Source organism: Anopheles coluzzii, chromosome 2, assembly GCF_943734685.1.
Source record: "Anopheles coluzzii chromosome 2, AcolN3, whole genome shotgun sequence".
NCBI classification, from domain to species: domain Eukaryota; kingdom Metazoa; phylum Arthropoda; class Insecta; order Diptera; family Culicidae; genus Anopheles; species Anopheles coluzzii.
In genome coordinates this window covers 45,051,280-45,587,492 of record NC_064670.1, presented here as the reverse complement: position 1 = coordinate 45,587,492, position 536,213 = coordinate 45,051,280, and the positions used below count along the sequence as shown (strand labels likewise).

At 44.0% G+C, this 536,213-nt stretch overlaps 29 protein-coding genes across 56 annotated transcripts; 16 read left to right on the top strand and 13 right to left on the bottom strand.

Annotated features, from left to right (window-relative positions):
* The first annotated feature begins 3,062 nt into the window (after positions 1-3,062).
* LOC120948240 (DNA-binding protein RFX2) lies at positions 3,063-34,584 on the top strand. 4 transcript variants are annotated; one of them, XM_049610969.1, is made up of 10 exons: positions 3,063-3,286; positions 3,697-3,901; positions 5,666-6,494; positions 6,576-6,807; positions 25,945-26,038; positions 26,322-26,670; positions 29,991-30,092; positions 30,230-30,841; positions 30,904-31,887; positions 32,196-34,584. In XM_049610969.1, exons 3-10 carry the CDS (start codon positions 6,090-6,092, stop codon positions 32,304-32,306), a joined length of 2,889 nt encoding a protein of 962 aa, XP_049466926.1. In that variant the 5' UTR covers positions 3,063-3,286; positions 3,697-3,901; positions 5,666-6,089; the 3' UTR covers positions 32,307-34,584. The 4 variants fall into 4 exon arrangements, with proteins under 4 accessions (XP_049466926.1, XP_040220303.2, XP_049466927.1 ...); XM_040364369.2 differs by having other exon boundaries at positions 3,063-3,901; XM_049610970.1 differs by lacking the exon at positions 29,991-30,092 and having other exon boundaries at positions 3,064-3,901.
* Positions 34,585-34,776: 192 nt separating this feature from the next.
* On the bottom strand, positions 34,777-42,222 carry LOC120948242 (uncharacterized). The gene is made up of 8 exons (XM_040364371.2): positions 41,894-42,222; positions 41,640-41,793; positions 40,232-41,521; positions 39,851-40,164; positions 37,265-37,523; positions 36,622-36,767; positions 36,373-36,532; positions 34,777-36,175 (listed from the first exon to the last, which is right to left on the bottom strand). Exons 1-8 carry the CDS (start codon positions 41,917-41,919, stop codon positions 35,522-35,524), a joined length of 3,003 nt encoding a protein of 1,000 aa, XP_040220305.2. The 5' UTR covers positions 41,920-42,222; the 3' UTR covers positions 34,777-35,521.
* LOC120948243 (electron transfer flavoprotein regulatory factor 1) lies at positions 37,020-37,802 on the top strand. The gene is made up of 2 exons (XM_040364372.2): positions 37,020-37,157; positions 37,256-37,802. Exons 1-2 carry the CDS (start codon positions 37,116-37,118, stop codon positions 37,463-37,465), a joined length of 252 nt encoding a protein of 83 aa, XP_040220306.2. The 5' UTR covers positions 37,020-37,115; the 3' UTR covers positions 37,466-37,802.
* A 1,564-nt stretch (positions 42,223-43,786) lies between the features above and the next one.
* On the bottom strand, positions 43,787-67,333 carry LOC120949150 (uncharacterized). Of its 2 annotated transcripts, none has more exons than XM_040366207.2 (3): positions 65,830-67,333; positions 47,377-49,263; positions 43,787-47,303 (listed from the first exon to the last, which is right to left on the bottom strand). In XM_040366207.2, exons 1-3 carry the CDS (start codon positions 65,887-65,889, stop codon positions 46,758-46,760), a joined length of 2,493 nt encoding a protein of 830 aa, XP_040222141.2. In that variant the 5' UTR covers positions 65,890-67,333; the 3' UTR covers positions 43,787-46,757. The 2 variants fall into 2 exon arrangements, with proteins under 2 accessions (XP_040222141.2, XP_040222142.2); XM_040366208.2 differs by lacking the exon at positions 65,830-67,333 and adding an exon at positions 51,893-53,040.
* Positions 67,334-72,578: 5,245 nt separating this feature from the next.
* On the top strand, positions 72,579-79,190 carry LOC120951960 (pinin). 5 transcript variants are annotated; one of them, XM_040370986.2, is made up of 11 exons: positions 72,586-72,912; positions 73,539-73,690; positions 73,807-74,076; positions 74,194-74,455; positions 74,631-74,757; positions 74,890-75,105; positions 75,459-75,697; positions 76,965-77,215; positions 77,407-77,445; positions 78,183-78,333; positions 78,743-79,190. In XM_040370986.2, exons 1-11 carry the CDS (start codon positions 72,811-72,813, stop codon positions 78,758-78,760), a joined length of 1,827 nt encoding a protein of 608 aa, XP_040226920.2. In that variant the 5' UTR covers positions 72,586-72,810; the 3' UTR covers positions 78,761-79,190. The 5 variants fall into 5 exon arrangements, with proteins under 5 accessions (XP_040226919.2, XP_040226923.2, XP_040226922.2 ...); XM_040370985.2 differs by lacking the exon at positions 78,743-79,190 and having other exon boundaries at positions 72,579-72,912; positions 78,183-78,731; XM_040370990.2 differs by lacking the exons at positions 76,965-77,215; positions 77,407-77,445; positions 78,743-79,190 and adding exons at positions 77,702-77,760; positions 77,877-77,967 and having other exon boundaries at positions 72,587-72,912; positions 78,183-78,299.
* Positions 79,191-80,933: 1,743 nt separating this feature from the next.
* Positions 80,934-82,835, top strand: LOC120953475 (uncharacterized). Of its 2 annotated transcripts, none has more exons than XM_040373416.2 (5): positions 80,934-81,501; positions 81,587-81,642; positions 81,889-81,947; positions 82,032-82,087; positions 82,223-82,835. In XM_040373416.2, exons 1-5 carry the CDS (start codon positions 81,161-81,163, stop codon positions 82,668-82,670), a joined length of 960 nt encoding a protein of 319 aa, XP_040229350.2. In that variant the 5' UTR covers positions 80,934-81,160; the 3' UTR covers positions 82,671-82,835. The 2 variants fall into 2 exon arrangements, with proteins under 2 accessions (XP_040229350.2, XP_040229349.2); XM_040373415.2 differs by having other exon boundaries at positions 80,945-81,501; positions 81,871-81,947.
* A 3,345-nt stretch (positions 82,836-86,180) lies between these two features.
* LOC120949612 (PDZ and LIM domain protein 7-like) lies at positions 86,181-90,742 on the top strand. 2 transcript variants are annotated; one of them, XM_040367016.2, is made up of 4 exons: positions 86,181-86,778; positions 88,130-88,281; positions 89,729-89,868; positions 90,061-90,742. In XM_040367016.2, exons 1-4 carry the CDS (start codon positions 86,629-86,631, stop codon positions 90,483-90,485), a joined length of 867 nt encoding a protein of 288 aa, XP_040222950.2. In that variant the 5' UTR covers positions 86,181-86,628; the 3' UTR covers positions 90,486-90,742. The 2 variants fall into 2 exon arrangements, with proteins under 2 accessions (XP_040222950.2, XP_040222949.2); XM_040367015.2 differs by lacking the exon at positions 86,181-86,778 and having other exon boundaries at positions 87,778-88,281.
* On the top strand, positions 90,718-91,698 carry LOC120961106 (uncharacterized; the record flags this gene model as incomplete). The annotated part of the gene is made up of 2 exons (XM_040384772.2): positions 90,718-91,415; positions 91,476-91,698. Coding segments are annotated over 2 exons (813 nt in total), but the record flags the coding sequence as incomplete, so codon positions are not given.
* A 281-nt stretch (positions 91,699-91,979) lies between these two features.
* LOC120949614 (probable small nuclear ribonucleoprotein Sm D2) lies at positions 91,980-92,587 on the top strand. The gene is made up of 2 exons (XM_040367019.2): positions 91,980-92,098; positions 92,170-92,587. Coding segments are annotated over exons 1-2 (360 nt in total). The 5' UTR covers positions 91,980-92,096; the 3' UTR covers positions 92,528-92,587.
* Positions 92,575-93,694, bottom strand: LOC120949613 (proteasome subunit alpha type-6-like). The gene is made up of 2 exons (XM_040367017.2): positions 93,463-93,694; positions 92,575-93,373 (listed from the first exon to the last, which is right to left on the bottom strand). Exons 1-2 carry the CDS (start codon positions 93,536-93,538, stop codon positions 92,709-92,711), a joined length of 741 nt encoding a protein of 246 aa, XP_040222951.1. The 5' UTR covers positions 93,539-93,694; the 3' UTR covers positions 92,575-92,708.
* Positions 93,695-99,413: 5,719 nt separating this feature from the next.
* Positions 99,414-105,514, top strand: LOC120950919 (battenin). The gene is made up of 5 exons (XM_040369335.2): positions 99,414-100,069; positions 104,011-104,174; positions 104,287-104,445; positions 104,543-104,912; positions 104,994-105,514. Exons 1-5 carry the CDS (start codon positions 99,845-99,847, stop codon positions 105,420-105,422), a joined length of 1,347 nt encoding a protein of 448 aa, XP_040225269.1. The 5' UTR covers positions 99,414-99,844; the 3' UTR covers positions 105,423-105,514.
* An 11,378-nt stretch (positions 105,515-116,892) lies between these two features.
* LOC120949214 (uncharacterized) lies at positions 116,893-168,492 on the bottom strand. Its single transcript, XM_040366348.2, has 4 exons — positions 167,213-168,492; positions 137,099-137,151; positions 122,962-123,673; positions 116,893-122,371 (listed from the first exon to the last, which is right to left on the bottom strand). The coding sequence occupies exons 1-4, from the start codon at positions 167,352-167,354 to the stop codon at positions 121,329-121,331; spliced, it is 1,950 nt and encodes a 649-aa protein (XP_040222282.2). The 5' UTR covers positions 167,355-168,492; the 3' UTR covers positions 116,893-121,328.
* Positions 168,493-187,173: 18,681 nt separating this feature from the next.
* On the bottom strand, positions 187,174-439,345 carry LOC120949101 (uncharacterized). Of its 3 annotated transcripts, none has more exons than XM_049607779.1 (7): positions 439,336-439,345; positions 216,529-218,241; positions 204,781-204,862; positions 199,521-199,700; positions 189,532-189,794; positions 189,308-189,400; positions 187,174-188,058 (listed from the first exon to the last, which is right to left on the bottom strand). In XM_049607779.1, exons 2-7 carry the CDS (start codon positions 217,309-217,311, stop codon positions 187,948-187,950), a joined length of 1,512 nt encoding a protein of 503 aa, XP_049463736.1. In that variant the 5' UTR covers positions 217,312-218,241; positions 439,336-439,345; the 3' UTR covers positions 187,174-187,947. The 3 variants fall into 3 exon arrangements, with proteins under 3 accessions (XP_049463736.1, XP_049463734.1, XP_049463735.1); XM_049607777.1 differs by lacking the exon at positions 439,336-439,345 and adding an exon at positions 220,671-220,983; XM_049607778.1 differs by lacking the exon at positions 439,336-439,345 and adding an exon at positions 218,365-218,490.
* Positions 226,982-229,681, bottom strand: LOC120952112 (uncharacterized). Of its 5 annotated transcripts, none has more exons than XR_005751237.2 (4): positions 227,864-229,681; positions 227,685-227,801; positions 227,286-227,427; positions 226,982-227,217 (listed from the first exon to the last, which is right to left on the bottom strand). XR_005751237.2 is itself a non-coding variant. In XM_040371254.2 (4 exons), exons 1-3 carry the CDS (start codon positions 229,178-229,180, stop codon positions 227,356-227,358), a joined length of 1,506 nt encoding a protein of 501 aa, XP_040227188.2. In that variant the 5' UTR covers positions 229,181-229,681; the 3' UTR covers positions 226,982-227,217; positions 227,322-227,355. The 5 variants fall into 5 exon arrangements, 4 of the variants coding, with proteins under 4 accessions (XP_040227188.2, XP_040227190.2, XP_040227187.2 ...); XM_040371254.2 differs by having other exon boundaries at positions 227,322-227,427; XM_040371256.2 differs by having other exon boundaries at positions 227,345-227,427.
* LOC120953237 (matrix metalloproteinase-2-like) lies at positions 244,000-248,628 on the top strand. The gene is made up of 8 exons (XM_040373013.2): positions 244,000-244,376; positions 244,446-244,598; positions 244,953-245,068; positions 246,521-246,682; positions 246,780-247,066; positions 247,158-247,826; positions 247,908-248,057; positions 248,310-248,628. The coding sequence occupies exons 1-8, from the start codon at positions 244,278-244,280 to the stop codon at positions 248,420-248,422; spliced, it is 1,749 nt and encodes a 582-aa protein (XP_040228947.2). The 5' UTR covers positions 244,000-244,277; the 3' UTR covers positions 248,423-248,628.
* Positions 250,262-252,137, top strand: LOC120948614 (probable dolichyl pyrophosphate Glc1Man9GlcNAc2 alpha-1,3-glucosyltransferase). The gene is made up of 3 exons (XM_040365143.2): positions 250,262-250,450; positions 250,536-251,196; positions 251,300-252,137. The coding sequence occupies exons 1-3, from the start codon at positions 250,392-250,394 to the stop codon at positions 252,086-252,088; spliced, it is 1,509 nt and encodes a 502-aa protein (XP_040221077.2). The 5' UTR covers positions 250,262-250,391; the 3' UTR covers positions 252,089-252,137.
* LOC120948615 (probable insulin-like peptide 7) lies at positions 252,233-253,782 on the bottom strand. Its single transcript, XM_040365144.2, has one exon. The coding sequence runs from the start codon at positions 252,946-252,948 to the stop codon at positions 252,472-252,474; it is 477 nt and encodes a 158-aa protein (XP_040221078.2). The 5' UTR covers positions 252,949-253,782; the 3' UTR covers positions 252,233-252,471.
* On the bottom strand, positions 253,863-256,805 carry LOC120948613 (glutamyl aminopeptidase-like). The gene has a single exon (XM_040365142.2). The coding sequence runs from the start codon at positions 256,761-256,763 to the stop codon at positions 254,121-254,123; it is 2,643 nt and encodes an 880-aa protein (XP_040221076.2). The 5' UTR covers positions 256,764-256,805; the 3' UTR covers positions 253,863-254,120.
* LOC120948616 (GATA zinc finger domain-containing protein 10) lies at positions 256,679-261,423 on the bottom strand. Of its 2 annotated transcripts, XM_049607775.1 has the most exons (5): positions 261,117-261,423; positions 259,777-260,105; positions 259,475-259,700; positions 258,706-259,402; positions 256,679-258,633 (listed from the first exon to the last, which is right to left on the bottom strand). In XM_049607775.1, exons 2-5 carry the CDS (start codon positions 259,890-259,892, stop codon positions 257,024-257,026), a joined length of 2,649 nt encoding a protein of 882 aa, XP_049463732.1. In that variant the 5' UTR covers positions 259,893-260,105; positions 261,117-261,423; the 3' UTR covers positions 256,679-257,023. The 2 variants fall into 2 exon arrangements, with proteins under 2 accessions (XP_049463732.1, XP_040221079.2); XM_040365145.2 differs by having other exon boundaries at positions 256,679-259,402.
* On the bottom strand, positions 261,546-282,311 carry LOC120949072 (kinesin-like protein Klp98A). The gene is made up of 9 exons (XM_049607771.1): positions 282,078-282,311; positions 280,222-280,927; positions 266,692-268,783; positions 266,350-266,472; positions 266,071-266,193; positions 265,813-265,991; positions 264,434-265,749; positions 264,185-264,357; positions 261,546-264,112 (listed from the first exon to the last, which is right to left on the bottom strand). Exons 2-9 carry the CDS (start codon positions 280,266-280,268, stop codon positions 263,870-263,872), a joined length of 4,296 nt encoding a protein of 1,431 aa, XP_049463728.1. The 5' UTR covers positions 280,269-280,927; positions 282,078-282,311; the 3' UTR covers positions 261,546-263,869.
* Positions 294,412-322,787, top strand: LOC120951704 (TBC1 domain family member 1). Of its 9 annotated transcripts, none has more exons than XM_040370556.2 (11): positions 294,415-294,542; positions 295,725-296,421; positions 301,356-301,453; positions 301,543-301,747; positions 315,601-316,164; positions 316,278-316,459; positions 316,787-317,014; positions 317,600-318,508; positions 318,584-319,182; positions 319,256-319,407; positions 319,494-322,787. In XM_040370556.2, the coding sequence occupies exons 2-11, from the start codon at positions 296,302-296,304 to the stop codon at positions 320,850-320,852; spliced, it is 4,416 nt and encodes a 1,471-aa protein (XP_040226490.2). In that variant the 5' UTR covers positions 294,415-294,542; positions 295,725-296,301; the 3' UTR covers positions 320,853-322,787. The 9 variants fall into 9 exon arrangements, with proteins under 9 accessions (XP_049463727.1, XP_040226490.2, XP_049463722.1 ...); XM_049607763.1 differs by having other exon boundaries at positions 294,431-294,542; positions 295,707-296,421; XM_049607764.1 differs by lacking the exon at positions 294,415-294,542 and adding an exon at positions 294,558-294,754.
* On the bottom strand, positions 324,300-329,283 carry LOC120951705 (histone-arginine methyltransferase CARMER). 2 transcript variants are annotated; one of them, XM_040370559.2, is made up of 4 exons: positions 329,200-329,283; positions 327,788-329,051; positions 326,330-327,693; positions 324,300-324,588 (listed from the first exon to the last, which is right to left on the bottom strand). In XM_040370559.2, exons 2-3 carry the CDS (start codon positions 328,299-328,301, stop codon positions 326,330-326,332), a joined length of 1,878 nt encoding a protein of 625 aa, XP_040226493.2. In that variant the 5' UTR covers positions 328,302-329,051; positions 329,200-329,283; the 3' UTR covers positions 324,300-324,588. The 2 variants fall into 2 exon arrangements, with proteins under 2 accessions (XP_040226493.2, XP_040226492.2); XM_040370558.2 differs by lacking the exon at positions 324,300-324,588 and having other exon boundaries at positions 324,856-327,693; positions 327,788-329,234.
* On the top strand, positions 329,337-333,359 carry LOC120951708 (zinc finger protein 239-like). Its single transcript, XM_040370562.2, has 3 exons — positions 329,337-329,603; positions 329,684-329,802; positions 329,872-333,359. Exons 1-3 carry the CDS (start codon positions 329,337-329,339, stop codon positions 331,067-331,069), a joined length of 1,584 nt encoding a protein of 527 aa, XP_040226496.2. The 3' UTR covers positions 331,070-333,359.
* On the top strand, positions 336,222-353,921 carry LOC120951703 (sodium leak channel NALCN). The gene is made up of 11 exons (XM_040370554.2): positions 336,222-337,250; positions 341,140-341,325; positions 341,398-342,867; positions 342,951-343,849; positions 343,923-344,973; positions 346,848-347,042; positions 347,199-347,416; positions 351,424-351,647; positions 351,784-352,057; positions 352,146-352,308; positions 352,383-353,921. Exons 1-11 carry the CDS (start codon positions 337,149-337,151, stop codon positions 353,241-353,243), a joined length of 5,643 nt encoding a protein of 1,880 aa, XP_040226488.2. The 5' UTR covers positions 336,222-337,148; the 3' UTR covers positions 353,244-353,921.
* LOC120951706 (zinc finger protein 93-like) lies at positions 353,905-355,333 on the bottom strand. Its single transcript, XM_040370560.2, has 2 exons — positions 355,111-355,333; positions 353,905-355,040 (listed from the first exon to the last, which is right to left on the bottom strand). The coding sequence occupies exons 1-2, from the start codon at positions 355,243-355,245 to the stop codon at positions 353,907-353,909; spliced, it is 1,269 nt and encodes a 422-aa protein (XP_040226494.2). The 5' UTR covers positions 355,246-355,333; the 3' UTR covers positions 353,905-353,906.
* Positions 355,429-356,258, top strand: LOC120951707 (UPF0587 protein CG4646). Its single transcript, XM_040370561.2, has 2 exons — positions 355,429-355,900; positions 355,969-356,258. The coding sequence occupies exons 1-2, from the start codon at positions 355,648-355,650 to the stop codon at positions 356,205-356,207; spliced, it is 492 nt and encodes a 163-aa protein (XP_040226495.1). The 5' UTR covers positions 355,429-355,647; the 3' UTR covers positions 356,208-356,258.
* On the top strand, positions 356,608-361,893 carry LOC120948051 (collagen alpha-1(III) chain-like). The gene is made up of 2 exons (XM_040364021.2): positions 356,608-357,917; positions 357,991-361,893. Exons 1-2 carry the CDS (start codon positions 357,621-357,623, stop codon positions 360,454-360,456), a joined length of 2,763 nt encoding a protein of 920 aa, XP_040219955.2. The 5' UTR covers positions 356,608-357,620; the 3' UTR covers positions 360,457-361,893.
* LOC120948052 (N-alpha-acetyltransferase 30A) lies at positions 362,883-366,417 on the bottom strand. Its single transcript, XM_040364022.2, has 2 exons — positions 364,629-366,417; positions 362,883-364,542 (listed from the first exon to the last, which is right to left on the bottom strand). Exons 1-2 carry the CDS (start codon positions 365,766-365,768, stop codon positions 364,378-364,380), a joined length of 1,305 nt encoding a protein of 434 aa, XP_040219956.2. The 5' UTR covers positions 365,769-366,417; the 3' UTR covers positions 362,883-364,377.
* LOC120953846 (maternal protein pumilio) lies at positions 375,320-522,498 on the top strand. Of its 2 annotated transcripts, none has more exons than XM_049607773.1 (13): positions 375,320-375,432; positions 385,657-385,984; positions 387,529-388,119; positions 395,196-395,428; positions 395,510-395,645; positions 395,741-395,865; positions 395,973-396,306; positions 396,398-396,487; positions 500,889-501,239; positions 508,000-508,210; positions 511,175-512,335; positions 512,426-512,594; positions 512,703-522,498. In XM_049607773.1, exons 2-13 carry the CDS (start codon positions 385,811-385,813, stop codon positions 513,262-513,264), a joined length of 4,137 nt encoding a protein of 1,378 aa, XP_049463730.1. In that variant the 5' UTR covers positions 375,320-375,432; positions 385,657-385,810; the 3' UTR covers positions 513,265-522,498. The 2 variants fall into 2 exon arrangements, with proteins under 2 accessions (XP_049463730.1, XP_049463729.1); XM_049607772.1 differs by having other exon boundaries at positions 395,955-396,306.
* The last annotated feature ends 13,715 nt before the right edge of the window (positions 522,499-536,213 follow it).

The window sequence follows — 536,213 nt, the reverse complement described above, 5'->3', positions numbered from 1 at the left end:
CTCTCCTCGTAAATGATGACAATCCAGAGGTGAATTTCTACGCTGCTGCTACTGAGCGAATGCTCCAGTCCTTCGTTATGCTTTGATTTCATTCGAACAATTGCTAGCACTATAAAAAAAAACCAAATTACCATTAAAATCGCAGTACACATACACACAAGCACAGAGCTAGCGCACATAAAGCCTTTGCATAAATTGACACCTTCAACGATCGGTGTGTGTACCTTTCCGTTTTGAATTCCTTTCGCGTCACATCGATGAGGAGCTTGATTTTTTTTCTATACGCACCATTTCTTCCCACCTTTTCCTCCTTTAACGGCAAAGAGCCGCCCAGCAGGAGTCCATCAACCGTAATATTTTTTCATAAAGCCTCGTCCTTCATTCTTCAACTTTCTTCTAGCGCATGGAATAATCCGAACAAGCAAAAAAAAAAGATGCCTTCAACAGAACCGTCCATCCGCGCTGGTCCCTGATGCGTAGGATTCATTTGATGTGTCTTGCTGAGTGCTTCACCGCTGGTCGGAATCAAAAAAGCAAGAGGCAGCCGGTAGCTGACCAAAAAATCTAATAAATCCCTCCGAGACCGGTAACAACACCCAGCGATGCGTCCCGGACCTTCACACTTCGTCCGCTGCCACAACGGTACGGACTGGTGTGATGTTGAAAAATATGCTTTTTTTGGTAGCGAATTTTATTTTGCCCCAATCGTGCCCTCCTTGATTCAAATTCCTTTTGTACAACATTTCGACCGTCGTCCCAGCTTCCCTTTCATCCGTGTGATCCGACATAATTTCTTTTGAAAGTAAACAAAACTACCAACATTTTCTTCTCCCGGTCCGATTTTTCGGTCCTTTGCTGCTACGGCTGCGTGTGGGTAACCATGGCCTACCATGCTTTTCCCCACTTCTTGGGCGTTTTTTGCTTGCGTAGGGACAACACTGCACGCAGAAGGATTTGCCGTGCCACAATCATACCTGCTCGGAAAATGAGTGCGCGAGTGAGCGGGATCGCACGAGTATGGAAGATGAAGAGAAAGAAAAGATTATCAAAAAATCTGTGTAAAAGAGATAGCTAGGGACAAATCCGTCCAAACATCCACCACTCCAACCCACTTAATCTCCCCCCAGAGATGATGTTCTAAAGGCGATAGTTTTGTAAGTCGCTGTGAGTAATGCTTTCTTTCTCTGCCCTTCGGTAGCAGACGGTTTTCCTCGTAATGGTTGTGGATGATAAAAAGTAGAACATAAATGTTCTGCATGCTTGAAAAACAATCTTTTCGGATTGGAAATTATTTCCATACAATCGTGTTTTTGGGGTACACATTTTTCGTTTTTTTTTCACTAATGTATGTTTTGTTTGTTTGTTTGTTTGTTTTTTCATTATTATGAAAACCCATATCCTAATATAGTCCAGGGCCAGTCTCGTGGTACAGTCGTCAACTGGTACGACTTAACAACATGCCCGTCATGGGTTCAAGCCCCGAATGAACCATGCTACCCGTAGGCAGGACTGACTATCCCGCGTGGTATTAAATAAAGTCTCGAAAATCTGTATAGGCTGGCATGTCCGCGTAGGACGTTATGCCAAATAGAAGAAGAAGAAGAAGAAGAAGAAGAAGAAGAAGAAGAAGAAGAAGAAAAAGAAAAAGAAGCAGAAGAAGAAGAAGAAGAAGAAGAAGAAGAAGAAGAAGAAGAAGAAGAAGAAGAAGAAGAAGAAGAAGAAGAAGAAGAAGAAGAAGAAGAAGAAGAAGAAGAAGAAGAAGACGAAGAAGAAGAAGAAGAAAAAGAAGAAGATGAAGAACTCTTTGCATTGAACTGTCTGCCATCTACTGACAACCAACGAAAAAGATTGCCAACTAAAAAGATGCATCAATTACTGCTTATACAGGATTGGTATTCAAAATAACAACGGATCGCTCATGAATCCTTCGCAAAAGTTCTACTTCTATTCTAAGAAAAAAAAACACTTTTTAAATATTGAGTTTTTGAGCAGTTATGGTCCGAAAATGCTAGTTTATGCAGGAATTATAATTTATCCTTAGCTAGTCATATTACATAGTCATATAAATTATCCTTAGCTAGTCATATTTATGTTTGCCAATTATTACATTTCAAATTTTGCAAATTCAGTTTACTAACCTTCAACTCTATAAAGTTTTTAAATATATTTTTAAAAGAAATCAAACGTTAAATACGTATTTTCATGCCTATAATGTTGTACTTTTTCCTCATATTCTTTCGTATAACAATTATAATATTCATTACGAACAGAGAAAAGTGTTGCTGAATTATCAATTTTCATCACATCACTAATAATCACATGAAAAAGGTACTAATAATTTATTTTATATAAGACAGCACTGAAGATTTTTTCGAAAAAAACAAGTTTTCTGACATAAATAAAAAAATAAAATAGTAGATGAGACTTCAAAAAAATAATTTTGCAATACAATGAATATTGAAGTTTTAATATGAAAAACTATTTACCTATCAAAATTATTGGAATACGCGGGTATGTCGAGCATAAAGATGAAGGTGTATATTTGGTCATTGAGACAACGGTTAAATGTTTCAAACGAATGTGAAACATTTCATGCAACGGCGGTTTCAAACAAGCATGCAGCTACACTCCCATTGAAACGGCGGCTGGTTTGAAAGTTTTGAAAGCGGGAAGCTTAGCATGGCGGCTGACACTGAACAAAAAAACTCACAGAAATATAAATACTATAAATGTTGTTGAATGATTATGAATTTTATTTTGAATAACATATGTTATTGAAACTATTTTTGTGTACACCAATTTATCGCTCGTGATGAAAAATGCAGCTTGCAACTTAATAGATAAAGTTTAACCTATGTTTTGCCTTATTTAAACTCAATAGCGATTATTTCTAGCGTATTTTGCAAAGCTTTGATACCGATAACTTTGATGGTATTATTTCACATTATTATCGAAACGAGCCACTAAACAGAAATGAAGAAATAACCAACATACGTACGAGACCGTCGCCCATTCGCTGTCTACACTTTGCTCAGCAGTGTTTGACAGCAGCTGTCAAAATTTTGTCTCCTTGGCAACGAGCTGAAAAACGAATAACAAAATAAAAGAGATTTCACCAAAGTAGTTGCTACGAAACTGAGGCAAAGGATTTTCCGCCTCCCCATTTTTTCGCACAGGCTGTGTGCTCCGTCGACGACACTTTTGGGTGAAAACAAGCAAACTGAACCGAGGGGGCGTCCATACCGTATCGTGAAAAAGACAAAAACTGCGCTCCAGTGTTCGTAAGGTGAGAAGTGCAACATATTCCTGTATGGTGTTTCTGTGCTGAAATCATCGTCCTCACCTCGTACACCCAGTGCAGCAATTCCAGGCAATTGGGCAGCATTTATCGAGTGATCCCCGCGTACGGAAGGATTGGGAAAAGCAAAGCAATCACCTGCTGGCGTAGTGCACAGCAGCTTTCGGTACGCGAAACGGCTAATAAGTAGATTTTGTGCTTGTACAAGTAACCGGTTCGTTCGCATAGCTTACCGACTGAGAAGGAAAATATTGCATTCCTTCGTAACTGCTGGAAAACGAGCCAAAGGGCCGCTGCTACTTCCTGCCCCATTAGCCTGGTGTGTTCGAGTGTGTGCGTGCGTGTGTGCGTACGTCATGTTGGAAAACTAACATTCTTCCTTTTGCTGCTGTGACTAGTGCTTGTGTAACAACAACAGGTCGTCCGTCGGTGCAATAGAACCTTCAAGCAACAGAACCACTGCTGGAATGCAACCGTCCACTTGGTAGAGCAACCTCTATATAGGTGTCCCCTCCCCAACATCAACGATGGATCGAAACTCACACCAGTGCGAGGATTTTTCCCCGGAGAAGATGCTCTACATCCTTCGAAAAGGATAGAGAGGTAAGTTCGGCTGGGTCGGATTGTGGGAACAGGGTATCGGGGGCGATTCGGTTGGAAAATTAACAACGCATGAATGCAACTGTCCGCAAGGCGATATGGCGGGGACCGTGTGTCACAGCGGGGCACTGTGTGGGGTTTGCCGAGCTAACAATTTGAAATATGTGACTGTCCCTTATTTTGTTGGACCCTGATGACGATGGTGTCCTTACTGCTTCCTTCCGTGGCTCTAAACCGTCTGGCCTGGTGTTTGTTTACAGGGCGGCAGAACGCCCAGAACTTATGCGCGCCTGGGAAGACATCGGGCATGACGGTTTCCAGGTGCATGGCACGCGTTGCCAAGGGTTGCCAAGTTTCACGCATCATTGGGTCGAGAATTTACCACACTTCTTCTTGTTTTTTTTTTTTGTTGTCGATCGCATAAATGGTCCCAACTTTACGGAATGTGATTTTTTTTCAATTGAACTTTTTGAAAATATATTTCATAATTACACAACTTAAAACGTGAAATGAATGTGAGGATATTAGTGCATGTACGTTACCGATCTCACATCATACAAAGCATGTGTGACGCAACACAAGTACCCCAAGCAAAGGATACTACGTTGTTTTGCGCCACTAAAACTTACTCCACACCCAAGCAAAGAATGTTCCACTTGAAAAGGTTTTCAATTTGCTCACGACGATATATCCCCCGTATCCAAGGGGAACGATATATATTTTTTCCTCTAGCGTGCATTAGCTCTACTACGATGCAGCGATCGCGTCCCCCATATGGCGTTCGCCTAACGCGCCACCAGGACCACACGCTCGGGGAAGTGCCCTTTAAAGCGCGACCCCTAACAACGGACCGCGAAGTTGTTCAGCGAAGCGTATCCTGGGTCGGGTGCGCAGCTGGCCGTGCCTTACTGTGTTGCGGGAAAAGAGTGGGACCCCTGGTAGCAGTACAGTAAAGGATACAGCGACACAGACAGGCGTTCGGGGGAGTCTGTTTGATCGATACGGTTCCGTTCGACAGTCGCCTAGTGTTTTAACGTGTTTTTTTTCCTGTGCGCTCTGTCTGCTTTCTAACAAAGTCCGTTGCCACCACCATGCACCGGTCGTCCTTAGCAGCATATTGCAGTCCTTAGTAGCCAGGTTTGATCGCTAGGCGTCAGTAGCCGTCCTGGGCTTGGTGCATTCGTTTCTGTTTCCTGACGACCGACCGACCGGCATTTGCTGTTTTGTTTTTCGCTAATTGTGCTTATCAACAATATATACAATCGTAGCAATACACCGTGTGTGTTTCCCCGTGTCCTCCCATCGGCAAGGTGCGTGTGTGTGTGTGGGTGTGTGAGGTGTATAGCGTATTGTTTAATCTCCCGGAAGATTTAAATTGTCCCGTCTTTGGACTGTGCTTGTTTTCCGGCGATTGTTATGTGTTGTTTCTATCCATATGGGAAAATAAGAGAATTGGAGAGAACGAGAATGTGAAAATATAACATTCATTTCCGAGCCTTGTGCTGAACAAAAAATCAGCAATTTCTTAGAACCAATAGTACAATCAAACAGCAATTTCAGGATTGTTATGCAATACAAAATCATATTTTTACAATTCAATAAATTATTCTAAGTTCCATGCAAAGCCATTCTGCCATAGCTCAAGTTGACATTAGTTCATAAAGCTCTCAATAGATGGCGTACATGGTAGGATAGCTAAACCTACGCTTAGGCCGTTAATAACAACGAAAACCAAACGAATTTAAAGCAGTTTTCTCTTCATTTCAGGTTTTTTTTTCCATCAGTCTGCGAGCATAATTTTCCTATCCATCACAAGAGAGAGAAAGAGAATATTAAGCATCGTAACAAAGAAACAAACCTACAAAATTTATCATTCAAGCTAGAGTAATTTCGCTCGTCAAACGAAGCTAGTAACAATTTACATAAAAGCATCAGTACCATTTCACTCTCCAAAAACTCCAGTGATATCTGTGCCGCCCAGACATTCTTGAACAACATTTCATATCAACCCCGTTATCATCAACGACAAACTTTGAGCTGTCGCATGTTATAGAGCGAGCGACCAGGCAGGTCCTGACACACTTTACAGGGAAGATTAACAGCTAAACTATTTAACCGGCTGCTCTCCTAGTGCCCGAGAGTACTATTTATGCACAGCAGAACGCGCATTGATATTTTAGCACCGTAAAACATGGCGACACGTTTAGCAGCGCAGCGAAACTTTATTGCCGTGATTCCCGCCGTAAGCGGTGGGTCTGCTTCCGTAACAGTCGAGCCTGCTGGCGAAGGAGGAACCACAGCAGTACAGAAACCCGTCACTGAACCCGCTGAGACCGAAGGCACAGCGAACGGTACTAGTCAAACCACGGCCGAGGTAGTAACGGTCAGTGTGTCAAGCTCGTCCCCAACCGTGATGGCTTCCCGCCCTGGTGCAAATTCGACTCAGCTACCCACAATCACCATTGCCGGTGGTGGGCTGAAAAATGGAAACGCGAAAGGAGCGCTCGTGCCGACTGCCCTGCTGGCAAACAATTCCAACATCATGAACATCCTGAGTAACGCGAATGGACTGTCGTTGCAACAAATCATTCAGCAGGTTCGTTAAAGCGTTAAGTAAAATTATCAACCTGCTCGTCGCTACGCAAATTACTAATGAATATGTTGTGCCTCTTTTTAGAAGAAAATTGTGATAAACACAAACGGTACGCTGATCGACCTAGTACAGTTGAATGACGATAATGAAAGTGTCGAGATCAAGGCCGACGGTGAGAAGCTGCTGGACAGTTCGACTGCAAACGAAAGCGTGGAAAGTGGTAGCTCTGGTTCGGAAGCCACTGCAGACGAGACGCCACAGGTGGCCGTCGTGCAGAGTCCGGGCGGTGGTACGCCTCAGTACATAACCGTAACAGGTAAGTGGTGTTGCAGCTTTTTCTTAATCTTTGTTAGTATATCTCAACTTGCCTATAGATGGTACACTAAATTAATTCTTGTTAATATTGTTGACACCTTATTGTTATTAAAAACGAAATAATGAAATTCTTTATGGATTCTCTAAGTCATTCTTAAGCTTTTTGCATCTTTTTGAACATTGAATATTGAAATTTATTGTTTATACGTTTATTTAGCTAAGCAAGCATTACGACGGTCTTTAAAAAAATGTAACAAGAAAATGTATTTCTCCTCTGTGTGTTGTATGTATATCGTACTACTTTTTATATATTGCGAAGTATGTCATCGCGTATCACGGGGGAACACGTGCATATATTTTATAACATATTTTGGTTTACTCAACTGTGAGGTTTAATTACTTCAATACATTTTTTGTAATTATATTTACACAACCAAACTTCTCCAAAAAAATCCACGAACTGAACTGTAGGTTAAACACGAATACAGTCTGTTCCCGAGTTACGCGGTTCTCGATTTACGCGGATTCGGAGATACGCTGTTTTCTAAATTTGGCAGATCAAATGTCAAATCAGTACAATATGCTTCGAGAATTGTCCAATGCAGTATAAATTGCATTTTTGCTAATAAATTTAATCCATTTACAAGCTATCAGAATATTCTACACGAATCGTATCAAATAAATGATAATGTGTATAAAAGTACAAAATAAAATAAAAAGTATAAAGTAACCAATTGTATTTTGGTCGAAAACCGTGAAATTCGACTTACGTGGATTCCTCGGGAACGCACAAACCGCGTAATTCGGGAACAGACTGTACGATTATGTGAGGTTCACATGTCTCTAGATTCATTGTTCTCATCATAGCGGAATACGATAGCGTAAAATGCCGTTCTTTGAATTGTGTGAAAGCTAAATTGATTGTCCCAAATTCACTGTTTTGACACTGTTCAACAAATTAATCGTGTAAAATGTTACAAATTCATTCGAGCATATCCATTATCGACGATTTGGCAAACACGCATATTTGAAAATGCTGACGTATCCAATTTTCACTACGGAGCATTATCCGCAGACGCAGATGATACGACGCACTGCTTTGTTTGCGCGCGCGTGACATATTCGGGTGTTGTGTTTACCATGGACGGGGCTAACATTATGAAGGAAGTTGATTAGGGCGCACGCACGACCAGCTTTAAGGTCACTGACCCAGAAGGGATAAAAAGGCTCCCCCAACTGGGGGCCAATGCGTCCGATGGCGAAAATGTAACGCTCGGAAATATGTTTCCTTTCGTCAATTGCCACACTGCGTGACGACACGTGCGTTTTAGACGTTGCGAAGCGCTACGTGTAGGCTTATTTGCGTTCCCAGAATCAAAGGGCATTGATCATCGGCACATCTTCGTTCGCCACGGTTGGCTACCGCTCGCAGTAGAGCATTGGCTGTGCATGCAACATACGCACACCTACCTGCTGGCTCGTAAGTGGATGGATACACGTGAGGAATTCTGGCACCATCGGTGCGTAAATCGTTCTCGGAAACATGGTAGGAGCGCCGCGGGCGTAAGAAAATTGCTCACAAAATCGACAAATAAATTTCGCATATAAAGTGAGCAGGCAGGGGTCTCCCCCTCGAGCGAGTGGCGGGATCCCCTAAAGTATCTAGGGGATACACCATTACACGGTTTGGTTATATGATCCAATTTCCCTCAATGGCTACGTATTGACACTTTTTGGCATTTGAATTGCTTACAATCGTATTCCAATTTTCTTGTTTAGAGTCATTGTACCATTAGCATGTGCGAGCCTTTCCTTCAAAAGCATAATCATGTCAATTATCGGGCAAAAAACATACAGCATTACGCTTCCTCGAAAGCATTCCCCCGGCTGTGATGATAGAAAATTTGTGGATTTTGATTTGTTTGTTTATAGTTTGCGTGTTTTTTTTTCTTCCGTTTGACCGTCTTTGGCTTCTCTGGTCTCATGTCTCATTATTCTCGCAAACGTTCCCTCGTTGTGGCTGCTTCTGGTATTATCATCGTGTGATGTTCTTGTTGCAAAACTTCCCCCAGATACTGTCGCCCTAAACATGCTCTTCTCCTTTCCTGAGCACATTCACGTCAAATCAGTGTTGATAAACAACTCATCTTTTGATCTATTATTATCTCGATTTCATTTCACCGCTTTTTGCCGTGTTTCCGTGGGCCCTTCGCTTCAACCCCGCATTTATCGAGGGGTCATAGTGCGGGTAGCTTAATTAAACGTATCCTTTTTTATAATAGCAAGATCCGTGTGGCCACGGCGGCTGCTTCATGTACGCCCTTCACCGCCGACAAACTTGTCAAAATATACGTCAAAATACGTGTAATCAGACACGCTCAGTGCAACTGCGAAAAACCCGTGCCCGTTGTAACCTTGAGTAAGGGTCGGTGGTGCTCACCGTTTACCGCTGCTTGCATGCACTGTCTCGGAACCTAGGGAAGGGGAACTTAGCACTGGCACAATTAAATGTATCACTTTTAGCCTGCGTATCCTGCGACGGGCGGTGACGGTGGTGGCGCCAGCCTAATCCTACCTTCTGCTGTTCATCACTCATTATCTCGTCAAGTGGGTTCGGCACTGTTCCGCCTGTCTGGAAGGATAGTGCGCACTGGTCGCGGGGGAAGCCATCGAAGGATGCGCTAAAGAAAGTAAGGATCACAAATTAACAGCCAACCGTATTCCGTTCGAGTGAGCGAATCGTGGCGGGCCATCACCAAACCCCGCTCCTCCCACGGTAAGATTATCAACAACAGTGGCAGTGCCGGCTGTTTACGGGCCTGATTATAGGTGGGCCACCAGTTGGCTGGGGTGGTAATTGGGGTGAAATTGATACGGTTTCACCTTCCGGTAGCGGCGTGGCAAAAGACGGGAGCGCTTCCACTTTGTGTCACTCCGATCTATTCTGAGTGGCTTTCTCAATTTTCCTCTTTCCCAGCAGCCAACATCACAAACCAGCTCCGGTGGCTGGCGGCAAGAATGTCCTAGGACTAAACCGCCAGCACACCGTGTTCGGCTGAGTGGAAAGGACGAGTTTTCTTCATTTTCATCACGATGAAGAAGCATATACCCGCAACAACAGCGAAAGCATAGATAGAGAGAGAGAGAGAATGAAAACACCGTGTCTATATCCAACTGAATTCGATGCGATCACCCCTCCTGCGCGCCGGCAGTGCGTCCAGAAGCTGGGCTGGTGAAAAACATTGCCCCCTTCACACCGTGGCCCCTCGTCCTACCGTGCGCGCGGCGTGTTTTGTAGATCATCGATGCGATAGCGAGACATCAAGCCATATGATAAGGAAGGATAGGGCGAAACGCTTTCACCGGAAGGCGAGCATTTGGAGAGAAATCTCGAACTAATTAAAACTCTTAACTAGCGAGATATCTCGAACGCGTAAAGCGACATTCACGCTAAGCAGCATCGATGTAAAGTTTTATCTTCTTGATCTAAATTTATTTGCCCGACCCGACGTATGGGAGTGGGCTGTGGTGCAGAAGTTGGAACAAGAACAAGATTTCCAGGATGAGGAAACGTCGAGGTTTGTGTCGGCGTGTTTTCTTTTTTTTTCTGCTCAGTTGGGAGAGTTTGTGGCTTGCCGGTTCGTAATAATAAAGCGTGCAAGCGTGTCGTATTAGCGAGCGGTGGAAATTAGTTTTGCTCAAATTATTGAGCGCCAATTTTTGTTTCGTACTCATCCACTGCTAGTGGTGTTTCACGTGTCTTAGAACCGCCGCAACTTGGCAGTTCATGAGTACTTGGTATCTTTAAATGGTCACGCAAGTTGTTCAGGCGATGCTCGTACCGCGGGATTAGATTTGTAGCTCAAATTAGCGGTTTAAAATACACCTGAGCAGTTTTACTTTTAGTTCTACTCCGCCAAGTTTACTGCTACCGTCTTCACGTTAGCTGCGATAAATTACACAATAGAATGCAAGTTTTAGACTGTTTTCCGTTGCCAGGCATGATATTTCACGCCTGGATAGTGAACATGCGAGTTTTCCTATTATGTAATTTTGATGTGAATTTGAAATATTGCCCAAGTACGTTGAACGGCTTCCAAAAACAATGAAACCTTTATTTTTAATTGACGTATCATACAACCCTTTCAAGAGGCAAAAGTTCCACGTTCCTTCAGATTAATCCCAACGTATTCAGCTACAACCTTCACTGTGTAAGGCTTGTGTGGACATGAGAATCAGATCACTGATGTGTTTATCACCCAAAACGTTTGCTATCCTTTTTTTAGCCCCTATACTGCACACTAGTAAAATAAGCAACAAAAAAGAAATTCCAAAGCCTTTCCGATTTGAGCTGCGTCCCCAGACAAGAGAAAGTGTGTGTGTATTGGGATATGATGTTGCAGTTTAGGAAGGATGCGTATAGGGACAGGAGCAATGTGCGCACTACATCCGAAGCGAGCACACTGCAGCATCGAGGTGTAGTGAAGCGAATGTAATCCTGAAATAATTAGTCTTGATTGGAAGAATTATCCCTCCGCGCGCTCGGCGGGACTTCGCCAAAGTCCTTCGTGCGGATCGTGCGCGGATGCACATGGCTGTAGTCCGCACGCAAAAAGATATAACCCTGGGTGTGTAAAAGTGCAAGGCACGAGAGGCACGGTACGCAAGGGGTGCAGGTCATCACTTTCAGGCGCGCACTTAATAATGGGAGGATTAACAACAACTCGAAAATTATATCGACCCCAGCTATATCGTGCGGGATCGCTCTTGACTCGCTGTAGTTGAATTGATTTTTTACCTTTGATAACTGTTGTGTGTGGCCGCCGCTGCTGCAACATCCCGTCCCGTTTCGGTGTCGTCCGTGTATGATGTGCACGGCTGGTGGCCGGTGGTAAACAGAAGCCGTGAGGAGGAAGAGAGGAAACCCATCAGCTCGTAACATATGCTCTGGATGCTGAAGCTGTTGGGCAACATTTGCGCATCAATTAATTAGGATTACGCAGCGGGAAAAACAGCCAGTGTTGCGCGTACGCTTCTTACCTGCTATCTGTCGCACAAAAAAGGGGTTCTGAGGGTGATGCGAATGGTACAAATGAGCAGATAAAAATAATAACAATAAACACAAAAACATGAGAGCAAGAGGGTTGAAAAGTATGTGAATATGTGTGTGTTTCGGGCATTCGGGGGGTGGAACTGTTGGGCGAGGCAGTTTCGTCGCCACCTGTACGACTGGGACGGGGGTATATTCGTCGCATTGTCGGCTCGGGTTATGCAACACGTGCCTTGCGAGAGGCTGTGCTGGATGCTGACACGTGCATGGAACGAGTAATTGATACACACCCTCTCAGGTGGATCATCGTGTTTTCGACCAGTTTGGAAAGATGGTTATCGCCGAACCGCTGGACAGAAGCTTGAACTAACACATGATTCCCGCCCCTCCCTCGCTAGTGGTCTCATAAAATGATTGATTTAATTGTTGGCTGTAATCTACAGTTGCGCTATTACAACAATCTCGTTCCTATTTTTCAGCGGGACTTGCACGATTTACTGTTGTCCTCAACATTTCTTGTCCATCGTGAGTTTTCTGTTGCAATATCGTCGGATGCTTCACTCCTTTTTTTAATGCTATCTTTGGATGGCGCGCAACAGGTGTACCATTTCCCATCGCTAAATAGGGATCGATATCTGAGCCGATCAGGTTCGTCCGGTTGCTATTCACTGTGCGCTGATTGTTATCGTTAAGTTTTAAAGCAACAGAGATGAAATGCATCGATCGAGATCGATTCGGAACAATGTGTTAAAGAAAGGAAGGCCTTTTGAATAACCCGACTGCAGAGGAAACACATAATCTGGTTCAATTGTTCTGCGGACACCTGATGAAGTTCACAGCAAGTTGTACAGTTTTTCATGGTCATAATAGGCGGACTATTTGGTAGTTTTAAATTATGCTCATAAGTGGTATGTTCAAAACAATAAGTCATTAATAGATATGTGATTTATTTATACATACTGATTGATTAACACATGAACGCAAAACATTCTAATTGCTTTATTTTTTATGTAAAACATTCTCATTGAGGTGTATTGTTTAACATATAACAATTTGAGTTTGTTAAAACTTTATAATATATTTAGTTGATCTAGTAAAGTAGTAAGAGAAGCATTTTTGCTACATTTGCTTTTCTTTTTGCTTTTTTCTCACACCCCATCTGGAGGTTGGTTTTGTAGTTTCACAACTTTGCCGAATAATGCCAAACCTCCTAACCGCTGCCCCAAGACCATGACCATGATCAAGACCATGAGTTTCTAAAATGAATCGTCCATCGCTTCCCGGTATGCATATATGTGTATCAAAAATAGTTTCATAATTGCATTCCGCTATTAAAATGAAACATTTCACCCGTAATATACAGACCAACCTCCCGAGCTCGGCAACAACCTCATGCCCCCTGCATTCTTTACAAGTCGCTGCTTAATACTTGACCAAAATACCCGTATTTTCTAAGGGCGAACATTGGCTGTTGCTTGCTTCATTCGGTCCAAGTGGTAGAAAAACTATGCGCGTTGTAAGCATCATGTCCGTTCGTGGCGCATCGTTTCTTTCTCCAAACAAGTGGAGGTACACTTCAAAACAAGTGAGGTTTGTTTTGATGTGCATGCGTTCCCACCCACTTGTTTAGCGGCAAGCTGTGACACAATAACTTGTGAACAATCGCGAAATGAAATCTTTACAATATCACCCACAGCCTCCGGCAGCGACGGTGCGACGAACTCTCGCTCTTTCGCACTGTTTAATGTAGCTTTTTTCCTACCAAACACCCCAGGTGTGCGCCGCCGTTGAGAGCTGCTACATTTCCCGATCGATTTACGTTAGCTCGCAGAGCTTCTACAATTTGCGTGAAGCTAGACTGATGCCAAGACTGAGTTGCAATGTCCAAGCGAAGAGCAAACCGGCCGAAGGAGATGACGGCCATCATCCTGTTATTGCCGGATGTCGATGCTCTCTGCCTCATGGGACGCCTAGCGAGCATGCGCTTGCATGTGCTTGGTGGCCGTGGGATAACATCCGCTTCTCTCGCTCGCTCCTCTTCATTTTCCGTGCCTTCCTGTTCATGTACACTCCGTTTTGTCCAGGATGTTACGGGGCGGAGCCTAACCAGATCATGAGCATACTGCATGCTGTGTGTGTGCGTGTAGGGATGCTTCGAGCACGAGGACATCTACCTCCGTGATACGCCCATTTTACACCACCAGTGTGCGGTGTAAAGTTTTTAGCATAACTTTTCACGATGGAAAGAATATTTCCCGTACATGGCCTGTGTGCACCGTGGTGCACCTCTTGGAAATGATCTCTCAAGGTCGTTAAAAATTGAAATCTTGGTCTAGGCTCCAAGTCATCACAACATATCCAGGGTAGCCTGAAGGTGTGAAATCAATCACGCAACAATTAACCGTATACTGTTTCATGATTTTTTATACTTCCGAGGATTAGGTCAAAACACGTCTAATCCTTGCACCGGCGGTTTCTGGGGACGTGCGGGCTTTCATGAAAAACATCTTGAAATTGAATATAGCTGATTTGGAAAATTGGCTACAGTCTGACTTATCGGCGTTTGCTTAGGCGCTATACTATGGCCACACCTACCCGTCATGTCCTTTCGTCTTGATGAATTTAATGGTTCGTGTTGAAGCTAAGGTACTAATTTCATGATATTGTGGATGTTGATGTAGAGATAATATTATCCAGATTTTTATTTATCGACACAATATCCGGACTATGCAGAAGAACAAAGTGAAAATTCATGAATGTTGTTTGATAGTGTAACGTGTAACATGTCCTCTCCAAATGTTCACCATGTCCCAATATTCTGCTTTGTTGCAACAGTTTGGACAAATAGAACCAACCGAACTTGTTTATGGTCTTTTCGGATTGGCTTTGGTACGAGGGAAATGGTCACAGGAACAAAGTAACCGGAAAATGGGAAAGGAGGAAGTAAAATTACTCCTAAAATACCGTGCCAGAGCAGGAACGCATGCACCATGTGTACGGGGAAAATGTTGTTGGCAACGTAGCGAGAGAGGGATAATCGATTGAGTAACGGAGAGCGAACACATCCACTGGCTGTGGAAGCTGCGTGAAGCGCGGAGGCGTGCGTGGGGCGGTGGCCTGAGATCGGAAGGAGGGAGGGAGTTTGTGCCGGAAAAGTCCTGGCGTGTGCGGTGCACCAGGGGATAGATTTCGGTATCGAATTCAGTTCATTCTACACCGTCGCGTCGTCGTGGACCCGTTGCTAAGCGTCTGCCGCTATCGTCAGCGTGGAAACGTACGCCAGCGGGCGCATTCCAGCAGCCACAGCAGCGGATGCAGTGATTCAAGCCAAACAGCTGCCACCGCCAGTGTGTTGATTGTGTGAATTCGGTGAATCTTGTCTTGCCGGGAGTGTCTGCCGTCTTTCGGGGACGGAGGTATTGTTTGTTGGCGACAGTTGTGTTTTCCTTTCATTAAAAAAAAAACGATTAGCTCGACTTGTTGGAGGAATTTCAAATGCATGCCGATTGTTAACACCAAAATTTATCGATACAGTCCAGCTCTCCAGCAAAATACGCACAGCATAGATCAAAAGATAACATTTCGATAGAGTTTGCACCAAGTAGATTTTATGAACAAATTTGTGAGTTAGAGTTACCCTGCAAGACGTGACGACGAACCAGTACACATCGAGTCAGGAAATTCACTTTCACTTTCACGGTTCCAACAAATTCAATGAACGACGTGGGGGGGACGGGTCAGGATCATCGCCAGAATCGAGTTATCAATGATATGATGGCTGATAGAGTGCAATAGATAAAGTCTGCGCTATCGTAAACAGAGCGAGTGAATGTGAGGCCAGATAAGATAGAGCGAGAGAGCGATACATCGAGAGAAGCGAGAGAGAGAGAGAAAGATCGCAGTGTGTGAGAATGAGCTGGTCCTGAAGATTCCATCCCATCGTAGCCGCACAGCGGTATGCCCCAAAAGCGTGCCGATTTCATTCAGTATCGATTTTGTTCGATTGCTCGTCCGAGAGACGCTGTGCAGCTCTACGCTTCCACTCCCAATCTTCAATCCAATCGGCATCCATCCACACTCGCTGGCACTGGCCCACTCCTATCGGTCCCCACCCCGCTGTGCATACGAAATCAGGCCACTTGGAAGGATCGAACCCCGTCTTGAGTGGCTCGGGCAGCACAGCCGTAGTGATGGTGATGGTGTAACCTACATTCGGCAGGATCCCATGGTAACTTCCTACGAGACGACGCCAGGCTTGATCAGACGCCCAGAGTCCTTGCAGCTAGGATTACGGAACCATTCAGACAGGCTGCCGAGTGCATCACTGCAATCGCTTTAAGTCGGCGTCTGTACGGGGAAGGCAGGCGAGTAGCGTGAAACATGGGGGCCCATGGTCGTCCTTGAGACAAGTACCTTATCACCAACCTGCTGACCCTTCCGCGTACTGTTGTGATATGTAATTCAATGAATGAACTTTACGTTAACCGACGGCTAATTCAGAAGTCAACCGGCTGTTGATCGATCAACGGTAGATAGTTAATCCGTTGGGTGGCTTATTTCTCTCATAGTTCAGTGTGTTGGTCTGTTGGCGTGTGTGAGTGTGTACATTTGTGTCCAGTGCGTATTTGAGAGATTTCAAGAACTGTGATTCAACGCTATTGTATGTTGAAACTAAGGTTTCGAAAGCAAACAAACGATAGCAGCATAATACAACGAAAGCCATATACGGATATAAACCAAACAAGTTGATTGTTTGCGGAAGTGTGTACTGCTTGGTATCTTACGCAGCAAAACTAGGCTTGGAGTGTGCCGATAAACCAATTCCGACGCAATGATGTACAACAGGCGCTGCAACAATATGTCCTATTGTGGGAAATCCTACTCGCTGCACAACTCATGTAATGTATAATTTAATGTTTCTTTGATTTGTTGTTTCCTGTTTCTTTTTATACATGTGTCATTGCAAGTATCTCTTTCTTGTTATTTAATTACAATCATTGTACGATCTATTTAAATCTGCTTTTCCTACGCAATAACCATAGGCTATGTCTAATTATCCGATCCTGATTCAATTCTTTCTGAACTTGTCAGTCATTGGGGGGTTTTACGATACTAGCCAGTTTTTTTTATATGGAGCTTGACAGTTGGCATCTGAAATCATATCAACATTCCGTAAAAAACCACATAACAAACTAGCTTCAGATTTTCGGCCTAAATTATTTCAACCTGAAAAAATGTACACATATGTTGTTTCGTCGCAAAATTGATCATGTTGAATTTATTATTATTGAATTTATTTGCTGGTGTCAAAATATTTGGTCAAGAAAAATGTATTAGGTTGTTTAAAAACGTAGTAATGTTTGTACACCATTGACGAAGTAAATATGGCGGAACCCAACTGTCAAATGAGTTAGCCCGGATGATGAATAATTTTCCACTGACCGGCTGAAAATTAAGTTTTCTGACTTAAATTATAGAAGAAACCATTATTAATTTTCTAACTTATCTAAGATGTTGGTCAGAACAGATATTGCACGTTCCTATTCCCTGTCAATAAATAATACAGTGCGCATTTGATAGTTCGCACGTGATAATAGTATTCGGTGTAAAACTGGAAATATATGAAATATTCCAATCAACTCATCAACGAAGCACAAATAGGTTTTTTTTCTTTTTATTTGATGATTCATTAATCTTCTTCATCTATGAACTAACAAGTTCATAGTTGCTGGTTCAAAATGTCCAGCCATGAATGGTAATTAATTATTTCATCTATGAAGCAATATTTTTTACAGAATTCAAAATTCTCTGAAGTAATCGTTGATGCACGGTTGAAGAATTATTACGCTCGAAATTTACTCGATTAAAATAGTGTTTGTATCCATCAATATTTGTTTGGCTGTCATTAATTGATGATGGCTGTCTTTTTTACTAGCACTCATCAGCAAAAATATTAAATAAATCCTATATAGGTCAGAGGTCGGCAAAGTAAAAGTAAAAAGTAAAGAGTAAATATCTAGAACCTATAAAGTACCCGTAGACTTCTATGTAAATATTTAAATTGATAAACGAAGTATCAAAATATATGCTGGTTATATTAGATGGCTCTTAGAACCATCAAGGAGCCGCATGCGGATCGTGAACCATGCTTTGCTAACCAGTGATACATCCATATTCCATATTATTATAGCTTCTGTTGAATGAAGAGCATCCATGAAATTTTGTGTATTCACCCCGTACGAAATATTCATCGCACATCGATTGGCCTTAAATGTATTATCGGTTCTTATAGGATTTAAGACATTTTCAGGATTTGACAGACCAAAATATATCCTTATCGAATCATAGTTTGAATACCTTATAAATAACTGGAGTACATCGTGATAGGCGTTTTTTGTGTCATAACAAGTTTTTTAAGGTAAAACTACCCAGAAGTACAGATTCCTTCTTAAAGACTTTTTTTCTCAAAGGCTGAATTTTGCTGAGCTTCTTTGAAAATGTTGCTTTTGAGGAAACTTTTTTGGCAAGACAGTCAAATTATTAATTATTATTTTCATAACAGTTAAGCCCTGTATAGACCAAACCGTGCCTTTTATGCGTAGGACTGACTAACCTACTATTGGAAATTCATATATTTCATATAACTTTTCATATAATTTTTACACTTGGTTCATTTATGTAGCTCTTTACTTGGAACTCTATGAACATTTTAGGAGAAATGGACTCTTTCGGTGGCAAAGTTTGTCGACCGAAAACGGTTATTGCGCCAAAGAAGAGGAGAAGACAAATATATTGCGACTATTTCCTTATTCGATGGTCATAGTATGTATAATCCCAGTAAATAGCAAAAAAATAGTTTGTGCCTCACTGATTTTATTTGTACACTAATAGATTTGTCTAATCTCGCGCAGTTCCCAATTATAATACTCTTCTGTCAATGCCATTGAGTTCCAATGCTTTCAAACAAATTTATTCTTTGTGTATAGCTTATCTTTTGTAGTACATTGTTCATTTTTTTAACACTTTAAGCGCCGCGTCATATGAAATCGCACGACGGCTTTGTTCACCGCTCAGCTCTGTATCTGACGCTCACCAATTCTCTTGATAACGAATGGGGTAGGAAAGAGAGAACGAGAACGACATGTGCTACGCCGCTTATCGAAATGAAACAAAAGAGTGATAATAGTCGCACGAACAATTGTCGCTCTCATCGCTCTCTTGTCATGCGCTACGTGCTCACTCGCAAACTGTGACGTCAGGCCGGCGGTCAAAGTGTTAATTAGCTGCCAACAAAATTATTGTTGTTGTTTCTTTGTTTTGCTACATATCGTAATCCTCCAGGCTTTTGTACTTCATTTGAATTTGCTCCATGCAGAATCCCTCCGCTTAAAAAGCTTCCCTCAACCTGAATTTCCATCAGATCGGCCATCTTTTATATGGAAGCAATTATTGGTGAGGTACGTGGAACTATAATTTCCCACAGATTAATTGTCAGCAGTTTTTGTAGCCGTTGGCGTAACATTACTAAACCGATACAAAATCTTCGCTTCGCTATTGCATTTTACTGCTCTCACGAACGAAGACGGTTATCCTTTCCTCATGCGAGTTAATTTTTCGGTGTCCTTCTTGCCCAAGTGTTCACCAGAGCTTCCGGTAAACCATAAGCGTTTTTATGATAATGGTATATTTAATTCGTACAGGCTTCTTTTACGACGCTTCGCTTTTTGTGATCCAGTGCTTCCTCTTTTTCCTGCTTCACATCTTCGATGGCCAACGTCCGCCCATTGGTGTTGTTCCCACCCACTACGCAGTTCGCTACACACGCTGCGGTAATGTAATGTGCGCCATTTCGCAGAAATCCAATCAACATCAAATTTATGTTTACAGCACACTTCTTAGTGGATCGCCCGCCTTTCTGCTCCCGTCCACAGCACGCTTCGCATCGGGTTTGACAGCATCATACCAACCAACCGCCAAGACACTCCGGTTCGCTCCGGTGACTGCGGATCTTTGGGGTTATTATTTTTCTTGCGGTTTAAGTCGAGCAATAACAATATTCTTGTGCGGGATGTTCTTCATCCTTGTGGTGGGTGGGAGCCCTTTGTACACCCGAACGTGCCACTCATCTTGCACTCATCCTCGGCTGGGGTGGCAAAAAAGGCTTTAGAACAGGTCGCCCGTGGGGTCAGGAGTTTAGGACACCTTACGAGCATTGCCCGCGAGGGAGTGAACAAAAAAGTACATTAGTATTTTTATGTGTTTATGACTCGCCCGGCTCTGGAGAGGTCCTTAATCTTTATTGCGATGCGGTGTGTGGTGTGTATGGCCTTTGTGTTTGTACAGTTGATCCAGTATTTTATTGGCCCCATGTCTCATCAACTTCCCACCTCCACTGATACCCACATACACACACGCACACCCATATTCACGTAGCAGTTACAAGCATTTTCCGATATGAGAAGGCATGCTAAAGGAGACCGAAATCACCCTCGATCGAAAATGGTCGCTTATTCGGCGGCCCCTTCTTTCCGTCTTTCCATGCTCGGTATGCGCAGTATGCTGGTCGTAAAACGATGTCGTCGCCGGCGTCCTCGTGACTTCGGGGAATGGGAAGCAAACATCATCCTTTACGGGCAGCAGCATCAGCAGCAGAATCGTCGATGGCAGAGTTCGGTCGATGGCTCGATTTCCCGTGATGCTGCTCTGCGGTAGGGGCGTTTTTATTGCGAAGCGCGTCAGCACAAGTGTGTTCAAAATGGCGCACGACACGGTACGGGAAACCATCTTGTGCAGCGCAGGATAACGCACTCAAAAATTGCTAATCGAATTGGTTTTTCCGAACTGCGGAACGCTTGTGTGTTTGCTTTGCCAGGGTGGAAGCTACAGTGGAAGGATGTTTTGGGTTTGTTTGAGTAGATGTATCGATAGGTTATTGCAGATTTTTGTATTATTTTCATTTTTGTTACCATACTTCGTGTAAAGTTACGTTGCAGTCCTTCAAGTTGAGATTAGGATAATGGAGCTCACGATTGCACTATGAAAAGGATATAAATAACTGAGAATATCTTAAAGAATATTGTTTAGATATTATATTATTTTAAACAAATGTTGGAAATTAAAAAGTTAGAAATATTCTATTTTTTAAGATGCATAGTTGCATAACTATATTCAATTGATTGAATATGTTATCTGTAATTAGAACTGTCTGTGTTTGTTTTTTAATTATTGTAAGTTTTGTAGTGTAAGAGCGATAACGGCCGCAACGCTTTCAATTATATTTGAAAACTATCGAATTATTTCAAGTCTTTTATATAGTTCTTGTCTCATTTACATAATAAATTTTACGCGGGCCTATTTAAGCACGTAGCTGATCTATAAACCTTGTACGTTTTTATTATTATTTACGTTAAGTTACGCATCAACTGTCATAGTTAGTGATAAACCAGCGTGTAAGGTGTTCCCACTAGCTTTTGTTTTCAAGTTGGACTTTACGTTCAAAAATTTGTAGGCTCTAGTTTGAAATTTGTAAAATAATGTAGAATTCTACGCAAACAATTTGCGTTACAAAAGCTACATATTCTATATTACACCCAAAAACTATTATTTTTACCAGCAAACTAAACTTTTTTTTTGCCAACTTATTATCCAGCCAAAACTAGGCAGCCTCCGTAGTAAAGTTGTCAATTCGTACGACTTAATAACATGCCCATCATAGGTTCAAACCTCAGATGGACCATCCCCCCGTAGCAAGGACTGACTTATTCGGCTTAGGTCGTTATGCTAAATAGAAAAAAGTATCCTGCCAATGCTTAAAAAATCTATCACTTATCTTGGACTGTGCTCCCAATCCATTTCTCTTGCTATAGTTGGAAGAATTTAATTGTTGGTATTCAAGCAAAAAAATGGTCAAAATCCAATGGAGCACTTATGATTGAAACATCTATAATCCTTAGAATTAGTAGTACGTTCATCGCCAGCACGATGATCTTAAATGTGGTTTTGCAGTACACATTTTTGTATCTATTTCATTCCGGAGATAACACATGGTCTGTCGCTTAGGCCTTTAATTTAGGCTAGGGGTGAATCACAATTTGTCACAATTGCCGTTTAGCTGAAATGGGCAAATGAAACGTTCGATTTAATCATTCCCGAGCCGTTTCGCCTTCCGGCTCTGTCGAGGACAATTTCGTCGAACTATCAGGAACACGATCCGTCTGGGTATGCGGAGACAGATCCTTCCATAACTCTTCGGGCGTCGTTTCTCTGAATGGCGATTGTGTCTTCCCATAAAAACCTCAAATTCTTCCCCATATATACTACACGTTGTGGTGCGTTTGCCACGTAATTCGGCCCCGAAAGATAACATGGTGGTATTGTTGTGCGTGCTTGCAGAAGCGATTGATTTATCGCTTTATTGCACCACCGCTGCATCGTGACGGTTTGCGTTTCCGCCCGGGCTCTCGATTGTTCGGCAAAGCAGATTGCAGCAGCGCATAAGGAATTAGAGCAAATTGTTAGCTTTGGCATATACATGGTGCAGACGACGATCTTTGCCTCCCGAGAAGCCCAGCAGCCTTTCTCGCTCGATTCGATGTCGCACCGTCGTAACACCCGGTCGTCCGTCCGGCATAGCGGAGCATTCCAGGATGATGAGGTTTGTTCTCGGAATGACGACCTAGATCGGCGACGACGACGACGGTTGTAAGCTTAAATTGGTGCAATAAAACCCTCGCCAGCGGATTCCGGTTGAGTTTGTTGTTTCCTTTGTAGAAGTTTTTTTTCTCCTTGCAAAAGCACGTAGAAAAAAACTTCAAAATTGTGAAAGGGCTAGAATTTCGATTGTGCATCATGCCGAGTTGGCTAGGCTTGTGTGTTGTGTTCGTACGATAGCTAAAACATGTTACTTTTTTCCGAAGGGATCGGTTTAGACCTTCAGTTATCATGTTGGATGGCTCTGTGGAACTAGTCTAATGTTTGTTGAGCCACGGGTCCATAACGAATCGATTCTGCATCCGAGTGCATCACAGCAGGACATTTACAATGTTTTTGGTGCAATTTTGTTTTCTTTTTTTTTGCTGACCACCGGTGACCACTGGTGGGATGTTTATATGTGTTGAAAACGTCGTTCTTCATGGTCGATTGAATTGATAGGTTCGATTCGTGCAACATTGGTAGTTTGTTTTGGTATTTCAATGCCTTGTTCATTTTTTAACTTCTTGTCTGATTTACATGTGCCACAGTACTTCATACTGGTCCAGTGGGTATGTTTTACCATAAAAAATATAAAAGAAAAGTTTTTACACCAGTTTTTACATTTGAATTCGTAATTTGTGTGTATTCAGATGAAACTCATTTTCCAGTTTGTTTCCATTTCCGAAAAAAATAATGTAACGAATGCAGGAGTGTTGAAGCTTTGAATAACTGAGCATAGACTGAATATCCAGCTATATGATGCAAATAAGAAGGGAAGAGTAGGATGATGAAATCAACTCATAAGTGTGTAGGTTGAGTTAAAAAAAGCGTTCTATGATGACTAAAAATTACACCACATTTATATAATGGAAAAAAAACTTTGCTTGTTTGATAGTGGGTTTTGTGGGTGTTAGACTATGAAAAAACCGTTAAAAATTAACTAATTAATAATAATAGTAATAAAAAAAATAATAATAATGCGTTTTACGGCTAAATATCTTCAAACTATTAGATATTTGCATTGAAGCTGGCAGTAACACTCACTAAAACAGTAAACAGTTGAATTTATACCGTATTTAAAGTGAAGAAATTTACTCATTTCTTCGCTAACAGTTTGCCAGAACACATAAAACAGTACATTTTAGAATACTATTTACGCGAAAAGTATCAAGCGTGCGATATTCAGAAGCTTTCGAATAAAGTATATGATCCCAAACAATTGCTAATAATTTTTCGAATAACTATTTGACGCAGTTTCTCTTAGAACTCTTACATTTGTAGACCAAAAATTATCTTACCATTCTGTAAGTTGAAAAAATGGCAAACAAAGAACAGCTCTGGAAGCATGGCTGAATAGCGCGCGCACATACACATAACCACATACTCGCACGTACAGAAAAAGAAGAATCTGGATTTAAGCTTTTTCATTCATTTCCATCCGGACCACATTTCCACCGACGTGATCTTGTTTTTACATCGTCGATTCTAGGCATTTGAAGTTAAATCCTGCCATTCATGCACGGCGCGCTCGTCGCATGTACGCGGAAAGGCGCCGCTCCTTTGTGCTGATGAAACCGTACACAAAGTGCCCTGGAAGGACATCCAGTCTGAAAGAACGCACAACGCCATGACCAATTTCCGCACTTCTTCCGCCATGCCGTAACAGGGCGAGGGAGAACGAGCGAGCGCGCGTCGGCCACAGTCGGCCATGTTGATTTTACCGGATGATAAGCGCGTGGGAGGACGCTGAAGACGGACACGGCAAGATGGAGTCGCTTTTGATTCAGCGATGCAAGCATTTCTTTTTCCGTTGGGTTCGCATTTTTCAATTTCATTTCCACCCAATCTTCCTGCTCTGTCCCGAACGTTTCTTCCCCGAATGTGATTGTAGAGTTCTGGCAACGCCGGGGGAGAGACGACAACGCTTTCGGTTTTTCGGCTTCCTCCTAAGCGATAAATGTGTACTGCTCTGTGTATGTGTGTTTGCGTGTGTTTGTGTACAGGCAACCTTTTCTATTCATAAATGAAAATAAAAATACTTTCAAGAAAATGAAAAACCTGCCACCCTTCTTTGTTGCGCCCTGCAATAACCCACTTCAGAGAAGAGGCCGGGGGTGTCTGCCGCTCCTCCACAGCCATCGTGTTTTAGAACACTATTCCGTCATCGTGCAATTGAGGCAGCACGTCCGTTTGATTGCCTAAAGTCATAGCGTTTGTCCGCTTTTAAATCCAAAAATATCCGCATTCATCCACCCTCGCACACCCACATAGTCACCGATACACCGAGCGGCGAATGGGCATATCCTACCAAGTGCCATCCGCACTGGACGGATTTTCTGCGGCCATGCGGGGCAAGCACAGGATAAAAATCTGTCCCCCATTTTTTCTCCCCGGTTGGTTGAAGGCACACAAAAAAGATCGAAGGACGGACAGGGCAAGGTAGGTGGAAGCGGTTCTTTGCAAAATGTGAGGTGTGGACTTGCTCTACAGCGGACCGATGGTGTGGTGGTTGCGCCAAACGATTCCATGGGCCGCTGTTTTTACATCGTACAGCCCTATCACGATGATACAGCCTTTGCTGTGGGTCCTGGTTTCTGTTCGGAGGCGTGATTGCAGCCATCTGGAGTATGGTTGGAAAATATAATAACTGCTAGGCAAGCCCGGAAAGTGGTGGTGATTTGGTTGGTGGGCGATATGAATAAGTAAGAAGGTGAACGAGAAACCAGCTGGGAGGGAAAGGAGACCTGCTGCTGTCGCGCAAGAATAAAACAAACAAAAAACAAAATGGCCGCAAGGGATTGCTTTTGTATACCGGGACTACCGAGCGCTATCGAAGCGTGTGTTGTTTACTTAGCTCTATTCATAATGGCGTTCTGCACATATCGGACGGACGATGTACACTGAACGCGTTCGCGAACCTCTAACACTCGTGCCGGCACGTGTTTTGGCACAAAAAATGGCTCTTTCAAAACACGACACCAGTGGCTTTTTTCCCTCGTGCAATGCTCATTGTATCTCGATTCAAAAATTAATTCCACCTCCTGGCGAACGTTATTGTGCTCGAGATGATGATTTGTGAAGCACTATGGTGGGATGGTATCATGCGATGGTCAGCTGCAGTCGCTACGCTGAAGAACGCCCACACACAATGTTGGCCCTTGCTGGCAGGCAATAAATTTCTCTTTTTTTTTTGTTTCGTCAATAAAAATCTATAATCCGATTTTGTTTCTATTGCCTTCCGCCGAGTGCTGCACAGGTTTGGAGCGCTTTTTTTTTTAAATACGATTTAGAGACCCCGGAACATTTGTCCCCAATATTTTATCAACGAAGCGAAGAATCGCCATTTTGAGAAGTAATTAATCTGTAAAACGCAAATTGTATGCTCTTCTTTTCCAGTTTCCTCACCCGATAGCGTGCCCAACCAACACACCTACGTGCAGTATGTCGACTCGGACATGTACAACACTTCCGGCCAGGGACAGACGCAAATGTAAGTGATCCTTATTTGCCTGATGTCCTGAATATTTCGATAGTTCAATCACAACTGAATCAAACTGTGGTATTGAAAAATAAAAATATATTAAAATTAGCAAAACCGATCAGGCAAAACCGTCGAGGGCTCCTCGTAAAGCTATAAAAAAGCCGTAATGTTAGGCAAATTGTATAACGTTAGGCGCTTACCGCATTCAGGTTTCGTCGCTCAGCGCAATCCGGCCAGTGGTTCGTTGTGCTGATTTTCGTATTAATTATTTGTATTGCAATTAACATTCCAGGACCTATCCCGTGTACACCGTTGGGGATTACGGCACAAATGGGCAGCAGCAGCAACAGCAGTACTACACCACGGGTGGAGCCTACGGTACGGCGGGTGCTGGCACGGGAAGCACTCACACCGACACTACCGGCAACGGCACCAGCAACGGTACCGGCACCACCGGAACTGGCCCGAACGGCGTCAATGGCAGCGTATCGTCCGGCAACGGCGGTTCCGCTGCCGGCAACGCTAATCAGCAGCAGTACATTGTGCCCGTGGATGAGTCGGTCCTGCTCGGCAGTGCCGGCAGCGGGAACACTTCCGGTGCGCAGCAGCAGCAGTCCGATTCGTCGCCACAAAACATGACGGTAAGTGTGTGTGAGCATGTGTGTACACGCTTGCGTCGCGGTACCGTTCCGCGAAGGAAGGCAGCGGATATGAAATAATGACCATGGATCGATGCAATCTGGTGACCGCAACCATACACCGCCGAGTTTGCTCACCAGCCGCTTTCCCCCCCTAACGTGCACATATCCCGAACGATTTGTGTTGGCAAACTCGGCACCCAGCGGCAGCCGAGCGAACACAACAGAGCGCGGTATGCGAATCCGCAGAAGTGTCTGCGGTTAACCGCGGGATGATGCTGATGGAGCACCGTCCGCACAATGCACACGCATCGCCGGTTGATTGTTTTCCAGAACGGATGTGTTCGTACCGGTAATTGATAGTGACCTGACACCGCGCGCAGCGAACCATGAAACAGGCTCATTTTTTATTCCTTTTTTCGGTTCGGTTATTCATCGCGGTGTACTATTGTCCTTCGCGAAACCCACCCACCTTGGTGGGTTGGTTGGTTCGAACGAGCTTTGTTTTTACACCAATTTTCGAATCGTCGATGGTTTATCACACATCCTCGGCGCCACATCGCTCGGCGGTTTTGCTGTTCTCGTTCTGTCCGCCAATGTGGTTGATTGGGGTTTTTGTTACCATGCTTTTGATTTGTTTTCGCCGCACTTTGGATCCGGCGGTAGAGTTGTTATTTAATTAACTCGCGCGCCTAACCAATTATTTACCAGCTTGATATATGGAGCGAGTCTGTGTGTGCGGATTTTCCCACCCATTTGATTCGCTCACAAACAACCGCGAATCATTTGCGCCGATGCACAATATTTATCTTTTGCATACAATTATTTTGCAATCGTACCACCTCATCCGACAGTGTTGTGTGCATAATTGCATTCGGCATAAGTGTCTATAAAAAAACATAAATTTCATCATATAATGGTTGCAATCTGGTTAAGCCTGAGATCTCCAAACTACGGCCTTCGAGAGGCTATAATCTGGCCCGCGATGGTCGTGTAATGGTTAAAATAAATAGTTTATTATTAGTCGACGGTAGGTGAAGACGGATACTTACTTATCCGGCACTACAACTGCTTTGCGGTCTTGGCCTGCCCCAGGATTGTCCGAAACCGCTCACGGTCTCGCGCTTTCGTCTGCCAGTCCGTTATCCCGGCCGTAATGGCGGACGCCTCCACGCCATCTTGCCACCTCAATTTGAGCCTACCACGTCTCCTCTTTCTCAAATTTGGGCAGTGTCCATGTCTCAGAGGCGTATGTGAGTACCGATACTATATAGGTGCTATATAATCTTAGCTTCGTCCGTCGTGACAGGTTCTTTGAGGTTAACTGATTTTTTAGGCTGTAGAATAACCGGTTGGCAGTCAGCATCCTTGCGCGCAGCTCTGATACCATGCCATTGTCGTTAATGACCTTTGACCCAAGATTTGGTGAATTCTGGGATGACTTCAAAAGTGCGTTCACGTATCTGTACGTCATACCTACTTAGATTCTGATCATTTATTGGTAGGCCCGCTGATGTTCCCACCATCAGTTTGGTCTTTGCCTCGTTTATCTGCAATCCGAGGTTCTCTGTCGCCTGCTCGATCCCTTGGTAGGCTTCTGCTACATAGGAGAGCCGCAGACCAATGATGTCAGATCAGCGTATGCCAGGATCTGGGTTTACTTATAGAAGATGGTTCCCGTAGTCTTCACCCTCGGCTCACGGATGGCCCTCTCTAGCGCCAAGTTGAATAGAAGACAGGCAAGCCCGTCCTCCTGGCGCATACATTCGGTGGTATCAAAAGGCCCTGAGAGTTTTCCATCCACCTAGGTAATGAAAAATGGAAACATTATGGAAAATGTACAAAAAATCTGGTGATATATAAGTGCAGCGATTATAAAAATGTGCTGGCCTTATTTTTACACTGATATTTCATCAGAAAACGTGTTGAATCTTTTAAGAGTATATCTTATTTTATATTATTGATATCAATTAAAACATATGGCAGTGCAGTTTTATCATGTTCTCCCTTATAGTTCAGGACCTCCCTTTATCAAAATAATCAAGCCCGCAACCCCGTAAGTTTGGTGGACTTCAGGCTATTTTTCCATCAAATCAAAATTCAACTTCATGATCTTTGAAATCCCACATAATCTGTTATCTATTCCTGAATGGCGTCATATCAATATGGGCTCTACTTCTTGTAGTCAATTCCCGTTGCAAGGATTTGACTATCCGGCTGCGTGGTAATGAATTAAGTCTCGAAAGCCTGTATAGACCGGGCATGTCCGCGTAGGACGTTACGCCAAATAGAAGAAGATGATAACATCTGTTAATCAACAGTTGATAGAAGATGCAAAAAAATAGCTCTATTCGGTGTCCATCTTACCCCTTGATTGCGTGTCTGTCTTTCCCAGTTTGGTGCCATGATGCTTTTTAATGTTCAATTTTTTAATAATTACTTTCATCCAGCATTCATGAGAATTGTCTATCTTTATCTATTTTTGGCTTTTTAAAATCGATAATCAACAAGCTTTAATAATGGAAAGCTGAATAAATTTGATATATTCAGTTAGTATTTTCTTATCAAACCAACATTTAACAGTATTCCCAATAGCTAAAGGTTGAGTCAAAAGGGCCCTCAACACCGTAATTTGCATAACAATGCGGCACGCAAATTGAAAGGTTTGGAGATCCCTGGTTTAGAAAATCAAGGACAAGAATTTAAAGGCTATCAAATATATTATTTAATTGCACCTTTTGTTGTATTCGCGCTTTCGGTAGCGTTTGCTGCAGTATAGTATGTATGTACTGAGGAGACATTTATATCTCTGACGTTCATTCATCGTGGCGGAATGTTGTCACAATGTGCTTAAATTCATCATTAATGCGAACATAATTTAGTTATAAATGAAAATTCCCAGCCTTCTCTCCAGAAACAAAGATGTTTTAACAAGAGGTCATCTAATAATATCATGTCTACGCGAATTACATCATCTATGGTCAATAATTAACGACATTATTTCGATCTAGTACTGCACGTGCACTAGTACCTAATTATGCTTTTACATTAATCGATTCATAAACTCATCTCAATTCACGCTTCAAAACTGAACCCAACAAAAAAAACTAACACTAAGCTATTTCTCTCTTCTCTTTCTCTTTCTCTCTCTCTATCTACTTCTTCTCATCTGCTTTATCTCTTTTTTCCTCTCTCTCTCTCTCTATCTTTCTACTAACATCATTCCCCACTGCGCTTTCGTCCTTGCTTGTAAATTGTGTGTTTTGGTTTGCGTCATTCGCTCGCATTCGCTTCACTTCAACCCTTCATCAACACCCATACAGGACGTAGCGTCCTACTTGCACGCGCACCAAACGGCTTCCGTTGGTCAGGAGCTCGACTCCGCGCCCAATATGACCCACGCGGCCCGCGTTCTGCCCGCCACGGTAAGGACGCACTCGCATTTTCCGCATTGCCCGTCGTTGCTAGTTGTATTACGAACCTCTGATCGAACCTACCAACTTGTTGTGGGTGAAAAGGACCCGTCTAATTCGGTTTCGCACCTTTTTTTCGCCCTCCGCAGGTGAGCTGGCTGATGGAGAACTACGAAACGGCGGACGGTGTCAGCTTGCCGCGATCGACACTGTACAACCACTACATGTGGCACTGCAACGAGAACAAGCTGGACGCGGTGAATGCGGCCAGCTTCGGCAAGCTGATCCGTTCGGTGTTTAGCGGGCTGCGGACGCGCCGGCTGGGTACGCGGGGCAACAGCAAGTACCACTACTACGGCATTCGCATCAAACCGACGTCCCCGCTGGTGCATGCGATCGAGTGTAAGCCTCAGCACGGTTCGGGCGGTGTTGGCGGGCTCGGCGGGATGGTTGGTCACCATCAGCAGCTGGGTGGAAGCAACGGGCTCGGTGGCGGAAATGGAACGGGCGGCAACAATGGGATGCATGGCCACGCCGGAGGCGGCAATCACGCGAACGGACTGCATGGCAGCAATGGCAGTTCCATGGCGCACGGCGGTGGTGGTGGTGGTGGTGGCGGCGGCGGTGGCCATTTACAGCAAGGTGTGGTTGGGGGTGCAAATGGAGGCGGTGGAAGTGGAGGCGGCCATGGTATGGCGATGCACCATGGTCGTGGTAAGAAGAACAGCTTCAAGGCGGAAATGCCCGAGTCCTGTGCGCAGGTAAGCAATGGAGCTTTCTTCCACTTTTACCGTGCTGACCTGTCGGTTGCTATCGTTTACAGTATCTGGGCGATCCGAACGGTGCCATACCGCAGTTTCCGATCATAGACATGATTCACCCCCTGCCGGACGATATCACAATGGAGGACGTGGACACGCTGCGCTCGATCTACCGCGAGCACTGCGAGGCGTTCCTGGATGCTATCCTGAACCTGGACTTCAACATGATCGAATCGCTGTGGCGCGAGTTTTGGCGCGCCGAGAACAACAACAACAACGGGGACGAGTGCGAGGAGGAAAAGTATCTCAGCAAGCAGAAGCTGTACCTGCTGACGCAGTGCGAACCGGTGCAGGAGTTTGTCAAGCACGTCGACCTCCAGTTCTACCAGAGCATGGTGGACGTGCTGATCCCGGACGTGCTGCGACCGATACCGACCGGGCTGACTCAGGCGATTCGCAACTTTGCGAAGAACCTCGAGAACTGGCTAACGTCGGCGATGGGCGGCTGCCCGGAGCCGATCGTCGCGATAAAGCTGTCGGCGGTGGCCGCCTTTGGGCAGACGCTGCGCCGCTACACCTCGCTCAACCATCTGGCGCAGGCGGCCCGGGCCGTGCTGCAGAACGGCACGCAGATCGCCCAGATGCTGAGCGATCTGAACCGGGTCGACTTCCGCAACGTGCAGGAGCAAGCCTCCTGGATCTGCCAGTGCGATACGGCGGTGGTGCAGCGGCTCGAAAACGACTTCAAGGCCGCCCTGCAGCAGCAGAACACGCTCGAGCAGTGGGCGGGCTGGCTGCAGAACGTGGTCGATGACGCGCTGCAGGAATACCGGGGCAAGCCGAGCTTCGTGCATGCCGCCAGACAGTTTCTGCTCAAGTGGAGCTTCTACAGCTCGATGGTGATCCGCGATCTGACACTACGGTCGGCCGGCAGCTTCGGCAGCTTTCACCTCATACGGCTGCTGTACGACGAGTACATGTTCTTCATCATCGAGCATAAGGTGGCAAAGGCGACCAACACTACGCCGATTGCGGTTATGGGAGAGGTAGGTGGTCACGAGCGGCACAAAGCATCACAAGCAATAATCGGTATAGGATACAGGTCAAAAAAAGCTCTTTTACGCCCTATTGTTCGCCCAAACAACTTCGACTCCGGGTAGTACTAGTGGTTCCGATTTTGCAGGAGACCGATCGGAGTCGGGGGTGCGCTCCAGAGAGCACATAACTATTTCATACACGCCATTAAATCACTTGTGACAGTGTCCCGTTCATTGCAAATATCATGGGATCTTTATGACCCACAATGCAACGTCTGCAAGCTAACTAATGTTGATCTGATGTGCTTTCATTTTAGAAAATCAACTCGCGTCCCGTACAAGACGATCTGGACCGGATGCTCTACACCAGCGAGTACGGCATGGTCAACGTGAAGCTGGAGCCGAGCGCGAAACGGATGCGCAGTTAGTCAATTAAACGCGAAACCATGTCCACCGTCAGCGGTGGCACTGGCTGAAGTAGTGCGGCCCCGGCCGGAGGATGGTGCCGATTTGAAGCATTCCCGTTTTGTGTAGCGTCGCTGTAGCCAGCTTTGCACTGTGTTTGTGCTGTAGTGCATTTAGTGCGGCGTGTCGTTCGCACCTAGGCAACACTTCCGGATGTACAACAGCAGCGGCATACCTTTCTACGCACGCCATACGGTTTCACGCGACCGCGCAGACAGTCGCGAAGCGCCTACGACCTTTGTATAGAGGACCGTTTACCGAGATTTGTTTGTAAGCCATTCCTAACATCCCTTGTATGTTTAATTTAGCCGTTCAGAGGGGGGAGGGCGTGACCACAGCTATGGGCGCCAGTTGACGGTTCGGCTCGATCGTCAGTTTGGGTCCGTAGATCGTGATCGAAAACGGCATTAAAAAACTAGCGGGTTTCACTTATTCCGATAAAGATAGAAATTATTTATTATTTATTTTGACCGCCCTCCGGTAATCCCTTCCACGCGGAAGTGGGCCCAACTGGAGGGTACGACTCTAGAAGAAAGCAGAGAGAGCGAGAGCAGGGCTTTGCGTTCCGTTACGGTTTATTTTCTTTTCGCCTCACACCTTTCTCAAGCACAAATGTAGGGAAAGATACAGAACTAATAGTAGCGCAGGGGGTGCGTGAGTGCGTGGGGCAGGGGGGGTCATATTTATATAAGTGCACGCGCATCGTACCGAAATGTACCGAAATGAAACGAGCTATAGAGACACGTATCTGCCCGAACTGGGCTGGTGAGAAATGGAATTGAATGTAAGTTAGTTCTACTTGTTACTACTATACATAGCGTGTGTGCGTGTTATTTTCTGCCATACCACTCGTGACGATGGTTTATTCATCGCTTCCGGGAAAGTGGAGGAGAGGAGGTGGGTGGGAATATTGTTGGACCGTTTTTTTTTAACAAAAGCCACGACAACAAACAAAGTAAACTGACAAAAGAAATGGGTTTTCAGATCGCGAAAGAGAATATAGATGTATATTTATTGGCCAACCAACCGTCCGGGAAGGTTTGGTGGTTTTGCTGCTTCTGGGTCCCAATTTTTAGTCTTAGAAGTAACCAAGAAGAAAAGGTAGATCAAAGCTTAACTATGCAACTATAGTTTGTAAAGCGATGAAGGGACGGACGCGATTCAACCTGTTCGATGGATTATATTAAATATGTATGTGCCTGTCTCGTGATCATCAGCAGAGAGAACAAAGCGAAACCCCGTAACGAAAAGAAAAACCAGATAAATTGTAGAGTAATGTTGCAAAACTCCAAATCATTTATAAAGGGAACAGGTGGAGAAAGATATCCTCCTTATGGGCGTAAATGACGGCGCAGAATAAATTACACCGTTTGCCGCAAATACTGAGGAAAGGATAAATTTTAAAACCATTCAAAATCGAAAAAGGCGTTACCGTTTTTCCATTAACATAGACGTACGATGTGTGTGTGTTCGTGTGTGCGATGATCTCGGCTTACAAATCAAACAGACCGCACGCGCATGCCAAGGGAGGGAAGGGAAGTATTTCGTTTTAACGAATGTCGCATTCTGGGTCGTCCGCATCCTGCGCCCTGCCCTGGAGCACGCGCACCGGAATCGATACCATCTAGTCGCGAATGTCAACCAAATACGAATGATTAAAACAACTGAGCTGCTGGTACACGCTTGCGCTGAGTCATAGGTGTGTAAGTGTAATTTACCAAAAATAAATCTGAAATGGTTTAACCTCTGGCTTAAGAAAAACGTATAACATGGGCAGAGTGGGGACTTAGTTTGGTGGTAAAATATTTACGAATTCAAAGGGACAACAACGGCCGTTTCATGTCCGAAGTGTAGGGGAGAAGACATGCACTGTGCAATTTTTGTTTTGCAATTAACCGGCGAGTGCACGGAGCAAATAACAAAAGCATAAAGAATGGAAAAAGTCAAAATTTACAACAAAAAAAGATAGATATAAAAACAGAAACAGAACTGGACCGCTTATCCGATCGTTGTCTCCGCTCAGGTGCAACCTTCGGGTGCACGTGGGGGATGACTTTCGTGTTGGGAGAGCGAAATAACGATTGTAAATTTTTTAAATCATTTCAAACAAACAAACAAACTGGAACAAAACAAAAGAAAAAACACAAACAAACAGATGTGTATTGCCGCTGAGGATGCCGAATGATGATTCCTTTGAAACTATTTGAGTGAAATAAATAAATAATTACCAAGATGTGTAAATTATGTGTTTTCAGGTGTAAAATCGTGTCAATTCCGCACGGACAGAGAGAATTCAACATCTCAGGATCGTATTATCTATTTTACGTTACTTTATGTTTCATTTTCCCTACAATTATTCAATCTTGGGGGAAAGATTCCGGACCCAACGACATTTTGATGCGGAATTGTTGAAAATGATCAGTTTTTTATTCATTTCTTTATCACACATTTCCTGTTTATTGATTGACAAGGATATATCGAGTAAGGTTAAAATCGTATTTTCAGATTGCCACTAATTAATCAAGCATGTATCTTTCGTACCGGCTTGATTTACATTAATTACATTTGTTTTTATTATTCCGATTTTCTTCCCTTCCGCAATTGGGTTTTTTTTGCTTCTAGAGCATAAGTACCACCACGTGTTCGAATCGTCATCATCCATAAAAATGATTCGATCCAAAAATTCGATCCAATTCACTAGCTAAAATCTAAACGGGTCGCGCTTCACCGTCCAAATCGAAGGATAGCAGATTTAAAATATTAACACTTTGTTACATGTTATTGAACACAACGTTACATTCGTCGCGCGATGGTGGTGGTGTGCCGCCCTCGCAAGCTTAAATGTTTAAAACAAACCCTTACATGCCTTATCGGGGGGTTTTTTGTTTGCTTCACCCATTTCGTTCTGATTTCGTTTTGCAAGAGCAAGTAGGCGCTGGAACGAATGCGTGCTGTTGCGCTCAAACCAACCCCCCCGTTTCAACCAACTCAAACACACCAGAGGGGCCCTTTATACATTGTGCAACTCATTAACCCGACCCATTGCTTCTCTTATCAGTCGACTGTGCATGTGCGATGCTCATTTCTTTCCGCCTTTTTTGCATTTTTAAATATGTAACTGTCGAACCGTGTCACACAATCACCATCACACACACACACAAACACAAACATATCCCGATCACACCTTCGCCAGCAGATGGACCGTGTTGGCGTGGCGCCGCAGCGTCGCCTTATGCTTGAACTGTGACCAACAGTCCGGACACTGGTAAGGAAAGTCCTTCGCGTGTATCCGTATGTGGTCCGCCCACTGGTCCCGCTCCGGGAAGCATTCGCTGCACACCCGGCACCGGTACTTGCTGAACGCGAAGCAGCTGCGGCTTCGCATGTGCCGTGCCAGGGACGGGGCGTGCTGGAACTGGGCCAAACAGTTCGGGCAGTGGTGCTGCCGGCCGGCCACATGCGTCCGCTTGCCGTGCTCGGCTAGTTCGGCCACCGTGCGGAACGATTTCGGGCAGTACCGGCACCGATTGCTCCGCTCGCCGGTGGTTTTGCTCGCGTTGGAGACGATCGACGGCTTCGGTTGCTGCTTCGCTCCTGGTAGTGGTGTTGTTGTTGTTGTTGTTGGGCTTGGAACAACCACAGTCGTCGTTTCGCGCTTGGCGGGCGCTTCATTGCCACTGCCACTGTTGTCGTCGTCACCGTTGGCAACGACCGTCGTCACTTGGATGAGATCATTCACCTTGTTGCTGCGCACGCGAAAGTGGTAGAAATCCTGCACCGCCTGCAGACACCGGCGACAGATGGCACATCCCGCGTCCACCGTGCAGGAGAGCTAAAAATAACGCACACCATATTAGCGCTTGGATGACCGAAAAGAGCCCACAAAGTTCAGCATGTGTGTGTGTGTGTGTGTGTCTGTATTGAACCGCGACTGTGGCTGAGCGTCAAGGTGAACTGGCCTGCCTCGCAGTGAGTCGAAGCGTCACCTTCAACGCGTACGAGGAAGTGTGGCCGCATATATACAACTACCTTTATGTTGGTGCATTCGTAGATCTTCTCTACCAGCTCGGTCGAGGAGCTGCTGCCCGTGTGGCCATCATTATGCAGGGGCTTTTCCGTCGCAAACACTCCCAAAAGGCTTTCCTTCCCGAGGCATAGGCGGCAGTACGTTTCCGGTCCTGCGGTGGGACTGTGGGAAAAAGGGGAAGATAATAAAAAAGGCAATTACAAAACATTAGAATCCTAAACACATATTCCCATGCTTCCCCTATGACTCACATTTTCATCGTCGTCAGCAGCTCCATGATGGTTGGATGTTGGATGAGAAGATGAACGCTTCCCCTTGGACACAATGCAAATCTTTGAAGAGACGCTGCGCTGCCAGAACCCGACCGAGAGCCGCTGCTGTGCACTTGTAATTGTGTATTTCACAACTTGCGCTGGTTTGCTGCCGCCACTGCACCGCACTCTTGTCGCCCTCATTTTCGCTGTGGCAACGCGCGCGCTTTGTTTAACAACAACCCGGCTTTCTACGATTGGTACGAGCGGCGGACACTACACAGCACACACACACACGCACACATGCCCCCTTCAATCAGCTGGTGCGCCTGGGGTACGGTAGTGTACGTGCCATCGCGCATCAGCAAAACACTTTTGACAGCTGACTACACACAGAGAGCGCGAGAGCTGGCTGGCTGGCTGCTATTTGTTTGTTGTTTTACGTGGTTTCAGTTTTGCGCAACAACCGTGTCAAAGGTTTTTTTTTGCACACGATGAGCGAACAACGGCGACGCGTTTTGGATCTTTACAAGCGGGTAACAACATTCTAGAGTGCAGGACCCAGTGCTGTGGGAGGCAACAATAGAGTAACATTAAGCGCTTCTCTTTCTTCCCATCCAATCCTATCCCTTAGCTGCAGTACATGGGCCGCGAGTATCCGGGTGGGCCGGAAAAGTTCCGCCAGCGGTGCTACAACGCGTTCAAGCGGCAGAGCACCGAAACCGATCCGGAAAAGATCGAGAAAGCGATCGGGCTGGGCGAGTACGTGGTGAAGGAGATAGAGGCACTGTACAGTCTGCGGAAGTATCGAGCGATGAAGCGACGATATTACGACGAGAAGTGAGGGCAGACGGTACACCATACGCTTGGAGATGGTGCCGCCGTCACCGCTGATGTTGCTGCTGTTGATAACAAATTGAGAGATTATTGGTATGACCTTAGAATGCCAGGGTCCGAGGTTTGGGCGGCAGCAATTTTTGCGAAGGTGGAAGCTTGACCGTAGTCCTTACAACAGGAGGCGATGTAAATAGTCGTTAGTGGGGTACAATAACGCAACAAACGAGTTTACGAGAAAAGTTTATGGTTCCCTTTTTTCTACCGCAGTAACTAACTCAGTTTTTGTAGAAAATTTAGAAGCAAACTACAAATAAAAACAACAAAATGTAACTTTCCTATCTAAATGGATGCCTATAACCATTGGTTTAAAACGCTAATTAACTTAATGGTTTTAGTATAGTTAATTTTAAAGGCATTATTAGGTAACAACGTTAATTAATCCCCGCCTGCATAGTGTCTCTAACATCCTATTGTTCATTGACAAAATAATCATTCGAAAAACAGGCATTGATACTAAATGAGAAATACAACTTGCTTACAAACTAGTCGTAGATTGTAAGCAAGTTGTACCAGCTTCTGTGCAATTAACATAAAGGCCGCTTTAGACCTTGCGTAAAAGTGAACATGAATTTTTGGTTTTTTACTATTTTATTGAATATTTATTAGAATATGGAGAATATGTCTTACACCAAAAGAAAGGATATTCAATTTCCCAACTATTTAGTCTGTAAAACATATTTAAATACTTAATTAAAAACATTTCCTTGTTATTCCCCGCTGACCATTATTATTTCACCGTGAACAAACCGGGGAATCACAAAGAAATGCATTTAATTTATTAATTAAATATGTTTTATAGTCTAAATAGTTGGAAAATTGAATAATCTTTCTTTTGGCCTGATAAGCCATATTCTGATCAATATTTAATTAAATATAACAGAAAAACTCAAAATTTCACGATCAATTTTACTGGAGCTGTAACGAGGACTTAACACACCTCATTCTAACTACACAAAAAATCAGTGTGTACTAAAATGAGTTAATTGATTTTTATTTAAAAGAAGAAGTTTCAAATTGTTGTGCTGAACTTATTTTTTTATAAGTAAGTATCTATATGCAAGATGGAATCAATAATAGTTTGTCCAAAAAGCTTTCAGTTTACTGATCTACTGCTTTAAATTGAACAGATAAAAATTGTTATCAACCTAATTTATCTAGCATAATAAAAATTACGAGCACTGCCACAAGTTTACATTTTTTTAAAGATTTTATTCATCATCCTTACAGCAATGTGTTGAACGTTTGTAATGCATTTGATTGTTGATAAAACAAAAAGAATTTACATGGGCCTATTATCGCTGTACTTAAAATTATTCATATATACTACAACTTATGATATTGGTGTACCAGCGTCACTCTCTTATTCACACACACACATCTCATTCATTCAGTGCCTTAACCTTATTTTCAACAATACATTTATCTTATTATAAGATAAAGTAAGCGGAAGATTAAACATGGTTACAAACTATCTATGTTTGTGGTATGTCTTCTCTTTCGCCTGTAACACCGACTTAAGGACTATTAGCACTCTCTTTAGGGGCTCTCTATTCCCTCACATAAGATAAAGATTAATATGATGTATCATGCTAACGGCAGATTGCTGGGTGAGCAGTACTACGAAAATAATGAGAAAATAATAATAATACTAATGAGCAGTACTACGAAAATAAAAACACACCCAGATAGGCAATGTGAATTCTCCCAAGAACTTAAACAGCTGCCTAAGTCGTAGAGAGCCGGTATTATTATAATTATTATTATTATTATTTTTCGTGTCTAAATGTCCTGGATTGATCTTTACGATATCCGCGCTGGCCCCTTCAAGGCCGGACAGGATCCATTCCCATCCCAATAAGGCTATGAAGTCAGTAAAAGTCAGCATGACCGCGTAGGTCGTTAATAAGAAAAAGAAGATTCTAAGCGTGTTGTTTAGAGTGGAAAGTTTGCAGTACTACCTGAATAAATTTCCATGATGGTTATTTAATTTAATTTAATTTGATTAACGAACATTTTAAGAAACATTACTGATGGAAACAATAAAGCAAATGTACGAAGTGTGTCCAAAAATTAACATAAAATTTTACATTTAAAATTTTTAGCATCATAGAATTAGCTTTAATCATCGGTAAAAAAACACTATTACTTCAGTAAAATCAATATTATTAAGTTCTAAACTTATCCTAAAAATCTTTACATTAACCTGTTTTTACCATTCATTTACCATGCTTTTTACTTTTTTCGTAAAAAAAATGTTTTTCGTAAAACTTGCATTGTGCACTACTGAATTCATAAGATTCTACTAATCCATCTCCTCGGGGAAATAATTCACGCCAATCGCGAACCCAGCGGAACCTTTCGGCGAGCGCTTCTCTGCCGAAGCTGGCGAGAGTGCTTCCGTAGCCGATATTGCTGCTTCTGCAGTTGCTCGAAATGTTGCTGAAAGCTCACCCCAGTCTCGCTCGTATCGTTACTTACACGTTTTGCAGAATTTTGTTGCTCGGTTTGTTGCCGATGCTTTTGGGGCTGCTTAAGCAGGAATTCATCTTCATTTTCGAGCGATACAAGATCCTCTTCGGTTAATTCGGCCAACGCAAGCATGCTGTGTTTGGAATCAAGCTTCGCGGATGCGTAATAATCAGGAACCTACAACAAAGTACAGACTCTTTAGTTTGTGCGCATAGTAATGCGTACAGTGGCCGCAGCTTCTTACCTCTAAATTGAAATTGACCTGATGGCCGCCTTCTTCCTCTTCACCATGAATTACCAATTCCGGCATTTTAATGATTGAGCGATCTGCATCAAAATCGATTGTTTCGTGCTTGGGTTCGATGATCTCCATGCCATCGTTATCCCCTTCCTCTTCCAGTTCTAAGTATTCTTCTTCAACCTCATTTGCAACTATTTGACCGGGTTCGATCATCGGCAGCTGAATGGTTTGCCGATTCTCGGTGGACCACGTCGGCATCTCCTCTTCATTATCGTCATCATCCTCATCATCATCCTTCAATCCAGCATCCAGCGTGGCGATGATGTACCTTTCCGCATCGTCGTCGAGCGTTTCACCCTCGGGCTCGATGAACTCCACATCATCGTCCTCCTCCCCGTTGTCTTCGTCGAGATCGTCCTCCAGGTCGATATGATCGTATAGCACAGAGCCGTGCTTCATCTCGCCCCGCTCGAGCGCCGTCAGATATTCGGGGTGTGCCATCGCTTGGCGAATGATGTCCGGGTCCCTGCGGAACCACCGCTGCACTGCCTCGTCCAGCTTTGCCTGCTTGTCCGGTTTGATCATCCAAAAGAAGCACTTGCGATAGGCTCCGGACGATAGCGGTTTTTCGATCTTCTTGAAACACTTGCTGAGTGACAGATTGTGCCGAAGGGAGTTTTTCCACCCTCTCGGCGCTGTCCTGAAGTATGGGAAGTGTTCGCAAACAAAGCTGTAGATGTCGGGCACGGGCAGTAATCCGGAGTGTGAGTTTTTCAGGGCCAACCCGATTAGGCACGAGAAGGAGTATGGAGGTCTGGGGAATGTTTTTACGCCCTGCTCAACGACTTCGACAGGTTCGTCGACCATGACTGGTGGTTCCTGTGGTTCCATGGATTGCTTGGCTGGCTGCACCGGCGGGGCGACCGGGGCAGGAATTGGGGGATCGTCGGGCGTTATGTAGTCCACACTTTCGCTTTCCATCTGTTCATCGATGTGCTCGATAATTAAAGTGCCATCGCTGGTTTTTGGTTTACCAATGCAAAACAGCTTGTGGTGCTGTCTTAGCGATCGAATATGATGAAACTTTGCCAAACAGTTTGCGCATTGATACTGGTTGCCGATCGCAGCTTCTGTCAGTGGAACGGGTACACTTTCGACCTTATCGGTAGCGATTGTCAAATTTTGAATAAGCTCATTCACCTTGTTGCTGCGCACGCGAAAGTGGTAAAAATCCTGCACCGCCAGCAAACAACGGCCGCAGATGGCACATTCCGCATCCGCCGAGGAGGAGAGCTGAAAGTGATGTACAGCGCACACGGTGATTTGTTAGAGAAACGCAACAACAAGGAGAGAGAGAGAATCTAGGCGAAGACTTCCATCGTAGTTCGTCGAAGAGAAACATATACGCTACCTGTATGTTGGTGCATTCGTAAATTTTCTCAACCAGCTCGGACGAATTGTTGCTAGTCCATACATTTTTGTCTGAGGCTTGCATAGAAAATATTTGCCTGAGGCCACACCTGCTTAGACACAGACGGCAGTACGTTCCTGGACCCTCGGAGGGACTGTGAAGAGAGGTCAAAGATAGCATTAGTGAGGGACCAACTTGCTGCTGTACGTTTGAAACTAGATATGGCACTCTCGCCCTTCTCTTGTAATACTCACACCTCCATCGTTATTACTAAGTTCATCGCGTGTTTTCGAATCCAGATGAATGCTTATGCCTGCACAAACCACTACCTGCACGCACTGCTTGTGCTGACGCTGCCTTTGGTTTGCTGATGCTACACCTCTACCTCTGCTTCTCCTTTCTCGAACCGGATTGTATTTTAATGTAATCTGCTATGGCTGATAATTCTTGTCATTACACATTTAAAGATACACTGTTCTTTAGGGGGAGTTTTACTACTCGAGTAATTTCCATTTCCAGTGATGCTGTGTGGTGCTTCCCTCGCTTGCTTTTTGTGAAGTGTGTGTTGTGTGTTTATGTTATGACAGATACGAAGCCTGTTGCCGTTACGCGCGTAACGCCTGTGATGTCCCAAGCAGCATTTGTGATGTACAGGTAAACCCCGCCATACGAATGTTTTGAGATCGAAAAAAGGTTTCACCATGGTTGTTTCACATGCATGTTTCCACAAAGAGTGAAATTCAGGCGATCCCCGGGATACACGGTTAATGAGAACCAAAAATGGCCGCAAAATACCGCGTATGTCGAATCTCGTAATTCCCAGCCAAACTATAACTAATTTTCTTATAATTTTGCCCCCTTTGGTGGTTTTAGGTCGCTGCCAGACACACCGCAAAACCACCGTAACGATAAAGTTAGACAACCGAAAAGTCACGCTTGTTATTGTAAACAAACAAAAAGTGAGTTTTGTTTCCCTCATGTGTTTTGTTCCTGATGACCCAAGTGCCACAAATCCACTAAACGACCACTAAACAGGTTCTAAACGACTGAAGCTCTCTACCAAAATGGAATGTAGAAAGACTTCGTTTAGCAGACGGCGAACGACTCATGCATTCTAAAAATAGCACAAAAAAAGTTAGAAAGGTATGTAGGTTACCGGAAAGATAGAAGGCTATATAGGTCATGATTAAATGAAGCTTGTCTAAACACATTGCAAGAAAAGAACAGCTATATAATGATGAATTATAGTACGCCATCTATTGAGAAAACCAGTGAAACTTTGGATCTTTCATTTTTTCTAAGGAAATTGGATGTTCCAGTCGTTTAAACTTAATCTGTGGCGCTTGGGGAGAATAACAAAAATACTTAAGTTTAATTTGTATTCAATTGATGTTTGGCACTGCAGAAGCTTGCTAACAGCAATTTCGTTAGGATTTCGCTCGCCGACGTGTGGACCTAAATTGGGCAATTGACATTTTCGAGCACGAATAAGTGTGAATTCGAGCAAATTTCCTTAAACTGAAGCCTTAAACTTCCCTTAAACTGCACCAGTTTGAGGGAATTCAGAAAAAGTCCTTTAAAATCAACTGTGATGCGGCTTTTTCGTTACTTTCTTCTAGATTCGCTCGGAAATGATGTTTCCTATCGTTACAGTTGATCATGTTCCCATTTTATACTTAAATAATATCCATTTTTTATAGAATACCATTACACAAAATTAGCTTTTGCTTTTCATAAAAAAACCAGAGCTATGAATGAAAAATGAGCTCGACAGCATCGTCAATCGATAGAGGAACGTCGAATTTACGAACACACTAAATCTTGGCGCTTTCAACATACTTGATCACACACAAATCCACAATTTCAAGTGATTCAATTATCGAGTATTAATCAAACAGATATGGGAAAACAATAGTTTCGAGCAAATGTCACTTGGGTCTCCTGTAATTTACTCTGACGATACGAAAATTGAAAGCAATCTGCACCTGATTGTATTCAACGTTTCCTGTTTTTAAATTAATCTAAAACCCCAAGCAATTGTTATAAAATCTAAAACAGGATGCTAAAAAAATTATGAAATTGAAGATAAGCAAAATAGTTTCATAATTAATATATAAATAGCAAAACAAAAACATTACAACAGCGGGTTCCATTTTTTCAACAGAAATCTTTTATTATTTTTTTAGTATTCTTTCGTGTTTTTTAATATTTTTTTTCTTTCTTAGCTTCTCTCTTTTCATCCTTCCACTCTCTTAATTACTTAAAAAAGTACATTATTTTTGATACAAAAATTTAAGATAAAAATGCTTCGCCCCCTTCAAATACTGTACAAAATTTAAACTTACAATTATATGTGTTTGACAAAACATGATTTTTCTCCACTATCTAAACGCTCCTTCTTCTCCCTCAACCGCACTCACTCAATCCTCTTTCATTCGTTCGCCTCTTTCATCCTACACTTTTTGAATTTTCATTGTCTCCTTTATCTTACTGTTCAAAAGGTAAGGTATGAATGTAAAACTAAAAATGCTCGCGACCTAACTGGCTCTCTCTCTTTACCTTATTTGTGTTTCCGTTTATCTTTTGTTTAACATCACATCGTACTTCCACACCTTTTTGTACACTCGCATGTCTGTTTGAAGAAGAGAGTAGAGCTCTCGTAAAGTTATGATGTGTTATCATCTAGTGTGTAACTAAAAACGAAATGTATACGATACCAACGAAGAGGGGTGGCGGCATTCAGTTAAAAGATCGTACAACTTCCACCTACTCATAGGGATTGAGTTATTGATAGCGTTTCGATGGCTGTATTATGTTACATACTTTTAAAACATCCTTTCTTAAACACTATCTCCTCCATTCCCTTTCGTTTTGGGGGCCTAAATGTTATTTTTGCATTTTTGTTTTCCTCTTCTGTTGCCCATGCTCTGCCTCGAAGCACACACGAAAAAAAAACATATATTAAAATTAAACCTTACAGCTTAACGAGAAAACAACTACATTAATTACACATTACACATAAACAGTAAAAATAAAATAAAAATAAACAGTTTAAAAATATTAACACAACGTTGCGCATGTGAGCGCAACAAAATTACACACCAAACCCAGTCTGGTGGACGACCACATTCGCGGCCCATTGGTCATTCAAGAGTTTGTGTTTTTTTTTAGTTGTCGTAGTAGTAGTGGTAGTACAAGTTTCAAAATTAATTTAATATGTATTTGGGGATCCTCATCATGATCACCACTTTCCCCTGTCTGTGGCGTGGGTAGGATTAGCCAAAACAAAAAACCCGTCTGTAAAGGACACAGCAAAAGCGTCAGCACTGCATCTCTCCCTCACTGTGGTAATGAGTGCGTGCTTTTACACAGTGTGCTTTATAAGCATAAACGGTCAATTTGCTGCTAACCATACCCACCCACCCATCGCCAAGCTACCACTGATAAGGTACAGATTAGGTAGTATTTTGTACTGCTTTTGATAGTGTGTGCAGCGAGTAATGCTTCTATAGAAACAAACACTTCTGCACAACATGCTTTCTGTGGCTTAAAGAACGTTTTATACCCCTCTATGTGTATACATATATAGTTTTGTTCGTGTGCGCTTTTTTAACTCTCCTTCTCTATAAATTGCGCGCTCCTCCTTCACACAGAGAGAAATCTAGATACTCGATCATTTTCATTCCAATTTTTGATGCCACGCTGATGCGTTGTTGATAGAGTGTTAGGTTGCTGGATGAACACAACAATAAAAAACAAACGACCGCTCATCAAAAAATCCAACTCAATGCAGAACACGAACGCGTGATACAATGATCAAAAATTGATATGAAAATTATCCTAGCAATGCTGACCACACACTGTCATTGTATCCCTCTTAGCTGAGTCATAACGGTTGCATCAGCGCGACTCCGTTTGGTAAATACTGTTCAGGCAAAATTTTCACTTACAGCTATACATTTTGTTTTGTACCGAAAAAAGGACTTGTCTCTTATCATTTTTTTGTTTGTTTTGAAAATAAAGAGCGATAATCAAAAATAAAAACTATAACAACAAACCGAGAAACATTCCAGCGTACTCAAACTAACTAGTCTTACGAAACTGGAAAGATGGTGCCAGGTGTAAATACGCATTCAATTGTACCTCATATTGTTTTTTGTTTTTTTTTCTCTTTCTCTCAGGTCAGGTATATGTGAGTTTTGTCCCGTGAGGTGTCCCGTACAACACTCGTTTGCAACCGAGGATGTTGCATTGGCAGATTCCGATCGATTCGGTGTGCGGTATACAGCTATGAAACCAACGTGTAAGCTCTGCCCCATTGATGGGAAAGTTACAAGTATTCACAGCTGTAAGCTGCAGCCTATCAGGATTAGTACCATTTGCCTTTAACGGACAACAACGATGCAACATCCTGGGTTGGAGGACCCTTCTTGGTATACGCTCAGTGTCGTCTAGAGTCGAGGTTTCACACTATCGCTTATTTCTCCCTTTCTAACTTTACCATGCTATTTCTAGTATTATAGTGTTTGTACCGAATTTTATATTGCTGTTACGATTACCATCAGCACCGGAAAAGTGTAATTCGAGCTGGTGTGTGGGATGTGGTTGTGGTGTTGTTGGTTTATTTTTTTTCGACGGCACTCACTGCTCTCTGTGTGTCTGTGTCACAAAGACACGATATTCCTTCTGGCAGTGATAATAATTTATCGTTATAAAAGAGAAAAAAATGCTCATAGAAAAATTCTGATTGTTGTTGGAATTTGTTTCCTGTTTCCTCCACTCTCTCTTTCTCCTTAATGCTAGAGAACGCGGAATCGAATACGGAAAAATATACGATGCATGTGGGTGTGTGTGTTTGTACCATCCGGAACGCACTGAGTGGGCTGTCGAATAAAGCTTATTGTAAGAGCTTCCTTTCTGCTTTTGTGTATATTAACGGCTTGTATGAGAGAGGTATGCATAGAAGGAAAACAAATGCATTTTCCCTCTTTAAATCATATAGCATACCATCTATAGAAAGTCCACCACACTTACCAGACCCACGTTCCATACACACAACAATGTGGTGTACGTTCGACTCCCTAAGCTAAACGACTAAACCATACCGGCGCGGTTAATTCAAGCCAATCGCGTAATCATCGGCACTTTTCGCCTGATGGTTCCTTGCTGAAGCTGCTGGGGCTGCTGCTGCTGTTGTCGTAGTTGCTGCTGCTGCAGCTGCTGAAAGTGTTGCTGAAAGCTTAGCCCCATCACACTGTTACCGTTGACGGGCGTGACGGTGACGGAGTTGTTGCCCGTGCCGTGCACTATCGTCGGTTGGCGGGAGGAAATGACGTTCACCAGGCTGGCGGTACCGTTTGCGTTCGGGGAAATGGAGTAGGTCATATCGAGCCGGGCACGCTTCGCCGGCGGTTGCTGCTGCTGGATCTGTTGTCGATGGTGCTGCTGCTGCGTTGTGTGGATTTGCGTCTGCTGATGTAGCTGCTGCTGGAGGGACTGTTGCTGCGATACGGTAACGGTACCGAGTCGCGTCTGTTGCTGAACTTGATTAATGTAAAGCGATTCATCTTCATCTTCCAGCGATAAAAGATCCTGCTCGGTCAACTCCAGTGCGAGCGTGCTGTCCTTGGAGTCTACGTTGATGTTTCCGTAAAAGTCAGGTACCTAGAACAGAGTAGAGACGGTTAGTCAGTTGATTGCACCACCGTACCAGACGAACAGAACGAGCGGTCCTTACCTCTAGATCGAAATCCACCTGATCGCCACCGTCCTCTTCACCATCGATCAACGATTCCGGCGTGTTGATGATGAAGCTTTCCGCGTCGACGTCGATCGTCTCGCGCGGTGGCTCTATCAACTCCACATCATCGTCCTCCTCCTCCTCGTCCTCCGCGTTCTCTTCCTCTTCTTCCTCCTCTTCCGGCTCAACCACCTCCTCGTCCACCTCCTCCGCGTCCACATCGGACGGGCCGCCGTCACTTTCGAGGTCTTCCTCCACGTCGAGATCGTCGTCCCCGGTCGAGCCGTGCTTCATCTCGCCCCGCTCGAGCGCCTCCAGATGCTCGGGGTGCACCATCGCCCGGCGGATGGCCAGCGGATCCTTGCGAGACCACTTCTGCACCTCCTCGTCCATCTTCGTAATCTTGGCCGGGTTCATCGCCCACAGGCAACCCTTCCGCTGGCCACCGTTCGTGGCCGGTTTTTCGATCTTCTCGAAACACTTGTTCAGGGACAGATTGTGCCGGACGGAGTTTTTCCACCCGGTCGGTGCCGTCTTGAAGTACGGGAAGTGTTCGCACATGAAGCTGTAGATCTCGGAGACGGGCAGCGAGCCGGAGCGGGAGTTTTTCAGCGCCATCGCGATCAGGCACGAGTAGGAGTAGGCCGGTTTGGGGAACTCGCTCTCGATACTGCCGCCTTGCGATCCGCCACCACCACCACCACTCTTGATCAGCTTCTGCTTCGGGCCAGTCGGGGTCATCGCTCGCTGCAGCTGACGGGCGACCAAAGTCGTCGTCGGGGAGCCGCCATGCGTAATGGTGACCACACCGACACCTCCTCCCGCCGGTTTGCCGTTCTGATCCACGATTAAGGTTCGGTTGTAGGTTTTCGGACTGGCCGCACCACCGTTCAGCTGCCGATGGGGGCTAGACTCGCGCTTCACCACACCGTTCAGCCCCATCGCGCTGACCTTCTGTATGCTCTTCAGGTTCTTGTACTGTATGCTGTTGGCGTAGGTCAGCGCACCGATGCCATGGGCCAGCTTCACGGTGTTACCCTTGCCGAGCCCAACGCCGAGCCCGGGCGATCCAACGGAGGACGTGCGGTGGACGATCGCTTCACCGACCGTTACGCTACCGCCGCCGTTACTAGTTACGAAGTGTTCGCTCGCGCTCTTCACGATCCCGCCGTTTCGCACGATGATCTTCTCCTCCTTCAGCGTCATCTGGGCGGTCAGATCTTTGCGCACATTGTCTACCGGGGTCGCTGGCGCGAGGGACGTGCAGGAGATGGTGCCTGCCGTGCCGCCGACCCGCGTGATCTGCGCCAGGCTGGAGATCTTTTTCGCCTCCTGCACCGTCGACACCTTGATGGTGTTGGGCGAAAAGGTAAGATGGCTTTTGCGTTCCTTCGGGCTGGCCATGGTCGAGCTGTGCCTGGTGTCGCCGTGCACGGTCGTGTTGAGATTGATGTTCTGCTTCGGTGACTTGAGCAGTGACTGGGCGGCCACAAGGGCACTCATCGTCGACGATGTCGCGGACGAGCCGGACGACGACAGGACACTGCCGTTCGGGAATCCGCCCATCGAGGAGGAGGAGGAGGATGACGATGAGGATGAAGATGACGACGATGATGACGACGACGGGACGGGCATGACGAAGTTCGGATTGGCACACGTAGTGACCTCCGGGTAGAGATCGGTGCTGCCAATGCCGAACGCTGCGCTGCAGTAGAAGTTGTTCCCATCGAGGGAGTTGTTGTCCAGCTCGAGCGAGGGCAGATCATAGTTCATCAACGAAACGAATTCGTTCACACCGCCCACAACCGTCGTCACCTCTGACTTGATGTCGATATCGAGCATGTCCTGCATCGAGTCGGTGATGTAGAGATCCGACATGGGAGTCTGAAAGGAGCAATGTTAAAAAGTAACGATAAGTAAAGGCAGATTGGCATACACAAGTAGATAACATGGTTTAAAGTAAACACGCATTTTCGATTCCACAAAGAGTTCCTTTACAATGTGGCACAGCATTCAAAAACAGCATTAGTTAAATCCAGCGCCTTCGCAACAGTTCAGGAAGTGAGTAAACTTGCATGAAAACATCATACGCATATTTCATACAACATATCTTTACCCTCGTTATTTGTGGACGAAATTTTAACATCAACACGTATAACCAGCTCCACACACCATCGATGCACACAGCGATAAAAGCTGCTAGTGGTCGAACAAAGCCAACCATAAACAATTTATTGCATGGCATACTACTAGCATTATTCAGGCTTTCCCGCGATACCAAAGTTCAATTCAGCCCTGAATGCAATAGTCTCGTTCCCCCCCAAACGAAAACATTGAAGAAAGGGCTGCTGCCTCTGCCTGCCGTAGGAGCAGCATAAGTTTTTTTTTGTTGTAGATGCGTGAGCGAGAGCAAACAAAGGAAACCTGGGAAAAAAGTACAGTCGGTTCAAAAGGGATCGTTGTAAAAGCGTGACAACAACAGAGGGATAGCAAATGGAGGGAAAACGTTCTCATGCCAAAAACGCATAACAGACACACACACACACAGTCAATGTGTCCCTTCGGAAGGGATGGATAAATGCGCATGAAGGATGGTGGAGATAAATGTTTCCAATTCCATACACACAGACGCACCAAGTTGAAGCAGAACCAGCGGGAACGAATGTAAGGGAAAAATACGACCCTTCGCTCTCTTCTTTGTCGATCTTTTTTTTTCTTGTGTGTGGAGGGGCCCTTCTAAACTTTTCTTACACACACTATAACCATACCCCGTGTGTATTGCTTGCGCGCTACAACACGCAAGGAAACTCTAGACGAAGCATTCAACTCGACCAGAGGGCGCGCACAAAAATCCCTTATACAGAGAGAACACAGCAGGCAGGCAAGCAGCCGGCAACACTGCACAACCCTGTGGGTTACGGGTTTAAAGGCGGGGAAAGGAGATGTGCGAGACGGGAAAAGGGATTGCACCCTTCCCGGGAAGAGAGCGAGAGGAGCGCATAACAAAATAGCACGCAACCGAGCGAGAGAGAGATGCTTCATAGAAGGGCTGGAAAAGAGTGTGAGAGCGAGACAGGATGGAGGGATGTTTTTTTTTAAATAGCGTTGTGGTGGTTGCGCCCTTCTGAAGCCGGCCGGCTGCACGGGACAAACAAACGCTACACAACCCCTACCAACACACACGCGCACACACACACACTCCAGCACAACAGAACGAGGGGAATAAAATACATCATCCAGCAGCAGCAGCGGCAGCAGAACACCGAACGAACCCCGAGCTCGGGCAGAAGGAGAAACCACGAAAGTACAGTCACGTCAAAAGTTGCGCTCGAGCACGCTGAACACTGGTGCGCTCTTTTTGGCCGTTTTCGAAGCCCGCGCTCGCTCGCTCGTGCGCATACAGTACCAGGGGTAGGCCTGTTGTTGTTGTTAGTGTTTTCTTTTCTTCTTCATTTCAAATGTTCTTTATTTTTGTTTGGTTTCTCATCGCATCGGCTCTGTTCCCCGGACCCAAGGTGTGTGTGTGTGTGTGTGTGTGCCGGTTCGGTTTGGAGAGGCACAGAAATCAGAAAGGATGGTATTGGAGCAAATGGTAAACTAATCGCAACAACTTTTGGACGAAAGATACATCACATCGTCCCATATCCGCGTCTGCAGGGGTGAAACATGCTGTGCTCCCAACTCATCCCCAACTTATCCTCCCGGAGCTTCTCCAGACAGTTGCTGGACGTCTTGTATGCGACTCAGAGGCAGCAACAAAAACATCGAATGCAGAAAGAGAGAAGGAGGAGAGGTTGGACACTGTTTCGCGACTGCTTAGAACATTGCTAATGGTGTTGGATCAGTACTAGACTAGTTTGCTGCCCTCTAGATGAGTTTATTGTAGATGGCAACATAACCCAACCAATACACACCACACATCGGTTGTTGCCCGCGGCATGGGCAACGTTTTCGCGCTCAGTGTACATGGCAAGAGGTCGAATGTTTCCTAACCAGGAGCGAATGTTGAACGACGGATGAAATTGTATACAATTCCCCGCCAAAAACTATTGCCCCGCAAATGTTGTAGTAAATGTGTGTTTCTTCCTCTCTGCGGTCGGTTTCACGCATCATACATCCCACCGACCGCCGCTACGAAAGCTAACACGATGATGGGTCGAGACGAAGCAAAAGGCGGCACTCAAAAAAAAAACGCGCGCAATCTTTGATGACAACGACACAACAACACAACCAACGACAACAGAGTGTTTGCATCACATGCAACATAGAAGAGGGACCATAGTATGCACACATAAACATACTCCCCCCTCCTCACGCTCGCGCAATGTTGACAGAGAACACGCCAGCACAACACAACGAAAGACGCGGAGAAGATAACGGATTGCGTGAGGAGGAACGAGAAAGTACACAGGGCACACGCAGAGACAGGGTTGATTGAAAGTTTTGGCGCGAAAAGCCCGTGCATTTGTCAAAACCGGTACAAAACACAAAACAATAACAACCAAGAACTCACCTTCACATGTGTGTGGGAAGGTTGGACTTTCAGGCAGCGTTTTTCGATGTGATTGGGAATGATGCCAGTATGCCTTCTGCTACGACTATCAATTTCTACAGCGGAAGGAGATGTCGGGGCTAGAAAAACTGGTTGGTTGATGAAATGATACTACACAACGCAGAAATCAAAACATCCTGCTTTCGTTGAAAAATGCTGCTGCTGCTGCTGATAATCTTGCTTACTCTTTTTGCCAACTCAATTCTCTGTTTTCTCGGAAACTTCGTGCTCCCTTCGTTCTCTCCGAACATAGATGGCAGAAAACGACCCAAAAGAAGGTGAAACATACTATCAAGTTTCTGTCTGGCGGATGTTGGGAGCAGCTCGTTAAGTTTCTATTTCTCTTTTAAATCTAGTGAGTGGACTCAGAATACGGGCCGCCTAATTACATTGAGTTTACAATCTGGTGAAATTAGTTGATAGAGTAGCATCATTCAATATTTCGCTTCTAATTGTCGATCAGAAACCCAGACAAGATGTTTACATAGCGCTAGAAGGGATCCTAGGGATTAGACAACTGATATTACAAAAAAGAAAGTGAGAGATGTTTGCAGGCATCAGGACATCGATATATGCCTGTTGGGATTGTTCAGAAAAAAAAACAAACTCTTGTGCAGCATTGTGAAATAGGCAAATCTCGTTCATTCTACACAATTGTTTCAAATTTCGGACAGCATATTGAAGTTAGTCTATATTTTTATACAAACAAAATCCAACCTCAAAATGGTCCTCACAACCTTTTTTGTAATATCTTAAAACCTGACTACAACTTGGCACATTTTGGGTCCCAAGGACTATGAGATATGTTGGGGAGCTGGTATAATTTTAGCTTGAGGAATATTGACCCAAAGTACAACATCGCACCATTGTGTCCCAAACTTTCTCTCCTTAATCGGACACAATTTCCAGGGGGCCATGCTAACAAGTTGTAGTTGTGCCGCTTGTATCAGGGTATGAAAGTTTCGCGCCAAAAAACCTCTGTCTCACCTTTGTATCCCCACACACACACACACACACAAACTTACTGTGGTGGGTTACCCTCCATCGAAGGAAGTTGCAAAACTTACGCAAGAATATAGCGCGCGACTTTCCGACCGTTCAGAGTAGGGTGGTGGGGGGGGGGGGGGGGGCGGATTCAGATCCCGCAAGTGGGGAAAGACGATGACGATCGTGGAGACCAGAAAGAAAGAATGAAAATAAAGTAACAGGACACACGCACACGCACACTCTGCCACTTTCCCGCGCAAAATCAGCAACTTTGCGCGCGCTTTTTGTTTCCTCTGATAATGGTGGGGGAGGGTGCTGGATGATGACCGAAGAAGAGAAGCGATGGAGTTAAAAAGGGAGCGGAGTAGGCAATTTTCAGAGTGGATACGACGAGGACACGATGTTATGGTGAATGATGATGATTGCGCACTCAAAAAAGCAGGGCGCACACCACCATCTCTGTCAATTATTTTAAGAATCGCGCGTGAGAACGAACGGCGATGGTGTACTACAAAACGCAGGGCAGCGATTTCTCTCCCGACAAGATGATGCTACCCGGAGATCATGCTTGGCGGTATTCTCCCCTGGCTGCTTTCACCTCACTGTGTAATGGTTCTTTCAGCCCACCGCAGTTGCCATACAGACCACGACAAATCTCTCGCTCCATCGAGCACACTCAGAATTGAAGATTGTCGAGAGAAACACAACGGCACAAGAGAAGAAGGTTGGATGGAAAAAAGCGCGCCAAACATGATCGGGGCGGTCATTACTCCCGCCGCCGCGTGATGTTTATTTGTCGCTGACGCCCGATGTTGTTTTTCGATTCCCACCCACTACCACACCTCATCATCCCTCCGTGATCCGTTCGTGTTTCCCACTTTCGCGCCCTTTCTAACTAACGGTACCACCCAAGAGAGGAGCACACCATCGCACACAAAGATTTCGTATTTGAATATGAATCATTCAAAACTCTCCACCTATACATCATTATGCAGCAAAGAATATGATGTACTGAGTTCCAATAGCTTCACTTAAAAAAACACGACATGACGCGGGGGCGTATGTGTAATAGGTTCTGCCATTTGGTAAAGGGTAATAGAACACACGGCACGACGCACACATAGATGATACGACTGTAATCTCAACCACTTAAATCATCAATCATCAAAGCCAGATACGAAAGGCGCTCTTGGAATTGGGTGGATTGCTTTTCTACACCCCGACATGAACGACTGAGCGAAGAGGGCATCGGTTTAAGTGGAAAATATCTAATAATAATTTTCTCCCTGCTGCAAACGACATTCAAGAGAGGAAGCAACACTACGACGTCCACTCCATTCCAGAACACAGCAACTCCCATACGGAGAATAGTGCCTCTTCACTACAAATGTGTTTCCCTTTCATAGCATCGGCTTCCGCAGGAAGCGAAATGCCAACATGGAATCATTTTTCGTTGCATTTAAAAGTAGTTTCCGCTTTTGCGACTGCTAACCGCTAAACCAAACAAAAACATCGTGTCTTGTACACACTAGGTACATGATGATGACGGTGGTTTTCTACCAGCCCCTAAGCATAAACACACATGACCCAGCGCCTTTTATCCTTACTCCGATCAAAACGCGATCATGCAACGTTCAACCTGCTCTGCAGGCTCGTTGGCCACAGAAGAGCTCCAAAAACTTGAGCCAAAAAAGAGGGAAACACGAGAAAAGGTGGAGCGATGATGTGACAGATGCTTTCGGGGTGTAATGACGACAAGTGAATATATATCTTCTCGCTTGCTTCTACCTATAACTCCCTTCTCCGCCGTTATACGATCAAAAAAGTCGATGCGTACAACGACGTCTTTTCCTTTCCTTCAGCGGGGCACGTGCCTGGAACAACTTCCCTATCGTCAATAACACATGTGCACGCGCACCATCTGCTACTGCTGCTGCTGCCTTGATCCACCATACGAAATAAGGAGGCTACAGTAACAGAGAAAAGCGACACGATCGACGCGTCCCCTCCTGCATAAACGAGTGCTTCTCCCCCGAGAGAAAGGAACGAATGAACATCAGAGAGAAAACTGGGGTAAAGCTGACGATCATCAATTAGTGCTCGGTGCGTAACACTTGTGCGCGATAATTAATTTCAAAACATGGGCAGTACTGCGGCTAATTGCTTTGATAACAACAGAAGGAGCATACTCAGTTCACTCTACGCGTCTGGCGAAGATTTTATTTTTCTTCCACAACCCCGCGGAAGATCGCCCGCTAGAAGAGCAGCCTTTTACAACTTGATCGCTCACCATCATCTCACTTTCAATCCCTTTTTCTCATCACGGCTCGTTACTCCTCTCACCCCTTTTCTTAAGCAAAAAGCAATGTTTCAAACACATTAATTGCATGTCCTACCAACACCACCGGTGTGTGCAGCATAGCACAGAAGATGATTTCTTTGTTTTACTTCTACACAACATGATCATGCAACGAAAATCCTGACGAAGGTGTAAAGCGAGAAACAGAAACACGACTTTTCATAAAAAGAGCAAGAAATATTGTGTCTGAAGGTACGCGTGAGAATAGAACCATCAAGGTGTATATGTGTAAGATTCGAAAACTAAAATCTATCACACACCATTTCGCGCTTCAGAGCAGATCGAGAGGGGGTTGTGCGCGTGTGGGAAAAATTTAAAAACCATCCAAATGCAACACAGCACACAGGCACATATACACCACCCATGTGATTTGGAAACGGGGAATGTTGCTATCGGTGGGAACTAGGGGCCATGGTCAATCAAGTGTGGCGTTCACACGAGGAGCAGGTTGTTGTCCGTCCGTAACGTGTGATTTAGGCTTGAGATTTTGTTGAGGATGGTTAGGCAATCTATTCACTTGTTTTACAACTGTAAAACATCAGAATATGAAAAAAAATATATTGACTAATAACAACAATTACAGACTTTAGAATTCAAAATATAAGCGAAACTGAATCAACAACTTGGATGATTGGTTTTGGCCAACTTACAGTCTTTTCACACAGTCGCAATACTAACATCCCCAACGCAATTTTAATAATAGAATTTCCTCCCCCTAATAACACCCAGTGCCAATTGTTCAACAAAATGTATCCCTTCATTTGCCTTTCGCATTAGATCCTACCATTCCCATGACAGATCATTACTTATCCTGCTTAAAGGACAGGACGACAAATTCCTTCTCAGTCTGTCTGTGCAAATGAATCATCGTTTACCGGTGTGTGACCATCAGTATGCTTCTCTTTCCCTCGCTCTCAACTAAATATCCACGAAATCAGATTTCCTGTTTCACAAATTTGCTGTGTACCTAATACACAGCTACACTGGAGGAAAGCAGTACCGGTACCGGCAGGAAACTAGTCCTTTTTACCGGCTATAACACCAACAATGTGCTCCACGCCACACGCATGCGTCGTGTAGCACCGGCACCTCCACTCTCCTCCTACACTACCGGATCCTGCTGTTTTGCTACTAAAACTCCAGAGTTAGGAAAACATTAACACTGACTATGGCTGCCGTCGAGTGCAGGCAGAGAGGAGGCGGGAAAAATAATGATGAAGCGTTTCAAATTGAATTTATTTTAAGCTGAATTTAATGCTTTTCATAAAGGTCGACTGAAAATAGCGTAGTTTCTACGCCTAATTTACAGATTAATTTTATCAGAATCGTTGTTGTAGGCGAACATACAAGTTATAGAAGAAGATTCGTTATTTAGAAAGATATATTGTTTGTTCTATAAATATCCAAAATACTATACAGTAACATAAGTAACATATTGCAGTCCTTTTGCCATTGGAAATAAGCACAAAGCGAAATAAAAACAAAATTAAAAAAAAAGCAAATCGATTGCTACTCACTACCAGGACATCAAATTTCGAGGAAAGTTTTCCCGTCACAGAAAGCGAAAGTGTAATTGATGGACTTTTTTCTCATTACAAAAAAATAACCTTTCCCTCCTGCAGCAACAATGCTTACCATCCCCTTCTTGCCTTTTCCATTCTGAGATTGTGGGAAATTGGCGCCCAGTTTGGTACGAAAAGCGCAAACTCCAACATAACCCCACACGGTGGCTCGTGGGCAGGGCAGGCAGACAGAGCACCGAGAACGAGGTATCGAAGAACAAACCCCTCCCAAATCCACCCCTAGTCCTTCCGGCTCATGAGTCACCTATCGCATGGAGCTAAATCTTTCATATCGATCGGTTTTTCGGTAGCTCTCGCCACACAGAGTAGCCGTCAGTTTAGTCATTTCCCTTTGGACGCCACCTCTTTGAGAAAGCACAAATTCTTGGAACCGTATTTTAGTTCCGGTGAAGATCTCCGTAGATCTACTCCGCGGAGGGCATTCGGGAAAGTGGCCTCCCCCTTAAACCCTGGGAGGGGGCCACCGTATAGCAATGCGAGAACGGAAAGAAAGCTCGTGTCACTTCCGGAAAATACCAGGAGCACATAAGAAATGATTGGATTCCTGGCGAAGGAGTCGAGTGAACGACTGACTACTACTACCTACACAACGCTGTGTGGACGAGGATATTCACTGCACCAAGAAGTCTAGTCAAATCGGTAGAATGGTACAAACAACGAAAAAAAATCCTCCCGATATGTTCCCGTTGTGCGCATGCGGCACGTGGGGACGTTTCTTTCCATTTTTGTTAGCAATTCTGAGTTCCTTTTCAAGCTCCCGAAGGTTAGTGTATTGGTGGCGGTTTTCTCCTTCTTTGCGGTGCTGCTCCGAGAGGATACAGAGAGTTGTAGACCCGGTGTTTTAACCCTCGAAACAAAACAAACGAACCAACATAAGGTTTCACCTGCCTCTCGCCAACACTTCCGTCCAACGAAGGTGCAGCATCGAAGGGTGTGTGCATGTTTTTTGATAATTCGATCAACCGGGACGTAATACAAACCGCTGAACGAGGAGCATCGAGGTCTTATAAGCAAAACGGCGAAACTCTTGATGGGGGAGAGAAGGGACTACTATACATGCAACCATTTCAATGCCACCTGGGGGTCAAAGTGTAAGGGTAGGAACCGGTAAAAAGTACATTAAAGCATAGCAACACCTTCCCCACAAAAATAAAAAAAAGACATATGTTTCGATTGCGGCACTATCGTGTAGGTTGTTGGCAGGAGACACTGGTAGGGAAAATGCGCGGGAAATTTTTATTCCACAGAGGAAGGAGGAGTGCTCGCGTCAAAAACAATGAGAGAAATTATCAGGGAGAAGAGAGACACTTCTAACGGTTCCTTCGCCGCTGCGTTCTGGCAGCCTGATAGGTTGTAAGCAGACGAACTCTTTTCTTTCGATTTGCGATTGAAGTAAATTGAAATCAGTTTTCGCTCCCGAATGAGTAAGTAAATAGAGGAGGCGCCAACTTGCAGATTCGGAATGAGATTGATCATGCAGGCCATATTCAAATGACACATGACTTAAAACGCCCAAATGTATGCAATGGTGCTCTTTTTGCGTTCAACATGAAATACCCAAACAACACATCAGTAAAGATTTACAAAAAAGGCTGCAATCGCTGTAAAAAATTACCTTTAACTGACCTTTTTTTTAACGAAAAACCATTTCCTCTCTATCTTGCGATAATTTTGCGTGTTAATACAAAAATTACCTGCAATAAAACCATTAAGTTTGAAACAAAGGTGTGAAAAAAGGATTAACAGTCTGGGGCAGGTACAGGTCATTGGCGGCGAAGCGGAAAAAGGCTGACGCAGATGATGCTGTGAAGCCAAATCTCCAGGAGAAAAAGAAAAGAAACCCATGCATGCAATGCTTGCCGGGAGTGCTGTAAAAGCCCTTGAGAAAAGAAAGCAAAAGCGCCAATAATCGGGCAGAGAGAGAGAGGGGCAGGAGCGATAAGTCTCTGCTGCATACTGTGCGTTCCAGGTGTAATTAGTCAACGTGTTTCGGGACCGGGTGTGGCGGTGTGTTCCGCTGTTGTGCACCGGTAATAACTCAACATTTTGCAGACCCAATATGAACGCAATAGCGAAAACGGAACATGGAGAGGTGCGCAATGGTATATTTTTGCTGTCCTTCCATCGATCAACTAAACTTGGTAAATGACAAGATGGCCAAGTGTTGTGAGTGCGCAGATGTCTTTCGGCATGATATGGAGGACAGCAACAGTGTTTTAAAAATATTTATTTTTTAAGCTTGATCAATAAAGTTCCACTAGCGGCAGGGTTTGGTAGATTCAGCCCGCATTTTGGCGCAACCGCAGCAATAACCGGGATGAGAACGGTCAGAATCAACCAAACTCTCCAAAAACCCGAAAACCGCGCTACACACACACACATCTTTTAAAGAACGATCTTCAAAGAGGCACAACAGAGCTCCATCCCTGAAGATCGTACTCGTACTCCATTCTATCCGCCAGCCAAAAACCGGTTCCTGTCTTGCCTTTACTCTTCGTAAAAAGTTGAGCATTGAAATCTTTTCCATCCACCACCGAATGGGGGTGTGTGTGCACGGCTTTCCGTTCGTCTCTTTGTTCCTCTTTGCACGTTCTTTTCTTAGCCTTTGCGGTGGCCATTCTTCTGATGGCACAGTGTACTGAACTACTAAAAGTACCGTCTACTATATTAGCTTAACCGCACGCATTTTCACAGTCCTCTCCTTCTACGCTGCAACTACCCACACAAATCTTCTGATGAGCGTCTTGTTTTTGTGCCATTGCCTCAGTACATCAAGCTAGGGAGACTCGAGAGGGCGAGTCCCAAAGGGTAGAAAAGAGGAAATTGAGGAAAATGTTTCACACGGAATGCCCTCGTCTTTGCGCGGGAAGACCCTTATACCACTGTGGGGACTATGGAGAGCCCCCATTGGAAGATACATTCAAAGGAAAGAAACTCAGAATCAGGTCCGGCAGAAGAAGAGAGCGGGGTTACCGATCTTGCATGCTCTGACTGCTGGCCCCTTATGGCATACACATTTCTTCGATCTGTCTCTCTCACTCTCTCTTTGTGGTCCATTATAGTGATTTCGTTTGCCCTTTTCAGCTTTGTGACGGAAAGCATTAAAAACTTTACCACCGGTATATACCCCACCATGATCACAACACCACCGCGTACACCCCGGCCGGTGGTCAATCGTCGTCATGTTCATCCCATTCTCGGGACCAGCCACACAAGAACAACCCTCGACCACTGGGGTAAAGAGAGACAGAGAGAGAGAGAGAGAAGGAGCCTGGGGTACAAGGAAGGGCAAGGAGTGTTTTTATGTGCCTACTTCTCTTCCTGTTTCGCTTCGTTGCGTTCGTTATGCTGAAGAAAACGAAGACGATGATGATGATGAGATGGTGGCGGACTTGCGGTGGTGGTGTTGCGCTCTTGTGGCTTTTGGGAGTCCGGCCAGCCCGTTTGGAGTGGTAGTATCTCTGATGTTGCTTTTCGCTTGTCCGAGGTTTGAGGTTTTGCTTCTTCACGTTTCCTAGCTAACAAGAATGGTTGGCAAATAGGTCCACAACCACTGTTCTTTTCAATTCTGAACAGTGTGTGGCAGCCGTGCACAACTCTTCCAGCGAGGGAAAAACGGCAGTGATTGCTGGAGTGTACTAAGAACGTGAAGTAGACATCGCCACACACTTGTGACTGAGCCCAGCACCGAGAGAGGATAGCAATATGAGTTAACAATTCGGAAAAAAACAAAGAACGAACCTTGGCGATTGCTCTTTGGTTCCGACCTATTCAAGGTTCTCCCTGGAACCGGAGCAAGAACGAGCTGGAGGTAGTACCAGAACCTCAAACTTAAGTTCAAGAAATTGTAGGGAAAATCATAGAAAGATATTAAAGATCTGGTGTTGGATAAGATCTACTTCGATCTGATTTCCGCAAATGTGTATCTCGATTAAAATTGACAACCAGTAACAAACGTAAAGCCTAAATCTTTACTACCCAATCTTCCCAGAGAGGGAACAATAGAATAGAATATGTAAATTAGAATTAGAACAAACATCTACAAAAAAGGAAGAACCCATCCACACTACGGGAAGTAATTAACTATCCAAAAGCATAAACGAGAACACATTCTTCCAATGCCGCTTAGATATGTATCTGTCTAGTAGCAGCCCCACATACCACTGAAAGATGTAATATAAAACGATCTCTCCACGAACAAAGAGAGCACACCACACTACACAACAGACGTCTAGAACAGAACCATCACCAACCCCAAGAACCGCGAATCGTGTCCATATCTAGCCAGACCCTACGTTACCAAGTGATCTCGCTTTACACCCGCGGCATCTTCATGCAGTACAGGCAAAAGATTGTGATCGTGCGCGATCTCCCGGCGTTCCACAAACTACCACCCCCACCCAGTGGTGCAAGAGCTATGGGGTTGGGTGGATGGGACGCAGCAATAAATGGGAAAAAAGGTTTCAAGTTGCCGCCGCAACTGCCGGCAACGTAGGAGCATGGGGCCGTGAACTTGAGAAAGGTTCAGGAGCTTTGCCAGAAAAGTATGTGCTCGAGAGAACGAATTCTTGCGCTTTAGGGCATGATTTATTTAGGTGAGTGGCCGAGGCTTTTCCTGCTGAGTATGCGCAACCATGCTGGAGCAGCAATCGTTTTATATGACAGACCAGGGGGATGATATTGAAGCAATTCCGACACTTTCTAGAGCACACATACACCATTTATTGTGCATTGTAATTTGCATTCTCTTGAGGTGTGCGCGGGCAGCGTAATGACATTGGCTGTAGGTTTCCTTTTTTGTATTTTTCGTATCCCTGGGAAAGGTCGATGTAAAAGCAACGGAGGACATTTAAACATTTTGCTGCACATATAAAAGGCGCCTGGCGCTTCCCGCTTTCCCTTTAAATATGCATTGTGGCCCGGGTATTGTCATCACGGTTCGTTTACATGGTTGGTGTGATTGATGCAATCCAGCATCCGCATATCATATGTGCATAAATTAGTGGAATGTTCAAATCATGGCTAATAGCTTTATTGGTGTGCCTATTCGTCCTTCATTTCATTCTTCTCTACCCTTGTGCTATACCACACACACAAATATGCACACAGGCAACAGTTTCGGGCTGTTTGTAATAAAGATCAAGTTCTAAATTTCGATCCGCTTTACCATACGGTGAAATGTAGCAACATAAAACGTTCCTAACAAAAATGCACTCCGTAATAAAGATTTACGACCCTGCACACAGCAAAAACAAAGATAGAGAGAGATGAATAGCCCATACCAATAGAAAAAAAAACCCTTGTCCTCCCTCTTTTACCACCAATTGCTTCATAACCATCACGAGAAACATCAGAAGGGAAACTCCCAAAATGAGACGACCAGGGTGAAAATGGATAGGAAGAAAGGCACAGAACGAAACACCAAAAACACCCCGAAAGATTCTGTGTCTGTGTGTGCCCGTGTTCTTTCTCTTTTCGTCGGAGGCAGCAGCAGCATAGCACATTTACGATTTGTCGTCGTTTTCGGGGTCGCTCCTTCCTTTCAGAACTCGTCGAGAACTGACCTTAGTGCAATAATTTTCTAATTTTTCCCTCGCACCACCGCTGTGAAGGGTTTGTGTTGTGTCGGAGAGTGCTTGTGTGTGTGGCTGTATCTCTGTGTGAGAAGTTGTTGCCTTGGGAAAGAGATTTAAAAAAACAAAATAAACACATTCCACACTCTCATCGTCCAACAATCGCTTGCTGCCCTAGGCCAACGGAAAACGTATGGACCTCTTAAGCGCTCGGCATGACAGAAGTTAGATTCCGTGCCCTATCCTGGGTAGAACAGGCTTGGCGAAGAAATGGGGTAGAAGACAGGAGGAAACGATCGGAATATGTGTGTCATCACCGTGCATTCTCTCCTCTACCTGATAGTGGTGTAGGGGTACTGGAAAAGACACAGAAATGCTTATGGACGAGCTTCCGCCGAAACACCCAAACCCACCCTGGGTGTACCACACCCAGGAAGCTTCTTCTGCCTGGGTTTATCATTCATGGGAATGTAAGAACCTCAAATTCTAGCCCTTGGTTCTTTCCCCTTCACCGAAAAATCGACTTTAGGTAGCGCTTTTTGTTTTTTAAAAGGCCACACATTTATAGCGTGGAAAAGGGGTGGTGCTGGCAGGAGCAATTTGGGGTGAGCCAGTAGTACCCGATTGATGCCGGTTGACCTACTTTTCGTCCGTTAAATTATTCACAGCAGAACAGTTGGGTGGACAAATTTGGGCATTTTCTTAAATGGAAAGCAGCATTTTAGTACCAAGGGGTTATTGGTTTGTGATAGGTAAGTTACAGCAAGAGGGGTTCAGCAACTTATCCAGCATTACCCAAATGAAAACATGAATGGAATATTTGTTTTAATTTTAATGGCTTATTATATTAAAAGTCATAATAATTTTATGATGTTTTGTTTATGCCTGATACGCACCTTTCCCAAAGCAGTTTTGCATGATTTTTCTATTCTGATTGATTAACCTTTCTAACAAATCGATTAATAACTAATAAAATCACAATGGCATTCAATGGTTTACATTTCTGTAAATCTGACATCTGTTGTTAAAGATTTTAAAAAATACATTCTAGTCTGGTACAAGAAATACGTAATTGATCGTGGCAGACGATAGTTGACATTGGCTGTAGCATAAGTATGGCGTTTTTAAACGTGAAAAAATAAGTAAATCCTTGGAATAGTAATCAGTGTGTCCTCTCTCTCTCTCTCCATCCGTGGAGCACCACCAGCAACACAGACACACGGCGGCAACATTGCTTCGAGCCAGACACACAGCAGAGGCAGACGAGTGGTGCAATAGGCCACAACAATGTCCTTGTAACAACGGGCAATCGATGGACCCGGCTCGACCATGTCTGGAAGTTTTCGCGCGCGCGGCTATAGAGAGAGAGAGAGAGAGAGAGAGAGAGAGAGAGAGAGAGAGAGAGAGAGAGATATCTCTGCCGATCTCGTCGGAAGCCCCCCTCAACCCCCAAGAGCCTTTATGTTCAGGGCCACCAGGAGTTCGGAAGAAAAAGCGCGGGAACACCAAACAATTACACCGATTGTGCGGCGGCTAGGATACCACCTCCCGGGCGGAAATTCTTCTCTGCCCGCATCGTTTTCCCCATCGATACCGATTACATTCAGCACAAAAGATCAGATCCAATTCCACGGTACAGGATGAAGAAAGCAGCACAAGGCGGGTGGTGTGGGGTGGCCCGGCAGACAGCATTGAAAAAAAAAGGCGCGCTTAATTCATCGTGCCTGGAAGGGCAGTAGTACATACGGCAGAAAAAACGTGATCTTGACGTTCTTCGCGCGGAGATCACTCTCTCCCTCTCTCTCGCTCGTTCGTTTGAAAACATTTTCGCACACATGTTACGATGGGTTGGTTTTTGTGGAGGTACGCAGAAAGGGCAGGGACGGAGGATCGGAGTAAGAGCAAATTTAAAAAACCTCCCGCAAAACATGCGCAGACCCTCAGCTCTCTGCTGATGGGGCCGATGTATGTGTGTGTGTGTGTGTGTTTCGAGCAACATGAACTAAGAATAAGATCGGGGAAGAAATTCGACGACTATGCTGAACAGGATGGAGATTCCAGCAAGAAGAGACGGGGCGGGGGGTCTTGGGGGCAGCACACACATTCATCGGCAATGATTATCTTTCATTCTTGCTGCCTCCACCGTTCGCCTTTTGCTACATTTTCGCGCGAAATCGGACAACGGCTGGAAGGAATGTTGGCGAGCTGGAAACGTGTGTGCGTGTGTGTGTGCTTCCCGTTGGCAACGGCGACGAGAAGCGAGGACACCACAGCCTTTGGGAGGTGTTTCGAGAGCTCCCCACAATGCGCGCACAACATCTGTTGTACATTTTGCAGCGCTGAATCGTGCCTGTGTTTTAGCGGCTTTTTGGCCCGTAAGGTTGAGCATTTTCAGCAGCGCAACCTCTTTGCGTGCATTAAATTAAACATATTTGCTGTTCATCAGCTCATCCACAATGCGACATCCACTTTTTACACGCTCAGTCGAGTGCGCACGAATGTGTGGACTGTGTGCGTATCAATTTCACCTTAAACCACGTGCGCGGTTGGCAGCATAGCACACCGGCGAAGCATAACTAACGTGCTAAACACACACACCGCACACACAACAAAGCACGTAACATCCGACTCCGAAACACCCCGTTCAGCCGGCATTTTGGCCTTGAACTGTAGTGCGGCGGCCACCTCTCGCGCGGTGAGCTATTTCTCGCACCGGCCTAGAAACCGATGGTTTGGCGCCTTTCCTCTCATTCTCATCTCCCGGCTCATACGCCGGCGAAAAAGTGTTCGCCGCGGGTTTCGAACTAAGCATTAATGAAAGGGTGGTGGTGGGTGGAGGAAGGAGTCTGCACGACGGAACACACCAATCGTTATTCGCATCTCATTTCCGGCGCGGGTCCGACCGATAACGGAACGAATTTGAATCGGTTTTGCAACTCGGTACAACACCAAAACACTCAACACACACACACGAGCGAGAGAATGTCATCTCTCGCTGGCTGTCAATCTCTTTCACTCTCTTTCTATCCCATTCGCGCACTCATTCACGAGTGACAGACGGTGTGTTTGCGAAAATATGCAAAACGCTCTCGCAAACGAACAAAATGAAACAAAAAAAACCACACCACACACACAAAACAGATTAAAAAACATCAGACACTATTTCGCCGAATTGACATTTTAAAGGGAAGGTAAACCCACCCCAGGCAGATGTTCATCACAGGAGCGAGAGACGGTGCGACATGCGGGACATCCGCCGATAAACATCTGCCAGCGACTGGCGGATTTCGTTGCGTGAAACATACACACATCCGTACCCGCGTAACTCATTACACGGCCAGGTGGATGATTGCGAACCAAATAACTAGCATTTAATTTTTTCATCATCTTACTTACACTGTATTTACTCATCGCGTCGTGGAATCCGGTAATGCTCGTGTCCTCTAGGTCAAACATTTTGGCGCCCTTTCTTCACGTTTCCTTGGATACACCAGTAAAAACAGACACGCACACACCAAGGGGGCGCCGTACACACTTTTGGAATTACACTGACTGGCGCACGCCCAGGAAAGGGGTATGGGGGTGAGTGATTCGAGGAGGAGGCTTCTTTTCCGGCCGCGGCAGGACGAATTTATTTTCCGTTTACACTTTTCCCCACAGACCACACACGTGGTGAGAGAATGCCCGGCTCCGGCATAAAAACCGCCCGCACAGGAATAATACGCTTAGCGGCAGGACCTTAACGAATTATTCCTTCCATAGCTCCTGTTCACCGGTGGTGATGATGATGATGAATGGTCTTCGTTGCCGTGTCACGTTCGCATTGGTGATGGTGCGCATTTGGGCGAACAGACACACAGGCCGCCTTTTTAGCAGGATTGGAGCGCAACACAAAACAAATGCATGCAGCAGTATAATGCTTTCGAGATCTGCTGGAACAAACGGGGACAATTCACACACTCATGTCGATTTTCGATGGGATAGCCGGAAGCAGCGCAACCAAATCGAAAAAAAGGCAAATCAAAACAGCACACAGAACACACTGTTGAAGGCGGGCAGGATTTGGCAGCTACAATAAGAACAACCAAAAAGAAGAAATTGTTCCACACCACACAACAATGACTTCCTTCCGATTTGTTGTGGTTCGCGCGCTGCTGCTCTACAGTCCCGTGCTCGGTGTCGCGTAGATGTGCTCTACACGCGTTCTCGTCGGTAAATAAACGTCGATGCGTGTTGGTACCGTGCGCTCAGCCACCGTCTGCGGTTGTCTCTCTTTCTCTCTCTCTCTGTCTCACGCACACACTTGCTCGCTCAGTTATGGATGCGCAGTGGTATTGGTGCCGTAATGTAACCCTCTCCTCACAACGGTTGTTCTCACTGGGGTGATGAGACTTTTGGCGGAATTTTTCCTCTCACTTTCGACCGCACAGTTCACATCGCAATGGGGGGCAAGATTTCAGTTTCTGTCACGTCACAAACAATCACTCAAACACAGCAGCACCTTTGCAAGCATACCACGGCACCGCAACAATGTGCAAACTCGTTTCGGGTAGCCCTCAAATCGGAGATGGCACCGCACCGTTGGCTCACTGGGCACACTGAGAGGAACAAAGAAAAGGTGAGCCGCCGTTCAAAATGGCCGTCTCCGCTCATTCGTTCTCACCGAGCGGACGGTCTCGTCGAACAGAACCGGCTAATTGGAATTTTTACACCGGACACACTTTGCACCAATAAGAATTATCTCCCTGGCGATGGTACGTTGATAAATTTGCCGCTGGCAATTGTCTAACAATCGCAGGAACTGGCGGAAATGGACAAAATCCCGAGGGAAAAAAATTGCGAGGGAAAACCTAAACCGTACCCAACCGTGTCCGGGAGTTGATTGTGTCACTTCAAATATGATAGGTACGGTGGTGTGCGTACTGGATAGGTACAAGCGGTCTCCTTCACACACACCGATACGTGTTGTTTGAAAACAGATTTTTTCGTCGGCACAGGGTGGGTAGGTGTTAACGTAGGGGAATCGATTTATTCGTGGGGAGTGTGTTTACGCGAAATGAACATTTCATTCAGGGTTGAGAAGGACCCTGATTCTTCATATGAATGGGATATTTCGGAAAAAAATACAATGCATAAAATGTGTTATTTACGACCTTTAAGATTTTCTATAATGAATTGCTTTCGCTGAATACGGGAAATACGGGCTGAAATACGGGACGAATCTTTAAACAAGGGAAATATTTAATAATTGGTAGAGGATGTAAATGTACTTGGTTTGCTAAGAACTTATTAAAAGAGATACTCATTATAAGAGGAAACAAACGAACGAAACAAATACGATATGGGAAAGATAATAGGAATACAGGAAAATCGGGTCTACTTTCAACCCGTTCTTGATTTCAAAAGCCTAAACGGGAAAAAGATGAAAACGATGTTTTGGTAGTTTTGAAGTAAAACATTCCAGTTTTCTGCTATGAAAAATTAAGAACTGATATGTGTTAAAGTGAATTCAAATCATTTAAACGCCATTTCTATTAAAATTAATGGGGCAAAAGGAACAGAAAGAGAATTTAGAGCAATTCTATAAAAAACATTATTTCTTTTAAATAACTTTTTTTTAAAATTATTTTAGTTATTTTTTTACGATTAGGAAATTCCTTATTAGTTGGCTTACCTTACTGCTTCGAATTAAGGAAATTTAAGAAATTATTGACTAGGGTAAATGTACCTATAGTGGTGGTATTGCACTAAAAAGCGGTTCATACGGCAAATTACAAGAAATTACGTTATTTACGTTAGTGTGAAATGTTCTTTAGCCTTTTACAAAGGTTTTAAAAGTTAAATGGGGCCATTCCGTTATTTAGTGACCGAAAAATCCATTATTTTGTGAAATGTGTCAACATTTTTCCAAAATCCTTAGGATTTCATAACGAAACTCATTTTTCTGTTAACGTTCTAAATGACCACATAACCACGCAATTACTAGTTTTTCAACCTAACTGTTATGAAATGTTATTGTTTTACTAAAATTATTTGCCTTTTGACCATGTTTATGCATTTTTAAGTGTTTTTTTACCATAGTGCCCTTATAGGTACAAAAAACAGGCATGTTCCTATAGTGGTTGTAGTAATAAAATCAATAAAAACAGGTCGTTTTAGATTTTTTCGAGGATATTTTTGACATGTCGTACTGTTTTCACTAAAATAAGCAACAGAAATGAGTTTTATGTAAGTAATTTACCAAAAACAGGCCAAAATTCGCTTATATGGCTGAATGAAAAATTGACTTCAAATCAAGCACACTCTTCCGGGTGTAGGTTGACGACAGGTGTGATGCAGTACTTTTGTCAATAGTTTAATTGATCAAATTTATACATTTTTTACGATCAAATTACGCAAGAAACCAATATTATGGCAGTAATCCTTGCTATTCATACGAAAACAGCTTCAAAACTAAGTTTCATTGATATTATACACTGTTTTTGATGCATCTTTGTTTACTACCACTATAGGAACACAATACGACGACTATAGGAACCATACCACCATTATAGGTACAACGAAGCAGTCACAAAAATATGTATTTTTTCGTAAATTTGATGTATTTCATTGTAAAAATGGTTGTGATTGCGAAGATTAAACATATTCCAATTGATATATGTTAAAATATTCAGAAATTGTCGTTCCTGACACTTTAAATCCATTAAAACTCATCGGCACCACTACAAATTGCACCACTATTGGTACATTTACCCTATTAATATTTTCTGTTGATATATTTTTTTTAGCCGATCTGGTGGTACAGTCGTCAACTCATACGACTTAACAACATGCCCGTCATGGGTTCAAGCCCCCAATGGACCGTGCCAACATTCGTAGCACTGACCGCATGAGTGGAAAACAATAAGTCAATGAAAACCAAGCCCACAAGTGGTACAGGCAGTTCTTGACCGACAACAGTTGTTGAGCCAAAAGAAGAGAAGAAGAGAATATTGTATTACTGATTCAATTTTAATTGGCCAAACCTTTGTTTTACTCCCTTTACTAAAGGAAATCTTCTAAATTTGAGAAAAAATAAAGATATCCAATAATTTTACTCGAAACATTGCAAAATATCATTAAACTGCAACGATATTTTGATTCATATTCCGGACAATTTCGAGCTCATGTTTCAAATTACACTTGAATTTAAAGGTATGGACACTTGATTTTGGATGTCGGTGTCCTCCTAGAACGACATAACGACGGTCTTAAAAATAACGGGGTTTGGGTGCTGTTTTTTTTTCTAGTACGCGTAGATGAATAGAACCGAAGAGTTGCTACATTTTTAATTGATTCTAGTACGCCCCTCATAAACATTTTGCCCCAGATTCCCTTACATCATACAGGGCTTTCGTGGCTCGATTCATCGATTCATTACGATTATTGAATCATTACAGATTCTAGTACATCAGGGCAAGTACACCGGACCCTGGCGAGCTTGACACGCTGTACGCTAAGATCGCCGTGCATCTCGTGTAACTCGTCATTATAGCGACTCCTCCATTGTCCTTCCTCACATACGGGGCCAAAGATCCTTTGAGCATCTTCCTCTCGAACGCGACTAAGAGGGTTTCGTCAGATTTGGACAGTGTCCATGTCTCAGAGGCGTATGTGAGTACCAGTACTATATAGGTACTATATAGACCCAGCTTCGTCCATCGCGACAGATTCTTTGAGGTGCACTGATTTTTGAGCCTGTAGAATGACCCGTTGGCAGCCAGCATCGTTGCGCGCAATTCAGCTGCCATGCTGTTATCGTTGCTGACCTTTGACCCAAGATAGGTGAATTGTGGGACGACTTCAAAAGTGCGTTCACCTATCTGTACGTCACACCTACGTAGTTTCTGATAATTTATTGGTAGGGCCGCTGATGTTGTCACCATTAGTTTGGTCTTTGCCTCGTTTATCTGCAATCCGAGGCTCTCTGCCGCCTGCTCGATCCCTTGGTAGGCTTCTGCTACATAGGAGAGCCGCAGACCAATGATGTCTATGTCATCAGCGTATGCCAGGATCTGGGTTGACTTATAGAATATGGTTCCCGTAGTCTTCACCCTCGCCAGGTGGCCTTCCTTGGACCCTTGGTGGTAGCAAAAGGATCGAGTTTTCCATCCACCCTCACCTGGCAAGTGACGTTGGTCATAGTCATTCTAACTAGCCTTATCAGTTTGGCCGGGATTCCAAATGAGCTCATATCGTCGTACAGTTTTACCCTGGTAGTGCAATCATATAGCATAGCATATAGCATCATAGCCGGTCTCGTAGTACAGTCGTCAACTCGTACGACTTAACAACATGCCCGTCATGGGTTCAATCCCCAAATAGACCGCGCCGCCATACGTAGGACTGACTATCCTGCTATGGGGGGGAATCAATTAGTCACTGAAAGCCAAGCCCACAAGTGGGTACAGGCAGGCAGGCCTTGACCGACATCGGTTGTTGAGCCAAAAGAAGAAGAAGTGCTATCATATGCGGCTTTGAAGTCAATGAAGAGATGGTATGTGTCGTTTCTGTATTCAGCCATCTTCTCCAAGATCTGCCGCATGGTGAAGATCTGATCAGTGGTTGATTTTCCGTTTCGAAATCCTCTTTGATAGTTTCTGACTATCTCTTCGACGTGCGGGACAAGGCGAACCTGAAGAATCACGGAGAATATTTTATAGGCGGTATTCAACACCGTAATACCCCCATAGTTATTGCAGTCCAACCTGTCTCCCTTCTTGTATATGGGGTAGATGATGCCGAGATTCCAATCACAAGGCATTGATTCGCTATCCCACACCTCAGTTCCAAATTGATGAATCTCGTTTTCTAGTCGTGCACCTCCATTCTTGACCAGTTCAGCTGCGATTCCGTCGGTTCCAGGCGCCTTGTTATTTTTTATGTCCACGAAAAGCCTTTTGTGTTTCCTCTATGCTAGGTGGCAGTAGCATGACCCTATCTGCTAGTGGAACCTCTAGCTGTTCAATAACCTGGTCGTTGAATAATTCATCAAAGCACTAAGCTCACAGCGAGAGGACCTCTCGCTAGTTTCTAACCAGATCTCCATCCTTGTTGCGACAGCAGGTTACTTTAGGTACAACGTTGTTTCGGTGTCCTGCCATCGCATGGTAAAACTTTCGTGTCGGTCCGTACGCCTCTCTGGTTTGCTCGAGTTCCCGCATGTTTTACCAGCAAGGGGTGTTGCTCTGTTGTTTTAACTTTGAAAACTACCTCTACAATGGATTCCTATGTACTTTAATGTATCTGGACTAGATTAATAGGAATTGTCAATGAAATTACACTGGAGTCGGCAAAACTACTAAGAATGCCTCCGGTGGTAAACTGACAGACAGGGGTTTTTTGAGACGCACTAGAGAGCAGATGCATTTTTAATTAATTCTTTTTAGTTCATCGGGTAAAATGAGGATCTGGATATTGAAGAAATTCAATAAAAAAAACCATGTTGAATGTCCGGAGTTTAATCCTGTATGTAATTTGAATTAAATCGGTACGCCTTACGCTCTAGATTTACGCTCTCCGTGTTTCTATGTGTTTCTAGGGTGATGCTTATTTTCTTTATTGCTGTTTATCTTTCTCTCTTCACGTTTGGCGCAATGTATTTTCAATGATGCAAGTAACCAACTTCAGCAAATCGTTAGAAGTATGACACCAAGTCAACAAAAGTGTTATAATCGCAGTAAGGAAGCAGCAATGCGTTAGACTTCCGACACTGTCTCATACTTTTTGTTTTTGTTTTTTTGTTGCTACGAACAACGTTGTTTGCGAGCACGTGTTGGACTTAATTGCGTTTTAAAAGCGGCAACACAGAAAAAAGTGAGCAAAAACCACACTGCAAAACATGAATAGACTAAACCACGTGCAGGGCGGTGCGCACCAGCAGCGGCAAGTTCCAAAATTAAACTAGCATTGCTGACAAATGCATCATCTCGTGCTACCTGTTGTTCCGAACAATACCGCCAAGTGTCTCGCAGCGATGCCAATTGTAAACATCGATGACTGAATGTGGCTGCAATTAATGGGGCCGCTGTTGCCGATACCCGACCATATGATCGATTGAGTACCGAACGCGAATCACGAGCTTCCACTCGTGGGTTTCGCGATCTGGGCACAAGACGCGCTTGCAGGCGGATGCAACAATTCGTCTTTTCGCCACATTTTACCTGCAGCGATCGGTTGGTGCGGTTCTCGAGAAACAGAAGAAGAAAGTGAACTTTTTATCAACGTGGGTTGAGGTTAAAGGATTCTTATTTTCTACAGCAACGACAGTGATCCACCAGTGTGTACATAGTGACGATTTGTTTTTGGAGCGATCATAAGCCACAAAAGTCCTTCGAAATGGTGCTGGATCTAAACTTCTCGCGTTACGATAACACAACCCCGTTCGGTTTTAAGCTCGTCGGTGGAGCTGATTTTGATGTTCCCTTAACGGTTGTCAAAGTGAGTTTGAATAGTGTTTTTTTTATGTATTAGTTTTTCCGACAATCTCCAAGCATTATATTTGAGGGAAAATGTACATTTGGGCAAGTAATATGAGGTTGCACAATGAGATATTTAAATAATGGTATACAAAAAAATGTATCACGACAACATATTGCGTAATCGAAAAAAAAATCGACATCGTATCGTGCCAATTGATCCTCTCCGCAAAGTAACTGAGTGATTGTTATTTACATCCTAACAAGAAGTGAATCCGATACAGTATATTCCTAGATAACGAAAAATAAGGTCCTTACGATCAGTTGCAAATAAAGGTGTCACATTGCTAAGTGAAGTATGCATGTATGTGTTCGAGACGTGACGAATTAACCTCATAACATGAAACCCAAATTCAGCATACCGTTCTCCTTAATTCGCTAATCGATTGGGTGAAGTGATCGATTGATGGTAGTCGATAAAAATAGCGCCGAAATGTCATGCCAGCTATACCACCACCAGCACACAAAGCTCGCTGGTGACGCCCGTGTGTGCCGACGACACTCTAGTTCACATTCGAACGCTTTCTATTTTCCACTGCGATGCGATGCAACTGAAAATCCCCTGCTGTTTGTCTGCACACTTTACAGATTCTACCCGGAAGCATCGCCGAAGACGTTGGCATGCACATGGGCGATGTGGTGGTGCGCATCAATGACATACCGACGGGCAACATGTCCTATTACGATGCCCACCAGCTGTTGGCTTGCGCCGGCAACCAGTTCGTGCTAGGCATCTTAAGGTTAGTATATTGCTACCAGGGTGAAGGGGGGCAGCAGCGAGGTCCTTGCAAGTTGTTAAATGACCACCACATGTTTTCCCCACGTTCCACCAATGTTCCCATGGTACATGGTACAGGGCACGTGAGGTTACGCCGTCCCAACGGCTCATCAAGGAGAAAACACCTTCGGGCGAGGTGGAGTACATCAACACCTCGCCGAAACCGTTCTGGACGCCGAATGTCGGCAGCCCATCGCCGTTGGCAGTTCACCACCCTGCCAAGGAGGAACCAAGGCAGCAGCAGCAGCAGCCCGACGAACAGATTCCCGAGGTACCGATCACCGACGAGCAGATAGCCGAGATCCTCTCGGGTGAAGCCGAAGTGCTTAAGCAACACAACGTGATCGGGTAAGTGTCGAATTGGACGTCGAGCATCCACCACACCAAGGACATCAATTTGATTTGGGCTACTCTTGGACGTCCTCCGATCGCAAAAACTTTACCCTTTACACCTCCCCATTGCAGCGTGAACTTTAACAAGATGATCCCGAAGGCGGGCGTGTTTAAGCAGAGCGAAGTCTTCAAAACGCTCAACAGCGAGCTGGTGCAGAGCGAAGAGGAGGACAAAAAGTGGACCACCTTCCTGCAGAAGCCGTCCCGACCGCCGCCGAAGACGCCCGAGGAGCGGAAGCTCGAGCGGAACCCGCCGACCGAGCGCTACCAGGTACGAATTGTGAAGCAACCGAAACCGAAAATTGCCCCCGACTACAAGCCACCCAAATCACCGGTAAGTGTTGTTCGGCACGTCCGCCACCCCCGCAAGGCGGAAGTGTGAGCTTAAAAGCGGCATGCGACGCCCGACGGACGCACTGTCTCGATTTGCACTGTGAGCTGAGCTGAGCTGGTTTTTCGATTGCGTCCCACATACACACACACCGACACACCTACCGCCCCAATTTAAGGAACCCGAGCCGGAACCGGAACCGATACCAATGTACGACGAGTACCTGAACGAACGCCAGGAGGTGGAGGTGGAAACGATCAAGACGCTCGTGGAAGAGCCGGTCGTGCCGGGCGAACCGATGGCAGGTAACCACCACCTCGAACATCCCGTTGGCCCCTGTTGTCCCTGTCCCTACGCTTGCCTCGACGATAATGTCGGGTGCTGTGGTGAGGAGGAGTTGGAAACCAATACGAACGCTAATGGCACTTCCACTGCAGGTGAAGGGGAGGCACAGCAGCCCGGGGCACCCAACCCGACCGAGGAGGAACCCTCGGAGGAGTTCCGCGAGCAGTTGCAGAATGTGCAAAAGCAGCTGGAAGCGCTATCGGCACTGCCGAACACGATCCAGGCCACGATAGCCGCCCTGACCGAGCAGCTCGCCGTGTTGGCCGCACCGAAACGGAAGTCCAAGAGTATCTCACCCCGACCGGAAGGTATACTCGTTTTCAGATAAGCTTTCTCCCTCTTCTCTCTCTCCCTCTTTGTGTGTTTTGCACTTGTGTCTGTGTGTGTGTATATAGTTGCAATTGTAGGTTCATCTGTCCTTTCGCCGCGACCTGCTACATTGTAACGGATGTAACGACGCACGATGTGCACAAGGACAAAGACAAATAGGACGTTGGTGCCAACGCGAGGTGTCCTTAGTAGTGCTCGCGCATGCAGCACGTGCCATACAGCCGACGATCATACCACACCACCACCGTGTCGTTTCAATCATCTGCTTGCTTCTCTGCCACTTCCGTCGAAGCGCGTTATTGAGTGAAAGTGTTTAACCTTACCCTTGCAGAAGCGGATCCGAGTGCGGGTGGTGAGGGCACCGAACAGTCGGCACCGGAGGCCATCGTGCCCGAAGTGTCCGAGACGTTCGAGGTGACTGAGTTTAGCAGGGCGGACAGCAGCGGCAGCGGCGATCAGTCCTCATCGGTCGACGAAGGCGAACACATCCACTACACAGAGGAGGAGCTTGAGCAGCTAGAGAAAAGGATGAAGGAGCACGACATTGAGTGGACCAATCAGAACGATAAGGTTAGTTTGGTGACCTGTTGGAGCAGGGGCTTCGCCCGGGCGCAGCTCTTGCCATCAGCGCAAGCGTTCACCCCATACAGTACTGTGGTGTTGACTCCCCGGGCGACCCAGTGTAGCGGCGGCATTGCTGCAAACCTTAACACACGCACAGAGTGTTGTCGCATAACCTCAAACCGCTTGACTGTTCCCATTCCACATTAGGTGGGCGTGAGGACCCCACGCTTGTTGTTGTTGTTTTTTTTTTTTGGGCTTAATATTTTATCAACGTGTTTTTCTACCTTTTTCGGAACGTTTCTCTTTCTTCTTACCTTACGCTCTGCTCTGCTCCGGCGGTCCACACCTCTGTTGAAATGGGAATCAATCAATCAAACACTGTGTGTTCTGTGTTTGCTAATTCTACGATCACACACGAATAACTGCGCGCATCACTACACACCTGAATGCCTTTAAATGCTTGTCGCTATTACTACGACCCAACAACATCGAACAACAAACAACAACAAATTGCATCGAATGCAAATCCCTCCTACACCTCCAAACACACGAAAGAAGCCAAAGTATCAAACGATCGAGTGGGCCATCGTGTCCCAGCGCTACCGCATATACGTCGACGAGGAGGAAGAGGTCGAGTACGTGACGATACCGCTGCGCATCTCCCAGGCCCTGGAAGCCTGCGGAGTGGCAGCGACGGCCATCGAACCACAGCCGGTGTTAGCGTAACCGATGCTCCTCTAGCGACGTATTACTACCAAACCTCCACACTTACTACGAACTACAAACGACACGAACAGTTGGCAGCACACCTCTGCACCAGCCTACACGAGATCACACCACGCAGCAGTACTGCTCAAGCGCAATTCAGGAGCGCAAGCTCTTTTCGAACACGTGTTCTAATAGCAGTGCAATAAATGTATTACCGAACTAAAACCTCGTTAACCGGGTGGTGGCTTTGTAGTTCCTGGGAGCTTCTCTGCTCAGCAGGAAGCTTCAGGGAGTGTGGCTCTCTGTTAACCAGTTTCTGCTACCCCCAACCAACATACCAGAGGGTAGCAGTATCTGTTTGTGCGTGCACGTTTCGTTCTAATCGTTCTCTATCTCTCTATCTTTTGTAAACCACTTTATCTCCGATCTGTGATGAACTCTTCTTGCGTTGCACTCTCGCTCTTGTACACGCGTTGTATTCTGTTTCCGTCCTCCGTCCTGTTGTGCTATGTGGGGGGCGCCATGTGGGTTGTGGTACACATCCCACCCGACCTTTCCCCGACAGGATTCCGATAGCTCCAGCCAGCATAATGCCGGCGGTGACATCCGCACCGCGGTGCAGGACGAGCTGAAGCTGCAGGTGGTCAAAAAGAAGAAGAAGGCAGTCAGCGCGTTCGGCCCGCTGACGCCGCAGGAGCGGCCCATCTACCTGCCTGGCGGGCGCAAGTGGCGCACGGCGAAGGACGCATTCAACGAGCAGTTCATCGCGGAAGTGATCAGCTCCCAGGCGGAACTGATCCAGGGCACGACGCTCGGGTAAATGTCACACTCCAAAAAACCTTGCTATCCTTATGCTATCCCATTTTCAGCCGCTGCTTGCAATCACACGCACCACCCACAACCGTTCGTCGTCTGCCGTGGCGTTTTCGCCAACCATACTCTCTCATCATGCGTAGTACCTCTTGAGTGTGTTCGCATCGTTCATTTCGTGTCTTCTTCTTTTGTAGCAACTTCTACGAAAGCCCTCATCTGGGTTACGACGACAGGTAAACGCCGCTGTGACCCAGCTCATATGGGCGTTCACTTCCCCCATGTCATTTGTGCGTTCCTCACGTCACTACTACGCATCGCTGTGTGTGTGTACTAATGAACGTGGTGTATGCCAAACGTGTGTGTCACTAATGGGCTTTTGTGAGTGTAGCCAGCCACTGAGCATCGCTACTAATAATAATAATAATAATGGCCGCTTTCATCCCTTCGCGCTCGTTATCATCTTGTCTAACAGCACATTCTATGTTTTAGGTAAAGTTCTGGAACTACTACTGGGCCGATGGCAAGGCGAAGTCCCCGCACGTGTACAGGTACGTGTCAGCAGGGAACTCCATGCATGCGTCACCCAAGCCCCAATTACATCCGCGTTCGATCATCTTCATTGTGCACATGCTTTTCTCTCTCTTTCTCTCTCTCTTTTTCGAAGAACAACGAGTAAAGCGAAGAAATTTTCCAACTGCGAACTTATGGTGGAAAAGTTCGAGAGTGAGCTTTTTAAGTAGTTTACTCCGGGCGCAGTAAGTAGTATCATTTCAGTTGGTTATGCATTTCCAACTGAAATCGTTTTTGTGATCACCGTTGAGCTTGTTGTACGTGTTGTTTTTCGCACTACTTTACTCCTTATGTGCATGATCAATCCGTTGCATACTTCACTTGATTTTACGTTCTGAAAACGACCACGCTCTACATGAAGCCCTTTTCTTGTATGCTCTCTGGTCCGCTCCCCTTGCAGGGTAAACTTCCTCAAGTACCAGAAACCGGAGAAGGATTTGAGCTTCATCAAGAACAGCGACGTCTACAAGCTGGTACACGATATGGATCCCCCCAAGAGTGGCATCGAGCTGCGCCCGGAGATGGTAGTGGCCGAAGAAGATGTGCGAAAGGTAATGAAAGACGAAACCATTTTCCAACCCCGCAAGTCGAAGGTGTTCCTTTATCAAAATTGAAAACGCACTCTCCCACCCTCCCAACCACTACCCTCCCCTTTCCCTCACCATACCGTGAGCTTTCGGTTCCCTTCCCTACCGTTGTGTGCGATGACCTCCCTCGACCTGGGTTGTGCCCTTGTGTTAGTGGGCTTGAATTCGGCATTGATAATTGACCTTTTGCAAACATCTTCTTGCTGCGCACGGCGGGCCCTCTCGCCCCGAACAACACGCGTCGTTGTCGAACGGTTTCTCGGCACTATCTCGCTTGCTCGCAACTCCCCCCTCATCAACTACTATCGGATCTCATCCAACTGTTCGATCGATCCACCGGCCACCACTTTCCAACCATCTTCACGCGCTGCAGTGTGCATCACCCTGCTGAGGAAGCCTCCGAAGAATATCCGTTCCCTGCCGTTCCCTGCCGTTCCCTGGCGTTCCTTCTTAAATCCTTCCCTCCCAGCCAATATGATGTATTAATAAGCTTCCTATCAGCATCATCGCATATGGTTAATTATCCTTTTCAATCATTACATACACACCCCTTTCGTTTGTTTCATTGGACCTAGCTACTGTAAATTAGCTCCTATCTTACGCTCCTCTTAGGACAGCATCAAACGATAAGAAGCTGAGTTGAAACAAACACAGATCTAAAAGTTCATTTTAAGCAATAGGCTTTGTGCTTAGGACCAAAAACATTGTTTTCATTACATCACATGATTGTATAGAACACGTCATTATCAACTATTACTCTAGAGACTGGTATTTCTATGTAAATAAGTACAATAAAAATAAATAAAAACACCATTAACGTGCGACGGTGTACAGCGTTTATTATTATCCGAAGTATTCGAGAGCAAAACAAACAAATACGTTGGACATTACTGCCAAAAAAATACACCGAAGACGTTTCATCCACGTGAACAGTTGGCTGTTGGCCAGAGCGGGGACAAAGAAAGCACAGAAAGAAAGCTTTGAGCGAAAGAAAATAGATCGTTTGAGAATGACTGCATTGAATCGATTTTTTGAATAAAGGTTTGTATCAAATTCTTGATCTTAGAATTGGCAGCTGACAATGCCAAGATTTTGATGGTCATATAACAGTGCTTGATTTGGCATCTTGTAACGTGAGAAAATTAATTGAATTTGCGCACATTTCGTAAAAAAGCAGGAAACAAGCCGGTTTATTTTATTAGTCAGAAATCTATCATTTGTGCATTAATACTGTACTTTTTATTCGATAGCATAGTTTATATAGTTATTTTTAGCTGTAAGCTAAATGAAGCTAAATGTTTGTTGAAATCAGATTAATATGTATAAAATATGGCATTTGCAACTTTATTTAAACCTTAAAATTAGAACAAAGTTATCTCACTTTGAACTTTTTACTACACTTTTTACTGTATATCCAAAAATATTACATGACATGAATATTACATGAATATTTACCTATTTACCGATTTTTCTGCTTAAGACAAATAGTATTCAAACTACGCATTGTATAAAGTTGAGATGAATGGACCAACATTATGAATGTAAAAATATAAAATAGAGTATAAACCCAAAAACTCGTTTTTAATACATCGAAAACTAAAAAATAATTCTAGACTTATGATTTAAAAACTTGGGATATTCAAAGCAAAACCTTATTAAACCGTATTATTACCTTATCACCTGATTAAAAAAAGGAGAACGTGAACAAATATTAAAATAACTACCAATAATTAGTGAACATGTTTCGAATACTCAACAGGCTTTTAACTATTCACATATTTGGCGATTTGACAACTAAATAAATAGGAATGAGCTTTTACTCAAAAATACATAGTATTGATATATTTTTAGCTAGAGATATTGAAGAATATTTTCCACTTCTATGGGTATACAAAATTTTGATATAATACAAATTTCGCCAACATCAAGCATTTTCTCTCAATTCGATTCAATTATTGTCTCAATGATTCACGTGTAATAAATCTTAACCTCTCTCAAAACAACCCGTCTGAGGACAAGCCCAACAACACGCAGAGTTGAAGGCCCACACGGGCAGTGCACTGGTTGGCGCCGTACATAAACAATGTTGCCCCAATTAATTACCCCCCAGCAGCCTTGGCGAAGGATACCATCGGTCATTAGCATGGGAAGGAAACATCCTAATAAATGCGCTGTACAGCCACCATCGTCTTATCGAAAGCTCGACGACGCACCGGTGTAGAACGGTACCGGAAAGGCGAGCATTATGTTAAATAAACCTGCCAGTTGCACTCGACGGCATGGGAAGTGTACCTCTAATAATAGCCAAACGGTAGCATCGAAACAATCGTTTGATCGTGAACGCGAGATTGATGAATCGGAAATAGATTAAAAATACTTTGATGACTTGACAGACACCCTCGCTTCCTTTGCTGCCGTTGACATTCGTTCCCGGTCTCTACAGCGGCGAGAGGGGTGTTCCGCTTCCTCAGGACCTGTGTTAGATAACGTTTGCCAACGATCACTGCACGTCGTACGAGTTGCTTTTTTCGCATCGTTTTCCGTAGCCACGATCGGTAACGCGAAGCGTGTGGCTCGGGCTTTTTTGCTGGTGACATTGAGGGGAAGATAATTTAATGAAGCATTACGAAGGCACTAACCGTACCTAACTCATTCGAGCGGTAGTGGCCGAACAAAGCACCAAGCGCAACTAGTGCATTTTCTGCTCTCAATTCCCGCAGCACCTCGGCAGTTTGGAGTACGCCTTTTCCTACATACCCACCCCCCAGCAACCCGCAGCAAACCAGCAACAATGGACGTGCAAGTGGATGCGATGGAGATGGCGCTGCCGCCGATAGAGTCGTTCAAGAACTGCGAGTATCATGTGCGTGTTTCGGGAACGACCGAGCTCGACCGCCGCGTTATGTCATTTGTGGACAATCTTTGGGGCTTCGAGGTGACCGGTGGCATCGATCAGTTCGAACCACTGACAGTGATTTCGGTCAAGCGTGAGGGGTTGGCCCGACGGGCCGGCATCCGAGTGAACGACATCATCACCAAAATCAATGACGCCAATGCGGATAAGCTGACGCTCGCGCAGGCACAGGAGCTGATCGCGGAATCGGGACGCACGGTGAAAATATTCGTCAGCGGGTACGAACAAACAATAATCAAGCGCCCAATGTAGTGCAAAGTGAAGCAGTGTGTGACCCTTTTCCTTGTTTTTTTTTGCTTGCAGCGATGTGGACGAAGACAGTGAAGATGAGATGACGGTGGACTACTGGTTTAAACCTTGTAAGTATATCACAACAGGTCGCGCCCTGCATCTACCATGGTCATAGTACGAAGCCAATTCGACAGGGCGACTCTGACGCAGACCGTTTACGACGATTTAAGTCGACCAATCCAACCCTCAGCCCCCATTCTCTGTCCGCCCATGAACTTCATCCTGTCTATGTCCTATCCCATCCCGTGTCCACCTACATCTCGCAAGGATAGTCACTACCCCACCCGTTGATAAAGATGGTTTCTTTTCCTCAGTAAATGAAGCCGACCGATCTATGCTCGATTGGGAGTCACGTCTTCGTGCCAACCGCAATGTGAGAATAAACCAACACTGTTCTGTCTTGTTCTGTATTTGGAACTGAATTAACAAAGCTCTGGTGCTTTTCTCTCCATTACAGCCTGACAAATGGAATGGTGTGTGGCCGTGGAACGATCGCAAGAAGGTGGTCTACAAGTAAGTATCGCTACTCTGCGAGGCATGCGGAACTTGGCAAGGATTCGTGTAACGCAACGTGACCAGTGCACATTTTCGAACGGCTATGCTATTTGTACTGATCGCTGCAATCATTGGTTTGTTGTTTACCTTCAGGGAATCAAACTGCTATCTCGTACCGAGCGTAGCGGAAGAAACGCGCGAACGGGAGCTAAAGCTACGGGCCACCGAAGATCAGTACGAGAAGCATTTGCAGCGGGAGCGAGAGGCGGCGGAAAAGAAGGCTGAAGAGGAACGAGTGGTGGAAGAGGCTCGCCAGGCCGAGGAAGCGCGTAGGGCAGAGGAGGAACAGTTTTTCGCCACATTCGAGGCGGAACAGAAAAAGCGACAGGAAGAGGAAGCGGCCAAACGGCTCCAGAGCGAAGCGGAATCGGAGCCAGCTCCCCAGGCTGGTGATGAAGCGGTGGAACAGGAAGAAAAGACGACGGGAGATGCTGAGGCGGATAAGTACATTGACGAACTGATGGAGCAGGAAAAGGATCTCGGTGAGATCAGTACAGATATGATCGAACCGGAGAGCATCCCTAGCACGGAGGATGCTTGAGCAGATGTACTGGTGTAATCTATATTGTAAGGTTTACACGAGAGTGTGAAAGAACGAAAAATATTTATGAAAATAATATTATACTTTTAAATAATATAAAAAACGAAACGTTAGAATTATATCAATCAACATGGAAACATTAAATCCCTAAATGATTCGATGTAAATTGTATTCTTCTGTGTAAGACCCCTTAAACAAGACGTGAAATCGTACGACTTAACAAATCTTGCGTAGACCGAGCCTTCAATCAGCAGGACTTTTTTTTATAATCCACAGGATTTTTTATTAGTCGAATTAGTTCACGTATACGTGCTCGTCGTGCTGCTGCCTGGTCTTCCTGCATGTGCTCGGCGATGGCTGTCATTTCTCTAGAGGCTTCATCGCGGCTTCATTCTCTCCCCAGCGCAGCTGCAGGACCGTGGTGATGTGTCACGCCATCTCCTGGATGCGTGTTCAAAAGTCTGCACTCTGCAACTCATTTCCAATGCAAGTTGACGCGGTTTGCTTTGCGCTACTGGGGAATCTGAATGAACTACGCTAAAGTGGGACGCTGAAGCAACGCAATTGCAACACCCAAAGGTTGTTTGTCGCGGGACTGCTGGACAACCGTGTTGAATCGCTGGCGCTTCTCTCCGGAATCAACATATATGTCCTATCGTGAAAACTCCGTGCAAGGTCGATGCTTGACGTAGAGGATCGCCGAACACGCTCTGGCAACTCTGTTCCCTTTTTGCAAATGTGCTCGGCACCAACCCGCCGTATCGCGCGCCGCGTTGATGAACTCTATTTGTGCCGTGCAACCAGCTCTATATTTGTGTAGAATTATTGCGTTTAAGTTTGTTTATCGTTTTGTATACTTTTGTGTAATCCCGCTTCAAGGGAACCTCTTGCTGCCCGTTTATTTCAATAAGTAAATATCAAATATCAATCCTTTGTCAGAGGTTTTCGGTGATGGGACCATCCGTCCCCAAATCCGGATCTCTCCAAACATCGGGCAGAGGGCCACTGATTCCACCGAGTCTATGAATTCTAGACATTCCGGAAATGGAGCGATGCCGCAGAGGTGCAGAAATAAGAAAGGCTGATACTACTGCTATAGGCAAACCAGGAAGTCACATATAGCCAAGACCATTAGATGCTTATGACAGACAAGTTAGTTGTTGCCTATTCAATTAGTTATTTTGCTTTTTATAGAGACTTAGAGCCGATGGGCCTCATTCGCCTCTTTTAAATCGATGAATTAATTATATACTAAAAATCTAACATTCTTTTTTGCAAGTCATTTGCAGCTTGCATTTACGTTACGGTAGTCTCGGTTTACTTAAAGCTACCCGTTGATTTTATTAAAAAAAAGCTATTATAAATGTCGTTTTGGTTAGAGTTCTCTATCTTCGACTTCTTCTATTTTGCGAAACGTCGTACTTTCTAAAGTCAATCCTTTCTACAAGGAGACGGTCCGTCCATTCTAGGTATGAACCCATGACGAGCATGTTGTTGCGTCGTACGAGTTGATGACTGCACCACGGGACCGCGCCAGAGTGCTTTTCAAAGGATACGAAGGAATTTTAAAAGTTTCCGCAGGCAATCGCTGTCTGGTAGGACGATGGTGTCGATGTAGTGGTCCGCTTGGCGGGTGATGCATATATCCGCAGTATATCCATGGCATTCAGTTGAGATGTGGCGGACGGTGATGTCGACGCCACAGAAACTGCATAGTGGTGGGCTAGATTTATGCAATAAAAAGGTGTGGGTGAGTTGGGTATGTCCAATCCCAAGTCGTGATAGAATTCTCTGGTCTTGGTGTGATGGATGGTTTCTCCATGGTGGTGTTGTGGTCTTGATGGTTTTCAAGAAAGAGCGGCTGCTGCTAATCCAATAAACATTCCAGCTATTGACGATAATGGTTTTGCTAAGGCGAATGAAGTCACAGCATGGAAGAGTGTTATGACATAGGTTGGCCGACTTATTACGTCCTGCGTTGATTAGTCAGTCTGCCATTTCCTTTCCCTGAATGACCTGTGTGACCAAGAATCCAGCAGAATGTGACTTGGGGTGAATTTGGTATATTTCAGAGTTGTTGGATGTTCGGGCTACGGGTGGTTCCAGATACAAGTGCTTGAAGGACACTTGCACGGTCGGTAAAGATCACGTTGGGTTTGTCTCTGCATAGGCCTTCGTCAGCTGTAATAACCAGGGCTATTGCTTCTGCGGTGAAGATTGAGGTATGGTCTGGTAGCTGGATGGCGCTATAGTCGATGCTGGAGTAGATTCCACAACCAGTAAAACCGTTTTGTACTGATCCGTCAGTGTAGATCAAATGGTGGTTATGGTACTTTTGCTGAACAAGTTCAGTTACAGTTGGCAATGAGACTATTGCAACCAGCCCGAAACTGATTTTTGATGGTCCAATGTGTAATCAATATTTACTTAAGCTTCTAAATTACTATATTCCGCACAACAATAGGCTTGACAGTGTTGTCCAACACACTCGATGGAGCAGATCGCTCGAGTGACGACGAAAGCTTTCATCATCATGTGGTTCGGTTCAACATTTGTTTCAACAATGTGAAAGTTTGCCTTCAAGATTAGTTCCGAAATCTTTAAAGTTTTGGAGTGAGTTTGGAGACCATTTTACTTCAAAATAAAGTTAAAAAATACAGTATTCTAATTACGGACATTAAGGCAGGATTGCCAGAAAATTATATCGAAACATTGCATGAAATCATGCAATCATGAAGTAAGGCAAAACAATTCTCTCGACACAGAGAGGAACAACGTGTGCAGCAAAACTGTTCATAACAAATGATTGAGTATAAAGCAATATATTATTCAAAAGACTTAATGGGGATCAAATGTAAATGTAAGCATTTTATGCAAACATTTGTAAGATGTTTGTATCGTTGTTTGCAGCACTAATGTATATTGAGCCATAGAGGATATAGTCAATTTGTCATGGATGTATACAGTGGTTCCGTGGTAGAGTTGTCCATTCGCACGACTTAGCAACATGCCCGTCGTGGGTTTAAGCTTCGTATGGACCGTCCCCCGTAACAAGGACTGACTATTCGGCTGCGTAGTACTGCCTGTAATAAGTCTCGAAAGCCTGTATAGACTGACATGACCCCGTAGATGTCATTACACCAATGATAATAAGACGAAGATACGGTGATAATAAAAAAACTTACTTGTATTCAAGTTGCATTTCTTAAAATGCTCTGTTGCAAAGATGCTTTAATGATCTAAATTACTGCACGAACTGACTTACACTCTACAATTGTCAATAAAGCACACATACCAACATACATAGCATAGCATCGGTGATGCACATTCGTCGTGTATTAGACATCTAGACAAAAGACTTCTAGTGCATTCCACCTAATACGAGTCAAACACCAAACGACGCATCCCGAGATTCTTCCACTCGCGGCCGACAACGACCCGAGCAGTGCATTCCCAATGCTTCGTGTGCAGCGAGGGAGAAGGAGTCTGCCTCACTAAAATTATCCACACCGCAGATAGATTAGACTGGTGGTGCCCAACCGGTGCGCAACTACTACTGCATACGTGCAGCGAGACGGTGATTTATCGATAGCTATTGAGCGATAGAATATTGATCCAAGTGCATCGTGCAAGCTCTATAGTCCGGGGTGCAGTGTGCTCGATAGCAAATGACGGGAAAGTAAGTTCCTTCCAGCGTCGACTCGTGTGATTCAAAGGAGTATCATAGACCACCGATAGACGACAATAGTATTTCATTAGTGATAGGTTGTCGAATCTGCGCGCGTGTTTGTGTGTGTGTGTGTCTTTGGGTGGAAGTAGGCCACGAATACGTAATCATCATCGCAGCTTTGCATTAGGACGACGATCGACACGCCCTGTCCTGACCTGGCATTGACCAATTGAACGGAAAATCATCCTTCGCTCATTGCGCGGCCCATTACATCATTCGATCGTGACCATGCCCGAATTCGTGATTGAAAAGCGCAATATTCCAGTGCTGACCGTGTCGTCGCGGGATGGCCCAGCGGCGAGCGAGAACGGTGACAATCCGCTCGGATTCCGCATCACCGGTGGCGCTGACTTCGAGATGCCCATCACCGTGTTTCAGGTGAGTTGAGTTTCGTCGTGAACTTGGTTAGTTGGTCGTTGGAGCGCGCAGCACTCCAGGCGTTTAACAAGAAACGCCCTTGTCGGATAGTTCGAAGATCGTTCCATTGTTTCGAAAGCCCGTTCTTGGCTGCTGGTGAACACCGTGACACCACCTTGCGGAGCGAGGACTAATGAGGCAGTAGGAGCGCGCGGCGGCGACGGGGAGTGCGTACTCCGTGAACAAAAATAGCTCCCGACTGCCACTGAATCGATGCTGCCGCAACACTGCGTACGCTGAACTCGATCATCGGTGATCTGGCGCGTTGGTGCATGGCCCGGCCGGTGTCAGCAGTACAAACGAGTACGGTACGCAACATTTGTCGGTGGCCACGTCTCACGACAGACACCGGCGATGTTCCGGCGATAAACATAACCTAGCATTCGAACAGTTGAATTGAGCGCGCGGTGTCGCCAGCTTGGAAGGTGGAAAATGCATGCCATGCGCACACGCGCGAACCAGACGAGCGGAGAGCCCATGCGCAGCTGACCAACCGCAACCACAATCTACTGAGAGAGAGAAAGACTGCTAAAGAGACTGTGACTGGTGTGATTTTTCGTTCTTATGAAAAGCGTTTCGAAACAGTTTTCGACGTCACCGCCGACTTACATTGACATGCAAAACAAACTCATGAAAGATGATCCACTGCTGCTCATCACGTTGCCGATCTACCGTCACGAAACCCCCCCTCACCTCTTCACAGAAGATTTAAATACTGCCCGGGGGTGGCAATACACAGACAATGACATTATTTATATACCCGCTGGCATATAAGCGTGTAGACGAGGATAACATAATTTCAAAACCGTATACAATAATACACCGGGAACACAGGGGCGCAACAAACATCACTTAAAGTACGCCGTAAACTCACCCCACAAGCACACGCTCACAATCAAAACCCTCCCGTTTGCTATCTCGAGAAAAATCGTGCAGGGTTGCGACCCCCGGGACCGAACCATGCTGCTGTCCCACTGGGCGCAGTGTTACGTGGATTGTCCCAGCTGAAGGAGCGCAAACCGTTGCAAAAATCGTTGCAGTACGGATACGGTTTTATTTGCAAGAGGAAAGCTAGATTGAAAGCCGCACGACTCGAGCCCGCTAGTAGCAGAGCGCGATGGCACTGGACGAGCCGAAGGTGGCACCGGAAGGTGGTGACCAGCAGCCACTGGGCAGCGATGGAGCAGACGCGAAACGAGACGACGCCCCCGACTACTACAAACGACCCAAGTTCAAGCGAAACATTATCCCATTCGACACGGAGGACCTGTCGGTGCGAGTAATCCGGGAACGCTTTCTCATCCCGAACCAGGTGTCCGAGGGCAGCCCGGCCCAGAAGGCGGGCCTCCAGCTGGGTGACCAGATACTGAAGATCAACGGGGCCGACGCATCGGCCATGCGGCTCGCGACGGCCCAATCCGTCATCAAGCAGGCCGGCGAACAGCTGCAGATGATCGTAGCAAAGTAAGCGCACCCCCGTACATTACGCACGTTACCCCGTTTTTGTGACCCTGTGTTTGTTGTTGTTGTTGTTGCTTGTCCGTCCGTGTTGTTCTTACATGTGCACAGAGGAAGTGGTCGTGAGCCGGGCTGTGGGAAAGGAACCACAACACCCGAGCTACGGGGTACGGGGTTCGTTCGTCAATAGCACGACACATCGCCCCGGTGTCGCGTAGCGTAGAAGCGTGAGTGTCCCCGTGAGTGAAGAGTGATTATTTTGCTGATAAAAATAACCGGACATTTTTCGTGAAAATCTCGATTGCCTGAGACAGAGGAGGAGGAGACGGCTGTAGTTGATTCCCAAACTGCCCGTGCGGCAGTTCTCGGTTCGCCCCAGAGCGCGCCTAATTCAGAGATGGCATGGCGCAATTTGCTTCCCTTGTGTGCCCTAGTTTGCTGAAGGACGGTGTAGAATAAGAGCAGCGACGAGTCAAAAGGTTCTTTTCGTATAAACATACGATACTGTGTTCTTAGAAACTGGTGATTTGCGTTAAAAGTAAAGAGTGGACAATTTCCCTCAACAAAGACCGATCGTCGATCGATCTTCGTCCGCAAGATGAACGTTTACAAATAATTTCACAAAAAAAAAAAAAATCATTTGCTATCACAACAATCCTTGAACGAGGTACGCGGCCCTGCTTCGGAATTCGATCAATGAACCTGACGATATTCAAACATCAACAGGTATTGAAACAGCCACTGCTCACCCACGTGTGACGTCACGTGTCACCTGTTTGCGCCGCAAAGAAATTGATGCATGTCACCGTATCTTTGAACTGGGGCAGCTTGGGGACTTTCGCCGCAGCTGGCAGGGAAAACCGAACAATGATATAAGCGAACTTCAAAATATCGTTATCCGCGATCGGGGAGGGGTGTTGAAGTGGCGGATTGTATAGATCCGTTGAACCAGAAATAGCATTTTTGCTTTGGTATCGCGTCGTTCGGCCAAGCCGCGACCAAGTGCGTTTGGGGACGTGCATGATGCGGTGGCTGGTGGCTATCGCGCAAACGCCTTATCGAAGTGAGGTAGGTTTCCGTTGCCCACCACCCAATCTGCCACCTCCTCCTCCCCTGGTGGCACGTCTGTGCGCATTCATTTTAGTAATGTATTTTGCTTCATGTGGATATCTATTTTGATCCCAATTTGTGGCCAAACATTAACACGGTCTTTGAGAGGGGTTTTGTGTACGTCAGAGATGGAGGCGCATGGTGCGGCTTATTGCGGAGTATTGCGTTGTAGAAAATTACATCCAACAATCGTTACACGAATTGTGCATCTGTTTCGCTGTAAGCGTTCTGTAATAACTACAATAATGCATGCCTAGACATTTCCACCATGCGAAATCGAGCGCATTACCGACAGACGTTTCTCCATTTTTCTCCGATTTTTTGTTTGTTTTGCCACTTCCAGAGACGACGAGAACAACCGCAAGGCGGAAGAGCAGGGCCAGCCGAAGGAAACGCGCGAAGTTAAGTTCGCAGGTAATGAGCAGGAGCCGGCGGCGGATGTCACTAACAAACCCGCTCCCCAACCCAAAAACGACGAACGTGGTATGTGCTAATGGCTTGGCCCTCCCCACCCATTTCCCCATAAATTGTCCAAAAGCGCGGTCCAGTTAGCCCCGGGCCTATCCCCAAAACCCGGGGCCGACGGACCGGCACTAACTCTGTACTACTTTTCCCCTCGTTTTCGGCCCGGTTGCCGTTACGCACCTGTCGTTGTTGGTTGCCCGCGGACAACAGAAAATTGGACGCAACCCCCGGAGCGCAAGGTATGGCATCCGATCGTATGGCAGCAGCCACCGCCCCCGATTCCACCGGATCTATACGGCAAGGATGCGCCGCACCAGCAGCTGATCGCCAACATCCGCCGGTTGCTGACGGAGACGCGCACCAAGCCGGAGGAGCGCCAGAAACACATCGAACGGATGATGCTTTCCCTTCCCACTGGCTCTCGGCGAGAGGGCGAGGAGGATGAGGAGGAACCAAAGCCGGCCCCGAAGCCGAAGAAGAAGAAGAAGAGCAAGGCCAAGAAGGCAAAGGCGGCACCGCGAACCCGTCTGGACAGCGAAACGTCCGAGGATGGATCCGTCTCGGAGCTGACGGGTCCGGCCGCTGCCGAACCGGCCGAAGATCCGATTCCGGAGGAAGCTAGTGTCGAGGCTTAAGGGATGCAGGAATGGTTCGCCAACTCCCCCTTTCCTACGCACGCACAGTGGCACACACATGGTTTACTGTTAGGCGTAAATAACAGACTTCTATCTCGTATTTTCCAGAAAATAGGGCACGCGCATATAGGCAGTGTATTAAAACCTGAACCGACTTTTGTTTTGTTTTGTTAAACTCGTTTGTTCCGCTTTGATCAGTGTACTTAACACCTCCGATTTGTTCTGATGTTGAATAAAATCGTTCTCTTTTTTTCGTACCGACCTTTTCGTTCGAAATGTGGAGAGAGGGGATTTGTGGTCTCACTTACCGGGTTCTATTTTTTTGTATCCCCTGCCAGTCCCTTGCGATAGCCGCCGTTCCAGTTTCGATTCGACGGCGTCGTCGTCATCGTTGTCGGGGCATGATCACCGCTCGCTGTCCTGCGAATCCTGCGACAGCCTTAGTGTGCTGGCGGTCGAACAGCAGTTGCGCCAAATGCAGCAGCAGCTGAACGAGATCAGCGTAATACCGATGCAGATACAGGCGACGCTGAGCTTTCTCACCCAAACTCTGTCCAAGTTTGCTCCGCCCGAGGTACAGCGTCAGCTACCGGAGGCTTTGCGTGCAACGACCGCCCAAGCGACCGAGGAAATGGACGGGTTTGTCAACGGTACAGAGTCATCCGGAGAGAGAGATGCGGCGCAGGACAACAGTGAAGACGATGAAGCTCAGGATGAGGAAGCATATGCCATTACGCTGGAGAGCTTGTTCGATGAGTCGGAGGTTCTTGAGACGATACCGGCGAGAGCCGATGAAGTCGAAGACGACGAGACCACTACCGAGGAACCTGAAATCAGCGAAGAGGAGCGATCGAGGATCGAAAAACTAGAGCGTGTAATTAAACTACAGAAGTCCTGGCCATGGAGTCAACAGGAGAAGCCAATCCATAAGTAAGTGTATCGCCTACCTCTGTTGCGTCGAATGCTTGCTGATCTGCTTTTCTGTTTTAGGCGATCCAACTGCCATTTGGTGCCGAGCGTAGCGCTGGAACGGTCCAAGATCAAACAGCTCACTAACATGGATTCGCTGCCATTTTACAAGCATGGATATCTTACTCGTGTTTGACTAGCATGTGGGACAGGAAGGAGCAGGAGCAGCGGAAAATAGGTTACACAAATTCTAGTCCGAGAGAGGTTTGCATGTTTTGTTGGAAATGTACACTTTTTTAATTTTCTGAACCGGTAAAGTTTTTGCTTTTAAGGAGAACATAATCACATTCGAAGGAAAGAAAACGTTGAAATGACTTCAAATAAAGCATTACAATTATACTTTTCTTCACTAAAACGCTCGAGATTATTTTTTATGTGAGTTTTCTAGGAAATTAAGGAAAACTATGCAATCCCGATGACAGTGGATGACAAAACAGTAGCGCGCGATCAGCGAACAATGTCTGTTTGTAGATATATTTCAACAGCTGTCAAACAAGAAAATTTGAGGCGGCCAAATCCAAAAGGCGGCCGAAAATCAGGCAAAGGCGGCTAGACGCCGTGCAAAATGTCAAACACACAAAAAAAAACCCATCAGTACCGCATCACGCTTTAGGCAGAAATATATTCATTCAATTCCTTTAAATGTAAGTTGTTTCGCTACAAATGTGTTGATTTTGTTCTTTTGCAATAACTGAACCGCTTCGGTTTCTTTTAGGGCGCTTGCGAAACCGAAATCCGAGCTAACTCCCGAGGAGCTGGCGCGCCAGGAGGAGGAAGAGTTCAATACCGGCCCACTGTCCGTGCTAACGCAGTCGGTGAAAAACAACACGCAGGTACTGATAAACTGCCGCAACAACAAAAAGCTGCTGGGGCGCGTGAAAGCGTTTGATCGCCACTGCAACATGGTGCTGGAAAACGTGAAGGAAATGTGGACGGAAATCCCGCGCACCGGCAAGGGCAAGAAGAAGGTGAAGCCCGTCAACAAGGACCGGTTCATCTCGAAGATGTTTCTCCGGGGCGATTCGGTTATTCTTGTCCTGCGCAACCCACAAGCAACAGCGGCCGGCAAGTGAGCCCTGAGTTTTCGCGCGCAAACCCAATAAATCTACACTAGCTTAAGTAATTTCGTACAATTCGCGTGTATTATGAATGTTTGTTGGAACGGGAATACAAAAAGAAAGAACCAGCAACCGTGTGTACGGAAAAGAAAAATGTTCCCCGTGCGACGAAAAAAAAGTCAACGCAAAGGCGCGCTTAATCCTTCTCGGCGATTGCCGTCAAATGCACTTCGATTTCATCCTCGGTTAGAGTGCGGAATTCCGGCTTCTCCTTGCTCACGATGCCGATCTCGATCTCGGTCGGCTTGAAATCGACCGCCAGCACGGTGGACAGGCAGGTGATGGCTAGCTGGATCGTCTCCTCCTCACTCAGCTCAGCCTTGCGCTTGAGTTTCTTCTCCAGATAGCTGTTGGCTTCCGTCTGCTTCACGCCGACCGAGATCGCGTGATAGCCGCAGTAGTACCCGGCCGGGTCCGTTTTGTAAACAGCAGGACCGTTTTCAGCATCGAATGCTATCATCACGATGCTGCAGCCCAGCGGACGCATCTCGGCATTTTGCGTGTAGACTTGCGAAATGTCCGCCATACGGCGGCACAGCACATCGACCGGAATTTCGTATCCGTACTTGTACCGCCAGTTGGCCGCTTCGTATCGTGCCCGTTGCACCTGCGAACGGCTGTCGGCGATGCGTCCCGTCATCACACATCCGATCTCACGGGTAATACGGTACAGGTGGGTCACGGTAGCCGGGTCGATCAGCTTGTCGGGGATTTTCTTCTGCGTCGCTACCACGGCACAATCCTTTCCCTTGAGCGCGATGGATGTAAGTCCCTCCTGATTAATAGCCTTGAAGGCATACTCTGCAAAAGGGGGAAACGGGCAAACACAGTTAAACCCAGGGACGATGGTAATGACAGTCGGCGCTGCCGCTACGGCTCCCCATACGTACCAACTTGGTAGAGACGGCCTTCCGGCGAAAAGATTGTAATATGGCGATCGAAGCCCGCGCTGCTTCCACGAGACATTTTCTTGCCGGGAACGGTTTTACTGGCAAAGGGAGAAAACTATTCCCAAAGGTCGTGCAGTCAACAATACTCGCGAAACTTAACAAACGATGTAGATGACCGACGAAACACGGAATTGTGGGGTTAAGATGATTTGTTGTTTTCAGACTGACAGTGTTTGATGGAAATCCAGGTGACGGAGCATGCACACTTTTGACATTTCGTCGCATGACATAAGCTTTCAAGATGGCCTGGTACAGTGATGAACATAAAATAAACACCGTAGCAACTGGATAACTTCTAAGCTTTTTTCCTTTTTTGCAAAAATAATCGTTTGAACATGTTTAGACGAAGGCTCTTGCTTCTATAATCATAAAATTTTTATGCACACTGATATTAGAATAGATACGGGCAGTGGAGACCTTTTGAAAAATATCTTTTTACTGTAAATTTCAGACATGGTGCTAGTAGCGTCATCTAGCGAATGCTAGCCACACTAGTCATTTTCATTCCTATCTATGGTATATTCCACGACCAACGAAAGCACCAACGGTAGACAATTTAAATGAAAAACAGATTCCACATCAAATAAAAAAAAGGTTAGTGACATCGAAAACGTTACCAAGCAAAAACTGTAGAAAATGTAGAATGCATTTACGGTATGAATGTAAGAAAAGAAAATTTAACCAAGCGTTTTTTTTATATTCAATGAGCAAAGAACTACCAACCTTTTGAGATATTCGACCGACACTGGTATAGTAATATTAATATTTTCTACTTACAAATTAACCAACCTGCAATCCCTGTGGACTTGCCAAACCAAACCCGTTCCACTGCCATCGCCTTAATTACAAAATCTTCACGGAAGGGATACGTCTGCCTAATTGGATTACCCCTTTGATACACTTCCCATCGGCAATGCGGCACAGCAAAGCCGAACCGTGCCAATCCTTGTGGCTTTCGCACCGTGCTAGAAGCTTTTGATTGAGCCGTGCGCATGGGTGTCATGCATCCTTTTGCGTTACGATATTTCCTCATTAAAAATGCATACTGAGCGTCATATTACATACGATGTTCATTGGAGGATACCAATTTGATCGCTCGCATTTGGGCTAAGGTCAATTGCACGCCCGAGCAGGAACTTCAATTTTGGCCTGGTATCGATTTACCTTGAGCCAGATTTGCAAAAGTGAGCCAGCATTGCCAAATGAAACTAGGCGTGAAACCAAATATTGATGATGATGAGAGTTCTGACGTTGGTATAGCAGTTTCTGCTACGGTACATAAGCCAGGAAATAGAATTGCTCGGTCATTCAAAAAGGGAATCTATAATTTCTACCCAGTTTCATACAAAACTGGTAATCGAATGCAACGGTTGCAGTTTCGTTGCATTTTAAATGCATGATACTTAAGGGCAGAAAGTGCGATTTCATGATTTGAGCCACCAATTCTACGCTTATAATATAATAATTCATCTAATATTTCGTCGTTTTAGTTATTGACTAGAATGTTTTTTTTTTTTAAGTAGCGCATATCAAAAATTGTATTACGTGAACTAACTACCCTGCTATGTGTAATCAGCAAGTCCCTGAAAGCCAAAGCCATTAGTGGTACAGGCAGGCCTTGACCGACAACAGTTGTTGTGGTAAAGAAGACAACGAAATGCCACGTGGGTCGTACTTTTGTAACATTTTGCTAAGACTACATCAATATGTTGCTAAAAGCCATACCCATAGCTGGTTAAGGCAGGCTAATTCCCAATTTGCGTTTCTTTAGATACATAATAAGAAGAAAATAAACTTACTTACTTACTTACTTATCCGGCGCTACAACCGCTTTGCAGTCTTGGCCTGCTTTAGAAGTATTTGTATTTGTATTTCATTAAGATCTCCGCCTCCAGGGCTTAACAAATGAAATCTTAAATACTAATCTTATATACTAACAGGGGATAAGGATTACAACCACAAGGTTTACAACGAAGTGTTGACAAGTTGAGACCGGAATGTAGATATGGATATATTAAAATCGAAAGAACCAGCACAGTGATTAAATGATCTCAACGCACGAAGAAATGGATCGTTTTGGCTATACGCAGTAACGCGAGTTTGTATGTGCAGATGTGGGCGGGAATGGAGGCTAAGACTAGGGACATACAAATTTATGGAGGAGAGAAGGGAAGCTGCGTCCATATTATTGGACAGGATATTCGCAACAAAAATTGCTCATGTGCGAAGCGCTCTTCTAACCTAACCAAACCAAGCATCCGGCAACGAATTGCATACGGTGGCATCGGGACACTAGAGTTTCGATTAAAAGCTGTAATTGCAATGCGAGTAAGCTTTTTTTCAATATTTATTAATCTTTGCATGGCGGTTACACTGGCCGGTACAGTGTACGATACCGCTCACGGTATTTGCTGTGAACTGATTTCTCTACTGCCAGAGATTCCTGCCAAATTATCGGTTGGTAGCCAGCGTTGCGTGCAAGGAGCAACACAGCTCCCATACTACTGTCGTTGCTGACCTTTGACCCGAGATAGGTGAATTCTGGGAGGAGGAGATAAAATAACATGGATAAATTACAATGTAATATCAACCCCATTCTTGCTCAGAAGGTAAATGTTGATTAGAATAAGCCACTACTAAGTAGAAATCCATTAAAGTGAAAATTTCGCATTATCTTATTATTTATTGATGTATCTGGAGGTCGAAAGTCATGCATACTGCAAAACGATCGAATCCCTCTGGTAACTCATGTCTAAGATAATCTCATTTTTGTGAACATCCTTTGTAGAAGTTTTAAAATCCAAAAGTGTTTAGCTTCAAATGATAGAATACTTGGGGCGGGTTTATGCCGGATGCGAAATGTCTTTTTTTATATCATGACACTAAAACATGAACGAGTAAAAGCACACAAATCTCGAAAATTCCAAGTAGAGAATAGTTTGATTAAAAGTAAAATTTACTTACCCGATGCTCGATTTCCGGTCTGTAGCAGTTAATTAAAATTGGAACAGCCTCAGGTATGTTGCCAGTACCGTTCTGTGCCCATTAGAACACCATTGACGAGCATTAGCACGAGAATAGCCACTTGCAATGGTATCACCAGTGAAAGCTCACTACACTCCTCATCCTTACCATACGGTAAATAAAAGGCCGGAAACCGGAATGTAACTACTCTTGAAACACTTCCGGGAACTTTCATCAACGCGCGAGGCAAGGCAAACGGAGGGAAACGAAGCAAAATAAAATAAAAAGGTGTAGCTATTTGTCGCCCTTAGTGATTGTGACATAGTACGGATGAGTTCGTTCCCGTTCCGATGCCATTTTTTCACTCTCTCCTTCTCTCTCTCTCTCTCTCTCTCTCTCTCTCTTTCTCGCTCGCTCGCTTGTCCATTGGTTTGGGAGAAACTACACATTACTAGTGCACTTGCTTCTCCCTTCTAATGCTGTCCCCTTGGTGTTGTGTCTACTTACCCACGCCCAAATAATCTTCCCGGAAGGCCATGGTGGTGTGCTAAAAATAGACCTCACTCACCCCGTTGTTGCTGTGCGTGATTTATTCCCCCAGCACCCGGGAGAGCAGGGTAAAAGTTTTTCCCGTGACATAGTTCGAGGAAACCGAACCGTGTGCGGCCGCCGTCCTGGTCGTCGTTCCAGCAGTAGTAAATGTAGCAGTGAAGTGAATATCGAAACTCGTGGGCATCAGTGCTCTTCTCAGTCTCAGACTGCCGTTCACTCACCACACACGGCATCATCATTTGCAGGAAATAATATTGTAGCCTAAGAAGATTGCAGCTGTGTCTGGGTGTATGTATGTCCACGTGCATCTCCACCGACACGACATGCAGTTCTGCCGACAGTGGAATAAAGTTCTAGCAGCGCGCAGCAACTCAGAACTAGGCATGTCGGTTTTGCCGAATGTGACAAACAACAGCAAATGCACGAAAAAACCCTTTTGTCAGCTATTCCGACGCAACTACCGAATTGGCCGGGTGCATCTGTGAAGGCGCAAAAAAAAGAGTAAATCTGAAGTGCGCTACGACGATGTGCAACATTCCATGTCGTGGTTAGCGTGAAGGGGAAAGAGTAAGTTTTGCATACTTTTGTACGTGCATCGGGTACGCGGACCACTAGTGTGGGTGGGGGGGGGGGGGGATCCGGCATCTGGGATATCCGGCAGCAAACATACAGATGCCGAGCAGTGCTTTCGCATACTTTGTACGCTCTTTGGCAGAAGCGCTCAGAAGGTCCTGTAGATCGTCTCTCGTCCCACGCAACTACACAATGATACCGTCACGGACATTAGCCCGCCCGTGTGGCGGGCAAAAGAAGGCAAAGAATTTAATTAATTACCATCTTCACGGTGGGCAAATGGGAGCAGCTGGTAAATGCTTGTTGATACGTCCCGTGTTACAGGGCAGACAAGGTGCGATTGGTGAGGAATTTGGCTACCATTTGTTATGCTGTTACCTAGTGTGGGATGCAATACGCACAACCCCCCCCCCCCCTCTTCCGCACAAGCATGTTGGTTGGGTGAATCAATAGAAAAGAATCTAATTACCACGCCGCGGTGAATAGAGGGAGGCTGTCGCGAGATAAATCATACTTTTCACCATATTTATAAAAGCGCTATTCATGTATGGGCTATGTTTCGGGAAGAGGGTGGATTTATGTTGCGATTTATGCTATAATTTATGTTCATACAACATACATTTCATCACGTAATGAAACAAAATCCTTTTTTTAAACGTAGTGTTAATGTGGGAGATTTAGGAAGAATTTAAGAACGAGCTTTTTGGGCATAATGTTTTTGTTTTGTATAATTTTTTATTTCAATTCCTGCTTATTATTTTTTATGCATTCTTAAAGCATGTTTGGGTAATTTTCGTACATTCCATAAAGCTATATAAGGCTTAATACAATTTATAGATAAGCTTTTAAAACATGTTTGTTTGTGTTTTGGCATTGGATATGTTTACTATATTTTGTATATTCATTCAATATAACATTATTTATATGTTGTTATCCGTTGAAGAAAGATCGTTTGATGGGCTTGACCGGAGGAAGTTGTTGCAGTTGTCTTGCTTGGAGTCTTGTCTGAAGAAAATTGAGTACGTCAACTAAGATGAATGATACAGTAGTAGGTACAAAAACAGTTCTCCTAGAAATTTCTACATTAGGGCATAAATTCTTTAGATTTATGATTGTATGGAAAAATTAAAATATATAAAAATAAATTTTCGGAAAATATGGATAAAACATTACTTGCAATTGAAATGCAAAATTGGTTACAGAAAGGTTACGATTAAAAATTAAAAATTCACCGAGAGGTCAAGAAAGTTATGATGTCACAGAAGGTCCATCCAGCAATTTGTTGGTAGGTAGTTGATTTTCAGTAGCACAATTTCATGTATTTACGGTGGATTTACACCAATACACGGGGAAGCTTATCACTGTGTTCGAAATGTGTTCGTACAATTGCATCTTCTTGTATTTTACTCCACATTTTTTTTGGAAGCATTTTGATGAATGTTTGCAGCATAGGGGCATTATCAACATTGCGAGTCTGTGTTCGTTCACCCTGGCACCCAGTACCACGTGCGTTCCGATCAACCGTTCGTCAAGCGAGTTGTTTGCAGCATCGCGCATTACTTTCGTCCAAGCCAAAGCACCACTGATAAGAAAATTGGCAATAATTTGTGGTTCCCTTCGAGCCGTAACCAATCGTCATCGAACGACCCGTACCCGATCGCTGTGTTTGACATAGCGGACAGCATTCGCCAAGCCCTAAGCGTGTCTCGAGGGTCTCAGTTGGACACAAACGTGTGCGTGTGTAGTTGGCGCGGACTGTACGGAACGCACGGTGGGTTCCCTCGCGAACAAAGTGGAAGTGGTCACCGCACCACACATCGTAGTTAGTCGTTTGAGTGCGTTCGGTCTGAGTGGATTGCGCACAACGCACCCCGGTGCTGGTCCATCCGAACGGCTGACAGTGAACGCGTGTGTCTGATCGCGTGTGACGGCCTTGGAGGTCACAGGCGTTCGTGAACGGGGGCTCGTCTGCATTGTTGCACGCGTTGTTACTGCTGGCGATTGGTTTACAAGGCAACTGGTAACCCGCGCAATGCTAGCATTTCGATAAAGTAAAGCAACAAAGGAAAAGGGCCATAAAGTGTTTGTGGGTGTGTGTGTATCTGTTCGGATGTTTGTGCAGTGCTGATAGCACCCATCCAGACCGAAACACTCTGTAAAGTCAAAGTCAAAGAAAGAAGAGTGGTAGTTCCCATTTTCAACCCCGAACCAGCAGCAGTGTGTGATATAAATAATGACGGACATCGGCGAGGCAACGTCCCCGTCGGTCGTGCCACTGACGGAGAACGATCCAGACCAGGCACCGCCGAAAGACAAAGGCCTTTGGCGCGATCTCGTGGCCTATTGGATACTGGGACTGTGCAACAACTACGGCTATGTGGTGATGCTGACAGCTGCGCACGATATTCTAAAAGAGCTGGAGGGAGGAGACGGACACGCCAAGAGTGCATCGCCGTTGGTGAGTAGTGAAAGTGGCTAGATGCGTTGGATTGAGTGCACTGTGAAGTGTGTGCAACACGAGGTTGCGTTTTCAATACCACCAACACCACCACCACGATGTGATTGATGTACAGTAGTAGTGGTGTAGTGGCAATGTTTGTTTATTTGCAAACAAACGTGCCTGTGTTGCAGGTGTTTTGATCGCACGTGGAAGTTTTTAATGGCGAAAAAAAAGGTTCAATGTGTTACTGGGTCGATGAGCTGGCGCTACTTAAACGGGGATTCTCCTTAACTACGAGCGACACGCTGCAGTGCCGTTTAAAACGAGCATTGTGATCACGATCGTCACGTGGTGTCATCCGTTGGATTGCCTTTTCAGATAGCGCCGTACGACGGTTGAATGATTGATTAGCCGATTCTTCAATATCTCAATGTCTCGGTCATCCGTACGTACCCGGCGATAAGCGAACCTTGGTCCCATGGTGTGAGACCTTCCGCGACGCCTTATGGTGCGAGTCGGCGTGATCTGCTTACCGAAACGATACGGCTTTGCGTGTGCGGGTGTTGTCTGAGGACACATCTTTGGGCTGGGTACTCAATTGATAGTGTCTATCAGCGTTGTACAGGGTGGGAGTGGAACGAGATAAAGGTTAATTAAAGGCAAAGCTCAACCATAGGGGCGCACTGTTGTAAACTCTTACCGGTGTACTTACTGAAGATTGCAGCAAATAAACAACTGTCTGGCGTGGTTGGTGGTGGGGATATGAATCGCGTCCAATACTGGATTCAACGATTGCACGATTTGGGCATTTCATGTAATAAGTCGGCATCGCGGACAGAAGCGGACTTAACCTTCGGGTTACGATTGGAATGAAAAGTTGGTAAATTGAATTACTATCTCGGGCGAGAATTGGGATGTTGTATCTTGTCGATTGTTATAATTGACGGGATGTTTGAATTACACACTTCCTCGTTTGGTACGATTGGTTATCATGGTAGCAAGTGCGATAAATCAAATGAATCTTTAATCTTATCTATTATTTTTTTGGTGGAAGGTGTAAAATAAATTAAATTGTTGAACGATAATGAAAACTAATGGACAATTATATCTAATGAAAATCCGTAGCAAATTGAAAATAATGTATGCTTTGGATCGTAAACGTTCAGTTGGTGCAGGGAAGAAACTGAATGTGAAACTAAACGTTTTATTAAAAGGTGAAATGTGTGGGACATGTTCTGTGATTCCACCGTTAAATTTGACTGAAAGCTAACTTCAGAAGCTTTTAGTGTTAAAAAAAATCATAAAACAATTAAAGGTTGATGTATGATTAATTCAAATTTGGATCGTTATGGGTTAATATTTTATATGGACTGAGCCACCAGACAGTAATCAAACTATGAATAAAAACCAACTATGAAAAAAAGATATTGAATATGAAGAGCTAATAGATAGAAGACAAAATGCGTCAAGATAATCTTAACATAAGAATTAGAAATTATAAGGAAAGATTCTATACGAACGAGTGGAGAAAGATATATCATTTGATTTACCCTAGTGGAAAGTTATTATATGCAAGCAGCTAGAACTGAAATTACGCAAATTCAACACCACTCTGCACACTTGTTTGCTAACGTATACAAATAATGCAGCTAAAATTTTTAAATCAAAATTTGGCAAATTCCTAGACAATGAATGTTAATGTTTCTCATTAAACGCATTCTAGGACCATCAGTATCGAATGGCCTATCGAGGCCTCAGCAATAAATTAAACTGAAACAAATAGAATCACTAGGCTTAACATTTCATAAAGCCATCTTGTAGCTTTCGGTGTTCATATGTAAAATGGATCAAACGTACTGTTTTATGGTGTGCTATCATATTACCATAACTCCATATTCATTGCATTGAAGTTGTTTAGCAAATATCTATGCATTCATAAAAACCACCCTCACCTATCGTTATTAACAGTAGATTCTAACTGAACAGTGTACTGAACTGACTATGATATTACTTCCTGCAAACGATACCGCCTCTACAACAGACCCTTCCCTGCGTTGAGTCGTAATTGACATGCGGCTGAAATTCGTACCATTTGCGAATGGAATACCGTCGCACTAAGCTGCGCGCGGGTTTAAAGCCTCCGGGGGGTGTCTATTGTTCTTTGAACGAACCTACGCTTTCCACGAACCCGTCCAGCTTTGGTCGAGCTTTCAAAACCAGGTTGTGGCAGTGGAGCATATTTTTTTTTCAACTAAAAGGCTTCGGGACCGTTTTGCTGTGTCGAGGATTGGAAAGGGTTTGGAAAATTGCTTGTTTTGAGAGATCGGCTTTGAAAGTTCGTCTTTCGTTATGGCGTGAGCCTTATCAAATGTCGGCACACTGTTTGATAGGCTTGTCAGCTTTGCATCAGTACAGTGCAGATAATGTTACAAACATAGAGAGAGATAGAGAGAGATAGAGAGATATAGAGAGGAAAAGAGAGATAGCGAGAGAGAGAGAGAGGGAGAGAGAGAGAGAGAGAGAGAGAGAGAGAGAGAGAGAGAGAGAGAGAGAGAGAGAGAGAATCTTATACAGACATATTTTTAGCCTAGCCAAATGGAATATTTTCTTCTATTAATACAATGAAAATGGTTGACTTAAGACCACAACATTCTCATATAATTTTTAACACACGTGGGGTTATACCTTTTACTAAAACATTGAGTATTTATGTATGTATTTTAACATCAAAAACCATTTAAAGCGAAACGCCATTCATCCAGGCTCCTCGGGACTTGACCTCGCCCGTATACTTAGATAATACTAATAACAGAGCTAATGTTGTTTATACACAAATTCCTAAAGGCTTTAAAAGTGCCTTCATGTTTTGTTATAGTTTTCGGATTATCAAGTTTTTAGGATTATCACGTATATTTAGGATTATCACGTATATTTTGGCAAAATATTGGAATTTTTACATTAATTTTATTGTTTTTTTGGTGTACAATTTATTCTAATAGCGGTTTATACAAACATTTTGCTCGGCACACCATGTCACCGTTGTATTGAGCTATCATTTCTGAGAAGCACTGATATTCGGACAATCGGATAAAAGATACCCGGATAAAACGGCGCTCAACTGTAGCTATCTGCTAAGATGAGTCACTCAAAGATTCACAAGGTTTCTACAACATGGTTTCTGAACATGTTCTGCTGCGTGGACGCTCGAAAAAGAGCGGAGGCCTCCATTGAAAGTCCAATGTAAAAATTCAATTATACAAATAAATTATGAACGATAAATGATTGCCCAATTCCCTTTTTTTGAGAAGCAATGATTATGCAATGAAAAGAAAAGTACTTTTAAAAATCATGTAAACTATTATTAATAGTATTCATGAAAACTGACAAATTTATCTAAAGCTACCATTACTTATTCGAAAGTAAAAAAACAACATTACAAACAGAAGACATAATTGAAAGTCATTTCACGAAAAACCATACAAACAGAATGAAATATTCCATTCCATTTCATAGCGAGTAAGCGTGTGTAAGCGACGAGTGTATTAAAAGGATAAAAGAATGGAGAATGAACAAATACAATCTACACTTTCACTTGTAGAATGCACCACTGTGCAAGTGTGCAGAATCTCGAATTTGTACCACCATTCCTGCTCCAGATCTCAAATAAAGTAATGCTACAGTTTTGCCCTTCCCCTTTGGACAGAGACGCCTTTTAAGCCACAAAAAAGCCCGAACTCGCTTTCACGACTGAACAACTTTTTCGCCTCTACTTAATGAGTCACGATACTTTTCCCGCTGGGAACGCGCCCGTGCATCAGCTAGGATGCATCCGTTCGTGTTCGTTGCAATATCACTGTTCCTATCCCATGCTAATAACTGCAAACCTCGCTCAATCTGTTGATGGACCTGCTGGAAACGATTTATGTGTAACTCTTTCATCTCGTTCTTACTCTTCCCAGGACGGCTACGACGTGGCTAACACAACGGCCCGGGCCGATGACGTTACGTTTGGGTACGAGGCACGTCCGTGCAACAAGCTCTCGACCGGTGCAATTCTCCTGGCCGACATCCTGCCGGCACTGGCCGTCAAATCGATTGCATCGTTCCTTCCGCTGGCGAAACAGTACGTGTTACAGCAGAACCCGGGCAAACTAGCTTGGGGAGAAAAACTTCCAGCTGGGTACACTCTCACGTTTTGCGTTTTTTTTTGTTTTTTGCTTTCCACTCTTCCCTAGTGTTCGAATTTTCCTATGTGTTGCGGCAGCCGCCGCCGGCTTTCTGCTGACGGCCTTTGCCACCGTCGAATGGGTGCTGTTCGTCGGCGTTATAGCGACCTCGTTTTCATCCGGGCTCGGCGAGGCCACCTTCCTCGCGTACGCAACATACTTCAACAAGTCAGTAGTCGGGCGAAGCTTTTATTAGTTTTTAATGAGCGCCTGTAACGAGTGTGTCCATTTCTCGCCATGCCGTATCGTGCATTCGCTCTTCTAGGAACGTTATTTCCACCTGGTCCTCGGGGACGGGCGGGGCCGGCATTGCCGGGTCGCTTTCGTACACCGGACTGACGGGGCTCGGACTGACGCCAAAAACGACCATTCTCATCATGCTGGTTGTGCCGGGGCTAGAGGCGGCCGCCTTCTGGTTGCTGCTGCGCCACAAAGACACGGACAAACCGGCGGACATTTCCGAACAGGAGGCCGGGAATGAAAAGCCAGAAGAGATCGACTACAACACACTGCCGGAGGACGAGCGGCCGCTTGAGAACTGGAATCAGCGGCTTCGGTACATTCCGTCGCTGTTTATCTTTATGATTCCTTTGATTCTGGTGTACCTGTTGGAGTACTACATCAACCAGGGACTGGTGAGTGGCCGCAGGTTAGGTGTGGGAAGTTGATGAAAAATTGACATTGACCGTCCTTTTGCTGCACACCTTCTTTCACAGTTCGAGCTGGTGTACTTCCCCGGGATCTGGTTGTCCCAGTCGGCACAGTACCGATGGTATCAGGTGATCTACCAGATCGGTGTGTTCATTTCGCGCTCGTCAGTCAACCTCATCCAGTTCCGACAGGTGTGGATCATGGCGGTGTTCCAGTTCCTGAACGTGGTGTACTTCACGTTCGAGGCGGTGTACTACTTCACGCCCTCGATCTGGATTATCTTCGTGCTGATCCTGTGGGAAGGTTTGCTTGGTGGCGGTGGCTACGTCAACACGTTCTATCGCATCCAGACCGATGTACCGGCGGCCAGGCGCGAGTACGCGATGATGGTTACGTCCATCTCGGACTCGGTCGGCATTGCACTGGCCGGTATCGCCGCCATACCGTCGCACAATGCGATCTGTGATCTACCGGTGCCCGATCGGTTGCTTTGACAGGACACACATCTACCTGTGGGGTCTCCTGTGGGATGGGGTTGTTTTATAAGCACAAAACATTTAAATAAATTCGCCTATGTAGCATTTTACGCTAAACTTGTTTTCCCGAAAAAACGAGTTAGTACTTATAATTCTTATTAAATAACTGTTTAGATAGGTTTAACCTCTTAATACTTTCTGTCGGTCGGCCGGGAGTCGGCCGGAGTCGGAGTCAGCCGGAGTCGGCTGGAGTCGGAATCGTTCGGAGTCGACGAGAGTAGAAGACGGCCGGGAACGGCAAGTGTCGGGGCGGGAGAAGACCGATGCAAGGATGCTGTCGTCGTTAAACATTATTCTTACCGTGCAACCAGACATCCCGCCAAATGGCGTCGCGCTGCGAAGCGTGAAGCCAAACTCAATGACATTCGATGACAGGTCCATACATCCATCTGTGGCGCGTAAAAAATGTGTCCATGTGTATGCGCGTGAAAATTTTGGCATTTCATCGAATGTCATCGCTTCATTGAAGGTGATAGCTGAGTACTAGTGGTGGGTCATACGATTTATTTCACGACCCGACCCGGAGTCGGGTGCGAGCCAGTCGGAATCGATTCCGACCCGTTGGTGCAGCGGGTGCGCAAGGTTGGAGTCGGAATCAAATCTGACCCGCGGGTGCAACGAGTTCGGCTTGGGTCGGATTGAACCTATCTTGACTCGACCCGACCCGAACTCTCTGCACCTGCGGGTCTAAATGAATCCACCTTGGCCCGACCCGACTCAAACTCGTTGCACCAACGAGTCGGAGTCGCTTATGCTTTCTTGTACCTACCGGAGTCGTTGCACCTACTTGTACCTTTCGGGTCGACCGGAACGACTCCGGGTCGCTTACGGATGGCTTCGACCCGATAGGTTCGGGTCGACTCGCCTAACACTATTGGGTACATACATTTAGGCGAGAAATGTTTCAAACATGTTGATTTTGGCTATTTTTTCACGCTTCACGGCGTAAAATTGTCTCAATATGTCTTTTTTTACACGGTAACGCTAATTAATCGGAATATTGCTCATTGTACACCAAAACAAAAAATTCAATTCTCCAACTATTGATACTATAAAACATAATTTAATAATTAATTAAATGCGTATACTTACTATTCCCCGCTGACTATTATTTTTCACCGTGAACAAAGCGTGAAGTTCTGAGTGAAGCGAAATAAATTATGGAATAATGTTAATCTTAATTAAATGAAAACGATTTTAAATGATAGATTTAAACATCAGTTTCAAAAACATCAGTATTTTTGATACTACGCTCGGTATCAAATGGTTATGTAAATACAGGTAATACGTTTCTACTCTTGTTCTCATTTGGCGTGACAACCACTGGCGTTCTAGGCCTGCATTTACCACAACTGGGCAATGCTATCAGTCAGTCCTAAATATGGACGGCATGGTACTATCGGGTCTTGGTTTTTATTCCTATATTGTTTGTTTTGATTAGAGCTTTAATTTCTCACCGACATAGTGACTGAATTCGACAGATTTTAAATAAAAAAAATACACAGTCAACGTTTCACCAGACGATTTCGCATTCACTTCTATTGTAACGCGGGCTTAAGCATGTTACTGCGGTTACTGCTCATACAATTGTTAATGTGTTTGTTATTGTACTTTCGAGTCCATCTGCGAGAAGACCATCTCGCAGTGAACTGCAGTAAAGTGGTAAAAAAAGTTTCAGGGAAATAATCCATGATGGATTCCATTCATCTGTAATGGAATTAATTAGCTTAGTAATCAATAAAACTTTGTTTCATATTGCATATATACAGGCGCTGTATATTCGATTGATGCGTGAGCTCCTATAAGACCAGAATTAATGGATGTCCCACAGGTCTGTTCTGCCGCAACAATAAGTGACTATACGGATGGCAAGGTACAAACAAGTCACGAAAGTCTGTAAAGGCCGGCATGCCCGCATAGGTCCTTACACCAAAAAAGAAGACAAAGGGGCCCTAGTCAGTTTTTTGTATGGAGTTTGACAGTTGGAGGCTCAAATCATGTAAACACTCCATACAAAACCACACAAAAAACTAGCAATTTTCAGTCTAGATTATTCTAGCCACAAAGCTAAAATTAGATTCGAGTACCTGCTCGAAAACACGATGTTGTTTACCCCAAGGTGCATTAAATAGATCAGGTGGTGGAATCTGGAATCAAAGTGTATGTAGTCCAGGTGGTCTCAAAGTATGTTTTTTTAAACTAAATTTGAATATCACTTTTTGAAAGGATGGGTGAAAACTTTTGTTCAAACAAGCTTTCTTGAGGCTTGACGAATACTCAAAACACTCTTAAAATCTTCATTCAGAAGCAAAAGCGATAAAAATCAGCCTTCAAAATTCATACACCTTGGGATAAGCCCACCTGTATATTATACCCACTTGGATAGCTGCTCGAAAACTGCTATACAATGCAAACAACTGACAGGCTGACATTTCAGCCTACGAACTTACAACGGAAAGGGCCCCAAAGATAGAAAAAGTATTCTTTACTTCAGCTGGGTGAGTAAAATCCAACTTTCATAGCTAGCCCATAAAAGTCTTATTTCGACCTTCGCAGCAGCATCTACTGTATTTGTAACAAATGGATTGTCTATTTTGGTAAATTCATTTTTACAGATACTTACAGTAGGCAGTCGCTTCCAAATCCCCATGAATCATGGCGTAAAATGAAAAGTAAGGTTACTCTATTTGGCTTTGCTGGGATATCAATAAAGTAATACTGCGATAATCACAAATCTTTTACATGTTGTCTTACATACAAATTCGAACATTTCCTACTGCACGCAATCCAATGTGTATGCTTTACCAAAACATTCGTAGCATATTGCGACCGTTTCGTGGAAATATTTAGCTATCCTTTTATCATTCATAGGAGCTTCAAACAAACCATAGATTTCGTGGAAGGCTACCTATGCAGCCCGCCTTTGGGGATGTATTCGGCATGTGAATAAAATGGTAAACCCACAACCCTCCCCGAACAGTAGGTTGATAGCGGCCGGGTGATGCTAACTTTTATCACTGCTCCCCAATCGGAGGCCCCTTCGGTAACAGCGCCCGAGCAGATACACCGGCTGGTTTGAAAAACTGGCAAAGCAGATTTGAGCAGCAGGCTAAATTATGCAAACATGTTTTTATCCGGTTTATAAACTATTCTCCCCGGGTGTGGGGTAGCTGCATGTGTCCAACGGTCCCATACGCGTACCTGTACCTGTCCGGCGTGTATATGTGAGTTTGGCCTGGTAAATTTTAGAAGTTTATCGAACGGACGCTTTCCAAAACTCATCGACAGCATCACAGTCCCGGGGCAAAAACAATTTGCTTAAGTCTTTGGGCCCCTTCGGCCGAGGGCCGGCTGCGGAGAGCGGGGAGTCATTCTAGCGAGGGGTTTTTGAGGTTTTGGTTACCTGCACCATTTTTCGAATGAAACTCCCCGGGTCGGTTGGAGAGTCGAAGATCCTGCTAGCACTGGAGCCCACCGGAAGTAATGCAATCTACATAGTTTCATGTTTACATTTGCATAATTTCACATGCAACCTTATGTGGCATCTGGCAACACACAAACACACACACGTTTAGGTATGGTGCGAAAAGTTGTGCCAGGTCCCGATGCGCCATTGTCACTTCGGTGCCACCGGTTATCGGTGTGTGGTGAAAGTTTAACACCCTTTATACCATCGTTTTGCGCTAGTTTAGCATCGTGCGAAGGGACGGCTGAAGTATGAATGCGGAAAAAAGGACTCCGGTTTTACAAATCATCACCTCCGGCCCGGGGGGAGCACCTGCGGGGATGATTCACCTTTAACGGGACATTGAATCAGCGCAGGAAGAGGCGAGTTGGCACGATGATTGATTCGAGGGAGCAGAGCACGTGCTAATTGAAAGAGCTTTCTGAGAGGGCTTTAAGCTCTGGCCTGTCATCAATAAAGGGTTGCGACAGTTATGTTCGCGCCTCGAAATCCGATACATTTCTATATTCCGATGGGCAATTAATTATCCATTCTTGAGCGTACTTCCAGCATCATGCACTCTCGGCACAGTTTGCACATGAACAACATTTTACACTGGCAGCTACTTAAAACTGTACATAAATGTAGGTTATTTATAACACGCCGTGGAAACGTTCCTGTCGCGTAGGGTGTCCTACTCTGACACGGCACTCTCGGCACAAACAAATGCAACAAACGCACGGCAGAACAGTTGGTACGGGGCGGGTAGGATTGTGGCAGTGCCGTTTCCAAAAGTCTAAAGTAAGGCTTCCTTGGAAATAAATTACACCTTCACCCTTCACAACTCTCACAGGCAGTTTTGAGCAAGTTAAGGGGTGCCATCGAAGTGGAATCATTATTCTCCCGCTTGAAACATCGTAAATGACGGCAGCGGGAGTCGCTATGTGCACTCGGAGCTTTATTTTCATTTTCAACTGCGCTGCCCAAATGTACCCAATGAGAGACCAAGGTTTTAATACAAAAGTCTCAGTAAAAGAGATTTATATATGTGTGCGTGTATATACTCCATTTTTGGTACAACTCTTTATTGGTTCCCCTTTCGAGATCTTTTGGTTCGAGCTTTTGTTGGCTGTGCACGTGGGCTCGGTTCTTCGCAAAATGTCAAACTGATGTAAAGTAACGCTTGTAACGTTGCCAACACTCGGCATTTACCCGGTTAGTTGTACACGTTTGCTTGGATGTATAGTTTTTCGTCCATTTTTCGTATGGTTTCGGTTCCCGGCAAAAACATTTTCACGCAAACGTACGTGCACACGACCCAAAGGAGGCAATAGAGTGAACCGGTAGGAAACGAAACAACCTGTCCTTCGCGTTCATATGGTTGCCTCAATTCAATGGAGGCAAATTTGAATTTTTATGAAAATTGGCTTCCTTCCGCCGTCGTCATCATCAACTTTATGGTGTTCCAGCAGCAGCAGCAGTAGCAGCAGCGGTACCCGTTTGTCGTTAAAGTGGTACTTTTCGTTTGTTTTGTTATTTTTTTTGAAGCGCATACACCCCGCTGAGGTTTAAAATTGGGACACAAAAGGGGGGATGGTAAGGACACACAGTGCTGGCAGCATGGCGATATTTAGTCATATGAAAACATAAATCTGCACCGTATGTAAAAGTTGTTCCGAAACGGGGGCGCACAGCGGTTGATTCAGCGGTTCCCGTTGGTAAGTATTTTCGCCATTTGTTTAGCCATTAACCATTCCGTACGGCGTGCGGTGCAGGTGAAGACTGCCGGGCGTTTTGCTGCTGGTGTAGGAAATAGAGAAAATAATTTCGAAATTATCCCCCGGAAAGCCATTAGTCTTTGGGGGTGTGCTGGGCGTCGTTTGCAACGTAGGACCCAACGTGCGCGTACACTTACGTTCGTGAGCTGTTTGCTCGCACCACGGGACATATTCCTGGTTGCAGGAAATATTCCAGAGTGTCCGGACTTAGCGAAACGCTCGGTGGAGATAAATCAAAACCATATTCCACCCGGAAGCTTCCAAAGGCTCGATCCAGAGGGCTGGGACTGGTAGGTCAGGTTGGAAAATGGTTCCGAATGAACCTCTCCCAGTGGTCACTGCGAGCCGGCGGGAAAGGCTGTAGAGAAAGAGAGACGGAGCGTTCTATATCTATAAATTAGAACCGATAAGTGTGGCTGAGATAATTATTTGCACGTTCACCTGTGTCCCGTGAGAATACCCTAGCGCTGGCGCTACCTTTTAATATGCTTCCGGGCGGTGTCGTTTAGCATCTTCAATGTCAAAAGAATGAAATTAGGCGCCGGTAAGAGTGCTGGCCGTGTTCTTAATGAGTGTCGTCGGTGGCCGGAAGCGTGCCAGCCAGTCGTTCCGCCCCGATCGTTCCGACTCTATCGCAGGTCAGATGGGACCTCACGTAATATCCATTAGCATCCAGGGCCGGGGAATGGCAAGACCTACGGCAGGTGGGCGCAGCACCATTATGCAAAGCAAGAAAGATGACCCCGGAATGGTACGCCCGGCCAGTACGCCAAGAACTCCAAATGCAGGACAAACACGACACAGTCGTTTGTTTTAATGGCGCTTAAGGATTAAAGACGCCCCGTAGAGTACGTCCCGGCCTCGGGGGCCACGAGACAGTTTGTATCTAATCTTCGCTCAAACGGCTACCCCACATTAAAGGAGACAAATGGTGGTAAGCCTGCCGATAAGCTTTCAGTTGCTGGGCACTACCTTGGGACCGTGGCATCGACGATACCCGTCGGATAATCGTTGTTGATTGTTGCATTTAGCTGGGCTATTAGTTTGGGAGCAAATTTGACACCATCAGGGAAGGATTACGATGTGGAATTGATATATTTGATGTGGAGTCGTGAATGGAACTATCTTCTAGGGTTCTTGAGTTTCTTAATTGATCGTTTTGGTGATATCTTCTTTTAATTGAATGATTTGATGGTTTGCCTCAGATTAACACTAGTTTGGATGGAATAGTTTTGGTGACGGTTGAGCACAAATCTTTTCTCATATCTCTTCGAATAATATTATAAAATTCATCAGATATCTAATGTTTTTATTCGAAAGTATAATTACATTTTTCAAACCGAATTATATCAAATACAAAATAATGAATATAATTTTTGTATTTAGTAGGAATGCTTCAAAAAATGTACCATATTAATAAACTGTAGGAACATAAGTTTCCTTCTTATGGTTTTTGTATAGGGTGAAAATATTTAAAATAAGCTTTCATTTCAATGAACAACGAGACTAGTGGGTACTGGCAGGCCTTGACCGACAGCGGTTGCTGTGCCAAAGAAGAAGAAGAAAGTTTTTAAAACCTTTATATTCATATTTTATTATCAAATTACCTTAATCCCTTTATAAACTTCGCAAGCTGTCAGTAGTATTAAATAAATTTCATTGATGATGGAAATACATACTTAAAAGCATTGGATCTACAAAACCAGACAAGCTGTGTAATAATGAAACTGTTTGTGCTCCCCTCTTCCACAACAGAGTAAAATAGAGCCTTCAGTCAAATGAGGTATAATTTAAAAGTACTTAACAAAAACAATTTGCAATGTTTTCAAATGTTTAAAATCACTAAAAGGACAGAAATAACTGAATTTTCTAGAACAATTCCATCAAATAAGTAATGAATTACATACTTTACTTACTTATCCGGCGCTACAACCGCTTTGCGGTCTTGGCCTGCCTCAGGAGTGTCCGAAACCGCTCACGGTCTCGCGCCTTCGTCTGCCAGTCCGTTATCCCGGCCTTAATGGCGGAGGCCTCCAGGCCATCAATAAATTACATAAATGAACTAAATTCAATCAAAATTAATTATCAATCATGTATATTTTGGCTATAAAACGTGATATTCGACTTACGCGAAAATCAGAATTACGCGAAAATCCGAATTACGCGAATGTCTGTAAAGACTGTATGTCATAATCAAACGAATTATTTTACTAATATGAAAATGACACTGTGAATGATTTACCAAATGTCATTTACCAAATGTTATGTAAGATAATAACAATTGTGTATCATTTAAATTCAAATATTGTAGCTTAAACAAGCATAAAACAAGATAGTGTACGTAATGAAAAAAGAAAATCGGTCAAAACGAAGTCTATTTATCCGGTACCAGTACTAATATGAAGGTAACGTCTAGGTAACTCAAGGACTCAGTTACTGATATGCAGAGAATTCCTGAGGAAATTCAAGAATGCTAGGGCCCCAATATGTGATAGAGGGCAGCTAAACGACACTGGTGCATTCTAGAATGGGATGGAAGAGACCACGAGTATTTTTAATTTAAGGGAAAATTAGTCAACTCAGATATATTAGTCAGATTAGTCAGAGGTATATCTGTATAACGCTACTAAGCACCTAAGGCTTCGGTAGCTATGCTTTTCCCATGTCGAAAAATTATATAGGGCGATGACGCCGAGTGGCTAAAATGGGATTTTTAGAATGAGAGACAGAATATTCGAAAATATTTATATTCAAATTACCGTTATTTCAAATTAATAACAGCAGCTGAACCAACTTTCTAATGAAATGCTTGTGCCTGTGGGAGTGATTCCGTTTTCATACACTTTACAGTGAAACGAAAGAATAACTGCACGGTGACCAGTTTGCAATTGCAACAGTTCTTTCCGCACCACCGATCGCGCCAGGTTTTTTTAAAAGTCAAACCCAGCACACCAATAGCTGATGGCGAAATTCAACCTTCCTCTCCGAATCGTCTGGCAGCTGGTTTCAAAGTTTCAAAGCTTTTAATCTTTGCACCACGTTGCACGTTTTGCCGCCAGTACCCAGTTCCCAAAGTGAGGTTAGCTTGTTCCTGCTTCATTCGCGCGGACAAGCAAAATTCGTGCAAACTTTTTGAGCAGTTGGGGGCTCCGGGTTGGCTGCGAGTTGCCGGTTGGAAGAGAGTGATAAAATCCCTTTCAGCGGAAGCCGTCGGCCACGGAAGCGAAGCCAGTAGGACGGGGGATGCGGTTGCGAGAACTTGAGTGGTGGAATTTTAATTTTTATTAATCTTGCGTTGCCTCTGGCCTCTGGATGATCCCAGATGGCTTCAGCTGGGTGGGTGAATTTTCTATTCTGCACATTTCTGTTTTCTTTCTTATCCCTGGAAGCTTGGCGATTTTCGTTGCTACCAAGTGCTGAGAAAATGCCGCACCACATCAGTTTTGCCTTTGCTCCTTCGCCGCGATCTGTTGCTCAGAGCGAATGCAGGGAAATTAAAAACACTCCTAATGTATTCCCGTTAGCCTCTGAAAGGTTGACACAGCACAGCAGACAACCTGTGGGTGAAAGGCAAAGCGAAGGTTTTGGTGCTGTCGCCGTCCAGGCGTCTCATTATGACGGTGTCGCAGGGCTTTGCTCTTCGGTGCGGTACACACCAGCAGCAAGCATACTTGCCGACGCGGACGACGATTCTTGTTAGTTTTCTTCAAAGAAGTCCTCGGCAGTGTGTAAACAACTCTTGACCGTTCGGGCCTGCACCGGTAATGGGGTGCCTAGTTCTAGGAAAGTATCATCGACTCCCACAACGAGCCTAGATAAAGGTGAGGTACGACAACCGGGCGATGCTATGTTTTGTGCAGGTCGCTTTGCCTAGGCAAGGGCGGCATCTGGACGACAGCAACGGTAGCTTACGGATGATTAAAATGCAAGAAGGCAGACTATATTTTTAGAGTCGTGATCTTGCCTGCTTCAGGTCACCAGGGTTCTGGCTTCGGCACGATACCATAAATCAACCCCTTATTAATGCAATGAATAAATGCATTAGCACTATTCTACCACATGCTGCAATAAAATTGAAATTTCTCGAACCAAATAAGATGCTGGTACGGACACTGGACTCTGAGTGCTGAAAACAAACAGCAAAACAGCTGAAGACCGTTCCCAACAGCTAGGCAAGAAAATGGTCTATGTAGTGTTGTTAAAGGTGTCGCTTCAATGGATACTTTCTTCGGACAGAAATACGATAAGCTTGCAGGCAGCATTACGCTTTCCCTATTGCATACCGAACCTTAGTTTTGAGCCGCCCACGGCGGTGCGCATTACGATTGTCAAGGGAGTGCCTACGGGACGCGCACCACCGACAAAACTTTTCTCCGCTATTGAGGACTTAGTCAAGTATTTCCTAGAATTGAATAAACTTTATCGCTCGTTCGTGCGTGTTCAAAGTCGAAACTTTCTCACAAAATCTGCCCACCGAGTGCCCAATCGTTGCTAGGAAATGTGGTTAGTTTCCTAAGCTATTTCTTGGAATTGTTTTAAAGTCTTTGCGAGCGTTGTGCGAAAACACAAAAGGCAGGAAGAAGGATCGTATGCCCTTTCCCTAGCTAGTGCTCAATGGTGAAACAAATTTGTTTAAGCAACAGACTGTCGTTATCGAGAGTGAGGGAGATTGTGGGAAACATATCGTATACATATACACACACAATCCCAACGGCCAGTCGACATAGTCGTCATTTTTAGAACGGGTCGATGTGTTCGGTTGAAAGTATTCGCAGTGGAGCGTTTACTTTTGCTCGCCCGAGAGATAGGACCCGTCGAGATGACATCGAGTACCGTATAGCCGAGGGGTAAGAATACTGACAGTGAGAGTAAACTTTTCACTTCAACAACGTTTTTTCTCTCCTGTTCCAATGGAAGACGTTTGTGTTTGGGGTCCGATTTCCTACTTCCATATCTTCCAGATGGCGTTCTAGTGCGTTCTCCCATCCGTAACATCAGTGGGAGTTTCTTTTTTGGAAAGCCGTTTGTTTTTTTCTTGTTTAGCTTTCCATTGCATCGTTCGGGAAATTCCCATTTCTTCTAGGGTTTATTTCATGTCTGCTTTGGGTTGTCCTTCTCTTCTCTCCTGGCAAACCGATGTCCGATACTGCGCTGTGCTCTGGATAGAACCGCTCAAGTACAGCCGAATTCCGTGGGCGAAAGAAATCGCCAGATAAGTCCCTCTCCACCAATAGGTAGATAACGACGGTAGCGCAGATGGTTGGTGTGTGCGTGTGTCGAAACCAGAGGGCAAAGTGGCAAACCCTCGAGTGGGTTAAAGGAAATGAACAGCTTGTCGGAAAGGTTATCTCGCTAGAATGCCGAAAAGATTTGGGGTGAAAAGGTAAGTTTGCGAGCAAAAAGCGTTGATTGAAAATCGCATCGAAGCGAAGCGAATTGGGGAACGGGGTTTGGAGTCGGGTTGAATTTCTGGATATCTGGATCAATCCTGGCCCGTGATTGCTTGACGAACCGTACACTGGTTGGCGTCTGGCAATGAGTGGTTTATCACAATCGTAGCGCACACGCATGTACCACGGACCACTGACAGCAGTTTCGAAAGCTCCGAAATAGTACAATCCCACCCAGGTTTGGCAGACCGGGGACATAAGCACGCGCTCGCCAGTGATAAGGATGTGTCGCTTGCAAACCGCGTTCCCGAGGGTCTCCCGATAAGACGCGGGGTGCAATGAAACGTGAAATTCAAACAGCTGGTCCTGGGAACCGTATTGCAGGAATTGCCCACGTGGCAATTAAGCTGGTTGATAACAATGATACGCTACAAATCAGCATTCCAGCCACATAATTCATGCTTAATTGCCGTGTAATTAGATGACTAATTGATGCGTTGAAAATATTCCAAACCACAATGGGCGCGATATGCGATCTTCAAACGGTGCGGTGCTATCGTCGGCGTATGAACAGAGCGGTAAACCCCCTGGAACAATGCGAAAGAGAAATATGTGTGTGCTCGTGTGTTGCTTCTCGATATTTTTGTGCTTAAAGTTGGCGAACAGTTGTCGACATAAAAGTTTCACAAAAGCGTCCCATTAAGTGCCGCTCATGATACTTACCGGGCTGTTGTCGTACAAAACAAACCCACGGATAAATGCAACGATTTTCTCACAATCCACAACAGCAAAAGGCCCTGGAAACGCTGGCAAGCTAGTTTTTTCCATACTTCTTTATTTCTATCTTATTGTTCCTTTGCCATTTGTTGTTTTATTGATTTGTGTTGCTGCGTATGTAGGTGTGTGTGTGTGTGTCTTTGCGCTTTATTAATTTTGTGGTTTGCTTGCTTGGTTTCGGCTCAGTTTGTCTGTCTTCAATTTCCGTGCTATAATGTATGTGTGTGTGAGTGTTTCTGTAGATCAAGTTAGTGAAAAGTGTGCTTATTTCTGCTGCCCAACCCATTAGCTAATGATTGCACAATGCTACGGGATGCTGTTCAAGCAGTGCAACTACACGCAAAAACTGTACCGAAGAGCACGTGGCAGCAGCTTTGGCCGTTGACCTACAGTGCTGGCTGATGAAATGTACTTCCGGAGAAACTATAAACCGGTCCGATTGAAGAATGGTTGGGTGTGTGTGTGTGTGAGTGTGCGCGTGAGGGTGTGTTAGACAACTTGTATATTCAATGAAATTCGTCATGTTTTTAAACGGAAATCAACCGGCAATGGGATAGTGTATGCCTACGGCCTGTACCATTCCAAGGTAAGTGAAACACACACCCACACACTGCTTCATTCCAGCATAATCCTCCTCCCCTTGCAGTCACATCCATCAATCTCGGCTGTTATTTGTGTTTTGTGTACTTCTCTTCCCTTTGCCCTTCATACATTGATCTGCCGGCCCATGTTTGACTACGGGTGTGCATGCATATGTGTTCACTGTGTCTGTATCGATCCATGGTGGTGGTTGCGTTTGCTGGTTGCCCGTTCCTGTAAGGTTAAATCGTTTGAAACTTCAGCCCAGCAAAGCATCATTTGCCGTGGGGGAAGGGGGAGAAGAGTGGTTCATTTTATAGAGCATAAACAAAGCAACAAATCTACTTTTTGGCAGAACGTGTGCAGCCTGCTGCTGGTGCAAGTGGTAACACAACCGTTCTACCTAGCTGCCGAGATCCATGGTCGCGGGTGCCGAGAACCATGCCAAAGGAAAAAAAATACACGGGAAAACGGAAGCAATCGACTTTCTTGCTGAGCTGTTAGCCTGACCTGTCTGGAGCAATGGGCCATCCATCGTCAACTTCCAGCCCGAACTTTATTTGGGCTTCCCACGGGCTGCGTCTCCGGGGGGAAGGTAAGAGTAAAAGTGTAAAAAATGTCTTACCTTCCCCGTGGGGATAGGTACGTGAGATTGCGAAACAATCGTGAACCGTGTGTGCAACGCTATGCACCTTTTACTCTGTTTTGCTGTGTATTACTGTGTATTACGCATACATACGAGTGTGTGTGTGTCTGTGTCTTGTGCAAGAACCTATCCTAATAAAGTCGACATAAGCGTCGCACTGAGCCTGCTAAAATATACAGTATTAAGCGAGCATTCCTCCCAGCCACCAGCCACCACCACAGGAAGGTGGGTTGCTTAGCCCTCCCATCCTGGGCTGTGGTGTTGGCCTGGATTTGGTTTATTCTGTATCTGTCAGTAGTTTTATACATCCACACTCACACACTCACCTGGCTGTGGTATGTGGAATTTGCCTTAAAATCTATTAACCGTTTGTTTGTAGGGTATTGGTTTTTTTCTTCTTCTTTGTTGTTATGAGGGAGCAGCAGTAACCCCTCCACCCCTTAGCCCATACATACAGAGTGTCATTTAGTCATCGCCACCGTTTAATTTGACCCCGTTCGACGTCAGCCTCGGCGTCCGGATGATATCGGTTCGGATTGTGCCTACTTCACACCGAAGCCATCCCACTTGGGGCACGTGGGATTCTCACCGTTTTGTGTCCTTCATACCGCTTAGAAAATTGACTATAACTTGTTTTCTTTTTACTCCCCGCTTTCTCCTCCCTTTTTTGGAACGTCCACCTTCGAGATTCCCTTCTACTTTTGGGTGTGTGTGTGTGTTTACGGTTATTTGAAGCAAATCCGCCACTTCTCATCGTGCTGCATTTGTTTCTCTGTTTTGCATGTGTTTGTGTGTGTGGGTGAGTGTATGTGTATATAGGCGTGGTTTTTAAATACTTTTCACTTAATGTTTCCTTTACCGGTGAGCTGGTGAATCGATGCCGTGAGAAGTATCAGCTAGGCTTTAGGTTGTGTGATTTAGATTATGCTCATATATGCTGCTTCAATCTTAAACGCGTAGTTGCTTACACAGCGGCACAGCGGCACAGCGGTTGGCTGGTATCGTTGGTTGATAGATGTCACGCACGGGTGAAGTCATCGACATCGATCAATGGTTCTGGCCGTTTGTTTTGTCGTCTGAAAGCAGTTGCCGGCTTGAATTTTACCTCATCCCCTACCGGAAGCATTCCCAACCTAGACCGTGCGCTTCTTCCCGTTCTTAGCTTTACTCTACTCGCGAGCTAAATGTTCAATTAAGTCCATAATCAACCATAAAACGATACAGTCAACACAACCAGTAACGGTTTAAACGTACTACAATGTGCTTGCTTCGCCTACCGAAACATGAAAGAGTGCAGTTGTTATTTTTGTTAAATTAATTCTCCAGAAAACCTATGCTGGGAACGAATGGCGCCGGTATTGTGTTTTTATCTTCTTTTTTTTTCCTTCCTTCCTTCCTTCCTCATACGTCGGTGGTGGCAGCCCGTTTAGCTCACTTTCGCGTCCCTTTGGCCTTCCGCCAGTATATAAGATATTGTCATTTTCTATTGCTTATATGTTTTCATAGAAAACTTACGTTAACATTTCACTGTCCGGCGCTTCATCATCGACGTCCCACGCGTTCTGTAACGTGGCTGGTAAGCGTTTGTCACGAAACGTACCAGGAAATAGTGTATGGAAATTTGGACAGAACTGGGCAAGCTAACCATAAAACACTAAAGATGAACAAAAAAAAAAAAACCAAAAACGGGGGACATTTATGCTGTTTTGTTTGCAGTACCATCCCCAACGATACATTCAGCTGCCCGCACATCTCCCATCCCATCTGGTCTTGGTGCTACGCGTCGTGTTATCTTCGCTATTAAAAAACGTCTTTAAAATGTTTATTATTATTGTCATAATTTTGTTTGTCTTTTGTTTTGTGCATTAGAGATTATAAGACTACCGTGTGCGTGGGATGCCGCTTCCGGTGGAAGGAAAAATTCAAGCTTCCCTCCTGGGGAGAATCAACAACTGCATTGGTGTGTTTTTGAGCATGTGCGTGTGTCGAAAGGGAGCCGCTAGTGAACGTTTGCACCTTTCTGATCATGTTGCAAACTGCTCGCAACGATTGGAATCGTGATTTTCGCCACCAGTTTGATATGTTAGCTTGGTGTGCGGTTAAACAGGGTGGTGATTTTGCTCTGGGTTCAGTGTAGCTGCCTTAACAGCAATGGGTATCGTCCGCCGAACGGGTAAGCCAACCGCGCTGCGCTGCTGTGTAATGAGATTATGTTCCATTTGCCTTATTTGATAACGATCTTCACCTGCCGCTGGGTTTTACTTTTGTGTTCTTCCCAAAATTTGTAGAATAGTTTTGGGATGGTAATTGCATAAGTGCCATTATTTAACATTTTGTATTGATTTTCTTTTGTTAGCATTTGTTTGTATCTATCCTTCTTCTTTTGGTTTGGTTTTGCTTTGCTTTTATATCGATTCTTCGTATAATTTTTCCATTTTTTGTTGTTGTTTTCATTCGACACTTTACTTCCGTGAGCATCATTTCCTTTCTCCCACTATCGGTTTTTCATCTTCTTCATCCTCTCTTCAGTAAATATATATTGTCTTCGTCTTCTACTTGTATTTGCATTTTCTTTCTTTTTTGTTTTGTTTTGTTTGTGGTTTTTGTATCAGTGTCTGTCACCGTTCGCAACGCACTTTACGGCGCAAGGATGGAGCTGGCAGTTACAGAAACCGTCCATCCTTTCCATCGTCCATGGGACCTGTATCTGTTCGCGGTCCGTGGTGCTGTGCGGTGCATTCCCCCGCGTCCCAAAACCCCATCCCAGCGCGATCACACTCGATCGATAGCAACTCATCGTCAGCCCTAGTCTTTGGCGAGAACAGAAACAGTTGCCAGAAACCGGATGATAAGACCCCGGGTGCGATCTACCGTGAGGACGCACCAGAGCGTCCTGTCAGCGTAAACCTCGCTGCCAGTCGGGAAAGTCGTAGCACAAGCAAATACGTGAAAATGGATGGGCATAAGAGAGAGAGAAATAGAGAAATATGGATAGAAGCTTAAAATTGGAACACTATGAATGATTGAATGATAGGAATGAAAGAATGAGCAAACCATTTCCGTTTTTAAATGCGACACATTGCTATGTCGACTGTTGCTTCTTTTTCTTGTTTCAAACAATTTGTGCGCTAAAAGTAGTGCAATTTAACTAAAACTGAAACTAAAACTAAAACTTTAGAGAGAGAGAGAGAGATAGACAGAGTAAGCAGACTAGGTGAAGGGGAGACAGAGTTTTTTAGATCTCGATTCTTAAGGCATCGGCTGGTGATTCAGTAGATTGTTGTTGACATGGCTGCTGGTGCGACGTTTCGGTGGTGCACTAAGTCGCCGATCCGTGATCGCTACGAACGGCAAACGCTGACGCTTCAACCGTCCGTAGCCAGCGCCACCTACCGGTTGGGGCGATGCGACACGATGATACACAAACTGGCCGGCCCGGGAGGATAGTTTGTAGTTGGGATGGTGTCCATCCACCGGATGACCACCACCACCGCTCGCGATGGTCGGCCGACCGTACAGCAGGTGCGATCCGGCACCGCCACCATCGTCAAAGTCCTCATGATCGGCGCCGTGCTTCTTGTCGTAGATGATGTGGATGCCCTCGCCGGGCAGTGCGTTTGAGTGTATCGTCGAGGACTGGATCGTTTCCTGGATGTAGTTGCGCTGCAGGCCCTGGGCCTTCGCCTGATTCGGTCGCTGCTCCTCGAACAGGTCCTCCTCCATCCAGTGGGGATTTTTCCTACGATGGTACTTGCGCTCCCGATGCTTGTGCACGCTGTAGTCGGACAACGGTGCGATCGTGCCCTCGAGCAGATCAATCAGCTGCTTGTTGCGCCGGTTGTACTTCTTGATGTACGGTGGGATGTTGTCCGGTTTCGTTTCCGTCTTGAGCGAGGTCATCACCTTGTCGAAGTTGGGCCACTTCTCCTGACTGCTGTGCCCGTTCAGGTGCGCCATGATGTCGTCGTTCGTTTCGAGCTTGTTCGAGTTTTCGTAGTAGTTGATCTGGCCCTGGTAGTCCGGCTTCAGGTCCTGCATTTTCTTCCAGCGCTCCCGCTCGCGCTCCAACATTTTGCGGCGGTAGTAGTCGTGGTGAAAGTTGTGGTACGGCTGATGGTACAGCCCGCCCCGGTGGTGGTGAGTGTGCTTGAAGTTCTTGTGCTTCTTGTACAGCTTCAGCCGGTACGATTTGGCCTTCTTTTCCATCTGCTCGAACAGTTCGTTTTCACCGTTGTCCGAATCGGTGCCCGCTGCCGGACTCGCGGTTGTTTTGCGTGTTGCGATATTATTGTCTGGAAAGGAGAAGGTGTCACATTAAGGTAAATTGTGTAGAAAAAAGTGTAATGAAGAAAACGTGAAATCAAAATTTCTTTGAACAATCATTTGACAAGTCTTTACACTAACGAAGAAGTTCCAAGTCGCTTAATTTGTTAATTATTCTATGTAAGCTGCACAGTCGATCCCCTAGATACCGACAACAAGTCCCAATGAAAGATGAAAATCAAAAAAGCCTTATGTCGAATATCAGTTAATATAAAGCTTATAACCCAAGTCAAAGAATCTATGATATAGTGAATTTTATTTAAAAAATGTTCGCTGATTCCGCTTGAGTAGTTGAGGAATCTTCATAGATGTGTATGAAATGACTATCAGAAAATAATTAAACAATAAATACATCAATTTCCTCTAAATGACAACTTTAAACTGTCAAATTCTAAATTCTACCTGCAAATTCAAGGAGGCCGAGGATCACAGCGAATCCACGGAAAATGAATAAATCATACCTTTGTAGGGCTTTGATAGATAGATTTTTGTTTCTATTTTGTTTTCAGAATATCCTTCATGTTATATGTAATATAGGCTTCGTTGATTAGCCACTTACCATTATCTTCCAGAATTTTTCGCGCCAAATCATCACTCTTTACCCCTTGCTGGTCACCGGCATTAGCGGCATTAGCAAGAAGGTATGCCCCATCGATCGAGTTTAAAAAGTCGATGCTGTTGCTGAGCAGTGCCGCATCCGTGTCGGTACGGGACGAGCGTTCTTCCTGCCCGTCGGCGGGCCTCGGATCCTTCGCCAGGAAGCGACTCCGCTCGACCGCATTGTCATCTTCCGACTCAACCTCTCCTCCATTGCCACCGTCCTCGTCGTCACCGTTCGCTTCCTCCTGGAGGCGACTTCTTAGCCCTTCACCGAGCCGTCCCAACGCGCCCTCACCGAACCCATTCTCGTCGTCGAGCGTCAGCTCGGGCAGCTCCTTTTCACCCTTTGCTGACAGCTGCCGGTCGGGCTCACCGTCACGTTGGCGTGGTGTATTGCGAAATTCATTAAATGGATCTGCCTCATTTACATTGGTACCGCCACCGGATCGCGGCCCGTTCGCCATGGTCATGCTCATGATGTTGGAGAAGTTATAAATATCCGCTTCATCTGGTGCTAGTGCGATGAAATTTTCCTCCCCGCCGTCGTCGCTGAGGCCCGGTGCTCCGATAGGTCCGCCCAGACCCGATTCTTCTGCGTTGGTGGCCGGTCCGTACCCATTCTCGTCTTCGCTGTTCTCTCGCCGGTGTCGATGTTTGGCCTGTTGCTGATCCTGCGTGTGGACGGGTAAAAACAAGGAAGGAAAAGTAAATGAATGGCTTTGGTAAGAAAGGAGATTATTCACAAAAGTCATCGCGAAAGTGTTCGGAGTGTACACTGTGTACATGCGGCAATTAATTTGGTGTTCGGTCACAACTGCCAAGCACGGGCGGGGAATACTTGTTTCCAGGAAAGTTGGAAATAAATTAAAAAGATTCCACAAAACAACGGTTAGCATAGCCTTCCAAGGAAGGTGGGATGGAGTGAAACGGCACCGAAATCAATCACGGCATTGTTTTAAAACGCACCTCTGCCGTTTACTGGCTGGTTTGGCCAGACTGTTCGGGACCCATTAGTCAAATATTTTCAAACACGGGTAGTCCTCAGCCCATTCTTGCGAGGGTCGTTGCTGTGCCGAACGTGCTATTAATTTAGCAGGCGCGGGCAGCCGCCATCGCTGTTGGCGCTAAAGTTAGTTTTAATTAATTTAATTTTTGGGCCTGGTAGGTACTGCCACCGTCTCACCCTGCGGCGCGTAGGTGCGTGGTTAACAGTTTGTGCGGGGAGGCAGTGAACCGCGAGCCAGAAGCAATTTCAATCCCTCGATTCTATTGATTGAGTTGATTGTTGCGTAGGTTTTGGATTTATAGTGAGCAGCCAATGAGGTAGGATTGACGTGCTAAATAAGATCTGTACGTTTGGATTGGCATAGGTATAATTATTTTAGCAATAAATAGCGTATTTCAAAAAGGGAACTTATTTCGCATTGCGATTACTTTCGCTGACTAAATTTGACAACAAGCATTTGGAAACTAATTATTCAATCATAGCGATGATAAGTCATGTTTCGACAAAAAAAAACTTCATAGTCTCACATTATAAATAGAGTTAATTTAATTATATTTTTGATTGTTAGTATTTATGAATATTTAGGTATGTACAACGAGAACATATTTTTTAGTGAAATTATTTACTGGCCTCTTATATGTATGTAAATATTCAAATGTAAATCTACCTTGCCATGCCCATGCATTTGAAAATCCTTTCCAGCTTATATTCGATAAAGATTCAGTTCCAATCATATCTATTCATCATTTATTATATCTAGATATATATGTATCTTCTATACTGATGATGGTTTATTGTTCATGAAAATGACATGAAACAAAGTTACACTAAATTTAGCATTATCCGTGGAAAATAGATAAACTTTTGCATTGATTGTTGATTTTATGTTTTGGTTGATATGTATTCTGGCCTGGAATCCCTAACCAACAAACAGGCGCTACAGGTGCATCCAGTTTGGATAGTTTGGATGCAGAACATCGTACGTTCTAATGAAAGAACAAGTGTGTTAGCTATCAGCTGCTTCCAACTAAGTAGAATGCTTGGTTTAGTTGATTCAATGTATATACATTTATGTCCAGATCTAGATATACAACAAAAAACACCTGGAAAGGTCCAAGGCAATGCACTGATATTAGTATGCACAAAGTTGTACCTAAGTTTGTAAAACATTTTTTATTGATTGTATGAATAATATAATATTATTTATGGGACAAAACGAAATAATTCATTCCATAACATACATCAAGTTCAACAAGTTCTTAAAAATAATTGGTTGTGCTTGTGTAAAAACAAACATTTCGTCCCTAATATTTTTCGTTTTACAAATAGGATTCAAGAATATATTAGTTTTAGTGTTTTTTTTCTCTTGTTCAATTGATTTATAACTGAAACATCACCTAAAAATATGAATTTATGAAACATAACAAAAACAACCCATTATGCGTTTCGAAATACTTATATTTAGCTTATGGAGAAAGCGTTACTCTACTAGCCAGATTTTATGAACTGCCACGAAACCGCAACGAGTATGCGCCCCAAAAATACATTTTCAGGCTTGCCTGCCACCGGCTTGTACCGACCGCTGGGTACGCACACATAAAGCAGCATATTTTATGGATGGAGCAAAAATCACCGCACCATTATGGAATACAATCCGCAAATTCCGTTCCATCCCGTCGCTGGCCATCAAAGCGGACGCCGACCGTACGGACCAGTATGTTCATTGCGTCCACTTACACAAACTCCCACACTGACCGCATAAATGTGACACAGGTTCCGGCGAAACTGTGCGAGCAAATCGTAGCGCAATGGCGGTCCGCCGTGGGACCCACATATACAAAGATTCTTCCAATTCCCCGAGACATGCTGCGGCGAATGATCATCGATTTTTATTTGTGCTCTTATCACAGATGAAAAATCTGCTTTCAATTTTCCTTATCATGCTGTTTATCCGGTCGTTTCCAAGCTCGCCTTGTGGATGATTACTCTTCGAGCCGTCCCATTTGCCTTGCCACCATTCCCATCATCATGATCAACATCATCATCGCTGGCTGCAGATTAAGTGGGCAAGTTATGTGCGTACAAATTTTGCTTATCCTTCTCAATTTCCGTCACCATCCGGTGTGGGTTCGTTTTTAACAACGATGGAAATTTATAAACTGAACCAATGCAGTAGGAAGCAACTGTCAGGCGGATTGTCGTTCATTGTCGGTGAATTACAATAGAATGGCTTCATAAACTCTGTTTAACTTCCCAATTCTCACCACGTAAAACGTTGACAGGCGCGTGCACGTCTGTGTCTGTGTGTGCATGAGTTTCCTTTCGTGAACATTGTAAGCCTTAACTTGTGCTAGACATTACAATGCTGTAGTACTTGATATGAGAAAGGTAGCGAGTAACGGAGTGACAAAAGATAAACTCCCCTGTTGGCTCGTGTTGCTAAAGCAAACTTTACGCTTCAATTGTAACGATGCTTTTTTGTTATTGTTGAACAATCAATGATGAATATGAATCCGTTGAAATTATACTGCCCCTTGTGGTAATGCAGAAGAGAGACGGTAACAAATCGCTCGAAGTGATTCAAGAAGAAAATGGTAAATATGAGACATAATAGCGAGTAAGTATTTTGCTATTGTTTGTTTCAGTTTTAAGTTTAATATTGAGTACATTCAATGAAGTAAGTGTGAAATATTTTTTTAAAGAAAGATTTTCGGGTGATTCTAAAGATACCACTACTATTTATTATGACTGCCATAACTAAACATTCTATCTGATTAATTAAACATTACGCTCGTGAAAACTGTCATATTAATTAATTATTATTTTAACTTTTGCCTTATGATTACTTCATTAAGAATCTACTTTTGCAACTGACAGTGACTCTAGACACTGTGTTGATAGACAAATTAGACAACAAATTAGTCAAATTGTGCTTACAATGGTCTATATGTTGTCTATGTAGCATGTAGCATGTAGGGTGATGGCAATAAATGGGATTCGACATTACATTACACGACTCGATACGAGTGATCATAAAAAATGCAAAGGAAAGGTAAATGAGATTTAGATGAAGATATAATGAGAATCATTAAAAAAAATGGAGAAATAAAATTGATAAAAGACGATATACGGGAATCCCCATCCGGAATTAAAGATGCAAATCGAGAAATCAACATGATTATCACCAAACCGATACCGTCATTCTTCAACGTTCAAGGTAAAAACAGCTCCAAGGTCCATATCCAATACAATGGACTGCAAAGAACTTGCGAATATTTCTAACTTAACATGCGTTTTGGGATGACATGCTTGCAATATACTAGGCAATATATAAGAGTCGCGGTCTGTTGCCTCCCTTGGAGAGGAAATTTAAATATGCCTGAGTACCGCACGCGATGTTTATTGCTTGGGCTGCAATATCTTGAACATCGCTGAAAAGTTGCACAAAGTGTGTTTGTAGCCAAGCTGTTGAGACATGAGATTGAGGCGCTTGAGTTGCTAAAAATATTCTCATTTACGCACCAGCTAGAACTCATAGACATGTCTCATAGACATAGATGTCTGAAAAATAAGTATAGCTGAACTTTAGCCTCATACAACGACGCTCTATTGACAATGTTTAGACAGTTCAATTCTTATTTCGAATCATAAGACTTTCATTTGACTGCACAGAGCTTTAAAACTAGGGGGTTAGAGTCATATGCACTCGGCAAGATTAGATTTAACAATCGATCGTAAATAGAGGAGCGTACAAAGGCTAACATCTCACTATATATAAAATCGAAAATCGCTACAATGACGTGAGAGTAAACATTCAGCGAGAGAGAGAAAGCGGTGAGAGCAGAGCTCTCTTAGCAACGCGCGTTGCTGCGAAAGGATTTGCTCCATGCAACACTGCCAGCCCGCGGGTAATGAGGGCAATGGTTACTTAGATTTTTTGTTTACACAAACCGAATTGAAAACACATGGTATTGGATATAGGCTGGTATTCAGCCGTACCGGCGAATTCGTTCGACGAGAAACATTCGTCGCTCATGAGTGGACAGGATTGTACCACTAGGTGGGCCAGTACAAAATCTATACGGTTGGTGCGTACGGGAAAACCCTCGAACTCATCGACTCCGAGTCCGGATCAGTCCGGATTACTCCGGATCACTGCGGATCACTACGGATCACTCCGGATCCGGAATGACTGTCCATTATCGTTTAGACAATTCTTTATGAGTTCATTGATTTTCAAGTCGTACATCGAATATGTACGAAAACTGATCCGGACTTATCCTGACTGATCCTTTTTTAATCCACTGCACATCAATACGTTATTCAATGAACACGTTGTAGGGGTTACTACTTAGCTATGCTTTCCAAAAAAAATCACGCCAATAACCAAAAAATAATAATCAAAAAATTATACTTTTGCATCTACAGAGGCATTTAAGACTTAAGATTTACATCAGTATGGCTCAAAAGTAGCCTCATCGATATTTAACGGTTCTGCAATGTACAGTAAGAACTGTAACAACAAGGAAGCTACAAGGTTAAAACAGTTGTAAGAACAAATAAGAACTCAAACACCTATGAGTTATGGTTGTTGCCACTGGACGTGTAGAGTTTGAAAATGATTCGAAATTTGAGGACATCCGGTAGATTTTACCGGGCCTTAACTAGTCAATATAAAAAAGAGAAAACCATCAAAGAAAGAAAATCGTACGAAGTGACTGTAACACCAAGCACTAGCAAAGTGAGTACAATGGACACTCCTACAAACACAAAGACAGAAGACGATGATGATGTATGATGGAGACGACAGTCAACAATTAAAAAAATAAAACAAAAATAAAGATCCAAAAAAGCTAAATCAGAAGAGTCAAACCAATAAGCTATCTATTTAACACACATACAATAACGGAAACTTACTATCATATCATATATAATAGATAAGCGGATTACACAATCATCAACACTATTTGATCAGAATTTGGTGACAAAAACAAAACTATTTAATTCAAACATTGAAACATGAACATAACATAAATTTTAAATACAACACGTAAACGACATATAATTAACATGCGATATTTGACTCGAATTGTCGAAACTCTTAAAATAACAGCACGTCTTTGAATTTGGCTTTATTAAGCATAGGTTGAATAATACATAGAAGACTACATCCTGCTTCACTAAAGAATATGAAGAAAAGAAATGATAAATGTTCGACAAATATATAATGAGGTTAAACACAGCGAGAATCTGCAAAAAATTCGACAGATTATTAGGTTCCTAACCATAACATCCTATTTGATTTTCCATTGATATTTTTAATTGGTGAGATAATTAATATGAACATTATTGATACAAACCGTTACCGCAATCGCATATACTGCTATTTTGAATAGCACTTCAGTAACAATTTGGTTTTACTGTGTTACATAAAAAAGCAAAATCGAATAGTGTTTTTGGTAGGTTTTAACAACAATTAAAATCAATATGATAAAAACGTTACACGATCATCATATTAAACTCATTTAATCTATAGCCAATATTTTAAATCTGTTCTGTCTGTCTGGTTGACTGCATCCGTTGAATAGATTTAGCTTCCAATAACATATTAATGCAAAGTCGAAAAACTAACAGCGTATAAAGCAAACAATTTGTCAGAAATCAATAGCATTCTCGTGCCAATACAGCCATCGAAGTATCGCATAATATACGCTTGCACAAAAAGCTGGAGGAGGCGCCTGGTTTTTGTTTTGTTCAGCAAGGTTTTTTTTTGCACCGCAATTCCACAGCACAGGATGAGATGGATAGGTTTACAGCAGCGGTAAAGCTTTATGTCTAGGGAATGGGAATACATTCGGAAGAGAAGATAAAGCTTTTCCCTTCGCTCTCCCAGCTGTCGTTATATGTGTGCTTGTTGCATTTGCACACAGCTTGCCGTGCAGGGTATACACTGGGAAAATGGTAAATCGTCGGCCATCACTCATCCTCTCATTCACAAGTTGTGCTGGATGAATTATTTGGCAGAGTTTTTTTCTTCTGCACACATACAACTATACATACATGCAAAACTGCCAGCAAATAAAAAAGCCAGCCTTTGGCGTGGAAAAATGGTTCCCTCGGTTCGTTCCTCGCGGACGATGATCCAATACGGGGTAGGAAAAAGAAGAGGAAGGACAAGGCGCTTCTTTTATCACTCCTCTGTCATCTTGCTGTTCGATGTACAATAGACACAGTAGCTTTTGGGAGCTCTCGTTTTACCATTTTTTGTTTGTTCGGCGAACAAAACTGTGCAATTGAGTGTTCGATCGATTGAAATGAAGTGGGGATGCTCCTAGACACCGACGGCGACAAGGACATTGGTGACACAAAAGGTCATAAATTTACAATCCAAACCCGGGTTGCGTACCGACAACGTGGCTCCGGGGATCCGGAGTCTTCGATGCTGCCAATTTCACCACACTGCGCATCGCTTGGCAGCAAACGTGCCAGTTTACTCCGACGCGTAAACTGAACGCCATCACATACACACACCACACTAGAGCGAAGCGATACAAGATGACACAAAAAAAGATAAAATACTGCCTGATGACTGCTACCAGTCGCGCGACATTTTTTGCACATCCTCCACACACCCGAATCGAGTTAGCTCAATCGATTGATTTTGGCAACCGGGCCGTGGGCTACCGGGTACGGAGGCAATTTATCAGTCGGCGGGTGGCACAAGGCCGCGTGACTTGATGCTGTCACACAGTACCCATCAAATTGGTATAGACCCTTGGTGGAAGTGCTGTCGACATGGGGCGAAATCTGCGTGGGACGTGCGTGAGATAAATGACAGCAGGCGAAGTGAATTAATTCTCACCGCGCGCACGCGTTCGTATATCAGTGTATGACTACGGGAAGCAGAAGAGCCTTAACATAATTTGTAAAGATTCAATGCAGGGGTACTAAGTGAAGAAGGGTTTGGAGTGACGATCGCTCGACTAGAGCAGAGACCAGCTCTTTGCGCGCCGCTCTAATTAGTGTACACTGGCTGGCGAAATGTGTTGGCTGACGGTTGGCGTACGGCTGTGGCGCACCCGGGCAGTGGAGTAGTGCGGTGGGCAAATATGTACCGTGCCAATGATTAGAACTCAATTGCTTCCGATTAAGTAAACTATTTAGCAGGTTGATGAGGTTTTGTTGACAAACACTTTGAGGTTCGTGTACGATACAGGTAGATTGCTTTTGATTAGAATAATGGAGTTGAAATGATGTTCATGTCATTTATCGTACTCATAGGGTTCTAGTCCTTGCTCGACGGGCATATTGTTTTAGGTTGGTACGCTTTTTATTGTGTTTTGTTATCTATATCTTAAATATATTTTAGAATATAGCGAATATGTGTGTTAATGATTGAATCAAATCAAGTTTTTTTTTATTTTAGATAGAAATATGTTTTAAATTACATTAGTTGGTGCCCTTTGCAGCAGAATATTTTACCCTCATTTTTGTCAAGCTTAAATTGACAACAAAATATTAAAGAAATTATTATGACAATATTATTAAATAATATATAACAATCAATAAGTGAAGAAATACAGTACTTGTGGAACTATTTACGAACGTACTTATACGTTGTGAAGTAGTGGAAAGCTTAAAGCTATATTAAATGATACTCTACGTAATAAATATATTTTTTCTAAACACCACTCATCTTTAGTTGATAAATTCGTAACACTTCTTCTCTGACCAAGCACCGATACCATAATCCCCTTCATCTTTTTGCCGCCATCGCCCGTTAGCTCCTTCGATCATCCAACTGTGACGATCTCGAACGAAGCTTTCTCTCACATTCGGCCGTATCGGGGAGCTCGTTCGTCGAAGAACGTTCGATGCTCATGAGTGACCAGAGTTGTACCACTAGACTGGGCAGAACAAAACCTAGACGGTTTTCTAATTTTTGATCTAGAGGACTATGAAATGAGTGAAAATGAGCGTCGCGGCGAACGTTCCCGGGAACGAACGAGTTCGCCGGTACGGCTGACTATTGTCAACTCGCACGACTTAACAAAATACCGTTGTGGGTTTAAGCATCGTATTGTCCATTCCCGTAGCAAGGACTGATTAACTGGTCACGTGGTACTTAATATGTTTTGAAAGCCAGTACAGATAATCAAAACCACGATAGATTGTTACGCAAAAAAGAACGTACAATAAATTGTCTCTAGCGCACCTTTTTTGTCTGTAAGTCATAAATTTTTGTCTCTTGAAGGAAGCATGATAAATTTACAAGGTATTTGAGCAGATGTATGACAATTGTTATTTGACATTACAAAAACACTATAAAAACCGTATGATTTGATTTGTTTTGTCCAAAATTAATGAAATTAAATAATTGTTTACACCTTAAAATACATGCCTACATTATCCTACAGCACAACATATATTTGTCGATCCATTAAAACATCCAAAATTGCCATAACAATTGTAATATTTTAAAATCTGTCATCGCAAATCTTAACTATTTTAATAAAATAAAACGATTTTGGAAAAAAATAATTTCAGACAGTACGTTAAATTTTGTAAATAAATCGATTGTCATCGTGGACCGAATTATAAGCTGTTCACTGCCATAGAGGCGAAATTGTGTACCTTACAAACAAAAACAGGTGAGATGGATCAAAAATTTAGTTGCAACGACTGTGTCTAAAAGTTGATATGCATTTGAGAGCCAGTGGATTACTGCATAATTTTTGTGTAGTATTGAGCTATGTTATTTAATTTGTCTTTAAATTCATTTTTACACATTGTTACACGTTCTTTGGTTAACTCGCTTCTGATGTTTGTTACCAAATAGCATTGCTTCGAACATCAGAACCAGGTAAAACAAAGTAAGAGTAAAAGGGTGAAAGAATGAACATCCGCACCATATGGCAAAAACATGATAAAAAATCTTATACACTTTAAATTCGTACACCTTATATTTTTAACAATCTTGGAAATACAAACAATTGTGATGTTTATAATCACTGTTAAACAACATCTGCTGTTTACGCTAGCTCCACTATGACAATTTGGCGTTACACAATGAATTCACCAAAAAACCGATTTGAGTAGGTGATTACATTCTTGCTTTCTAAAAACTTTTTTTAAACATCGTTGCATGACTATGTTACATATATTTTGCTGAAACCAAGTGGAGATCACGTTAGATAATTTTATTTTGAAAGGATCATAGAAGTAACAGTTTTCTTTAAAGTTGCACAACGAATACATTTGAACGTAGCAACTTACTGAAACCAGGGGGTTTTGCCGTGAACTAAGGTATCGTTTCTTTTTTTTTAAGTTACAAAAAAGAAAATCATGCTTCGTACTCTACCAATGATATTTCAGGCTCGTGCCTGGAATCCACGTATCAAGCAAAGAGATGTTTCGAATTTTCCGCTCTAACCCTTTAGATTTGACGCCATCTCGTTAGAAAGAGGTAGAAAAAAGAAGTTCATATGTGAAATTGCTATTTCAAGCATTTCAGCAATTTCAACGTGCACCCTACCTGTACAGTCAATGCTGTAGCAAGAAATTCGCTCATTGATGTATGAGACCAAACCAATCCAAACCGAGATTTCAAGCGAAGTACAGCTCGCAAACCAATAAGAATGCCTCAGCTCGGGGTGCATGAAGACTGGGATCGCTACACAAAAGAGGTTAAAAAAATATAAGAAAACATACCCAAACCTCAAAGTATTAGCCCATTAGGCAAACCGAACTGGCCCGGAAGCGAGTGTTCGATGGCATATTGCTCTCGAGGTTCTTTTCCGTCGTTAAGCAACGAATAACTCCTTCCTTCTGTTGAATCGCACAGAATTCTTTGAACGCATGGGACCAAAAATTTCTGGCCATGTGCTTTTTCCATTCATCGGTTGTGCCGTTGGTTACGGTTATTTCCTTCAGTCATTGTGCGTGCTGCAGACGCAGTGTCGAAATTTCACCCTTGAGATGGGGTTGGAGAAGGGATGTGGGAGTGAAACAATCAATCCTAGCAAGGACATTTGTTGCATGCCCTGTCAAACCTGAATCGATCAAGTGAACAAGGGAGCGTTCCGTGGAAGATTTATCACCAACAGCAAAGGTTGTCAGCGAGTTGTAGCCGTTAGGGACAGGGAAGAAAGGATGCGAGTAGTGAGTTGCGTGTTTGGAAAACCACGCTGAAACCGCACGTGCAAGGGATAAAAAAAATTGACGTAAAAATAAAATTTTCCCAGAAGGACTGAGTTTTTAGCTTCTATATCCAACAAAAAAATCACTAAAGGTTAAAGAGGATGTGCACTGGGGAGTGGTAAACGGAATTCGCGACCGAGGTAGCTACGTAAATCAATTACGCTGCCCGCAGCCGTTCAATGAAAATTCTATTAGGTTCGATGTTGTTTCACCGGGTGAACAATTCTGCACCCTCCAGCCTCGGTGTTCGGGAAATACCAGGCAGGATGAGCACCTTGGAAACTGTTGGAACACTGGTTGTGGACATGGTGGAAGAGCTGGCGATGAACTCTAGGGAATAATTACTCTCGCGTTGTTCCGGGCATTCGTCCACCCTCAATCACCCGATCCGACGCCAACACGATAAGTCGCCATTATGGTAATTTTATTGACTCCCGCTATAATCAGATTAACGGGAAAATTAAGTCCATACATTGCCTGAGCTGGCACGTGGGTTGTGTTGAAATGTTGTACGGCTAAGACAAAGCATCCCCGCTCGATTGTCTCAAAGTCCTTAGTTAAGTGCCTTTCGGTACAGACCGAGGTGATTGATACCGAGGAGGTTAGTTTTCTTGCTTGATTAGCTAACCTGGCTTTTGGGAAATATCTGCTATGGTGAACAATACATTGGTACGAAGAGTTTGGTGTTTGTAATGATGCAGTTTGGCAGTGAATGTTGAATAATTGTTGAAGGCTTTCATGATTAAAGAGCTTTCTATTTTAGGTAAGTTTCGCGCGGTAGTATTGTGGAAGATGTTATTGCTGTTGTAAGGATGAAAGTCTCGTGGTACAGTCGTCAACGCGTACGACTTAACAACATGCTCGTCATCAAGGCTATATATAGAAGAAGAAGAATATAAAACACAGGAAACCAAAACATTTAATTAAACAAATATATAAAAATAAGTGAAAAAAGACTGTTAAGAAAAATGACAAAGATTCTGAAATGTAATGTTTGGTACGAAATGAAAATATGAATTGTCATTATGATGAATTGACTAAACGTATAGTTGAACCAATCGATGACTGAATTATTTCTGCAAATTATTTCAAACCAAAACTGTGACACAGGATGAAAATCGATTAAAATTGCATTCTTCTTGGAATGGAGAATAATAATCAGAACTGATTTTCCGAGCTGATCTTTATAATAAGAAATAATGACTACACCAGTGTGGGTAAGATAGAGCGAGTAAAAAAGCTCAAAACTTGAGCTACTCTAGTGAACGTTGTGCCAGTTGTGCCAATCAAGCATCATTCAATGAGTGACACTTCTGAACGGTAATTAGTGCATCACAAGTGCATTATGAACTGTAGATTGGAAACATGATTGATGATCGGAATTGATTTTTGGTTGGCTCATTATAGTGTTTTTTTTTATTATATAATCCGAGTTATTTTATTTCTTGGCACAATGAATAAATATTATATCTATTCTAAAGATATGTACTGTACAATTCAGTGATATTTGAGAATATTGTCTGCCCAACCAACTAACCTGCGCCTTGGAAATGTAATTAAAGCATTGAGCTCTTAAATTAAAATGTGAGAATTTCAAGAACAATACTACAGGCGTACACCGGCCTGTTGAATGCCCTCTCACACCAACATTCAACATTTCATTCAATCGTACCGCTAAAAGAGTACACAATCCACCTAATGAAAGCCTAATCGTACAAATTGGATCGATTGCCAAAGACCGATAAGAACCTCGGCGTCGAAAAGCCCCTTTTTCGGTCGGTATCCCTTTCCGGTTTGCTCATTCTCCTTGCATTCCCCCGCTTTTGGGTCATGAAATCTGAAATGCTTCACTGTAATCATTGATTACAGCACTTTTATAACGTTTTTCCAATTTTCGGACGCTTGTTCCATCATACCCACTCCAACGCGTGGAAAGCATCGGGGGAAGGAGAAAAACATTCGTAGAAAAGGATCGGCCTTCTTTGGAGCTTGGGCCGAAAAAGTGAAACTCAATATTCTCGCTACCCTGCGGCAACGAGCTTTGTGAAAGTTGCTTTTTCCTCCAAATTCAATCAACTGGTCGGTCGGTTGGATGGTTGATCGCTTACGGTGAGATCAAAAATCTTTATCGGTTTCTGTTTCGCTTCGCTTGGCCGGTCAGCTTTTTATGTTGTTAGGTCTTTTTGTTGCTATGCGGGTAGATGAGGCATTTTTCGGGGTCGATGGACGGTTACATTTAACACACTGTGTCACCGAAACCTTTGGAGATTAAACAGGCGGTTTTGTAAGCGGTAAGCCAATTTAAACCGACAATGAAGAATATTGGAAAGGGATCCGAGCTTAGAGAAATCTTTATACTTTACCTTCAAGATCTTTTTACCGATTTGGTTAAAATTCTAATATCTTATATAATATCAACCTTGCACAAAATCTATATTTATATAAATATATAAATTACCTGCTTTATAATCTATAACTATTGGCGCACTAGTATCTTTAAAACACATTATCTTTAAAGCAAATTTGGGAGAATATGGAACTTTGTTTCAAGACAGAACGTAAAAAGAAAAGAAGATATTACCGAGCTGTGCAAACTGCCGAGGGCACATCTTTCTATTAATGACCATTACCGAGACGAACATTCCAGGACGACGGGCTGGGAAGATGTAATCGGATTTGCCGGCCCACATACAGGGACAATCGTTGCACCAGCAATGTTGCTCCCGAGTGGGTTGCATCTTTCAGCTTGTTTCCCGAAAAGCTACAGCTTTCAAGAACCCAAAAATTTTCATCCAACATTTTCTCTGCCCCAAATGATGCTTCGAACGCATTTCTTTTGCTTTTATGCCCCATAAAACGCGATGGCGGACAGAATGGAAAAAGGACTTACCTTGGGATTGGGCTTAGCTTCCGTTATGCTTGCTATGGAGGGCATGGAACCGTCTGTTAGATCGACCATCCAGCGTCGACAGATAGCGAGAGAGAGAGAGATAGAAAGATAAACAGGAAAGAAAAGAGAAATAATGATCGGATTAGCTGCTGTGCTGTAGGTTAGTGGATGGTTGGGGTGGAACAAAAATATTCGGTTAGCAAAATGATGAAGCCATAAACCGAATGTCCGTGGCACAGTGTGTAGCTTCACGTGTGTAGGTTAATAGATAATCGATGGGTGAAAATTCGTCCTTTATAACGAACTGGCTTTATCGTAGCTTTGGGCGTACCTGGGGGAAAAAAGCGCTAAAACAATGGCTATGATTGATGCATGATAGCCTATATTGACGATACAGGTGAGAAGGGCGCCGAACGCAACGGTGGCGGTTGCTGTGGGTGTTATTTTGCATGATTGGTTTCCAGTGCCAGTTTCCAGTGGAATGTAGGTCAGCCAATGGCATTCGATTTTCGTAATCAACAAAAACCGCCCCGGTAGCACATCAGAAGAGATCATTCGGTAGACAGACAAACACCCAACCAAACGCAAACAGTAAAAAAGCAAGCACACGTTGGTTGTGATTGATACCACAGCCACATTGGCGCGGATCTTTCCTGATGCGAGAAGAACGAGATTTTCAATTTCCATTCTCAATTTGCTCGGAAAAGGGAATCGTACGGACGATTGGTATTTTAAGCCCGGCACATCAGGGCTGATTGTTGACCCGAATCCTGCCGGCCCCCCCCACCAATCTGGCCAGTGGAAGAGCCAAGCCTAACGATGGCCAGAACGATGGTTGATGTTAATTAAGAAACTAATTTTAAATTTCCTTGCGCAGCACCGTATGTGAGGGTGTTCGTTTTTCATTTCCGGTACACTCGCGAAGGGGTAGGAAAACGGACACAATGTAGGTGGGTCAGACGAACGGGGTGGAAAACAAACATTCAGGACGGTGCTTCGAGCAAGGATATAGTCATTCTGAAGGAAAGCTGTATGAATCTGCACACTTTGTGCTGCGCTGTGAGTCACGAGGTCGTACTGGGACTGCCTTAATTTCAGATTATCTTTAATATTAAACCATTATTATGCGGGCTCATTTGGGGTGTTTGCAAATAGTAACGTTAGGGTGTACTGCTTTACAACAAATGTGATTTTGTACGTGTATTTTGGTTTCAGGAACATTCTGATGTAAGAGCCTTAAAATGACTAATTTAGTATCGTTTTTGTATTATCAAACCATTGAAGCAGTTTACTTTTTTTCAAATATTTTGTTTAGAAAACTTACTCTGTTTCATTGATTTAAGATTATTTGACAATTTCACAGATTTGTTCCAAGGTGGTATACAATTGATAGACATGCCAGTCCGACCGACTATGGTTGCATTATGTATCAGGTTAAATAGGCTCAATCACTGTATAACCATCAAGGCAAACAACACAAATAAATTGAACATTTACTACATTGAATGTCAGAGGTTCTCTTTATCAGAAACGTTTCATACAACATTACATACAAAGGAAAGGGAATATACTATGGGAATATGGGAATATTAATATGATAGGGGTTAGATACGATGAAAACGTATAATAAATTGGATAGAAATAACACAATTTTCGGATTCATTGGCCTTTAACTTCAGAAATTGGCAAATAGTATGCACAATGCAGTATGGATTTCGGGTTATAATGTCTACAGGGATTTTCAATACTAAACTCAACATCAGCTGTAACAAAATAGACTGCTTAACTGGTACAGGCAACGCTGGTAGCGATAAATTTCGTCACTAATGATTCCGGTATACACGGTCGAGAGCAACTGATCGGTAAAATGCAATCCACGATGCACCGTTTTATGCGATAATTTTACGGTATACAATTTCCTTTTTATTAGCAATCATCTTTTGATTATGGGGTCGAAATCCCCCCGCACTGTTCACGAAGTGGGATTGTAAAGAAAACAATCTCTCGGAAGAGGGGAAGAGATCGATGAGGAGAGCCATTTTTGCCCTACCATTTTCTTCCTGTTTTACGGACAAAATAAAGTTCTGCCTTGCTTTCCACGCGGCCCGAGTGGATCCGTTGCGCACGTTTTTCTTTGGATTTAGGTTTGGCAGGTACTTTGGTACATTTCACTTGCCATCCCATACCATTTTCTCGTGTTTTTTTTCTGTAACTGGCTAAAAAAACCCTTTCAATTCACGTCGGTTTCAAAGTTGGTATGGCAATGGATAGTGGGTAACCATTTCAAATCACGTCCCATCGTCTCGACACGGAGCTACTTTTTTGTCCGTGCCACAGGCACAATGTGCAAAGAAAAAAACATGGAGACCATTTTCTTATTCAGCATTTTTACTCCAACAAGACGAGCTTTTTTTCTTATTGGGCAGAAAGAAAACGTGTGCTGGGTATGATTTTTCTCGCTTTACCTCCAGTTCACGCAGGCTTTAGACGATTTTTCTTCTCAGCACAGCAGCCGAAAGCACACCTCCCGCATGTTGCATTTACGCAGGTTGGCCATATTTTAGCATACTCGTAGGTGAGAGGACATTGGTGGAAAACTGCTACATTTGTCCGTTGTAATCGCCAAGAAGGGAATAAAGTCAGTTCCGCGTCGAGCGCGTGCCAAGATGATGAATAGTTTCGGGCACAGGAATGATGTGCCATTGCCATGTGCGAACCGCCATGTGCTAGGCAGCATGAAGAAGGTGAAAACTTCTACCGTATAAAATGGGTTGACTTAAGCCCGTTTCTGTCCGCCGTGCCATGTTGCTGCAAAATGGCTCCCGGCAGGGGACGCGTTGCGCTGAGATAGCGTTGCACCACAGGATACCACAGACCTGTGGAGTTTGTGCTTGATCGAGCGTGACTTCGAGATGAATGCTGGACGAGGCGAAGGTTCGGTCCACGATGAGATGACGGGATTTGATTTAATGGTATTAGGTTGCCCGAGAAGGCAAAGTACTGGCCTTTCCGAGAAGGCAAACGCTTTCAAGGATAATCGGTACTAGCTGGTGGTGATAGGTGCTGTTACCTCTTTTCCGTATTTTTCTTTTTCAGCATGCCCTCGCACGGGACTGCAACGCATCAGTCAACGTTGGCGCGCCTGGCTACAACATGGCTGTACGCTATGATGCAACTTTCGGATGGATTAACTTTTGCGCTTGTGTATGACGCTACTATCCTGTTCAAGATTCATGATTTGTGTCGACGGTGAAAGCCAGCAGTAGCAGGATCAGTAGTATGGGTGAAATATGAGTTAAAGTTTGATTACTCTACGAAGCTGCTGGGACTGAAAAAGTGTGTGCCAACAAATTTAAAGTTTTTAATAAAATGACGCAGTTTATAGAATATTTTAGTTTTCAAATTTAAGTTCAAGGCCGCAACAGATAAAATAGTTCAAGCCCGTGTTATTTGCCTGACAATATTTTTGATTTCAATGCTGATTAAATTGGTTAAAATTAAACTAAAAAACGACAAAATGGTTCTCTTTGCAACTCGCAACTGTTTTGTGCAAAAAAAAGTACTCAGATACAGCAACATTTTAAAGCACAATGTAACGTGAACCAAGGCAATGATTCATCGTAGATGATATCAAGTAAAGAACGTACCGAGTTGTGCTGCACTCATCGCGGTTCAACACTAGTCGGTACCACACAAAATTACTCACGCCAAACAAGCCGTAACACGAGAAGGAAGACGACCTTTCGCTAATGAGGCAAAAGTAACTTTTAACGAGATCAAGATACCGTACTTCGGTCTGTCCTGGTCGGATGATTGATTTTAGTCGGCAAATGGCGTACAATATAGCTAGTAAAGCACTTTTATTACTTGTTCCTGAAGGCGATCTTTTAAAGTACAGTAGCGCTATTATCAGCGTAATTCAGTGGGAAAATGACGAAAGTTTGAAAAAGAGAGAAAGTGCTTTATGAGCGACGCCCGATTCCATCGCAATAGCTGCAATAAATTGCGATTTTATGTTGATATTTCCAGCCGCTCACACAGCACTCTCTTTTGCTGAGTTGGTAGCTTGAAAAACATTGTTTTATCTTTGCCATTGTAAGCATTACTTGTAGGATGAGGATTGCTGTAAACATTGAGCAAATCTCCTGCCCGAGGGATGGCTACATTAGAAGTAAGAAAGTTCGCTATTTGACAACCATTGCTACATAACTGTCTCAAATCCCTAGGGCGGTTGAGATGATATCGATAACCCAGGTTTTGGAATGGTTGAATCAGGGGTGAAACCTTTCGTTCAAAGCGCGGTATAATTTACCTCCTTACAAAGCGAAAACTTTGCGGCAGATGGAATAGCCAAAGTTTTGCCGTCCGTTAATTGAGTTTCGTACTGCCCGGCATCCCGTAGCCCCATGTTCTTTGCACTTCCAGCGCAAGAAATCGATGTGGCTATGCTTGAGATTAGAGCACTGGCAATTGCTGTGGAGCGCAACAGGACAAACACAACAGCGTACTAATAGCTTGAATCGTAGCGAGCTCATTTGCTGATGGATTTATGTAGCAATCTCAATTTGAAGCTAATGAAGCGTAACGCTCTCGGCGCATGGGTTGGTGGCGAAGAACAGGGGATTGCAAGACATAAATGAATTGAAAATTTGTTTGCTCGAATGAAATGAATGCAAAGCGAGATCGCGTCTGCGACGATATACGGAGAGTTGGGAACTTTATTCGATAAAACACGTAGACTAATATATATCCACAGTAATGCTAGATAAATAAATGCATATAAATGATCTTTTCTGGAAATTGGCTGCCTGCGGTAAATTGATAATCCTGAGACATTACTGTGACTTTTAGGCTCAAGGTTGAAGTTGTGATTACTTTGAAGTGTAACGAAATTGTTGAATCAATTAAGAAACTAATTGAGAATCTAAATAAGCATACTATTGCGTACAAGTTTATTTAAAGTAAACAATGTTTTAAAAAAGGTAATATGGTATGAATTGAAACTTAAACAATTCATCAAAAATTCTTCTTTTATTCAACAAGAATGGCTATATGTAAGAACGAATTTTCCATTGCTTTAAAAAATCATTGAAGGATTTTCAACAAAAAAAATATTAAAGTATAATACCAAACTTTTCTTTTTTTTTGCAAATACAAGCAACAGGTCCTGGTCATTTCCACTGCACTAATCTAATGTTTATGACATTTGGTACGGGAGTGAAATTATTTTTCTATTTTTATAATGTTTCTCCGACCATTATGCAACGTAACTTTTGCCTCATACAACGACCCTCTATTGACAATGTGTAATCAGTTCAATTCTCATTTCGAATCTATTGACTTCCATTTGACTACGCAGAGCTTTAAAACTAGGATATTAGATTCGTAAGCACTAGGTAACTGGCAGGATTAGTTTTAACATATAGAATCTAAGTGACAAGGGACAAGTGACACGTGAGGCATAGTCTATGTAGTACCAGACCCTAAAATTGTCGAAAGAAATAAATAAATAAATAAACTTACATAAATTAACCTCGAGCCGGTCTCGTAGTACAGTCGTCAACTCGTACGACTTAACAACATGCCCGTCATGGGTTCAATCCCCAAATAGACCGTGCCGCCATACGTAGGACTGACTATCCTGCTATGGGGGGAATCAATTAGTCACTGAAAGCCAAGCCCACAAGTGGGTACAGGCAGGCCTTGACCGACATCGGTTGTTGAGCCAAAGAAGAAGAAGAAATTAACCTCACGCATTTTATTATGCACTACACTGTTATTTCGTTATTCATATTATATTTTAACAAAAATCAAGCATTGGAATTTAATGAAATTTGAATAAGGCATTTCAGTTTTCTAGTCCAAGTAGGACTATATAACTAGCAAAACAATATAAAATAAACTTTCAAGTGATTGAAACGTACACGAAAGCACAACGCCAAATTGAAGACTAGATGTATTTACATTGAATTGCTAACTCAACATATCTTTAGTAGTACAATTGTTCAGCAAATAAATCACCTAAGTAACAAAATAAATTAATAATTGCTTCTACTAGGCGACATAGGATGCTTCTGCTAGAATCAAAGGAGATGTTGAATTAATGTCTTTACTAATGTTTAAGCATTAAATGTTGTTTTAAGCGAAGCACAATCCTAGATTCATGCTGATGCCTCAAAATTGTAGTAAGCTTTGACGAATTTACCACGATTTACAATTGATTCTTATCCCAGTTTCACATTGCTACACAGCACCCTGTCAACAAATTCCCGTAAGTTGAAAGATGTTGTGAAAGCACGCGGCCAGTTGCTAGCGTCACGGATCAGCGCGACCACTGTTTCGCTCCAACCGCATGTTGAGGTGAAATAATGAAGCAATATTTTGACAGCTGCAGGGACCTGCGTAGCCGTCTTGGCTACCAGAAGCACGGGGTAAGGCCCGCTGCCAGTCCGTACAAAACTTTCCCGCAACCAGCCGACCACTCCCGGGTAATGGTTTAGTATAATTAATTTTAATCGCTGCACCAACGGTTTCGCCTTCGCAGTGGCCTTCATGTGGTCGGCGACCGACCGGCGGCAATGCTGGACTCCGGCGGTTTGACTAATGGCTGGTGGGGCTGGAACACTAGCTCGGAATGCTGACTTGGCGTGCGGTAATTGAATAAAATTCTAATGAGCGTTTTAATTTACTTTAATTAGCGGTAAAATTGCCACCCCACGGGTGCCCCACGTGGGGCGCGTTTTTGTGTAGCGAGCGGTTCCGGTTTGGGGTGTACCGGCGTGATGGGGGCAGGTGAAGCAAACCCGACGTGATAATATGTGAGACCGAGTTCGTTCCGCTCCAGGCAGTGGGCAATGCGCTATCGGGAGGTGTAAATGAGTTAGGGTATGCTTATTTTCAGCAGCCTATGTAGCCAACCACACCGAACAAGCAGTGGGGATGTGGAATTGAATCTTAAAGCTTTCGAGCAGTGCTGCTCGTGGTGTGGTGATGTGCTGCCTACCTTGCGGGCGTACTATCGGGCTCCGGTGGCGGGTAATCTGATTGAACGGTAACCTGATTTCGTGCTGTTACAGCATTGAAGGACAACCACATCCCACCGCGGGGGGCATCGTGTTTTGCATGAGTTCTTATTGATTTCTGACAGCACGATACCGATCATCGATACACACCGTTGGGTAGGAGTCTGTCTACTAGCGAAATGTTGCAACGATACCGAGAAGACGTATCAGGTTACTGCTGGAGGCGTTGGACCAAGAAGCTCGCAAGATAATTGGAATTATAATTAGGAGCCTTTTCTTGGAAGTCGTTTTGGGTTTCGATGGATGCTTGTGTTCGTAGTTTTCGCATAAACTTCATCATGCTTCAACACCTGCATCAAGCTTTGAAAGTTCCCAGGAATGAGGACAGTAATTAAAATTTTCAATTGAGTTACCTAACCGCTCTGCATCATTATTATTGCAACATAATCAACAAAGTAAATATAATTTCAACTAAGATATAGCGCCATGTTCTGTTTCAGTAACAGAAAATATATATTTTGTTTAATTGAAACGTTATTCTCTTTATTATCACTTTACAGTTTATTGAGACCACAAACCATATTTATAGTACAGCGAGTTTTGATGAGGTTTCGATCAATCACTGTTTGATGAGGATTCGGACGAGGATGCTCAGGACGTTAAATAATGGCTTGAAAATTTTCAAAAAAAAAATACAGTCATGTGCAATAGGACCCTACACAATTCATACATTGACTGTTTTTATTTATATCGTGTGGATTTTCCGTAAAATAGCAAAAAACTACTGTTCGTATAGTTAGGATAGGAGCTGTATAGTAAGTTGGTACAATTACCACATTATTAATTTATTGGGACTTTTAACGGTTTGAATATTTTCCAATGGTGTCTGTATTGAAAAGACGCATTGCTTACAAACAAATAAAAATATTAAAAAAAAACCAGAAGTATTACCATTTATCTCCCCAGATTACGCTAAGCCCCTGAAGGTATGCAATATACTATAAGAATTTTGGTAAAAATTTAAAGAAAAAAATGTTGGGAAATAAATGCTAGAAGTGATTTTCAAAAAAGTTCAATCACAGAAAATAGAGCAACGGAAATTTAATCAAACATTTCATGGATTCCACTTCCTTAACTTGAAATCAAAATTGCACTTCCAGTTTGAAATTTTTTAGTTGTCATGTCACAAAGAATAAAAAAAGTAAAAAGAAATGTAAATTGATCGAAATATAGCATGACACGCACTAAAACTCGCTGTTCGTAAAAACTGGTCATTGTGCACTATTCAATGCGTTGTAAAAGCCAATGAGTAATTCCATAAGAGCATATGGAGTAAAATCTTTTAACACATAACTCCTACCCTACACAGGTGAATGTTATCGTGTTCATAAAGTACCGTGTACCCACATGCAGTGTGCAGTACATAGGAAGTGAAAACAAAAAGATTAATGACACGAGAATGGAGTGAAAATGGCTTGGCAATATTCGTATTTCATTCGCACTCGTTTCTAAAGTGGTTAAAACTGCCTCTTTGAATAGCAAGCGGCCACGAAGCAACGATGCTTTAACCAGTGATTTTATTTTTCCATTTTTTTCGTCGTGTTATATCCTGCTGTAAAGTGGTAGCCACATTTCCACTGGCATACGGTGCTGAGCGGGAGTGGCCAAAGAATCGAAGCAAACGAGCAATGATGGGGCAGTGTGGGTGAGAGAATGTTGAAAAAGAAATTAACAGAATGTGTAGTGAATAGTTTATGAAGTGGTTCAACCCTTCACACATTCCACTCCCGCCGTCTGCTAGCTTTGTGCGCCAACAATATGTGTGTGGGTTTTGCAAACGATAGGAAAGGAGAACGATTTGGTTTCGTCCCTTGCTAACCGCTTAAAAGAAATTAAAACAAGCAACACCGGAACGGTGGAAGCATTTGGAGAGTTCTTTTTTCTTGGTGAATGGTTTGTTGGAAGAAAGGCAAAAAGATGGAGGAAAAAAGCGTTCTAAAACCCACATGCTCCACTATTACGTACTGCATCGACATACTATACCAAGTATTTCGTCGTGCCGGAGTACGAAGAACACGATGGCAGCAGAATGCAAAGCAACGACGACAAGTATTGATCCGTTTATTTTTGTATGAATTCCGTGGGTAGACCACTTCAGACGGGATTTATCGCCGTGCTGTTGTACGTATATGTATGGCTGTGTTTCCATGGGTTTGTGTGTGGCAAAGTGCTTTATATGAACGTAAGAATCTTGGCTGCCAGTCATCACCGTCATCGCCGTCGAGAACGGTGCCTTTTCATCAAATCATATTTTTCATATTTCACTCACCGTTGCCACGCCGTGCTTGCCCTATTGAAGCGTACCAGCGCACCGACAATGTTTTGAAGCATGCTTAAGATCTGCTTTTTGGTAGCTTGGCAGTAGTAGTGTTTATTTCCCCGTTCGGTACAGTGGTAGCTTTCTCACATCTTATGCGCAGTTGCCAGGAAGCTCGCGTTTCCATCGCACTTGCTACCGGTGGTTGTTTCGAGTGCAATAAATTTCCGTACATTATTCATACACACCGGGTTAGCTGTTGATCCGCCGGCTAGGCAATACCACGATGGCAGTTCAGTCACCAGGCGCGAGACATCAGATCAAGCACGCAACGGCCGTTGGCAGCAAGCAACAGCACGTAAAAAAATCACTTATGCAATCAAACGCAACAGCATCCCGGTCACGGCACCGGCCGTCTGCTGCGCCTGCTGGTTATGCAATATTGTTTCACAATCGTTGCTGAAGTGAAGCTTGCCTGAAGCTTGCCGCGGGGTAGCGGAACTCGCCTCTCTTAAAAAATGTGATCCTTGCGAATGAGACCGAACGTGATCAAGCGTGATTTGTTTGATGTTTATTAAAAGACACGTACACACGTTGGCTGCTGGCTGGGGGTGACGTATTTGAAAGCTTGCAAAATTTCCTATAGAATGTCAGATGGTATTATGCACTGGTACTCCTCTGTGGTTGAGTGAATATTATTCATGCATACAATAATTTTCGCGCCACGCTTCGGGATAGTGCCAAGCTTGATGGTGGTAAACAGCTACGTATCACTCGGGTTACATCTGCCGAGAGGTGATCGCAAACACCTTTCCAACCCACCGGTACCGGGAAGCGCATCGGTGCGAGATTTGTGGTTGATTTCGTTTCCATTCCAGCAGATTATTGTTTGACTTTGGTTACCGGCTGGCTGGTTGGCCCGCAGCAAAAAACAATCTTTGTCTGTCTATGGTAAAGGTAGCTGCTAGCGGGAAACTCCGTTGTGTGTTGCTTTGTACTTTTGTACTTTCGTTCCTTTTCTCTGGTTCCATGGCTAAGGATAAGTGTCCCATCGGTCTGTCTTTGTCACGTTTTGTAGCAAACAGCTTTCCTCGTTTGAACGGGGCGTTTCCCTCCACACATGAAAGGATGGTAGCAAGGATTGCTGTCCAACGGTTCCACAAGCACTGAAAAACACTCTATGTGCACACTCGTTCAATGGTCGACGGGCTATAGCAAACCGCTCGAAAATGTCTCACAAGTGTAGTGTTGAGGGTTAAATATTTGCACAAGTTTTGGGCAAACTGAAACGGCACCGATGTGCGAAGGTGAGTGTATGGGAAGGTAATGGTGGAATCTCTCCTATCTGTCGCTTTTGTTCGGTGTAAATTCAAACGCAGCACCACACTTTCATCTCCCCGTACACATTCGATGCGCATTCCGGAACGTGTGGCTGGCTGTGTATCATCTCATTTGAATAAGCTTCCCTGCTGGAGTACGGCGTACAAGCTGGCTGTGAGCGGTGTACGGTTGTGGGCTGTTGGGTTTTCCAGATCCATTAAAATCAATTCCAGTCGGCTCAGCAACCCCGATCGGATTGCTGCACAGATTGAACGCCCACCAGCGTGGATAAAATCAGTTTGCTACAATGACATAAAACAAGTACGACCATACGAGTGCGCAAGCTGCATACAAAAGGACCTGTAAAGTTGAAGCTACTCTGGAGGTGCTTTACGCTCTCCCACCCCCATCACACTGTTGCGTGGGATTTGCTGCTCTTCTACCAACTCCCGCCGTTCGCATAACGCCAAACGCACAACACGCACGCGTACACAGCTTAAGGAGTAATATAAAAATAATCGTAAAATGTTACAACTTTCTCTCCCATTATGCAATCAATTTTACAACCCTCAGCAGCCAGTCCCTCCACATTCGGCATTGCCGTCACAAGTGCACCATAAAGTCAGCACGATCCTACAGCCCGGAACGAATCGTACGACATTCAGCGGTGCGCCGGCCCGAAGCGAGTGGGGTTGAGTTGTTTTATTGCTTTCCTCGTCCACAACGGCACCACCACCATTACTGCGCTCCTTTCCCTGTGTCGCCATCGTGTTGAGGGTACTTTTTTCCTGAGGGGTAGCCGCCGTTCGCTCGGAGTGTTATGAGTAATTTCATTAACTCCCAGTTATCCGCCCACTCCTGCGCTTCGATGCGTCACTCGTCTACCAGGACACTTCATGTGTGTCCTGTCCCGTTCATGGTTATTGTTAACGAAATATCACCTCCAGGCCGCCGGCGAGCGTGAAGGTGGTCTGATTTTGGTACGTGCGCTTTTTTTCGGTTTTGTTTATTGGGCGGAGAGGATACGCTAAACAAAAACAGAACATAATATTGAAGGCCGTACACGCTGCACAGCACGGCACACACAAAAAAGTACCTCCCAGCCAACCAGCGCGTAAATCGTCGTAATCATTTCATTTGCCCTTTAAGGAGGGAAGCTATTAAATGGAGTTTTTGGGGTGCAAAAGGGATACTACTTTCCGGTCCAGGGAGATGAGTGAGTTCGACCGGTGGTACGACAACAACTTCATCAATTGGGTCATAAATGTGCACCTCATTGTTGCGTAGTTAAGAAAATTGGGCCAAGTTTTTTCGTTGCAGCTGCCAGCTTGAAGGCATATTAAATTCAGTCTTTTTTTTCCTGCTTCAATGAATGTGCTGGCATGGTCATGCGAAAGGAGACATAGCCTTTGCTTAAGAAAGAGCGTCCTCTTTGTAGAAGGGTTTATGTCGAAAAAGAAACCCTAACTGAAGATTTTTTAAACGGTTTAACGTGAAGAGAGACGTCGATGTTTTACGTCCTTCCACCACTGAGCTGAAGATAACAATTCTGCTACTGCCGTTTTTATTCACACTGCAAAACCGCCGTTTCATACTTTCCGGCTCTTCACGAGGCGTTTATAAGTTTTTCTTTGCCTTAGCTTTTACTCCGTGACGTTTTCGTCACCGACAAAGCACCACCGACGACAGTCCGTGGTGTGTGGTGCAGACAAACGTGGTCGTCAAAATTGACAAAGCCCTTGCCCTTCTGGGAAGTGGTCATAAATTATCCCGCCATCATATTCGCTGCCGTTTGCCGTGGCAAATGAATTTATATTAAATTTGTTTTTCTTCCCCTACCACGCCACCCAAGCATCTTCCTTGTTTTGTTTGTGTGTGTGTGTATGTGTGTTTACGTTTTTTCATCGCTTCTCTCGTTTTATGTATCGTTTCGTTCCGTTCTTTCGCTCTGACGTTCCGACGTTCGTTCCGTGGGGTTCGCTAGCGCAACCTATCATGCTTATGCGGAGCCAAGCCGGACGGGATCACCGTTGCGTGATGAAAGTTGTTGTAGGGCGGAAATTTGCATAAAGAAAAGTCATCCAAATAGCTGCCAGCCCCATTCGTGTGTCCTTCTTTTCCTCCCCCCGATGACCGCTCTGGGAGGGAAGGAACGCAATGGAGGGAGACGGAAAACCTAAGGCCGATCGGTGTCTACACGTCCCACGCATCAACACTTGCGCGGGATACGCCTTCGGGGCGCCGCCCGACACGCTGGATGCGCAATGTTTTGATGGTTTTTGTTTTTTAACTTTTGCGTTACTTTTTCCGGGGCACACTCAAACAAGGCACGGACAAATCCGTAACTGTCCGGTGCATGGGCAGGCAACAACCCTTTAGGCTTTTGTTAACAAGGGTTAAACAACGGTACATTTCAGTGGGATGAGATGGACCAACCGTACGTGTTTGTGTGAGTGTGTATGTTTTTTGTATCATTTTTTAAATGTTGGTTTGCTTTTAACTAATCTTACAGCTCGATATGATGAAGGTATGATGAAGGTTGGCGTTTATTTTGGAGCTGTTATTTGTAGCAGGAGCCAAGAAGTCTAGCCTTCTTTTACGAGGAGGGATTCATCAGCATCATCATTTGTATAGAATCTCAGAAAAAAATGATTCTGATTGTATAAAGTTGTTGTTTTCGCGCTTGGCAATTTTAAAGCTAATTTGGTAAAAAATTAAAGAAAAATAATAGTTTTTGATATCTCATTGATCATTTTTGATATATTTGATAACTAAATTTTTTTGATAAAGATGATAGAAATGTTGTACACAGAGTTAATTGTTATATTTTACTCACACACCTTTGAAAACGTTTTATGCAAGCAATTTTCCTCGAAAAGGACTAACTAAGACTGTGGAGATGGAGTGTAATGCGGATAAAGTTTCATTTGTTGTTTATGATCTTTTACATTATAATACTTATTTGTTTCAAAACTGTTTTGTATAGTTGGTAAAATGTCTAAATAGTGAAACAATTTCATGTTCTATTGAACTAAGAAGAAATTCTATCCGAAAATGATGATTTTTCTCACATCAGCGACGCGTGTTTTTTTACTCTTTTATTTCGTAGCAATATCCGCAGTCCTTACACAACGATGGAGGCGCCTGGTATGTGATGTGAAAAGTACTTGGCAACTCCATTACGTATTATTATGGCGTCGGGTGGACATGGTTTTATTCTTGGTCGTCCTTCGAGAACCCGAAAATATGCTTATTTCATGCCAAATATGGTTATCATGCGTATGTACTTCGGAAGAGGAATGATCTTTGCAACCAACAGCCCGTATAATCATTAAGCCTAACCTTGAAATGAATGATTCATTCCACCACACAATGCCATCCACAATTGCTGACAGCTCATTCCACAGCAGCAATGACAGTTCCTTATTATCCACATACAGACAGCAACTGTAGGATTAGCCGTTCCGGTCATACTTAGGCGTCTGTGACATCTAATGAATCATACGTGACAACCATGGCAAATTAATGAAATCTTAAAGGGCCCTCCTATCATCCGTCTAGAAAAGGGGTCGCTTGAGGAAATAGCGCTCTAACAACTAACCCGGGACACATTTAGTCGCAATTGTTCAAGATGGGCACGTTCGCGACACTCTGCTCCGTGCTCAGCGCTTCAAGTGCTATGGATGGGCAAGGGACGAAGAATAGATACCCAAGAAGCCCAAGAAGCCGGTTTATGCTGTCGCGCATAGAGGACATGCTGACCAGGGGTTGTGGAAATGATTTAGGGTACGCTTCCTGCCCGCTCGGGACGTGCCAGTAGCAGTTGTTTCTTTGCATGAAGCCACGGAAAGCGAACACTGCAACGAAGAAAAGAGGCTGACACCGATGCCATGGCAGCATCGAGCTGGCGAACAAACACAAAGGATAATAATTAAAAGATAATCCAATTTAAGTTCTTTTTAAATTTAATTAACTGCCCAACCGCGACCACCGCATCGCACCGGATACCTTTAGTATACGCTTCCTTTTGTTTGATGTGGTCTCCGATGATGGTGTCGAAAGAGAGACAATATGTGAGAGAAATAGTTAGAGAGATGAAGGGACAGTGAAGGTAAACGTGTAAAAAAGAACGAAAACCCACCATTGAAATGAAGTCATTTTGTTCTCCGGGGACAAATATATCGCTCAGCTCGCATAAACTAACAAAAGCTTATGGGATCATTAAACGTGTGGAGTGTTTTGGAGTAGCCCATGTACACTTTGGTGATTATCCAGTCGAGATACAAAAACGCTACTCACCTCTGAATAGCGTAGCGAGTATGGTGCTTTTCAAATATGTGGATTGCATGCATTTATTGAAAAAATAATTTATTGAAAAAACAACAACAATATATCAATAGTTACAGTATGTTGTTGCACTATTTGAAAGATTGGAAATAAGTAACTTGGATATTTGAAATTTTGGGAAAGTTTATAGTGTTTAAACGTTCTGGAGAAAATGCTTTTAGCATCACACCATCAACATTTTCTTGCTGGGTAAAGCTAAGTTTTTTGCAACATACGCCACTTAATGACTGGATTTGAAGTTTAGTAATTAAGTAATGGTTAAGTAATATTCGAAGGAAGGATGCTTAGATGTACCATTGATCTTTGATCGAAACTTAGAATCAGCAATATCTCCATCTCAAATGAATTTAATATATTCTACATTTTTAAATACACAATAGTATCAGATAGGAAGAACGTACACTAAAAAGGATAGTTACCTAGTGATAGTAGAACTATCATTAATTGTAGTAGAACTATCAGTTAAATACTCAAATTAATTGTATTTCTTTTTCAGAACTTCTGCTAACCCTTCAACAACAATGATGTACTTCAAATAATATTTGCAGAATTACTAATGGAGTCCTGCATTTTGGAGAGCATTCTAACTAAACTTGTTTGGCTAATGAAATGGTCTCGAAGATCCTCTGCTTCCAGGCAATCACATGCTTAGCACACTGCTCTTCTACCCCAAAAACACGTTTATACTAGGCGTAGGTTGTCTAACTGCACTGCCCAACCTTGTTTTGTTTGCGTTTCCGTCGCACGAGTGCGGTGTTTTGCTTTGTCTACGGCAAGCACGACACTTGTTATTGTTCGTTGACTGGTCTTTTAACGTAAGCACCACATAATCGCTGCCGACTGTTTGTTTTGGGAAACCGATGCCACCATGCTTGCTGTAGCAGTATGTTGTTTTTCCAACCACCAGCCCTAACCTTGCGCCATGTGACAAACGGATATCGTTTCCATGGCAGGGGACTAAGCGGTTATGATGCGTATCTTGACAGTGTGGTGTATGATTGATGGTGTACGCTTTGATTTTCCACTTTTGGACATATCTCTCGCAAGCGCTTGTTTGTGGTGAAACCGGTTGCGTGCGGGAAACATTCTGCCCAAACAAGACGTACAAACGCAATAGTTGCTTTTTTATCTCACCAAAAGCAGAGACGTAGATGCTCTTAAGCATATTAAGGGGTAGCATGGGACGGGAAAATGAAATGTCGCAATAACACGAACGAGCTTTGACAGATGACTCTATCTGCGGGCGAAAAGTTTTGCGATTGGATTGCTCGACAAAACGAGAAACCGCCATAAAATCGTGGCATGGATGTGCCTTCTGGGCAGGAAAATTAAAGCGAAGGGAAATTGCTTCTCTGGCCCTTTTCCCTGTCGGCAGATAATCGGAGGATTCATCAAAAATGTATCAAAGCGTCTGTTACAGCTCCGTTCGGAAGCGACGGAGCCCGAACCGGACAGCCCGGACTCGTTCGATATCGAAACGACCGCGCTGTTGTTGACAGTCCCATTCCATTCCCTCATTCCTCCGGTCACTATGGTGATCTCTTTTGACATTTCGCTAACATCAAAGCGACCGGGCTGTGAAGGTTCGACCGGAATCGGCGTATTTCAGCACCGAATCGACAGATTGCGTGACCACGGGCTCTATTTCTTGCTTGCCGGTGCCTGTTTTTTCTCGACTTTTTGTTCGTTTCTTTCCTACGACGCCGCTCGTAAATGTCACTCAAGATTCCTATGCAAATGCCTGAGCCAAGCACAGTGTCCGGAAATAGGCTCCGGGCTTCCATCCACCGCTTACCTACGCGAATTGCGTCTTTCGCTCCGTTCACATCGAAAGGATGGAAGAAGTTGTTTGTGGGCAAAAACACCCAAAAAAAGAAAGAACAAGGACGATGAAGTCACGTGATGTTGAGCGGGGGCCTGCGGAAATTAAGCTGGCAGATTTCGATACCAAAAGCGGCTTCCAACCAAGCGACAACATCCGTGGCAGATCGCTAGGCGATGATCGGGGAAGGCTCAGCATGGATGGAAATACCTTTCGCGAGGTAATGGTTTCTTCTCTTTAGCTGTATTTTCGCTTTTGGTATTTCAACTACGAGTTTGATGGCGGGCGACGTTGAGCGGAGAATGGTATGCGACAAAAAATTACGAGCTGAACAGAAAGATTATTCATTTTCAAGATTCCATTCACCGTTCTTGTTACTTTCAACCTTGTTAAGTGTCAGATCGTGGGGATGCACGTGAAAAAAGGATAAGCGGTGAGATCAAAACAGTTCGACAGTGACATTCCACACATTCGGAAGTAGCTACAACCATTGTAAGACAAACGCCAAGGGGCAGCTAACGCACAATGGTTCAAAATAAAGCTAAATTTGGAAAAGATAAAAAAAAAACAAATTTCTGTGAGAAGATAGAAACAATAGAGAACAATTGATGGATAACGAAGCTTCGTGGATTTGTTATCTGTTTGAGAGAGATTGTCTCATTAATTGGAAGATTGCATGAGCAAGATTGATGAGTGTGTAGATTGACTAAAAATGATTTAGGACATGGAATGCTTTGCTCAGCAATGTATGTGTTTACAAACAAACGGCTAATGGTTAACACGAAAAAGTTTACGAATTTACTGTTAGAAAGATTATATTGGTTAAATTTTTTGCGCTCAATCACTTGTGGAGAATAAAGGAGAAGAAATTGCAGTGTACTCCGTATTCAGAAACATTGATAACCTTTTTCATTGTTTGCCATTCTGTGACCACAAATCACTACCGTTTGCTACTAGCCTGCTGGAAGAACGAATAGTTTAACAGGCATAAAAAAGCACAGTACATGTCCAACTGGGTAAAAGAATTCCTATTTACTAATATCCTATTTGGATTCTAATTCTTATAATATTCTAAAAGGAAATGAGTGCAAAATACTGAACAAAACTCTCATTCACTCCCTAGCAACGTCCATCGCTAAACATAAACAATGTTCAATTTAACTGTCAACATTTTCCCACAGCTTTCTGTCAATTTACTCTAAACGCATCGACGCAAGGTTCTCTTTCAACCTTGGTTTCGACCTTTATTATCTTGGCCATGAAAAATACTAACACTCAGCTCGTTGCTAGTAGGAAAACCAATTCTACCTTGTTTTTTTTCTACATCGTTGTTATTCACAACAGTATTTACCTTCCCAGAAAAAATCCTGCTCAACAAAATACGTCATTAATGAGCAGTATTACATTCCTTTGCAATAGAATTCGCTGAATGCTACACACAGAGAGAGAGAGAGTACAGGCGCTGCTGCTAGCCAACCTTCGCAGCGAACTGTTATTAATAAGTACGTTTGTTTATTTAATTAACACAGCTCCGCACCTGCGGTATGATTTGAGCAGCCTAATAAAAAAACGAAGCCATTTTCATCGCTTCTTGGTACGTAAATGGTACGTAAAATATGAACAGTTCCTGGGAAAAAATTGATATAAAGAGGCAGCCGATTGCTTGAGTTTGCTGAATAAGTATTTCATCTGAAGTAGTATTTTGTAGATTATACAAGGGCATACATACACAAGTGTGTACAAGTTTAAGGTAGGGCAGTGTACTGCACAATAAAATGCAATTTTTTAACGAGTCCTTTTGTCGAGGCATGAAATGTGTCAAAGTGTCACATTATAATTGAGAAAAATAAAAAACAAACCATTTGCGTCAACGTAGTTTCATTCATTTTGCAATTGAGTGTTGCAATGAAGAGAGTTTTTGCTTTCTCCTTCCCTTCGCTCGAAATTTCCACTCATGGTCGGCTCTCGGCGAGTGGTACGAAGTGAAAACTTTTTGTCCATACTTCCGCCAACGAGTAGCAATAAGACGAGAGATAAAAAATACGCTCTCGTATAGCGCGCTACGTCATCATGGAATCTTATCACGTTTCTGTTTTGCTCCCACCGCCGTTTTTTGTGATGCCCGTCTCCAAATAGTTACTTGTCGTTCAGAGGGGGGCGGATAGGAAAAATGCCAACACGTGACCACATTGGTGGAGAGAAGAAAAAATAATTAATCTTTAGCAAATGTCGACAAGTTTCTAGTGCAGTGCCTAAGTGCCTGGTCTTGTTGCTTTCGGCTGCGCAAAATGTGGGATCTTTCGTTTGTTCACACATACACACACAAACACACTTTCGCCCACACATAGTAAAAGAAACTCGCTCGCTTTCCTTACGGTGTGGAGGGGAACGGTACTTGCGGAAGCCGAAACGGAAAACAACACATCAAAGACGTTTGCGGCACCGTTCCGTCGCCGGCATCACGAAAAGTACCAAAATGGAATGGCCGGAAAATCTGGTCCCACTTCACACTCGCCCACCGTGTTTGGTAAATGTTTGTTCGATTGTTTTTATTGATTGGCCAGGAAGAAGGCGTGCTGTAGGCCACACTTACACAGTATGGCGACCCGCTGGGAGTGTGAGTGAATGTGGTAAATTCGAAAAAGTTTTCAACCGCTTGTTTTACTTCTTTTTGCATCTGGTTTTCTTTCGCGGCACGGAACGGAAGCACTCTCTCAGTGCCGGGCAAATCCAGCAGAATCCTATTAGAGGATTATGCATTGCAATTATGTTTTGTTTGCTTTTACTTCTACACGATTCGTTCATTTCTAGCGTTCGGCGATAACGGTACGATTGTCATACCTACCACAACGCCACAACCTACCATGGTCCACTTCCAGTGAAATGGCTCCATCCGTCGGTGGCCATTACGACACGAAACCGAATTTTTGTGTGGCGTGTCGATAATCCGTTTGTCAGACCGATTGTTGCTGTCTGCTGCCACGAGGCACAACTTACTTGTTCGTGTGTTCGTGACCGTATGGTGGAGAAAATCTGCTTAGGATTAGCATAGCTTAAGCCAAAGCAAAATTGTGTTTGTCCCACTCGTCGAGGGACGGTCGAGGGTCGAACTCGAATGGAAAGAGCGATGGAGGATGGAGTTGGATAAAATATTTCGTAGAATTACGCTTTGTAGAATGATTTTTTTCATTTTTCTTCTTCCACAGAGAGAAAATATTTATTAAGCAACATTGTACATAAATGTGTGCTGCTAGCGTAAATAATAAAACATTTTTATTTCACTCAATGGACCATTGCTCTAGCAAACAATTTTTATTTTCCTCAATGGAGACGCCTGGTGCTTTTCGTCAAAACATCAAAAACATGATCCTTCCCGTTCGTGTGTTTAATGACACGAGCGAAAGATTTATTGGTAGTAATAAATAAACATTTTCCTATCATCAATTTCGCTTTTGATTTACACAACAGAAATACTTGCTGGCGAAACGGCCCGTTTCGGTGAATTATTGTTACCCATTTTCTATGCACATTTTTATTGATATGAAAATTAGCTGATAATATCCCTGTACGGTACGGGTAACGAACGACACAATTAAGCAAGGCTTGTTTTAAGCGGACAAAATGGAACAATAATAAGCATCACGAATGATTGATGCATCATGCTGTGTTTGCTGGCAGTTGCTGTGTCATTTGGGAGAAGGTACGATACACATTTTCCCACAGGTTCCCAATTCAGACCAGCAGGAAGTACCCGGCTAATTGAATCTCCGTAACCATTAGATTCATGCCGAGCAGTATTTCCATTATTTAGACTCTAGTGCAAAAAGCAACGCAAACATAAGTAGCAGCAGCAGCACAAAAAAACAACAACTCTAATCCTTTTTCTCCAATTGTTTCCTAATTGCTGACACGCAGGCTACCACCATCCTCGGCACGGTTTCGCAAAAACACACAGATCCGGAACATTGGAAGCGAGAATGCGCATAGAAGAACGGCGCAAAAAAGGATACGCGCTGCCCTCCCGTGGGAAGCGCTTCACGCGCTTTAGTGTTGCGGTGATTCACCACAATTTCCGGTCGTCAATCTTTCAAAATTCCCTCACATTTCCTCTAACTCACTCTTTCTCTCTCTCTCTCTCTCTCTCTCTCTCTCTGCCTGTCTTCTCTTTGCAAAACATCACAATTACGGACGTTCATCATTCACCACCGTGTACGTGCATGTGGCTGCGGTGGCAAGCAATATTCGCATTGCGATGATTGAAATTAATTTATTTTTAATTTGCTTTCCCACCGCACGGCTGCGTGTTTATGTTTACGACCGTCCCGAAACCATTCACAGAAGTTGTGCGCACCCGGGACAGTGGCTGCTTTTTCGGGACGGGAAGCAATATTTTATCATTTTGTGCGCTGCTCCTCCGTGTGGTTTCCGCGTGGACCAGGTGTGACGGTGGTAAACGCTGGCAAGCAAACGGCAGCTCATCCATCTTCTCGTGTGGCAAAGGGACCGTGTCGTGGGGAGTAGTGGGCGGGGTGGCCGTTGGAGGGATAATTCAAACTCCTTTAGCAATCCGTGAAATCCGTTCCATGCTGTGGCGCAACCCAAAAGAACTCATGCTCAAGAGACGTTGTCGGTGGAGAGAAACAAAAAAAAACAGAAGGTGTACAAGCTTTTCCCTCATGGTGGTAATCCATAACGGTTGAAGTGCACAACTTTATGAATTTATGAGCTTATCCTTTTGCAAAACTCATCCAAAAGCTACGACAAACGTGTGTATGTGTGCGTGTGTTTTTGTGTGGGCTTGCCGAAGGTTGGCGGATGCTTGTGCTTGTTCACCTCCAACCAACGTCAACGACGCTCAAAATATCATAATTTCCATGTTTTATGAAAAGTTATTCACCTCCCAGTGCCGGAGCAGATTGCATAAGGATGGATTTTGATGATGGTTCCGGAAGAATCCTGCACGCCAGCCCAAAATCCTGTTGAGGCAACCTCGGGCACGCTCCTTCCCATTTGCGATGTCGGAACTGCATGCAGCGCGTCACTTGGTGAAGGGTGGTGCGTGCGGGCGCATCATTTAGAGGGCAATGAATTTGCTATGGGAAATTTAGTGTCTGCCTTTCGTTTCGACATTGATTTATGCGGACGGAGCGCTACAAGCGAAACATGCTTTCCTCATCATCTGCCATCGGTTGCCTTTCCACTTCAATATGGGTAGTGGGGAGGGCGGAGGGAACGAAGTGAAATGGACGCAAAGCAAATCAAACCCCACCATTAGCAATCGAGGACTGATGGCGAGCAACGGAGGTTGGCGGAGCGGGAGCTATAATGTGAAACGCTTGGGTCCGTACACACCATAACTATAGATTAGCCATTCCTGACATTTACTCGTGCGTGAAGGCCACCCGGTTGCGATTTATGAAGGTTTCCCTGTGTGTGTGTGTTTTTTTTTTATGGGAAATAGACAACCAGCCCTTGAACGGCATGGGGATGCAGTATATGGGAACGTTTCGTCCTACACCCAACACCTCCCAAAAGGGAATGTGACCTAAATCGCGGTCAAACCATAACTGAGCCGCGCGCCGACCTGAAAACACCGGGTGGGACTGCTGACCCCTTACTCACAATTTGCCGTTGCCCGACACGGGGTGGGGTCTTTGCATAATTGAACTTTCTCAGGGACGGCCGTCCGTTTGAGCCGTCCATTTTATCGTCATTTCTTTTGACTCGCACCGCACGAATCATGCCGGCTGAACGTGACAAGACTGGCGGGTTGCCTAACTTTCAGGCGTCGGTTAGACGGCGGCATTCGAAGCCGTTTCGGTGCGGTGCGCGATGATGGTGCCCGCTCAATCGATAATATAGCAATAAATGTTGTGTTTGTTTTCTGTTCGTGCTTTCGTTCCTTTTCTCTACCGTTGTTTTTTTACTAGTGGGCCTGTGTAGGTGCCGTAGTCTTCTTGCATTATTGCATTTTTTAAAGGACGCTTCACGGCTTCGACTCTCGGTTTGCTGTCGGAGGTAAACCGCCACCCGCGAAGGACCAGCCAATAAGAGGGCAATCATACAGCAATCACTTTTCCATAAAGGCAGCACAGGAAAAACACTATTACCGTTTGATTTGATGAAATTGAAGGGGTGGGAAAAGCCACTGCCACTACATCTGGGCCCGGAGTAAACCACAAACTGCGTTGAAAAGTACGGTCGGGTTGATGGGGGGAAAAAATGCCACCCGTCAAAATCCGGCACGATACGCGGGAAGGCGAAGGCGATGGCACATGCGACATGGCCACTTCTTTGCGTTGAATTATTTATGACGGCGGCTCGTCACCGGCGCTGGCAACGAGAGTGTACGAGGTCGAACATTGCCATTCGCGTTTGAAGGGTTCTGTGGGCGTCGCACTGGGGCGTTCTTAGCCGAGTGACGAGATATACTCCTGCAATCAAGTGTCACCAAACACTGTGGTACTGTCACTGGCTGGCGTTTGCGTAAGACCATCGGTGTCACCCGTTGGCACCCGTTTGCGCTGTTAAGCTGGTTGCCATTCCGTCAGCGCACGGTGAGATTTCATTTTATTTATTTTGTTCCACCACTTGGCAGCACAATCTCGTGGCACCGGGTGTACCTGGACTGGGGGTTCCCGGGAAAAGCAACATCGAGTCAACTACCGTTTGCACACCTGTCAGCTTCGTATGGTGTGCGAAATGGTACGGATTGTGATACTTGAATGGTTTGAATAATTTCAACGAAAACGATCCAACCTGCATCAACCCGTTCGGACGTCCCTTGCGTGTGGTAAGAGGTGATGTTACTCTCTGTGGCTTCTTAGGGAATGGCTACCTCACACACCAGCGTCCTGCGAATTGGGAACTATCAAATTTGATGGAGTGAGCAACAACCTCGGTTCCGGCAGCAGTGCCATGCTACTGTTACAAAGCAATGCTAAATATGAGTTCCTTCTATCGTACGATTTGCCTGCGAGAAAGGGAAAAGAGCAGAACAGGCCACACTAAAAACAATGACAAGGGTTTGAGCGCAGTGAAGAGATTTGAAACATGAACGTTTTCCAGATGATTTGTTGTTGATTGTTCACCCTTCCGCTGTGTCCTCTAAATCGATGTGTTTTACGACTGAAAACATTTAGGGCAATGTGTGTGGTAGAGCAGAATGTGTGCCCAAAGAAGGGCATGTAATCGACCGATTTTATAATTGTAGCCCCAACTGACTTCCGACCGGAAAACGTACGGTCAGCCATATGGTGAGGCTTGTGTTGATAGAAGGCTTATGCAATATTGTCGAAGCATTTGGAATAAAAAACCATCAGCGATGTGCAATTAGAATCTTATTTCTCTAAATTTATATGCTATTTTATAAAATTTTATGCATTACGCTTTTTTGTAGAAAAAATGACCATAACAATCTCCTTATCATATACACTGTCACTACAAAAACTCAAAAACACAAACATAGATAAGAAATACATTTTTGTCTAACGATTAATATATTTTATTACAAAATTTTGCTGTTGTGCTATAAATGTATTATTGTTGTACGTGACATGTGGCAAATGAGAACTGACTACTTTTTCACAAATTGTTTAGTAGATATGGTGTTAAATGAAAAATAACTGAACTTTCAGTTATGAATACAAGTGTAAAAGTTTTTTTAAGATTGTTTATTATACGCTATTCAAAAGCCTTTCATTTGAATTGCTGGACTTTTTTATTAGCTATTTTTAGTGAATGTTATAAAATGAGATAAAAAGACATTTAATGTTCTATGGTCTAAGGTAAATTTAGAGAAAAAACCGCTCCGGTTAAACTACAGCTTTTATTAACACACATACATTAATTATCCGATATACGCTATCATACGGAACCGAGCACAATAAAGTATATCACGTTTTCACGTTTTGCGAATTTCTGTAGATAAATAGTTTATACTGCCGGTTCGAAGGGAAAAACAATTATCGAAACAGAACTTTGATTTAAACTAGATAATTTTGCCAGGCTACGCAACTAAATTTCCTTAAAGATCCTCTTTACCGTAAAGAATACGTCTAAAACAATGGTTTCCAAAACTAATTAAAATGAGGTACTTTTGACGACCCCTTAAGAGACATAAAACCAAAACAAAACCTATACTACCCCCTGACACCAATATATCACCTTTTCTGATTCAAGAACTGTACATGACTTAATTCCGGTCTTGAACCTGATTACTGAACCTATGCCGGTCTAGGAACCGATTCAGTCGACAAACCATAGTCGGTAGTAAGTGTGCAGGAATTACCGAAGTAGCAGAATTTAGCGTAGGAATTAGCGTAGGAATTAGCAAATGAAAACAGCGTAGAATATACCATAGGAAATTTAGTAGAATTTGTATAGTGATATGTTTGCGCAAAATTTATCGCATTCAGTCGAAGAAAACTGTTAGTATAATTACTAGTGAAAAAAGCATTAAATCTATCTAAATACATTTTTTTAAATAACACATGTAGCTGTCATATTAGAGTCATATATCAGTGTCATATAGAGGAATCGCGACTAATCGCAAATTCGTGTGCATCGAGTATAGCGGATAAATACTGTACATGAGAAAATATAATATTTTATCAATAGATAAATAAAAATTGAAGCAGGAATGCAAAAGCAAAAACGAATACAGTAAATATAAGCTCCAAATAGTGCGATCACAATGTCGTTTTCAGCCCATAAATGTTCAAAAATACAATAGTTTGTAAAATGAGATTTAGAGTAAAGTCTTTGACTTGGGTTTTCTTGCTCATATCTCCTGCTCCACCATCGGATAGCCTGTCCTTGGTATGGGGGAATCCGAATGAAAAAAACACCCGGTCAGTCTTGTAGGAGCCGTCACGTTTATGTACTAGATTAATGGGTCTCATCAAGACATATGATATAAAATTGTGAAAATAATAAAAAATAAAAAGCTACATAATGATTATAGAAGAATTTTCCTTCACATACAGTGTTTTATTTGGCTTGTTACGTACCTATACAAGATCACGATTCGTATGCTGCTCACAAATCTCTTTCAAAGAGTTCACGGAAAACCTTTCCACAAAACCACCTACCGACGAAATCGAGCTGATTTTCCTCTTACACACGCATCACTCTCAATCCGCCCTGGCTGAAAGCATCTTTCATCACGCACAAGACACATACATCTTTTAGGGGCAGGAAAATAAAGCAAACAGGTAGCTCAACGAGGCACAAGCAACCGAGGATCAGGCATCGGCCCTCGGTACCGGTCGTTGTCTTTGGCCGTTGGGAAAAAGCTACTTATCGCATTAGCAAGGATTTTGAAGCACATCTAATTTACTTCGTATTGCTCGCCTTGAAGAAGAGCATCCTTCACCCAATCGTTCGATCCTGTCTCACCGTTCCAATCACACCAATGGAACACGTTTGCAAGCGTCCAAGTGTGGTGTGGTGTAAAGACGTCAGGGGGGTCGAGACACACGACAACCATCATGCGGAGTTTTCGGACCTAGGCGTAGTGTATTACTGAAGCGCACGTGTTGGCACGTCAAGCTACCCTTCGGGAGAGCTGGTACCGAAACGCACCATACCGAAACGCGCCGAGCTGTAGCCAATATTGGATGGATGGTAGGAAATTTAGCGTAACGTTTTACACGGCCCATGATGCGTGAGAGCCGACGGGCTTTCATCAAACACACAGAACAGAACGCATTCCGGCTGCCGGCGGGCCATGTGTGTGTGTATCCAAAAGGGTAAAAAGGGACGGCGCTCACCGTCCCAAACCCCTGCCTGCTTTTATTACGTTTGCGTGCAAATGTGTAGCTTGCGGGTGGATGGGTTGAGCAAGTACAACAAGCTCCGAGCAACCCGGTCCATCCAGCAACGGGTGTGTAATTAAGCTCAATTAAGCATTTCTTTGCGCTGGCTCGGGTGAGTGGCGCAGTTTCGCAAAAAAAACGACTACTTACTCATTCGTTATTGCATAACTACCAGGCGCGACGAGCATTTGAAAAAGCGCGCGCGCGTGTATAATAAAAGGCCCTGCCTGAGTGCAGGAAATTAAAACAAACACAGCGCCCAATTGCGCGTGGCAACACTGCCACCGCACGGAGTTGTGTTGCTTGGGTGAGAAAATTATAAGTTCCCTTCCCTTCCCGGTGGGATGGTAATCATCTCGCGGGGGAAACAAACGGACCAACTGAAAGACCGCGGTTCACACCGGTTTGCCACAGGTTTGGGCGGGCGTCGGTGATGGTAATGGGGGCGCGAGTTACATCTCCAGCTCACCAGTTAGATGAGCATGTAGGAAAATGTCTACCACGTCGGCCTGGAAAGCTCGGCAGCTCCGTACCTAATGGGACGTGAAAAATAGCACAAGCTGGAAGCCACCGCCAAAAGTGACCTTGTGGTGGTGCGAGGAAATCTCGTTTGCTCCGTAATGCCTGCTCGTGAATAAAAAATAGGCACGGAGATTAATTAGTTATTTATGAAGACCGACCGGCGGCAACTCGGGTTCGGTTTCGCAAAACCGTAGGTGGAAAAGCACTTAACCTTTTTTTGCGTTGGGCCTTTCTCTCTCTCTCTCTCCCTCTCTCTCCCTCTCTACCTCTCTCTCTCTCGCTCTCGCTTTCCAAATATCCTTTTTGCTCGTTTCCCTCGGGTCACTCTGTATCTAACCCTCCCCTCCAGCCACTCCGTACATTGCTGCAACAAATGCCCGTGAATGGGTGATAAATTTCACCGAAAGCAACTTATTTTCATCCTGCTGCAGCTCAGACAGTGTGGACTGGGGAAAAATGTTCCCTTTCGCACACGGGTTAAGGGTACAAAATAAATAAAAATAAAGCAACGGCACAGCGCAGCACAGTGGGAAACGACAGACACACACACACGCGCGCAAAAAAGGAATCTCTAGAAACGAATCTCATTTATTTGTAGCTCCAGCTCGGTACAGAAAAATAGCTGCGCTAGGTGTTGGGTGGAAGGGGTTTAATTGCATAAAACCTGCGAAGCTTCCGTCGGTATTCTTTTTCCCTGGAGTGGCCCAGCGGAACGGTAAGCTCATGATGGCTCGGTGCATAATTTATGCCACCCGATCCACCCGAAGCAGTTAACTTCTGTGCGGTGAGCATATTTCATTCGGCGTGTTTTATAGCAATCGTGTTGTTGTTCCCGTTGTCACTACAACTACAGCAACACATCTCGAATCAATGCAAGTGTTGCACGCCATGCTTTGACGGTGTGTCAGTGGATTTCACGGTTGCTGAGTGTGTGTGTCTATGGTTCGCAGTTTAACGTTGAATCGGATCGATTGCATTTTGTTTGTGCTGGATAGAGGTCGAAAAATAAAATTTAAGAAGAATGGTATTTAATGATTGTTTTTTTTTTGCCCCAAACGATGCAATCATGCCGCACACCTACGGGTGATATGCACATTCAAAGCTTTATGCGGTGTGTGGAGCGTGTTGCGTATGTAAACACGGTTATTAATGTCACCCGGAAGGTGCAAAAACAAAGCGATTAATTTATTCTACATCTGCTACGTTTCCATTTCCAATCGAACGGTTCATTGATCATCTGCATCACGACTCAAAAAAAAAAAAAAATAACACCAGAGGCAACTGTTTCGGTGGCAGATGAACCGAAAGGCTGGCTTCCGAAATGATGCAATGAATGTTAATTAACATGCTTAATTTTTAAACGTTGCTTTTTTGCGCTTTGTCACGTTTCTACCACTGTACAGCGCTTTACCAACAACATATGTATTCCTCTCGCGTAACGTGTGATTACAGCGCTTTTTTCAGTGTGCGTATTTTATGATAATACAACCGTTTTATTGAAAAGCTCGCCAGCTGAAGCGTAATGAATAGAAATTAATTTTCCATGAAACAAACCAAACGTTTTTTTTTTGTTAAGTGAAACACATTAAGGTGAGGGGAAACATAATCATGAACAGCTATTTGTCCGCTTCTTTGAGCTAAAGGTGACAGGATGACAACTTCACCGGCAAACATCACTCCACCATGGTGTAGACATTTTTGGGGAAGCGGTAAACTTTTTTGCTCCAATTTGCCACTCCTCACCATATCGTTATCTTCGTTGCAGCAGTTTGCAGCGCTTTTCGCACGTCTAGTCTGTTACTGTTTATTTTTTTTTTTTTGTTTCCGTAGTGGAAATTCCTGTTTTAAAATTTAGGAGAGCCTCGAAGCAGTAAGAAGACGAAGAAACACCAAACACGGCAAAAAAGAGCGAAAGAGTGAACGATAGACAATTTCCAAATTAAACGCACAAAGTTGTGCCTGGCTTTTTCTGGTTTGTGTTGCTCGTTTTGTCTTGCTCGGTTTCTGGTTCCTCGACGTTTTTTTTTTTTGCCCCACTGTCTGGGAAATCCAACTGTTGGAATGCGATGTTATGAGCTACTTATTTTGAGGATCTTTCACGTGAACCCCCAACACCTGGTCGCCCTATGACTTGGCGATGGTTTTTCGGGGTGGGTAAAACGAAGCATAAATTAAATTTAGTGCTTCTTATTCTGCCAAGGCGCACGGTCTGACACGGCAGCCCCAATACAGGCAGAAGGGACGAGCTATGCTTGTAGTGGGGCTTGATTGCTCAAGAGCGAAACACAAACTTACTTATGTGGTGTTAATTTTGTTGCTGCCCTTAGTTGGAGTTTTCCAGGTGCTCGGTACTCCTCGTGCAAACGATAAGAACGCAACTTTTAAAAACAGAGGCAAATTGAATTCAAGGTAAAATAGGCTGTATTAAATTGTAATGGGTAGAATTATGCGCTCTCTGGCAGACTCTGCAGAATTTCGTGAGCACATAGTTCAGGGAAATGATTAATTTAGGTTTTGTAATACACTATATTTAGAATATTCTGTAGAAAACACCTTGATATCGTTCCTTTGTAGGGCTCATTTGATTCCCAAGGATAAGGTTTCACATTTCAAACGGTCCAATGGACGTGCATTCGCGCTGGTCGATTTGTTTTATCTTCTGGTTCGCAAATTAGCTGTTCAGTGGTATCGTTCTGGGTTAGACGATAGAAATACGCTTACCAAACAAACTGGCTACAATACCACCATACCAGTGCGATACAAATACTACCCGGTCCTGTTGGAGTGAGGTGAGGTTTTTCGAGCGGAAAATCCGTACCATTCGGGGAAGATGCAGACGGTGCTAGATTGGCCGTGGGTATAGAGTATCGATCGACAGCTGCTCTAAATATAACCATTCAAGCGATACAAGCTGGTGGGTGGCAATACCATTTACACGACAATTACCTGCAGCGATGGTGACATCAGTGCTACTGCTGCTGCTGCTGCTGCTGCTACCTAAGCTGCTACTGCTGCAGCAAACAGTTAGAATGTTGATCGCCAGCAGCAGATGACAGACCAGTGCCCGGGGACGATTTAGACGTTTCATGTTTATTTTCCCGCTCACATACGTCTGGACGCACACATACACAGAAACACACACACACAGGTACACGCACACACTTAGACAGAGAACAGGTACATACACTTCGCTACACTCGACAACACGCTCACTCCAGCGAGCCTTGCTCAAAAGCTTCGAGACAGCACACCTACCACGCACACAAACGCGGCCACTTCACAGGCAGCTAGCACAGACGATGGACACTTAAGTGCCGCTGGTCGTGGACGTTGCTCGGCCTAGGCCAGTTTTGGTGTGGACACTTGGACACACAAAAGGGCGAGGGCGCTGTGATTTCAAGTGTGGTGCCACTACGTGTAATCGCCACTTATCGCACAACAATTCAACCACTCACGCTGGCGGTTGTAAACGTCGCTCATGATACTGGAAAGGACGCCCTCGTGCCGACACGCCGATCGAAACGATCGAGACTGGCGTAGGGACAGTCCGATTAAAAGCACACTTCTGTCACACTTGTTGGTGGCATCGTTTGATCACACATTGCAGCACGCGAGCAGACGGTTACAGCAATCCAATCAAACGCTTTATCACTCCACAGACACTTATTCGCTGAACCGATAGGCCGACGCGCGTGCAAAGATGCACTATACTTCTCCGAGGGGTACGTACTTAAGTAGTGGCAAGGGAGTTGAAACAAAGTTTTACACCGATGCAGGGAAGTTTGCTCGGAAATGTGTTCCGTTTGTCAGATGTTTTAGCAAAAACTGTTCACCTTCGATGCACAATCTGTTTAATTTTCTGCCCTAGCACTGTTCACCGCTTGCTGCGCGATGCGTCTTTTGCGATGGAAGCGAGCTTAACTTGCAGATAGCATCCAGACTGGTCGCGTGCACTGCTGTAACTGTTGTGCAGGATTGCGTCCAACCAGTGTACGGCCAACGCGATGATACACTGGTACTAACAACAATTCCACAGATCCGGACCCGAATGTCGAGCGACCCGAACCGCACAATCGGAAAGCTTCCCGAGCGACCCGAGAGTTGAATGAATGAAATCTACCGCCGTCACCCTCCCATCATCTTGCAGTGAGCGCCTGAATGGTAGGCAAGCGGTAGGACAGACAGCGGAAGCCAACGGGAAGCTTTGTGCGTAGGCGAATCAATGGCAGTTTGGGCAGGATCTCGGCACCAGCCAGCCAGCCAGCCAGCCAAACCAGTATCAGCCAGTTGGCAGTAAAGGTATGTGTGTGTGTGTTTGTCCCGTCATGCGCACCGGGTCGTTTGCCAGACCGGGGAGGAGAAACTACCACCCCGACGACTGACGAAGCCTTGCCAGCTTTCGGTTAAAGCTCGCGTACACGTACTTGTGTGCGTGAACGCGCACGATATTGCTTATGCGTTGTGTCTTCTAACGATGAAACGCGATGGATGAAAATGTTAGCAGCGTGTTTTGTTTTGGTTTCAAACACCACCGCTTTTTCGTCCATCTGTGTGTGTGCTGCTGTGCAGATAAAAAGCGCCTGTATTCGTGCAGGACAGTTGAACAGCGTTCGATTACGCAAAATAAAGGAGGGGAAAACAGCCGGACAGCTTTTTTGTGCTGAGTCTACGCGGACGCTGGCATGATGGCGTAGATTTATGCCAGCTACATTGTATCGTGCATGTGTGTGTATGTGTGAGAGAGAGGTATAAACTAAAAAACACAGTAGAGCGAGAAGGCAATAAATTGCGAAATAGAGCGAATGGAAGAATAGAGTAGTAGAACAAGATGGAGCACAGAACAGAGCAGGGACATTCTAAAAAGCTCCAGTTCAACAATAGGCAGAAGCTGGCGCGATACGCGTGCCGTGTGAGTAAGCATGCCGGAAGAGGAAAACTTGAATGAAATCGGACACTTTGCTTGCTTCCAGCATTCCGGACAGCTGCGGTGGGTGCGGATGGGACGTGCGCGGATGGATAGCGGAAAGAGAATAACAATGACGCGGTTGCCCTCCCATAGGCAGGAACGGGAGGAGATGCTGTGATTGTGGAATTCATCTGCTGCGCCTACAGACAGTCGGTAGATGACGGGAATCGTGGGTGGTTGAATATGGCGAGCCGAAGCAAAACGGATATCCGGCACTGGATGGGAGGACCTGGGCGAGGAGAAGGGGCGACGGGATCGGGAAGGCGAGTGGTGAGTGAAACGTGCTGAAGGAGGAGCGAAATTTGAATCAATCGAGTGTTGTTGTGGATGGCACTAGCGCGACTGCTGGCGAAGTATGGTTTCTGATGCACTGGTGGGATGAAGTGTAAACCAATGGGGGAGATTTGTTTTTTTATGTTTATTTTTGGAGTGAACAAGCAACCAAAGTAATTCAAAGCTGCTCTAGTTAGCTCTAACGAATGATTTATGTTGCAGGTTTAATGTTTGAAAGCTGATTTTTATACACAACTCAATACCAAAACGCGTACATCTCGTCCAAACGAAACTGCGATGCTAGTTGACCAACATTGCAAAAGAATTTTAATATCAGAATACAGCATGATACATTGTGTACGAGAAAATGCCTTACTTTCCCCTCACACTCTCATGCTTTGCTGACCGCTCTGAGGGAAACATTTTCGTTATTCCTGCCACTAGCACTGTGCAACAGCCTGGCCTGCTCCTTCCCAACTACCCAACTCGGCAGATAAACTATCCTACCAGCAGCAAGCGAAAACTTTTCCACCCGGTTGGAGGCGGATGATTGAAATCCGGCTTTATCGATCGGCAACCCCATCGAGCGGAAAGATGGATAAATAAATCGCCCATCGTCCAGGGGGCCGGGTGCCGAGGTGCTGACAGGCCGGCTGCTAGCCAGCCATCTGTTCCCAGCATCCGGTGCTTCCGGTTCATCATTCCGGTTGGGAAGAAGATGAACGTGCGAAGGGCGGTGGGGTAACGGAAACTGGACTGTAGCACTAGCGCAGTCCATCGGTGACAAACGGCCTACGCATCAATCGAGACGGGGCGGGATGTATATTGTTGCGGTTGTACCGTCCTTCCGGTGTATACGATTAGTTTGGTCAGCTCGAAACGCTGGGAAAGGAGCTGTGGAAGGGCCCGTATACCGTGCGAGAGTGGGGGAAATAGTAAAAGAGGAACTGAACTAAAACGGAGCAGTGTGGATGGGCAAAAGCAATAAACCTCCTATCGGGATAAACGGAATAAACATGTAATCCTGCTCTCAGCAATGGCTCACCGAATGTAAGAAGATGAGCTGACCGGGGAGCATTTTGATGCTGTCCAATTCGACCGAGCTGTTGTGCTGAAGGCATTGCCCCATTTCCCGCAGGACCGACAGTAGAAGGTATCACGTGGACGGTATCGATCGTATCATCGTACCATGGGCGGAAAACCACGAGGAGTGCTCTAATAATTGTTTAAATTATAAAACCCTTCTTGAATGGAATTCTTTGAACTTGGGTCGATGAGTCCAGCTGAGAACTATTACCCTCGCTTGGTAAACAACTGCTGTGATCCTGTGTATGATACTGAATAGAAGTACTAATTGAAGTAGTTGATTTTACCTCGTAGATTGTGTTCCTGCAAACGGTACTATGAACCTAGTCTCTGTAAACGTTTAGTCTGACTGAACGAAAGAGCAGAAAAGCATTGCTGATGGTGATGTCCCTTCGAATGGGATCCAATCATCATGATCGCCGATGAACTCCTGCATGGACACATACTCACACACGCCAACCAATTCCTCGAAATCCTTGGGAAGCCACAAAACGCCAACGGAAAAATCGCAAACATTCCTTTTCCGAGCCGCGTTGGATGGTAAAAGGCCCCTTGGTCGAAGTATTCTCGTCGTGCTACAAAAAATACACATCACGCCCACAAACTCTCCAGCCTAGAAACAGCATCGAATGCCGTGAAACCAACTCTCGGGAATTGGAAGCGCGCAGTGTGGAAAGCTATATGATAGGCCACGACCTCAGTCAAAGTATGCGTGCATTTATCGCCAGCCGTGGATGGAATTTCATTCAACAGAACTGACCATCGGTATTGAACATGTAGCCGCGCGCCAGCCCAACAAGATGCAAACGAGGAACGGATACTCGCCACGGATCTGCGCATGGTGCCAGCTGCAGCCCACCGCCATTTGGCATCCGATTAAAATTAAATTATCCGGAAGAGCGGATCTACGTGACCGGGATTAGCAATACGGTGGCACAACGGCTCCTTTACTGTGCACGGGGCACAGAGTATGCTCTCCCACGCAGAAAATGATTGTCCTATCCACTGGAGTGAGTAGAAGCGAAGGGATTCCGTAGGGGTTTCTCGAGAGCGGGAGAGGTAGCAAAGGGCAACATAAAGCGTAAATGTTAGAGGGCAGGACATAAACGTACCGATAAATCTTTCGGTAGACCACGATTTTGTTGCGTAGCTTAAGCTTTAGCGCAGCAAAATAAACAACCGAAAGGATGAACTTGACTGCCGTGCTTTGCGAATGGCACCGAAAGGTCATTCGGGCAAATACGACCATCGTTTAAGACAGTCTTTTGGAACACATCAAACCATGGGTATGATAAGTTTTTACTCGCTAGAACCATCGCCAACATTAAACTTTTATTGGGGTCGTAATAGACGCACGAGAAACGAAAATAGAATCATATTCTAGCTGCAGTGCTTTGGATGCTTCAAATTTTGCTGTTAAATAAAACCCCAATCTCTGTCAATTGAGTTGGTTGGAATTGGATTTCAGATGGATGCACGCAGTACACCATCTTATCGCAGTTGCCGGTCTTGTGGACCAGTCGTCAACTCGTACGACTTAATAAAACATGGCCGTCATGGATTCAAGCCCCGAATGGACCGTGCCCCCATACGTAGGGCTGACTATTCTGCTTTATTAATCAACAAGTTACTGAAATCCAAGCCGATTAGTGGTATAGGACCTTGATCGACAACGGTTGTTGTGTCAAAGAAGAAGAAGCACGCAGTACACTCCTATGAGTGGTTAGCTACACCATCCTGAGTCTCAATGCCTGAGTCAAATCCATTGTAGGCATTGTAGAGTACAGAAAAGTGTGTCGTAAAAAGTGTACTAGAGTCAAAGACCTCCGAAGCTCCGAGATATCTGACAGGCACTTATAAATGCACCGTCGAAAGCATTGATGAGTCCAGTTGTATACCAGATTTCTGGAGTAATGGCAATTCAAAAAGTAAACACCAATACCTATAGTTGACACGTTGATTCCCTGGAACTCAACTCGTATTGGGTCCCAGAAGAGAACCACCACCAGATTAAATAACCGTTTTCAGTCTCTTCAGATACATTTCAGTCTTTTCGTTCAAGCATGCATTTTAATTATCATTTAACCAAACGAACCTCATATCGAGAACATTCGCTGCAAATGTTAATAAAAGCTAGGTGAAAAAACAACACATTCTAAAAAGGAACATCCGGGTTTAGTATGAATTTCAACCATGTTTGCATAAGTTTAGTGGACAAGGAAGATCATACTACCCGCACACAGCAGGTATTTTCTAATGGCTATAAACATTTCCATATCAAAGTGTTCAGTGATGTAGGGTTCAGCGTAATTTACATTACATTACCTACATTACTTACAGTCGGAGACTATCAAAGAGGATTCGAAACGGAAAATCAACCACTAACCAGATCTTCACCATGCGGGAGATCTTGGAGAAGATGGCAGAATACAGACACAACACTTACCATCTCTAGATTGATTTCAAAGCAGCATATAATAGCATGACCAGGGTCAAACTGTACGACGCTATGAGCTCTTTAAGAATCTCGGCCAAACTGATTAGGCTAGTTAGAATGACTATGACCAACGTCACTTGCCAGGTCAAGTTGTATGAAAAACTCTCAGGTCCTTTTGCTTCCACCAAAGGTCTACGCCAGGGGGACGGGCTTGCCTGTCTCCTATTCAACCTGGCGCTAGAGAGGGCCATCCGCGACTCGCGGGTGGAGACTGTGTTAACCATCTTCTATAAGTCAACCCAGATCCTGATATAGCCATCATTGGTCTGCGGCTCTGCTATGTAGCAGAAGCCTACCAAGGAATCGAGCAGGCGGCAGATAACCTCGGATTGCAGATGAACGAGGCAAAGTCCATGGTCCATGGGACTGATGGTGGCAACATCAGCGGCCCTACCAACAATTAATCCAAACTTACGTATAAATGTAGGTGACCACACTTTTTAAGTAGTCCCAGAGTTCACCTATCTTAGGTCAAAGGTCAGCAACGACAATAGCATGGTGGCAGAGTTGCGCGCAAGGATGCTGACTGCCAACCGGTCATTCTACAGCCTGAAAAATCAGTTCACCTCAAATAACCTGTCGCGACGGACGAAGCTGAGACTATATAGCACCTATATAGTACCGGTACTCACATAAGTCTCTGAGACATGGACACTGCCCAAATCTGAGAAAGAGGAGGCGTGATGGGCCCAAATTGAGGTGGCAAGATGGCATGGAGGTGTCCGCCATTAAGGCCGAGATAAAGGACTGGCAGACGAAGGCGCGAGACCGTGAGCGGTTTCGAACACTCCTGAGGCAGAATAAGACCGCACCGCGGTTGTAGGGACGGATAAGTAAGTAAGCTAGTAAGTAGTTTACATTCATTTAAAAAGCAAATGCATTTTTATTTTGCCAAAATTAAATATTGAACGTGTTCTGTTGCTCCTAATATCGGTGGATGGTTTTAATTAAAAGTTAAAATTAAAAAAAAAAAAACTCAATAAGATGTACTATTATGGAGACGATCATATTATCAATTTATTGAACAAACAGAGCCCAATGTGACCTGATTGTTGAAATTTGATTTTTTTACACATTAGTTTCGATGTTTGCCGATTGCGTGACCCAGGATGCACCTTACCATACCACCGAAGAAGTAAATCATTTTTTATGCCATGCAGCGTTCAACTTCCTTTAATCAGTAAATCGAGCATGAATCGTTATTATCACTAAGCCGCGGTCCTCAACACCGTCATAATACGACGCAGTTTCATCGCATTGCTCGACTGACGGTAGCAAACCCACAAAAAACCAGCGAACACTGAAAAGCGGCCGTCCTTTCTGTAGGTATTCCCAGACACAGGCACGATGTCGTGCCCTAAAAAAAGCACTTCTCGCACGCCCTATCGTGCAAAACATTATTCACAATAATCAAACCAATCATCGGTAAAATGAATGAAATGAAACATTTCAACGAATGCTGAAAAAAAACCTGTCGCCGTCCTTGGTTACGGCGAGTTTTGGGAGGGTGAAGCCGGGATGCTCTCTCTCTCCAGCCGACACCTTTTCTCGAGCGGACAACACCATTTTGCCATTCCGTCCTTTCCGGGGAGTGTTGGGCTGTTTTCCGGTTTTCGACGCGGCAAGGTGTACACGGCGTGTTCGACGGTGCTCGGAAAGCACCCACGAAAGCGTGTGAAAACGGTTCAATTCTGGCGAACACCGGAAATTGCCGCTATCTGGGTCGAGGCAGATGGCGCACCAGAGCAAATATTATTTATTGCCACGTTATTGACCTTCCTCCTGCGCGAACCATGGTACTAACGGGGTGGGCCAGTTTTCCTACACATTCACACACACGGCTACACAGCCGGGTGATCTATTCACTTTTCCTCCCGAGGTGGCCTCCCTCCAGCGCTATCGTTGCGGTCTGTTGTGCCTGTGCCTGGGAATGCCGGGAATGCAGAGATGTTCAGGCTCGTGGCTTTTAGCAAGGGACACTTTGTGGCAGTCGCTTTGGAGAGGGTAAAATGGCACGATGCTGGCACGTTGGCAACGACTGCTCGTAAATCAACAGGAGGACCATCAAGCCGCTCTATCTTTTTCTCACTCTCTCTTTCTCTCTCTCTTTCTCATTCTTTGTATATACTTCTCCCTATAACACACTTTCACTATCTCCCGTACCATTTCTAGCACCATCGATTTCCGATGCGGCCAGACTGTGAAACGTTGGAGTTTTGCACGTTGCAAGAGGAAATCGATCATGGTACCGGTCCTTGGTAACTCATCGCGTAGCAAAGTAAGTCTTCGCAGTTCGCAAAGCCATTTGTTTTCCAAACCCAACGACCAGCCATTGAGAAGATGCAGAATACACGCAAAAAATACAGTCACTGCTTACAGCGAGCAAGAGCGCAGAAACATGGCTGCGACAACATTCAATGGACGGCGTTGGCTCTCGTTTGCTTTTACGCCAGCTTACCCACTGGCCAGGCGAGTGCAAATAAAAACAACGAAAAGGACGCGCTCATGTTCTTGGTGTCCTTGCACGGTGCGGTAGTGCTATTTGTAAGCCACCCGTACTAACGGCGTTGGTGTAGTAGCAAACCGGAAGAGAGCAGTTTACCCTTGGTCAGGAGGAAAAATAGAACAACGTGAAGGACGGATAGCGATTGATTAACTTCCAGTGAAAGGCAGAATGATTCGTCGTGCCGGGGACGTACACCCTCGTGCGGGATCGAAACATTCATCACGAATCCCGCAAATAGATTGTGAAATGGGCTGCCCATTTGACGGGCGGTTTGGCTTCTTACGGCAAGTGAGGTGAAAAATCAAGCTCAATCGTGTGCTATTTGTTAGTTGCTTTGTTTCTCCGATCCGGTACTTTCAGGAAGTAAGTTGTGGAGTAGTGTCATTGGTGCATTACAGCCATATAATTAACAAATTCTACAACGAGTTGAGTCACTTTCTATTAGACAGGCTCATTATTTTTACCAACTAAAAGATAGTAAGTTATGAAGAAATAGCCTTATTAGGAATCGAGCCAATTTAGCAGGAAGCAAACTGTTTTAACAAAAATGTTATTGATTAACTTACATATCATACCTCGTACAGGTTCCCACTAGTGATGGGAGCTCCAGATTGGATTCATGAATCCACTCCGACTCCGACATTCTTAATTTGGATCCGACTCAGAAATAAATGACTGACTTCGAATCTGCCGGATCTCTCAGATTGAATCCAATTGGTTCCGATTGAATCCGGATTACTCCGATCGAATTCAATTCAAAGTAAACTCGCGAGAAACCTTAGCTAATATTCCATCACTAGTTATACTAGTTATACTACTATTCCATCATTAGTGTTATAGTTCTATTATTCCTAAGTTTAGCTGCAACATTTACTCATTATTTAGCATTAAGTTTGCATGGTTGGTTATTGTAAATAGATAAGGGATAAAAATCTAATGATACTACACATATCTTGTGCAGTGCGGTAGAAAGTTTTTTTATGGTGAAAATAGAGGAAATAAAGGCATCATTCATCTTTGAACTATACTACAAAGATTTGTAGGCCAATAATTATTCATGCATGTATCATCGTGATAAAAATAAAATTCATTTATTTTTATTCTCAAAGTCGGTGTTATAAGAAGCATTCAGAAACTCGTGTATTTTAAATAAGAAAATTATTGTAAATTAAACTACTCTAAATAAGCTTTTTAGATACGTTATTTACCAATAAAAAATAAATCAACATTTAATTACCTCTGTTGAACAGACTCATAAATTGCTAGCAACAAGTGAATGGGAGTAATCGTTCTGTCAAACCTTAAGTACGTCTCACTGTGTTCCACGTAGGAAGCTGTGCACAATGATCGATGAGCTTATTTCGTTAATTAACTTCAACGTCGAAAATGAAAAACAATACTCGCTTGTGCCACCTCGCCATCCGCCCGCTACAAGTCATACGCATGCGAAATGTGCGTTTGGCTGGTGAAAAATTAATCGCCTGCCCATTGAATGACTTTGGTGGCCCACTACCACTTTTCGCCCTTTCTGTCCACACCTACGCATAGTGATATATAATCCCACATCTCTCTTTGACAGCGACAAATCCGTATGGGCGGGATTGATGGAACGGTTTTCGGGCAACAGCTACAGAACACTGTTCCTATCAGCGATGTTTTTTCAGATGGTATGGAGTAGTGTTGGGTCATACGATTCATTTCACGACCCGACCCGGAGTCGGGTGCGAGCCAGCCGGAATCGATTCCGACCCGTGGGTGCAACGGGTGCGCTAGGTCGTAGTCGGAATCAAATTCGACCTGCGGGTGCAATGAGTCAAGATAGGTTCAATCCGACCCGACCCGTCCCGAACTCGCCGCACCAACGGGTCGGATTCGCTTATGCTTTCTCGCACCTACTGATCTTTCGGGTCGACCCGAACTCGCTGCACCCTCGGGTCAAACTGAACCTACCGTGGCCCGACCCGACCCGAACTCGCTGCACCAACGGGTCGGAGTCGCTTATGCTTTCACGCACCTACTGGAGTCATTGCACCCACTGAACCTACTTGTACCTTTCGGGTCGACCTGAACGACTCCGGGTCGCTTACGGATGGCTCCGACCCGATAGGTTCGGGTCGACCCGCCCATCACTAGTATGGAGTGATCTTTACACCCTTTGGTGGGTAGGGTCGAATGAAAGCATCAGGTAGGACGAAACATTATTGTAGCAAGTCGATAGTAGTATCATCGATATTTCAATTTGCACACTGTACGATGCTAGAAACTGTTCAACTTAAGATTTTGCTAGGGACCTAGCTTAACTGTAAAAATCGCCTTATTCTGCAGCAAGAAGCAAGAACTGGATCGAGGATCAGTGCGATGAAGACGAAATACCTGTTTGTCAGTAGTTCAGCCCGAACATAGAGTCTAATTCGTAGGAGGGAGTTGATTGCGGCAGCTCGTGCTCGATGGATGGAGAGAGAGAAAAAGTTCATTAACAGTAAAAGTGTGAAACCAAAGCCGAACTTATTATAATTTTTCGCATTTTATTTTGAGCTTGTTTAATTTGTGTGTGTAGCAATCTTGTAGATGAAACACTTTACAACATTAAAGCGTTATAGGAGGTATAGATGATAACAACGTTGTTCTCTCATTCTAGCAAAATGTTTATCAATTTATTAATTTGTTATAATATGTCAACGCTATCTTTATATTGCCCTTTTTTAACTGTCCTTTGCATTGAATAATTCCATGGTGTAGCATTTTTTTGCAATGTCGTAAACTAAAACGCTTTTCAAGTAACAAGAATTATTAAAAGCAATTGTTTACTCAACTCTTGTTGTTGCAAAATAGCAAACAGCAAAAAACCTGGTAATCTGCTATTTAAAACATCTACCGTAAAGATTTGCATAGGGATTTTTTTCGATACTACCGTGCCTTTTCATACGGAGTTTAATAGTTGGCTGCTGAAATTATGAGAACACTGCATACAAAATCACTTTTTAGCTTACTCCATAGTGTAGAGCCTGGAGTTTATATCATCCTAAAAAAATGTAAACAAATGCCAATTAGTTGCAAGCTCGATCAGCTCATGAATGACTGAGTTTTTTTAGATTCACAAATGATCGAAACCAACATGACGGAATTTCAAATGAATACAACCCGGAGGATGATTATTTATTTATTTATTTATTTATTTATTTATTTGAATCAAAGTTATCGGGCAGTATGCCTAAATAACTTAATGCTTACAGAGTACAATTTTTAAGTATGGCCCTAGAATTAACTTGAATATGCTGACGCAGCTGACTAACGGATTGATTGAAATCTGCTGATAACCCTAACCTATTATACACATCAATCATTTTGAGCAGTGGATCATTGGCACCAAAACCAGTCGATCTAAAAGGGCTTCTTAGTAGCTCTCTACTTCTAAGACCTCTAGAGGGAGTAGAAAAGCAAATAAAATTTAAAATGTCAGGTGCATCAAAATCTCCAATTAATAGTTTATGCATAAAAGTTAATAGTTATAAAAGTTATAGTTATTGTTCCAGTGACAGGCTGAGCTTTCAGTTAGTGGCTAGAAATAGAAACCTGGTGGTTTGACTTCCTGGAAAACGCTATACTTAACAACATGCCCGTCATGGGTTCAAGCCCCGATTGAACCGTGCCTTCATACGGTTCATACGAAGGACTTTCTAGCCTGCTATGGAAAAATCAATCAAAAACAATATATTTATCTATGTATGATCGTGTTTGATTAACAAATGCGTAATTGATTTAGGATATTCAAACAGATGCTTGAATCAAATAAATATTACTGTACATCAAGGCTTTCCTTTATTAGTCCTTGTAGTAAACACAAATAAGAAGCAAACTTTTTTCAACAAACTAATGTATGAACGCACATAAATTCAATATTATTATTGAATAGTACTGATAGCAATCCAGTAGCAACAAAATTGTTTTGTTTATTTATTATTGTACACTTTGCAGTCATATTATTCTCAGAAATAAAATGTAAAAAAATACGTCATAAAAACACATTTCACATCAGGTCTGTACGGAATCAATCCCGGAACAAGCGCGAACACCAAAGGAAACAGGTGAGCAAAGATTTGGAAAATTGCATTCATGTTCGATTATTCGATTTCCACTGAAATCGAAATGCTGCCCTCTTTCTCTATTTGCTTCGACAATCTCACACATACACGCGCAGTGAACACCGACACCAAGCCAGCACACAATCACAGCTGGACGAATCAAGCTGAGGGTGCCATTGTCGGCTGGATCATTGTTTCGAAGAATCACGCCTGTTTGCAACTGCAAAGACATAAAGAACAGCAGTAGCAGAAAAAATAGAATGTACCGGAACTTCAAGCGAACGTTGCGACGGTACCGGAATTCAATTTAGTGGATTTGATTGTTTGCCAGCTCAAAGAAAACGAGAAAATTATCAGCAAACCAACGTGTACGGGGGTTTCCTCCCCGTTTGAAACGAAGCCTTCATGTGATGGGAGATGGGCATGGTACCGAAGGTACAGCAAATTTTATCCCGGAAGCTCACGTAGGACGACGGCTTACAGCGCATCGGAATTCCGGAAGTACCGGAGATCTGTGCTAGGACTAGGGCCACCCAACCGGATCAGTTCGGAGTTTGTTTGGGTGATGTATGTAAAATCCGGTTACGCACGAATCGCGCCACACTACAATTCGCTGTTTGGTTTCCGGGTTTCCGGGAGTTGGACTGGTAGCAAAAAAACAACTAGCAAAAAAAGACAATGCACATCCAATGCTTTCCACTAAGCAAACACTGGTATGCACCGATGAAGCTGCGATTTGATGAACGAGTTTGCCACAAAGGTTTAAAACACGAGCCGGACGCGGAATGTACAAAGGTGCCACTATCGTGTTTTGAGATGGGTTTGGTAAAATGTTAGGCAGGTGCCCGTACCAGTAGCCTGTAAGCGTCACCAGTCATCAGCTTTTTCGTGCGGTGTACCTTAATCTTAATGGTCGATGGTGCCGTTTAATCCTTTTGTAAAGGGATTTAAATCACTGCTGTGTGTACGGAGGCGAAGGTGATACATGTGCTCCTTCATGTAGGATTTGCAGGGCTTTACAAATGTTCGGTGGTGTGCGACAAAGTTTCGATGGTGTTGGAAATATAGATTTAGTTGCACTTTACGTGTAGCAGAGCAGTGGCAGAGATTTTGCTCTTTAATTTATTAAAACTCCTTTGTGATGGAAGGTTTAATGAAATAGAAAATAGAAAATAATTTTCACATCAATAAGAAGTAATAATAATACAATTAGTGCTCAGGTGTACAAAAAACTGTGTTTCGATGCATGCGATTTTCATGAGATTACTGTTTAATATGCTTAGTAGCTCTCATTCAGACAGATTATCAGTAATTTCAAAAAAATTTATACACCAAGGGTGTTCTAGCTTTAACACAATAAAATCAATCAAACAGTTGTGAGACATTTACAACAGCACTCTTGGACTATAAAAAAATATTGTCATATAAGATAAAGATGCCTGGAATCTGTTAAGGAACTTTTCCTATTTTTGCTTAAAAAACCTATTAATATAGGGTAGATGTACCAGTATTGGGCAGGTTAGTGTAGCAGTTTCACAAAAACTGCTTGTACACTTACATTTTTTATTACTTTTCATGAAAGTGACGTTATTTTGAATGATAAACTATCGAATTATGTTGTGCCATTTTTTATTTGCCGATTTAAATGTATTTTTTAGAGATATTTGTGAAAATGCAAACACTGTTTTTGTTCCTATTTTCGGCAGTTTGGACCTATTTTCGGCAGGCTGTGCTCCAATTTTCGGCAACGCGAATACGGGTCGGTAAATGTTTTAATTAATACCAATAGGTAGACAAAAATGTTTAAAACAATTTTACACTCTCACTTTCCTAAGAATGGTGTTAAAAAGTACTTAAATTACTAATTTCATGTCGCCCATTTTGGGCATTTTGCTGGCAATTTTTACAGTCATTCAGCCGTACCGGCGAACTCGTTCGTTCCTGGGAACGTTCGCCGCGACGCTCATTTTCACTCATTTCATAGCCCTCTAGATCAAAACTTAGAAAAACGTATAGATTTTGTACTGGTCAACCTAGTGGTACAACCCTGTCCACTCGTGAGCGACGAATGTTTCTCGTCGAACGAGTTCACCAGTATGGCTGATTTTGATTTGAGTTACAAACAAAGTAGGCACTGGAGAAATGAGACTGCCTGACGGCTGTAGAGTACGGCTCCTACTGGCTCACAAAATATTATTTTTCTCTCAAGTTATTGGATAATTTATAGTGAAATTGGTGATATTTGATACAAAAAATGTGGTTTTATGTGTCGACATACGCATTACAGTTTTCTTATAAAATTTTAAATGAATATTCAACGAAATTAAAAGTGTGTTTTTGTTTCAAGTTTCGGCAGGAGCCAACAGCATTGATCTGTCAAAAATCAACATTTACCGTGTACCAATTTTCGGCAGCATTTAAAGTGAATCATTACTTGTTTTTAGTGATTTTAAAATTCCAAGCGGGCTAGTATAAAATCTGCAACCATCAAATCTTTTATAAAAACCATACTTTTATTGTTTTGGTGCTCTGATTCTGTTAATAATGAAACCTGCCGAACTATTGGCTAACTGCAAATCTGCCGAAACATGTTAAACTCTGCACATTTTGTTTGATATTTTGAAAAATATGCATGGAAATGATTAGAAACTTCGTATATGAACAACAAATGAGCATATCTCTATATAAAAAATATGTGTTGATACAATTTTCAACGCGTTTTTACGTAATTACACGTTTTTAGTTACCCTGCCGAAAACAGGTACACTGCCGAATACTGGTACAGTTACCCTATCATTTTCCAAACAAATCAAAGAAACGAGGAAATCTCACCTCAACGTTTTGTCCCAGGGGTGTATATTACCCATATTACCCATATATATTTTCGATAAGTGATAAACGAGTGACATAATTAATTATCCATAGTCAGTCCTAAGCATCGGAGGCACGGTCCATATGGGGCTTGAATTCATGACAGGTTTATTATTAATTCATGCGAGTTGACAACTTTACAGTGGGACCAGCATACAATTTGTGAAGTCGAATTAATTTTTTATATCACGAATGAGTTTACAAATACAGTTTTATGACAAGCCTGTAACTTTACATAAAATTATGTATATGTATAATATGTTATTAATACGTTGCTGGAACAGTACATGTTTTATTAATTGCATTTAATGATTCTTACCCATCGTTTGTGGCACCTGATATGTTACTCAGTAAGTAAGCGAGCTCATTGAATATCTTGTTCTATTCTGAAAAGTAACTTCGAAAAGCATTCATTTCTGCACACATTGCTGCCACATTGCTTCTGAAAGCAACACAATGGATGGCATTATCGCGCAGTGTCATTGATACAATAAAATTGCAAGACGCACACAATGAACACACAAAATCTAGTTCTTTAACACAAAACGAAAAAAAAACACAAACGCAAGCAGCCAAACGCGAAGAATAGCAACCCAATCCAAACCGACGAAAACAAGTCTCGTGCAAAAAAGGATCGCTGTGACTTTGGATTAAACCCGCCCCGTAACACTTGGATGGCAAGGTACGGGAATCAACTGCTGCTGAACCTGAACCCGTTATTCTTATCCGTGAGTGTATTGTCTCGTCACATTTTCCGACGGATTTTCTTTTTTGATCGCATCAAGTTTCCCATTGTTTTCATCGCCGCAGCCACTCTTTATGCCAGGCAGCTTTGGTGGTGTCTTTGTTATCATGTCTGCGTTGAAAAACTCACGCAAACTAACCGCAGGCTATCAGGTTTTATTTGCATGGAAAAAAAGGTAAAAGAAAATGACGCGAAAGTGAATAAAGCTCGACCTGCACTGGGCAAAAGAAAGAACGACGAACGGGGAGGGTGGGGTGAAAGTTTTCCCAACCAAGGGTTCCATCAGTCAAACTTTCCAAGCTGTGGTGTTGAAAGGATAATACAATCACTTCGAAAACACTTCAATGTGGTGGGCGGAGAAGAAAGGAAAGACAAAATGAACCACCAAACTGAATTAACAAAAAAAAACGGAGGTTACGCTCAAGCAGATAGGAACAAATGAACGTAAAATCTCGGTCGGTTAAAATCCGCAGCCGCAGTGAGACCTTTGGCGGCAATCCATTGATCGAGGAAAAAGGACAGTTTTGGGTGGATTTGACGGTTGATCGCAGATGACAGAAGCATTGTAGAGAGATTGCAAGGGGAAATCACTCAATTGGTGCCGGGAGAAATGTGCCAAGCACTCGGTGTCGTTGGTTGTGTAACGATTTGTACGGAATGGTTCCGTTCGTTTCGTTGGCGCTTTCAATGTGAGCCATCGGTTTGCATTGATTTCATTCATTTCCTTAATGAAGGAAAATGATACCTCTGCCGTTTACAAAATTTCACAAAAGTACTGCAAAGTGGTCTAACGAAGTAATACCCTTTGATGTGATAAATTTAGCTCGGCAATAGAGGACAATTGCTAAGCAGTGCGAGAGCGTTTTGGTGGTCCAACAACTTCTAATCCAGGGATGAACACATCGTGAAGTTAGTCGGTTAAGTTTATCGCTTGTTAATTTTTGTTTTCTCCTACTGTGTTCGTTAATCCCTTGCTAACAATGTAAACGGGATGAAATACGGTGAAATCTTTCTAAGATGTAGTCTCTTCAAGATCTATTGTTTCTTTAAGATGAATATTTTGATAGGTCTCGTCATATTCCAAACATTTTATGTCTCTTCAAGATCTGCTTAATGTGAACATACTCTAAGCTGAGATTTGGCATCCTAATTTCGCTCAGGTCGTTAATACACGAAGAGCGTTTCCGAAACCGCTTAGAAAAAAATGCCTAGACTGAGATGATTAGTCATCTTTTTGTAGTCAAAAAAATATCCCTGCACAAGTTTTTTGAGAATTTATATGTGTCTATATGCATGTTGTATTATTAAAATCAAATGGCTTTCCATTTTCGTCCAATCAGCACATAAAATGATAGAAAGGATATCACAAAACAAATACATTTTAATTTCCAAACAGAATGGCTCACCTAAAACAACGGTTAAAAATAATTAAATGATTCGACAATACACAATAAATACATATAACAATATGCGATTTGCACTCAAGAACAAAAACATCTAAAGTAAAAGATTACATCGACAAAATATCCAGGCAATACATCATCAAATGTCAAATGAACGAAAATTCTTTGGTACAAAACCTTGCACTATAGTTCTATCAAAACATTAAAGCATATAAATCCTAATGAATAATTCATCATTAATATATAGCTTACGTCTTACGATTAATGTAGGATAAAAATAGGTTAGTTAGGATTAGTTTCATTCAAAAATTTTGCTCGGGGGTTTTTTTCTTCTAATTTTTCCAACAACGACAATCCTAAATTCATCTTGGCAGGGCTAGCTAAACTGTTCAAACAATGAGGAAAGAAAACGAATTCGAACCCATTACAAATCTACAAGAGTACCCATTGTACACTGTACACAAATTTCAAATCAATAAAAACTTGTATACTACTACTACTACTACTACATATAACAATATACCTTTTGAGCAAATTGTTTCAGCAGAAATCTGTTTAGTTGCATGGAAGTAGCACTTCTAAATTGATTGCCATTCCCTGATTTAACCACGCAAAAAGAAAATGGGAAAAGCATCCTATACTCCTATACTGACAATGGTATTGTTACACTCGCAATCGCTTTCACTTGAGCCACCGTTTTCTCGTACGCCGTTCTTTGTTCGCCGACATGGGTACAATTATCCTTACCGTTTCGTTCGCATGACGATTGACACCTCTACACTAACGAGAATTGGTACGGCTGTGAGCTTGGCTAGAGATATGTGTATGTGTATGTATGTGTGCTTCCGTTATGGCTTATCTTGCTTTTGGCCACTGTACGGGACACAGTGCAACGCAAGCGGTTCGGATGTGATAGGAAAAACGGAACACTTCAAGGACGCATCCGATCGTTTCACGAAATCAAAGCTTAATCCATACATGTGTATGAGTTTTGTGAATGTGCACGGCTTTTTTCAAGGCTTTTTTTTGCTCACAATCTCTGACACCATTTTGAGTACTTTATTTTCCCCGCTGCAACTCGAGATTCATCTGGGCTTGAAGTGCAGTAGCGAAAAAGTATAGACTTTGGATCACTTTCTTCGCTTCGTTCGTATTCAGTTCGTTTTTTTCTTCTGTGTGTGAAGATAGGCAGTCGTTCGTGTCCTTTCCCAGTGCTAACGTGTGCTTACCGAACGCGTCCCTGTTGCGAGATGTCATCCGTGTACTATTTTTCATTTCGGGTTTCTTTTTGTTCTGCACGCCACTCTGCTGCCCGTGTTAGAGCGTGTCTTATTTAAGGTTTCCGGTGTTTCCGGATCCGGGTTTGCTTGCATACAACCTACCCGAAGCATTCGGGCAGCTCGCTCCACACGCTTTAAGCGTGTTCAAACTCAATTTTCAGCTTTCTAGTTTATTGACTTTTCGTCGAATCCACTCCAACTCATGATCACAGACGGGAGAAGAGCATCGGAATCGGACCACGATGCGATGGCAAGAACGTGACGGATACACCATAAACGGCGATCGGTTAAGCGGGAGCTGGATGGGGGGAAGTTGGCAGAAATAGTCCCCGAGTATCCACGAGAAAGTGACAGCTGTCGTAGCGGTGAATAGTTCCCCAGTTCCGTATTGTTTTTGCTTCACCGCGACTGTTCGCTTGTTTAATCGTGTCCTTCGCCATGTCTCCAGTGTGTGCTTGTGTTCGTGGGAAAGCTTCCCCAACCTTCCAAGGAGCGCTGCTGCTGAAATGCAAATTCAAATGAGATCGAATGCACCGAACCCACAAGGAGATTTGGAAGGTGTTATTCCACCCTCTCCTGCTTGGCTGGTGAGTTCCCATCCCAAGGGAATGACAACTTTGCATTGCACGCTCCATTTGCCTTAGACGATTGTGACCTGCATGCGTGTGTGTTTGTGTGTGTGTGCTCGGATTGTGGGTTCAGAAGGTTGCCTAGGACCCGGCAGCAGCTTTTAAACCGGCCTCCTGAAAGCATAAGGGCACTGTGTGTTTGTCCTGCCGCTCCCGGGGAGAGGGTGTTTTCCAGCGCTATGCATACAATAGTATCCCATCGCCACGCTGTTTACGCCACATTGTTTGACGGTGCGACGGAAGCATTTTGGTCTGTGCGCAACGCTGCAAGTGCCTGTGCAGTTGAAAGGATCGTTGCATTTAATGGGCACTCTCTGTTCCATCATTTCCGGTGGCAGTCGATAGATGCGAAACACTTCCCGCGACTGTATTTGCGTGCAAAGAGATTCTCGCAGAACCGCACACCCACAAAGACACACCCGAATGCGCCTGCAGGGTATGCAATGCAACGAGAAACGAGCAACCGCATACACCGACTGAGTAGGCCGTGGGGAGATTAAGCGTCAGGGAATCATGTTTCGGAATGTTGAGCATCGGTTTCGGAACGAGGCAAACGCATACGCGCAAAGTCATATTAATGTTCATGTTCATTAACCGGCGTACCGTTCGGTGATGACAGTATTATACAGTCAAGTGTGTGGTTGGCGTTGTTTGTTTGTTTTTTCTTCTTTATAATTGTCGCTCTTGTAGCAGCTCGATCGATTGAACAAGCGGCTGCGTATTGATTTTGTCTTGCGAACATATCGCTACTCCATAGAACCTCTTGAGTACCTACTCGTACTAACAACTATCGTGCTAACCAGTAATACTACCAACCTATTCAATCGATTCCGACGCTGGTCCCTAATCACCATTTCAATGTACCGGTCTGATATCGGTGTTGGATTAAATAGCTGCTCTTTTTGCATACTACAGAACAGTGCTTTACAATAATACTTCGTTCATTCGTTCCCCTTTGCTTCCATGAGTTTAATCCTAATACACACTTTCACGATCGTTGCTGTACCGTGGTTTGATTTTTATCTCTCTTTTTTTTCTACAACTAGTATCTCACTATCCATGTCTTTTCATTCACCGTGCGGTTTATATTATACAACGTCAAATTCACAGCGGCATAGCTAACAGGTTAAGAAGCTATTCGTCTGCCATTTGCATGTCTGTTCTGAGGTGTTTTTTGTTGCTTTATCTACAATATCTACTACTAGTGCTACTAGGTTTGTTTGTTTTTTTTAGTCGTAGGAGCACGGCTCACAACACCACTCATTCAACCTAGCGGGATTGGACAGTCTTGATTTGTATGATTTTCTTTTCGATGGTGCTGCTCACGTCACGACACGGGTCAGTCAGCAGGTAAGGCAGCACAGCCGCTTCCACAGTGGTCGCTTCCGTCTGGCGTGCTCCTGTGATTGCAGCGCGTCCCAGATGGCTGTATCGAATACCTCCTTGATGTGTTCCTGAAACAAGAGAGAGAGTTGAGAGTCTTAGGATAGCCATAATGATGAAACAAAAAAAAAAAAAAACAGCACGTTTGGTTCTAAATTTTTGCACTTAATTGAGTTCTCTCCTGCAATAAATGAGACATAAAATATTATGAACGCTTTACTTGTGTTTAGCAAATAAATACAGTATCCTGAGCAGCTAAACAACAATAACTGTTAGTGGACCATGTTATACACAAAGATACCTACAGCTGCATCATTTCACACAGGTTTCCCTTCCTGATGTGCTATGCCGCCCAGCACAAACACCGTGCCGGCGTATAATCCCCAAACATCCTGTCCCACCGCCGAGCAGGGCTGGTTTAACTGTTTTCGAATGTCAGCAGGTCGTTTGCTTGCATACCGCTTGCCATCCACCGGCCCCACCATGAATGGCTACGGCGACTGAACTTGTACGTAGAGCACGTTTTGTGTAACTGTGAGTAAATCCCGTGCGACGGACGCTGGTGGAACCTGCGGGTTTGCTCTCGTTGACAACTTGTTTTATTGCCGCTTGGCCGTAGCACACACGGGTCAATCTGGCCGAAGATGGCTGGCACCGTGAAACCTTGACCAGGTGTGGTGAAGAACAGGCGAGGCAGTGGAGAAGGAACAAGCAAGCATGGCATGGTACCAAACAAAACGGTCGCGTTTCATTCGTCCGTGAAGGATGACCTTACCAAAAGAGGCAACCAACGCGAAAAAAAAAAACAAAATCCACCCGGTTCGAGTTCATTACGCCCCACCGCTTGGGAGCAGTGTTAATGCGGACACGGAAGTGAACCACATGCTAGGGTGAATGTACAAGAGAGGAGAGAAATAAAAAAAACAAACTCCAACCAGTTGGATGAGCTAATACGTCTAATAGCGGGACGGTAAAAGTTGTAACATGTGTCGGAAACATATCGGCAAGTATGCAGACCGTACCGACAGCAAAGGACAGTGTCCAGCATTGAGAGTGATTTATACGGTTGCTATTAGTGCAAATTGTTTGCGAAGCTTGAATGGCTGTTGTGTTGTTTTAGTCGTGTTTTATCATCTAATTTGCTTCTAAACTGCTTTTCCATTCTAATTGGTAGGTAGTGAAAGATCTTTCAACCAATTGCATTGTATGAGGCTCAATCTGCTGAAGGTTTTGAATTTATTCACTAAACTGCCCCTAATGTTGATAATAACTGAGCTCTGAAATGAAGTCCATCATTGGGAAACAGTTCCCTCCAATTACCTTCTTGTGCGACGATGTTTCAATGTATTTAGCACCAATCTTCCGAGCAAAGTCCCAGGCAGATGAGAACAGAATTGGTTTTTCTCCTTGAGCCTAAAGAAGAATTGAAGAAAATCAAATAACAAACAGGAAAATATTAGAAAAAATAGTGCTCAACTGACCCGGCCAGCTGTCGGTGCTGGTGAGCCGCTGATAAGCACTGTACACCGTGCCGTGCCGCTTACCTGCAGCTTGCCGATCGTACTCTGATCGTTCCGTAGATCGGACTGCGTCCCGACCAGCACCACCGACACGCCCTTCAGCTTGCTGATTTCCGGCTGCCACTTGGTGGCCAGGGAGCGGAAACTATCCGGCTGCACGACCGAGAAGCAGAGCAGGATCACGTCGGAACCGGGGTAGCAGAGCTGACGCAGCGTGTCCAGCGCATCCTGTCCGGCTGTATCGCAGAGCGTCACCCCGATCGGTCGCCCATCCACGCTGACGTCCACTGGAAACGGGAAACGGAAAAGGAAAAGTGAGAGAAAAATAGAGATGAAAAAGCAGCCCCTTTGCTTCTGCACTACACGGTGCTTTTGACTTTCAACCACACAAGCTCATCAATTCAAGTACGCGGTGTGCCGTGCAAGCTGCAACCAGAACATGCCCGGCTGGTAGGCATGAAAGTTGAGAATGTCGTTACGTGCAGGCTAGGCATATTTTTCGGGCCAAAGTTTAACACCACAGAGGAAGAAAAAAAATAACATGTCGAGTACTCGGCTCTGCTCAAGTGGCGAAAAAGGTGTGGGCTAGGAGTCTACTGGAAGTTACCACCAAACCGAACATTATGGCGTTGAACTTGTGAAACAAAATCAGGCAGTCCCCAACACACAGAGAGCTCCTCACCTATGAAGAAGGAGGTTGACAAAAAAACCGTTTTTTTTTCATTCATTCCATATTTAGCTTTCAACCGTGCATCTGTTCACCTTCGTAGTCGGTGTTGATAGTTGTCTCGCTGTCCTATAAAGTTTTAACTTTATTTCCAATTACCGAAATGGTCGTAAAATGATCGACACATTGCGCCGCAACACCGTCGCTTCGTCGTTCTCTCTCTTTCACTTTCTCTCTCTATTTCCCTCTCTATTACTCTCTCACTCTCTCTCGGGACGATCGTTAGCAAAACTTTGTATCTTCAATCTTTTTTTTGGTTACCTTCACACCCTTTACCCTTCACGAACATCTTCTAACACCCGGCCATTTCCTCCCACAAGACCGGGTGTTTGCATTTAGATTTAAGGGAAGAAGAAAAAAAACACCCAAAAATCCATATTTTAATCTAAATAACGACCCACAATCGAACGCAAAGCAAAGAGCATGGTTTTGGGTTTGAGGGTCTTCCCTTTAATATTCTCCATTATTCGATCGAAAGCGTGTGGAGGATGGCCGTTGGCCTTTGCCGCAATGATGAGTTCCCGGAAGGAGCAAAGGTCCCTAGGTTTGACACAGGTGGCATGCAGCGATTGGGATATTTCGGGCTATCGGATGTTCGATTGTGTGTGTGTGTTTTTTTTCTCATCTACTCTTTATCTCGTTCTTCTCGACCCCGTCTATCCGGTCTAGCTGGGCTCTGCCTGCTTGCTGGCTCTTTTTAATGAACCCGCTGTCAGATGGAAATCGATTACAGTGGGGGCGGGTGACTTTTTCTCTATTAAAGCTAAAATGAAGCTGTGACAATGAAGATGGAATCTTGATTTTTTTTTGTTACTTTCTTCCCCTGCTACAGATAAGTTATACCGATCGAAAGAAATGAGGCTCTTCGAGCGAACAGTGCATGTGAATCAAAGTTTGGAATGATAAAGAAAAGTTTTGTCGAACAAAGCGGTAAGAAAAAGAGAAAAATAAGGGTTTAAAATTGATTCTGCTCTTTATGGAGTTTGTTTTTTCTGTTATTTAGAGCATTATTTAAATAATTTTATATAGTTTTATAAAAATATTTGAATATTTGAAGTGACACTTTCTTGGTACAGCATAAGATAATAGAGATGGTTCAGTGAATAAAACGTTAATAAAGCTTCAAACATATTCAAATTATTCCATACATATTAGCTGTGATAGTAAAGAAGTAAGCAAGTAAAGTAAGTTTTCGAAGTCTGTAAAGTAAGCTATCCATGTGCCGCATAACTTAAATTTTAAAATGTTATTCGGTTCATATTGATCATCGATTGCATATTTACAATATAACGTATTTATGCCCGTTTTGTCATAGTGCAACACCCCAATTTTCACCTTTTTTATGACTCAATCATACCTCACCCATCCATAAAAGTGCAGATGCAATCAACGAACACGAAGAGTGAAACGAGCAAAGAGCACACATAAAGATAAGCTAACCTTCTCGACTGTGTCACGGCCGTGCGGTATAAACCACAACCGCTTGCACCGGCCGACAGCGCGTAGGTGGTGGTCGTACAAACACCGATATACTTGCAGGGCCCGGCGGTGACTCAGGACAGCTCGTGAAAGCCCCCTGCAACCAAGTTGCATTCGCGATAACATGCAACGCAAGGCACAACCGGTTCGTACAACGTGCAACCACCACCCTCTGATGATATTTTAATACCACGGCGGATAAATACAAAAAAAACGATCCCATCGCCACCATGCGATCCTTGCGGCGTCGCGAATGTCTTAATTATGAACATTTTCTACGTTATCAGGGGCCGGCCTGAACACCGTGATCGACTTCTTCACCTTCGATTGCGGTCGACAGAGATTGGGGCTTGAGGTTGCGTTTGAACCCGAATGAACCCCAGCTCAGAAGGAGGTAGCCCGGTCGGGCACACTGTACCAACGCAAAGACAGAGACGTAATTTGAATTCCTCCGTGCGCTGACGAGCAGCATCAGCCAGCACGAGCATCGGGACCGGCTAGATGATGCAGTGCGGGATCGATTTTGTATCGTTCAGGTTGCATCACCCCGACCCGATCCGACCCGAGCTGCAGCATGATAGTGCAATGCAATTACCGCACTCGACCGCCCTCCTGCACGCCGTGCTGCCGGGTTGCTGCCGTTCGGGCTGTTCGGGCACACTGCCACAGCCAGGTCGTCTTTCTCGAGTGCTCTCGAGTGACGTTTCGAGTGGTCTCCGCATTTCGCATTCTCCGTTCGGGGTCAGCTGCTGCTGCGATGCGATTGCATTGCAATGGATATTGAATTATTTCGCTCGAGCATCAGTGTCGTTACCCATCCACGGTTATGGCTGTGGTTGTACTGGGGGGTCAGAGATGCACCGGCGATGAGAATGGAGGCAAACGAATGAAAATTTAAACCTTTCCCCATTGGTTGGAAAGAACAGCAGGAAAAACTCCCCTCCGCCAGCGGTATCGACATCGGGCCACGAACCACACCGGAGAGACCAACCTTCGATCGACACGCATTTGCATAAACGGGTGCAACGAGGCAGGCTGATTGACAGAAGCATATTATCGAGGCCCGATGGTGTGAGATGGCACGCGGGCACGGAAGTACCTCCTCGAGCCTCCAGCCAAGTGGGCCTGGCCCAGGTGAGGGTGCGCTGGTGCTTCGGTTTATGTAAGCAAATCATTTTGAAGCACCCTAACGTCAAACGATAGTTTTAAACCATTTCGAGCGTTGTTGCAATGAATGCGTTTGTTGTTTCAGCACTTGGTATGATGTGATGGTAAGCGGGCTGGAAGAGCTTTCTAGGAACCTTCTAGCGAGAGTTTGATACAATTTTTTGAAAAGGTTTAAATGCAGATAAAACTGTATTGAAATATCGAGCAGGAATTGTTTTCAATAAAAATGTAAACTGTCAATATGAGGCTGTGTTGGTGGTACTTCATTAACATGCAGGAATCTCATAACAAATTTTCCTCAAACAGATAGCGGAAAAAAAGACGAAGAGTAAAAATATATTTTGTGTACACAATTCCCCTCCAGAGAATCAGTTATCTAGTGTACCAGAGAGAGAGACACAGAGAGAGTATTCTTTAATGTCCATGATGCCAACCGACCCAACAGTTGACAGTTACCCAGTATCCCATCGAGATGGAGCGATCCTGACAGTGGGGAAAGTGTTTGTTTTCCGCCGCCTACTCCCGTAACCAAACAGCTGGTTTCATTCACATAGAATGGACATTATGCCACCGAGCCCACAGCAAACCGTCCCTCCCCCCAAGTACGCACCTTCACTCAGGAGGCAGGCAAACATGTTCAACCTTCCCTTCCGTAAAAAAACGGGACCAGGCCGTTGTCGGAAGTCGCCAAATGGTCAAGGCAATTCTTTTTAATCTTCAAAACATAACCACACCACTCGGGCGAGCTCTTCCCGGTATCACCAGCAAATAATCGAGCGCACCGGGCACAAACAACAATAACCAGGGCAAAGTGGTGCAAAGACGATGGAATGGTCGGACCTGGCAAACCAAATGGCTTTGGCTGCCTGGACGCAACGCAGCAGCAGCAGCAGCCGGCACAAACATAAAGGAACGTTTCAATTACTGACCGTGCCTGGCTGGACCGTCCTGGCACCATAACACAGCACGCGACGCGACAAACAAACACAGCGGGTGAGGATCTAGCACTCCCGATCTGCACCCACCGCGGTCCTGTTGATACGCCGGCCGTTCTGGGTAAGAGTCTGATGCCTCCCAGCCCGTCCGGCGATCCATCTGTCTTAATCTTCACCGTTGCTTATCGATATTTATCGCAGGCGGTGTGTGTGTGTTTGGTTTTGGTGGCAGGATGTTTCGTTCGTCCTGGTTCGGTGTTTAGGGTTTGTATTTTTTGGCTGCTGCTGCTGCTGCTGCTGCCAGTTGTTTGCACCCACCGTCATTTTTCCAACCGGTTGGCAGGGCTGAGTAGGGCTGTGTCTTATCGATATCGGCGACGTGACGTGGGTTGAAAATGAGCACGCTTTTCCAGAAGCGCAGATAATATCGACGATAAGCGCGTGGTCCAAAGAGAAGCTAATGCACAACAACCACAACCGTGCCAACAGTGTCGTGTACGCAGATCCGTCACATCACGAACGCAAGTGTTTGTTTTGGTGGGAATGTTGTTAAGACCCTTCCCGTCTCCCTCCCCTTTGCTCATATTTTTTCAGGCAGTGGCTGATCTGTTTGATGTTTCCGGTTCGATCATTTCGTTCCAACGGTGGCTTCATTTTATTTTGCCATTTAGATCCATCCACATCTTGCCGCCCCTGTGATTGCCCAGATTCTTCCCGCTGACGCAATCACGCTACCTGGTGGAGCAGGCTCGGTGCGGTACGGTCGAAAAATCTTGATAATTTAAAATGCCGCTTCCACATGTATAGCGCTGCAACGAAGGCAACGAAACTACTACGCCTTCCCAAAACAAACCGGTGATTGGATTCGATTCATAAGAAACCGATTAGAAGCCAAAAAAATAAAATGTGGCTAACCGATCAGTAAACCCATCTTAAAAAATGTCGAGAATGGAGGTCGAAACGACGTCATCGCACGCAAGATCACGCGTACGCCGACCTGATTTATTTACCTATTTGGCCGATTTTGATGATTTTTGTTTTCAATTCATATATTTTTCCACACTGTTTGTATTTCATTCGCCATCACGGTTGCGCCATATTTCACACTGAGGGGCAGGTGGCAGGGTATGTTGGCCGGGGCGTGATGGTGAATTAAATTTACATTTTACGTGGGAGTGTTTGTGTTTCGGTTGTGTTTGCTGGTTCCCTTTCTTGCTCGAGGCTCCTTATAGTATTCCATTCTGATGGCGTTGTAATGTGGTTGCGAGTGTGAATCAATCATGCGGGAAGCTCGTTCGTAAATTAGTTACTCTTTACGAGCAGTGCGTGTCTTGGTGGAAGCCAACTTGGGCAGCTTTATGAGGAACGCGTAAAGTAGTGTGTCTAATCGAGGTATTCAAAATGTGTTGGTTGGATCGCGAGGCTATTTTTTGTTGTATCAGTTTACGATTAAAGAAGCAATAAAATGTCACCTTTTTCTGGTACGAGCTGCATCTTCAAGGGTTAACTCTCGAACCAACAGTTGCTGGTGGCTATAATGCTCGCTAGGCAGCTGTAAATTTCAATCCGCTCACCGCAGCTGTACGGAACGTTGCATCGGTCTGGAATCACGTTTCGCTGCGGTATCAAGAATTGGTTTTTGGTGAAGAATTTTCCACTAGCATATATCACGTTTCGGTAGCCTTATCAACCGCTGTAGGCAGCAGGAACCGGCGACATGTTCAGCTGGTGTACACCACTTTGCTCAGTGCAGTTTGGCTGTACGAGTGTACTGACTTTAAATCATACGGGCAATAGGTTATCCACTCGGTTGAAGGAACCACGGCTTTTACATCACACCATAGGGAACATTATCGTCATAGTTGTGTCATACTACATTTTGTACACATTTATATGACATCCCTTTTAAAGGCATTTTGGAATTGAGAAGGCTTTCGTTGCTTCGCTTCTTTGGTAATAAAATGAGCTTGTACGTTTACTTCGCCTTGGTTTAATGTCTCCAAACATCATCTTCGAACGGGTGTTCACAATTATCCTTCGTTTTGTGCTGTATTACCAAATCATATCCAATGCTGCCGTACCACCGTTATTGGTTCCGGATTTGCGAACAAACATTCCCAACATGCCGAACACAATCCGGTCCGCGATCCTGGTTGCTTACTCTGACCGTACCGATGCCGATGCTCCAACACACACACGCGGTACAGGCACAAGGAGCGAGGCAGATTCGTTGCTGTTTGGCAACTATTTGTGCCTTTCATCTAGAAATTCTTGACAACGTTCATTAAATGAACGGAAGGAGCCACAACGTCCGCTTCCGGATTTATCGGATCAAAACCACCCGCAGGCATTAGGGAAGCCAAAGAAACTGGGAGAAGGCCATCGTAGAAATGTGCTTTATTAATTCTTTGCAGATTGGTGCTCGATTTTGGGTGTGTTCCCTATCGATATTGCTGTCATCAGTTTGAGGTAGTTATGTCATATTCTGATAATGTATAGAATATAACTAAATCAATTACAATTAACCAGAAAAATACCTTTAAAAATATCAATTTGTCAAAAAAATTCAATATTCAATAACAAAAGGTAAAACAACTCAATACAAATTGTTTCATGTTGTTCGTTATGAGTTAATACTACAGCTTACTGTTAAAATCGATCAATAGGAAAAAATCAATATAAAAATGAATCAGTATAAAAATTGCCTCCATAAATATTATGATTCAATTTACTCTATTTCATTAAAACAGACTGGCATGGGTTCCGTTATTTTTTTTTATCAAATTTTAAGCGAAATCAGCTCGAATCGAGACAAATGGTAAAAAAACAATGTTAAATAACCAGATTTTCGCTTTAAAACATAATGCCCATATTTCTACAACCATCACAAAAACGCAGCAAACGCATAGCAAACGATAACCCACAGACCAGCCCAAACGCTTACCACAACGGATACTACTAAGCAAGGATGCGTTAATTAAACTAACATCAGCGTGAACGATACAAAAAAAACAGAACGCGCCCAGCAGCAACACGGATTTTCCATTGCTGGAACGTCGTCACTCGTTACACAATGCAAGAACGGGATACCACTCTTTGTGGTGGTGCTGGCTGTGCTGGTGTTGGGTTGTTGGATGGTAAAGATTATTGAAACACCCAACCCCTCCAAACGGTGGCGATGAACATGGCTGTAATCATTGGCGATGGATGGCGAAAGGCGCAAAATACCTACGGGGTAGGCTTGCCCGGAGCATGTGAGAATGTAATAAAGTAAACGGCTCACAAACCGTGAAGCAAAACACAGACACACACACACACACACACCGGCCACGGAGTGTTGAATGTGTTAAAAAGTATTCATAAACACATCTACTCTAACACAAACACACACACCAGCACGCACTGCTCCACCGCATGTACCTACTCATTTGCCTAAAGCCCGGGGAACTGTCTGGGTGGGGGGTGGGAGAGTGTTTCATGTTCAACACGCGGCACACCTACGGTAAAAATGTGCAACGGACGCATCCATGAATATTTATGGCACTGAGGCGCGGGTAACCCACACACACACACACACACACACACACACACAAACACGGATATGCACACCTGTCCACCACATTGCACGCATCGACTGCATAATGAAACGTCAACATGCGTGTCGTGGGGTTTGGGCAACGCAGCGGAGACATTGTGGCGGCTCGCTCGTGTGTGTGTGTCAATGTGTCGAAGTAAAAGCACATGCAACGGAATGCAACACGGACAAAAACCGGATCCACTGGGACCTGGGCGCCAACCAGCAGGACGGAAACATGGGCAGGGACAGTGTATGGGCCAATGTCCCCGAAAGGGCAACCAATAAAACATGGGCAATAACTGTGCAGCAGGCTGGCGACACACACAAAAAGGGAAATTGAGAAAACTCATTTTTGAAATTAAAAATTTACGCGCCCTCCTTTCGTCCGCACCCTCGATTGATCTTTCCGAGCAGCGTTCAATAAATTGCCCTTTTTAATCTGTGTCCTTCTTTTTTGTTGATATTTGTGTTTCATTAAAATCCCCGTTTTAAGCTTGTTCCATGTCACACAGTACAGTGTGTGTGGTGCAAATCGATCGACGGGCATTATGCTTGCAAGCCTGAAACGCTGACAAAAGCCAGGGACGGCTTTCAAAGGCGAAGAGATATGAAAATCAATTCCATTACAACCAACAGGCTCAATAGAAAGTGACAGATGTCAAAAAAGGTTATACATTACAGTGTTTCTTTTACGTACTCCCTTTTTACATTTCGGTGCACTGTGGCACTTCCTGTGCGAGGATAAGCAATGCAAATAGGTGAATAAAATATATCCCGTTAAGGAACTCGTTAAAATATGAACGGAAAGTGTGAAAAACTAGCGATAGCTCGGGCACAACTGGACTCCCCTTTGACACTTTTGATAGTACAGTACAATTTTATTTCCCTTATCATTCTCACTAACTTGTCCTTGGCTTCGTTTTCGGCTGTCCATCTTGGTAAAGATTTCATTCCGAGAGCTGATGGTTTTTGCTTCCGAAGTACTTCTACTAGATTTTTGCCAGACAAGCTTTCGTACACTCCAATCCCAGAGTTAGTTGAGCAGATTTTGACCGCCCCGTTTCGCTTCCGTGCTATGATAAAATGCAATGAATTTCCTTTCACCCGTATCCACCGTACCCCCTCTTCCGTCCGCTCATCCACACTATCTGCACCATAACAGCTTGCTCCAGCTGGGCGGTGTCGGAAGTTCCAGAGCATCAGCCCGGGCGCAGCAGAACAAGATGGTCTGTTGCACACTGCACAACAGCACAACCGCCGGGACTCGGGCGACACGGAATGAAGAGTCAGAAAAGTTGAGCCTCACACCCGTGGGCCAACCAGTCCTGCTGACCTCTGGTAGGCGAGAGTTTGTGATTTAAGGACCGTCGGCTTTTGTTATTCCGCACACTCCGACTCACGGCCTGCCTTGCCCTTAGACATTCGCCCGGGATGAGTAATTTCCATTCATAGTTCTGTTGTCCACATCCGGCGTAAAACCGACCGTAGCATGTAGCTTTCTGAGTGCTGCTGCGCTTAGCTCGGTCCCCCGTTGCCTACCATAAGCCGTGTAAATAGTTTCCGGATTCCTGACTTCCCTCTCTCTCTCTCTCTCTCTCTCTCTCTCTCTCTCTCTCTCTGGATGTTCGCAATATCACAGTCGGCAGGGATTGCAGTAAGTACGATTTACACCCGACTGATTCGAACAAATCGGACTCAGTTGAGTCAAGCCTGCGAGAGTAAGGGTAATAGGGGGGTTCTGTGTATCGAGGTTTTATAAATTATATTTAACGAGCGCCAAGTAAGTATGCAACCCGCATATCATGTCACCGTTCTTGCGAGAAGAACTTGAATGAGAAAATCATTCCGTAACGTTCGTAAATGCTGACAACACCAAAGCTGATTAGCAAACAATAAGATGCCATTTGCATAATATTTGGAATATGACACTTTACGTTAACTTTTAGTCAGTAATTAGGCGCTCGGGATGTTTCTTAGCGTATGATGCTTTACGTTCTTCAACAAATCGTACCGTTTGCAATATGAGCATAAACAGACAATATTATATAATGTCATGAAGGAAAATAAATTTACAAATGAAAAATGAGTTATTAACTAAATAATTGATATCGTCGTTTGTATTGCTTACCGTTGTATTTGTCGAATGCCGTTGGCACGTATTCGTGTGTGAACCGGTCCTGGATGTAGGAGAGTATGAGGTTGGTTTTTCCGACGGCACCGTCTCCGACAAGGACACATTTCACGTTCGGCTGTGCGGGTACATCGGACGTTCGTTTTTCAGGTTTCTGTTTCGATTTGTCTTTTTTATCTGAAAACAATAGAAAACATAGATAGGTAAAAAGTTGATTAGAAGATGTTAATTGTATTCGAAATTATTTATTAACTATAACGAACTATATTTTACAGAACTAAATTAGATTAACAATATTTTGCAGAATTTGGTTGTACTATGACCACGTTATAAAAGGGCTGACGCCTTGTGAATTATTCTCATGCTATGGAATATCGTCAGTTACAGACTCAAAATAAACATGTTGCAGACTTTAGCCACTACAGCACAACTTGGTTACCTTTTTTCTCTTTCATAATAAGATCCTTCAGCACAGCATGGAATTTATTCATGAAAATAATTAGCAAAACCCATTCCTTTTTTTATTCAGGAGGAGCGGAGCAAACCCCACTCCTTTACCCACTTAATTATTTTTAGAACGACATTGTACTATGAACCAATTGGCAAAAGAACTTTGCATACTACAAACTAAAGCGTCTCTTTATTTGCTAGACGAGCCACTCGAGTCCTTGTCATATTTCCCACTTTTAACGCATTGTTTCCGTTTTTGAGGCTAACTAGCTAGCGAAGCGACGGTCCAAAAACAATTTAGCTCAAACGTCAAACGACACAATGCAACATGCTACAGCGCATTTCGTTCCGTTGCGGTTGCATGTTACAAGCGCTGTGAAATGAATTTGCATATCCCCGCATATCAGCTTCGCCTGCTGCCTGCAACATTGTTACAATCCATCACGACGGTCCCAAGAACGCCACACCGGTTGCTTCCCCCTACAACGTCACCAGGAGCATACCCAAAGGGAACCTGGAATGACAGTTACCAGAAGCTGCCAGTCCGCCACCCGGTGGCATTTCTTCGCTGACCTATTCTGTGAAAAGAAAACAATTCCCAGCAAAGAAAGTGGACGCGAAATATTGCTCTCATTGGGCAATTGGAAAACTTTCCAGCCCGTGGCGGCGGCCAGTGGCTGTTCAGTGCATACGGGTGTGTGTGTGTGTGGTGCTAAAAAGGACTTTCGCCCACAGGATTCGTTGCATTCAGGCACTGTACCAGCAGCAGCAGCAGCAGCAGCCAGCGTCCAGCAGGGTGGCAGTAGCATTTGCGACAAAGAAGGTCAAACTTTGTGCGGCTTTGTAATGTATGTGTGTGGGTGCGGAAAGAGGAAACAAATTAATTTTTAAACTCTTTTTAATTTGTTCCAGACGCGGAACCTTCCACTACCCCCTCCTTCCTTCCTCCATTCCCCTTGTACCCCTAACCGGCTTCGACAACACGAGTGGGAAATGGTGCTTTCCTTCTTAGTGTAGTAGTACGGCAGTCATTTAGCACAAACCCATCCGCTTGCCTTTGCCTCTTGCGCTGCGGCTCTGGGAATTGAATTTTTCAACCTGACCCTTTCTGGCACTCCGGGACATTCGGAGTGTTTGCTTCCAACCAATGGCACCAGAGAGTTTAGCAGATTTCACAACGAACATGAGGTTCTTTTTTACTCGGTTTGGCTAATTAGTCAAACAGTGTACGCCGCTTCCTTGCCCAACCAATACTTCCAACGATCTTTGTCCGGAAACATAATGCAATAAGCTCACCAAATCGGTCCTGGCATTTGGCACATTGTAACCAAAATGGAACAGTTTTTTCGTCTCGGCGGCTTCTCCATCCCGCTTGCGGTTTCCGAGTGAAAGCGAACGTTAGATTTTTCAGATTTTCAATTCAGCGAAGCAATCAACCCAACCAGCGGTTGTGCCATTAGTTTGCTGGCCGTCTTCCAAGCAGCAAGTTCGCTGGCAGTGGAAACTGTTTGCCCAACCGGCCCGAACGTGCGGCTGGATCGATGACGGAGTCTCTAGCTACGATAAACTGTCTGTGCTTACCGGGAGCTACAGCTGCACACACACCGGCGTCCCACCCAAAAACTCACAAAGAGGACTCAATCAATCGAGCAAAAGCGATCCAAATGGGTTGCGGGACAACACTGCCAGTGGTGCGGGAAAAGCGGGCAAGGGAAACAAGTATCCGTCCAACTGCCAATCACTCGCTATCCGCTACCACCGGTTCTGGCGACGTGGAAACATTCCACGCAACAACAACGGCATAAAAAAACAAATCAACAAAACAGTCGCCTGCAACTCTTTCTATCCCTCAGGTTGTTTCTGCGTTCGTTGTACTTTTTGGAGCAAGTACGGTGAAAAGCTGGACCAGTGAGACGGAAAATTGAAACAATCGTACAAGGACTTGCTGGGCGCACTTGCTGCTGCTGCTGCTGCTGCTGCTGCTACTGCCGTTGCTCCCGGCACGCCAGACCAGATGATCGATTGCCCAAACGAATGGACTAAATTTGCATAATAATGTATTTGCCCCCGGATCGTTTTTCTTTGCCCCTTGCTTGTTTTTTTTCGCTTTCGCTCTCGTGTTACCAACCAACCTTCTGGGGCGAATCATTACGCCAGTTGATTTTATGTGTTTCCCCTTTTCTTAATAGAAACCCCGCTTTTTTTTATCCAGTACTTGCGAAGAAAGGAGCTTCCTTTTCGCTGTCCCTGGGTAGCAGTTTCGTGCTGCTTCCACCACCTGTCCGTTCAGGGTCAACTTATTCTACGGTCCATTTCATGTGCAACCCGTGCTGTCGTTCCCGCCACCCAGCGAGTTGATTGCAAAAGTATATAGTTCATCCTTTCGGCACAAGGGACAATAAATATTATTCTGTAATTTGTGACCGTGTCCGGGTTATGCCCGGAGGGTGGGAGTTACTGGGGGACAGATTTTCCAACCGGCTACTACTTTCCTTCGGAGAAGTTCGAGGAATACGATAAAAAAGGAAGAACATTTACTCTCATGCACACGCACACACATACACATCTAACCTCTATACTCAACTTCAATCAACGACTGGCCCCTGGCGTGTGCGGGATCATTCTTTCGACGAGTTTTCCACATGGCGAGCACAATCTGAATGAGTAGAAGAAAGAAAACTGGACCCTAGACCGATCGGGAAAAGGTTGCCCGGATACTGGCCGCCGGATAAAGTAAACCATAAAATCAAAGGCCAACCCAATCCCAGCGGGAAGGAAAAGCTACCTCGGCTGCTGCTGTGGGCGAAACAATTGTGCTAGGGATATTTTTTTTATACTTATTTCATAATTTTCTTGGGTAAGTTTTGGGAGAAAGCGTGTGAAACCAAGTCACACATCCACGGGGTATCAAAATACCCACCAGCGCTTGTAATGCGGCAACGAACTTACGAAAATCGTTTACTGCCATACCGAATCATTCTTTCTTTGGCAACATTTTGTCCCGATCTGATCCGACCGTCTGGCGAATGACGAAACACGATGATTATGATCGAAAAAAAGCGAAAGAAAGCGGTCCAGATATGCAAGAAAACCCCGCCACTGTGACCTTTGCTTGGGTTATTAAAAGTTTTATTTTGTTCCATTCTTTCCACGAACCATTCTCATAGCCTTCGGGTATGCGTTTTGATTTTCTGATCCCTTTTCGGTGCGTAACTCCTTTTTTGAGTTTTGTTTTGCATAACGACGATGCTGTATACACACAACAAAATGTGAAGGAAAATATGGAAAAAGCAATCCATTTTTTTCGCCAAAGGCGCGTCTAATAATCATCCTCATTAGTCCGATTCTTCCGGCCAGGATGAAACTTCCTACATTTCCTCACCAGACGGCCACGGAGAGAGCAAAGCATAAACGAGTAAAAAATCACAACCATCGTGTAGCTTGCTGTTTATCACAAAACCGGCCATTTAATTAATAATGAGTCTCGTCCTTCGTACTTCCGGCGATGGGTATTACAATCGACACGGGTTCCCGGCTGTTTTGTTGAATTAATTTTTGCCATCTCTGATTTCGACCTTCCTTTTTTACCAGCCTGCTTCACCTTTCCGCTTTACTGTAGCATTCGTTTCCGGCGGAGGACTAATTCTTACCCGTTACGCCTTCACACAGATCATTTCTGCTTGGTCGAAATGCCCGCGGGCAAAGATTTCCCACAATCTAACACCATGGTGAGAACCGTTCCCGTCCCACGAACGGGATTAGGCTGTACGCTGTCCAGCTGTGCCCCGGTGCCCCGGTGCAACGCGCTCGAAAAGAGACGAATTATTCGATTCGGCTTCTCGAAAGAGCTCAATCATCTAGTCTAGGACTGCCGGAATGAACGCTGCAGGATGAACAGGGCTGCAGACAAAATGGCATGCAACAGTTTTGTGTTCTTCACTTCGTGCGAAAGATAAACAGGGACTCGGCGTTCGGCGTACCGTACCGCTTCCGGGTGCAACCGATGTCCATGTCTGGTTGATTTATGCCTTTCGTTTGAAGCATGCCGCGTTAAAGTAAAACAACAACAACAGTAACAAAAAAACATTGCCAGCAAAACGGTCCAATTTTCTTCCACCCGGCCGGTTGCCGGCCGATCATTTGGGTGACGCAAACGAGAGTTTGTGTGGCGAAGAGGTAGATAAATTGCAACGGTGCAACCCACTTTTACCGGTGAGCGGACATCGATCGTACCGATATGCAAGCGGCAAATCCCTCTCACCTTTTGGGGATATGCAAGCATGAAGAGCAACAAATCTATTTACTTTCTCTGTCGCAGAAATGGACAGAAATGGTTTGCGAATGACCAACTGCTACGTTACTCGCGCTCCATTAGCACCAGTCACCAAGCCGGAGGAAATAAAAGCATACTGAAAAATGAGTGCTTTTAATTTTACTATTTGTTTAAGTCGTCGAGCATACTTGATAGACTCAAAGAAGATTAAGATAGTCATCAGTAAAGTAGTTATATGTTTCACTCATTCAACCATTAAGAGTATAACAGTTAACAACTACCCTGAATGCAACGATTCCAATGCAATCGGAACATCCAACGAGCGTACCAAAGTTAGAAAACAAAAAAAACCTCACCTCAAATTTTAATTTGTCCCACGCAATCGTTATCAGCGTCAACCACAACATTTCAATCCAGTAGAAAGTTGCAACAAAACTCATTCCACCACTGCGAAACTCAGCGCAAAAGCGTTCGCCGCATGACAATCGCAGAACCTAACAACCAACATTTCCCTCTCCCATTCTTGCTACTTACCAATCTTCGATCGTTTGGAGTTTTTCTTCTCCTTCACCAGTGCGCGCCGTGATTTTTCGCACGAGCTAGTATCGCTGCTGTGCTGCAAGAGAAAAGAACAAATTCATCATTAGTTTTCGGTGTCGCAAAGTTACAGCCACCTCCATGCAACCCTCACTGCGGGAAATGTCCATTCGGTACCAACTAAAGCGTACCCAAAGTCAGTGGCCTGTACAAGCGGGCACCCCATCGAAATGAGTTACGGAATCTGAAACGTTTAACCCATGCCCGTTGGCGACAGACGGGATTAAATGATAACTGAACGCGCTTTCGATTTTCGGTCGTCTTAATTTGTTTTTGTTTTGCTCTAGTCAACTAAGAACTGATAAATGCCACCGTTTGCGACAGTAAAGAACGTGACGGGATTTGCGTTACAACAAAAGATTGTATGCTTAACTTAAAACAACGACAAACAAAACACCACGTCTTGTTGAATTGAAAAACAGCACACACGTGGTGTGGATTGTATTTGTTCGAGAAAAATCGTTTATAACTGTTTAAATAAGACATTACACACATTTTCATTCCTAATCACAACTGGTACATAACTCAATTCCTTGAATGAAACGAAACGAACGAAATAAAGTTTTGCAATACCTCTTTGTCCACACATCTTTCACTGGCACACGTCCACTTCCTTGAAAAGTCCTTTCAAAAGGGTCGTGCTTCTCAACCTACTAACCTACACGACCCACACCCGGTCTCGGATGTGTTCGAAACGACCTAGTAAGTTTATCCACAGTGCCGACGGCGCTTCCTTTGGATACAGGGAAAGAGGTTGCAGTAACGCATATGATGCTAGTCCTTGCACGATGCATAACTAATCCCCGCTACCAGTAACAAGTACACCGTAATCCAGTTAACGAGTTTGTTTGTCAAGTAGATCTACCCCACGGCTTCGCTTCTGTGGAAATCATCATGCTGTTGACTCAATGACGTCTTGTTGTATTATGAACAGGTAGGGAACGTTTCTATGAGGCAGGCAGTGCGAGATCCTTGCACAGACCAAATAGAACATTTCGAAATTAGTCTTAGGTCTAATTAGTTCCAGCGGTTTGTATAGAGTCGTACTAAATCAAACTCTGTGCAAGATGTTTTCTTGATGGGTTGGAGCACATATTCTTAGAACAATAAAATAATAACAACCAACAATCACTTGTAAAATTCAATAGGTTGTATAATATCAAGCTTAATTGGGACTCTGTCTTAAAACTTATCTCCGTATCTCTCTGTTTTTCCTTTCTTCCCTTTTTTCTTATAAATAAGCGACCGTAACCAGAACCAGTTCCCAGCAAATAGGTAGTATTCACCAAACAAATCCATCTTTCCAATCATTTTCTACAGGTTTGCAGCACTGTGTAACCGCTAACGAAGCAGAAACAACATTCCTACTCAACAGTCATCTGATGAGAACTACAAAGTCTTGAGCTACTCTTGTGCTTTTCCACCTTTTCATTTATTTTAAGTATCGTACCACGCATCAGTGCCTGGCGGTGCGGTGTGACGGTCACACACTTGATCATGCAAGAGCAAAAGCACACCCATAACTACGGCTGCAGTGTAATAATTAAGAACAGAAGCTCATAAGCTACTGCAGCTCAGCATGCTTCCATGTACATTCCAGAGGAATCGGTGCAGCAACACAAAACACACCCCACGCTCAGCTTAGCCGCTCGCTGTTACCTTTGAGCTTTTGGAATGGTTGTGGAAAGAAAGCTCTGACCATGTAAAGGGTATCACCATCACCGTTCTTGCGTTCATGTAAGTACACTGAGTGCTGTTGGGCAGTACATTTCCTAACCGGGGAACGGGGTGGTGATGTAAGTACCAGATATGTGTTTACCTCACATCGTATTGAGAAGGAAGTTTATTAAAAGTATGCAAAGTTTTAAATAGCCTATTGAGGATTAGTTTTATAAACTACGAGGAAAAAAAATGTATACGTTTTTTTCTAGATTTTTACTTTTCATCGTAGTGATATTAATAACAGCTCGTAGTGACTGTTAAATAAAACAAACTGAGTTCATATTACCCGAGACCACATAGACGAATAACAAGATCTGACGATAATTATGAAAACCATAATTTTGCATCGTAAAAAGCAAACTCCACAGTCCCACTAACACCATCATTGGTAGACATTTATTCAGTGAGATGCATTTTTTTACTATTCCTGCACCCTCATCTTTTGCTTCGTTGAACATTTGCTTCCCCATTCATACGGTTTCATCCGAGTGTGAAGCATGAAACTCAAAAGCGTCGTAGCATACGCTGCGGGAGCAACCCCCATACAGGCCAGAAACCACAGACAGGCTGTCGTTCGAAAATGGTGGCAATTATTTAGAAAGGATCCGGTTGCCTTAAACTAAACCACTTCGCTACGTGCTTCCCGTTTTTTCGGATTTTGTCAAGCTGACAATGATAATTCGTATATGAAAAACGCACTCTCCCAGCTGAAGCTGCATTCGTTGCCGCCTTTCAAGCCTGCATGTGCATAACACAAATTGCCTCCGAGTCGAGAGTTTATGCTCGCAAAGAGTACGGAACTTAGTACGGAACACGAAGATGAACAAAACAAGAAAATGTAGCTTTGCTACTAAAATCCTCAATCCTTCGGTGTGAATGTCTTGGTGGAGTTTGCTGAAAATCTTCATTCGGAAGGCAAATACAGAGAGCCTAGTGCAGCAACTGCGCCCGAAGCTGAAAAAAAACTAACTCTTGTGAATTTGCTCCTTCTTGTGTGGAAAAGGTAAAATTCAAAAGCCCGACTAAAGACGATATTAAAACCCGTTACCAGGAATGGAAAAGAACAGCACAACGTTTCTCAAGAATTTGCTCCCAGATTTGTTAGGTCGCTACAAATAGACTTGAAAAGGTTAAACTTTTGCATTCCATGAATTTATTTGCTCCAAGGATTTTGTTTCGCATCAATCAAAATTGACACCTTATGAACGCTCAGTGGCAAAAAAGTGGTACAGTGGTGTTCCCAATATCTTTCAAAGAATCTTTTGCAGATGAGTTTTATTTGAGATTGCAGATGACATTGAATAGAGCGATTTTATAGAGCGCCAACCATCGTGTATCGCGGAAGTTATCTACTTCGTGTAGCATGCAGGCACGTTCAATGGAAGTTATCAACAAAATCACACTTCATGCAGCATGCTACAGTAATTATACAAGCGCGCAAATATACACATAGAATTCTCAGAATGCTTCACACAAGCAACCATAAAAACGCGTTCATCGAGCGAAGAATTTCACATGAAATCGAATATTCGCTCTCGTAGTGCATGAGCATACACTCCATCCAAAATGATTCATGTATAAGCGTACGAATTGACACGTGTTTAGCAACGGCCCAACAGCTCTCAGATCTTTTGAAGCACCAGTTGAATGCAGAAACTCTTTTCTGCCTTTGGTTATTTATGTTTTACCGTCCTCCCACATTTTGTTCGCAAAATTGACGAGGGAAACAACTCGCACGATAGACACTGTCATCAAAAACGAGATGCCGCAGTGATAGGGAGATTGTTTGCTTCTATCTTTGCCATTTCAAAGAAAATACCAGGGATGACTGGAGCAGTTACTACTTGATACACAAAAGATCGTCCAGCAGCGGGGAAGAAGCAAGCAGGCGCGTTTCTAGGGTAGAATTTCTGAATAATACTAGAAAAGTCTGACAACATCTATCTGTTTGAATGTATTTTGCGCACCGTTTGCAAAAAAAAACTAAGCAGAATGTTGGGTTAAAACGGTTTGTAAGGTAGATTGATCACGCACGATTACTGATCGAGTATTGAACGTGATGAACCTAGACTTTTTTTACACTCTCAAAAATGTGCCCACACACTACGAAACACTTCCTTCCATAGTGTTAATGCAAAAAAAAAACCAAAAGCAAGATAAGTTTGTAACCCATCGACCGTTTTGCGTTTGTCTTGAGATGGCGTCGTCGCGACTACCGCTATTCGCACGGAACAACGAAAACCTGCCAACCACCTGCAAGATGGCCGTTCGGCGCTCTATTCACGAGGTTTTGGTATTCAAAAAACCGGTTCCCAACCACCCTCCATCCAGCTGGAGAAATGGTGGCGTACGGTAACGCGCGAACCACGGATGCCAGCACACTGGACGTAGAGGGGCAGGCAGTGGTGAGGCATGAATGAGATTTCATGCAGTGCTTTTCCCCCCATCATATACAGGGTCGAGATTGTGGCACTGGGAGACGGAGAAACAATCTCGCAAAAGCCACTATTCCCTGGTTGCGATTAACATTTGACCTTTGGTTTCCCGGTTGCCGACCGTCACGGTACGCGGCCTAAATAATGGAACCGAATGTGGATAGCGGTGGCTGGAAGCTTACTGGCGTTTTGTTCTGGTTGGAAAATAATCTGCTTAAAAGCTCGGAGCATCCCAGCTCGGCCGGAAACAGCCAAAGATGTTGATGCTGCCCCGCACACCGCTAAATGATAAAAGGTTGACCGCACACACCAGCAGCCTACTTTAGCTGTATTCGATTTTACAGCACACATTGTTAGAACATCGCCAAAAAACATGGTGGAAAATACGTTAAACCACATCTTCAATCACGGTTCTCGTTCGCCTACGGCTTTATTACAGGGCCGTGAGGACAGGGGACGAAAGGCGGCCCAAAACACTTGTACCCTAATCCACTTAGTGTCTAAACATCTTAAACTGTGATAACTATTATCACTCGGTTGGCGCATTTTACGATTACTCGCGCATTTGCGGTATGAAAGGAGCGTTTAGGGGAGGGTGAATGTGAAATAGAAATTGGAACATCGCTGCTTCATAAACACCACTGCGCACCGTCGTTTGGAAGCCAAAAGGAGAAAATAAAACGCACGGTATGCAATAGACTGTAATATGTAACACAGACCAGCGCTGGAAGGGTATGTAAGCGTACACCCAAGAATAAGAATCCCCACGGGAGGGGGGTAGAGATAAAGCAACAAACGATGAGGTTGTGCCGATGTGCACGACCAAAACCCTCCCCCCTCCCCCACAAGATGGGAGTCTCGCGCTGGTAAAGTGCGACGGGGTGGCCGTTTTATCATCGGGATAAGAAAGAAGTTTCTTTAGCACTGTTCACGTCGAGCTTCTTTCGAGTCCCGCCAGCAGCTTAGCAGACTCACCAAACTCTGGGTACGGGTAGGGTGGTGTAAGCAGCGCAGTGTGGCAGAAGAGACTTTAATCAGATTATAAAAATTACTTTCGCAACAACGAGTTTCACCAGCACCTTCACTACCATCACCACTACCAGTGGTACAACCATTTTTCTTGCCTTGCTGCTGCTGCTGCTTCCGGACGCACCTTTCCATATCACAGACAGTTCATTCTTCCTCCCTGCCGCTCCCTTCCATCTAGCACCAAGTTCCAATCTTCAATCTTCCAACCTCATCGCTACGAATCGCTTTCTGCTGACACAGACCTCACGAGCACGGAACGCTCTCGCCCATAAATATGAACTCATTTGCCAAGCGCTGAGCTTGCGCCACCGTAAACTACCCTCCGGGCAATCTCCGGGTTGATGGTTGGTGATCATCCGTAGCAAATTTTTCGAGGTACGATGAAATAATAAAAGCTCGGTGGTTTAACTAGTTAAAGCTACCGTACATACACTCTCTCTCTCTCACACACACACACACACACACACACACACACGCACACTGATCGGGTCAAAAAGCACTGTGAGGTATTTTACCCCTGGGGTATTCGCGTCGCGGCAAAGAGCGCTTTGGTCCTTCGAACCGGATGCCGGGCAAGCTTGGCGTTGGTGTTGGTCGAAAAATTTAAAAACGAAAAGTAGCAAAGTGTACCAATCGCCTCAGGAAGTGTGTTGCGGTTTGGTGCTAGTCGGCACGCAATAACGGTCATGAGAGATGGAAGTTTGGCCAGGCCCAATGTTCTGGTGGGAAAGAGCACCCTCCGGGTATAGGTTTTCAACATTCGCCGTGTTACGTGTACACGGCAAGGAATATCCTTTATTCTAAAGTGGCTTCTATAGCAGAGATCTAACATCTGAGTTCCAAAAAGACAACAACCACCAAGCCAGGTTGTAGCCAGGCAAAGTCAGGAAACCGTAAAAAACGATTCAAACATCTTTCTCTCTGTCACTTTCGCTCTCTTTCTCTGCCTGTCTCTCCCTTTCTTATCTGTTTCTTGCTTCATTTTTGTAAGCGTCTGGTCTGGAGTTCTGGTTCTCTCGATGGGTTGCTTTCCGCCAGCCTCCAACGAACCTTCTCATTGTGGGGGAATTAAATTCTAAGCAAATGAGATTATCATCATTAACGCCACAATTGAATTGATCTCGTTTGCGAAAGTCAGCAATCGTTAAGGTATTGTTCCTTTTCTTTGCTTTTTTGTAGAACGCATTTTTCTGCTCATTATTTCGTAATGATTGTTGCTTTTTCCTGCGCCACTCTAAAAAAGCGAAAGTACGCGCTGATTGTTGCGCGTTTGTTTCCTGTTTATTCACAGAACAACGCATCACATTTTATGGCGTTAATATACAAGCAGAAACTTTGATTCTGTTATGTTATGATTGAACAGAGCTGAAAATTCAAATGTTGCTAAATATACTCCGTTCATTTAAGATAGTGTTTTACTCTATGAGAGGTAAAAATAATAGTCAGTAGGTATGAAATAATTGTTAAGAACAGTTATTAAATGATTTTAATTACATGATTCTTTCTAATCATAAGCCCTTGAAAGATGTTAAATAAAAACAATAAAAAACGCTACCCTAATTGAAGAGACATCTCTCTAAAGTAAAACACAAATACTGTGGGAAAGAGAATTAGTACAAACGACTTTTATCATTTGCAGCATTTTCTGAATATGCGATTCTGATTACCCATATACAGCAACCGAAACCACAATCAGCTTAATGCTTTCCGACAATAAGCTAATTAATACCCTCATTCACCTGCTGCAGTAAACCCATCACAACATTCAATAACCTGATGCATTTGGCTGAAATTGAATTTGTCGTCCCTGAAGGGGTTTTTAACAAAAAAGAAGAAAAAAATAAACAAAACAACCATTTCAACCAATGTTGCAAAACTATGCCTCCGTGTACGGATGGTTGCGGTTGTGCGGTATTAAAAACGCATCGAAACCACGAATTGGATCGTGTCAGGCACACGTGTCGGGGCATATGTGTGGCGAAAGCTCCCTACCCCAGCTCGGTGGCACACTTACCACACGCACACACTCACACTTTCAATTGAAATGCTTCCAATCGTCGACCTCAAACCGCGTTGGTTTTCGCAGCGTCAATCATCCATCTCGCAGCATCGTTTCGGACGATCGGCAGCAACCGTCTAATTACCGCACAGGTTGTCAGTACGGTAACCTCGATTCCGCTATCGGAAATTATTTGCCCCCCATCCACACCCCCACTATCACTCTTAAAGTGTTCAACGAAGGCAGCAACATGTCCGTATGGAAATTCATACCATCCATAAGGGGCGAGTCATATGTCTCTTTGGTTCCCAAATGCGTTGAAGCTTTTTCTCAGCGCTTTTTTGGTGTTTTTTGTCATGCCACTTTTTTGACTCGCTGGAAAGATCATGTGCCAGACGAGCACAAACTCTGTTTGACTACGTTTCTGGCGCATTGCTGTGGATGAATGTGCCTAGGCTTTCCGCCCAGTGAACGACTGCCGTCAACGTCAGTCGCTTAATTTCTTATGCAAATCAAAAGTGGTTCCGTGCGGCTGCTCATCAGCCTTTCATTCCCCCAAAGAAAAAAAAGAGGAAAAATTAAAAACAGCACCACACTCCGTGACCAACAGATGAATAGGAAGCTATAGAACAATGGCAGGCCATGGCAGGATGCAAACAGCCTGTCAGCAGCTTTCTCACGCTCCCGTAAGCAGTACGATCCCCAGGACCGGCCGCAGAACCGTCGTTTCGTACGTGCCATACTTCTCGCCCAGAAACGTTCCTACTGCTTCTTGAGCTTTGCTGCTGTACGGTGTGCTTTATTGCCAAACCCTTCTGCACACGCGGCGGATCGTGCTCAACAACGTCCAACGCGGGCGGCCACTCTTAAGGATTGCTTCGTGTTTCCGTTTGTGCGGTTTGCTGCTCGGCTAGCGGCTTGCCCTGAAAGTAATGCACGGCGCCTGAAAGGTATGCAACCGGTACAACTCGTCCTTGAGCAATTCAAAACAGCCAACACAAAACCACCCCATTAAGCGTGTCGGCGGAAGCGCGCACACACACACACACAAATCATGCACAACACCCTATCCTACGGCCTAACTAATGGGACGCTCATTGTTGCCTTCATTACGCACAAATTGTGTGTGTGGTTGCTGAAGCAAGTGTAGGTGTATGTGTGTGTGTGCAAAAGTTTTCTGCTTTCCCTTCAAGGTGGTAGCAACGAGGGAGCGAATGAAGCATAATTAACGGGGCCCGGGCCCGGAATGGTTGAGTGTCGACCGCGAAAACACGCGTCCTGCAGCCTGCACAAGCAAAGCATACGTTGTATTGAATTTTCAATGATTTTAATTAAATTGTTCTACACAGCGCCAGGAAGCGGCTTGCCGTGGCGTGTGGCACGCCGGTAAAGTGGCTCGGCACAGCATACATTACCCTCCCCTTAAACGACCGTACCGTGCGCTATATGGGGCAACAACATGTGTGGGGCTGCCTTGCGTTTCTTGCCTGCGTTGCTACAAAATCTCGGAGTTTTTGGAGGATCTGTTGTTTACCGATTACTTGACATCAACACACAAGCGCCGCGTGACAAATGATGTTGTATAACGTAAACACCAAAACCCGTCAAGATAAAGATCCGTTTGCATCCGCTGTGCCTCGATACATGGTGCTAAAGTTCGGTTAAGCGACGAATTAGCACAACAAACAAGGTGCTTTTTGGTGAACCACATGATGCTGCTGGTACCACTTTGAGGCGATGCTCAAATGAATTAAATTTCTCAAGTGAGAGCAAACTTCTTCAGCTCATTACAGTCGGTGAAGTTGAACAGTCGCACAGGAAGGGCAGAGAAAGGGTGCCATTTCATGGTCGCAGAAAACACAAGAGCTTGTGATAATATTTGATTGTCATCTGAGACAGTCACGTTACACATAAAGAGCATAAATAAATAATGCGATCGTTTCGTGGCCATTTACAACGTTTTGTTGGAACATGTGATGTGATTCGGAATTGAAATTATAATCTTCCAACTTTTTCACTTATTAATTTTTCTTCAGCACATCTCACCTCTTCCAGCGATGAAAGTCGCTGGAACTTTTCATTCTCAAACCACCGTCAAACGGGTAGATGCTGCAAACCATCTTGGAACCTGCAACTTCTCACCTTCTTGAAAACAGCACAAACACATCCATTTTGCTTGAACAAACAAGCAATATCGCAGAAACCACGACTGGGTAACACCTTACCATTCACGCACGCATGTTTGCCTAGCGCAATTGGCAGCTACCGAAAGCAAACCGTTGCGTTCAAGATAAAGGTGATAAAATATTCGTCGGAGCAAACACACCCCGATCGTTTCCCTGTTTGGAAGGGAGGAAGGGAAGCAAAAACAGCGATTTCATTCACTAAATGTTAAACGTTAACGCAGAACGCCCAGCTGCACCTGACTCGATATGCCGGCTTGGCAAACACCGCGTGTTTCTCGTTCGCAGTTGCCAATTGGAACTATGTGCCCGGGGCTGCATGAATAAGCCTGTAGCATTATTTTGCTCATGTAAACATATGCCTCCGGGAGGGTTGGGGCCCATCTAGACATTTGAGTTTCTCATAAAAGCAGCAAAAGAAGAATCGTTTTTGCACGGAAGACCACTTTGTACTTTACCCTATCTTGGTCTATCTTTTGGTCGGTTCCTTTCGTCTTTCCGTGTAAGTATTTCCTATGTAAAATTGCACTCCATACTCAATTTCTACAACAATTTTCAATCTTTCGATTGACGGAGGACTACTCCTGGTCACATTTTTATGGAACCAAAAAGAAAAAAAAAATGATTCGTATTACTTTATTGGTAGCGCTTGACGATACGGCCATGGGAATGGTACGACCAGGCTTTTCATATCCACCAATCAACACTTTCAGCGCTAATTTGACAATCAACGCACAGAAGCTAATCGGTAAATTGCACCTTTCTAGCAATATCCCGGGCTGTGAAGTGGACAATGCAAAGAGTTGATACGTAGATGGGACACAAAACACACCACGAGCCAAGCAGGAGTGAACAAAACAACAACAACTCTCGTCTAACGATTCTGGCCAACTGCACCGATAACACACACACAGACCCAGTATCATAAAACGTCATAATCAAGCAGCGTGCAGTTGCGGCCTCGACCAGATAAGAGCGTCGGACGTGATATCTTTACATTTTGCACACAGTGTCGCAATGGTTGGCCGCCAAACCCGGCGTTGCCTGCCGACATCGATGGCTCGTGACTCAACACGATAAGAATAGCTAAAAATAAGCCGCACCGGAAGCAGAGGATAGTGTCTGGAACATCAGCATCGTGCAGCACCGGTTGCATTGTGTGTCTCCTGCACCATTATCCCCCCTCCCATCGCCCTTACAGTTATTGCATTCACGATTGGTGCATTAGATATTCGCCATTAAATTCAATTACAGCACATTAGCGCACCTTTTACCTACCTGGAATTGCTTTGCTGCTGCATTCCCATGGTAGAATTGTTTCACTAGGGAAACAACACACACATACACACACGGCATGGATTACTAAACGAGGGCGAACCCTAACGCAGTGACGCTGCAAAGGTGGAAGTAAAATTGTGAGAGATTTCCCCCGCCATAAAAAAAGGAACTCCCGAAACTGGGAAGAATAAACACAATTTCGATGGTAGAAATGCGTACCTTCGATGCTTCTCTTTCTTGTTAGACACAAACGAGGGACGAGGACAATTTTGCCATGCAGTCAGCCGCAACCGAAACGTTCCCAAAGCTGTGCAGAAAGAATAGAAAACCAACAGCACACACAACCGTTGTTGGAAAGGGTGTATTCACAACCGAGCTCTTCTTCACATTCCACGATTGGGTTGGGTGAGTATCCAACCAGTCAACCCTCATAAATTATTGTACACACGGTACTGAGGTTAAGGTACGTTTGCTTGTCCTCTTAGGCAAGCCAACGCGTGCGTGAAGAAGCATTTCCCTTCCCAAGAAGCATTTCTTGAATTGGTGGCTTTCCACTCCGCTGTCGATAGCGATTTCCATCGCCAAAAACATCGCACGACTACGTTTTATGCAAACTTGATAATATCGAAGGCATCAGCTTTCTAACATTCTCACAGAACGTCTTGTCGCGTGTTTTTGCCAAAGTTTTGCCGCTCGTACCTGCGCTAACTAGCAGGTACGGATCTGTGCGGGTACCCGCAAGTCTTAAGAGTGATTACTTTGTTTGCAGAAGTTGTCGTTTGCCACATCCCACATAACAAGCGAACCCGTATAAAGACGGTCCGAGTACGCTACCCGCCAAGAGCTTACGTGTGTTCGATTGCAGGACACGCCGAGCCGAGTCTGAATCAGGATTGGGCGACCGTAGCAGTTTAACAAACTTTGGAAATCATACCGTCCAACCCACCGGACCCGCCTTCGAGACGTAAACGAATCAAACAACTCAAACCCAACCCGCAGGTAAACCACCCACCCGCTGCCAGACGGCTGCCAGACCTACCTGGCTCGTGTCGGGACTGGAGTGCAGCGCATCCTTTGCATCCTTGCCGCCGAGTGTCGTCGCCCCGGTCCCGTACAGTGTCGCCTTGGCACCGTACGCCGGCGTGAACGTGTTGGGATGATGCACACCGAACACGAACGGCCCGTCCAGGTCGGCCGGGGCGATCGGTGGAGCTGCTGGGTCCGCTGTGCGGCCGCGTGACGGTGGCGGCGGCGGCGTCTTGTGCACGCCCGTCCGCTGCGGCGGTACGGGCGGTGTCGGGGACGCTGCATCGAGCAGCCGCCGGCGCAGCTGCTGATTGGCCACCTTCAGCCCGGCCGGTGTTCCGCTCGACGCGACGTTAAGCTGATTGTGATGGTACACCAGCTCGTCGTAGTCGTCATCGTCGTCGTCATCGCTGTTGTTGCTGTTCACCGTGTACTGGTGCACGGTGCGCTGGTGGTGCTGCGTCCGCTGCGGCCCCTCGATGTCGGAAAACTGAAAATCGTGCGTTGGCGACGGTGGACTGCCGTACGGGTAGCCCTTGTGCGAGTGGTTCGAGTTCCACGTTTCGTACTGGCGGCTGATCAGGTTAAAGTCGTTGTAGCCGCGCGTCGGTACCGTCGGCTGCTGGGTCGAGCCGGCCCCGTACTGGTACTGCTTCTTGGTGCTGACCACCTGCGGCTGGGCTCGCCGCTCGAGCAGCGGCCGGGTTGATCGGTTAAACGGATGGTCGCGGGACTGCATCTTCGAGCTGGTGCTGCCGCTGCTGCCCAGTATCTGTGGCAGTATCTGTGGTGGCATTTAAATGGTGCACACGTAGAGCAAGGAGCAAGGTGTTGCACCAAGCAGGGAACACGCGTTTTTTTTTTTGTTTAATACAATTTCCTATTTAACACTTTCAACAATTCATCGGCTTTTGGTTTAGCTTTTTTTTTTGTTTTGCAACCTCTCTCACTAATTTGAATAGAAATCAATCACCTCGATGCGGTGAATGTAACACGCACAGGGTCGATGCATTTTACACTGCCCACAGATTCACACACGCGCGCACACACACAGAGAAAAAATGGATAGCAAAAATCAATTCACTCCAAAACGGAAGAACCATTCGCGTGTATTGCCCACCTTCACCAACAGCGATATTGCAATTCCGGTACTTCCGATCCCGTTCCGGTCACTGAATTTTCCGCTTCCCGTTTTTTTAGCTTTTTTCCTCTTCTTCTTTTTTGCTCACTTTGATCACTGCCGAGCGAAAGGTTTAATTTCCATCAAACACCTTTACACCACCACGCACACATACAAACGTACACACGCACAGGCACCAGCGCGGTAATGAACGGGGAAAAGCTTCTTGCTTCACTTGCTTCCGCCTTTGCACTGGGAAAGATTGAGTGATTGGTGTCGATGCTCTTTCCTTTTTTTTGCTACTTTTACTGCACTCGCGGCTCGTTATCGCGATACAATTTTGCCTCCCTGTGTGAGCGGAGTAATTGATTACTGGAAAAATTCACTCACCAACACGTACACCAGGTGGTGCAACACGTTCACTTATAATACACAGACACACACATCAACACAGGTGAGAATTGAAGCCGGAACAACCCTAATTTTTGCACTTGCATTCGCGAAGATTCGCTCTATTTTATCGCTGCAGTTATTTTTTAGAACTGAGAGCACAATCAGCAAAGGTGATGACTCTAATTTACTGGAGGGATTTATGGATGGAATCACCTACACGGGGGAAAAAAGAAACAAAAGAACAGTATTAAACATTTGGGAGAGTTAAAAGGGGTTTAATTTGTTTGGATATTTGTTAGACGGGAATGATGCTTGGACAACGCTTAGTAGACGCACTTGCAGCACATTATTCCACGAACTATTTTCACCGGAACGCAAGCACCAACCCGCGATCTTGTCAGAGCATAAACAAAGCGCGAAAAGGATCGCTTTTCAGTCAACAACTGTTTAAGTTGAAGCTTGTTGGAAGCAATCACAAGACATGTTTTGCTGCGTGTTGCCGCTTGTCTACAGGGCCTTTGCCGGTACGCTGGGTTTTGCGGCCAGCTGATAACAGGTAAAACAGGAAGGGACGGCACTCGCGCTTATCGCGACCACCGCTTCGCTGCTACTACGCCGCCCCGTACGCCGTGTATGCAATAATGACGCCCATTTTCGGTGGTGTGCGCCATACCCCTTTCCAAAACCAAAATAAAAGCTCCCCTTCCCTTTGTGTTTGTGTGTGTGTGTGTGTGTGAGTGTGTGCCGATGCATTCAATGAGCGGACTATGGTGCCGCAAAACGCACCCTAGCGAATAAAATTCCATCATCACGGGCGTGTTCCCATGACGTCCCCCGTTTCTTCGCACTAAGTTCCCACTCCCAGTGAGTGTGTGTGTGTGTGTGTGCGTGCGGTAGGGTTGGGAAAGATAAAACACGGCTGCCACGGGTGGTTTGGGCCTCGCTTTTTTCCCATCGATGCGAAACAGCAACCGAAAAAAGACCCTTTCGGCCGCTGCTGCAACACACAGCTGACGGGCTCGAGCCGACGGTGCAACTGAAGCCAATGGATGGATCTCGATGGCAGCAGGACCGTGAGACAAAATTAATATTCCTTCACGTACAGAGAAAGGGGACCGCTTCGGTCGCAAACCCTCGGGATTGCGCTTTCGGCTGAAGATTCACGAGGGTGGAATGTCACTTCCTGTCTTATCGTTCTTCCACACTAGTTTAAATGTTGTTTTTTTTCGGTGCTGGTACGATTGATGAATGAATCTGAATTAATTTCAGGCTCGTAATCAATCACCTTCCTTTCAAACTTGGTATGTCTTTTTTTGCAAATGCTACGCTTTACAGTCTCTACCGAAAGCAGATGCACATTTTGATGCATTTCCAAGAAAATTTTGCCCGTCTACACCATCGCTATTTGCACCTTAAGCGAAGCTTCGAGAAAACAAAGCCCCGCAAAGCTTAGAAATACACCACGATGGATCGAGAAACATGACAAAACAAATGAAAAGAAGATAAATTTTAAATGCACCATGCCCGAGAGAGAGAGAGAGAGAGAGAGAGATATTCGAAAACATAACAATGAACCAATGGGTAAGAGGAACGAAAAAGAATAAAGAAAAGGTGAAATCAAAGCACCAAAGCGTATGAATCGAGAAGCGAAAACGGAAAACAGAAAATCTGGCCCAAATAGCAGTAAACCGAGTGCAGCAGGCAACATCAGGCAGGAAAATGATCTCGAAAAAAATAAATGGTGAAAAAAGGGAATCCAAAGAGGAAGTAAAAAAAAAAATAACACAGGACAGCAAAGAATCGAAAGCAAAGCAAGAAGGTAACTTGTTAGCCTTTCTTTGGCTTCGGTACGGCCGAGAGGAGGAGAGAGAAATAACAAGAACACGTTAGAAAATGAGCATCGGGCGAGGTAGCAAACACGGCACACCGGTGGAAAACATCGAAGAAAATGAAAGAAAAAGGAACCACACAAATACACAACACCGACCGAAGGAAAAGTGCGATAGAAACAAAAGAATGGCAACGGGCAGCAACACTAAAACAAACCTTTAGCAAAAGGCAAGCAGAGAAACGCAAGAGCCCGAAACAACCGGTTGATAAGAAGAACGCACCCCGGTAGGGAAGGTACAAATGGAAGAAGAAAAGCTAAAACATAAACAGCAGCATCATCATCATCATCATCATCTTCTTCTTCAGCAGCAGCAGCAGCAGCAGCAGCAGCAAGATGAGCAAAGAAATGAGAAAAATGAAGGTAACAAGATCACACACGTTCCGCCAGGCCGGTTCGAGTCCGAACGGAGCGAACGGAATGGAACGAAACGAACGCAAAAAGCCCGATAAAATGGAACAAACACACACTGCTGACGGAGTGACGGAGCTTTCCTGCGCCGGTGACCGAACCATTCGTATGGAATGGGGTGGTTTTTAAGCGGCCCCATTCCCCTCCCTGTAAGCACCCTCTGTGAAGCCCCAGCACAACAACAACCACCGTTGAGGGAGGTTGAGTAAGCACAAACCAGCGGTACAAAGTACCACCACCATCACCACTTGCACTGCACTAAAAAAAATACACGCAGAAAAAAGCGGTCAGCTCACGATGCAATTCATTTGCACCAATGGCACTGATGACGATCGACACTTACACAAAAAAAGCTTTTCGGCAGTTTTTTGGTGAAATTTTGTCACAAATCCACGAAAGCACACCAGCACACGCGTTTTGAAAAGAGGACAACAATAAAGTAATCCCCTACTGCTATGCAGTTTAAGCTTCGTGAAACCGCGAAAACACTGTGCAGCAAACACCTTTCGATGCCGTGAAGGAGAAACCCGTACGCACGCACGGTAACGCAACGAACCAACAGTGCGCCGGACTTGCGCCGTTGAGTGATGGGGAGAAACTAAGAAAAAAACCTGCGCTACCAGCTCAACACGCTCGCCCGTTCGCTCGCTCGCTCGTTTGCTTGCTCACACTCTTCTCCGAGGTGACCTGTTGGGCCGACATTACGACACACGCACACGAATGCACACTCACCGGTGTGGTGCGCACGGACTGTGCGAGCTGTGCGATCTGAAATCCCTCCCAGAGCCACTACCACACCGACCTTCCTGGCGTCCCTTAGGGACCAGCTTCCAACACACGAATCCATTGACAACACAGCTCTCGCGGCCGCATGTACTACGGTCATTGCCTACTTTGCGAGAAAGGTTTGCTCACCCTTCTGTCGCACGGGCCTTCTCAAAAGGGGCTAGATACGAGCGAGATGCCCGCTCTTACGGCTGTATGTGTGTACATTCGTGGGGCATAAAGGGTTTCTCTACGTTTGGTGCTCATCGCAAGAAGCTTTTAATCGTATCTTGGAAACCAAATGATGTTTATTAGAAAAAATCAACACAGATTAAAAATGAACACCATTTAATCTAATCCTCTCATTAAGACATATTGAAATACCAAGTCCAAAAAAAGATTTTTTCGACGTAATTTTATCTAAAGATAAAATAAATAAATCATTTTGAAATTTATAACATGAATCTCAAACTCTCCGGACCTTACATTATTATTTCAAAATAAACCTACCATTTACAACAGACAATAGAAATTACGGGGGGGGCGGTCCCGTGGTACAGTCGTCAACTCGAACGACTCAATTACATGCCCGTCATGGGTTAAAGCCTAGAATGCACCGTCCCCCCGTAGCAAGGATTGACTATCCGGCTGCGTGGTAATGAATTAAGTCTCGAAAGCCTGCATAGGCAGGCATGTTCGCGTAGTACGTTACACCAAATAGAAGAAGAATAGAAATTACATGAAAAAAAACAAACCTCACTTTATAAAAACAAGTATTTTCTTTTGTTCGATGGTCATGCCAGCTTTTGCTGGCCTTCGAGAATTATTTAGTACCACACAACCGGATAGTCAGTACTTGCTAGGGGGGGATGTGATCTATTTGAGGCTTGAACCCACGATAGGCATGTTGTTAAGTCGGACGAGCTGACTACTGTAACCCGGAACCCCTTAGCCTTAGTTCTCAAACTACTGACAATGTGGTTTGTTAAAAACAAATTAGTATAAATCGCGTCGTTTTTTTTGCATCCGACTGATGTTCTGTTTTTGTTGAGCTCGGATAAATTCGATTAGCTAATGAAGTTTGTTCATTTTTGTTAAAATTTCACATAACCTTCTGGAAACTTTGAAGATAGCTTAACATTTGGTAAAGATTCTTACTTCAAGAAGTGTATATGTTTAATACCAAATGAAGATATTTATCAAATGAACAGTAATCTTTCAGGAAGAAGATCAGTGTGTTCTTAAAATCGTTATATTTGACATCAGAATATTTTTATATTTGAAGCTCGTTAAATATTACACAATACACATAAATCAACTTTACACCGATGGTGATTATGAAACTATGTCTGTTTCATTATTATTTTTTTAGTGTTCTTTCAATTTTTTTTATATTTTGGTGTCATGAATACTACCAATATTCTTAAAAACAGTTCATTAGTTTCTATATAAATTTATTCTAATGAACAATCCAAAATAAAACCCTAAAAACCCTGTCCCCATTGAACAGAAAACGTGAGGCTAACCGTACGAACTGAATCATACCACCTCAACGATCCTCGCAGACCCTCTCTTTCTCTCTCTCTGCTACGCTCCCAGCTAGACCGATTCCCACTGTGATGGTGTGCTGTGATTCAAGGTTTTCCTGCCTAACGCTGTCTAATCTCCGCAGGTAGACGCTGCGTTAGGAAGCTGCCGATTTGCGAATGGTTTCACAAAGCGCAGATAAAGTAGCGGGCGGGAAACGGTCGACGAAACCCGACAAACGGCGTGTTCTTTCTTCAAATTCAACGGATCGACAGTGCGAAGGTTCTCGGTCGGTTATTTAATCTTGTTCGCTCTAAATTGTTTACAACCTTGCTTAAGAATATTGAACCTTCTTGCGTACCTGGCACGGGCACGCTTAGGGCATCGTAATGTGGCTAGTTTCGGTGCTGGTGATGCTTTGACGTACGACATTCGGCGTTTGGAAGTGTAAAGGTTCTCTGGCGTGCCGAAACGGGTTTGAGGAACAAATGCTTCCGGCATTTTAAGCATACAACGAGCACATTCGGCAAGGAGCAGCATAAAAATTCATGCGGAAGGAATTGTTCTCTTTTAAAAGGTGTTTAAAATTTTGCTTCAATAGGCCTTAGATGTTATCGCTATAATTGATAACATGATACCATGCATTTCTCTTTTCAAGAGCTGCCTTTTATTGCCATGTTAATCGATCAACATGGTCCAGAAAAGTTGAACATAACATCTATTCAACTAACCGAAAGAATTCCGAAACCTTTCCAACCACAATAGTAGTCAGTTCTGTGCTGCCATTTCCTCCAATAACAAAGGAACCAACATCGATTATTACCGCGCACCACAATTACCGGTGGACCACCATGGAGGGCCTAAGGTGATCGACATCCAACCTCTAGTCCATACCCACCACAATCCAGTTGGGATGCATCGTACCATCACCATCGCCCAAGCACGTTGAACTTTCTTTGGTGCGTGTTTGCGGAACTTTTTCCACTTAAAAAGACTCGATCGATGCCACTACCCTGCGAGGGGAGCAAAAAAGAAACCATACCCCCGGACCGCTCGTGCATTCTAATGCTTTGTTCTTGGTCGATCATCTTATGCTGGAGGCCATTACTGCCGGTGGTGGCACACTGCAGCTGAGTGGAACCGAATCGAACGCGATAATTGGTGAGTCATGAGAAGGTGGAGATAGTGATCTTGGGGCAGATAGAGAATGGATGGCAAACGAAGAAAACCTGGACACAAAAGAACCCCTGCCAGTGCCCGAAAGGGGCCATTGGCAGCAATTGAGAAGACCAGTTTCTGAGGTTTTTTCTCTCTATACTTTTTTTTTTTGGTTTGCAGTGTGTGTTGAACTCTTTTCGATACCGTTGATCGACTAAATGGACATTGTCAGGGCACACCTACTTGATATGCAGGCCCGAATGTAGGAACTCAGAATCGGTATCGCTTGAAAACTGTTGCTCTGTCCACGGTCGGCAAGTCGATCATTCCGTTTTGGGGTAACCTCTTTCTCTCTCCCGAGACGAACCCATCATCTGCTGATCGCGCACTCGGTCGTGTGAAGCCCGCTATAATGTTAAGATTAGCTTTCCAATTGAAAACTCCTCCTCCTCCTCCTCCTCCTCCAGTTACCATACTGAAGTCCTTACGCAACTTCTCCATTCTGAACATTGATCTCGGATCGTGCCGGCCATAAACAGAACTCCAACTCACAGCATGAGCAGGCCTTTGAGTAACTTTGACGTGCTACATTGCTTCCATCGAACAAACCCCGCCAGCACGTCACGTGGAGTGGTGGCCCCAAACATATTGCCCCATCGTTACAGCTTCCCTTATATCTCTGCAGCCAAGTGCATCAAGCGTGGTTGATTTTCTCATTTTGCTGCTCGCCTGCTTTTACTGCTTGGAGTCTCATGTTTTTTTTTATGATTCATCAAGCGATCGTTGTATAACGGCATCAAACAAAGTCCGAGCGCGTTTTGACCGCAGCGTCGGCGATTGCATTGCACGAAACAACAACAACAATAAAGTAATCTTAGCCTCGGGGCAGTGGTAGTCTTACTGCGAGAGCGGCAATTTACAAAATTATATTTTACCACTCTCGGTTTCCACCGGCTCCGTAGAACACCAAAGTGATCTGCGGTGCTAAGCTGCGGCGTGATCGTAAAAAACACAGAGGGTGCCAGTGTCAGTGGATCCATCGGAGCCAAGCGGATCCACGGTGGTTTGCTGTGGTTAGGGCGAAAGATTACCACCTTCATCGGCATCTTCACGATCGTGGCCGCGGCAGCCATATTAAAGACCGCAGACCGTTGCCCAAATATTTGGACATCTAAGCGGCGAAGGTCTCTCGCATCTCGCGCTCCAACTGGTGCTCTAGATGACCTTTCCGTTGCGCCACCTGCGATCGACCGGGTGCAGACCATGAACGGTAACTTCCCGGGCCACGGTTGCCAGTGTACAGGTGGCATTTTTGGAGAACGCCTCAGAAACAAGCAAAGGATGATTGTCAATCATGTGCGTACGCCGTAAATTATAGAGCGCATTTTGAGGACGCTTGAACAATGCGGTACACCACGGTTACTGGGTCACAGTGAAGTCGTCGGCAGATGAAAGGCTTGGCAAAGCATAATGAATTATCCTAACGTTCAAGTGCACGACACGGTCCATTGGTCGAAATGCACTTTGCCTTCACGACGCCATAATTTATGCAGCGCTCTCTTCAGCCGTTTCTACATTCTGGGCGAATAGATTGCCCGGGAAGCAGGTTCGCTTTTGATATATCTTGTAATTCATACTACGAAGTTCTGCACAGATACCGCGCGTCTTCGTCTTAATTGCATCAAAACCTACACCCACACACACTGCGACGAGCGAGCATATATCATATAAACTCATTTGAGTAAGATTGCGTTAAAGCATAACGGTTCAATTTTCTCACTAAAACTAGTTCAAGGTCAATTCTCTTTAACCATCCCCAAAGACTGCTCGCCGGTGACGGTAATCCTAGCTGACAAAGGAAAACTTTAGGCAAAATTTATTATGAGTGTTTTCTACGCAAGAAACGTTTTCCTGCTCCCTGCTCATCAGCAATGAGTTGGTGTAAGATGGTGAGCTTAAGTTTTCCATCACGCGAAAAGCGGTGAAAGTATCCCGTTCGTACGATGTCAGAGTGCGGACAACGTTAGCAAAGTGAGGAACAAAGCAAGAAAATGGCACAAATATCCGCAAGCTTGCGCGGTCGTTGCTGAAGCTATAGAGAACGGTGGAAGTCAACTCCCAAGCCAGTGTGGCAAACTTAGAATGCAGCTGGGTGCAGCCAGGGTTTTATTACTGTTTGCAATCAGTTGCCCGTTCGTGTTTACTAACGTTCACTTAATGGCTCGACCAACGGAGATGCGCGTCGTCCATATTGAACCGGTTGGTATGGTTTGTTTTGCCACAGGGATGAATAAGTTGGGACAGCATTGGTTTTTTTGCAATTACGTATATTTTAACTGATATGATATGTTACGAAATCTGTATACTAATAATGATAACTGTAATCCAGGCTAATTTTTGACATAAACAAAGCAAATTTCTTCAAATTCAATATCAAATGCACAAAATAATCAATTTTTAAGAAACGTTTGATCAGTTCTGCTTTACGTATTTATCTTGAAAGTGTTGCCAGTCATCAACACACACGCCGTCTACCCTTCAGAAAACGATGAAATAAAAGAAACGGCGTTTTGCGTTGTTGTTTGTCATCCATTTTCTGCTCGCTTCTTTACTCCACTGTCCAGTTTTTTTACAACAGCATGTTGTGCGTCGTTCCGAGATGACGACGGCAGGTGTTCAGCTTTCCGTTAAAATCCCTTCTCCAAGAACAAGAATCAAGTTCACATCGCATCGCATCATGTGTTTACTTCATCATTACTGGTCGAGAAGAATACACACACACATACACGTAGACCCATTCGACCCGCCATGAGGCCCTTTTGTTTCCTTCGCTCAGTGATTCTTCGTTCTGTTTCTTCGAGGCACATAAACCTCTGTCCTTCATGTTGCTACGATGCATTTCTTACCCACCGAATAGCAGGAATGGCCAAAGAGACGGTCAGATTATGTTCGCTCGATTTAGCGAAACGCAATGTCTCAGCAAAGCATCAATCACCTGCCGTTAAAGGGAAGAGAATCCAAAGCCACCTCAAACTAAGCAAGAAAAAGCTAAAGATCATTGCAGAATTGTGCCCACGATCGTCGTACACACGATCGGGAAGTACATAATGAACGATAATTCGCAAACAGCAGCAGCCACAGTAGAAGCAGGAACACCACCGGAGGCGAAATCAAGCGCAGTAAATGGATAAATTTAAACAAAAGGACACGTGTGGTAGGATGTTTATTGTTTTTTTAATGTTTCTGTTCACCAATTCATGTTTTCTTTTTTGGGACGAGTGAGTTGTGCTTCACTGAGATGTATCCAAAACAACAAAACGAAAAATAACTCAACCAAGTTCCGAACACTCGCATTGAAATCACAACGCTCGTAAACTCCTAATGTGCCGTTCTGCAAAGCAAATAATGCCCTTGGTACGCCGTCAAAGTGATTGTATTATCTGGAAAAATTGGAAAGTGAGAAAAAAGAACATCCCCATGAGAAATGTGAGCAAGCGGGGAAACCGACCCCAGAGAGCGCGTTTTGCATTCGAGTACACGGTACAGATGGAACTTTATTTGCTTAACCGGTACAACGATCAGTCGCGTCGCATTACGATCCACGATACGGGGTGTCTAGCTTTCCTTCGGGGCTGGTACGTGTTCAGCACCTGTCAGGGACGGAATACGGGGGGAGGGTTGTCCAATCGGATGGAAACAGGGATAGGAAAATGAAATGGTCACGGGAAACACAAAGAAAATCAGATGGGAACAAGGTGTTAGCGTTGGTGAACGGTGAGTAAACAAAGTCGGAACAACGAACAACCAGAGGGACGAACGTGCTCTAGCTAGGAGTGAGCCAGTTATCGTTTCATGATATTTTTGAGAGAAAATTTGGTCACGGGAATATACTTGCTGGTGACAGTACCAGAGAGGAGTTGCAGCTTTTCAGTATCCCGCGAAGTAACGTCACGTCATCGGGCGTCAATGCCCATCCGCTCAGTTGACCAACGCTCTGCAGCTCTGGGCAGCGATCCATCAGAATCTGCCGGACAATATGGATCGTAAATTTGTATTTTGCTAACTGGGCTCAACAAACAAGCTTACCTCTACAGAAGCAATCGATAGATATGGGGCCGATGTGAACCAAACATCCTCCAGCTGATAGAAATCGTGCTCAATCACCATCGAGCTGATGTCCTCATCGGAAAAGGTGACTGCATCCACCGCCAGCCGACGTAGCGTCGTCGTATGACAAATGAAACGACGCAGGCTTGGCTTCTGTATCGGACTGCTCAAAATTTCCAACCCTTGCAGATTGGTGAAACTGCTGTCGCCCGCAAACGTCAGCGAATCCATCATGTAGAAGTCGAGATCGATCAGATTCGGACAGGAGCGCACAAGCCGATCGATCTCGAGTGGACCATACCCCTTGATTACGGTCACATGGTACAGCGATTTGCCATTGTGCTCCGCCAGCCCCAGCAATTCGTAGGCACTGAACTTGTACAGCTTCAAGCGGCGTAGTTTCACCGAACACAGCTTCTCCAGTATGCCTGCCTCGGGCGAATCGAGATAGATGTCCTCCAGCCGTGGGCAGGTACGTACTATTGCATCCAGTGTTGTGGCGTCCGTTTCCATGTCGTGTACGTACACCAACCGACACTTGAAGTTGGCATCCTTCTTCTCGACAATGTACTGCAGGCTACGACCAACGAACGAGTATGACTTCAGCGTAGCCAGGTTTGGCAGGTTCTGGAGTAGCAAGGCCACATCGGTGTGGCATATATTTTCTTCCCCGAGCGAACCAATATCCACAACGGTGAGATGGTTTCGGCACTCGCCGTAACACAGATACTCGATGCCAATCTCCGTTATGTCCGTTTCGCCGCTAATGTCCAACTGTCTCATACAGCGGCTGTAGTCGGCGATATGCTTCAGCAGATTATCGTTCGCGATGTGCGGGATGGTCAGTCTGGTAAGGTGCGGTAAACGCTTCACAATCTCAAACATGAAACACATGCACTCCTCCTTCACCCACACTCCTTTCATGTTTAGCTGGCGCAGACCACGACCTTGCGCAGCAATCACCTGCAGTATGCGCTCGTAGTAGGCTAGGGGGAAGATATCCGTTACCAGACACTGTACGCCTTCGTTCAGCAGCATCTGCAGGCAGCAGAAGCGCATCGAAGCGTCAAGCGAGTCGGAACAAAGGATAACGCGCAGCAGATCCTCGTAGATGTTGCTTGTAGCTCCCATGTTGTCCATATAGGAGTTGATCTCAACCATCAACAGCGTGTAGTCGGGTGGAATACCAAACGCAAGGCTCGTCTGTACCATGGTTCCGATCGAGCCAACGATCGTACCGGCCATCTCTGCCAGCGTCAGTTCGCTCAGTGTGCGAACGGGTAACTTTTTGGACATTTTACTTCACTTCTTGGAGCTGAACAACTTTTGTATCAATCTCAAAACAACTATTAAGAGTCAAATCAAAACCAAAACTTATACTTCCTTCATTTCTTTGCTTTGCGTCTTAATAACTTTGCAAATTCGTTTCCTCTATTCGCGATTCAATGATGTTTCACAACAAAAATATTTGTCAGTCCTCAGGCATGCGCGCAACACCCTTAGCACTTTCTCGGCTTGTCGATTTGGTTATTGCTTATATAAGGCCGTGTCGGATTTGGCTTTAGAACGATCACGTTGATCATCTACCTGTAGAAAAACGTTTGCACAAGGTAGTACTACAAAATCTCACACAATGTATGTCTAGTATTCACCGTCACCTCGTTGCTTTAAATACGTGATTTGTGTATTGATAAACCCCTTGGTTTATTTAGAACGCAAAATATGCAACTGAGTGCGAGTAGCCCAGCCGTACTGACATCGCGAATACTTGCGTGCGTGTATCTGACAATTATTTTTAAACTATGCGCAGCATTTTGTTTGTACACAAACTGGCGCCAGTTTTTGCGCGCCTGCGTATTACACGGAAGATCGTGACAGAGTTCTGACAAGATGACATCTCGTGCCTAAATTCGTAGATCGGTGTGATTAAGTTTATACGAGTGACAATTGCATAGGATTCCAATGAACAACTATTTTTAACGAGCTGTAGTTCACATTTCCCAGAAAGTAAATCAATCAAATTAATTTTTAAATAGACTTTCACTATTTTATTACTGTGAAAATGAGGCTATACAAAATATAAATTTGAGGGTAGTATTGCTCTACTAATTGTGTAATGATTAGCAGTTGCATTGTTGTATTTTAAATTATTTGTTGTGCTTCATTTGTATTGAGTAGTATTAGTAGTAGTAGTAGTACCTTTATTGTTTTGTTCGTACATGAAATGTTATTACATTGTGAAATTTTACAATGGGTCCGTATGCATACTCTCCTCATTGGTTTTCCTAATTTTACTATTGGCTTTGCCGATTTGTATTTTTGATAATTATTTACCTTTAAATTTTCTAGAGGGAAAAATTTATAAAAAAACCCCCTGGAAATTTTTTTTTCTAATTTAATTTTATCCTAACTTACAATCTAACCTAATATAACTAACCTAAAATCTTGTTAGATTCTGTATAATTCACGTATAACCTGGTGGGTGCTATTGTTGCATTTAACTCTGTATTTTGAATTATTTTTTTCTGTAAAGCTAGTTAGTAATTAGGTGTTTGTGTAGGAATGTAGAGTTGAAGTTATAAACCAAGGTGGAACGTTAACAATCATTTTAAGTACTTAATTTTGGAGTACTTAAAGGCTTACATTTGTATTGATGATTATTATAGTTGTTTCAAATTCTTGTACGAAAAACAAAACAAAAAAAGATGAATAAACAAAGAGGATGTTCGTTTTTTGATAAGAAAGAGCTGAAAGTACAGACAGCTTACTTATCATCAAGAACAACCACATAGCAAAATTTAATACTGCTTTAATTATGTCCTCTTTTTCGATTTTTGCTGAGGAATTATTATAATTTTTTTCAACCTTATGGTTTATCTTATGGTTTTTTTTTGTAATCTTGCGGTAATACGCCAACTTGAAGTGTAAATATCTCGATATTATTAATGTAATACGCCTATAGCTATCTGAATTTAAAACAAAAAACTGTCAAAAGATTAATGCATTGTAATGTGTTTATTTTGGAACTGGTATAACCTACAAATATAAAATTTAAATGTTGTGAAAGAAAGAAAAAAACACGGGTTTCATTCAGTATGTACAAAATTCGTAAGACGCCACATTGAAACATGTTCCATGGACCTCCCCGGGATCAATTTTCCATAGATTTCAATAAACTTGTTTCGGAACAAGTGTCCATGAAGTAACGGAAACGAGACATACGAAGACTTTTCGACACTTTATCATCTCAAGTGGATGTGGCTTCGTGTTCCACAACTCTTTCCATTTCATACCCCTATTGCATTGAATGATTTCTTCTTCCATCCCTTGCATGACCATTTCCGCGAACATCAAAAAGTCACTCTTGCTAGGCCGTTACACGCTTGGCAACGCATAACCGGTTCATACGCGCAAACAAAAACACGCGCACACCCCAAACGTGCTTTAGCTGCTACCGGTTCGAAAGCAGCTGACTTCAGGTTCCATTTAGCGCGGAGTCTTTAGCCACCTTCAAGTTCTTGCCAATTTTGTACCCGTTTGACCCTTTTTTTCGCTTTAGCTCGCACCACTGGCCCCTCATTCCGTTGTACTGACTGCTTACGAAAAAGACGCTTTGCCGAAGATCACCACAGCTTCTCATGACCGTGGACAAAGAGTCTGCCATTCCGGTTATGGACCGCAGAGGTAGAGGGTTTACAAAATGTCCAAATTTTTCACCTGGGGCCCATTGTTATTATATGTTACGCGTGATGCGTCTTCGCCTTCCACGCATTTACCATAGAAGCGTCGTCCCATTCAATCGCAAATTTGGATGGTCAATTAAGTCGAGAGAAAGAGCGTGGATTGTGGAGCTTACTTTCCAACAGCGCATTGTGGGCGATTAATGAAGGCTTTCAATCCATTTTGCCGCACCATAGAACTGACAGTATTCGGCAATTACACCATGCCGGGATTGAGAGAGACACGATACTTTTGGAACCTTCGTTGCGGTTCGATGATAGAACGAAATTGGGACGCAAAGATTCAATATTTGAGGTGAGTAAAACCCACCTTCACAAATCTGAAAATCGGTTTTAGTAACCCCGGCAGCCAAATTCAAACACTTTTTCCCATCTCGAATTTGTGTACACACTTAAGTTCATAAATATTTTATCTTTCCAATCTTGCCTGGTAGTATCGCCGGGACCATTCTACCACGCTACACTTAAAATACTACCAAGCGGCCCATTAAATACATCACGCTCAGCATATCGGCTTGGTGTTTGACTTTACAGCGTGTCGTCAATATAGAGGATCCCGGGTAAACGACACCAGGATAATGTATGTGCCCTGTGAAGCACCTCACCGTAAAACCCAACCCGAAAACTGCGTTCACCCGAGAGCAACCTAACCCGGGATGGCCTAATAAGCGTCCCGGAACATGATACTTTACCGCAAGGACGCATGGACCAAGTATTACGCCATCGGTGTCAAAGGAGCTGTCTTACGGCCCCGGTAAGGCAAAGGCCTGACGTTTATCGAAGTACCCGAAGCCGATGAATGGTGATGCGCCCACGATAGGGTACCCTGATTTCTATCCCGTCCCTTTTTTTACTCCTGTTTTACGAGCCACACAAAACCACGGCGCACCACCGTAAACCTCGAGCTTTCTTTGGGGTGTTTGCTAGGTTTCTTAACGCTCCAACCATTTGAGATGTTTAGCCGCAACGCGGCAGCACCAGCAGCAGCAGCAGAAAGAGAAGAAAGCTCTGCCCCGATTGCTAGCCTTACTGCTTTTAGTGAAATCGAATCCATCCATCTTCCTAGCGCAGGAGAGGCACAGTTAACGACGGTTCGAACTAGATGACGGTTCCAAAGTGTGCAAAGCGGGAAGGAAGGTGAGCAGGAAGGGACAATCGGGTTCGAGATTCGAATTACAGCGTCGTCAGGTTGTCAACGGTGTTTATTTACGGCACTTTAACACAATCGAACACACCAGCCGTACCAGCAGTAGTGGAGGAAATCAATGTCGACGGGGAACCGAACGAACCGGGTGACCATTTCCAACCATCACATCAGGCAAGCTGGTGGAGGGTGGAAAACAATCTGAAAAACTGGAAAAGCTTGTTGAATGACGTTCGGGTGCAGAATGGTCCTGCGCGCACGGCACAACACACGCACACACGACACACTCAGGACAAGTAATCTGTTCCCTCGTTCGCTCTTACTCTTACGCCTCACGAAGTGCTGTTGGAGGCTCGACATTGACGGTGTGCACACTTGTTCTTTTACGATTGGAAAGAAATTCGATTGAAAAGAAATTCGAAAATAAATACGACGAACCAAACCCGGTTTTAGTTTGGTTTTAAAACCTCATCCGATTCACGGACCGGGGAGGTCATGAACCTTGGAGAAGGAAGTTTATCAGCCCAAACAGCGGGAACGGAATGGCTTTCCTGCGCACCGACAGAACTGTCTTGGCACGACAGCACACGATAGACATATTAATTATTATTTCGACGGACTGTTACACGCCGAAGCAAAGCGAAGCTCAAGCTGCCGCACGGTACAACCGCAAGTCACTGTTAGAAATATCTCCGATTTGATGAATGATGACCACACACCACAGCGATGACGGGCCGGCCTCAGCAGAGAAGAATCCTCAGCCATGTTGTTCCATTCTCCTCCAGCTCGGGATTAGCGAGTCAGCAGACCCTCACCTCTCGCATGTTTTCCTTCAGCTAACAACGATGATGTGTTTATGATGAATGGAAATTAACTTTTCATCCTACACCTTCGACCCTGCGAGCAGTCATGAACCGTCGTCGTAATCCTTGCGCACATTTCCCTCGGTCAGCGGAATCGGTGCGGGGCGTGATTGATGCTAAAGAAAACCGCCAATGTCCAATCTACTCACACACCCACTCTCGCTCCCCTCCCTACAAGAATGTGCTTTTTTCATAAGAGCCCCAAACAGTGCCTCGTTCTCAAAGCTTCCGCCACCAAAAGCCATCCAGCTGGGAGCAGCAGTTGTTCAGACATGAGGAGAAATTCTTCGGAGCCAACCCAAAACCGTTCTGTTTATTCTTGCCGAACTTTTATCGTTTGAACGAATTCTGCGGTCGGTGCAGGAATTCGGTACAGCTACACACACACAAACACACACTCCCACATGCACATTAACTTTGCCCAACTGTCCACCACCGTTCTTGGCTACGGACGCAACTGGTGGATTGGGTGGCATCTCGCATTGAAGCACAAAAACCGATTGCCAAATACCTTTCGAACCGAAATTTGTTGCTACAACTGTGCTCGGTGGATGGGGCATCCCTCGATCGAGGTTCCAGAATCAAACGGCACCAGGCTGAAAGGAATCCGTCCAGCGTACGAATAGTTTGGTCCGAAGTTAGCTCCACCGGTGGATTCGCTGGCGGATGCTGAACAGGTAAGGGATGGGATGGATTGCTGGCGCAACAGGCTGACCTTTTCGTTCGAAACGTCTAGATGGCCAATGGCTAACAAACACTTGAAACCATTGGAATGTGCTTAAAGCAAAAATGGGACGGAGGGGTTCCTGTTCAATCGTTTGGTCAGGTGCGATTTTATCGCTCGAAGTCGTACGAAGAAGTTCAACTTCAAGTTTTAAGCTTTCTTTTTCTGGGAAACTTTGAGAATAGCTCAACGCCAAAATAATACTGAATTTATCTCGACAAGTGTTTTATTCTTAACAAACGTGCTATCTCAGCCGATACTTCGACAGAATTCTAAGTAATAACAAAAATATTTCAATACAGGTTTTCATCGTAACGAGGTCACTTGTGCCGTCTAAACTACTACGAATCTAGCCTGGATTGTATTGAATTCCTCTAAAATAAAAAAAAGATTATATTACATTGCTGAAGTTGTAAGTCTAACGCTTCGCAGTTCTCCCAATTTGGAATGTTATTTTCACGCTAATTTTACCCATAAGTTTACCCATAAGATTTAAATTAAAAACTACATGTACTCGAAACTACATGGAACATACCTCAATTTTGCTACTTGATTATCCAAATTCGCGCTTTTTATATCTTCCATAAGACCGGCATGATCATCGTGGTGACAAAAGAAAAAGCACTATCGAATGAAAGTTTATTCAATTATTTAATGTTTAAAAAGAATAACAGCTTGGTTGCATTAGTTTAAATGTTTTTATATTGTAATAAATAAGCTATCGTCCTTTTATGACCGTGTACCTTGTTTGTAATTCCACTCAAAACTGCTCTTTAAATCAGACCTAAAGGTCCCGAAAGCAACGTTTGTGCATTGAGGCCAATTCCTCGAAATCATGGCATAACAGTGATACCTCGCTAATGATACGTTTGCCATAATGGACGATTGTAATGCGTCACATTACGTCGAACGAACGCTATGAGATTGCGAAAAGCAAACCATCACGCCTGCTGGTGCAAATGATTTGCATCGTCCTGAAAGCATCAATATCGCCTAAAAGCATTCCATTTACCATCGGTTACACCGGCACACCGGGACCCATCGTTGCACTCGCATCCGATTGAACACCCCAAAAGGCACAAGCCAATCGTCACGCAGCAGTCCCATCCAGATCACATTCAAATTGCCCAGCCGATTTGCGGAAGCGCCCTCGAGCCACTTTCGATGCACCAACGATCGGGAACCTTTCTTGCACGCCCGGGGTGCGTCCATGGGATGTGTATATGTGTGGAGGTCATTATCGTTGCCACGCCAAATGACCAGAACTCGCTAAACTGAGAACAAAGTGGATGCGAAGCGGCTATCACACGCTGCAGAACGCTTCCAAGCACTCCAATCCGCTATGAAGTGTTTGCCCTCGGGAGCCGTACAAGCGTCTGGTAATTACTGGGCGCACACATACTAAGGAAGACGAAGGGCGCAGCAAACGATTCAGCCACCGTTGGATGATTTTTCGGCGGCTTTTCTGGTAAGTTCGGTGCGTTCGGTGCATCAGAGGGCACGGTGCACAATGCCGTGGTACCATTGTGCTGTCGGACGCTTTCGAAAGCGTTCAGGGCTGCAGGAAAGCCTCGAGTGTTGGAATGCGCGCGTATGATTATCATCCGTTCATGCGTTCGCGCGAGAAGAGCTGATACGATGCGCTCTAGAAAAGCTGTTTACGAACGCGCCGCGTTGGTTGTTCCCAGTGATGTGTTCGCGAGCAAGAACTGTATCTGCAAAAGGGAGCGGCAAACCAGGCCACCAAATGATCACGCGCCCTTAAAACGGCCATTCTGGGAGGGTTTGTAAAAATATTAATTATGCTTAATTTATTTTCCGCACCGAACCGGTTCGGCGGTTTGGCACACCGATCGTGTAATGCTTTTCAGGAAGTTGTATAAAACAAAACAAAAATGCACAAATTGATGGTTCGTTCCACCGTGCTGAAAGCATTCGTGACCACTATAATGATGATGGTATGATTGAAGGGCATGTTGCAGGTGACATCCAAGCGTTGGGGCAGTGTTGTGTGCAGTGCGGAACGCTTTCTCTCGAATTCCGATAAGGAAGAGTTGTACATAATTATTCTCGTTGAACAGCTGCCACTATCATGCGGTGGTAGAATGATGTCAATTGGTGGATGTTCGAATCTTGCCAGATGATACAGTTTGGGGAGGGTTGGCGACAGCGAAAAATGTTTGTAATGATGGTGTACCTTCGACAAAATAACATTAATTTGCAACCTATTTTTGCAGGGTTTTTTTTCACAGTTATCTTCTTTAATTGTAATGCATGTTATAGTGTATAGATTTAATCAAAATGACATCAAACATTGTACATGCCTAATCAAGCGTCTTCCCAAGTGCACAATTGCCTATTATACTAAGAACAAAATTAAATGACAATAAGACTTCCCGTTCACAAGGACCTGTGCTGCACTAGATCAAAGAAAAAGAAGAGGCTATTTCGACGATTAAGACGATTCAGAGGCTATTTAATAACCACATTTAAACCTTCTATACAAACACAAACTAACCCTAGCTTCGGATGGAAGGTTGTTAAGGCCCCATTGATTGTACATTCACAAAAAAAAATATTTCAAAAGCTTCAATGTTTTCAGTGCATAAAGCTCAAGTTATTCTGTTAACTATTTAGTAACTAATACATCTAATGTAACAATACATAAAAGCTAGTCACCACTAAGCTATCCAGGGACATCCTAGCATATTAGATAGACTTTGTATTAGACCATCTGCACAGCATCACCGAGAGAGCTTTTGTTCACCTCGAACTGCTTTAAGCATGATTCGATTACGATAGGGTAATCTCTCACCCGATTAAAGTTTGCTGCACATCATCCTGCCATTCCAGTCCCATCCTCGGGGCAAAATAAAAAAAGAGCTTCTCTGCTCCGTATATAAAATCCCCACTACCATCCACTAGTCCTTCAGCACTGGCACAGATTAATGATGAGCAGGCGGCAGCAGCAGCAGCAGCAGCAACAGCAGCAAGCAACAACCGACGCACCATCATCAAAAGCATCAACCCCGGGTACCCATAATGACCGGGCAGAATGTGGTCTACCGCAAGACATAAGCCAATGGAATAATCAGCAGCTTCGGGGGTTCCACCGCACTCCCCCAACCTACACCAGCGGGAAGGGCTGACCGTGTGCTCCACACGCGGCATCATCATGGCATGTTACACGGCGAATTAAAAGGTAATTCATCTTAACATTTTGACGTACGCGCACAAACGTTCCTTTTGGAGAGTTTTCCTGCAGCACTCTGCGAGAAGGCGTTCTTAGAACCTCATTTAAATGGCTTCCCGACCTTCGACATGATGGTGGCGGTGGCAGCAACATTCTGTACGTTTTGAAAATAAATCCTTTCCTATTCATAAGCTCCAGACGAAAGTCTTACTACCAGAGCTCACAAGAAAAAAAGCTGCCGACTATCTCTTTTGTAGCAGTTTAAGCATTGGAGTTTGAGGCGAAAAACACGCACTCCAAATAATGTATTCTGTGTCGGTGTGGCATCTCCCCAAGCACGGATGTTCTCGAACGCACAGTTTAGCGACCCTCGATTTCACTTCCCACTACTAATTACCCCAACCCTTGGCGGTCGCTTGATCGACAAACGAAACCTTACACCGGCCACACATTTTGACTACCTTTCGGTTGCCACCCCCATCCCTGTCAGCCGCCATTAATCGATGGCTAAGCCTTTGATTGTCGGTTCGCCAAACTGTCGATAGCGACAGCAGTGCAGGCTGAAGAAGGGCTGAATGCTAACTGCTTGTTTGTTCCTTCTAAGACCTATGTTCTGACTGAAATTAAGCTCCCGCTAGTTCTGGTCTCATTTCGATCCGATCCTTCACGCTCGGGGGTATAATGTGCGAATGGCGATAATCTTTCCTTGTGCCGGTGGTGGTGGAATTCCAAGAAATGTTTATTACTCTACGACGCTGCCGGGAACCACTGGCAGGGGTAGCGCCATATAGCTTTGCGCCACGTTACGAGAGCTTATCATTGGGGGATTATTAGCAAAGGATGATGAGTGGTGGCGAACTGTTATGCTTCCTGCCAGCCGGTTTTATTGTTTCACTCACTTGATTTCGGGGATTGTGGCTGAAAAATAAGACGCTGGTTGTAGGTTCATTTATGTATAATCGTTCTGGGGTTGATGTATGTAGTTGGTCATTGCCGTGTGTAAAACAAAATGTTAAACTGAGCAAAATCTGATGTTGAGTTATAGGAACGCCTCCTATCAAATCGCAAGAACTCCGTTAAATGATCTAAAGTATTTCTCCGAGTTGAACTTTGAGAGTATTTTGACGTGCTAAAAGTAAATAGATAGTAAATAAAAATAAATCTATAATTAGTTACAGAACTAGAGTGCAAATGATTATCAGTAAGATTGAAATATAATATTATATATTTATACATTTTCACATTATGTTCCCTGAAACGATATGATAAGCCTAAACCTCGCGCAGTACGCACCACTATATCATACAAACACCATAGTATAGGATAGGTGAGCTTAGTAGATAAGTCTGAAGATATCAAAATGTTCCAAACATGATCATCCTGCTTCGTAGGCCGTACTGTGACATTTTACTGGTATTGTGCCTTAAAAAATTTCCCAGCAACGAACGGAATAATTGTTCAACGAAAGGGCAGACAAGTTCCGCAGAAAAAAAATCTTTTTGAATTTCGTATTTGCATAAAATCCATTTAAAGTCATTTCTTAGGATATAAATTAAGTTACCCGCAAATCACAGAATGCTAAGAACAAAGTATTTACGAAACGTTGTTTCGTGTAAATGATGCCAATCTCTATTGAATCAAATGCAACAACACCTAGAACAGTTTGTGAAATGGCTATCTTTATATGGCAAGTCTCTTCGGCGAAATTAAACTTTTTCCTCTATTGAAATATACGCGCTAAGCAATAAATTGTATTTTATTTTCTTGTTAACTCGACCTGGTTTTCTGACTATCAGTTAAAGTACAGTGCAGTGTTTTGACCCGACATTTATACTCCCTCTTTTCGCTGCTCAATAGGACATTGGGTTATAGTTAATTGTATTTTATTTTCTTGTTAACTCGACCTGGTTTTCTGACTATCAGTTTAAGTACAGTGCAGTGTTTTGACCCGACATTTATACTCCCTCTTTTCGCTGCTCAATAGGACATTTGGTTATAGTTAACCTTAAAGTATGACATTTAAATGCTTCCAAAGTTGGTTCCCAAAGGTAAATGTCAAGCGTTCCGTCGCGCAAAAGATCGCACATAGAGTGTGCAAAGTGAGTGATAAAGGATCCTTTTAGAAGGAAACTTTAAACAATCGAACACGTACCCTGACATTCCCGAATCGCGTCACGTGTGATAGCCGCCTTGTGCAAAGTGAGTTCCCAACGCCGACAATCCCCGCCAAAGTTTGCCAGCGTAATGCTCTTGACATCTTAGGCTGACGTAAGCGGGTTCCGGAAATAAAGTGCTTTTTGCTGGCATACCAGCCAAAGTCTAATGAAAAAAAAAACCCTCATGAAAACAACCCCAAACAGGCAGTTATTTTTCCAATGCTGCTGGTGCTCAATCGCCCTTCAGTGATGGTTTTCCCAGTGCGGCTGTCTATTTGACTGTTTGTGAATAAGCTAGAATGAGCTAAAGTTTGCACTGACGACACCCGAAAATGGAATGCAAATGCGGCCCTGCCGAAGTAAGCCGGTGAGGGAAGTTCGAACCGCGGATTCGACTCTAACGTTCTACTTTCTATGTCCCTCACCCTTCTCAGCAAGGGGAAGGATGTAATGTGGGACCCCTAAACAACCGAGATGGGTGAGCAGTTTCTATCGGCACTTTAGGAATGCCACGAAATCAGCACAGTTCCGCGTCTTCGGTGTGATCCTGTTCGGGCGGGAAAAGAAAAGAAATGCAAAATACGGAACCATCCCACGGGAGCAATGAGAAAAGTTTTCAACTCTATTTCGGATTCCGCCCCGATGTGGTGTGTCGAAATCGAACAACTCACCCTCTTGCCAAATTCTGCCAAAAATGCCGGCTTAATGGTATGCCATGGTTGAATACATACAAGTAGGGAAAGGAAAAATAGATCGAAAAAAACGTTACAGTCGGAGTTGGCATCGTTATAAAGGATGATACTCAAACAATTTCTATATATTTTTAGAAGCTTAGTAGAGTTGAGCAAGTAACTTAAATAAAATTAAGTGGTTCATATCATTTCAATGTTAATTCCTATTGTTCCTATTTATTTTTATTCTTAATTAATGACAAGCTCTGCCGTATTGCAATTGGCTTATTTGCATACAAAAAAAAGTTAGAAAATAGTTATTTAAGCAACATTGTCTAATTAATATCAACATTTTATCAAACAATAAAAGCTTTATTATTTCAAAATATTATTTTAAATTTAGATCATTTTGCACGCAATAGAATAAAAAAACTGAAGCTTCAAGAACAAAATTTAATCGTTTATTGGCACTTGACAGGCTCGTTTATTCGATACTCAGCATGTTTTCATGAAAAAAGACCGCCATAGTGTGTAACCAACCAATCCGTAACCACTGCTGAGACTATCACTCGCACGGTACATTTGGGGCTGGCAAAGTTGATTGAAAATGGCAGCAGCTGAGACGCTTCCATATCATCCAGCAGGTAGAAGGATAGTAGAACGCCTTTGAAAAACTTCCTACTGACGACTCGTTTGAGAGTTTGTGATACGATTGACGAAACGATATCTGTTCACATTGATTGCGGACTTTGTCATCGAACCCTCTAGCTAAGAAGAGGAAATAACTCGCGGAACTGTTTCGGTCACTGTGTTTCACATACCCAAAACTGTTGGATTTGGAAGGTGTCAAGAATTGTCTGTGTAATTAAATTACCTCGATGTCGACCTTACAGAAAGGTGGTTGAAATTCCCACCGAATAAGCCGTCATCAAAGAGTCATCAAAAAAGGGGGAAAAACTAAAAGCAGCGTTGATAATGTAGCATACATTACTTAACCGTTAGGTGGTTGATGTTCTCACGGCAAGTACTTACCATCGCACCGAAGATAGCTAAAGGCGTCGGGTAGAAAAAAACATAAAATGTATTACGCCTAAAGCTCGCGCAGTACGCACCACGATAACAAAATAAGGCATGTTTTATTCTACGCTTTTCCATTTTCTTTTGTTAAACATAACCCCAAACACGAAATTTCCTGTGTCGAGGTTAACGTGGCTCCCAAGCAACATTTTACTCAGAAGATGAAACTGAAAGCGTGGAAAATCAAACACTTTCAGTAGCAGACAGTAGAAGAGCAGACCTTCCTTCCTTGGTTACCTTCCCAAGGTGACTGGCCTTTGCATAATGCGTTGTCGCTTGTCGTCCAAACCCATCGTTAATGCGTTCAGCGTTTCCATCAATGAAAGCACACGGTTAGCAGTGGTGAGAAAATCTTAACACATTCCGCTTCTCTACCATTTTCGTGAGAAGTTTTGTGTTCAATATTTATGTGCAGGTTGCTGAAAGAGGGCTACAATTAACTTTTGGAAAACTGTGGTGCTGCAAACACCACAAATCTCCAAATGATGGAAGTGATGAACGGATGGGATTTGCAACTGTAGGAGGGAGAAGATCTCACTGCAGTACAGTAACAAAGGAAACAGACAGTAGCACTTATCTGTAGCAAATTATGCCAAAAAATGGAAAAGTAAAGTGAGTTATTGTCATTGCATCTTTTTCTGCATTCCTACCCATTGTCTAGCCTTATTGACTGTGCCTTGATTTACAACCGTATCTGCTAGGGTCATGTCAATTACGGATAAATGTACCGCAATGAACGGAGTGACACAAACTCAATTAGACTCTATTACCATTGTTTGTTTTTCTTTGTAAAACTAGTACTTTTAGCTTAATTATGTCAGTACCAAGTATTCCTCATGAAATCTACAGTGTTATTTTTACATCTGTTTCGAGCCACTTTAGATATGAATATTTTCGAAATTTTGTTTCGCTGTTACACTTTTATGTCCTATTTCTAGGAGATCTTAAAAAAAAACAATTATTATGATTAACAATATGTTTCATTGTAACGCAATCAATGAACCCTTCCAATGATATTTTCATCCATACTCGTCTACTTCATTCCAATTTATTTTTACCATTCTAAGTCATCTTCTAGGAAATTAAGCTGATATAGTTGATTGAATTCTGCAATTCGTGACCCGGTTTTTCTGCATACTTTTTAAGATTTTTTTTCAAAAACCCAGTTTTTAGTGCTGTTTAATTAAACTGTCAATCAATAATAGAGCGTTCAAATAAAACGCATGCCAACTATAAAGCGTTCAACTATTGCACTCTGGCTGAAGCTGTACAGGTGTCACGCAGTATAAATCAATGGACGAGGCTATACTTAACCATTAAAAAACATCAATCACCTCAGAAAGTGTAAACAATTATTTTAATTCAACATGAAACACATTGCCTATTCATTCTATCCCCATCAGCAAGTGCAGTCATTTTATTTTATTTATTCTAAACAGCATGAAATGAATGCTTACGTCATTTAGTACATTTACAATATTTGTCAACGGGTTTGATGAACCTATTAACCCTTTTGAATGATCCACAATGTTTTTTTTTATTCATGCTGTTTTAGTGAAGAGGAACAATTATTGTACCTTTTCTATACGCTTTATCGATCCCTTATGGTGAACTGATTTCCCTCTTGCATGAAATTATTCTTTGATCGGGAGACTTCAAAGTTGATATAGATTGCGCTAAATCGCCACAGCAAAGTGCGAACTTTCAATTAAAAGAACTTTAAAGCACAAAATAGCGAACTAAAGCGTTATTGAAAAGGTCAATAAATGTTCACACGAAACACACATATTGTAAATTCGCATAATGTTTATTTAGCCTTTTTTTCAGTGTGAATGGAATGATCTTTGCCGTAACATAGAACCAAACGATAAGTTTGGAGTTATTGGAATAAGTACAAAAAAATAGAAAAAAAGTAAGTCTCAATTGATTAAACATCATTCTGTTATGGTTGACTTATTTGTGCTATTTCTATAAGATTTTATTGTACAATCAATCAATTCACGTTCCATCCCAATTTGTTTTCAAACGCCAGCACATGAATAATTATTTGTAGAATGCATGCTAGAATTCATGAACCAAGTAAAAGAAACAAATAAACAAAATGAACGCACTGACAATTGCAACATTTGCAGAAGACTGTCACCGCGTTGCAACTGTCACCGCGGGAGAGACAATGAAAATAGTACGAGACCTCCCGCGTGTCCTTTTGCCCTATGACCCCACGGGGTGAGTCGGGAGAGAAGATGTCCCAGAAAGAGGAGTCATCAGCATTAATCATTCATTTCATTATTTGCTTATGCCAAACTCTTCGGTACGATCGTGTCGCACAGCAATAATTGGTCGGTCGCTAATTGGATTTGACGCGTCGCTCGTTCAGCCCGAAGCCTGACGCTGGGAGTATTGGCGATACCACATAACCCCAGAACGCTTCCAGTGTCGCTCCCTTTCGCTAACACTGGCTTACTGATTACGGAGAGAGACATGAGAACGATGCGAACGTACGAGCCGATGCATGTCATGGTTGCCTGCATGTCGTCGCGAGATTCTCAGCCCTCAGCCTCCGGGGCGGTAAATGTGTAGGAATGAGAACGACATCGAGCAGTGAAATGGGTCGGCAAAGATCGCGACATGATCGTGACAATAATTAGCATCCAGCAGCATTCGAATCCGACAGTCTAATTATGTTGCTGATGCCAACAGCATCGATCGGGCAGTGCACACTGGGTCGGCCCCATTTCTAACGTTCTGTGAAAGTATTTCCGTGGAGTGTGTTTTCATCGCGTTCTGTGAGAGGTTCAGTTCAAGGAAACAGTTACACTTCCACCATGGTTCGATATCCGTTGCATTTGTTTGGCTTGTGCTTCCTGTGTTTGATCAGTCTTCGATTGATGCACGGTGCTCCCGCAGTGCCAACGAAAGAAATGGTGTGTAGTGGAACGAAACTGAACGATTGTGACCGCTAAATACCTGGTTTGTGCTTCATTATTTCGTAGATTGATTTTATGCGACGGTTTGGCTATCTGGAGAAGGGTCCAACACAGGCGGAAGCACTGTACAGTGGGGAAGCAATTATCGATGCCATTAAGCATGTGCAGAAATTTGGCGCATTGCCACAGACGGGCGTGCTAGATCGAAGAACGATCGAGGTAAGGAAAACCGTCAATGTGCAATGTGTGTTAATAGTGTGCATATGCATTATTGATCTCACAAAGCATTAGCAACTATCAAAAATTAGATAAAATTTTTACTGAAAATTTCGTTAAACAAGACTGTTTTTAAGGTTTGTTTTTCGTATGACTGGTAGTTACAATAACTGTGTAGCACACTTGCTATACAAGCAAAACATTCTGACCTTTATTGTTTGCCCACCCAAATCAAAAGTCCGGAAATAATCCCTTCTCTTTCACGCATGACCCGCTCCGCGTTGTTTTCACCCGCCCATCTACTTCCTTCTGTGGCGTGGCACCTGTTCGCGAACGGGTCAATCCCGTCCAATGCAGTTAATGTCAGCGCCCCGATGCGGCGTGGTCGACGTGATGCAGCACGATCAATCATTACGCCACCGGCGGTACGTGATCGGTTCGGAGAGCTGGCGGAAACGGCGCATAACATACTTGTAAGTAGCCAGCAGGCTGATTAGGTCTGGACTTAGAGCTTAAAGGTCTCTCTGCTAAGGTATTCCGAAACGCACACCAAACACACGCCAAAGAAGGCGCCTTTCCCTTACAGACGGATAAGCGGAAGAAACAACGCCCTACCTTAACCTCCCGGTGGGTTGGCTGTATTCTGTTTTTTTTTTCTAATTCCTCAAAACATACAACCTCTCCCCCGTGTTTCATTGCAAAGCCCAAGCGGGCCTGGTAGCCTTTTAAGGCGCGAGGTCGATTTTTCGATTATTTCCTTCTTCGTTCGCCATTACCATCCCGTAGCGATGGAGCCGATTGTTGGATCGAACTATCCATACGATAATCTATGATCGATGATCGGTCAAACGGGAAAGGAGGTTGATCCCGCCGTTAACCCTTAAGTGGACAGTGAGATAGAGCATCGTTCAAATTAACGCCTCTTCACGTACGCCAACAGCAAATTAACACATTTCTGTGATGGTAGTTCTTTCTGAAAACAACCTTACCGAACGCAATCACCTATGATTTCGAGTTAAATCGAATCATCATTTTCTGCTAACAAACGTAATCGCAATACAGTCGATGCAAAGGTACAGCTTTAACTGAAATCGACAAAAAAACACGCACACACACACACCCCGTTGTTCATACCACCATATTCACAGTGATCGGCCATTAGCTTTCGCCCTCGATAGCCATTTTCGTTTAATTGGTACGGCCATTCATTATCTCGCGTTAGGGGAACCACACCACCGCACCAGCGGGCCTGTCTGCAGCGTGCTGCACAAACGAGACACAACAGCTCGTTGTGGCAAACTCCAAAAAAAAAAAACACACGCATACACACCCCAACGTGCTGAAAAAGGAAAACGGAAAACTTTCACTTTAATTGAAAACGATCATGCGTGCACCATCATTGGGAGAGGGGGGCAGGAGGTTTTATGATTCCGGGGACGTGGATGGGGACGATCACATCACCCATTCAGACAGGTGCCATTTTAGACATTAGCATTTTCATCGATTTCGGCAGCAGGTGAGGGTTGGATTTGCACGAGAGAAAGGGAGAGAGAGTCCACAGGGCAATCGTTAGGCAGTTCTTCCACATCGGCATTCCATCGGGTGTTGCGACGAAAGACGGATTGTATACTATCCCGATCGTGACGCTGATTACGCGCCATTAAGCGGGACAACCAGAGAGAGAGAGAGAGAGAGAGAGAGAGAGAGAGAGAGAGATCACAGAGACATTCCCGTTGCTAAATTCTTGGCAGCGCTGGCTGATGGCGGGGTTTTGTCCGCCGGTGTTCCATCGCGCTTAATGATCACGCGCCACCAGGCCAGCGCAGTAGGAGGTCTACCTTTCGAAAAACCCCCCACAGAATTCCCTACCTTCTCTTCATCCCCTTGTACTGAACAACCTTTCTCTCGTCTCGCAACCGTTCAAGCATCGCGAACTGGTCCAGCAAGGTTGGCGAGGACGCGGTGGCCAAGTTTATGGCCAAAGCGTTCGGCGAGTGGAGCAAGTACAGCAAGCTACGGTTCGTCCGCGTGTACGACCCGTCGGCGGACATCATCGTCGGGTTCGGCAGTGGCCACCACGGGGACAAGTGAGTAGCGTGATGCACACCGCACGACTCCGGGCAGGCGGATGGCGGAGTTTGATCGATTAATACATGGTTCCTGGGGTTTTTTTTTTGCGCGCAGCTACCCGTTCGACGGTCCGGGGAACGTGCTGGCCCACGCCTTCTATCCGTACGAAATGAACGCGTACGGTGGAGATGTCCACTTCGATGAGGACGAAAATTGGAAGGAAAACTCGACGCACCTGAGCGAGGGGGTGGACTTTTACTCGGTCGCGATACACGAGCTCGGCCATTCGCTCGGGCTGGCCCATTCGCCCGTCTACTCGTCGCTGATGTTCCCGTACTACAAGGGCATCGCCCAGGGCACGCTCGATTACGATGACATCTTGGCGATGTACCAGCTGTACAGTATAGTATCCGTTCCGTTGCGAGGATCGTTCCTTTCGTCTGCATCTCCAATCATGCTACTACTTATCACTCTCTCTTTCGTGCAATGCAGTTCAAAATCCTCACATCACGGACGAACCGGATTGGATGTACACTACCGAAGCGAGCACAACCGTGGACGAGTACGGTACCGTGACGCCGGCCGTCCCACGGCTGCCCGATTTGGACAGCGAACCGCACTACCCGGAACCGGACCCACTCCCTACCAGTACGCCGGCCCTCTCCTCCACGACGGAAGTGTACGACATCCCGATCACATTCGTCGGTGACTACGAAACGGTGGACGATCACATCAGCCGGCACCATGCACAATCGCCGCCACCGACCAGTGTCACAACGCCACCGGAGGATCGGCCACCGGCAGCCATTCCCTCCTACGTGCCGGTGCCGGATATCTGCAGCGGCAGTTTCGACGCGATCGGGCTGCTCCGGGGCGAGATCTTCATCTTCAAGGGTGCGTACTTGTGGCGGCTGACGGAAAAGTACCGCATCAAGACCGGGTACCCGGTGCGCATCTGGCAGGTGTTTCGCGGGTTTCCCAAAACCGTCAGCCACATCGATGCCGTGTACGAGCGGCTCGATGATAATGCGATCGTACTGTTTTCCGGCCGTTTCTACTGGGTGTTTGATGCGCTCAACTTCCTGCACCCGGAAGTGCGGCCCCTGACAGACTTCGGGCTGCCGGAAGAGCTGCGACGCATCGATGCGGCACTGGTGTGGCGTGAGTATAGTATGCCAATGCTAGCTAGTGGTTACTTTCATTCATACTTCCATTGCTGTATTTTCTTTTTTTGCGTTGCAGCGAAAAACAACAAGACGTACCTGTTTGCGGGCGATCGTTTCTGGCGGTACAACGACACGGCCGGCGAAATGGACGAAGGCTACCCGTCCTCCATGGACCGTTGGTTTGGCATTCCGAACAATATTGATGCCGCCACGGCTGTTGCTAGCGGTAAGTTTGAAGCGTGTCAAGAAGCAGAAACAGAAGAAACGCACACGACACGACATGGCTCTCGTGAATGGCGGAACTGCGTGCGTGAAGAAGCAGGAAACGAAGCACGGCCCCGCTGGGTGACCATTTTTCTAATCGTGTACCATTATTTCCTTACACCCTAACCTTGACATTCGCGTCGTATCGTGCGGTCGGTTCGCTCCGCCACCGATGGACATTTGATGTGCGACCTTCGACGGGTCTCCGGCGCAGGCAAGACGTACTTCTTCAAAGGGAACTACTACTGGCTGTACAATAATGAGCGGGTCCGCCCGGAACGTGGATACCCTCGGCGGACGGGAAATATATGGCTCGGTTGTCGATAAGATGCGAATGCGAATGCGTCACGTGCGCCCAATGCCGTGGGCCTTTCTGAGTGCATCTCCACCGCCACCCGGACCTTCAACATGGGACGGAAAGTGAGACGTTGTGTAACTGCGTATGTTTACTGCATTTTTAAACCAAAGCTATTGAATAGTGCATTTTCTCGCCAAGTGGCCAAATAGTCAGTAATAAAGTATGTTTATCATCAGCTGTGGTGTGTATTATTGCATAGCCAAAGGCATATAACTGCATCCAGGAAATCCACGATCTTGTTTAACGGTACTTGAGTTAAATAATAACAAAACTGGATTCCTATTTTTTCACATGTTTTTATGCCTAAACTTTCGCCAATATTGGTCAGCAAAATCTTTCATTTGTGCCAATCTCGTGATTGTTAAACGTAAGACTTAGGAGGTAGGTCCAGAAGGTAAGTCCAATGGACCGTCTACCGTTGTATTAACTACTTCGTTTAGATGAGCTCACCATCGGCAGGACAACAGCGAAGGCATTTGTGGCGTACCCGACTCAAACGCGAAGCAGCAAGAATTGAATACGACGAAGATGAAGTACCTGCTCGCTGGAAAATCAGACCTTCTGGGAAACAGTGTATTAGTTGACGGCGACAATCTCGAGGTAGTAAAGGAGTTCTGCTATCTCGGGACGGTCGTTACTTCGGACAACGACATCAGCAGCGAAATCCGGAGACGCATTATTCAGAGGAATCGGGCATGCTATGGGCTTCAAGCCCGCACGTAATGTGAGATACATCGCACATTGATTCGCCCGGTGGTCCTCTATGGACACGAGTCCTGGACCATCCGAGTGGACGATGCAAACGCTCTGGGCGTGTTTGAGCGACGCATCCTCCGGATCATCTTTCGCGGTGTGTTCCAGCATGGAGCGTGTAGGAAAAGGATGAACCACGAGCTTGCTGAGCTGTACGGCGAACCGAGTATCCTGACGGTGGCAAAGGCTGGCAGGATACGATGGCTGGGGTATGTCATGAGGACGCCGGACTCATGACCCACCTAGAAGGTGTTCGACAGCAATCCCCAGTTCGACAAAAGGCGCAGGGGAGCACAGTAAACTCAATGGCTGGATCAGGTGCATCCAGGAGAATGATTGTTGACCGGGCCATGTCACGTCGACGTTCTCTATCGTGAGCAGACCAACAAGCGAGAGAGAGAGAGAGAGAGAGAGAGAGAGAGAGAGAGAGAGAGCGAGAGAGAGAGAGAGAGAAAGAGAGAGAGGAAGAGAGAGAGAGAGCGAGAGAGAGAGAGAGAAAAAGAGAGAGGAAGAGAGAGAGAGAGAGAATAGATGAGAATCACTGACCTAACTACAATTCCTTCGAACAAAACGATAAATTATATCCGAGTGTTAAGTCCATTAATAAAATCATAAAATAAAATTGTTCAACAATGTCTACTTTTTTTTCTTTTACTGTTTTACCGTTTTTTAACAAGGTGTCTCATTTTTTATCCCATTGGTTGTCAGCCTTCTGTAATCATTTATTTTTGAATAAATTAACCTACATAAGTCATCTTGACTTCATACGGAGCCATAGTCCAACGCTCCCCTTTCAAACGTATTAAGCGTTTCAAGCGTTTCTAACCTTTCGTAACTAATATTACTGAAATATTATCTTAAAACGCATAGATTGTATTTTTATATAAAGTACGATTCTATCGGGTAATGCGTTTTTTCGTTTCTCATCTTCAAATGCACATCAAAATCCTTTCTTTTATTTAATTTTCTTAAAATAAAAACAGTCCCATCCAACGAACATCTGTTCATAGTCTTTTTCACTGAGCTGACGGGACGTTTGACAGCTGGCACTGTTTACCTTTTGTTGTTGTTTGTGAGGTGTTGGCAATCGCTACGAAACCGGTGGTGATGATTACAAATTAAGTTCAAAAACTGTCCTCATTACCTATTCCGTTATCGTTTGCCCGATCCCGACCACCCAGTGCCATGTTTTGGCACATATTTTTACTCGTTTCGGGCGTAAAGCTGCTGTTCATCCCAGCCTAGTAAGTATTTTCAATCCATTTGTACGCGTACAACTACGTACACACAGGAATCTCAAAACATCTCTTCAATCGTCAACCCCTACAGCCGGTCCACCGACTTTGAGGTACACCGGAACTGGCTGGCAATCACGCACAGCTTGCCGCTCTCGCGATGGTACTACGAGAAAACGAGCGAATGGACGCTGGACTATCCGCCCTTCTTTGCCTACTTCGAGTGGCTACTGTCACAGGTGGCCAAATCGTTCGACCCGCGGATGCTGGACGTGAAGAATCTCAACTACGCTTCCGAGCAGACGATCGTTTTCCAGCGCTTCTCGGTCATCTTGACCGACGTGATCTACGCGCTCGGTGTGCGCCGTTGCCTGCGGGCACTAAGCGCCGGCAGTGTCAATCCGACCCGCTCCCTGCTCATCGGTGGCGCGCTGCTGCTCGGTAACGCCGGCCTGCTGATGGTGGACCACATCCACTTTCAGTACAATGGATTCCTGTTCGGCGTGCTGCTTCTCAGCATCGGTGCACTGATGGAAAACCGACCCCTGCAGTCGGCCCTGCTGTTTGCGGTGCTGCTTAACCTGAAGCACATCTTCATGTACGTCGCCCCTGTTTATGTTGTTTATCTGCTACGGTTTTATTGCTTGCGCGATTTTACCGTCGGCCGGGCGGCGGTAAAACTAATCAAACTTGCCACCATCGTGCTGGGCGTGTGTTTAATATCGTTCGGTCCATTCTACGAGCACATTCCACAGGTAAGGCGACTGGCTTTCGATAGATGGTCATTAATTGCTCCGCGGTACTAATATGAATTTATTACTTTATCACCCTCCCCTTTCTTTCTCGGTCCTCCTGCAGGTCCTTTCCCGACTGTTTCCCTTCAAGCGTGGCCTCACGCATGCTTACTGGGCACCGAACTTTTGGGCGTTGTATAATACCGCCGATAAGGCACTGGCGGTGGCACTAGGAAAAGTGACCAAAGCATCCAGCACCGGTGGACTGGTGCAAACGTTCGACCACACCGTACTGCCGTCCATAACTCCTGGCGTAACGTTTGCCCTGACCGGGCTGGCAATGGTTCCCGTCCTGCTCAAGCTTTGCACACTAAAACCCTCCACCTCGAGCGTGTCACTTGGCCGCTCTTTCACCCGAGCAATCGTAATGTGCGGATGTACCTCATTCCTTTTCGGCTGGCATGTGCACGAGAAAGCCATCCTGATGGTGCTGATTCCACTGACCCTGCTTGCCATCGCCAACCAGCACGATGCCCGGTGGGCCGTCTTTCTCGGCATCGTCGCACATTATTCGCTCTTTCCGCTGCTGTTTAAACCGGAACTTACGCTGGTAAAGATTTGTCTGCACGCACTGTACACCGCGGTCAGTGTTTTGCTGCTAAAGCTCATTCATCGTGCAACGTTCTTTCGCACGGTGGAGTTCCTGTACCTGGCCGGATTTTCCGTGCTTTGTGTGTACGAAAATATTGTGCACGATGCGATAGGACTGCGGGAACGGTTACCCTTCCTGCCGCTGCTACTCACCAGTGTGTACTGTGCGGTGGGTGTGTTATACTTCTGGGTGTCTTACCAAGTGTCTTTCCTCACTACCAACGGGGGTGAAATGACCACAGAAAAGAAAAAGACTAAATAACGTGAAGATAAGATAAAAAAAAATTGAATAAAAAAACCAATGACTGAAATATTCACTGTACGATGAATAATCTGACGACTTCCACTTCCACCCTGCCGTATGGTAATGCTTACCTTTACCCACCCCAAAATCCTACATTTAAATAATAACACCATTTTTCTTCTGTTTGTATAGTGCGGATTCCTTTATTTCACATTACAAATACAAACAAAAAATGTGCTGCAATATACAACCGATGCTGCTGCGTACGATGATCAAGAATACCGAGAAATCTTCCCGTTCTACCTCCACCTGCATCCCATGCCTTCCGTCACAAATCCACGACCGGCAAAGACCTCACCATCACCACGGATACATTCGCGTTGGCCCACCAGTACCGCCTATTACTTCCTTCGCCGATACTGGTTCAAGCGTTTGTTCGACGGACAGTACTCGGCGTACTCCTCCCAGGTGCAGCCGGTGCGCGTGCAGCACTCCGCCGTAATTGACCCGCCCGATCGGCGCTTCCCAGTGCGCCGGGTACGCAGAAACGCGTACGCCACCTCGCGATCAATTGCCCACGGGTACGGCACGAGCGGGCCCTCGTCCACCATGCTCGTACGCTTTTCCACCATCCCGGCGTTACCGTTGCCATCGCCGCTGCGTCTCGAAATCCGATAAATGTCCTTCTCGCAGGCCCAGTACAGATGGCGTATCAGTTTCTCCCGGCAGCGCGAATGACTCTCCTGGTGCCACACCTTCTCCCAGTCGGCACGGGTACGCTCGCTGAACGTGACCTCGAGCGCATCGTCCAGCCCGCCCGATGCACTGACAATGTCGGCAAACTCCAACAGCACGCACAGCGCCAACGGTAGCCACATTTTGGCGCACCGTACCCCTGCCAGCTTGGTCCGCACTGCTTGCCCGAACGCTTCTTAACGCGCCAACGGAAATTCCGGAACGTTCACCACCGACCGCGACCACTCTTAACGAGCACGCCCTTCCACGGTCATCTTTCTCTATCTCTCTCTCACACACACAACTATATTGTTACACGCCTGTACGCCAACACTAAACCGCGAACACTTGAATGCGCAACCACACGTTTCTGGGCACTGGCACACGGCACGGTCTACGGTCCACCAGCGAATGAGAATGTCCACTGGCAGGGCGTACCGATTTTATACTGCAATCCCGATCCTTCCTGCCCCCTGGTCCGACCACCATTTCTGCCAGTCCCTCCGTGATCCTGGTCGATGCATCATCTCACTTCCTGGAAAATAACATCCGATGACGACGAAAACACTTCCATACATAGGTGAGACCACCGGTCCGTGTACCATTGCTATTGACTAATGTAATGATCATCATTCGCCGTGCGCAGATCGTTAAGAAGAGGGGTTGGGTGGCGGTTTGCTGTTGCTTCCCCTTTTTTTGATGCACGTGGCACCAAACCATCCGCCCACGCGGGGTCAGCCCTTGATGGTGGTGTGTGACCTATGTGGTGTGATTTTTGTTTTGTTTTGTTTTGTATTGCTGCTTGCGATAATGGTGCGAAAGGATAAGGATCCGTGGTCGACCCACGGCGACACACCGGGCTAATCGAAACGGTACACATAAATTAGCCATCGGAATTGGAGGTGCGAAAGGCGCCGGACAAAAATAAAACCACACACACACAGTGGATACCGGAATTGTATAACTGCTCAGGATGAGACAAATCTTTCGCAGAATGAATCACATTTTTTAGATAAAGAAACAAAATGTGCAATTTTTTTTTGATTAATTCAACTCATTTAATTACAATTTTTAAATCCATTTTATTTCATAAAAAATAAACAAACTAAATTTACAAAACTCGCTTAGCTTTACACAAATAATTTCCGCGTTTGTGTTACAAAACTATTCCCCCATTTCACGTACGCACTGCCCTACAGCGCGCCCTATCCACAGCATTCCCATTTTAGGAGCACAAAACACACTTCATTAATTCACCTGCCCACCCATACCTTCCCCTCCAACCCCTCCAACTTACCCTACATAAAATCTGGCCCTATTGGTGCCCTTCCCGCTCGTAAATGCTGGCCATATGGGAATCGTGCACAAACTCCCTTAACTTCGGCACCTGCTTCATGCGCCAGCTGATAGTTGACGTCATCACGGTGCTGGCGTGCGGCAGGAAGTTCGCCGGCAGGATGGACGAATTTTTCACCATCAGCCTCCGAACTTGCGCCGCCTGGCGACGGTCAGTGACCTCGTGCACGATAAGATTTAACAAGCGCTGGAAGCGGTCCGCTACCGGGCTGGCCTCCTCCGGCGGTACGCTGGAAAGAAACTGCACGCTCGGTGGCAGAAACCGCCCCGGGTCGGATTTAATCAAACTCTCCAGCACGGCAAACAGTTTGCCGGGGGTAAGCAGATTCGCTGCTCGAATTCGTTCCAATGCTAGCAGCAACACAGACGGTTCGTTCGACTGTTTCGGCAGACACTTTAATCGGACGAAAAGACGCTCCCGTACATGATCGTCGGGCGAAACCAATGCCTGCACTACCTCCTGCACGGGTGTTGGCAGGCAGGCACGTGGACGAATGCTGGATTCACGTTTGCTCTCGATAAAGCTTGCTGCTAAGCGAGACCACCAATCGTAGGCCACGTCCAGCGCTTGGGATTGGAGCAACGTGCGACCCACGTTCCCGGCAAGATCAAACATTTCGCCCACAAATCCTGTCAAAAAGCGATCAAACTCTGCCGACTGCAGGACCCGCTGCAGGTAGCCAATGTTCTCTTCCGCCATCGCAATCAACCAGGGTACCGGGTCGGGGCTTGTGGCGAGCTCCTGCAGCATCTCCAAACAGAGCTCGTACCCGACGAGACCGGCCCGTGCCAGCACGAACGCGTCATCGATCAGCTTTGCCTGCATGATGGACGGTAGGGTGGTAAGGTTGTCCACGATACTGCTCCAACCTCGCTCGTCGTACTCCACCCGATAGAACCCGATCTGGCGCGGATTCACCACCAGAACATCCTGCGTGTTCATTTCCAGTTGGAGCACCAGCTCTTGGTCGGTTTCTTTCATCCAAAACGCAGGCTGATACTCATACTGCCCCAGGCTGCTGTTGGTGTAGTACGTGATCGGTATGAACCATCGCGAGGTAATATCCTGGGTGGTCACTTCCTGGTTGTGGTAACGCTGCTGCCGAAACCGCACGAAAGAGCCGTTCAGACGCTCAACCGTCACCACCGGATAGCCTGGTTTGTCTACCCAGCTGCGGAACATTTGCTCGACCGTTGGTTCGTCCTTCCGCTGCTGCACGAAGAAACTCGCGTACAGATCTTCCGGCGTTACGATACCATTCCGGTGCTGTTCGAGATAGTTCTGGACGCCCGCTTGAAACGCTTCCTCCCCGATGGAACAGTTAATCATTCTCAGAATGCAGCCCGCCTTGCTGTACGTGATCGTATCAAACAGTGTCTCGATTTCGGGCGTATTGGCCGAAAGTGGTTCCACCGTAAGCGGATGCTGTTCGTACGCATCCGCCATCAGTGCTGGATGCATGTGCCGCACGGCGAACGATTCCTCCAGCGGTAGTAGTTCCGGATATGCGTCGGCTCCCAGCAGTAGCTCAAAGTAGGTTGCAAAACCTTCGCTAAGCCATAGGTAGGACCACCACGCAGGGCCTACCAGATTGCCAAACAGCTGGTGCGCCGTTTCGTGTCCGATGGTTAGCACTGCTTGGGCGCGCTGCAGACGGTGAGCTTTCGCAGAAAGCACTAGAAACTGTTCATCGTACGCGACCAGGCCCCAGTTTTCCATGGCATTGCCGAACCGTGGAATGGCGACATGATCTAGCTTCTGCAGGCCCAAGCTTTGTCCGGTGTACTCTTCCAAGCTCGAGATCAGTGCCGTTGCCACCTGCAGGCTGAATTGGAGCGATTTCTCATCCTTCGGCGGGGCCAGTATACCGATCTCCACTCCAGAAGGACTTACCGTGTGGACGGACGTAAAGTTTGCGATCAGAAACGTTACGAGGTACGTTTGCATCGGAGGAGTACGCTCGAACCGTACCGCCTTGTGACCGTCCTGCAACCAGGTGACCGTTGCGATCGGTGCATTGGAAGCTACCAAATGGCTACCGTTCGCGACGATCGTTATCTGGAAGGTGGTTTTAAAGCCCGGCTCATCGAAACACGGAAATGCTAGGCGAGCATAGCTCGGCTGAAAGTGTGTCGTAGCTACCGCCATGGGAATGCGCCTGGCCCCACGGTACTGCGTGCGGTAGAAGCCCATCCGATCCTCACCGAGCGTGTTGTGGAACACGATCGTGAGCGTAATCACCTGATCATCCGCTCGGCGCAAGATTCGATCGGTACGAATGCGCAACAGTTCACTTGCCGGTTCGCTCTCTAGCAACTGGTGCGATATTGTTTCCCCATCGCGACATCTTCGTAAGCAAATCGACTCTAACGTATTGCCGACATTGTGTAGAACCACTTCGTTCGTATCACTAACGATGGCAATCCGTATCGACACGTTGCCCCGGTAGGTGTAATCGTGCAGCCCTAGACCCGTCGCCTCTAGGTGCAGATCATAATGCAATGGCAGCGTGTTGTTGGATAGTCGGCCATTGGCCGTTACTACCGGAACGATCACCAGGTACACTGAACACAGCACTAACCACAACATGACTATACGCATCCCGCCCAACAGCGTGCCGTAATAAAGCGGACCGTCCTTTAAATGTTGGACCTCGAAAGCGCGTGCTCCAAAGGGTGCGTATTAAAGATTGAAGTGTTTTATCATGGGTGCAAAGGAAACGACGTACTTGAGCGCACGAGCTCCGAACGAAAGCCCACATGTTTCTATAGACCAAGGGCTTTGCTACACAAAACAATCAGGATAGATTTCTATCATCAATTAGCGGCTAAAGCTCTGAGCAAACACGACCCGCGTGCTTATCACTGGGAGGAGAAATCAAAATCACTCTCATCGTTGACGGTGCTCAGCGTTGGCGCATCGGATCCCGGATCGGCTCCCTCCTTTCTGGAGGGTTTTTGCTCGAGAGTGGCCTGTTGCACTATAGCGTCGGAAGCTTTCTTCTCCTGTTTGTCTTTCGGCAACGTGGCATCGATAACGGCCGATGTCTCAACCGTTTGTGCATTGGCCAATGGTGGTTCTAGGGAGCTGGGGACCGTCACATCACCACCCTCAGGAGGGTTTGGTTGAGTTGGTTCAGCATTTTGAGTGTTAGGTTCGTACTGTCCATCAGATGGGTAGTATGGTTGGTCGTTTTGTTCTGGAGAAACAAATTGGTCCATCGGTTTTAGCTGTTCTGCTTGATTTTGATCCATCTGCTGTTGGTTTGACTCATCGATATAGTACTGCTGCTGCTGTTGCTGTTGCTGTTCCTGTTGCTGTGGATCTTGGTTGTAGTACTGTGCATCGTAAGCTTGTTGATCGCTATAGTACTGTGCGTTTTGATCATACTGATACTGCTGATTCGGATCCTGATATTGCTCCTGCGTCGCATACACGTTGCCCGTTTGATCAACCCCTTCTTGATACTGATACTGTGACTCGCCCGCTGTTCCTCCTTCGACATACTGACCTTCCTGATAAGCAACAGGATCCTGACTGTTCCCATACTGATAGGCAGCTGATTGTTGTCCATCGTCTTGTTGGTACTCTACTGGTTGACCCATGGCACCGTTAATGTATGCTTGATCGGTGGAAGAGGGATTTTGTTCCCCACCGTCTTGGACAGCAGCAGTTGCAGCAGGTTCCGTTTGGTAGTAAGCATCACTCGGTTCTCCCCCGTATTTCGAATACGCAGCATTTGGTTCATCAATCTGTGTGACAGTGTTTGGCTGAGTATTTTCGTACGGTGCTTGAACATCTGCCTGATCCATCCTCCATGTTTCAGCTGATTCTGTCGTGGTCATTCCTTGCTGAAGATCAGGGGCTACATGATCACTCACACCCGTTTCAGGCGATGGAGGCTTGGAGGATGACACTGGAAGTGCTTTCGATCGTAACGCTTGTCGCGCCGTGTTCCAGTGTTGATTCCTAGACTCGTACTGTTGTACCGGTTGTGGAAGCTGCTGCGGATCCATTTCAGGAGCCTCTTCAGGATTTAATATTGTCTCATTTGAAGGACCATACTGTAGATTGTCGTATGGTTCATGTTCTGTTTGCTCAGTAGTGTACAAATGCTGATCTGTGGCAGGAGTTGTTTCATCATAATCCGCATTGGTATTCGCTGGTACAAACTCTGCTCCGTAATTTGTTTCATTGTACTCTTCCTGATGAATTGTCTGATGATAGTCTTCATTGGCTGTTTCATTAACTACAGCGTCATTACCAGGTGGTGCTGTAGAATCCTGAAGTATCTCTTGAATATCGTTATGTGTACGATCATCTGGCATATCATGTAATGTTTTGTTTCCCGAATTGAAATCAATATCTACATTCGTTTCATTATCGTCCTTAATAGATTCAACCAATGTAGGTAATTCCATAGATCTTTTCTCTTGTTGAATTGGTTCAAGAGTTTTTATATTTTGATGATCTGAAATAACAGTACAAGAAAAAGCTGTTATTACTTTTAATTCGTCTTTTAAAAAATCTTCAAGCTTCTTACCACTTTCAATCATCTCTGCCACCACCTTAATGTCCTCTTTAGAATGCTCCTCCGTTATATCCTTCCTAATGTCTGGCTCTACCAAAATGCTGAATTCTTCCAACTTATTCGCCACTTCCCTTACCGGTTCATCTTCACTCATAGTAGCATCTTCAAGATATGCTCCACCAGACTGTTTTACCTTATCCGATTCAACGGGCGAAGGTGCAACGATGCTAACCGTCGGTATTGGTTCCTTCAGTACCTCACTGTCGATGTAGCGGATAAAGTCTTCGTTGGACATTGCGAACTTTTTCGCCTGTATACCACCGACGGTGGTGCTTTTCGACGTTCCGGCACCACTATTCACCATCAAACAGTCATTCTCAATTGGCGCACTACTGGTATACACTCTTGAATATGGACGCTCTAGTGAAGCTCCGTAGGTAGATGCCATTCCGTACGGTTTCTGTTGTGATGCAAGGTAGTTACTCAAAGCCATCGGCGGTGGAATTGGGTTTATGCTGGCCGTTTGCTGATGCGTCAGGTCGGACAGGTATTGGACAAATTCTGATTTCGTTGATGATTTTGCTGGACTTTGGGGCAGTGGCGTAAGCATTACTGGAGGAGCCGTTATCATCGGAACACCGTAAGCGGCCGGTAATGCCGGTCCAGAAGATGTCGACCAGGTACGCATCAGATACATTTCGTACTGTGTCTGTTTGAACAAGAAGGGGAAAACAGATGGTTGTGAAACGGTTATTGCTTGGCAATCCCTCACCCAATCTACCTTTAACATCTTCAATCGATCCGTTTTCGCCGCCAGCGAAGCCGCCTGTTGATCGATCTTGTTCAACATTCGAAGAATGCTCTCGTTCCGCTCGGCTCGCTGTCGTTCTGCCTCCTGCTGACGGCGTTGCCGTTGCTTCATCGCCCGCACCGTAGCCTTTTCGCATTCGGTTCGTTCGCGCATTAGCTCCTCGAACTGTCGTTCCAAATCTGCCCGCTGTCGCTCACTGCCGGCGGTACATTCGTTTACATTACCATGCAGTTGCATTAGCATAAACAGGCTGCCATATTGCTGCTACTTACCACTTCCGGATGCGAGCTTCCATCTCATCAAACTCTCTCCGATAGGGTGCACGTGGCGTCAGTTCCGAACAATGGAACAATGCTCCATTGCCGTCCGAAACGGTGCTAGAATACATTGTGCAGTTCCTTCCAGCCGGTACCTCTGTACGACTCCTGCAATGTACCGATACTTCACAGCCAACAAAAGCAAACGATCGTGTAATGGCCAATCAATTTCAAATCACCCACTGGCAACGGTTTCGAACAGCTCACGGGTGCATCTGCAGCTTTTGTTTGTCGCTGTGCCTGTCCTGTGAACGTGGGAAGCAGTCAACAAACAAGACCAGCTGCTGCTAGAGTGAAGAAAAACGCGAACAATACCGCAAAGTTGAAGAAAATCAATAATAGTTTCTCTCGACTTGCGGGAAATAAACAAAGTTATAAACAGGACAACACATTACGGACCCACACACCACCCTTGTCTTCAACGAGGTAACGGACGAACCAAACGGCGATTGAACCGGAACCGGGCGAAAGGGGTCGTCGTTACGAAGTTCCGGACAAAACATAAAATGCAAGAATTTATCCTTGAAAAATGATAATTTGAACGTGTACATGCAGGGGAGGCAGGGATCAAACACGCAACACTCTCGCTACCGAACGAGGACACGACTACCAAACGCACGTGCAAGTTCACCGGACCAGGACGACCAGGTTGAGAAAATGAGGTGGGGTTGTTATTCGTCGCACCCCTCGGTACGGCAGACAAAGGTAGGGTCAGTCACGCAAACCATGACCCTATTGTATGACCGATTGGGCGACAGAAGCGATTCATAAGTGAGGAGAGCACGCTTGGGGGTCGACATCGATTGAGAAAATCTATTTTCGGTCTTTGAGAGTTCTTATTCGTTTTGGAGCGTGCTAGCAGATCCTGCCATTCACACACTCAGTTGGGACAGTCTTTGTTTGGTTGATTTAGGATGATTTAATGCATTTAAGCTCGTACGAGATAATAATTATGGAATGTCCAACACAGAAATAGAAGATTCAGGATTTTCCTTGACAATTGACTGTTCTTTAGAAATTAACTTCAATTAACTTGATTCTATTAACATTTGGTCTGCTTCCATAGTACAGTCGGCATGCGTCTTAACAATATGTTCATCATGTTTTCAAGCCCCATATGGACCGTGCTCTCCAAATGTAGGACTGACTATCCTGTTGCGGTTAATCAATAAGTCACTGATACCAGCAGGGCTAGACCGACAACCGCAATCAACCGAAAACGCACTATAATTTCAGATACACTGCATCACTTTTCCATGCCAATATATCGAATAATCTACAAACCAGAAACGTACCTTGAAGAACACAATTTATTAACCTGTTTTAACTCTTTCTCTCCTGTAAATCTTTACTGTCTCACGGTAAGAATGTCACTAAAGTACACTCGAGAAAATGCATCCGATTCTACAGAGACCTTCCACTATCGATGGCCTACATCGAATGTCTGGTAGCTGCTCGCCGAATGTCATACCCTTGCTCGGTCACGCACCGGTGCGCTACGGTAACCCAGGGCAACAAAATAAACAACCAGCGTGTTTGTTAGATAGATCGAAGTCTCGTATCAGGTGGAAAAGTTCGACGGACGTCCCCTGCCGTGCACGTTAAATGTTTGTCCTCCTGTCCGTTGTCCAGGCCGACGCAAACGAACTTGATTTCTTTCGGACGTATTTTGTTTGTATTGCGGTCAGTAAAAAGAATGGAATATAGTTCCAAGATCCAATTGGTTGATGTTGTTTTTTCGTTTTACTTAAATATACCATTCGTCTGTAACTTCATCGACACTAGGAACCATCCGTAAATTGGGTACAAAGGATGGACACTTTTCAAGTCATACTGTTGTTATAACTGTTGTCTACTACATTTCACATCAAATGTCTGCACGTCCATTGTGGGATTAACAGTCTAACCATTAATTTGAACGTTTGAATTAGGGAAAATGTTTCCAACATTGTTTGTTTGTTTGTTAATTTTTCTTTTACCAGACGAGAACGTTTTCAATTTTTTTTATGTTTTGTTCTAATAAGTCATCAGTCAAGTGTTGCTTTGTCCTTATCTCACCTTATCTTACATGTCTCTTTCTCTCTGGCTTCTCTTCTGCATATTGCAAACAGCAATCGCGAGAGAAAAGAGTTCAGTTTTGGTTACAACGTCTTTTTGTGTTTTTGTTGTTATTTTGCTTTGTTCGCTAATTTTATTTTTATTGCATTAATATCTTTTTTCTACTTTTCTCGAACACACACAAAATGCATGCACAACATGATGTTTGATGTTCTGTTTTTTTTCTATTCCACACTACCACACAGGATACCTAAACGATCACCTAAACAGTATGGGTTTCTAACATCAATGTTTCGTGTTTTCTTTCGATTTCAATATCCTAACATACAGGCCTCTGATGTAAACAAGCTCCTGAGTTACTTAATACTATGCTGCATTTCGTGCGAGCAAGCACTACTCTGCCAGCCCAATTGAAAGCAGCACGTAGAAAAGAATAACAATCGATTTGTAGCTTCGAACAAAAACTGCATTCAAAATCTAGGAAGAACCACGAGCGCTAGCAAGAGACGAACGAATGCGTTGAGTGCACAACATAGTGCCCTAAAGCTAGATTTTTGCTTTCGTTTCTTTATCTCTTTCTCTTTCTATTTTCCTCTTTCTCTCTTTTTCTCTAGCTCTCTATTCATAAAATAAATTTCTTACGCACTTAATAACTTTTAACCCTTTATCTAACAGACAATGAGTTAATGCACACGAGTTTCTTCTAGAACTATACTGTTTGTGAGACGAAAATCGAACGAGAGATGACTAACGTGAAGGGCAAGGGATGTAAACCATGATCTGTCTGAATTATGGGAAAGCACTCGACGATGATATTATATTGCGCATTGCAGCAGTACCATTCTTTGGCAGGGGGGTTTGGGATTTTCTAACAAGCATCAACTAGATAACTGCGGGCGCGAGGGAACATGGGATCTAGCACAACTAGGGTTAGGAGGGGTTAGGGGCAGAGGGTGAATAATCACAGTTAGTTACAATTGATGAACAGTTTTATCTAACCGGAACACAGTTACAAGAATTACGCGTGTTGTACGTATTGTTGATATGATGCGATTATGATTTCGTGACGATCAGATGTGTTTTTGTTTGTTTTCTCTTCTTTGTATGTAGATTTTAACGATTTGAATATGATCGCTCCTCTGCCTTATATATATATTCATGATGTTATAAAACGTAACGGAAAAGGAAACTAGCTTTTTTCATCTTATTCTCTACTAGCAAACTTAGCCAAACCTAAAGCTAACTTTCAATCGATTTACTTACTATAAAAGGATTGTAACCAACGCGCAATGGCTAACCGATGTGCACTTATATACATTTACCTTTCATGCTTTCATCCACCCATTCCATCTTAACCGAAACGTCTCTATTGCCCGATACGCTTTCAACCTGACAACACTTTATCCATTGCAACGATAAAGTCCGGTGAAGCTACTACGGGCAGGACGGTGGCTGTTCGATGGACACACTTCCGCCGAAAGAGGCTGAATGTATGGATGGATGGAACCGTAGGACCGTTTTGAACGTTTCACCACACATTGCAACAAGTGCAGGAGGACGAGGCTATTATTGTCATTGTTTTGTCATTTCTGCTTTGAGCCTAACATGCTGTGCTATTCGCGATTCTAAATGGGTAAGACACCGTCGTGGATTAATTAAAGGCCACCACAAAACTATGAGGGGAGAGAATTGGTAAATAGAAAAATAGCGTAACGTACACATTTAAAACACATTCCCTAGGATCATTTGCACAATTGCTACTCAACAAACTAACGGAAACAGAGTACAGAGACCCTTGAATGAGTCGATTGCTTCCTAACTAGTTTTTTTCTTCTTTTTAATACTACCTAAAACCTAAAACAAACCTAACACAAGTACGCCTTGGCATAGAAATCTACAAGTCTTTTACATCACAAAATTAAAACGCCCGAAACCAATACCGCCAACCTGGCTGGGCAGGATCTAGCCACGCTCCGACGCAGGTGTGCTACTATCCCGTGCCATGTTTGCCAGTTTCGAACAAACCTTTCTTGAAAAATGGATGAAACTCGATAAGCGTCTGCTTGGTTAGTCCGGGCCGTCCCTCGCCTTCGTAGATGGGACAGTGGGGGATTTTGGCACACACCACCAGCAGCCGGCGCAGGTACGTTTCTAGCTGGCGACGACGAGTTTTTGCTACCGATTCCGTGTTTGAAGCGAACAGTTCCCGCCGCGGGAAAGGTATGGTAGCAATCTGGGGGCAAAATGGTTCGGAAATGGTGGTTAGCGACCGTGCTTGAGCGGTGCGATCTCAGGCCACACATACCTTATCACCGTACAGTTTCTTCATCGTTAGATGCAGCTCACGAAAGCGGCTGTACCGTCGCAGCAACGTCCATCGTTCATCTGGCAGATTTATTTTCACCTCATACTCGTAGTGCGTTTGCTTTCCCGCGCCTCGAATAATGTACGTCGGGATGTTTATCAGATGATCCGAACCTACACAAAGAGAGAGACAGAAAAGCATAATAATTAGATACGTAATTGTTATTTTCCCCGCACTGTTCACACTCACGATAAGTTCCTTCGATGGACGGCAACGATCGCGTAACACTTGGTGCGTAGATACTGCCCTGGTCGCGTGCCCGAATATACCCGGGATAGATGCACGAGTTGCCCACTCGGCTATCGTCGCTGTCGGTAAAGCTTTCGGGAATGTCCCGCATCGAGTCCAGCTGCAGCTCCCCATCGGACAGGCAGCTCTTCTCCACATCCTGTATTTTGATCTCCAGCTGCACGATGCGCTTCTGCAGATCCTGCAACTCGCCGATCTTCCCGTCCAGCAGCTTCTTGTCACCGTTCGTTTCGAGGATTTTCATGATCTCGGCCTTCTTGCTCGCGATGCTTTCCCGCAGATGGTTCATCTCGCACAGGATCAGGTTCGCTGTCGACGACGTGATCGAGCTGTTGTCGATGGACGATCCGCGCGACCGTCGCTCCTCCTCATCGTCGACCTCCTGCCGACGCCGCCGCCTCCCGTGCGCATCCTCCTCTTCGTACTCCTCCTCTTCGTGGCTGCCGTCGGTGCCGCTGCTCACACTGCTCACCCGTAGCGGATGGATACCGTGCCGGATGTCAAAGATTTCCGTGCGCATGCTGCTGCTCTTGCTGTTGTTGCTGTTGCTGCGGTTCCGGTTCGGCACGGAAAGCTTCAACCGGTTCGAGCCCGGCGTACCGATCGAAGACATGGTCGTGATGGTGGTACGCTCCTCTTCCGAGTCGGAGGATTTGTGGCGCATCCGCGGCGATTGCTGCGGTTGCTGCTGGTTCGACTTCAACAGTCCACCACCATCCGTCACGATTACGGTCGTGGTTGTGGTCGGCAGCTTTTTACCGCCGTACTTTGGATTCGGTGTGGACGAGGTGGCAAGCAGCAGACAGTGGTCGTCTGATTGAAACAGCAGTTTGGCCGTCCCGCTAGCCGCCCCACTACTCTGTCTGTCAACGCTACCTTCACTTTCGTTTTCATCCGCCTCCGTGTGCAGTGCTGCGGCCGTATCGGTGGCTCGATTCGTTTCGAAGCTCACACCACTGTCGCTCATACCGCCGTGCAGCAGGCCCCCGTTCGAGGTGGCTTCCTCGTAGTCCCGATCGCCCGTATCTGATTCGGTACCGTCTTCCGTCGAGCTGGGTGTCGGTATGAGTTGATTCAACGAGTTTAGGGCGGGCGTGTTAAGCGCGGACACGAAGGAACAGTCCGAGTTGGCCGTGTGGAACGTGTCGCACGTTTCCAGCGTTCCGGCACGGTTTGTGCCCAGCAGTAGGCCGGCCTGCTCGCCCGTACCCTCACCATCGTCTGCGCCATTTGTGTGCGTGAGGTTCAGTGTCATCCTGCAAGAAGCAAGTTCATTATTGGTATCATCCAGCACACGCCCTTCAAACAGAAATACTTACCCAAGCTTCTTCTGCTGAATCAATTCCAGCTCTTGTTGTGTTCGCTGCTGCAACAGTTCCCTGTTTTGCTGCTCCAGCTCCATTACCTTCTGATCCAGATCGGCAATCTTTTGTGTGCTTTCCGCCAGCTGTTGCTCCTTCTCGGACAGCTCCGCTTCGTACTTATTGATCTCATCCCGCTGCACGAATAATGCAAGGAAGTAGAATTAGTAATGCTCAGTGTGCCGTTTCAGCTGGATCGATAAAGTAAATGCTTACATTACGACGAACAAACTCTTTGATGTACTGCTGCGAGTAGTTGTCGAGGGAGCGAGATATTTGTAGCAAAATTTCCGAATAATCTTCCGTTTGCGGAGCATTGCGTATCAGTTCGCTGCTTGCCTGTCAAACAAATTAGTCAAAATTAGTCACATTTATCCTCAATTAACTACTCCGTCTAGAGAGTCCCACAACGAGGCGAGTCAAGTCAAAGATTGTCTGAAAAATAATACTCTAAATGTTTACAACAAAACGAAATAAAACTAGCACATTCTCTACCTCGTCCAGGCGGCCACAGTCCTGCAATTCCTGAAGTTCTTTCGCGACGTACTCATAGAAATCGCGTTTCTTCGTATCCAGCTGCGTTTGCAGAGCGGACAGCTGCCGCACTAATATGTCTACCTGGACTCGCGCAAACAGTGCAAAGGGTTCCGAGCGGTAGCGAATCGCGAACGTAAGGGAATTAAATGAAATCAACATGAAAATGAAACAAAATGAGAAATAAAAAACAGAACAGAATAAACATAATTATTAGCCAACAAAATGTCGGAGCACTCTAATAGCGCTAAAAACTAATGAAAGGATCAGGTCAATATGGTCCCACCGATGCCCCGCTCTTACTTGTGTCTTTTCGTTGCTCTTTTCCCACAGCACCATCTCCTTGCGGGCCATCAGCTCCCCGATCCGGCAGTCGAGCACCGTCAACCGGTCGCGCTTGGTGCTCTCCAACCGTTCCAGCTCCTCGGTGCACAGCCTTATCTTGTGCTTGAACTGTTCGTGCATGCGCGTGCGCTCCAGATTCAGCTGCCGCAAAGCGTTTTCGATCGTTTGCAGTATCTTGCGATGCTCGTCCTGCAGCTCCGCATCCTCCCGGCTCGGTGTGTACTGGCGGAAGCGAAAGGCGCCCTGTGGCGAAGCCATACCACCACCACCACCACCGCCACCAAACAGGCTGAGCGAAGACCCGCTAACGCCACCGTCATCGTCGCTCATAAAGCTCGCGCAAAGGTTTTCCCGCGACGCGGCAATCAGCGACAGCCGGGAAAGATCAAGCCGGGACGCCCGCTGCTGGTGGCTACTTTCCTGCCGCATTTTGGCCGCTTCCGCCGGATTGTTGTAGCGGAACATGTTCGTCCGGCCGAGCAGCAGTATGTCGCCCTGGCTGATCGCGGTCGGCACCTCGATGATGCTCGCGTTCAGCAGACAGGTCGCGTTCGGATTGGGATAGATCGTCGCATTGCCGTTCGACAGCACGATGCGGCAGTGCTCCGGCGCAATGCCAATGCCGTTGAGCGAGATGTCCTGCGGGTACGGCGCCTCGTCCGTGCCGATCGTCGTTTCGCCCTCCTTCAAGCTGTACAGCGTCACGCCGGTGCTGATGTCGTCGTGGATGCCGATCAGATGCGGCACCTCCGAATCGAGCACCACGCCCACGCCCGACTTGCGCAACCCGAGCGATCGCTGCTCGCGCAAAATGCTTTGCGCTTCGCGCCACTTTTCCGTCCACTCTTCCGTCAGCACCTTCTCCTGGGCCTCCTTTTTGTGCAGATCCTCCAGCACCTTTAGCTGGGGTTCAAGCGCCGCCCCACTATCGCTCGACAGCATCAGCTTCAGCTTGTAGATTTCGTCCCGCAGTTCGCGGATCAGCTTCACGTTTGGATCCTCGTTGATCGTCGGCTTGTTGATGATGTTCTTCGCCCGGTTTGCGTACCGGAGCGTGCTGAGTGTTTCGCTGTAGTTCACGTCGGCGGGTGAGATGGCCGCAATCATGATCGTTTTGCTGTTACCGCCCAAGCTGTCCTTCAGCAGCCAGGTTAGGATGGAATCGCGGTACGGGATGTACAGTACGCGCTTGTTGTTGGTCGGATTCGTTTGCTCGGCCAGTGCCGAGATGACGCTGCCGAGCGTCACCAGCGATTTGTTGATGTGGGCACCCTCCTTCAGCCGCTGCCCGGTAGCGCCAGTCGCATTGGCCCGCTCGCTGCCGGCCAAATCCACCAGATGGATCTTGGACACGGTTTCGCTCGGCAGATCGTTGAGGTAGCGGGCCTGCACGAAGGTGATGGTGAAGATCGCATGGCTCCGGCTGCTCGTATCGTTCATGTTTGTGCTGGCCGTCGTCCGCTGGATGTTGCCCTGGATCATGCAGTTCTGGATTTCCGAATAGTCCGAAACCGGATGCTGGGACAGGCTTTCGACGTACGGCCCGAGCGTGCGATGCTCTCGCACCCGCAACCCATGCCCGGCACTGCTCGGCCCGAGCAGATCCTTCACCCGCTCGTTGTAGATCTCCAGATAGGAACACTGCGTCTTGTACCCCGTGCCCTCCTCCTGGCCGAGCTTCATGCGTGCGAACAACGAGCGACAAATGCGCGGGATCAGCCCCTGCGCTTCCGGAGTGCCCATCATCGTGAAAGTCTTGCCACTGCCCGTCTGTCCGTACGCAAACACGCACGCATTGTACCCCTGGAAGGCGCAGTCCACGATCTCCGTGCCGAGATCGTCGAACACGGTCTCCTGGTGCGTAAAGTGTGGGTCGCGCTCATCCACCGACCAGTACGAGTGGTCGAACGTGAAGTCGTTGAACGGGTCCAGGGCGGCCCGGGACGCCAGATCACCCCGTACGCCATTGCCCGTGCCCAGTTTCGGTTTCAGCAGACGCGTCTTCTTGCCATCCATCTGCACGATGAGCTTTGCGCCGAGTTCATGCTCCCTGGAAAATGAAACAATGCGATGTTGTAACATTATTTAGGACTGTGTAGAGTGAAGATACATGTTTGCCTCCATCGTTCGTCAACAAAAATATCATTTCAACCATCAAGAAGCATTATTTATCATCGATGCCTTAATTTCTCGCTCAAAACCTTATCATACGGATGAAATCAAATAGTTGAAGCAAAGCAAGCCCCCGCTACTTCGCGCAATCAACACGAGGCGAAGTAACTTTAGCACGATTTAAAGATAATTCATTACGGGTTCAGTGTTTTCGGTCGTTCTTTTTGCATGACTCACTTCCGCTATGCCAAATTGGAATTCATACACTTTCTAATACGCGGTAACCTTCTGCCCATTGCGACGTTTATTGGAGAGTTTTGAACAGCTCGCAAATCATAATCATGCTTTAAGCCTGATAATCATGCTACCCCCTTTGTGGCCGCCCCTTCTCCTCTCTGCCAAGCCTTATAATGAACTACAACCCCAGTGACCAGCGTCGCATTTGAAACACTTCGCGTTTGATAGATGCTGATCTCATGAACTGAGCTGAGCTGGATGCGTAATCCATGTTTAATTGATTGTTCGGAGTTTGAGATTAAAAAATATTAATATACTGCCCCTTCCCTCACCATCATGAGCCATCAAGGACAATCATTAAACCAAGGGACAACCGTTTCCTTTTGCCGGTCAAATGTAGCCTTCGTCATCTTACTGATCGGCCAGTGACACATTTCCAGCTACCGTAAGCGGCACGATAAGGCTCTCGCGATCACTGGTACCGAAAAGCAATTACATAAGCGTTTATTATAGCAGAAAATTTGCCAACCGCAGGAACGGTACTGCTGCTGATGGTGTTCGCGCAATCCACGATCGAAATCCATTGATAAATAGTGCCGAAATTATTGAAATTATTATACCAATCGAAAGCTCCCCGGAAGTAACAACTGTACACCATCCGTTTAAATGGTTATTTCGCTAAACGGCAAACGAGTTACGTCGCTGGTCGGCTGGACGTAAGTCGCAACTATCCGTACCACATCACAAACCCACCACCATCATCGTGGCGGCGGCGGCTACCATAGGTCGGGAGTTGCATCACCGTCTCGCGGGCGGGCGGGCGACCATGGTTTGGCCGACTGTCGGTGCCCGATTGTCCGAAAAAACCGCAACCCTCATTACCAAGCAATGGTTGGATTCATATAATTCTCGCAAAGGTTGACCTATAGATAGGCAGGAGTAAGCAAGCAAGCTAAGAAACACAACAAACAGATTGATTCACATTCCGCGAAAGTGAAGGTAGAAATGGGAATTCAATAGATATGTGTGTGTTTTTCTTAATTAAACAATGCTTGTTGTGTTGTTTTCGCTTTTATACTAGCTGCATCTAGTTGAGACTCTTACCAAAGCACCAATAAATCTTGTCTGGAGGATTGGCGATAAAATAAGGAGATGAAAAACTTATTTAATTTCCAACCATCATAAATCGCTATCTGATTCAGTTTATAAAGATCGAAATACGGAATTTATATTAATGGGTATTTTCTGCAGGTTTCGCTCAAACTTGCGAAATGATTGACACATATTTATAAATTTTAAATCATAGGCGATTTAAAACATTCAAAAAGCCGGAACTTATATTTACTCCGTTTAAGTTATTCGTACGGTAAAGCTCTACGCACTACAATGCCTGCGCCAGTGCTTACTAACGAAGAATGGATCAGAATCATGCCACGACAATTACACTTTGTTGTTAGAAAAAAAATGTAAGATATGCATTACAGTGTATCACTATTAACTATTTCGTTTAAACTACAACATAATTGCTGAGGTGAAGCAAGTACTTTTACAGTTAAGCATCAGTGAACGTTTCATTTAAATACCAATTTCATCAACAAATCTCAAATATTCAACGATGGTTTTCGAATCCTCCTTCAAAATAACAAAAAATTTAGAATATCAACTGAAATAAAACATTATAATTGAAAATTATGAAGAAAAAAACATCATTTCCTGGCTCAGAAAGTAAATGCTTTCATATCCACAATCTATCATCACTTATATCAACAAATCGCCAAAGAAACTAATATCCATTATGAAAGAATGGTAACATTAAGCATTTATTGAACTGTGCGAACATAATATTTGCCCCTTTACGGTTTTAGATCGTAAGCTTAAATTTCAGCCTGTTCAGCTGTTTGTATTGTATAGCAGTTTTCGAGCAGCTATCAAAGTGGGTATACAGGGTTTCACACTTTACCTCAAGACCGCGGGACCCCTTCCCGAATCTGTCTTAGCCAAAGCCAAGACTGCGGTATGATGCTTGAAAACGTTGATGATACCTGAATTCATCGGATGCAATGCTGAATCTGCGGCACATTTCTCGAATCACACTGGTCCGCGTCGAGGACAGGCGGTCGAATATTTTTTTACACGGATAACCTTTGTGTACATCAGTGTACTGAAAACAGTTAATTATTTTTTCGTGCTTTTACTAGAAAAGATTATTTAAACAGTTTAAACTACTTTCTTAACACTTGTAAAAAATTTAATTAAACAAATATGCATTCACTCATTTTATTAAATTGTCCTTTTTTGGTAAAAAACGAAAAGGATAATTGAGTGTTTCAAATAGGCTGATGTACATAAAGGTTATCCGTGTAAAAAAATATTCGACCGCATGTCCTCGACGCGGACCAGTGTGATTCGAGAAATGTGCCGCAGATTCAGCATTGCATCCGATGAATTCAGGTATCATCAACGTTTTCAAGCATCATACCGCAGTCTTGGCTTTGGCTAAGACAGATTCGGGAAGGGGTCCCGCGGTCTTGAGATAAAGTGTGAAACCCTGTAATATACAGGTGGGCTAATCCCAAGGGGTATATATTTAGAAGGCTGATTTTTATCGCTTCTGCTTCTGAATGAAGATTTTAAGAGTGTTTTATGTATTCTTCAATCTAAAACGCTTTTTTGAGCAAAAGTTTTCACCCTTCCTGTCAAAAAGTGACGTTCAAATTTGGTTATGAAAAACATGGTATGAGATCACCTGGTTTACATACACTTTGATTCTAGATTCCATCACCTGATATCTTTAATGCACCTTGTGATGAATGAAAACACGACCTTGTTTTGCCATTTGTTCAAGCAGGTACTCGAATCTAATTCGGGCTGAAATACTCAAAACTGAAAACCGTAGGCTAGTTTTGTGTGTGGATTTGTATGGAGTGTTGACATGATTTCAGCCTCCAACTGTCAGACTCCATATAAAAAAGCTGACTAGAATCGTGAAAGACCCCATTATCTGACTTTGGGGCACCCTGGAAAGTTTCTTAGACCACTTATCAGAAAAATTTCTTCGCACGTCTCTGAGGACACTCTTCAGCTATGTTCAACAAAAAATCAGGCCGATATCTTGAAAGTCTTGAAAGTCGTACAGTCGCCATTCCTAAGGAAAATGACCAGCACCAATTTCATACCTTTTCTTACATTTATGCATAATTTTCAGGGGGTTTTCAAGATATAGGCCTGATTTTTTTGCCTGAGCATAGCTGAAGAGTGTCCTCCAAGATGTGTGCAGAATTTCTATAAGTGAATTCTTATTTCTCAGAAATTCTGATAAGTGGTCTAAAGAACTGTCCAGGGTGCCCCAAAGTCAGAGATAATGGGAATATATCAGGTGTCCGACTTTAGGTGACCGCCACTGTACGCATTCTCCATAATAGTAATTAGTGTTTCGGGGTGACGAAAATCCCCTTTGTCTGTGGGCTTCTCCGATTGCGTTCGATCGACAGTGTGCAACACTGGAAACGAGTGTACACATTAACGTGACTTTAAATGTGCAGACAGCATAAAACCCACCATATTGCAGTCCTGTGATCATGCCCTTCCCTTGCTCCCGCATGAAATACTCGCCCGTCTACTGAAACGGTAGCCTGCCTGGCTGCTTGGCTGCCTCCACCAGACTATGTGCACTTCAAATTGCAACAATCGTGTTGCATAAAGCAGTTGCAACAATAACGTAGGAAAAAAGACACCGTATCGAGAATCGAGAAAGAAAAATGAGACTCGAACAGGAGGGATGGTAGCCATAGTGGTGGTCTGACTGACCGCCTAACCAAACCATGCGACGGTTTAACCGGCCGGATAACAAGGTTTGTCGTCGGAGCTGTGGAAAGAAAGCGAACAAAAATCCCCCGCAGAAGAACGGTGCGTCTCTCGTCTCTCGGAGGAAATCCAACACCACGTCTGGGGCTTTGTCGGTCACATTGTGACCCATGGAAGCTAAACAAAGGTGTGCAGCAAGGGAGGCGAGTTCTTCGTCTACCGTCAACACCAGCAGTACGGCACGCAGCCGATTTCTGCCCTCCTTTCAATTCCTTCTCGTTTCTTGCGCGTTCCCGGGAGCATAGCAGAAGCACAAACTGGCCCCACCGTCTATCGGTGTATTGCATTTCCGTGGTTAGGAAATCAGCGAACTGAAACCCATTGCCCACGGGCCCTGAACCGGTGCGCCAGGTACGCTTGGCCAAAGAGTACAAAGACTACGTGCAACATTAATTATTGAAGAAAGGCAAACAAACAAAAAAACCCGAGTCTCTGTCAAGCGTGCTGTATGCGGTTCACAGTCGGCCGTCATGGCTTTTGATTCTCTTCGGCTGCTGGTTGCAGCACCGCAGAAAACGCAAAGTAACACATCGAGCTGGCAACAGGCTGTCGGTTCCGTTCTCGATGGTTGTTGGTCGTTGCCAGGGCAAAAGGAAATTATAGAAATTATACTTGGATAAACAAAGTTACACTACACAAAAATGATTAAACTACCAAATAAGCGGATTCGTTTAAAGAAACGTTATAGTGTTTTAAAAGTAAATTGTATGCCAAGTTGGTAATCCGTCCCTCGCAACGGTATGAGTAAGACGGTTTTACTCCAATGTACCCTGAAGCGTCTGGTGAAAAGTGAAAATTTAAATTCATACCAAAGCCCAGTACGTCTATCGGCGCCCCCTCTTTACTACCGGTGTACCACACACAAGCACACACGGATAATGCCTAACGCTTGCCAGTTTAAACAAACGAAAGCTATCCAACAAGAAAATGATTTACTTCCATATTGCACCCACCACCGGTGCAGCGAAAGACAGCAGCAGGAGGAGGATAATGACGATAAAGAGAAACGCACATTGCACATAAACGCCCACTAATCGAACCTCCATCTCCCACCCCCCCGACAGTTATGCTCAATAATGCTCACGAGCATGAAAGTGTTTTTTCACTGTGTTTGGCGCCGTTTTCCCTTTCCCCATTCAATTGCTCCCTGTTGAGCGGGGAGCTGGAGTCGCGGAAAACGCGGTAGTCCAAAAAAGAGGGCCGATTTCCGTTTCCAATCCGCTTATCGCGGGGCCGAAAAATGGTTTCACACAACAAAGATGAGCCCCCACGATGGTTGGGGGGGGAGTCCAGTTCGGGCGTTTGTGTATGCAATAGCCTCACTGATAGTGTTGGAAGCGATCGCGTTAGCGCTTCATCTCGTTATCGTTAGGCATATAAACATTCCATCAGGCCGGCAAACAATTCAATCCCGACTGGTTCGCGCTTTTTGAATGATTTATTTATGTACGCTACAAATGTTGCCAAGGTATTGTTGGATGGATCGGTCGGAGTTTTTGAACAGTTTTCTCTTTGATCCTAAGGTGATTGCAACGAAAAAGTATTGAACCTTCACTTCAAAGTACAGGTTCTTTAAACACCGTAAAAGCAATATAAATGATATAGAACTAGCTAGAATGAATGATATTATTGTATATAATAGGAGCCAACAGTTACATCATTATGCTTCACAAACACATCCAATGCTTTCGATTGATCTTTACATAGCTAAAATGAAAGTATACCGCAGAGAGTCAGATCACAACCTTCTGAGCATAGCCCCGTTCAATGCCACCGTAAAGCCGTGGCTCTTTCCGTTCGGTGATGGCCGCACGCTCAGCGTCTTCAAAGCGACCCATATGAAGAAGATGCCACCTCGCAGGCTCACCTTGATAGTCACCGATCCGTGCAACCCCGCGGTAGCCCGCCACGAACTTTGCGCCGAAATTGTGCATGCGAAACAACGCCACACCACAGGAGATGGGCAAGCTGGCGGTTTCACCGGAACGAACCCAGCACACCGCAAGTAAACACACACACACAACATTCAAGAGTGTGCTGTGTTTGATGGTAATGACAAAACTGAAACGCAACCCACATCAACTATCTTCCTTCGTGTATTTAATCTCGGCATTATTTCTTTGCTGACCGCACACGAACACGTTGGAGTGTTTAGCGAACCATTGCCGGAAAAGCGAACAATTTAATGCAACCAGGGCCCGACAGTGCGTGCACAAAAACGGAAGAAACGGAAGGTGTAAGGAAGCAATCGACTGCAGTCGGCAAGGGAAGGGCAAAGAGGCACGCAAGAGCACCCAAAACGCGCGGCTACGAACGAAACAAACAAAACGAATCATTGCGAATGAATTAATGTCAAAATAAATTAATTAATGTAAGGGCAAATAATGCAATAAAAAATCAGTCAATCAAGTTTTGTTAACGGTTGGACTTATTCAAGTCACATCCTATTTCGTCACTCAAAAGAATATTAAATTTTCGTTTCATTCAAAATCAATTAAACATGCCACGATTTGACCACAGCATAACGCCATCATCATCATCATGATAAAATGACCAACCTTCCGTTGGTATTAGCATCGAAACAACAAAGATAAATGCATCCTTTACTGCGGTTTGAACCGTCAAGTGTGGCACATTGCATTTGTCCGGACGCACTCTTGCAAGCTGACACGAAACCGTATCCCTTTGGTTGTGGTTTTGTCACATCGAACAGGTTGCGCCTTTTGATCTTCCACCGACCAAACCTAACAGCTCCGCTCCGCTGTTTTGTCCGCTCTGGACTGGTGTCAAATGATCCGTTGAATTACTCCAGTTTTTTTCTTTGTTAGTGTACGATCAAGTGACTAAATTCACCGTCGATTTCGTGTTGACATGTACCCTTACCATTCCGTTGCTTGTTACCATTCAGTGCTCTCAATGTCCCAACGTTTCATTGCTTTTGTACACGGCTCCAAAGTGAAAGTGAGCACGTATTGGAAATAATGCTTATGTGTGTCGCTGTGTCGATCATAATGATCCGGTCGGAGTCAGAAAAAAAACCTAAATCGGTAGAAGTGATATTTTCTTCAGCCGGCCAAACGATCGAATGGTACAACTTTCAACACAAAAACGTTCTCGTCCGGGCGGATGGCAATGAAAGAGCAGCGCGCGGAACACTTTCCCATCGTGTCGCTTAACTAAAAGCGAGGAATCAACGGGCATTAGTGGAGAAGTATGAATACATTTTCTACACGGTGACATCTTACGGGCGACAGCCGTAAGTCAATGTACGTTGCAGCACCGCAGGAGATGAGTCATCAGCGTTCGAAACCCACATTGCGTTTGCTCTTCCCGCTTCTTGTCTGCGTTTCAGGCTTGATAGGAGAGTGGCGGTATTTGCCTTTTTTCCATACAGCGACCAGTCGAACGGAAAGAAATTGTCAACTAGAGCCGTGTTCTTGATAGGGAGCGGGCAAGGCTCAACATGCCGCTTATCAGCATCGGCTACTGAAGTCATCATCTCGTTGTCGTAATATAGGTTGCTGGTAATGAAAATTCCACAAACTCTTACCAAGAACATCAACTACGCACCGTGCTCGTTTAAAATGCAACATGTTAAGAAGCTTCCAGAAATGTCAGTAAAACCCGCGCTTCCTTAGAGCGATGAAAAGATAAAGCTGAAACAGCAATTTAATGCGCGTAACATTTGATTTGGAGACGATTGACGCCAAAAGTGAAAAGCCAAACTTAGTCAATTTCTTCCCTTCATTTTGTTATCAATGTTTTGTAGAAATTATCAACCACACATTAAACACGCTCGAAGCAGAAGAAAGGGTAAGCCCCAGGACTTCCTCATTCTTTGTGGCTGCTGTTCGTTCGCTTGCCCTGACCCGTAAGCGCGCATTCATGGTTTGCAACCTCAAGGCCACGTAAATTGCATTAAGTCACTGATGACACGGCCAACAGGAACACGCAAAACACCTGTTTTCCGTGCCTAATGACGGTCACATAATGGGAAACGAATGAGCCACTTTCTTAACTGTGTTCTAGCACTGCGAAAATAGTTTAACGTGTCTTGCTCGAGGAACCTTACGCACACAAACACACATGAGTTGTGTAAGACGGTTATGTGCTGATAAGCTTTGGGGTGGAACGCTGTCGTCCTTGTCGACTCGGGCTGTCAACCTACTGACGCACCAGCCGGATGCAATGGAGGCACATTGGTCAGATTAAAACAGAAGGAACGAAGCATTGATCAGTGTTTACTTTGAAAATGGTTTGGAAAGCGGCAACGAAAAGTGGTTTAAATTTAATTACAACCGTCCATTTAGTGCATCTAGGGAAGTTGCCAGCAAATTGGCTCCCCCAAAACGCCGGTTAACCTGCCCAATGTTGGTAAACAACTTTTCAATGCCTAACCTCTTCTAAAGCCAAAACAACACGACAACCGTAGCGTGAGAAATAGGTTGTTTCGCCATGGAGCGGGGAAAACAATCGACTTTAGATTGGTAAACGATACCGTTTATTCGTACCGTTTTCCCGTCATTTTGGCACTCTCAACAATCGACAGACGAACTGTGTCTTTTGGAAATTAAAAGACGAACCATAGAAAGACCAGCAACAGACGTGCTCTGATGGGCAGCTGGGAATATTTACTCACTTTATCTACTGTGTTTACTTGGCTTGAAAGTGCTCTACTACCGCCAACGGATTGTAAACCGTCGCGTGGAGTTTTCGTTCGAGGTAGGATCAGCTAGGAAAGTATTTTAATTACTTGAATGATAAAGTGGTCCATTGTTTTTACCTTAACCGCATTTGTGTGTAAAATAAAGCAAAACTAATTGCAATGTTGTAGCTCAAACATTGTTCTATTTTGCACATTTTAGCGATTTTCAAGCTTGATTTGTCTAAAACTTTGAATACAGATGTAATTTAAATGTAAATTAATATTTGTAATAAATATAAAAACAAAAATCACTTTAATACAGCTTAACTCTTCTGTACACTAAATACCACTTTAAAAATAGAATTATCGTGGCGTGCACGTGCTGCATGTTTAACCTTCCATTTTCCCCCGCTTTCCGTTGAACACCATGTTCTGAGGAAGCCATGTTAGAATGGCTGCAAAATGCATATTACGTACGAAAGGGCCAGCAAAAAAGCACACCACACACGTGCCTACAAACTCTTTACGAACCCACCAACAGCAGCAAATGGTGGAATAACACAGCGTACGCGTGCCCAGATTCGTACCGGTCTCCGGGTGGGAATCAAACTTCAACACAATCAAACGGTGGAAACGCACGAAGATGATCATCAACACGATTTTCGTGACCTACTACCCATCGACGGACACACCAATCAATACACGGAGCCTCTGCACCGCTCCAGCCCGCGGGAGTCGGTAATTTTCACGCCGTCATTAGATGATCAATCAATAGGAAAACTTCAAACACGGCATAACTTTAAACGAGCAAACGGGCTGCACGCACACTTTATTCGTACGGCTGCCGTGTGCCAGTGGTGAGTGTGTGTGTGTGCCTTTTTCCCACTGCCATGCCGTAATCCGTAATGTAATGGAATAATTTGGACAATTTCACATGCTTTACGTATTTGACTTTTTTGTTTCTTCGTTTCGTCTGCCAAACCCCGTGGCCCACCGAGGAAAATGGGCCAGCGAAAATGAACTTCGCCAAACCTCGTCGTCCGCTTTCGGGGACGGTAAACATGTGACGCAATATATACAAATCCACTGACGAAAGGGGTGGTTTTAATTTGAAGTACTACAAATCGAGGTTTGATTTTTATTTTTGTAAATTTACAAGCAGAAGAAACATTAAAATATTAACCTACATTTGTTATAATTAGGTTACAACAAAATCAGTATTTTTATCTTTGAGTTTCTAAAAGTGTAGGTCAAGTTGCTGTATTACAGTCAGTGCTGCAAAATGTCACTGTCAATGTCATAAAAAATCTGAATGAAACAAAATCCATGTCAGCGTCAGGTACATGTCAATTGTGATATCCAGGGTAATACTCAAAACGATTTGTATGACCAATACATGCTTAGTAACATTTTTGCTAGGTCAGTCACTATGTCATGACTTTTTTTTAACTATAATCAGTTCTGCAAAATGTCACTGACATAGTCATGACAAATTCTGGCTGAAACAAAATCATGTGAGCGTCACGAGTTGTACTATGATAATCAGAGGTGAAACTCAAACGGTTGGTGCGACTATCACATGCTTGGTGACATTTTGTACAACTCATTGTTAGTTACTTGGTCGCGCCATTTGCTGTTGGTGATCATCACGATAGTTATGGGAGATATGCAGTTCTTGCAAGTGGATCTAAGAAACAAAATGAGCATGTTTTCTCGCTCTGTTCGAACCGACAGACAATCAAAGCAGACAGATGGAGAAAGCATACTTATTTTGTTGCTTGGGACCACTCGCCAAGTATATTCGAAGAATGTTGTGATTATCACCGACAGAAAATGTCGTGACCAAGCGAGTGACTAAAAATTGAGTGCTAAACCAAATGTCACCAAGCATGTGATTGGCCCACCAACTGTTTGAGTCTCGCCTTTGATCATCTCATTTGTGTAGATGATCTGATTTGAGCTTCGTTTCAGTCATGAGTGTTGGTGATTGAAACAGTGGCATTTGGCACCACTGTTCACAACCAAAAAAACATGATTATGCTTGCGCTGGCATTATGCTCAGCTTATCAGTCAGAGTATCGCGTTGGACTCAAGTATTCGCATGTCGCGTACGGCATGTCATGACACACTTTCATTGAGTATCAGCAATGAGCATCAACCTACCATGGATATGTTCATTGTTTTCGTTCGTTTTCGGTGAACATCTCGTGATGCTCATGACATGTAGCAGCACTGATTACAGCACATTTTTAACGAGCTGAAAATTTATTTAATAATATGGGCTTTTTTCTTATTTACGAAAAAATGACTGGAACTTTTTCGACATTCTCTTAACATTTCTTTGGACTAAGTAAAAGTCCTGTTCATGACATGACATGACATGAAAAAATGATTTGTAAATAGTTGCAAATGTTCGCTTTCTTTGGAGTAGTTCCAGTTCACGCTAAACTAACGACATTATTCACCTTGTTAAACAAACTCGTAACCCAAATCGAATGCATTTTCTTCAACGATAACGGGAGTTTTTCTTTATTGCCTTGATTTATGGCACAAATTTTACGTCAGTACGGTAGGTCAAGTCCGACAGCGAACGCGCACACACACACAGACCGAACGTACTACACACTTACCTTTGATTGAAGGGACGAACCCGTACGGCAACCTTCAACGATGCCATGGTTTATTTCCTTCGATGGATTTACAGCGTTCACAGCAATGCTGCGCAGTGGAGGATCCGCGGTGGAGGTTCCTTTGGCGCCGGTCCTCGGCCTTGCATGCGTGTGTTTCGACAGTAACAACAAAGCAGTTCCGAACAGTTCCGGAATCACACAGCACCCTTCTTCCCTTTTCAACACACTCCTCTCCACGCCTCTCTCTCACTCACTCTCACACATACACACTCTTCAGAATGGTTTCGGTTGCCGTGGTTGCACACTGCAGCATGTGTGTAATGACATCTTTCCACTGCCCGAGATGGCGCTCTACGATGATAATCACTAAACAGCACAGCACCAAACAAACCAAAGAAATGTATCATCACATGCTGTGCGTTTGTGAGGGGTGGTGGTGCTCTGTTAGTATGCACCAGCGGCAACCAGCTGACTTCCGCGTTGCAGCAGGACCGCCACACTTTTCCGCGACCACATACGTATACAACGCGTGTGGTTGGGAAAATTTCGATTTGTTTTTTTTTTCACTTTTCACCACACTTCGTCATTTACGAGAATAAAACACAAGTACATTTAAGAACACGCACTCACACATACACAGATACATAAAACGGTTCACAGACACAGTTATTAGGCTATAAACAGAATAGCGCTAGCGTGAAGAAAGCTAGAAAACAAATGAAATGAAAATTAACGTTAGATACACGCCTAGAAAATGCAAAAAACGCAAAACACTCGACAAATCGACAAAAAAAACAACAGTGGCTCCCATTTTTACCAGCCCCCCGTTGGTACACCCCATCCCTCACAAAAACACACTCACATATGTACTGAAAATTCTTGCCTACTTGAAAAAAAACTCCCACTCCATTCAGACACTTTTCAAGTGCCTTTCGCCACTGACGAAAACCTAACACTTCTTGCATCTTCTCCGTGCTGGATGGATTTCCTAACTTGTAATGGAGCAGCTGGCAAAGGAAGGAAAACAACGGGGATAATGGGCAAGAATGTACGCTTCAAAGTAGGTACGTCTGTTGTTGCTATTTTGTTTTTTGTTTTGTTAGCTCGACTAATGATGTTGCTGCTGCTGAAGATGATGATGATGATGATAAGGTACGGAGGTAACAGAAGGTAACTACCACTGATGATTTTTCAATTGTGTACTCTCGCGCTTCAAGTACACGAAAGTTTGCTTTTTTTGTGTGTATCAATTTTCCCCCATTTCCACTGCGGTCAGCCGAGGTAGACGCGTATACCCAGCTGGAACTAGTTACATTTCTACTATTATTTAGGCCGCGAATGAACCGTAAAGGAGTGCACGGGGCGCGCGTGAGTAGGCCATAAGATACTATGGTTTTGCGCACTTTTAACCGTTGCTGGTACTGCTGCTACTTTAATTCCCACACTACCAATGTATGCACTCACACACCCTACCACTTTACACACACAACAATCACACATACACACACGCCCACGGGTTCAGCTGTTTACGGGGAGTTTGTTGCTGTTGTGTTGTTTTGCGTGTTGGCGTGCGCATCGTGAATGCCGTCACCCGTGCTATAGGGGGTGACTGCCATGCATCGATATGCACTCGCTGCGCTGCAGGAGGGCACGTTTCGCTTTCGCCTGTTCGCTTTTTCGCTGGTAGCTCTAAAACGGTGCGACCGTACTGGCTCACACAGGGACACGCACCCCAAAGAACACGGACACAGTCGGGCCTCTGTCGCGCGCGCACACACATGCCTGCTGCTGCTGCTACTGTGGGCACGTACGGCAGGCAAAAAAAGTAAAAAACCCTTTCACAGATTGAAGGCCACCTGAGGTTACAATCGCACAGGAAAAGTAGTAAACAGGCGCTAATTTCATCACAGTTCGCTGGATGTGAGTAGTCGGGGGTAGTGCAAATACTTCAAGAAGATCCCGTAAATGCGGAGGCCAAATATTTGCGCACTACGATGAGAATTGCAATTAGATCATCTAACACTAAAAGAATCTTCGTTCAGCTGCCACCACAGGCAGACGCACACACACACATACACACGCAATTTCACAGCAACTAGCTCATGGCAAATGTTGTTATTGTTTACTTATTTGGTCACACATACATAATCCCACGCTTATTGCAAGAAGGAAACACTTTATGTCCTTCTGTTTCATTTAATTTCGACTTCCCCGCAGCGAGCAAGAATCGTTTTGACTATTGGTTTACCAATGCAATAAAATTATCGTTGTATGCAGGAGCATCACCCACCACCGTCTCGACGGAAAATCAACAATGAACTGTGCAGCTGAGAGCATCGACGGCCCTCACGATCAGTGTGGCCAGATTATTTTGGCGGTTTTCGGTAGGCGCATCAAAATTTTATCGGTAGTTTTCGGTAGGTTAAAACTCGAAACTTAACTCGAGTGGAAAGAAGTGAAAGCGAAATAAGTGTTAAGTGTGATGGGGGGGGGGGGGGGCGGGGGGTACTAATGCGCAAAATTAAAGTTCAATTTCAAAACAATATGCATCCTTTACTTAGGATATGGATTAGATTTGGTTCAGCGGTAACACAAATGAAGGTGTTTCTGAAGTGTTGATCTGAAAATGGTACTAGGAATTCTAAACCAAAGAATGACTTAGATGCTCATTCTTTTTTCTCAGTGATGGCAAGTTCTTTTTCTTGGGGCTCCACGCGACCGCTTAGGGCCACTGCAGTGCTCCATGGGATACGATTTTATCGTCCGTGCTGTAATTTGATTTTCGCTGGATTATTTAGATTGATTTGATAGGTTGGCTGAGTTTCATCGTTCAATGATTACAAAAATAGAGATTTTTTCTTTCAAACCCAAATATATATACATCGGTATTTCTGGTCACTTTGCCCTCAGGGCAAGGCGAGCTTTTGGCGGCCACCGTCGCAAAACCGTCGCAAAACGTCAAAACCGGCGTCGCCAGCGAGCGAAACTCGCAACGATTTCGAGGCGCTGGCGACGGTCGTTTTTGACGTTTTGCGACGGTTTTTGACCTTTCGAGCGAGCTTTTGCCCTGCGATCCAGTGTGGCCAGATTATATTGGCAGATTTCGGCAGGAGCACTGTTAAGAACGCAACCATTTAACCGTCTTGTGTACGACCAAAAAACATCACGTAATCGTACAACCGCCTACACGGGTAGGCCATACAATTTATATGGAAGAATGATGTTTTTTGTGATTAAAAGAGTATATCTTTTGAATTTGTAGTAAGATTTGAATGAAAACTGTCTTATAGGTTCATAATAATGTTTTATAACATATCGTTGTAAAATTAGAATTTTAAAAATCCTATCAATATTTTTTTTATCAAAAATGTGCAGTAACTCCAACACCCCAACCGGCCTTGCCGCATGTTTTAAGTGGATGCTTATTTCATTTCATTTCATTTATTAATACAATATCCGCCATCAAGGCTAAATAAGGCAGACTTAAAACTAAATAAACCCTAACAAATAAACAAAATAATTCATGAAAAACTAAGCCTAACTAAACTAGTCTAGACCTAGCAAAAAAATTAAAGAAAAAAAACAAAGGTAGAGCGTAGAGACTATCAAAACTTAATGAAACTTAGAAGAATAATTAAAGAGAATTAGAAGAAAAAATACGGTTACGGAAAGAGTTGAGAGAGGAGTCGAAATCAAAGAGATAGTAAAAGTGGTTAAACAACCTGAAACAGGATAGAATAGGATCATTGAAAGTATAGAGAGTATGACGTGTTTCAATTGACAGAGGATCACGAGGACGAAGGGAACGATAGGGAACATACAACGAGATGGACGAGAGTAAATCAGGAGCATCAGTATCAGAAAGTAATAAGCCACCAATAAAACATGCCTGAGACACTTGGCGGCGGAAGCTTAAAGAGTGAAGATTGAGTAACTGCAATCGCGTTTCATAGGGAGGTAGTGAGGCAGCACCGAACAAACGACGAAAAGCAACCCTGGTAAAAAGGCGCTGAATGCTTTCAATTCTCGAACAGCCATCAATAGTAGGAGGATTCCAGATGATGCTAGCATATTCAAGAAGAGGCCTTACCAGAGCACAATAAAGGTTTCTTAAGAAGCTTTGATCTCTAAAAATAGAGGTAAAACGTAAAATAAACCCAAGAGTTCGATTAGCTTTTAGTAGAACCTCATCAAGCTGCAGTTTAAAGTTAAGACGACTGTCGAGTATAATACCAAGGTCACGGATGGACAAAACACGAGAGAGAGACGAGTTAGAGAGAGTATAGTTAAATGAAATAGGAGAAAGAGAGTGAGAGAAAGAAATAACAGAACATTTATCAGGGCACAAGCGAAGTAAGTTGGATGAACACCAATGAACAAATGCATTAAGGTAATGCTGAAGACTCATACAATCAGAAGAAGAGGACACAGGTAAAAAGATTTTGATATCATCCGCATAAAGGAGATGACCATCAGGAGGTAAAACATTACAGACATCATTGATGAACAAAGAAAACAGAAGTGGACTTAGCACACAACCCTGAGGGACACCTGACGTACAAAAAAACTCCTCAGATAAGTACGACCCGGTTTTAACCCTGCAAGATCGATTACTTAAGTATGAGGACAGCCAGCTAATAATGCCATCACCAAAACCAAGTTTAGATAGTTTAGCTAATAGTAAAGAGTGGGGCAAACTATCAAATGCAGCATGAAAGTCAGTGTATATTGCATCAAGTTGGGTACCTGCCTCAAAAGATCTGAAAATATTGGTAACAAAAGACATGAGATTAGTAGAAGTAGACCTACCAGGCATAAACCCATGCTGTTTAGGGCTAATAGCGGAACTACAACTATGAAGTATGGTTGGAAAGATACATAGCTCAAAAGTTTTGGCTGTGGCACATGTTTGAGTTATCCCACGATAATTAGAGACAATGCTACGGCATCCCTTTTTGTGTACCGGAAAAAGCCAACAGGATTTCCAAAGAGCAGGAAAGACCCCGAGAGAAAGTGAAAGGTTGAAAATTTTAGCAAGGTGTGGAGCAAGCACGTCCTTACAGTTTATTAAAACTGAGGCAGGAATGCCATCTGGACCAGGAGTAAAAGAACGTTTCAACCCAAATAACACCTGTACAACTGTTTCAGAGCTAACCGAAATATCGGAGAGATTAATTAAGTTCTCTGGCGTGTAGAGTAGCCCACCCTCAATAAGGTTAGGGTCACTAACCGGTGGCTCAAACATTTGGGAAAAATGTGCAGAGAATAGCTCACAGATCTCAACAGGCGTAGAGGCAGTTCGAGAATCAAGTACCATTTCATTAGGTAACGTATTGCACCCTCTTCGAATCCTAACAAATTGCCAGAAGGATGCTGGATCAGAACGGAAACGCGATTGCAGTCTACTCGAATAGGCCTCAAAACAAGCCCTGTTGTATAGTCGATGCGCAGAGGCAGCGTACTTAAATAAACGAAAGTTGAAAGCAGATCGGTTCAGACGATACCTCCTAAGATATTTCATTCTATCCTTTTTCAGGTTGCGAAGAGTACGATTGGACCAGGGAGGATTAGGAGGGGAACGAAAAATAGGTGTACATGAAAGGAGTGTAGAGGTTAACAAAGCATTAAACGATTGGACAGCCTCGTCGACCGATGTACATTGATAAAAAAAAGACCAGTCGGCACGAGATAGAATAGAATTAAGTTTACGATAGTCTGTAAGACGAAAATTATAACGAACACTCAATGAATTAGGAGCAGAAGGCAATTCATTCCTAACCCTACTAGCCCTAAATAAAGAAGACGGTAACGCAATTTCCAGAGCAGGATGATGGGCATCCTGGGGCAGGAGCAGTGACGAAGCAGGATACACAGAAGAACAAGCAGCAGCAGCAGAGTTAGAGAGCACCAGGTCCAGATAATGATTTGAATGGTTATGCACCCCGTTCAGCTGATAGAGTTCATGCAAATTTAACACATCCAAAAAGCAGGAACTGGATGAATTCAAAGAGATATGAGGCACATAATGTCTCATAGGTAAAGATGAATCTGACCTTACTGCGGCTGCAGGCGACCACCCTAACGCCGGTTGATTGAAGTCGCCAAGAAGGATAAGATGATCATTCGGTTTCATATGCATGTATGCATCGCTGATGAAAGCAGAAAGGGATTCGAAATAGTTGCGGTCGCTGCTCAAATACGGTGGCACATAAACAATCCCCACATAAAGACGAAACTTAGGAAAAGAAACACGAATACATAAAGCTTCAAGCGTAGGTTGATTCATGTTAAGTGCCACAGACGGATAACGACTGGAACATGCAAGCAGCACACCACCCCCACGCGAACGTTCGTTGTTTAACCTGCTTCGATCACAGCGGTATATGTTGTAGGCATCACTATCAAGGACCATGTTGGATGGAATCGATTCATTTAACCAGGTTTCAGTAAGGGCAAGCATTTCAAACCCTGATTCATTCGCAGAAAGGCGCAATTCATTGTATTTGGTGCGAAGGCCTCGAACATTTTGGTAATAGATCACGAAGGGGTCTATTAATTGTGAGCTATCCGTTTGGCAAACGGGCTGATCTGTGGTGAGCGATTCGTGTTGCTGAGATTGTTCTGTGATTGAAGCCCCACCCCCGGTGATAACTGAGGGGGTGTGGGAGGAAACTCCGGTTGGATAGCCTCTAGGATCTCGGTCATCTGGGATGGTGATAGAATCACGCGCTGTGGGGATGGCGATCGATGATCCAAAAAATGATCCGGATGAGCGGTGCTTTTTGGCGCAGCAGAAGAGCAATTTGCACTGCTTGAACGATGCGAAGTAAGCGCAGAAGGGTCAAATCGGGCCCTTTCATGTATACGTTGCTTTGGTGGGCCACGATCAACAAACTCACGAACAGTAAGTGAAACTGGCCAAATAGTAGATTGAAGCGCCAGATCCTTGAGTGATTTGGGAATACTCACTTTAAACGATATAAAGGACATCAAATCAAGGTTTGCGCCCTTTTTCGTGAGACGGTAAACATCTATGTTGTCGGTTGGCAGCACAGCTTTAAGCCACACACGCATATCATCAGCGGAGACATGCGATTTGATGTTCGTGAAGTATAACCATACTTTTTCTGCTATGCCAGTGTTCGTGGTATCATGGTTCAAAACAGGATCAGAAGATGATTTTGTATTTGTTCGGCAGTGCCCAGCACTAATATCACTAGTCACCTTAGTACGATGAGTGTAGTGGTTGCAGCTATCAGAAGCTTCCATAGTGTTGGTATCGTTCGCTGCTTGCTGGATATCTGCAGTGAGCTCCATTGAGTTGGTAAATGTACGGCGAGTGGATGCTGTTTTAGTCGTTCTGGTATTAGTGGCGTTGAGTGACGATGCATTAGTGGACGTGTGCGTTCGCGATGCGTGAGAAACAGACGGCTTAGCTAATACGGGTGTTAGCTTATCAGCGAGAGCGAGGATCTCAGCAAGCAAATCGCTCTTGATAGCCGATCTAAGAGAAGAGAGAGATGAGTCAATCGTGGTGAGAATTTCTGCTTTCACCAACTCGAGTAGGGCTGCTATCTCACTTGTGAGAAGTGAGTTTGTGCCATTGCGAAACTCGTTACAATTTTTGCACAACCACAACAATTGATTATTCCGCCCAAGCTCACGAGTAGAATCACGGGACAAACCCGTGCAATGGGTATGATGCTTGGAGCCACACACACCGGCGCAGGACACCGAATTTGCACTATCGGTGGGTGCATTGCAGGTTGAGCACTGCATAACGAATGACACAGCACAAACTGACGAGTGACAGGAGCAGGAACGAAGCCAAACAATATCTCGGCAAAACTGACGAAATAACAGGAGACTAGGTGCAAGAATTCAGGTGCAACTTGATAACAATCGAAGGCACGCACTAGCCAGTACAAGCAACTCAGCAGCACCAATGTTGCAAATGTTGAAAATCAGGCAGTAACACGGCAAAACAGCATCAAAAATCAGGAGCACAAGGAAGGCACAACCACTCGGTTTGACAGTCGATCTCTCTCTGTGATGTCTTTTTCTTTTCTTTCAAATGTTGTATTACAGTTGTGTACAGTTAAATTTTATTGCATGATGTGTAACAATATTTTGAAATTAACACTGAAATCATCTCTTTTAAAATGATACCAACCACTACGCACGATTGAGTGAGGCACGATTTTGTGAGAATTATTGGACAAAACACCCAGGAAAATCATTTTATAAGTTTCCAAATCAATGCAAATGATGTGAGAAGTACAAAAAACAATGTGCATTGGAATTTGCGAAGAAAAATAAAAAGGGGATTTAGCAGATTCTTCTCTGTGTCAGTGTAGTAAGCGAATCATTCTAGAGATGGCGCTAGTGTTTAACGTATTTTCATTTGAAATAAGGAGACAACTTTTGAAGCTAATTTTGTTCGAAGTGTCACGTCGGTTTGTCGGTGATTGTATGATAGCGTATAAAACGAATCTATCATCTCGCAAGTGTAGAATATAACACCCGATGTGATTGTGTGATTGATGAACAATGTTCAAAACTTATCGATTTTTTTATAGATTCCTTTCAACATTATTTACTCGGCTAATTATGGATATTCCTGTTTTAAAAAATATTTAAAATGATTGTTTTGGTGCAATCTGTAAAAACCGGCTCCGGAGCCGTGAACGTGGAGTAGTTGGTGCGGAGCCGGCTCCGGAGCTGCTGGAGCGGAGTCAGCTTCGGAGCCGTGGGTGCAGAGCCGGCTCTGTTGGATTGGAGTGGAGGAGGTTCCGAAGTTGTCTGGAGCCGGTCGGAGCCAGTTTTTAATAAAACAGATTTTTGTGTTTCGGACTGGTTCACCATTGAGGATACTAAAGGACACACGAAGCTCTTCTGTATCAATCACTATATTCTATTATAACATATATTCTATTATTACAGTAGAACGTCGATTATCCGGGGGCGGATTAACCGGCGGGTGGCTTACCCGGCGCTCTAGCACCAATCGAACACGACATCGAACATGAAAAATGTATGGGATATGACATGTTTGTCTTGTTTGTTTGTTTGTGTCTGACAGTGCACCTCCATATGATTATATGGGTTTGTTCGTGTCGGATGTCGTGTTCGATTGCTGCTAGAGCGCCGCCTTAACCGTGCGCATAAATGTGACAGCTGTTCAAACGTACAGTGAACATTTGCTGCGATAGTCAAGTGGGCAACCAGTTTTTTTGTGCAGCTCTGTAGTGTCTAGTGGTGTTTTCGAAATTTATTTTTGTTCATGAACAGTTGTTCATGAACAACAACCTATAGTTATTGATTAAAATAATATTCTACTAACGATTTATCGATTGATTCAAGGTGAATTAATCATAAAACTAGTGGATTATTTAATTTTTATATGAATTTGACATTTCTTAGACCATTATCCGCGCAAATCGATTAACCGGCAAACGCCCGGTCCCGAGCTGCCCGGATAATCGACGTTCCACTGTATATGCTACAAGACTGTTGTGTGTGTCGGGTCGCAGCCTATGATCGAGTGCGAACCCTCGGTAGCCCGATCGCTCCCGAAGCCCTTAACGGCCATTCGGACGTCGGATGCTGTCAGTTCCACGACAGCATCGAGTCGCGGTTACACCACCGACAAACCGACGTGACACTTCGAACAAAAAGAGGTTCGAAAGTTGTCTCCTTATTTCAAATGAAAATACGTTAAACACTAGCGCCATCTCTATAATGATTCGCTTACTACACTGACACAGAGAAGAAACTGCTAAATCCCCTTTTTGTTTTTCTTCCCAAATTCCAATGCGTATTGTTTTATGTACTTCTCACATCTTTTGCATTGATTTGGAAACTTATAAAATGATTTTCCGGGGTTTTTTGTCCAATAATTCACATAAAATCGTGCCTCACACTTCCTTCGCAATTTGTATTTAGAAAAGTTGTTTACATCGAAGCAGCAGTGAACAGAGCTTACTTTGACAGAAGTGATCGCCTCACTGGTAAATGACAGTACTTTCGTGTGGGACACTTTTGTAACGCCAGTGTCACGTCGGTTTGTCGGTGGTTACACTGCACTGTTTCTGTACACAACATAGATGAGTATATTTTATAGATCGTCAACATATATGTTTATACAACAAGCAAAACAATTGAAAAATGTATATAACTTTTGAAAGAAACGTAAGTAAAACTTAGAAAAAGACTATTCATCCACTTAAAATATGCGGCAAGGCCGGTTGGGGTGTTCGAGTAAGGCTCGTGTCTGTGCTCCATCGGATACGATTTTATCAGAAGGCCTGTCAAAATTTTATATGAGATTTGACAGATAACGTCGGACGTGCGATTTCGTCGTACTAAACTACTATACTATACTAAACTCCAATGGAAACCACCAGCACTGAAGCAAGTGAGATTTGAGTAATGGTCGTTGGTGTTGATACCCACGTATCTGACCACGCGACCATTCATATAGATTTTTGCTCAGAAAGTTAGAAGGCTATATAGGTCATGATAAGATGAAACTTGTCGAAACACATTACAAGAAAAGGATAGCAATATAATGATGAGTTGTAATACGCCATCTATTGATCAAACCAATGAAGCTGTGGAGCTTTCTTTTTTTTCTATGGATATTCAATTTTCCAGTCGTTTAAGCTTAATCTGTGGCGCTTGGGCGGAATCAAAAATTTTTGATTTCGTCGGACGCCGCATCCGATTTTATCTGTCAAACTAAATGTGTGGTGTTTTGTAGGAACAATCTCAACTTAATTTTTCATAATCGTTTTATTATTAAAATCATCCCAATAATCACAATATTATACGAAAATGCGTTTGACAGCACGTGCGATAAAATCGCATGCGATGGAGCACAGACACGTGCCTTACTGCACATTTTTGATTAAAAAAATATTGATAGGATTTTTAAAATTCTAATTTTACAACGATATGTTATAAAACATTATTATAGGTTCATAAGACAGTTTTCATTCAAATCTTACTACAAATTCAAAAGATATACTCTTTTAATCACAAAAATCATCATTCTTCCATATAAATTGTATGGCCTACCCGTGTAGGCGGTTGTACGATTACGTAATGTTTTTTGATCGTACACAAGACGGTTAAATGGTTGCGTTCTTAACAGTGCTCCAACCGAAATCTGCCAATATAATCTGGCCACACTGGCCCGCAGGGCAAAAGCTCGCTCGAAAGGTCAACAACCGTCGCAAAACGTCAAAAACGACCGTCGCCAGCGCCTCGAAATCGTTGCGAGTTTCGCTCGCTGGCGACGCCGGTTTTGACGTTTTGCGACGGTTTTGCGACGGTGGCCGCCAAAAGCTCGCCTTGCCCTGTGGGCAAAGTGACCAGAAATACCGATGTATATATATTTGGGTTTGAAGGAAAAAATCTCAATTTTTTGTAATCATTGAACGATGAAACTCAGCCAACCTATCAAATCAATCTAAATAATCCAGGGAAAATCAAATTACAGCACGGACGATAAAATCGTATCCCATGGAGCACTGCAGTGGCCCTAAGCGGTCGCGTGGCGCCCCAAGAAAAAGAACTTGCCATCACTGAGAAAAAAGAATGAGCATCTTCAATTCTCGTACCAATCAATTCCTAGTACCATTTTCAGATCAACACTTCAGGAACACCTTCATTTGTGTAACCGCTGAACCAAATCTAATCCATATCCTAAGTAAAGGATGCATATGCTTTTGAAATGGAACTCTAATTTTGCGCATTAGTAATCCCCCCCCCTCCCATCACGCTTAACTAGTGTTGGGCATTGTGCGCGAGTGCGCACTGTGCGCACAGCACACCTCATTGTGCGCACTGCACAGCACACTTTGTACTGTGCGAGCACATTTCGCACAGTGCGCGCACTTCGCACTTTTCGCACACTTCGCACAGTGCGGGCACTTTTCGCACACTCCGCTCAGTGCGCGCACTTTTCGCACAGTGTGAGCACAGTCCGGACTTTTCGCACACTTCGCACAGTGCGAGCACACTCCACACTTTTCGCACACTTCGCACAGTGCAAGCATGTTTCGCAAATTTCGTGCAGTGCTTTGTACTTTGTACTGTGCGAGTACACTTCGTACTGTGCGAGTACACTTCGTACCATGTTACAGGAAGTCAGGTGGTGTAGTACTGAGCATATTTTGACAAACCGCCTTTAATGCATCAGTTAGCATTAGCGACTCCGATCCGTTGATGCAACGAGTTCAAGTCGGGGCGAATCAAAGATCCATAAATCGCTTGCACACATTCATACCACACACATCCCCAACCCCCCCCCCCCCCCCCCCCTCTCGCCCTGTCCCATGTCCCCTTCTCTTCAGTTAATCACAAAATTTGACTAGGGCTCCGAGTGAAAATTGTAATTTTTGCAAGCCTGCGACGCGAATAGCAGTTTTCGCGTGAAACCAGCTGTCTGTTTTATTGCACAATCGCAAAGCGGTGGCTCCGAGTACAAGCACAGACACGTTTCATCTCAGCCAAATTCAAGAGAATCCTCAACCCACTGGAGCGTCGTTTACCTACGACCTTCACAGTTCATAGTTGTTTTAAAGAAACGCGTGATAATTTCTTCGGCTACGGACCGCTGTGTTGATATTGTGTTTCGGGGCCTTTAAATTTTTGTCTGGGTGTGTTGTATCCTTGTGTTTGTGTAACTGGTTTTCGATGGTGGTCAAGCGCAGCGTTCTGTGCATTCGATTCTCGCAGCAAATGTCTCCGCGCGGTTTCGGTGTGCTCGTGTACCGGCCATCCACACTTGCAAAGAATTATGTTGTTTCTTGCTCTACCCAATGCCTTGGGCCAACGATGATTAAATTGTATTGATTTCAGCAGTGCGCGCGTGTTTCAGCGTTCTGCGCTTTTGCCATGCGTAAAAGGGTGGAAAAGAAGAGCGAGGAATGAAGTGCAGCGTAGAAGGGGGCTCTTAGATTGAAAAAATATTGTCTATACCCTTTAAAGGATTCGAAACAGGTGTATGTCAAATCGATGGAGTTTCCAATATTTGCATGGATCTACACATGCTTTCTGTTGGGACCAATAATAGCCATCGTGGATGGGCGGACGGAGTGGGGGGGGGGGGGGGGGGGGGGGTTGGGCTTGAAGAGGTCAGGTGTCCGCCAAGTTCATCCACTGTTAGACGACCCCGATGGCTGAGTAAATGAACTCTAAGAGAAAAAGCTGACACTGGTCGTGTGGTCGTGGTCTTTGTGTACGTACCACCATGGTACGAAGTGTGCTCGCACAGTGCAAAGTGATGCAAGTTAAGCTTGCACTGTGCGAAGTGTGCTCGCAATGTGCGAAGTGTGCGAAAAGTCCGGACTGTGCTCGCACTGTGCGGAGTGTGCGAAAAGTGCGCGCACCGTGCGAAGTGTGCTCGCACTGTGCGAAAAGTGCGGAGTGCGCGCACAGTGCGGAGTGCGCACAGCACACTTAATTGTGCTCTTTTTCCCAACACTACGCTTAACACTTCTTTCGCTTTCACTTCTTTCAACTTGAGTTAAGTTTAAGTTTCAACTTGAGCCAGTTGTACCATAGTGCGCAAATGGGATGAGAACCGAGCGAGACAGCAAGCATGGCGATGAACGAAAATGTACATTTTGATGAATAGAAAAGTGTATTTTTAATACGGCTAATGAAATATGTATAGAGCATGCAGCTTGTATACATTTGCATATGTAAATGCAGACAATTATTTAGTATTTTAAATTACAGCACATTATAATAAATCAAGAGCCGCCAGAACAGATACAGCATAAATAACTGTCACATTCAAAATTATAGTACAGCGCCCTCTACCGTCAAAAACTTCAAGCACAATCTTTTATGCTGCAATGTTGTTATGCTACAGGTGTAGCACAAGGTGTTTCATATTTTTCTCAAACATACGCAAGCAAAAGCATCAATTTAAACCCAATTGTACATTAATCAATCATAAAGAATATTTTAAAAAAATATAATTCATCCACAAATAATTAAATAAAACCTTCCTGCAGTCGGTTGTATTGTGTGAATATAAACATAAAAAAATACAGCACCCCCACCATGGCGACGGTCTGACTGCGCCCAGTCGAGTGTTCAACCATCGGCTACAAACGGCCGAACATCGCAGCATAGCAGCATAAGGCCCGAGCATAAAAACCGATAGGCTCGGTTTTGTTTTGCTCACCGAACGGGCAGAAGAACACACACAACCCGCGAGGCGTCAACAGCGGTCGCAGAAATTCTTTCCGAAACGGCAAGACCGTGTCCGTGCGGAGAAAAAAAGAAAGAAGTGCAAGAAAGTGGTAAGCTAAGGGGAGGCGGAAAGGGGTGGGTACTGCCTTCATGCCGCCCAGTGCAGTGCAGTGAAATTTTCACACAAAGACGGGAAGGAGCTGCCGAAGAATTCGCAAAAGTGTGCATCGTTTACCGTCGCGGGGAAAGCGTGAAAATGAAGTGAAAGAAAATCGCACCAATGTTTCAATGCTCCCTGGTGGTTGAAGAGCGAGCAGCATAGGTATGGGTGTGTGTTGTGAGTGTATGTGTGTGAGTGTGTGCAGTGTACCTTCTCCGTGTGCGCATTATTACGAATGAAGAAGCAGCCCCGAAAAGTGCAAAAAAAAAAGCATTCGAGCATACACCAACCCTACCTCTACGGTGCTGGGCAGCTAGAGAGAGGGATTGATTTTTTCTTTACCCTTGTGCTGCCAAACTTCTCAGCTTCTCGCTTCAGCCCCTTCCACGGTGTGTGTCGTCTGGTCTCGGGGCCTAGCGCACGGCACACATCTTCGGCTGCGTTACGTGTTACGGCGGGGCTGGCTGGATGTAAGATTTGCTTTTTCAAGGGTGGCTGGGGACGCCAGTTTTCCCATTTCCCCTTTTAAGCTGCAGCCATTGCGAGCAGCTAGCACGGGGGAAGTTTTTGCCATCGCGCGCTGTGAATCGCGCTTACCCTCCGCCCGGAGCCATTTGCGAACAGGGCCGAACTGCAGCCCCTTTTAGTTTAGCGCTTTGATCGATTCGCGTGCCTCGGGAGGGTTTGTGAAGGTGAAAGAAAAGAAAACTCCCGTACGTCACAGTTTCTTTGCACCGTGTGCCAGAATGAAGATTACTTTTTATTATTAAAAAGCAAAAACTAGCGATAAACAGCTCTTTGCTCTATTATCTATTATACGCTCGCATACAACAATAAAGCAACGAGATGCCAATGCTTTCGCGATAGCTGGGCCCCTGCACAAGCCGTTGTAATGTTTATGACGCCCACTGTGGTCGTTAACGTGCTGCGCAGACAAACGGGCAGGTGATTGTTTTGAATTTTAATTTGCCGAAAAGGGTTGCTGCGGCGTTGCCTACATTCAGGCGCACAGCGCACAAGTTCAATTTTTGGGAGCAAAGGACACAAAACCAAACGACGGTTTTGCCAACGCGTACCATTACAGGCGTGATTTACGCCTAATCGTGTAACACAGTTTAATGTATTATTGCAGTGTATCGTCTGTGTGTCCGTTTGTGAGTGTGTGTGTGCCTGTGTGTTTGTGTGAAATAGTGCGGTAAAGTGAAGGATTGGCGACTTCCACCCCTCGTAAGTTGTGCACGTGCTATGCGAAGTGAGTGAAGGCACATGAAAAGCATTTTACAGCGCCATCTAAAGTCGGGCGCAAGCGTGTGAAAGCACTTAGAGAGGCAAAAGGCGAGTTTTTCGTTTGCATTATCATCACGTACATTGCATTTATACGCTCAGTACATCCGCAGAGTGGAGCCGAGATCTCGCTTAGTTTTGTGCTATGGTGCAGCTACCAGCTGTGAATGTAACATTGTGGTAAAAGTTTGAGCCCAGCTCCGTTGCACTCTCGCTCTCTCCTACTCGATTTCCCTTTGCCACGCTTTGCCTTTCGCTCTCTCTCTGTCTGTCTGGCTCTCTGTCCCACTCCGTGGGTTAACAAACACACAAAGCGAGTCTGTGTGGTACAGTGTGTGCCACTAAACCACCAGCCAGCCCTACGGAAACAGCGCTAGCACGGCAACAGCGACGGCCCCACAGTAAAGCTGGACCGGAACGCGACGATGAAGACTCGCCTGACGACGCTTACATGGCGTGGATCCGCCTCGGTCGATCCCCGCTTTTCCGCCGCCATGCTGCCGTGGTCCATCGCCGACATCAGAAACCACGAAAGTTATGTAACGGTAAGTGTGCCGCAATTAATTGTCCCACGGTAGTTGGACACCGACCCGATGCCCGCAGCACGGTGGACTACTAGTGCCGATGTGTGCTAAAAATCTCTGCACCTCTTTTGTCCATTTGTCCCGCATTTTAAAACGCAAACCTTCATAGCATTCCCATACCAGCAGGGTCGCTTTTTACTGCCCCGCATACAGGGGGTGCAGATTTTTGCCAATCCTACACGCTCACTCGTGTCCAGTTTGTGCGGATCTCCATAGGGAGATGGTAAAATGAAATCAAACAAAAATTCGCTTCGGACGTACACGAAAACCAGAACACCAAACCTTGGGTATGGCTTTGAGCAGTCAGGCACCTCACAGCGCAACAAAAAATCCCAGCCCCAAAGCTCAGCCAACCGTCAACAGCTGAACACATCCTTGTCCATCACTGCCCCGTGGCGCTACATTACACCGAATCGTTCCCGCGTGGCGCAAACTATCAGGCGCAAACTTCGGCCGGTCGGTTCTATCCTTTTTCGTTACGCCAACTAGCAACAACAACACAGAGGGAAACACACACACGCACACGTACACCGGCCACTCGTACGGCACTCTGCGGCCCCGTCCGGAACTTGTGGAAAATATCGATTTTCCATCGGAAATGCGTTCGCAACATGGTACGCATTTCGCGATTGAATTGTTTGACGGGTTTGCTGCCTTCGCTCGCACGCTTCACTTTATGCTAGGGAGGAGAGGGAATGTGTGGGCAAACTGTGCGCCCAGCATTTTTGTCTACACTCCCACACACACACACACACACATGCGAGGGTTTGTTTCTGTTAGAAAGGGAGTTATGTTATGCGAGACGAAGCGGTGGTGGCGTCCCTGTCCATAAACCCATTCATCCGCCTAACGAGATTACGTTCTCATCAATTATTAACAAGTCAAACACGACCCGCCAAATCCAATGGTCTTCTCCTTTTTGTCTCCACCGCTGTAACTATTGCAGTTGTATGGTACGATCGTGGGCAAATTTATCCGAATCACTCGGGGAAACCGAGTGGGTTTTTTGTGCGTTTCCCTTTACCATTGTCATGTGCCGATGCCTGAGTCAACGATTACGCTATATTTTCCTGTGCCCGTTTTTATCTGTAATGTGGGAATAATTTGACATTTCAATTCAGCAGCAGGTACGCTATTTGGGTGTGAGATATGTTTGGTTTGTGCAAAAGGGAAGTCTTTTTTACGACAAACGACAGCACGAAAATAAAACGATTTCCACAACATCAGGTAATCGTAAAAGGTATTGCATTGCCAGTCGCCAAAGATATTCGATTTAAACTAAGTTTAGATTTAACGATGATATTTAACACCTTATCTAGCGCTTCTTCAAGACAAGCACTCGCTGAATAACAAAAAAGAAAAAAATCTCAGAAAATACATTATAGTGATCTCACGAAACGGCGTTGCCCGAAAGGCGTACCATCCCGACGCCATAAATATTTAACATTAAAGCTAACCATCTCCATCCGCCCCTTTTTACCAAAGCAATGTTTACGATGCGCAGTTCAGCCTTGATGGTGTGACTTAAAAATCACGTGAAAATAATTATAAATTCGGTAAATAAAATTTGCATTCATTAAACAGCCCCCATTTTGGAACAAACTCTAATTATTCCATCACGTTGTTGTCGGGCGGGTAAACTTCAGCTTTAGTTACGGCCCCTGGATGTTTCGCACAACATGCTTCCGCTTGAAAGAGTTGATGGTGCGATGGTTCCTCAAAGATGCTTCATTGCTGGCGAAGGTGTTCTGCATCATTCTTTTTTCCGTCTACTTTCTTAAAGTACATTCATCAAATTATGTTCGAGATTAAATTTAATGGCGCGAGTTTAAATCGTTCCCATAATAATGCCAGCACCGTCCACCACCAGCCACACCCAGACACACCGAACTTCTCGTAATCAGAGTCTCATTCGCTTCCCGAGCACGTCTTGCGAGGCCCAAGCACACAAAGTGTAATGCAGTTTGACGATGGTAATGACCCCTTTTTCATCTCCCAATGCCGGCAAAACATGGTGCAAAGGCATCTTTTCTTGCCTAACGAAGCACACTAACCTTTATTAGACTATGCACAGACTATGCGAGCTTTCCCACAGCCTGACGGATGGTTTGGCCAAACGATTGACATCACGGGGAAATGCTTCAAGACAACCGACGGTGGCTGTACTGTAGCGAAGGCTACAAAGCGTACGCTACCCAAAAAGGATATCATCATCACGAGTACATCGTGCCAAGCATGTGCACGTACGCGAAAATTGCATCTTCCTGTCGGTAAAATTTTCACTATCCTAGCCATTGGATGGATGTTTGGAACTAAATTTGGACTGAGGCTGCTGGTAGAGTGTCGCTCGGTATTCGGCCTTCTGTCACATCACGGCACAAAATTAATTACTGACAGGAAAGAGGGATGGGGGCCACATTTACGCCCAAATGCTATTAAAATTGTAATAAAGCGAAATGAAAGTGGTTTCGTTAGTGTGTGTGTGTGTGTGTGTGTGTGTGTATGTGTGTGTGTATGTGTGTGGGTGTTTTGCAGGGTTTTGCAAGAATCGTCATGCTGTTGCAATGAAAGAGAGAGGGTAGAGGGTGATAGAATACATAAATGGAAACTAAATTAAGCAGTTAATTTGTTTTAAGTTCCTTGCTGCCTAGCGTACTGGACACTGGCAATGGAAATTTGTATTTGTATTTGAAAAATGGTAGGTTTTTTTAATTGTTCATTAAAGGTAGAGGAACTTGGAAAGATATTTGGGAGGCTTCGAAGAAAAATTTAAAAAGCTTAACGCTTCAATGAACTTGTAAGTGAAGAATATATCACCCAAAGACAAATGAAAGTTGTTTCTGAAGAATTCTTTCCCATTGTAGTTCAACTTTTTTCACTTCTTCACTATAGTTCTTGGTTCTCCATATCTCAACGTTGCCAAACACAGTTTCTCTCCGAAATGTGTCCTGTACATCCTTAGAAGCAGGAGAAAAAGCTATTTATGGTGATTCTTTTTTGCCTTCCGGATAGAAAACTTTACAAAGCATATGCCTCACTATACCACAAAATCTTCTGTTCTATTAGCCGTACGCGCTCCTTGCGTTTCATTCGTACACTACACAGCTCGTTCAGCTTTCAAGTCGATGCTTTTGAAGTGAGTAGATTTATTGTCCTCCGGGGAGTAGCTCCACAGAATGGGACCGCACCAATCCATTGCAAACCCATAGGCCTGGTGCAGAAGGAGAGTAAAAAGAACCGGATGAACCGTTGCCGGGGATAGGATTTTATGCCAAAGGCATTTCCCGAGTGCAGTGGGAGCCGTTCCCGAAAGAGCAGTTCCTTCGCCCATCATCCCTTTCGACGGCAGCAGGGGGTTCGTTCGGTCGATGGCAAAGAACTCTTCCAACGTTTCCAATTAGCGCCAATGGTGAGTAGGGGTTTGTGCGTTGGTGTCGTTAAATTGGACCGTGTCCGGATGTCGCTTCTTCAACCGGCTGTGTATCTGACCACCTCTAAGTAAGCTGGTTAGCGACTGGTACTGGCGTAACGATCCGGCCTGCGAAGAAGAGCCCGAGCACGAGCTTCCGAAATGGTGAAAGCAAGCCACATTTTTCTCACGACAAATGTCTTCGTTATCGACCGGTTAGTAGTAGTAACCGGGCTAACCGGTCGCATTACTGTCGGCTCACATTAAGTGATATCCCGCTGGCAGGTCCCAAACACCACCATTCCGTTGCCGGATCAGCCGGCGTTACTGAGCAGGATGGTTTCAACCGTTTTTGAAGAGCCTCCGACGGGAAGTAGAAAAAAAACACCCTTAAAAAGGCTTCGGCTGGGTACAAGTTATTCCTAACCTTTGGCAGCTTAACTGCGCAACATACACTTTATCGTTGCTCGTATCCATAAACTTTTCCGTCGGATTAGTCTCGACAAGCTGCCGTTTATGCGCCCTTCATCTGGGCGATTGGCCCTCACAGAGCAAGGGAAGCAGGGAACAAGGATTGAAAGAGCACAGCTTTTTACAAAAGACACTTTAAATTAAACTTTTCAACCTACTGGGCTGGGCGGGCAAAAGCGAAGCCGAGCATAAAACTTTATCGACCATATACTACTCGCTAAGAACCCGTGTCCTAGGGCGGACGGCGCACATGCTTATATGGCTTAAAGTCGGCAAGGATTTTGATGAAGCTTATTGTACCAGATGTCACCAGTGTTGAAGACATATGTTCTACAAATTGAGGCGTAGCTCGTATCATTTATGGGAGGTACGCAAGAACTCCGCATCCGGTGGAAGTTATTTCCAAGCAGAAAGTTTATTACACGCATTCTTGGAAAATCTCAAAAAGACCCTGGCATGAAAGGGATATAAATGTGAAATATTTATAATATTATGTGCACTTTTTTCTTGAGAACATCTGTATACGGACTTTGGTATAACCAAAGTGTATTGCCTTTCAACTATTTCCAATAAATTCTAAAAGAACTTTGAAGTCTCCAAAGCACTTCACAAATAATTAACACCATCGTGCACTATGCCGAACTGCTCTAAGTGGATATTAATACGCCATCCACACATCCTTAGCAAAGGCAATCTACACACAATACACCACATACACACAATACATCTCTAAACTACTGACACACCTTTCCCTTACTGCCATGAATCCTGCTCTAACCAGACGATCAATCGAATAGCTTTCCCGGGAACATGGTTGCTCGTTTCCGGTGATGCAGACGGCGAGATTGTCCTTTGGGAGGTTTATCGTGATTTATCGTTGCCTGTCTGCCCGACCGGCAAACCAATGCAGTAGTCACCGGTGCTGTTGATTTTGATTCCGTGCCGTGCTGTGTGGCCGAGTGTTTCTAACCAATAATTTCTACTCTCTGCTTTTCTCCACTTTCCATTTCCACAGCTATCGGTCGGTGTCGAGGACGGTGTGCTGGCAGCGTACAACACGGACTTTGAGCTACAGTTCGAGCACAAGCTACGATACATTCTCGGCTACTGCAGGTGAGCAAACCGATCCGTCCAGAGATACAGTGGGCAGCAGTACCAACTAATCCGCCTTCTTCATTCGCTTTTCTGCTCCCCACTCATAGGGTGATCGTGAAGCAGGAAAAGGGCAAAAAGAATGCTGACTTTCTGATGCCGAAAGCGACGAGCACCCGGCCACAGCCAATTACGATCGGCAATGACAACGTGGCGGAAATTTTTGGTCCCGAGTTTGGGCTGGTGTATCTGCTGAAGAACCCGCACGATCCACTGCTGCACATACACTTTTACGAGTGTGAAAAGTACGAACAGGTAGGTTGGGTTAGTTTTTTGATAAAGGCAATGGAACTTGGAAAATGCAAACCTTCTCGTCATTGAAGTATCTGAAACGCGCAATATGTCATACCTGGGGAAAAACTACTACCAGCAACAGCTAACGCACCCTAATCCTTGACACTGACAGTAAGCAGGAAGGTCAGGTACGGCTTGTTGCACAGCTGGCCAGGCACGAAACACGCACTGTGTGTGTATGTCCCGAAACAGGCGGCTGGTGTTAAACTTATCTACGCAAAGACACGCACACAAATTCCCGGTTTTAATGGACAAAACCACCCTAAACAACTCCCCCCCGAAGTAGTTCCGAAAAACCCCGATGTGGAGGGCAGTTCGTTACGTACGGCGAGACATTCAGGGCTTTATTGTGTGCTGTCCGGTGAAGCGATATACACGTGCTTTCTTCTTCTACCGCCATCAATATCCAACGACGCCGGCGTTCCGCTCGGAATGCAAAGCTTAACGCGTGCAGGTGCTAATGATACATCACACAGTAACATTCCTGGGACTTGTTGGGACCAACGTTCATTAAGGCACGATTCGTATGTTAATTATCTCATTACGGGAAAGCTTGTCCATCCGAACTCGTTCGAATGCCGGACAAGCGTGTTTGTTCGCACACACACACAAACACTCACATACAGTCAAAGCTCCACAATAGCTGTGTTCTTGGTGTGAGATCATGTTTCCGCCCACTCTAAATAGCTTTATCAAGCAGGAACAGGCATAGGAAGCGAAGGTGGTGGTTAATTTAGCGCACGAGATATGGCAGCTTCCCGCATAAACAGATTCATGTTAACAATTCACAGCACGTTAGCATCGCTGTCCTTCGCGATAAACCCATTTCGAGCATTGGGCTGCTTGCCGTGCCTAAATCTGTGCAGTTTTTTATCATGATAGTCACGGCAAATGCTGCTTATTAACGCCATATTGCTGATAATGCATTATGCTAGCGTCCGGTAGAGGGCGTGCGGACCGGCAACCCAAAAGCGCACGCAAGAAGATGGGTGACCGGGTTACTTTTCTTCTATTTAATCGAGGACCAAAATGCGTCTTCTTAGCGAACAAAGTCAACAAAGCAGCCAATGTTTATCCGTCCGAGCTTTATCGTCACGGTGATAATGAATAATGATCTACCGTTTAGGCAATGGTCCGCTCGAATGGCCACAACCCTCGAATGAGTGCGATAGAGAAGAGGTGCGTGCGACTGTCTGTTTACCTTACCGACGACAAAGAAATGGTGTATCCAGCGATTGGCAAAACGCTCTCCTCGGACCCACTCCTCGGGAAATCACCAAAAAATGCCAATCGGCACGAAATCCAGCTTTGCTTTGCGTGACTACGCGAGCGGCTGTTTTCTTGCGTAGTCAATTTCAGCAACCCTACCGTTCGTGTTGGGCGCGACGTCGTCCCCAAGCGGCCTGGTCGGTCCCCAACTCCAGCAAGACAAAGAGAGATAGAGGAGTAGAGCTTTCGATTGAAGTGGTTTCACCATACGCGTGATTTGTGATATCGTGAAGGCACGGTGAAGCCTACCGCCAGACGGCTCGAGCGCTGGTGGTTGTTAATTCGCCTCTGCGTGACTAGAACTTTTGCCAGGAGAGCCTTCGCCGGGGAACGGTTCGCGTACGCTGCAATCAATCTGACGAACAACGGTCTCGGCGGGATGTCTGCGCTGTCAGCCTGGTGATCCAAGCCGGCTTCTAATCCGGTGTTCGTACCGTGTGAAGAGTTCAAAAGCGATCTTGATTGTTCGCTTCAATTGATGCCATAAAGCTACCGGATGGGGTTTGCGTATGGTTCGTGCACTGACCAATTGTGCTCCAAATGTGTCCTTGGGAGTTGTAAGTTGAAGTTTGATTTGGGTTTGGCGTTTTTTCGTATGGATGCTACAATTTCTACCTCGAAATCGTCACAATATTAGCAACAAAAGGCGGAACTGAACCATAACATGCAACAGGCATTTTAATGATTGTACGGTAATCGTCACAACTGACCTCATTTTATACATTACGGCATGAAAGTAATGGATACGTTTGGTTGTGTTTGGACTTTGGAGACCATATGAAACTCCATCATTCTGTGAAGCGCGAATATCTCTCCAAACGACTTCTCGCACACGGTGAGAAGTTTTGCTCGCGCTCGCGGAACAAAAGAAAACATCGCCGAAAGAAAACAAGCAAGCAGGAACAAGAAATAGCACCACCAACAACCGCACGCTGATGGTTCTAAATTTATATCATCGATCGTCGTCGCCACCGTCGTCGTCGTCGTCGTTGGCCACTTCTTCGACGCGATGTTTGCGATACACGCAGTAGGCGCATGATGATGATGGTGCTGACGGTTTGGGCGGTTTTGTTGTTGCGCCATGTGCATCGTGTGGTGGTGGTGTTGCTCTCTGAATATGCTATTTTGCCACACGTCACCAACACACTGCCAAAAACCCGTACAACTACTACACTAGACAGTCAGCCGAAACGGTCACGACGATCGGTAATCGGCATCGTTGAAGATCGTTGCGCTTTCGCGTGCGGTCGCCCAGGCTTCCGGTAAGCGGCTCGCGGCAGTCGAATTTTTCCTACCGACCCAAACGCGTCATAACTGCGGCTACGTGTTCGTGTGCCGGGGACTAACGGTCCCAAAAGAAAAATAAAAGCCCGAACCCGTACAGGAGAAAGAAGAGCGAAAAAATAACTCACCACGACAACGTGCGGAACGCAGAACGCGAACGCAGTAGAACGGTTTCGAGAGTGTTCGATTACTGTGCCGGGGCGGTTGGTATACACTCCTACCAAACGCACGCGTCTTCCGGTCGGGTCTACAAACCCGCCCGCGGTGGAAAATAAGTTAGTCATAATATTGAGAGGCGAGAAGTTTTCCGTCGCCAAAAAATGTGCTGCCGGCAAGTGTGCTGATCAAAGTGAGTCAATGAAGAGAGTGTGTGTGTGTGTGTGTGAGTCGTTTCGTTTCTCAAGTGTGTGCAATGTGTACGCTTTAACGCTACGATATGGCTAATCACCCTAAGTGCGAGTTCGGAGTGCAACGGTTTTGCTTTGGTGCCGCATTGTCCTTGAGCATGCTCTTGGTGTCACCTGTTACGAAATGAATCGGTCGCTTCGCTTCCTTCCGGTTGCGAACCACTCGTTGTGCCTTGCTTGTCGTGTTTGCGTTTTACGATTTGGGATGTGTATAAAGAACTTGTTTGCTCGAGCAATAACATTTCCCACGTAGAGAGAAAGAGAGAAAGACTCTAGTGAGACCCCAGCAAGTCGTTAAACTCGTGAAAAGCTCGAGAAACTATCTGATCACTACAACTGCATCGTCACTTCCCCTGAGATGTTTGCCGGAATTTTCCATCACACGAGAGGGACACCATTTGCACTCGCTGCCCACGCGGGGACACCCAAACAATGTAAACCCCCTACACTCGTCTGCATCGTAACAAACCGTCCCGGCTCAGCTGGTTGATCGTTCGCGATCGTGCTGCTGTGTATGGGTGTCTTATTTTTCGTGTCGCTCCCTTTTCCTTGCACACCAACATCGAGAATTATTTTTAAAACAAAGTCACTGAAATCAGGCCAACGGCGTCCGACTGTCGGGGGGGCTGGCAGGGTCAGTCGCTTCGCCCGTACGATGTTTGCGAAAAATCACGCCCAATTACACGCTGTAACGTTGTGATATAGCCAATGTGAAAAACAAAACTTTATACGAAGCCTTTCAAGTGCTTTCGCTTTAGTAGTGTGTGTGTAGTTGGTGAAGGCAATAGTTGTTTGGAGAACCGTTTTTTTTCACGAACGTTCCTAAGGCCACTGCCTCGAGGCAAACGCTCGCCTCGTATGCTTTATGATGCGTGATGGACAATTCATATGCTCTTTGCTTGCTACATGCCACACGAAAATCTGTTTATTCTAGCAGCCGGCCACATCCATCACCGGCACCGATGTGTGTCTTGCGAAGCGATAGCTAATTTGTCTGCTCCTTTTCTTGCGAGCCTTCGCTTCGCCCGGCCTCGTGTACATTGTTTTTAGAAGTATCATCCACTCACTCGCTCCCTATCTGTCTCTCTTTCTCTCTTTCTCTCTCTCTCTCTCTTTCGCTCTCATGTGACTACCCATTTTATACCTCCCACGTACCTTCCCAGCGCCAGCGGCACCTTATCATCGATCAGTCGCGCTGCGCCTTTGTTCAATCTACGAACTGAGCGCCAACCGTCCGTGCGCAACGGACCCCCCCTTGGTGAGGAAGCCCTAACAAATCAAGTGCAATATAGAAAAGCGACAAACCCATCGCGCCCCAACAAACGATTGTGCACGGGGTAAACAAATCAATAAATTTGGCACCCACCACTGTGGAGGCAGCAGCAGCAGTCGAAGAAGAAGCTGTAAGCAAGCGCCAGTCCGATAGAGAGTGTTGCTCTTAATTGGAAGCAATTGGTGCTGATTGAGTTCCGGGGCGCGCGCTCGCAGTGCCGCAAAGAGTGAAATTCACCTCCAAAGGTGTATTTGTGTCTGTTTGTGGCCGTGTGTGTGTGTGTGTGTGTGAGCCAACTTGGCGTCAGTTTGTCCTTTCCACCGAAGAGCAGCTGTTGAATTCAACAGTGGGAAGCTGCCGAGAAAGAGTGGGTGTGTTGTGGGAAAGCAGAACCGCTACATCATGTTTACCCTTCCACTGTACAAGGACAACGTCATGGTCACCTCCTGGAGTGACGCTTCGTCCTACCGGATGAAGAAGAATGTAAGTAGTCATACAGACCCCCGCACGTATCGCCACTGGGCGCCTCCATTGCCCTCGAGCTGGGCGCCTCCATTCGATGAAAAAAACACCCATCTCCATCCACGACCCTTAGCCTAAACACCGCATCCAAACGCATAAAGGTCACCAATCGAACAAACTGTATCGGGGCCACAATCGATGAGCGTAATAACACTGCGGTACCTGCCGCTGCGACCACCTGACTGCCATTTTGGGGGCAATAAAGCTCATCTGCCCGGTTTTGGGCCGCTGCCTTGAAGCGCGCGCGCACGCTTGAGAGTGAAATGTGTTCGCACACACCCAGACATGTGCCATGTGCCTTTAGGGTTGTTTCCATCCTCCGTTGAATCTTTTCCCTTGTTTTTTTTTAGTTTACTGTATCGTTCTGTTTCCCTTCTTGCTCATTTCGCTATTATAGAAATCGTTTCTCCTTTCCACCAAGAAAAAGCATTCGGCCCGGGATATCCGACGTCCGATGAGGTGTCGGAAAAGGTGGCAGCTAAAATTTCTCGCAAAAACCGTGTAATTTATTCATGACCAGCCGCTTTGGAACCACCGTCGGCGGGGCTGCGGGCGTGTGAAACCCGGTCCCGCAGACCGTGGGTATCTTATATACCATAGGGATAGTCTTTTTTCCGCGCTCATCCCTTCGAGCCATAATCGTGCCTTATCCATATGATAAAAGATGATGCCTATCCCTGTGCTGCTGTTTAGCGATGTTCATTGAACCACTAAATAAAGCAAACAAAAAAACAACAAAATGATCCCGCACTCACATCGTCTGGTGGTGCCTTTTTGCTTACTTTGGGCTGATTTTAGGCCAGTACCGTCCTACACCGGAGCCTATCCTTATCGTAACCAATTTATCTTTTCACCACACATGAAGTTGTTTATTGCTATCGCGGCACGTAAGCAGCTGAGGAGGGGAGACGAATATTTGCTCCGGCATTGTTGGCATCCTTTTTCGGATGAGCGAAATATTAATACCACAATCGAAGCGAGAAGAACGCACCTGAGCGGAGGAGGGCTAATGGGTGGGGTAGTTATGCCTGGGAGAAGTAAAGCGATGAAACTATTTTAGACGCAGTGAACTGGCAGAGAAAGAATGCCCATTATTAAGCGAATTCATTGCTTAAATATGCTTAATTTTAGTTATACTGGAAAAATGATGGAAATAGGAAATATTGCAAAAAGATAGCATCATATAAAACAAACAACCGTAATCTAAATCCAAGCCCGTAGGGTTGTTTGCTACAACTTATTTGTGCCTCATTTCCAAATGTGTGTGTGTGTGTATGTTTCACCAACCTCAAGTAGAACGTTTTCGATCCAACCTAGCAACAAGCTTTATTTAAACGATCGTCAATTCACTTCTTCGGAACAAAATGAGCATCAGAGTGTTGCTTAATACCTTGCTGCCTCTCTTCATTTACCCCATCCAAGCCGGCTAGTTCCTTCAAACGGTACAACATTCGCATCCTTTTTGTAAGGCTAGAGACAAAGAAGCCGTCGTCTTCATTAAGAGCTTGTCAGTCAAACCTGTCTACTGCTGGAGGTGAAACACAGCAAACAAAACTATTTAACAGCTCATCCCACCCAGCGGCACTACCGTTTTATAAGCAAACAGTGTTGCAAATGGATTTGGGCTATTCTATTGTTTTAATGTCTTTTTTTGGCAATGATAATTTCCCTTTTTTCCCGATAATGCGCCTAGACCGGGTCCCTGTTTTGCCGTGTGCCGTTAGTTGTGTCTCACACTTGACTGAGCTCATTTTTGCTTTGCCAAAGCAATTATGAACTCACGACGAGTGGAACGGAAATTTTGCACCCAACTAAGTGACGGGAGTGCGAAAGCGGCGAGCTGGAAATTTGCTTAATCCGAGGCTTCTGTCTGCAATGCAATGTGAGGACGGCAGGGAACTACAGCCGGAGCGTTTCACTGACAGCACAAAGCATTTCATTTGCATTACACAAACCAGCAGCAGGTATACATGTGTGTGTGTGAGTGTCTATGTGTGTGTCTATGTGTCTGTGTGTTGGGTCACCGTATACGAACGAACGCAAACGGTACGGTTGTTAGGGATTATCGCGTACGACAAATGGTCGAATGGTGCCTAGTTGTCTCCACATCGAAATAGCATAGGCACACGGCAAGCAAACGGTTCCCGGCACGGCACGATTGAAACGGTTCGCACCAACACACTACACTATACAGTGCAGCAAGTGTAGTCGTGAATAATACACCCTGTGTATACAGCGACTAATACCCAAACACTTTAATTATTTTAATGTTCTACTGTAATTTGAAAACCTTTTAATTCCAAGAATACAATGGCAATAAGTTTACTTAGTGCAGAAAATGCTTAAGTATTTCCTTTGATTTTGATACTTGTTTATAATATTTATCTGTTAGTACAATAATTTTCAATAATTAAATTAAATTAATTAATTTCACTGGATTTGAGTGCACCTGCCAGCATGCGAAACTAACTCCCCAATGCCGATAACAATTTTATCTTGTAGTTCAATCTTGCAGTCGGACGAAGAGTTTACGCAACAAAGCAGCGTTAAGCAGAAAATGTGTGTGAAATTTGAAATAATAATAATTTAAGTGTAGTGTTAGTAAATTTTCATAATAGTATCACAAACGTGCGGCATGTAATACAGTGTATAGTAAAGACATGACCATAAATAAGCAAAATAAGTCATCTACATATCGAAACGTTTGCTTTCCTTATCTGTCTAGTGTATGATGATATCGATTAATCAAGCTCTTCTCGAACCCAGCCTCAAGCAATCTCTATTGATGAGCTTTCGCTAGACATGCCTGAACCATTCCTCAAATAAAATGTTCGATAATACTCTAAGTGCCCTATTGAATTTAATTATAAGATCTTATTCACAGTAATCAATAGTTCAACTTAGTTATCGATACAAAGACTCTTGCATATACAAATCACAACAGTCCCACTTAATCCGTATCACAAGTTATTATTCTTTCTTCTGTTTGTTTGTGCAAGAAACAAAATCTACGCTACAATGTGTTTTCATTTCAACAAATAAGTGTTCATAATCCTCGCAAGAGACATTTATTGCCAAAAAAAAGAACATTTTCATCTCTTTTTTCGCAAAGTTCTTCCCTCTTCCATCTTTATTTTCTTACCACTTTTAATTTACTCGCAAAAGTACTTTCCCAAAGAGCGATAAGAACAATTTTATTGATTGTTCGACCGCAATAAAGCGAGAAAAGAGAGAGAGAAAAAAACGAACTCCACTAAACCTGTCACCAACGAGATGGTTTCCGTCCGTTTCGTACAGAGTGGTCAGCGCCTTTATTGCGTGTTTTTTTGTTGGTTCTTTCACTACTACATTATTGGCGGTACGGCAAGGTGTACGAAGTGTTTCCGATCTAAAAATAATGATCTCACCTTCGTCTCGGAAGTACTCAAACATCTTCGACCATCTATGAGTGTTTCATGCCCGCACTTAAATACACACACACACATACAATACGAACAGTGGTCTGAAAGACGGAGCGAAAGGCGGTTAAGAATGGAGGAGCATATTGAGATCGCTATTTCGATTTGCCGGATCGCAAATCTCAATTTAATAGCCTCTGCACGAAAGCGGTGCTATTCGGCCCCATTCGGACGGAATATAGCCCTGCCGATAATGGAAGCGGAAGGTATGAAATGGATGAACAAACATCCCGTACACTACTGCAGGCGCTACGTAAAGCGACGTTCAGCGGCGCAGCTCAGATAATGTTTACATCTGCTAGTGTCGTTTATGGTCGCAGAAGAAGCAGGCTATCTGGCTGAAATGGATCGATCAGCATTGCTACATGGGAGCACTGGACGAGGTGCACTATAATAAGCGCAACAGAGTGGCTCCAGAGTGGTGGAATGGGTGCTTATTGGATAGAACATGTTCTATGGTAATATTAGCATTGCGTTATGCACTACCACGCCCTTCCCTACTGCCATTTGGCGATAATGAGTAATTTTTTTTATACAGCTTGCACGCTCATAACCATTGTTCTTAATTTACATAAATTAACCATCTTTTTTATTGAAAATAAAGATGTTAAATAGTGTATAAAAATTATATCAGAATAACAAATAATTTAAATTGACTGGTTGATTACCTGATCAAAAGCAATCGTATTTGCTAAACTTTGTTTAACAAATGCTTCAGTCTCAAACGGATGAGTGTGGGGGGAAAAATGTGGGAAAAGTTCAAAATGTGCTCCTGTCATCGTTGCTGTTTTTTTTATAGCATTCTTCTCATCTCGATCGATATTGAACTTACCGACAAGGTTAAGATGTGCTTGTAAATTCACCAAGAGGGTCGACTACAAAGGAAAATCCTTGAGAGATTTCATGTTCCTGATCAGTGAAGTAAAATAAGATATTTGCAATAAGGGATTTCGCATTCGGTATGTTAATGAAAATTTAATATTTAAGTTTCTTTTCAAATCTGATTCCTCGAGTCAGTAATTTGAGCCAGTAAATAAATTCCCAACACTTTCTTTATTTAGCAAAACTTGCTCCAAGTAGTTTTTAAATGACTTGCGACGAACAGCCATTCAATTTTGTCGTCAATTTTTCTCATTTACTGCACAAATTCTGCACCAATCCTGATCTGGCAGTCCAAACATGACCTAAGCTGGCAACTAATTTGACCCTTTCCTAATAACCTGTACACGGCACTATTAAAAGTGAATCTAGCTCCACCACTACATTCCACAAACCACCGACGGGCGACCGATTTTCCTGCCTTGCTTTGCCAGTCATGTGTAATTTTACCACTCATCATAATATAACCATTAGCTCCCGGGTGGCTGTAATTGAGGTCAGTGCTAGGCTCAGGCGTGGGAAAGCGTGGGTTAGACGAAAAACTGGCACTTTGATCCTTTCCGATGGCAAAACATATGTGCCCACATACACACAGTTACCGGAGGCACTTTACAAGAAGTAATCTCTGTAATATTAAATATTGACTATACAGGTTGGCCTAAAGGAGCTACCTCTGGTTCACTTTGGGATAGATTTAGTTCGCAATTTAACCTTTACCGTAGAGAAAGTAGGTATATTTATGAGCTTTTGCTTCGAAATTCCCGCCCCAAAAAAAAGTATCAACGAACGTATGAATCAGCTGGCAATGCTGAAAGCCTATCGGAAACAGCCATAACTTGCCTTCATACACGAGCCACTGACAGGCGCACTCAGCCGTAGGTATCACTTCCGGGTGAACCCGGTGTCCCCTGCAGTCCAACCGATGGCCGACCATTTGTGCCGTGATGAAAGCTTCCAGAAATTGGAGGGCAGCAGGGACTAAAAATAAATGGCACAATTTTTCGTTCATCTCTTCGGTTCTACCCTCCTATAAATGAACCTGTTTGCCGTGTTCCTCCGGTAATGGTGGACTCTTGCATGATTGATTCGCTCGGAATGGTTGGAGCAACGCAGCCAGAAAGGGTGTATATGTGTGTGTATGTGTGTGAGTGTCTGTGTATATAGAACGTGAAGGGACCTTCCGGCCATCCAGATGGTAGGGCTGGGATCCGTTTCGAGCCAGAGTGTTCCACTGCTGCCAACCAGCAAGCAATCACCGCACGTGTGAACCCGCACCAGACACACAAATAACCATTCCAGCCATAGCACAGCACACCGGAGATGCTAAATCGAATGAACGATATCAACGCAAACCGGAATTTAATTTCAGCTCATCCACGTGCAGGTGAAACCATTTCGAACTGGATGCTGGTGGATGCTGGTGTTTGATTTGTTTGAGATGAAAGCAATGCAGATGGGGCCGTATTTTTTTTATATTTTCGCATATGCATAGTTCTTGTGCAAAAGTTTTCCGGAAAATGGAAATGAAACTTTAACAAGTGGTTTTGAACAGATGTTTGTTTTGCCTGATAAAGGGTTCCGTAATGTTCAGTCCTTTGCTGAATGTGGTTCGTTAAGTAGTGAACGGTTCCATCTGATACCTTTTCTCATTGTTTGCCTTTTGGTTTATCCCAAGACTTTGTACTAAACTTATAATTAAGGACTGGCTAGATGGCCTAATGGTCGATGATTTTGCTACTGCACGGTATGATGGGTTTGAATCTCATCTGAATCGTTCCCCGGTAGCTCAAGGGCTTTAAGTCTTAGTTTTATGTTAAATTCTATGTTTACTGCCAAAATTGCCATAAAGATCTCAAATAACACAGATCAATTCATTGTTGTAACGACTATGAGATGGAGCAATTGAAATTTAATTTGCGCTAATTAAATCACCTACTTCTAGCATGCTCCCCTCCATAACAAAGGTTAAACCTCTTTTGCAACGTACAGAAAGCGTCTAGTGTGTCGAGAAATACAATTTTCATCTCTTTAACACCAACAGCAAGTGTAGTGTTTTCTTTACGTTGTACACAATACACAATCACAATTGGAGCCACGTCTGTCACCTTTCCAGCTATTAAAGTACGAACGTTTATCGGTACCATTGGGAACATCCGAGCATCCCCTTGTTTGTCGATTGCTGTCGTCTTCGTTTCCGAGCTGTGAAAATATTATCCCGACAGTCGTGAGATACAGAAAGGGGAAAAGAAAATGGCAAAGACTTTCCAGTAGCAAGACAGGAAATTGTTTCATGTCTCGTATATTACCATCTTCTGGTAGGTTTTGTACGTGGGTTTATGTCTTTACTTTAAAGCACGATTGCACGCTGTATTGCAAGATGGAATCTATGCTGGTGCCACGCATAAGTAGCGAGCCCCTGTTGAAGTAGCAGAACGTGAGTTCTTTGTAGAAATTTAAAAAAAAATAGATTGACTCAATCATTCGTCACGTTTTAATGGCAAACGGAGATATGTTTCAAATTATAGCCAAAACGTGTGGGACAAAACAAGGCCTGAAAAGAATAGGATGCCCCTAACACTCATTATAGAGAGTTGTTAAATTCCATAATCCTTTCTTTTACGCTTAACTCTAAACTTGTTAGCTCTAAACTGAAAATGAAGAAGTTCTTTTAAGAAGACGGTCAATTTTTCTTCAATTTTATTTATTTGGCATGGCAATTGCACTACTATTTTGTTCACTCTTCAGCTCTTCAATTCAATGACTATTTAGAAGAAATAATTCATTTCTGAGGAAGGGGGGAAATTTCTGAGCCCCTTCGTTTTTTTTATATAAATCAGTATCATTAATAGAAACTGGAAACATTTGCAAAGTGCTGCATTAGAATAACCATCAGACTAAAATTAGTAAGCCTGACCCAGTTCTTTCTTGTTCATTTTTATCTGACTGGTGATTGAATTACGAACTGATATAACTGTCACTGCTTCAAGCGACCCGATTATGAACAGATTATGGATAGGTCGCTAGCGGATAGGTCGGTTCTACCCAACAACACGATCAATGTGAAGATATTCTTTTAAACTCTTTTTTAATGATTTATTGTATCGAATCATAACTTCAGAAGCCTTTAGCAATAATACAGAAATGTACTATTTTTGTGTTCTAAATTCCTCTTGAATGCCGAAAAGCGAAACTAATTATACCTCAAATTTGAATGTCTGTACTTGTAAAGTATCAAATATCAAATAGAGTATATTTTCAATCCAATTTCAATATAATCATTTGATGAAAAACGCCTACATATACATATTGAACAACAAAAATTGAGTCACGACTGGGCTATCGTTTGAAGGCGACAGGTTTGTAGCAATGAAAAAAAGTTCTTGGCCATTAATTGGATCGATTCATCAGAAGGCGCTGACTAGAATTTGATTCTATAATCTCTGAATTACTTCATTGATGCTGTGGAGAGATAGTGACCTACATTTTGTTCTGTTTCAAGCTGATTTAATTCTCTCGTATTGAAGATTAATTTTGGAATAGTCAAAACATTATCCAAAAAATAATGTATTTAAAAATTAATTCATTCTTTAAACGATGCCCTACTAAACACTCCCGTAGCAACATCAACACGATGGTCCATCTAATAAACAGATCTTCTGATGAAAACAATATCAACAACATCGACCTTGAAGAACTCTTCCTCTACTGTCCACCCTTTAGTCAAAGGTTCGTTGTTGACCGGTTTTATTTTGTTGTTCTTCCCCCACCGCTCATCTCACTATGCTTCTGTATGAGCGTACGTGTTAGTTGCTTCGCTTAGTTCCACCTTCACCCTTCGGATGCTATTAGAGAGCAAATATTGCTAATGTACAGTTTGCTACGGCGACTCACTTGTGCGTCGCAATGTTGCGCTTCCGTACTAGGTCCCAAAAATAAACACAACGTCAGCGCCACATTACCAAATCGATCGTCGTCGTTGATTTGTTTGATTCGGGTGCAGGTTAACAATCGGACGCCCTTCACCATAAGCCTTTCGATAGGTGCTGTGTTGTATCAAATAAACACAGCGCAAGTTCTTCCTCCGAATTACTGAAGTCAGTTGATTTGAAATGTTTGATTTACGATCGTGGACAGCGGAGATGTTGTAGCGAGCTCTGGCAGTATTTGGAGTCCACTGCACGTGTACGGGTACGGGTTTGCTGGAATTCTATTCTCGTATGCTTGGACGCCTCCGAACAAAAGTCATGCCACACTCGCGTAAGTTACATTGCGGTGCATCATACAAAGTGCAAACTATCTCTCTTTCTTTCTCGCGTGCCCACACACACACATACACACACTCTCAAATAGGGGCACATGTGTTGAACAAATGCTTTGAAATGATCGTTGCCCCTCGAAGGGGGGGGGGCGTTATGGAGAAGAGGCACACGTAGCGACGAGAGGACACGCAAACGTATAGAGGGCGCGTTAATTAAACGACAAACCTCTGTGTTTCGCAGTCAACCGTTAGATGCAGTTTGCGCGAGTGCAGTAACGATCGCAGAGAGCAGCGATCACGGTTTAGTTCGTTCTCTTAATTTTCTGGTGTGTTTCCGTGCCATTTTGTGTTTTATGTAGAGTGCATCAATCTTCGACACACTTTGACACTCACACGATCAAATCATATTCGTGCATTCTCAGCTTACCCTCTACCTCTTCTTCTTTACCTCTCTACCATTCTAGATGGCCGAGCTGATGCAGCAGATGCGCGATCCGGCCACGGTTGGCGGTGGCTCCGTTGGCAGCATACCCCAGAGCATTGTGTCGTCCAGCGCGAACGCAAACGATCTGCAGAAGGCGCTCCGCAACCAGGGTATCCATTCGACGCCCGCCTCGAACCTGAAGCTGTCGGAACAGATGCGCTACGCCCAGCACGACAGTAGCCCCACGCTAGCGTATCATCTGCAGCAGCACCAACAGCAACAGCACCAGCACTATCAATCATACCCGCAGCAGTACCAGAACGGCGCCCCGAACCGGCTGGCCACGTCGAAAAGCTACTCCGGCGGATTGAACCACTCGTCCGGCGGTGTGAACGGACCGACCGGCAGCGGCGGCATCTCGTGCAGCCTCGCCTCCCTGCCGGACATATCCGCCAACAACTCGCAGTTCTTCGAGGTGCTGTACGTCGGCAAGATCAAGGTGTCGCACAAGCGCGTCCCGTACACGTTCATCGACGAGGCGCTGCCAAAGTTCAAGGCGTACGATGCGGAAAAGCTGCGACAGCAGCAGGAAGCATCGCGAAAGGTAGGCACCATGTCGCATTTAGCACCTTCCAGTTGTGTCATCGTTTTTTTTTTAATAAAACCTAACCTTTCCGATTCTCTCTCTCTCTCTTTCTCTCTTCTTTTTTTGTCTAGCAAAATGTACCGATTAATGCAGAATCGGTAAGCAGCAGTACGGCGGAAGCCGCAACGACGCAGCGCAGCAATGAGGCCGAGAATAAGGGCACAGAGTCAACGCCACCGGCGGCACCGGACGATCCGCCCGAAGTCTTCCAGGGCCGTCGGGTCAGCCATTTCGATATACCGACGAAGAAGATGTAAGTACCGCACCGCCAGCGAATCGAGCGAATTAAGTATCTTCCCACGTGTTGTGATCGCGAGTGGAGCCGGTTTTGTTTGCGCGGGATCGTAGAAGTTAACGAGAGAGGTCAGCCAGATCATGGCCACTCGCTAGATAGGCGTGTGTGTGATGATACACGGAGCGTGATACTAGTGTATGCTCGTGGTTTACCCCTTCCACTGTAGCGATCATACACACACACACACACACAACTGCATTAATCAAATTGCACCCGTACACGATTCATTACAACATCCAACACCTTACCTAACCCACCCATCATCCAATTTACGTTCATCTCCAGCGAGAATGGTACCGTGGGGGAAAGCAATACGTCCGGCATTGTTAAGCCAGCGGAAGAGCAAGCTAAAATCGGTGAGAGCACTACCAACGAACAGCACCAACAGCAGCAGCAGCAGCAACAGCAGCAACAGCCACAGTCAGCCACGACAGCAACAGTAGCACCACCAAATACAGAACGTGTCGTGGCCAGTAATAAAGAAAGCAAGTCAGCATCACCGCAAGACGAGGAGTAAGTGCGGTAACCTTTGGTTGCATCCGTTTAGTATGGATATTAGCTGTTTGAGTTCGATTAGTTTCAGTCGCTTCGGTGCTTTCGTTGCATGTGACCCTCGCGGGAGAGGGTCGAACGGTTCCACCACCAGCAAAGGGATGCTGTAAAAATCTGCTTCTAGTGCTGCCGATTACCAGTTCTGTTAGAAGAACGTACATTGTCTTCTTATGATTTACCTCGATTTGTTAACGATGTTCGTCACAAAACTAAACTGTTTCATGCGTTGCTAAATCATTTCACTGATACATACATTTCCCATTTGCTGGTTGTTCTGTTTAGTTGTTGTGTGTCTTTAGCTATTCCTTAGTGTGCTTAGTGGATAGACTCGTTGTGTAGTGAATGAGTTCTTAACGCTTTTTCGCAATTTCGATCTTCTTTTTTTTTGTTTAACTGTGTAAGCAACAACAAGACTTTCCGTCTCATCTCGTACACCATTTTCAAACATTAGCATGTTAATTTAGTTTCAATCTGGCCATAGAACGAACACTCTCTCTAGCCCATTGTAATAACCTTCCTCAATTATCCCACCCACTCTCCAACCAGTGCACCGATGCGTCGCGATCGATCCGCCTCGATCGGATCCATACCGGTGGTCGAGCAGAACCGTACGATGGTGTTCCTCATCGGACAGTCCGATCTGCGCCTGATCAGCCCCGATCGCAAGCAGGTGCTGCTGCACAAAGCGTTCCGCGACGTGGCCAGCTGCGTGCATGGGCAGAAGAATGCCGACCACTTCGGGATCATCTGTCGCGACGTGAACAACGACGGCTACATCGGGTACGTGTTCAAGTGCCAATCGGAACAGGTGGCGGACGATATCGTGACGGCGATTTCGCTGGCCTTCACCGCCTGCTCGGAGCAGTCGCAAAAGCACAAGCCCGCGGCGCAGATATTTTCCTGCGAGCACTGTCCAATGCTCTGGTACCACAAGCTGTGCACCGACACCGAGGGGCTGAGTGACAAGAAGACGCAGAGCACGATATTCAAGCGCATCGAGACAACGCTCACGGAGGACGAGCAGCGGTCGTTGAACGAGAAGTATCACGGTGCGGAAGAGGCCGCCGGCAGCAGCCTGGGGGAGCAGAACCAATTCCTGATGATGCTGCTGCGGGCCCACTGCGAGTCGAAGCAGCAGCGCCACGTGCACGATACGGTCGAGCATCGGACGGAGTTTTTGAACCAATATCTGGGCGGCAGCGGCATCTTCATGAAGGCAAAGCGATCGCTCACCAGCTCGTTCGATCATCTGCTGAAGCGGCGCACGAGCCGGGACGACTATGTGGCAGGTAGTCTGAAGGACTCCAACTCGGCCGGTGAGCTGAAGGAGGGCAGTTTTGAACCAGTTACGCGTGCCCGATCATCGACGATCGGATCTAGCCCGGGAATGGGACGCAAAAACTCAGACCTGGGCAATGGAACCGCTCCACCGCTCAAGTCACCCATGATGGATATGTAAGTGTAGAGTGTTTTTTGAAGGGACGCGAAGGGTCGAATCAATATTAACTAATTTCTACTTCTCCATCTCAGCTTCATCAAGGTGGGCAACAGCCCTCGAGATCAGGGCCATGCCGGGTCCTGGCGACAGGCCATGCTACACCGCGTGGTAACACCATCGAAGAACATGCGCAACGGCTCGGACGAGTACATGTCGCCGTTGCGCGCCGTCGGTGGTGCCCCGGCCAAGAAGCGTACCCGGGAAGAGCTGCGCGAGCTTTGGCGTGTGGGCATCAAGCAAACCATCATACTGAGCCGCATGGAAAAGGAAAACGCCCATCTGCAGGCACGCCAGAACGAAATTAAATCGAACGAGATGCGGCGCGTAAAGCTGGAGTACGACGAGATTGCGGTGTGCGACAAGCGGTCGGCCGAGCAGTGGGATACACTGCTGGACAGTGGCACTGCTGCGGGGACGGCGACACCCACCAACCAGGCCGTGCTGTATCAGGCGATGCGGAACGGCGTGCCGCGGTCTCGGCGGGGCGAAATCTGGATGTATCTGGCGGAGCAGCACGGGCTCCACCATCCGGACCCGATCGATACGACCAACTTCCCGAACTTTAACACACCGTACCACGTGTTGCTGAAGAGTCTGACCGAGCACCAGCACGCAATCTTCATCGATTTAGGTTGGTGTCTTGGCGTTGGTGTTGCTGGTATGAAGGACCACGTCTGTAATGTATTCTTGCCTTCTTCTTGCAGGACGCACATTCCCGGATCATAAGTACTACAAGGATGCACTGGGCGTGGGACAACTTTCGCTGTTTAATCTGCTGAAGGCGTACTCCATTCTCGATCCGGAGCTGGGCTACTGTCAAGGGCTAGGCTTCATCTGTGCCGTCCTGTTGCTGCACGTGAGTTGCCCGTTCATGTTGAGCTTTCGAGCGATCTCGTCACTCCCCTCTAATCCACTTCTTTCTTTCCTGCACACAACCCTCAGCTCGAAGAAGCCGATGCATTTGAACTGCTCAAGCATCTCATGTTCCGGCGGCAGCTGCGTGCCAAATATCTACCGGACATGAGGCAATTCCAGCTGCAGCTCTACCAGCTGGAGCGCCTGCTGAAGGACCACATACCGGAGCTGTTCCAGTGGTTCAATCAGCACGACATTTCGCCCACGCTGTACGCGGCGCCGTGGATACTGACCGTGTTTAGCTCACACTTTCCGCTCGGCTTTGTCGTGCGCGTGTTCGATCTAATCTTTCTCGACTCGTTCGACGTATTCTTCCGGTGCGCGATCGCGCTGCTGGAGGTGCACAAGGAGGAGCTGCTGCAGCGCGACAACTTCGAGGACATCATGAGCTACCTGAAGACCGTCATCCCGAAAATCGATGCCGACGTGATGGAGAAGGTTTTTCGGAATGTGTTCCGGTCAGATTTCTCGCGTCAGCTGATCGTATCCCAGGTCGAATATAATGTGATGCAGGAGGAGATAACGTGCCAGAACCACTACCAGGAAAGCTACAACCGGTTGAAGGAGGAGCACCAGCAGCTCGACACCCAACTCCAGTACGCACAGTCCAACCTGCTGCAGCTCGAGAAAACGCGCCTGGTACAGCAGGACCAGATCCAGTCCCTCCAGACGCAGGTCCAGACGCTGGAAAACACCGTCCACACGCTGGTGCGGTACATCGAGCAGTCGACGGATGCGGTGCTACCGAGCGACGTGTGCCGCATCGTGCAGCAGGTCCAAGACCTTCAGCTGCAGCAACACCAGCAGCAGCAGCAAAAGAAACGCTCGCCGATCTTTGTCGATCGCAAGATCGGCAAGTCGATTTCGTTCAACAGCAACCTGGGGCTGGCACTGAACGTGCTGGAAGAGGCAACCGAACCGGACGGACCCGGAACGCCGACGAAGAAAAAGCAACCCTACTTTCAGAACTCGTTTACCCAGATCCGCCAACAGCGGGCCAGCCTGTGGCTGCACAAGCTGGACGAGTGTAACACCAGCCCCGAGCACGGCAGTGCCGGAAGTGTAGCGAGCGGCATGAGTTTACCCTCTTCTACCAGCCTGAAGGGATTGGGAAGCAACAATGACGACAGTGGCATAGCGACACCGATCAGCCCGCAGCTGCACGCACCGTCCACCACACCGATGGTGGCCGAAAGTCGACCCTTGGTACCGTCGTTCGAGAACCATCCGCTGAGCAGCTGCGGTGACGTGGCCGTACAGTACAACGGTACGACACAGCTCAAGTCGCTTAAACCACGCTCCCAGTCGCGGCATGGTTCCGTCTCGCTGATCGTCAGCGAAACCGCCACCGAACCGCGACCACAGGTCGCCACGGATCGAAGTTAACAGCCTCGCGCGGCAAGCCCGGGCACGTGCCAGCACGTAGAAAAAGTGTAATGAGAAGGACAAGGTATTCGCTTCCCGTACGCCTATAAAACCCATGCTAAAAAAAACAACAAGAGGTGCAACGGATGTGTTCAACATCTACGTTCTTCCACCTTTCGGGGATGTTGCTTGGACAACACCGCTAGCACTGTTTCGACTATTTCGGCACATCGCGAACCAAAAACAAAAAACCTTAATCAATCTCACAATAGTGATTTACAAACAAAAAAATCTCTCCCGGAACGGCTTACTCCCTGGCTGGAGAGCCTCTCCCGGGTGTGCGTCTATTTAGCATGCAAATTCTCCTTCGTAATTCAGTGTGTTGTGTCAATGTTCGTTCTTTATTGTGGGTGGAGGAAAAGTGGAAGGGTCTTGGAGATTTAAAAAATATATAATTTCCTCCCTCTGCTTTCTAACAAACGACACCACACCGCCACGCGGTTCATTGTCGCCTGCCGTTGTTTGCTCTTTCCCCGCAGGACGACATGGACGCTGTCGCCATCTAGCGGAGAGTAGCAATACTGTTTACATTCAAACGCGGAGAAAGGACCTCTAACCATTATCAATATTGATCACGCTTTTGCAAAAAGAGAAAAAGAAGAGAAGAAGAAGAAGAGAACAACAAGAACACTACAAAACTCAGCAACCAAACCCAACGCCAGCAAAATGCTTCGTACAATTTGTGAGTGTGAAACAGTAGTTTGTAGCGGAATTTCTAGTGCGGCTTTTACAACAAGCTACCCGATTGTTATTATTTTTTCAAATATGCTATACTTTTTCGCTAGAGCTACTAGCAGCTGTAGTATTCAACATTGGTACATTGGGATGGTAAGCTGCCGGTGGAGAAGCATCTATGTACTTAAGAAAAGGGTTCGCGCAGTCGCGAATGGAAAGAGCTCACCGAAGAGATATAGGCGGAAACGCGGTTAGATCGCACACAAAGCAGTTTAGCAAATCAGCAACAGTAGTAGTGATTGTTGTTTATATTTTGATAATCGGACTTTAAAATTGGCTTCTCCCGAGCACTCCCGAGCAGGCTCCTTTAGTACGCTTTCTCGCTTAGTGACAGGCAGGAAATCGAGGAAAGGCAATTAATTACCAAAAAAAAACACCAAAGGTTAATCCCGGCTCACAGTTTGGTAGGAAGCGAAGGAATGAGGAGGGAAAAAAGGAAAACACACCTTTACCCCAACAGTTGTATTATTAAAGCTAACCGTGCAACACACCTAAGCTTCGGCACGCACGCAACCAGATTAAGAAGGAGAACAGAGAAACATGCTGATGCTTGCTAAAGCGCAATAATCCGGCGTATAATCGCGTATATTGCCAGCTGGGTTCGCATATTGGATATTTTATTCGATATTATTTTCCACTGTGCGGGTTTTCTCGCTCGCTCCTCGTTGGAATAGGCCTTCGTGCGTTTTGTAGCTATATTTGATCAAGCCTTTTTACATTGCTTTCCAAACCCATTCGTTGTAAATATATCGTTTAGAAAAGGTGAAAGCTATACTACAAATCCTTCTTGCCTCGATTCATTTTATTGTTTGTTTGATTGTTTGGGTAGTGTAATTGCGTTATTGTTGAGTTGTTTGCTTTTAGTTGTTATACACTAGGTTTAAAGGTTCTTTTAAGCTGTTTTAGTTTCTTCCATTTTGGTTGGAAAGCTAAAAAAGTGGAAAAATAGCTAAACATAATATATTATCAAAATCGCTTCGGTTACACTTAGGGCAAAGAGAGAGAGACAGAGTGAGGGGATGGAAACAGTTTTCGCAAATATAAATAGATGTATGTACAACACCATCACACGTCCTGCAAATATATATATTTAGGCGTCTTCTAAGATATGGAAACAATCGCGAGAAGGAAATAAAACCCAACATCATATAGTTAAATGGAGGAAGATGGCCACTTTGTGTTTTGTTTAATGTTTGAAAATCCGAAAAAAAATGTTGCGTGGCGTTGGGAAATATATTTGGATATTCGGATGTTGTTTGAGAAACGCCACCAGGAACGCAAGTGGATGCTTTTCATTACACCTTTTCACATCGTTTCAATTCCAATTCCGATTGTACAGTGAATTGGATTTTCGTTTTGCAGTGCAAAAATTAAACTTTCCATAAAAAAAGAAAGCCGTACTGAACGCAGTTTTGTATCAAACTCGATGTGAACAAGAGATGTAATGCCAATCGTAGGCGCTTCGGCGCAATGAGAATATACTGGAGCATTTCATTCTTTTAGGAGATGAAGTTAAACGATGTATTTGGGGAACCATTGTAAAATGATGTGTGTCTCAATCGGTGGTGTGCTTCAATACCCATTATTTCGTCCGTTATCTTCGTTATTGCATTATCTGTATCCTCCTTCCCGCCCTTCGGTAAAGCGTTTTGTGCGGTAATTGCATGATGGCTGGCTTACTTTATTAATGTCTCACTCAACGCCCTTCCCGGTTGCGCACTGTATTGCCTGCAGCATCCGCGCAACATCTTTTTCGCTGTTGGTAATCTACAATCCTGCTGCTTCTTCTACAGTCAACTCATCGATTGCTTGTAGATCAACGCGCGTAGCGGCGCCCAAAAGGAACATACACATTTGCCGGTTGCACTGCAGAAACACAATCTTCCATCAATGCATTGCCATTCGCCTTCCTCTACGCGCAACAGAACCGCATTATGCACAGTTCCATTCTACTACTTTGCCCTACACACACACATACATAGAAACACACTTCGGTCTCATAGTTCTAGTGGTTGTTTTAAACTCTATCGATTGAAATAGTTCTCGATATACTATCCGGTATGGGGTAAAATTGCTTACTTTTAGTCTCTTTTAGTCTTTCCTTAGTGTGCTCTTCCGGCTGTGTATCAAAGAAAGTGTCTCGCGCTATGCGCGCCCTTCCTGACAAAGATACCGAACCCCGTGGCGGTTCACAAAATCAAAAAAGAATCAAGCAGTTCGGCCCCGTTTCCGGTTGGCGTCGTACACACATCTGCCGGTTATTATCCATTGGTAGTCCTAACTTACTGGAAGATCTCTGTTGCATCGTAACGAGCACAGCAAATGTTTTATTTTGCTAAATCTGAGCGCATTCCTACACAGGAGAAAGCTTTCGTTAAGCTGCTAACACTAGAGAGCGCTTTTCCTTGTCTTACTGCTCCTAGAGTTTATGCTGATCTCTAAACTCTCACACATACACACACGCAACGTTCCTAGCAGCTCAATATAGTATTTTTTATTTGAGTAAATTGTGTTTTCGTTTACTTGGAGCGGGGGAAAACGTTCTGAACTAAAGGTTTAACCACAATCCAACACTCGAGAGAGACAGATGGACATATACAGAGATCATTCAAAGCAATCGTTCGCTCGTTCGTTCGCTTACAAAAAAAAAACATTCAACAGAAAATATGAAAATATGTTTACAAAAAGAAATACAAAATAGCAGCATATTTTGGGGAGGAAATAATGCACCATGAGGATGGGTACTGGGAATCTCGCTTTCTCTCACTACTCAAACAACAAACTGCTCCCCAGGGACCTAACCGATTGAGTTGGTTTAGTTTGGTTTAGTTACGTAGATGAAGGTGTGGTGGTATAAGGTATGCCTGTCTGCCGCATGGTGATTGTATCGCTGTCCAGGGCCATGCTTTGTCTTTACTGACTAGACAAATATCTCACTCCTGCCCTGGGCACGAATGTATTCCTGAAAGTACAAACATAGATACATTATAAATTAGTACGAATTTGTACCGATAGGCCAGTTGCTTGAACATGAAAACCCCCAATGTACTTGCGATTTTTTTATGCGAAAGCGATACGAAGCGCAAGCTGGATGATCTATAGCACAAACACACTACAAAACTGGAATGGAACTGAAAATGGAATGAGTATCGAAAATAATATGAAAACACATATAGCAAGAAACACATAGAAATAATAACAAACACAGAAAACAAACGAACGAAGCGTATAAACTTAAAATAATCTCTCTATTTTGCTTGAATAAGATGTCGACGCCAGAATTTGGTTTATTGTGTGTCTCGTGCGAAGAAGAGAATTATACTGAAGAAAAAACCGTACTCTCCTAAGACCGACCATCACGCCGCCCATTATCTTTTTAACCTAGGCCCGTTTGAGCACAACGTAGTCGAAGCTAAATGATAATAATATTAATAATAATAATCATAATAATAATAATATTAAACGTAGCAATAGTTATAATTAAATTAAAAATGCCTCAATTTCAGTTGGTCTAGCGATTGTCAATTAAGGATGCGGGCGGAATAACTCTATGCTACTACTGAGTGGGTCTGTGTGCGTTTTTTTTTCGGGCAAAGTTTACTACTAAAACTATTACGCATGCTTTCCGATGCTCTTGTCTTGTCTTGTGAACGTATTTAGCAGCGTAAATCTTCAGTGTATAATTTGAAAGCAAGTTATTCGACAAAACAATCGATGCCTCAAGTATGTTCAATTTCTTGCTGGAATGCAAATCTATGTCCATCTGCCAGAACGATGCCGTATTTCGTATTCACAGATAAAGCAGAAACTGATTGGGTGTGTCAAGCTGCCATGCTCATCCCGGTCGTTCTATGGTGTCCTGCCCACTTTATGCCTCCTCACGCGCACACACACACGAACACTCATACACACGCACAAACACACGTAATAACACCATTTTGGATGGAATCAATTGTCAGGTCTACTATCGTGGGGCGCAATCAGTGTTCTTCCTTTTCGACGCTAAATTTAAACACGGAATAAGCGTATGCCGCTGCGAAGCTAACGGGGACAGACGAATTAAAACACAAATGTACAGCTAGTGGATAATAAAAGTGTACGCTACAGACAGCCTTAAAGTGTGTGTGAATCTCTCTTGCGCATAGCTTCAAGCCTGCAAAATGCAGGTTTTGGGCGATGGATTCTATCTCAGCTCACCGGAACGAAAAGGATCGTAATCTCAGTTGGATTAAAAGCAATTGAATAAAAATATAAAGCACATCAACGATTGTGCAGGGACAAACGGACAACTTAAAACTAAACAGATTAAAATCGTACACAAACACAAACACGATTTCCCCTTAAATCAAGCATCGTTCTAGCTACGGGTTATGAATCAGGAATGATGCCTCTAATTCACGGCATGACGGCACATGACGTTAAGGTAGCCTAAACTAGTATGATTGCAAACTTCGTTGTGTTTATGAGAATGTTTGATGGGATGTTTGTGTTGCTTTCCCCCCGCCTGGCCGCTGGTGCCGCTCTGGCCGTGGCAGTATAGCAACAGCGTAAGCCACGATTCCGTGGGTGGAAAGAACCTGACTGGCGTTTCAAAAACAGACCCTCTGCCATGAAAGTCTGTACAGGGTGGCAATACAATGATACGATTGATCGAATGTTCCCGCCTAACCCCAGTGGGCCGTTGCTCTTCTTCCCCTCCCTACCTAGTAGAACTGGTTGCCGTGAATCGGCTGGCCCGGATGATGATGGTGACTGTTGAGGATGGGTTGAGCGGGAGAGGTAAACAGGGACGGTGAGATAGCGCCACCGATCAGCTGATGCTGGGCGACGTTCTGCGTGGAGGTGGCCGCACAACCGATCGGTGGTGTCATTGCCAGCTGCTGGGCCGTAGTCGATTGTTGCTGCTGTTGCTGCTGCGGACCGACTGCGGCCTGCTGCTGTTGCTGCTGTTGCTGCTGCTGCTGTCTTCCCGTGCTCGAAATAAGTCCCGGATGAATGTTCGGCTGATGGCCGCCAGGGCCGCCACCGTTCGCACCGCCACCGATCGCCATCAGGTTGGTGTTGATGATTGTCGACGACATGTCGACCTCGCCGAGCCCGTTCACCGTGATGCCGTTGACGAGGTTGACCGCATTGCGTGCGCCCTGTGCGTCCAGCTGGCTCCAGAACGCTTCGCTCGGTGAGGTGGTGTTGGAGCCGGGCGGTGCCGCAACCGGTGCGCCAGTGTACCGGAAGTAGGGGTTCTTTAGGTCGAGCGTGTTCGAGGAGCTGATCATCGTACCCTCGAGCTTGAGGTCGATTTCTACGTCGTAGCTTTGCCGCTGGTTTGCTGCCAGCACCACCTTGCCCGACAGTACCTGGCCCTGCTTCACGAAGATGGGCGTCTGCAGCAGGCAGCGCACCTGGTACCAGTGCGTGAGCGGCTCGGTCGGCGACGTCGACAGCCAGATCTGAGAGCAGGTGCCGGCAAACTCGACGTCGAACCAGAACGCCAACCCGTGGCACGTGCCCGTCTCCAGCATGTGGAACTCGACGTCGATCTGAATCCGGTGCAGGTCCTTCTCGTCCGCCGTGAGGAAGTTCGTGGTGTGCCGGATCGATTTCGCCATGCAGATGCGTATGTCGAACGTGTCAACGATCGGCTGGCGGAAGTACTCCTTCATCGCTGCGTCGCGCAGCGCCACCAGATTCACGCCGTGGAACTCGGTCTGCATCCAGAAGTTAGCCTTATTGTACTGCTCCATGTAGAGCGCTTCGTCGGTGAACGGGGCGACGTGCAGGTCGCCCCGGGACGGATACATCTTGCCGTCCGGCTTCAGCCACTTCTTGCCGTGCAGATACGTCTCGAGCATGCGCTCGTTGTACAGCATGTAGCCCATCGGCTCGGAGATGATGACGTCCACCCGTTCCGGCAGGTCAATCTCCTCGATCTTGCCCGCGATCACGATTATCCGATCGGTGAGATTGTTTGAGCTGACCAGCTGCTGTGCGTACTGCGCCATGTTGCTGGCCTCTACCGCGTACACCTTCGCGGCACCGGCCTGGACAGCAAAGAACGACAGAATGCCTAAAAACAAATACAGAAAAGAACATTCGTAATCCGATTGCCAAGGCGACGGAGCGGTAGTGATTGACCGTCAAGAGCGGCAACAGTCTCTTACCGGATCCGGCTCCCACATCCAGCACGATCTTGTTCTGGAAGTCTTGCGCATTGTTGTAGATCGCCCGCTGGTACGTGCTGGTCCGCACAAAGTCCTGCATCATGTTCTGCTGCTGCGACAGGTAGCCGTAGAACTGGAAATACTGCGACGCGGACGAGTCCTCCGTGCGGAGGTTGAATACTGAGTTCACCTTGCCGGACAGCTTGTGCAGCAGGCTGCGGAACTGCTGACAGTCGCCCCTGGACGCGAACCGGAACAGCACCAGCTCCCCTCCGACCACCAGCATGTGTGACGTGTGGCCCCGGCTGAGATGGGTCGTGCCCGCCCCGCTCACCAGGTACTCCTCCAGCTGCTTGGGTGGCGTGGCACCTTCCTGCAGCAACCGCACGGCCATACCCTGTGGATCGTAGCTGCACACGACCGTCACCTTGTGGTCGTACTTGTTCACCAGCTTGTCGCTATCGTCCAGCACGAGCACACTGCAGCCCTGCATCCGAGCCATTTGTTCACTCATCTTGAACCTTTTTTTTCTTGCTGAGCTCTCCTTGTTGCTGAGCTGTTGTGTTGACTTCACAGGTTGCAGAGCAAGCCTTCGCTGATGGTTAGATCACAGACCAAAGACACACCGGGCGCACGCAATACCACCACACTCACAAACACACACACACACACAAACACGCACTATACACACTCTACCTAAAACGGTAGATGCTCCGCAGCAAACAAAGGAGGAAAATGCACCGCTCTGGTGGAAAAGCGAATCCCGTGTACACGCACGATTCCGATAATGGCCACGGTCACGGTCACGATATGATGGCGGCAATGCACACACTCACACACGCGCACAAACACTAACACATCCACACACACACGCTGGATCGCAGCACACGGTTGCGTCTCTTTCTCTGCCAATTTGCAGGTTAATGGCCTGACCAGGGTTCACAGAGCACAAAGCCCGGGCAGCAAAACGGTACCGACAATGCGAGCAGCACAAACTCCGACGCGTTGCAGTACGGCGAGCGACAGAGAACACACACGCCGGCCTTTCTTCCCGGCTGCTACTCGCTTTACAAAAACGGGGCTGCCCTCGTTGCAGAATGCAATTTGCGAATGCGTTGCGCGGCCGAAAAGGGTCTTTTTGAAGGGATGCTGCCGCGCTGCTGCTGCTGCTGGCACTCGTCTATAGTCAATTGAAGTTAATAGATTAACGCTTCTTTCTCTTCTTGCCAGCCGCCAGGGGTATCACGTCCGGGGGGAGCAAACTCTAGCGGGTTAGCGGGAAAAAGGGATATATTATTTTACCACCCCGATAATGGAACACGTTTACTTCATTTGCCACCTGCCGCCAGTGGTAATGAATGATTTGAGGAAGAACAATTTAATTTAGAATTTTCTCAAATTATTTCAATTACCATTCCCTGGAACGACACACACACGCGCCACGCACACACAAGCACGGAAGGACCGTTTTTCGCATCGCACGCACACACCTCGCTTGCACAACGTGTGCTGTCAAACTTCGTCAAACTGTCGTAGGCCGCTATGCTGCATGGGCGTACTTTGTTTGCTGTATGGGCAGCATTTGACGCGCGTCGTTTGTTTACGCGTAAACATAAACAATTTCCTCTTTTTGTTCCTCAGAAGCGCTGCTAAGTTTTATCGTAAAGCAGACCTCGAAACTACAGCCGGCAAAATGCTCACGGTTTGCTGCAGAATCTGCTTGAAAAATACACATTTCAAACAGATGTTATCTCTGTTCGATACGTACAAGGGCTTCGTGATTCGAGATGCGTTGCTGGAACTGTTTCAAATCAAGGTAAGGTGAGAAATGGTGACCCCATGGAGCAAACTGCCTAGAGGCGAATTATCTATCCCTTGTTGTGCCACACTACACAGATCCTGCCGACCGAAATGTTATCTACAATCTGCAATGCGTGTGTGGCAAAGGTGTGCACTGTGCGAGACATCCGGGAAGAGTTCATTGCCCAGGAAAGCAAATATCAGGAAATTCTTGGGTAAGCATGGAGCCGTAATGTAAAAGTCGGTTACCACTATACCGTCCAAACTTGTTTCTTTAATTGCAGCACTGAAGTGCTCCAAGATCCAATACATTCTCAATCCCCACAAGCTTCGTCTACAAATGTTTCTGCTAAAACTGAACCCACCCCAACGGTGGAAAGTACCACCGAGGAACAAATTGTTGTGGCCACCAAAAGTACTGACACAGCGGTAGAGTCTCCTATCGAACAAGCGAATCTTGCGATCAACATCGATGGAAATGGTAAACTTCTACACGGACTGGGGCAAGTGTATGATTTAGATGAGCGGGATACACCACATAGCGACTTTGATGAAATGCGCGAACCCGAACCCGAAAAGTCGCCGGAAGTATATGAAATCACAAAACTCACAACAACTGACGACGCGAATGAGGAGGATATAGAAATCGCTAAAAAACAAGCGTGCAACGAAGAAAGTTCTAGCGGGAGTGAATTTCAGCTGTATTCGGCTACAGCAGCAAACAGTGAGGAAGAAACTTGTGATGCAAACTGCATGTATATCTGCGAACGCTGCGTAATGTGTTTTGAGACGGACGAAGCGTACGAATCGCATGCTTGCTCAATCGAGGAAGGGGAAAGCAAGCGTTCTTGCAAGAAGTTGCCAACCGGCGAGGACTTATCGTCGGACAGGAAACAGACAAAATATGTGAATCTCGCCGACATCCAGTACGAATGTCCGCACTGTTCGGTTTCGTACGAACAGGATAGTCAACTGCTACAGCACTGCCGCTTATACCATCTGGATGAGTTTGAAGCTTTTCGTTGCACCATATGTATGGCCGAGTATGCTACACAGGCCGCACTGACCGATCACAGCGAGTCGCAGCATCCGACCGGGTATCGGTGTCGATTTTGCAATAAAAAGCTTTTGAACTCGTACGCGCTGAAGAGCCACGAAAACGTGCACACCCGGCAGCAGTCGTTCAGATGTACCGTGTGCAGCAAGAAGTTTGCCCAATACACCAGCCTGTGGCGCCATATGGCGATACACAATGATATAAAGGCGTACGAGTGCGACATCTGCGAGAAACGGTTCCGACAGAAATCGGTGATGATAGCGCATCGCCGCACGCACACCGGTGAGAAACCGTATGCGTGTGAGGTGTGTTCGAAATGTTTCCGGGACCATAGCACACTGGCCAAGCACAGGCGTGTGCATGCAAAAGAGAAAAAGGAAACGTGTAAAACCAAAAAAGGGAACACGATTTGGAGTACATCTTGATGGAAGGAAATGTTCGGTTCCTTGGCCATATGCTTTAGTCAACAGTGACAATGCGGCACGATCCAACGGAATGAGCGAAATCTTGTAACCATTATGAAGGAACTAAACTATTTGCTACCTACAGTGACAACTTTCTATAGGATTTCTATAGGAAATTCGGAAAGCATGTATCGGAATGCCATGGGAATATTTTCAACTGTAATCTGTCTCGCGACCCAAAACAAGTTTGACATCACTGCCCTAAGATGAATTTAAGCTACTCTTTTTTTTTAGCATTCGTAGGAGCTTCAGTGATTCACGGAATACACTCAATATTTCAAAGCATTCTAATTGGTATACTTTGTAGGTGTATGTGATTTAGAAAAGATTTTGAAATCGTTTTTTGAAAAATTTACAAAAATCGCATATACTATTAAGCACGTGCCAATTAAAAAGCTATGATTTGATAGTTGGTACGAAATTTAAGTTTAACTAGTTAGTATAAAGTGTACCATAGGTTCAGTTAGGTTATGTTATAATTGTGGAAGTTATTGGTATTATTGTAATTGGTTTGTGAAGTTATTTTAATTTTTTTTTTGTTCAGAGGATAAGAATTTTTATTATAGAATGAGAACATTTTTATATTTCGAGCGCGCTTCACAAACCATGACTGTCACAACCACAAAGAACGCATTAAGATATCTAAGCTAAATGTCGATTCCTGTAGCACCTTAGTAGTGAAGACCCTACACTTTCACCGTCGATTGTTGGAAATTTAATCAATCTCCTAATCAAAATAAAATAATTTCATTTAGCTTTGAAAACATTAATGATTTCGGGAAACTTTCAATCTTTCTGTATGGCAGCAAACTATCACAATGAAGATAAAAATGTTTTAATATCGACGATAAACTACAACTACAGAGTAAAACATATCGGGAAAGTTGCATTTGTCGAACTCGTCCATTGTATGTTATATGCAATGAAAACAATTTTACCGATTTCACTGATTGCATTCCATATGCAAAACTATTTTTTACAATGTTTATGAAAATCAGATTTCCCATACAACCTGATGTTTTTTTTTTTTTATTATTTTTATTGTGGTGTCTCGAAACTATCTAATATACATCAAATACAGTGGAGCGTCGTTTATCCGGGGTACCTTTTATCCGGCTGTCTGTTTATCCGTGCTGTTAAGAAATGATAGTTTAATACAAAGGTGACATTGCGTGCTGAGTAGAGTATTTGACAAAAAATCGGATATCAGAGAACATTTTCATAACAAAAAAAGCTATAATTCATGGCCAATTTAAAATATTCTGGTTGGAAAACATGAAGTTTATAAAAATTGGCTAGGTTTTACCAAAACATAATATAAGTTTCCAAAAAATATATACTTTGACTCATTATCGATGTTATTTGAGTATCCGGGCGAGGTTGAGTCCCGATGAGCCCGGATATACGGAGCTCCACTGTTAATTCATTTGAAAATTAAACATCAGAAAACTGTGTTCACCACCAAACAAATCTAAAATCTAGGTTCAAGTATCGTTTCGAATCCGAATATGAAACAGTTAATACCTGGAACTTCCAGAGAATAAATGAAATCGTGAGCTATTTCTGGATCGGTATGGGTTCATAATCGGCTCGAGTTCCGGTGTAGGTTCAGTCTCAGTTTCACGTCCGGTATAAGTTCAGTCTCAGTTCCAGAATCGGTACAGGTTCATGATGGGTTCCAAGACCGGTATGACCAGTTTTGGTTCCTGGATCGGTATAGGTTCGGTATTAGATCTTGAAACAGTAAAGCTAATGTATTGGTGTCAGGATCAGTAAGGGGTTTGTTTTGGTTTAAGGTCTCTTTAGGGGTCGTCATAAGTTTCTTCATTTTAATTGGGTTGCGAGGCTATTTATTTCGACGCATTCTGAAGGGTAAAAGAGTTCTTTGAACCTGGCCAAATTAACTAGTTGTTCTTCTTTTTCTTTGGCTCAACAACTGTTGTCGGTCAAGACCTGCCTGTACCACTAATGGGATTGGCTTTCAGCTTAGCTTTTCGGTTTGGCCTTAATACGAAACTGGCCTCTTTTCTAGTTGTTAAAAATGGCAATACAGTCAGAATTCAATAGTAGAACGTTGTTAAGTTGGTATTTTTAGTTGATAGCTCGATAGTTAAATTAAAAAGCATGCGTTTGTTTATAAACTCGGTTTTTGAAAATTTCACACAAATCTAGACCGCTAGATTTAAGAAGCTCTAAGAAGGTTAAAGAAAAAAATCGGATCAATATGGAACCAATAACTTCAGAATGTATTTCTCTATAAAACTGCCAACATGTTACCCTCGATCCATTTGTTTTCCGACGGTTTGACGCTTATTTACTATGACCATCGCCATGGCATATACTTCAGTTCAATAATTAGTATGGAATGGCTATTGTGCTGAGGGTGCACCAATGAGTGACAGATAGTCCACCAGAATGGTGCCAAAATAGATGAATAGATGAAATACAGTCAGTCCAAAAAGTATTCGTCTAGCTGAATATTTTGCAGAAAAAGGCGAATTATGGTCGCAATAGGCATGAGGTGGTAAAAATAATCATGGGGTTTGATAAAGGGACTATCAATACACATATACTGCTAAAAAATAATCATTAAAATCGTGCAATAGCAACCAAAACGCATAAAAGCTAAAAAAAGTCCTTTGATGGGTGCGCAAAAAGTATTCGTCTATCAGGCTTTTGGCGTAATATGCTTAAGAAAACAAAGGTTATGAAATTAAAAAAAATGTCCTGATCTTGTTTCTTATTGTATTTATGACTATTGGTGACTACTTGCACAACGCAAGAACTCATTTGAACCTTTAAAAAGGCGTATTTTGACCCCTACATCCTACAAGCTTGTTCTAATTATTCTCTAGTAGAAAGATTGCATTTTCGTGCCACATAGCCAAGTTCCATTGAAAAATTGGCATCTTATATCATATTGAGAGTCTATTAAATTATTTTCATCAGTTTGGTTTTAGCTGGTTTGGTGTTTCGGGCAAATGACAATGCTCTGTATGTTCTCCAGCTTGACCGGTCTTGAAACATGTGGTACTTTTTAAGCACAATTTCTCATAACTGGCACCCAAAGTACTTAAAAACTGCAATAATATATTTCCTCATCTCGTGTCCTATCAATTTGAATCATTTTTATAGCTCCCCTTTCCTCAATGAGCCCTGGTATAATGACACCATGGCGTTACCGTTAAACGAGATTTTGTTGCTGCATCTTAGTAGACTGTTTGCGCTATACTAGACGGCGGCCGTATAACCTTGACGAGTTATACTTGATTTAATATGTTAGTTCAGCCTAATTTCAAATGATTTTTTTGAATTATTTGATTTGATTTGACCAGTTTTGGCCACTTTCTGCGTGTGGTATTATTCAAACAAAACATGTTTGTAACAACTCACCCATTCAAGGCATAACATGACCAGCTACAATGAAATGCAGTATGACCCATCAACCAAATGTGACCCATATATTTTCTTGTTCTTATTGGCCATCATAAATTGCACTGATTTCTTGGTAATATTTGATTTTTTGGACATTAAAACTGCTTCATTCGTTAGATTTACCGTCAATGATGGCTGCTTACATGGCAGTTTGTCATAAAATTAGTATCAGAAAATGACCAAACGCTGATCAAATGAAGGAACGAGGCCTCCCACACATTTTGTAACCTTCAAAAATGGGTAGGATAGGTTATGCATAGGATTAAGATACGATTTTCGCCATCATTCTCCATTCATTTAACTTCCCCGCCTGTAGTGACTCTCTGACCCCTTGAAGTGCAATTGAAACAACAGAATTGCATTAGTTTAGATAGAAGTAACTAGCTGATTGATAATAATAAATTTAGTCACGCCTGACGTAGTACTTGGCCAGCGTAAATGATTAAAAAGCTAGTTAGACGAATACTTTTTGCGCACCCATCAAAGGAATTTTTTTAGCTTTTTATGTGTTTTGGTTGCTATTGCACGATTTTAATGGTTATTTTTAGCAATACGTGTGTATTGATGGTCTCTTTATCAAACCTCTTCATTACTTTTACCGCCCCATGCCTGTTGCGGCCATAATTTGCTTTTTGCTGTAAAATATTCAGCTACACGAATACTTTTTGGACTGACTGTAGATTAAATTCGTTAAAATTCACTTTGTAATACATACTGCTAGTACTACTTTCATTACATAAATTATCTGCTGTTTTGGGAGCAGACTTAGAAGCAGTCCTTCTCAAAATTTTGTTCTCAATAGTTGATAGTACTGTACATTATAGTTTGTTTTAAAATTTACCAAACCAAAATGAAAAATCAAATTTATTGCTTTTTGCTACGTAAATTTCTACGTTTATTAGGAATAGAAAGCCTCCTTAATTGCTTTCCTATCGTATGAAGCGTACATTGCACTTCCGCTCTCACATCAACCGAAACCATAGTAACAGTCCATAGCAACGCCCAAAGCAGCATTCAATTTCCATGCTGGTACCACCATCGCCTACATCTTGCCGCACTACTGTTGGTAAACAACTTTTTACAACCAAACAGCTGACCCAATTTCCTGGCAAGGATACCCGAAACACAATTGCGTGATTAGTGATGTAGTATTCATTCAGGACGACGCTGGAGTAGTAAACAAACCTGTTGCATGTGATATGGTGCGTTTCTCTCCCAATCAATAGAGCGAGAGAAAGAGAGAGGAGGGAGAGAGAGAGAAAAAGAGAGAGAGAGAGAAGAAGAGAGAAGAAAATAAACGAAGAAAGAGAGAGTGGCGTAATTTTCTGTCATTTACATTCCCACAGCATTCCACAGGTGCCAAATTGGAGCATGTTTGGTGATAAAATTTATATTTTTGATCATGCGAAGCCTACCTAATTGCGGTTTTGTTTTTCTTAGTGCTAAATTTACCCGTCTATTACAAAAAAAAAAACAAGAAACATAGCACACATAACAGAAGACCTCAAAAACAGAGCGTACACTCGCGGTCACGTTTTGTAAATACTAAATGCTGCACAAGCGCACTGGAATTCCGGTTCCCAACGTCCCCTACCCACGTTTCGGAGCATCCACTGCTCCCCCCGTCTGCCTGGTTGCTCGCTCGCGCGCGCCCTTTTTCGCACGCATTTGCGCTCATCAAATCTCTCCACTGCTGGATAAAAAAAATGGTTGGAGCGAGCGCGGTACCGTAAGATCTGTGCCAAGTGCACGACGGTCAGTGCAGAATCTGCCTTCACCGCGAGTGCGTGTGTGCCTGGGCGCTCACACTCGCTGCTTCCCGTTCCGTTGTTGTTCTTGTTGTTCTTGTTGTTGTTACATCAGTGGCAGTTCATCTTTGCTTCCGGATCTTCCTCCCGGGTGTGGGGCGGGGTGTGTGTGTGTTTTTAAGTAGAGCATATTCTAAATGTTCCATCACTGCCTATAGTTTTTGATGAATGTGATGCATAAGTGAAAAACAGCAAAATACACCCAGATTAGTAATTCAAGATGGCAGCCATCATTGTGACATGTTGAGGGGTTGCAAAAATCTCACATCCCCGTAACCGATCGATAATGGTCCAGCAGTGAGGCTGAGCAAACGCCAACATAACGAGATGAAAGCGACGAAATCTTACTAAAGCATAAAACATATTTGCAAAGATGTAAGGCAAAGCAGCGTTTTATGATGCATCGATGCTGTGTGTGTGTGGTGAATGGTGGTGGTGGGTGGATTTGCCAGCTGTGGAAGCTGTAACACATCACGGTGCGGTCGCCATCTTGGACTGGTGATTTAATTTGGAAAAATCAACCCCTGGTCGTGGAAAAAGAGAAAAAATCATAGAGCGAGAGAGAGAGAGAGAAAGAGAGAGAGCCAGCGAAAGTGTGTGCGAATGTGTGCTTGTGCACTAAAGAGAAAGAGAGTGAGAGGGAGAGATCGTGATCAAGGTTAAGCGAATATTCTATCACAGCAACCACGACGACAACCACGGCAACAACGACGACGGCGTCGACGAACGCGGCCGCAGCGACGGCGGTATCGGGCCTCAGCGCGTCCGCGTCGAAGAAGAAAAAGAAAACCAGCAACATGTTGGGCCGGAAGCAGAGCATCAAGGGCGAACCGGTCCTGGCCGACTACGGCCCGGAAGAGTCGCTCAACGAAAGTGCGGACATCGAATGGGTCAACAAGGTAGGCAGTTTACTGTACGACGCCTCGCAACACCGTTTGCGCAATAATCCGGCACACGTGAGAAAGGGGGAGGTGGTAAACCTTCAACACCTTCACGCTCCGCTAATCCTTTCTGTGCTGTTGCCATTGTGCATTGTCGCCATTTCATATGGATAGAGCAGGGTGGGGGACAGTTTTCAAAGAAAACAACCGTAAAACAAACTGTTCCATTCCTCCACTCCCAGTGTACATGTGTGTGTGTGTTTTGCGTTGAATTAAATGTGTGTAGTTGTAATTTGGATTTGCGTATGTTGTGCGTGCGTGTATAGCTAACCATAATTGTATGTTTTGTTGTTATTGTTAATATCTCTTTATACATGTTATTCTCATTACTGTTGTTGCCTTGTTGTGGACCATCACCGTCGAATTGTAATCCCGTAAAAACAAATAATTCTGCCGCCTGTAGAGCCTCAACATCTTCACCATCATCATCATCATCTGACTCATCATGAATGAATAAAACTAACGATAGCGATTAAAAGCGAAAACTAAACTAAGCTAAACCACCTAAACGATAAACAAAAACCCCCAATGCTGAACATACGTAGTAGTGAAGGTATTTGTTTGAAGGAATTCACACCTTCCTTGAATGTTTTCATTTCAATATCCGTTTTCATTTTTGCTTCCATTTGTTCTACCATATTTTTTCATTCTTTCTACTTTCTGCCTGTGACACTACTGGCATGCGTCTTGCTTCTCATATGCTTTCCCCGTCTTTGCGTAGCGCACCATTCGATAGCCATAAACCTTTGCTTCCGATTCGCATTCCCAACCCGACGGGAATCGATTAATCAGTTCGATTCGGGCGCACCCATTTGTACTGGAGCGTCGGACGATATCGCTGTGTCGTAGTCGTATCGCACGTCCCACACCGCTCACTATTACTTTCACCGTAGCCATACCACTGTTTTATGTGTCACCAGCAATTTGGATGGCATTGTTTCTTGGAAGGCCGGAAAATGAAAGCGACAAATAGAAAATAAAAAAAAAAACGCCGATACTTCGGACAGGTGTTGCCGAGTGGCTGTCGTGATATTTATAAACCACGCCGCGCAGCTGCTCATATTGGGCTGCCCCCGTCCTGGGTGGCAGTTCCGATAACCGTTCCGCTCGGCACCCGGTACCGTTGATAAACGGGTGAAATGAGCGTGGCGTTGAACTTTGAAGGGTGTTTCGATTAATGGGTTGTAGTAGAGAGCAGGAAATTCATTTCACCCGTTCGTTAGACGTCAGACGACGACGACGACGGTAAGGTGATGGAAGCGCCTGGTGTTTTACACCAAAAATACCAGGCGTCTCCATCCAGTATTAGTTAATTGGTGTGAAAAAAACCAAACTAGGGCAGTTAAGCTTTCTTTTCCCTAAGAAACATTTCGTAACGTTTGTAATATGGCACTGGCATTAAGTATCTTCTTTTTGGGGTAGCGACCTATGCGAACATGCCAGCCTATACAGGCTTTCGAGACTTATTCAGTACCACGCAGCCAGAGAGCCAGTCCTTGCTAGGGGGGGATGGCCCATGTGAGGCTTGTACCCGGGCATGTTGTTACTATGGGACTACCCGTATACAGTATACGAGCTATATAATGTATCATAAATATAGTATTTTTTTTTTGTATTCTGGCTAATCGGTCGCGATGCTATATTTGAATATATAAAGCATAACAAATAATTAATAGGTAGGCAGATAATAAATAGATTACATTAATTTTACTCAAAACATTGCAAACAATCATGAAAATGCAACGATATTTTCATTCATATTCCGGGCAATTTCGAGCTCATGCTTAAAATTACGAACGTTTTGATTCGAATTCCGGACACCCTCAAAATATCGTCAACAATCTTCAAATTCACATACACTACACCTTTTTGGTTTTAAACTTCTTTTCTAGTCTGAACACTAAATTGCGATTTTCGGTGTGCTCCTTGATCGACAGAACAACGGGTTTAAAACCAACAGGGTTTGAGTGCTCTTTTTCTCTTGTTTTGATGCATTTTGTTTTCGAATCGAAGATATGCTACGCGAATAGACGGAATTTCCCGTACGGCCATCAATGCATTTCTCACATACAGCTTCAAATATCGTTGTTTTTTATTTGTTGTTAGCACTGTCTAAAATATATTTTTATGCAATAAATCCCAATTTGCTTCGGCTGCCCGGAATTAAAAAAAAAAAACAAGATAAAAAATCTTGCTTTGAATTCAGGAGAGAATTACATACGGGTTTAAATGAAATTCAGAGCACAATATGATAAAATACTGTTGTTTTCACGTTCATAACTACTTCCACAATGAATCACGAAGTATGTCAATGCTCGAAGACGCGATTAATATGAATTATCGAAGAAATAATACTGACGTCGATTTGAAGTAAAACTACTAAGAATGCCTTTGGTGGCTGACCGACCGAAAATATGTATTTACTATGGCATCAGTGCCTCAGACACATTTTTAATTAATTCTAGTACAAAGTGCTAATCATGTGCATTTAAAAAGCAGTATAGCCAGGGACTGGATATGAAGAAATTCAATAAAAACATGCCGAATTTCCAGAATTTGAAGCTATCCGTGATTTGAATCATAATAATATATGACGACGATTTGAATAAGCTCGTAAAACTACAAATGTAAACGCGGCTAATTACTCCAAACATTCCAATTATTTAAAAAAAAAGCCTTAATGTGTAGACATTTTTATTTGGGAGTTTTTAAACCATTCGAGTGGTAACTGGTATGTTAAAAGTAAGAACAAGCGTGAACTTACCTATACAGTCTGAACTCATTGGTTGAACTTCGATTCCCTGCCAACTATTGAATATGTGCTTTTTAGTTGGCACGTTTTTCCATACATAAAATTTATGAAATTTTTCTAGGCAGGCCAGATCTCAGATTTTTGTGAAATTTTCAATAACCGATTTTTCCATACAAACGCGTGCTTTTTAATTGAACTGTCAGAATTTGTGGGTTTTTTTTTGTAAATTTTTCCCACGTTACTACTCAACATCAGAACAAAATCGAAAAATCCAGCAATTGCTACACAGAAAACATTAATGAGGAAAGCTTAAGAGTCGAACCCATTATCGCAAGGAAAACTTGTAAAACATAATTACATTTAATGCTTCGAATTCAAATAAACTACTACTACTACTAATTGAACTGTCAGCCAACTATCGAGCGTTCAACTAAAAAGCATGCCAACTAAAAAGCGTTCAACTATTGAATTTTGACTGTATTACAAACTTTGCTTTAATTTATTCGCTTCAATAAAATTCTTCCTTAATTGCTTTTGATATATGTAGATATATTTAATAGAAAAGCTTTTTTTCTTTATCCTGACAAAAACTGTATGTTTTACCTTGAAAAAATCATTATGTTGCTATTTTCGTCCCGCCCCGAATCTCCATTCCAAAACCAATCATTCATTCCTCCCCATATAATGATAGTTATTCCAAATGTAAATGCGTTGTTTTTGGCATGCTCCTTTTAACGCTTTGCTTTCGCATGTCGAGAACGAGAGGAATGCTAAAAATATAACCCTAAACACCAAACACATCTAAATGCAAAAAAAAGGCAAAACGGTCACTCAATCTAAAAGCATGCTCAATGCTCCGGCGTTTTGTCGGTACCGTAAACCGATGATGCATGGCATGAAGTCACCATAAATCCTTGCCAAATCGATATCGCCTCTATATGTATATTCTTGCGCTACGAAAAGTTACTCCCTGCTCGTTCACCAACGCTGCCAAAGGCTGCCAACGGCTGGAACTAATCCCTTCCATTCCTCTTCGTTTCATCGGTCCGCTTCAATGGTGTGCTCCGACTGTGTTTTCGGTCATCGCACCCGTAGCTGTGGGTCCGCCGGCTGATGCGACTGTGTGCCTTGATATCGCTGACGTCCGTGTCGCTAAACACACCGAAAACCTTCGAGCGGCACCCGTTCCTGCAGTACTGCACGTTCTGCTGCGACTCGGTTGCTACGCTGCTCTTCACCTCCGAAATGATAGCCAAGATACATATCCGCGGAGCATTGCGGGTGAGTATAGTGATGTAGGAGTGTTTTGTATCATCTGTATCCAAAAGGCAACCATTTTCCCTTTCCCGGTAGGGCGAAGCACCATACTTTAAGGACCACTGGTGCCAGTTCGATGCTTCCATGGTGCTGTTTCTGTGGCTCTCCGTCAGCCTGCAGGTGTTCGAGATGCTCGGCATCGTGCCCAAGTTCTCGTACCTGAGCACGGTGCGGGCACCGCGGCCCCTCATCATGATACGCTTCCTGCGCGTCTTCCTCAAGTTCTCGATGCCCAAGAGCCGCATCAATCAAATCTTCAAGCGCTCCAGCCAGCAGATCTACAACGTAACGCTGTTCTTCCTGTTCTTCATGTCGCTGTACGGGCTGCTGGGGGTGCAATTTTTTGGCGAGCTCAAGAACCACTGCGTGCTGAACACGACCGAGCCGGAAAGCTTGACGATCAACTCGCTCGCCATCCCGGACACGTTCTGCTCGCTCGACCCGAACTCCGGCTACCAGTGCCCCACCGGCATGAAGTGCATGAAGATGGACTTCCTGAGCAACTACGCGATGGGGTTTACCGGGTTCGAGGACATTGCGACCAGCATCTTCACCGTGTACCAGGCGGCCTCGCAGGAGGGCTGGGTGTTCATCATGTACCGGGCGATCGACTCGCTGCCCGCCTGGCGCGCCGCCTTCTACTTCAGCACGATGATCTTCTTCCTGGCGTGGCTGGTGAAGAACGTCTTCATCGCCGTCATCACGGAAACGTTCAACGAGATACGCGTCCAGTTCCAGCAGATGTGGGGCGTGCGGGGCCACATCCAGAACAGTACCGCGTCGCAGATCATCACCGGCGACGATAGCGGCTGGAAGCTGGTCACGATCGACGACAACAAGCACGGCGGCATTGCGCCGGAAACGTGCCACACGATCCTGCGCTCGCCGTACTTCCGCATGCTCGTCATGACGGTCGTGCTGGCGAACGGAATCGTCACGGCAACGATGCACTTCAAGCACGACGGTCGCCAGCGGCAGGTGTTTTACGAGAAGTACTACTACATCGAGATTACGTTCACGTTCTTTCTCGATCTCGAAACACTGTTCAAGATTTACTGTCTTGGGTGGCGCAGCTACTTCAAGCACTCGATACACAAGTTCGAGCTGCTGCTAGCGATCGGCACAACGCTCCACATCATCCCGGCGCTGTACCTGAGCGGATTCACCTACTTCCAGGTGTTGCGCGTGGTGCGCCTCATCAAGGCGTCGCCCATGCTGGAAGGCTTCGTGTACAAGATCTTCGGACCGGGCAAGAAGCTCGGTTCGCTCATCATCTTCACCATGTGCTTGCTGATCATTAGCTCCAGCATTTCGATGCAGCTGTTTTGCTTCCTGTGCGATTACACCAAGTTCGAGAGCTTCCCGGACGCGTTCATGTCCATGTTTCAGATCCTGACGCAGGAGGCGTGGGTCGAGGTCATGGACGAAACGATGATAAGAACGAGCAAAACGCTCACGCCGCTCGTTGCGGTCTACTTCATCCTGTACCATCTGTTCGTGACGCTGGTAAGTTGTCGCTTTGTCGCCGCTTTGCTTGATTCCCATTTCCTTACTAACAAACACGCGCTTCTTGCGCACTCTCCCCACAGATTGTGTTGAGCTTGTTCGTGGCGGTCATCCTCGACAATCTCGAGCTGGACGAGGACATCAAAAAGCTGAAGCAGCTCAAGTTCCGCGAGCAGAGCGCCGAGATCAAGGAGACGTTACCGTTTCGGTTGCGCATTTTCGAAAAGTTCCCCGACTCGCCGCAGATGGCGATACTGCACAAAATCCCGAACGATTTCACCCTGCCGAAGGTGCGCGAATCGTTCATGAAGCAGTTCGTGCTGGAGATGGAACCGGAGGACCTGGAGGGCTACCAGCGCCCGATGCCGGAGTGTTGGGATTCGCGCATCGCCTACAAGAAGCACCGCCCGATCAACGTGATGAACAAAACGGCCAAAGTCTGCATGGTGGGCAGCGATCTGCGCAAGCTCGCGATCACGCACATCATCAACGACTCGAACAACCAGCGGCTAATGCTGGGCGACTCGTCGATGCTGCCGGTGGCCGGCACCAAGGCGGGCCTGAAGCCGCAGGGCACGATCACGCAGACCAAGCCGTGGCGGGTGGATCAGAAAAAGTTTGGCTCCCGGTCGATTCGGCGCTCGGTGCGGAGCGGTTCGATCAAGCTGAAGCAAACGTACGAGCATCTGATGGAGAATGGGGACATTGGGGCGGCGAGCCGGGTCACCTCCTCCCGGGCCAGACCGCACGATCTCGACATCAAGATTCTGCAGGCGAAGCGGCAGCAGGCGGAGATGCGCCGCAATCAGCGCGAGGAGGATCTGCGCGAAAATCATCCCTTCTTCGATACGCCCCTGTTTGCGGTGCCCCGGGAAAGCCGGTTCCGCAAGATCTGCCAGCGGATCGTGCACGGCCGATACGATGCGCGGTTGAAGGATCCACTCACCGGGAAGGAGCGCAAGGTGCAGTACAAAAGTCTTCAGTAAGTATCGGGCTAATGGGGCGGAAGGTTTCCGGCATGGATGGTGATCGTTTCCCTTTGAATTTCCTCGTAGTAACTTCCTCGGACTGGTAACGTACCTCGACTGGGTAATGATCTTCGTCACGACGCTGTCCTGCATCTCGATGATGTTCGAAACGCCGCAGTACCGCGTGATGGAGCACGTTGCCCTGCAGGTGGCCGAGTACACGTTCGTCATCTTTATGAGCCTCGAGCTGGCGCTGAAAATACTGGCCGACGGGCTGTTCTTCACGCCGAAAGCGTACATCAAGGACGTGGCGTCCGTGCTGGACGTGTTCATCTACGTCGTGTCTACCAGCTTCCTCATCTGGATGCCGCGCCAGGTGCCGAGCAACTCGTCCGCCCAGCTGCTTATGATACTGCGCTGCCTGCGCCCGCTGCGCATCTTCACGCTCGTGCCGCATATGCGCAAGGTGGTGTACGAGCTGTGCCGCGGCTTCAAGGAGATACTGCTCGTCTCGACCCTGCTCATACTGCTGATGTTCATCTTCGCCAGCTACGGCGTGCAGCTGTACGGGGGCCGGCTGGCCCGCTGCAACGATCCCACCATCGAGAAGCGGGAGGACTGTGTCGGCGTGTTTATGCGGCGCGTGTTCGTCACCAAGATGAAGCTGACGCCGGGCGTGAACGAGTCCTACCCGTCGATGCTGGTGCCGCGGGTGTGGGCCAACCCGCGCCGCTTCAACTTCGACAACATCGGCGACGCCATGCTGGCCCTGTTCGAGGTGCTCTCGTACAAGGGGTGGATCGATGTGCGCGACGTGCTGATCAAAGCGCTCGGCCCGGTGCACGCAATCTACATCCACGTGTACATCTTCCTGGGATGTATGATCGGTCTGACGCTGTTCGTTGGCGTGGTCATTGCCAACTACTCCGAGAACAAGGGTACCGCACTGCTGACCGTCGATCAGCGCCGTTGGTGCGATTTGAAGAAGCGGCTAAAGATTGCCCAGCCGCTCCATTTGCCGCCCCGGCCGGATGGCCGTAAGTTCCGCGCCTTCGTCTACGACATTACGCAGCACATTGCGTTCAAGCGATGCATCGCCGTGGTGGTGCTGGTGAACAGTATGCTGCTTTCGATTACGGTGAGTTGGTAGCAGGCAGCAACAAACTATCATTGAACTTCCTAGATCTTCTTCTATCTCCTCATCCATGATCTCCGGACAATCTGTCGTTACATCCCCAGAAGGTTTATGCTCTGTATTTGCATCACATTTTTTCCAATGGTTTTTCTCATACTAACGTAAATAATCATAACTTATCCGAAGCCCTCTGTTATTCTTCTTCCGATGTATTCGACGTTACTTACTTACTTACTTATCCGGCACTACAACCGCTTTGCGGTCTTGGCCTGCCTCAGGAGTGTCCGAAACCGCTCACGGTCTCGCGCCTTCGTCTGCCAGTCCGTTATCCCGGCCTTAATGGCGGACGCCTCCACGCCATCTTGACGTACTTTATTCTATTCGACGTTACTTTACTATTTATCACCGAATCAGATATTTTAACTGCCTTATCCCACATCAAACATTCTTCATCCCCAAGTCCCATCGACGGTATCCCAATATCAATTCTTAAATGTGTTAGTGATATTATCGCCCCTCATTTGGTTGCCTTGTTCAATGAGTCACTTAAAACTGCTTGCTTCCCAAAGATTTGGAATTCTTGTTGGCTAGTCCCCGTTTTCAAAAATGAGACAGAAAATTAGTTTCCAATTTCAGATGAATATGTAAACAAAATGCCTGCTCAAAGATCAAAATGCCTTAAGGCAGGGGGACACTGTCCGTACTCGCTAGTGTAATTTCGATTTTCACTAGCGTATCTGGTGGCGGCTGACCGAAGCATTTTGCCAAACAATTTGGGGCTGCTCCAGAAAATACGTTATTTTTCTATGTTTTTTACTTAATTCGTACGAGAAAAGTTTTGTAAAAGGTAGATACACATGTTCTGCACGCATTACATCCATTTTTGCATTGAAAAACGAGATCCGCCACGAACATTACCTCGATGACCAAAAAAGCTTCCACCAGCCGCAGCCAGATGCGCTAGTAAAAATCGAAATTACACTAGCGAGTACGGACAATGTCCCCCGGCCTTTATATCATCCTTATCTGATTGTATATCTCTTCAAAGACTTTTGAATCTTCTCTCTATATGGTGTGTATCTAATGATCTTTTGTTATATCTCCCTAAATGTACTGTTATATCCTTCAGCGGCTCGACTATATCTTACCCATATTCTATTAAGAATGTACAACAGACTCCGTCTAAAAGATCTTGGCATTATACTCGATGAACGACGTTCATTTACTACTCATCTTGAGACAGCATTTAGTAAGGCCTTTGGTGCTCTTGCCATGTTACGTCGAATCGGAACATACTTTACGGATCCTCATTGCTTTAAAGAGCTCTATTGCAGCTTAGTTCGACCCATAATTAAGTATTCTTCAATTTTATGTTCCCTCAAACTCAAATCATAGGTCTCGAATCCCTAGAATCACGTCGTATGTAATGGCAACAGCGTGTTTTATCGCATCGATTCTCCAGCACCAAACAGACTAGCCCGGCTCTTCTTTCCTTAATCAATCTTTACGTCCCTCCACACTCTTTTCGACTCGAAACTCCTCTTACTATAGAAAGAAGACGCATTCAATTCGGGAACTTTGATCCACTTTTGCAATACATACGCTCTTTCGAAAAAAAAATCTCATTTGTTGGATTTCAATTGTTCATATGCCTCATTCCGCTCCCGCTTCTATTTACTCCTAATCCTTCCTAACCCCCTTTACCCCATTTACTCCTAATCCTTCCTAACCCCCCTAACGGAAAACTGATCAATTCCGTAGCTTTTAATTTGTAAGAGAACAAGTTAAGATATCCTTATACCTTATACCTTAAGTAGACAATTAACTATATTGAAATTGAAATTGAAAAACTCTCTCTCTCTCTTTTCGTTTCGCAGTGGACGAAAGACGAAGTACACACCGAGCGGCTGGTGATCGTAAGCACCATCCTCACGTTCGTGTTCGTGATCGAGGTCGTCATGAAGAATATCGCCTTTACGCCGCGCGGCTACTGGCAGTCGCGCCGCAATCGGTACGATCTGCTCGTCACCGTCGCCGGCGTTGTCTGGATCTTTCTGCAAACCACACTGCGAGTAAGTGAAAATGCATCCACCTTCCCTCCTCCACACGGTGAATCCAATCACAAGCGGCTCGGTATTCCAACCTGGTATTAATTTTTCCGAATCTTGCCTCATCATAATGCCGCCGCGGTCCGGGGACAATCCACTACTATTCCACTACGCCACCAGAGCGATTTATCATATTTCATTGGTTTTATGGTTGTCATATTGCGATTTTTCACAATAACTGGCAAGCATACGACCTTGAAAATGTTAATGCTTACCGTCGGTGTGTCGGTGTGCAAATCGTTCTTCATCATCTTCGGCATGTTTCTGCTGGTGTTCTTCTACGCCCTCGCCGGTACGATACTGTTCGGCACGGTCAAGTACGGCGAAGGCATCGGCCGGTAAGTAACAGTGCGGGAGCGAGGCGGACCCAATATATCCCGCTAGCATCCGCCTGCGCGCGAGTATATGTGTGTGTGTGTGTGTTGTTTTTTCCCCCACTTTTGTTTTTGTCCGTAAACGGAACCCAGTTGTTCAAGCCGGCGAGTGATCCCTTCTTTCGCTCACCGAACAACTCGTTTTTATTAAACACCTGGGGCGTGCTTTGTTGATTTGTATCTTTTTTGTTTTGTTTTGTTTTGTGTTCCTTACAACATTTGGTTCTTGCCTTCCCCGAGTCCTTTTCCCCCTCCCCGCCCCCTTTGTCACTAAATTAGAACACCGACTAATCGGCCAACCGATGGGCCCAAACTGGTATTAAATTCCATGTATCGCCTTAGTGATATGTTTCACGTACACGTGTTATTGATCATTCGTCGCCTAATGTCATCAGTTCGCCACACCATCATCCGATCCCGCAGATCGGATCGGCCATGCTTTCCCCACTCCCCTCTCCCCCGGCATTCCTTCTTGATCCCCTTCCCCATTGAAGGCAGGCAGCCCGAGAAGTAAGCTTGCCGCAAGTGCCGCAAAACGTGGTTCCGGGTGTGCGCCGAACCACGGAACCGTTTGGTAGAGCAGCAGAAGCAAAACGAAATAGTTACACACTACTCCAGCTGCCACAGAGTTGCCGCCGACCAATGCTGAACGAACTGGGACACTGGGCCTTCCCGTGCCACCTCGGGGATCCGGTGTGAGTAAGCTACACTCAAACCTCCCTTCCTCTTGTGTTATCCTCCCTAACGGAGGTTCGTTGTGTGAGTGTGTTTGTATGCGCGTGTGTGTGTGTATGTGTAGCTTTCCCACTTACCACTCCCGTCGGCGCAGGATGGTTCCCTGCTCTGTCCCATCATTCCGGTGGTGCACTGGTGGTAAGCTTTCGAGGCAAAATTGTTTGGCGCATTCGGAATTTGTGATTTAGTGAACCTACTGCTCTTCTCACCCTGACCACTGTTGAGTATGTTGTTGAAATAACAGAAAGAGAGAGAGATACAGAGAGTGAGCTACCGATAGATTAAACAGATAGATTAAATAACGAAAATGCCACCAACCACCGGATAAGTGATGTTCGTTCAGCATTTGCCGCACCGGCAACGGTTTTCGGCCCAGTTGCGGCCAGCTTACGTTCGACCCCACACACATGGTACATGTTGTTGTGCTTGTGCTCACCCATTCATCTGCCATCCATCGCTGTTATCCGTACTTTAAATTTCATCTTCGTGTGTGTGTTTTTGTTTTGTTTTAATTTTCCGTTCCTTCCATCCACAAATGTGTTTTGGTTTTATGTTGCGCAAATTTCGTACCAATTTAATACATTACGCATTTCGCGGGGGTCCTTTTTGTACTGTATTAGCATGAGGGAGGGCAAGATCTATACCTTCAAAGCAGCAGAAACAGGAGCAGTTGATCAGGTGATAAATGTCAGACAGCAGCCGTTCTTACACGAAATTAGCTTACGCTCTTGTTACTACTATCAGCTTGGGCTCGAGCCTAGCCAGATGTTAAACCGTTTCTTGAGTGTGTCCATAGAGCTTCCGCTTTAGATAGGATTTAGATTGAGCTTTCGAAAGCTCGTCCCTTTGCGCTAGCTCGACGTTCCAGCAGGACCGTTCGTAGGTAAATGGTGCCGAGAGTAAGTGCTTCCGATTTCAACTCTGTGTTGCTTTCCTACCATGTTCGTATGCATACAACTCGAATGCTGTTTCTGTTCCTATCCCTACTATTTGTTTTTTGCAAAATCACACATTCTCTTTCTCCCTCTCTATCTCTCTAACGATCTACGTTTCTGTATCGCTGCATATCGCGTGAGTTTATTGTGTCCAAGCACACGTACCTTCTTCTCCTTTCTCAACCTTTGTCCGTTCGGTATTTGTTTTTCCACCTTACTACACACCAGCATTTTTCTCAGTGTTATTGATTGTTTGTGTCCCTTTATGTCGTGTTGAGCATCGGTTTGAAACATGTTCTATTCTACTCTCAAATAGAGTCATTTTGAGGATCACAGCTCGTTCTACAAAAAAAAACTTTCTTCTAGCGAGTACCTTGGCTAAAGTGAGAAACCAAGTGTAAACAAAAATAGAATGAACTGCCGCAAAGTGTTGTACATGTGCATTTGGAATGGATTGTAACTGCTTTGCTGGTATGGTTATTGTTTTGTTTTATACCATGTACACATGTACCTTGGTGTACCACGAGAATTCATTTACAATTTTAAAAGATTTTTTTATGAATCGTTAAGATACATTTAAATGTTTTTAATTAAACATTAGCTTCAAAATGTTAAATCGTCTTTGAAGTAATACAAATTTCAGCACTTCGGTCGAGTTTATCGTCAGATGAAAGTAAATAGCGATATAAATCCTTTCATTATCATGAGAGTGTTTACAAAAAATATCAAAATAACAATTTTAAAGAGCTTAATTTATTTAAAGAGATTTATTTATTTAAATATATAATTTTGAAAAAAAAAACAGTATAAAGTTTCCACAGCTTGTTTAGAAAATATCAAATGTCGTTTTGAGAGGATTAAACATACAATATCGATATTTATTTAATTTAAACCAACGTTGATAATATTTGTTAGACCACCAAAAAGTCCCAAAAAATGGGGAAAATGCCAGAAATTGCCACAAAAAAATATGTATATAATTAGAGCATGGCAGTTCCAAATCCAAAAAGTATCACTAAATTAAACGATATTTTTTTAGAATAATCTGATAAATTCTTAGAAACACTTGATCATTTATATCGAATATAGAAAAACCAATCAGTAATTAATTAAACACGATTACGTCACACAATAAGGAAATTGTCAAAAAGCAATACTAGAACATTGAAAGCATAGCATATGCCCGTTGCTTTTAAATTTTCAAAGCAATGACTATAGAGATAGAATCAATACAAGTATGTTTGGCGACAAACAATCATCCTGTCAACAATCAGTTCAGCGATCAATTATCTCGTTTAAGATGCATTTACATTTACGTGTTTTTCTTTACTATTTGTCATTAAAATTTGCCACCGTATTTGCTACTTCAAGCTATTAATTTACCAAGTTTAAAATGTTCACACAATTTCAACCACCAGACCTGTGCTTTCGTTTGCTATCCAATTGCACACACACACCAGCAGCTCATAGTTCATCTGGCACTGAATCCATCGTCTATATCACTATATAGCGTCTGTATCGTACATCACTCCTATAGACAACTCTAGTTCTGTTAAACGAATTTAGTAGACTACCGCTATTGATATAGTGAACCGTTTCATAGCCAATCCTCTATGCGTATCTCTATGCGTGTTATCCTTGATCACCATCCACACAGTTCATTCCCTCACATTCGATTGCTCCTGCTCGTGTAATGTGTACTACTAGTGTGTACTTTTGCGTATGTATTTTAGTCAACTCCCTTAAAAAACGAACGCATATTTAACGAAAACAGTAACGTTTCCTGCCCTGTTGCTACCGTTTTCTTTACCGTCCTTCTGTTTGTTGCTTTCTATATCTTGCTATATCTTTCGATAGTTTTACCGTTTTACTCCGTACTAATTTGCATACATTTTCTTCTCTTCCCTTCCAAACGCTTCATTCTTCGCTATCTTCTGACGCAAACAAAAAAAAAATCATGCTCATAATTCGCTATACCTTTTTTATAAAATCCCTTTAAATGTTTGTGTGTGTGTGCATTTCGTCTTGTTTTTTTTCTAACTTACGCATCTTTCGGTTGTTTACTCTTACTGTATTTTTTTCTTCTAAATAACATTCAATATAATCAAAAATGCTCCTGCACTCTTCTCTCATTTATCGGCACATTTTTGTGCAACATACTCATTAACCCATCTTCCCTGCGCAATCGAACAATCTTCGGCGCTGGAATTTCGCCCGACCACATGCTTTTGTACCCACCCACCCACACACACACCTACACCTACATACATGCATACGCACACTTTACGATTCCATCCTTAGGCGGGCAAACTTTGGTTCGCCGGTGACCGGGGTGGCGATGTTGTTCCGCATCGTAACCGGCGAAGACTGGAACAAGATCATGCACGACTGCATGGTGCAGCCACCGTACTGTACGCCGGCCGCCAACTACTGGGAGACGGACTGTGGCAACTTCACGGCCAGCCTGATCTACTTCTGCACCTTCTATGTCATCATCACGTACATCGTGCTGAACCTGCTTGTCGGTAATGTGTTACAGCAAGAGCGATAAGGGGCGGTGGAGGGACGGATCAAGAGTATCAAGATCCGCAAAAGCCTTCGTCTGCATCCTCCATGTTCCTCTGAGCTAACTTGTATCCTTCCTTTACCCTCGCACTGTAGCTATTATCATGGAGAACTTTTCGCTCTTCTACTCGAACGAGGAGGATGCGCTGCTGTCCTACGCCGATATACGAAACTTCCAAAACACCTGGAACATCGTGGACATACACCAGCGGGGTGTGATTCCGGTGCGGCGCGTCAAGTTTATTCTGCGCCTGCTAAAGGGCAGGCTCGAGTGCGATCCGCAGAAGGATCGGCTGCTGTTCAAGTACATGTGCTACGAGCTGGACAAGCTGCACAACGGCGAGGACGTCACGTTCCATGACGTGATCAAGTAAGCAACGTCCCCATGGGAAGTGGATGAGAGCATGGTTTTATTGGTTTTGTTTCCCCCCCCCCCCCCCCCCCCCTTACCTTACCAGCATGCTTTCGTATCGGTCGGTCGACATACGGAAAGCGCTCCAGCTGGAGGAACTGTTGGCACGCGAGGAGTTTGAGTACATAATTGAGGAGGAGGTGGCCAAGCAGACGATTCGCACCTGGCTGGAGGGTTGCTTGAAAAAGATTCGCGCAAACAACGTTGCGGTAAGTGGTGCCGTTTGCTGTGTTACAATTACGTTTACATGCGTTCAACATTTTCATTCGTCTTGTATTTTTAGAAGCAACAAAACTCGCTCATTGCTGGGCTGCGTGCAACGAACGATCAAAAGCAGCAACAACAGCAGCAACAACAGCAGCAACAGCAACAACAACAGCAACAGCAGCAGCAACAACAGCAACAGACCGGTACCACGACAAGCAGCCAACAACTGGCACAGCAACAGCCGACCCCTGCCCAACCGGCGCAGCAACAGCAGGCCACGCAAACGCAATCCCACCCCTCCCAAGCGCAATCGCCGTTGCAGTCGTCAACCACCACCTCCCAGGCGCCGTCGTCCGCCGTGACCAGCCCGGGCCAGCTGTCGAAGCAGGCGGACGAATCGCCCACCGGCAAGGATGCGGTGGCCGGACCGGACCCATCCGACACGATCACCGACCAGACGGCGAAGGACATTGAGAACAATGCGAAGAATCGCAAGAAAACGGCCGCCACCGTACTGAACCGGTCCGACTCGACCGGCTCGAGCAGCGGGCGCAAGTTTCTCGCCCCCACCCTGTCCGATCCGCAGGCAAAGAACGAGAAGGACCGTTACCTGAGCAAGAAGAAGCAACAGCGCGCCCCACCATCGATCAGCGTCGGCGTGAAGGCGTCCCATTTGAGCGAAATCGGTGGGCACAGTTTGCATCTGCACTACCATCACAGCAGCTTCAGCCATGGGGGTGAACATTCGCCCCATGCGCCACACCACCATCATCTGCACCATCATCAGCAGCAGCAGCAGCAGCAGCAGCAGCAACAGCAGCAGCAGCAGGCAAATATGAGCAAATTTGGCCACTCGCAGGCAAACATGATCTACGAGGTGCACGACTGGTGGCAGGAGCAGGTCCTTAGCACGCACAGCGAGGAAGAGGACAATTGAGACGAATAGGAAAAGAGTCAGTATTAACGCATGTTTTCCAGCAACCACCGGACCTGGCCGACCACTGACTGGTTGGGGGTATTGTTTTGTTCCCTCCTCTCTAGGTCAAAGTATAACGAGGGTATTAGAGTGTACGAAGGATTGGTTTTATAAATGCAATTGATTGCACTTTTTTTCCTTTTAATTCGATATTGGATGTATTGTTATCGTTAACAGGCTGATAAAGCTAGGGAGCTAGTAGAGCGATAGTCGTTAGAGAGTGTTGTTAAGCGAATGCGTATTTGTTGGGCCAGTACGTACAACGAGACTGCTTGTTAGGCAATCGTGCGAGATTATGCAAGCGAACGATACAGCCAAAGAAATGTACTGCCAACAAGCGGTGTGCCGCGGCAGCCATGTTAAGTCAGAGTATTAAAGCCAAAAGTTAGTCAAGACGACCGAGGCTGAATAGCTAATGCTTGTTTTCCGTTCGACACGTAGCTTAGAGTATGGTTAGGACCTAAAGTTAACAGATAGAATGAGCAGTACTTACGTACGCACGTGTGTATGTTTTACCTCCGTAGTCAGCCAGTGTCTGCGTAGCAAACGAATGCCAAACTGCTAGTTTCACACACTAAGTGATAATAAATCTACTCCTAGTGGAAGTAAAAATGAGACGAAATTTTAGCACGAAAGCAACCACTTCCCACTGACTCTTCTTTTATTCGCACGCTTCGGTCGTTCGTCCGGTACACGTTCCAAGCTGCTGCCGCTGTTGTCGGTGGGCTTTTCTTCCCCGTGCAGCAAGCTGTGTCGTTTCAGCTCCCCCGACTGGCGGTACGACAGGCCGCACGGCTCACACTTGAACGGTTTCTCACCGGTGTGAATCATTAAATGGCGGGTAAGGTTTTTCTTCGCCGTAAACTTTTTGCTACAAATTTCACACTCCGGCTGTTCCCGCTTCGGAGTGGCAGATTGCTCCCTGCTGATAGAGCTGTTTGCTGTGCCTTTATCGTCCGATCTGCGACCAATGGCGGATCCATTTGCTTTGCTATCCTTCTCCGCCATACGCTTCAGCTTAAAGCGATGCATTTTCCGTTCGTGGGTTAAACTGTTGGTCCGCTTGGGAAAGCGTAACGGGCAGATGCGGCACTTGAACGGCCGTTCGCGTGCGTCGTGGAAACCGATGTGTCTGCTCGCTTCCCGTACCGTTTTGAACACCAGCCCGTCACATTCCGAGCAGGCGTAGGGCACCTCGCTGAAGTGGCTCGGCAGATGGTTGGTAAATTGCAGCGAATTCTCGAACACGGTACCGCAAAAGTAGCACTTGTGTTGTGGCAGCTGCCCAGGGGTTGGCAGGTTCGGTTTGGGCTGTTCCGTTGCCAATGCTTCTTTCGGCTCGGATGCGCTAGTTTTACTGCACTGTGTCTCCTCTTTCGTGGCCGATTCATCCTCTGGCTCGTCTTCACAGTACAGCTCGGTTGATTCGTCATCGAAGGTGTTGTCCTCTTCGGAAGAGGGGCAAAGCTTGCTCAAAAGCTCGCCTGTTGATGCGCTCGTTTCGGTAGCAGTTGGTTTGTTCCGTTGTTGCGCTGATTCAATCACGTAGTTGATTGATGCATTTTCTATTTTAGCACACTCTTCGTTGCCTGAGGCGAACACCTCATAGACCAGCTCTTCAACAAAGCTACCGGGCGACGGACTGATTTGTTGCAATTTACCATTGTTCGTCACAAATAGTTGCTTGATTTTGTTCACCGTGTTAATGCGATTTACGCACTCAATACAAAGCGACTGCAGCCGTTCGTCTTCCAGGATCTGGACGGGGGGAAACGAACGACAAAAAATTAACGATCGTACGGGTAGTTTGCCGCGATGGTACGCTTACCTTTATAGCGAACAGTTCGTCGATCAGCTGCGACAACACTCTACCTTGGTAGGTGTCGAACACCGAAAACACGAGCGAATCGGTAGGTGGAATATTTAGGCACAGTCTGCAGGCGGAGGACGATATTGAAACCATAATTTTGTATTTCTTGCCGACAGTTGAGCAAAGGGACCATTCACCGCACTCCAACCAAGATTGCTTTGTAAACAACGGAACCGAACCCCTTCAGAAACGTTCGATGTACTGTGGGCCAGCTGCAAGCAGCTCACTGGACATAATCAACGCACTGTAGCTGTCAAAGGAAATATTTTGAAAACAAAACGAGAGGTGCAAAAACAAAGCTGAAAACTTTACTGCACACATTTTTTTTACGATTTTGCCGGTGTTAAAACGGCGTAGCGATTGTACTTTCCGCCGTTTTACGTAAATTACGCGGCCGAACCGTGTAAAGGACACAAGTAAAGCGCTGGTTTTGGCGTGGCGCCCAGGAAACTTCTAGACAGCGAGTGTTGCACACGTACTGCATCGCAGCCAAACATGGGAAAGATTGGCCTACAGATTAAGGCAACGCTGGAAAACATCGAGACGCTGAAAACGAACCATCCGCACTACGCGTTCTTCCTGAAAATCAAATGCACCAACTGTGGCGAAGTGTCGGACAAGTGGCACGATCTGACCGAAGGCGAGCACGTCAACGAGGATTCGCGCAATCCGAAAGGATTCAATTTCTACATGAAGTGCCGTATGTGCTCGCGCGAAAATAGCATCGACATCATTGAAGGCTCAAACGGTAGGTAGAAGAAGTCACACAGAAAAGCCGCGGGGCGAGCATGCTAACACGAGCGTCGTTCATTGCAGCAAGCTACACGGAGCAGGATTCGGGCAAAAAGAAGACGATCGTTGCGTTCGATTGCCGCGGTGTGGAACCGATCGAGTTCAGTCCCCGGACCGGATGGATTGCGAAGGCGACCGAGAACGGGCCAACATTCGAGGACATCGATCTTTCGGAAGACGACTGGGTGGAGTACGATCAGAAGAACAACAATTCCGTTGGTGTGTACGAGTTTGAGTCCGATTTTATCAAGATGAAAAAGTGAATAGTTGTTTGTTGAGAGGCAATAAGAAACCGTTGGATAATCACATCCGGAGAGAGATTGGTTTTCATTTCGTTTAGCTGAATTTCTCTTTCCACACCACGCAGAAATGTTTTCGTGCAATCAAATAAATTGAACCAAAACGATGAATGACACCACTGTGCCAAAGCATTGTGTTTATACAGCGTTGTTTCATTCTTCAAAACTATTTTTCGGAAGACCGAGATGTTTAATTTTATATTTTATTTGGTACGATTCTCATCATAATGAATGTAAAAAATTGCTTCTTCGAAATAATTTCATTTTTGCCCCATTGTTATATTTATATTCTTTATTTTGATTCATATTATTGGTCATAATTAAGCGTTTTCATCGTGTGCTGTCATAACAAAGGACCAAAACGTGACTCACAGTGGTGCGGTGGACGCCGTGGTGCTTAATCGAAGCTGTCAATCAGCAAATCACCAACATTACCAAGAGAGCCAACACAAAAAAGCAGCAGCAGCAGCAGCAGAACCATCAATAAATAGTAGGCACCATTCCGCGGCCCTCGCCCGGAATATTCCGATTGCTCGCGCTCGAATCGAGAGCGCCCGCGCGGCGCACCGCCGCCCCGTGGTTCACCTGCGTGCAGCAAAGCAATCGACGAGGAGGAGGAGCAGCAGTCGTCCGCCACACACCGTGTCCTGCACACGAAGGCGTTCGTCGAGCACAGGAGGGGCAGGGTAGTGCAAACAGTGAAGTGCGCGCGGCGGTACGCGAACCCCCCCCGCAGGACAGCGTCAGAGCATCGCGTTTTCCATCGCGTTTCCCGCAACACTCCCGGAAGCGGCCAGTCCGTCCAGTGTCGGTGGACGGGCAAACGCGCGCCCATCGTATGCGCGCAGCAGCAGGCGTGAATCCGGAAGTGCGATAGCGCGCAAAGTGTCGTCTGCTTCTGTGTGTGGCAGCAGTTGTTTACCTTCAACGCATCAATCGCGCGGTGCTGAAGAGGAAAAAATTCGGAACCGTCGGCATCCGGCCGACACCAAAGGCAAAGTTTATAGTGCACCGAATACGGTGGCAGTGACAATCCCCCGGGGAAAGTGCCAAACGTGCCAAAGTCGTGCCCAGCATCTCGCGCGGATTGCTTTGTTTTGCTTTCTTTCTGTCTGATTGACGCAAAGCTGACATCCGGAGCTGGTGCGGGCAGGTTCTTTGCGTTGTTAAGATCGTTAAAACGTTACAGTATGTTACGGTGAACGGTGCTACTAAATTGCTTGGCATCTTTGCGGAGTTGCACGCCTGTTTGTGTTGGGGACTGTGTGTGGCTGACTGTGTGTGGCTTGTAGGGTAGACTCCTCGCCTCGCCAGTGTTTTTTTTCTTCCTCACCCCGTGCCCTCAGATGGTTGCACTCTGAGCGCCGGAGGAGTGGAATGCTGTACGATTATCAGCCTCAGCCTTATCAGCAGCAGCAGCACCTGCCGCAAGAAGGAGGAGGAGGAGCAGGAGCAGGCGCAGGAGGAAGGGGAGGCAAAGCAGGTGGAAGAGGAGGCAGAAGAGGTGGCGGAGGAGCGAGCAAGGGAGCGTCAGCCACAATGCCGAAGAAGGATTCCAAGTCCGATGAGGGCGGCCGCAAAACCAAGATGAGCCAGGCGGCTGCGGCCAAGCTTGAGCAGCAACAGCAGCAGCAGCAGCAGCAACAACAGCAGCAGCAGCAACAGCAGCAGCAGGTAAATGACCACTGTTTGGCACATCACTGTGTCCGAGCATCATTGTAATTTGTGCGCTTTGTGATTGTTTTAGGATGACGGTACGGGCATGAAGGGAGGACCTGGTGGTCCGGGTACGGGCAGACCGGGCTCGGTCGGGCCTGGCGGCCCTGGCGGGATGAAACAGTCGGACGGTTGCAGTATTAACGCCGGCGGCGGCGTTCCAGGACCCAACAGCGGTGTGATGGATGCGCTCGGCAAGCCGGGCGGCCCGGTGATGGGTGGCGGCGGTCCGCTGGACGGTGTCGGTGGGCATCCGCTCGACGGCAAGATGAACCCCGGCCTGGCGGGCATGATGGCGGGCAACAAGCCGTCGAACAAGCTGGAGTACACGCAGCAGCAGAGCCAGATATTCGTCTTCTCGACGGCGCTGGCGAACAAGGGCGCCGAGGCAGTGCTGAGTGGCCAGTTCAACTCGATCATCGCGTACCATTGCGCCCAGATGCAGAAACAGAACCGGCTCGGTGGCCCGGGACCGGACGAGATGAGCGGGAACAGCGTCGGCCCGGGTGCGATGTCGCCGTGGATGGACCACGGGCACCACGGGCACGGTTCGCCCGATCATCATCCGATGGGCCCGCGTGGTATGGGCGGACCGGGTGGACCGCCGGACGGTATGAAAAAGTCCGCCACCATTCACCATACGGCCAACGCGTCCTGCCTGGAGAATGACGGTTCGCTGCCAATGTTCGGCGGCGGTGGCGGTGTCCCCGACGGGCATATGCCGCCGCATATGCGCATGGGACCGGGCGGAGGCCCGGGTCTCGACCCGTCGATGGTGATGGGGAAGAAGTCGGCCACCATCCATCATACGCCGAACGCGTGCATGGATCAGGACGGAAGCGGTTTGCCGATGTACCCGTCGGACGGTCACGGCGGTGGCCCACCACACATGCGCATGAATCCGGACGGGATGTCGAAACCGTCCACGATCCACCATACGCCCAGCTCGTGCATGGAGGGCGACGGTGGCGGTGATCCGGGTGTGGGTGGCCATCCGGGCGTGAAGATGGAAAATCCGTCGCCCGTTGGGTCGCACATTTCGCCCAGTGGTGGGGGCGGCGGCGGTGTCCCTGGCGGCGGGCCCGGCGGCGGCCACGGTGGCGGCGGACCCGGCGGTATGGGCGGCCCGGGAGGACCGGGAAGCGGTGGACCGGGTGGCTGCCCGAGCGGCAGTCACTCGAGCTCGACCATCATCGACCAGATGAACTCGCTCGTGGCCTCTCTGCCGCTGATGAAGGGCGGCAATGTGCTGTCGCAATCCCGTGGCCATCCGCAGCCGTCGCTGCAGGGCGTGAAGGTGCCGGACGAAAACCTGACGCCCCAGCAGCGGCAACACCGCGAACAGCAGCTGGCAACGCTGCGCCAGATGCAGAAGATGTTCTTTCCCGAGCAGCGGGGCATGGGCATGGATCCGCACGGCATGGGCATGAGGCCGCAGTTCCGCGGACCGGCCGGTGGGATGCCGCCGGACTTTGGTGGACCGCCGAACCGACCGCTCAATCCTGCCTTCATGAACACGCCCCTCGGCAGTGGCGGTGTCGGCGGCCCAGGCATGGGCGGCCCGGTGGACGGAGGGCCGGGCCCAGGCCCGGGACCGGGACCGGGCATGATCAACGAGCAGATTCCGCCGATGCAATACAACAAACCGAACATGATGAACCCTGGCATGTACGGTGGCGGCATGGGAGGCGGCGGCGGCGGCCACGGCGGTGGACCGATGGGCGGCCCGATGGGTGGCCCAATGGGTGGACCGATGGGAGGGCCCGGTGGACCGATGGGTGGTCCGATGGGTGGCCCGATGGGTGGTCCCGGCGGTGGTGGCCCGATGAATCGTATGTACAAAGCGGATCCCGACCCCATCTTTCCACCCATGACGGAGATGGGAGGGTACGGCGGCGGAGGCGGCGGTGTGATGAATAACCACGGGCCCGGCATGTTCAATCCCGGCATGCAGCAGCGAATGGGCATGCCACCGGGTGGTGGCGGTCCCGGTCCGGGCGGAGGCGGCCCGATGGGTGGCGGTCCCGTTGGCCACATGATGGGGGGACCGAAAATGGGCCCAGATCCGTCAATGCTCGGCGGGCCCGGTGGTCCCATACCGCAGTCGCCCCTGATGGACGACGATCTGAGCAAGGGCTCGATGCAGCAGCAGCAGCAGCAGCAAATGATGCTTCCCGCAAATCCACCTCTTCCGCAGCAACCGGGCACACCGACGGGCGGTGTCGGCAGTAACGGTGGCCCCATGTCGGTCGGCATGAACCCGGGCCTCAATCCCAACGGCGCGAATGGAACGGTCAACAATAATGGCAAAACGAAAGAGCCCTCCCTCTCGCCCGAGCAACAGCAGCAGCAGCAACAACAGGGCGGTCCTGGTTCGAACCAGCAACAGCAAGGACCCGGCAGTCAGCAGGGACCACTGACGCCCCAAACGCCCCAAGGCGGACAGCAAACGCCTGGGCAACCTCTTACCCCACAGACATCGATGGCCGGATCGTAGAGCCAACCCAGACACACAAACACACATACACCCATTCATATACATCCCCACAGTCCCAACAGAGCAAGCATCAAGGAATGATTGTTTTTGTGTGAAAGAGTGAGAGAAAGATAGAGGAAGAGAGGAAGCAGAGAGGAAAGGGAAACAAGATGTAAAAAAAATAGACAAGCAAATGGACGATGATCGTTCGAGGGCAAAGCATTTTGGCCGTAAAGCACCCATTACCGGTCCTTGTCTAAGGAAAAAAAACCTCCCCGTAGCTCACATACATCCATACACTTAAACACATAGAAACAGTCCCACATACATTATACACATGAGCAACAAATCTGCCTTATCATTACCGAATGAATACGAGCAAAATGCAAAGAGAAAGCAAAAAGATAATACAAACAAAACAAAACAAAAAAAACTGCAAACGAAAAAGGGATACGAAAACGTGAAACTATACAAATAGGACGAGAAGCATGAAGCGCATTTGAAGAAGTATAGAGCAAAAAACAAATAGATAAGGAAAGTGTAAATGCAAAACCCGACGAAGAACAGGAAGAAGCAGCTAAAACAGTACGATATCGGTGCGAAAGCAACACAAAGAGAGCGTAATTGGCGTACAAGCGAGACAGGTGTGAAAATGAGCGGAAACTCATAGGCACGCTAGAGAGAAAGGTTATACACCCTCAAACAACCCCCTTCCCCCTTCCGGGTGATCGTTTTTGCGAAGCGCTGGTGCTGTTGTGTACAGGCAGGAGTTCTTGATGTAATAGCTTCTTATGTTGGTATGTTGCTTTCATTTCTGTCCTCAAGGACTCAAAGCGGTTGACGTGCCGTTTGTTTTCCCTCACGTAGTTTTCCCGGCCCATTGCAAGATCGTGCGCAACACCAATTCTTTATTTGTGGTATTTTCTGCTCCTTATTTGGCGCCACAACCTTTTAGTCGGTCTAGGCCTGCCTAAGCCACCCAAGGAGCTTCGCTGTCTGTGACTTGTTGGTGTACTCATAGTTTTATCTTAGTTTTATCCCACACTAAAGCAAACACCCGCCCAACCACCCAACAATCGATCACTACGGCCCGCATTGCAATGGAGGTGTGTTAGTATTAGGGCTTTAAAGAAATTGTATTATTTTAAATGTGTTTGTTTCCATCAGACTCCTCTCCCCAACCCCCCTCCCCCTCGCTACTACACCTCTTTTGCACTGGGAACAGGATTGAACGAAATGCGCTGGTCGATTGCATTATTGCTCCTCCATATCCTACTTGTACTTCTCTCTTTGTTGGAATGCATTGTATTTTGCGTGCGACGCTCCGCGGACAGGCCACTCAAACGCGTTTTATCTTTTACATACATAAAGGTGCCGACGAACACGAAATTATTATTTTTATTTTTTGGCATTCGACCGAAACAAACGGTAATAGATAATTTCTTCTTCTAACGTACATGCCTATTTGCCTTCGCGATTCGTTTTGTCCGTACTTTATCTAGAGAAAATAATGATAATAATAAAAAAAAACATCTAATACAATGATTTTAAGGAAGACACAACACAAAGCGGCTTTTTCTTCGGCACAAAATACGAACGAACCAAGAATTTCTTTCTTGCTCCGCTTTGCTTCACTCTCCCATCACACTATCATCAAATTGAACCATTTGTTTGCTGATTTGTTGGTTCCACCTTGTTTCCCTTATCAGCAACAGTGTTGCAGTGTTTTGTTTGCTTTTTTCCTTTCTTGAAACGGCAAATGCAATTACAAATGAAAATCAACAAAACCAACGTGTGAAACGTGCGAAACGATAGCAATACTAAATATATACATGAATACATATAATCCAGCATGTACCTACCCGTCTATTGAAAGCGCTTGTTTGGAGTGATACTTGACTGATCGATCGTTTAGCTTCTCAACCGCGCTTTCCACGTGTTTAATGTGGAAAGCGCTACACTGCTCAAATGGTGGGTCGCGTTTATTTGTTCAATCCCGCTTTTAATAATTAATCAATAATTATAAACGTTACACACAAACCATTAGGCAGATTTTGACTGTATTTGCTTTCCTTTGTTTTTTGTTTGCGCCACCCTCCTATTTGTGCCTCCAAACATTTGCGTTGATAAATTGAAGCATTGGCGTTCGATACACACTCGGTGTTAGGAAAAGGATAAACTCATCACCAAAACAAACAAAAAAGCTACATGGAGTATCATGCGTAAAACATGCTCGTCTCAGCAGAGAAAGATGGGGGAAAACACAGCAAGCAAGCAAACCACGCAAAGGGAAATAAGGATAAGATCGCAAAGAATATTTAGTGAGGAAGTATTAACAAAAAGATCTTTAAAGTGTTGAATAAAAAAAGAAGGAAAAATGTAATAATTTTAATTATTTTTTTCTTGACCCACGACAGAATTGATTTCTTTGTCCGTTTCAAGGAGTGTTCATCGCTCAATTTTCTGACTTTATTGTTATACTTTTTACAAAATGGTAAACCGTTTCGGATTAATGTTTCGCATTCACGTGGTTGTTTATTTATTATAATTTACCTCCCCTTCTAACTACTATACAGCTTCGCTAACGACACAAACCGACCGTCCTGTGACCGTCCTGTGGTCGTCGTGTGGACTGGAGAAAGCTTACCAAGCTCTCTACATTTTGTTACACATCCTTCCAAAACCATACAATGCTCTGTCCTTGCTTGCATCCGAAAAGAAAATTGAAATCTGAGCCAATGTGTGGAAGTAAAGAAATGTCTAAAGTTCGAGAGAAAAACAAAAACAAAATCCTCACCCAACGTGTTAACATGTTAACTGTTTTGTTTTCTGTTTTTTGCAGCAACATATCCTATCGGTATTATCAATGAAACAAACAAAGCTTGCGCACAGTTCGGTGTTGTGCTATGCTAATCTCCTGGTTTCTCCTGGCGACCGCTGCTATACCCTCAGCACTGACTGGAAGAACACGATACACGCATGAAGCAAAAACAATCCCTACTACAAATGGCTAGTACACTCGCACCCCCATACAATCACACACACACACATGCATATACACAGTACTATATTACAAAACAAATGGTAAAAGTGTTTTACAAATTTTCATTGTTCAGTGCCTTAGTGCGTTCGGTTGCAGCCGAAGCAGCAGCAGCAGCAGCACCAGGGCCGCTGTCGTACGGATTTCGTTACGATGGGAAATAAATTATTTGTGCTGATACGTTTCGCTGGAAAGAAAAGCCTGATGTCTAAAAAAAAGAACAAGTACAGAACGGAAAAAGAAAATACACCAACAAACTGCCGCTTGCAGTTATACAGTGTGAAAGCGGGCCCTGAAGCTGAAGGCGAACAAGAATCCAGACTCTTCTAATGATGGTTACGCTCGGGTGAAGAGGAACATAAAAACAAAACTGTGCACAAGAACAATGAGCAACCGCGTGCACAGTGAACTGTTCCCATAAATATTGACCTATGCTGCCTTGTGTTACATTCGATCGCTTCATAAGGACCTAACCCATTTCAATTCCTCTCGGAGGGGCAGGGGAAACCGATTAAATATTGTTCCAGTCTAGGTTCAGTATTTGGTTGTGCAAGGAAAATGGGTGGCAGGAGAAACGTTTTGTTTGCAAAACATTTTGCTGATATCTATTAATGCCCATTCCATTTGAAATATCACGCAACTGCGAGCGCATAGCATAGTACAAAACGTATGAGTATCCGGTACAGCTCGTACTGGCTTCAGAATGCTGACCATTTTGATTCACTAGCTTTTTGCACACATTCAAAATTGGCAACGGTCTCTTTCCCCGTCCCCGTCGCTAATCTTGGCCGGCGTTTATTGAGGACTGTTGCCTTGTTACCTTGGGCATCGCGACATTCCGTCTTATCTTCGATACAAACGAAACAAAAGGACATCTAGGTTTGGTAGGGGTACAGCTGCGCTCATCTGAACCACAGCTTCAGTCGTAACGCGTCGACACCGTTAAGGTAGTAGTGAAACAGCCGCTTGTCTCGCACAAAGCCCAGATTTTCGTACAACCGCAGTGCCGGTTGGTTCGTGATTTCCGTCTCCAGCACCACCTCATCGGCGTGGTCCTCCACCATAGCCTAAAATCAGAAGAAACCCAAAAAATGAAACACATCTTCTTTATCCACGAGCGTATGGAAAGGAATGGGATTGTGCTTGATCGTACCTGTATTGCTTTCTGCACGAGCGTGGTGCCGATTTTTAGCTTCCGATAGTCCTTGTCCACTGCCAGCATTGCGATGTAGCCGCGGCGCGTCTCCTGCCGGTGAATGTCCAGCTTGCAGACGATCGCACCGACGCAAGTGTCCCGGTGCAGCGCCAGAAAGCACAGCTTTGGCCAGTTGTGTATGAAATAGCGGTAGGTGTAGATCGAGTACGGCTCGGACAGATCCTTCTGAATGAGCGCCATGATGGCGGGCATCTGGCGTTCCGATTCGTACACCTGGTAGCGAATCTCCATCGGTGTCAGGGCGGACTTGCTCCCGTCCACCGCTGGCAATGGATCCGCTGAGGTAGATGGATCTGCGCAACTGGCCGTAGCTTGAACGCAGGAAGCTAGTTCCGGCTCGGCCGTGTCTTGCTGTACTGCCACCATTACGTCAGCATCGGCCGGCTGCTGAACTTGGCCCCTATCCGCATCCTGTAAGGCAGTTGCTGCTGTGGGACGTTGAGATTTGCCTTCTGCCTTGTCGTCGGTCTTTGCGTTGCCATGCTCAGCACAGTCTCCGCCCTCATCCGTGGTGCTAGCGTGTCCCTTTTTTGTAGCCCTACTGCGAGCCTTTTTCCTTCCCGGAGTGTCCTTATGGGTGGGCGGCAAGGACGTTACACCACCATTTGCCTCTTCACTTCGTGCACTCGGCAAACCATTCGTTAAGCCATTAAGTCCGATTTGAACACATTGCTCCAGCTTCTTGCTGATCGCATCGACGGCCGATGGCGACTCCTCGGCCGGCAGCCCGTTGCTATGACTACTGCTGTGGTTGTTACTGCTATGACTACTACAATTACTATTTACAACCGCTGCATTCCGCTGTTGCACCTGCTTCGCTAGCACCGCCTCCAATGGTTGCGCCCTTGCCGTGTCTAGCGTGGCGGAGGAGATTGTCGCATTCGCTTCTCCCGTCATCTCCGGCTCGGTAGAGCTATTTTTAGCTTTATTTTTCCTCTTGGCCTTCTTGCGCCTTCCGGCACCGCTCGCTACCGCGGCCACCGTGCTGCAGTCCTCCGCGGACGTTGCGTTCCCATTGGTAAGTTTACCGCTTGTTCCCGTTTCCGTCGGACGCCCGTCCGGTCCGATCACGTCCATTCGGGAGGGAGCGGGTGCCGCCTGCAACTTGACCGTCTTCTGCGTTTCTCGAGGTTTGTTCCTGTCACAACAGGGAAGAAAAATCCACTGCTCGCACGGCCGGGAAGCTGGCACAAAGATTTGCCTTGGTCAAACAAAAACGTTGGCACGCGGAGCAAGCACTTTCCCCACAACAAACAGCTTACAGTGGGATGAACAGGGCACCACAACACAATTCCGTGGTTCAGATTTAACAATTTGGTGCTTTTCCACGATCCGCGATCTATCATACGGTTTTCGTAATCGATATCATTTTTCCTTGCTTTTTTTCCTTCCCAACCTTTCCCAGATCGCAGTGGGAGGGAGTTGACCCGTGCCGTTCCGATGGACGATTGCTCGCAGGAAGGAGTGCAGTTTCGGTGGCACCGCCGGACCTGCACGAGGTGATTTAGTACGTCCCCAGGGGTCAGGAAGAGAGTATCCCTCCCTTCGCACTATTCAATGGTGGGCAGAGGTTGGGTATCACAATACTGGTGCACTTTTCCTACGGGCGACTACTTCTGTGTGGATTTTTTCTTTTATTTTGCTACTACCCTTGCCAGTGCTATTGCAGCTCTGGTCACCTATTGCTGCACTTCTCTTGCACGTATTCTTTCGCTGTCGATTGTCAAATTCGTCGAACGTTCCCGTACAACATGGCGAGAGTTTTTGACGTAAACAAATCGCTGCATCTCTCTCACTTTCGTCCATTCTCACTCGTTGTGTCATGCCATCTCTTTTGGCGGTTGTGGACGTAAAGATACATGTAAAGATGTATATTACAACGTAAAGATGTAAATAAACTCGGTGGTTGATATAAATGTGGAGTGCAGAATATGTTGGTTATTTGCATCGAAATCGACTAATGTTTAGTGCAAATGTAATTAAATTAATGGGTAAGGGCCGTAGGTCTGGCGTGCAACACATAGAATCGTCGTTCAAAGCGGTTGCATGCTTGCAGTAGCACGGGAATGTGACCATGCAAAATATCCGGCGTCGGGTAAGTTTTCTCTTTTACGAAATCCTTGATGTTAAGCAACCCAAGTGCCACAAATCCACTAAACGACCACTAAACGGCTTCTAAACGACTCAAGTTCTCTACCTAAACGGAATGTAGAAAGACTTCGTTTAGCAGACGGCAAACGACTCATGGATTCTAAAAATAGCGAAAAAGCTGGTGGTGCTCTCTGGTGGTGGGATACCCCAACCAGTTGAGCTTCATCGCTTGGAGGAGAGTTTTCTCATTTTCTCTGTACTGTTGTATGGTTTCGCATTGAAGTTATGCATCGCTAGAACTAGAACGGCAATACGATTGTTTAAATACTAAACTCCAACGGAAACCTCCAGCACTGAAGCAAGTGAGATTTGAGTAATGGTCGTTGGTGTTGATACCCACGTATCTGACCACACGACCATTCATATAGATTTTTGCTCAGAAAGTTAGAAGGCTATATAGGTCATGATAAGAAGAAACTTGTCGAAACACATTGTAAGAAAAGGATGGCAATATAATGATGAGTTGTAATACGCCATCTATTGATCAAACCAATGAAGCTGTGGAGCTTTCATTTTTTTTTCTATTGATATTCAATTTTCCAATCGTTTAAGCTTAATCTGTGGCCCTTGGGAATAGATTACCAAGGTGTGCTCTTTTTCACCTTGCAGATAGAGAGATGCTGTACCGCAGTAGGAAATGTTTTGATTGCGGCAGGTATGTTGTGATTGCTCGGAAGTGCTACAGATTGTGTTAATCTGAATGTGTGTGATTTCTATTTTGTAGACAACCATACACCGGGATGTATAAAGGCAACACAAAACCTCACTGCAACACTGCCGGAGACTAGTTTTTGGAATGACCATCTGGGTGAAAGATGGTTGAACTGTGTGCAACATAGCACGCATGTTCTCAAGCCCTCATGCACCGATATGCACAGCAACGGAAAACCAGCTAGTTAAATTTGTTTGTTTACATGTTTGCCTCATCTTATATGTAGGTGGTTTGGTCCCGGTTTAACACGTCGTGATCCGGCCAAGATGCCAACCATTCTCCAGATCACTCGGCCCAGGTATGACTTCCTTCATAATCATCAGTTCCCGACCAACGATAGGTGATGTGCGGATTGACCTGCAATGTCGTTGGTAGGTTCGTAGGTGCAAGAAAGCATAAACGATTCCAACCGATTGGGACCGTGAATTCGGGTCGGGTAGGACTAAAATAGGTTCAAGACCCGGCCTAAACTAGCTGCACCAATTGGTCGGTGTGTTTATGTGTTGTGACGTAGCGGACCTGCAGCATCCACGGATCTGTATGAGATTGTTATTGGCTCGCGCTCGACTCTACGACGGGTCGTGAAATGAATCGTAAGTCCCATCACTAGTTGAAATCCGTCCGGAGTGTTTGATACGTAGACAAACGCAGCGACAGGGGTAGAAGATATGTATGCTCTGCAGCGTAGTTTGGCTCTTTTGGTTACGAAAGTGCAACTTATTTAAAATGTAACATCGTGGTTGTAATTTAAATAAAAATGTATAACAAAAAATCGAAAATTTCTTTTTTCTTACTCTGTGCCACACGAGGAAAACAAACTTAATTCGAGAAATTGCAATGATCTTGATGACATTAATTTAATTGTATATGTTGTTGTTATTACAGCAATTATCCGCAGTACGCGATACTCGATATACGCGAATTCGCAGTACGCGATTCCTCTAAATTTGACAGCTCCATGTGTTTTTTGCAAATATTTTAATTTTTTGAATTATTTTATGCTCTTTTTGAATTTCCTTAATGTTCTTAATGCATTTTGTATTAAATTTGTGCAAAAGATACCTATTTTATAACAAAAAACTTTAATGCAAAACTCTGTGGCGATATTTTTCAACCCTCGAACCGGTAGTGTAAACTATTTTTCCATAGGAATCCGCTATACGCGAAAACTCGAGATACGCTATTGCGCTCGGTCCCGTACGATAGCGTATATCGGATAATGACTGTATATAGTTCCAAACGTGCGAGCCATGGCCAACACCAAAATGCCATGGCAGCGTTGTGCTTGGAACGGGTAGAAGCAGGGTGACGTGGGAAATTATTATGGAACCTTGATATGGAAAGAAAACCGGAACACATTATATGCATTGCATTACTTTCATACATGGGATGGAAAATGATGATCATGCATGAAACATGTTCATTTTTTTATTTATTTGACTTCCGCCTACACCTACGCTTCTTTGATATAGCTTCGTAACCATCAAACGGCATGGCACGCGAATAACACCTTGTTAGAAATGTAACGAAGTAAATACATTAATAAAACCACCTTTAAAAGTTCTATACCGGCTTTACCCGATTCCCCCAGCGCCTCAATGCCGCAAGCGAATGAAGACAGTACATAGAAATCCACCACCGGTTCAGTTAATGCGATAGCAGAACAAGTATAAGCAAGTGAGACGGCGGAGCACAGATACTTATATGGCAAACACATGAAATGTTGGATCCCGTGGGGTCAATGAGGGGGAGATGGAGGAGTAGTGGAGTGTATTTATTTTTTTGGCTGCTTAAGCTTGTCTACCAAGAAAATTGCACACTAGTGCGAACCATCTTGAACCCTCAAAAACCCTCGCAACGACTTTCAAAAATGCTCGCCAGCGAAGGAAAATCGCACCGATTTGGAGCGTTGGCGAGCTCGTGAAAACCGGTATTTAGCTTGCGGGGACTACTTTTATCACGTACGGTTGAGGAGTTTGCATTGTTAAACGGTGTGTCGTTTCTGAGGAAGAAGCAGCACGCCAGTGCAATGAATGTCCGTAGCAGCTGATCAGAACAGATACACCGCACAGAAAGCCAAGGTGTATAGTGAGACCAGAGCATGTGCAGGTTTTCTGTCACGCTTTTTGACCTTAAATAACCAGCTACAATTTTGCAAAAATATGTATCTTCCTCTAAAACATTATAAACTTCAATCCAACGTCATAAAAAAATCATTTTTTGAATAACACACCCCGTTTTGTTTCATAATGTTGCTTGTCAACACGACCCCATCTGCCATCTGTACACCTCAGTGCTCGCTGTTCGTTCGCTCATCTCAGCTGACTCTCCCAGTTCTGGCCAAAGAGAGCGAGGGAAGACACAAGAGAAAAGGATAGAGAACCGGGCCCGCGGTGCGGCACCAACACTGTGCCAAGAACAAGACGACGACGGTGAAGCTCATCACCAGAGAACCCCATCGCGGCGGACATACAGAACCGTGGACCTGTACCTATATTTCGTGGGACGGCGTGTTGGTCGTGCGTGAACGAAGCAGCGTGTTTGTGTCCGCAGCACCGCAGCAACATACATCCTTGTACAACATCCTTCCGCCCCTGGTGTAGCGACGATTAAAAAAAAAGGTGGCCGGGTCTGTGCCGTACGGCCGCGTTGTTCGGCATTCCGCGAGTTGGGTTCAAGGTAAGGAAGGGCATGCCCGATACTGCCTGGGTGCCGCAACCTAATCGTGTTGGGAATAGAATTAAAACAAAAAAAAGATGACCGGAAAGAGACTGGCCTGGCATCCTGTGGTGTAGGTTTTACGATAAACGGCCGTTCTATGCGCTAGGCATGCGTGTGTGTGTGTGCGTTAGCGCGAGTGGGACTGCGTATGCGTGTGTATGTGTGCGTGCGAACGATTCGGTGTGCATTGACCATGATAGAGATGTTCCGTGCGTGCATAATGCGAATGCTGCAGACAATGGTGCACTTGTTCGGTGGGGGATCTTTTTCTTTCGTCGTGCAGTAGCACATGGCCAGGGGGAAGAATCCAACGGGAGAAGGAAATAGCACGGGGAGGATGTGCCTGTGTGCTTGTTCTGGTGCTACACACCTTGCGTGGATTGCATTGCGACAAAGCAAGCCGGGGACGATTCGCTTGCAAGCAGCGGAAGCCTTGCTGCCGTCGTCGTCGCATAGGCTTTTTTGTTGTGCTTGTTGTTGTTCTAGTTGTCTTTTCTCATTGCTCTACCGTGTGTAGTGGAGTGATAGTAGTGGTAAGGTAGCATCAGTAGCAGCCCGGAATTAAACTCGATACTCGGTTGCGGTTAGGTTTTTTCGTATGGGTGTAAGCGGCGCGCCGCCAAGGGTCGGTGGACGGATAAAAACGGGCGCACGAGCGTGCAAGCGAGAGAAAGAGAGGGAAATGAGAAGCGTTTTTAGCAGGAAAGGTCCCACAAGCGCGCGCGAGAGCAACGCAACGCTCCGTCTCTCTCTTTCTCTCTCTCTACGCTAGAGACACACGCACACATACACACGTTCTGTTTCTGTCTCTCTTTCTCTCTCTCTCGCTCGCGCTCTCGGATTGTTGCGGGGTGTACGAGTTCTTGCCCTGGTACGCTCTTGCGCTGGTGTGCTGCGGCCAGTGTCAGAAGTATTCAGCGCGTCTCACCGTGTGCACGGACGAAAATCGAGTTGTGTGTACATATAGTTTTTAGTAGACGGGCCCATTGAATTGCTCTGGATGGCGGCAGAGGCAAGTACACTACTCCATTGGTTTTCTATATATATATGTGTGTGTATGTGTGTGTTCGTGCGTGTGGAGCAGCAGCAGCAGCAGCAGCTTCTACACGGCTGATGTACGCGGGGTGATGTTTTGTTCGTTTTGCGAAAAAACAAATGGCGTAACAAAGGCGGTCCCCGAACCAGGTTTTTCGTTCGCGCGGTTGTTCCCGCTAGTCCCGCTTTTCGAGAACCCGCTGGAAAAGGGGGAAAAGCTTTGCCCCCAGCCTACTGGGCAAATGTGGCTGGGTTTTCATTCGTTGCAGTTCCGTGCCCATCCTCCTACTTCCCTACTCCTACGATGGAATAGGTGGGGGAGGTGAGGGAGTTCTCACGAAATCGTCGCATGGGGCAGAAGGAGACTGTGCAGCGCGCATTAATGCAGACCATTTCTGGGGGAAGCTTTTGAATGGTTTGTACTGCATCAATGGCAGCAAGGTTGATCGAGAGACGAAAACTGTGCTGCCTCCGGAAGGATAATGGTTCTTTCACAACGATTTTTTCTTCTTCTACTTGTCAATTGCCCCTGCCTGGTTCTAGGTGTTTGTGTGTGTGTGTGTGTGTATGTGTATGCTCGTGTGTTGGTGTGGTTGTTCCGGTCGCAGCGCACCATTCTTACTCACCGCGGACACAACTACACGCATACAATCACGCATATGCTGCTGTCAGAATAGATGAAGGAAATATGGAACGGTGTTATGCTTCTGGGGCTGGGTGTACTGCTGTCTGGTGCTGCTGTCTTGCTCTGCTCGGATGAAGCAACTTCTTCCTGGCCTGTGCCAGCCTTTTATCCAGCTCTCCTTGCCATTGCCAAGTTGTATGAACCATTTCGCCGTTTTTTTTTTTATTGTATGACACAAAGTTTTGCATAAAGGTGGGCAGGCAAAAACGGCTATTTTCCGCATTGTATTTTGGAGGGTGGGGTACGAGGTACGAGGCAACGAATTGGAAACTTGTGTCGGTGCACGTTGAAGGAATTGGTTTCCCTCTGGTCATTTAATTGCGACCTGTTCATTTTCGGAAAGTTTTCATTCTGCAAAGGAAGCTTTCATTGATGGCAAAGTGGAATGAAAAGAAAAAAAAGGATAAGTGTGCAAATGGTCGCTGTTGAATATTGTTGGTCTCTTTTTTCAGAAATGTTGACATCTGCAGCGCTGATTGTGATATTCATTTTTTATCTCTGCTTTTTTTCCCTCTCTTCTCTCCCTTTTGTCAGGCTTCAACCGAAACGCCCGTGTACAGTTAGTGATAAAGTGAGCAACAAAATTATCAAGTAAAATAGTGCATCCACCAACCAACCAACAACCATTAAATCCAACACCACCACCATTTACTACTACTGCTATCTTCATCGTACACCTTACAATTTGCTGTCCCGTTTTTTTGAATCGTTCTGGATCGTCGTTGTGTTCTTTTGTTTGGTTTCTCCTTTCCATTCGTCGAAATCCGCAAACGGCAAAATTATCCGGGCTCCATTTTTTTCCTGGAAATTCGAACCGAAAACCTCGGCGTTTAATTCTGTATCACCGCCGCCCCATCTCACCTTCGCCAGCACCAGTTCCTGGTTTTTGCGTTCCTGTTGTATAGAGAAACCTGTATAGAAATTGATGCAAATAGCTCGATTTTAAAGAACAGTCGCAGCGGTCAAACGGATGAATGAAGTGATTGGTTATTTGTTTGTGTAAAGAAGTAAAAACAACATTGATCGGGAGCGTGACGGAGATCGGTGCAACAATTGACTTTTGCCCGCAGTGCTGTACTTGTGTTTGGCGTACATGTGTAGGATTGAATTCGGTCGGTTCTATTTGCTGCGATAAATTCGTGTCCATCATCAAAACCCGCAAAACGCGTGAACTGTGCGACAAACGAGGCGTGTGAGGCGAGCGATTTTTCTCACGCGGTGAGATCTGCCGTGCTCACCCTAACCATCGCCACCATCTCTGTTCGCTTCCTCGTTGCTGTGGAATCATCCCGCATACACACGCACACACGTACGGCATCTGTTCGGTGAGGTGCAGGATTTCTTGGAGTGTGACGAAATACACTGCCTCCCTATCGTGCGTGAACCTTTCTTTGCGTGTGTATCATTGCGATCGCGGCGTGCATTTTAATTTTGTTCTGTTTTCCCTCCCCCGGGTGGCCGATCCAGCTCTTGCGCTGTGTCTGGAAGTGTGCCTGTCTTTTCTTGCCGTGTGTATGTGTGCAGGGTTGCGCAAATAATCGTAACCAGGAGCAGCCGCCCAGCTCTCTCGCTCTCTCCGGCAAGTGGGAATTCTGTAGCTGCAGCGCGGTGTAAATAGTGATACAGCACACGGATAGTGTTTCTCGCATCTTCACGCCGCTCTGCGAACCGTAGCCGGTTGTGTTTGTGGACGCGCCTGTGTATGTTGTGTATATACTTCTTCTGTGCGTGCGTGCGTGCCTGTGCGTATGCGTGCGGCGTTCTTGTTTCGGAAGAGTGAAGCCGTTTTTGTGTGTGTATGTGTGTGTGTGTGTGTGTGTGTATGTGTCTCGTCAGTCTATTGTGAAACAATTGTTCCGTCTCTGTCACTGGTGCCCTTGGCCATCGCGCCTTCGCCCATGCGTTTGTTGACCGCCGACCAACACCGCCTCCGCGCATATTCAAATAAGCCGATTGCGTACTTTGTGCGTCCATCCGCGTGCGATTCATGCGATCGCGCAAATAATAGTCCTTGAAGCATACGCGCGTGCTTGTGTGTAAGTTTTTGTATTGATCGCGGTCAAAAGTGCGTGTGCGAGCCTGTGTATGTGTGTGTGTGTGAGAAGGAGGAGGAAGTATTGCACAAGCAGCAGCACGTTGCGGTAGTTTTCGAATAGAAGCATCATCATAATCGATCCCCGTTGTGTTCAGGCCACAGGCTACAGCATACAAGTGTGTACATTGGTAATATATAAAAAAGCAAAATATTAAAAAAAAGTGTATAGCGTTCTCGTGTAGGTGTAAGCGCACGCGTGTGTGCATATTGTGAAAGTGTGTAAAGCAAAAGTGCATAGGACCGATAGGTCTGCGAATCTTTCCTCCCGGTTTTAGAGAAGTCATTTCAATCCTTGCCGGTGTGTAAGCGCGCTCGTGCCTGTGCCAAAGGTTGCAGTGTGCGTAGTGGAAAGCTTGCGTATTGTTTGCCAGTGTTCAGTACGAGTGTGTGCGTGCGTGTGCGTCTGTGTGTGCTGTTGTTGCATAGCTGCGTTTGTTCATCCAGCCGCTCCACACGAACTAAAAGCGGGGTGCATCGTCTTGTGTGTGTATCGTGTACAGTGTGTATATTTTTTTGGTTTTATCCTGCCACTCCTCTACCCCCACTACCGCCACCACTACATTCAATTCTAAATCAAATGTGTCATCAATACCAATAAGAAAAAGCAGTGCATAGTGTTGTGAAAACAAATCGCATTTCATTTGTTTGCTTGCAATCGGTCGCTGCAACTCACGCCTGCGACGGCCCCAAACACCACCACCAACCACCCAACGTGCATTGCTGCATTCCGAGTGCGCGATTGAGTAGTGTGTCTGTCTGTGTGTGTGTGTAAATTGTGCTGCTGTTTTAGAAGCTGCTTGCCGCTCAACAAAGCAGACGCGCCTCGGTTTTTGCTATCTGTAGCGGCGCGCGGTTCCTTCTCGGCCGTGTGTGTGTGTGTGCGTGAGCTGTTGCGATATTGCACCGCAACTGGCGGATTGAGCAACGACGCAACGACGTCGCGGCGACGAGGATAGCAGCGCACTGGCCGCGTAGCAATCTAGAAGGCCCTGTACACACGCATACCAACGCGCAGGACCTGGGGGGTTTTATGCTCAACACAAACTGCTGAACCCCGTCCCCAAAAAAAAAACACACACAAAAAAACGCGCACCGTTCGGCCGCGAGAGCAAAGAGCGTGCCGTGGAGTTGTTGTTTTCAAACAAAAACCACCATTTCTCATCCGAGCGGGGACCAGTGGCAGGGAGATAGACGGTCGTCCAACCGCGCGGGTCTCATCTTATTCCGGGTGTGTCTCTGTGCGCTGCGTGCGAGCAAAAGGCAACCCTGCTCTACTCGCCGCGCTCTCCACACTGAACTTTCTTCTGCTGCGGCACAACAGCGCCTCGGAACAATCGTGAAGGTACGTTCAAATGGGGTTGGGATGGGTTTTTCGTTTGTATATGGCATGCGATACTATTCTTTAGTACCGATGAATGATCCAGATGCTTAGTATATTTTAACGGTTCAAAGCACATTTAATTCATATCAACTTCGTGCTCATTCCATTCCCTTTTCGCTGCTTGTTTAGCTGCTGTGCTTGGCTACGTGCATAAATCGTTTCTTCGTATAAGAACGTCAGCAACATAACTTTTAATTTCTATGCTAAACAATCCGATACAAAACATATTAATATATCGGTACTTGATCAGTAAAATTGCTTATAATTCAGTTTTTTTATTTACTCTTTAAAGATTATTTTAAAATCAGAGGAGCATAATAGTCTATTCGAGGTTGAATGTTTTAAATTTATTTATGTTTTCATTTATAATTCAGAGGCAGAATTTATAAGTAAATAGATAAGAAGATATGGGGTGATTCGATGGTCTAAGGCGCATCTCCTCGTCTATAGGCCTTAAGTAGATCGATTCCCAATCGTATCCTCGTAGTACGGATTCCATTATTTAGTACAATCCTGCATACAGGGTTTTCCAAGTCACTTTCGAGTATAAACATTGTTATTCACCACGTGCAAGATGTTAATCCTCATCAATTTGACATTTAATTTCCATCACAATAATTTTTAATTTCTCTAGCATGATTTTCAACACGACTCAAGCTAGATTGAGTTTGACAGTTCTTTGTTATGTGTTGAAAATCATGTGTTGAAAGTGAAATTTATTTTTGAAACAAATATAGGGGAAGGTAGGTAAAGACGGACACGTTAAGGGAAATGGTAAAAATCTAGGGACATATAAGTGCAACGACCATGAAAATGTGCATACATTATCTTACACTCATGTTTTATCAGAAAATGTGTTGAAACTTTTAAGTTTCCATCGATTATTGCGTTTTTTTCATGAATGAAAAACATGGTTTTTTTCGTACGGGTTTGAAATGTTCGGGTAAGACGGACACCTGATATGGGAAAGATGGACACCATAAAGGGTAAGATGGACACCTGTAGAAAACGTTGAAAAGTTAAGAGTTTTACAGTATTTTCACAAATTCTTTCGCTTTCCACGTCCTGGTACGTTTATAAACCAATTCTTGGCCTATTGCAACGACGATTCATTCAGCCGTGGTTTTAGAAATTGTAAACAACCCTTCTAATATATTGTAGAATGCAGCATCTAAAACATTATTGAAATATCGCGCACTTACAGCTGAAGTTGCTCCAGTGTACAGAACAACAGTCTTGAACTTCCTTTTAGGAAATTACTCCGCGAAAAGTCCACGACCCCAGTATTTATAAGGGACTTGTTAATAGTTTGGATTTCCACCATGTCAACATTTGATTTTTGTAATCTCATAGAATTTCTCATCTATTCCTGAACAATGTCGTATCAATGTCTCATCTTGTTATTGCTTAAAGTTGTCCAAGTCGTGACAAGATATTGGATTTCGTGAAGCGCCTCATCAGCGTCGAGCGAGTAATAGCATAACGAGTGGCTACTATTTTGACCGGTGTTTCATTTCTCGCTTTTTTCAATAATTTCTCAAGTTGTTGATTGGTTTATAACTTCGGAATACCCGTATTTAAGGTATTTGAAGAAATCTATTCATCACCAATTGATATAAGAAGTAAAAAAAATCAATAAATTCGATGTCCATCTTTCCCTACAGCAAAGTGTCCGTCTTTCCCGCTTTGGTGTCAAGATGTTTAAACCACCAGAAAACAATATTTTGTATTGCTTTCATTCTCGTTCTTTCGCCAGTTTTTTCATTAATGATCGCGACAACCCATTCATGAAATAAATCTTCCGGAAATATAAACAATACAAGTTGTAGAGCTTAAGATCGGCAGTAGTCAATTTAGATCCACAAGGGTCCACATGATTGAACATTTATTTTGTTCGTGGATTTAACCAATTTTACATATATTATGCCAAAAATGTTCTCAAATGTGTTGTTTTACCTTCAGTTTGGATTCTACATTGTTGAATTACTCGAAAATTACCTTTTTCATGCATTTATGAGAAGTGTCCATCTTACCCGCAGTGTCCGTCTTTACCTATCTTCCCCTACCATTTGACAGCTGTTGAAAAAATTTTTAATGCGGTGAATAATTATGTGCACATTTAAAAATGACTTGGAGAATACCCTGTATAGCCGGGATAGTGTAGTAGCGATACATCAAGTGATGCTTCGATTATGATACAAGGATTGCTGTTGCTTCTTCTTCTTCTTTGGCACAACAACCGTTTTCGGTCAAGGCCTGCATGTACCCACTGGTGAAGTGAGCTTGGTTTTCTTTGACTTATTGTTACCATAGCAGGATAGTCAGTCCTACGTATGAGGGCACGATCTATTCGGGACTTGAACCCATGACGGGCATGTTGTTACGTCGTACGAGTTGATGACTGTATCATCAGACCAGCTGAAGTAATATTACATTAGTCCTGTTTGATTGTTATGGTTTTAAAATTAAAACATTCTAGATAACTATGGTTCAAATTGTGTATATCGTTCTACATTACGTACCAAACGTGTCCAATACAACTGCGCAGCGGGACAAAAAAAAGCGTTATCCAGCAATCTCTGGTGGAAATGGCACGTTTTACATATGCAATGATGCTTGTCGCTCGTCAATCATCTTTCCACTCCGGGTAATTTCCCCTAACGCACAACACCGCCCACCAGTAGCAGTGTTAGCACCGTTGTGCAAGTATCTGTATGGGTTTTGTGCAATTGGCACGATCGCTACTAATAATGCGCTAACATTACTCGCCCTTCGTGTCAGGTGTGGCTGGTGGATGCGACTATGGCCTTTTTTTTGCATGCCTCATTGAATTGCGCGAAGATAAGGACGGTTCCATGCCGTTTGTTCTGATGCTGGTGCAGTGTAACACTATTTAGTTAATCAATTTACGAGCTAAATCGAGCTCGCAAGGATCTGAGCTAATGAGCTGGAATGAATGTCGCTCAAAATGTCTTCTTCGATGATAATAAAACTGCTGGCGATTTCAAACCACTGGTTAAGTGTAAAATTACGCATTTAAAACAGCGAAATTTCGCCTTGCAGTGAAAGGGATGTTCCAAACGACAGGAAAAATTTAGTGTTACTTTTCAGTGGAATTCTTGCTAGACTCACTTAAAGCTTCAAACAAATCACCTACGCCAAGTAGGCGCACTAACGAGTCGTTTAAAAAAAAGTGTAAGGCCATTATCAAGATAACCGTGGGAATACATCCTTAGGGAATACATTGGAACTCGACAAGCGCGACTAGCCCTTTTCCCAACATGTCCGAGGGGGCAGATGCATTCGGGATTATTTATGACCTATGTCATTTAATCCCATTCCGGCAGTCAGAGCAGAGAGTGGCAATGGCGCAGCAAGTCCAACGAATGGAGAACAGAGTGGGTGATACCTACACACGCCTGGCAGACCGGCATGTTTGGTTCTGTTTACCATTCCGGGCGCACCAACCGGGGTTATGGTGTGTTTATTCGATTATATGTTTCAGACTGGCGCACATTACTTTTAAACCAGCATTGTTACAAAGCAAAAGGGTTAAAAAGGGCTGGAGCGGAATATTCCGGAAGGAAGCATGAGTTTGAACGCGCGTGTGTGTATGCCGGAATGAAATTATCAATAGAAGATATGAAGATTTGTGTGGTTTATGCATTATATTATATGTTTGGTAATGTATATTACATGGAATTCAATGTACAAATTTACTTCCAGGATAATACAGGAAATCGAACAATGGATTATATATTCCATTTCATACAAAACTCCATCAAATAGTCCTTGAGGATTGGTAAAAGTTCATTGTCAGTATTGGCTAACGAAGTAACCGTTATACCACTACGTTTAATGATTTACCAACGCAAAATATTGCGCAAAAATGTTTGTCCTAGTGTTGGGTTTCATGAATTTTTCGTTGAGATTCATTCATATGAATCTGCATTGGTGAGTGATTTGAATCTCGAATCGACTCTTCAATGATTGATGAATCTTCAAAGATCATCATTTTAATCATTTTAATGGATTTATGAATCTACAAGGATTCATGAATCTTCAACGATTCACGAATCTATAAGATTTATAAAAAAATCATATATCTCCAAGGATGCATGCATCTTTGGAGGTGTGTAATTTTCAAAATATTGAAGTTACTTGATCCCACCTAACAACATGCCCATCGTGGGTTTAAGCATGGATCGTCTCCCCGTAGCAAAGAAAAACTATCCGGCGGCGTGGTTATTGCCAAGAAGTCTCCAAGAAGTTACGCCAAGAAGAAGAATAATGAAAAGCTTAAGCTCTATGAATCCTTGGAGATTTATGGATCCTTTTAAATTTTCTTGAATCCTAAGAGATTCTTGAATTATTAGAGATATATGAATATTTAGAGATTCATGAGTCTTGTGAGATGCATGAATCTTGCAACCGAGCTTCTGATTCATTGAATCATTTCAAAGATTCATTCAGAGTCAATCTGATTAATTGAATCATTTCAGATTCATGAATCTGAATCAGATTTATCCAACACTAGTGTGTACAGTAAAAAAGATGTATTAATTAGGAAATACTGATTTATCTCTTTCGACCTCGCTCTACATTTCTACGATTAGACATGCAGTTGACGGATAAATTATGTACTGAGAAATTATCATAGTAATTTACTGTAAAATTCCGGGCTAGGATTAGTGCATTAGTGAATTAGTGTAAAACCAAATATTAAAAATAAACTATTAAACAGAAGAATTTGATAAGATTAAAGTACATGAACAGGTCTTGGGTTCAAAGAGCAATGTTTTTGTTCTTCTACATTAAAGTTCCTAACTTCTTAACTTAATATCTTAATTTCTTAACCTTTTTTTTGTTAATGGAGTTTGATTTAATTTGGAATCTTGTAATTTTAAAGCAACTTACGTTTCCAAGTCTGGTAGATCCTGTAGTATCTTGCCTTTTTATTAAAACTTTTGACAGAATAGGTGGTTATTTTATGACTTATGTTATAAAGTGCTCTTTCTACTGGTTTTGCTTGTATTTATGGAAAGTTGTTTGCTGACTTCACAGGAATAATAATTGTTTTATTTAAAATATAGCTGCGATACCTAGCTAGATGCGCTTTGCTGTAAGGAAAAACATACTGTAGCCCGATCACATTTCTCCCACCAAACCAACTTGGAATAATGTTATGTTTCCAATCACGCCGTACATCATAATAATAAAAACACCTTCTCTGAATGCTACGAAGTAGTATTGCTCCATCACGCTGCTGTCAGTTCGTGGAACGTCAAATGCAACGATTTCCGAATGGCATTAGCACGAGTTCCTCTCTCCCATGTACTTTTCTCCCGGCGGTCTCACGCATGATCCCAAGCGTGTATGGGAGCCGTTTGAAACATTTGGGTATAAAATTGATGTTCTCTGCCGTCTTCCTGATTCTTTTTTTGTGCGTGTGTCGCATATGCTGCTCGTCCCGTCCCTGCTATGACTGCAGTTGACATTTCACGGTACGTTGTCATTGTCCTGTCACCGATAGCTATGGCAAGATGGAGGTGTAGAGCGCACCATCTTGCGCTGTGCGTTCCACACCAATGCCTGCACCAATATAACAACGATCCTAGTATACGCTGTATGAGAGTAAGAGAGAGAGAAATGAGTGAGTGCGTGAGCTCGGCTGGGTGCACAAATCTAGCTCCAAGAATTTGCCCAAATATTGCTCGTTTTTGCGAGGTGCCTCTGATGGACGGTTTTATTGCGGGTCACAGCGATTGTTGTGCGGGTGTGGGCAACGTTCTTCTCAATCCGGACAGGCCTCTGGAATTATGGCAAACCAGTGCGCACCCCCAAACCCCGGGAAAGCCTCACTGCTCGTTAGGGGCTGACGTCTTCATTGAGGCAGCAGCATGACAGTTGCCGGCACGTTAGAATGTGCCTTTCGTTCGCAAAGCCACAAGAGAGCGCACTCACAATGGAAAATAAAAGGAAAAGAGAGAGAGAGAGAGAGAGGGAATGGACCAGAACGAGAGCGAGAACCTGGGACAGACTGAGAAAGTGAATTGAAGTTTACACTTGAGTAGCGTGGTAGATAAACTTCAAATGGCTTAACTTCCCTTCTTTTGCACTCCAAGCGCCCGGTCCCGGACACACAAGTACAATATACACAACACAACCCTGCCCCCCGCCACACATACACGTATGAAGCGGCGCATGTATAGGCTCGACCGAAGGCACTGCTCCGCCGTGGCTGCTTCGTTCGTTCACCTGTGTTCCGTTGCGGCAAAAAGGATGGATGGCCACGGTGAAAGGGAAGGAGTGGGAAGGGGAGCAAAGGGAAGAAGCATAAGAAGAAACACAACACAAATCTGCGCGTAGCATTAAATTTGCCTATCCGCCGTTCACTTTGCCGCATTGTGGTGTGCGCCTGCACACGTTCTGCTCTGCTCTGCGCGCTCTGGGGCTACGGTAAGAATGTGTTCTGCGTGTGTTTTCTTTCCCGTCACATTCTTAGCGCGCTCTTTCCCTTTTCTTCTTCGCTCGTTGTCTTGGCGTGCTCTCTGACATGTGTGTGTGTGTGTCCGTGGTATCGTGCTCAATCTTTTTTACCATCACCTTTCGCTTTGCTTTTGCCACCCAGCAACTGCCGCCAGCAGCACCACCCGTGTGTGATCGCGTCCGATTCCTTTTCCATCGATCCGCCGCGGATTGTGTCTCGCGCAGTGGAAAAGAACAAGCAATGACCCGTGAATGTTCTGGTCGTCTCCGAGGCTTCTCCGAGCCTTCTTCGCGAGCCCTCCCCCCCCAGGTGTTGTGTTGTGTTGGTGGAAGCGTGTTCCGCTTTTATGATGCTTCCACAGCGCGAGGACTAATTTGGAAACTTCTCCCACCGGTAATGATGTAGTTGCTACCCCATTGAGGCAGGAAAAGGCATATGAGAAGCAGCCCTGTGTAGGGTGGTATTGGTGTTGGATTCCGATATGATGTGCGCTTTGGCGCACCTGAGCCTTCACTTCTCTTGCACAAATATTAGATCGAAATCATGCCGGTTGGCTTGGTGTGGCCCCGCAGGAAACAGGCGGCAACTGGCATGGCCCCCACCCCCATCTCGTTTCCCGAAACCCACCACCATTTGATGTTCTTCAATCTTTCATCATCTTTGCTGGCCGCCGTCATCATCTGGCAGCGGTGCGGGCGCGCACTCTGTTGCATTAGAACGCGCTGGCAGTTTGACGGTGATTTGGTACGATTTTCCATTTCCATCCAAGATGAAGGCTGCTGCTCCCTAGCGCGCACACACACACACGCCATGTGTATAGCACCGCAGCGAATGTGTATGTGCCCCATGCGTCCGTGTGTGTGTGTGTGTGGGTTTATGTTGTATGTTTCCCTTTCATTTCGCACTGCATCTAGCGAGTGCGGATTTGTTGTTCTGATGGCTCGCACAGCTCTTTTTATTCCCGGTGCCGTGGTCTACGATGGCGAGTTTGGGGAGTGGGGTGGTGAAGGGTCGGATTGCTTCTTCGATGATGCTTTGTTGCTTCCGAGCTCTGTTGATGGGTATCGATTTTGTCGCTCGACCTGAGCTGAGGGTGTATGGGAGTTTTTTTTTTGTGTGTTCTTACAGGGTTTTCCAAGTCAATTTCCTAAGACTACATAATTTTCCATTGCTTGCGAGATGGTTTTCAACAGCTGTCAAAAGTTGTATTTGCACCACAATAATGTTTCAGTTCGTCCAAATGATTTTCAACACGCCTCAGGCTGGATAGAGTTTGACAGTTCTTTGTGATGTATTGAAAATCAAATGTGTGGTCAAATGCTTTACGTTTCATTCATTCAAAAAGTTTTAAAAAGTTTCATTCATTCGTTAAACATGGCCCATCCTGTTTAAGACCGAGTTGGGCCAGTGGCTGATAAAGGGTATCGGGGGCCCTTGGCGGTAAGATGAGTTGAGGCCCCCGATTGATTAATTGAAAATCCTGCATGAATTATTTCAATTCAGATTGTTGAAACAACTATTTGCGTTCTGATGTCTCTTAACAAGATTTCATCCTCTACCTCTACGCTGTCTCACTATGAGTCAACCGATAAGTAAAATAGATCCAAAAAACCTATTTTAACTTTGTCAATGATGAATTTCATCTAAGTATCATACAGTTGCTCAATCAAAGGAAAATCCCGATGATTATGATAGCATAAAGCTAGTTTGCAAAGTTACTCTTTTAAGTGAATAGAAACAGTAAAAGAGTAGAAATCTAAATATTCATAAAAAAGAATGCATAACATAAATCTTTTTGCTGCTTTGCGATTCAACTCACTCACTCCCCGGGTCAGCAGAACCGATTAGATATTGACTCTTCTACTCCATAAATTAGTGCAAAACCCATCAGTATGAGCCACAAATTTAAAAATTTAACTCATTTACTCTTACCAAGTGTGCACATCTTTAGTATAGATGATTTTGAACTTCTATTCCTTTTTATAAGATGAAGTTCACCTTTCTTTAGTTTACTTTTCAGCTTATTGATTTATCAGTTCCTTTCTTAATCTTGCGATTTAAAAAAAAAGATTTTGTTTCCAATTAAAAATTAAACTACAATTCATTGAAAAAGATTAACATTAACGTAAACAAGAGTTTCAGATATGTTTGTTGTTTTTTTAATCTTCAACAATAAACAGTGCAGTAAAAATTAGGAGGCAACAGTCCGTGAAGAAAATCTATGTGCAACTGTATTTCGGATTTGAGCAGATCTTGAGCATTTTCACACTTTGATAGTTTACCGGTATGATAGTGAATCGGTTAGAAATACCTCTGCGTAGCAAACAATCTTCATAAAGTACTAAAACCTTCCCTTTTTTAAGCCGTTGCGGGTCTATGCATCGAGTTTATTACATATTGTTAAAACAGATTTATCCTCATATAATTCATTAAAGCTACGCAAAGTAGAACAGAAATAGAACGCATTTGTAGCATCAGCTCAAGGCGTTTCTATGCTCATAATGCCACTGAAATGTATCACTGTATTGTCGAGCCATAATAATTCCGATTGGACTTCCGACGCTGCAGCTACGGCTCACAATACGCAATAGTTAATGGTTCTCTCAATATAATCATCTCAACCCCAGCCCCAGCATTTGCTGTCGAGAATAGGTCCACCTTCCAGAAGGACGCTGTTTGTTTGTCCTAGGAAGTGGTGTTTAAGTCGGTACACTACTAATACTCATCCGTGTTTGCTCTTTGGTCCAGTTTACCAGCGTCGTTTGCCTTGGTGTACTGTCCGCATACACACCACCTCGAGTGCGGCTTGATCCTCATTTGCGGCAATGGTCTTTACCCGGAAAATATCTCCTTCTCGGGCCTTTCGCAGGGCATGATGCAGCGAGGCAAGGTATTGAAATACTGCACAACAGCAACATCTGTCCCTAATGCCAATGGAGCAGGCTTTCCGAAGCATTATGATGCACTTTTTCTCATGCGGCGTTCTTTGTGTGCCACCATCCCCATCGTTTGCGGAGTGGCCGTGTGCCGCTGGTTCGACGATATATTTCCGCCATCCAAAGGATGCTCGGGGAATAATCTGTGATTTTTATTTATAGTTGTTAGGTTTAGTACGTCATATTTTTGTACAAGAAGTTGATATAAATGTGGTTTGAATTGACGTTACTGCTATCTCGAGCCCACAAAAGGACAATGTGTCGTTTTAACCTGTTGGTACAGTAGGTGACCGCTAACTGAGAGGTAAACAAGCTCCAGTTAACGAACAATGTTCGCTAACTGGAGTGACGTTTCTATGGATTGATTGTTTTGATTGGCGTTGACTGGAATAAACATACCAAACTTTTTTTTCATTTATGTTGATATAAAGTATAGTAATTCGTGTAATAACATAAATTAATAGTAAACGTAGGCAAAAGACCCTAAATTTGCTTGAAAAATGCACATTTGCAATAAATTTCTCTTCATGAGATTCCGGATGTTTCATGTTTTGACGTTTAAGTGTTCGTTAACTGAGAGTAACTCCAGTTAGCGAACCTCCAGTTAAAAAGCACTCCAGTTAAAACACATCCAGTTAGCGGTCACCTACTGTATATGTTTTCTTTTTTTTCTACAGCTCTGCAGATAATATCCATATTTCACTCATTAATCTAATGGCTTTTCGCTCTCTCTCTTTTTCGTTTTCCACGCTGCAATAGGAACGAACTGTTGCCGCCGATCGATAGTCCCACGCAACAGCGAACAAGAACAACGCTTTTAGCAAAGTAAAGGGCATCGGCCAAGACAACAACGGTGACACCGACGACGACGACGACGACGGCCACTATCGTACCGGAAACAGTTGCCGGCAGCATGAAGCTACTGGGTGGGCACGACGACGGTGGCGGACGCAATGCAGCCCCGATCCGCACGCAGGACGATGCTGCCGTCGGCTACGTGTTCCAGCGGCATCCGAACGAGACCGAGTTCAACCAGTTCGCACAGAAGCAGTCCCGGTGGGCTTCCGGGGACGACACCATTATCGATGTGAGTATTGCTACCATGTATCCGGTTCCGAAAGGTGGACATTTCTATTAACTTGCCGGGAGACGGAAGCCATGCAATGATGGGGGCTGCTACGGATGCGTGGCATGCATGTGGCTCGGCTCTGCTTGTAAATGGTGCGGCTGCATAGGGGGGTTTGTAATTCCCTGCTTCTTCATTGTAGTGCAACAATGTTGAATGATAAGGGTTGCCTGTATTTGCTGTGCATTTGCAAATGTGTAACGTTATTTCTTCGTGTGTTTGAATAATCGGAACATTGTGTGTGGTAGTGTTATGGGAGATACTTCTCCTTGTTAGACGTTAATAGTGCTGAGAGAAATCCGTGTTTGAATTGTGGAGACGATTGTATCTGCTGGTCACGGTTTAGCACAGTACAGAAGAGGTTTGTTGGTGTGTGTATATCAATCACTGCTGTATGTGTGTGCAAAATCATTGATCCAAGTTTTATTTGTGGTAAATAATACATCACCTGAAGGGAATAAAGAAACATGGTAAACGATTCCTATTTTTTAATATAATTCTAATGGCGGATAACGACTCAAAGATAAGAATACTGCACTGAATAAAACCGATAAAATTAGTTCCATTACTCAAAAAAAAAAATGCTATGTTACTGTTTGATAACTTTCGTGGACCCACGCCTGAAGCATTAATAGATCCTTCGCTTGCGTGCTTGTAAAACTTTTCCATCGATGCAGTACTTAACGAAAATGAATACTTATACCATCCGCTATGCTCATGTTGGCCCCTCACAAAATGGCCGTAAAATCGTTGGGCGTTTGTCTTCTTTTGGGTCGATCGGCTCTTTGGCTGACGTTTTTGTTTGGGACGCTTCTGTGTGAAGTCGACGGGGGTGAGGGTGGTCGTGGGGTTGATTAAACGTTCCCTAGCATGCAAATTAAGGAGTGAGCAGCATAGCCCAGCGCGTAGGTGGGATGTAGAAAAGAGCAGTATTAGCATAATAAACGAATGGAACAGAAGATAACAGCGTAAAGGTAGAGGTACAGAGAGAGAGAGAGAGAGAGAGAGAGAGAGAGAGAGAGAGAGAGAGAGAGAGAGAGAGAGAGAGAGAGAGAGAGAGAGAGAGAGAGAGAGAGTGGAAAAAGGTTCATATTTAAACGACATGCAAGATATGCCTCCACTCCACCTACGGTCGAAATTGTGGACGATGCAGTAGCACCTGCAGAAGATACGTGCAAATACACCCTTTATTTAGTTTTTTATAGAACCTTTGCTAGTACGAGTATAATCTGTATATTTTTGAAATCTGATGCATTTTTAATGCTTGTACCTTATACTACCAACACATATATGATGTTTGTTCTTGATCAGCTATCTCGAATTAAACTTATAGCTAATATTTTCAATTTGTGATGAAGACTTACATTTAACGATTGTTCTACAATCAGCACATGGAGAATGTTATACATTTCATCTACACTAAATGATTTTCGAGCTAGTTAAGAATTCCCTATTTGTCCGCCTACTTACGTTATTTGTTTTCCAATCCTTTTCTGCATTTTTAGAACCAAGACAAGTGGAAGTACAACCCCGCACTGACGAACAACACGCCCGGTGGTCTGCTGCCACCACCGATCGTACCCGGCGTAAAGCAGCAGCAACAGCAGGTAGCCCAACAGCAGCAGCAACAGCAACAGCAGCAGCAGCAATCACTTCAGCAGCAGCCACCGATGCAGCATCCCCATCAGCCGCACCAGCATCAGGTGCAGCAGCAGGTACAGCAGCAGCAACAGCAGCAACAGCATCAGCAACTGCAGCAGGCGCAGCAGATGCAGCATCAGCATCAGCAGCAGCAGCAACAGCTGCCCATGATTAACCATCCGTCGCAGATGGCAAACCATCTGAACCATCAGAACCATCTAAATCAGACGATGCTGAACCATGCGACGATGAACAGCGGAGGCCTACCGACGATGCAGATGCCAATGCAGGGCGGCATGTACGATCATCTTCATCCGCCGAATGTGAACGTGAACGGTGTCGGCGTACCGAAGCCGCCCATGCCGGAGCAGCAGCTCGTGTATCTGAGCGGCAGTCAGCAGTACGGAACGGTGCTGGCCCCCCAAAACCAGTACATTCCACGCAATAACTCAGCGGTAGGTGTGGCAGAGAATATATATAAATGGAGGGAGCAGTTTGGGTTTACAGAGCAGAGCGGTCAGCTTTATTATCCTTTGGGGGGGGGGGGGGGGGGGGGACGGTGGAAAATCTGTATTTTATCCAAAATAATGGCTTTAAGGTCTTTCAAAGGTCTGCGAAAATTCAAAAGCATGGAGTTTTTGTGGGCAATTAACTTTGTTCTTTATACACCTTTATCGTAGCGTTATGTCTTATGGCGTTAAAAGCTTATCGTCGTAAAATTGGCAACGTCGTCTTTGTTGCGCTTTTTTTTCTCACGGCCGATAGGAACGGAAACTATGATACCGAAGCAGAAAGGATTGTTCTCATGCAACTCTCCCAGAACGAAGCGCGTTTGGAGCTGTTTTGGAGCTATGTTGGCACTTAAATCATTTCGTTACGATAAACAAAAGTAGGTTTTCCCATTGTGCGAATTGGTCGAATTGGGCAGAATCCGACACACTCTGAAGACGAAGGCGGGTATGGTGCGATTGGCATGCGGCTATCGATTCTAGCGTTTGCCGTTCTTGCTGATGAAGCAAGCGGTTTCTGCCGTTGGATAAAAACGAGCAAACGAGCAGTGCAGTGCACCTAACCGACGTTGACCCGTTCGAAAAAGGCTCCGGCGCAGGGAGTCTACTTACCGGACAAAATCGGATCGATTCCCTCTTGGATGACACCACCACTACCTCTCGCGCCCGCCGGTTGTTAGAAGTGTCCATGTGTAGAGCAGTAGCATAGTGACAGTATAATAATTCAATTAATGCTGACACCAAAAGCTACCCCAAACTCATACTTTTGTTCCCGGATTCGTGTTCCCCCTGTCTAGGTTGGGGTTGTGTGCACTGCTGCAATGAAATGAGGCCAACCCATCGTTGCGTTTTATGCTGCTGCTTGGTGAGTGGGTTGGTTTGGGCGAGCCTGGTGTACGGTGCACCGTACGAAAAGGTACATAGTGGTGTATGATGCATGCTGGCAGGGGAGGATGATTTGGATGGCGCGCACGAACGCGCGCCGGAAATGAGAGGAGCACAAAAAGAAAGCGAAAAGGAAGAAGAACTGTGTGTGTGTGCAAAATAATCTATGTCAACTGGCGCAATTTATCGTCCTGCTCTTTTACCTACCCCATCCGTCGGCGGGGTACACTATCGGGCGGTTAGGGTAAGACAAGCGGGGAGACCATGTCTAGCAGAAAGGGTGCGGGTGCGCGATGCAGAGCCTGGAGGATGAAATCGGAAACAGATTTATTTAAGCTGCGTCCTCTAAAGCGCATTCATGCTACTGTTTTTTGGATTCAATGGATGATGCTCCGATTCTAATATTTGTGAGAAAAATGCAACTGGGTGGTCGCGCTATTCCGGACCAGGGGTCCAAAAATCGATGCTGCGTTATTTGCACATATTGCTGAGTTTCATCGGGGAATCTACGGAAAACAATTAAATATGAATCGGGCTACTACACCTGAATCGGGCTACTACACCTGAATCGGGCAGTTTTAGTTAAACACAACACGTATACCAACATATTGGACCCTCTTTGACAGGTTTGATTTGTGTTAAATGTATTTATCATTTATTTAAGGATGTACTTAAAAATAAATCCAAAAAGTAGCCAAATTTGATATTAAGCTTTCAAAGGAGAGCTGTACAAGCATTTGTCTAATTTGAGGGTTTTTCATTTGCCTTGTTTAACCCAAATGATCTTTTAATTGCTTGTGAGACACAGACAGCCACATCGGTTGGTGAGGCCGGCTTCTGTTGATTAAAAATTCGTCACGGCACTGCGCTGTGTCTGCTTGTTGGCTCGCTCAACTCTAAACTCATCAAAAAGAAAATGCATGCTTTCCACGGTCTGATGTCGAAGACTAAAACAAACCTAGCACCAAGTGTTGGGTTCTCGCTGCTAGCAACCGCTCCCAAAAGTCAGAAGTGCGCCTGTGAAAATCACGCAAAAAAGTTAAACACCGGCTATGTATCCGGGGTTTTTGCACCATTTGTGAAGCCCCCCCACATATAACGAGGACAATGACAGGCGGCGCCCGTTGCTTTGGTAGCTGCTGGCGGCCACTAGGCAAAAAGGAACGCAGCAAAGCGTAACGATTTCTTGCGCGCGCGTGTGTGTCTTTTTCGTTTTTGTGTTGGTCAGAACGTTGGGCCGGATTTGGTGGTTGTGATTTGATTAGAATACTTTTTGTTTTACTTTTGCGCTCGTTGGCTGCTGCTGCCCATCTTATTGATCCAATTAATATAGCCCTCTTTGGGCCATTTTGTAGTTTGTCTTTATGGTTTATACTTTGGCTGTTTATAATGTTATTTGATCAGGTTTCAAACTCGAATAATATCATGCAGATTATTTCCACATGTTTTATTATGCTCACGACTATGACAGCTCTTAATACAAATTTTCTAAATACAAATTAATACAATCTTTGCGAAAAATGTTTGCCTATATTGCTCATATTCAGTGAGTATTTGGCGTATGAATGCGCTTCAACAGTTTTGATGATGTGCTATTGCAGTTAGGAAATAAATTATGTTCCTAATACGCTGGCAATTATAATTTATTATAAATTATTAAGAACGTAGTAAGTCTTCCTATGTCCTTATCATTACTTAACTTAACAATTAAGTCTCGGTTTGTTAGAATCTGTATGATGAATTCTAAGATCTTTTGCTATTTTTCAGGAATAAAATGCCTAAAATAATAGTTTTGACACTCAGCAAAATGTATATCTCAAGAGTTTTAGTGTTCAATCAAAATAGTTTTTAAGATTGAACGAAAGTTGTCAAACAAACGTGCCAAGCGTTTGTGCGTTTGTCTGCGCTTATGACTTCAGAACATCTCCTAGCGCAAAAGAGCAGCCGTTTTCACTCCTCACATGTGGACGCGATTGTGCAATAGCGCCAAACATGGCCGATCGAGCAAAGTAGTCATTGGAAAACACAGTGAAAATGACAGGCTCGCCTTTTAATGTACCATTTGCCGAGACACCGCCGTCGACAGTACGGGCCCAAGTTCTTTTCTCACTCCCTCCGGGCGTGTATGTTGCGCATATATAGCGTCCGTGTGCGTGTTTGCCGTGGCCAGTGCTCGCGCGAGTGTTTTCTCATGGCGCGCGGCGCCAGGTGCTACGGGCAGCAGGTGTGTGGATAGGTGTGGAAGCTGCAGACAATCCGCGAACCCAGCGTGAGAGGATGCGGCATGCGACTTCGTGCCTCAAACCCGACAGTGGCTGGAGAAGGCGGTAGCTCTGTTGCCATTGACCGGTATGGGGAGGTGTACCTCTACTGGCTCTCGTACTGCTCGTGCTCTTCAACAAAAGGTTTTTGGCTTCCACCAGCTCCAGTCAAGGCCGGACAAACGCGCGAGCTCGGGCAGCCGGCGCTCCGGCTCTACCGAGATGTGTGCGGGAGCGAACACGAACCAACGACAAACATTACCACCGCAGTGAGTGCGAGTGAGTGGAAGAACAGAAAACGCGCGTCAAAGGGCCCGCGTGCGAGAGAGCGTACCGGGGATCCCAGCGCAAGAGCGAACCGCCGACGTGAGATAGAGATGACAGAGGGTGAGCATAACACAAAACCCGGGTGAGCCGGTTCATCATCCTCATCATCATCGTCATTAGCAGCAACAACACCACCAGCATCAACAACAACCCACGGTTCACCGTGTTATGATGGTTTGTGTGCTGCATAAGTTAAGCTGCTTTGGTATAACGAAGCTCGCCTTTTCCGGGCTTTTGATTGCGCCCGGTGTATGTTCTTTCGCGAGTTGTGCAGTATTGGGTGTTGTCTATTTTTACAAACAATAGCCGGAGCAGAATTTCATCCACTATGCTACGGTCGCATCGCTTTCAAATTCGAGCGTTTCGTATTCTAATTGCGAAACGGTTGTATGGCAGTAACTGATACATGAGTGGTTGTTTGATTAGGGAAGATATATTTATAAATGCCCTGCCACTCATAATATCGATGCTGTGCAATATCGTTAAAAGCCTTTTACTGTATATTATGTATTAGCCTAAAATTAACCCTTGCTCATAAAATATGTATTCAATTTGCGTATTGGTAATTACACATTTACTCTACTAGCCACCACCATGCACGACATTGGTTCTTCTTTGCGTATATGTGTCTCTTCGCATCCAATTTCGTGTCATTTCCCAATATGGTGGTCCTTCAAGGGTAAGAAAAGCTTCTCATGTGTTGTTCGTGACCAGATGATGGCTAGGTCGGCTTCATCGACTTAGACCACTATTCCACTGATATTTGTTAGACTATTTCATCGAGTTTGTGTCTGTATGCTTGTGTTTCGTTATTAATATTTAACTTTTTTGTCAGCTATCTACTATTTCGAGGTAGCTTAGGAAAACCCCAGGCCCAACAACCCTTGACTTGCTGGTTGGGAAAAAGGATAATGCTCCTGCTCTACCTATCCTTCCTACGTTCTACGTTCGGATCGTCGAGGAACAAGATAAATTGTTAATGCAACAGCTCTTAACCTATCCGGCATTGTTGTACCTTTGACGCTTTGAGATTTTCATTCGTTCTCACGCAACGGCACGCTCTCCTTCAGAATGTTCGCTGCCCTCTCAATCGATATGTGTGCCCCCGTACGGTTGATATTTTGCGTCCCTGGGGGAAGGTTCGTACAAGATGTTGGTGTGGGTATACTGTGATTTTTTTTGCTATAACAAATTGAAGATTCTGGATATCTTTTGTACACCGTACCATCTCATCATACCATCACAAAATATAGACCTTTTTTGAATATTATATGCGATATTCTAATTGGGTAAAATCGATAATTTTTGGAAAGAGAACTGACAGCAAACTACAAGGCAGCATAGGCAGCAGATAGATTACCGTTGGTTGGATAAAATGCGAAGCGTAATCGCCCTTTGACACGAAATATTGACACAGTTATGCAGACGCGTTTGTTAATACAGGCGGAATGGCGCAAGAATGCCTCCGGTGTGCTTGATAAACGATATTCTGAAGCTAAGGGAGCACTTGGTGTTTTGATATTATTTTAGTACTCGATGTGGAAAATGTATCATTTTGCTTAACATGTCGATTCACAAGAGCTACTCGCATGCCTGCTTGATGACAGTAGAAGTAGTCGGTCCAAGTGCGGCTCTTCTATTTCAAAACGAGCAACTTCGATGGTGAATTTTTCCTATGCGGCTTAATTCACGCCGTTGCACAACCACAATCAACACCCCAGAATTAAGATGGACGTCATGTGTGTGTGTGTGTGAGGGCTCTTCGACAGTGTTTCGAAAGAAAAACCTGAACACCCGAGATATCAGTGAGGGCTGACGGCGTGTGATCCCTGGTAAAGACCTTCGTGACTTTTATTTTATTTATTGTTTGCCTCTCACCCACAATCGACGCTGGACTGCAGATCACGTTGCTTGCTTGCCCACTGCATGTCTCGTGTGGTCGTCTGTTGCACCGCGCCAAGGTTGAGATGCAATCTCTTCTCCTTCTCGAGGTCATCACAAGGAAGGAAAAGCGTTCTTTTAGTTTTACTTTATTCCTCACGAATTGTCAAACAACAAAGTGAAAACATGGCCCTTTTGCAATTTTTGGTTACTTTTTGACGAACCTCGATAAGAGAAGGTAAGGAAAATACAAAGACCTCAAAGCTTGTTAGACGAACTCTTAGAGTTTTTCATCACTGCATCAACAGTGGCTCAATTTAGCTAGGAATGGCACAGATTCTTCCAACCAAATCCCTTCGGCCGTTGATGATGGTACGCTGCAAAACCGGTTAGAGTGTGCACTCCTTCTCCTATACTCTACACTAGACTCGCTAGCAGCAGCGCACCGCGCCAAACAAGGGAAGTGCAAGCGGAGTGCAACGTATATTGCGACGATGGTTTCGACTACTGCTTGTGGGAGTGGGGGGGAGGAGGAAAGGAGCAGAAAATGGAGGGCACCTTGTTGTTGCGCACCAATGAGAGTATGTGTTGCGCCGTCGTCTCGATTATGCGCTGAACTTGAACTCGTTGTTACTTATAGCCATCGTTCGAATGACCTACCATGGACACACGCTTCTGTGTTGTGGTAGAGCCGAGGGGAAGAAGAGGCAAAAAATCAACACTTCTTACTGCTTGCTTGTGGTGTAGTGGTTGCAGAATGTTTGAAGCATCGTTTATGCTGGAGTCAGTAATGCCTGTAGAAGCTGCTACTGATATCACTTCTTTTGTGAATAACTATATTGTATGTTATTCTTTGGTCTTAGACACTTGGCAAAGAGAGGCAAATCATGTACAGTACATATGAATGTTTAATATGGATATCGTCTTCAGAAAGATCAACATTTACAATAAACCAAAAATTATCTTACACGCTTACGCTGAATTCATTTGCCTTCAAATCTGCATATTTGTAAGTTTGCGAAATAATGTATTTTGAAGCAACAACAGCCACGCGAATGTATGTAGAAGGGTGTATGCGTTAATTTTCCATTGATCACACTGTACTTATTTCACTCCGACACTCTGACGTTCAAAATGAACGGTGCGTAATTGCAAAAGTATGGCAATTATCTTTTCGAATCGATACCACCCTGCCTATATTGTTTGCTGCTCAAATAGCAGAGAACCAAATAAAGAAAAACACAAAAATGGCAGGTTTGGCTGTGTGGTTTCATAGAATATTGTTGCAGACAGCTGAGACACAGACAGAGTAAAGAAATGGAAGCTTTGCGTAGAGCGGGTAATAAACTGATTTTGCGCAAAGGTGAACACACGACGCGGCTCATGGATGTGGATTTCTTTCACATTTCATATGCTGCTGACTGTGTGCTGTAACGTTTTGTTTTTTTTTTTCTTGTAAGCAAAATTATCGAACATATGAATAATTGGAATACCAATTGATTATCGGGATTATTTAAGCATTACATTGAATGATGGTGCTCTACTTGTAACGTAAACACTTCGTAGTGTACTATTGCTTCCTTGTTTTAATGACTTGTTGTTCGGTCTTGAAATCTACTTGTTTGTCTAATTGTTTTTTTTTTTTAATTTATTTTTATCTTGTTGTAGATTAACACTTCAACTGCCAAGAAATTGTGGGAGAAAGGAGGATCCAATGACGTCAAGGTAGCAGCCGCTGCCACTGGCCCTCTTCCACCACTGCAATTGCACGGCACCACTGACCATCCGGTATGGCGCGATTCAACCTGGTCATCTCAGGGCGATGCGATTTTGGCGGCACCGCGACGTATTTTCCAACACGGAGCGGAATCCAATCCGACTGGTTCAACGGGAATTCTAAGGTAAGCAGTTATACTGAACTCTGCGACATAGCACATGTATTTTGTGAACACTTTCTAATCGAAAACTGTTCTACGTTTCAGCCCACGAGACTCGACCGGAGGACTAGGTGTAAAGATGGTAGAATATGTACTGGGCGGTTCCCCGACAAACAAGGAAAGTCCATTGGCTAGCTTGGACTCGCGCTTCAAGGGATTGAAGTTTGATGATGGAGACAAGGTGAGACTCCTGCTCGTAAACGGAATCGTAAATGGCATCACTGGGCTGCCGGCAAAGTTGCTGGACTGATTAATGTTGCTTTCCTTTTGTTATAGGCTTCTGATGATAAGGACAAAGCAAATTCGCCCTTTGAAACGAATGGCGTAAAGAAAGAGGAGGTGGTGCCCGGTACAAATGGTGTTGTAATGGTCAATGGCATTGATGACGATAAGGGTTTCAAGTAAGTATATCTCACGAGATCTGTAAACAGCGCTTGTTGTTGTTTAAAGCCTGCGCACGATTAGCTCAACGAACCATAATCCTCGATAGTCACCTTTCGTTCCAAAGCCGTACGCCGGGCTCGCGCCAGCCGTCGCCGGCCGAAGAGCAGCTGCCACGACCGAACATGCTGGACCCAACGGGCGTACACGGATCCGGGTTTCCGCAGCATCCGTCGCTGCACAATATGCTCGGTTCTGCAGCACCCGGCGGCAACGACGTCACGCAGCAGGCAGCAGCCGCCGCTCTCGGATCCTATCATCCGCAGATGATAAATCAGATGGGTCAAATGGGTCAGCTCGGTCAGATGAATCCGATGAATCAGTTGAACCAGTTGAACCAGCTGAACCAAATGCAGAGTCATGTGATGAACGGCGTTGGGGGCATACCGCAGATTGCACAGGTAAAGTACTAATGCATCACTCATCTGCGTTTGTTGATTGTTGAGGACGGAATGATTGAATATTTCGATGGGTGCTTTTTTATCCTTTTAGAGCCCTATGGTTAATCAGCACGGACAAGGACCGAGTCAAATAGATTCGCCGGCAAATCTGCTGCAGCAACCGCATAACTTCGAGCTACAGGTAAGTTTCTGATTGTGGGTTTTGTTTGTTCAATGAGGTTTGAATAATGTAAGAAAGAAACATAATGTACGATCAAACCCTACCCTACATCTGATTTATTTATTTTTTTTTTGATGCGTGATACAAACGATATTGGCACACTCCTAGGTGCCGTTTGTAATAATGAATAGAGCGAATACAAATTTGAATGCTAGTATGACTGGCTGAAATTTGTATCTAAATTAGCATTTGGTTATTGTATAGCAAAGAACCCTTAAACTCGTAAGAAAGTCTGACGGTGCACGATTTATTTTCAAAACAAGGACCATATGCTAAGAATCACTAGAAAAGCTCTACAAAAAATGCGCATGCGTGCACCCTATGTCTGTTTGTGTATTCTGACACACAGATGGCGCCATCGTCGACAAGGAGCATTTATAATTCAAAATGAAACGGCAACAGATTTGAAAAGATATTTTAGTGTCGCATACTTAAATGCTGAATTTAAATGTCCAGGTTGTCCTTAAGATCTACACTTTGGGCGAACCGTGCACAGAACGTTTATCTTCAATCTCCGTGTATGTTACATTTTGCGAGTTTCGGTCAAAATATCTTATTTAATGGTGGTTATTTTATTGGATCGAGGGTTTAGTAACTAAATTAATTGTATAACATTACCAACGCTGATCCTAGTCATTTAATATATTTCAGAATAGTTTATTATTATTGTATTGGGTTAATACCAATTTAAAACAATCGGATATTTTTTCAATACAATTATTTAACATTATCGCTTCTCGGCTTAAATTGCACAAATAATCGAAAGCAAAAACAATCTTTAAGGATACAATAAAACATTTACAATATCGGCACGTTGCTAATGCTAATAAACGTTAATAGAAAAGATGATTAAGGTATAATCTAATGTGGAAGTAGAAGTTAAATTTGGTTTGTTGGTTACATTTAAATGAAAAACATGCTGAAATGTTTTGTCTGTTTGTAACCCATCACCCACAACACTGTTTGTCCATTTTTCTTTATTTTTCGCATTTGGAGATAAAGCTGGATAAAAATGCTACGGAAATATTTTTCACTTATTTTTTCCGTGTTTTCACGGCCTGCGGTGGCTTTAGCGTTGGCTTGCCGAACGGTCCAGAGACATATTCTTCTTTTTTTGTTCTCAAACTTCGTTGTTAACTCTCAACCATGTTATAAAACTCAACTCAACTCAACAATTGAGACTGTAAAAAGGGTAACATTTGTTTTTCTAGAACATTTCCAGCATTGTCAGCTGTTTGCATTGTATAGTAGTTTTCGAGCAGCTGTCTAAGTGAATATTATATACAGGTGGGCTTATCCCAAGGTGTATGAATTTAGAAGGCTGATTTTTATCGCTTCTGCTTCTGAATGAAGATTTTAAGAGTGTTTTGAGTATTCGTCAAGCCTCAAGAAAGCTTGTTTGAACAACAGTTTTCACCCGTCCTGTCTAAAAGTGATATTCAAATTTGGTTTTAAAACGTGATCTCTTAAATGCATCTTGGGGTAAATGTAAACAACACCGTGTTTTCGACCAGGTACTCGAATCTAATTCTAGCTTTGAGGCTAGACTAATCTAGACTGAAAATTGCAGGCTAGTTTTTTAGTGTGGTTTTGTATGGAGTGTTCACATGATTTCAGCCTCCAACTGTCAAACTCGATACAAAAAACTGACTAGAATCGTGAAGGGCCCCATTGTTATAAAATAAATATATACTGAGTTTGAGGGAAAGGTAAGGCAGTATAGGGCAGGTCTGGTGGTACAGTCGTCCTCCCGTACGACATAACAATATGCCCATCATGGGTTCAAGCCCCTAATAGACCGTGCCCCCATGCGTAGGACTGTGACTATCCTGATATGGTAACAATAAAGCCAAGCCCACTTCACCAGTGGGTACAGGCAGACCTTTACCGACAAAAGTTGTTGTGCCAAAGAAGAAAAAGAAGTCTCATAAAATAGAGATATAAACATAAGATATTAGATACCAAACAAAGTATGTTCTATTATTTGTAGAAATAAAAATATACTATGTGCACTGTTTTCTATCATAAAATGTACCAACATTTTTAAGATTCTCCATTTCCCCAAATCAAATTTCATCGACAACGCAATGTTATTTTATTTTTGCGTGTTACTAAAACAAGTATTGTATGTAATTTTAGTTTTCAAAGTATTTGTTACACTTAATGTATCCTGAATGTTCTTTGAATAGCTTTCTTGTGTACTTCTTATTAGTGCCTCATGATTGTGCTTGCCACCCCATACTGTATCACTTGTCGGAACATTTGTCAAGCTTTAACCGACGAAATGTGCACGACAATATCGTTGATTTCCCCTGACCGTGGGTTACATTGCGCCAATCAATAAATTTCTTATCCAGCCACTTTTTTATCCTCGCCACGTTCAAGACAAGCCTTAGACCCAAGTCTCGAAGGAACGTGCAACCAGCCATGTTTCCAGCCATGACAAGGGTTCAAGGTTTAACGGGGTTGTTTTTCCATTACCGGAATTGAACGGTCCACTTTTGTGGACTGCTCGGTACCTAGCACGCGTAACGGCCAGGCTTTTACTGCAAGAGTGGAAAGCTTTGTCCCCAATTGCAACGGTTAAAGGACATTGTGAAAAGAAAACCTTCTCGATTTGTGTGTGTGTGTTTTTTTTTTAATATACGGCTGTATATTTGCTATTTTTCCAACGGGTCAGCTGATTCCGCAAGTGAAAGGGTGAAGCTGGTGTACCGAATACGGCTCACGAGAGTGAGGGAGTTAGATGGTCAACAAAGCACCTCGGCGTTTACTGCGCAACCTACATCGGGGAGGTATTTTTAAGCGAAGCAAACGATGCAATGTCCGCATTATTCGGTCCGTTGGCACACATACTCTTGCTTTTGTATCAACCTGGGTGACACTGCTCCATTTAAAAGGCGTTTGGGGCCTTTTTTTCAATAGATCAAAAATCGTTACGGTACTATAGATGGTCGGACATTTTTAGGACCAACAATACAATTCTTGTGTACGTTGATAGGTGCATATACGTCCCGGGACTGCAGTGACGGTCAGTGGACTATGATGTTAGTGTAGCAATCAATTTGGTGCCATGAACAGCAGCGCTCCCATTTGTCAACTGTTACGTTCTACTATCGGATTATGATAATTTGAAGGAGCATCCCTACTATCTGTTGACGATTGTACCAATTGTTATGTGGAGCAAAGCTTAAACATCAATCACTCCTACTGTAAACAAATATGCATGGTTTCTCGCTCTGTCAGCGTTGATGATCTGTTGTCTAGAACGATGAAGCTTGCTGATTTTGTCACCCGGGTTAGGATTGCTCGAGACGATCTGAATAGTGTAATTTCTGTCTTTGGAAGAACTAGGGAAAATATCTTTGCAATGAACAAGATCTCTATGTTCTGCGCATCAATCAGGATTAGATGCACTTAGTAAGTCAATTTTGTCCCTTACAATTACAATGATTATGTAAATGTACGTCCAACGAGTTTTGTGTACGGAGAAAATCCCAGGTTGGAAAAAGTTGTAGAATAATGAAATATTGTAATTTATGTGTTTCACATTGAGAAAAACATCTACGACTTCGAAATATTTTTGCTGCTCACGATGTTTGATTTCGGATACTTCCGGATTATCGTTGCGGAATAGAATTTGCAGTTGTTGAATTTACAAAATTGTGAACTAAGCACCTAGGACATGATGCATCGGCTGGAACACCCACACTGTGTTTTCCTCGGGTTATACAGTGTGGAATAATATCGTTTCACTGTTTGTGGTCACGCTCAAAAGACGTCCTGAGCGGGGCCGATTCATTTGAAATGGAAATAGAATTAAATGGATGAGTCATAAGGCTAGAGCATAGTCGTTGCCTCCTGGTGTCGCTGTACGGGGCGATACTAACAAGCAACAGAGCACCTTTCGCTAAGGGAAACCGAGATGATGAGGTCCAATCAATCCATTTTCCACCCAAGAACCATGGACACACACACGACGTTGTTCTGTTGGTGGAGGATCCAAAGGATGGGCGGGATAGGGCAAGGCCACCAGTTGGCATTGATTCATAAGAATAAAGACACTGGCAAGGCCTTGAGGTAGTCATCTAGCCCAACGAGTCCGAGTGCCAACGAGAGTCCGTAAGAGCCAAGTAAGATTGATTGTGGAATAGAACTTGATCCGGGTCGAGAATAATGCGGGATCCAGTGATGGATCATTACATCCATGGAACAATGCTGTAATGGTGTTTGTTTAGGATAGCATTCTGGTGGATTTAGAGTTGTGATATCAAGCTCTGTACGCCTAGTACTGTACTTCAGTTTTCATGTTATACCACAATGGAACTCAAATCTCACACAGTTGATCAAAGTATCTTATATTGAATTTGTCATATTATGCAGTGGAAATATAATATTTTCGCCAATGAAAATACATAGTTTAGGCATTGACACTCCACATTCTTCGCTAATTGAAGTACACCGCTGTATAGTAATTTATAAAGAATAGTTTATTGTACATATTGTTTTAAGAAAATCTATTAAAAATGAACTAAACATGTGTTTATGGTTGATTTTCGTTCGTCATATTACAACGGTGCTGTACGAACGGTGTTCATTTTGTGGTCAAATTTTATTGCCTAAAATATTGAACGTGAGAACACTAATTTGATGTCAATTTCGGGAGAAAGCATGCATGTCATTTAAGGAAAGGTACTGCCGTCCATCCCTAACATGTTTGAATAGGTTTGAGCAAAATGTATCATTAATCAAATGCCGCGTGTCCGTCCCGTGCATAAAATAGAGATATTGTACATTCTCTGGTGCGCTTAGCAATCGATCGTCGATTGCGTGCTTTCAATGTTGATTCACTGGAGTACTGTCGCTATATAGGGGGGCAAAGGAAGGGGTAGAAAAGCGTCTCTCTAGTCATGGAAGTGTTTCGGTAAAAGCTTTTTATTTGTGTCTACCACGGAGTACCTACACTCGTATCGATTGTGACTCCACACTTTATGCGGGGAAGAAGAATGTTAATGATGATGATATTTACGACACTTCGATCGATCCGTGACAACATATTCGTGTGTGTTTTGGTACGTGGACTACCGGAGAGTGTGTGCGCGACAATGATAATGACATTTTCCAACATACATGAACACACTTTTAGAAAAGGGGGAAGGAAGAAATTGATTCGGCCAACTTCACTATCTACCGGTGCATGAATTAATTAGCAAATGTTGTAATATGTTATACAACGCCTCCTGCAATGTTACGCGCCGTGAGCTTTCCTTCTAGCTTGCCTGGCAAACGTTTTTCAAAACCGTCCCGGCAGGACGGTTATGTTGTCGGCTAAAACTGGGAAGCCGAACGTTGTTTGGGTTGCGTTTGGTGATTAACGCCTCGGTGAGTTGGACAACATAATAGTGTACCGGCAATCAGTTTGCTGCCACACCCTTAGCCGAATGACATTTCATCGCAGCACCCGTATATGCGCTTCTGGGTCGTGTTTGCTGCATCATGCACAGCTCCTTGCGTGCGCTCTCTCTCTCCCTATCTGCGATACACATACGTATAAGTGATACCCTGATACGAGGGCGGCAAAATGGAGCAAAACCATCAGGAATGGTAGCAGCGATGGTAGCAATGTGGGTTACTCTTCAAACGAAAGCCACCAGGCGCCTCCATCGTTGAAGGCCATTTTGAATGCAACACACATTTTTCCTCGTTTGGGTGATGGGTTGGCGTAGGTGGAGGAGGAGGAACCGCTTTGGTGCGGAGGGGAGAACGAATAGGCCACACACATCGTTCCTAACCGTTGCACTGTCGACGCGTGACATTCGTGTTTGTGGATGTTTCCTGGTGGAGTGTTTCATTTTGGAAGAGAGAAGAGGGAACGAGATCGTATGTGTGTGTACATACCAAGTTGTCCGGTCGTCGCTTTGAAAAATCTATTCCGATCGTTAATGGTCGAAAGAGAGCTGCACATTGTGGCCGAGTTTATCGTGTGCAGGAAAGTTTTGCATGAAAAAGCAAGTTACTCAATTAGTAATTTGCACGCTAGGGGTCGGATTAGCTTTCGCGTTTGCTTTCCACCAGGCGGCAGCGTCTAATGGATCCTTTGGGGATCAGATTCTTTTCTGCACTAGCTCAAATTCATTATCTAATGTGTCATGCCATATTTCTAAGTAAATGTTGTATCGTATGATTTCAAGTTGAAAATTGAATGTGAGTTCGTATATTTCGGTTTTTTTTTCGTTTTAAAGCTCCAAAGCGAACCCGATAATTTGGATATTTTTGCGTCAGCATTTAAGCAAACTTGCAATAACGACTGAAGGGACTTCGAGTCTATCGGGAAATAATTGAAATTGAAACGAGAATCCTAAGCGGATTCTGTTTACACATTAAACATTTCAAATATTCGAATCCGTTTGCATCTGGATGAAATCCGCTTCAGTCGCCATAACTACACGTGTCTACGAAATGCAAAACTGTACAAAGAGAAGTGCAGTATGGATACGTGCAACAAAACCAATAAACCGTTTGTTCGAATTGATTGATTGACATTCGTTCGCTTCGGGTGTGTCCGAAAAGAAGGATGATTTGGCCCCTTACTCTGTGTTGGGCCGGTTTGCATTTGTTGCTTCCCACCACATCACACGGGGCTGGGCGGGGGTGATTCGCTCACAAAAGAAGAAGAAGAGAAACCCTAGATTCCGGCACACACGAGGAGGCACACATTCTGCCTAGTGACTGTCAATTTCAGACGTTCCATCGTCGGGACGCTACCAACGCGAGAATCGATCAACGACGCAGCCCGCACAATGTGTCCGTTTTCTAAATGGCTCATAAACGGGTCATGTGATGTGTGGTTGCACACAGGATTGCAGATCAGGAGGCAGAAAGGCACATACCTACGATGAAGCACAGTACCTGGTGTGCGGCATGCCCCCCCACGGGTACACTGGTGGTCCAATCGATTGCCACATATATGTATGTTAATGCATGCACCATTCGCCGGGTTGGGTGGCTAAGAATGTGTGGCTAAGAAAGGACACCGGTGCCTGGTGCGACGGTAAAGTTTTATTTTCACGACCCGAGTGCGGTACAGTTCGTTACTACGGACACGTGTGTATATGAAATCAAGTGCTCCGGTGGGAAGAGATACCTTGAAGTGTTTGCGTTCTGCGTCAACGTCAAGTGAGCTCATTCTGTTGCTTTTTTTTTTGGCGTACGAATGAGTCGAAAACTCGACGGGGTGGTGGGCGCAGAGCATAGGTTTTATAGATAGTTTGAATAGTTCACGCGCAATATCGTGACTTTCTATTCCACGCAGCGAATGGATGGATAAATGACGTCTGTCGTCTAACAGTGACACACTCGCCAGGCGGAATGCGTGCATGGGGGTGTGTGTGTATACTTGGTTGTTAGAAGCATCGTATGAATATGTATGAATGGTTGATTTTATATCACTGTTTCTTTTTCCTATTTTAAGCTTCTATACCATTCCAATTGGGCGTTTTATCTCCACATGACTGTTGTTTCAGCATGACTGTGCGCGTGTAGGTTGTTTCTTTTTATGCGATTTTTTTACAATGGTGTGTTTTAACGTGTACAACTACAAAATTTATAAATAAGCAGAGGTAACATTCGTTAGAGGAGTTAGAGGAGGTCAATATTAAAAACTAAAATATTGACATGAAAGGTTAGACAAAAAACCCATACCAATATGAAATCGTATTAGTTTCGTTTAATTATTTTTTGTTATTTATAAAAAAAATAAAACAAAAATTTTGTTATATATGTGTACATGTATATGTACATTATTAACAATATGGACATAAACACAAATACAATACAGCCGAATATATTCCCCCGAAAATATTAATATTTATCCAAAAATTGGTAAAAACTTTCAATAAAATTTTATTAAAATATTTTGAATGGATTATTGATATGTATTAAGTGTTGTTGGTTAATAATAATTAAAATGTGAAATACTGATCTAACCCATCTTCAATATGTCCACACAAACGAGTACTGCTTAATATAAATTTTTCTTAGGTTGTTTCTTGACCGACGACGACACTATTCTATCAAGGATATGAAACGTTTTCAACCAACAGACTTTTCAACAGACAATTTCAACTAGGTGCTTTTTTATATGCAGCATTGTAGGGCTTTTGCTCTTCGACTTATTCGCTACTTATTAACTACTGTAAACCTTGGTAGAAGTTTTAATGAGAATTGCGTTTCAATTCACAAGTGTGTTTTGTAAAACGGTTGACGAAGTGATCACATCTTATCCAGTCGTAGCTTTTTGCCTTTGTGCGATTATACAGATTCTGTAATCGCTGAGTAAAATTTCTACCTTCCACGGGGTTTGCGCCGGGTCGATTCGTTGGAATAGCCAGCACCCAATAGTTGGGCAGGTAAATTGTACAAATTAATTTCCGAATAAATCGTGCCCTCGATCCTTGCGCTAACCCGGCTTCCCAGGTTGTGCCAAACAAGAGTTCTTCCTATTTCGTGTGTATGTGTGTGTGTGAGTGTGACGAATATCGCAGGAGAGAGAAGAATATTGGGTAGCTGGCTGGAGGATTTCGAATTTCTGACCGGTGGTAAGCTGGCACGTGCACAATTATGGCAGATTGATGGTGAAAGTGGGTCTGTTTTATCTCGCGGCCCAGACGGCTGGCAACCATCGCCACATTTGCACGCTTGTTAATATTACCGGCAATAATTGCAATGCGTCGTCCAGGTAGTCCCGGTTCTCCCAAGTGTGCTTTTGGCGCACGTCTGTGGAGCAATGGTCGAAACGGACGGTGGTGTAGTGGTGGTGGTAGAGGGCTATAAAATGTTGCAACAATTAATGATAATGCTTTGGAGAGACTGGGAGAGGTAGTGCTGCTGCTTTAAAATGTGAATGTGGCTCATTTTGGCTCGAAACAAGAATGGCGGATGTGCATCATACACGTACGATAACGTACATCCATATGTACGCAAGGCCCAACAAAAGGGATGCGATTGACGGGCTGTACGAGCTACAACCACCACTGCTGACACTACTTGGCCCCACCCGAGAACCGTTCGTGGTGAATATAATCGCTGCAATCGAGTGTAATGAACAGCATTTTATACGAGTCATTCGGATTTAATTACAGCTCAAGCGCAACCCGACCCCAAGCTTGCACATCCTGTGTTTTGCGAAATGCACATTGCTTCCAACAATCGACGGAAATGGATAGCTTTTTTGCCAGAAAACAAAAACACGTGATATACACAATGCTACATTCCGGCCAATCGAGCTACACCAGTGAGAGTGAAACGATTTTCATCTAGTAAATTGAACGGAAACGTACCATTCTAGGAGCTTTTCTGCGAAATCATCATCAAACGTTGAGCGGATGGGAGAGCATGGATGGTCGAAACAGGGAAGGTACATCTGTTCGTTCAGCAAAGGTGAAGGAGCTAGTATAGGATGCCAGCTGAGTGAAGAGGCAGCGAAGGATAAATGCATCATGCTCCTTACATAATCATAATCGTCTTCGGTTCAAGTGCATGGATAGTTGTTGGTGGGTTCCCTTAGCTTTATGTAAGGTAGCAGCTGCCATTGCATCACACATCGATGAAGTTAAATTATTATCCTGCTGAGGAGGAAACAGACCTTGATATTGATTAGTTAGTAACTTGCAAATGCGAATACGTCCTAATATCTATGTAATGTTGGCGTTGTATAGTCTCTGATGGATAGTATTTTCTCTAAAACAAATGATTTAACAATCTCATTTTAAAGGTTAATAATGGTTTGGTTATAAGGGGTTTGTTTCAAAATTTCATCCTAGAAATTGGGTACCATAATCGTTGCCTATTTGATTCGCTTATAGCCCTTATAGCTTACAGAGTGTGTCTGACAAGCAAGGGCTTCAATAGATGTGATTGTCAGTTATTGGAAAACATTGGTGGAAAATCTCCCAGGGAAGGCTTCGGGCTATCCTGTACTTGAACTGGTTGTTGCTTCAACTAAACTATTAACTAACGCTTGCATGTGGTTGTGGTTCTATCATCCTGACAGCAGGAAATACAAGTGCTCTGTGTTCTATAAACTTCGGAGTATTGATGTGTGATGGGACACGAAGTATTGGTACTGATAAGACTTCTTCCATGTATTGGTCTGGTTGCTCTCTAGCGAAACAGAAGATATGCGATGGCTGTAGATTTGCAGCGTAACAATGGGCAGAGGCCACCCATAATGCACCCAGTCGGACAGAAAAGCAATATTTGATTTGATTGTTTGCCGCGCAAGCAGCCACACTGCACAACACATCGGCAAACGTTGGATTCAATTCTTTTTGGAAATAAATCGGTTTTTCCTTTTGATAACTTGCGTGCGTGGCTGTGTGTGTCTGTGTATGTGCCGTACACGAAATCAATCATTTTTACCATTCGATCACGGTGTGTGATGGGAGAGAGAATTGTAACGTTGAAAAACTTTTTGTAGATAATGGCTGACACAGCTGCCGTACGCCTCGGCGAAGGGGTAATGGAGCAAAGCACCTGCAAACAAAAAAAGAACTGCAATCCAAAGAAAAAAGTGCACATTCGTTCGTTCGTGCGGAGAAATTGGAAAATAAAATTAGAACAATAAAACAAAAACACCAAATCAATAACAAAAGCACACTCACAAAAAAAAAACACCTACACGCGCAGGTCAGACAACGCTCATCCTGGTACACTGACACGTAGGATGGATAGTGTGATGATGAGCAATACACATCATCATCATCATCATCATGCAACAGTTTGCTCTTGCCGGAGGAAGCGGAAGGGCTCTTTTTGCGCTCAGTACTCAGTGGACACCCAAGTGTGAGGTGAAACAATTTTTGCTCTGTTGCTCTGTGTAAACGCGGACGTGCGAGACGGGTATGCCGATACTTTTTGCTGCTCCACGGTTTGTGCAAGGCACGGGTACAAAATGCACCCAATATGATGGGCGATGTTGCTGGAGCTCAAATCAAACTAGCAAAAACCGTTCGCGTATTCATACACGAACGCAGCAACGGGCGATTGAACGAGGGGATTGTGGATATCCGTAATGAATAGTGGCACCTAAAGAGGGGGAAGAAGGAGCGAGCAGGCCTGGCGCAGTAGTGGCACATTGGTTCGGTTTGAAACAGTTGGCACTTGTGGATGTAATAATTGCAGCAAGTCGCTTGCAACTCCCCCACACCTGCTCTTGCACTCCGATTGTGTCGTGTTTTGCTTCGTGTGCATTGTGCGATTGATTAAAAACTGACTGGCGGCTTTTCTTTTGCTCTGCTTACGGAGAAGGACACTTTTCCTGGTATATTCTTGTCCTAAAAACACGCAGCGATGTATTGCCACACGATCAGAGAGAGAGCCCCCGAGGATAATAGTTGCCTTTTTATTGGTTGGTTTTGCGCGACTGATTGCCCTTTCAAGCTGTAGCGATGATGTATTAGTAAAAAAAAAAACAATCCTTCTCTCATTGGTATTTGTTTTATTCTCTGGTGTTTGGTTTGCTGCACATCACCATTTAAAAGTGCATCGTTTTTATGTTTTTTTCGCAAGGACTTTATTATGAGGGGTTTTCTCTTCCAATATCAATAACTGTTGTTGTTGATGACGCAAGTAATTAAGGCCGACGTATGGATTGTCCGTGTGTACATTATTGAACCATTTGCACGAGTCGCTGCACTGAACGCTGTCGCTGTTTTCGAGCAATTGAGTGCGGCATAGAGAATGTCAGTAATCAGAAAATGTTGCCACAGGGATCATGTACTTGTTTGAGATTAAATGTCACAAATAGTGTGTGTTTTTGCTTACACTGATTGCCACTTTGTGCATTGTTTTGGTGCACATTTTTGACTTTTTAAGAAACTATGAATTTGAAAATGGCTTTTTTATTACATTGTGTTTGCGATCCTCTGTTAGCCGTGAGTAATTGCACTGGAACGCATGCATTCATTCGCAGTAACGTTGAATTGTGGGGACGGAGGAGGAATGTGTTGCGGGGTGTTCTTGTCGGCAATAAACACGCCATTATTCTACTTCCAACTATTCTACCGTCCCAGGAATACACTGGAAACACAAGGAATTGTTTGTGGATGCACAGGATTGCAGACGTCAAGACAGGTGGAAATGACATAAATGATTCATGTGGCACATACGCCCACCCCCCCGCCGTACCATGTGAAAACGACTTTAATCAAACCGTAATAAATTCCCCAGCACTCCCCGCAGGCTATATCGTTTGAAATGGGTGAATCAGGAATGATGGAAGTAAATTACTGGAAAGTTCAAAAAGTGTAAGCATCATGGACCTGGACCAGACACGCAATCTTTGTGTTGCGTTAAAATTGGTATGTGTGCGTCCGTTCTGGATCAAACCGTACGGTGTTTTCGCGCATCCTTCACTCCGTTTGCAACTTTGATGGGATTGGCATTTTGGTGTGTGATTGTGCTATTTTTGAGGAATATGGGGTGCATGTGTTTCTGGGCAGTAGTCCCAAGCTGATCAATGCTTGAATGTAAAATTCTTGCAATGAAACTTTAGCTATGCTATGCATTCTGTTCGGGTGGGTGAAATAGCTTTGACGTAATGAACAACACTGTTTCAGATTATCGTCGTGCAAGTACGTTCCTATGTATTGAAGAAATCAGGCGGACACTCATATTCATATTTTCCTTTCGCTAGAGCTCTGATTGCTTGATGTAATTTTGTATTATACAGCATTGTGCGTATCATGTTTTTGAATTATAAACGTGATCATGTATTAATTTGGAAACAAACAAAAGTGTAGGTCCAGTATTGGAAAGTGTAAAAGTGTAGTATAGTGTAGGTCCAGTATTGGAAACTCTTGCTTTATTCGACAAACAAATAAACAAACGAACAGTTAAAGAATGTGCCATTAGCTCCGGTGTAATATTGCAACAGATTAAAAAGCTCCCTAACAGCAGCATGGCTTTGACGTTTACGTAGCCCTTTATGTGCAGTTGAAATGCGTTAAAAGTCTTCAATTACGACATTTAAAGACGCGAACGTTTGCACCAACGGGTGGGGTATCAAACCATAAGAATGCTGCTACAGAGAAAAAGTTGTTCCGACCCAACCGAAAATGAACAAGTTTTGTGTGTTTTGTTTTAATAGCCTGCATAACTTTCTTCCGCCTGAAACTTTGATCCCGGAACGACACGTGCTATTCTGATGTTGTGAACTGGCGAAACTAAGATGTTCCCTAGCCTCTAACATCTACTTTGCTCTACAAAGTAGCAACAGTGCAACCGGTCATCTCGGGCACGTGATTTCTTTTGTTTGCTTTACAATGTTCCAACACCACCTTATGTGTACTGTCCCTACAGTAGAAATGAAAACAATGTTCTTATATAAGCAAACCCAAACTACCGAAAATAGTGTGAGTTTGTTAAAATATTCCCTTTTTCTTGAGATTGCAATATTTACACTGCAAAAAACATAATGGAAAGAATTCTACACTGTGTATCTGATGGCTATGGCATTCGACATTAGTCGAAACAATCTATCTGTACACGGCTATAGAGCATCGTGTTGTATCATTCCACGCATTAGTGCTTAGTTCCTTTACGAACTTTAATGTGTGATAATTTCAATGTTGTATACTGAGCGATTGCGCGCGTTTTTTTTTTATTTTTTTGTCATGCATATTTTACGGTATATGTGTGCTAGAATAAAGCTTAAGCATTCCACTACTGGTTTTTCTCAGCAAAAATACAAAAGAAATAACTTTTCATCTGTATAAATGAGATAATAATGGCGAGAAAGCTGATTGTCCTGCGATGAACCATGATTGATGCCTTGAAAATGGGTTCAACTTTGATATGCACCGTCCCACTGTAGCAACTGACTATCCGTAGCCCGATAGTGGTACTGAATAAAGTCTCGAAAGCCTTGTATAGGCCGGCTTGTCGCCGTAGGACGTTTACGCCAAATAGAAGATGAAATATGTCACGTAAAGCTTTTGCTCCATTGCTAATTATATTTACTCGAAGTACATTTGGGGTCGATTTTAGCACCACAAACACCCATGAAATGGGACCCAATCCTTGGTTCAACTACAAAAAAGGATAACTATCTTTTCACGGCGTTCTTCATCTAATAGGGCAAACACACACGCTCTGTTCATTCTATTTCTTTCCTTCCCGCAGTCGCACGTATGGCAAGGTGCCGTTTCCGTTATCCTGCTTAGGTATCTTGACGTTGGAAAAATTACCAAACCCATCCTTTCGGCAACCGAACTGTTGCGCGCCGGGAACCGAACCCGGAATGGTTTATAGCCGGCATTAAATTAATTAGTTGGATGGTTCGAAATTAGTTTGTTTTCCGTGGGTCCAGGCGCGGGACAGTGGTGGTTCGTGGTATCACCCCCGCAATAGCCGCTGGTACGGATTTGCTTCACTCGTATTCGCTCATTTCTATGGTAAGGTGAATGGACCTTATCCCAACCCGTAAAAGACACCCGGGGTTAAGTAATAGTGTGAATGTGAACACAGCCCATACGTGCATCTACCGGGTCGACCGCTGAAGCGTAAAAGAGTATGACAATTTTGGTGTTGATGAAATCCAACAAGCCCGTTGACAAACGGAATGGCACAATTTTGTGGTGGCAAACGAGTTCCGGTGGGATCAATACAAAGGGAACTGACATCCTTTACACGGGTCGAAATAGTCCAAAAAGGCATGGGTCGATTAGTATACATAGTTATTTGGAAAGAAGGTCCTCAATATCTGCTTGAAGAAGAAGGAGAAAAAAAGAACTAAAAGTATATGAAAACCAACATTCCAAGTGTCCGAGATTTATAACGAAAGGAGTGGTACGTCGTTTTTTGGGCAGAAAAGGTGTGCTACAAAATTTATTTCCATTTGTCTTGTGTCATCCAAGTGCTTCACAGTTGGATCTATGCTTAAGAGAAGTGGTATCGAGCACAAATGTTCCTAATAAAGGAGGCGCCGGTCCCAAAGTTATATCAGTGAGGATGGCTTTTATCGCTTAATGCAAGGAACCGTTCGATTTCGCTATTCTTTTTTTGCAAATCGAATAGAAACATATTCCATGGCAACATGCTTGTGTGACAGGGAGTGTAGCATGCTGCATAAGAAGAAAGGATAAGCGATCCTCCATCAGTCGGCTGATGGTGCACGATAATAAAAGTTTCATATGTATAGCGCGTAAAAAAGGCTGACGGGGTCCCGTAATTGACTGCAGGCGGCAACACTAGAGCCGGCGTGCAAAAAAGAGTCTAAAAATATGTTGGATCCTCTTTTTTCGCTTCGTATTTTATTTCCGGCTTCAAACATATGCCAGACATTGGTAATCGATTTTGATCGCTATACATTTAGTGCAAAGCTTTTAATAGCAATGATTTGAACGATGTCTTTTAATCCCTCCTTTCATATAAAACGTTTTATACTGCGAAAGACCACATAGTTGGAGGAATTTATACTGAATGTATTCTAATATAAGAAATGCCACATGTAGACGCTAGACTACAGTACTATACTACTTTACAGATACAGATATACATGTGATTTCTATTATTTTTAATGTTCTGAGAAAAAGAGCTAGAGGTCAAAATGAGGGAGAACCTTTTGTGTGTCCATATGAATACTGCATGCTGTCCTTCTGGGAAGAGTTTATCAACTGCTTTATTGATGTGTTTTACACCTACTTTATAATAGCGCTATTTGATAGAAACTTCAGCATAATTGATGAAGTATTCTTATTTAAAGTGTATATACGAGGTATTTCCTTACAAACTATATGTATTTGCGTTTGATATTTTTTGGACAATTAGAAACATAACGCTTATGAGTAATAGAATTATAGGAATTGTGTAATTTTTGGTCATATGAATCAATTTACTGAACAAGTTATTGGAATTATATGTTAACTATTTAAACTGTTATTTAAACTCGTTAGTAAGTGAAGTAATGATTTCACCATTATTACATTATTGTTGAAAATAATTGCCAATAAGGTAAAGTACTCCATCGTGTCCCTTAAACGATGGTTGTGTTTTAACAGCCATCCTTACAGCATTATTGTTTTGTTTGGTCGAGCTCCCGTGGTCGCTTACGAAATAAAAGCCAATGCACTACATAAACTCGCATTGACGTTAGTTTAATTGAATTCTCTTCATTTTGGCCATCGAAAACATGGGTTCGATCGGCAGTGTTGATTGGATGTTCGGGACACAAATGCACAGGAAGTAAATTGAAACTATAAAAGTTACGCAATCTCGGTTGTCACTTTTGAAACTAACGGTAATTGTTTAGAGTGTATTTACGATAGAATCGGGTATATTATCGTGAAAGACTGTAAAAGGTTGAAGCAAACTGTGGCTTTTAGATATTTTTCTTGAACAATGGCATTTCTCGTTTGATTGGTGGAGCGCATTATTTCGAAATTAGTAATTTTAAAGATATGACCATCAACCTGTTTGGTACCGGAATTTTCGTTTAAAAAAAAAAAGAAACTTTAGCAAACAATTGCCTTGCTCTAGGAACTTCATTAGTTCTTGAAATCATTTTATACCATCCGAAAACATTGATTTATAAGAAGAAATTAGATAAACAATCAATTATTATCAACCATCGCTATCGACGAATGATTTCATTTTAAAATATTTAAAATATTTAATCATATGTTTTTTTTAAATCAATATAAAATATCGTTGATAAAAATAGAATTCACTGTATTTTTTTATGATAATGGCCACAAACTGCTGGATGGATGTTATTAAAATTTAGGTTTTTATTTTCACGTTCATACTTTCACTGTATTATTTGTGCATTTCGCACTCCATAGTCTGTTGCATGAAAACAACCCTTTTTTGCCATCGTTTCACGGTTTTACAACCTACCAAACGTGGCATGGGTTCATAAGTAATTCGAGCTGATTGCTGCTTTTAGTCCTGTGAGAGGACACGTACCACGAGTCACGTTTCCTTCAGCCAAATCGTGCAGAAATGCTAGTGGTTGGGCAATTTTCAGGTACGATTTGCTAGAATTAAAGTTGAACTGAATCCGTCTACATTGTTGCCACCCTTGTTTTCATTCCGTCTTAACAACCAAGTACAATCTTCCCTGGACACGCACTTTGCTAAGTGAGGCTTAATTGAATAAAGAGCAATTTCTCCACCTGTTGCAGGGCACAAAACCATTTTAGATGGCAACGTGACGTCATGGCATGAATTTTAGTTTGACAAGGTTGTATTTATGTTTGCACGAGAAATACCAAGTGCAAAAATTGTCAAAACCGCATTGCATAGGAGAAATCCATTATTTACGTGACATACCTATTGCTATTTTGGAACGCTTTCCTATGAACTACTGCCAGATTGCGTTGGCAACGCACCGATTGCACAATTTGGCAATGCACCGTCAAGTAAATGCAATGATGGTGATGTATGCTTTTGATACCGCAAATATCGCATTCCACCCGGCTCCATTTATCGGCACTAAGGTGTCGATTTTCGATGTTCCATTTCATAAAGTGCTGTCGGATCGATATTGATAGGTAAAGCATGGAAGAGAAGATTCGGTATGGGTGTATCACATGCCTACAGACACTGTGCATGCATGGCCAGGTCAGGTGCAGCTGGCGACATATGTGCGAGCTTTTCTTTGTTACCAGAGAACGAAGCGTGAACACGAATCGCGCCCACGTGGCTGACGATCCCTTTCCAGTAAGTACTGTGCAAGCAAATACGGCTCAAATGGCACACCCTGTGTAAGGGAGATATTTTTTGACGACATTCGAGCTTTTGCGTGCATTTATGAAACGTTGGCTTTCGGGTGCATTATGATGCAAGTTGGAATGGTTTGGCATTTTGGTGTTCGTTTCTTAGCTTAACGATGTCATTTTGTCTCCATTTCTCTACCATCAAAAGTGTGAGTAAATATGTCTAAAGCGAAATGATGACATAATGCGGAAGTTAGAATAAAAAGCAATCTCCTGACGTGACAGTTGACATTATTTGTTATTAATATTATCATTAACGAAGTCGGATGTAAGAAGATATTTATATTTAGTTTCAATTTTGAAGCAATCGTCAAGACAAAACCAAACATGATGTATAAAGTATAATAATGTATATTATAAGTAAATATCCAACATATTTTATTTTGATACGAATATTTAAGTGCAATTAATTGTATTCCGACACCTGAATTGTATACATTATATATTAAGGCATTAATTCGAAAACACCAGTTGCCAAACTTTCCATAACAATAAGTCTAAATACATGCTTTCGTTTTGTTAAAAATTTACGATTTCACAATCAATAGTGTACATGCATTATAGTAGTTACCAAGCAAGGCGTTATTTACTAACAAATTACTAATTGCTTTTTTCTCCTTTTTCTCGTTGCAGGTATGTACACTTTCCAAGCACCATTTTGTGTAATTAACATTCTATTTGGCCGAATCGATCAATTCGATTCGGCAAAAAAAAGAAGGAAGCAAGCAAGCAAGCAAGCAAAGCATCAACCACAATCATGAAACCAAAGTAAGTGGTTTTATGCATCAATTAAAGTATGTACCATTCGATCACATAAAGTTGGGCTCGTTGCCGAGGCCACGCGCTCAGGAATAATGGACAAACAGTGTACAAAATGCAATTGATTGATGGTGAGGTGCCTTTGCGCGCGCATTGTCACGGAGGGTAATCATTATACCATCACGATCACGTGTTTTCGTACATTCGTCGTCTGTCGCGAGGTGAAATGTGGTAAAATAATTATGTCTTCTGTCAAACAATTCATCCCTTGAACGTCCTGCTAAGTCAAGGAAAAAAGGGACTAATCGTGCTCAGCTCAGTTTGATAAGTTTGATGATGCATTTTTGTTGTTGTTTAAGTTGGTTCTAGTTGCCTATTGATAATTCGGAAGTAGAGACGCAAAAACATACTTTCGTCAATTTGGCGAGATCGGCAGTTTGTTTTTTTTGTATGCCTGTGTTTACTAAGTAGCACGTGTAAGATAACTTGCCAGGATGACGATAAGAAGCAGCAGGGATCCGTCGATTCTTTTACTCTTTGTGAGCTTTTTTCCACTTGCTCTCCCCTAGCTCTACCCATGCTAGCGAATGATAGACGTAGCCTAGCGTTGTGGCGTCAAAAATCGATTCTTATCCTTCTACCGAGAACCGGTCCAACACAAAAGTCGCTGCCTCTACGGTCGTTAAAGAAAAAGTGTGTAGGTGTGTCCGTGTGTGAACGAGAGAGTCGGAATGAAGAGGAAAGGGCTAGCAGGAAGTCTTCCGTCTTCCGTATCCTACTTAATGGTATTCCGATAGCCTGCAGGCTTTTATTTTACTGGCCCGCTAACGTACGGCTCTCCATATCGTCTCCAAACCCTAGATCCGAAGGTGACGAAGGTGTAATATTTGCAGAGTTCCGTTCCCCCAGAGCTCCATTTCCCTGTACGGGCGCATGAATTTCCCTGAATAGCGCTTGCACGTTTTGGGAGCGGGGAACATTCTGAAATATGTAGTTTTCATCACAATAGTGTGTGGTACGGCAAGCAAACGATCGAACGATAGGCGATGGCTTTCGAGTGAGTATGGATGATGAACTCTTCAATCTGGGATTCTTTCAACTGGCTTTATGTGCGGCAGACTAGTGTAGATCATTTTAATTGCATTTGTGTGCTTGCTTGTGTGCGCGCGCCACGTATTTACGTTGGAACAGGAGCGAAAGAATGTAGTGGTAAGCTTTTTTTCTCTCTTTCGTCGTTCAGTTTTATCGGAAAATTGTAAAAACCAGGACAACGGGTTTAAGGGCGATACAGATGTCGGGTGTGGCTGAGCGCGCCGCAGTCCAATAGCGTTTTGTACGGAAACGGTTCATTAAATTTTGCTCACGGTGACGTCATTTCGGATTATGTGGCAAGTCACGAATGATGGCTGGAATGAAATTATCTCCTTTGCAAAGATGATGTAACGTATTGATCTTTTTTTTTGTAATGGTGGCAAGGCCTGCAAAGGAATAATTTATCTAAACAGCTACTGATATTATCTAGAATATGTTGGCCACCCTTCTTCCAGGTAAATAGTCTACACCTGGCCACGTTAGATATGTACAATTTATCTTAATGTTAAAGAATTAGTCAGCCAATCTTGCCTCGTATCATCGATCGTTGATTGCTACTCTCTATCTCTCTCTCATCGCAGTGTTCTGAGACGTTCGCTGTTTGGATTTACAAATTTCAAAACAAAAACAGCAGACCACACTCAAAGCCAGGCACACGGATGCGTTTAGGCACGAGACCTAACGCATGCTAACTATTTATGCTCACGTGTGTGTGTGTTGATGGCAAGGAAGCGGAAATTGATTGATGTGATCAGACATCACGCACGCTTCCCTCCCGCGACTGATGGTATGGTGTTTGTGGAAGAATTTTTCAAACGCAGAGTTAAATGCCTCCGCAGTAGATGGAACGCCAAAAACCGTCCACATACGGTCGGCAAACATCAACGACCTCTCACTTCCACATGGTGTGAGAAATGACGATAATAAAGCACACCCGCGCGCGACACTGGCGAAGTAGGATGCGCACTCTCGCGGGCTCATCATCATTGACGGCGACGCCGTCGGGCGATGGATTCATTAGATAAATTAAAATTCATCAAACAAGTGACAGTTGCTGGATGTGTGTGTGTGCCCAGTTGCTGTATTTGGTCGTTTTTTGGTACATAGACGACAACCGATGGTAGAAAAAAGCAGAAAGAATCTTTCAATGCTTTTTGGAAACAATTTTCTCGCATAACGCGGAATGTGCGTGTTTGATAAATTGAGCTCGTTTAGTGTGGGTTTTCAGATGGGATGGGATAGCAATGTTACTGCTGTAGCACGTGGATAATTAGTGCAACATGTGTCCTTTGGTAATGAACAATCACTGATCATAAGAATACCGAGCTTTTGGAACATAGTAAATAATGTTATCTAATTTGCTTATCAACGTTCGTGGCACAGTAGAGGCTCCAAAGCCTTGCATACGCGCACAGTGCTAGGAACATAAACATATACCAACCACTGTAAACATATGGAAAAACAGTACCATGGACGAAGGCAGCATTGCACAGTAAATAGTGAGCGTGAATGAGAAAGCACAATATGAGCATAAACGGATTTCACCTCTCGCGCGAGAGAGTCGACCAACTCTTTGCTCTCGCTATCTGCGAGTAAAAGAGCTAGCATAACACAACACACGATGTAACTTCGCCTTCGGTATCGTTAGAGAGAATGAGAAGCACAAACACGCGAGAGAGCGAGAGAGATCTTTCGCCTGCGGCAGAGATGTCAAACTCGGCCGGCATGTGCTGCGCTTTGTAGCGAGAGAGCTTACACCGTGCACGGCGGGCACGGCATTCATTCACTTCATTCCGTTGTCGTGGAAGGTTGGTGGACCGGTCGTTTCGCGTTTAGCTCCTCCGCAGGTTCAGTACCGGAGAAAAAGGGGTCGTTTCCTTGTGTGTGCAATCGCAGTTGCACTTTCGCGCGTTGGTTACATCCCGGTAGGCGGTTCAGCACTTTTCACACTTGTGGATATCCCTTGCATTTGCAACAGCGTCTAGTGTCACTCGAAACCGAATATGAAAACGATAGAGGGAGCTCGGTGATGTGGTAGTAATGTTAAATAAGCATAACATTGCTCTCAACTTTAACTAGCTCTATTGTAAAGGATTACTTTGCATCAGTGCGTAAACGAAATACGATGCATTGGGTTGGCGTGTGTGTTGTTTGTTTGTTTGTGTTAAGAAGATATAGACCAAGGCATTGTGACAGTTGGTGGTGCAATTCAAGGAATACTACAATTCTATCATCCACCCAGGCAGTGTTATTGCTTTGCGATCATCATCGTTTGAATGTGTCCCTCTTGGTGTAGTAGCAATCGCTAACCGTTCTGCTGCTGTAGTGGTATTATACGTTTTGTTTGCTGGCCAAAAGTAGTGTTGTGCAAGGTTTTCTTGATATTCATACCACGCTGTATTACTGTACCCTATCCCGTTTTACTGCCATCGATTGCGTGCGTCCTTTCACCGGAAAAAAAGAAGCAAACACAATTGTGTGCGTGAGTGTCTGCGAAAAAAGATGTGTGCCATATGCTACGAGAAGAAGAAACAAAACACAAGTCCACGCCACCATTACTAGGAATTTTGACCCATTCCTTTGCGTAGGGCTGGTTGGTGGAAAGGAGGAGGGGGCAATAGATGTATCCTTATGGGACAGGCGATTCACGCGGCTGTGGCTTGGTGTATATATGTGTGTGGTGTGAGGGTTTTTTGTGTATATCAAACCACAAAGGCACAGAGTGAGCGCACCTTTCTCTTCGATTTCCCGGGTGCGTGCTGTATGTGTGTGTGTGTGTGTGGGGCGTAATGATGATGTGGTGCAAGTGAAAACATTAAATTGAGCAACACTAATAAAAGAAGAAGTACACCGGCGGCGGCGGTGGTGACTTGTGTCGGTAAACACCAGCGACAAACAAATTTGGTTGCTACTCCGTGTGTTTCTTTCCACCTTCCCACAATATTCTAGTTGTTGAAAACAAAAGAAAAAGGTGTGTGTTGTAGGGTGTTTTGGGTAAGGGGGACATCCGGTAGGTTCCGGATGATTTTAGTCCAGTGTGGTTTAGTGAACACGCGCAAGAACGAACGGTTGAGTGTCGATAGTAATGGCCTCATCGGGTATGCAATAATCGTTGATCGATCAAATTGATTTCCCTACCACATACACCCGAACGCTCGGTGGTGACGGTGGGAAGGAATTGGATGAAGTTGTGATAACTCTTTTTGTGCCTCAAGCACAACGACTACAAATAATCTTGAATATGACGGTTAATTTAAATAAAGCTGTTGGAGTTTTTCAAAGGCTTAAAAGATTTCCGAATGTTGAATTCTATGTATGTGCAGAGTTCAAGGAACCTGCGTTTGTGCAAAATGCTCAAAAATATCCAAAGATAAATGTGAAGATGTTAGTAGTTCATGCTTTGTGCCTATTGAATAAGTAAACTTTACGTTAAGCTGTAAGGCAACTAATAGTGAGCTAACAAAAACTGACACAGTGCTGTTTGTGTATGTCAACTAAAATTCATTAGAATTGACTCCACAAGGAAGAAGAGCAAAGCAAACAAGCATTTGAATTGAAAAAAAAATCAGGGAAATTCGTTGAACTGCGCTCGACTGCTCATGTTTTCCTCGTGGAGCTCTACCAGGCTTTGTTCCGGGAGTATTCTGTGAATGCAATACGAAGACGACATGCATTGTATGCCCATCCCACCAAGTGTGTGCTACGTGTCAGAAATACTAAGAAAAAAGGAAAGCCGACCTGAACCAATAAATCCCTACTGATAAATGAGCTTCAACTCACGGATTATTTTTGTACGAATTGATCAAACTCTACCCCAGCTTCGTTCGGTCTCCCGTTCAATTCTGGATCACTTCCCGGGAGGAACCGAAATCGACGGATAAAGACGCATTTCATCAATACACATTTTGATGCTGCTGATGTACTGGTGAAAAGTTCGAAAATCAAACCTCTTGCCTGGAAAACAGCAGAGGAAATTCAACAGGTTCTGCGTTTCTGCGTGTGGTTGGTCACTAACAGTGTGTGAGTGCGTACCACATCAACCGGATGCGGTAGAGGAAATCGTACAAAGTTCATCGAACGGAAAGGAAAAAAAAAACCATCCAACAGACACATCCAGCAGAAGCAGGCAGTGGGGGCGCGGTGATCTTGGTTAGGTACGGAACAAGGTGGAAGAAAAAGCGTTGCTGTGCGATCGTAAACGGCTTAGAAATTGGAGCACAAAAAGAGATTATTTTTCTAATCATGCTGCTGCTGTTGTTGCTGCTTTTGTGATTGACGCCAAAAGGCAGACCAACCCGAAATAGCAAAAAGGTGATTATTGATTTTGAGTATTAATAAATTGTGATCCATGTAAGTTGGGGGCGAAAGAAGTGATATTATCATGTGGTCGTCATATCCCAAGATTTGGCTGCTACACTTCAAGGGATGAGATGAACTTGTGCGATCGTATCACTTCTGCCCTCTGACGCGTTGCTTTCAGGTAAACGTTTGCTGAAGGTGCCTTTTCATTTGTTTCGGAATGTTGTTAATTTACTGATGAACTAAAGAGTGAATTCACGACGTGTTTACTGCAAAATCTCAGAATTATATGTCTATTTAATGCGGTGCTTTGGTCAACAACAACGCCGCAATAGGATAGTGTTTTGTGGTGTCTCTCAGCATCTTCTTTTGGGGTCGAATAGCTGAAAAACATCGACGAATGTGAAAATATTCAATCTCTAACCGGTTTCCCGTGGATTCTGGTGGATAATGAACCCCATCCATCCATCCAACTCCAACCCCATCCTTGTGCGCGGGGCCTCCCTTTGCGGTTGGGTCCAATCGTTACGAAATGGTTTCACGCGTGCGATAAAACTTGTTGATCATCATCTTCAATTTCGCCGCAGTGTTTTCTCTTCCTCTTTCTCCTGTCTCTTTGTGTTACAGTCGGATAATTCGCTGCTGTAATTGGCGTACACAAGGTATCCTGCTCGCCAGTGCTCGCTATATTTTCAGGTCCATTTTCTCATTTTCATCTTTACCATTCCTAGATGATTCTCTATTGCTCTGCTGCTCGGTTTGTTCCAAAGATCGCAAGAAGTAGTCCACGATCTTCGCATGCATACATGGTTGTGGAGAACAACCCCTCCCCTACATCGTCAGTGCTGTGTGCGTGAACGAACAGCAAAGCTCCATTCTCTCACTTAATTTCTCTCTCCCTTGCTCAGCTGCTTGGTACGACATACAGGCGCTTACGTTGCCGCCGATGCGAGAAATAGCGAAAGACGGACAAAGATATAGGGAAGAATAAAGCACGGGTGGAAAAGAACGCGTAAAAAGTTCATTGCATCTAACAGTAAACCGAGACTTAAAGGCAGCGCGGCGGCACACGGTTGGCCGCGCTTGGACGCCACCGGTAGCAGGCGAATGCCCGTGGCCGTAGACCGACACCATTGCCACTACTACCACCACACCTCTTGGTCACTTGTATCCCGGGGGAAGGGAGGTGGATAGAGATGGGTGGTATTTTTCTTCTATGTTCCACTATTTCCATAATCTGAGGAATGACCCGAGGAGGAAATCAGAAGAATTGCTGCTACTAGTGGTGATGGGTTAGATAGAAGTTAGCTTTTATATCCATCTTGAGCGCACGGTAATTCAATCAGTAACCTTTTCGATGTATGTGTGTGAGTGCGTTTGTGTGTTGGTCAGTGTTGTTGGGGGCACTGGATTCCGTCGTAGATTTACGCCAAGACACACGCACGCTCACACTATACCATACAACATAGTGCGGGGCCTCTGTTTAAGATTGATCCTCAAATTACGTGCAACCGGCAGTCGGCAGGCACTGGCACTTTGAAGAGGGCTACGGTGGTGGCTCTTTTTCACGCATTGCGTGTGCGCTTCTTGCGTGGCACGACTTATGTGTGTGTGTATTCTTTTCGGAACCTATTTTCTGCTGAGGTGTTAGTTGCTGTACTTTCTCGTTAGGTGCGGGCACGCTTGGATCACTTGTGGAGCCACTTCTGCTTACTTTACGCATCTGTGTCGGCTCCTACTTCTAGAATTTGATTTGTAGGCAATTTTTCTCTCCGTTGGCGTTACGATGTTACAGAGCAGAATCAGCGACTAGAACCATTCAGTCATTCGGAACACACTTGCCACGTGTGGATGGGCTGTTTTGGTACAAGATGGTGGTATAATGGGTAAAGCTTTAGTTGTTTAGTATAAAAATTCAAACAACTCCAGATAAGTGTAGCTGTTTTGCAATAAGTTGGAGTTTATTGGTGAGATTGAGATGTTAATCTGAGAGGGTAAATGCAGGAACGAACTACGATTGGAATGTATAATAAACTTTTAATCCAATTGTATATACATCTAGGTGACAAAGTAAACCTTCGTTAATTATCATCACCTCACATTCCAACATAGGTTGTGAGCAGACACGGACCAAGCTGCGGTAGGAGACATTCACCTTTCCTCATAATTATTATCTTTTATCCGCTTGTACGCCTGGCCAAGATCGTAATATTATTTAATGCGGTCAACTGTGTTCCATACTCAGCTTTCTTTCATTTAGCCACACCGCCACCGGTACCGCAAGAAGTTAGTAACCCCATCTCTGTGCAAAGTTGCTCATTTATTTCGCTTACTTCATTTCTCATGTGCCTGTTCTGCTGTGGTCACGGTCTGTTCGGGAGTCTACCAGCCGTGTCCGCAATCAGAGAAGGCAAGTAGATTCGTCTTTGAGCGATGTAATGTCTGGCATTAGCGAGCCCATATCTCACCGAAGGCTATATTCTTGTGCGCAAAGTTTCCTTTCTTCAGCAACACACTCAAAATTTCATGGCATGAGGTGATCCATACTCGGCGATATTACCAAAGGGTTAAATATCGAATGCTTTGAGAATGTAGTATGTTATGAGAATGTATATGAGAATGTTATGTAACTCGTGCTGTTTTTATTTATCAATTTTATGAATAAAGAATAACATCCATTGTCCAATATTTTAAATATACACTAAATGTACAATATACAATATTCTTCCGGTTATGGAGTTGCATACAACTTACGGACCATATTGTATTTAAAAGCAGCATCAACTGGCTGTAGATTTTAAATTAGTGCTCTCAGATTTTTAAGCTAACGGAACCTTTTGCCGGAATAGTTAATGGTTCATAACGGAATTCACACGACACATAGATTCCGGTTTTACAGTTGCTGAAAAAAGAACAACGAGCCACCATAGATTTAGATTTCTTGTATATTTAACGTAAACTCTCATCCCATACATGAAGATACCAGTACACAGAATAGAAGACGAAGCTTTTTTATCTGATAATCCATTTGCCGGTGTTGTTGGATGGTACCTTAAGGTGTTCAAATGAGGGTTCAACTTTCTCGCGTTCTTTGTAATTAGAGAGCAATGACCTTGTGTTGTTATGTCGCTTTGGGTTAAGATTATTATAACTGGTAGGTTGACCGTTGCAAAGTAGTATAGGAATTATGGGAAAAGAGAGTAAGTGTATACTCTTGGAGCTTTCGGCTTGAGACCCTTGTTTTTCGCTGGTTTTATTTCCTTCAAACGATGAACATTATAAGGACTATTAGACGCTTGTTCATCATACTTTGCTCTTCTTTTGTCCATTTTTAGCAACTGTCTCGATAGTTACTGCGGATTTGTTCAGAGTAATTATTTTTGCTCAACCGTCCACTGTCCGGGATTGATCTTCTGTAGCACTGCAGAACGTTATTATGCGGTATCGTTAGCACCACCATGTTAACAGTTTTTCAGAAGAACACAAACTGGGAATATTTAATGCGTCCGGTATGATTTTAGATCATTAGTATCTCTCCAGATGATGAGCCAAGCAAAGGACTTACATTCATCATGTTCTTGTAATTATTTAAGTATTAAGTTTAATAGACTTTTTTTTTAAATTTGTGCAGGAAATGTACATTTGTTGAATACTTATTACACGTCATGAAAATAAAATAGTCTTGGCATTTGTTTTTTTCTTGATTTCCATGTTTCTTGAAATTTTACATAATTCTTTTTTACTGAAGAAACGCATCTAATATTTGAGCACAGTGAAGTAACATTAAAACACGGTGAAATTCCTTGCTAGACATGCAACAAGTGTCTTTGCTGTATTATTTTATATATGTTTGTGCATATAGCCATGACACGCTCCGCTCCACAAGCCAGTACACATTCCATTTGCGAGAAAAAATGTAGTGTTGCATTCAGAAAACTTTCATAACTCAATCAATCGGAACTAATGCAGCATGATGTCAATGCGAATGCATAACCCAACCAGTCTGCAACAGTTGCGATAGAGTGAAAGCGTGACTAAAACGATCATTCGTTACAGTGTTCGTTTCGATTACTAGCACTTAGAGGAGTATAGCGATAAAATAATCCCAAAAATTGCGTTGTGTGGGAATGAAGTTAAAGTATAATATTACACTTGGGCGCAACTGCATAGAGTTGAAATATGTTCTTTAAAGGAAACATGTTAATGAAATTCTGTCAATTCTGTTGAGATGCGTGTATAACGCCCCCGCATAGGTGTTAAATGGCGTTAATTTTTAAGGGCGCTCTGATCAATCTCTCATCAGTCTATTTCGCACTGAACTTGCAAACTATTTGTCCCTCCTCCGATGTGTCACGCAACTTGATGGGGAAAAGCGGATTACATTTTAAACTTACAATTTATTTAAAAAAGCTAAAGCTAAAGTAATTTACTAACACCCATTAGAAAAATTCTTTTAATTGGAGTTAATGTCATAACAAATCAATTACCCTACACATAAACATGTAAAAAACCATAACACTCCTACTGTTTAATGTTTCATACTAAAAAAACAGTTACTAATGTGCGTGCGCAGCAAAATATTAAATGATAGGGGCGGGTCGACGACATGTACTTTTATGTCTGGCTGCAGAGTGTATGTCTGTGTGAACGTGTACGGAGCAGTCCAATTGTGGTGTGTTGGTCTGCTAACAGCAATTTACAGCGTCATCAATTTATTGACCGTTTCCATTACCACACAACCTCCGTGCGGGGCGTCATCCCTTTCGATGTCCTAACCGTGGTTCGGACGAAGTGTGGCGTTTGCTGTAGAGCTTTGCCACACACATTCACAAACGGATCATATGTTTTTACGTTGATGTGTATTCCCAGGAAGCTCTCAATTCACGGTTGGAGCATACAATAGTAGAAAACATGTTCTATACGTTAGAAATGATTTGTTTACTTAGTCGTTCGTTTTATTAATGTTGATGTGTTCTAATGCTATCATGTTATTGGAAATTATTTTTTTTGAATTTCGATGACGTTCAGCAAATTATTTTGCCAAATGGTTCCGGTTAGATTCGCAAACACATTTTGTGCAATTATCGGCCAATGTGACGTCCCTGTGGGGAGATTCTCATAAACTGAAACATTTCGTAACATGTGGGCTACTTGTTGTGCCTGGCCTTGTGATGGATCATTTCGGCAGAGAAAAGGGAACATACCAGTCCAGTACGGCGGAAGGAGTCTCGCGGTAGACACATTTATTGAATTGATGATGCACAATTGCTTAGCCACGCCACAGACCATGCCACATTCGTTTTAGATGGTCCCGAAGCACATAAATATGTTGTGGTAAACCGTGAAAGTGTGTGTGTGTTAGTGTTATGCTCCAATACTAAACATGTGCCAGGGGAATGCACTACAGCAAAAATGTTTAAGACATGGCCAAAGCGAGAGGGCATATTTATACAAAAAAAAAACTATCAAAGAGAGAGCGAGAGGGATTAGACTCATGCAAAAGCGAGTAAGAAAGGAAGAAAAACTGTCAAATAATCAATTTATTTAACTCACTTGTTTCAATTTAACTCGCGCGCGACTCTCGTATCGTGAGCCCTGAGCTGAGTTGAGTGCCTCGTGGTTATGGATCGTGCGGATCATGGTATTGTGTAAGCAAACACCCTCCAGTGTGTGTCGGTCGGTTGACACTTGGTTTGCTTTCAATTGCCCAACAATCTTCTTGCACCCTCGCATGTGAGTGTATCATATAAACGATTCATAGCGGAGGTCAGAACAAAGAAACGGTTTGAATACTTGTTACAAATCGCTTGCTAATGTTTTCCAATACCAAGAATTGAAATATGTTTTCTAATATAATATGTATGCTATAAATATGATCACATAGCATAAATACGTTATGTGGTATAATATATTTATTATATATAGTTTGTGTTATTTTTAACAAATCGTGTGTGAGCTTTTTCAAACGTAATTAATTGTAAATTAAGCCTCATACTTGAAATTTGTGCTATTGAAGCCCACTACCAGTGGTGCCGTTCATTCATCAGAAAGTGAGTGCGCGCATGTTTAATTTAATCATTCCTTCGGTGTGTGCAATGTTCTCTCGCAATTTCATTTCAACTGACACGCACTTGTGCAGTTGCATGTGTGCTCACCGGATATTTCATTCTACACAGCTCAGCAGCTACCAGTAGACGGCGGGTGGGCGTGCATTCAAGTGCGAGCGATGGTTTGCCTTACAATCCGTGGAAGTGAAATCATTGCTCTTACTCTTCATTCTTTCCATACCATGCTTCTGGTGTCTCACCTTGTTGAGAGTCTTCTGTTTTTTTTTTCGATTTTCCCTCCCAACAAATGGGTAGGGGGGCAGCTCACCCACCATATCGCAGGGAGGAAGCTCTAGACCTGCACGATGCACTAGCATGTTTTAATGCATGTATCCTCCCATTCACCAAAACGATTGTGCCGAATGAAAGAGCGAGAAATAATGCGGGCGCTTTTCAGAGAAGGTGGGTCCGGTTCAGTGGTCAGCGTAGCTATCGTTGATGCATTTTCCTTCCACGCTATGGTAGTGTGTAGTTGTGAATGCGCTAGAAAAGTACTCATACAGCGAGTAGAGGAGAGAGCGAGAGAATCCGTTGATGATGATGATGCATTGTCTTGCATTTTCATGATTTCGTGTGCTGCTTACTTTTTAAAGTTGGTGTTCACTTTTCAGTGCTCTTTCTTTCTCTCATTGTAAATGTAAGAAGCAATAAAAAAAACTCACTGAATGCGTTTTAAGCGGTGAAATAAAACAAACGTACCGTGCCTTGTATGCCATTAAAAATGTATACAGAAGAACTCTCACCTCCAATAGTCAGAAAAGAACGCTTAATTATATGCGCAGCTTGCGTAGTGAGTGGAAGCTTCATTTTCTGGAAAGCGTGCCGAGCATTTGATCATCAACACACTGTCATATAACTAATTACAAACATTGTTTAAGAAATAATCAAAGTCTGAAATGGGAAAAAAACCTTCCACTCTCACAAACCTTTTTTTGCAAACTGGCTATCGATAGCGTCACGCTCTAATGATGCGATAACATGCTTTGGTGTTATCTTGTGCTATGTTGTTCATGATTTGTAAGTAATGTTCTTGTCGATGAAAGTGCTGGTGTTGGGATACGGTAGAGGTGTAGTGTGTGGTGATTATATCTGACCCTCAGTCTTGCGAGATATGATGCTCAGTGAAGCATAGCGATAGTAGAATAAGGGTTCTTACAATAGGCAACAGAATGGGTGGGTAGCACAAGCAACTCCGTAAAACAGATTGATGATGGTACAAGCAATAGAAATTACTTTTGCCCTCCGTGTTAGTCATGAGAGTAGGAACATAGTTTTTCTTGCCTTTACTATCGCGTCGGTCCAGTAAGGTTCTGAAAATCTGTAATCGAATGTTGATGGTTGGAAATAGAGAACAAATTCTGAAGATAAAACTATTTCCCTAGGTCCTCTCCTCCCTTGAAGTCAATCTCTCTGCTTGTAGTGCTATAAAAAAAAAAACTACCGAAATATTTCAGCTGGTGGAAAGAAACGTTGAATATTTGCAACCTCAGTGGTGGAACACAGCGCCGTAACACAATAAAGGTCTCAGGTGTAGCTGATGTATGTGTGTGTGTTTTATTGATCTAGAATGGTTTCCATGGTTAGCAAGTAGCTTCAGCTCTCTTAGGTTACGGTTACAATCTTACAAACAGACGTGATTTCGATTGGCATGAGGAAATTCGATGGGTCTTTGGGTAACGGTTTGAAGTGCATAGTCTTTATCCGGCGGTTGCTATGCCGAAACAAATCGGAAGAGCTTTCTTTTGAGCGTTTTTGTTACCCCTTGTTATCGCTTACTTTCGAACAGTGTGACGAGCAACTAACAACTTCCAACAGATACTTAATAGCTTTTTTTTTCAAGGGAAACCAGGGAGTTTCATCTTGAAGGTGTGATTTTTTTATTGGAAGGATCCGTGTTCAATATCATTCGCAAATTGTTTGTGTGATTGTTATTTGCTCGAGGTAAACCACATAAGTGGGCAGATTTGGATGGTTTCCATTGTTCGTGTTTTCATTTTCACTCGAATTCAGTGACGTTGTTTGACCTTTTTATCATCTCACTGATCGTCAGGTGGCTCAAATTTGCTCAACATTATTCCGTACAGGATTCTTTTACTTTTGCTGTTAAAAAACTTTTTTTGCGGTAAAAAATAATGTAGTAAGTGAGTTTTTTTCCTCTAAAAGTAACAAAACATTCCTGCATGCAGTAAGTTATATAATTCTCTTAAGATTGCTTGCATAAGATGCTTTAATTTTGCCACGTAAACCACGATACTACGTAATATTAGAGTAAATACAGCAAATGCTGTACAAGAAAATATGAAGCGCGAACGTTTGTACGCAAGATGTTTACTAATAATAGGACCGATAATCATCATGGCGGAAAAATGAACAATATTCTTAAAAGATGAAATATTTTAACCTAAACTTTTTCCTGGCATACTCAGAAGTTTGCCACCGTTATTCGTGTATCGTGAGCAGTGAAAGGTATTTTGGAAAAAATCAGTAAGAATCTAAAACGAAGAATAGGACAAAAGAGCCAGTGAATATAAATGTAATATTCGTAACATAATCCACGGAAAAAAATACTAAAATTAGAAACATGAACAAAAGGTACCTTGGGCTCGGCAGTTGAAGGGTGTTCGCTTGTACCATTTATGTTGTGTGTGTGTCTGCCCAACAGCGAGGGTGGGTGGGTCGATAAAGACTAACCGTTTGCTTTAGCAGCCGATCGCTAGCATTTGATTAGTTTCAGTCGCGGCGGTGTGGATTTTATCGTTCTTTCTCGTGGCTAAGCACGCTAATCGGATGCTCTAAATCAGGTTAACGGACGTTGGGTGGAGTTCTGGTAACGTATTCAGAAACGAAAGTGGCAGGAAAAAACGGAGGGGTTTCTTCGAAATGTCCTTTGTAATACACGTTACCACTTTTGTTCGGCCAAACGGGAGTCCTGCCGATGGTGGAATTCGATGTACTTTTTTCGGGTCGGGTTAATTACGGCTCGATTTTGCTGATGGATTGGCTTTCGATACATCACTGCAGGGTCCGCCGCGTTTATTATAATAGCATTCCAAGTAAGACCCGTCGTTGGAATAATTACATAAGTAGTAGTCGTGTAAAACTCCTTTTGATTGCAAGTGAACTCTCTCCTAAAATGTCGGTTAATTCGGGTTCTTTAATGGATACATTTTGAACTTCAGGCAAGAACAGCTCACTGTCGCCTTGGATAGGGGTCGGGCAACACTTCATTACTGTTGCAATACTGCCAGTAGAAATCGTTTCCAGGGAAATAGTTTTCCCTTCCAATGAGGATATTTGTATGTACGTTCCGTAATGACATGAATATCCTCCCACACACAGACACACACACACACTCTTACAGCAAAGTCTAAGGAGCTTTTGCCGAGACTTTGATCCATTTGCGATGTTAGAGTTTCTATTAATAAAACCCCAAAAGAAAATCACCCTTAATCAAGGATAACCTTTACCCGTCCCATTTACATAAGACTTAGTTATGATTGCGTATTGCTAGGAAATGGGAGGAATATCAGTATTCATCTTTCGGCAGATTACTTAGCAACGGAAAAACAAAATATACCCAGAACTTGTCGGGAGGAGAGGTGATCGGGAAGCTAAAAACAGCTCTTCCAACCATTTGTCCTCCTCCTATGGGATTGGGAAATTTAAGGTACACTTAAGGCGAGCATAAATATACAGTGTTTACCTTCCAGAGCCCATCATCCTTGATTACTTTGATTTGATGCAAGCAGCATTATCGGATGGAAATATTCGTCCAGCGGTAATCACTACCGGCGATTGATCAGGCTTTATTTGTTTGCCCCATCGCTCTCAATGACCCTGCTGACGAGGATCGGGATATTCTTACATACTTATACTTTTATCGCTATGTTTTTTTGTGTGTGCGTTTCCATCGAATGTCAGTATAATGTGCCAATCATTTTCAGTTCAATTAAGCTTCAAAAATATTATCCAGCTTAATGTGTTGGAACGGGGTTGGCTGGTCTCTCTTTCTCTCCAACCGTACCCCCTCGAGCGGATAGTTCAAGATTAATACTTGGTGTAGTGGCTGGCTTGTTGAATAATCGATCTATTTTGTTATTCAGTTAATACAATCAATTGTTCAAAGAGGGAGTAAGCGGTACAACAACATGCGCTGTAAACAACTCAGTACAGAGATTGTCCGCTATGCCCGGTTACTCCGTCGTTTGCACGAGCGTGGGTTTAAAGATACACAATCCCCAACCACAGTTCGCTCAACGTACCATCTCCGGGCAGTGTAGTTTTCCGTGTCGGCAACTGGGCTGCTGCTGTAATTGCTATTGGGCCTGATTTGAATGGTATTTTCTGTGCAATTGCACCCACAATCAGATAGCTTTGTGCACAGCTTTGGTTGGTGCTTGCATTAGATAATAGTCGATGACATACTCGGTTGGTCAGTCGCATTTAAATTGAATGACAAGTTTGGCAGTGGTGAACAAAGATGCTAACTATAATTAATCAATTAAGATACTGTAGTTATATCAATTAAGATTAAGATACTATTTGTTTCGATAGTTTTAAAAAACACACTTTTGGTTGAGTTATTGTTGAGTTTTTGATTTTTTGCTACATTTATATACATTTAATTTCAATATGAATCATTAGACTAACGCAACATGCATATTAACGTTATTAAAGTGTTTATATTATGCTCAAAAATGAATCTGTGGCAGGTAATTATTTTATCAAATTACTAATTGCGCATTGCCAAGGAAAGGCACATATTGGTTCATTCCCATTTGAATGTGAGCTTATATTTTTTCATTGAATATAAAGCTTAAAGAGAACGAAAAATTCTTTCACCAACTCACTCGCTTATTAGCGCATCATAAAACTGGAAGAACCACTAACCACCCTCACCAAACCTCGCTGGCTAATGAGATGAGCATCCAACATTTCTTTTTCACTTTCCATCATATCGTCGGTTAGGTATTGAACGGATGTAATGGATGGTGGTTGCCAGTGGAAGTAAAACACATCGTAAATCTTTTTTTTCCTTCCCCCGCCGATTCGTCGTGCGCGCGATGTCAAGCGCTGAACGAGCGATAAAACTGTCATTAAGTCAATGTAGTCTTTCTCTATCGCTCCCTCTTTGCACTCCTGGTCCAATTTGTAGTGCTCTAGAGTAGAACGTTGTGAGGTTGTGTAAAAGCTACTTTTTTATTATATTCTGGAGGTTACTTCACCTATTAGATGTATGATAAAATGCTTCTTTTAGGCAAAATGTGTAAGTGTGTACGTGTGTGTGTGATGTAAGAAAATGGTTTGGAAACACTAGGAGCATAAGGTTTTTTGTTATTAAACAGGTAAAACCGTGGCTTATAATGTCGTGTTGATGACGTAGATCATAAATCATACGCTTGTTCGAGAATTCTTTATACACAGCGGCATACGCTGGTCTGGTATGATACTTGCTTTATGCAGTAGTATCAGATAAATTAATTTTCAGTGTTCAGTGTTGTCAATTGTAACGCAAAATTGTATGTACAATATAAGCTAAGTGTCGATGGAAACATAGCTTACGCTACTAATTAATCATCAAGACTTCATGACTTTTTTTTTAAATTTGTCTTGTAATTTATATTTTTATAACTTGAAAATTTAAAATCTTAGAGATTATCAAACTTTTTGAATCGTTCGGCTTCCAGCACTCTGTTTTGAAAATACAGTCTGCTCAAAAAAGGCCATCCTTCTAATTTGCGCATAGTATTTGCAGTCACGTTCGATTTCTTCATCGACCCATCAGCTGTTTACACTGTTCGGTCCCAAGCGCAAGAATGAAGGCTTCGATCCAGCCGTGAACGAATGAAAATAACAGACAGGCGAGAAATACACCAAGCCCCAGGGATCAGTTTCTGTAATGATAAGGAGAAAAACTTTTTCCTGACGATTATTCCACCTAATGCTCACGGGCGCGCGCCCCACCCACCTAGGATGCGCGTTGATAAGAATTCCGTTCCGGTGACAGCACAGAGATACTTATCGGAATGTTTCGATAGGTAACCGATTTTTCTGCTATCTTTTTTCTTTTTGCGTGTTCGGAAGGGAGCAACCACACGAACCTGCTGTATGGCTTTGCTGTGTAGTATTAATTAAATCCGAAGAACTACTCCTACACACACCACCATTCACGATTCTGCTGGTTAGGTGTTGTATGTATGCGTTTTCTCATCATTATCATCATCATGGACAGCCGAACGGTAAAGTTTTTCACTGAAAACGCACCTCGGTGGAAAATGTGATGAGAGATTTCATCGTAATAGGTTTACTCTTTGGATGAACTTTGGCCATTGAACGCCCGCAATCTGACTACGGGATATTGTTTGCTCCTTTTCACGCCTCGAAAGGAAGCTGTTGTTTGTGTGTTTTGAAATGCTGCTCGGTTTGGTAACGAAATTTTCAAACATCACCATTTCTTGGCAGACGATGGCCATCTTCTTGCTCTTAAATATTGATCCTTCGATGAGAACCCTTTGATGCTTTGATTGGTTTATGTCGAGTAACGAAGTTGCGACAGTTTTTTATTCACTTATAACAAATAAGAAAAAGAAAGTTTGATCAATATTGGAGAGACTAGTGCAAATATAAAAAGTAAACTTAAATTTCGGTCGTGGAAAAATAAAACCCTTTAAATTATCTTACAAGCACAGTGGGATATTGTACCTTGGTACGTCCACATGTGTAAAGGGTCGTTTTGCTACCTAATATTCGTTTTTTTTAGCAGATTCTGTTAAATTAAAATTAAAATTGGTGAGAACATTAGTGCATATTGTATACGAATGTTGGACAAAATTATTCTATTTACTAATACAGTGAGAAACAGCAGAAAGACTTTGTTTACTCGTTTACTACAAACTTTGCTTCGTGTTCGTGATTGTTGGTATTTTCCTATTGTACAATAGCTAAAAGCGATCCTAATCCGGTGGTGAACATGTTTGCAGATGGTGGAAAAACGACCACTAAGAAAAGTAAAAAGTGCCCCCCAAAAAGCACAAGTAAAAATAAAACTTTATCCCCTCAAAAAGGTCTTCCAACGAAATGTTCCGAAAAACGATTGCCGGCCACCCCCGATGTGTAAATGTGTACACAATCAATAGAATTTGCGTGCCTTCACTACATTTTCCATCCCGCCGGCGGCTGCGCCAGTGTTCGTCGTGGTTGTGTGCGTATATGGAACAAGAAAGAAGGGTCCAATAAAGGGTCCCGACCATACTGCCGTACACCGTACTGAGGGTGAAGCAAATTGTACTTGCTCTTGAAAAAAAAAAAAACGCGTGAAACCTTAACGCGAACGCTCGCTCTCAATCTTCGACCTTTCACCGGAGGCAGGGCGCGCGCACAGTCTGAATAAAAGTGGAAAACCACTCAAACTTCATTTTTTACTTTCATTATCCCTCCTTTTTATCATACCACACTTTTTATGTAGAATTTAGTTCTACTTTCTTTACCCACACCGCTTTGGTATGCAGGATTTGCCACTTCCATGTGCTTTTGGTGGTGGCATATTTTCCTGACGGCCGCTCCCAACCCTCGTGGTCATTTTACCGACCGTTGAACGTGTGTTGCGCAGAAAAGGTGTCGGGGGTGGGGTGGTGCAGGGTGGCATTGGTGTGGTGCCGAAAGAAAAGAACAAAATGATGACGGTCAAATGAGGAGCGAATAAGAATTGCGTCAAAGTGTGAAGGGACTGCGGTGTGGGGAACGTTAGCACGTAGAAAACTGGACAAGGAGCTGGTACGTACGGTCCCTGTACGTGTGTGCGTGAGAGGATGAAGAAAGGTGGTGTTTCGTTCTCACGGTTCGTGTCCTGATTCTGACAGAAGCTGCTGTAAAACGCTGTACTGTCTCGCCATACCCTCTACACGCATTAGGCAATTGCTGCTAAAGGCGTTGCTAATTTGATAATTAAATAGTGACGCAATGGCGTCGATTTGGCTAAATTATGAAATGATAATGAAGATAAATCATGTCGGGAGAGTCGACAAGTTGATAATAAATGTGATGGGCAATTTATCATATTTTTCACCGATCGCTGGTTGGTTTGATATTACTTCTTTTTTTATTCTTTAAATTGTTTTATTTATTTATTTATTTATTTATTTATTCATTTCGTTTATTCATCGGACAATTTTTGTCTACATGAATTTCTTAATTATAATCGTATGTCCTATACATTTTTCGAAGACGCTCACGGAATGCTGAATTAGTCATATTCTCGTTTTGTGCACAAATTGTGACCCGTTTGCACTTGTGTTTGCATTTGCAAAGGAGGGAATTGAAATTCTTTCGATGTTAGCTAAGCTGTTTATTTCCCGAAGCGCCAATTAAATTTACCACAATAAAGCTCTAAAACTTCCGCTGCCATACATGTTTCGAGCGGCGTAAACCCAACGTTACTAGGTCACTCCTAACGTCAGAACTGTTAAATGAATCTCGACCAGCTTCCCGCATTTCATGGAAGTGTTTTTGTTGTTGTTGAAATGAAGTAAACCATTCGCAAAAAAAAGGAAGGAAAATGCCACTCATATCCAACTTGCCTCATTGCCCGGCAAGTAATGGGGCTTCGAAGCTTCCGGTGGCATCAGTTCCACACACGATAATGGTATACTACGGGGCACGATGAATACGAATCCGCTTGGTGCGGTTTATTTGCTAGAGCTTATATTCCCTCGCCCGAGCGCAGTTGAGTAGTCAGCTGTTTTTTTTTTTGCTTCCTATCCTTCGCAGTATGTCTGCTGCAACAGTATAAATGCAAAAATAAAAACAAAAAACCACAATACAGATGAACTTCTAAAAATTGCTTCGGGGTACGAGGATTTCTCTACGTGAAAGTGACTGGCAAATGGCAGCATCGTCCCCCTTCTTCCAGCCGGCAAAGCTGGAAGTGGGGCCGTTTTTCTGTGCCCGGCAGCAAAGTCCTTACCGCAAGGCAGACCGAGGAGACATTGTGGCTCTCCGCTAGGCTCTGGAGAGTGGATAAAAAGTATGCTCCGTTTTTAGTAGTCATATATTGTTTTGGCGATGCTGGCGGCAAGGATGGGAAAACGTAAAACGTCAGTACAATAGACCGATGGAGGCGAGTTTTTGCTTTGGGTTTGTTTTGGGTTTAGGATACGCAACATCACAATCCAGTATGAGAATATCGTAGGCGTGTCAGAATTTGAGTGGCAGTATGTGTGCATGTGCGCTTAGATGCAAAGAGTAAAAAAGGATTGAACCAAACCAAAGATTGCTGCAAAACAGCTCTTTTCAGTGTACCAGAGTAGGTTATTTAAAGTTCTTTTTTACCAAAACTCTGCTCAATTCTAAGTCTTGCAAATTACCCGCCAATTCAAATTTCGCTGCTAGCTATATTACTGTGTTTACTTGCCAACGGTAGGCACATGTTTGTTTGGTTGCATATTGCAGGCGAGCATTGAACATCTGCAATGTTGGAAGACAGTTATTAAAGGCTACTTTTCTGTTACTCCTAGTTTAAAGTTTCTTATTGCACTCAATGCGCAGTGTAAAAGAGATTGTTCATTCTGATGATTTTTTTTAGTTAAACATTAAACAGCCAATCCAGCACAGGGTCGATGGAAAAAGGACCATTTGTTGTTGTATCCAACAGGACCCTCTCCAGTGTTGGTATCCTGATCAAGGTGCGTTGTATTGAGCAGATGAAAAAAACTAACCCCGATACGATAGGACTTTTCTACTGTTTTTTTTTGTGACTTGCTTCCATAGTTATGCCGGGTGTATGCTCTGTACGGGTATGTGTGTGCCCCTTGATGCAAACGTTCGCATATCCTTCGGGGAATACTGAACGCCTGAATAAAAGATTGTACGATTTGGATGAATAAATAAAAAAAAGAAGCAAATAGCATCCCTCCACATCGGCCGCCGGCAAAGAAGATCCGTTCGAAGGCCGTTTGGGGGTCCCATTGTACTTGCAGCTAGCAGCTCTAGAGTCATGTTTATTCTCCTTGGATAACAAACGCATGGCGAAATCTCTCTCCCCACCGATGTTCTGGTGATGAACCTAATGTACGTTTTCTAGCAATCCCGCTGGAACCGACCGATGGTCCTGCTGGGATGTCTGAATTTGCCCAATACCCAATACTGATCCTGTGTGGGTTCAGAATGCGCGTTTTCAGCATGATATTTGTTTATTTATCCTACGAGACCGAAAGAAATTGTAGAAAAAGCTAAGATGTTTACGTTTTTTTCTGCTAGTTGGTTCCCATTGCGTAAGTGTTGCAAGACAACATAAAGTGTATTCCGTCCTTTGTCCAAAATAAGCATGTATCTTCGCACACAGCAGAATCATTTCTGCAATTGGAACAAAACCGGAAATAGTTTTCAGCAAAGGCAACAGTTTTGACCGCTCTTGCCTGTACAACACGAACGTACAAAGCTGCAAACGATTTCTTGGCTATATAATATCAATCAAACTTGGGCGGTAAACTATCGTTGTGCCATCTCAAGCATTGAGGCAATTTGCCATTTTCTGACACATCATTCGTACGCACCAGCTTGTGAACGGACGCAGTACGCCACCACTACCACTCCTTGTTTTATTACCTTCGCTTAGTTTGGGTTTAAAGTAAACTTCAACTCGGTTGTATACGCCATCCCTCCAGCACTGTGAAAGAGTTGACTTTGCTGGTGGGGAGGGAAGCAGTGGCCTAGTGTGTTGTTTTGCTATTGCACAAAAAGGACCGATGGATGCAATTGTGTGTTTGCGTTTTGTTTGTGGTGTGAAGAAGCTCTCGACTGAAATACCTCGATACCACCACCCACTCGCCGACATTCGCGCCCGCGTGCACTGTTTCACAGTGTAGTTGTGGTGGTGTAGCGTGGGGTAACATTTTACATCCACCTGCAGCGCACGTGGTGTGGTGTGGTGCGCTGTTTGTTTGGTAGGACCCCAAAAAGTGGGGTTCTTCTCGCTCGCTCGCCGATGACACCTTCCGCCGCCTGCCATGGGGCGCTTCGTTGCATTATTGTAGAGCAAATGCTGATGACTGAACGCCCCTTCTGGGTCTGTGTGAGTGTAGACGTTCGTGTCTATCTATCTTTTCTTTATTTCCATTTCGATCGCGATCGGGGTATGTGCAGTACCCGCGACTGCTGGCTAGGCAGTTTGGCCTGCCCCGGGCATTCTGGGACGAACCGAGCGCCAAAAGCATAAAAATTGATTTATTGCAATTGTTGCAACGAAAACGAAGCTTTGAAAAACGACCGACGGAAAGTCGGTAGCGGTAGCGTTGGCATTCGTTGCGATTGTCATTACTTGTTTCTTTTTTCTTCCTCTCTTTCTCACTCACTTCGTTTGTTTGTTATGGTCGCATTATTTTTCGCAGGGTTAGGAATTGGGCGGAAGGAACAAAAAGTGCGCGCTGCGCTCCACCTTTATACCGTTAATGCGGATCTTTACATACTTTGTAGAAAGGTTTTAAAAATAACACCTCCGCACCTTTTGCCACACACCATATAATGGTTTTAAGCTTTATGGATTCTTGGAACGCCATTTTTTCCTTTCGCAGATGTGATTGTTAGTATGGATATATATTTCACTTGTTCGATCTAAAAGCGAACAGTATCTGCACCCCTGCCGCACACAGCTAAGCTTTTCTTTCTGCGTTCTGCGGTGTTTCCTTTAGCTCGAATGAAATCTTTTCCGTGCTCTTCTATTTGTTTCATGTCTAAGGTACTATCAGAAAAAATATCAAATATTATCGCAAATATATTCCTCAATTCACAATCGAGGGTCTGGAGGGTCTGGTCGGGAGGGTCTGGAAAAAGGGCGTTTTTACGAACAGTGGTAGCATTACTACGCAGCAGTGTTTGTTTATTTTCACACATATGTGACCCTCTTGCAAAAGTAAACTTCCTTGGGCTCTTTAGGAGTGTGTGTTTTTCGTTTTGAAAGACACTCGCGCAATATTCTTCCCATGTCGCTGATCGATTTTTTATATGCAGTACGCTGGAGTACTTGGCTAGGATACAAATCCTTTCGCTTATGCTGTTGGTGCCGTTATAATGTGTGAGAAATAATTGATGCTAATGTGAGTGAGATATCACGCGTTGTTATGACTGTGTGCAAGGATATGTTTGCTTGACACTTTCATTCGAAATCCAACCGCCGAAATGATCTTAACAGGATCTTGCTTATCATTAGAAAAAGAAAAAAAAACTTATAAGTGCACACTACCGTCCTGTAATGCTCTTTTCACATCCCACAAAACAAGAGGTAAATGTACATCTTAGTGTTAGCTAAATGTGAGCACCAAGATGAAGTCCTTTCGTAGGTCTGCTTTCTGTAAACTCCTCACCAACACGTGTCGTTGGCATTATACTTCTCTCCATCCTATTGGCACAAGCCCACCGAAAGTGGGCCAACAAATTTTACACCGTTTCGCACAATTACATAACGAGAGCATTAGAGCGCCGTTCTCGGGATCTTTTTGGGCGATGCGCATAGGGTGACGGAACAGAACGATACGACCACCTTCCCCGATCGGGGATAGAATTTTGATGGCTGTTCACGCAGTGTTCACGATCGGAGGCGAAAAACAAGAACGTTTAAACCCACCCTCGAGCTCTACACCACCGAGGCGAGTTGTGGGATTCCTTTTTACTCTTTACGTCGGAATCCTGAAAGCCCACTGATCCCATCTGCTGCTGCTGCGGCGCACCACTGGTGGTGGAATTTGCATCCGGTAAATCCTTTACCCAAGAACCAGACGCACACACAAAAAAAGGAAAAGCAAAAGACGTCGTCCGCGCCGTGATACTCTCACGTGACCTTTCCGCCCACTACTGGCGGCCTTAAAGAAGACATAAAAGGATCTGCGGGGTGGAAAGAATTTTCATCATAACATCGTCGTCTGTGGACATTTAGTGGTGGTAGGGTCGGTAGTGGGTGGTACATGGTATGGCTGTCTTCTGCGTTTTTACGTCCGTGGTGGTGTGTCGTACGCGGGTTCGTGTTTGTGTGTTGAGGTTAAAGTTAACCGAGTTGAAAATACACCCCTTCCCCGCTGTGTTGAGGTGTATGGAAAAGCTCCTTACGCCCATCACCACCACCAAAAGTTCCTGCTGCGAGCGCGGACATAAAACCAACCGGTTATGGCCTTTCGCGGCTTAAAGCGTGTGCCCGTAACAAAACGTTTTATGATGCGCGGCCGCCACACACCATTCTCGGGTGTGGGATTTTATAATACAGTCATTTTAAGTGACGGCGGGGGGGGGGGGGGGGGGGGGCAGCCAGCTTGGTTGATGATGTTAGAAAAGGGAAGAAGGAGTTCTTTTGAGTAGATATTCTTTCCAACCTTCTTCTCGCGTCTCGCTAGACAATATCGTTTGTGACAATGTAAGGAAGATGGATGAATTGAAAAGGGGAAACCCCTTTTGCAGCGCAGTGTTTGAGTGCTGGTAGCAAAGCATTGGCCGTTGTCTCTGTGCTCAGCTTTGTGTTCGGCTCGGCGTGTAATGTCTGAGGATTTCGTGGAACGTGTATTTGTGCTACTCCGTGTGCGTTGTAGTACGTGAAATTTTTGACATTTTTTGAGTGTCACACATAACGCACTAAATCCTTTCGCCCATCGCGCGAGGGTTGATGGTTGTGGTAGCGGTAGTCTCTGATGTTGCTGTGCGACATCCACCCGCGAATGACATGTGGTGTGTGCTGTACAGCTGAACACACGTTTGCGGCTTTTTTATATGGGCTATGCACGTTGTAAAACAAGCGATGGCTAATGAGTTTACTTTTATGTATGTGTTGGCGTTAACGATCTTTAGAGTGAGTGACTAGTGTATGTTCATGACGTTCGAGCATGTGGCAAGAAATTATAGGAAATTAAAAAAAAACACCTCATTGTTAATGCATGATGCTTTAAAAATTCGGCTTACTGTATTTCCCCGAAAATTGGGGTTTTCTTCCTAAGCATAAAAAAAAGTAACATGATGGATTTAAGAGATTGATGTAGCTGTTTTGCTTTGGTAGCTAGTTTATTCGAACCGGTTCAATTCATCGGCAAGAAGTAGTAAACTTCGCGATGTAAAAATATCCATAATAAAAGGGTGTGCTTAGCCAGCGTTTTTCAGTCGGTTGGCTTCGATTTTGACGTAGGTTAGACAGTTAGTAAAGAGAACGGATATATTGATTGCCTGTTAGCTTAATGTAGGAGGGCAAATTTAAGCTTAAAATTGTAGCAAAAAAAAAACAAACAAATAGTATAAATCATTGGGCTTTAGTGATCGGAATATTGTAAATATTGAAAAATATTTCAGTATTTCTTTTGTCGTTTTATTCGTTGTATCATCTGATTATATAGATAATTCGTGGTTCTGAGCACGGTACCTGGTAACGACCTCATTTGATATTGGTGGAAATCTTCAACGATACTCGCCATTTCTTTTTCATAAAGCAAACAATTACAATGGTAGGCAATACTAAAACCTAAAGTAAAACCAATCTTTTACCAATAGCCGGTGATCAGAAAGAAGCGTGCGTCTAAATATATGCCTTAGCGTCGTCCATTGGATACGTTTTTTTTGCTTTCCTATTATTTGTGTCCTCGTTTCGGTCGTTTCCATATGACGGAATAGAGCAAATTTTCCGCTATGGCGTCGCTGACGTCCCCATTTCTATGTTTTTGTTCGCCCATAATGGGTTCGGCAGGGTTTTTTTTACATCTTGCTTCCATCTTCATCCTTTAGTTTTAGTTGTCGAACCAACAAATTACGTTTTACTTTTTTTCTTCAATGTTTTTCCTCGTTTTTTTTCCGAAAGCACGCACTAATTTTCCAACACTCAAATATTATCGGGTAGAGCACATACACAGGGTCCAATGGTTGAACCTGTGGAAAAACACAGTTTGTTGTGTGTATGAATTCGTGGTTCGGCGTATTTTTCTTTCCGCTTTCCATACTTCTGCGCGTCTGGTTTTGTTTGCTGTAGCTCCCGTACCTTGGCGCAGACCGGCGTAACCTTTTCTGTCAATAATTTCCTCGGCTCTTCTCGGCCGTCATTTCACTCTGACACGCACATTCAACAGCCTGGGAAATGAGTGACATGTTCGATATTTTCGTCCAACCGTTTTTTGTCCTGATGTTACTGCTGCTGCCGCCGCTGCTGGTTAGGGCCTGAGGTACGGGCCCAGGTCAAAATCTAAAAGCCCAGGTTCGTCTAAAAGCGGCTAACGCATGGAAGGGGGGGGGGTAACGCCGTGGAACAGAAATCTTCTTTTTCAACTATCTTTTTCCGCCCGGGCGCGCATTACAATTTCCTCCCGCACATATGGTAGCACGTGCGTTGTTGTGTAAGGAACGTGGTTTTGCAACGAACCTCTGCTCACTTGTGCACGTTTGTGTTTGGATATTGATGTTGTAACAATTTAAATGTTTTAGCATAGATCGATATTATTGTTTGTGCATAGTGCATAGTTTTAGGAACGATTTTTATCACTTTAAAACATATAATTGAAATGTGTTTTCTGCCGCAGTGTGTATTTTGCGTCCTTCGTGTTCTAATGTGTGGGCTGTTTTATGGCGTTGGAAAAAGCGTGTTTTCTTCTTCTTGTTTTAGAAGCGTTATCCACGTCCTCTCGGGACAGACGGGATAACAGGAGGAAAACACTGAGACACGTAGTCGGGCGCCATTGCTGGTATGTGTTGGCGTTCCGAACGTATCCATGCGGTGTGCAGTAAGCGCGGGAGAGAAGCGAGAGGAGGTGGCTCATTTGTCCAATCGATCGATCGATTGACGTAAGTGGATGCGGATGACGACGATAATGTATAAGTATTCTGGTAAGAGAAGAAAAATACCTGGCAGACGAAGCTACTGAAAGAGCAATATCTTGAGCACGCACGAACTATGAACAGCCTCTGCTTTATCTGACGTTCTTTACAAGTTTGATATTCGGGTCAATACTTTGACTGCTACCCCGCTACGTCAATTGTGTCGAGTATTAAAATATGCTTAAAATGTGATAATTATTTCTGCATTGGAAAAGTTATCCTGCATACATGAATCATGCTCTAATATCTCCATAATTTAGTGATCTATTCTAATCAGGTTTGAAGAACAAATCTACGCTTGCATAACTATTGACGCACGCTACGTTCTCAAGAGACAATCCACAGTATTTCACCAATCGCAACCGACCTCTAGGCTGCCTCTCGTACCTTCACCTATTAATTATTGAAACTACGATTGCTGCTGCATGGCATCCTCCGACCAAAATTCAACAGTGACACAGACTTTAATTATGCAGAGCGCTGCGTAAGTCCCATTAAGCTTTGTTATTTAATTTAAAGCACTGCTGGGGGATTATCCTACTCATCTACGTGGCATTAATGAGCGTTCGGTGAAATGGTGTCGCTCTGGTTTTTATCCTAGCATATATCATAGTTGAAACTTTACCTCACACATAGTACGAACGCATACTTTGCCCACGGATAATGTATGTTGAAGGTCGTGTTGTTGCGTATAATAGTTTGCGGCCTATGCTTTTTGCTTTCAATTCTGTTTCCCCACTACCATCAGTCATGTACTGTGTTGTGTTCGCCCTTTGTCTGGAGCAGAATTTCAATTATAAATTTTAATGAAGTCGTCTGCTGAAGAAAAGAAACCACTTTCCGATGAATCAATGCCGTTAGGTTGCCCGCTTGTTTCGTTTCACGTATGCAAAGGCAAGTGTTTTACTTTGTTTGCATTGGGGAAATTTAGAACAGAAAGCGTTAAAGGCCTCTGATATACTATGGTGAGGCCATGTATGTCGAACCTCTCGACTGTAGACCACTGGATTTTCCGGTGCCAATGTGACGATAACGTTGTTATGGAAGAGCAAGTCTCTTTACCACAAGAGAGGGCCGTCCTGCGGAAAAGTGGTGGTACACACTCGAGTAAACTTTGGATCTGTGTAAAGAATGGCTTCGAAGCCGTAGAAGTCATGCCACCATTCATCGTGGTTGAACTTCATCAACGATTCATGAGACACAAACTATGGACAGAGTGCGGGGAACGAACTCATCACACAGCGCTTGACACTGTCCAGCCTGATTACGCAGGAAAATCCTTGGCGCGTGGAACGTTGAGGGCCCACAACACGAGCTTCCTTTCTGCATCCGCATGAAGTAGCAAATGATGCTGTGTGGGTTCCAATGACATAGAAAAGAACTCTGGACACTAATAGCACGTGACGGAAAATGATGGGCAAGTTGGTGAGATGCCTGCGAGATGTGCTTTGCTATATGATGTCCCTGATTGTGGAGGAATGAAAAATGGTGCATGGTGAAAAAGTTTTCCATTCCTTTTGATTAGAGTGGAGTTTGCAGCGCGCCATTCTACGGATTCCTGGATGCGTTTGAATAAGTTATGAGCTTAAGAGTGCAATACACTATTCAAAGTGAAATGTTCTGGGTGCTAATTCTGAACATGGGATAGTTGTGGTATTTCTCATCATTGAAGTTTACAGAAAACCATTTGTCTATCATGGCCAACAGTCTTCATTCAATTTCCAGTATCTTCAGTAGTTGTGCTACGATAGCAAAACTTATTGGCAGCTTTTATTAGCTTTTCCGTGAGCAATCCATTTATAACATTTCTGGTGTTTTGCTATGTCGACTTTATTGATCTTGTATGGTCCTGAAGGATGTTCCTAAAGTGATAGACAACAGTATACCTTTTCATGTGTATATGTAAGTGTGTGTGTGTTTGTGTGTGTTTGTGCGACCGAACCTTTATGATTTGTTCTATTTATACCGATCTGATTTCATCTGCCCAGAAGCGTCTGGCCGTCAAAGGAATCTAGTTTATCCTTTTTCGACTTCGTTGTTTCTCTTTTCAACCATCGACCGGAAACTGACCAGCATCCCCAGTCCCCGGATTGTGCACTCTTTGCTTGTTGCGTAGTGTGGCTATCCTTTTGGGTAAAAGATGCAGGTTTCGTTTGCTCCCCAATGCTATTCTTACGCTTTGTACATAGTGAAATGGCTGTAAAAAGGATGCTGTTTGTGTTGTCGAAAATACCTTCAGGCTATTCTGGACTGTGAAGAGTTGGATGCAGGCACTAAAGTTTTTATTTGTTTATTTCTGTATTTTTCTCTTCTTTTTGCGGTCGGCTAGTAGCATATAAATAAAGTTGTATCCTACTATAGGTCGTGAGATGACATCAGATGGTTTTGCAGGGTGGAGATATCTGCTGCCCCTTGGAAGATGTTGTCCATTTTCATCCTTGTTCTCTGGGCTTCAAAATCTGAGGCAACACGCTTACAACTGTCCGAACATTTGTTTCATTTTAATCCTTTGAGCCATGTGTCACCATTCATTGAGGTGTGTACTGTACAGTTTGTATGTGTAGGTGTGCTATCCTCTCCGAATCAGGATGCAACCGCTGCGCGAACAACAACTCAACGCTTTTGTTCGTCTAGTTCTTGTTGCTAAAAATATTACATCCACACTTTGCCTAGCATCCGGTATTATTTCATCCCTATCTGCCACTTCAACGTTTCCTTAGCGGTTTGGCAGGGCTTCTAGTTTTGGTCGAGTGTTTCAAGTTAGAGATTTCCCGTCATGTCGACGTGCGGGGGCGGAGGAAATGTGTTGTAGTGCGCTCAGGATCCGTAAAACCACGATAAAGCAGCCAGAAGCAAGCTGATCATTTCCGAAACAACGTCACAGAATGAAAGCCATCATCGGCACCTACCATGCAGACCAAAGTGTCCACGAGAAGAGCGGAGGCTGCTCTACGCTACTGCTTTCTGGGGGTAGAGTTTATTTTGGGAACATTTTGGGCTTGCTATGCATTAGTGACATAGCGAGACGAGGAACGAAGGCAACGAAGAATATAAATGATTCGTCTGCCTTATAATGCATTCAGTCGGTGTCAAATTAAACATGTGAGATGAGTTTGGCTTTGCATAAATTATAAGCCGCTTCCAACATATCCTGAGCGCGCGGCACACACCTTCCGGCCTATCGTGGTAGGAAAATTCGTTGCTGCACGTCACTGACTTTGTGCCGAGCGTTCGCATTTTACTCTCGGAAAGCTGCTGCTGGCCATCACGCACCTTTCGTTTTTGTGGGAAGGGCGGAGGAATATTTAGACCCTGCAGTTGTGCATATTTGATGACGCACCAGGCGCCTCCATTTCGCCGGTGTGTTTACAGGCACGGGTCGGAAGTTTAGTGCTGTCGTCCTGCACCGGATGCTTGGGCGATTTACGAAAAACTACGCACTGCTTACAGTATAGATTTAATTTATTGCACATTAGCCCCAATCTAGTGCGCAATGTTCGGTGAACGGGAAGCGTGAAATAAATTGCTTTCCATGTCATAAAAGCAGCACTCAAACCAACACAGTTTTGAGGAAGTTGTGGAATAAGAATCATTACTTAATTAGTGCAGTATAGGAAATGTATGAGTGTTGACACCTAGCAGCACATGAATATTTGTTTTTCTTTTTTGTGCTATCTTATGGCATCGTCCATAAGCAGTGTCATTCTCAAACTTTTTCGTTAATGTTTTTGAAGTTACTTATCGTGTACCAAAGCAGGGCATTCGCTACTCTAAAAAATCTGTTTTCGAGTAACGACATGAACATTTACGAAGCACGCGCCATCACATGATGTTTATTTTGCGTGCTTATCGTTTATGGTTGTAATGAAAAGGTAAATGAATACTGTGACAAGACTAATTTAACGTTAAAAAGCATTGTATAATGTGCTCGAGGCTCCGGCACTATCGACGCTGTTGTCTGCTCGTGTACTCTAATGGGTGAATCCACTTCCCTGAATTTAAATGTGATGGACAGCTTCTTCCGATGCGTTTTGTTGTCGTGCCTGGCTTATCGTTAGGGCGATAGCATCAAACACTTTGAAGTTTACTTTTGGTGTAACATTTTTGTATATGAGATGTGTTTATGAATTTCTCGAGTGGCTTTGTAATCATCAGTATCAGGTTTACGTTATGTATTGAATGGAAAATAAAATTAGGATGCTGTTCGGAAACAAGAAGCAAGAAATAATACGTATTGCTAGAGGTCTGTAGTACAACGCGGCTCAAAAATGTTCAACTGAATTCTGAACTCTACAATATTTTTATTTAAACAAGCAGATGTTAAACAGTTATGTATGTTACTATTAAATTTGCTGTGCAATGTAATGTACATATTGTGCATCGTATTTATTTTCTTACGATTTTGCGGCGTAAGTACGTTCAAATAGATTTACCTTGTAGAGGATTACGAATAGTGGGACGCTTATCTTGCTCACTGTTAGTTGTATTGTTCTGCAACAGTACATCCGGATGCAGATACATCTGTTTGACGTTGGAAAATATAATCCTCCTCTTTCCATTTGCGTATCCCACCGGAACTCAGTGCAACGTTTCCGGAGATTCCCCTGAAACACAGTGCTTGTCTAGTTTTCCTCTTCTCGTTTTAATGAGAGAAAATATCCATAAACAAAATGTAATATATCTCTGCTGTCCCTTATTTTGATAACACAATGAGTATTGCTCAGCCTTTCCGATAACGATGTGTCGCGTATGAGGTTTTACCAGCCAGGTAAATAACAGAATCAAACACACGCCGACATACATTGAGAATGCCATCATCGGCAACTGGGGCTTGCTGTCAATATGCGATAGCACCGACGTGGTCGACTGGACAAGCTATCCGAATAGCACATTGCGCAGAGGATGCAGAGCCTTGGAAAACGTGGCAACAAGCAGGAACCGAATCGCAGATAAAAACGTTACACAAAAAATATGCCATCCAAATAAAACTACATATTTGATGCTGCTGTAGTATGGCCACAAATGATAAGCTATGCTAAGCTTACACGGATATTCTGCAGGATTACGGTTATGCTTAACTGAATTGCCGCTTTTGTCTGCAGGTTTGGAACACTAGTTTCCTTACTGTTCGTGGGTGTTGACTGTGTAATGATGTATCCTTTCCCTTAACTTCGAACAGGAAGTTCATAATAGGCTAATACCTGCTTAGGGATTTCAATTTGTAGTTCGTCATAACAGAAACATTATTATACTTAGGAAAAGTATACTGGAATGTGAAAAATATTGTCTCTCTTCATACAAGTATACAATTGCATAGGAATGGACTATCTTTTATTAGTTTCCTTTTGTTTTATATCTTTCATCTAAATGTTTCCTATCTGTTCTCGTAAGTCAGTTGTTTTCATTAACCAAATTCAACAAGTCGTTGTATGTTGTATGTCATGCTGCCCATTATCCCCGTGATGCAACAAGTACTGTGCAAGAAAAGGTAAAGGAAGCGAGAGATAAAGCAAAAGCACAATAATAGCTTTCCTTCTGCTAACAGTTTCTACCCATGACGTTTTTGCTATGTCTAGACAGCCCTAGCCGATGCCACCAGACTCTTCTGACATGGGGGAAATAGGAAAACTTTCCTCCCCGAGCATTGTACAGCTAAGTACGCTACGTATTATTGCAAACGGTGTAATAGTGGATGCCTTAGAGCCTTTCCGTGTGTCGCATATTGTGTGCGAGCTCGTTGAATGTAAGCTCTTTAATCGTAGGTAAGGACTGTTTGCTATCTTAAGGCATACCACACAAAAAATTAGCTCGCTCTCACACTTTCGAGCCGAACTAATAGGTACGCCGTCTTCTGATTTTAGGTTCATTTTGTTGGTTTGGCTTGTGTCCAACAAATGATATGGTCCATCAGGGCTAGCTTTTCATTAGAACATTGGGCAACAGGTTTTAACTGAATTAAGAACAATGTAATTTCAACATTCGCTTAATGCAATAAAAACTTCAAGGAATATATGTTTTAAAAGAAATCTGGAAAGTATTCAACTTCATTTAGGCCCTAGCCAGTACATAATTCCTTGATAATTCAGTAAAACATGCAGAATTTTTTGATTGAAAGATTTGTTAAAATTCACCTAATTCTATACACTTTATTGCAGGTTACGTTATTGCACAAGAACGGTGAAAATAGTTTTTGTTGGTTTCGATTGCAAGTTGTAAAACAAAAGTATCACAAGGCGAACATATGTTCTCGTTAGTTTCTCTTGATCTTGTTACCTGTTCAATGGCGTTCGTTAACACGGGCTGTGCTTGGCAAGTGTTAGAAATCGGCCCTAGCAAGTAACGTTGATACATTTTCACAACTTGTTTTCAATTTCTGTACACATTGTTTCACGATCCATCATTGCTTTTCGATGCGTTATTCGTGGCTATGTGCGACCGCCATAACTGAGTGAACCTATTGCCTGAATCTAAATCAGAGCGTAAAATTGCCACAAAGCACACACATGACCGGCTTTCCCTTCCGATGCTTCAACTAGTCGAATGTTTGCTAGCAATTATTTTTCGTGTGTGTTGTGAATGATTTTTTTAAGTTAGATCGAAGGCTTGCCGATTGCTTATTGTTTTACACATACAATTTTACTACTTTTTCACTCGGTTATTAGCAAATATTGGAAACCATACAAGCAATGCGTTATTTAATGCACACCATGAATATTAAATCAAAAATAGTTTTTCATTGAGAAGAAGTAAGGCAATTTTGAAGTTTGTTGATGCGTTTTAATTTTTGAATCATATCATACAATTTGTTACAAAGGAAACCTAAACATCCGGTTAGTGTTGATACTGTATGGAAGAGAATTGCCTGCAAGAAAAAGCAGATGTCGCGGCACAGTCTTCTTCTCTTTTCTGCTTACAACTTAAAATGAGACGCGTTTTCATCTTCAAATGGTCGTTTTTCTCCTTTCTCTTTCATGTCGCATTGAAAGACTTCATTTGTTTCGCGTGAAACGCCGGCTGGGTATCATCAACGCTTGTTGATGTTCCTGTTGTGAATGCGATTCCGGTGTGAGCACTTATTTCTCTTTTAGACACGCAACGTTAACTATTCGATGATCGAATCAGTGCGCCCGCCAACTGAATAAAGAGCAGAAGCATGTGGGTGCTTTTTCCTTGGTTATGTTAAAATTTAATTTTTCACGCTTGTCTCTACAACAAAAATTACAAATTAGAGAATTGAACGAAATGCAAAAGCGGCAAGCTGGAACGGCTTTAAAATGGACCAGATTGAAATGAGGAATGAAATTTTAAAGGAATTACCAATGAATAGAAAGCGGCCATCAATCCAAGACAAATGAAAACAGTACGTGGAGCGAAAGCATGTGATCTTAATAATCAGATATATGAATATTAAAGTATTTTTGAGCCATGACATGAAGTCTATCACGGGTGTAGTGTGTGCTTGGAAAGTGCATTTAAAGTTCATTTTGTTTGTTTGTGAACTGTGAACAACAAACCACCTGTTTCGTAGACCTAGCGAACGAATCGATATCGAACAATAACAAGGAAAACAACTGAACTGTCGGATTTGGACCTCAAATTATGTTCCGCTTCGGTTTTGCCACTCGCATAGGGAGCGTAGATTGAGCGCCATTAGCCTAGGTAAGACGTGTATCTTCTTGCGCGGACGTGTTCGTTTACGCTAGGTGTTGTAAGCTTCATAGGCTAAAGAACTCGTCCGCGCACCACCTTGAATCTCCGCTCACAGCGTGTACATTTCGTCTTTTCTCCGGTACTGGTAGAATGATGATGTGGTACACACCGTTGCCGCCGTGTGCAGTTCAGTGGTCTTCTTTACCAGCCGACTGGCCCTGCTAGGCGCATGAAACATCTTCCAATACCCGGTGGTGGTTCAGTGCAATTATGTTGAAAATTATCGTCCCCTCTTCCTCTCCACGCCCGCGACGATCACCCTCACAAGCACCAGCAATAGCAACCGGTTTTCCCTAGAAGCTGTTGGCTCGGTTCCAGGCGTGTGTCCGGGTGGAGTTTTTTTGTGTTGCGCGTTGTTCTTTGGGCTCTCCTATCGTTCTACTGCTCATTGCTCTCGACAGGGGAGGAAATATGTTGCATGCTTTTCGATCCTACCTGGCGCAACCGGCAGCACCCTATCGGGGATGGGTTACGGTTTCGTGATCAACAGAAAATCCAACTCCGCTAGCGTTGTTACTGTTCCGAGCACACCGCACACCGATAGAGAACACATCGTTAGTGCTGTTTGTCTGTATGTATGTGTGGTAACTATATCTAATCATAGTCTTCCCGGCACCGGCTAGCAGCGAAGAACAAGTCAATGGAAAAGTCCAATGAACCTTCCCTTCTTGCTGGATAGTTCGAGGTGGATAGTCCGATAATCACACAGAAGAGACACGGCGACTTTCTTGGTACGGAGTGTTCAAACATCTTCTATTTTTCTTCCTACAATTGAACTGCACGTTTGGCTGTTGCTTCATTGGTGCGGATTCTGAATCATGACGCTTCGATGTAGCAAGTGCGAGGTAAAGATGAACCTCCTCTTTGCTCTTTGCGGTTAGTTTGTAGCAAAATTGCGAAACAGAGAAAAGGCAATGTTTTCAATGAGGGTGCGAAAAGACTTGATTATGTCAAATCACTAGTTGCGGTTGGTAATTTCCGCTCTGAAAGTGAATAGAATCAATGTTCCCGCCATGTGTTGGTTAATCAAATTTATATGTATGAAGCGGAATTCTATTTTTCGAACAAAGATTTCTGTTGATAGATTTTTCATTGGTTGTGAAGAATTTAATTGGTGAATAATATAAATAAAATAAAGCCATTTAATATAATACATCGTAATTATGAACGTTACGACTAGTGCATTATACAATGAACACAGCTACCAGTAGACACGTGGCGACAACTGGTAAATTTCCTATTTACCAGTTACTTTTAATCTGTGTTTCAGTTTACACTGAAATTCACTCTGTTGAATGAAGTCCAAAGAGAGAGAGAGAAAGAGAGGGCAGCGTTAGTGATAGATTTTAGGCCCGAATACCGTGAAAAGTAGAAGCTTTGTAACAAAGCAACCGTGATCAATAAGAAAAATTGGCATGGTTTAATGAAGAGGCAAGTCTTGGAAAACAGATTTTACTTCACAGAGAAGAGAGGGTAATCTAAAAAACAAAAATGAAGTGAAAGCTTCCAGTAGCAGGAACTGTAGCTAGCAGAAGTAGCCGGTTGCCACTTCCAAATTACAACCGGGGCCATGTTCGTTCGACTCAGCGGGCTGAAACCATCCGTTACTAACAAGCGGCAATAGCAATGTTCGAATTTTCCTGGGCTCTTTTCTTTCTCCCCACAACTTAAGTGGACACTGAGCGAACCATGCGCTGCACATGATTGAAGGAAGACTGTAAATGTTAGTTGTGCTTCGGAATTTCCCCAGAGGAATAACTATGTTAGGAGATATATGTCGTTTTTAGCATCGAAAGAATTATATTTCCGCCATGAATAAAACAATCGTTGAAGTTTTTGGGAAAACAACATTTATTAGCAACAATCCAATGGGTTTATTTATTTTTTTTGCTAAAACAACAGTTAACTCTTTTCTACCTTTGAAACACGGTAGAATATAACTTAATACTGAAAGATATCAAAGATTCACAAAATCAAAGAAGGTATTGGAGAAATACATTCACTGCAGTAAATATCCATTGTACAACAAATGAAAAGGCACCTCAGCGAATCGTTACCAGGAGCGTAAGACGCACTCGTAGCAGAAGCGATCTTATCCTTCTAATATACCATGCTTTTATTTCAGCTATACGCTATAAGTTCTCTCTCCCGATCGATCGAGAAGAGCCGTTTGCGGCATGCATCCGATGTAGAAGCAACGACACAAACAGTTCAACCCAGACAGTTCTACACGGATCCGATAATTGTTTCATATGTTTTGGAGCAATTGTCGGCAGCGAGCTCTCGTTATCGACCATCGAACCACCGATAAGAAATAGAACGGTGCCACACAAGCCCAATACAGGGGACAGCACTGCAAAAAAAAAGCGTTCGAAGTATTGAAGTCGTCGTCGTGGTCCAGAACATCGACGAGCACTCTGATTCAATCGTTGCATCATTGGAGTGGTGATGCTAGTGGTATACGTACGGTAGAAACGGACGGGAAAGGAAATATCATCGCCGTTACATGTGATGTATCACCGACTCCAGAGTATCCAATCGGAAGAGAAGTCATGTTGTACGAGCTGCTGATAAGAGCACACCCTCTAGACTAAGGAGGCACTTGGTAAGGGTGAGGTTCGTGTGAAAACGGGAAGACGCTTGGCCTAGTTAACGATAAAGCCCTGCAACCCAAACACGCCGAAGCTATCGTTTCAGTGTTTCCCGGCGCATCGTACGTTTTGGAACGGCAAATCAACCCACGCGGTACACAGTTTGTATACAAGGTTTCTAATTGTACTGGATAAAAATGGAGTGAGTTGAGGCATTATTGTTTTAATTTCACACCAATTCTTCAATTCGTCCAAAATGGTCTCAATATAAAGCCAACAATTAAAGTAAAACAAAAATCTCCGCATAATAAGGTTATTACGCCTGTGTATTATTAACGTGAAAATAATTCTTGCTCCGAGTTCGGACAAGGTGTGACAATATTGTGTGAAAAAGGATTGCATCACCCAATAACACGCGAAAGTTGCTGCAGGCTGTAAAAAGTGGGACCGAAAGTTGTCAATGCTCACACTACACTCGAAGCGGTTCATGCAAAATCCATAAGGATCGAAGAAGAAAGAGGCAAGGATCAGGGGTAGTGTAGTCGCTTGTTAACAGCAGAACTGCACAGCAGCAGGACATCATCGTAATCGTTACACACTCCTAGAGAGGGATAATCGGTTTCGGTTTGCAGCGGGTGGTCGGTTGAGCGCGCGCCACGACACACAATAGCTTTCACCAGATTTTGTAATCTATATGCAAAGTGCCGATAACAGTAGCAGCAGCAGTAGCAGCAGTAAAATCAGCATCTCTGAATCAAGCGATAGCCTTAAGGCCAAGGAAGGAAAGTGGTGTTAAGCAGCGTCAACCATTATTTTGTTATAGCAGCGCCCTTGCGGAGAGGCAGCAACGTCCGGTAAAATTGGCAAAACTTTGCTCCCATGCTGCGCCACGAGGGACTACAGAAAGGAAACGAGACAAGAGAGAAAAAGAACAACAAGGAGAACGATCAAACGTACGTAAGGATCAGAGCTAGGTGAAAGAGATAACGAAAATTGCAGGAGACAACGTTACAGCGGTGGAAGCAAAAGGTTTGTTCCGGTGGTGCTACGAGAGCACGAGATACCGTGCTACTTGCAAACCAACGAAGAAAAGACGCGCCCAGACCCGGACATTGGCAGACGCTGCAACATATTCTACGACTATAACCAAACACAAGAGTAAGAGAGACGGAATTGCCAACGGGCCGGGAGTATCCCGAAGCGATGGCCCAATGTTCGAAAACGTCGAACAAAGTTGCGAGGCAAGCGAACGACTCCCAGGATATGCTCCGATAAGAAGGGCGGAAGTTGTCGCGCGCGCAAGCAAGCGAAAACCCGTGTACTTTTTATGGATGGTGCATGGTTGGAGAACCCATGAGACGACACGGTGGTGTTAGTGTGAAGAGCAAAGAGACAGGATGAACAGCACGAACTAATAAAAGATAATGAACGAAAAAATAATCACTACCAACACAGAGGCATGGTGGTAGCAGACAGACAGGAGAGCATTGGCAGTGGCCGCCACGAAACGACGACCACTTAAGCAGCACCCCTCGTTGTTGTTTCGCCCGATTTGCCCCGAATGTCTTCGTCAAAGTTCTGAGCGTTATGCTATCACGGCTACCACCACCGCCGCAGTGTGTGCGAAAAGTCCATCCTCTAGTTGTCACGGTTTGTTCCAAACAGTGAGCAGATATTTGCTTCCTACCGTCAGCAACTGGGTCGTATCGCCCTCAACTTCCACCACTCCTCAATCCTATTCGACGAAAAACGGAACAGAGTCAGTGTTTTAACAAGATTGCAAATTCCCGTCACACGCTTCGTTAAAAGTGCTTCTCCTGCTGCTGCCGCTAGCACGTTGAAAATTCAAGATTTGGGAAAAATGAGCGAGGTACCTCGGTAGAGGAAAAGCGACCGTGTGAATCCAACCGGAATCGGTATAAAAATCATCCACCGTGTTTAGCGCACTCTGCTGATGACGATATAGTCCTGTAATAGCCATAATCCTCCGAGCGTTGGTGGTCGTAGTCTTAGTTTTGATCCTTAGTTTGATTGGGTGACAACCACGATCATAGGCGCGCGCATACCGTTTAGTGTAGTCAAATGGTAGGAAGTTGACACGTGCTAGACAGAAACCCATTGGGGTGGTAACGAAACGTCGCTGCATATTTGGTGTGGGGGCAGGGCATGCTTCATGGCGTCATAAGGACACGTTAAAGACACATAAGACGGAACAGCGGGAACTGGTGGTTAGTGTACCACCAAAACGTGTTAGTGTTTCTGGAGCTGTTCTTTTGTCGATAAAATAGACGTAAAAAATTGAAGAAAATACATAAAAGCGTCTTCTTCCATTCGTCGGCAGCATATACCCTAGTAGCCACAGTCGCGCTTTTTTGCGGCTGAGTGTGAGCTCTAAGAAGCTACTAGGGGATGTCGGTTTACCGTAGCTTTTTGAGCCCGATTTTAACGGCACTTGTCACAACGTGTGGTCGTCGAACGCTTTGGCACAACATCGCACGGGTCGGGATGGTGACTGTGCAAAGGAAGGAAATGTTTCGTAGTGCGGAATAATAATGTGAATGTTGTCGTTGTCGTTTGCAAGGATATAAAGTGGTGGTGCTTTGGTGCTCATGGATGGTGCGCACCAAATCATCCCTACGCCATCACCGTACGCATATTTGATAATTATTGTTGTTAGATTATTGTGCAAATTATGATTTTTCAGATTGTTTTTACAGTGTGTGATTGAATGTGATGTTATAGTACACACGAAAAATATGGTTAAAGTGTGTGTTGATTTCAGTTTATAGTGTGGCTGTTACTAATCCGTTGGTCGCATATGGCAACCTACAACGGTGTGTCATTGTTCTTTTTCTTCTATAATAGTGCGTTAAATCTGTGTGAAAGTTTATAAAAGTGGTTTCAAAATATCGAATAAAAAAGGAATATAAAATTGTTAATTTAGATAAAAGAAGAGAAATTTCTCTTGAAGTGTGTGTGTGTCTGTATGCGGCGTCGTGTGTCGCGCCTTGGAGTGCTTTTGTGCCGGGCAGTGAGACAAAATATATACCATAGTGTTTGTGGATCCGGTTATATTGCTCGAGCGCTTCCGACGGGCCGGCGCTTTTACTAGCAGCGCGCATTAGAAGCAGCCGTCGGCAACGTCGCTCGATCGTACGATGGTCGTGCTGGAAGGAGGCACGATGGGGACATCATTGCTGGGCGGCCCATACGCCCAAGGTGCCCCGGCACTCAAAATGATGCAGAAGCGCTACGTGGGATTGCACCAGTGGCTCAGCCCAATGTGCGCCACCAAGGATCTCAAGGAGCATCTAGTAAGTGTCGGAGCCTTCGTGTTGGTGCATTGTTCTCGAACGTCCAATTTAGTTTTGGCGAAATGGTGCCAGACAATGTTGCTACGACTGATATGTTAAACTGGTTTTGTTTCTGACTAGGTGAAATGTATTTAAAGCTCAGGCAGAATGGAGTCGAAGCCCGTTCAGAAATAAGTTCGTCAATTGGTTCATGAACATTATTCAAATAATCTTCTATTCGTACTCCAGAGGAAGTGTTTATTTATCTGTTTTGTGTACTGTCTTTTCTTATGTAACGTTTCAGAACAATGAACGTAAACTGTACTTTTGTATGCGACATTCTAAAATCGATTGAACCTATTTCTGCTCCATTGGGCAATGTACGGTAGAGCATCTTGAAGATAGACAACCCTTTCCTGTAGCTTTATATTTTTATCATTGCCTTGACACGATAGGTTGCTATTCTTTGATACGGATGGAACCTCTTCAATCATCTTATCTAATGAAACACGTTCGTGCGGTGTAACACCTTTATATGTCACACAGTAGGTGAGATCAATTATTTCGAGTGGTTCCCAAAGGCCCTGATGTCGTCCTCGTGGTAGTGCCGTATCTATCATCCACCGTATCTGGACAAAGGGGGTACAGCTTCGTGCCGTCATAAACAACATCACAGCAGGTGCACTCTGCTTTGCAATCGCTGCTTCCTCTATTTATTTTTTTCCATCGCCCAATTACTTAAACCTCGTTTTGGACGAACAGTAATTGAATGACTTTTTCGATAGTGATCACTGAAAGTGGCGCGTCTGTTACAACCCTTTTGGGCGTATGTTGTTGGTATGTGTGTTTCTTTGATTTGAATGATTGTTACATTGTAAAGAATAAAGGGCGTAGAAGAAAGAATAATACGTCGCTTTACTGTTTGTGCGATTCAGACCCCTAAACGAAGGAGTGTTTGAACGACTTGGCGTCTAATTGAACGGTTCAATCGTGTTCCGTCGAACGACAAGGTGTGTGTCGCAAAAGAAACAAGAAATTCGTTCGACAGCTACCCCAGGATGCGGCGGGTGTGGAAGGGTGAGATGTGTTGATGCACACACCACTCGCCGAACGAACGATCCATTATCAAAGAGTAAACAAGAAACGTGCAGGAACCACTTCATCGATAATGGATGAATGTTACGCTGCGATGTGGTTCCGCCATACACACCATCTCGTTCAACTTATCAGTGCTTTCCCGCGTATGGAATGGTTCCGGGGGCGATACGCATGTACTTCGTCATACTCTCCAAGGCGAGAGCTCCTATTTTCGAAGATGACGTTTATTCACTTTCAAAATGGATAAATACTTTCTTCATGAGCACAAGATGTAATGTTGCTACCGATTGAACGAATAAGGATCGATTGAAGTCACCATTCGCTTCCAATTACGTTTAGATTACACTGCACGTTCAGTACTTCCTTGGAAGTTTAAACAAAGTGTATGAGGCGGGATAATCTTTCCTTTACCGTCGCCGGTCAGTCGGGATAGAAGAAATAAATTACATTTCTTAGTATATCAAGGCCGAGTTGCGTGTGTATGGGTGTGTTTCTGTCCGCGCCATCGTCATGATGGCGCTTCTAAGCTGGCTAGAAACACCACCACCATCTGTGTTTGCCTTCGTCCGTAGATGGCTAGCTCTTGGCGGCAACTGAGGAAAAACAAGCCGTGTGGAGGAAAGATCCATCCGACACAAGAGCTAGCTAAAATGTGAATAATGCAATAAAATCTTCTGCGAAAAGAAAGATCCCCCCGCTCTCTCCCCCAGCTAGTCTAGTGTACGATTGCACTTGATGGTATTTGTCCGTTGTTCCATCATATTCCATCGTTCGCTCACGAACTGTTCCTGGTATACCATCGCAACATGATAGAATTATGTTGCAGATATGGCATCAAATTACAACCCACGGACGACATGAGTGGTCAGTGTAGAAGAATACAGGGGTTTCGAGGATTATATCATCATGTTCAGCGATTTTTAGTTTTGTTCAGGCATATAATATACTCTTTCAATGTGATATCGAATTGTTCGGAAGTAGACGTTAACATGTTTGGCGATCTTGTAGTGCTGTCAATTGTTTTGTTTACACCCTGTGCTGCTGTGTAGAATTTTTTATTCTTAAATGACCAGAAAGTAGCAAATAATCATTCCTAAAGCTCTTTAATACAGAACTTAGTTAAAACCAGCATAGTTTTTCGAAAACCGTTTGTTTACCTAATGATGAGAATAATCCAAGCTGCAGTCCAAGGGGTACAAAAGTGACAGCTCTGCAGTATAACCGAACATATCAACTTCTACTTCCTAACAATTCTATATCTCGCAGAAAGAGTCTATTATATGCCTGAACAAAACAACAACTCGCTGAACAAGTCTATATAATCTTCGAAAACACTGTAACAACATGTTCGTCACAGGTTCAAGCTTCTAACGGTTTGCAAGCCCTAGTTTGAGAGTAACGCCATTTTGTCTATTAAAAGAGTTAAATAATAGGATCTAATTAAACGTTATATTTCCATTTATTTCGTTTCTACCTTCAGTGACAGAATTATTTACCAAAACCCTACCAGATGCCTAACATTTTTCCATCAGGTCATGTGTAGTCTGTTAAATTTAACATGTTTGTAAAATTTAACATTTGCATATTAAATCATTAAAAAAAACACTATACAACAAAACAAAAGTATCTCATTTATGACGCGATACACATTCACTTAGCATAACAACATCCATACTCGAAGAACTTCGTCTAGCGTGATCCTTTACTTCCTTTTTGTTGTTGGTGCTATTTTTCATCACGTATGTGTGGTGTTTGGTGCAAATGGGCGGCAGCCGGATCGATCCCATGGAACACAATAAAATACGACCGAAAAAAGAGCCATCAAATCAAACGACTCCTCGGCCTTTTCCCCCATATCCCGATAGTATACCCAGATGTCACTTCAGTGCCTTTTATAACCACTAAACCAACGTTCAACTGCTGCAACGGAATGTTACTACCGGGGTATTGGGTACTTTAGTAGTGAATGTGTGTGTGTGTGATTGTGTGCGTGTGCTAACGCTAGACGCGCGCAAGTCACACATTTCAAGCGGTTTATATCGATGTACTTACTTTAGTGCTGCAATCGTCCAAGTGTACCTTAGCCTTTGCTGAAAATCGAGCCGGTGTTTATTTTTTTTTGTATGTCTCTGCACATATGAGCTTTTTTTGTACGTTTTTCGTCCTCATTTCCATGCCGAAGGATTACAACGCTCGTCCACATAGTGTACTCACGCAATCGTTTTGTTGCGAACCTATGATGGCCATCATAATAGGATGACACTTTCTATACTCACAATAATAATAACGACGTTTGAACCATACACTGTTGTGATCATTTTTGCTCAAACGTTGTTTTAATTTTTTTTTTCTGTAAGAATATTTGTTTGTATGTTTCTATTTTTATTTAACATTCTATTCAAATTTCGCTGATTCGTATGTTATAATAAAATTTGATCGGATATATAGTCTGCTCTTCTGATTAGTAGTGTGTAAATGCTAGCGCATTGCAATTGAATATTACCTCACACGAGATAAACATTGTGGCACTGAGCCTCAACACTATTGCTGATATAAAACATGTAATAGTATGAACCACTGTGGGTGATGGTCATGGCAATAATGCTACGGTCGAGGGAAAAAAACTGCGGGGACAGCGAGAACCCGAAGTGAGTCAAAGTATCAAACAAACAAACCGTGAACTGCTGGCGCGTACAAACAAACTCTGATATCTTTTAGATATTCTGTCGCCGCTGTAAGAATAAAAAAACTGCATCGACTAAAAAACAGCACTAATCAAATAAATTTTGCTCGCGCCTCAAAAATATATAAGCAGCTGAACCGAACCGCCTACGCCAACTACGTCAGGAAAATTGAAATCAATATCAAAAGACATCCCACATCATTCTGGAAATTTGCTAAAGATAAGGAATCCTGTGGACGACTTCCTTCCTCGATGCAGTTTGAGGGAAATACCATTACCGGAGATGAAGAGTTTTGCAATGCATTTGCCTCATATTTCTCTTCTGTGTACACCAACAATTCCTCGGTTCCGTCTAACTCAACATCGGCTTTATCCTTCATAAATGATGAGGTTAATTTATGCACACCACTAATCAACGATGTTGAGGTGGAATCTGCTATTTCGTTGTTGAAGCTTTCCTACGCACCTGGGCCTGACAATATTCCCAGCGCAATTCTCATTAATTGCAAGGCTGCTCTCATTCCCATACTGACCAAACTATTCAACAAATCCTTGCAATCGAAATGCTTCCCGCGTCTTTGGAAATCATCGTGGATGTTTCCTGTTTATAAAAAATCTGACAAAAGTAATGTGTGCAATTATAGAGGAATTTCTATGTTATGTGCGTGCAGTAAACTGTTTGAAAAGATAATGTCTCGTCATATGCTCCAAGCCTTTTCACCATTAATTTCTAATGTTCAACATGGCTTTATGCCGAAACGATCGATTGAGACCAATCTAATATACTTACTTAACTTTTGCCACTCCTATATTGACAAGGGCTTACAGGTTGACGTCATTTATACTGACTTCTGCGCTGCTTTTGACAAGGTCAACCACTTTCTATTGCTATCTAAATTATCAAAGTATGGTGTTCACACAAATGTTGTTGAGTGGTTAAGAAGTTATTTAACTGATCGTTGCATTAACGTTAAGATAGGAACTAGTTTATCTGCCACATTCCATAATTTATCTGGTGTTCCTCAAGGGAGTATATTAGGACCTTTACTATTTATTATATTTATTAACGATGTCGTGTTTGCTATTCCTCATGTTAAATTGTTATTATATGCTGACGATCTAAAAATGTTCCTACCTGTTAAATATTCTGACGACTGTGAAATGTTACAAGACTCGTTAAACTATTTTTCTGCATGGTGTTTTAATAATGAAATGTTACTTAATGTTAGCAAATGTAGTTGTATAACATTCTCAAAGAAAAAAAATCCTATTATTTATAACTACAAAATCAATGAAGACAGCGTTCCACGTTTTTCTCAGGTTCGGGACTTAGGAGTTATTTTAGACAGTAAGCTTAGTTTATCTAGCCATTATCAAACTATCGTCACTAAAGCTCTTAAACTGTTAGGATTTGTTTTACGTGTCTCGGCCGACTTTAAAGATCCTTTCAGTTTAAAAACATTATACTGTTCTCTAGTCCGTCCCATCCTGGAATTTGCCAGTGTAGTTTGGTGTCCCCATCAAATCACATACATAGATAAAATTGAAAAAATTCAGAAAAAAATCACACGTGTTATGTTTCATCGTCTTCCCTGGTCAAACCAAATTCCACGTCCTTCGTATAATGTTCGGTGTTTACTATTTGGCTTAGAGACTTTACAGCATAGGAGAACTACGGCTCAGATAACTTTCATGCATAAATTATTAATTGGAGATTTTGATGCACCTGACATTTTAAATTTTATTTGCTTTTCTACTCCCTCTAGAGGTCTTAGAAGTAGAGAGCTACTAAGAAGCCCTTTTAGATCGACTGGTTTTGGTGCCAATGATCCACTGCTCAAAATGATTGATGTGTATAATAGGTTAGGGTTATCAGCAGATTTCAATCAATCCGTTAGTCAGCTGCGTCAGCATATTCAAGTTAGTTCTATGGCCATAATTTAAACTTGTACACTGTAAGCATTAAGTTATTTAGGCATACTGCCCGATAACTTTGATTTAAATAAATAAATAAATAAATAAATAAATAAAAAAGGGGCGGATATCTACTCCTAGCACCACACTCCGGCAAGACCAACTTGCATATGCATGCTTTTCCAACATATATGCATGGACACTCACACACACATACACACACTCGTTTTACTGGGTGTATTTTTATTCTCATCAACAATATACCACGACTTAAAGCGCAAGGTTCTGGTTGAGATTCAATTTCGTTCGTTCTGATGCTCAGTCCTCGGCCCCGGTCCTATTGATGATAGTTCGTTCGCATCGTTGGCGAGCGGTTAGATACATAGCTATGGTCGTAAGCATAGCACATGAACTTAACTCATATGATTACCATTTTCGATCTTCAAACAAAGGAAGTGGTCTTGATGCATTTTTTTTGGCTGGTTGGTTGTCCTCGTAAATTGTCATGCACATACGCAGCAAAATGCTGCACTAAATTTTGTTTTGTCTGGCTTTCATTATCTTTTGTAAGTTTTGCTGACGAGCTAAAATTGAACTGAACGAACGAAGCAATTTAAACTCCAATGTAGTGTGCGTGTCCCATGTCATCTAGACGCAGAATAGAGTGTAAGTTAGAAAATGGTATGGTGACCTATAGTATTCTTCTCATTATTATCTATACACTTCAACTCGGACATTTTGTTACATCCATTACTTGTATAGACTGGCACAGACTTAATAGACTTGGAAAGAATAGCAACTAGCATGTAAATGTGGTCAAGGTTTTCAAGTCCATAACTTTCACCATCATAACTCTTACGAATAGGCTATGACATGAACGCCACAGTCACATCGTTAGCGGTTATCATTTTTCTGTTTGCCCTACCAGTTTATAATGTTTTATCGTCAACGAAAATGAACCCCAAAAGAACGTATGTGCGTTTATCAGGACTGTTCCACCCTCTTTAGCATATTTTGCCTCTACAGTGTGTTTGTGTGTGTTATGTGTCCGGAGTTCTTATCGCTCTGATTGGTTCACATGTTTCACAATTAGCATTCTTTGCAAACGCCTTCCAAAGCGTTCTTGAACGCAACTGTGATAAGAAGCAAAGGAAGGAAACACATTCCCGAAGTCCCCATGATTCATATTTGTTTTTTTAAAATCATAATAATTGCATTGGAGTTGGAATGCCCGCGTGTCGTTGTTTTATGTTGTCTTTGCACTGTAAGGTGCAAATTGCTCCCAAAACGATTGAATGAAAATCCGGGCAGCTCATCTGTATTTTAAGTTACATGGTTTTTGCTTAGCATGTAGCTACTGCGTATGTATTTTTTTGTATTTTTCTGCTTTTGAAAATAAAATAAAAATGAGAGCCATAAATAATCTGTAACAAAATGTATCACATTATCATCATACAAATGCTGTCAGCAGGTTTAAAACAAAGTTTAATAGGATTGTTTAAAACTTTTCATACCCCATTCGCGCGCAGCCTCCTTCATCACTTTTAATGCAGATGCGTAATGGAATCGGATGTCAACGGACGTAAAAACAACTTACGAAACGAAATCAAAATCATCACCGCCGCATGGCGGCACATTACACGCTGCTAACGATACAAACACGTATTGGCGAAGGATGGCGTTGAGTATGGGAAGTTTAATTGTATCTAACTTGCTAACAGATGCAACGCTCGTCTGCTCTCGCGCTCACCAAAACTTTGTCCTGTGCTTGGGCGTCAGAGTTTCTAACCGTGGGGAAAATTAGGCAAGGAATGCCGGCGTTCATCTTAAATTGAAGATGAAGTCATTAAAAATGGTTAAGTTTTACGTCAGGAAACGAAACCACTTTTTTCTCTTTGCTAATGTCAACTTTTTACAAGCGCGATAAGTTTTTCCAGACAGACATATTGCAATGGCAATGGGAGTATGCTGACTGAACGGAAAGGGTTAAGAAAATCGATTTCAAAAAAGTTTCCTCTGTGTCAATGCAACAAAGTTGACAACAACAGCTTCGGGCGAATACAAACTTGCTCCATTCTAAAAACACAGACCATCAGAGCATATGCAAATTCGGGAAGCGGGCGGATACGTGGCAATGTGCTGTGGATGTAAAATTCATTTGGCACAAGTTTGATGGACGAGCTTCGCTGCTTTGATTTTGCTCAGCAGAGAGCACAGAAGCTTCTACCTATTTGTTTAGTGGCACCAGGACATTCATCGTCCACTGCATTTTTGGTACTACCACGGACTGATCTTAAGCTTTCCTTCACTTGTTTCCACGTACAAATTGCATTTATCCTATGTGCCACGCTGCTTTGTGCGTGAAAGTGACGTGGATGTGTGCATGGTGAACGTGTTCAGAATACGTAGCCACACAAAAGATAAGATGCATACAAAGTTGTTATTATCTTTTGCATACGTAATTTGTTTGTCAAAGTGGGCGTAGTAGACATTATCATTGAGCTTTTGTGGAAGTCTTTTGTAAATTTGGGTATGAAATCATTACTAAAAAATATCTCAAACATCCCACGATTCGTTATTTTTCGGGTTAGTAATAACCTCGTCATAAAAGTCATATTTTCTCTCCATGTGATTTATGGTTTAAAAAATGTACCGCAATTTCCACTAGGTTCTCCAAATATTGTACTACTTACAAAACTTCACCGCCCCTACCAGTATAGTGTAATCGTTTTCATTGATCGCCATAGAACTGGAACATACCCAGGATGCACGATAACGCTCGCTCAAACTCGCCATTCCAATCTCCCTCACCAAAAAGAAGGATTCTTTCAGAGAATGTTCACCGGCCTACATTTCTGGAATTTGAAACCCGCGCATGATTCCACTATATGTGAGGAAGAAGAAGTAAGTACTCATGCAATTCGCCTTCGGAAGCGTTTGCTTGCCTAATGCTTTGCCATATGGAAGCGTATTTTCTGGAGTGTGGCAAAAGAGAGCAAAACGTAGTGAAAGTAATAGAATTTTATCCAAAGCACAACCGTGCCCGGCAGCGTATTTGCTGAATCGGATTAATGTTGGGAAATAGTTTCGTTGGTTGTCTCCTCGCTGCCATTTGCGCAGTGTCTGCAAGAGAAGTTATCGTAAGTACACACGAGTTGAAATCACATGTCACCCCGCGTGAAATCCGATCATCGTTCCTATTATTTGATAAATGTTTTGGAACCTTTCATAGTTTAGTGTTGTTAAAGTTTAACATAAAAGTAAACGAGTTTAACATAGCACATGGTTAGTAAACGAGTAATGACGGAGTTTGAAATGGGGAATTGAAAACTTAGTAATACTCTCGAAAAACTATGCTCTTTTCTGTAATAGAATATATTTGGGATACTCAGTTTTTGTGATAATTTATTCTGTTTAATCATATTATTACTAAGATTACAGATCTGTCAGAATTTTGAAAGGATAGACTAGACCAGAAGAATCATATATTTCTGCGTACGCAAGAGCGTTTGTATCATTTTGCAATACGATGTGAGTGTGTAGTTAACCGTGTTTGTATTATCAGTTAGAGCGACCATGAACCTCCCAACTCGACCCGATTTTATATCTTTCGAAGCAGCAGTCTTGGTTTTCGATCTCCAGCTGTGTTTGTTTACTTGACTCTTTTTGTGCAGTCTCGTCGGTACTTCGTTCGGTTTTCGGCAGCACAAGAAATGGCCCTGTGGGGATAACATTCTTAGTCTGGGAAAAGAGTTCGATGCGTGCCCACGCTGTAATTTGCACGATACACAAGACGGATCTATGGATTTTTCAATAAATGCTGGGCAAAGAAACTATTTGTTTGGCAAGTTATGCAAACAACGCTGTGTGTGATTTCAACTTTGTGAATATAAAACTAGTCAAGTCGGCTTCCCTAACAATGTTTTGAACTGACGTAAGATATTATTCTGTCCTCAATTCTTACATTATGATTTCAAAGTAAACATTTTCCAATCAATAACACTTTCTTCTTTCTTCAATAAGAAAATTCATGTCACCCTTTGCAAAGGTAATTTTGCTTCCACCATTTGCCAGTTGACTTAAAAGCATCTTTGGCGGGAGTCGGTATACAACATATTACCAACGTGTGACGTTTGATCTTGTTGCTCTGCCAGCTCCTCAATACCACAGCAGTCCGGAAGTAATCGAGCGACCGAAAATGGCATCGAAAACAGCGTTTGAAGTCAAGTCACCATCACTTTTCTGATGACATGCTCTGATCACGTTTCCGTGATGGATTTTAGTGAGAGGTAGAGGTGCCTGCTTTCTTCGCCTTTACGATATTATGAAGTGATGTATTTTCAAATGTGCAAAAAAGAAAATCAAAAATTGAATGGTATTTCATATTTTTGGCAACGTTTATTTACATTGCGCTGCTTTTGGTGGCTATGATAAATCTAAGCTTTATGCAAGGCGACAGTGGCATGTGCATACAGCGTTAGCAAATAAATTTGAATGAATCAGATTAAGTTACGTTTCTTTCTTGCCTTACATCCGTCTCACGATATAATAATATGATTTAATATTGTCTTGACATTACTTGCCGTGTGTGTTGTTTTACTACCGAGCACACGAGCTGCTCTGGAGATTTTGAAACCTACTCCTTCCTTCGTATCGAACCATAATTCTCCAAATCGAATTAAAATGCAATGAATACCTCTGAATCACATTACGAGCACACTTTTTCATGTTTGGACTAATTTGTTTTCTATTTCCTGGAACAGTGAAACAATCTGTATATTGAACAGGAAAAGAAGTAGCAGTATCATTCATTAGCCGCACCGTATTATCATTCCCACGTACCCTCTATTGCATCGATGGTGTGTAATGTAATGATGAATTACTTTTGCATCATAATTTGTTTCACGCTATATCTTTCGGTGTGCAAGACGGCAACGTAACGCCTTAACATCTTTTTTCCCGGCCATGTATGATATAAATATTGATTGTGGCTATCCACATATTTGTTATTATTATTTGAACTGAAAGGTTCATCCATGTCGACGAATTGAATCGTCTAACGACGAGACAAGGCTTATGCTAAGCAAAGGTGCACAGGGTAATGTATCATTGAACTCCTTTTTATCATTGAGATGCAGTGACATTTTGATCAGACTGCTGGTGCTGCTGCCTCTTTGTTATTTTGCACTGGTGTTGCGAATCGTACCGCTTGTTAGTATCATGTTGGTTGAGACGTACGGTTGACATTTGAGGCTCCCTCGAGGCCACGCTCTGATGTGCCTCTCGTAACCTCTCGTCTAATGTCATTTTCTCACTGGTTGAAAAAAAAAAAAAAACTCCCAGACGAAAATACATTTAAACCATTGCACACTAACACACACACATACACATACAACACTGAGCATGGAGTTGCAATAAATATGCAAAAAGTAACCACCACATTGCAACCCTTCGCCGGATTCTGCTCTCTACCCTTCACACCGTGTATTGTTGTGCATCATGTTCTAGCATAAATGTGCACTGAACTTGTCTGCTCGGCACTCTTCCGGTTGTTTGTCCCACCACCAAGCATACAGATATGGTCGATTGTGTTACAGTCCAATGGCCGTCGGATGCGGGTAGGAAACGAAACATTACCTCGTCCCCAGAAGGGGCTTTGTCATCTTCCACCGAGCTCCACCGAGGCATTGTTTCCTGCCTGCTGGTGGTTGATGGCTAAGCAACACTTCGCTCCGGGAGAAGAGGACCAGAAAATGTCATTATACGCTACTAATGTAATATTAACACGTATTAAAACTTGAAAATGACATCCGTAAGGGTAGGCAAAAAAGGGGGTAGCATCAAGAAAGAACAAAACACGGTTATGTAGCGAATTTTCATACCGTGTACCGCAGCAGCATTCTGCATCACAATCGCTTCGCATGTCAAATATTGGAGGGAAAAGACGAAAGAAAGGAGCACAGAGTATCATTTCCGGTGAAAATGGGACGTTTGTTCTATCACAGAAGCGATCCGAAAATTGGGCTCACTCTTTCTCTCCCACCCTCTCACTAAGAAGAATAGGAAATCGATGCTCTGGAAAAGGTCATGTTTGGGGTCACAATTTCTTGCCGTTTTCGATAAAAGAATAACAGATGAGGGTGGGCCTGAGGTGATGTGATGTTCAGTAAAGTTTCGGAATCGAATCAAATTATCAAACCCATTCGGTTTATGCGTCACGTCACTCCTGGTTCCTACAGTGTGTCAGCATGCTTTGATGTTTTGTGGTAGGCGAAGTAAAAACAGATTCCTTCAGTTCAAAGTCAGTCCGTTTTCATATGAAGCCGATGCCACCTTTAAGAGCTATGCTGTCGTCATTGTGAATATTGGTTGTTCTAATAATGGAAAAAAGTTAAAAAAATATCGGGAAGTGGAGAGAACATTCTTTATCGACAGGAAATTTAATTATCGATTCTCGAGGATGTTATGTTGAGCCTGTAGAGCTTTGTTCGGTTGAAGATGTTTATTTGAAAAAAGAAAAAAAGAAAGCAATGTGTTTCATTCTGAGCTTTGCCATTAGTCTGGAAGCGTTCTTAAAGACAGGCAATCGTTCCATGCTACATATACTTATAGCAAACATAATTACGTTCTTAATATACGCCGTGAAACAAAAAAAAGCCATTAAAACCTAAATAACCTTATATAAAATGACTTAGTTAACCAGTAAAGTGCTTATTGTGCAAACATGTGGAAGACTGGTGGATGCTTAGAGTTGTGAGCAATTTGCCGCTCTTGCCTGCTATTTTTCATCTTCAAAGTGAATCTTTTGTGACTAGAACCATCCCTATAAACTCATTTACTAACAATTAATTTCTTTTCTTTCTTTCCAGGTAAGTTCTACAAGCTAAGCGAGGTGAATGTGCTAAAGGGTCGCACTCTAGGTGTACCTTGTAGTGTACTGCTGACACTGCGAGAGTGTGCAGTGGGCAGTGTGCCTGCCTAGCCGGGAATTTCGTGTGGTGGTGGTATGCTATATGGGGTAAGAGTCATGAAATTAAGAATGCGCCAGATGAATTAAATAAAGCGGGCACCTTTCAATGTGCTAAGGTGATGCATGCTTTCATAGAAACACATACACAAACACTCTTCATCATTGAGGAGAGCGATGCGTGTGGGATGAAAATGAGCACACGCACACGGAGAGAAAAATGCCTTGATCTTTTGTTTCGAACTTTTTCCGCCATGCGGCCGGTGCTTATTAGCACGGTAGCAAGTAGAATAATTGAGTTGGCAAAGTATGCGGAAGGAATTTTATTTTTTTTTGCTTTTTGCCGCTTTCCAGAGTGCACACCATTGTTGACAATAACGGGTCTAACCTTGGGTGTGGCAGTTTATGGTGCTTGTTTTTTTTGTGTATGACTACCATCCTGAATATTCGGGAAAAAGGCGATAGAATTACACTAATTTGAATGGTCCAATTTTTCGCATTGCGTCGTGTAAAACACGCTTTTGTGGTGAAAGTAAGGGGATTTTTATCTTTGGCGTAATCGATCACGGAACATGATCTATTGGCCCATTGGCCCACTGACTCATCCATTTGTCTAGTCGATTTTAACTTTTTCCTCGAACCGTTGCTAGATACGATAATGATAGGGGGATGACGCAATTCTGTTCATCCTTCGACGGACCATCCGTGCGTGTGTGTGTGTTTGTGCCATTGGTCAGAGCGATCCTTACCGAACGATGCAGCGGCAACAATGATGACGGTGATGAATTTCCGCTCCATGTTGCGGATCACTTTTAAATAGAAATCCTGCCAAATGCTCCTTTGCCTTACTTTCCTCACACTGCAGACAGTGTAAAAGAGACATGGGCGGGTTTTTTTTTTCTAGCGCCAAACAGCGGGAGCCCTTTCTGAACGGACGCACGGGCCACAGTGTAGCTTGGAAAAACACCGCGCTTTGCTACGGGTACCTTTTTATCCTTTCCATATGGTGCGGTGGGTTTACGGTGACTGCTACTACCACCGACACACAGACGCACATGTACCGCCTTACCGTGTTGTCACAATGCGATGCCGTGGACCGGAGGAGTGGCCCTCAAGGATAACGATAATGGCTCGGGTGTGTGTAATAATGAAATGCCGCAACCCGGCCACTACCGCCAACACTTTATCGTCGCCCCTAACTTCGTTGTGTTCGTGGTGATAGTATTCACACCCAGTCGTTATTTTATTTCGTAGCCTTCCTTCTCTCCCGCACACTACATTGGCGTGTGTCGTCCTCCTCCTCGATCTGTGTGTCTCGATTGGCGCCATGTAACACAGGGTGCTTTTTCCTCTTTCCTGTGTATATCGTTTATGATGATTCCTTTGCTACTATTACTACTACTACTACACACCCAAGTCTGCTGGTTCGGTGGTATACGCTTACAAAAGCTGGAAAGAGTAGAAGCACTGTTGTGCAAGCCGGCCCGGGGTCGATTAGTGATGTGTCCTTGGCATGTCCAATGCCTCGACTGATGGTTGCCTTTTAGCGGATACATTCCATGTCTTTGTTAGCTTTATACACACGGTCGGTGCGCTATCGGTTCGGGCATTATTTATTTATTTGTACACTTTTTTATGCTATCAGTAAATGTAGTGTGAGAGAGAGAAAGAGATAGACAGAAACAAAACCTATCGGAGCGAAAGGACATTAGACAAACACTTTTGGTGACAGTGGTTGGTGGTAAATGGAGAGGAGTAAGCAATAACATTAGCGCACAATCGAACGACAATTGAGAAATTTTCCGATAGAACTTTGAGCCGCTCGATCGAACCGAATCTGTACGATTGAAAAGATGTGAAGAGGAATCAAGTGAAGCAGCTCTCTTGAGGATACACTGATGAAGTGCTTAGAATTGTGGTGAAATTAGGAGTTTTCCTAAGTTTCTGTCGAGTAGTCGCCCAAGTCCGAAGATTAAGTGTCCGAGTAGCGTTCGAAAGCGACCAAAGAGTGCTCTCGCATTGAATTGTTATGGGTTTTCTGCGCAAAGCAGCTTCTGGTGAAAAACATTCGCTCGATTGATCAGTAAGCTTTCTGTGGACGTCGTCACATGAAAGTGTAATTGAATATTTCGCTCTAATGGACTGCGGTGGGAATCAATTGACGTCGATCAACATCGAGAAAGAAAAAATAAACATTGGTGGTACTTCTCGAAAAAAGACTCATCACTATCACTAATCCCCACTAACGCTGTTTGATTGAAATTACTCATTTTATCCATTTCCGGAGAATGAGACAGATCATTCAGTTAATGGATATTTATACAAATATTGAGCGCAAACATGGCCAGGGCGTTTTCTGGGACATCCTTTCTCGTTATGGAAAAGCATAGTACGCTGCCAAGTAGAAAGAAACCGCCCCACCAATCATCCAATTTTCTATTACGTGTTCATGGCGCTCATTTTGGTTTGCTGCTGCTTGGTGGTGTGTGAGGGTTTGGGGTGGGTGCTGTGATGGTGTGAATATTTCCTCGTCAAGTGATAAAAAATGGATTTTAATCTTTCTCGTTGCAACCAACGGAAGCAGAGTAACGCTATGGAACTGCGTCCGAAGCGGGAAAAACACGACGTGCGTGGCATACAAATGCATGGAAATGCTGGAAAATTGGGAACGAAATTTGCAACGCATACACACGATCGGAATATAACCCCTTAAAACTGAATGGATATTAGGTAGAACTGAAATAATCTCTTATGCTATTAAGGGAGGCTTCGAAGTATATTATTGGAATATTATTTCCCCCCATGTTTCATGTCCATGGGGATGTACGGATGTTTCTTGCAATCGTGGACATTTTGTTCTATGAATGAAATTTGAGTTCCCTGGCAATTAAATTGAATGTTGCAGGAAGATATATCGGTTTTGAAATGTTTAGTAGCTGGAATATAAACAACGAAGTTTAATTCCAGCTGATTGCTCTTTTCTTTTTCAATCGACAAATACGCTTTTTATGATTTTTTCTTGATAATCGAAGGCGTTTAAGCATCAATCGAAATCATCGACAATGGTATACATTGTTTTGCTTTGCTCCTTATGTTCACGCATCTGTGTCTGGGGTCCACAGTTGAATTACAGTTAGAAATTGATGGAGGCAAATTTGTGTATGCAGATTTGATTTGCCGTTCCGTTCGTTTCCATACACACCATAGTAGACACGGGCCACCCTTCAGCGCTGCGAGAGGAAGAGAAACTTTCATCTGGCGAATGTAAAATAGGACAGAAATTGTACGATATGGTGCTTTACAACGGGTATAGTTGTGTGTTTGGTTGTGTGGATGTGTAAGTCCTAGATAAGTCGTTCGCAAAAAAAGCTATGAATATTTTACCAGCATTTCACCCTCCTCTACTACCAGTGTGATAAAAAGCTTCCCTCTGCTGGTTGGGCGTGTGGCTATGGTTGGTGGCCCATTTTTCGGTGTGTGTATGTGTGTATTTTTTCTTACCGTCCACGCTTCGATAACGACAATGGTGGTTTAGCTTTTACTCTTCAGCTCTTCTCTCGGGGGCAGCTTTTAAATTCAAAGAAGAAGGGAACATGCTGTGCTTGACTGTTCCACAACCCCCACCTAACACAAGCATAGATTTTTGCATAAGTGGATGCATCGTAAAGCGCTTGTTAACGCAAATGCTTGTTTTGTTCCACTTACGGTCTCTATCTGCATCTGTTTTGCCACGGACTTTGAAGATTGGGATTGGTTTTAGTGCTGCTTAGCCATTCTAGGAGGGAGAAACCATGCCACCGCCAATTTGCGCAGCATTTGGTTCAAAGTCATGATTTGTTTTGTTTTTGAATTGGTGGATATTTGGTTTTTAACTGCGAGATCTGTAAGGAAAAAATGTGTCTGTCTACTACACTCACCACTTTGTTTACGAAGGGAAGTTTTCATTAAGATTTTCACACAAAAAATATCCGTTTGCTCTTTTCACTCTGAAGATAAACTTCTCTCAGGTGCAAACCTGTAAACGAGAGCATGTTCCAGTTATTCGTTCATAGCCGGTTCACTGAACTAACGCACCAACTCCCTTCCCAATCCGTCCTACGAAAGCTTCTGCTTCAGCGGAAGGAAACACGGAGGGTTCTAACGGGTTCGCTTTGAATGGGGATCTGTGTATCTGTTTCACCTTTTCCTCCTCTCCAACCAATCTGGCGGAGAGGATTTAAGGGTTTTGTGCCCACGACTAGTTGTTACTTCCATCAGCCCACCGTGGCGGAGTTAGTGAGACGTTCTTCTCCCTACTGGTGGTGTTGCGCTACCTTCTGGGTAATGATGGCGCAATCTGAAGTACAGTTATTTTTATGCAGTCGGGTATTATGAAACGGTTCTCTCGTTAAGGTCGCAACGAGTAAACGGACGTATCAGGATAGGGGTTAGCTAAAAATGAGAATACCACCTAATACACCGCACAGCGAACGCCGTCAGACATGGAAGTTACAGTGAAGAAGAAGAATTTATTTGACAACGGTAGGAAAGTAGGGTGGTCACAAGTACGTGAACAAAAAAAAACTGTTTTCCTGTTTGTGTGTTTGTGTGCGATGCATCATTAGCGTGTCGTCCTGAAGATGATAACACCTGAAATAGTTGGCCTTCGTGACCGGTTCCAGGATAAACAGTCTTGCCAGAGTGTTGGTTATGTTACTAACACAGCGGCAAGCTGGTAACATCCAGAGCATTATGTACTCGGGCGTGTGTCGTTACCCGTTTAAACGTTTGTGTGAGTAGTTTTAAACGATTTGATGAAGGTGGTTCGCCAACGGTAGTTGTAAGTGGCGTTGTGTGTAACCCAAGGGTACACGTTCGCTCGCTCGCTCGTTCACACAAAAACTTACCACTAAAGCAGACGAAAAAGCTCATTTAAATTGAAGCAATCATTAACCGCAATATAACAGTGCACATCGGTGGCGCAGGCTGGGTATGGTTGATGGATTCGGTAAGAGGGCTGCAATGGGTGTGGTGGGGGGGGGGGGGGGGTTTGTCCTCAATTTTGTTTCCTCTTTTTTGCACCTTTTCCTTCCACACTGTGTAAGCGGAACCGACGCTTTTGCTTGGCGTTGGAGGAAGTCGATTCCCTACCTTTTTCTACCGTTCCCTGAGGCGGGGCACAGCTTCTTTCTTCCCTTATTCTCGCTGCAACTGCTTTTCCGGCCCATCCGGTGGTGTGTTCGATTTTAGTTTGGCCCGCGCGCACTCTGTTGTTGCAGAGCATTTTTGTTTGTATGCGCGATGCTGCTTGTTCATGATGCATCAGTGTGCCCTACGATCGTGGTAATGTGGTACAGTTGTCAGGTGGAAAGAGGGATAGAAGAGGAACCCCCAGTTGATGAGTTCCATTAGTTTCTCGGAACCTATCCCACCGCCAGCTGCGGGGAGATAACAGGAGGGAGCAGGAACTAAAACATTATTTAAAAAAACTGGTTTTGGAGCTCCAGTTTGCTGTGTTGCGAGAGAAGATGTATCTGTGCGGTGTGGGGGTGTGTACTGTTGAAGTGTGCTCAGGGCGGTTGCTTTTTGCATCATCTTTGCGGAAGAAGTTTTTTTTTATCTCTACGAAAAACTTCTTTTGTTGAAACAAATCGAAGGTGTGTTTGTGAGTGTTCGAGAAGTTCGTTTAGTTTCGGGTTTGTTTCTCAGGTTGCAAGTCGCGTTTTAGCTGCGGGCTAGAGAAACACTGAAAAGCTAATAACATATCAGGCCACTTTTATGTAGAGTTAATAAAAAAAGCGTATACTCGAATTGACTGTTATTGTTTTATTATAATTTAAGAATCAAACTTAAGCAATGAATTGTTTTATATAAGCCATATAATTTTAAAAAAAATTGCATAAACAGTGCCAAGCACGCATACTTATTGTTTTCATTATAATTTGATCCTTTTCATATATTTCTACATTTCATCTGACTAGAACTTCAAAAAAATGCTCTGCTCCGTGCCGATAAAATTACAAAACCAGAAATGCGATTCGAAAACAACTGAGGATCGAACTGTCCTCCTTTCGCTCTGCTATAGTTTCCATTGCTAAGCTCTCCCCGTTGTGGCAACCACGATCTCTCTTCTGTAAAGCTGCATTTGAAAACGTCTCCGGCATTCTCTTTTCGTGTCGTTTTGTTATGCTTTTGACTTGTTCTTCTGCTGCTGCTTAGTTGATCTTCCTTTCTCCGCACATGCCTTTTGAGTAACGTTTGAGCAAGAATCGAATTGCGGAGAGAAAGATGGAGCCAAAGAACCAATACTGTGTATGTGTGTGAGTGTGTATTAACCCAAGTACCGTTACGTTGACCCGGTTATATAATGGGGAACGTGGGTTCTGTTCAGGTGTGTTGTGTGGGGCTTGGAAACTTTTTCGTACCGTGTACATGTCATCCTACTACATAAGGGGTGCGATCGTGCTTGTGAAAGGGTTGCTCTCGTTCGGCCGTTATGAGCTCGTTCACAGAGTTCGTTCACACTGTTGTCTGTGCGTTGAAGATCTTGGGGTGTATGTATGTATGTATCTGTCAGTTTGGGTTAGCTAGAGGAAATCTTCAAATGGAAGTCAAGTTCAGTGCTTGTTTATATACACATTCATACCGTTGCACATGCTTAAGATATGTGCTGCACCTCATATAGGATGGTCTGGTTATATTAGAAAGGTATGCCTTTTGATGATGTAAATCAAATAAAAGAAAATAGGTGCTTTATTCTTTGTATCAATCATGGAATTGAAAAGATTCAAGTCATCCATCGTATAGCATTTACCTTTTCATTCCGTTGGCCAACATATTTCCGAGAACCTACTGATTGACCTGATTTCCGGTCGAACGTTTGGATGGTGGAATCCGCGAATAAAACGCGAAAGCAGAGTTGTGCTCTGTGTGTGTGTGCGGTTTATTTATTTCGTTTATTTGTGTTGCTTCGGTCACATTGGTCGGAAATTTGGACTTTCTCTTAGGATTCTCATTTTTTGGGGGCATATTTAGACACACACACACACACACACACACACACACACAGCATTTCCGTGTGCAGATTGTTTTTGCTGTTTTGTTGTTTTATTTTTCGATGAAGGGATATACTTTCTTTTCTTTTTTCTGTCAAGTTCCGTTAGACTGGCCTGCTTCAAATGAAACGATAAAAGGGGCCTTTTTTGTTGTTTTGGCATTTAATATACTCTGCTCATCGTAGCATTAAAACAGCTGTGCTGAGATAAAAAGTATCTTCAGGAAAAGCTTTCAATTGGTAGCCAATATTCATTTCATCTTCTTCTTCTTTGGCTCAACAACCGATGTCGGTCAAGGCCTGCCTGTACCCTCTTGTGGGCTTGGCTTTCAGTGACTAATTGATTCCCCCCCATAGCAGGATAGTCAGTCCTACGTATGTCGGCGCGATCTATTTGGGGATTGAACCCATGACGGGCATGTTGTTCAGTCGTACGAGTTGACGACTGTACTACGAGACCGGCTCAAATTCATTTCATATTGTATAATAAAAACCATTAAAAAGAGCAATAAATGCCAGGAATCTCAATGGAAAATTAAACATTCCTTGCCAAAAAAAACCAGCCAGTTATAAAGCCAGCGAAGCAAATGGTGTCAATGTAATGACTTTTCCAATCCCTGAGAATATTTTTCAATTTGTTTTTCTATACGTATACTTTTGTAATAAAAATGCATTTGGTACAGATTGCATCGTTTTTATTGTGGTTTAGGAGCATTGTTGTATATTTTGTTGATATACATTCTCTATCATTCACATTTATTCATAGCAATCGAATATCTGCTTCTATAGCCGTGGGATATTTGTGTTTCAATCTCTTCTAGCTTTCCCTAAGCCTTGCAACCCCTTCCGACTTCATCAAACAACCCAACTCTTTCGGTTCACGTACGGGGTACAGCATCCGGTGTTTAAAGCGGGAGTAAAATCGAACGAAGCAACACATTCGTCATAGCCCGATTTGTTTATTATTGGTGCCACCCGGTCGGTTCGATTCTTTCGACGTTTTCACGCATGGTATCGTAAAAAAAGTATTCTTTTTTTTTGTTTACGTCGATGAGCTAGTGTACAATGTGCTCTCTGCTACCAACAGTCATGATGCGCTGATGGCGAATGTGTGTTCAAACACACTATGTTGAATGTTGAACTTTCTCACTTGCACGTTCGGAGCAATGTCTCCAAATGCCGTCGTTGTGCGTCTGGTATTGAGCCGTTCCCGTGCTCTTGTGGGTGTTGTTTTGCTTTGAAGCGGGACTATCTACTATTTGTTCAATTTTCTCCCTTGCCAACACTTCCTGTGTGATGATGAGCTGTGCGTGTGTGTCGGTATTGCGCCAGATTCGTCATCGAATATAAGGTACCGCTCGAGCATTGAATATGCATTATACATTAAAGATGGGGTTCTCCTATGATTTCAACTACCGATAAGGTATATTAATATTTTGATGCTAATATTTTTTGTAATATGATATTATGAAACTATTTTCAAAGATGTTCAAATAAAGAATATGAAAAAGGAAGAAAAAAGCTCGATATTTCATAAGATATGATTCAATAATAGCGCCCTTTTTATTCCAAATATCGCCCACCCATTGGCTCGTTCTTGTTTTGGGTTTACTCAATTTAATTTAACCTTGTTTACACGAATCTACGTTTACCCAACACCAGTAGTTTGGCAGCGGAAGAACAAATTACTCACCAAACCAATTGCCTACTGCCACATTTACTGCATGCTCATCAATCCCTGCATAACGGCCGCGCGAATCCGGTGATGGAGATGAACTCTAAATGCGTGTAGAAAGAAAAGTAATTTAATCTCTCCTCGCATCGTTTCGTTACAAATCCGGCTAAGCTAGTAGAGACCCCCCCCCCCCCAGGTTAAGACGTGTTTCTCGTTCGCCGATGATACGGAGTGATGGATAAAATAACCTTGGTCAGTGTGCAAATCGGCTTTTGTGTGTGTGTATACGTTCGCCTGTATACTGCTGCGCTCCTGTTGCTTTTTCGTCTTCTCTCTCTTGGAACGCAAAAAAAAACACCGACACACATTTTTGGTCTGTATGTGGCGGTGAAAATCCGTTTCATATCCTCGAACGGTACGAAGCGATATTTGTTTAGAATGGTGAGAAAAATTGCTTTCAATATTTTTCATTTTCTGCGCTGGGTGGTGCGAGGAAGCGGCGAGCGGTAGTAGAGCTAGAGAAAAAAGTGGCAGGTTGAGTGATACATTCCGAATGGAGACTTGATGCAAATGCTAGGAAAACCTGTTTCTACGGGGCGGTAAGGGTACGAAGCGGAAGGTAGTTCATTTCCATTACAACGAGCGGCTTGGAAAAAAGAAGGTAATTGGAAGTGATTTTTGCATGTATCAGTCATGCTTGTTCTGATTTCTAGTAAGATGTGCTAGCTGTCAGCTTTCTAGGAAAAAAAGAGCGACTGAAACAGTGTCGAACTGCTCAGAGTCCGTTTGGCACATCAATTTTATTTGATTAGTGTGCAATCTTTTGTTTTTGTTTTATTTTCTCCCTAAAGGATTGAATCCAATCAGACACATGTTTGAATTTGAATCGATTCTAATTGGGAGGCAAATAATATTTTAGCAATTTGTTTTGTGACAAATAGTTTGATATTGGTCCATTATTGCTTGAAGGAGAGAACGAGAAAGAGATAACAACCCAATACTTGTATTGTCCTATTTAAACGAAAGCTTCTCATATTTAAATTGCATTTATTGCTTATGTTGAATATGTTGATCTAGACAAACACTCCCCTAGAAAAGTCTTAGTCACAAAAATTGTACATTTAACGCCATCGAAACAGCGAGAGCCTCTATTTCTACAGGAAAAATCATCTTAGAGAAGGGTGTGTCTGTGTGGTTTGAGAAATCATTTCCACTACAGCGAGAAAAAAAAAACATTCCAAATGAGGTGAAAAGGTGTGCTGGAAAGACAAATTTTACAAACCAACCCACTTTTTCTAGTGTGTGGACCCATCCTATCCGTAAGCGGAGGGCAACGCTCTAATGCCAACGACGTTACGTTGGTGATGGCATTTTGACCATTTTGTTGTTGACGATCGTTAGCAAAGCACTGTACGGGAAAGTGCAAACATAGGGAAAGATGGGAATCATCGCCCCTCACGTTAGATCATATCATCCAGTCGCTGCACGTACTTGCTGGTGCTGCTGTGACACAGGTGAAGTTCGAATGGCAAATGGTGAGAAGACTGTTTCTTTCTATTTCCCTTCCATGTGTGTCAAGTGGTGTCTATTAACCAAAACCACAAGCACAAACACGTAGAGAGAGAGACCTACCATCGCCTGTACAAGCACTTTTTTTTACTGGGGTATGCAAGGTTTGTTGACATGCGGAAGTTGGCAACATAAAAAATACGCCCAAAAGCTCATCGAACTAACCTCACCGTGCAAAGAAAATTCAAAAAGGATGTCCTTTTTTCGTTAATAAGATTTTCTTTTTTTCCCGAGCGTTGTGTTTGCATGCCTTTTTTGTGTCCAACTTTGCTTAAGAGCAGCGAGGAATGTCCAAACGTTTAACGCTTCTGCACTACCGGAAGGGTGGTGCAAATCATTTATCTTATTATCTAATTTCAAATATCCGTCACGTTTTTCGGCGTGTTCCGGTCGCCCTGGATACTCTGCCAGAGATCTGCGGTGACGAATTGTTGACCAAGAAGGATGAATCTTGTTAGCGGGCCTTTGGTTGGTCGTTCGCCTGTGTTGTGACATTCTTCGTTGTGGGTTTTTCGACCTATGGTCGCAAAGATGGTAAGCTTTCTTCGTACTTTTTTTTTTGTTGAGGTTGAACGGAAATTTGTTGATCCCTTTCTATCTTTTTCGATTCATGCTTCATGCTTCGCGAAGTATAAGACGGTAGGTGGGTGCCGTAAGCTATTTTGAACGAAACCTCCCTATTAGACGCTTCCTTAAACGGTGCGAATGTAAAATCTAACCATCGAAATAATATCAAATGGCAAATAGTGAGATGTGTTACAAAGATAGTATTCTTCTTTTTTTTGTCATAGTTTATTCCCTATCACTCTTAAAAAGTCTCCGTAGGTTTTATTTTCTTTATTTTGTATGTTTTTTTTATTTCCCTTCACGCAAAAGCCTGCCTTACGAACCGAACATTTTTAAGACGTCTGCTGACCTTGCGCCGAGTTGATCTTGATTGTTTTGCAACGGCCAAGGAAGCTGACCATAAAAGCAACAAACCCCCTTCGCTTCTATTTTCACCCCACTTTCCCAGTTGTGAATTATGGTGGCCTTCTGTTCCGGACTTTTCCGGTCGGCAGGGGTTTCAGGCAATTTTTCTTTCGTACCTTTTAACAGATCCTTGATCCTTTGTGGAAAGATTCAAGATATGTTTAAGCTTTTGCTCCAATAGCTTTTCTCTCTACCATTTCACCTTGTCTTGTGTGTGTGTGTTTGTTTGTTCGTATTCCCAGTTCACAATTTCTTCTGCTGCTGTTTGGATGAATGAAAAGATTTTGTTGGAAGGAGCGTTTGTACGTGGTACGTTTTGCGGTTGGTGTTTGTTTTGGACGTGTTTGTTTGAGGTATGGGTTTATTTTCCCAAAGCATTGCCCAGAACAAAATCTGTGTTTTTTGTTCGTAAATATTTCTTGAGTTAAATGTTTTCCTGTGTTTTATATTCCATATAGGCTGAAGTGCTGTAGCCTTATTTCCTTGGAATTCATTCCGCGCCAGATTTTATTAAAAACTAATTAATATCCATTTTACATTTCAATACTCTAATCAAAAACATTGATGTCTTCTCCCGCTTTCAAATCGCTTAAATATTGCTTGCGTGTAGCATCAATGCCTACAGAAAATCCTTAGCATTCCACCCGTTTACATCTATATCCGCTTAAAAACTCACATGGTTCAATCGTTACAATCAGAGTACGACATCTTCACTACCAAAGATACATTTACCACCTGCCGCTATAACACCTGTGACGCGCTTAGGGATGTCGATTATTTTACCCGCAACACGTAAACGTGGTGGCGTCTCCCAACAACGCATTAAGGAGCGTGTCCGATCGGCACCATTCGCGTATAATTTGCCATATTTTCTCTCGCTCGCAAAGACGATGGAATAATTTGGAATTTTACGATCGCCCATAAATTATTTCCAATCGTTGAAACGCGCAGACGAGTGGAAATGGGAAGGGTGTGGTAGGACTGCGATATGGATGGATGGATAGTGGTGTTGGCCCACTTACATTTTACAAGACTTACTCATCGTCCATATCGTGTCGTATATATACTAATCGATGAAGGATAAACCAGTGCAACAGTGAAAGAGAAAGAGAGCTCGTGAGAGTGAAAGAGAAACAGCAAGGAAAAAAAATCGACGAAAAGAATAATAGTTACTGGATCAGCAGCATTTTCGCCGTGTACTTCTAAGGTTATATCAGTTGAGTAAAAGTAAAGCAGGGAAAAGAAAACGCGAGAAAAGAATTTGCTTTTCTGATGGTAATTTTCAAACAACACGCAACACACCACCCTCAAACGTAACTCGTTCAAACCGTGTTGAGAAAGAAAGTTGCCGGAGGAAGTAGAAGGAGTCGAAAGTTTGAAGAGCTCGTTTTTCTCCCTTGCGCCGCGCGCCTTTTGGTGTGACGGAAAACGTGGAGGTGGAGGATTTCCCACCCATAGAAAGTCAGGTGATGGAGTGACTGCTGTTCGCGATCGCTGCAACAGGATTTTTCGAAACTTCTTTTCAATCGAAGAGTATGTCGGACGATAGCGCGTTGTTTGGAAAAACTCTCAAGAATGTTGAAATGACATCGACGGGAAAACTTGGAACTCTGAGCGCGGTTTGTCGAAGTTTTCTCCTTTTACACCACACCCACCGGCTGCGCTATCGCGTCACGTCATTCCATTGTGTGCGGAACGTTGTGGAAAATGTCAAAATCACCCCCGAAGCATAAGCTAGCATTTTCCTATAATGGATTGGTGAATGGCACGAATGGAAGGAATTTCCGTACCCTACTACCGACTACTGACCGACCAGACGAATAGGATTAAATATATCTGGTTTAAGGCAGCGATCCGAACAAACCGATCGAACAGGATTCTTTTTCTGGTAATTTCTTGGATTGACTGACCGAACGAACGCAGTTCGGAGAGAAATTTAACTCAACTCATTTATTTGTAATTTAAAGTAAGTAAAATAATGATCGACTAAAATAGAATCTTCCTATTTCGGACATGAGACGCAGGAAATTGCTGTTATCTGACAAAGAACAGAAATGAAGGAAAAATGTCGCACCCTTTACGAGTTAGGTTGATTTGTGAGGTAATGCGAGTGTTCCTGTAATACTAGTTCTATCTTTAACGGGATTGGTGATTGGAAAATCAAACGTCCATTTGATTGGATAGACATGGCTTAGTAGGTAATACTTATCTGTTCGTGTAAACACAATCTTATCTTAACATCTTCTCTCCGCTTGTACCTCTTCACCGAACTCCTATATTTATTTATATCTCGTCAGTCAGTTCATTCACCGTTTGCTAACAATTCTTCGTGTCCTATTTATAGAATGGTAAAATAAGTGAGTACGAGAAGTGAATATCTCATTTGAAGGACTCAATGAATATCATATGTTTAATTTACTAGCCAAAGTAATTACAGAACAGTATTCTTTTACAACTTTTTGTCGTTATCGTTTCTAAGAAATGATACCTTGATTAACTTGATTAACTTCATATCATAGTATCTAACACAAATGCAGTCTATTCTACTCACTGGCTAAGTGAGAAGGATACACGACCGCGTTTATTTTTCCCTGTTTCTGCCTTAAGCTTTTCCTATCATTCCCTGAACGGCTACCGATAAACCAACCTGTTGCTTATCTTGCACCTACTGATGATGTCCGCTAAAGAGTGGGTGATTAAATTTTGCGCATTCCACACAATGCGATAGGCGCAGAATAGTAATTTTCTTCATCACAAAACACGTCAAACTCATCCTTCATTGTATATAAGTGAGGCTGCGAAAAGTGGTAGTGAAAAGGGAGATAGTGTATGCGATTTGGTACGACCAGTTTAGAAAATATATTGTATCTAATTAGTATCGATTTCCACTTTCTGAGAAGAAGTCGGAAGCGCAACATCATTTCTACCAAACGCCTACATCCTACAAAGAAAAGGAGCCTGCTTTGTTGCGTGTCCGTTAAAATGGTTGATACCTTGGGGACATTTGGTGCCATTGCCCAAGCGTGTAAGTACACAAATTTACTATACGAACAGCGAGGAGCGTAAGCTTACTACAACACTACTGCTACCACTTCCACCACTTCAATAACGTTGAAAAGTGATACCTCGATTTCGCTGAAATTCATTAATTGCAAAGACGTATTAAATCGGACGACATACGGGTGGGAGAGGGGCTCATGCTGATGTCTCTATCGCTTAAATAAGGTCCTGATAATAAAGTATTCTGTCTCAGATTAAAGTATTGACAATGACAATGTATTGACAATTCTAATCTGAAACAACCATGTCTAGTAGAGTACAATGAATAAGCCCTACAATTGATGCAAAGAAGTGATTCTCTGTAGTGTAGATGGCATTTACTCTTGCAAATTGTATCGTTTACTAAATAACATTTTCTTATTGTTTCGGAAGTGTATTGCTTTTGTATCTATCAAAAATACCCCGCTAAGATTTCTCGCTGGCCTACTGCATTCAAGGTAACGCAACTAAGTGAGTAAAGCTATAAAGCTGCATTACTTATGTATAGTGCCTAGAGCCTATCGTAGAACAGACGGTAGCATGCCTTCATCGTTAATTTAAATCGAACAAGTCTCCTCTCGACCCCTATCAATCTTCATAAAACTCGATCGATAGTTGGTAGTTTTGGATATATGTGAGGGGTATTGTCCGTATGCTGGTACGTGTGTTGGGTTATTGAAAGATAGTTTGACGTGGTGAACTTTTGAGATATTTCTCCCGATCAAAACTAATCCTAGAACACTTGCAACTATTATTCGGCCGGACACTTTTTATCCAACATTTCGGGCATCCTAATTTTGTTTGGTCTTGCTCTTCACACACCTCGGATCACCACTTTTGCTCTTCTTTGTTTACGAACAGGCTCATCACCTTGTAGCAGAAATATGATTCCGTCATTTGCTTATCAATGCTTGCGACAGTTGACGATATGTTGACAGCAATCGTCATGCTCTTGTTGACAGTTTTTGGGTAACCAATTTGCGCCAGCGTTTTGCAGTCCATTCCGTTCATGCTTATCGGTTGTCCACATTTGTCCTCGACGCCGTTTTAGTGCTCTTTGTTGTTTCAGCGCTGGTTTGCTGAACTATTCACTTCGGTTGACAGAATGACCAATATCTCCACCCTCTCGAAGGATAATGGGAATGAGCCTGATGTCTCAGATTTTTTGACAGCTGTAACATCTTTTGGAGGACAGGGTAGCTGCTTGTTTTCACCCGTTGCCGTTGGGACGTCAATGTTAGGCAATTGCGTCAAATGCTGTGTGATGACGCTGGTACGCTATCTGTTCTTCTGTATTGTTCTCCGCAATTCTCTATCGCTCATCGTCTCCCTCTATGAGTGGAAAACATAGCAGAAACTATTTTTACTACGCTCGGTTGCCATTTCTTTGTGCGATAAAACGGGTAGCACGCTGGATATGCTGCTATACGTCGTAAATGATAAGACCACACTCTGCTTTTCAAGTAACTGCTTCCTCCTGTTTGTCCCCTGGAGCTATGAGAGTGGTTTGTCGCACGCTGTCCTTTGAAATGTACATTTTTGATAAATGAAACTGTTATTTCCGTCCTACGAACCCAGCCCGGGGCATAGTTTTCCATCACCTCACTGTCCACCGTGAAAGAGGTATTGTAGTGAAAAATGGGCGGCTCACCACAACTCTCGCATAACGGAACCAGAAGGAACGCTTCCACCAAGGGAGAGGAAAGTATTATTTTTTTACGGCTACAATCTCAAAAGGAGAAAGTCCAAATTTGAAACTGCTAAACGTTCGTTTTTATGTTTGAAAGCGAATAAATGTTGCACGATTGAGTCACACGGAAATGCTGAGTCGCGGAAATGGTTCTAGTTCATTAATTCAATAACATGCTGCTTAGTATGTTGCGATATCTAATGTAAACGCAACATTGTCACACTAGGCGGGAATGATTCCTGTCCATGAATTCAATCATATGCTATCTCTGGTATATTGCGATTTCTAACACAGACGCCTCTTTGGTATTCGTGTGTTAAAAGAAAATAAATTTTGAAACTTGCAATGAAAATCTTGCTAAGTTGTTAAATCACCATGCATGAATTAATTGTGTAAACCATAACGGGTATCATAGAAATTTTGCTGAAAATGTTCTAACACATACTAACATTTCACACCGTTAGCGATTGTCGTCGTTTAGCACCGATTTTGTGCCCAACTCATCGCGTGAAACATGATATAAATGAGGCGTTACGCTGAAAACTTTTATTATGCGAAAAGTTGGTCGTTTGCCGCCGTCGGGTACACTCGGCACCAACATACGCCAACGGAAAAAGCGGTGCGACCATGTGTTGTAGGGAAAGAAAACACTTACCAAGTTTCGAGATAATTATCGACACATAATGAGAATCTTTGGCTATGGAATTTGACCCGTTTTGGATGAGTTTGCTATGAGTTTCCATCGGTATTTATCGTTTCTAAGTTATCTTCAAATATCTCTTAGTGAGCTGAGAGATCAGCCATTCGTAGGTGTTTTGTAACATGTCGCGATGTTCAACAGTGTGTTGTTAGACGTGTTTAGTGATGTTTTGACTTTAAAACAAAAATTTAAAGGCATTTTTTAAGAACAGGCAATGTCTTTTGCATAATGATTAGTTCCCCAATCTCAATGTCCACAATATCTATAATTTCTGGAAAAAACACTTTTAGGCTGCTCAGAAATGTATTGCTTCAGCAACGTAGATCAAGATGCGATGTTAATATAATTTTGACAAAAAACGTAATATTTTCTGCTATATTTGAATAGTGAATGGTATACTAAACTAAGCTTAAAGCTAGAAAAGTTACCAAAAATAAAATTCGTTTTAAATTCCCTTCTACTCAGGAATCGTAGATAATATTACACATAACGTTTGCTATTCATGAACATTCTAAATTTATTTAATTTATAAGCAATGCGTAGGCATTCCATTCCACATTTTTTGACAAACATTCTTTACTCTCTGCATTATTTTGGAACATAATACGCAACGAATCTTTTCCATTTCGTATCATGGATCATGGGCGGGGTGGCATCCATCTTCATCGCTTAACCTTCCCTTTCCGCAAGAGCAAAGTGGCGCATTTATTTTGATTATATACCAATGATGGATGAACTGTTGTCTAGCTGACATCTGAAGTCTTCGTAACACGGTGAAATACAATTAGATGAGAGATTATGCTATCATGTCTGATTGTAGGCGCCACACTCAACGCTTAAGGGCTTTTCAGGAAAGCTTATTGGAATGCTCGTCTATTTCTCAAAATCTATTTCGGTGTGTTCCGCTGTTCATTCTTTGGAATTCAATGATTTTGAAATTATTTCCATTCAGTAAATATAGTCTGCCATTAATATGGATGCAGATCAGAATTCGATGAACCCGAAAGATGGGGACAACCTTTTCGATGTGCGCGCTACATAGTAGGAACACTCTCTTGCGCATTACTATTTATGCTCATCCATTTTCATCGGCTTAATAGCACGTGTCTAGTTCGTTTATAAATATTTATTGACCCATTTGTGGGGTGCCGGACGAGTAACGATGGTTTGGTTTGCCTTGCCTGCCTTACTGTTTTCCGGTTTTGTAGCTTCGAGGTGTTGAGATGAATGCAGCAATACCTCTGGCTAAGCATAAGTTTTAGGATACCTCTCACCTATCATACATCTTCTGGTCAGGTAACCTTACAACAAAATGGAGTTAAGTGGCAAGAAGTTTTCGGTGTGTAATGTTTATCATCTACTTTATCGTGTCCTTCCGGCTGGTTTTCTTGGTACAACCGATACATTTATTGACTTAAATTGAAATTTTGTGACCAAAGGGGCGGTAACAAATTACTCACGAAGGGGTTCCTGCCCTGGGGTAAACTCGATTTACAGTCAGTGGCACTTCTTAGAAGAAACAAAATTCACTGGCATATCCTCTGCTGAAAATTTCGGGGCCCAACAGGTGGTCGGTTATGTCGGTTGGTAATTGCAGAGTACAACATTTGCAAGTTGACTAAAGTGTTTGCTCGATTCTGGTGTGTTGGGTCTGTTTGGTTTCATAGTCCTTTCATGAAAGGGCATTTCTGTGTGTATGTTTTTTTTAAATACTTTATAATTATATTTTAAATGTCCACGAAACTCAATTAATGTAAACGTATTCGTGCTGTTCCGTACTATCGACTAGCCAAGACCGTAAACCAGAGAGTCTTTTACTAGCGTATTGACTAGAGCTGAGGTTAGTGCTTGTGGGTTGTTCCCAGCTATACATAGTCCGTCTTGGGGAAAGGAAATATGATTGGAATTTATATTTCCCTGACTTACTTCTCCCAGCGTACCAGAGAATATTCTCATTCCATATCTTCTAACGGTCAACGGTTGCTAGCCACAGTCAAGACAACACTTCTGGACGTTGCATTGGTTTGAATAAATAGAAGGTGTACTAGGAGACTGTATTGGGTATAGCTGTTGGTCATTTGAGCATAATTAAAATTCTTCCCGTGGCAGCCGAGTGTCATCTAGCTATTTATCCTGATCTTTCGCTGTTGCTTGGGGCTTGGTTCAACATCAGCATGACGTCGGCAACGTTAAACAAGAATTTTCTTAATACACATTGCTGTTGTTGGTGTTGTTGTCGCTGCCGTTGGTGTTGCAGTTATGTTTTAATGAATCATACAAACATTGCCACGTCTTACGAAACACGAAAGAGTAATTTTAAACCGGGTGTACCGCAGTTATGAGTAAACCATCTATACGGGGGATGATGGTTGTGTGTGTATCAGTTACTTTGCAGCCTTTTTTTTGCTCGGAAAATTTTTAACTTTTTGCTCTTTACACCATTTCCATCGCGAATACACGGGGCAATATGAATTTACCTGAATAATGATTACAAGGTAACCCCGTTAGTTGTTGTTACTGGCGGTGTCACCTAGCATCAACTTTAATCCAGCAACACGAGGCTTTTAGTAAGTGGTGACCAATATCGAAAACCCAGTTTCAATAAAATGTGGCCTTTAAAATCTGATATGCTTGGGAATCCTGGTATATCCAACGAGAGCAAAATTAATCGTAACTCAACCTAATTTTTTTAACGTTATAAGCTATGGACAATATAGTGATTTGGCGAAACAATGCCACTCCTAATCCTTATCTTCAGGCTTTTGTCGGCAATACCTGCTAGCTTTTTTTTTTCTTCTATTTTTACTTCGTTATGTTTTTTCGTAACTTCCGTTTTATTGCTCACTCTTGATGAATGTGGTATGGATGAATATAAAACACTATTTTTATTATTCATACACACGCCACATACATATAAGGGCGCTTGCAAGGGAGGTAACCTTTCAATCAGGCGAACTCCTTTTTGATCGTTGCTTGTGATAAAATATACTACAGCAAACATAGTTTAGGTACAATAATACACACAAATGCAGATGTCGAGCGCAGAGTGTTCTTTCCTCTACGTTACTCTTACGCAAAGAATGAAAATTATTCATCTGAGTCGTGAAGTTGCTGGTCAACGTGCCGTTGCTGATGGAGTGTTGTTAAAGTCAATTTTTCCTAAAATAAAAATGCACCCATAAATCGGCCACCACGGCATTCATTGCCCTTCCACTAGATTAGCGTTTGTGTTCCAGTTTGGTTAGAAGAGGAAGAGCTGTTCCGAAAAAGGCATGCTTTTGCGCACCCGGGAAAGGTGTAATATTTTATTGATATTTTAGCCCGATTTACGACCACCCCCAGGTGTTGTGTGTTAGTTCGGCGAGTTTTCGTTTTCCTGTCTTAGAGGTTCGACTCTCTTTCTCTGTCTTTCTGTTGGTGTTTGATTTAATAAACCCCATATACTGAGGCCAATACAGAGAGAGCGTCAGTGAGCGGCATCCTGTGAAGCATGCCGAACCCTCACGCGTCCTTTTTTGGGGCGTTAATAAATCCCTTTCTCATTAATATCATTTCCTCACGCCCAGCTAGCCAACGAGGCTACATTGATTTGCTCCATTGCCCCTTAATGGGGATCTAAAATTGTTTCGTTTGAAAGAGCACACACTTCCACAGAGAGGATTCATTTCAGGATCGGTCCGGCGGTGACCATAAAAGAATGTAAAATGTACCATTGGCTTGTTTTTTTTCCATATCTAATGGAAAAGCTCTGAGGAGAACCGCTGTGTGGGTTGGTTTGTATGTGTGGCTGTTTGTCTACCAGCAATCGATCAATAATTCGAAAAATCATTCAAATTCGATTTAAGCACGCTCACTCACCTTTCCTGTCCTGTTCGTATCAAGCGCGCGTACTGAATTAATGAATATGTTGGCTTGCTACGAAACATAATCCAATTCATTGAAAGTTGTATTAGAGGATTCAGATGTATTCCAAAATCACCTTCCCTTCCTATTTTCCCCTTCACGTTCCTATACCATTCGTGCTTCGATCACGTTTGCAAAGCACCTCCACCCTCTCACCAATCAATGTTCTATTCAAATAATCGAACTCAGCCCCACAAACAACAGTTCCAGATTATAATCGCAGTTAACGAAAAAGCTCAGAGCTACAACAAACAATGCTGTTGAAAAAAATCTTCCTGACAAAAACTAGACTAAAGAAAGCATAGGCGAGCACGTTATGCAGGCGTTTTGTAAGATTAGGCAGTTTTGGTGCTTTGTGCTGCTACTTCCGATGGTGCTGCCACTTTGCATTGGAGGATCATTAAGATCGGACGGGATTAACTATTCTGCCATTTTATTATGTGCATATTTAGTCCCTAGCGCCACAACTACTATTGCCTTATTTTCCTTGCTCTCGCATGACTATGGATTGATGTTTGCTGTCGGTTGGTTCGTATTTGTACTGTGTTTAGGTAGGACATTTACAAAACACTTTTAACCCAGATTATCGATCTCTTTCTTCTTGGATTATTTAAGAAAAATTCAAACGTTAAGGCCGGGCTACATTGATCGTACTCCGTAGTGTAATTTCGATTTTCACTAGCGCATCTGGCGGCGGCTGGTGGAAGCTTTTTTTCGTCTACAAGGGAATGGTCGTGCCGGATCTCAAAATTAATTAGTATTTTCGCCGTTTTTCGATGCGAAAACGGCTGAAATACTTGCACAACATATTCATCTATCAATTACAAAGCTTTTCCAGTCCAGTTAAGGTAAAAAACATGGAAAAATAACATATTTTCTGAAGCGGCTCCAAATTGTTTGGAAAAATGCTTCGGTCAGCCGCCGCCAGGAGCGCTAGTGAAAATCAAAATTACACCAGAGAGTACGATCAATGTAGCCCGGCCTTTACAGATGTTATCAGAAGTCGTTTGTGGCATCGATTGTAGGGCCCTTAATAAATAGGGTTGTTTTACTTAAACCTCTTTTTAAGAACAATATTGATGTTCTTTTTTTGCGATAAAACATGCCTGTGCTGGCAAATTAGGAACATTCGAAGATTTTGGACTAAAAAATAATAATTATAGCGGGTAAACTAAATGTTATCATAATTTAACTAATAAAATATAAAAAAATATCAAAATAGAAAATGCTTGTGTTGGTCATTTTTCCGCGTCCAAAGAAGCCACTAAATTCAACAAATTATTCAAATGTTATGCCATTTTCTATCTATTTTACGTCTATTATTTTATTTTTTATTTCTTTTATAAATATCTATTGGAAATAAATTCATTGTGAATATTGCATACATGCGCAAATACAATACAAATACCTCATTTTTGTTTGTTAGATCTCCAAAAGAATCCTAAATACTTTTCGTCGCTCGTAGGTGGAGAATGTGCAGATTTCAGAATGTTGGAACCTAACAATATATCCAGCATCTGATGGGAATACTGTAGAAGACAAGCTCGTAGGATCAACCACCCATGTACCCACGTGGAGTAATATTCTGTTTTCTTGTCTTTTTTTCGTTCAGCTCATCAGGCTCAATGTTTTCACTATCCTACGCATTGAGCCCGGTTTGTGATGCTTCACTAATCCGATTTCTTAGTCGCTTGATCCTGAGCTTAGATTGCTTTTTTGTGCAAGCTCTGCCAAGGTTCACTTCGTGTCTTGCCTTTTGATTTGGGGGTTTTTTATGTTTTTCAAATATGTCTGTCCATTAGAGTAGATATTACAAATATTTTATCTACATGCACACCGAGCTGTTGTTGTTGTAAGCTTGACTGTTGTGTTCAGTTGATTTAAAGATGCCGACATAGTTATTTTGCAAATAATGTGAAAGTGTGATACTTTTCCAGCAAACGTACGACACTGTTGTCATTTCGTCAGTCAGTGCCTTGTATTTTGTTTATAAAATGTAAGTAAAAATAATATTATCTAACGCTAGGGGTATGAAAAACGTACCGAACAAAAAAAAAAAAAAAACTCGGGAAGCCAGAATGCATAATTTACTCTCAATGAATGCACCTCAGGAGACGATCCCGTTATATGGTTCTCACGATTTTTATGTTTCATTTACCCCCGACCGGTCGTTGTGGTTGCCATATACCCTCTCTTTCTTCTTAAGAAAAAAAAAACTCGTTCGCCTTCTATATCTGTGTGCTGTCGCGCCGTTTGCTTCAAACACACCTGGAAGAGCTTTTCCCTCCTTATTTTTTTTGTTTTTACGTGCAACTGCAATTCTGCTGCATGTAGAGCCTTGTCGTACACACGCTCCGGTCATCGACCTCGCTCTATCTCTCTCTTACCCAATCTGCTCTGTTAGATGTATGACACGAAAGATGCAACCGACGACGAATGTGTTACAAAATACGAAACGCACATTAAAAAGCTTCCCGCAACGCGTCGATCGTCGCAACATTTAACCTTCTTCTCTCTAACCGAAATGAAGGCAGGCTCCAATTTTTTCTTCTCTTCTTTCTGCTGCTTCTCCTCCGCACAGGTGTGGTTCGGTTGTGTGCGTGTGAAGCACGAACTTGTGGAGAGTTTCTTCGGAGAAAGGTTGAAAAGAGATTTCCTCAAAACAACAACCGTTATAGCTTATTTGGCGTTCCAGCGGCGGAACGAACAAGCGTGTTTCATCCCTCTCATCTCCCTCCTACCCTTTCCCCCTTTCTCACTCTATCTGCGTTGGAAAATGGGCCCGTGAAGCATGAAGTCAATTTGAGGTTGGTTGGTGCATATTTTCTCCCGGTCGACGTATCGCCCTGCAACTGGGGAATGCATCATCAAACACTTCTCCGGGGTTGTTGCTTTTTTGTGTGGTTTCTTTTTCGGATTCGCCAATTTTTCTCTTTTTTTTGTTGTTGTTGCACATTTTGCATTTGCTTTATCTTAAGTTTGTCATTCCACTTTCGGCACCGAAAAGCATGTCCTCCGCTTAAACTACACGATTGACCCTCACTGTCATTGCACTTCTCTAACGTTCGTTCGCTTCGTTTTACTGATTTTCTTCATGTGTACTTTTTGTTACCTTTGTTATTCTCATTCTCTGAGTGTCTCTGATGCGCCCCGTGTCCACGCGACCAAACCTTCCGCGAATAATACGAAACAACCATCGCGAGGAGAGGGAGGGGATGGTGGTTATGTCGGTGGAGATACCTTTACATCAATTTTGTTGCACTTCTTTCGCCAAACGTTCCGGTTCCTTCCTTGCTAGTTGTGCAACTGATTGGTATGGTCTGGTGTAAGATCGATATACAATCGATGCTCATTGAGAGCTGCAATTACATACCGTTTCTTTTCCCCAGCATCGGAAAAATGGCCGTAAATACACACACACAGACACACATGCACACATAACGGCAAATTATGCAAGGGTTTTTTTGATCAGTTTGAACATTATTTTGTTTCCATGTAATGCAGACTGTGTGTGCATTTACATTTCACAGTAAATCGGTTCCAGACCTGTGAGTCCTTTTTATTTTAATTTTCCTTAATTTCTATTTGCGACATTCCGGAATATGTGCCCACAATTCACACGCTGTACACTGAAGCAAGTAACATCGAAAATGTCGTACGATATCAGTAATAATCAATAATGACTTTGTCTGTATAACTATTATTTGTGCATTATTTCGTTCAATCGGGATGATTTGTGAGGAACGATAATGGAAATAGCAGCAGCAAACCTTTATGAGAAGAAGAATGTAATGGTTGTTATTGTCACGATTGTATTTGAATTTTTTTGTACAATTACTAATTTTAAAACAAGAAGATAGTTACAAGTAGCTAAAAAAATTGAAAATAATTAAAGAATTAACAGTATTTCCACGCAAATCCACGCTAAGCGATCTCGTAAAGACTATCAATTGATTAGTTTCGTTATTATGCGTTACCGAATGATTGATTGATGCGATAATGTAAACCGGCCCCAACCGCTGTGCTGTGTTGTGGTTTAAAATGGACCGATGGTAAATATAAATCTTGTCCACATTCCTTGTGGAACGCACAAATTTAACATCTTTCTCCAGCAGCCGGTCTCGTTATGGTGGGTGGTGAGAGTGGTGAGCGGAAAGCGTTAAAAGAAATGTCCCGTTGCGAAAAACTCATTCCCTGTTACTTCATTTCGATCATCCTCCCTCATATGTCAGCGGTCTGTCAACGGCGATTATCGGCAATCGGATTACGGCAGACCGCTTAGTCATCGTCTCTCGATAACTGTCAACGGCATGGCCTTTCCATCACAGCCAAAAGAGGATGATCAATAAAGAGGGCAGCTCGCGGCATATACAGCCTTGCTAACACTGCACAAAAGGCAGAAATCCTCGCTATGGTATGGTAAGCGGCTTCTACCGAAATGCGTAGTACACAGGACATTTCTTACTTGCTCTCTCTCTCTCTATATCTTTCTCTCTCTCTCTCTCTCTCTCTCTCTCTCTCTCTCTCTCTATCTCTCTCTCTATTTCTCTATATCTCTCTCTCTCTCTATCTCTAACAATCTCTCTCTATATATCTCTATATATATATCTCTCTATCTCTCTCTCTTTCTTTCCCTCGTGTAAAAAATTACAGAAAGAGATGGTTGTGTATCCTACCGAGCAGCTGTTTTATACTACCTTGTTATCGTGTTATCATTTCTGCAAACATTTTACTGAGAAGGTTCGCATTGATATGCATGCGTTCCTTTCAGTATTATTTCCTAGGTAATACGTTAGAGGGTACTGACATGCTTGCGAAAAACGAATTCCTCTGTGTTTGTATCGACCACTTACCCTCTCTTTCTGTTGCTCTGGAAGTGACAGCTCCCAGATGCGAACGTTAAACGATTATGACTCTTTTTTTATTACGCTATTCAACAATATACTTCATCGTCAATGTGATCCATCTATTCAGGAATCCTTATCGAAATAAAGAAAATGATGGTGAAAAATTCCATCATCCGACCCGCTCCTCCCATCAAGTGTAAGTGTACTCTGCATATTGACCGGCAAAGAAACAGCTATTTGAATGTAGAAGAATAGAACGAGCGATTTTCCAAGTCTCTCGTATATGATGCGGATACAACAGAGGAAATGACATTAGGACATGCTTCTTGGGTTACGCGTGTACCGAACTTATTGCGAAAGGATTTATATCATCGTCGTAGCCGCATATTCTGCTATTCATAGCAAACCCGGAACTGGATTTTCTTTTTGTGTTAGAATACAGAGAATGTTCTTTTCGTTTGTTGGATAACGTCTGGAAGGAACGGTGAAAGAGATTCGCAAAAAGAGGTCTGTTTTTGGTACCTTTCCCTGCCAGACGTACCGTCATCACCAGAGCTGGTCTGGCGGATGTAGAGCAAGCATGAATGTATTATGACGTTCGAACGGCAGCTTCCCTGATCCCTGACCATCAAACTCTTAAACTCCACCCTCCTGTCAATATCTCCTCTGTCTGTTGGAATCTTTTCACGCAAATTTACTTACATCCCTCTAGTCAGACCGATTACCAGACATTTCCTGGCAGGCTTATTTAAAACCCATGCATATCAAGATCAAGTATTGATTTAAGGTTTTTTTTTCATACCCTATCTTTTTTAGACTTTTTACTGCCTTAGCTATTACTTAATTCTTAACCAATGCGAATAGTAGCTTCGCATTAGGGTGCGTTATTTAGAGAGCATGTAGTTTTTCAGTTTCTAATGTTTCACCACTTCAGTTTTTTTCACAGACTCTGGGGGTCTTTGAAACTTTTTCAAATAATTGAAACTAAATAATAATTTTCTTGTTTGAAGAGTTTTAACCAGGACCTGATGTATTTTTATTAAACCTACATCCTTTCTTGAATGAATAGTTATAGTTATTACAAGCGGTACACTTTTTACAATATTTCCGGCTTTTACAAAGCCTCCTAAAATATGTGTGGAATACTTGCCATTATCCTATTTCAAGCTGCTCACATATACTAGATGTGACTTTTATCTGGATAGTAGCAGTATAGACTCCATGGAGGTCTTCATTTCCTCTGGTTGAATGGTAGTAGTATACTATCGTGCTTGACTTCCATTTTAAAATTTTATCTCTATCGACCACACCACATCCTGACTGAGCCGTTAAACGACGTGCAATCGCTTAGGCATGGAACACACAAGCCTTACCGAAAACCGCACATTAAACGTACAGATGTGTAGGATCTTTAGGGAATGTGCGTCGATAATGTGTTTGTTGTGGGAAGAACGGTTTAATGAACGCTTTATTACCGACGTAGCAAACCTACACATGGATCCGAGTTTCAGCTAACTGCCCACTTCGAATAATGAACATAAAACCGGAGATTAACGGCGAGTTATGGTTTGTTTCACAGTACCATAATTGCTAACCTGAGTAGCTCGACTAATCTGGTGCCCATTTGAGAACTTATGATTTTTCCCCTTGATGCTGATGCACCTTAAACCAATGCTGTATTTTTTGCATCAACGTTAGATTAATTAACTGCATCGAACTGCATTAACTGCATTGTTCGATGATTGTATTCTAAAACTGAAAGTGTATATATTGTATTTATGTAGACATATTTTCGGGCAAGTATGTTATTCGTAGAATCGGACAATGATTTTAATATAAAGGGAAATACATTGTATCATGGTACCCGAATAAGGTAGATGATGGTTAAACGAATTCCTCAGGTTTCCATTCCGAGTGATGTCAGAAAGGATTCCGAGACTGTCTTCATTATCTGGAATGTATCGGATTGCAGTACCTCAGCAGCATCGGTTTTCAGTGAAAGGTGCGAAACGAGCCAAGTGAATCGTTTACGGGTATTGAGTTATCTCAAGAAATCAATCCATGAATCAAAGAGATGACCAACTACTTACTGAGCAAAAAACGGTGATAATTATACATTATTTAATGATTTCCTTATGCAGGATCAGAACGTTAAAGAGGGAGTGCACAAATTAATGTGCATTACTATAGCGAAACAGTGGAGAATTGTGCAGCGTTTTGTCTTTTTGCATCAAGTGAACCATTAACCACCAATGACATCATCATCTACACCTGGAGTCCTTTCACTTAGGTATTCGTTTAACTGTACTCAACACTCCTGCAGGTTCGTCTGAATGTGTACAGTAATCGATATGACAGGGTGAAAAAAGAGAATTGCTACTGCGTTATGAAGACATTTAGCAGAGAAAGTGAATCATTCGTCACCAGTACGAATTTTGAACATTAAAACAAGGATGTCCATACCTTTTTGGAGTCTTTATTATTTGATTGAAATCATTTCTCGGTATCGCATTTTAGCAATTGGATAGACATTTATTTTATTTTATGGCACAACGAGGAGTATGCAAAATAGTTATGATGGAATACATCAAACCGTTTGGGATTCGGCATCTCCATTTTACGCAGTGAAGACATAAAAATGTTGTACCAATCGTTTTTGAGCAATGAATTGTCTTGTAAGGTGTTTGTTCTGCATGTGCTCTTCTGTCCCATTCGATATGGTGATACAGCAGTACGTTTTGTTGCTATCAACTCAATGTCATAACACTGGCGATTGAGTGATAATGCTGACACACCCGTATAAAATCATGCGTCTCGTTACAATCCCGCTGGAACTAAAAAGAACTGTCTGAAGGGAAAGAAATTGCCCGAATGCGTCATGTCCACATAGCACACGCAAAAAGGGAGTGCAGAAAAGCATATTGTCACCAAATCTGGGAATACTCCCGTGGTGGATGCTGGTGTGTGTGTGCTTAACCACAAGGGCAAAATCAGCCCACAAAGTAAGCTACTGCTACTACTACTAGTACTACTAGTCTTCCGTGAAAGACGTAAAGCGTGTGCCGTTGATTTGATTGTTGGTGCTAAACACAGCAGCAACCGCAGGAAAAGGGGGCAGGCTACCCAAACATTGATTCGATTTCCAGCCAACTGCAGCTACACTTCGATCGATGTGTTTATGTGTGTGTGTGAGTGTATGTCTGTCCTTTTGGCATCCTGGAAACCCAGCGTTATGCTGTGCCACCACCCTCCATTGCGGCCACTCTCTGTGCCTTCTTGGCTCGTTAGCTCTTATTTGATATTTGATTGCAATGGCAAATCTGATCCGGAAGTGCATGGAGCTGGAAGTAAACACCAGCCACATTCCACACCACGGGACCGTATCGAGGCTTCTTCTGTTCCTCTCAGCACCTCTACCGGAAAAATCCATTTTCTCTTGCACACTAACAGGCTGCTTCTATGGGCGTGTGTCAATTTTACTTGGAAGGTTTGCGTGTGCACAATCTTATCGCAACCATGAGCGCAACATTTTAGTCGTCTCCTTTGAATCCAGAGATTGCTTCTCGGGAACGTTATGACGCTTTCTGACGATGGGTAAAGTTGATGGAATTAAAGCTTGCATTTAGTATGTAATTTTTATATTTATGTTGGCAGAGTTCGTTGTACTATACTGTCAGTGTCAATTTAGTCAATATTTATTTAATGTCATTTAGTGCAATCAAACAAGAAAAACAACACGCATCAGTGAAGTTTGCTATCGGATGGTTTATTTAATTAATTCATTCAAATTTATCACTATTCGCTTCTAAGCACATACGACAAAAAATCTGTGTACTAATTATGTATATTGTTTATGCCATGTACATTGACCAAATTAATGTTTCATATCTCCCCAATTCTTTCTACCGAAATGCGCGACCGCGCGTGTATTTGGGGCGAGCGAAATCAAGTAAACAATGTTGATGAGTTCGCTGTGTTCGAGTGCTTTATCGCTCAACAACAACAACAAGAATCACACAAAAAGTGGCCTCAGCTCGCTCATAAAGCCATAATTAAGTGAAATTAATTGATCGTTTCCATAACAAATACGACCGACAAACATTGCCGCTCGCAGTTCCACATTTGTGCCAGCAGACAGAAACGCGCGCCTGTAAAACCACGGTGTCCGGCACAGTCGCAGCAGAAGTGGCACCTGGGAGGAAAAGCGGAGTAGCAAATAGCGCGTTCCTGTATAATTATGTGCACTTGTGGGTGGTGTGTACATTCGAATCTCATCTGTCCACCTTTACCTTTCCGCTCTCAGGTTTTCCCCCTCCAGTTGAAACAGGAGAACTTGCTGTGCATCTCAATTTCTTTATGCTGCTTGCTACTCAACAAACAGGTACACTGCTGGGGACGAAATGCGGGGCACTATTTGGTAATGTACGCATATCCTCCAAAAGCGGCAGGAAAGGTGTGTGTATTTCCACCACAGTGATTACATTTCTGCGGGAAAACTGCCGCGCGCCAACTGTCCATTACTAAATCACTTGTTGGTCATGGATCATTTCACACGGTAGACACTCGCATACGCACACACACACATACACATTGATGTTGGTTTTCGGTTTTACAGACTGGACCTGACACTGGGTGAGCGTGTGCCTGGTAGTAAGCATGGAATGAAAAGGGTCAGTTTAAAACTGTAGACGATTGTAATTGCATAAACACGCGCAGTACGCAAACGAGTACCGGTTGGGTTAATTAATTTATCCACCGCAACGGGTACACTCCCGCGAGCTCGGATGCACCGGACCGGCGGGTGAAAGTGCACGAAAATCCGTAATCAAAATCGATCAACCCCGGAAATTATCTTTTACATCCTTGTTTACGAAACTCGTGCTCCCGACTACGCATTCCGCGCACGATACTATGATGAGCATCAATAGATCAAGCTGTGTGCATTAGCGCTTAATTGCAAAACCCTTTCCGATCTGTCACGGTTGCCGTGGTTTAATTTGTTTGACCTGTCCACCTGGGCTGGGGCTGGTCGGCTTGGGAGAGCAAAATTATGTGAAGCTTATTTCCCTTGCCCGTGGTGGAGGATCGAGCATCGGTGTAATTTGCTGGCGGTGTATGTCGATTGGCGAATATCCTAGGTCTGTTTACTGTGGCAACCTCTGTCGCTGAAGGATGATGGAGCGATTCCAAAAACGGAACACAAATTCGCTTTATTTGACCTCTGCATCATAGCATCCCGTGTTTCTTCAATAAACTCACTTTCTAAAGGGATCAAAAACAAAACCATCCCATCTCGAGTACAGCTATAGATAGTATAGGAATGGATAGAATGGAGGCTTCCACAGTATTGTTTATTTGGTAAGTTCTTTCCCAATGCTGACTGGCAGTTTTTCATCAGTGGCAAAAGATTCATCCGGTCACAGTGTCCTTTACACACAAGACCAATAGCTGGAAGCGACTGCTTCATAAGTTGACAGCTGGCAAACAAACTACTACGGGACAGAATAACACAATGCTCTATTGGGAGACGACAGGCATTGGGCCATTGTTTTCGACCGGTACCGAATCCGTCAACCTCTCTACAGTGGGGCACAATTCGCAGGACTTTCGCTCACAATTTGTTTTCCATTTTCTCATTTTGGCAGTAAGCTTTTTCATGGTTCGCTGTTAAATGTTCATTACAATATGTGCGCTTCCCTGCCTACCCCATACGTTCGGTGCTTCTGGCATATCATTGTGTGTTTGGGGCAAAAAGCGTAATTTTGTGGTGGAAATTAGCGTCCAAGCCGGTATTAAGGCGGAGGTCAGCAGTAGATAACAAAACACACACTCATACACATAAACACATACACAAATCCAATGCATAATACTGGCCACTGCCACAAAGCAGGGTTTTTTTTTCTTAACAAACAGATCATTGTGTGTTGGTTGTGGCGAGCTGTTATTTGCAGAAAAAGCGGCGCCGGGTGGGTGTAGCGCCTGGTGATGTTCATAAATTTTTCCAACCCACTCAAACAAATGGAAAACTTGCTGCCTTGATGAGGTCAGAGTGCGGGTTTTGTTTTCTGTTGCACAGTGTCCGTAATTCTATCGGAACTACTAAACGGTCGCTTTTTCCATGGCTATGGTGGGAATGTGTTGGTGTGTGGCTGGACTTATGGAACTTGCTTCCGGTGGGAGGGATTCAGTAGATTTTCCATTCCGTTATCTTCCACAACTAATATTGTCGTTCCCCTTTTTCGTTTCTGACAAATATTGCTAATGGAAACTCAAATTTCTTTTTGGCGTTTCGTTTGGCGTGTTCGCTTTACGATAGTGTTTGTTCGTTCGTTTATGGAGCCTGCTTTTGGGAAGGTTTTGTATTTGTTTTTCTTTTTCGAAGGAAGGTCTGAAAACTTGAGAATGATATTGTATAGTGCACATCTACTCCGAACGGGTTAAGTGCGAAAATGCTAAAAAAAAGAGCAGAAAACAACCATAGTTCGGTTGGGTTAGGATAGTGTGCTATTTTTTTTCTTTTTTTTCTGACAAATGTTGAACCAAGTCCGGAAAACAAAAGTTACAGAAAGGGATTAAACAAGCAGTTTCAAATGCTGGCAACAAAGTCGTCTGATCATCCTACTATGAGAATCCATAATGGCATAGCGCTCAGAAAAAGATGATAAATTAACCGTTTGTTCTATCACAATCCTGTGCTTTGCTTCTTCCGTCTTGGGAGTGAGGGATGGTTGTAAAAAGTTTGAGCATAGTTTTATGGAGGTTATCATCATATATTTATTTATTTACCATTGTTTCTTTTCTTCCCCTTTCTCAATGCAGCAACTTTTCCGCTCGAATCCGGGCCTTACCGCAGCCAACTCGGCCGTCCCAGGTGCGCCGAACGGTCAGCCACTGCCCCAGTCGGCCCTCTCGCTGTCGGCCGCCCAGCAGCAGCAGTTCCTGCAGCACAATGCAGCGTACGCCGCACAGCAGGCGCCACCGTACGTCATCAACCCGGGCCAGGATCCGAACCAGTACATGGGGGCGCTCATTGCGGCCGGCGTACCGCAGTACTATGCGCCCGCCCCGTGGGGTGTGTATCCGGCCAATCTGGCCATTCCCCAGCAGCAGTCGCAGCCTCGCCGACCGCTTACCCCATCGCAACAGGGAGCCGAAAATCAGCCCTATCAGGTAAGCTTTGGTGCGGAGCTGTCGAATGCTAACGCAGGGATAGGCCCCCTTCCGGTGGGGAAAACAACCCCAATTAGGTTAAATTAAGTTTGATTGTGAAAATACCCTCTTCTCATGCTGATCCTTAAGTTTTGCGGAAATATTTGTCCCGCTCTCTGCGCGCACCCTTTCGCCTTGTGTGTAACGTTGTTTACTAATAGCTTAACAATTAAAGCCCGTGTTTATTGAAGGAGTATTGTGTGTGTACGTTAATTAAACCTTCAATTTATCTCCATCAAGCTTTATATTATTAAACATGCATAAATATTTAAAAACATTACCCCCCCACACACACACACACACCACCGTAAAGGGAGAACTTGAACCTTCCATCCAATCCAGCAAAGTGAAGTTTGCGCATGAAACTAACGAAAGCTTTAATCGTGTACAACGTTAGCAGTGACCTTCTACTACAAAGAATGATTTTTTTAAAATGCTGTGACGAGAGATGAAAAATCATTACATGTTATTCACTCACGTTCAACTTCCAACAGCATCTCCCACTAACGTTCGCTCCAAAAACCTAAACGTGAAACACCAAAAAGATTAATGATCTCGATCTCTCACTACGGAAAATGTTCCTTTTCCACGACACAAAACACCAAACCGCCACCAACACACAGCCGAGTGAACGAAGACCTCGATGGAGTGGGACCGGATAGTTAATAAAGCGAAATGGGAACGCTGAACTTTTGTCCGGTTACTGTGTGCTACACGCTTTGCCACAAGCTCTAAAGAACGCATTCCAGGGTGAAAGAATTTTCCGGCAAAGTTTGGTTTTGGTTTGCGAAAACGCGTGCACAACATCGTTATACTGTTTCTTCTTTACTATCCTTCTTTACTGTTTCTTTTTTTTCTCTTTCTTTTTTTTCGTGCAAAATATTTGACGGTTTGCATCGCGTTGTTGTTTCCACCAACCAGCCGAATGGGTAAATAATTAGAACTTAGTAATTGGATTAAGTTCGTCCACCGTACGGCCCAAAATCGGTGGCCAAAGCGGTGGTTTTTGATGTGGTTTTGGGCAAGCTTTTCTTCTCTGCTTGCTGTCATCGGCACATGCAGCAAAGAGGCTGAAACCTAGAAAACCGTTCATTTGGTTTTATTCATCTCCAACTTCCGTTACCTGCTGTTGGCAGCGTGTAGAGATGAATGAACGATCATCATTAGATATTCTAGGAAATCGTTGTTGTTAATTTATTCTACAATTGAGGATTTTGGAGCTGAAAATGAGTATCGTGCTTTCCCACTGGATACAATTTTAAGTTGCTAAAATAAAACTTGTTCTTTAAATAATATAAAGTTTATTTAATATAAAGTTCTACTTAAGATGGAGAAAATGATACACCATCAGTTTTAGTGCGTTTCCGACGTTTTCCACCTATCAAGCACTGGCAACGTTGTTTGTTTAATTTAGTACTAAATACCTTCATCAGCCGCTGGTTCCCTTCCGGAGTAAAATTTCTCAACTGACACTACCACCATTACCACCACCACCTTTGTCCGGGAAAGAGGGCTCAACACGTTTCGTTGATGCATAGCGTGTGTGTCGGTTGGAAAGCTTTTGCTTCGTTACTTCCTTTCCCGATGGTAAATTCTTCACCCACCCATTCAAGTACGGATGCTTGGCTGCTTCTCACAACACAACCGCAAACCAACCTTCTCCGTTAAGGAGGGTGTGGGCTTTCGTCGCGCAATCGGGTACGCTGCGAAGAAGTTGGCCGACGTATTTATTAATGAATAGTTTACGCCAACCCTAACGTGATTATGCTGCCTGCTGCTGCACCTGGCTGCTCGGCAAACTGTGTTTGTTTCTGCTGCTTTTGCTGCTGTTGTAAAGTAGGGAAACAAAGGAAGGGAAGTGAAGTTGTAAAAGGGGGAAATCTCTACCCAACCCGAAAGTCAATCTATTCGTCCAGCCAACCGTGCTCTAAAGCGAGCGAAATGGGTATCCCCCATATCCTTTCCTAGTGCCTGTAGCTAATTGGTATTAATGATTCATTAACACAATACCACCACAACGCAATTGGGAGTTTCTGTAGCTGCACAACAAACAACGCCGGTGCCTGGCGCACTGTTTGAAGCCCTCCCTCCGGGCAGTGGAAGACTGTGTGTGGAAACACGTTCCAGACGCAAATGTGTCTGCACGCGAGCATTAATAAAGTAACACGCCGTCATTTCCTTCACATTATACTCTCTCTCTCTTTTTCTCTCTTTCTCTCTGTTTCCCTTTTTCCCTCCTATTTTAAACAGTTGCAACTGTCTGCAAACGAAAAATTACCCTGCTCTGGTGCGCGTGATTCAAGGGTAGTGAGTTAAGAGTGAAGTGGAAAATAAGTACACGTACCACATACTCTTTTCCGATCGTCATCGTCACGGTCGTTCACCACGGAGCTTTCCCGATTATTACGGTCCCGTAGGTGGTGGAGGCCGGGAAAACTGTCTAACAACAGAGATGAATTGATTTTCCCTAAAAAATGGAAGTACTTGTTCCAAGTCTTGCTCTACTTATAGGGCAGAGTAAAGATGAAATTAAATCATGGATTAATACTTTTCGACAGGAGCTTCGGATCTTGACCCCAACCGAAGAACAACCAGTCTTGTTTGCTACACAGGTAGAAATCACTGCAAAAAACTTGTTGTCGGTGGTAATCTCTATATCCAATGTTAATGGCGTCATACCCAGCTGGTATGTGAAAGAAAGCAACTTCTTGGGCCAAATAAATATGTACACAGGTATGAAGTCAGAGCCACTTTCCCGCCGGGTGGTGGTCGCGTCATCACGGTCACGTACCCTCAGTCCATGTTGTAATCGCCAGGTTGCGAATGTGAGGAGTTCATCGAGAAATACATATGAGAGGAAGAAAAAGGGAAAGGGAGAGGGAAGACATCACAGACAGGCAAGCATTGTGGATGTGTGTGTGTGTGTGTTTGGATTTCATCATGACCCTGGTCAGCTTTCTGATGGTCACGGTCAGAAGCTGAATACCATTGTGCTGTGTGCACGATTTGAACTCTCTTAGTTTTCTACGATGCTTTTCTCGCGATTTTGTTTCTAAATTTCGGATTAAAGATTATGTAAATTTAGCATGGTTAGCCAATGTTACTTTAGTTCATGTTCATGTAGAGGAGAATCATCTGCAAACGGATTTTTTCTCGTAATTTGGTCTGTTAGACTACCACCAAAAACGCGTCGCAGACGATGTGATGTGGTGCTTAACATGCTGGTCGTCTTTGCCAACATGTTGTTCGCTAATGCGGCGGTCACGTGGTGAGATGAAATGGATCGCATCCAAAATACTGGTTGTGGGATAATTGAAATGAAAAATCCAATCGTGTCCTGTTTTTTCTAAACGTTTCCTAAGAATTCTGGCATTTTTGTGATAGCAGAAACCGATCGGTCATTTACCTTTATCTGCACACACACACCGTCAATGAACACACCACATGATGACGTGTTTTTTCGTGCGCTAGACGACCCCGATTGGCGGTCGAGCTAACGAGCATGCCACCACACACACCTTCTCACAGCAGCAGCAGCACAGAGTCCAGCTAAGGTCGATGACAAAATGGTCTACCCATGGTGGCGACTTGTCCTGTTTTTCCACCTTCTGGGACATTGTTGTAATTTAATTCCTATTGGTAAATCCATCAACGTCGGCGAAATTAAAAGTGAAAGCGTAATGGGATCGTGGGGAGGAGGAGGGGTTCGTTTGTAAGCAGGGTGCGCTCTGCGGGTCGATGAGGGCCATGGATCGTCACTTATGCTAAACAGCAGCAAGCTGCCAAACAGAAGTCAAACACCCGCACATTCTCGTCCGATGATTGCTCCATTTGGTGCGTTTGAGGCGTGTTTGTGTGTATGTGTGTGGGTGGGAGTGTAATGACTGGTATGCTGGATTACCGTCATCAATTAACATATCACATTGAGCATGCTTAGAAAAGCGGGAGCGATGCGATCGATCGAAGCGAGCTGGTTTTCACGCGTGTATACAGTATTAGCTTCGGAAAAGGGGCCCCCTATTATATAGATGGCGCATAAGGTGCCATAAAACCCAACCGGCGAAAGTAACTGGTTCGCCTATATTCGCTTCCAGTTGGGCTTACCCATTACCGACCACGAAGGAAAACTTGTTTTCATTTCGACTCACTTTCGCTGCTAGTTTACTGGGTCTCTATGATGAAGGGTGATGATGTACGCTGAATGTTAGTAGCGGCAAGCCCAAAAGCTGGCAGGTAGGAGTGTCTCTGCCTCTACGAATGGACTGTCTATGATTGAACAACAAAATTACTAGTTTCTGCGAACGAATTAGACTAGTTTCGTTATGAAATCAAGCTCAAACCCACTGCGCTCATTCGAATTGCCTGCAACTTCGTTGTAAATTGTTACGCTCAGGGATATCTTAAAGTTTTCTAATATAATCCAGGCGAATCGATATTGTTGACATATTTTTGTTCAACTCTACTTCAATTCTTCCCCTCAGCGATTGTTCCACCTCTTTATTCTACACCGGCGGTGATAAATTTAATTTTCCACTGGCCGTGTGCAGTGCAGAAGTGGGAGATGGAGACTGGAAGCTTAAAAGTTCATTATAATTTTTGCTTACATTTTATCCAATGCCCACTCAGCGTGTTTTCTCTGCAATGCCACGCCAGAACAGTTTGCGCTTTCGTGTACAGCATAAACCAAGGAGAGAGATACCACGACAAAACAATAGTTGGTTCATTATCACCCGCGACGGTGGATCCCTAGCCCCTTGGTAATTGCAATTTCCCTAGCAATTCGCGTGCAATCAGTGATCTCTTCTGGTGGTGGCGTGCTTTAATAGCGAAGGAAAGTGCTTCTAAGCTGTATTGGCCGTGGAGAATCTTTCCACATTTCAATTCTTTTTTTTCCTATGCCTGTTCCATGTTTCCATTGCTCTTCGTGAAACTCAGGATGAAGAAGGAATGTTGTTACATCTGCGGAATGTGCACTGTGCGGAGTGGAGCTTCCATCGGGTTTTAAATCAATTACTATCGGGGCGAAAGAAGCCCGGATAAGCTCCTCCAGCGAGAACGTATGAGTCTATATTTTATCTGTTTCTTTAGATTTCTAATCCCCTCACTTTTATACAAGCGAAATGTGTGATATATTTGTATACATGAAGCATAATAGCTCGAGCTCGCGTGCCCACTTTAATGAACCGTGGCTGCCTTCGTGTTTCTCCTTCTTACTCAAGATCGGTCTCCGGGAATCGAGCCCCTCACACCGGGCCTTTTTTTTAAGAGCATGCACGAGGAGGATTCACCTGTCGTGATAGGCCGGTATTGATAATTTCCTCCTGCGTGTGGTTTGTTACGGGCCCAATGGCTGTTTGGTGCTTTTTCTTTCGAGCACGAAAAAAGGTCGTCCCCGTCAACACGTTCGAAGTGATGTGGGTTGATTATCGTTGATACTAGCAAGCTTGTAATGTAAGGCCACCATGAATAGTAAATTTTCTCATTTTTAGACCAAAAGGTTTGATAAATCAAGGAAGGGAGTGAGGGTATAATTATAACTTCTGGGGAAATCGTAACCACTATTGTCTTCTCGAGGCAATACTACACAACTTTTGAAGATATCGATTGGCTTTCTGTTGCTGTAATTGTTTCTTAAAGGGTTCGTAAATGGAATTCCTTAACTGGATTCATGTTTTGTTGAACAAATGACCACTAATGAAGAAGAAATGTAGATCTAATTCGATGTTTAACTGTGATTCCCTGCGGTGTTGTGACTGTTTGTGGTCACGCTTTACTCTGAAGTCAACGTGAAGTCAGGCAAAAAGGAAATCGATGAAAATTTTCACATTGTATGTCACTTTATGAACTATGAGATTTAACGTAAGCGAATTTTATGACAACTATTGAATTTTTTCTACCACTTTTATCTTTTAGTAAATATTGTACATATGACACAGTGTTACTTATGGACGTTAAACCGATTTGAAATAATTACAAATTCCGTCATGTCAATTAATGTACAAAATAACAATTTTAAACCTTAAATCAATCCTTTAGCCAAAAAGCAAATTGTTGGATTTCTAGCAATTATCCCGCCTGCAGATGAAAATGAAAATATGTTTTAGTTGCCCTTGTTCACATTATTTGATTGTTCGACAAATCTTTTTGTTACTACATATTACGAATGATTTTCATTAATTTGTTGGTAGTTTTATGCCGTGAAGTGATTGTATTGTATGTACGTGAAAGGAGGTTGTTATATCTGTATGATGTATGTTTATTATAAATACTATTGCTAATAATACATTGATTACCGATTTGTACATTTTTCCTTTCTTTTTCTCTCTTTCTCTTTCCTTTAATGTTTTCTCTTTAATGCGCTGTTACATCGTTGTTTCGTTGTTTCTTCTACTGCATCACCTCGTCAAAAACAAACACTGTGACAACGATTCGTGTGTAACATTACCTGTATTTTTGTTTTGTTTCTGTGTGTGTGTACAAAACCAAAAACAAATTAAAACAAATTAAACAACCCTTTCTCCCAAAATGTCGTCTACCCGGTGACGACGGGGTGTGTTTCCTTGTTGATGTGGAAAACAATCGCAAAACAATATCAACAAAAACCCTTCGCGCTGCGACTGTATAAATCGAAATGTGCGTGCACACGGCCGGCTATGACGATATGACGATATGTGCACCGTACGAACAACAACGACGATACTACGCGATGGATGGTATGCAGGTGATATCGGCATATTACGACCAGAGCGGTTCGCTGGTGATGGGACCACGCACCGGAACACCGATGCGGCTCGTCAGTCCGGCCCCGCCGGTACTGGTGCCGCCCGGTGCAGCTGGACCGCGGGCTCCGCAGGCGCCCCCAATGTATCCGCCGCAGCCACAGACCGCACAGCAGAACGTCTACTCGGCCCAGAACGGATCCAATGTAGGAGGTATGTACATAGTGTTCAAAGAGACATCTCTTTCCGGAGGTGTTTATGTTATTGTTTTTTTTTTTGGTTTTTAGATTTTATTTGCAATGTACATTTTATTATATTATGTTTTGCATGTTTACTTTCACTTTATCTCAGTTAATATTAAATACAGCAACAGTGTGTGAGTCACCTGAATTTACTGAATGGTAAATCATGTAAATATGTTTAATAGGCATTTCAAAGCAAAAACCAAAACGTAGCGAACTTTTTTTTATTCATAACGCTTGATGCCGAACTGTAACTTGTAATAATATTGTATATTTGTAATCCATATTCTTTAATTTTGATAAACTGACATCATCTTGGGTTTAACTGATCTTGTTCGTAAAATAAGTTTTTGGTAAATTTAGATTTTTTTATAAAACATTAGAAGTTTCTTCGATATTAGGAATTTATTATGACCATGTAAAAGTTGACTGTTTCTACACTATATACGGGCGAGTTCAGTCAACAATGGTTCGGTCAGTAATATAGGTCAATAGTAGAAAAGCAATGAACCCCCTCCCCCCGCTGTATACAGCAAACAGCCGCCGGCACAGCTCTGAAGTTGTGGGAAAGCGGTGGCTGGCGTTTTTTTGTTGTGTTGTTCCAACGAAAGCTGCACTTGCTTTTCGCCACGCACACATACATACACACAAATAGTCACAATCGCTTTCTATCAATTGGCACGCGGTCGACCGGAGCAGGCAGGCAGCACAACCCCTTCGAAGCCATGCTGCTTTCCCTCTGTGGCAAAAAGAAAATATGCACTCGAGAATGAAGATCAAGTTTCTCTGGGTACAATTTTCCGTCAATCAGGTTGATTGCTTCGTCTGTCTCTCCGCCCTGCTCGCTACTATGCCACCGCCATTTAGACTGTCCCGGGTGTATCATCCCGGGAGGAAAGAAATCGATGTAAACTGTAAACTGTAGTTATCACTCCCGAGGGCAGCATAGGATAGCAGTGCCCTGTGTGATGGTAGTATAATTTTAAAATGGAATTATATTTTCCTTGCTGTTGCACGAGCCACCAATGACGATGATGGTGATGGTGGTGGTACATATGTGTACCACGCGCGGTGCATGTCACTTCCCAGGGGCGCAGTGTGTTCCCCTTCTAAACTTGAGTCTTCAATCGGCCGGTGAGATCATTATATCGCGGCGCCATTATTATATGGTGCTGTTGCAGTGGCTTGGACTGAATGTCTGAAAAGCTCGGGAAAGCCTTTCCGACGACGGTCTGCACTGAAGAATGAAGGGGGGGGGGGGGGTCTCCATGCATCCTCGTAGTCACTCATATTCGCGCGTTGGAAAATTGTTGAACGTGCACAGTATTAAACCGATTAATTGCGGGAGGGTCGTGCCATTTTTCCCCCCTTCTACCTTTTCCACCGAAGCTGGTGGTGGAGTGTGTAGGTAAAGTGAGTGCATTTGTTGTTGTGCTAGCATTGACACCACACTCCAGCAGGAGAGGAAACAAAGAGCATGCATGTGGGAGAAGTAGCTTTCCAAGTTAGATTGTTCAACGTTAATTGTATTTCATTAAGTTTATGATTGTAGCAATCAAAACAGCAGATAGGTGACGATGTTCAAAAAGATATATACCTCCTCTGTAACAATACATGCTGTTGTATATACACAGTGAGTGGTGTTAATAATAATGTTGCTGATTATCTGTCGTCTATCATGACATATACAAAGCCTGCCCACTGTTTTGGAGCTTTCTGCAGGCGGGAAATTTTTCACTTGCATAGTTCAAGGTTTTCGTTACTGTGAAGAAAAAAGAAAGAAAAAAAATAATTTCTCGCGCTCGTTTTTCTCTGCTTTCTCTCGGAACAATCATGATCCACAAGCTGCTCGGAAAGCTGTTTGTATGAACAAATAATCGATCAAGTAAAATAATATACTGGGCATGACTGACTAAGACAGGATTTTTACACAATGTACCGGCCAAAGATACGTTGCGTTACATCAAACCATGTTATAATTAAATAATTGTGGTTTGTAATGTTGTGCCACATATATTACAAACGAAGCCAAAAACAACACGAAACGAAGCAAATCATCATTACTTTGCTTCAAAATAATCGAATCAGAAAGCTCAACCGCGTCTTGTACCTGTTTGCACGGTTCTTTCGCAAGAAAACTCATACCACAGTAGCATAATTTTCACATTCTTCCCGGCGAGAGTGCTCTTTCAACCATGAAATTTTCCCAGTAAAGCTTCCCATTCCGTCGCGTTGTCGCTGGGTTGTGCAAACTATTCCTTACAAGAAAAAAACACCGTTGCTGTCAATTGTGCCTCGGTGAGCTTGATTGGTTTTGTTCCAGCATCACCCTTTGAGTGACAGCATTTTCTTTTCCGGCTTAACTTCACCGCAACCAAGCCTCACTAGTCGCGGCGAGTTCGTTCGCTAGTTATCGATTGCATAAAATCGATTAAAAGTTTTGTTCATTGGCAAGTGTTGCACTGATTGTTGTGCGTTTAACTGGATGGAAATCGTAATATCTATCCACGAACGACCACACCCCCGTGATTTCATCGTGACGAAATTGGTGCCTTTGCGCAGCACTGATCTGTTCCGGTTAGAAAAGGAAGCCTTAGTCTTATAGGCTAGAGCTTTCCACGAAACGTAAATTTGCCATCGACAACGGGTGTGGGTTGTTTCCGTCATTCATTGATTTGAATGGTTGTTCGTTGATTAATTCAGCCTTTTCAATAGACGGCTGGCCGGATGGCCTAATTAAGATAGCTTTTGTAAAACTGGTTAACATTAGGTACAAGAACAAAGAAGGATAATTTTTCTTTGTGATAGCTCTGTTATTGTTATGCGAAAAATACGTTTATAACTATAATAATTATTCACCAACTTTTTCAACAATAATAAAACCAATAACTAATTTCTATTCGATCGTTTTCATCCTTTTTTTTGCGAAAAATAGGACTCGGTGCCTTGAACACATCATCCCTGACCACACGGCGGGATTCGTTTGATCGCAATACATCGGCCTTCAGTCCCTCGCTGGACTATACCTCGGGTGCCTCGACCAATACGATGGCGATGAATGCGGCCGCGGCCGCAGCTACTGCCGCCGCTCGCAAGTGGCCAGTCGGTGCTGGGAACTACAGCGGTCTCGGTACGGTAGCGGCTGCCTCAGCCAGCCCGCTGGGACCGTCGCTAACGCCACCGCCGGTGTCTGGACTCGGTACGCTGGTAACGAGCCGCGCGCCAGGTGCCGAGACAAAGTACCGCCAGGTGAACCCGAGCCTCGTGCCCGGAATCTCGACCGGCAACGCGGCCATGTTTGGCTCGAACAACTGCGCCGCTCAGGCTATCCTGTCGCGGCTGTCTAGTGCAGTGGCACGCCCAACGACCGCACCTGCGCCCGCTCCAGCAGTGCCGGGAGCGGCACCAGGGCTCGACCGTCCGCCGGGCCGATCTCGCCTGCTCGAAGATTTCCGCAACCAGCGCTACCCGAACCTGCAACTGCGCGACCTTACGAATCACATCGTCGAGTTTTCGCAGGATCAGCACGGATCGCGCTTCATTCAGCAGAAGCTGGAGCGCGCCATCAGCGTCGAGAAGCAGCTCGTGTTCAACGAAATACTGGGCGCCGCCTACAGTCTGATGACGGACGTGTTCGGCAACTACGTCATACAGAAGTTCTTCGAGTTTGGCTCACCGGAGCAAAAGCAGGCTCTTGCCCAGCAGGTGAAGGGGCACGTACTGCCGCTAGCGTTGCAGATGTACGGCTGCCGGGTCATACAGAAGGCACTGGAAAGCATTCCGGCAGAGCAGCAGCAGGAGATTGTGCGCGAGCTGGACGGGCACGTGCTGAAGTGCGTTAAGGACCAGAACGGCAACCACGTGGTACAGAAGTGCATCGAGTGCGTCGATCCGGTTGCGTTGCAGTTCATCATCGACGCGTTCCGCAACCAAGTGTACTCACTCAGTACACACCCCTACGGTTGCCGAGTGATTCAGCGGATACTGGAGCACTGCACGCCCGAGCAGACGGCTCCGATTCTGGCCGAGCTGCACGCGAACACCGAGCACCTAATCCAGGACCAGTATGGAAACTACGTCATCCAGCATGTACTGGGTAGGTGGATCATTTATCCAATGCGATGCAACATTTATGAGCACGAATGTAATGGTGAGAACTGTTTTTCTTCTTTGTTTTTCACTTCAGAACACGGAAAGCCCGAGGATAAATCAGCACTCATTGCCAGTGTGCGTGGAAAGGTGTTGATTCTGTCTCAGCACAAATTTGCATCCAATGTTGTGGAAAAGTGCGTCACACATGCCACACGTGCTGAACGGGCGCTGCTTATCGAGGAAGTTTGTTCGTTTAATGATTCGTAAGTATGCCTGCAAGCAATGAAGCATACCGTTGTCTTAGAGAGTCAAATATTCGGCTTGGGATAAACATATCACATCGTTTCCCTTTTTTCTTTTCCCATTTCCAGCGGACTTCACGTCATGATGAAGGATCAGTACGCGAACTACGTGGTACAGAAGATGATTGACGTGTCCGAGCCGACGCAGCGAAAGGTGCTGCTGCATAAGATTCGGCCGCACATGAACTCGTTGAAGAAGTACACGTACGGCAAGCACATCATCGCCAAGTTGGACAAATTTACGTTAAAGACACCGAATTCGCTGGCAGGCAATGGTGCCGGTGGGTCGGGTAATGCGGCCGCTGCCTCTGCGACCGGTACAGCCGCAAATGGTACGGCTGGCTCGGCAGCCGGTGGTCCTGCTACCAACGGGACTAATGGTAGTGCAAATAGCACCACTGGTGAACTCACTGCCAATGGCCCCTCGAACGGGGCCGGTGTAAGCAACGGAGGAGGTAACGCCAATGGCGCGGGAGCCACTGCGACAGGTGGCAGTTCGGCCAGCAATGGTGCCGGTGTTCCATCGAACGGTGTGACGACTAACAGCAACACCAACGTTAGCGGCGGCAACAGCAACGGTACCAGTGCTGGCCTGCGCCCAATTGGACCGCCTACCAATGGCGTCATGTAAGCAGGTTGAAGCCCGCCGCAACGCCTGTGGTTTCGAATGGAAGACTCGCAACGACCACTGGATAATGTGTAAATACTGTACGCTATCTTCGAATATTAACCCAGAGCAAATGCGCATACACACAGCTCAGTTTTCACCACAGAGGCCAATTTTTGGGATCCGCTGTATGTTTTTTTTCTACGAGCACATGATAGGGGACCGTACTGCTGAATACGGCTATAAAAAAGTACGCATCAGACATTGTTCCTCCTTTCCTAAACCTAGGACGTAAGAATGTGTGTGATTGCTCGCATCTTTAGCCTTTTACAAGACTCATCGTAATGCATCTTCTGAGTTTGGACCAGGGATCTAACTTTATGTTATTATATTTTTCTACTACGAGCTTGAAAACGCAAATATGTTGCGCCAGTGAAATACTAAGCGAGAATCGTCAGCGATAAAAAGGGTAATCACGAATGAGAAATTAATATTCGCTTTCGAACGTATAAAGTGAAGCTACTAGAAGCAGCGCGTGTATAAGTTTTCTGTATTTTGTGTGGCCCCTCCATATATATATACATATGTTTTGTGTACATTTTTATCTCGCGTACGGTGTTAGATCTCAATTCTAGAAATGAAACGAAACAGTAGCAAACAAAATCATTCGTTCGCTTGCAACTAAACAGTGTGCGAATTTGGTGTAAGAAATGAAGTGCTACACATACAAAACAGCAACTTTGTGCATAGTTGTTTATTGATGCCTTGGTGTAAGTAGTGTATTATTTAGCGAAAAGAACAATTTCTTGCAAAAGTGATTTATAGCACTTCATTTGGCGAGATGAAATATGCAGGATGCAGGAAATCTCTGGCTATTTTCAGGTCATAGATAATCCATTTCGTTGCGTGATCGAACACACGATACAGCTAATCAGCTTCGTTTCATTGTACGTTGCAATAGTTGCGTTGATATCAGCGTTGATACCACAGGCAAATGAAATGGCATTGCGAAACCAATCGACGAACCCCTCCTTTGCAGTATATTACAATTACGGCTCATGATTAGCATGGAAATGGGGGTCCGATTGCAATTTACATTTACATGCAGGTTCCAGCTCTTGATTTAGTTGATTGTACCCACAAACCGTAGTAGTACTGAAGTTTGTACTACATACAGAATATAAAAAAAAAAAAAACAAGAGGACTGTAACTGTAAAATGCAGCGCAGTATAATGCCACGACATGTTTGTAGAGACTAAGCATATATTAATACATGTAAAACGTAATATTTATGGCAACCTAAATACGCGCACACTCGCTAAATAACACATTCAAAGTGTAGAGACAAATTGGATACCAACATCTGTTCAATGACGAGGTGAAAGTGTAAACAATGGAGCTTACTATTTGTTGTGGAAAGTGTTTCGCTGTGTCGGTAATCATGGAGCATAAATAAAACGTGGAGGGAAGGAAATTCGAATTAAATGAAGCCGTTATACAGTCTGAAGAGCTTACAGCTGCTACAAGGGATTAGGCTTGTATTGAAGGAGGCGGCCGAAGTCGCCAATATAGTTGCCAATAATGGCCATGCATTGCAAGAATGATGTTTGTCACAATGAACAAATCCAATGTGCATCTCCATCCCATCTGCATGTACTCCGAGGCGCAACATTTTGATAAAGAAAACTCTAGTATACATTTGAGGTTGATGCAGAAGTGGGTTATTCATTTACAGCGTGTAGAATATCCCGATTGTTGCAGTTGTTTAAGGGTGTTGCGACAAAACGAGCAACCGTCAAGAGAGAAAGAGAGGATTAAGTAGTGTATGAACTGCTGTAGCGTATAGTAAAAAGCAGAAGAGCAGTATCAATTATTTTTAATTATTACTAGGAAGAAGCTGGCATAGGGATCATTTTTTCAAAAACAAAAATTAAGAGAACAAAAATTAAAAAATAAGTTAGCATCCACACAAAAAGCATTGCTACGACGTGACTTTTTTTTCAAATTGAAACCAACTATCAATGACATAAATCGCGTTTGGACATACTATCCTCGACAAACGCTGGAGTGAATGCGTGCTCTATTTTGGTGGATCAAGAGTTATGCAAGTCAGACGCATAACGATGGATGAAAATTGACCGTATTTGTTAAAGAGCTAGAGCAAAATATCCATCGAGCGGTGACTTTAGAATTACTCTAGTACAGTTTTATGTAAGCAAAAGAAAAAAGAAATAATAACGGAAACCATTTACTGCCATCCCAGTCCAACGTAGTTTGTACTAATGTGCGGTCTGGTGATGTGCCGCTTTGGGCAAGCGTTTCATCTAGCTAATAGTAGAGCGTTACAGTTACATTTTCCACATACATTTACCAACTAAGGATGATGATAAAAACTCATTTCATTTATTCTTCTTACATCAGTTTCCGAAACTTGTAGAGTTTAGCCAGATTTAAGAGTTATAAAGTCGAACTTACATGAACTGTATCAATTAACAACGATAAGAAGCTCCGCTCTAGTTTAACCATTTTAATACAATAGAATTTTATCACGAAACCGTGAAGCATCTAATTAGAATATCGAACAACCCGCAGTAACAAGCAAACAGATGACTAAATATGTGAAGTATTTCTTATACTTTTTTTTCCTCGTCAACTTGCCGGCGTCATGCTTGAAAAAGGAGGGAGTTTTCTGGTTCATAATAGTAATATACCTATCAAACCCCGTGAGCGGAATGGATAGTTTCTACATAAAAGAACATAATCGTACGTTTGATAAATGGAGTAACTGTACTATTTTTAAGCACTTTGCGTATAGTCCTAGTTCTCTCACCATAGTGATAGTACGTAATTAAAAAAAAAACGAATATAGCGCTATAATGGTACAGAAAACTAACACTATTGATTGCAACTGACTCGCTAAGATGAGAACACGATAATTGAGGCAGATTTTCTTAGCTATGTTGGCACAGAAAGGATGGAGAAGAACGCGCCTCATCCAAGACTGGAGTTACGTAAGAACCGTGAATTTTAACGCAAATTTAGCGAATGAACAAGTAACAACTTCTACGTGTGTGGTGGCAAATGTTAGGCATCCTCGCATTTGTTTCAAACTGTCCCGTGGGTTTTGTATGAATATGAGTTAGATTGTCCTTTGTATGAAATATGCTAACTTTTTTTTTTGCATCAAAAGTAGCATAAACAATTTTTAAATTGCAATTAGCTGAACAGATAATGTTTAAACGTATTAAAATTAATTATACGAAATACTTAGTAAAATATTTTCCTTTTATGGATATTCAGAGCAAAATTGGTTCCTTCATGGTAATGCTTGAATTATATTTTTCAATATTCAAAAATGTTATTGGAGCATAAAGCATAGAGGTGAATCGTGTTTTGCTAAGCGGAAAAAATACCATTACAGTAGAAAAAGGATTTTTTGGCTCTAATTATGTTCGTTCATAGTAACAGGATCGCGGATATTTGCAACACAACCCGTTGAACTATTAAGCATGCAGTTGTACATTCAAGAAGTGGTGGGATAGAACACCTAACTGAATGGGTTTTAGATGCTGCTTTAAAATGAATCTATAAATATATATATATATAAATATATAAAGAAAATATTTGTGCTATGTTAAATCAATTATGAACAGTGAAAATAACTATTGTGGGCTTGTAGCAATGTCTCACGACTATATACATATTCCTCATAATGGATAGACTTTCTTAGAAACGATTTTCTAGACTTTAATATAAAAAACTGGTTAAAAACCTGTCACAGGACAGTGGAAAAAAGTAACAAAAACATTAAACACCTGGATTGACCGATGGAAAATGATCATATTTAAAAAGGAAAAAAATTAGGAGAACAGATAATGAGCTACGAAGATGACATAGAAATGCGTCACTGAAACGTTTGAAACCGAACTCTACCGAACTTGGTATATAAACATGTCCTTCCATTTGTTTCGTTTTCTTTGTACACACAAACACGTTCAATGCAGGCATTATGAGTTGATTAAACCATTTTAGCGAGTCCGTACGGAGAAACGAATGTTGTAAACATTTGTGACCATGAAACAGGCGATCTGAAAAACAAAAACTGGTGTGTGTGTGTGTGTGTGCACACGACAAACGATCAATTTGTATATCGCTGTACAAAATTTATATAGTTATTTTATACTACCTACCCTACCGGAAACTCAGAACCCAACACAGAGACATTTCTTGTAAAAGTGCGGCAATTGACAAACTCACACCATCGTACGAAAACGTACGAACAAACTCAAATGGCCCGTATGCAAATCATGATGAATCACAGCAGCATCAAGCCGAATCAAAATCACCACACAACCATTACAAAGTAAAATAGATCTCGCGCATGAAGACCGACAGTATCGGGAGTATATGTGGTCGAGGCGTAAATTCTTAAAATTTTAATCAATTTGCCAGCAGTTCAATAGATGAGATTGACAAAGCGCGCGTGTATGGGTGTGCGTAAAGGAGAAGCATTTTGAATAGTGTTTGATTGTACATTAGAATTCTTAGATACACAAAAAAAAAAAATAAGAAAAACCAGTTGTAGAAATCCTTCGTAAATATTACAAAATGCATCCAACTTGCGTTACAGAGAAGCGTAGAAACGATATTTATAAGGTGTGTACGCGTGTGTGTGTGTGCGTGTGTGAGTTCGTGACCTTTATGCAAAAGTGTCTAGGTGGAAAAGAGAAAACGGTGAAACTACAGCTACAGTATCCAGGTTGAGTAGAATAATAGAAAAGACCTCACGAAAATGACAACCCAAACTTCTCAAGACCAATTGATGGGAACGGTTTAAAAAGTGTGTATAATTCTCTGTACAAACCACCAAAAGAGCACTTATATATAAAGAAAAGTACGCAATGTCTGCAGAGTAAATAGTGGTAAAAAAAAAATATGGCGAAACACCATAAATCGATTCAGCAATGCAAATATCAGGAGAGCAAAAGCAGAAACAGAGAGCATGAACCATTCTAACACGAAACCCCAATAGCGATCAATCGAAAATAGAAGCCAATGTAAATACAACAATATCCACACTGCGCGAAGAGGCGCGTACATTTTGTGTGAGACGTTGGACTGAACATACATACTACACGAGATAAGAAATAATACCCACAATACACGCAATACCACCTCCAAAAACTGGACTGTACTACAAACACATGTCACATGGAATAGAAGAACAGAAACACAACTTTCCACCACTGAGTAGGGGAAAAGACACTCGCATACCCCCCAAAAACATAGGAATGTGTAAAAAGAAAAACCTTGTGAAAAATCTAGAAAAATCGCCACTACCATCACTACAACAACCACCACCACCACCACCACCACCAAGACGACCCTTGAAGATCACTTTTATACATTCTTACCACACACGCCGGAAGTTTAAGAGAAGAGACGTGTAAAATTGTGCTGTACAAATAATAGAACACAAACCCAGGGGAGGAGGATGTGGGACGAAAAAAAAACCGCTATCAAGTGTTCTTCTCAGGTTAGATTTGTTTTCTCTATAATGATGGGAGGAGTGAAGGGAAGGGCATAGGAATGTAAAGAACAAAACTCGCTCTGCACCACGTGTGTGTGTGTGTCTGCTGTCGACTTTACACCGATTGCGCAAGGCTTGTTAACACCGGGAATGACGGGGTTTTGGGTTAGGTGAGCAAGGTAGTCAAAAAGGGTGGGAAAATACAGAACACGTGAGTAATGGAAGCATGGTCTAACAAGCTTAGAATCACTTTGTAAAAAATATGTAATTTTTGTTGTACAATTCAACTAAATAGGGGAAAAATTATGGCGCCTGAAGAGAAGAGAATGTGTAATCTAGACCAGACCAAATGACTCGGGAAAAGATAGTACATATAGGTTCACAGTATTGCATTTCATTTAATTTCAATTTTGCCCACACAATGAGTTAAAATCATTACGTTGTACAAATTATTCTTACGAACCTCTAAAAAGCTGTGTTCGTTTGTTGTTTTATGACTGTAAAATTAATCGATTCCAAGACAAATGTAAACTAATGAGTTTGGGCTTTGATAGCAAGGGAAGGAAATTAATCTAAGTTAAGAAGACCGCACTCTTCCTCTCTTAATCGTTCTCATTCTCTTCAGGATGCCTGTTGCTGTTCATAGACCATTTGGGAAAACTGCATGTACTGATGCTGAGTTGTTGTATAACTTCATCGTTTGATTGTTTTGTTTAGCTAAGCCCAGAAAAGAAGCGAACGATTACAACACTAACCCACACACACACACACCAGCTATAATGCGGGACATTTTGTGAAAATTTGTACAAAAATCATCATCTCCACTAATAACAACAAGCCGGCAACGACTGGCTCGAAAGGTGGCGGGAAAGCGGAAAAACCACATACACACACTCACACAGCCCAAAAAAGAATGTAAACATCTATGTGTCCAAAACACACATTAGCCACCCCTAAAACAGTGCTTCGCTTCTACCCTCTACAATATGACCTGCCTTCATCCTCGGAAATCGTGTGATATGTACAGTGAAAGTGTGTAACATAACAAAAGTGAGAAATTCGGATTCTCCTACAAACAAGAGGAACGAAACTGGCAGTGAATGTGCAAAATGAAAAACATATGCATTTTATGACAAAAGTTCTTTTTTTCTCGCTTTTAAAAAGAGGTTTAACAGACCAAATCAGCAGTCTCGCTATTCCTCTGTCTTAAGCAAAAGTCCTCCGAAAAGGACGCGCAGTGTCTTGCAAACTTCAAAAATTCGATGGGCTTTCATCTCTGTACTTTATTAAACAGTGGAAAAACGTGATCCCAACACGCTGTGGTAAAGCCGCTTTCCCCCGACCATTAAGAATCCGTTTGTTGGCTGGTTTGCTCCTGTGTGTAAAGATTAACAGTCGCTCCCCTCCCCCCAGTGCAAATACGGCGACATTTTGTATAAATTGTTTTTAACTGTAAAAAAAAAAGTGAAAGGAAACACTAACACATACAATTCATAACAAAAATCTGCGCAAAATATACCCCCCCCCACCTCCCCCGCTCCCTGCAGCGCCCTACCACTACCCCGCAAACAGGCAAAGAACAAAGTCCCAAGAATTAGAATCTTTTATCTGGTGTATTGTAAATTTAAAGAAAATAAGTGGGTGAAACGATTAAACGAAGCAGCATTGAAATTGGCATTGAAATTCTGCAACCACAACAACCACACGATCTGTGATTTTTTTCTACTTGAACTGCAAGACACGCCAGCAATGCTACATAATCTACCACCCTTTTCCTTCCACCTTATCCTCCGCTCCTATCCAGCAAAGCTCTCACACCTCGAATCCTTCCCGCGTACCCAGGTCCAACTTCGGGTCCAATGTTTCGATACGAAAAAAGAAAGGATTATCGGCACAACATCCAAGGAAAACAGACACTTGTGGGAATGGGAGGCGCGTCCTCCGTTGATTGTAAAATCGTGTAATTGTTGTGTAAAATTTGCCTACTGCTCTAAATTGCATTGCTTGTAAAGTGTACATTCGCAAACTAAAATTAAAACTTTTATTTTATCGTGACGATGTTCCACTCTTAGTTAGATACCTTCCGATTCAGATCGAGAGATCAACTACAAGCACTTCAATAACGTTCAACACGGAACGAATTATTTGAAATAGAAAAGATCCCTACTCTGTTATTAGTGTTGTTCTATTTTAACGCTGTTAAATGCAAAAATATCCTCTGTTTTTCTCTTCAACGTTTATCTCTCTCTCTCACTACCTCTGTACATTAGGACACTAACGCTCCACTTTTGTATTAAAATTCATCTCCCTCCCTCTCCCCGCAAATCAACAAGTGTACTTCTTATAAGAGCTAGAACGACTCATGAAAAAGAAGAAAAGTGAAAGGTTAAGGGGCATAACAGAGAACAACTGATCTTCGTAATGGAGCGACAAACAGCATACATATTGAAAAAAGAAGAGACAAGTAAAACTAAAGCAACACCTACAAAAAGATGGTAGGATACAAAGCATAAAATTATGCGAAACATGCAAAACCTAAAACCCTGACACAACGCGCAATGTTAAGACAAGAATGAAATGGAAGTGTGAAAATGGAAAAGAGAACGAAAGAGAAAAAGTTGTAGAAAAAACAAATTTAGCTTGAGCTAATGTAATAAAAGAGACAACAGGAAGGAGAAAACAGAAAAGAACGTATAAAGTATAAATATGTCACCGAATAAACACAGCAAAAATACAGTGTATTGAAAAAGAAAGGAAAGCTACATGAAAATGAAAGCGAGGTCAAACAACAACTGTAAATGAAAAATAAAACACAAGTTGCAATATTAAATCCGACAAAAGATAACGAATTGCGTAAAAACAACTCACAACACACAATGGAAATTTATCAGAGATTAAATTAAAATTACCTTATAAAAATGTTCATACAAGATTTTTGTTAAGACCTTCTGCATGATACTGCAGCACGTTTGACACAAGTGAAATTGAACGTATTTCGTTTATTGAAATTGATTTTTTTTTCTTAGCTAATTTAGTAAGTTTTGCATAGTTTTTTTTTCGTTTTGTGTAACTTATCTTCATTTTTTTGTATTTTTACAATTCAATGATTGTGTATCCGTACGAATTTAGTTATTTACATCGTGGTAGCATTTTTCTATTAGAACGACATATATTGTGGAGGTGCACAGCGTATGCAAACACGTTTTGCTATCCAATACTTGGGACACCTGTCGTTTATGTGTATGTGTGTGTGTGTGTGTGTAGGAGTGTGCACGCTAGCATGTTTTGGGTGTGTGTTTGTTGTTTTATGTTTTTAATCGTGTTGTCGTTTTTCATTTTGAAATTGAACCAGTTTTAGCGAGTGTTTCAATCATCCATCGTGTATAACCTATCGATTTTAGAAGCAACTCTGAGTAAATAAAACGACGCAACCAGCAACAGAAATAGAGAATAAAAAGAGAAAATACAAAACGATCAACAATTGCGTTTGAAGAATGGAAATACAGCAAACAGAATAAAAAGAAGAGAAAAAGAGGAAGCAAAAACATATGCGACTATGAACAAACAACACAAACATAATGAAGCATAAGGAACACACACTCACACACGGCTATAAATAATTATAAAAACAACATATAAATATGAAAGTAATATTAATTTGAACATAACTATAAATATTATAATACTATCAAACAAATAAATTTTCTGTAACATTGAAGAAATAATAATCCTTTTGCTGTTTTCGTTCAGCTTATTTTCCATTGAATAATCGTGATGTATCACACGTTTGTTGGCTTCATCGGTCAATGTGTCATCGTGGCCTCAGTGGCTAACGCATCGTATTTTGCAATTTTGCCTATCACGGCTCAGGATTGTTCATCTTATCAATCGTACGCATGGAATCAATCTCGTAGCTATTCCATTTCCAGAAGTGATCTTTGATCAATTCAAGTTTTGAAAATGATACCAAAAGAAAAATCAAACCAAATAGGGTCTTATAACGATCTTATCACTGACTATATGGTATCTGGGAACTGTTTTCGTTCCTATCCATGCTCAACAGATGATAATGGACCAAGGATATGTCCCCAAACCTATCGAGCTGGAGAAACTGATAACCAATCCTGTTCCTGGAAGTTGTGTTAGAATTGATTTATGTTCAACAACTGGGGACAAGTTCCCGTTTAGGAACACAGTGTTGTAATCCTATGCAGTGCTGCAGAATGTCACTGTGAATGTCATAACTAAATCTGACTGAAGCAAAATCCATGTCAGTGTCACGTACTCAATTGTGATAATGAGAGGTGATGCTTAAACAGTTGGTGTGTCCAATACATGTTTGGTGATATTTTAGCAACCAACGCTTGATCAGTCACTTTGTCGTGACTTTTTTTATTATGATCAGTTCTCCAATATGTCATTGACATCGTCATGACAAATTCCGTTTGAAACGAAATCCATGTCAGTGTCACGAGCTCCACTGTGATGATCAGAGATGAGACTCAAACAGTTGTTGCGACCATCACATGCTTGGTGACATTTGCTGTGGTCATCAAATCCCTTGGCCTGAATCAGCCAAATCTTGGGGTCTCATTGTTTGCGTGGAACTCTTGGTCAATCACTTGGTCTCCACAGATTCTGACGATGATCATCACGATATCACGGAAGATATGCGGTCCGTTCCAGTGGTCCCAAGCAACAAAACGAACATGTTTTCTCGCTGTGTTTGACCCGACATACCATCAAACCACATACAGCTAGAAAGCATGTCCATTTTGTTGCTTGGGACCACAATCCAAGTATATTTCAAGAATTTCATGATTATCACCGATAAAAAATGTCGCGACCAAGTGTGTGACCAAGTTGCTAAACAAAATATCACCGAGCATGTGATTGGTCCACCAACTTTTTGAGTCTCACCTCTGATCATCTCAGTTGTGTACGTGAGCTGATTTGAGCTTCGTTCCAGTCATGAGTTTTGGTGGCATTTGGCAGCACTGTTCACAGCCAGAAAAAATCATGATTTTGGTTGCGTCGGCATTAAGCTCAGCTTATCAGTCATCTGACTGATCTGGATTAACTTTGCTTGTCGCGTTTGGCATGCCATGACGCACTTTAATTGAGTATCAGCAATGAACATCAAGCAATCAAGGATATGTTCATTGATTTCGGTGGTGATTATCCCGTGATTTTCAAGACATTTTGCAACACTGCTCCTATGTCAGTTCAAAAACTAGATTTGTTATCAATCTCGATATTGGAAATTCTTTCTAACTAATCACGAACCAACAACTAATCCGGAACCTAGTTCCAGAAACAGAAACTAAATTTATCTCATTTTTAGGAGCTTTACACAAACCTGATCTTGTCCTAGATAAAATTTCGTTCGAGTTACTAAGTTATAGTGAGGATCTTCCTCTCTCCTCGTACAATGCGAGAGCAAGTGTGCGTAAAACCGAACGTGTACCTCCAATCGTCGTGACCGGCACATCTGTAGGCGATGCCCATCGTAAAATAACTAGTGTTGGTGTAGTTAATTACACAACAAATACTACCGTGAAAGGTATCGTAGTGCATGCTACAAACACGAGTGGCTTTCGTAAAATAATCGAGGAGTTCAAAAAAATTTCGACGCACTGCTACACACATCAGCTTGATGACGAAAAAACCACAAACATTGTCATCTTTGGCCTCCCAGATTATCCTTTGGAAGAAATCCAAACAGCACTGGAAGAAGTGCATGTAAAACCAACGGCGATAAAAAAATTGCAGATTCGTAGAAAGAAATTCGACGATCAGATTTTTTTAATATTATACATCTACAAGCGGGCCAATGCAGTGTCAAAATTGCCAGCGTTATGGTCACGGTAACGCAAACTGCCACCGCCCACCTGTGTGCGTGAAATGCGCTGGTTCACACGCATACAAATCCTGTCCGCTTAGCGTAACTACTACTAGCCCAGACGGTAAAATAGCGCCGACAAAGCTGCGCTGCGCTAATTGCGGTGACCACCACACGGCCAATTATTCAGGCTGTCCTACACGTGTAAGCATAACTAAAGCAACTAAAGCGCCACCTAAGACGAAAGAATTCAAATACAACGAAAACAGTTTCCCCTCAATAGGAAATCCGCCCAAGCCAAGCCAAGTGCCGATTAACTATTCAAATGTGTTCAATTCAAAGAAAAAGACTTCTGCAGGAGATTTCGACATATATTTTGAAGAAATATGCCAAATTGTCGAAGACGTATTTACACATTTAAGCGAATGTCGCAACAAAAAAGATTTAATTTCCGTAATAGTACAGATAACATCAAAATATTGTTTCTCCAATGGCAAATAAAAAGGGTTTAAAATCATGTATTGGAATGCCACTGGCATAGCCAGCAAACAACATAAATTTTTCAGTTTCATGGATGCAAATAAGATACAAATAGCAGCTCTGAATGAAACATTCCTTAAATGTAATATGCGTTTTTCACATTGCAATTATATTATACATAGACTAGATAAAGAAACTACAACAAAAGGTGGTGTAGCTATAGTAGTGAGTAAAAATATCACCCATAAATTACTTCCTTCATTCAAATTAAAATCACTAGAAGCCATAGGCATACAGTTACAAACTGATAGAGGAAAAATAAGTATAATATCAGTATATAATCCTGGAGCAAACAGAGATTGTGAGAGTTTTAAAGCAGACGTTAACCTATTGAGTACTATCCCAAACAGTTATTTCCTTTGTGGCGACTTTAACGCTAGACACGGCAATTCCATATGCCAAAGTGCAAATCGGATGGGAAAAACCCCTTTTTGAAACTTTACAAAGAGGAAATTTTTCGATTCACCATCCACATAATCCTACATACTTTCCCAGTGATGAAAATCGAAACCCATCTACTATTGATCTCGTTCTCACAAACAATTTACACCAGATAACATCACCACGAACAATAACCGAATTTACATCCGACCATCTTCCGGTTATCTTTGAAATTTCCTTTACCAATAGCTTTAAACCATGTGGCAACAGTATTACAAACTACTCCAAAGCAGATTGGACAGGGTATCAAAAATACATTTCCCAACACATAGAGCTGTCAAACTTGAATTTAGCTAAAATTAACACTGAAAATCAAATTGATCTCATGGTAGCCTATTTTTCTAAACTAATCAGCACTGCACATAGCAAATTTGTACCACTAACTAAAATAGACCGATATAAATTATTAATCCCTGAGGCTACACTAAATAAAATGAAATACAGAAACCAATTAAGGCGCCGATGGCAAAGAAATAGGTGGAACCATGCTTTAAAAAATGTGTACAAAACATTAGCAAAACAAGTTGAAGATGAAATATCCCTGATCAGAAACAATCCTTGGTCTACCAACTTAGAAAAAATGAACAAAACACGTAATAATACTAGACTATGGAGATTTGTTCTGATCATGAATGGAGACAGTAAAACTATACCCCCAATTAAAGAACATGGAAATTTCTTACTAACAAATCCTGAGAAATGTGAAGCCTTAAAAGCTCACTTTGAAAACGCTGTGGTATTGTTAGCGTTTTCAAAGTGAGCTTACAAACAAAAAGCTCTCAGGAGCGCTTAGTTAAAAAAACACTTGATGAATTCAACAACTTTCACTCCTTACCAGCTATCTTAGATAAAGAATTAATCAAACCAAAAAAAAACTTTGTCAAATAATTAAGAAACTACAATCAAAAAAATCAGTAGGTATTGATAACATTAATAACACAGCTATAAAGAAAATACCGATGCAGGGAATAATTTACTTGACATTTATCTTAAATGCATGCTTAAAATTATGCTACTTCCCTAATGATAAAACCACAAAGGGAAAATAAAAAGTCAACAGGATTAGCATTATTAGACCTAGAAAAGGCCTTTGATACGGTTTGACATGAAGGATTGTTACCCGGCGCTCTAGCAGCAATCGAACACGACATCGTACATGAAAAATGTATGGGATTTGACATGTTCGATTTGTTGGTTATCAAATCGAACATGTCAAATCCCATACATTTTTCATGTTCGATGTCATGTTCGATTGCTGCTAGAGCGCTGCCTTATTCAAACTTGTATCCTTCAATTTTCCTCCAAATCTAATTCGACTTATCACTTCATTTCTCAAAACGCGAACAGGCTCGGTTCACATAAATAATTTTACCTCCACACCTTTCTACCGTTATTCCAAAAATGAAAAATGTCAAACAATACTCTTTTGCCGATGACTTTGCGATTAGTTCCTCTGCCAAATGACCAAGAACGATAATAAAAAGCCTTAACAAAGGACTAAATGAGTATGCAAGATATTGCAAAACATGGAAGCTGAAATTAAATGAATCTAAAACTGAAGCTATTTTTTTCTCGCGTTGCACAAGTAGAAGAAAATTGCCAGATAGAAAATTAAACATACTAATAATGAAGTGAAATGGAAAAATTAAATTAAATATTTGGGGGTTACACTCGACAAAAGGTTAACATTCAAAAAACATATTGAAAAATAGAATACTCTCTGCAACAAAAACCTCATTATCTCTATTTAGCTTTACTAGCAGGAAATCAAAATTAAACTTAAAAAATAAGCTTTTGCTTCATAAACAAATCCTAAGACGTATATTATTATATGCATACCCAGTTTGGGGAAAAAGTGCCTCTACACACTTAAAGAAAATCCAAGTGTTCCAAAACAAATTTCTTAAACGAATTCTTAATTTACCACTTTGGCATAGTACTAGTGATATTCATCTGAGAACAAATATGATAAAAATAATACAATATGCTGATCTACTTTTAGAAAAGTATAAAACAAATTGTACGTCCAGCCCGTGGCGATCTGTAAATAGGCTATATTAAAGTAAATAGACCAATAAATTTATGTAACAGGTTGGCTGATAAGTCCCCGGTCTGACACATAGATGGCGCCGCTAGTATTAAATGCATATTATTTTTATATAGTACCAACCTTCAAATGATTAGTGTTGTGATATGTTGCCCTACTCAACAACGGCCAACAACGCGGAAAGGGTTTAAGCTTACGATGTAGGTAAAAACCGTGTATTCACTGATAATGTCGTTGCCCTTCTGCCTGCCCGTACCGAGTGCCCGACCGCCGCTCGGTTCCCGCTTGATGCCCTCTCATTCTCCCGAGAGACCCGACCTCCTACACTCACACATCACACGAAGACCCTTGCCTGTCGTCGGTGAGTGGCCTAATGTGTTAGGCAGGTTGGGCCATAACAATTAGTGTCAAAATTTGACGTCTGTATGTCATTTAGTTTGTGAGACAGAGCGTCTTTTGTCAAGCAACTTTTGTCCGGCCCCATATGAAGAAGAAAAAAGTGTTGTTCCACCAAGACACACCACGGCCACAAGTTATTGAGAACGATGGCAAAAAATCATGAATTGGGCTTCGAATTGCTTCCCCGCCCACCGTATTCTCCAGATCTGGCCCCCAGCGACTTTTTCTTGTTCTCAGACCTCAAAAGAATGCTCGCAGGGAAAAAATTTGGCAATGAAGAGGTGGTCGCCGAAACTGAGGCCTATTTTGAGGCAAAACCGAAGGAGTACTACCAGAATGATATCAAAAAATTGGAAGGTCGTTATAATCGTTGTATCGCTCTTGAAGGGAACTATGTTGAATAATAAAAACGAATTTTGACAAAAAATGTGTTTTTCTTTGTAAGACCGGGGACTTATCAGCCAACCTGTTAATAGAGGAAAGATTAGTGTAGATAAGGTTGAGGCTAGATTCTCTTTCGTTATCATTTTTTCTTAGACTATAAGTCCTTAATGTGACCAGGGTTTTTTCATGACGTGTAAACTGTAAAATTTATCCAGTATATTGGTAAAAGCCTCTGTAATGTAATGGGATGGCTCCTATTCCGACACGTCCTCGTCGTGCAGAGTGGTAACATGTGCCTCCATATATCCTAGCTTGGGTACACGGGCTAGATCCAACCCCTTTGGCGGAGGGGGGTGGGTATCCCGGGAAACTGGGTGCCTGAACGTCGGGGGGGGGGGGCAACCCGACGCTAAATAAAACGGCACGGTGGGCGCAGGGCCAGTCACCCAGTCCCACGGAACAACTGACTACAGAAAGCATCAGAAGGATACGAAACGGACTTAACGATACCGACCCAACGCAATGCCCCCGGACAACGATTAAAATGGGCTCATGGAACGTACGCACTCTTAGCAAAGCCGGAGCCTTGAAACAACTTGATGACGCCCTAGCCACACTGAGCATGGACCTCGTAGCTCTACAAGAGATTCGGTGGCTAGGGAACGGTGTGCACAACAGGCGTGGTAAGCAATGCTACGACATTTACTACAGCTGCCACGACCAATAACCACGACCGCTACCACGTGCTGGGAACGGGTTTCGCCGTAGATCCCCAGCTGAAATCTGTAATCATAGATTTCAAGGCTATAAATGATAGGCTATGCACCCTGCGCATGCGAGGCACATTTTTTAATATAAGCCTCATAAACGTTCACGCCCCTACCGAAGATAAAGAGGAAGAGGAGAAGGACCTTTTTTACGGCCGCCTCGCTAGAACGATAGATGCGTGCCCCAGGCATGACCTCAAAATCATCCTGGGGGACTTCAACGCAAAAGTCGGTAGGGAGCCAATGTACCGCCAATACACTGGCTGTCACAGTCTGCATGAGCACAGTAACGATAATGGTAGTAGATTGGTCCAGTTCGCCGCAGCGAACAATCTGGTTGTAGGAAGTACCAAATTTGTGCGCAAGAAAATCCACAAGGTCACATGGGCGCACCCTGAGGGAGAATCCTTCAACCAGATCGACAACGTGTTAATAAGCCGCCGACGACAGTCGAGTCTGTTAAATGTCAGAACATATCGAGGAGCCAATATCGATTCCGATCACTACTTGGTTGGCTTAGTGATACGTTGTAGAATCGCCCGCCCCCGCGCCAATGGGGACGGAGAAAACACGCAGCCTCGGCTCAACACGGACTCTCTAAGGGACATTACTGTCCAACAGGAATTCAAAGCTGCTTTAGACGAGTCTCTACTACCAGAAAACAGATATGAAACCACGAGCGAGAGGTGGAACGCTCTAAAAACAAAAATAATAAACTGTGCAAAAAATATACTCCCAACACGTCGTGGCAACACCAAATCTGGCTGGTTCGACGATGAATGCAGACAAGTGACCGAACGTAAGAATACTGCATACCGAGCAATGCAGCAACGGCCTAGAACGCGGGCATGCGCAGAGGAATATTCACGGCTCAGACGCGAAGAGAAACGAGTTCACCGCCCCAAGAAGTATGCTTTGCAAGAGCAAAACATGCGGGAACTCGAACAAACCAGAGAGGCGTACGGACCGACACGAAAGTTTTACCAAGCGATAGCGGGTCACCGAAATAACGTTGTACCTAAGGTTACCTGCTGTCGCAACAAGGATGGAGATCTGGTCAGTAACCAGCCAGAGGTCCTCTCGCGGTGGGCTCAGTACTTTGATGAATTACTCAACGACCAGTTTAACGAACAGCTAGAAGCGCCACTAGCAGATAGTGTCATGCTACTGCCACCTAGCATAGAAGAAACACGAAACGCTATCCGTCGGCTGAAAAATAACAAGGCACCCGGAATCGCCGGAATTGCAGCCGAACTGGTCAAAAATGGAGGTGCACGACTAGAAAACGAGATTCATCAAATTGTTACTGAGGTATGGGATAGCGAATCGATGCCTTGTGACTGGAATCTCGGCATCATCTACTCCATATACAAGAAGGGAGATAGGTTGGACTGCAACAACTACAGGGGTATTGCGGTGTTGAATACCGCCTATAAAATATTATCCCTGATCCTTCAGGATCGCACGTCGAAGAGATAGTCGGAAACTATCAAAGAGGATTCCGAAACGGAAAATCAACCACTGATCAGATCTTCACCATGCGGCAGATCTTGGAGAAGATGACTGAATACAGAAACGACACATACCATCTCTTCATAGACTTCAAAGCCGCATACGATAGCATAGCCAGGGTAAAACTGTACGACGCTATGAGCTCATTTGGAATCCCGGCCAAACTGATAATGCTAGTTAGAATGACTATGACCAACGTCACATGCCAGGTGATGGTGGATGGAAAACTCTCAGGTCCTTTTGCTACCACCAAGGGTCTGCGCCAGGGGGACGGGCTTGCCTGCCTCCTATTCAACTTGGCGCTAGAGAGGGCCATCCGCGACTCGAGGGTGGAGACTACGGGAACCATCTTCTATAAGTCAACCCAGATTCAGTCATATGCTGATGTTATAGACATCATTGGTCTGCGGCTCTCCTATGTAGCAGAAGCCTACCAAGGGATCGAGCAGGCGGCAGAGAGCCTCGGATTGCAGATAAACGAGGCAAAGACCAAACTGATGGTGGCAACATCAGCGGGCCCACCAATAAATAATCAGAATCTACGTAGGCGTGACGTGCAGATAGGTGAACGCACGTTTGAAGTCGTCCCACAATTTACCTATCTATTCACCTAGGTCAGCAACGAAAATAGCATGGAAGCTGAGTTGCGCGCAGTTCACCTCAAAGAACCTGTCGCGACGGACGAAGCTGGGACTATATAGTACCTATATAGTACCAGTACTCACATACGTCTCTGAGACATGAACATTGTCCAAATCTGACGAAACCCTCGTAGCTGCGTTCGAGAGGAAGATGCTCAGAAGGATAATTGGCCAAGTATATGTGGAAGGACAATGGAGGGGCCGCTATAATGACGAGCTATACGAGATGTACGGCGACCTCACTGTCGTACAGCGTATCAAGCTCGCCAGGCTCCGGTGGGCTGGCCATGTTGTACGCATGGAAACGGACGACCCAGTCCGTAAAGTCTATTTAGGCCGGCCACAAGGACAGAGGAGGCGTGATAGGCCCAAATTGAGGTGGCAAGATGGCGTGGAGGACACTCCTGAGGCAGGCCAAGACCGCAAAGCGGTTGTAGTAAACTTATGTAAAATTATTAGGCAATACATTTATTTCATATGTTTAAATTATTTAAATTTACTTTCAACATTTTATAATTCTTTCTTTGGCAATGTAACTCCCACTTAAAGCTTAAAAGATTTCAACAACTTAAAGCTGAAAGACTATTTTGCTTAAATAATAGTGGATGAATGAAAAAGAAGATGACAAAACCACTAAAAATACTGCTTGGGAATTTTAAAAGGCATGTAACGCTTCTCATATATAACGTAGATCACTGAGCCTTACACCCGCTGCGCAAAGCGACGGAAGAAATCAAGGCGTTCAGAGAACTTTATCATGCCTCCCGCTGCGCAAATTCGAGCAGTTTTCTGCGTAGTTTTTTGCGTCGTCTTGTGTCAAAAAATACGCAAAAAAATACCCCGCTGCGCAAAGCGACGGAAGAACTCATGGAGTTCTGAGAATTTTATCATGCCTTCCTTTTCTCTCCAATGGCAAATTTGTCGAGCAGCGTTTCGAGCTACCCGTCCCTGGCTCCGCCTCATACCCCTCGCCTGAGCGCGCTGCCGAAGGTTTGAATGTGTTGGTGCGTCAGACGGCCAATCGCTGTCAGCCATCGTCCGTGCTCTTTCCCTCCCTAGCGCTATCTCATTCTCGCGTGTTGTCAATGCTCGCGAGCTGTTGTGGCGCCAAAAATGCCGTTAACAAACATTGCGGCGATGAAGTTGCATTTTCACAAATCAAACCAAAAAATCGCAATGAGTTCAAACACTGCAATATAAAAATGACTAAGCAAGCGCTAGTTTACGCTGGAGGGTTTGCTGTGCAACGCGCTGAACCCTAATTCGCATTAACACGTTCATCCCGGCGCTGATTTTCATCAACTTTCCTTTCCACCAGCACCTAGAACGCAGGCTGGAAAGTTCACTGGCAGTTCCTGGGGCCTGCTATTGATCTGAACGTGTTAAGCAGTAAACATAACTTTGTTACACTAAGCTAAGCGCAGCTGTGCCGTCTGCGCAAGGGTATGAGCGTGCGTGTGTGTGCACAACTGTCGCCAAATGTGTTTTCTTCCGGAATGTTATGATCCATCGGTCAAAGAAAGGAAGGTGTTGATGAAATGCGGAAAGACGAATTGAGGCACCTGTCAATGGTAACTGATGACAGGGAGCAGGGGGTAGTGGCACACAGCTGTTGGGAGATTGAACAGTATACTTAAATTGCCGGCGGATGGGGGGGGGGGGGGGGGGGTGGCCATGGGACTCGATCATCGGTCACAGGCCCTAAAATTGTAGTCGCCATGGGGGGAGGGAAGGTGCAAATGGTTCTCCAGCCACGGAGCCCTAAAGACCATCTTTCCGGGGGCCCTTGTCGCTAATAATCTGTCCACTTTTAGACATACGGCATACTACAGGCTAGAGATCTTCGGCGACCGCCTAGTCCGCCTATCCTATTAGGTCCGCCGCTGGTTCATAGCCGTGTTTTTTTTATCGTGGAGGTGCATCTTTCCCTCTGCCTGCAGCGTATGCATCGAGCAGGAGACAGTGTGGCAGTATGCAAGTTACCCGCTGGACAGGAGCGGTCGCGCGGCAACGCCATCATTCCGCACATCTGCATGCCCGTCGTGGGTTCTAACCGCGTATGAACCGTCCGCCGTAGCAAGGGCCGACTATCCGGCTACGTGCTACTCAAGACTTGAAAAGGCCGGCATGATCGCGTTGGCTATTACCCCAATAATAATAATAATAATACTAATAAGAACTTAGCATAGCAGCCCACACTCGGGGAAGGTTTTTGTTTTGACTTTGGTGCTGCCGGGTCTACCGCTGTCACGAGACAAATGCACAGAATGCACTCGACCAAAACATGAACCTACCGATCCGAACCCATTCCAAGGCATTGCCGGGCAATCGGCGTCATGATAACTACTCCAAACCAACAAGCCACCAGATTCTGGACGGACAGGTGCAGCACCATACGCGCACCGTAATAAACAAATTCGGAGTCCTCTTTTGTATGAATTCAATTCAAAATGTTGTTTCCACTTGCGTCCGCTAGCGGAATTTGAAATAAATGTGCAACAAATCACACGCACGTTTGCTTTGATCGTGTGTCTTTTTAATACCCCCAACAGCAGAGCCGATCGCAAAGATGCCAATGCCAATGGTTGTGTTGTCTCTCAGGTAGCGAGATCAAAAATGCATGGACTTTGTAGCCGCAGCGGATGATAATGTACGCATCAGAATCAAATAGTTTTGGGGTTTCCAAACGCACGCACACACACAAACACACAAACACGCGCGCGCAAACTCACACACAAACACGCGCGCGCTAACTCACTCACACACTCACACACACACACACACACACACACACGCGCGCGCGCACGCATGCATGAACACGCGCACGCCAGCACACACACACACACACGCACGTACGCGCGCCCGCGAGCATGAAAGCGCGCACGCCAGCACGCACCCACGAAAGCGCGCTCGCGAGCACGCACCCCCGAAGTCGCGCAAGCACCTACTGCCCCCCCCCCACTAGACCACCCCCCCCCCCCTCAACGCATGATCGATTACGGCTACCTTATCGGTAGAACGGTTGGTTCAGCTTTCTTGAAGCATCCTCATCCCTAGCGCCGGGCGGGGTGGGGAATCGCGACATGATAGAGTGAACGGCCACTTTCCCCGCGCTGTGTGTGTGTGTGACGAGACCCAAAAACTCGAGACGGATTTCAGCACATTAAAAAAAATTTCATTGCCACTATACACTGTGCTACATGATGCTTAGAAGGTCGTTGAAGCATCAAACATGTTCAAATTAAAAAATATTAGATTAGTGTTAGACGTTCTCCTACGCTTGTTTTAAATAGGCTTCTTCACCCTCAACTGGCAGGGGCATCGAATGGTCTCATCAGCAGCGGCACGAAATAAAATAAACCATCAATACACCGATAACACTTTAAATCCCAAAATGAACCAGCTTCTCCCGCATCGTCAAGGTCACACACAATAAATAAATGCTAACACTCACCAATAACAATACACAACCGCAATGTACATATATACCAACGCATACACACAATCAGCTGACGGCGAAAGGCACGGGCTGAAGCGCAAGTAAGGAAAGGCAGGGAGGGGAAAGGAGAGGAAGACGAGGAAGGAATGGGCGCCAATATTTTTTGAATTTTTTGGCCGTTTTTTTTTGCTCCGCCGTCTGAAATAGTTCATCCATTCCTTCAGCAGATGGCGCTCGTTCCGCACCTAAAAACTGCAAGAAATACGCCGGCTATCGTAGTTTCGGCTGAAGTCCAGCGCTGTTTTTTGCGTATTTTTTGACACAAAACGACGCAAAAAACTACGCAGAAAACTGCTCGAATCTGCGCAGCGGGACGCTAGACTTCAGCCAAAACTACGATAGCCAGCGTATTTATTGCAGTTTTTAGGTGCGGAACGAGCGCCATCTGTTGAAGGAATGGATGAACTATTTCAGACGGTGGAGCAAAACAAACGGCCTAAAAATTCAAAAATATCGGCGCCCATTCCTTCCTCCTCCTCTTCCTCTAACTCCCTTCCCCTCCCTGCCTTGCCTTATACTTGCGCTTCAGCCCGTGCCTTTCGCCGTCAGCTGATTGTGTGTATGCGTTGGTGTATATGTACATTGCGGTTGTGTATTGTAATTGGTGGGTGTTAGCATTTATTTATTCGTGTGTGACCTTGACGATGCGGGAGAAGCTGGTTCATTTTGGGATTTAAAGTGTTATCGGTGTATTGATGGTTTATTTTATTTCGTGCCGCTGCTGATGAGGCCATTTAATGCCCGTGCCAATCGAGGGTGAAGAAGCCAATTTCAAACAAGCGTACGAGAACGTCTAACACTGATGTAATATTTTTTTTAAAATCTGAACATGTTTGATGCTTCAACGACCTTCTAAACATCATGTAGCACGGTGTATAGTGGCAATAAAAAATATTTTTTTTTTCAATGTGCCGCGGTGCATTCTCGCGTACGCGCGTGCATGCGTGCGTGCGCGTGTGTGTGTGCGTGCGGGAACTCCAAAACTGTTTGATTCTGATGCGTGCATTGTCACTGGCTGCGTCTACACACTCCATGCATTCTCAGAAAACGCACTGTACGCCGCCCGGTCGATTACCGCTACCTAGGAGACAACACAACCATTTAATTGGCACCACCATCTTTGCGACCGGTTCTGCTGTTGGGGGTATTAAAAATACAAACGATCGAAGCAAACGTGCATGTGATATGTTACACATTTCTTTCCAATTCCGCTAGCGGACGCAAGTGGAAACAAAACTTGAATTGAATTCATACAAAAGAGAATTCTGGTTTGGTTTATTACGGTGCGCGTATGATACTGCACCTGTCCGTCCAGAATCTGGTGGCTTGTTGGTTTTGAGTCGGTATCATGACGCCGTGCGACCGGTACTG

What these genes read in the sequence shown, in the direction of transcription:
- LOC120951707 (XM_040370561.2), top strand. Translation starts at nt 355,648, where the DNA reads ATGGGAAAGATTGGCCTACAGATTAAGGCAACGCTGGAAAACATCGAG. An exon ending in CATCATTGAAGGCTCAAACG is followed by an intron (nt 355,901 to 355,968) that starts GTAGGTAGAAGA and finishes CGTTCATTGCAG; the next exon opens with CAAGCTACACGGAGCAGGAT.
- LOC120951708 (XM_040370562.2), top strand. Translation starts at nt 329,337, where the DNA reads ATGGGCGTACTTTGTTTGCTGTATGGGCAGCATTTGACGCGCGTCGTT. An exon ending in TGGAACTGTTTCAAATCAAG is followed by an intron (nt 329,604 to 329,683) that starts GTAAGGTGAGAA and finishes CACACTACACAG; the next exon opens with ATCCTGCCGACCGAAATGTT. An exon ending in AAATATCAGGAAATTCTTGG is followed by an intron (nt 329,803 to 329,871) that starts GTAAGCATGGAG and finishes CTTTAATTGCAG; the next exon opens with CACTGAAGTGCTCCAAGATC.
- LOC120949613 (XM_040367017.2), bottom strand. Translation starts at nt 93,538, where the DNA reads ATGTCTCGTGGAAGCAGCGCGGGCTTCGATCGCCATATTACAATCTTT. An exon ending in AGGCCGTCTCTACCAAGTTG is followed by an intron (nt 93,374 to 93,462) that starts GTACGTATGGGG and finishes CCCCTTTTGCAG; the next exon opens with AGTATGCCTTCAAGGCTATT.
- LOC120949101 (XM_049607779.1), bottom strand. Translation starts at nt 217,311, where the DNA reads ATGCCACCACAGATACTGCCACAGATACTGGGCAGCAGCGGCAGCACC. An exon ending in GGCATTCGACAAATACAACG is followed by an intron (nt 189,795 to 199,520) that starts GTAAGCAATACA and finishes TCCCGTTTCCAG; the next exon opens with TGGACGTCAGCGTGGATGGG. An exon ending in GTACGATCGGCAAGCTGCAG is followed by an intron (nt 189,401 to 189,531) that starts GTAAGCGGCACG and finishes ATTCTTCTTTAG; the next exon opens with GCTCAAGGAGAAAAACCAAT.
- LOC120950919 (XM_040369335.2), top strand. Translation starts at nt 99,845, where the DNA reads ATGACGGACATCGGCGAGGCAACGTCCCCGTCGGTCGTGCCACTGACG. An exon ending in TACGCAACATACTTCAACAA is followed by an intron (nt 104,446 to 104,542) that starts GTCAGTAGTCGG and finishes TCGCTCTTCTAG; the next exon opens with GAACGTTATTTCCACCTGGT. An exon ending in ACTACATCAACCAGGGACTG is followed by an intron (nt 104,913 to 104,993) that starts GTGAGTGGCCGC and finishes CTTCTTTCACAG; the next exon opens with TTCGAGCTGGTGTACTTCCC.
- LOC120953475 (XM_040373415.2), top strand. Translation starts at nt 81,161, where the DNA reads ATGGACGTGCAAGTGGATGCGATGGAGATGGCGCTGCCGCCGATAGAG. An exon ending in GTGAAAATATTCGTCAGCGG is followed by an intron (nt 81,502 to 81,586) that starts GTACGAACAAAC and finishes TTTTGCTTGCAG; the next exon opens with CGATGTGGACGAAGACAGTG. An exon ending in CGCAAGAAGGTGGTCTACAA is followed by an intron (nt 82,088 to 82,222) that starts GTAAGTATCGCT and finishes GTTTACCTTCAG; the next exon opens with GGAATCAAACTGCTATCTCG.
- LOC120951705 (XM_040370559.2), bottom strand. Translation starts at nt 328,301, where the DNA reads ATGAGTGAACAAATGGCTCGGATGCAGGGCTGCAGTGTGCTCGTGCTG. An exon ending in GGATGTGGGAGCCGGATCCG is followed by an intron (nt 327,694 to 327,787) that starts GTAAGAGACTGT and finishes ATTTGTTTTTAG; the next exon opens with GCATTCTGTCGTTCTTTGCT.
- LOC120948242 (XM_040364371.2), bottom strand. Translation starts at nt 41,919, where the DNA reads ATGAACTTAGTAATAACGATGGAGGT. An exon ending in ACGAATGCACCAACATACAG is followed by an intron (nt 41,522 to 41,639) that starts GTAGCGTATATG and finishes CATCACTTTCAG; the next exon opens with CTCTCCTCCTCGGCGGATGC. An exon ending in CCGCTGGGTTCGCGATTGGC is followed by an intron (nt 37,524 to 39,850) that starts GTGAATTATTTC and finishes TGTTATCAACAG; the next exon opens with CAGCAACATCAGCGGTGACG.
- LOC120948614 (XM_040365143.2), top strand. Translation starts at nt 250,392, where the DNA reads ATGTTTTGGCACATATTTTTACTCGTTTCGGGCGTAAAGCTGCTGTTC. An exon ending in CTGCTGTTCATCCCAGCCTA is followed by an intron (nt 250,451 to 250,535) that starts GTAAGTATTTTC and finishes CAACCCCTACAG; the next exon opens with CCGGTCCACCGACTTTGAGG. An exon ending in TCTACGAGCACATTCCACAG is followed by an intron (nt 251,197 to 251,299) that starts GTAAGGCGACTG and finishes GTCCTCCTGCAG; the next exon opens with GTCCTTTCCCGACTGTTTCC.
- LOC120953237 (XM_040373013.2), top strand. Translation starts at nt 244,278, where the DNA reads ATGGTTCGATATCCGTTGCATTTGTTTGGCTTGTGCTTCCTGTGTTTG. An exon ending in CAGTGCCAACGAAAGAAATG is followed by an intron (nt 244,377 to 244,445) that starts GTGTGTAGTGGA and finishes ATTATTTCGTAG; the next exon opens with ATTGATTTTATGCGACGGTT. An exon ending in GGCGATGTACCAGCTGTACA is followed by an intron (nt 247,067 to 247,157) that starts GTATAGTATCCG and finishes CGTGCAATGCAG; the next exon opens with TTCAAAATCCTCACATCACG.
- LOC120948052 (XM_040364022.2), bottom strand. Translation starts at nt 365,768, where the DNA reads ATGGACGTGATCGGACCGGACGGGCGTCCGACGGAAACGGGAACAAGC. An exon ending in TCGTGCAGAAAGCAATACAG is followed by an intron (nt 364,543 to 364,628) that starts GTACGATCAAGC and finishes TTCTGATTTTAG; the next exon opens with GCTATGGTGGAGGACCACGC.
- LOC120949214 (XM_040366348.2), bottom strand. Translation starts at nt 167,354, where the DNA reads ATGAAACGTCTAAATCGTCCCCGGGCACTGGTCTGTCATCTGCTGCTG. An exon ending in TGATGTCACCATCGCTGCAG is followed by an intron (nt 137,152 to 167,212) that starts GTAATTGTCGTG and finishes TCGATCTAACAG; the next exon opens with ACGGTTCCATGCCCTCCATA. An exon ending in AAGCTAAGCCCAATCCCAAG is followed by an intron (nt 123,674 to 137,098) that starts GTAAGTCCTTTT and finishes GTCCACACGCAG; the next exon opens with GATCAGCAACAGGCCAAACA.
- LOC120948051 (XM_040364021.2), top strand. Translation starts at nt 357,621, where the DNA reads ATGCTGTACGATTATCAGCCTCAGCCTTATCAGCAGCAGCAGCACCTG. An exon ending in AGCAGCAACAGCAGCAGCAG is followed by an intron (nt 357,918 to 357,990) that starts GTAAATGACCAC and finishes TGATTGTTTTAG; the next exon opens with GATGACGGTACGGGCATGAA.
- LOC120951960 (XM_040370985.2), top strand. Translation starts at nt 72,811, where the DNA reads ATGGTGCTGGATCTAAACTTCTCGCGTTACGATAACACAACCCCGTTC. An exon ending in AAGCAACACAACGTGATCGG is followed by an intron (nt 74,077 to 74,193) that starts GTAAGTGTCGAA and finishes TCCCCATTGCAG; the next exon opens with CGTGAACTTTAACAAGATGA. An exon ending in ACAAGCCACCCAAATCACCG is followed by an intron (nt 74,456 to 74,630) that starts GTAAGTGTTGTT and finishes CCCCAATTTAAG; the next exon opens with GAACCCGAGCCGGAACCGGA.
- LOC120953846 (XM_049607772.1), top strand. Translation starts at nt 385,811, where the DNA reads ATGAAGCTACTGGGTGGGCACGACGACGGTGGCGGACGCAATGCAGCC. An exon ending in GGTTCAACGGGAATTCTAAG is followed by an intron (nt 395,429 to 395,509) that starts GTAAGCAGTTAT and finishes TCTACGTTTCAG; the next exon opens with CCCACGAGACTCGACCGGAG. An exon ending in GAACGGATCCAATGTAGGAG is followed by an intron (nt 508,211 to 511,174) that starts GTATGTACATAG and finishes TGCGAAAAATAG; the next exon opens with GACTCGGTGCCTTGAACACA.
- LOC120948615 (XM_040365144.2), bottom strand. Translation starts at nt 252,948, where the DNA reads ATGTGGCTACCGTTGGCGCTGTGCGTGCTGTTGGAGTTTGCCGACATT.
- LOC120949612 (XM_040367015.2), top strand. Translation starts at nt 87,935, where the DNA reads ATGGCACTGGACGAGCCGAAGGTGGCACCGGAAGGTGGTGACCAGCAG. An exon ending in CTGCAGATGATCGTAGCAAA is followed by an intron (nt 88,282 to 89,728) that starts GTAAGCGCACCC and finishes TGCCACTTCCAG; the next exon opens with AGACGACGAGAACAACCGCA. An exon ending in ACCCAAAAACGACGAACGTG is followed by an intron (nt 89,869 to 90,060) that starts GTATGTGCTAAT and finishes CGCGGACAACAG; the next exon opens with AAAATTGGACGCAACCCCCG.
- LOC120948616 (XM_040365145.2), bottom strand. Translation starts at nt 259,892, where the DNA reads ATGTATTCTAGCACCGTTTCGGACGGCAATGGAGCATTGTTCCATTGT. An exon ending in GAAGCTCGCATCCGGAAGTG is followed by an intron (nt 259,701 to 259,776) that starts GTAAGTAGCAGC and finishes TACCGCCGGCAG; the next exon opens with TGAGCGACAGCGGGCAGATT. An exon ending in ATCGATTGAAGATGTTAAAG is followed by an intron (nt 259,403 to 259,474) that starts GTAGATTGGGTG and finishes TTGTTCAAACAG; the next exon opens with ACACAGTACGAAATGTATCT.
- LOC120949072 (XM_049607771.1), bottom strand. Translation starts at nt 280,268, where the DNA reads ATGGCATCGTTGAAGGTTGCCGTACGGGTTCGTCCCTTCAATCAAAG. An exon ending in ATTCAGCAGAAGAAGCTTGG is followed by an intron (nt 265,750 to 265,812) that starts GTAAGTATTTCT and finishes TGCTTCTTGCAG; the next exon opens with GATGACACTGAACCTCACGC. An exon ending in GTCCATCGAAGGAACTTATC is followed by an intron (nt 264,358 to 264,433) that starts GTGAGTGTGAAC and finishes CTCTTTGTGTAG; the next exon opens with GTTCGGATCATCTGATAAAC.
- LOC120951706 (XM_040370560.2), bottom strand. Translation starts at nt 355,245, where the DNA reads ATGGTTTCAATATCGTCCTCCGCCTGCAGACTGTGCCTAAATATTCCA. An exon ending in ACGAACTGTTCGCTATAAAG is followed by an intron (nt 355,041 to 355,110) that starts GTAAGCGTACCA and finishes CCCCCCGTCCAG; the next exon opens with ATCCTGGAAGACGAACGGCT.
- LOC120952112 (XM_040371253.2), bottom strand. Translation starts at nt 229,180, where the DNA reads ATGTCCAAAAAGTTACCCGTTCGCACACTGAGCGAACTGACGCTGGCA. An exon ending in TATCGATTGCTTCTGTAGAG is followed by an intron (nt 227,802 to 227,863) that starts GTAAGCTTGTTT and finishes ATTGTCCGGCAG; the next exon opens with ATTCTGATGGATCGCTGCCC. An exon ending in AAAGCTGCAACTCCTCTCTG is followed by an intron (nt 227,428 to 227,684) that starts GTACTGTCACCA and finishes CGTCCCTGACAG; the next exon opens with GTGCTGAACACGTACCAGCC.
- LOC120951703 (XM_040370554.2), top strand. Translation starts at nt 337,149, where the DNA reads ATGTTGGGCCGGAAGCAGAGCATCAAGGGCGAACCGGTCCTGGCCGAC. An exon ending in GTATGCTGCTTTCGATTACG is followed by an intron (nt 344,974 to 346,847) that starts GTGAGTTGGTAG and finishes TTCGTTTCGCAG; the next exon opens with TGGACGAAAGACGAAGTACA. An exon ending in ACGTTCCATGACGTGATCAA is followed by an intron (nt 352,058 to 352,145) that starts GTAAGCAACGTC and finishes TTACCTTACCAG; the next exon opens with CATGCTTTCGTATCGGTCGG.
- LOC120951704 (XM_040370556.2), top strand. Translation starts at nt 296,302, where the DNA reads ATGAAGACTCGCCTGACGACGCTTACATGGCGTGGATCCGCCTCGGTC. An exon ending in GATATACCGACGAAGAAGAT is followed by an intron (nt 316,460 to 316,786) that starts GTAAGTACCGCA and finishes GTTCATCTCCAG; the next exon opens with CGAGAATGGTACCGTGGGGG. An exon ending in GCATCACCGCAAGACGAGGA is followed by an intron (nt 317,015 to 317,599) that starts GTAAGTGCGGTA and finishes CTCTCCAACCAG; the next exon opens with TGCACCGATGCGTCGCGATC.
- LOC120948243 (XM_040364372.2), top strand. Translation starts at nt 37,116, where the DNA reads ATGAGCGAACAACGGCGACGCGTTTTGGATCTTTACAAGCGG. An exon ending in TTTTGGATCTTTACAAGCGG is followed by an intron (nt 37,158 to 37,255) that starts GTAACAACATTC and finishes CCTATCCCTTAG; the next exon opens with CTGCAGTACATGGGCCGCGA.
- LOC120948240 (XM_049610969.1), top strand. Translation starts at nt 6,090, where the DNA reads ATGGCGACACGTTTAGCAGCGCAGCGAAACTTTATTGCCGTGATTCCC. An exon ending in TCAGTACATAACCGTAACAG is followed by an intron (nt 6,808 to 25,944) that starts GTAAGTGGTGTT and finishes CTTCTTTTCCAG; the next exon opens with TTTCCTCACCCGATAGCGTG. An exon ending in GGCCAGGGACAGACGCAAAT is followed by an intron (nt 26,039 to 26,321) that starts GTAAGTGATCCT and finishes TTAACATTCCAG; the next exon opens with GACCTATCCCGTGTACACCG.
- LOC120948613 (XM_040365142.2), bottom strand. Translation starts at nt 256,763, where the DNA reads ATGCGTATAGTCATGTTGTGGTTAGTGCTGTGTTCAGTGTACCTGGTG.
- LOC120949150 (XM_040366207.2), bottom strand. Translation starts at nt 65,889, where the DNA reads ATGTTTGACCTAGAGGACACGAGCATTACCGGATTCCACGACGCGATG. An exon ending in ACGCGATGAGTAAATACAGT is followed by an intron (nt 49,264 to 65,829) that starts GTAAGTAAGATG and finishes TGCTCCTTTCAG; the next exon opens with ACTCCCATGTCGGATCTCTA. An exon ending in AGGTGGATTTCGATCTAGAG is followed by an intron (nt 47,304 to 47,376) that starts GTAAGGACCGCT and finishes ACTCTGTTCTAG; the next exon opens with GTACCTGACTTTTACGGAAA.